This window comes from Vanessa cardui, chromosome 1, assembly GCF_905220365.1.
Source record: "Vanessa cardui chromosome 1, ilVanCard2.1, whole genome shotgun sequence".
Taxonomy (NCBI): Eukaryota; Metazoa; Arthropoda; class Insecta; order Lepidoptera; family Nymphalidae; genus Vanessa; species Vanessa cardui.
Genome location: NC_061123.1, coordinates 8,794,918 through 9,294,798, shown reverse-complemented (window position 1 = coordinate 9,294,798; position 499,881 = coordinate 8,794,918). Strand labels below are relative to the sequence as shown.

At 31.6% G+C, this 499,881-nt stretch overlaps 21 protein-coding genes and 3 non-coding genes across 36 annotated transcripts; 12 read left to right on the top strand and 12 right to left on the bottom strand.

The window, feature by feature from the left end:
- Nucleotides 1-6,451: 6,451 nt before the first annotated feature.
- Nucleotides 6,452-36,720, bottom strand: LOC124532917 (protein scarlet-like). The gene is made up of 12 exons (XM_047108038.1): nucleotides 36,478-36,720; nucleotides 29,836-30,064; nucleotides 26,719-26,767; nucleotides 24,475-24,658; nucleotides 13,042-13,194; nucleotides 12,151-12,389; nucleotides 10,594-10,804; nucleotides 9,235-9,263; nucleotides 9,045-9,150; nucleotides 8,731-8,961; nucleotides 8,153-8,288; nucleotides 6,452-7,769 (listed from the first exon to the last, which is right to left on the bottom strand). Exons 2-12 carry the CDS (start codon nucleotides 30,041-30,043, stop codon nucleotides 7,381-7,383), a joined length of 1,935 nt encoding a protein of 644 aa, XP_046963994.1. The 5' UTR covers nucleotides 30,044-30,064; nucleotides 36,478-36,720; the 3' UTR covers nucleotides 6,452-7,380.
- Nucleotides 36,721-43,572: 6,852 nt separating this feature from the next.
- On the top strand, nucleotides 43,573-44,815 carry LOC124543523. The gene is made up of 3 exons (XM_047121750.1): nucleotides 43,573-44,158; nucleotides 44,295-44,552; nucleotides 44,662-44,815. Exons 1-3 carry the CDS (start codon nucleotides 43,650-43,652, stop codon nucleotides 44,813-44,815), a joined length of 921 nt encoding a protein of 306 aa, XP_046977706.1. The 5' UTR covers nucleotides 43,573-43,649.
- A 477-nt stretch (nucleotides 44,816-45,292) lies between these two features.
- Nucleotides 45,293-47,368, top strand: LOC124531342 (ATPase inhibitor mai-2, mitochondrial-like). Its single transcript, XM_047105878.1, has 3 exons — nucleotides 45,293-45,455; nucleotides 46,417-46,543; nucleotides 47,067-47,368. Exons 1-3 carry the CDS (start codon nucleotides 45,400-45,402, stop codon nucleotides 47,196-47,198), a joined length of 315 nt encoding a protein of 104 aa, XP_046961834.1. The 5' UTR covers nucleotides 45,293-45,399; the 3' UTR covers nucleotides 47,199-47,368.
- Nucleotides 47,369-48,019: 651 nt separating this feature from the next.
- Nucleotides 48,020-295,800, top strand: LOC124531320 (syndecan). 4 transcript variants are annotated; one of them, XM_047105848.1, is made up of 5 exons: nucleotides 48,020-48,281; nucleotides 290,913-291,093; nucleotides 292,876-292,994; nucleotides 293,474-293,600; nucleotides 294,372-295,800. In XM_047105848.1, the coding sequence occupies exons 1-5, from the start codon at nucleotides 48,216-48,218 to the stop codon at nucleotides 294,542-294,544; spliced, it is 666 nt and encodes a 221-aa protein (XP_046961804.1). In that variant the 5' UTR covers nucleotides 48,020-48,215; the 3' UTR covers nucleotides 294,545-295,800. The 4 variants fall into 4 exon arrangements, with proteins under 4 accessions (XP_046961804.1, XP_046961796.1, XP_046961812.1 ...); XM_047105840.1 differs by having other exon boundaries at nucleotides 48,024-48,281; nucleotides 290,913-291,261; XM_047105856.1 differs by lacking the exon at nucleotides 48,020-48,281 and adding an exon at nucleotides 290,260-290,358 and having other exon boundaries at nucleotides 290,913-291,261.
- On the bottom strand, nucleotides 171,119-175,745 carry LOC124531310 (lipase 3-like). The gene is made up of 5 exons (XM_047105829.1): nucleotides 175,605-175,745; nucleotides 172,830-173,040; nucleotides 172,185-172,552; nucleotides 171,939-172,064; nucleotides 171,119-171,509 (listed from the first exon to the last, which is right to left on the bottom strand). Exons 1-5 carry the CDS (start codon nucleotides 175,716-175,718, stop codon nucleotides 171,132-171,134), a joined length of 1,197 nt encoding a protein of 398 aa, XP_046961785.1. The 5' UTR covers nucleotides 175,719-175,745; the 3' UTR covers nucleotides 171,119-171,131.
- On the bottom strand, nucleotides 240,493-240,565 carry Trnav-aac. Its single transcript has one exon. It is a non-coding gene; the product is annotated as a tRNA-Val (tRNA).
- On the bottom strand, nucleotides 253,322-253,394 carry Trnav-aac. The gene has a single exon. It is a non-coding gene; the product is annotated as a tRNA-Val (tRNA).
- A 4,477-nt stretch (nucleotides 295,801-300,277) lies between the features above and the next one.
- Trnal-uag lies at nucleotides 300,278-300,357 on the top strand. The gene has a single exon. It is a non-coding gene; the product is annotated as a tRNA-Leu (tRNA).
- Nucleotides 300,358-305,977: 5,620 nt separating this feature from the next.
- Nucleotides 305,978-307,666, top strand: LOC124532642 (hyphally regulated cell wall protein 3-like). Its single transcript, XM_047107670.1, has 2 exons — nucleotides 305,978-306,076; nucleotides 306,203-307,666. Exons 1-2 carry the CDS (start codon nucleotides 306,007-306,009, stop codon nucleotides 307,615-307,617), a joined length of 1,485 nt encoding a protein of 494 aa, XP_046963626.1. The 5' UTR covers nucleotides 305,978-306,006; the 3' UTR covers nucleotides 307,618-307,666.
- A 588-nt stretch (nucleotides 307,667-308,254) lies between these two features.
- LOC124532895 (probable peroxisomal acyl-coenzyme A oxidase 1) lies at nucleotides 308,255-323,580 on the bottom strand. The gene is made up of 13 exons (XM_047108015.1): nucleotides 323,373-323,580; nucleotides 319,347-319,506; nucleotides 318,829-318,997; nucleotides 318,326-318,449; nucleotides 318,004-318,248; nucleotides 317,432-317,592; nucleotides 316,872-317,034; nucleotides 316,206-316,396; nucleotides 315,958-316,101; nucleotides 315,329-315,434; nucleotides 314,804-314,956; nucleotides 308,740-308,856; nucleotides 308,255-308,425 (listed from the first exon to the last, which is right to left on the bottom strand). Exons 1-13 carry the CDS (start codon nucleotides 323,494-323,496, stop codon nucleotides 308,282-308,284), a joined length of 2,001 nt encoding a protein of 666 aa, XP_046963971.1. The 5' UTR covers nucleotides 323,497-323,580; the 3' UTR covers nucleotides 308,255-308,281.
- Nucleotides 323,581-326,517: 2,937 nt separating this feature from the next.
- Nucleotides 326,518-338,239, bottom strand: LOC124532860 (probable peroxisomal acyl-coenzyme A oxidase 1). The gene is made up of 13 exons (XM_047107972.1): nucleotides 337,877-338,239; nucleotides 335,496-335,652; nucleotides 333,985-334,153; nucleotides 333,357-333,480; nucleotides 332,947-333,191; nucleotides 332,266-332,429; nucleotides 331,241-331,403; nucleotides 330,730-330,920; nucleotides 330,196-330,348; nucleotides 329,279-329,384; nucleotides 328,099-328,251; nucleotides 327,561-327,677; nucleotides 326,518-326,925 (listed from the first exon to the last, which is right to left on the bottom strand). Exons 1-13 carry the CDS (start codon nucleotides 338,001-338,003, stop codon nucleotides 326,782-326,784), a joined length of 2,013 nt encoding a protein of 670 aa, XP_046963928.1. The 5' UTR covers nucleotides 338,004-338,239; the 3' UTR covers nucleotides 326,518-326,781.
- Nucleotides 338,240-340,559: 2,320 nt separating this feature from the next.
- Nucleotides 340,560-354,220, bottom strand: LOC124530821 (probable peroxisomal acyl-coenzyme A oxidase 1). The gene is made up of 14 exons (XM_047105147.1): nucleotides 354,171-354,220; nucleotides 351,555-351,697; nucleotides 349,237-349,393; nucleotides 348,999-349,161; nucleotides 348,557-348,680; nucleotides 348,057-348,301; nucleotides 347,819-347,979; nucleotides 347,411-347,573; nucleotides 347,148-347,338; nucleotides 346,868-347,017; nucleotides 345,599-345,704; nucleotides 342,520-342,669; nucleotides 342,123-342,239; nucleotides 340,560-340,797 (listed from the first exon to the last, which is right to left on the bottom strand). Exons 1-14 carry the CDS (start codon nucleotides 354,203-354,205, stop codon nucleotides 340,651-340,653), a joined length of 2,052 nt encoding a protein of 683 aa, XP_046961103.1. The 5' UTR covers nucleotides 354,206-354,220; the 3' UTR covers nucleotides 340,560-340,650.
- A 733-nt stretch (nucleotides 354,221-354,953) lies between these two features.
- LOC124533827 (probable peroxisomal acyl-coenzyme A oxidase 1) lies at nucleotides 354,954-365,460 on the bottom strand. The gene is made up of 13 exons (XM_047109363.1): nucleotides 365,246-365,460; nucleotides 362,363-362,516; nucleotides 361,991-362,159; nucleotides 360,263-360,386; nucleotides 359,937-360,181; nucleotides 359,580-359,740; nucleotides 359,161-359,323; nucleotides 358,434-358,624; nucleotides 358,003-358,158; nucleotides 357,672-357,777; nucleotides 355,890-356,042; nucleotides 355,481-355,597; nucleotides 354,954-355,170 (listed from the first exon to the last, which is right to left on the bottom strand). The coding sequence occupies exons 1-13, from the start codon at nucleotides 365,361-365,363 to the stop codon at nucleotides 355,027-355,029; spliced, it is 2,001 nt and encodes a 666-aa protein (XP_046965319.1). The 5' UTR covers nucleotides 365,364-365,460; the 3' UTR covers nucleotides 354,954-355,026.
- Nucleotides 365,461-369,459: 3,999 nt separating this feature from the next.
- On the bottom strand, nucleotides 369,460-371,445 carry LOC124532485 (60S ribosomal protein L19). The gene is made up of 5 exons (XM_047107398.1): nucleotides 371,328-371,445; nucleotides 371,028-371,134; nucleotides 370,403-370,566; nucleotides 369,950-370,140; nucleotides 369,460-369,648 (listed from the first exon to the last, which is right to left on the bottom strand). Exons 1-5 carry the CDS (start codon nucleotides 371,330-371,332, stop codon nucleotides 369,513-369,515), a joined length of 603 nt encoding a protein of 200 aa, XP_046963354.1. The 5' UTR covers nucleotides 371,333-371,445; the 3' UTR covers nucleotides 369,460-369,512.
- A 488-nt stretch (nucleotides 371,446-371,933) lies between these two features.
- On the top strand, nucleotides 371,934-392,034 carry LOC124530385 (probable peroxisomal acyl-coenzyme A oxidase 1). The gene is made up of 13 exons (XM_047104545.1): nucleotides 371,934-372,503; nucleotides 373,743-373,902; nucleotides 375,495-375,663; nucleotides 375,940-376,063; nucleotides 382,177-382,421; nucleotides 385,429-385,589; nucleotides 386,305-386,467; nucleotides 387,265-387,455; nucleotides 388,263-388,415; nucleotides 388,495-388,600; nucleotides 389,647-389,799; nucleotides 391,205-391,321; nucleotides 391,592-392,034. Exons 1-13 carry the CDS (start codon nucleotides 372,383-372,385, stop codon nucleotides 391,733-391,735), a joined length of 2,007 nt encoding a protein of 668 aa, XP_046960501.1. The 5' UTR covers nucleotides 371,934-372,382; the 3' UTR covers nucleotides 391,736-392,034.
- A 1,229-nt stretch (nucleotides 392,035-393,263) lies between these two features.
- LOC124531051 lies at nucleotides 393,264-396,472 on the top strand. The gene is made up of 2 exons (XM_047105494.1): nucleotides 393,264-393,497; nucleotides 394,017-396,472. The coding sequence occupies exon 2, from the start codon at nucleotides 394,028-394,030 to the stop codon at nucleotides 396,242-396,244; it is 2,217 nt and encodes a 738-aa protein (XP_046961450.1). The 5' UTR covers nucleotides 393,264-393,497; nucleotides 394,017-394,027; the 3' UTR covers nucleotides 396,245-396,472.
- Nucleotides 396,473-397,110: 638 nt separating this feature from the next.
- On the top strand, nucleotides 397,111-401,399 carry LOC124532255 (zinc finger protein OZF-like). Of its 2 annotated transcripts, XM_047107088.1 has the most exons (6): nucleotides 397,111-397,329; nucleotides 397,400-397,721; nucleotides 398,029-398,083; nucleotides 398,163-398,268; nucleotides 398,786-399,019; nucleotides 400,126-401,399. In XM_047107088.1, exons 1-6 carry the CDS (start codon nucleotides 397,216-397,218, stop codon nucleotides 400,588-400,590), a joined length of 1,296 nt encoding a protein of 431 aa, XP_046963044.1. In that variant the 5' UTR covers nucleotides 397,111-397,215; the 3' UTR covers nucleotides 400,591-401,399. The 2 variants fall into 2 exon arrangements, with proteins under 2 accessions (XP_046963044.1, XP_046963131.1); XM_047107175.1 differs by lacking the exon at nucleotides 398,786-399,019.
- Nucleotides 401,400-401,623: 224 nt separating this feature from the next.
- On the bottom strand, nucleotides 401,624-411,002 carry LOC124531983 (zinc finger protein 32-like). Of its 5 annotated transcripts, none has more exons than XM_047106879.1 (8): nucleotides 410,865-411,002; nucleotides 405,790-405,918; nucleotides 405,424-405,593; nucleotides 404,625-404,787; nucleotides 404,254-404,478; nucleotides 403,738-403,893; nucleotides 403,260-403,377; nucleotides 401,624-402,146 (listed from the first exon to the last, which is right to left on the bottom strand). In XM_047106879.1, the coding sequence occupies exons 3-8, from the start codon at nucleotides 405,504-405,506 to the stop codon at nucleotides 401,878-401,880; spliced, it is 1,014 nt and encodes a 337-aa protein (XP_046962835.1). In that variant the 5' UTR covers nucleotides 405,507-405,593; nucleotides 405,790-405,918; nucleotides 410,865-411,002; the 3' UTR covers nucleotides 401,624-401,877. The 5 variants fall into 5 exon arrangements, with proteins under 5 accessions (XP_046962835.1, XP_046962914.1, XP_046962583.1 ...); XM_047106958.1 differs by lacking the exon at nucleotides 410,865-411,002 and adding an exon at nucleotides 410,266-410,273; XM_047106627.1 differs by lacking the exon at nucleotides 410,865-411,002 and adding an exon at nucleotides 406,402-407,529.
- Nucleotides 411,003-411,030: 28 nt separating this feature from the next.
- Nucleotides 411,031-413,340, top strand: LOC124531900 (N-acetylgalactosamine kinase). The gene has a single exon (XM_047106505.1). The coding sequence runs from the start codon at nucleotides 411,497-411,499 to the stop codon at nucleotides 412,958-412,960; it is 1,464 nt and encodes a 487-aa protein (XP_046962461.1). The 5' UTR covers nucleotides 411,031-411,496; the 3' UTR covers nucleotides 412,961-413,340.
- Nucleotides 413,341-415,376: 2,036 nt separating this feature from the next.
- Nucleotides 415,377-421,930, top strand: LOC124530669 (translation initiation factor eIF-2B subunit delta). The gene is made up of 11 exons (XM_047104924.1): nucleotides 415,377-415,470; nucleotides 415,574-415,616; nucleotides 416,347-417,132; nucleotides 417,332-417,481; nucleotides 417,703-417,839; nucleotides 417,927-418,026; nucleotides 418,625-418,804; nucleotides 419,235-419,362; nucleotides 420,284-420,461; nucleotides 421,273-421,453; nucleotides 421,670-421,930. Exons 3-11 carry the CDS (start codon nucleotides 416,629-416,631, stop codon nucleotides 421,873-421,875), a joined length of 1,764 nt encoding a protein of 587 aa, XP_046960880.1. The 5' UTR covers nucleotides 415,377-415,470; nucleotides 415,574-415,616; nucleotides 416,347-416,628; the 3' UTR covers nucleotides 421,876-421,930.
- Nucleotides 421,931-422,738: 808 nt separating this feature from the next.
- On the bottom strand, nucleotides 422,739-424,363 carry LOC124531235 (dolichyl-diphosphooligosaccharide--protein glycosyltransferase subunit 1). Its single transcript, XM_047105736.1, has one exon. The coding sequence runs from the start codon at nucleotides 424,299-424,301 to the stop codon at nucleotides 422,892-422,894; it is 1,410 nt and encodes a 469-aa protein (XP_046961692.1). The 5' UTR covers nucleotides 424,302-424,363; the 3' UTR covers nucleotides 422,739-422,891.
- Nucleotides 424,364-427,246: 2,883 nt separating this feature from the next.
- LOC124544074 (protein disulfide-isomerase A6 homolog) lies at nucleotides 427,247-433,687 on the bottom strand. The gene is made up of 8 exons (XM_047122496.1): nucleotides 433,508-433,687; nucleotides 433,222-433,415; nucleotides 432,817-433,038; nucleotides 430,575-430,727; nucleotides 429,319-429,528; nucleotides 428,810-428,964; nucleotides 428,387-428,545; nucleotides 427,247-428,009 (listed from the first exon to the last, which is right to left on the bottom strand). Exons 1-8 carry the CDS (start codon nucleotides 433,527-433,529, stop codon nucleotides 427,853-427,855), a joined length of 1,272 nt encoding a protein of 423 aa, XP_046978452.1. The 5' UTR covers nucleotides 433,530-433,687; the 3' UTR covers nucleotides 427,247-427,852.
- Nucleotides 433,688-436,613: 2,926 nt separating this feature from the next.
- On the top strand, nucleotides 436,614-439,514 carry LOC124532529 (deoxynucleoside kinase). Its single transcript, XM_047107469.1, has 5 exons — nucleotides 436,614-436,808; nucleotides 436,939-437,117; nucleotides 437,691-437,943; nucleotides 438,355-438,509; nucleotides 439,315-439,514. The coding sequence occupies exons 1-5, from the start codon at nucleotides 436,772-436,774 to the stop codon at nucleotides 439,489-439,491; spliced, it is 801 nt and encodes a 266-aa protein (XP_046963425.1). The 5' UTR covers nucleotides 436,614-436,771; the 3' UTR covers nucleotides 439,492-439,514.
- A 3,522-nt stretch (nucleotides 439,515-443,036) lies between these two features.
- On the top strand, nucleotides 443,037-499,225 carry LOC124544084 (solute carrier organic anion transporter family member 74D-like). Of its 5 annotated transcripts, none has more exons than XM_047122526.1 (11): nucleotides 443,037-443,468; nucleotides 473,163-473,899; nucleotides 488,843-488,983; nucleotides 494,432-494,563; nucleotides 494,655-494,819; nucleotides 495,319-495,444; nucleotides 495,993-496,126; nucleotides 496,794-496,924; nucleotides 497,713-497,903; nucleotides 498,401-498,577; nucleotides 499,072-499,225. In XM_047122526.1, the coding sequence occupies exons 2-11, from the start codon at nucleotides 473,236-473,238 to the stop codon at nucleotides 499,203-499,205; spliced, it is 1,995 nt and encodes a 664-aa protein (XP_046978482.1). In that variant the 5' UTR covers nucleotides 443,037-443,468; nucleotides 473,163-473,235; the 3' UTR covers nucleotides 499,206-499,225. The 5 variants fall into 5 exon arrangements, with proteins under 5 accessions (XP_046978482.1, XP_046978474.1, XP_046978498.1 ...); XM_047122518.1 differs by lacking the exon at nucleotides 443,037-443,468 and adding an exon at nucleotides 454,672-454,875; XM_047122542.1 differs by lacking the exon at nucleotides 443,037-443,468 and adding an exon at nucleotides 471,282-471,292.
- Nucleotides 499,226-499,881: the final 656 nt, after the last annotated feature.

Genomic DNA, 499,881 nt, shown 5'->3' with positions numbered 1-499,881 from the left:
TTTTGTATGCTCAGTATGAGCGATAATCTGCTTTATCGATCGAGAATGACATGTTGTGACGCAATGATTTGATGTTTAGATTCAAAAGGTGCTAAGAGACCTAAGAGTTTAAGACTTGATAAGGTTTTTGTACTCTGACTATACATTCAGCTTTAAATCACAACATTAGGATACGATATGCAGTTTTTATGGTAAGGAAATTTCTTTCAGATTAATTTAATTTTGATAATAAAATTTATTTACTAACCATTATCTTTGTAATACTATAATACACACACCATTTTTCTAATTTTAACCTTATTTTTAAAAAAAGCCCGCCTCAATTGCTTATCGTTTTTTTTTCCACAGATAATAAAATCTTAGGTTAAGAAATGAGTCGATTAACAAAATTAACGTTCGCTTGCAGTAGACATAAATGATAATTAATTCGAATTAATTAATCATTTGTATTCTAAATTATAGATATTATACAAATTATTCGTTATTAATATCATTTGTTCACATTAGTAAATAGTCCATATACTCGTAATGTTATAAAATAAAACCAATAAAATGTTAATTAATGTCTCTGTAGGATAAATCTGGTGTAGCGAATCAATTTTGAATTTTCATTTGACATTTAAAGCTGTTCCTGCAATTATTTCGGACTAGATTACAAAATACAATACAATGGAAAATAATAAATACTGACTACACTTTTTATCATCAATAAAATCGATTATTAAGAGATACGCTTGATTAAGCAAAGTAAACTTAACATACATGTATTAAGCTAAAGTGTTTTAACCAAAAAGTGAAGAAAGGACTACTTTTTCTTTACTTCTCGTGTATCTTAATATATAATTTTCGTTACGTATGTATGTAATGGAATTCCTCTATAACTGGAACTCTATTTGGGAAGTAAATTAAATTCTTGTTCCTTCATTTATAGAGTACAATATTTTAATAAGTTCGCAATTGTCACCAAGAAGTTTCGATCTCTCAACCTCACCATTCTACTGACTTGTCCTACGATTAAAATAGTTTCTATCAACAAATCTTTTGTATTAATTATAATCTAAAATCAAACCACGTTAACATTTGAGACTTATAAATATTCATATATGTCACCTGACTTATCTTTAATCTTAATATTTAGTCGATATACCTCATAATATCGTTAAGTCGAATAGAATGGAACAATTTTCTATAAATACATAATGTTAAGCAAAGTCTCTTCCTGTATGTCGGTTAGTTCGATTGTTAATTTTAAGTAATAGGATGAATTTGGGTGTGGCTTCCACGATAATAAGGCTAGTTCACTTAATTTTATTTTTGTAGATAGATTTAAATGTGTTGTAAGCGAGTCGTTAAAATAATGGTTCTGACGCTTACTAAATCATAGCTTACGCGGTATGCGGAGTTATAATATGTCTTATGAATACACCACAATAAAATATTATGCAATATTGAACATTTCGATGTTTAACATTAAAATAACTAAATTAATCTCATGAAAAAGAGTGAGTTTTCTGTTACAACCGTAATTTTGGCTACCGGAAGTTGCGATCGTTAGTAAAAAATATAAGTACATCTTAGTTATTCACAGGAGTTTGTAATTAATATAATTAACTTCATATTAGTAAATAGACATGGGTGAGACGTACCTACAATTATACATCAATCTCTTTCTAACAAAAAAGAGTTGTAGGTAACCTACCTATTTATATTTTGTAAAAATAAGTGATTAAGATATTATTTTTTTATTTAACTTTGTGTATATATGTGAGTTAGATGTTGTAACTGTTTGTTCGAACTCTTCCACCCCACGTATTTGAGCTAAATTTTTCCATACGGTTATGGTGTTTGAGATAATAAAAACTGATGTGTTTAATTTTATTTGTGGCAGTAAAGATAAAATAAAAGCTATTTTGTAACTTAATATGCAAAAGTATTTTAACTGACTTCAAAAAGGAGGAGGAGGTTCTAAACTCGACTTTATTTTATTTAAATTATTGCAGTCAAGTTTTAGCGAAGCAGCTGCCTATGACGTTATAATATAAAAAAATACATTAACAGAAATAACACGATACAAAAAGTAAATTATTACCAACATTAATAAAATGGAATCAAATGTAAATAGTATGTGTAAAGCACATTTATTATAATATATGACATGCCCTTTTTTTGTAATATGTCAGCATACTGCCAGTACCAATAATATTATTTATATTAATTGTCATAGCTATGTATTTGATTTCAGATGAGTTTAATATTTGAAAGATTACAATTTTATCTTAAGTTTGACATTTACATTAATGTATTATATCTATCGAAATATTTTGCTGTCGTGGTCTTATTAGTTTCAATGTATTAGGCCATATCAGTGTTATGGTCTTTTTTGTATAGCTTTAGTTTTCTTATTTTTAAATTATGTGTCTCCGCTACTGCATGACCTGTACATAATATGTAACAGTATTTAATAAAATAAACATATTCTTTATTCAAATAGAATTTTATAAGTACCGTTGAATCTCAAAAATATCACCTTACCTATGAATGTAAAGTTTAAGATTTAATTTAATGCAATCTACATATATTGTACCGAGAAGACCCGACAAAAAATTTAGAGGTGACGCATTTTTATTAAATAAATTAAATACATAGACAATTAACTTGATATCACATTGACTGTGTTAAAGTTATCTGTAATCAGAATAATATGTGAGGTTATAATTATGTGAGTATATAAGTGACAAGTGGAAGTAATAACGCCACCATCACTAGCAGTCGTAACGGACCATGACCTAATATACTGACATTTAAATAATAATATGTTAATTTAACGTATAATCCAACGACTACACGCTGAGAAAATCTTCATTATCATAGATATATTCTTATCAAAGTTGTCTATCTTCTATAAAGTTTTTATTTATACATTTTATTTAAGTATTTACATAATTCAAAACTAAATTATAGCTAATTAACGTCTCACAATGCTTTTTAGAGAATTTCAGAAGTATAATTTTTAGATTAAATTATGTTTTAAAATTATAACACACCAGGATTAAGTAGTAAATGAAAATTCAAGGTTAATTTCTATTTTATCAATTCTAAAAATTTTTTGTGCTACATTTATTTATTAGACACCTGTTTGGTTATATATTTGGTATTAATAATTTCACAATTGTAAATTATCATTAAAAGAATAGGTAAAGTAAAGTAAAGTAACAGCCTGTACATTTCCCACTGCTGAGATAAGGCCTCCTCTTCCATTATGGAGAGGATTTGGAACATATTCCACCACGCTTTTCCAATGCGGGTTGGTGGAATGCACATGTGGCAGAATTTCGATGAAATTATACGCATGCAGGTTTCCTTACAATGTTTTCCTTCACCGCCGAGCACGAGATGAATTATAAACACAAATTAAGCACATATGTATAGCAGTGCTTGCCTGGGTTTGAACCCGCAATCATCGGTTAAGATGCACGCGTTCTAACCACTGGGCCATCTCAGCTCTTGTTATAACAACAGAATAGGTATCTGTTGTTATAACACCTCGTTTCGACCAAAAAAAAAGCAAAAAAATTGCCTATTTAAAATTTCCTCACCACTTACGTGTACATGATGGTCCGTGAGGGCCATGGTCCAGTGGGTTTCACACGTGCCTCGTGCGCAGACCGCCGGCACAGATCGACCGAGATATTATGTGATATGTATTTACTGCTTGGTGGCTCAGAAAAACGCCTTGAATAAATCTACATACTTCGTATAAATTTACCAAATGCTTGTCACCACTGTTGTGAAATGAACATATTGTTGTGAAATTTTTTTAACAGAGAAGTTTTTAAGAGATACTTGGCCAGCAGTAATATGCTTAATTGTGGTCCGATTACTTCACGTAACGATAGAAAACGGGCTACAAATTTCATATAAAGCCTTTGACAATAAGTATTGGAAACATTTTTTCAAATAGTCTATTTTATTTATATACGTCCTTGACGATATATCTATTGCGTCTGTAAAATATTTACATAATTTAGGTATATCAAATTCTTGTAGCTTTTAATCCTATGAAGTGATGAATATTTAACACAAGAAAAACTGGTTTTAGTGGATTACTCAAATATAAACGAATTTCTGCTGTCTGTGGGAATTGAATTAAATAACCATAAAGTGTCTGATATCTTCAGCAGTATTACGTAATAACCGGTATAAGATGTAATATATCTTGGTATCAGTGACTTACCGTTAATAAAAAACGCCCTTGCACAACGCCTTAACTAAATTCCAATCAAAGTTTTATATATATATATTTTTGAATTATTTGAATATTATTTCCTAAAAAGTAAAATTATGCAAAGAATATAAATATATTAAAAACTGAATGTGATCATATTGAAAAGAACAACTGTACAAAACATTATCACATGTCTACCAGGGACTATAATTTTAAAAGAACTTTCATTATTTACTAAATTTCTCATCGAAGTAATTTCTATAATCTTAGATACATATCCAACTTGTATTATTCCCTAGTACTATCATCAGAACATACATTTAACAATGCAATTTCAATGCAAGCATTATCACACTGTTTGCTGTGCAATCGTTTTAAAGAATAAAAAAAACAATCTTAGGTCCGGGTTTCGTTCACGATCTTCTTATTTTCAATAAAAAAGTAATGTTTAAATTTGATTACAAAATACATTCTTAAAACCCACTCTTATTGTCTCCAATGGACATAAACGCCAAGATAATTGGAATCAAATGGATTGGATTATACGTGGTTCGTGCATGATTTGTAAAGTTGTATTTATTTTTATTTCTATTAAAGATAACTAACGTAAACTAATAATCAAAAAGACGTCTATGAATATAACAATGGAAAAGCGAATGTTTAAAATAGTGGAATATGTATATCCTCTTTATTATTATAAAAACATATGATGAATAATAATTAGGTGAGTATAAAACCTTATCTTCATCTGTCTAATTGTTCTAATTATATTATTATTCTAAATAAACATACACCATATTATATAAACTTTGTAATATAATAAATTAAAATGTGGGAACGATTGTCGTAGCTCATAAATATTCCTTACTTTTTGCTTTGAAGATTAAGTGTTATTTTTGAATACTACAAGAACAGCATCGTCTGTCATCAACTTGACGGAAACGAATGCATTGTAGCGTTAATTGTAAATTCTTCTTATGTAAATTAGGTCTTTTAAATATTTATAATATTATAAAATTTCCTCTCGACTGCATATCGTCGACAGCAGCCAATTTTAAATTAGTCAGTTATGGAAATATCACATTTCTCAAATGTCTATTTGAGACTATTTATCCAATCACTTTCGTAACCCGGCGGAACTGCAGTTCAAACCAACCGGGTATATCAGGCATTGGACTGACGGATTTACAGGCTTTATGAAGTAAAATTTCTAAGCCAGGGGTCTGCCCTTTTGAATATATTTTTATAGAAAAGTCCAATTACGAATTTTAATCCGATAACTCATGATGTGCATCCAGCTGTAAAGAATACAAAAATAAAAGCAACGAGTAAAGTATACATGTATAAAAATAAAACACATGAAAAAAGCAGCAAGCTACAAATTCAGCTTGTGAAAAATGTTATATATAAACCTCTTCATAGTGATTAGAGATCGCAAAGTAACGAGCTGTTCAGATATCCGATGGGAGGAACGAGAATACCGAATTATGATTCAGCAGATCATCAATATAACGAATTAGGTCAACGATGCTTAACCGAGATCTGATTAAAAATGAAAAAGTTTATCGTTCCATAAGAAAAATCTAATCTTAATAACGTGTAATACATTCTAGATAAAATTATTTTTAATCCATCAATAATATTTGTATACAATACAAATATATGACCGTAAGAAATCAATTGAAAGAGATAATAAATTATCTGATTAAAATATCTTTACACCTTGTTATAAATATTGTTTATTGCTTGAAACATTTACATAATTAAAAAAAAATTAAAAACAGTTAAAAAACTTATTTGTGCTTTCCCGAAAGCAGGTGAAGAGTTTTTATACACGTACACGTAATACTAATAGGCTAAAAGACAAAATAAACTTTATCATAAAATGTAAAATTAATATGTAGTTCTTGTCAGTATATTTAAAACGTAACGTCGGGACTAGAAGACACAAAAAAAAGCAGAATTATAATTTTATATGGTTGCCAAACATCTGTCATAAATGCATTATTTTTAATTATTGGAAGACAGACGGGATAATTTATGATCTAACCCATCAGATACCTTGCAGAATTAACTTTACACCGTAAATATATGTATGTTAAATATCCTATACTGATGTGGTTCACTTAATTTCAACTTAGAATTAGGGACTTAATAATACTGATGTAATCTTTTTATAAAAAGGGATTTGAAGAAAAAGAAGAATTAGGTAATTGAAACACAAAATTTACTACAAAGGATTCTTTACTTAAATTAAAAATTCAAACATTCGTATAATTTTTCCATTTATTCGACATTTGTACTGATTATTGCGTACAAAATCTCTAGATTAAACTAATAAGTTCTAAAATGTCCTATGGACCAGATTCACGAAATATTTCGTGTAAATAATACTATCACAGTCCTATTTTATATGGCACCGCTTTAATTGATGCATGTGTGCAAAAATATGTCGTCACTTCCGGTCTTACGCAAATTTCATTTAAGTTAACAAAACAAAACTTTCTAAAGAAATCTTGATCTTGTAGTTCTCCCTCTGTGATTCAATTGTTATATCCGAAAAACGTTTAATGAATTAGCAACAGTTATAGTACTTTTAAATTAGTTTAATTTAGAAATTGTGTATCTCAGAATCAGCACCAGCTTATACTTATTTTAACGTAATAGATTTACTAGCTTAGATAACATCTTTAACACAACATCTTCCATATTGCTTATAGTGGGTCATAGACGATACGGCTTTAATGTTAGCGTTTGAACTCTGCACGACCTCACCGACACATGCGAGCTGAGCTCAATGTCGTTATGCGATGTCGTCCTCAGATGAGGCCTTGTATTTTTTAGAAATAATAACATATACAAATCAACAAAATTTTATGATATAAAAAGTGCGAAGAGTAAAATTATGTAAGTAAAGTTTGTCTATTTTTTTTGTTTTTGTATATCCATCAACCACATAAGATACACAACGCTTACTCAACTTTTGTAGCTTTGTGTAGATTGTAGTAAATTCCAATTGAAATAACCAATTTCAATTTAATGTTTGTGTCTTCGTATTTTTAGAAATGTAATAAAATATTAGCCCTTCGAAAAAACATTCGAATGGTATAACAGTGAACACAATGAAGAATACGGTCTAAAAAGTTTTAAAATTCCTAATAAACTGGAGTTCCTCTACTCCTCTTTATGACCATGATGAACGCAATCAGATGCGCTACGCAGTACATAATTAATAAGCATATGCAGTTCCTCCAGAAATTCTCTTCCGCGAATCCGAATCTCCTCAAGACATCCGGACCAGTTTTTATACAGGGCATTCCCTTGATATTAACGCAGGTGATAGATTCAATAGAGTCCCACTGAATTATTGATATAGACTCTACCCCATAGTAGAAACCAGATACATACTTCAGCCATGAAATGTAAGGAGATGCACTTCCCAGATTCAAGTAAATACCAGAGAACATTGTTCCGATAAGATCAAATGGTACGGACACGAGTGCTGCGGTTTCCATTTTGTCGAAAACAGACGACAAGAATGAACCTAAAAAGCAAAATACAAAAAAATGTTGAGAGGATTATTCCATTAGCTAACATCGATGTCGATGCTAAGCGTGAAGGCTGAATTAAAGAAGTATTTTATCTAAATTTATTTTATTAACAATGTATAATATAAATAAAAATAAATGTCGGATTCTGACTCAATAAAAAAATCGAAATGTAATAAAGAAAGTCTTAACTGATTGAAAAAGATAAGTTAAGATTTACTGTTTAGGGGATATTCGGAGATAAAGTTATGTGATAAATAAATTAATTGATTACTTTAATGTGATCCTGATAAATAAAATCTTATTTTTATTGATAGCTATAGATAGCTATCTAAATATCAATATTATAAGAGGGATATTAGTAAGGATCAATATATACCGTATGCATTCGCGTAGTTGGCGCAGAGCACGCATACGAAGCAGATTCCGAGCCAGTTCATGAAGCCCCCTTGAAGTCCAGCTATCGAGAATACGAGCGAAACGAACAAAATCGGTTCGATAACGGCTCTTGGTATCTATAAATAATTTTAATGATAGTTAAAAAAAACTAAGGAACAAGTTTTAGCCAGTATATGACTCACTATAAAAACAACTGAACCCAAACTTTAAGACTTTACTAGTAGGTATTGAAAATTCCACAATTCAATCCTTTCTTTATCCTTTGGTTCAATTAATTAATCCTTACTTTACGTTTATGACATTATTGTATTCACTTTTGAAAAACATTTTCGATCATTTCTAAAGTTCGGTAGCATTATCACCATATAAAATGAATGCTCGATTGAGAATATTTAAAGTATTTTGACTATTCTATAACTAAAACAAACTTAAAGTGTTATGATTTTACAAATCTATTCTATATATTTCTTTTCTGTTTCAAGTGAATTAAATATTAATAATTTGCGTAATGCTGAGTCCTTAGTAATTTGTAATCAAAATATAAGGCACAATACATACCCAAAATATCACTTTCGAGAGATAATATGGTAAAGGCGCGTACAAGCCACTTGCAGTTTCTCGAAGGAGAATGGGCACTTCGCTTGGGAATGTAATGAAAACAGCATAGATGAAAAGGAAGATTGTCTCCGTGATCATAAGGTATAAAAGACCTTCAGCGTTTTGTATGTCACGCTGATCTAATTCCTTGAAGTGGCCCATGTATGGCACGGAAATGATGAGCCCGACAAACTGGAGGAAGAAATATAAATTAAATCATAAAAAAAAAATTGAAACTCAGCTAAGATCTACTTCATAAATCCTGTAATTCTCACCATAAGCAGGAAAAACTCCGCTATCCATATAGATTTATTATGTTTTATCGACAGTATATTTCTCCACATTAACCAATAAAATTGGACGAAATAGTTCACTTTGACTCTGAAACAAAGTCAAATTTAACGTTAACGTTTTTGAAATATTGTTAGTAAATAGTATTTTTGTAAACACATTTTATATACTTACAGAGTTAGGTACCGCTCGAAGTATACATTCTAGAAATGAACAACTGAATTAGTAACATATACATTCATACACATTTAAACTTAATTCGTTACAATTTAGTCACTGTCGTTACCAGTTCAGTTCTCTGAAGAGTTAGGTTAGTCGTACAACTTGAAAATTAATTTAGGTTCTCACCCTGATATTCTATTTTGATCCTAGTAGACTTTAAAGTTTTTAATTATTAAAGTTTTCATTTTCTGAGATTTCTAGATTGAATCGCGGTAAGGTTTTCAGAAAATTTGCTTTTAATGACTGTTGATATCTATTAAGAAGTTGATAGTTGTGTTTATTTAAAATACTTGTTGATATTTGACTCTATTTAAAAAACATGACACTTGTGTCTATTTAAAAATCATGATATGATTGATTTTCGAGATTTGTTAAGCCAACTATATTATTCTGCCTCAGATTTATTTTGTATCTGTTTCAAAAAAGTGCAGTGACTAGTAAAAGCGCTTTTGCATGAGTACCGTTACCTTCGACCATGCGCATACAAGACGTTGAAAAAAAGTTACTTATTGCACGTACGTATATGGCCATATCAACTTTCATTTTGTAATTTTTCGTTCCGACAGATAATATAATATGATTGACATATGGAGATTAACCAGCTAAACCTTATTTTAATGAGTTGACATATTTTTATGTTAGTTGAAAATATTATTTCTTAGATATATGTGCATATATTACAGGCATATTTATATTTGGTTTTCAGTTATTGTAAAGTATAAATCATTCATTGCCGGATTTCAAATTGAAATGTTCATTGTACCTTCACCTACGTTAACATATTTTAAAATTAGAACAAAAATATACACAACATTGTTGTAGGTTTATGTAGGCATTGATGTAGGTTTTATATTTTCTTGTCTACGGTGTCCAACCTTGAGGAAGATAACTAACTAACCAGGACATATGTATAATAGTAATACTCTCTTTTCCCTTACTCTAATAGTACGATGTGATATAACGTGTTTTTTGAGGCACGGAATTGTAGACACTCTTACTCTCAGCCTAAGGGCTGACCATTACTGAGAATTATTAATAACATTTTTCAACCTGGGGTTTGAACCCATAACCTCGAGATCTATGACCTTATATCTAGCCATTACCATGGCCAATGGTTTGGCCAATGGCCAAGGTTACCAATCAATTCAAATTATTTAAAAGTATATTAATTTTACAATTGATTTGATGACCTTATTAGTTTCAAGGAAATCCTTCTGACACTATTTTTGTTCATATCAGTAATATTTTTAAATGGACTTATATTGCTGTAAGGATTTACCAAACAAGATTACCATTCGTAATAAGACTCACCTTTTCGTCCACTGTCCCGCTAAAATATTCTATTTCGTCCTTGACATCGCCGACTCGGTTTTCAATGTCGGATGCGATGTCCGATCTTTGATATTCATTGCATATGCGTCGTATTCTCTCGCGACTCTCCATTTCCTTGTCAATCTCGATCCCGAGTAACGTAACGTAATATTCAGCTGCATTGAAACCAACTGGACACTTGTAATTCATGCTAAAAGAGAAACATTTATAAGATACTATATTGAAAAATAAATAAAACAATTTTGAAACCAGTTTTATTTCTTAACACTAATTAATTGTTCCTGTCCCAAATTACAACCGTGTGATGTTTTCCGTTCGTAGAATATAGCTGTTATTTTATTTGTAGTACCTACACATCTCACTTGACTTTTAATTTTACACTTTACTTGATATCAATATGTTTTAGTAAATACTTGTCATAACCACAGATATTCCAAACATCTCATTTGCTCTTATAGTGTTACCGAAACCCGACAAGAGGGCGGAAGCATGTGTTTGCTGTTTGTCTTATTTGCTTTTTATATAAATAATACAGAAATACAGTTTGTATTTGAATTATTTTCGCACGTAATTTGTAAAAGTTGATTATGAATTTACTTTTCTTGAATTATTATCGTTAATATTTTCTAATGAATAATATTATAAATCAACTACTTTATTCTATTATTTGTAGATAGTAATCGTAAATTTCTTTCTTTCATTCTACTTTAATACTTTTCTATCTCAAGCCCATCTATTATTGGTTAATCGAATGGTCAATTAATTCGGCCATACCGATTTGGAAAGCTATAATAGAATTATAATAATATGTAAATAACGTAACCGCAGCCATAGGCTATTGAAAGCCATTAATATGTAAAATATTTAACGATAGTTAAAATGTGATTAAGTTACATCTAAAATATGTAAGGTTATGCCAGGTTACTATAAAGTGATGTAAAAGAACGGTCACTTACTACTATTATTTTATCCTTAAAAACTTATTGCATTTCATCATTTCTTTTTAAGTAACAATAATTTTATAACAATTTTTTTTATTTTATGATATATTCGCAAAATGATCTATGCCTACGTATAAATCAATGAACAAAAATATATGAAAGTCCAATTTGCATCATAAATAAATACACTATTTTTATTGAAGTTTGCTTTCGTAAGTTATTTTAAATCTAATGGGCTCTCCGTCTGGTTCGATCAATGATAAAATATATTTACGTAATTAAAATTTATGATCCTATTTTTAAACACTATCTTTATGTATCCTTCTATAGTTTTATAAGTTTACATTTAGTTCAAAATTATTCATATTCAAAATTATATTTCCGACCTTTTTATAAAAATAGGGTAATATTATAATTAGTTATACTAAACAATAAAATCAGAAGTCATTGACCTGTTCATCATTATTATGTAATAAGAACTGAGTTAGTAGATTATTAAAGGAGCGAAACGAAAAAACTCAACACGAACACAAAATTTGTAGAGATATAAGTAATCTGAGTTAGTTATTCATTTACTATATTTATCATTACTTACGAGGCGAAGAACTGATCCGCTTGGTCAATACTACCATGGAAAGCTATTCGTCCATTTGCTAAAAGCACAACCTGGTGGAACAATTCGAAAACCCCCGAAGCAGGCTGATGTACGGAACATATGACCAGCTTTCCTCCAATCGCGAGTCTTCTCAGACGTGTGACGACAGCGCTTGCTGCTGAACTGTCTAAGCCAGTTGTGGGCTCATCACAGAACAATATGGGCGGGTCGTTTAGGAGCTAATAAGGAAGAAATATTTAAATTAAGAAAAAATCAAATAACTAAAAAAATTGAGTAGAATGTTTCTAATAGTTATAGCTGGCGCAAAAATATTGTTAAGCACAGTGCAGAACATTACCCAAACGATATACGCAAATCAAAAAAGTGCAAAGGTTTAGTAATGATGTTGTACCGTCGTCGTTGCTTAATTATATTATACTAGTTCTTAACCGCAGCTTCGCTCGTGTTTTAAGGGGTTTGGTTGTCACGTGTTAGGCAAAAAGTAGCCTATGTCCTTGAAGTTCAAATTAGTTTCATACCAAACATCATCAAATTCGGTTCAGTGGTTTTGTATTCAAAGAGCGACATACATACAGACAGACAGAGTTACTGCCATATTTATAATATTAGTATAGTTAGTTATGTCGCGCAAATAGCGCGTCCACTCACGAAGATTGCATATCCTGCGCGCAAGTTTTTGCGTTACCATGATCTTCAGGAGAGTTGTTCAATTTATACATTTTAGTATTTCGATTTATGTAATATTCTGCATTACGTTTCGCTAATTGAATTTGACATATACAGCACACCATTATTATGAAGTCTATACAAAAAAAAATATGATTATTTAATCGTTACTAAGAATAAAAAGTTGAGGATCGTAAAACTTACCTGAACAGCTAATGCGACGCGTTTCCTTTCTCCGCCGGACAACGCTTTCAATTTTGTACTCGTGCATGCCATTACCCCCAAATCACCGAGCAATTGTTGGATACGCCTCGCCCGCACGGCTGCTGTGGAACGCTTGTCCATCATCAGACGAGCCTGTTTAACATACAATCACATTAACAGCCTGTAAATTTCCCAATTCCCAAAAAGGGCTAAAGCCTACTCTCTCTTTGAGGAGAAGGTTTGGAGGAAATTCCACCACAGTGCTCCATTCCGTGTTGGTGGATACATTTGTGGCAGAATTTCGTTGAATCTAGACACAAACAAAACAAAATTAGACACGTGCATTTTTCTTCACCGCCGAGAATGAGATGAATTATAAACAAATTAAGCACATGTCAATACAGTGTTGCTTGCGTGGGTTTGAAGACGCAATCATCGGTCCAATTCATGTGTTCTAACCACTAGGCCATCTCAGCTCGGCTTGTTTAAATTATACTTTTTTAAAATATATATATACATATATATATATATATTTGATTTTTTTGTTATTTAAATATTTATTTTATAGATACACTTACAATGTATATCATAAAACATTAACATTATTATATTACGCCTTCGTGACCTGATGCATAAACATCAAAGATAAAAATTTCGTCTATGAAAAGCAAAAAATAACGTTAATATTTAACTTATTTCTAAGTTGTATTTATTATATTACTAGTTATGCCCGCGACTTCGTGCGGGTTTGAATTTAACAAAAACGTTATATTTATTACCTAAGTTCCTCCTTACATCAGTTACCTACCAGTAAAAATCGCTCCAGCCGTTCCATAAATTAGAAGGAACAAACAGAGAGACATAGAGACAAAGTTGAAAAAATATTTATTTTGGTATGTTATCCCAGGTATACATACGTATGCATTAAGTAAAAAGCGGTTATTTTAATAATACAAACAGGCACTCCAATTTTATTATATGTATAGATAAAAGACAGATTTTTATTTATGTTTATAGTTAATATATTAATAAGTTTAAATCCATAGATATCTATTTTATGTTCTAGCATCAAGATTAACAGGTTCTGTAGATATTAATTGTATATTTTATTTGATAAGATACACTTCCGTGTCTCAGAAACCACTTAATGTCGCTATGTCATGCAATGTGGGTCCTGCGCTTGCGCATCTATCTGCGGTCGTGTTTAATAGGCTATTTGATTGGTTTTTAAAATCCATTTTAGAAAATTTGGTAGAAGTTAAGGAACCAGTAAAAGTAGATTTTTTTTTCTAGTACATATTTACCGAAAAATATCATATTAAAAATTCCATATTTAAATAGCGCGCAAGAACGCTACTTGGGCAATATGGCGCTGCAATGGGGTCGGAGACGTCACTTTCTTGTATTTTAATCTGTGGTACATATGGTAGAAAAGCAAGGTTAACAAGAAAGTTACTTCATCATAAGGCCCGGCCAATCAGGAGCGTTTTGTGTCACGTGACAAACGTTTGAAAAAATGCATTTTTATTTATGTATTTTTGATAAATTAAGTATTATTTTCAACTTTACTAATACTACTACTAACTTTACTAAATAACCATTTTTAAACTCATAATATACACTGATTACAATAATTCACAATTTATTTTTCGCATTGTTAAATAGCCTATTGGGATAGTCAAAGTTAAGTTAGATATGATAGTTAGATTAGAGACGCAAAGTTGTTCAGTCTTTAGATAGGATTTAATGGTATTTTTAGATTAGGGTACCAACTAGAAACAGATTTAAGTACCATTGCATTTTTAATGTTATCTATTTGTATATACGTTTTTGTTTTCACATTTTTTTTTCCTTAAATTTGACTCAGTTTATTTATAGGTTAGTAATTAATTGTACCAGGAATATAGGAGAAAAAAGAGAAATAATATAGAAAACTATTTCTCCGTTAAATATTCGGTATGGCAATATTTTATTTTATTATAAAATAAAATTTTAACAAAAAGAAAAACCGACTTCAAACAAAACACTATTTTAAAACAAATGAATATGCACGAAAAAGTAATAAAAATAATTGCGTATTCAACATATTTTTTAGAGTCTTCCTAAGTTAAATGAAATGAAAAATATTAGACTACTTAAAAGTCGATTAACGATTATATCATGTAGTTATAGTTATTGCTATATTTGGAGCCGGTGTCAGCCACGGTGCCCTTGTCCCAACAATCAAAAGAAAGAAGCGATACGAGCCCCTTGATTGATCCAGTATATTATTGTGTAAAAGGTAATTTGTAAAAAACATATTTGTTAAAGTATTCTCGTATTGTTTTTTGATAGATATACTGTTGGGTTTTATTGGCTGACACCGACTCCAAATATAACAATAATTATAACTACATGATATAATCGTTAATCGACTTATAAGTAGTCTAATATTTTTGATTTCATTTAACTTAGGAAGACTCTAAAAAATATGTTGAATACGCAATTATTTTTATTACTTTTTCGTGCATATTCATTTGTTTTAAAATAGTGTTTTGTTTGAAGTCGGTTTTTCTTTTTGTTAAAATTTTATTTATTTTTTGATTTTAAGCGAAGCTGATGTTGACTAACTAATTTTTTAATATGGATAGATTAAGCATTCCGTTTATATGAGTAAGAAACTACTTCGAGGACAATTTCAAAGGAAACTTGCGAATAAAGCAAAAATAGACTTTCGAAAATGCGGATTTAATACGTCACGCGGCGTAAACTACAAGGATCCCTCGAAAGAGCTGTAATCGAACTCAGCAAAAAAACTTTGAAAAAGGCCAACTATATTTCGGACATCATATGACATCACATCACATACACAAAATTTGATTAAAGATAGTAAGAAATTCTGCCCCATATCGCAACCTAACTGCGAGCCGTATAGGAGTTCCATCACTACATAGTATAAAACAAAGTCGCTTTCTCTGTCCCTATATCTTTAAATCTACGCAACGGATTTTGATGAGGTTTTTTTTTAAAAGATAGTGTGATTCAAGGGAAAGGTTTGTGTATATAATACATGAACAATATAGTAAAGAAACACTGATAATTTTAGAAGTTTGCGATGTGATGTCGTATATAAACAAATTCTGTAGTATATTTAGTATCAGTATTGCACCCGTGCGAAGCCGGGGTGGGTAGCTAGTTGATTATAATATTCGACTATGATAATTACATAAACATAACCACATTACGGAAAGTGACTCAAATATCCAAATAACCTATAAATAAAAGATTCGACCGAGTATCGCTAACGTGCTCCTCAGAATTGTTCCGTTCCCTTCCGTTCCGTTACTTTGTCATGGATCCTGTGCTCAGAACCTTACCAAACTTTCATCAAATTACCCTAGAAGTATATATTTTATAATAAAAAAAGAATTATCAAAATTGGTTAACGTGATTTTCAGTTATTCACCTATTTGTCGCGCATATACATAATGCAAATTTAAGACTTATGTCGTTTTCACATGGATACCATCATCGGAAAAAAAAATAAAAAAATGGGACCCCACGGGAAGCACTACCTTTCAAACAAAAAAAAATTATCAAAATCGGTCCACCCAGTGAAAAGTTATGAGGTAACAAACATAAAAAAAAAAAAAAAAAAAAAAAAAAAAAAAAAAAAAAATACAGACGAATTGATAACCTCCTCCTTTTGGAAGTCGGTTGAAAACTTACGAGGAATGCTAAAACTATAATTGTACGGGGGGAAATTCCACTAAATTATAACGGCTAAGAGACCTTCCATCTCAATCTAACGTCAGCCATAGTATATCTATGGGACTGGAACCAAACGGTTATAGTCAAAACCAAAACTTATTTTAAAATTTTATAGTAATAAGTCTATAGCGGATAATTAAAGTACAGAATATTAAAACCGCAGGAATTCAGTTAGAGGAGTCAATTAATATTATCATTATAATTACAACCGAACCGTTCGGCGTTGAATTCGGTCAAATGGCAGAAGCTGGCTATGGGGAACACTCTCCCAGAGATGAGAGCAGTACTCCTTGTATAGTTTTTGGCAATGGGAAGACGAAGAGTTCCGTCTTGCCATGCTGAGCACTTCATGCTTTTTTGATGCCAATTTGGCTTTAGTTTTCAATTTACCGCGGAACTGCAACCTACGAATTATCTGTGGCAGCAATGGTCTTAAATCGTGGAGATACCACAAATAGTGTTTATCAGCGGTTAACGTGCAAAACTTTCGTGATTGAATACGTTTTAATTTTACTTCGATTGCGGTAAATTCACATTTTGTTAGTAGAATTGGTCCCTTTTAATCCAGCAGATATTTAAAAAAAAAACCAGTCGCAGAACTTGTTATATTTGCGTATTGTAACGTTTTATAAGTATGTAAATCGATAATCTAAATTGATTAGAATAAAATTTACATAGATGAACTTAATAGTATTATAAGATAAATTTTTGGTATCTATTTATAAATTTTCAAACGTTACACGGGTCTTGAGCTATTATTTACGACCTCACTTAAAATAACTTTTATGATTATCTTATTTCTAAGAAGTCTTATGTCTATTTTTCTAAGAAGGCAATTTTAGTGCATTTTATAACCGTCAATAAAAAGGCGAAGGTTTTCAATTCGTCGAAATATTTAATAAGAATGTTGTTCGATTTAATTATTACTGTCGGGATATCTCGTGTTGATCCCATAAATCCATGATAAAATTACTATTATCGCTAATTAGCAAATGCCTAATCATCTGTATGGAACTGGCGAATAATTATTTACTACATCAAAGGATATTGATAATTTATTTTTATATTCAAAGGAAGACAAGCGTCTCTTGTAACTGTTTCTGACAGTTTTTTTTTTAAATTTAATCTAATTTGTCAATATCTTTGATGAGATCCATAAAAGATAATCTTTGTGGGATCGCTTTTTTTATTTTATTATAATTCATTTTTTACGGATATATTTTTTGACTTAGTTATAAAGCTATCGATCTCATTACGGAATTTATTAAATTAAAATAATATCTGATGAAGTCGATAGTAGTTTTGGAACATCAAACAGATTTATTATGCAAATAAACTCGTTTAATCCTCTCCTAATCTGAACAGACTCTACGCTTTTTATATCATTAATAATTAATTTCAAGATTCGTGGGAATATGATATTCGTCTAATAATGTTACGTGTTTTTTCCATTAAGTAATAAAATGATCTCTGTGACATTTGCTAATAAGAATTTGAAGTATCTAAATGTATTTTATTTATTAACGATTAAGGGATTTTTTTTCTTAACTTTCTGTTATTGACTAAAACATAAGGCATTATATTATTATCATTTTTTTTTCAGTGCGCGCATTCTTAATGATATAAAAAACAATAAACTATGTACTCAAATTTGTATTAAGAAATCTAGATTCTGAATCAATAATGTTGGCATTTTCTGAACTTCATGTCTTATCGCAATTACATAGTCTTTATAAATGAAAACCAGAACTATGGAAGTGGTGTTTCGTATTGTAAGCGTACAACAAATTTTTTGCATTTGATTTTCATAATTAATTTTGAAGTTACTGTAATGTCGAGTAAGTTGTATTTCTTTTAATTTTTAATACATTATCATTCAAACTTAAATTACAGTTTTAGAATTGTGAGTATATCGAAATAATACATATTACATGTATTCTAAAGAGAAGTATTTGTCTCTGATTCAATTAATTATCATATTCTATGTACAGCTAACCGCAGTCACTGAAGTGATAAATTGGAAATCAAAGGTTAATTTTAATTAGATGCAGACTGCGGCTAAGTTTTTATTGTTTTATTCCTATTGATAGCATAGGGATCTGTGATATTTGGAATTCAAACAATAAGATTTAGGCTTATAGTTAAAAAGAGGAACTTTTTTTAATTTTGTTTGTTTGTGTTGGTTTTATTTTTCATATCTTGTTCTGTTCTGTTAGTTAATTATAAAAATACATTGAGCGTTTATAAAAATACTTGAAAATTTGTAACATAAATGTATAGGTATATTTTCTTTATATATTTTAGACATATTTTTATTACGTTCAACTAGCCGCTGGCTACATGCATTAAGTTTATATTCTGCTTAATTAATTTAACACGTAATCACAATTTTAAACAAAAAAAACTGACACATTTACACGTGGAATGAGGCGTAACATGTCAATCTTTTCTTAGACCAAGTCAGGGACAAATAAAAAATATAACCTTATTAATACACCAATATCTATAATCTGTTAAGATATTAAAAATGTCGCCGTTTATTATATTACGGATATCAACTTTATTTAAATATTTCTATAAATAAAAATATTATGTAACCAAATACTAGATTATTAAAATAATATAATCATGATGCCGTCCTCCTGACCAATTTTCACTATGGAGGTCAATCTCAAGGAAGACAAGCTGAATACGGAGGATGTATTTATAGAACAGTAACCGTATAGTAACCATAAAGGTGTATCTTCTGTCTGTTTGTTCAGTCTGTCACTCTCATATACCCAAGTGACAGCAAATCCGACATCAGAAAGGTACCAATGGAATTACGTGCTTTTCGAATATCGTTATTGTATACGTTGATGAGTCGAGATGGCCCAGTGGTTAGAACGCGTGCATCTTACCCGATGATTGCGGGTTCAAACCCAGGCAAGCACCGCTGATTCATGTGCTTAATTTGTCTTTATAATTCATCTCGTGCTCAGCGGTGAAGGAAAACATCGTGAGGAAACTTGCATGTGACAATTTCATAGAAATTCTGCCACATGTGTATTCCATCAACCCGCATTGGAACAGCGTGGTGAAATATGTTCCAAACCTTCTTCTCAGAGGGAAAGGAGGCCTTTAGCCCAGCAGTGGGAATTCACAGGCTGTTGTTGTTGTTGTTGTATACATTTCTAACGTCCGGGTTGCTACACGAATACTTTGACGAACACTAACCCATTAGCTATATCGTTCCGACTTGCGTTTTGAACCCAATCTCTCGGAGTTTGCAGCCTCTATCTAGCCAATAAATCAACGAGGCAGTCTGTCAAGCTGATCATATAATTATTCTAATCGAACCATTGAGTAAAAAAACCACCAAACATTACATTTGATATTTCAAAGCTCCGATCCGCTAAGCGCTATGGTTCATTAGTTTAATTACCTTTGGAGTATGAACTATCGATCATCGTTCTATTTTAGATTTTCTATTTGTATGTTTGTTTTTTTTTCTGTAGATTATGGCTAAGAATTATTCGATTAATATGCAATTAATAATAACATTGTGATTATAGTTTAAGGAAAGACTGAATTATAGAGACGATTAAACATCGTATTACCTACTTATAATAAAATATTATCGGTACATTTGTTCACCTCTTACTTAACAAAATATTCAACGTTGTTGTATGTATCTGACATATATAGCTTAATAACGAATGACATATGATAAATGGGCTATGTTAATGTATGTCTGAAAGAAATTTGTCGGTCCCGAACTATTCGAAGGCAAAAAAATACTAACTGAACTAACTGTTGTGTATAAGAACGATTTGTATATGTCTCAAATATCTACAAAAAATCGATGGTAAGAAACAGAGATATATCAATTTTTTATTTATATTATATATAAAGACATAAACGGTACATTCGATCACGCACGAAACTCATTGTAGATTCTTATCAACAAAAAGGAAATAATAGTTTTCATCTTACATTATTAATAATTATTATTACATCTTTGCACTTCATTTAGTATGTCCGAGAAGTTATACATAATTATTTAGTCCTGATTGATTACAAATTCGTAGAATTTTGGCTTTTTACTTTATTAATCATATCTGTAATTATTATAAAATATAACCAATTATATTTGAGTCAACTAGTCTGTGCCGAATTCTATTAATCATTGCAATTATCTAAAGTTCGTCTATCCGTATTTATCCGTATAATTACTATTAACTACACTGTAATTTCAATACTTACTTCTATTACATTTAAATTGGCATAAAGTTAGGTATGATATACAACAATCAAATCGAAAATGTTCTGTCTCGTCTGTTAGTCGAAAAGGGCAAATAAAAATACGTAAGTTATTAAATACACAAACCTTATAAGATTGATTTTTTGTTCAATCCATATATAAAAAGAAAAAAATATAGCATACTAAATAGTACTGTTACCTGCAACAAATCTGTCTACAGTGCTGTATTATCTCACTCAATCTGTTGTGTGAAACTGGTTCCAAGATTTAAGCGACTTATCGCCCACTCATACTAACAGGTTAAATTTAATAAAAACTAGTAAAAAATACGCTCCCATAGGAAAAAAGAAGACAGATTCAATCATTAAGAATTACCTGTAATAGCGTTAGGATCAGTTTTTTTAATATTTTATATACATTCATAACTGTATTCCTAATTAGTAAATCTTTATAGATACTACGTACATCCCAAAAATAGTTTACTGTTAAGCAGATTACGAAGATTCTTATAGCTGTTCATAACATTCTTTTGACTATGATTATTAATTATTAATAATATAAATTTATACAACACATAGGTAAAGTTACTTTAAAGCCGAAGCGGACATAGATTATAGTTTCAGCACAGATCCTGAAACTGATGAGGTAGTATAATATAAAAGATCGATATGATGTATGTTCGATAATGAATGAATTATTAATAATATTAAATAAGTTTTACGAAATACGACTATAAAACAGGTAAGTCAGATTGTGTCTTAATCGAAATAAAGGAAATAAAAAATACGAAATTAAAAAACGACATTTTGGGTTACGCTCGTTTTATTTTTGAAAAATGTACTTAATTTTTATCTCTTTGAGAATTCCATTAAGAATTTATATATTTTTTTTTTTTCTTAAAAGTTGTGTAATTCAATTTCGAAAAATCCAATTTAAATATTATTATGCTTTTAATTAAGCAAGTTCAAACAATATAATTTAACGTAGTTTTTTTATTTTATTTATCATTATGTCAATCAAGACATTTAATGAAGGTAAATGAACCAACACATTGGTCTGCTCCTGGCTTGATATTTTTACTTCAAAGCAGGTCATTAATTGATTTGATTTACAGATCATATACACATTAATAATAATTAATAATCTGGCAACATTTTGCAAATCAATATCTTTGATTCCTTAATTAACATTAAGGAATTGAATTGATTGTTTTGGATGCAAATTAATCTAATATAACATTTTATTATATAATAACAGTATAACTTACGTATATTTTGCGGTCAAAGGTTTGGTTTCACGTCGCTGTATCAATATTTATATATATATATATATATATGGTTATAGTATAGTGATGAATACTTTCTACATGTTTACATACTCTACATTGCATATGTATACGTGTTTATAAATTTTCTAGGTACAGTATATATACAACGAAAGTCTCTTTTTATTCTGACAATATTTAAAATATACGGGTTTATAAATATTCGACAACATCACATACTTTAAACTGATCCCAATGTAAGTAGCTAAAGCACTTGTGTCATGAAAAATCAGAAGTTACGACGGTACTACCAACACCCAGTCCCAAGACAACATAGAAACTAATGAAATTTTCTACATTGAGTCGCCCGGGAATCGAACCCGGGACCTGACAGTACCCATGAAAACCGGTGTACACACTAGTCGATCACGGAGGTCGTATTTCGAGGATTACTATGCTTAAGAAACCGCTAAAGAAAAGAATGGAAAAACCGCTATCTTCGGTTTCAATGACGTTTAATAGTTAATCTGATTATACGACACGATTCAAAAGCGCCTAATTGTTAAAACAACGACGTCTAACGGCATAATTTATTGAGAGTTCATCTTTGAGGCTTCTCATTAATTATGTTAATATAACTTTTCGTTTTCATTATACTTTTGAAAACAAGCAAACGACAACTCGAAAACCGGTTGAAATGAATACTTGTAACAACTTGAAACTATTTCTAGACTGCAATTATGTTGCTTGCTGTAATTTTATTTAGTTCCTAGATTTTCAAGGACGACTCTGTTTATTAATGTCTTTATTGGCCAACTCGTTATGCGTACACTTCCATGAATGTTAAATAAGCACAGGTAATTATTTATGACTTCAATAATTATATAAAGATACCTTACATAGGGATGTATGTAAGGTATCTGAGTAAGGTAAGTATTTATGACATAAAATAGGGATTCTGTGTCATACATACTCACCTGACGGGTTTTACAAGATGCCTTTCAACTATATTAACGAAATGATATATGTACAATAATTACTTTTTAATAATAGGGTAACCGTTACTGTTCTTGTAGTCATTTCTTTTCACTCATAAACTTATTGTTTATAGATCAATAATATTTAAATACTAGTAAGTAGGACATTAATTAATTTATTATATATCTGGTTGCCTCTTCGTGTTTTAAATTTTGTAAATTATTTAATCTATTTACATGTTATAAAATTTGAGTGTCTGTTCGTAAAATTAAAATAGCCCTTTTTATTCAATGTATTTGTATTTATACACGGTACATATACCAAAATAACATTTTTTAGAATTCTTGTCGGTATGTCTGTCTGTCTGTTTGTGACGGCTAATCTCTGGAACGGCAAGACCGATTTTGACAGGACTTTCGTTGGCAGATAACTGATATAATAGGGAGTAACTTAACTGTAACTTAGGCTACAATATATATTTTTTCAATTCAAACGCGTACAAGGTCGCATGCACGGCTAGTTATGTAATCAATATTAATTTAACACAATTAAATCACGGTCGTATGTCATCTAATTAAAGTTTTTGTTTAAATGTTTAGTATTATATGAGTACAGTTTCTCAACTATTTTTGTTAAGTGAAATTGGAGAATAGGCTGTGATGCTCAAAAAGACAAAATAATAATCCGATAAAGTTTTCGTTTTTTATGGGACCATAAAAAGGAACATCGAAATCGGCCCTACGCATACGCATGAAAAAGTTTAACCACATAAAACCTTCTTCTTTTTTTAAATCGGCTTCATAGATTCAAATTACTATAATATTACTTAATGGGATAAAAAAAGTATTTCTTGAATTTAATTAATTTTATTAAACCCAGTAGGGTTACATTAAAAAAGTTATTAGTTATTGATATTATAACATGAAAGTAACATATCCATCGGAATAGTAGTTTCTTACGCGAATTAAAAAAAAGTAAGAAAAATGCCCTAGTATATAGTATATTTATGATAATTGACGTAACAAAATTAATTAATAAGACATCAGTCTTAAGCGATAACTGAGTTCTTTGTAGATAAATCCAAAATTATTCGTAAAACTTAATAAAAAGACTTCAACGAAATCTCACATACAAATTACTCTTCAAGAGATATGAAAACACACATTTCTTTATTCGACATATCGGAGAGGTCACTCACCATGAACTCCATGTGTTCAGCAACGGACAAATCGTCGATAGACAAATCCTCTTGCGGTACGAAGCCAGAGATGCGGGCAATGAGCTCGGCTCCAGCTAGACGCCCATTCAACATCAGGTAACCCGACATCGCGCTCTTATCTCGACGGCTGATGGCCGCCAGTAAAGTGGTCTTGCCGGCCCCACTGATCAATAGAAAAGTTTTTTAAAGTTAACAATAAAACTAAAACACGGATAAGGTATAAAACACTATTTTATACATAATTATATATTAAGGTTATTCTCAAGGGCTGAACTAGTCGGCCTTAACACGATCTTGATCGAATATATTGAAATATTAGTATATATTTTGATGTGCCGAATATTTAGTATGATTTGCTTACTATGTAATATTATTTATGATTGCAACCTTGTGAATATAAAATATTGAAAAATACAACATAAGATATACCATTGAAAAAGACCAATTCGTAAAGGGATGTTGTTAGGAAAATTACTTATAAAAATAATTCCTAAACTTGTATGCTTGTAAGATGAGGTATGATTCTTGTAACACGTCATATATGGTGTGTGCATGGGTACCGTTTTATTGGAAATTCGTTCGGCATTTCTTCGAAAGCTTATCCCAATTAAATGGGTTTAATAAGAATATTTGGCCCGACCCTAGTTTATGCGTCCTGTAGCTGAGATAAAAAACTCGAATCTCGTCGCTGAACACGTAAAGCAACTTGTGACTTTTACATAATAATTATAATAATTACTATTATTAACGAAAGCCAGCATTACTTATTTGTATGTTCGAGTAAGTTTCTGATGTTTCACTTTCGAATACGTAAACAAGTTTCAGATTTAATCTTTCTGCTCATGTTATAATATGTTTTCTATACCTAATTGGTTAAAATATAAATAAATATTTAGAAACTTTTTATCATATTAAAATTATTATTTTAGCTTGGACTTATTTCGTGACTTCTAAGTGTGGTTAAGCATTTGAGATACACATTAAAACTGTCTTCATTGGTATTTTATTTATCTAAGTTTATTAAGGTCAAATGTTTTATTAGCTCATAATTTTATTTAAATCATCAGATTTATGATTTTTTCGTAATTTCCAATAGAATAGTAAGTTTCACCAGAACCAGATTAACTACGTCTCTTCTGGTTAGATAGAAAATGGTAAAGAGCCACTTTTTAGAGACTTTTTTAGCTTCCTAAAATAATGATTATTCTACCACCAAAGAATTTCATTAATTTTTCAAAGTCTTTACTTTCTTAAGAAGGTATTTCATCACCTAATCGAACAGGACAAAATATCTGCCTTTAAATATTAAGTCCTTAGATAGTGCCCTACATTACCTAATGGATAATGCAGCTTTGAGCGTTATGTAGATTTATGTTTCTTACAGGCAAAGAGAAGCCTGTCTGCTTTACGACGTAATAATTATAAATGTATACGTATCATACTTCATTCATTCACGCTTCGTTAAACAAACACCATAATTGGGTTAAGTTAAGTATGCATTTAGATTAATTCAATATGCAGCTAGATGGACGTTATGTCAGATGGGTTTAAAGGACAGCGAAGAAAAAAATAATCTCAAACACAAGCTAAGACCAAGATTTGGTGTCCAGTAAGCTAGCTCAGACGATAATTTATTTTGATCAAGGTAATAATGATTCTGGTATAAATTAGTAGACCCGTGTCCTGTAATGCATTTAAGTAGACGAACTGGATAGACATTTTATGATTAATTGTGTTGACGTAAGATCCAGCCTACATTAGGTCGAGCGGACAATTTATCAGTATGAATACAGTATGACGGTCCTACACCTTAATTATGCATTCGTTATTTTTTGTCAGGGTTTTATCATCGTTGGTTCTTTTTTAGGTTAGGCAACATTCCTTCTATCAAATAAGAAAAAGGCGAAAGGCTCCAAACCCTTATAGCCAAATGATGTAGTTTAAATGTTATGCTTGTGTAGACAGACAAATCGTGGTTATCTACAAAGACTGTAGTTTTATTTTCACTAAAACAAATAATGCAATTTATATGAATATAGTAACATATAAAGTGCACATTTATCAGGCCATTAATATGTCTCTTCGACCTTACAAAAACTCTAAAATAAATTAACGACTTTTATTATTTTGTTTGTTCGGCGTTAAGATATGATATATACACCGTGTCAATTTATGTATTCATAATTATATAATCTTTGTTAATTATGAATCTTAAGCGCTCACCTTGAACCCATTAAAGCCACCAAATTGCCGGACGAGACGATTCCGCTTACTGGAAATAAGAAACAAATTAGCATTAAATTATATTTTAAAGTCAAGATAGTCCAATGGATAACGCACCTGGATCTTAACTGAAGGTCGTGGAAAAAGTCCGAACAATGAACATTGATTTTTTATGTTCTTCATTTGTCTTTTATAATTCTCTTGTGCTTAGTGGTGAAGAAAACTTAACGAATTCAGAACAATTCTTCTCCATGTACTCATAGAACAACACTAGCGTTATGGGATGAGTTCGAAATATTTCCTTAAAATTCTCCTTTTAGAATTGGTTTTTGCTTAGAAATGAAACGTTTATAAGTTATTCCTTTTTTTATTATTATAAATATTATTTATGTATTGACTTTTGTAATTGAACCAAACAATCGAGGCGCGTGTTGTTAAATAATTTCAGATAAATGACTGCTTCAAAAATCACGAGGACACATAGCACAAACACAATTTAGAAAAACAATTGTTTCCCAAAGGATCACTGAAATAGTTTTTAATTTGGAGACACAGATTTGAGCCAGAAATTCACGTCTGGCAATTGATTATATAGTCTGATATTAAGTCAATATCTTTATTATATTTATAAGTACAAGACAATAATTATATTATTAACTACCCGATCTATAATGATAGTGTCGCATATATGCCATATAATTCCTTTGAAACCAGTTCGCAATTATGTTTCCACGCTAGAAGTATAGTGCTGACGAGGCAATAATAATTATCTTAAGTGGTTTCTGTTCACCTCATTTAAAAACCACTTGTGCTGGTAACTTATTATTTTTTTATTTGTAATCTTTTTTAATATAAAATGCAGCTCAACCAAAAAGTTTTTATATCAAATACGATTCGAGCGATAGAACACTTATTAAATTACAAGTCGTATACTTGATTCAATATCCTAGCAGAAACATTGTACAGAAATCGACCTCTTCTGCTTTAGAGTTTTTTTGTAATCCGGTTTGCCTACATACCAATTTTCATATTTGGAATATGAAATACATCATTTCCACTTCAATTCTCTTGAGCGATTATTTTTGAAAACTGTTTTTACAATCTTATCTTATCCCTTTTATACAATATCTATAGAAGCATGACGAATATCCATATTAACTTTCATCAGAGCCAGATTTAAAGGTCTGGAGGCCCCCGGGCCACAACCACAAGCAGTGGGGGCCCTAGACAAACAGAAGCGTGAACAAACATTATAATAATTATATTATCATGAATTAATTTTTTTTTTTATTTCAATCAGTAAGCTATGATTTATTTACTTGTATCGGTAACTTTTAAAATATTAAATAATAACATTATTATAATTGGACTATATCTCGGTATTTGTTAACTTGCTGAAAACTGTGGCCCCCACTAATGTGGAGGCCCCAGGGCAGTTGCCCCGGTTGCCCTCCCCTAAATACGGCCCTGACTTTCATTCTCCATTTAACACGAATAGGAGATTAATTGTAAAAATCCTTTCATTGTGTATATCTGCTGTGAAGTATAGCATCAAATTGGGGGCATCAGCCAAATCATCCAACCAGACTATGCGTCAGTCATTTTAAAATTTATTATATATTCATTTCAACTAAAAATATTTAACAATCTATTGTTTTTAATAATGCAATTCGTCAAATTTAATTTAATTGTGTTTATTCATATTTATTTTATATATTGCTTGTTTCGGTAATATTCCAAACACATGAGAGATTTTGTCTATAAATATATATAGTTTAAAATTTATATCATATCATCACATACGTTAATAAGATAAATATATTGTGTATATCTATTAGAAACAATCACTAATTGACCGATTGAACGAAATGTTTGGAAAACGTTATTATTATATAAATATATAATGTTTACATAAGTTTCAGCTTTGAAGTTACACAAACAAAACCAATGGTAATATACACCTAATTATACCAAAAAACAGTAAGAGATACTCTTGATTATTAATGTAAATAAACATCTATTGCAATGTATAATAGTATAGCTAGACGTTATTATTGTTATTATTTTTAATATTATTATACGTGAACTCAACTTTTGTTATTATAATGTGTAAACAGCCTTGGAATAACTTGAAGCGATTAAGTAAATCGTAGGAATCTCATTGACAAACCATAAAATACATATTACTTATCATTAAACTCGTCTCATTGGTCTCTCTCGACTTTATAATCAGTTCATATTACAAAACGACAGTCCACTTAATTCCGAGGTAACTTAACATTTGAATTCTGAGTTGGTAAATTATTAAGTTCCACTTATTTAAATGTATTTTAATATCTTAGTCACACTGCTATCGCTGCTTAAGATAAAAAAGAATTACAAAATTCATGTGGGTATCAATTTATTATAATTACACCAAACGTAGACCAAGTAAACAATAAAACGTTTAAGAATACAATTAAAACACCTGAATTGATCGTTCATGCATTTCTTAATTGTTTTTAATAGGGATCAAGCAATATGAGTAAAACATTTGTTTAGTTGACGCGAGAAATTGTATTTATTGATTTTTTTTTCTATAAAAGAAAGTTTTAAATTGTATATATGTATAATATGTGACAATAATGAAATAATAGAACAATTTTTGACTAATATATAACTCATACTACCTTTTATGTGTTTTATGTTTCCGAGCATTAACTATTCTTAATTCTAGTACTATCATAATTAGTCCGATTAAATATAAATTGAAGTATTCATTTAAACGTTATTAAATCATTTCTTATTATCATTGATCGTTTATTATGACATTTTCTTCTATTCTTAATGTGTTTCGTAAAAAGGTGATTAAAGATTTTCTTAAAGTCGTTTAAAATATGCATTAATATTATTGAGAAATAAATTTACCTTGAAAACGTATATATTAATATAAAATGAAAAGGAATAGAATGTACAACTTTTTTTAATCTTTAATCACGGGACAGTATACGCTAAACAATGTCGCAGCGTTTATTTGTTAAAAAATAAACACAGTAATTAAATTACTTTTGAAACTATTTATGATGGATTGCCAACCCTTAATAGTGACAAGTAAAAATAAATAATACTATGTCTTACCTCCATGCAGTACTTTCACTTCTTCATATATCGCCGATCTCCATATACTTGTTTGGATCTTTTTCTTCCTGTACACTGATAGGTCTTTCCATGACAGCGTGAGATTCTCAGGCGTGTCACCGAGTCCCGCCATCTCGTCATCCTCCCAGTTCACGACGGCGCCCGTGAGGACGTTACGCGTGGGGATCTTAAGGCCGAGATCCTTCATTTTGATTTTACGTCATTTGCACTGCGGAAAAAAATTAACATAAATAATAGTATTTTTTTTTAAAAGGGAGTTAATTTGTGAAATGATTGTATATGCGTTTCGAATCGTGCTTTTTCACATTTGACATAGATAGATATAATAACAAATTCCATATAATATTAAGCTTCCCTATTAACAAAATAAGATGACAGATGTTAGTGATGTGATGTGAAGGTTTTGTTGAACGAGATTCTCTTTTAGTTATCATTGAACTGACATTCGAAAAAGAAACGCAGTATGGATTAACGAATCAAGTAAAGCCGTAGATTAAACCCATACACCGGTGGTCTAGGGCTGTCACACATAAAATTTAAATGAATCGTTCTCTATTACAAAATGTTTAGACAAATGATGAATATTAAATACACATTGTACATATAATTACAATATTAATTACCTAAATTTAAGATCACATTATCTTTATAAATGTATATATAAATATTAATGATATATTTATAAAATTATTTGTTTTGAAATAATTAATTAATTCCTCACGTTAAGTTGAAAGGGCAGCTAATAGAAATTCAATATAATTTAAAAAATAAACTATACTTTATTATAAAAAAGGTGCGCGATTGACTAGCGTGACTGTGAGGTTCGCGTGACTTATAGTTCGATTTGAAATATTTAATGTAATCTTATGTGGTTACCATCTCCCACTCAATGGTTATCCGGCCTATAGACATGTCAATTGAGATCATTTGTTGGATATATTTTTTCATCTACTCATGACCGGTTGGCAGCTAACCACAAAGCATTCTTGGTATTGTACATTGTTGCAATGTGATTTTGTTAAAAAAAAATCTATAGTAAATATCTACAGACAGACTTTGCAGGATAAATAGATAGATAATACCGGTGGCCAGAAACATGACAGATACAGATGGAACATTTTAAAACGTTATATATGTATATTAACGTTAGACAAGTTTATTTAATGGAGAATTGTCTATTTTTTGTTTTGATTTCATAATTAAACAAAAGTACTGATTCATTTTTCACAATCCCTTTAAAATTGTAAACATTCAAGTCTTTGGTGTAATCTAAAATGTGTGCAAAAATATTTAAAATGGAATGCCCGAATAAATAAATGTTCTTTATCTACAACGTCTCTCTTTACAAGAAATATGCTTTAACGTAATTCAATTTCAAGTTTTCGTATTGCCTGCTACAATAACCTCATTTTATTATGAACTTAATTACCTTCGATTCCTTTTTTAAAAAATATAAAATTCAATGCCGCAGTAATTTTTTTTATCACTTTTTGATTAAATGTAACAAATGTAGAAAAAAATATTTTCTTAATTTTTAAAATTGTTGAATAAAAATTTTAATGGACATACATAACTTACGTATTAAATATTTAAGTAATGGTTACTTGTAAAATATTATTATTATTATTTATTTAAAACATAGGTCAACTTTACGATATTGATTTTTTCACATCAGATCATAAAGGTTGAGAAAGTAGGTACAGTAAGAACACATTTAATAATAAGAAAATCGTGTCACTCGCCATAACTTGTGAAATAGACACACAAATTGGGCTTCTGAATCGGATTGTCTCTTGTGATGAAGGGCGCTTGCTTTATGGGTTCCAGATGGAAATAAAATAATTTAGATTTTATGTACTAGAGAACCCAAAAAAAAGTAACGTAGACGTCTATCGATCTATATAAGACTATAACTAGACTAATTACATCAGTAGAAAAAGAATTTCGAATAATATTTGCTGCTGCAGACCTTTAAAGAAAATTTAGATATTGCATACATTGGAGTTATAGTACATACTCTAGAACTACGTTTTTTTTTCCAGATTAGAATAACAAAACGAACGTTTAGACACATACCTATGTATTTCATTATCCATGTCACAGAACCCTAAAAAAAAAACAACGTTTTGTAACAAACACTAAGCTGTCAACACGTCAACGACCTCGTGTAGAGTTACCAATGACTAGACTCGTCAATCGATAACTTTAAGTATCTTTTCTAAATAAAATTTATATAACTATCACACCTATAGTCAAGGTTGTATGTATATTTTGTATAACTTTAGTGTCATTTTTAGTATTAACCTAAAAGCAGGCCACTAAGCCGATTGGTATGAGACTTTCATATTGTGATAATGTTAAGTTTTGGCTATAGTTAGTTGTTTTTATCATTTACTTTATTATGCTATCGTTATCAAATGTTTTTTTGGTCCTCGCGCTTTCGAAGCTAATACTGAGGAGCTATATAAACCCGGAAGTTTCACATACAATAACTTTATTTCTTAAACAAATACCACATAATTGTCATTTTAGAATTTCTTCTTCCTTATATTTTTATATTCAACGAAAATACGCAAATAGCTTAATGTACATCTGCTTTATAAAAATAAATATCTAAGGAATATAGCGTTTCCTCTTAATTGAGATACCATGTATCTGATATCTTGCAATTTGGGTAAATACCTTAAAAAGGATAATTTTAAGCTATATAATATTTACCCAAGGATAGTGTAGGTTAACATTCAACGTATCAATGATATTTTTATAACATAGAATTATTAAATGTGACATCAATGAGTCAAGTAATAATTTACTACCTAACTACAATGTCCAAGTGGCACAATTTGCCCTAAAAGTGGGGTTGAATGTTCCCTTCCAAAATTTAGAAAAAATATGCCTGTACAAAAAAAATATATTGAGAAACTTGCAGAAATGTCTTTACTATGACAGACCGATAAAAATTGAAATATTATCATTTTCATCACAAAATTTCATGTTATTTGAAAATCGCAACTTTCAGCCCCGGCCTCTCCTAACTTCGTAATAACTGAGAATAGCTATTATACTATATTAGCTAGAAATATTTTTAACGATAATCTGGATTATTCTTTAATTCCACACTTTCCAGCCAAAAGTAAAAACCATTATACCATTATAACCATTAAATATATAAAACCCTTTGTAAATTTCGGAGAGACTTTACTATCTCGTTCTCTACCTATAATATAAAATATTACAATATGGATTTTGTTTCAGACTACAGAACTCTAAAACCCATAGTAGCGGTAAATAAGTTATAACTTATAACATATGTTCTGTAATTACATCTAGGGTGAAAATAGTCGAGCAAAATATGACAAGCAATATTTACAAGCCTTACAATCTTGCGGTAAGGCAGATTTTCACTCAGCGGTAAAGTTTCTACAAGTATCAATGTCCATTGACCACGGAACTTGCTATTTAAATTCCTATAAGGAATTTTCACCCATATTGCTAACAAGAGACAAGTCATTATTCCGTGAATGTTATATTAGTAGAGCGCATCAAAATTATGTTAGACGTTTAATTAATAATTGCTTTGACTACACCATGAATTGTTTTTATTATCTAATATTGCACAATACTAAACATTATTTTTAAAAGCTGTTATAATATCTGCACTATGCAATAGTTGCATGTATTCCGTAGATTCATATCGACTTCGACTTCAGTGAAACTAATAATATTTTACATTACTCTAAAACATGCTATAATAAACAAATATATCATAGTAATAATTTAACTCTTAATACGTGTTACGAATCTTAAATGTGACAACTATTTTTTTTAATATACTTTTAAGTTGGAATTTGGTAGGCGTAAGCCATCCGATGATAAATTACCATCGTACTTACACTGGCATTTAAAGAAAAAAATTAACCAATCATTAATCTTTAGACTATGCAATACGTCACCAATTATGGATACATAACAATAACTATAGATAACTAACACCTAAATGTTAACATATAGTCTATAATTGATTGGCTGCCTCATTAAAGAATAACTGATTGATTCTCCACCCAAATCAAGTTTGTATACGGATCAGAGAAAAAGATTACTGGTCAAAATATGTTTTATATGACGCATGTAATCGCTCTAATTCCAGATTTTCAAAAATAGGTTGGTGGAGGTAGGAAACATTAATGACATAAATTTTTATAAATAAAAAAAAACCGCCTTCAAAAATGAACTAAAAAGAAAAAAATAATCAGTTACATCCATAACCAATTTACGATTTTTTAATCACCTCTCAAAGTCGGTGCCTACATTGCTAATATAGGTACCTACATAATACACAATACATACATACAAAAACTAAATCTATTTATTGTATAGATGACACCATTAGACAAACCTTACTATCGATACAAATTAAATGATTTCAATATAGGAATTTATTTACTTTGTTGGCACCGACTTCAAAAGGTGATTAAAAAATCGTAAATTGGTTATGGATGTAACTGATTATTTTTTTCTTTTTAGTTCATTTTTGAAGGCGGTTTTTTTTTATTTATAAAAATTTATTTACTGCTTTTCAGTGTTGTTTTGCTATTTATAATTACAATTGGTAGTGTTTGTCATTCACTTTATTATACTCAGTACATTTCGGCTTTCGACTCTAAACATAACCGAACGCCGTTTCAATACGATGTGGACTGCAACTCAAATTAAGCGTTACCTAAGTTACAATAGCCTAATGTTAACTGCTTATCGCCAATTAGACAATACCATTTTTTCCCGATGCAATGCCGTTAATCATTGAGGAGTTCTCCTGGTAGTCCACCATCAGCTAGACTTCATCATAGGCATGTTTACTAACATCAATTGCTTGACGACTATCTTAAAGAAATAGAACTAAACCCGTAAAATAGTTACTTACTACTAGGTTCTGATTACCAGTTGTGGTCTTCATCATCAGTTCCACTTCATCAAATGTCACTTTTCGTGAGCATATGACCAAGGCACTTCGAATAAAACCGAAATCACTATAGGTTTGCCTATAAAATTTGAGGAGTTCCCTCGATTTCTCCAGGATCCCATCATCAGATCCTGATCTCCTGACAATGGGACCACCTGTAAAACATGCCCTTTCAAACAAAAAAAGAATTGTCAAAATCGGCCCAGCCATCTTCGAGTAATTCGGTAACATACATAAAAAATAAAAAAAAAAAAAAAAAAAGGCCCCGACGAATTGAGAATCTCCTCCTTTTTTTGAAGTCGGTTAAAAATCCGCTATAAATTCTCACCTGCTTCTTATCTTTTACATTTTTTTAAAGTGGAGTATAGAAAGGTAGAAATTCTTTGATGGTAAATTTCCATTTTACCGTAATAAAATTCCAATTAAACACTCACTAACCGAAAGAAATGAAATGGAATCTTCTCGAAACAGCTCCGCTACGTCGTGGACATTTATTAAAAAGCCGAAAGTATCTAAATGTTTCCGGCCAGTGTAAAATGTCGCCTAGCGTCGTGAGCGCCAACGTGCCGTCTATATGATGTCTTATTGGATTGGACAATTGAATATTGAAGACGGTTATAGGCGGCTACTCTGTCAGACCTATTCTCGTCATGTTCTTTAACCCCATAACGGTTTTCTAACGACCCATGCGTACATCTAGTCAATCATATTTCGATTTTCATATTAGTTTAGCCATTCAATATATTTGAGGCTAGTCACGTGTAGAGCCAGAGGTCTTAGGGCGTGAAATCTCGTTTTCACGATGAAATAATTAAATAGGTATGCATTCACATTGACATTTTGTAATATTTTTTTATAAAAATTGGAATATAATGACGTTACACAAACTTGTCATTAGTTTTTTTTTTTAATTATTTCGTAATCGTAATCGTAGTTACGAAATCTTCCGTCTTTTGTCGGCTCATTAGTTATATTTTTTAATAGATATTTAATTACAAAACATTAATCATAAATTGATCATTATGATTATAGGCTTGACAAAAAAATGACGCTACGTTCTTTGACTCTAGATTTAGAATAGATTAGGTGTAGATTAAAAAAAACATCCAGTTATCCAGTTATTACATTTTTTTTAATGTAATTGAAATACATTACATACATACATTTTCTATTTTTAGCTAGCATAGTTTTTATATAATAATGCTAACATGGAACATGGAAAATGTGCATACTATTTACAAAAAATAAATTTATTAATATTATTAATAATATAAAATAAGTTATTTGTAATATTATTTATAAATGAATAATTATCATGACATTTAAATATGAAGGTTTCTCTAAGCTGCATGTTTCTTATCTTATAATATACATACTGGTATATAGCGTGGGATAGAAATTTGACCAGATTTTAGTTTGCATCTATGGCCCTTTAAAAAGGTTTCTAAAACCCACCAACATCAATATTTTGAAATTCAGGCAAATTTTTAAACGTTTAGTAAAATTTTATAGATTATAACGGTAATTTTATTTATTTTTTATTTATTCTAATTAGTTAATGCGTCAATTTATTTTACACACAAGATCAAAACGTGTATTTTGAATTTTTAATCAAAAAATCTGTCGTCATTTATCGTAAAAATGAATGAAAACACACTCACCTATAAAGAACCGGTATATTTGTTTCACATGCACTAGCTAGCAGGCCGGAAGAATTACCATATAAAAATATGATAAATTATTATATTTAAATTTTTACGAAAAAGTCACATGAAAATTGTACCACAATGCAAATGTTCAACACTTTTGTTATTTATTTCGTGTCAAGAGTTTGATTAAACGTCGAAGCTATTGTTGGATGGTTCAACGCAGCGGCACCCGTCACCAACGAGCCTCTACATACGACTGACCTGTAACTCCAAATTCAAATTAAATTTTCAATACAATTTTTTGGTCTCATTAAAAGGTGATTATGCCTTTTTAAAGTACATTTTAATCATTTTCAGTACGATATTTGAATGACCAAGTGTATGCAATATAACAATTATGCATATATAAAGAATGCTTAAAGTTTTTGACGCTAGCCCTACGTTATTCGAAGTAGTTACGATGTTGTAATAATTGGACATTACCATCAAAAAGATTTACAACACGGATTGTGTAATCAATTGGATATTTATACAAGTATAATTTAGAAAAATCAGTATATTTTTTTAAAACCATTTACAAATTACACCTTATTACTTTATTAAGAGTATAAATAAATGAATATATTTTTATGTTACAAATAGTGTAGTTTCTTATACCTATTACCTTTAATAGATAGAAGGTATAGAATTATACGTTTGTTTTTTCATAAAAAATATGGGATGATGATTTGAGGATAGAGTTTTACAAGCTGGGAGGATTGATGTAAATATAAGTCGGGTTTGTAAGATTCATTTTAATGGGTCGGGGCATTCAGATGGTAATCAAATTGTGACGATAAGGCCGGAAGGTGGCTTGACGAAAGTTGTCTTCGTTAACAAAAACAAGTTGATCTGGATTATCATGTGGCATTCTAATAAAATAAGATAAAAAATAGAATTAATCAGCTTGAAAAAGGTCGTATTAATTCGGCCTTATATAAACATTAATTAATCGTAGCAAAATGCTTCGAATTCTATCATGTAACCTATTATAATAATAATTTTTATACAGTCACATTAAAATTCGAGTTTTTAGTGCTACAGAGATTTTGTTAGTATTCCTAATCCTATTATTGCAAATTCCTTCTAATATAAAAATCCGTTTGTCGCCGCCTGTAGGCTGTTTTAAACTACTTTAATATGATTTTCGTTAGTAAAAATGCCTTAAAATGATAAAAGAAGAAGGTTCATATGTGTAATACACGAATATTATAGTAGAGAAACGCGAGAATTTCAACTTTCCTAACCGGAAAAATAACAAGAACTTTATTAGCATTTTTATATTTGTTCTTCAATTTAAAAGATTTATATGGACCCTTATACACGTGTGAAGCTGTGATGGCCAGCAATAAAAAATCTTATCGAAAAGTATATTCGACGGAAATTATGTTTATGTATTCTGAATGTAGAGCATCATCGTATAAAAAAGTAAAATATACGTTAATAATGTTAACAATAAACTTAAAACACACAGTAATGAAAGACTCATATCTACTTATACATATAATAAAATTGGAGTGTCTGTTTGTAATATTAAAAAAGCCCGTTTTTACTCAATCCATATAGTACACGTACCGACATATGGATTGAGTACACTATATAATATATATACATTATAAACTCTTAAAGTACTCATAGTCATATCGAATTAAAAGTTTTCAAAATTTTAGAATACGAATCTGACTAACAGTATCAAATAGACTTCCTTCATAATATTTTTTCTTTTAGATTGAAAATTTTAGACAATGATAGATAACAGCAAATCTATAATATTTTGGTGATGAAATATTTAAAGACATTTCAATGCGATTTATACAGATTATTACCTCAAAATTTAACATTGAATTTTCTACGTCATTTCGTAAAACTTGATGACGACGTCACTCAAGCTATGAAGCCAAACGACAGTGATTTTGTTTCATCTTCAAGTGTACTCGAGTGACCTTATGTGAACCAAGAACGCAGCAAGCTAGTAAACATAGCTGGCGGCACATTGATGCAATGCCTATTAACACTTTGAAGGACAGCACACGAGACACAATAGCTAAGTAATTTTTTGTGGGCCAGCAAGTATTAGGCTATGAGCGAACACGATAAGTTACTGTCAGGCAAGCCATATGCTCCTCTTACTAATTTCAGTATTATAGTTTGAAATACTTATGTAGTGATTTTGTTAGTTGACAGTTTTTTGTATTGGCTCATATTCTCCCTCTATATCTATATATGTATATATTGAGTTCTATTTGTTTGGTACCATAAACAGTTTACAAATGCAGAAGTAAGGCTGTCAGTCTTTTTGTCTCTTACGTTTACATGGCTAATCCACTGAACCCAATTTGGCGGAATTTGATGATTGTGAAGGCAACAACAAATAAATATAGATAAAAGTATAGTATAATAGATGCTTAGAGTAATATCTAAATTCGCAAAATTTGTTTTATGAAAAACTCGATGAAAACGAATAAATTTTCTACAGCCATCGACATAGTGATAAGAATTAATTTGAATAGAAAGATCAGAAGAGTGTTTACTATTTATAACAATAAAAATAAAAAAAACATTTCATAAAATTATTTTATACCGCGATATTATTTTAAAAAATATGAAAGTAATAAAAGCTCGTGCGCTGGACCTAAAATGTTAAAAGTGTCATCATATAATAAATAAATAATCATTGCCAGGAACTTGAGATAAGAGAGTCGCAAAGAGGATTAATGTTAGGTCGATTACTTTCTTCATTTATAGGTATTGCAAATTTGTAAGACGATAATTTAATACACGAAACTATAGCTATAATACATACATACATCTAACCTTATCACAGATTTATACATATCAAAAACTAAAAACATTATGTTTGCTACTAAAAATATAAAACAAAATATGTTATTTACCAATCTTTATTAATATTTTAAATGTGAAAGTAACTCTGTCAGTCTGTTTGTCTGTCTGTTGCGCTTTCACGACGAAACCGCTGAAGCGAATTTGATAAAATTTGGTAGAAAGCAAACTTGACCTCTTAGAAAGGACATAGGCTACTTTTTGTCTAACTCATGACAACTAACACCCTAAAATGATAGCGAAGCTGAGAAAAACCATTGAACAGTAGTCGCCCACTACAAGTCAATGATAAAACTTACATTCAATTTGATCATGATTAATAAAATGACACAGGAATAATTGTAGACAATAAAATAACTTAGACTTTAACTTAGCCAATATTATGCAAAATTTTAAACGAAGTAAAAAACGTCGACATCTAAGTTTATAACGTGTGGTACGCTTACGATACCTAATCTATACTGCAATTATAAAGAGGATTGATTTGTGTTTTTATGTGTGTGTATGTTTGTAATGAATAAAGTCAAAAACTCCATAGTTTTTGACTGGTTCTAAATTCTTACACCACTGGAAAGCTACCTAAGTAACATCGGCTATACTTTATACTAAATTAGGTTAGGGATCCTTACCAAAACTTATGTAACGTAACCCAAGGTGTGAAAAAGGTGCCGGAAACTATTAGTGATAAAACAAATATATGTTCTACAGTATTCAAAAATATGTCAATTCATTTTTTAAGAAAAACTTCGCGGTACTTATTATCTTTTATCGTTATGTCACAATAACCACTTTTTACATTTTAAAAGTTAATAGAAATATTGACCAAAATTGGACCATGTTATTCATACTTTTGTTTAAATCCCGATCAAAATAAAATATATCGTTTTCAGTTCATATACATGTAGGTATATTACTCAGTGTTGGGCATTAATCAAGCAATTGTTAATTATTTTATTAATTGACTAAAAAAGTAATTGCAATTAAATTAATTACAATTAAATTAATCGCAATTACACTTTTAATTGCACCTTGCAATTAAATTAATTTGATTAACGTATGTCAATTGCAACTTACAATTAAAATAATTGCAATTAACTTTTTTAGTTGTTTTATAAAACAATTAAAACTAACAATTAACTTTATACATCAAATTGTAATTAGTAAATTTTTAGGAAAATTAAGCTATAAGTATTAGACTTCAGACGAATAAAAATGTGGTCAAAGACTCTAAGTTTTAAGCTTATTTTTTCTAAATGTCTCTTTCCACAGAAAAAAAGTGTTTATTTTTATATTATATAATATAAAGTTGCATTGATAAATATTTTTTCAGCGTAGGTATAAAACAAAAACATTTCAAGTCGTCGTTTTCGCTCAAGTCTTTATATTTTACAGCAGTATTTTTAATTGTTATTTTTAATTAAAATTAACAAAACAATTAAAAATTAATTAATTGTTAATTGTTACTAATACAATTAACAATTAAATAATTGTTAGTTGTGATTTTCCACACTTACAATTGATTAATTGTTAACTGTAGTAGTAACAATTAACAATTAATTAATTGTTAATCTTTAATTTTAATTGCAATTAAAATTTGCCCAACACTGATATTACTTTTTGAATTGCTTCTCGTCTACTCCATTGAATGTATGTTACGTTTAATAAGTCCTAAGAATAGAAAAAAATAAACGCTGTCGCGTTATGCATAGTATTCATAACTTTTTATTATTACTTATGTAAATAAATTAAATTTTATTCAAAATTGTTTCGAAACATGTACATTATTACATTTATCAGAAGTAAAATTAAAGAAAACAACAAAAATCCAAATAAAAATGTAAATAAAATAAAAAATAATAATAAGTAGAATTCGATAATATGATGTATAAATGTAAAAAAAAAAGTCAATGATAGCTCTCCTTGAAAATTAAATACATTGCTTAAATAAAATAACGATGAATAAATTTGGATTGTAAGTTTAAATAGATAATGTGGTCAGTGGCGTAGCTATCATAGGGAAGGTGGTGCAGTGCACCAGGGTTCAGGGGGGCCTCTAAAGTAAACCTTAAGCACAAGATTTCTTATTTGGTATCTATAATTTTAAAGGGTAATTATTAGTAAAACAGGGATGGGAAAGAGGAGGTGAAATATTGAGGCCCAATATATTTTTATGCGCCGGGGCCCTTCCTCACCAAGCTACGCCACTGAATGTGGTACTGCGTAATAATAGAATAAAAAAAATCCTATGTTTACTGAGAAATCCTGGAGTGGACCGAAAGAAGCCGGGACGCGCCAAGGGTTCTTTATGAAACCAAATATTTTTTATAAACCCTTTATAAGACTATTGATTTTTTAATTAAGATTCGAAGTTAAAAGTCAACATATATAATAAATAGAAATATAATTTAAAGGACAAAATAAATTAATAAGTAGTATTTAAATAAGACTTCATATTTCTACTCAATAAATTCATAATAGAACAGGAACGTTTATCAATATATTACTAATAAATGTCTATTAGTACGTAAAGTATTAATTAAAGGTGTCCATCTGTACAACATCAAATAATTATTCAAAAAGTACTCACATGGTATTAAAAATAATCACCAGTGTTAAGTTAAGCTTTAGTAAGACATTTCTCAAGTATTCAAGATTATTTCAAGAAATAAAAGAAAATAATAAATTAATTAAAAAACTTGATAATATTTTATTATCACTGCGCATTTTTTATATTTTAATATCACTACGCAGTGAGTACGCAGAAATAAGTAACTTTACACTCATCACATTATAGACAAGAATATTTAGGATTAGCCATTACCTAGAATACAATAAAAACTATAAAGCTCGTTTGATCCCATAACATTGTAAATGAAACTCGTGAACGATCCACGGCTACGTAAGCTTTGATTCGATTAATGATACCTACCTGCATACCTATGCTTCACTATGTAAATCATTAGATTAATTCAAGAGATAACCGCAACACACATCGACTCTACTATTAACATTCTACATTACGTTATTGTTTTTCTTCTTAATAAATAAAATTAAATGTTTGTCGTCTATGTGTGCCTAAATTATTCCTTCGCTTTTGTAAAATAAAACCAAATTCAGTGTAGTGTTACCCCAATATTAAAATATACTTTGCTTTATGAAAATAACTAAAATATACTAGATGAGCGGTATCAATATCGGTTAAGTGCCTAAGTTTTCACTATTGCTATTCCTAAAAACAACGTGGTATCGGCAACATTAAAGCAGAGTGATCTAAAATAACAGGCATGTTACCTAGTAAAATTGCAAAAAAAAGACTGTTTCTTTAGGCATCAGTGCAAAATAAATGACGAATGGCTAAAAGGGAATCACTAGATTGTATATAAAAAAAAAAAAAACTTAGTTTTGGCGTAAAAGTTGGTACTCAAACGTAGATAAATTTTATACCTTTTATTTTTTTCTGCCAGCTTAATAAATGTCAAAAATAGTGGTGGTCAGTATAAAATTATAATCTTATTTATTAAAAAGGCTTTGCATTATTTTTAAGATTTTGCGTAAGAGGTCATTATAACTCTATGTATCTATAAACGAAAATTACACGGTCTTACTCTGTGATAAATACGCCGCTGCATCCTAAGCAGTCACATTTTTTTTATGGAATAGGTTGGCGGACGTGCATATGGGTCACCTGATGGTAAGTGGACACCATCACCCAAAGACAATGACGTTGTAAGAAATATTGACCATTCCTTACATCGTCAATGTGCCACCAACCTTGGGACCTTCACTGGCTCACTCACCCTTCAAACCGGAACACAACAAGCGGTAGAATATCTGATGAGTGGGTGGTACCTACCTAGGCGGGCTAGCACAAAGCCCTGGTTATCCTTAACTTTTCTCTTTCAATTCCAAAATCTGTTATCTTTACACCTCAAATTAAAATTACATATTCTTATCACTAATTATGATTACCTACAATTATTTTAATATCTGAATTGTAATTATTTTTGATATCAATATTTAATATTAATGCTAAACTAAATTTTAAAATAAAAAAGTTTTTAAACTATAAACTAATAATGTTGATATTTACGTGCATGTGCAATAACAATTTTATATTTAAAAAAAAAAAGAATTATTAATCCGTTGCCCTATAGAAAATAATTTCATTCATTTATTTTGCTCAGATTTTTTCGACACAATGGGAACCTCATTCCAAAATAAGTTTTTAAACAGTCGACACGCAATTAACGGTACTGTCCGCCTGTCAAAGTTATTCAATTATTTTCGTTGCATTTTGTTTTTAAATGTGGAAACCGATAATATTGGACGTCGAATGCATCGTTTGTAATAAAACGTTGCAAAAAATTAAACACGATCCAAACGAAGCATCGCGAACTATGGGTAAGATAACAAACAGGCGATCAAGAACGCCAAATTGGTCACTCGATGAGAAACAATATTTACTCGAGTTAATAAAGGAACACAAAAAGGTGGTCGTTACGAAGAGCAATAACGGTCCTAATCATTCCGAAGAGAAAGACGTGGTTTGGAATGAAATACTGAGACAACTAACTGAAAAATTTGGCACAAAATTTTCTGGATTTTCAATTAAGAAAGTCAAAACGCAATGGCAGAACATGAAACGTATAGCTCGCGAAGAAATAACTCTTAATGGTGCGGCGGTTCAAAAATATACTCGACAGTCTTTAGAAGTGTGCCATATATTAGATTTGATAAAAGACGACATTCTTAAAAATGAAAATGAACCAATTATTAATACTGACATTGAAATTAAGAGTGAACATATCGATGAGTAAGTAAAACCTTATGTTACAAATATTTCAATGATAATTATGGCTATCACACGTACACGACGATTAAGAAAAATTAATCTAAATTACTACTTTCTAACATGAATATGTTTAATAACTTTATTGTTTTAATGACAGGGATATTAGCCAACCAAGTTGTAGTGGTATCAACACGCTCCATGAAAATCCACTAGAAAAACTGAATGATACGACAATTCTAGAATCTTCAGGGTCCTCCATTTCAGAACACGCAGAAGTCAATGAAGCCGAAAATTTCGAAGATATGCGCGATAATATAAATAAAAAGAAGTCGACATTCGATATGACTAAAATTTCGTATTTAGAAGACATTCTAAACACATTACCTTTCCACAGGGACCTTCAAGAATTTTTAAAGTATTCATTTTTGTAATAACTTATGACATTTTGGTTCACATAATAATTTAAATATTTAAAAATGTATGTATTTCTTTCTCGTATTTTTAAATACTTTTTTCGTTCCAAGGTATACAACCACAGAAAAAGAAATAAAGATGGAATCTCTAAGAGAAGAGAGGCAGGTTGTAAGAGCCATGAGAGAAACAGCGGAATTAAATAAAATTATAGCAGAACAAAAACTCAAGCATATCCTTTGGATAAAAAAACAAGAAATGGCGTAAGTAGTTTTAAATTTTAAAGCTATTTTTTTTTTTACTTTATTTATATATACTAATTATAAATATTGTATTGTTGCTGTGTTAAATTAATCTATTTCAATATTTATTTGTACCTACAAATATATAGTATAATAATCAATCAGTATTATAAGGTATAGTATTAGTTTAAACATTAGATTACAGTAAAAACATTATATCGATATCGAATTCTATAAGCGCCACCTATTGGAAATTTATATAACTTATAACCTTTACAATGCCATCTCTGAATAGTAGGAACAAAGTTGTAGGTTGTACTAACCCAACTACGATATATACATTTATTAAATAAAATAACTGCTAATTATTCAATAACCATACTAAAATATATCATTACAATATTATATCCTATAATAATTGCTAAATAAAATATTTTTTAGATCACGTTATTTTATTACTCACCATAGACAAAAAAAGTCTCTAATAATAATTTAACTCTATGCCTCTCCATGACATTTTGATTAGAAACAATTTAATATTCGGATTTGGCAAATATTCATAAATTTAATTATATTTTTAGTTACAGTCGATTAATATTATAAAAAGCCATGAGTTATATTGCAAGAACCAGAACGCCCTTGTTGCGTGCAATTTGCAATATTAGGTGAGACATTTTGTGCCGGTGTAAGGATTACGCAATCTTAACCAAAAAAGTTGCTAATAAAATAAAATATAGCCATAAATGTTACTCAGCTTGTTATTTGTTAAATGTAGTAATAAGAACATGGCGAACGTAATAACAACAAAAAAATGAAGTGATATTAACATGTTTTTTTTTGTGTTTGACAATATTATCTTGGCTTATAAGATTGGTTAACTATGTGGTCGCGGAAATGATATTTTTAACACGCTTTTATTTATATTAGCTTCAACTGCATGTACCTATGTATGTAATGAAATCTTCAATGTCATTTCACCGTCTCCAATTAAAGTGACAGTCATTCGATAATTAAAGCTTTTTTATAATTTCGTCATTCTTGTTGTGACTCCGTAACGTAAATTTTCATTTATTTTAAAGCATTTTATGAACAGCCTTTTATTAACTACGATTTAAAAACAAATTTTAGATTTGTATATTCACTACTTTTTGCTAATAGTTCACCAACATTGTACTGCGCTGCTAATACTTTATTAACATGTCTTTGTCTATCATACATCTCTAGTCCACTGTGTTACTTATATTAACTTTAATATTACTTCCAATCTTCTCATAGTAGCTCTTATTATTTGAAATTTCCATTTCCCACATATCCACAGTGTATATATGACTATCTGAAGCTCTTAACTAATGATATATACCATAAATTTGATCCCAAATGTTCATAATTTGGATTTTGTCCTCGTAAGCTACATCTTGTATGTATACAAGAAATAAAATTATAATTATCCTTATATGTCAATTTAAACCATATCTTTTTACATTGTGTGTGTCAGAAAGACAAACATAATGGTATTATTTTTTATTTCAGCTAGTTTAACTCCAATTTGTCACAATAAAGACAAGTTTTGGGAAAAGTAAATTATTATGGCACTCTTCCTCTTTAATACAAATTATATCATTTTAGAATGTATTCCGGAGAGCCAGGGTCTGGAGCTGGAAAGGGTGGCGGTGGTGGTGGTGCCATTCGTGAAGCTGGTGGTGCTTTCGGCAAGATGGAAGCAGCCAGAGAAGATGAATTTTTCTACAAAAAGGCAAATTGACTTCCATTTTTATTATAGCTATTGTCAAGTAGAAAGGAAAATAATGGTTATAAACAATGATGTTCTAGTAAACAGATATGTTATTAACACGCAAAAAGTGAAGACTAGAAAACGTCCTAATTGGGACATTTGCTTTTGGTAGTTTTACATAGTAATACCTTATAATACATCATAATTACATAGTAATACGTTTTGCGTAATTAAAACTAGTTATCCCTTTTACTTATAGTTTTTATCAAGCTATCCTTTTACTTGTAACAAAATGTAAAATAAACGATCCCCGGCGCGGCACACTTTTTCTGTTGTTTAGTATGGATATAACATATCTATTTATTAGAATATCATTGGTTATAAAGTTGATCTTGGCCTTTTTTAAATTTTGTTATTCAAGTATCATTGGTAATAACAGAAAGTAATGTTAAATTTAGTTTTAAATATTGATGCAATGAAGAATAATTAAATATTTTTAGTAATAGTGTAATCATATTAATTAATTAAATAAATCTTTTTACAGCAAAAAGAACAACTGGCTAACCTTAAAGGTCATTTAGACAAGGAAATTTCTTTCCATCAAGAGCAGATTAAACGTCATGAAGACGCTATCCGACGTCACAAGGAACAAATGGCTGAAATTAATAACAAATAGTTTTTTACTAAATTTTTCATTAAAGCTCCACATGTCACGTAGATTACCGACATTGTGTTACTTAAAAAACGACTACTAAAATATAAGATGTGAACATTATTGTTTAAGATGTCAATTTTTGCTTTTATTTTATTTAGGTCTTAGACAAGAAATATATTTTACAGGCATTATAATTGTTTTTTTTACCTGGTATTAAAAGATAAATAAACGCCTCTTAAGTATTTTATAATTATTAATAATTTTTAGCAATTTACATTAGATACATTACAGCGCCCTCTAAGGCACAGATTCAAACTAGTGGTAGTTGAAGTACTCACATTTTAGATGTCGCTGTTAAATGTATAATTACAAACATAAAAAGTTAAAAGTGATTTAAGAATAGAATGCACTGTTCAATGCAATACATCATCTTTGATCTTACCTTATCTTTTATTAGGTATGTGTACCTAAATTGTATATAAATGCAGAATTATGCATGCTATTATAATTGAAATATCAAAATAAAATTACTAAACAATTTAGTTAAAACACAGACATCCTAATTATAACTAAAAAAAATTCCAGCCAGCTTTATGATCTCTTACGACGTTAGGTCTAAGATTTAAGTACTTTGTTTTACATTCATTAAATGATTGTACAGCTAATAGGATAAAACTAATTTCATTTAGTTCTAAGAATACGTAAATGTAATAAGCTGCAGTGCGTAACACGACGTCGAACTGCAACAAAGCTTCATCAAACGTCGGGCGACGACCGAAAGCAAAAATCCACATCCATGAAGTTAGCAACGATTCGCTTTCTAGCGGAGAACGACTTCATTCCGACGACGTAGTGAAGCGAGCGCCAAGCGCCACTCAGTTTACTACAAACTCAAATCGACGACGCATGTCGCTTCTCTCGTTGTTGTGACCGTGTGTATGGTGCTAGTGTAATAACATAACAGCAAATTGTTTTGTGCTGTGATAATTTGTGTGGTGTAACCCTGTTCATAAAACCGGGCTTTTCAAAGTTATTGTGATGCAGTTGAGCATATTCCTATGGCTGTCTTGTGTAGCCCTCGCAGGATATGTTCGAGCGACAGAGGTAAGGGGGACCCTCTTTAAGCGCGGCATTCCGGCTTTTTGTTAGACAGTAGACGGGACAGACCGGTATTGTCATCGGTGTCTAGTTCCGAAAGTACAGAACTCATGTGAGTTCTTGCGTAACTTTCAATGTCAACACAATTTTACGAGTGTAATTTCTTTCGGTTCATCAATCTAAATTCTTCTGTATGACTGTGATGGTAGCGACTATAGTTACCTGCACTTGGGCGCATCGGAGCGGTGCGTCCATTATTTTATCGTTACCTTGAACGAGCAGTAATCGTCAGGTAAACAATCGTTATCAGGGCCCCTTACCATCGATTCGTGTTTATTTTTAAGGCGTTACGATGTTTGTAATGTTGGCGTGAGTAAACAGGTTTGCTTGTATCATGAATGAGAATGACCATGGCGTAGTCGTGCCGACCAGATCGCCCACGTTGGGGTGAAAGCGTGTGAGTAATAGATACCCGTCAGTCAAGAAACGCAGCTGTGTATACGACCATGCTGCGATGTTCCATCTCCTTCTATTTTTGTTTAGTTTAAGGGCGCGTGAACGTAGCCGACTACTTTATTACTTTAGTAACTAACCATCGCAACATTTTTTTAAATTTTGTATAGTAATTATATTGTTTAAATTTGAAACCAATATATTAATACAGTGATTGTCAATTAACAGTGTATTTCTTGATCATATCAATAAACCCTAGCTTTCACCCTCACTCCTTATTTTCAAGTTGCTATAGTATTATTACAATTTTTAAATCACATAAACTGGTCCGATCTTATTACAAAAGTAAAAATAGTAAATTGCATTAACAGAAATCACGGACTGCGTGATATTTTTCTTCTACTTAGGTAATTTTTAAAATGTAAAATATATATGTTACTGACGTTTGTAAAGGCATTTTGGAGATCTATGAATATTGTATAACGTTTTCGTGTATGTAATAAATTTGAACAAGCGTTAATTTTAACGTGGAAAAATATTAGTATGCTGAGTCATTTCAGCTAAAAACTGAAAGGTATTATTTTGTTTCATAAATATAAAAGTAAAATAGAGTATTCTATCTACCACATATTAACAAGTACCTTCAATAATTAATAAAAAAATACCTACAATGTGTTCGTATAAAAAAATCGAATGGCTAATTATGTATGGCTCAGATACTTTTTGCTTCACATCTCATAAAACAAATCCGAGATAGTCCAACATTAAGAGATACAAATAATATTGATAATCACAGCGAAAATATGATTACAATATTATTGGACATTCAATTCATTCACATAGAATGTAAATGTTATCATAATATCTATTCATCTGATTTGCAGGATTGAATGTTGTAACATGTTGGGCCATGTGTCTGATTAGAGTCCACCCACTTCCCAAAAGTCTATACTAATTTTGTATATACAAAAGTAACTTTGTCTGCTTGTATGTCTGTTACGCTTTCACGGCCAAACTAGTGACTAAATTTTGTCAAATTTGACAAATGTTTTTAATTTTTTTTTCTTTGGCATAAAGAAAACTTGAACTCCAAGGCATAGGTTTTGTTCCTTAAATCTGACGAACAATGACAGAAAAGTGAAGCCGTGGACGACTAGTCCTATAATAAATCTACCAACTAGCTAAGCTCGTTTATTCGTGCAAAATTCATAAAACTTCATCTCCGTTTTACCTAGTTTTACCGAGGGGTGAATTAAAAAAAATATCCTATGTCCTCCCCGGAACTCAAACTATCAACATTCTAAATTTTATTTACGGTTTAAGAGGTGAGAGATAGAGTTTCACATTTATTATAGTAGGGGTATGTCGCAGCCAACTAGTTTAATTAGCCTTTTAATCAACAGCCTAGCCATTGTACTAAACATCTGGCTCAAATTACTTTTAGCCATATATCAGCAAGAACTAACTTGCTGTAGGCTCTCTTGTAATAAAACTATTCAAATTTGTTGTTATAAATTAAATATACACAACATTTTTAGTATGTACATGGGTTAGGTAAGTCTAAAATAAATTACCCTGTCCTATAACCTGAAGATGTATTGACTGTTTGTCATTCAGAACGATGAACGGCGCCACTTATTAAAAAGGCTAGGCTGTTAATTTAATGCCTAATTAAGTCAGTTGCTTGTGACAAATATGCCTATGACATATACGTCTTAATATTGCAACATATTTTTTTGTAAGGAAACTTTTTTATTCAAGTGCCCCCCTCGAACACTTCATTTCATTGTCATAGATCTCTGTAATTCGGATGAATATAACTATCAGACAAAAATAACAAAAGCAAGTAAAGAATAATAAATGAAAACGAATAAAACAAATAGGTATTGTCTTCGATATTAAAACATCTGGATGGGTTTTAACGCAACTTTGTCTGGTGAGTGCTGACAAGCATCAATACAATAGACCTCGATTTTATGTATCCATCAGTCTACATATAAAGCATAGCACAAGATAACCTATAACATATTTAAACAGAATGGATTAAACACTGTTTTCAGTTTTAATTAAAAAGGCTAATTTGCCTTTGTAACAGAATTGACAAAACTACTACAAGATAGACAAAAATCATATGGCATAGAACTAATTATCTGAGAAGGTAATTTTCAATGAACAAAGTTCTAAGGCAATATTGCAATTTGTCGAAACGAACATAAGACAAAAGGAATGAAAATTCATTGAAAATAAAAGTATGCAGTGGCTCACAACGCGGTTCCGGACTTCGTGACTACCAGCTCTCAGTTGCAGATAAAAAACAATGTCAAGTCAATCAATTAGGTTAAATAAGCAATTTAATTGAACTAAATATAATCAATCTATACATAAATTTAGCTATTTGTGAAATGGTATTTCATATTGTCATTATCAAGTGTTAATTAAATATTATTCAGTTTCAGATAGTGAATCATAAATTATTTTGACATAAGTTAGTAATATTAATTAAAATAATGCCACAATCGGCTTATACAAAAATAACAAAACAATGTTAATCTATAAATAATAGTCGAAATATGTTTACATAATGAAATTAACGATACCTGTGTAATTAAATGTATGGCTTTTTCAGGCAGGGATAACTTTTCATCAATAAAACTTGGACATTGCAACTTTTGCATTAGCCCTTTGCCTTGTTTTTGTGAAAGAAATTTGTTCTCAGTTGTCAACTTCCTACCTATCCCCGGGCTTCTTTGGCCTGAGGGACGCCGTGTGAAATAGGCCGACCGATCCAATCTATTCTAAATGGAGTTTTAGTTTACGCTTTTAACTAGAATTATCTGTATGTAGTATCTGTACACATACATTAATATATTAACTCTTATTATTATTGGAATTGAATTACACTGTCTCCACAGATTATCCAGATGTCATTCCCATAAGCATTATAATAATATTTTTGCGTTCTTATCGTATCAGAATATAGTCGTAATCTGGGAAATATGTTTGATTGCTTATCTCTTACACAAACCGTAATGTAATCTGCCCTGGTTCCTTTACACTTCATAAACAAACTTCTTTACCCTTGACGTTGTTGGTGACGATGAATAACGAAATTCCTAACATCAAGACTATGTGTTGATACAGTAGCGTACTAATTCTACATAAGTTTAACTCGTTACCTATTTAGATAGGTCTTGAATGTTAATTGAATTGTATTGTTGTTTAAGATTATTGTGATTGCTAATCAATCCATTCCGTCTAGTTGTTTTAGTATATTGTTTTAATTGAATTGTATTAAAAAATATCATTGAAATTTGATAATGTGTAAACAACTACAAAGTAGTGTCTATTTAAATTAAACAGTCTGTGTAAAAATTATCTTGAGTTAGAATTCCAGAGTAAACTCCAGTCCAAAAAATAGTTGTTTTTCAATTTACAGGTGTAATTATCTTAACGTGACAACGTGTAGACGAAAAGGTGTAACAAGAAAACGTAGAAACCAACTTACTTTCACACTTTGAATATTAGTTATATACATATTAAAATTGAATGATATCGGAGCCAAGAGTAATTGCTTTTACGCAAGCACAAGAAGTAATTGTATATCAATTTACATTGAGAACAAAATCATTGCACTGACCGAAGCAAGTTTATGAACTAATTAAACTAGTTAACTACATCCCAAGTGCTAATTGGACGGAGTTGAAAACAACACAAAACAGAACTATCTCAAATATTTGTACGCGCTGATGGAAAATAAATATATTTCTCAAAATCTTTGCTGAGATTGAAAGTTTTTGTAAAAAATATCTTATTCAAACAGAAAATTTCGGTTCTATTTCAAAGTAATCTCTCCTCTCTAGTAGTAATTAATGAAACAAATTGAAAGTTTTTCAGGGAATTAAATTTCAAATGTCTAGTTCTTGCTATAATTAATTTCCACAAAGCTTAAAACAATGAACCTTATTTTTAAAATCAGTACCCTGTAACAAAAGGTCTCATTGCTTTATATATTAATTAGCACACGGTGGAAAATTCGTAATTGTTTTTTTTGAATTGTAAATCTTTAAAGTCTATTGTACTTTATATTATTTAAATCTTTAATTTATGACATTATTATATCTAAGAGATACCCGTTTGTAGGACAATCCAAATGTTTGCCTTTGAAGCTTGAAACGTTTCTTTGAGTTTCAAATTCTCAAGGACGTCCCGGGAACGGAGTCCGCGAGCTTTGTAAAGGTTTTAGCCATGTAAGAGTGTAGTGAACGGAATGTAAATATATGATCTAGTCTCACAATTGTGCATTTTGAGAATACTGACCGACTAGATGCTTTCAATTTAATCTTATTTACTTACTTTGAAAATAAAATGAATATGGAAACATATTTATAAATATGTAAACTGTATGTACAATAACGAAAATAGGTTTTTGAGCGATGTTTTTCCTATTTGTACAATTACAATATATTTAGTCGTAAAGTAAAAACTGAGGAAATATCTGGTTTTATTTGTTATGGTAACTGTACGTTATAATTTTGTTTTAGTATAATTGTATGTGTGTACAATGTATATGCATGTAATGCTAAAATAGTGAAATAGCAACAGAAGAAAGGTTTAAAATTTACTTTTACATATGTTCTACAAAGGCCATTTCTAATATAACAAGTAAACGAGGATCGCTTAACAATAAATCATAACAATAACTTGGGTTGTATGACATCTGGTCACCAGCTGTAAGTACGCAACTAAAGGATTTTACTTCTTATAGCCATTTGTCAACAAAATTGTTTACAAAGTACAATATTCATTGATTACATTTGTTCTGTTCTTTGTTGTTTGTTTCAAAAAATCTACCTGAAAATTTCTACATGTTCAGCGACATTAATTTTTGATTGATAAATAATGTGGTATTTAAAAGATTAGTATCTCATCTCCCATACATTATCAATCAGTTCCATCCCTTATACATCCCACAAACACTCGCAATTCTTAAATAAACCACCTACCCAATACAAGACAATCTTCACTCGGTAGAATTTCGCTCATACTTGATTTATGATCATAGCTTGCTGAGGCATCCTATGCACCGAATGATTCATCAAATGACGTATTTCTCGACCAATGTTCATAAGTTTACCTACTTTGTATTTAAATTATACCGTTTTGACAATTAAGAATCAAGCTATTTATATGAGACTCACTACACGGTTCAAATAATTGATATTATTTATGATGGACTTTGGACTTTAAATTTATAATTAAATATAAATTTTAAGTGCCACAAATCGATAATCATAATTATTTCAAATAGTATTTTCTAAGTGGTTAAGTATATCTCGTATTTGACTAAATTGACCGTATATGGAGAATGTGGATCACGGAACAGTTGACATGTCTACGCGGTACACTGGTCCAATTTGTTGTGTCGATGCAAATTGCTTCAATCCATTTAGTGATTATGCCCATTATATGATCCGTTAGTTTTGACGCAATAAATCATTTAGCGTGAATTTTTAAATGGTTCGTTTAAACCACATTTTTTTTTTATTTTACATATTCTCAAATATATATTATATTAAATTTATTCATTAACGTGCAACGGTACAAAAGTTTTTAATAATGTTTATGAAAAATAATTATGCCCTCTATTGGAAAGAAAGAATAATTAAAATAGGTCAGCGATCAATCCACTTAGTAGTCACAATAATTATAAAATGAAGTGATAAAGAAAAATTAAAATACACAGTTTCGACTTATATGTAATTACCTTATGTATACCTTATTCAATTTTATGTGACAAATCGTCAATGCCCAATGGACACAGGATTCCAAAGTTGTTCTCTGCGTCAGTTCTATAACGCTTAACTAGACGCATCCGTCTTCTCGGTAGAATGAGCGTTTTATTTACAAGGACTTCTTGATTTCAGTGTAATTGGACCTAAGATGTGTAATTGAACTCGTAAATTGTTTCAACGCGAGATTTTATTAAACACTCCGTCGCTTACGGGAATTGCAAGATGTAGACAAATTGAATTAAAACTTGTATTCTTAAACTTTCCTTGGCACATTGTGAAATTTAAAACAAAATAGGATTTGGGTACCATATAAAATACAGGGTGAATATAAATTCGAACAGCTCTACTGCATGAAATATTTTCAGTTTTTTTTCTAGCACCTATAAAACCGATCCGTAAATCAATGTTACGAAAAAGTTTCAGGTGGTATGTTTAACATCAAATTCAATTATGAAAATAAAAAGTAAATTCAATTGCGTTGCAAAACGTAGAAATAAAATAAATCCTTTTTTCTAAGAACTGTTTTATTCGAAAGGATCGAATGCAGCGGAGTTTCTTAGCCGTGCGTTCTATTCGTAAGTTTGTAACTCAAACAAAACTTAATTCTATTTTGAACGCCATCTCCAGGCACGTCTCCGCTGACATCTTGTGCTCGTGCATCGTGCCTCTATAGTTCGTATAGGTCAACATTCTATATTTAGTGACAACTATTTTAGTAGCAAACTTTAATTTATTTGGTAATAATCTTGTTACTCTGATAAAAATAAGCTAATAGCCAATCAAAGTTAATTTTATAGTCAATCTTTTATGAATTGTTGAACTGGAGGTAACGTGAATACTGAATAAAATTATCCATGAATATATTAGCAATTAAAAAATAACTCGAACTCAGGGAATGCATTTTTAAAATATCCAAAATAAATCTTTTTCACTTCAATAGTAACCAATGTGTATAATCATCAATAGCATGAGCATTGTCTAAATTATACCTACCAGATAATTCGCAAAACTGACAGATAAAAGACATCGAGTCCAAAATTTATTTTAAGTATTTTATACCTGTCGTTGTGGTTTCCGAATACTGGAATTCTTACTACTTTACGTCGCGTTAACGTCAGTACGTCGTGCAGCTGAAATTGTGAATGTTTGTAAAATACGAGAATTATATTGTATGTTAACCATATCCATGTCGACGTTCTTGAATTTCTATATTGCTGAGATTATTTCGTTTTATGAAATGTCACTGGCAGACTTGGTGTCTAAACTTAAACGTCTCTGATATAATTAGAAGATTAATATGCATCACATTGGGGGAATTACTGTGTAATCTAAATTATTCTTAGACATATTAACGCGCCATTGTTAAGTAAATAGATATATTTATTATGAAATTCATTCATATTTATAATAAATAACAAATTATATCCATTATTCGATAATATTGGTCTCATAGGTCAGCTTTATTAGTTAGGCGTCCCCAAAAATTGCTGTCACGAATATCGGATATCCTACTAACAGGAGCTGTATATATCGAGGGCAATACAATGGTGTAACCTAATGATCTTTGGCGTACCCATTCTATTAAAGTGAGGAAAAGTTAATGTGAAAAATTCTACACAATATATGAATTTTTTTGGAATTTGTTTCACTTTATAATTTTCACTCTTAAAAACGGATCTCGGAATCCAATACCGATGGGGTCCCATCAACCATCAACGCTAATGAGTATCATTTAACAATAACCTATTAATATCTGATCTGCGTGTTTAGAAACAGTGGTACATTAGACTTTGAAGTTGAACCCCCGCAGATCAAAACACACACACATATTATACATATATATGAAATTCAAATGATGTATGTATGGGCAATAAAAATCTCTTCTGAACAGATCTCCATTCGGATGAATTTAGTAGTCGCTCACGTTGCTTTAATCAGACGTAATTACATACCTACAACTCATATCCACAATAGCAAAGATGGCCCCATTGATAGAACACGTCAATTTTAACTAAAGGTCGTGAATTCCAGCCCCGGATAGTACTACTAAATTGTCATGTACTTTGCTTATAATTTAATAGGTCGAGTGCATTGGTAAATTTATGGAAAAAAATTTAAAGCCTAAATTTCTCCTACATCTATCCAGCAACAAAAATTTTGCTGCTATGTATAAGTTTTAAGCATTATTTCCTTAAGAGGAGAGGAGACTTTAGTCTAGCAGTGGAACGTTTAGGTTATGTTATTTTACTTCACATCTAATGTATACATTAAATACAATATATGGGTATTAATTATGCATACGATTGCGCAAACATGGCAAACAGTTTCAAATTATTCTAATCATATAATAAACAGTATATAAAGCACATTATGCCGACGGTTTCTATGTGATGAATGCTGAGATTTTAACAATGCAACGTAATAAAAACATGTCCGATTTTATCATATAGTCCAGTCTAACAAAGATTTTTATGGAACATTGAGATAAATGGCTGATTTTTTTTATATAATTTAATGCGAGGTGTGCGACAAACTAGCTAAATTTATTAACATAAATGGTAAGTTAGCTCTGAATGTTTGATTGAAAACGCTATTTCCAGTTTACTCTTATTGATTATTTTAAAAGCCCTATAATTTTTTTCTTAGGTTGTCAATTGAAAATAAGTATGCACAATTCCCGTCGAAATCGACCTTGCGTTTACCATTTGTGAAAATATTTGTTTAGAAAGCTGTGCTTACTATACATTTAAATTTCAAGAATTTGTCCAAAATATAAATAAAAAACATATAATATGTACTATAAACAATAAGCCTTAAATATAATTTTTCTTGATTTTCGTAACGTGCGTTGGATTTGAATCCAATATTTGCCACGTGACATCGGCACTGAGTTTTTATAAGATTGTATTAAACACAAAAATGATCTGATTTCGAAAAACAACAAAGTCAACTCTCAACACTCCTTAATTAGCGCTTAGTTTGGCTGAGTTGACTTTACTAAAGAGTCAGTCTGAGTAGTGCTAACTCTGCATACACTTCGAACTTTATCTCTAACATAGTGTACACTAGATAACAAGCAAATATTGAGTAATACAAACGTAACCTCTAGATCTCGAGGATTATATGTCACCTTCTTTTAAATGATTGAGTGCAGCATGTTATCTTCTAGGTTTTAAGTTTCTATTGAATATATCATTATTTGATTAAATTCAGAAGTTGTAGCGATATTAGTTGGCCTTAATCAATACTTATGAGATAACCCACACTTGGCAAATGCTGGTCTAACTTTGTATACGTATATTGTAAATGCATAGGTAATTACCGTAAAGTTTGCTCCGTGTTTTCAAGGCTGCATGATGTAACTATTCATTAATATTTAAATACATCTATTGTATGTAAGATGTATTCGTATTGATCAGAATAAATTGTCACTCGTGAACATTAATATTAAATACCTTTATGATTTCCTTACAACTAAAGTGAAATTTTTTAGCAATCATTTACATAGTAGCATACTTTTTCTTTTTATATGTTAGTACTTATTATCAGTACCAATTTTAATATAATGATAACCATTCAATTAATAATGTTTTATGGAAATAATAACTAACAATATTTCAGAACATTCAAAATATATAATATCTAATTTAAAAAGTTTTAAGTAGGCAAATTATTGTTTGTGTATTAATTGTAAAACATACTTATAATCTCATATTATTAGGCGTATATCTGAACTACTCTTTATGAAATTTCAACAATATATTCCACTTTAAATAATAGCTGTATAATGTCATTAATTTTAAATCACTCTTAAGAGACAAGCTTGTTTAAGATAACAATTGAACCGATCTTTAAAAAAAAAATTTAGGTTGATAATTTTTCTTTAATTATTCAATTTAATACATAAATATTGCGATCCCAGTAACAAGATTTCTACGTGTAGGTAATGAGTATTGATTTTGTTTTGTAAAATTTGTTATTCGTTATTTAAGTATAAAATTCTTACAACTACAATCAAATTTTTTTTCTTAAAAATATCATTTCACAATATTTTAAGAACTGATTAAGCTGTATTCAAACACCGTATACGATATATTATATACAAATATATATTACACCGTACATAGCCTTCATTTTCAGCTAAAGTTAATTTCAGTTAATTAATTTCTCGTCCGCTTCAAGATTAATATTATTTTTGCCTGACTACGGCGATGCCAAAAGGATTTCAGCTATAAGTATATTTATGTTCATTTCTTCTAAACTAGAAACAAAATTTGACGTACCGATACCTTAGATCTAAAGAAGAGTATCATGCGCTGCTTATAGGCTATGTGCTGCACGCACTTTCACACACGTGATGATGGATAAGAAATAAATAATAATTCTCTGATATTTATTGTTAATACTCAACTCAGGGCACTGTGGCTAACTACGATAATCTCTAAATTTCACTATATTTACGCGTTGTTCCATTGAAATATATAAATTATCAATAGCCTATCCCAATAGTAGGGGTAAATATAAACAGACCTTTGTTTTGTTATGCTATGCTATTTGTTTATAGCTTTGTTATGTTATGCACTAAAAACAATACTTAGCAACACTGTTCGACACATTGACAAATTGGGCTACTTGATGGTAAGTAGTCAGCTATCTCTACCTACTACATTATAGCTGTACAGAATTCTATTTTACTTATACAAATAATTCTGACAAAATACAATATGACTCTATATTATTAGTATTACGAGTAACTATATTATTCGAGCCGAAATAATTCGGCCTATGTAAAATATTAACCCAATATTTGACGAATAACAATATTTTTAGGAGTTTCTCATACCATGATACTTTTAAGAATTCCTTTGGTTCAAAGTTATGTGAAATCATTTGTCATTTCTTAACAGACTCAACTCCGAAGCATACGCGGCTAGAAAAGTTAGACAACTAACTGACAAATGACTAACTCGCTTAGTATATTTGAGTTATAATTATAGTACATTGCCTTAATCTATACATATAACTTAAACGCAAAGTTTCAAACATCATATAAAAATTCCTTTAAATTCGTTTTGGGCTTTTTTTAATATTGGATTTCTTTTTAATCTTTAAGCAAAGCAAGAATACTACGCGATATACCGTAAATTTTCTAACACGGGACCGAAAGCTGACTGAGCATTTGTGTTCTTTAATGTGCGATTTCTGATTGGTGTATTATGCGTCGAAGTACGGTGGGATCTCTTGGCTATTGCGTCCCGGCAGGAACGTCCGAGCAACGTGGCTAGGAATTTACCGCTCACGCTACGCGACTTGCAGCAACCGAACAGATTTGATTTCGGTATTCGAGTAAACCGAATCAACACCACGCTAACACCGATAGACCCTTTATACTAAAGTACACGCCATATGGTGGCGAGGCATTAAATTATTGAAATTTGCAAATTATTTTGGGGTCATTTAATGTTGAATTTATCGTAAGTGTTCACAACATACCTACTTAATATTTTGAAAAACTCGTAAACTTCGAAAAACGAATTCTATTGTCATGGAGTATATGACATGTCGACCCAGTTGACGATGACGAATCGTTATGACCTTGTCCTTGTACGTCTTTTTTTTAAAACTTATTAATTACAGAAACTGGATTACTAATTCTATAGATAATTCTTACTTAAAACAAAAAATTAGCTTGCAAACAAATGTTCTACTATTAGGTAAATTAGATCGGTATACATATATTGCGCTTACAATATTTAAAATATATTTACTTCATTCTCTTGTCACGTATCTAATTGTTTATAAGACATAACTTATGATACGTGTCGCTACTCATAAGTAAGTTTATACCTGATTAAAAAAATGTCCAAGATATAAAGCTAACCGACTAAGAATTTAATTACTTTATTTGTCACATAAAAAATGTCTAAAAAGTATTAGATACATTTTGGGTCAAATTTTTCAACAAATCATACACAAATTTTGATATCAACTCAAATGACCCATAAACGAGTTTATGTGAGTGTATGTGCACTTGTATCAGGCGCATGTGTGCGTGAGTTACTCAATGTATACTCAGTCTACTTCTTAATAATTTTTGGTAGGTTGCAGGCAGTATCAAAATTAGAAGCGTAAATGTTTTTCAACTTAATATATTACGCCTACTCCGGTCAAATGATTTGTTCCAATAATGTTATGGATAGAATCAAATAGTTGCTGAATAAAACCCATAACGGAATAATTTCTTTGCTTCTATTTCAAAATACAACGAAAATTTTTCGAAGACATTGATCGTACCTATAAAGTGAAAGTAATTTTGAATGATCATATAATTACTCGTAATTGATTACCTATGTACATATATGATATCCCAGGTCTACGAACTCGTGTCTAATTCACTTTATTATGTATTCTGAAGTCGAAAGTTAATGTACATATTAAGTAACTTCATAATTGCGTTGTAAATTTTGCATGTTTTATATCATCATGTCATAAAATTATCTGTATTTTAATTAGTTTTATATTATTCATCCTGTTTGGAATAATATTATGTTTATTTCATTGAGGTTTTATAACGTACATAATATATAGTTTAGTTATAGATTAAATAGCAACTGCTATAAAGTTTTAACCATAAACATATTAGTAAGTAACTTATACGTTCATTAACAGTATAAGTTGTTTAATAAGAGTTCTGCCTTTTCTTATATATATATAGGAACCTACCTAAATAGTTTTTCGCCCATAGATAATGGCACAGGCAAAGAATACAAAATAAAAATTCCATGAACAATACACTAGCCTAGCCATGGCTACTATGATTAAGTACTTTGAGCATTAATCTTACTCATTCAGAGTTCAAACCGGAATACAGCAATATATAGTACTATTGGGGGATATAAAAACTGATAAGTGGGTATATCTCACTCAGGAGACTCTATGCAAAACCCTTCTTACGGTTTGAAGATCTTCATAAGCTCTATCACAGGTGGGTAAAATAGCATCACTTATAAAAAACGTGTCTGACTCTTGATGACTATTCGAAAGTGCCTATAAGATCCTGAATAATGTACGTATTTAGTATAATAAGAGTAGTTGTAGTATTAGAAACATTTTGTTTATTTTACTTCTATAAGTATAACAACATTATAACAAAATACTTAAAATAATGTAACCCTATAGGTACATTAAAAATGTACATAACTTTCCTTATATATGTCGCAATTTAGTCACACCCCGTGTCTCATTAATCTACGATTCTTCTTCCATGGACCTTATCTGACATCAAAGTCTGTATTTCCTTATAACATTTGTAATTCTGAAAGGAAAACCTTGTTTATGTTAAAATGTCTTTGCTTACCTGTGATTGGAAATTCAATCACGGTACTGATAGTTCAAAGTTTAGAAATCAGTATTCAAATCACGTCTCTAACTAAAATGTCCCTCAGGTCTGTTAATAATTCAGACAACTATTGCGAAGGAATGTTCTACATACATATATACATATATGTTTATTTATTTATTTATACTTCATTGTACACCACATGTTACACATTATAATATGTTACAATATTATATATAATATTGTAGAGTACAACGGGCGGTCTTATGGCTAAGTAGCCATTTCTTCCAGACAACCCAATAAGGAGAGAGGTTGTATGAAAGTTGGGTAGGTGGTGCTAAGTCGGTAATATACATATATTGCATACAAATATCTACATGTAAATACTCATACAATGTACATATAATATATATATACATACATATACCCATACATTCATATATGTACATACACATACATACATATATATACATACACATACATACACATACATACACATACACACACACATATACATATGTAAACATATACATATCAATATTATAGACTAATAAATAATTATAACTAAACTAATAAATAAGCACTAATATAAATCGTCTCTATGCAGATTCAAGATAAAACTTCTTTAGGGAATTTTTGAAAATTAATAGTGTTTTGGATTTTTTTATATTTAATGGTAAATTATTCCACAACTTAATTGCCTGAACGGTAAAAGAGTCACTGTAGAATTTTGTTTTATGTACCGGTATTTTGAGTGTAAGACTCCGGGAAGATCTCAAAAGAGAAGGATCGCCTTGAAATTGAGACTTCTCCTTTAAATAAGAAGGAGCCCTTAAATTAAATAACCCACAGTACAGAAAAGACAAAATATGCAAGTTCCGGCGAAAGCGAATAGGGAGCCACTTGAGCTTCGAACGAAATACAGAAATGTGGTCATATTTGCGAAGGCAGAATATGAACCGGATGGCGAGATTTTGAAGTCGCTCAAGCTTATTGAGTTGGTCCTCGGTCAGATTAGTATAGCTTGCATCGGCATAATCAAGAATAGGTAAAAGGAGAGAATTTGCTAACATAATTTTGGTAGGAATTGGTAGAAGGGATCGAAGCCGTCGTAGCGAGTTCAGTGAAGCGTAGGTTCTTCTGCTCAGTTCTTTTAAGTGATCTGACCAAGATAATGTTTGATCTAAATACACCCCTAGATTTTTCACAACGGAACAGTAAGGTAAAGAGGTACCATTGTACTCAACAGACGGTATATCAGCGTAATTAACCTTAGAGACCATGCCCGGACTACCAATAATGATGACATGTGATTTCCCGGGGTTTATAGCAAGTCCGTACAGTTTACTCCATTGGTGAATTTTCTGTAAGTCGTAATTCATGCCCTCAATCGCAATGTGAAGATTTTCAAGCGTAGTGTGGCGATAAATTTGAATATCATCTGCATACATATGGTAGGAGGAAGAAATATATTGGGAAATGGAATTAATGAAAATAGCAAAGAGCAAGGGAGATAAGACGCCACCTTGAGGTACCCCTGCCTGGACATTACACCATGAAGAAAACGTCTCATTAAGGCGTATACGTTGTCGACGGCCTTTGAGGTAACTCAGAAACCACTCAATCACTGATGGAGATATGTTAAAGGAGCTTAACAAACTCAGTAAAACATCGTGATCAACGCAGTTGAATGCGTTGCTAAAATCTAAAAGTGTTAAAATAGTGAGTTGTTTGTTGTCCATGGCTAACCGAATATCGTCAGTAACTTTAATGAGAGCAGAGACCGTACTATGACCTGCACGGAAGCCGGATTGTAAAGGATTAAGAAGTGAGTGTTGATTAAGGAAGAGGTTTAATTGGTGGAATACTAGCTTTTCAAGGACTTTAGATAGGAATGGTAGGATGGAAATCGGTCGGAAATCACAATAGTTGGTTGTATTCGACTTTTTCGGGATTGGGATAATAAGGGCATTTTTCCATGTGTCCGGGAATTTATTACAGGTGATGGAGTAATTAAGAATATGGACTAAGATATGGATAATAATATCTAGGATGGGTATGATCATGTTACGGCTTATGCAGTCAGTACCAACGGCATTCGAGGACACAGACAGTATGTTCCTTTTAACATCACATTCAGTGAAAGAGGAGAAGGTAAACGGAGGGAAGTTAGAAGTTGGTAATGATGAAAGAAAATTCAGCGTAGAATCTTTATCAAAATTTGCTGTTGTAGAAGAGGAGGAGAAATGTTTAATCAAGAGTTCGGTATCTATATTTATCGGGGTATTACGAGATTTACCAACTCCAAGTTTTTCAAGAAATTTCCAAGTTTTTGCGGTGTCGCCGTTTTCGACAGATCTGTGAGTATAGCGTCGTTGAGCATCTCTACATGATGTATTACAGTGATTTCGTGCCTTCTTGTATTTATCGCGATTGAGGTCAGAATTATTAATTTTATATTTCAGTTTAGCTCGATTTTTCTTTTCAATGAGCTTCTTTAGATCTTCCGTCAACCACGGTGCAGGGAGATGTTTCATTCTAACTGGTCTTATAGGTGCATGTACATCGTATAACCCTACAAGCAAACTATTGAAGGTATCCACCTTCTTGTCAATAGAATCAGCAGCTATAACCGCAGACCAATTCAATTGACAAGCATCCTCGCGTAGACGATTTACATCCATTCCTCCAAGATTACGTAGCAGAAGCGTTCTTGATTTTGCTTTGGGAGGACATATTTTATAAGAGAGAAAAATTAAGTCATGGTAGGAAAATGCATCGGCAGAACACTGACCATGCTTAGAAACTAAATCAGGAGATGAGACCATAATGAGATCAAGGAGCGAGGGGGTACAGCCGGGAGAAAAGTGGGTAGTTGTGAGGGGTAAAACATGTAGATTGCAGGATTCGGTAATTGTTAATAGCTTTTTACTATTAGCGTCACCTTTAAGTAAACATGTATTAAAATCTCCCATTAAAATTGAGTGGCTGTAATTAGGGACAAAATTCTCTAGCAAATTTTCAAAACTAGGGTAATAATTAATAAGAGAGGAGGGGTTGTAGAATACACCAAGAAGAATTTTAGAATAAGCAAGACTGACTTCAATAAGCAAATGTTCACCCGCATCGGGTAGAGGAGGTTGAGCAGACGAACTGATTACATTATAAGGAATATATGAGCGTAAGTAGATCGCAACTCCACCACCCCTCCTGCCGACGCGGTCATTTCGAATTAATTGAAAGCCAGGTAATGAATAGGATGTCGAAGGAAGACATGGTTTCAACCACGATTCGGAAATAAGAATAGCATGAATATTACGGCAGTCGAAAGAAGCAAGCATATCAGGATAATGAGCCGGAACACTTTGAGCATTGATATGGATAACATTAAAATTTTTCGGACAGTCTGAGAAATGTGAACTAAGGGTGACATTAAGTGAAGGAGGAGATGTACTGTGGAAACTTTCTTCACCGGACATTTCGTCAGACGACGACAGAGACATATAAAGGTCACTTTGTATACTGCTGGGAGACGACATAATAAATATTTAAATATAATTACAAATATAAATGTAAATATAAAAATAAATAAATTAAAAAATAAGGTGAAGAAAAAATTAATACAAAACAAAAACCTTAATAAAAATAGTAACTAAATTAAGTTATCAAAAATAGAAATATCATAGACTACCTACCAGCTGTACTGTACAAAAATTAAACATACGATACATTTTGCATAGATCAGAAAAAAAAAACAACGATAGCATAATTAAAAAATAATACAACTAAAATATGTTATCAATTAACATTAACTCTAACAAATTAATAAAGTAAAACAATATCTATTCAGTTAAAAATTCGGACCCCTTTTTTTGCTGTAGGCTCTCACTCCACAAAGAAAAGTAATTCTGAACGCAACTATAATGTCAAACCGTCACTGTCAATAATCAGTATTCAGTCGAAAGCAGTATTACCTTAGAAATGTAAATATAACAAGGTATAAATAAAAAGTAGGTAAAATCATATCAAAAATAATAAAGAAACTAAAGTTAATTACGTTAAAATAAATGGAGAACTCGATAGAAAAGAACAATACCTACAGCAAAATAACGCGCAGAAAAGTGATAAGAATATATACAATAATTAAAGCGACCTGGCGGAAAATAAAGGAGTCGGCTATTTCTTCATAGTCCTTTTGGTTCTCGTTATGGTTGGCTTCGAAGGTTTAGAGACAACTTCATTCGGAGACATGACGTAAGCATCGGAAGTGCTGGCATTGGAGCTGGGGACTGCATCTAGATCAGGCATGCTTGACAAACGGTGTCTTGTTCCATCCGCGCCCAAGACAAAAATGACACCATCACGAGTCCAGCATTTTGCGACTCCGAAGCGTTGGCGAGCTGCTACGAAGATCTTATGTCGTCTTTTCGTTAGAAACTCGGATATAGTTACGCCAGTGCCCTTCAAATTAGATTTTGATGTCCACACCTGGTTTCTGAGGGAGAACTCCTTAAACTTAATGAGAATTGCTCGCGACTTGCCCTTTTTCGGATTACCCAGCCTATGGCAGAGAGTAAAGTCACTAGATGTAAGTTGTGTAAGAGCGAGGTGCTTATTTAACAATTGAGCAACACAAGCAGCCGAGTCTTCTTTATGTTCCTCCGGGACTCCATGCAGTAGAAGAATCTTTTTCCGGGTGCGCATCTCCAAATCATCTTGCTGCTTAGAGAGGAATTCCACTTGAAGGTGTAGATTTTCTGGGGCAGTGAGCACAAATGTACGAAAGGAGTGGAATTGGGAGTTTATGTTTGAAGTGGGGCTCGCAGCAGGGATACTCCCTTTCAATTCACGCTGGAAGTCATTCATTCTGGCATTAAAAATTTGAGTGAGCTCGTCCAGTGTATGTTTGATTGACTCCATAGTGCCAACAAGGTGATGATAATTTTACAGTTCTACACAAATATAGTTTAAATAGCTGGTAGGTAAATATAGTTCACAGGTACATTTATATATAAATATACACAAAAATTGTAATTTTTTAAGAATATTAAAATCGGAGCAACAGTTAACGCATTTACTTATTTCACGTAATACGTGTTTAGTCCATACTTGTTTGATAAAACACTAGTTGTAATATTTTAAACCTCGATACATGCGTCTATGTTATAGTTTTCAATATTTCATAAAAATATTTAAAACATTTTTAATTAAAGGATTATTTGCATGGTAATCGTTATCGGTTACGAAAACGTATTGCGCAGATACGATTTTCTCCTAGTCAGAGTCATCCCGTAATTAATTTATGCTCGAACATCCCCAATTCTGTCTACACTGTGATAATTTTTTAAATACGCTGTAAATTTAAAAAACGAAAACGGCGCTATCTATGCTATGTTCATGTCCAACTTTGATAATATAATAAAAGTGCAATTAAATAAATTAAAATGAGAATATAATCTATTTCATATAAATGCCCATTTATATATGTATGTATTTCTAAAATAAAAAAATTACTTAACTCAAAGGAATCTTTCATGGTAGTAGATAGTAAGGAGTTTTCAAAAACACTGTAATAATTGTCAATTACTCATAAGCATAACTATAAGCACCGATCATCATATTTGTAAAATTTGTTATGGTAAATTTTTTCCAAGTTTTCAACCCCAATTGCATATATTTAATAAGTAAGTAATATTTATTTTATTTCAATTTTTATTAAGTACATAATTAAAGCTTGAAATCAGTCGACTATATCCTTTTCAGTTACGTTGCATAATAAGAAAAATATGAATTTTACCTTTTAATAATGCTGGCAGTTAAATGACTGTAATTTTTAATTACATCGAATTCTATGTTCGTTATACAAGAGCCTTCCTAGTAAAGACATTAATAACATCGGCTTGAGAAAATGTTTTTCGTGTTCCGAATCGATCCCGTCTAACCGGATCTTATTAACATTGCAGACTACAATTTCCGTTTCAAACGAAATCGTATCTGTATCGAAAAAACAGCGGATGTTTTTTTTTTTGAAAGATGTATAATTTATTTGCAAACTATTCTAGTTTTAAATCTAAATTTTATCAAATTTAACAGCAAGAAGTTTCAACATGTTTACACTTTGCTGTTATTATTCAAGAATATATTAGACGGATAGAAACTCGACGTCTTGTTTTTATAAACGGCAAACAACTAACAAGTAGCATCTTAAATTTTAATTTTAATTGAATAATCAAGAATTTCTTAATTAAGTAGAGCGATATGAGAAACAAAAAATATAAAAGCTATTATTATCTGGAACTCTTCTGCTAATAACGCTGACCGATCGACCTTGGATCAAGAATCGCTCGGAAAAGGTGTACGTAAGACAAGTTCAATGCGGTTCTAACGCTGATTAATATTGCAGACTTAGTTCCGATCGACCAGATATTGCAGTTAAACTTATTACGTAATCCTTTCAGCTTCATTTCCGTGCGTTTGAATATTTTATACCTAACCGATTTAGGTTCCTCAATAAATTCTCTTTCAGAAACGTTCGAACTAAATTTTATTTTTAACGAGTGGTTATTTTGTATAGGATGTAAATACTTTTATTATTTAAAATAATACTTTCAATGGGAATATGGAAGGCTGAAAGTTTGTGGCTTGTGTAACTTGGAAGAGGCCTGTATGTAGTAGGTGATGGCGATTGGCTGATGAGTCTAAAAACTTTGTGAATACAATATGCGAGTGCATAAGCATGCTATAATTTAAGACTATATAATTATTTTTATCGTATCCTTGTATCCTCGTTTCCTAACAGACAAAATCTATTACTGCATTAAGCAAATGAAAACAAGGATTTCTTTGTAGATACATAATTTCATCTCCTTGATATTGTGCACAAAAGAGTTGTTGTACGTTTACTGTAGTTGCAAAAGCTTCGAGACGTACAATGGCGTATCTACAAACTACAAATATGGAGTACAATTCACAGGAGTGCGCCTAAATGTTTTATATTGCACGGATTTCGTGAAGCTGCTATTACCCTGAATAAATGAAATTTGAATGTACATATATCTATAAAAAATACTTTTTTCGTATATCTATATTCACGTAAATTTTACTATTCTTAATATTAAAGCTATAATTAAATCATATTAAACTTATCAATTATCGTAAAATAAATTTCTTGACAATAAGAATAAATGAGGCATCAAAGTTGGTTTAATATATTTAAAATGTAACCTATATTATTATAAACTAATTGTTCCATCGTGGGTAAGACTGGTACTTAAAAAACCAAAGCCATCTAAGGACTAAAGTGCATCATTGCGCTTCATTGTTGAAAGAATACAATGCATTCACTTAAAAGGAAATCGTACATGTGGAACTGACTCAATATTATGTAACTGTGTCATTGAGTGATGATAAATAAAATACTTAGACAAGTAGTTTGACGACATTGAAGCAATCTGCTTAAACTAATTGCCTTGGCAATAAACAACTCATAAGTTTAACACGTTTTATTTTTATTATTAGGAACAAACCAATGAGGTTAACAGCTCGTCATCATCCTTATCATTATCATATCATCCGTAATGTAGCATGTCTATAGGACCACTTGATAGTTTACTCGCCGTATATCTGGTATTAAATAAAAAAATAAAAAACCGGTATTTTTTAAAAAACCTTCTGATTTTAAATTTTCCTCAACCTTTATACATAAAGGCGCCAAGGTCATATGTGATATGGCGTAGGTGCTACCATTCTTTATTTAAAACCTGTTTTTTCGGCGATTTTAAGTACTTACTAAGTACTTACTTTATATTTATTAATTTCAAGATTTCTCGCGCAAAAGTAGTAATGTGATTAGATACAATTAAAATTTTCATAATCACTGAATTTACTCATTTGTACCATGAATCTTAAGTATGAAAGTACTTATAAAACCGTTATTCATGTATATTTCTTATACCAATAACATTTACAGTAATTTGTCAAACGTTTACTTAAAACTTACATGCACTGCATTTTAGCAGATACTTATTGAAAATTAATAATCATTTTTTTTTTCATCTTTAAACAAACATCAAGTTACAATTTGTCACTTCGGACATTATTGCGGATTAATGTATCGTGAGTACGCGTTTAGTTTTTTATTGAATACTCGTTGTATATTAAATTCAAATATGTTTAATATTAATTTAAAAGAAATGTTATTCACTATGATGGATAACTCTTCTGCAATGCTAAGTGGAATCTATTAATACGAATGACCGATTATAATAAAAGTAAACTTAATATTTTTTTGATGTTATAATGCATTTATTGTTATATATATGTCATATAAAACAAATTACGTAATAAAATATAATTTCGATCAAACATTTAAGTTTTTAAACCTTTGTGGACATAATGTCGATTCGTTTTTTTATAATAAACTAACTTCTGCCCGCGACTTCGTCCGTGTTCGTGCAAAATAATATATAGCCTACTTTACTCGTGAATAATGTAGCTTTAAAATAGTGAAAGATTTTTTGTAATCCGTCCAGTAGTTTTTGAGAATTACAAACAATCAAACAAAGTTTTCCTCTTTATAACATTAGCATAGATTATTTTGGTTATGCTAACGTAGTCATAACTATTCTTTTTCTTTGGCTAAAACAAAGTAAAGGTATTTATTTAAAATATTTTAAACCGCGAACGCTCAAGACTTATTCCTCTTTCTGGTGCATAATTAGGAGCGTGACGCGCACTTTTCTGTGCGGAGATTTAATTACTTATCGCGCGGTTATAAATTACCGTTATCAGAATTCAGGCCACTTTTTCGGTATTTACGAACAAATAAAGTTTTCGTTAACAAAGTATGCAGCTTCAGATGTTTATTGTATCGTAATAAACATCTGAAGCTAACTTCCATACATAATATTTTGTCACTAAATTGACGTGAATTGATTTTGATCACACTGTGAACTATTCGTGTATTTATACATTATATTATACCTAATTGGTTTTATTGCAGTTTTATTAGAGGGTTTTGGTATTTTTATTCCAAGCTAACAAATTTAATTATATACGTAGGTACATTGAATTTGCGTTCAATTAAATTTCGGACTGCATACTCACCCTCATGAATCGCATTGTAAATATTGCATGATTTCACCATCCTCATTGTTACGCTCAATCAAAAATTTAATAATGGCTGACCTCATCAAATACAAAGTGGGCGAATATTTGTGAAAATATGTGGCTGATTAACCAACACGTTTTAAATACACATTTTTAAAAGCACATCAATTTCAAATTTATTTATTATATTGAATGAAAATTTCGCCTGGTGACAAGTGGTTACCGCCCATAGTAAACAATGGTAGACATCTATTACATCGCAAAACTTCACCAACATTGGACGCTCAGATGTTTCATTTATACCTCTTATGTATGACTTACACATCCTTTAAACTGGATGTTTGTGTGACGATAATATGACACAGATAATAAATGTTATGTTATCGCATATAAAATGTTAAAGTATGTATGTACAGATTATTAGATTATAATTTGTAACTAAGTTAATAAATTTCATTATTTAGTGTGCAATTAAGCGTTCTAATAATTAATAAGTCCGCGTAAGCGAATAATAATAATTTGTCAACGTCGTACTATTAATATAATGGATATTTAGTTCGATCTGGCTGACCAATCCTTTAATGTACATGCAATTGTTTTCATGGATTTGAGTATGATTTGACTGCGGTATTTATACTAACGATAAATCACAATAAAACATTGTTACGATTACATTTAGCTACTTAAATGCTAAAACTATATTATTTTCTATCGAATTAGCAATTTGATTAAAAGTAAACTCGTTTGGTAACAATTCAGATATGACATACATAAAGAGTAATAATTAAAACAAAATTTAATTTACACTTTACGTTTAATTATTTTCAATATAAATAACAATAGATTTAATAGATATATTGAAGCTGAACTGATTCCCCTCATAACATTACTTCCGTGATCAGTTCCGTGATCAAATGGACTTGGTTGCCTCTACCAATTTGTCAAGTGACGTGACGGACACGGCGCCGTACGTGCACGACTGTGGACCGGTTAATGCGACTGTAGACTGAGATTTATTGCGTCTACGCACGAGTACAGAAATAAATGTAATATTTGGGAAATACTTGCAATTGTTGACCTGCTTATTATTTTTAAACAACGTAAATATCATTTTATACAAACAAAACACAGAAGCAAGTCAGTCGAACGTATTTAGGTTTTGATACGAATATTTTTTTAACGTTGCTTTGAAATTTTCGATCCTTTGTATTGGAAATTTGGCGGCGTGTGCGTTATATACATACATATGTAGATTGACATCTATTTGGCCTAAATTTATGAGTAAATTTCATGTCATATCTACATATGTATATGTGACCTCAACTTCACGATTTTGACCTCCATGTCGTAAATTGTACAAACTTTAAGATATTTAAGGTAGTTCTTACGGTTCATACTTTTCTTACAATATTACATTACTTATATAACATGTAAGCATAGATTTTCAAGTAACATTACGTAACATTTTTATTAGTAGTAGTACTACTAACATTTATAAATTTTAGGTCTTCATGGAAGTTAAGTCAGTTGGTGGGAAAAACGATCACGCTGGGCTAATCTCACTGAATAACCATCTATCCATCCATACTAAAATAATTTCCGTCTCATGAATATTTCTAAGCGATGTTTTCTTTAACTAAAAAACCATATTTAAAATGAGTCTTGAGGAAACCAACTTTGCTATATCAGCTTTTAAAATATGAGATGAGTGTGGAAACATTTCATATTTTGAAAAAAATAAAATTTAATTACAATTTTACGTAGTGCGTAGTGACGTCTTTATAAAAAACATTGATATTTTGTAAACTGCTTCTCTTTATGAATGTCGTATAAATTTAAAATTAAAACAAACTATTTTTTTATAACATCAGGTAAAAGTCAAGAGGTCAGCAAAAACGGCGATGTGATTGGCGACCCTTGTCAAAATAAGATGATGTTGCCATTACAAAGAACATCTTTGTGGATATTGTAAATATTGTTACGAACGCGTCCCTTATACTCGAGATTTTACTATGAAATATGACGATATCTTCGAAAAAATAATAATTGTTATCATAACATAAATTGTACATTTATAAATACTATAACTACTTATGTTCTTTGGGTAAAATGAAAGTTATTGTGTTTAATATGACTTTTTTTATCTAGCTGGAGAAATATATTTAAGAGTTCAGTCCAAATGATGTGGGGCTCAGTGGGAGTAGCTGATGTGGAATGTCTCCAATCCGTCTCTACGGTGAGCATCACCGGATCGCTTGCGCTTGCTACCCTGATGCAACGACGGTTGGCAAACAAAATCAAAATAAACTTTATTCAAGTGGGCTTTTACAAGCACTTTTGAAGTTAACAATTAAGTGAAGCTACCACCGGTTCGCGAAGTAGATTCTACCGAGAAGAACCGGAAAGAAACTCAGTAGTTACTCTTTTTCAACATGTAAAAAAATACAGCCATGTTAGTTTAGTTAATACAATTATTTAAATTAATATATCCTGCGAAACTTGGCGTTATAAGCTTATCCTTATTCCTAGTGCATATACAATGATTATCACTGATTTTATCAGAGTGATCAATGTTACTGTGAATATACATAATATTGTTGTAAATATATTGCGACGCAACAGTGAGTATTCCTACTTTGTTAAAAACATCCCGAAGAGCGTCTCTAGCTCCAAGAAACCTATATGATTCTCCAAACTAATGGGTTCCGAATCTCCCTACACCCAGTGAGGGTAACTGGGGAAAAGTGTGCATAGACGCTTTCTCTTCAGTCTTCTTCGATGTTTTTCATTAAGGTATCTATTTAAATTGAGTTTGTAATTCATTTCTGCGATGAAGGAAAACATCTTGAGGAAACCAAGATATTATGTCGGGTAAGATTCTGGCTTCGAGAAAAACATACGTATTTACTAAACTGCATGGGAGCACCGCCCTGGAATAAACTCAAATTTTATTCTTAAGAGAAGAGGCGATCTCGGCCCTGCAGTAGCATATTAACGAACATGTTTTTTTGCTATTTTATACACCTTACTTATATTTCCATTGTTGTTTTAACAGCTTTTTGATTATATAAAAGTATCGTTCAATATAATACATATAAAATAAACAACTGTCGGGTATAAGTCTAATTTACCTTCCTAATGAAATACAATGGAAGGCTGATAAATTCACGGCCTATCGCACTCAATGAAAAATAACATTTTTTAATTTTTCAATATTGTTCTCGAGTGAAATACTCTTTTCACATCTGGCATATAATATATTTAAACCACTCAAAATATGTCCTTTATATTTAAAATCTCCGGCTCTGGAAGGTCTTAACTGTGTATGGTGAATTTGTGAAAACTCCATACCTTTCAAAACCTATTTTGCAACACGTGCGAACTTGTGTACGGGTGCATTGCCTAGTAGAAAGTAGGTCCTCTACGCGTTTGCTTCCTACGCCATTTTTGCATAACAGCCTGAGTCAATAAATTGATATAATATTTTCCATTCATTATAGTCCCTTTAGATAGGTAATCTTTAATCAAAATTCATTTGCTATCATAAAAATAGACGCCATTAATTTAAATGGCGATTTTTTCACGTTAAGTTTATTTAGCGGCATTTTTTATCGATGGCATGGACTCATGCTTGGACTCATGCTTGAAATAATCCAAACGCAAATTTCTCACAGACATTAGCGGCTGACATGGTGATGTTCATGGGTCGTTAGACATAAAATTTGATCAGAGATTGTTTAAGGAGTAATGAGCTAATTAGTCATCGTTAAGTATCTTAGGGCGTGAATTTATCAACCTTCTCCCGTACGTACAAAGCTTTTTTCACCACGCTGCTTTACGATGATGTGTGACATAATTGATTTCATACAAAATAAAACATTCAATCGATTGGAACCAGTTCGGTTACGATCTAAATTTTATATCCACCGGACAATCTTGTTAATAGGCTATGTAACATTGAGATAACCCTAGCAGAAGCAAAGGACAAGGTAATTCGACGGACGGGAAGCCCTAAATAACCGTTATTATATTATTAATTTTAATTTGGATTCGTTTGCCAAGTTGAGTTTTGTGTTTGAACGATATGACGTCACGTCACGAGTCTTAAAATGACATACATTACATGTATAAAACAAGACAGCCCTTACAACAATAAAAATACTGACACAGTTTACAGAATTTTATGGATGTGAAGATGCCTTGACTTACTTATGAGTAATAAAAATATAACACGAGCGATATTATTGTAGGTATTACGACTTGTTGTTTATCCTTTTTATTTTCTTTCATTATTTATTTGATTGAATAAATACTTTCATACCATCTATATTCTCTATATAATATAGTTTATAAGTGTGTAGTATAAAATAAGGTCGCGCTGTGTATATTTTTGCTTGTTTTTACGGCTTAATGGATTTAGATACGGTTTTCCCGAATATAATAATATTATTCGGTTAATTTTGGACTAATACATACACTAGTTTTGTAAATAGGTGTAATTTGTAAATATTCTGAACAAAACGTTGAACTATGACGGCCTTTTTAACTAGATATCTACTTCTTACATACATATATACATACAATAAAAAAAAATACTTAAAAAAGTATAGGTCTTGAAGACTTACTGAAAACTCCACAACGGCATGTTATCTTATACGGTACATCCATAACTATTTTTATATGATAAGTAACAAACCTTATACATGCTTATTTTATCTTCCTATATTGTATCGTTAAAAAGCTAACTAATATTTTTAAATTTCTACCAATATACAAATTTATTTGTCACACAATAATATTTCATTGAAACTAAAAATATCTCCATAAAATCTTCCATTCGAAATTATGGATTCCAAAAACCAACGTTTGCTTTTTTACCTCTCAGGTTAAAAGGAAATGAAAGCATTAAATCGTATTATAAATAAAAAGTCGGCAACGTGGGAAGATGATTAATATTAAATTAGGTTACTAGATCACTCGCTTCCCCGTGAATAATATATAAATGAAAACCTACGTCTTTTCATACATTATACGGTCCAATTTATTTTATGTCTAACGTTGTTTTGCTTTTTTCAACATACTTCTTAATAAACTTTAATTTGAGATGTTATTTTATGCAATATAACACGTAGCTTGTTCTCTCTATTTGAGAAATAGAAATCAACATAATATTTAAATTTGATAATAAACGTAATTCTTATCATTTTAAAAATTTACAAATAAGTAAGTAAGAGTCAAGAGAATACGACACATGCGAATAAAAATCCGGGCATCCAACTCTGAATTTTCGAGTGCTATATTTGTGTTTCTAATTCATCTTGTGCTAGTGGTGAACAAAAACGTCGTGAGAAAAAATTGCATGTGTTGGATACAAATCTGACAAATGCTCATTCACTTAAGGAGCGCATAGCAGAATAATAAATATATAAAATACCAAACATTACCTTTTTCACTCTGATGATTGTAATGCTAGTTTTACAGATTGTGATGATAAATAGAGCTACCATTCCAATATTCTAAATCTTTTAAAACTATATTACCATAAACTGTGATCGTTTTCTTTTAAGCTTATATTTTTGTATTAATTATTTTATTTATTTTTTCAGGTAAGCTCTTTCAAGTAATTATAATCGAGGATTATTATACTTGAAGGTAACATGGTTCATTAAGGTTTGTTATTGTTTTACGATATTTACACTTTTGATCTTTTTATTAAAGATTAATTCGCTAATCTTTGTTACTAAACTTACCCCTGGTAAGGGGATATGTTAAAATAATGTGAATTCGATGACGATATTTTCCTACGGATTCCCGCTACGGCAGTCGGTCTCAATGTAGAATTTGGTGCGCAAACAAAGTTGCACTTTCTGCTCTTTGACTCTAATTCGAAGGGGTGGCCATTTAATAAGACCAGACAGATATCACACAGGAACAACGTATTTACGTGTTTTATAAGGCACAGGACTACACTAATTCTGTTTCCAAACTAGGTCGTCTAAAAGTAAAAGTAAAGTAACAGTCTGTAAATTTCCTGCTGCTGGGCTAAGGCCTCCTTCCATTAAGGAGAGGTTTTGGAACATATTCCAATTTATCTTTGTTCTCTACTTCGTTCGTCTACTAAAAAAAATCGCATGTACTTTATATTATGTGTGTATATGTGTAGGGTGATTTGCTGCTCTATGCAAAATCCTCTGGGTGGGTATTACCCTATAATCATATATTTTACCACCATCTAACAATACACAGTATTGTTTTCTTTTGATTTGGCGGTTGATTGAGCTAGGGCACATAACATTTTAGTGCTAAAGGTTGGTTTCGGAAGTAAGGTTTGGTTGGTTGAGGGAGTAAGGAAGTAATGGTTAATGTGTCTAACGGCGCCAAGTTTGGACGACGATGACCCGCTTACTATCAAGTGGCAGAGTAGCATGTCTATCTATTTCCTAAAAAAAAGTACAAACTACTACTACTCCATAAAACGATACACGTTATATGAAGTAGGCTAACGTATAAAATGGCTGAATGAAGGGAAACGACAAAGTGTCGATTAATCACTTTTCTTTCCTCATAAGACTGACGATAAAACATAGGACCCACACACACACACAATGGGAGCCGTGAAAACATACGGCTGGTAGTTACAGTCGTTTGTAAAAACTTCATTTAATATTCTTAATTGATTTTATAATATCTTTATGTCATCGTGTGAAAATGCATTAATCATTGATGTCTTACTGCAGTCAGAACAGTGACTAACAAGTTAGACTTACTAAAGTTTTAAGTACATAATATCTTAATACTGATTAAATATAAACTCCCAGAAGTATACTTTCATGTCCTCCATATACCTATGCTGAGATCCGAATTAAAATTGTTAGTTACAAAAAAAACTAATGACTACATTTTTTATATCGTTCTATTTGATAAAGATATATAAAATAATACAACAAAATTGCAATATTCTACGGAACGTCCTGCAGCCGAAAAATTTGGCCGTATATTCGACTTCTAACACCCTATCTACGGCTAATCGATGGTGGGTGGCATGGGCGGCGTCTCGCTCACACTTAGGTAAAAAATATACCGATTTCGTCTGACCCTTTCGATAGAGAAAATGCGTTCACGGGTAAAAAAGCGTGTGAGAAAATACACCAGAGCTTCTCGGCAGAGTTATTCTTACTTTTGTGTTTTTAAAGCGTTGGATACAGGTAGGTAGGTACTAATATCGAGGATATTGTGGTGATTTTTACGACACGTTGATCTAATCTTATCAAAGCTGAATTATTTATTTGTTTTTTTTTTTTTAAATTAGTGTTATGTGTTTTATTGATATAATATTAATTTATATGCAATTTAATATAATTTATGGATCACTTTTATATTAACATTTACTTAATTAACATTAACTTAATTAAAGTTTGTAAAAAATTGAAGCATTTTTTTCAAATTTCGTATTTTTTTTTCACGCTCGCATTTTCATGATTCCCCGAACGTTACAAAGAGCGTTAGAAAAGCAACATCAGCCAACAAATAAAATACTGATTGTGCTAATAGAATAATTTAATACGCTACAGTACAAAATTTGCTGGAATTAGCCTGAACATGTGGAAATATATACTATTCATGAATATAAAAAGGATCCAATTTCTGTTAAAATTGAACTGCTCAGAATAACGAATTACCTTAAATGTTATGTAGAGATGATCTCGGTCATCTGATCGAAGAACGCAGATTCTGAGTTTCCATGCGCATGTACATATTTTTAATTTATATCGTTCATATTAATTGTACTGTTAAGTGGAATTGAGTATCATAATATATTGTTTCCAATATACAATTACCTGTAGCTGAGATGGCCCATGGTTAGAACGCATGCATCTTAATCGATGATTGCGGGTTCAAACTCAGGCAAGCATCACTATATAAATATGTGTTTAATTTGGGTTTATAATTCATCTCGTGCTCGGCGGTGAAGGAAAACATCGTGAGGAAACCTGCATGTGTCTAATTTCATCGAAATTCTGCCACATGTGCATTCCACCAACCCGCATTGGAACAGCGTGGTGGAATATGTTCCAAACCCTCTCCTTAATGGAAGAGGAGGCCCAGCAGTGGGAAATTTACAGACTGTCGCTGCTTGCTTGCTATAAAATTACATACAAATGTTCATCATCAACTACGGAAATACAATAAACTCCAAACATAAGATAAAACTAACGTAAGCAAGAATAAGTAAGAAGTAATAATAAAGCACTCTGTCAGTAGAATGGCAATAGCTGGTTCGGTCGTGGTACCCATTATAATACCGCCAAACAACTATACTACGTATTGTTATTCCCCATTTCGAAGTGAAAGTGATTTAGTGTAAATACAGGCACCAGAAATATACTATGGGTTTTGGTAGTGCTAATATTTAAGAACGAAGATGAACACATACGTCAAAACCAAGTGTTTAATTTACACATCTGTCTTTCTAAAATAATTTAAGACAATGTGATTGTATTTATTTTCTAATTTAATGTTATCATATTTCTAAACGTGTTACGAACAGAAATAATAAGCACATTTTCCTTTGATCAGAAAACTATGAGATCGACCAAACCTTTTTTGTTGTTCGAGCCTACATTAGTCCGGCAATACAGAAGTTTAAAGTGGTTAAGTTTTACCTTTTATAACCGAATATTCGAGGCAAGTTAAATTAGAAAACCGGTTTCGGGAATCACTTTTCAAAGAGAAACTTTGTTCAATCGGCTCTTGGCTAAAAATTGAGCCTACCCTCATGTGTAATAATATACATATAACATAATATAGCAAACAGATTTTTATAATTGATAATTTACAAAAATATATTAAAAAAACTTAAATACCGTCTCACTCGTATCTGGAATTACCTGTTTCAAAAGATCGCTACAAGCGATAAAACGATTTAGCGAACTATTTGTTAAATGTTATTAATATTTTGGTTTCTCTAGTTACTAATATGTTATGTAATGAAGCATTTATATAATATAAATAATAATAATAATGTTATGAAAATAGATACACCTATTAAAATAAATATCGAGTATCAATAATAATTTAATTTAAATATTTTATCAAATTCATATCGATAACAAAATAAAGCAAACGTAATAAAGCATTCAGTTTACCGAACATTTTATAAAACATGTTCAGTTTGTCTATTGAATAGTAAGTGAAAATTCATTTGCATAAGAAGCGTCTACTCATGTGAGTGGCTTCTTTACATCCAAAGGGCAACGCTTCATATCCCTATTTACCGTTACAAAGGACGAGTGAGCCAGTGTAATTACTAAAGACATGAGTATTCAGATCCCGAGCTTGGCAGCGATATACGATAATTGTACGCGGTTGTAACAGAAAGAAACATAATATATATACATATGTTATGAAGCTCTGGACGTTATTGTGCGAAACGGTCACTTTCGCGAATTTTTACAATATTTTTTTAAATACATATTTTACTAATTCGTGCTTAACGCGCGATAGTTTCGTGTTATTTTTTTAATGCTGTTAAATGTCCACACTTACCGCAACTTAGTCACGCAATTTTTTCAACTCGATCACCTAATACTTAGTATCATTAATACCAAGTATATTTTATACCGTGGCGCTGTTGCGAGAAATTTTTGTTAATATTTTTTCGTTAAAAATGTTCATTAAATTGAGGAAATTAAATAAAGGAATTGTCATCTTATGGTGTTGTTATGGCGTTTCCATATATATAGCAACACTTTCAAAATCATCATCGTTAAATTTTATATATTGTTATATGGTGTAGGGATTCTTAACTAAAAGGCACTTGTGTCTCTCCCTAAAAACAAACGATATATATTTAATAGAAATTATATTTCTAACCAAATTTACTAAAACATTTAACGAATATCATAATATTCCTCATAAATCCTAATACAATACAATTATAATCAAATGAGAAAGATCAAAGGATAAATTAGATTATGTGGTTGCAAAGATCAAAGTTGTACCTTTGTCTTGAAACAGTAGCACACACGAGTGACTGCAATCGATAAATTTATGTAGGTATGTAGCGATTATTGGATTTCTCATATTAACAGGTCATTCACACTTAATCAACTAAGCGGACGACATGACAGTCGTTAATTCATGATTTCCTCATTAATTTGCTACGTCGATTCCATCTACGTTAAATTTAATTAAACTTATTTAACGGTTGAACATTGTATTTTTAAGAGTTACTCTTTATTTCATGTTATTGTTTTCAGAAGAAGTAACCTTTAAATATAAAAAAAATATTCCTCGATTGTTTTACATTAAGAAAAAGTAGTTTTCACGAAACATGTATATGCTTCTTATTATGTTCGTATTACAAGAAAAAAAACACTTCACCATAGTCTATAAAGATTCATTATTTTACAGTTTTTTTTAAATTCCTGTAATTGAGAATTTGTTCATTTCGCGTATATTATGTAGGTAAATATAGAAATACCTATAAGTCTCATTATTTATAATACTGTTTCTGATGTGCAAAAACGTTCGTTAAATATAGACATTGGGCAGATACTTAAGTTGATAGATTAATAAGTTGCCAAATGAAATCATTACTAATTCATCTCATTATATGATACAAATACAGAATATAATAACGAAAATGATATATCAGGTATAACCAAGAATATCAAACGGTGTATATATGTATTATATGTAATTAAATAATACACAAACTCAAACAATTTCATTAAAGTTTAACGAAGGGCAAGCAAGGCATGAGGATTGTTAAACCTTTAGAGGGTTGAAACCCCTGTAATAGGGTGTCATTACTCCCCCTGGCTTTGTTACTCTAGGAGACAATAACTGAAATACTATGACATAAATCTCGCTTTTGTCCTGACTATCTATTTCTATTTATTTTGGAAATTATAATTCTGTTTATATGTTTCAAAATATTTGAGCAATTAGAAAAATAACGTCTGAAATTTATGAATTTTAGTCGTGCGATCTAATCCGTGAAAAAAGTCAATTAAACACGTGATATAGAATAAGAATTGCCCAAATAAAAATCCTTATTGATTTCATTAAATTTACTAAACTTTCATTTAGATATTTGATATAATAACTTTTAGAATAATAATATTTTTTTACTACAAATAGTAATACTGAATTTAGAAAATTATATTTTTTGCTCTTGAAAGGCTTCTTATGTTACTTATCTGCAAACATACTAAGAACAAAAAAAACTTGATCTTAAAAAAATGTAAAAGCTAGGATAATGTATAGTTTCGCCGGTTCTTTTTGGGTCTAAGATTTTAACTTCAAATATTGAACTAAATATTTGGTTTGATATTGCTTTCATATATTGTTATATATTAGGTACGGCATTAACTACACGAAATTTATAAAACACAATATTCATAGCCCGATTTTACTCTCTTAGGGATGGAATTTCGTGAAAACCGTTCTTAGTGGATATCTATACCCTATAAGAAACCCACCTGCCTAATTTTAAATTTGTAAGTGATATAGTTTTTAAAATGTCGTGACTAACCTTTGTAAGGTATTTCGCTTCTATAGACATAAATTGTTTTATAAATATTTTCAGTATCGTATTAATTTCGTAAACTTGATTATAATTAATGTATTTGATTGGTTAGATTTGATTAAGTAATGTTGATACAATTCTCTATAGTCATTCCTTACCCTAGGGGGCTGTTAAACTGTCGCTTCATGTTATCATCGTCTGTACATATCACTAACTTGCTGATTAATCTTACCTGGTATTGACTTAATCAAGTTGGGCAATGGATTGGCTTCAGTTGAAAATTAAAGCTTTTTATTTGAATTGTTTACTGCTCCACAAAATTACATATACAAATTAATTCAATCAATTATACTTCTTATAAGCGTTTTAAATCATTATATAATAATTATTATTTTTTGTCATTATAATTTAAAGCTATTTGAAATGTATGTTATGTATGATCAAGGCGCCATTATTTTCATGAAAATAACCAAAATATAATTTTATTACCTGAATATATAACTGAACTTAGTCTATCAGTAAGGTATAAAAAAGTCAAAATTCCACTGTAGCTTTGAAGTTAAAGTGTTTCTTTTAAATACTGTGGTAACACACGGTTTACTAAGACCCTACCTATTGTCTAGCATTAGCTCTTTTTTGTTTTACATTAACTCGTAAATACAAAACATGTATTAGCTTTACGGTTTAACACTTAATTACGCGTTGTTAACTCATTCTAAAGCGTTCCTAATGCTTTGTTTATATTATTACAATAAGTGTTGTATTTTTCAGTTAACTTTAATTTGTTAATCATAATATAAAGAAACGGTACAATAGCACAAAGACTATTATCATAGAATTGAAGGTAAATAACATTTTAACTCAATTCATGATATACATGTATGTTATAAAGTATGGTCACCAGCAAATAAAATACAAAATTGCGGCCCAATTGGTCAGGAGGATCTATTTCAATATTCATTTGTGAGAATTGAATCACCTGCACGAGTTAAAAAATGATCTGCAAATTGAAAGGAAAGAAATTCAGCTAGAAATACATAGTTGGAACCATGGGGAAGTAGAAATATATAATATAAACCACGTTTTGACTCTAGGACTTGATCCATTTACATTATCAGGACTACAATCGCTGTAGTGTAGAAAAACTGTAATTTACAAATGGCATGACCTATTTAAACAGAGCCTGCTGATAGAGTTCACTGTCAAAAAAGTAGCATTATACGGGGAAAATCATAGCTAAGCATCACATTTGCTATATAGATAAGTATTCGAAGATCCTACGTCATAATCTTGCCAATTCAAAAGTCAGTGCAAAATGAGTTCCGAGAAGGCTTACGTCGTATCCAAAGCTTCAAAGAATTGATGCATCTAAGACCTTTTCAAAGCTATGTAGCAAGACACACGGATACACGGATTTTAGAGGGGACTCAGACTCAAAATGTAACATATGCTCATCATCTTAAGAAATAGTTAAAATAAAAGGACCTTATGAAATTTAAGGCGTCAAAATCAGCCCGAATAAAATATGCCTACAGTTTCTTTAACTTATAATATATAGAATAGGGTACCACGATACTTCCATACATAGAATGTAAGAAATCATCAAGAATATGACGAAAGTTAAAGGTTTGTATATTTCATTCGAATGTTGCTTTTCGAAGACAGCAGGCGGGTTCAAACAGTAGAGTTTTGATACTTGCTTTACACAAATACGGGCTCAAACCGCTTGTTCACCAACCCTGTACTCCAAACTTCGGCGATTTGTATTTGTTTCCAAATTTACAAAAAGGAGTTGAGGAAACTTACTTCAAGGCCTTATTGCTATAAATGTAAAGTTATAATTTGTTGTCAGTAGTTTGTACTCGTATAAAAATATGTATCATTTAACACCCAACAAAATTGTAGGAGACTTATTTATCGTATTAACTATAATTCGATTAGTTGTAATTAAGTTTGGTGGATTATGTATACTTAAGTATACGTATGTGTCCACGTGTGACACGTTAAAATACATCAGGAATCTCAATAGGAATCGCTTAAACTAGCTACTAGCAGCTGGTACACAGATTTACAGAAACTTTTTGCATAATTGTATCGATACCTCAAGCCAGAGTTCTCTTTTAGAAAAATGATACGATATAACACTTTTTATATAGGTTATATACAGGTTATTAATAGATTTATCTGTGTTAAATCAGCGATGTTATAAACATTTGTATATTTTTAAACCGTTCTCATAATTCAACGCACTTATATGAACTGATTTGCAGCATTTCAATTTCTCCTTCTCATATATGGTAACGAATTTGAAATAACGATTCTTATCAAACTTAGAAAGTGTACAATCAATCACTAGTTTCTTGTGTTTCAGGTAAAGAGGACTCAGTCTAGTAGTACGACACATTTATTACTATCCTACTCATCAAGTTACATTATAATTCCGTATTAAGCTCATCTTTTGTAAATTGTGTACTCAATTTACAATAGAATTGTTTCACACCTTTATCAAGCGCAGTGGAATCTATGTCTATATGTAAATTAAAGTTTATTATGTCAGCAATTATAGTATATAATAATGATAGTAGTCTAACATTGTCTAACAATTGACTGATGAATTTAATAGGTAAAGTTGGAAATCGCTTCGATAATAATTATTGTCGAATGCGTTATGCCATAGCTCCGTACTCCGTAGTGATTAAAAGTTCCACGTATAGTCTATTTCAATGGCAAGACGAATAAAGATAACGAATATTTATACATGTTTCATGCTATTTGCATATAATTTTGTTACAATATGTGCTTAAAATTCTTAAGTAGTATTTACTAATTTATAATATAACAGATTTGCACTTAGGTATATAAATCGTCGAAATGGCCCAGTGGTTAGAACGCGTGCATCTTAACCGATGATTGCGGGCTCAAACCCAGGCAGGCACCGCTGATTCATGTGCTTAATTTGTCTTTATAATTCATCTCGTGCTCAGCGGTGAAGGAAAACATCGTGAGGAATCCTGCATGTGACAAATTTCATAGAAATTCTGCCACATGTGTATTCCACTAACCCGCATTGGAACAGCGTGGTGGAATATGTTCCAAACCTTCTCCTCAAAGGGAGAGGAGGCCTTTAGCCCAGCAGTGGGAATTTACAAGCTGTTGTTGTTTATATAAATCACGTTACCTTTTTCATTTAATATGTATTATTGTAGTAAATAATTAAAAAAGTATAATTAAAGTGAGACTGAACGATTTTTGTGCTACAGAACTAACGTTTCAACCAATAAGAATAACATCTGTAGAATATCTGCATGTGTAAAGAAAACAAAGTCGATTCCTTAGTCAAGAATCATTTGTAAATGAATATTTATGAATTAATCAATGTTTTCACGAACTAATAGTTCGTGATTAAAGGTCAAATTCGCTTATTTACCTTTTTTCCTTTGAATAGAATAGTCTAACTAATAAGTATCTCGTAAGTATATATTTTTTAACTTGAAATATATCTAAAATCTGAAAGTTTAAGAATTTAACTGTGACTCGATCCGTTGTCTATCGTGATGACCTATCTATTTATAAATTACAAATATATTTCCATTTGTTCTTTTCTAATGTTATTAATTATTCAATGTAGTATAATTATATATTATATAAAGTATATGTTTATAAATCGTCGTTATTATTCAGAAACCAAATACGCAATAAATTCAAGTCCAGCGGTATTTTATATTGTTAATAATTAAATCGAGAAAAGATTTATTAGTGATTTAATAAGTGTTGTTTTTTACGTGATAAGAAAGCTCTTTTTCCATCACGCCCTACCCAATTAAGTGAAGAAGGTTTAACGAGATTTAACATGGGAATGACAAATGGCTCAGTCTAAGACTTTTATCTTTTGCGAGCACTCCCGATCCACACGAATGTGCTGCCTTTAATTTGCGCCATTCGCTACGAGATATAGTACATGAGTACATATGCAGTTCAAATTTGGCTAAAGTTAATTAAACTACCCACCTAACAGTTACCAGCCCCAAAAGAACTTCGTTTTATAATTTTTAGAACAAGATTTAATTAAACCAGTTTAATTAGTCACAAGAGGCGTGTCAACTTATATGCCATGCTTATTACCATATTAATAATTGCATGAGGCATAATATACTAAACAAGATTATATTTATACTAGCGTCCCGCCCTGCCTTTTGAAGGTGTACAATACTGTAAGTTCATTATTTTGATCTATCTCGTAGGTTTCAAGGTTCGCAATGTGAGCGCAAAAAATGTATTTATACTTATAAATTATAAGTGTTTCTTTACTATATTGACCATGTATTATATACAAAAACCTTCTTCATTATCTTATAAAAAAAAACATTGAAGTCCGTTGAGTAATTTTAATGATCTAAGTATACATAGGCAGCGGTAAGCGCCTTTGTTTTATACTATGTAATGATAATGATGATGATTATAGATGATCAAACAGCTGTTATTCGTTAAATATATTTCTGATTAATATTAAATTGTACATATAATTTTTGATTCATAACATATCAATTTTAATAAAGTATATTCCGTTACTTCTTCCAAAGTATATAAAGTTGAGAAAATATTTTAAAATATTGACAGTGTCTGGTTATGCAGGGAAGACAAATGGCACGGATTTTCTGCCTCTGCCTTATCATGGGACCCAATTCAACGTAGAAATAACTGCTTGCCTAATGTTGCTATAAAATAAATATCTCTTCGACTAAATTTATTTTAGTGCCTACTATTATTTATTTCAAACGTTTTTTATACGGTTTAAATGTATTGCCCGAGGACTATGTTGTTTTTCTTATTATGATATAACTTCTAAATCAACCTATATAGTGCACATGCCTTCGATCAACAATAACCTTTTGATTTTATAATTTAAAAGATCTATCGAGACTACCATCAAGTGGAAAAAAGTCTTATCAAAATCTATAAAAGGTGGCTTAGCGTTGCGCGGAAAAATTGTAAGTTTCAGTATTTTTAAAAATATCAAACTGAAATAAGCATTAAAATGTTGCTTGAGAAATTCTAAACATAACTTTATTTTCGTAAATCCAATAAATTCCATCTTGAGTTGAAATCCATTAGAGCATTCCCAATGGGCGGGAATCGATAACGCTCATCTCAATAATATCGAATAATTTGCCGTAATATCGAACAATTCGCCGATCATTCGATTAAGGGCAATTCATTTGTCTTTTAATTGCGATTCCCTGTCGGCTGGGCTTAGCCGAAAGCAATGAAATTTTGAATTCACTCAAGCTATTTAACAGCTCTTTGCTATTATTGCTTTCATAATATTCAATTATTGATGGAATGTTCGATAGATAAAAAATCTGTTCTATAAAATGAAATTTATTTAATCTTAAAATTTATAATCTAATAATATTTTTATCTTCGAGTATGCGTATGTAAGTGAAGTCTTAATTTAAATCCATAATTATTTTGTAAACATCTTTGACCAGAATTTACTAACTTTTTAAAATTATATAATTAAGATATTATATACTTTATACTTAATCATGTTACATTAATAATTTTATTGTTAAACTATATATGTAGTTCGCTAGGAAAAAAATATGAACAACGTGGCGCACACTTGATAAGCTTTCCAAAAAGGAAAATAAAAGCACCAGCCAACTGAGCCACCTCGTAGCCAGGACTCTAAAGTAAATTAATAAAGGATTATCAACTGTAACCTTTAAAAATACAGTTCAAAATCGAATGTCATAACTTCAGGTCGAACTCAATACTAGACAGTGAGCGAGTGTATCGTGAATAAGAAAAATCGTTTCTATTTCTTGTGAGTTAAAACCTAAAATCGCTTATATCGTAGCGAGGGGTTAGGCTCAATGCCAAGCGTACGTGGAAACGCACATTTTTGTCTGTTTTTCATGGGGCACGTTTGAATAGTGTGATACAATTTTTTATTATCCACGCAATTTATTTGGGAACGAATTTAAGATAATTCTTATGCGAATGTTTGTTTTTAAAGGCCAAATTCGAACATTTAATTATTTTCCTAAAATTATTTAAAAATAATAATTAAAGAACTTGGCCGTTATTATTTATCTGTTGCAAATATAATCGTTCACTTTATCACTTGATTATTGGTCCCCAATACGAATAGGTTGTTTACTTAAAATTTAAATTACATCAAAAATATGGACTTACATCCTTTGTAAAATATGGTTTTGTATTTTCTGCGTCACGATATCTAATTGTATCGCAACTTACAATATTTTATATCAATACATACTAAAAATGTTTGGCACCTTGCTTTTCTTACAAATATTCCTTATCTATTCCGTCTGCTGAATATCTAATAGTTAAGTAGCTGTATTAAATAGATGATTTATTTCTCTCGGTACTGGGTAACTCAGTCTGTCTGTTTGTATGTTTGTAATTTTAACGGTCTTATTATTGTACCGAATAAGATAAATTTGGCATTTACTCTTTTATGCCTAGCAACTGAAGAGCAATCCCCGAAACGTGACCGAAGTCGTGGGTGACAACTGCTATTAAATAATTACGTTTTAATTTAACAAAAAAATATTGTTAAAGCCTAAGTCACTTCTTATTACATCAGCTTTTTTCCAGTGAAAGTCGCATCAAAATCGGTCCAGCCGTTCCAGAGATTAGCTAGGTTAATATATAAACAGACAGGCAGACAGATAGACAAATACCGTGTTAACATATACCTATATGCATTTAGTTAGAAGCGGTTGTTTTAATATTACAAACAGACACTCCAATTTTATTATATGTCTACAAGATATATCGTGATGCGAACGAAATAGCAGTTAAAAACTGTCAACACGTTTTCACCAATTTAATATGTTATTGAGATATCTTGGTCTGGAGAACGATAGCCTAGGGTTATCATAAGAATATGGTTTTGACATATTGACATATTTTTTGCTCTGCGTTATAAACATCTTATTTAGTTACAAATTTTGTTACTATGACTAAGGAAAACTAATTAACGATAAAGATAAAGAAACCCAATATGAATTAAATTACTTGGAAGACATGGTTTTCCTTAAGATAAGTATAATAAGATGAAAAAGTAAATACTTTCATCATCTTTGTTTGTTGTTCATTTCTATATTACAAAGACGATACTCTATTAATTGATGGTCGTTTTAAATCGTAATCTACGTGTATAATAGTGAGTCGAGATGGCTCAGTGGTTAGAACGCGTGCATCTTAACCGATGATTGCGGGTTCAAACCCAGGCAAGCACCGCTGATTCATGTGCTTAATTTGTCGTTATAATTCATCTCGTACTCGGCGGTGAAGGAAAACATCGTGAGGAAACCTGCATGTACAAATTTCATAGAAATTCTGTTACATGTGTATTCCACCAACCCGCATTGGAACAGCGTGGTGTAATATGTTCCAAACCTTCTCCACGGGAGAGGAGGCCTTTAGCCCAGCAGTGGGAATTTACAGGCTGCTGTTGTTGTTGTTGTTGTGTATAATAAATAAAATACAACAAAAATGCATAGGTATTATTACATGCCTTGCGTTTTAATTTTTATTTACTCATGATAGCGATATTATGCTAACACGCTTTAGAGAGAACAAGATACAAGAACAAGATATTTTTTTTATAAGAAATTGACAAATAGCCTGGAGCTAAGAGGTTGACCGTGTTGTCTAAAAACGCCAAAAACCGTTAATCCTGTGCCTGATTTCTCTTCGAAATATAGGAATACGAGTTTATCAATTGTTTTTTAATGTTTTTTCACAATAATTTCATTCTTATTTTAAAAATTCAAAATCACAATGAGTTTCCGAATTTAATAACGAATCTCCCAGTAAGTGAACGACCTCGTGGCAAAATGTTAACTGATGTGAAAAATATAGTTTGAAATTACAATAATTATATTTTTGCCGTATAAACTTTGCAATTTGAACCGGTTTTATCGGAGATGTTATATGATTTATTGAGGAACATATAAAAAATATGATTATTGTTATTCAATGCTAATTGGCTTGTAAGAGACCGACTTTTTAATTGACTTCAAAAAATGAGTTTCTTAATTACATAGATTGAATGATATATACATATATAGAATTGTATGAATGTATATATAGCATATTCTATTTTCTATGTAATTCTGGCGATAAAACATAATAAGATGTTATGTCCCTTGTGCCTGTGGTTACACTGGTCTTGTCCCTTTGAGTAACGTCTTTAAAAATTACGTTGCCTACGCAACGGTCTTCTTATTTCTTGAAGTGTAGGAGACGAAATCCTCTAGTGGTAAATACAAATGGCTGAATGCGAGTCATGATCTAGATGATGTTTCCTTTACCGAATCGTGCTTGGCGATATGAATTGTAAACACATATTAAGTAAATTGTAACTGAGAGAGCATAGACCCGAAACTTTCTCGTTAAGATTCACGTTTAAGCTATTGAACAATATTTTATACACAATGGACAATGATTAAATATTTCAGCGTAGGTAAAGTCGTCTTTTTCATAGATTTTTTCAATTCATTAATTTGATATTTTTCTTTACAATTACAATGCGATATTATATGTGTCGATCAGAATGTATATATGTACATATGTTTATGCTTGTATAAGCCAATATGTTTCGTTCCAGTGAACTTAATCTTATTCGTATTACTAGTCTATAGAAATACGAAGAGCTGTATGAATCGCAAAAGTTATTATTAACAATAGATTGAAAACAGCTGATTTTTTAATAATTATATTAAACCTTACCCTTGTTCCTATAACTACACTGGCTCACTCATGTTTTTTATGTGTTTCGGACACAATAATAATGACTTACTGTTGCGGTAAAATATATGTATATATGTAGAGGGTAATACCTACATAGAGTATCTTACCCTGCTACCGATAAATGTAAACTTGTTTTAACTTGTTTCTCATAAACATTCTAATTTAAACGATTCATGTGTATATATTTTAATCTATTTGCCTATATTATATACTCGTAAATTAATTTAGCGCTATAAGTACATAAATAAATAGTTCTTGTTCCAATAAGCTAAATTATAATCTCGCATTTTATACGTTGTTATTGTAACAGTATCACTGTAAGATAGAGTTTTGTGTAAATAAATAACATTTAATCATTATTATTTCACGCGTAACCAACATTAAAATGGATTATATATAGTTGATACGGCCTAAATACGACATCAGCAATAGCTTGTCAGGCGTGACTTGATTCGTGATGGTACAATTTATTACCATTGCCAGCACAGATAATCCAATCAGTAAAGTCAGACAAACACCATGATGTCCCTACATGTAAATCGCTCATTAATAAGCAGTAATTAATTATACGCGTACGTTTACTATTTGTAGATTCAAAGGATAAATTAAAAATAAATAGAATTATAATATTGAGTGATATAGCTATAAAACTTATATATTTTATTGCGATGTGATAAAACGTATTAATATTAAGTAGGCTTTGATAATTTATCACAAAACTCTAAATAACAAATTTTCTTTGACCATTTGAATATTATGAAGCATATTTTTCGAAACTTCTGATGTCACATTTTCTATAAATTACAGATTCTACGAAAAAAAAAACACATAGATATAGATAGATCAAATCCTTTTTTGAGGTGTTTCTGTAACACAAAACATTTGAATCTAAGATCTACGAGCATAAATATGACAAAAAGCTTGCAACTGATGTTTTATTTTAAATGGATATTTTAATCATATATATTTTAATGTATTCCAATCTTAAATAATTTAGCGAAAGAAATATATTTGTGGTAAATTGTAGTTAATTAAATACCTTAATGTCTTATATCTTCATGTTTATTCAGTAATTAATGATGATTTGGATTTAAGAATTAAAGTGCCTATTTTAATTTAAAAAGTAATTAAATGTCATAGGGGTACTATATACGAAACTCGTTAAGTAACTTAACCACCCATGAAAATTGTTAGTATGCCCCGTCTAAAACACTCCGAAAATACATTTTAAGTCGTTTGTCAACGCATCGCGTACTTTAATATTTAAGTTTTCACTTACACATACACATTTATACACACACATTTATATTTTTGATTTTGTGTTCGAATACTATGCTTGATTAAATTGGAAGGTTATATCCTTAACAAGTATGAAAACCCATTGATATTTCTATATAAGAAGAGCCTAAAAATGCTCTGCCTTAGTGTCTAAAGTCATATTTTCACGGGCTGTTGTTCGTATTGAAAATACACATTCCTTCCGAAAGATACGAATATACATCGATACAAATATTGCTTGAAGTCACGCTCACCTATCGATCCAATCTAAGGTGTGGCTTACATTTAAAGTAACAGAAATATTCACGAAACATTATCTCTTATTACACTAACCACAAGACTCTGAATAGCATGTTTAATACGAGGTGCTTATGTTTATGTACGTCGGAGTGCTTGACGTTGAGTTGTAATTTCGAAGCTTGTTTAAATTTCAAATTTGCAATGTATCTTTTGCGTTTTACAGTTATTATATTTTTAATTACCTATACGTTTGAATCATTCTATATTTAAGACTAAGTTTGTAAAATGTTTTTTCATTAATATACTGTAGGGTACGTTGATCTAGTATTCAGTTCATAAAGCTTCAGTTATTGAAGAACTGGGTTCAAACTTTAGATCAACAACAACAACAACAACAACAGCCTGTAAATTCCCACTCTTGGGCTAAAGGCCTCCTCTCCCTTTGAGGAGAAGGTTTGGAACATATTCCACCACGCTGTTCCAATGCAGGTTGGTGGAATACACATGTATTATTAAGACAAATTAAGCACATGAAACAGCGGTGCTTGCCTGGGTTTGAACCCGCAATCATCGGTTAAGATGCACGTGCTCTAACCACTGGGCCATCTCGACTCTTTAGATCGCGTTTGGATCAGTGATTAATTTTTTTTGGCATGCGTCTGAATACTTCGTTAGAATCTGATTGCCATCGCATCGGGTTACGTGATAAAGGTGATTGGGGTTTACGCACATCCTTTTGCTATACATGCCCTGTGCAGATAACTTCTTTAAATATATTTAGATACACCATGCAAAATACATCTGAAACCCCACAAAGAATGTTTACATAATTCATTAACGGGAAAAATTAAATAAATTACTATTATTTTGACTGTGTGATTAACTAAAAAATAATATTAACATAAAGTAATTAAGTTTAGCTTTAATACTTGTTTGCATGTTTATGTAAATCGATTATTGAATAACTTTATTCTTATTTTTAAATTGTTTTAAATAAGAATATGTATTAAGTTTAATACAAACAAGTACATTATCTGATGGTAATGCTTCCGAACAGTGCGATAACCACGCGATATATCTGGCAGAATTAATTGTCTTGTTCTACTGTTATGCATTTCCTTTGTGGTTAGAGCATCTCATATGCAGCTTATCCTGTCTCTGTGGCCACTAACGCTTTGTGTCGCCTGGAGATTGTTGAAATATGGATCGATCATATTAAAACCATTACAAACTTTAAAAAAAACCTATAAAATTAAATGTTTAAGTGTACTTAAAGTAATAATAAATATTGGACAATATTACATATATTACTCTGATCCCAATGTAAGTAACTAAAACTATTGTGTTATCGACAATCAAAAGTTACGACGGTACCACAAACGCCCAGACCCAAGACAACATTGAAAAATAATGAACTTATTCTATATCAATTCGGCCGGGAATCGAACTCGGGACCTCGGAGTGACGTACCCATGGAAACCGGTGTACACACTATCCGACCACCGAGTCATGTCATGTCATGGAGTATGTCTGTAGGGATGTTTTATTTAATTTTACCCACACGAAGTCGATTTCAACAAACATTAAAACAAATGTGATATATACATGAAATCGTTATATTTAATTGATATAATTTTTAATTTTATATTAAGCCGATATAATGTGGCTGGTTTTTATGATTACGTTGCGTGTGAAGTGTTCAAATCGTATATTTAAATGAGTAAAAGTTACATGCTGTTACATGTTCTGCGATTGTTTTTATAGTAAACGAAAACAACAGTAAAAACCAAAAAAAATCGTCTAGTTATTGACATACAAAAGGAATTACATTTATGCGTGTTAAGAAAGTATTTAGCAGTTTGTCTTCGGTTATAGTTTTCATTGTTCTCTTGTATTTCCGCTTTAAATATGATAGAATCGCGACTGAAAATTAATTTGTTTGAAACTAAGAGAATGGCGTTGCATTTCACTTTGTGGTTTGAGAAATTACAGCGTTGATTAAATTTTATTAACTTTCTGAGTTTGTACATGCAATTGACATTTTAATTACTTTTTAAAGTTAAGAGTAGATATACTTTTGTTTCATTTTGGAAATTTTATTATTATATACTATACTATAAACTATATATTTTAAGTTGTCAAATAAATAAATAAATAAATAAACTGGGAACACTTTTCAATTGTCATGTGATGCTAATACATGATACAATACAAATATTATTTTTCTAAATCTTTGAGTAAAACATTAGCAATAATTATTATATTATATTTCATTTATAGTTTTCCTTATATTCTTGTATTGGTATCACGTAAACCAGTCTGCACCAGGTCAGTGTATTGGATACGCCATATTGAATTTTCCGGATTAAGGAATTTTCTAATATACTTGAGGTAGCCTAGAAAAGAGCCAATTTAAAGCTTTAAAATTAATAAAGTACTGAAAAAGTTATATTTCGTTCAATGAAGCTCGCTACTCTATAAGAAAACAGAAATTTTATCAAGTTACTAAGGATTAAGGCTATTAATTAAATTTGATAAAAATATGTTCAACTTTAGTTTGAAAAGTAATAGTTAAATAAGTTGAATTTTAAAAATGTCCTAATACTTTCTAGTGACACGTATAGATGCTAAGATTATATTAAGAGTTTTTAAAGGATGTTTTATCCTTCCAAGAAAACGTATTATTCGATGACGAAACAATATATTGATACCATCGAGGTGACCTAGAGTTGGAACCAGGACGTGAATAGCAGATATAACCCTGACCTTTGGGCTCATTTCGTTTGTTTTGACGAGCCCGTGTATTAAATTGACAAGAGCGTGTTTTTATTTATTGCGCACCTGTAACGAGAAGCGCTCGCTTGTAGCGGCTCTTCTATCGTCACGAAATAAAAATCGTTCTTATATAAACATATACAATTTAAATCGTTTTCAATATCCACCAATAAGATTATATTGAATACCATCAAAATATTTTTTGCTATTATTTATTAACAAGGAAATGAGTGAATAAGCTCTGAAATTTTGATGATCTTTTGGCGTTTGGTTTAGTGAGAGCCTGGACTATTTTGGTTAATTTATCTCTGACTCCCTTCTCGAAAACAAGCTGATAGATAACTGCCAAGCCTATGAACAACCAAAACAATTTGTAATAAACGACAAATAAGAAGGTTTCGTTAATTTTTCTTTTTAATTTATGTACTTAAAGGTGACCGGGAGTGTTTTAAGGCCAGTCTACAATAAGACTGTAGCAGTATATATACAGCTGATGATTATTAATTGTTATATAACTAACGCTCATTTCTTGGTTTATAGGGCTATTTCCATTGTCCTTGTAATTAGCCTGTGTTAATCGCCAAACCATTAATGCCAGACTCGATATACCCATACATCAATAAATAACATATTAGATGTTTGTTCGTTACGAATAATAATAAGATAATATGTAGTAAAATGTTGACGGAAATGTTATTGAATATCAATAATGGCAATACAACGATTTCAACAGATCAGATCAGATCAGATCAGATCAGATCAATAGCGCAGTGGTATACGGGCGGGCTAGCGATGTAAAAGTCGCAGGATCGATCCTGACCCCTTAGAATATTGTTGTGCTTACCCTTTAAGGTTATCATATAACTTGTGTACAGTCCTAACAATAAGTATTAAGCTTAAAGGGGTCAATGGAAATATTAGTAATTTCTTAATTAATATGAGATATTGCTATTATTCTTTATAAAAAAACTATGCTGAAAATGAAATGAATTTGATTAAATTTATAAGCCCTCGCCACTTAATTCTTAATAATATTCGCTGGTATTTGCGAATATGAAAATAGGGATGTTCATATAAATGTTGCATGATTCTCAAATTGCTACTAAAATTTAGTTAAATTAAATTTAAATTTTAACGTTAGTTGATATGTATTTATATTTTTAAAAGAGCTTTTAGAAATTCAATTTAATGAAGGAGTTAAAGGACCATACCGTATTTAAAAATAAGTCATTTGATAGTAAGTGGTATCCTTCAAACTTCAAACCTTCACGACGACTGAAAGAACCACATAACCTTTCCTTGTATCTAGCAAGTGTTACCAATATCCTGACAAAGAATTTTCACAGATATGTATCAAGCATGTGATCTTTTTTTGTTTAAGTAAAACCCGTTGCTGTATTTCTCCCGCTGATTGTCGACTGTGAATAATTATCTCACATTTGTCACGATTTCAGATTGATATCAAAGAGGCTTATACAACGTAAAAAAGTGTTCTATCAATATGTGATTCACATTGAATAAACATTGCGACAGTGTTAATCGAGTTAAGCGGAGGTTAAGCTACGCTAACAGCAGTTACGCCGTGACCCATAATTGCATTACGGCAATAGATTTATTGATTCCCCACATAAAACTGTTTGAGATACACTACACGTTAATATCGTAAGTTTTGACACAACTGAATGATATCCACACTTCGCTTCTTAGGTCTATGTCTCATTAAGATCACTGTTGTACTCTTTGTAGCAAAGTATGTTTAGTTAACTCTAATATAAATAATGGAAAGTCATATAAGAACATTTATGTTTCATGAAAATCAATGAACGAAGAAAAGCCAATATTCGAGAAATACGCTTGCCACAATATAAATCAATGTTATTATTTTCTTTGTCTTAAAGTTCAGAGTTATAACTTGCGACCAATATACCTATTGAAAACAATATATAAAACTTTAAATTTAGAATGTATTATTCACTTATGTGGTCGTTTTTAAAAGATTTTTAATATTCGAAGAGGAATGAAATGTGAAAGATTGTAAGGGAAGTCTTAAAAATATATACACGAAGCAATGCGTGTAATCGCATTACAGGCTTAAAATTATTACCCGACTTAAAAAGAAGGTGATTTTCATTTCCGTTGTTTTATTTTTTGTTTCAGTTTTTTTACTTGTTCTCCACTCCATCATTTATTTGGAAAAATATTGATTACAGTTTTAAGGGTACACTTTCTGTTTCGTCCCATTTCAATTTGTAGTCAGTTATTTTTATTTATATTAATCTTATAAATGTGAAAGTGACTCTGTCTGTCTGTCGCTTCTCACGTCCAAACCACTGAACCGAATTTGATGACAATTGTTATGAAGCAAACTTGAACTCCAAGAAAGGACGTAGAGTACTTTTTTGCTTGACTCATGTCAACCAACACCTTAAAACGTTATATATATATAAATATTTATAGAGCTAAAACAAGTGGAACAATTGGATGATGATTTCGCCATTCAAATTTAGATAACCACGACAAAGTTGATTTTTGATTTCATTATCTCATGTTAGGGGGGAAAAAATGGAATTGGAAAGAAAAAATAATAACCTTTTGGGTTCTGCCGGAATTTCTTCCAGCTATACAATAAATTATAATAATCTTGTTAGTTTTATTAGTTAAATTGAAAGCCGATCCATGTAATCTCTGGGCAGATGTAACGAATAGCATTGTCCTTGTCAACTTCCAACAGACTAATTGATGGAACACAACCCGCACCTAATTGTTTTGGTTGACCTCAATTAAATACTACTACTGACTTTAGGTCGGAGTTTAATTGTAACTTGTATCTAAAAAAAATGTTTCCCTAAATCAACCTCTAAAGTTTATGTAAATAAATTGTATCAGGAATAATTTTTCTATATCTAGGTATGTATCAAGAACATCCGAAAGTATTTATTTATATTAACAACACACTTTTTGTCCACTGACTTGACACCTGTGTCATTTCCTTTTTAATATTTTGATTGTTTTTTGTTTTATAATTTAACCCGCATGTTTTTCTTTTCAAACAATATCATAATTATCATATTACTATGATCATAATTGATCATAGTAATTACTGGTGACTGGGTACAATTTTGATTGGACACTAAATGTAGTTACACTTTGTCGTAAGTCTCTAAAAATATTGTATTTGTGTCGACAATTTTAGTAAGAAATTTGCACGTTTAATTACCTACTAGTTATTTTCATTCAAGCGAAATATTAAAGCATTCATTTTAATTTCTTGATGTATGCTGTCTTTAAAATGTAAAAAAGCAATGAATAAAATGGTCGCACATATTATAAAAAAGTACCTACGAAAAAGAAGCCTTCTAAAAACCATGAAGAAAGGCATATCAGTGCTGAATGTCTCTATCGCCTTGACTTAACCGAGCTATTATTATTGATTAGTTGTGTAATTATTGTATTAATAATTGTCTAACTACCCGATCAATCGTCCTACTTATCGATGCGGCAAACCGCATACGATTTAATCAAATTACGGTGTAATTAATTTAATGTTAATAAATAAATCTTTTTTTTTGTTATTTTGAAAGAGACACAAGAAAATGAAACATTTTAATATCTAAAAACATCGATAGTGTTCACTAAATTTCAAATGTAAAGCGTTATTGTATACCCCTTATGGTTTTGAGTATTCTGTGCCCTGTCTCTCTTTCTCTTATATACTGAATCACAGTTATATCATTTGTCGGTCTTAAAACTACCACGAGTGTGTATATCACAAGCAAAACTTTTTTATAAACATAATGTTTACACAATTTTCTCAACAAAATTCTTTGTACCCCTCGATCCATCTGTTAGCGTCAACCTTCCTGAAGTTCTTTGATGATGGAATTATTTTAATAGTGGAGTTCTCTAATTTTAAAGTATGTAGCCTATATTCCACGCTCGTTCAGATATCACCGGTTCCGTAACACAAAATAGTAGCGCTATTTTAATATAGAACTACAATCCCAAATTAGAATATAATATCGAATATTTGCCGCCTTCTAAAAAGAGCATGCGGTGCACGTTCTGTGCGCATATTGACGCGAGCCTGGGTTTAATATCTGTTGTAGCCAACCAGACAGGCTTGCATTGGTCCTCCATTTTATTACTATCAATAACGTTAGCTATAACATAATCAATACCGATACCGCGCGCCGTTTTGCTTGCACCATTAATACCTATAGAACGAACAAATATAGATCGTAATTAAGAATTGAATTGAGGTTTTGATTGGACAATAAAATATTAAATATAGTTTATATATTTAGGTATAATGACAACAATAAATAAATATTTATAATGAAATAAATTTAAAGTAGGTTTATATATACAGTGTTTTTAAAATTATTGTACTTACAAATAATTTGCAAAATAAATTAATCCGAGTGGAGCTTGCGTTACATTACTTTCTATTCGATAAATGAAGTCGTAATTGATAGTACTAGTAACTTTAATTTTCATTAATCTTGTTAATTAAAACTTCAAAAGTGTCTGTAAGAGCCTTCTCGAATAATGTTAATTTCAATTGATTTCATTGATTTCTATACTGATAATATTGTTAATAATTAAAAAGCATATAATTATTAAAAAACATAAATTTGCTGATTTTATATATTGATTATTCCGTTTGACTACTACTATAATATATGGAATAGACAATACCTAACTGGTCTTATTTTAATTAATAGAAAATTATCTCTTCATAATACAAAATTAAAGTTGATTTTCCTTTAAACGGCGGTGTCATCGTTAAGCGATACCCTTAAATATATATTAATAAATAAACTATAATTTCGATGGTCCAATCATTTATTTAAGCCTAAATCTTGCTGAATAAAGTATTATTTGATTAATAAACATTTATATCTTTTCAGGTAAGTAGCAGTTCATTTTCACACTATTCAATTAATAAAGAAAAGTGGTAAGCAAACTTAACAATCTTGAATTGTATCTTATCCAATTAAGCATTTAATTCTGGTACAAACTTCATATTCCATACTTAAAAATGACATTTTCAGATTTTTTTACACATGTTAAATATAAATTATATATTCAATTAATTTATTTAAAATGTCACTATTTGCTGGCATTGTTTGCAAAGTTAATTCTGACCAAGTATTGATATCGTAATATTCTCGCAACGATAAACGTCGAATTCTGATAAATGAATTATTCACTTAATTTGATGAAAATATTTATATTGTCAAAAATTAATATAGTTATTGGCTGAATATTTTTATATCGGGCTTAAGTTTTATAAATACTAACAGTGAGTGATTAATTTAACCGCAATAAATTATTTTTTTTTAAATAAAACGATGATAGTATTTAAGCAATAATGACTTCTGTCTGAATGATTCTGGATGATTACAGATCCGTACGTAAAAAAATTATGGTAAGTCTGATGGGAGATACATATAAGAAAAAAAACTAGTAGGCTCAACATAGACAACAATTCGTCTGAGTAAAGTGTTATAATATTTGGTGATCTTAATTGACGTATAGACTTTACCTAGAGCATAAAAATCGCCACCCGCACCTTACTCCCTTGAGGGTTGAATAAAAAAGCCTATGTCCTTCCCCTGTACTCCAATTACCCCCATACACAACATCATCTAAATCGTTTGAGCGGTTTATTCGTGTAGAATTATCAAACGCATTTATTATATTAGTTTATATGTAGTTACTATTGAAGCAATGGGAGGGAATTGAAAAATAAGTAATTTACATAAATGATAAATGATTGTGATCACCAGTATAAAAATTACTTGGGTTAACTTTTATTTCCTACTTTCTCACTAAACATTGTCTTGTATTGTATATATTATGTAGAAGGCTCGAGATCTCAGCTCTTAGGTCCCTTGTATCTGGGAGAGCCGAGATGGCCCAATAAATAGAATATGTGAATCGTACTAAAAGGTGCACCATCAAATCCCTGAAAGCATTATTGAATTTACTTATGTGGGTTACCGACCTCACACTCGACGGTAATAGAAATGGTATGAGAAATTTGTACGGTTTTAATACTTCAAAAGATACAATACAATTCTTGATAAAAAGGACTGTAAAGTTATACTTGCTCAAAGAATGCGGGATATTTCAAGAAAGCTGAAGGTTATAAATAAAACAAATCTCCTCCTATTTCAGAATTTGCATTAGAAACATTTATTTAAATATCTCACTACGAATGTATAACTTAAACCCGTTTGCGATTCAGTTCACCGTTCCGATATTGACGTTTTGACAACCGGCTCCCGTCATCCCAACCTCGGATTTATTAGTTTCGACCCACTTACTGATTCCGTCTGATCAAATGACGAGGACTAAATTAATTCCAGATGTAAAGTTGCCAAGATATGAAAACGGCCTTGGTGAGGTATTCGTTTCGTTAAGAATTGAATCTCTTCGTGATTTATGCGAAAGCTGTTTAAATTTTTGTGTATTTCAGTAAAAACAATATAAACTTAATTAAAATCCTTCAAGATTTAGCGAAATATTTTGACTTTAATACAATTATAAAATGTCTACTATGGTCCAGAAAAGATACTTTTTGGACTTAGAAAAATGCTGTTATAAATATGTAATGTTAACACAATGTCTATATAGTATTATGTAATATTGTTAAATTATACTGTGACACAATCTTAACAATTCCAGTCATCAGAAACATCGAGAATCATCTCGAGCTTGAAGCCCAGACAATTTTCTGTAGTATAAAAACAGTTTTAACATAGTGAGTATAATTTGAAGTAATTTGATAGATATAATATATAATTATGAGCCGTATTTTACTTAGTAGCTAACTTTTGCAAAATCATTTGATGTTTTATTACATTGTTTACATTACAATTTAAACACAGATTTTTTAAAATCATACCTATTTTTAAAGTAAATGAAATCTCATTTCACAAATCCACATAAATGATTCCTTACCTTTATTCCATCCATTGGGTTCAAAGCAGGATTTAGCACGCTTTAACGGTCGGTTGCTAGCTCCACCCTTCTTGGCAATGCTTTGGCTGGTGGTTTGATTCCTAGCCGCAATACAGGTGGTTAAGGCTCTTACATACTCAATGGGTACATTTACCAGGATAATGCCCCTAGTCTGCTCTTACGACACCCACGGCTTTTGATATGATGTTATATTTTAGTCAGCCGGTACACGGTTAGCATGCTGATATATAAGTACGTCATTTAATTAAACTACGAAGAGTTTTCATTACGATAGCATGGCGTACCGTTGGGTACGTACCCGGTGTATCTTCCCACATTGTAATTTCAATTACGAGCCATAAAGTCGACGCGATAAGCAGGTTAATTATATTTACATATTAACGTAATATAGCAAAGTTCTAAGAAATTGTGGTGTAATAATGGTTCTGTCTATTAACTAATTTAATTTTACTTTTTACTACTAATTTGAACAATGACCGATAAAGCATTAAATATATACATGTATAGTCATATTCTAAGTATTACTTTAATTTAAACGATTTGACCGATACCTGCGCTGCGTTGAATTTAAATTACTTGTATAATGTATCAAATAAAATAATTATATTGTTTCGGCAGATGCGAACAGAGAGATATATTTATTGAAATACTTACTATAGTTGTTTTGTCTTTTAATAAGAACATATTAATAACAGGTACGCATTCGAAGCCTCTGCCGTAATTCTACGATGTGCTGCGAGGTTAACAGATTATTCATAATCCCTTATAAAATCGTTAACCAAGCGGAATTCCCAATACCGTCAACCGCTAGTAATTTGCGGGTTCGCTCTACGGAATGCAATATCGCTTTGATATTCAAAATATTGGAATGGAATGCGACGCTAATAGTTCTAATATACTATTGTATGGATTCATTTGTTTATTGAAAGTTTATTTTAATTATATAAATTTTTTAAATAACAATTACAATTTGAGCGTCAATAGCGCATTAGTATAGGGAATGCCTAGCGATGTAAAATGTCGTAGGTTCGATCCTGACGCCTTAGGCTATTGTCGTACCGACTCCTAACGCAAGTGATATGCTTTAAGCACGTATGCTGACCACTGGGCAATAAAGGCATAATATACAATAATATTAAAAAATACGCGAGTATTTAATCTCCTCTATCTATTTTCCTAATAAGATTTCCTAGGCATGTAAATTATGATAATTAATACAAATTTTGTTCCTGGATAAGAAATAATAATAATATATCAGAGGATGCTGAAATAAACGGTGCAAAGAACATGTAAAGGACTAGAAAATATCAGATACAATGATTACCGGTTTTTATGTTCTATAGGATTGTCATATTGTTCCTGATATTTAAAGTTAGCGTAATGAAGTGTAACAAATATATTTAAATAAAGAAAAACAGGTTCTGACAGTATAGAAAAAGGTCACTCCATTTAAACCGCCCATGGGTCTAGTAACAATAGATTAAGGGATTATTTGTTAAGCTTATCACCTAACAGTGAAGCGTCTGAACTCTTTGGTAGCAAAAGCACAAAAGCATTCCCAGAAAGTGTAGGCGTCAAGCCGGCGGCCGGCCGTTAAAGTCTGCCAAATTATTTTTTATTCAGTTATATAACATACTGTGGCGACAAATAAAGAGCAACTAGAGAAAGAAACGGACATTATCTTAATTGATATATGGGATATAAATTTATGCAAATTCATATTTCATAAAGTAAGTGGTGAATTTCCCTCTGTCACTCAAAGGTCTTCTCTCTTGACGTGAAGCTTTGGAGCTTATACCACACTGCTCTAGTGCGAACTGGTGGACACACATGTGTCAGAATTTCATTCAGGTTTCCTTTTGATCGATACAAATGAAACACACGAAATATCAATTATCTGTACTGGGTTTTAACTCGTAAAATTTTGTATAGCTTCGACGAATCAAAAAAAAAAAATTAATTAATAATTTCTGAAATCCGTGGTTTAATTGGTATAATTGAAATCCCTTAATATCTTTCTTATCGTCAAATAACACGGCTTAGCACGACAAATTTCTGTTATAATATACTTTAAATGTGTCAGAGCTATGTCACGATAGAATAGATTATATAACGTTACATATGTATAACGTATCTGAAATATGTACGCACATGCTTCCTCCATCATAAGGAACAACGGCAGAATGTTTCTATAGACACGCGGCATAATAAAATATGCTTATTATTGCGGGAAATTCGAGATGGTCCTACAGTAGATAAAAAAGTAGACTAACACTGCCGAGTTTTTGTATGTAAATTTAAAGTATATTTGAGAGATAACCAGGATATAGCTTTACATATCTCCTTTAACTTGTGAAGGGATCTTTGCTCACCAGTAGGATATTTACACGGCTATTATACCAAACGTATATACATACTTACATCTATGTTCAATTCAAATTTTATTTTAATTAATTTTTCACAAAGCTATTCTACATAATATATCAGTGTTATATAGTTTTATTATCTCTACGCTAGTAAAAAAACATTTCGCTGTGATCGTTACGGATGAGCGCTAACGAATAACAATAAGAAGATGGAAGGAAAGAATTGTTACGTTACATAGTGTATAGGTTTTCAACAAATTTTGAAAGATCAATATAGATTTACAAAAGGCGAGTATAGTACTTTTTGAACCAATAGCTATAGTAGCAAGTTACTCATTATTTAATTTTGTATAAATACTCATAGAACTCGTAAGAGTATATTAACACTATATTATGCCTAGCATAATAGAGTGCTACTTATGTAGTTCTTTAAGTAAAGTAAGGTAAAGTCGGGGTGGCCCAATGGTTAGAACGCGTGCATCTTAACCGATGATTGCGGGTTCAAACCCAGGCAAGCACCGCTGATTCATGTGCTTAATTTGTCTTTGTAATTCATCTCGTGCTCAGCGGTGAAGGAAAACACAACACAACACAAACCTGCATGTGACAAATTTCATAGAAATTCTGCCACATGTGTATTCCACCAAACCGCATTGGAACAGCGTGGTGAGATATGTTCCAAACCTTCTCCACAAAGATTGGTAATTTACAGGCATATTTTATAATTACTTTAACTTACAACAACAGCCTGTAAATTCGCACTGCTGGGCTAAGGCCTCCTCTTCCATTAAGGAGTGAGTTTGGGACATATTCCACAACGCTGTTTCAATGCGGGTTGGTGGAATGCAAATGTGGCAGAATTTCGATGAAATTAGACAAATACAGGTTTTCTTACGATGTTTGCCTTCACCACCGAGCACGAGATGAATTATAAACACAAATTAAGCACATATATATAGTGGTGCTTGCCTGGGTTTGAATCCGAAATCATCGGTTAAGATGCACGCGTTCTAACCACTGGGCCATCTCAGCTCGCAATTATTTAAACCACTATTTATTTAAATCTTATCACTTACAATGTAGTTTAAAGGTTAAATCTCAAATATCTTAAATCTCATTAAAATTGAAGTCGATCTTTCATATATCTGGTTGAATATAATTTTATTTAAAAATACACATTTAAAATATCAGGTAATTAAAATGAGATCAGTTTGAATTTATTAATTAAAATAAAGATATTATAATTAAAAATGAATATAAATGGTAACACAGACATTTAAATTTTGCAAAGGTGGATTTAATCCTCCCTAATATCACCTTTGCGCTTAAAACCCGTATATAAACCGGCTGTATGAACTGACACGAGTCAGAGTTGCCGCTAGATTTATTGCAAATTAAAACGATGTTTATGCGGAATCATATACGTATTTTGTCGTATGTTCATAACCTGATACGACATGGTTCCTCTATTTAAGTGATACATATAAAAATAATGGTACCAGAAAATTGAAAACAAAACAAACACTAACAATTTTACTAGTACAAATCCTGACCGTTTATAACGTTCAAAATTATTCAATTATAAACAAATACTAAATTTACTTAGAAACTAAGTGTCCGTTTGATTTGAAAGTTAGCATAGTTGCTTTCGCGACGTTAAGACTCACTAAGGATTTTTGGAAATTTCAACTTCAAGAGTAAATTGGGAGTTGCAACTTTGCATGAACTTTACCCGTACGAAGTCTGTACTTCGTGGTAGGGTTTAGTGTAAGTCCGTCGAGGTAGGTACCGCCCACTCATCACATATTCGAATGCCAAGCAGCAATATTTAGGATCTTCGTGTGCCGGTGAGATGAGTGAGCCAATGCAACACCGGGCACATAGGGAGATAACAACTCCGTACTGTAATTTTGTATTTATAAATGGCTGTCGTTCTTGTATATTACATTACGGGGTTTCAAATATAAACCTTCTAATATATCACATTCTGCCAAGTTAAGTATGAAAGATGAACTTATACATAGCAACCGTAATATAATGCTATGCATGTGAATTTAATGAACATAATGTGTTGCCTTGTTTGTTAAGTTACGCATCTATCGTAATATTACCGACTTTCATACGATGTCTCATTATCATTACGCACGAGATACACTGGAACAGATATAATATTCGTTATTTAAGCTTTAATAGATTAAAACGCAGATTAAACCATTCAATAAATAATTATTTATTTTTGTAAATTATGTTATGTAATGTTAAAAAGTATCTAAAACATATTATTTTATGCTGATATTAGTGTAATACACATCACATTAACATGAATAATTGGTTTTAATTCAATAATATATATAGAGAGACGCGACCAGCGTCGGCTTCGCACGTGTATAATGTCAGTTTTTATATAAATTTAAACATAAATCTTGCTTTTAAATCAATCTATCTATTAAAAATCCGTATTGAAATCGTTCGTATGATTTTAAAGATCTAAGCATACATAGGGACAGACATCGGTGAACAACTTTGTTTTATACTATGTTGTAATGCTATTGTTCAGTCGTAAAGGCTATCTTAGCTAAGTCGCTGGACGCAAACCTTTCGCCACTCCTCAATGAGTGTAGCGTGACTGCCAATGTCACTAAACCGCATAATAATCGTTAAAGCAAAAAAAAATCTTGTAGAATTGTAAATTGATTGTATCATAATGCGCGAGCACTGTCATGTCGCACGCGATAATGTCACTAATAATGTTTACGCTTTTTCCATTTTAGTGTATGAATACTACTTTCCACAGAACAGACCATATTGGAAATGATATCAATGACTCTATAAAGAATATACCTCTGAGAAAATGCATGCGGGAATATCGTGATGATCGGTGGCGTAGTTAAGGTGTGAAAGAGTATTTTTTCGTAAGAAACTAGTAGGGGTCTCGCCTGAAGGGAAATGACTACCACTGCCCATTGACATCTACAATATCAGGAAGCTTGTAGGTGCATTGCTGTTTGAGCCTACACAAGACTGTCAAGTCTTGTGTAGGCTCGTGAGGGCTTCTTGAAAACCTGCAATTTGATAACCACTAAATCCCTAATAAAATAAAAAATTAAACAATTTCACTTTCGCGTTTATAACATAAAAAATTAAAATGTTAAAACTGAGAACTAACTCAGAAAATTTCACCGGTGACAGAAGGGCTGATTCATATTTCGATATTAAATAAAGACTTTCGTCAAGGTAATAAATATTTTTGTGTGTAGTTTGATAACTTTTTAAATAGTAATTTCTTTGATCAAAGATTCTTTTGAGAAAAGTTTTATTTAATTCTCTCGTCCTTTAATGTTTCATATAAAATGAGAACGAAATTAAATAGATTGTGTTCAAATATAAGAACACCGATTACCAATTGAAATGACAAAAAAAATCGTGTAGACTTTATTATTATTTCAACTAATTTATATAACATATGTATTACATAAATAATATTCATTTAATATCTTCTCGGGACAAGCAATATTAAAATAATATTATATTTTTTATAATTTAAATAATTTATTATAAAAAATAATAATTTTATTATTAAAAATCTAAATTTCACATTTCAACACCAATACGATTTTTGCACAATATCTTTATATATAAATATACACGTGTATAAACATACATATTCATATAAACGAAGACTAACTCATGGCACTTCTAATTAACCGAGCTAGTTCATGCGATGCGTTGCGATTTAGTTGCCGGAATTTTAGATTACGGAAGGACAGTGCAGCTTAATTTGTGATAGCGACACATTATAATTCACTTACGGATTTAAGGAATCTTCGTTATTAACGTCGGCTTTGTAAGTTTTTTCTTATCGTGACTGTAAACTATAGAAAACACTTTTAAGGAAATAACACGGTGCGTCCGCGTTGCTTTTTCATATGCGTTGTGGTAGAATATCGAATCAAGACCCTTTTGCGTATTATAAAATAAATATATTAGGAATTTATTCTCAAAAACATAGCAAGGCTTTGTGTTATTCTGCCGTCAAACTGCAATTCTTAGTTTTGTTTTGTTTCGGTTTGAAGGGTGAGCCAGGGTAACCAAAGACACAAGGGGCGTAACATATTAGTTCCCAAGGTTAGTATATGTTGGTAATGTAAGGAATGGTTAATATTTCTTACAACGCCTATATATGTGGGTGTTGGTAATATAATATAAAACGTAATAATAGGCCACTTATTTGCCAGTTCGCTTACGTTAACATAACAGGTAGGTACATTATTTGTAAAGTAATGTATTTCATCGGATTATCTATATATTATAGTATCAGACTGTCAACCTTATTTTTTCATCTTTTATTCGAAATAGGAAGACAGGACAACGGAGCACCGATTGGTTAATGCCACCGCCCATGGACATTGAAACTCAGGATTCGTAATTATTCCTGCCATTACCAATGCGACGCTAACCGTGGGAGCTAAGATGTTACATCCTTTACCTAATCAGCCTGACTCACTCCTTCAAAACAAAACACGGTAACGCAATGTATTTGCAATTTTGCGTTAGAATAATTGATGAGTGGGTGGTACCGACACAGACGAGCTTACACAAAACCCTCCCACCATTACAGAAAAATATATACCTATTTACTTTTATAATCTAATATCAAAATAACAAAATTGATGAATTGATTTTAAAATAATATAATTTTAGCATTATCAGGCTTTCGGTGTTTTAAGTAAAAAGTAGCATATTGATATATTATTATATCTATTATATATTAACTAGTGATCCGCCCCGGCTTCGCACGAGTGCAATACTGATACGAAATACAGTACCTACAGAATTTATTTATTTGCGACATCACATTAGAAAATTTAAAAATTATCAGTGTTTCATTACTATATTGTCCATGTATTATATACAAAAACCTTCCTCTCGAATTACTCTATCTATTAAGAAAAACAGCATCAAAATCCGTTACATAATTTTATAGATCGAAGCATACATAGGGACAGATAGCAGTAAGCGACTTTGTTTTATACTATGTAATGATATTGATTGAATGATAATGATTGATGAGGGATGTAAGGGGGCGCAAACTACACCTTAGTGCCCCAAGCCAACCTCACCTGCCCGTGGTGCATCCTGCCGACCAGCAAACGAGGCTCTGGCGACCGACTGATGGCGGTATAACCATCAACATAATAGGCGTAGCTAAATACCACAGGCCGGTGACGGGCAGCAGCGTCACCGGTGCGAGAAGCTACGCCCTGCGATCGCCAACCCGCCTGCCCAGCGTGGCGATTATGGGCACAACCTCCACATACAGCACACACGCAAGCCACGGCCCCCAGTTCCCGGCAGCCCCGCTATTCCTCGTCATGGTGGCGACGATGGTAACGGCGGGACGGGGGGTGCTAAGAATCACCGGGCTACGGGAGGCCACCACAACCGACTGACCCTTGCGACGTACAACGGACGCACGCTACGGCTTGACTCGCATCTAGCGCAACTTGAGGTAGAACTTGGGAAAATTAGGTGGCACATATTAGGGCTATGTGAAGTCCGTAGAGAGGGAGAGGACACCGTAACCCTCGAATCAGGCCACCTAATGTACTTCCGAGAGGGTGACCAACAATCCCAAGGTGGCGTTGGGTTTCTGGTAAATAAGTCCCTAGTTGACAACGTGGTGGAAATCTCCAGTGTGTCGAACAGGGTAGCGTACCTCATTATAAAGCTCACCGAGAGGTACAGCCTCAAGGTGGTGCAAGCGTACGCACCGACCTCGACACACTCGGACGATGAAGTGGAAGAATTATTCGATGACATATCGAGGGCCCTCCACTTCACCACGAAAACCCACTACAACGTTGTCATGGGGGACTTCAACGCTAAAGTGGGAGTACAGAACTGCAGCGAATCGGTAGTAGGACCCCATGGACTTGGAAGCAGGAATCATAGGGGGCAAATGCTTGTCAACTTCCTCGAACGGGAGGGGCTCTTCTTGATGAACTCATTCTTCAAGAAGCAGCCGCAAAGGAAGTGGACGTGGCAAAGCCCCGACACTATGACGAAAAACGAGATCGACTTCATAATGACGGACAAGAGGCATATATTCAGAGACGTCTCAGTGATTAACAGGTTCAATACCGGTAGTGATCACCGACTCCTCCGAGGCTCTCTGAATATCAATTTTAAGGCCGAGCGCGCCCGTCTGATGAAGTCCACGCTCCGACCAAAGCTGCTCCAAACCATTGCGGGATCTGAAACATTCCAGTCAATCCTGGAGAACCGATTCGCTGCCGTGGAAACCACAACGGACGTAAACCAGAACCTCGAAAATGTAGTTCGAATTCTCAGGGAAGAAGGCACGAGATATTGTGGCATGCAGCGTAAGGGCAGGAAGTCGAACCTTTCGGAAGAGACTTTGGGGTTCATGAAGAAACGACGTGAAAACCCACCTGTCACTTCGTCAGAGAAACGGCAATTAAACCAAGAGATCAGCAGGCGCGTACGACACGACCTCCGGTGCTCCAATACTCTTGCAATAAAAAGAGCTATTGAGCAGAATCGGGGGTCTAAGGTGTTCGTACAATCTCTTGGAAGGAGCCACCTGACGAAGTTGACCACAGCAAGTGGAGAAGTCGTTTCTTCTAAGCCGGCAGTACTTTCGGAAGTAGAGGACTTCTACGGCCGGTTATACGCATCGCATGCATCTCGACCTGATCCCGAAAATGAGGATCCTAGAGCTACATTAACACGCCATTTCTCCGAAGACCTGCCTGAAGTCAGTATTGGCGAAATCGAGACTGCTCTTGGACAGCTTAAAAATGGAAAAGCCCCTGGAGAGGACGGCGTTACCACAGAGCTATTAAAAGCGGGAGGTAAACCGGTACTTAGGGAACTTCAGACGCTTTTTAACTCTGTCCTCTTCGAAGGGAGAACTCCGGAGGCGTGGAGTAGGAGTGTGGTCGTCCTGTTCTTCAAAAAGGGAGACAAAACCCTGCTGAAGAACTATCGTCCCATATCCCTACTGAGCCATGTCTATAAGCTGTTTTCAAGAGTGATCACGAACCGTCTTGCGCGAAGATTCGACGAATTCCAACCCCCGGAGCAGGCCGGGTTTCGGACCGGATACGGCACCATAGACCACATCCATACAGTGCGGCAGATTATACAGAAGTCCCATGAGTATAATCGGCCCCTGTGTCTTGCATTCGTGGACTATGAGAAGGCCTTTGACTCGGTTGAAATCTGGGCTGTTCTGGAGTCCCTGCAGCGTTGCCAAGTTGATTGGCGATACATCCAAGTGATGAGATGTCTCTACGAAGCTGCCACCATGTCCGTCCGAGTACAAAATCAGCAAACAAATTCCATACCATTGCATCGAGGAGTGAGACAAGGGGACGTTATTTCCCCCAAATTGTTCACTAATGCAATGGAGGATATGTTCAAGACGCTGAACTGGAAAGGACGTGGCATTAACATCAATGGCGAATACATCTCTCACTTGAGATTCGCAGACGACATCGTCATCGTGGCAGAAACGCTGCAGGACCTACAACAAATGCTGAACGAGCTGGCTGATTCTTCTATGCGTATCGGCCTACGGATGAACTTGGATAAAACCAAGGTCATGTTCAATGAACATGTTCTACCGGAACCGACTACGATACACGGTACCGTTCTCGAAGTTGTTCAAAAATATGTCTACCTCGGGCAGACTCTGCGATTAGGTAGAAACAACCTTGAGGACGAGGTGAATAGAAGAATTCAGCTGGGTTGGGCAGCGTTTGGCAAGTTACGTCGAATCCTAACATCGTCGATCCCACAGTGCCTTAAGACGAAAGTCTTCAATCAGTGCGTCCTACCCGTCATGACATACGGAGCCGAAACGTGGACACTCACGACAAGGCTGGTCCACCAACTTAAAGTCGCTCAGCGTGCTATGGAAAGGGCTATGCTCGGCGTTTCTTTGAGGGATCGCATCAGAAATGAGGTTATCCGTCAAAGAACCAAAGTCATCGACATAGCCCACCGGATTAGTAAGCTGAAGTGGCAGTGGGCTGGTCATATTTGTCGTAGAACCGACAACCGTTGGGGAAAACGTGTTCTAGAGTGGAGACCGCGTCTCGGCAAACGTAGTGTAGGACGTCCTCAGGCACGGTGGAGTGACGATATACGCAAGGCGGCAGGCAGGAGCTGGATGCGAGTAGCCGGAGAAAGACCACAGTGGCGTGCACTGGGAGAGGCCTATGTCCAACAGTGGACAAAAATAGGCTGTTGATGATGATGATGATGAATGATAATGATTATAATGCTGGTACAGATTCTAAAATATGTGTGGATACATTCCACTTCAATATCGATATGTAAACATCGATTTGATTTAATTGAATTTCGAATAATATTAAATTTCTCGGAAATGCTTATTCATTATACAGGTAAGCCCAGTCACAACAAACGATCCCAAATAATGTATACTAGTAGATAAATAAGTATATATAGGTGCGTGCTGCGTCACCACAGATGAGCGCCAATAAAGTCAGTGCGTAATGAGCTACAGCGCGTTTCACTTGTGTCCTATATCTACTAGTGGCGACGAGGAACATCTACCCACAAAGCGAAAAATAAAAAACGAACAAAGGAATTGAGGCGGATTAAAATGTTTTCCAATTCAAAGCCGTTTTTTGGAAATATAACTACATTTAATCATCAGCATCAAGATTGGGTCACATATAAAAGTCGACTCCAGCAGTGGTTCGTGGCAAATGACATCGATGGTGAATCGGACAAAGGAGGTCTTAAAAGGCGCGCCATATTGCTCAGCGCATTCGACGAGAGCACTTATCAACTGGCCAGCAATCTCGTTTTTCCAAAAACTCTTGACGCAGTGAGTTATGTGGAAATTGTACGAGTTTTGGATGTACATTTTACTCCAAAGCGCTGCGGGTTTGCAGAACGTCATCACTTTTACGCGGCGTCGCAGCGACCGGGGGAGTCGCATGCGCAGTGGGCGGCGCGGTTACGAGGTCTAGCGAGCCATTGCAGTTTCAAGAATTTAGAAGAAGCTTTGCTAGACAAATTTGTGATGGGGATGCTTCCGGGTACCGAAAAAGAAAAACTCTTCGCAATGGAAATCGGGGAGTTGTCGATGGCAAAGGCGGTTGACCTGGCGGAGGGCGTGCGGTGTGCACGCATGGCGACTACGGCAGCAGGCACAGCAGAAGGAGTCAGCGTTGACCCTTTGTTTAAAATGACAAAGGGCCGCACCAATCGTAGTGACGGTGATAAGTGTTCCGTGTGTGGTCGAAAGAATCACAAATCTAGTGAGTGTCGCTTTGTAAATTACCGGTGTAAGAAGTGCAATAATAAGGGTCACCTGCACCGAATGTGTAAAAAAGTCAATTACGTAGACTCAGATGAGGTGAACGAGGGTGACGACGGTGAGTTTTTTAATATTCGCAGTAATAACGGGGGGCCTATGACCGAAACAATATCTATCAATAATATTTTATTAAAATTTCAAATTGATAGTGGGTCGTCTGTAACCGCTATATCAGATAAAACTTATTATTCTTATTTTAACAGTGTTACTTTAATTCCTACCAACAAAAAGCTTATCAGTTATAACGGAGGCTTAATTCAAAGTTTAGGTATAGCTAGGTTACCAGTGACATACAACAATAAAACAAACGTATTAGATTTCTATGTCATACAAAATGGAGGGCCGCCATTGCTTGGTCGCGATTTTATTTCAAAATTTAATTTAGAATTATCACCAATTAACGGTTGTTATCATGTGTCGTCGGTACCGGAATCGGAATTGCAATCATTTTTAAAAAAATACTCGGATATTTTTACCGACGAATTAGGTTGTTTTAATAAATATAAAATAAAATTGCACTTGAAAGAAAATGCAAAACCAGTTTTTATGAAAGCCAGGCCGGTTCCGTTTGCGTTAAGGGATAAAATAGATAAAGAAATAAGCCGTTTATTGCAGATCAAGGTCATCGAGCCCGTCGAGTTCTCGGAATACGCGTCACCTATTGTGCCGGTGTTAAAACATAACGGTACGGTTCGTCTATGCGCTGATTATTCACAAACGTTAAACAAACAGTTATTAGTGGAGAAATATCCTTTACCGACTATACAAGAACTATTTACACGATTACATGGTGGGGAACAATTTTCAAAATTAGACATGTCTTCAGCGTATAATCAGTTCGAATTGCTAGATGATAAACATGTCACTTGTATAAACACACACAAAGGGTTATTTAAATTTAAACGGCTTGTGTTCGGGTTGTCTTCGGCCCCCGCCATATTTCAGAGGGCCATGGAAAGTATTTTATCGGGGATAGATGGTGTACTTTGCTTTTTGGATGATATCCTTATTACAGGAAAAGACAAGGTGGAACATTGGGCTAGGTTAAAATTAGTTTTCGATAGATTAAAAGATTCGGGCTTAACTTTAAGAAAAGAGAAATGTGAATTTTTCAAAAATGAAATAAATTATCTCGGATATATAATTGATAAAAACGGGATAAGGAAATCGTCAGAAAAAGTTAAAGCAATTTTAGAAGCTGCAGTCCCTAAAAATTTAAAAGAATTACAGTCGTTTTTAGGTTTAATTAATTATTATAGGAATTTTGTACCCAATGCATCCACGCACTTAGCCCCTCTGTATGATTTATTAAAAAAAGGAGCTAAATGGTCGTGGTCCCCGCAACACGAAAGGGCGTTTTTGGAAGTAAAAACATTTTTAACTTCAGAAAACGTATTAGCTCATTTTGATTCAACCGCAAAAATCATATTAACGGTGGACGCTTCACCTTACGGGCTAGGGGCGGTGTTATCGCAGGTCGGAGCCGACGGCTTAGAACGTCCAGTTTCGTTCGCTTCACGAACGCTAAACTCAGCTGAAAAAAAGTATTCTCAAATACAAAAAGAAGCCACGGCTATAATCTTTGGGGTACGCCGGTTTCATCAATATTTATATGCTAGATCCGAGCCGTTTATATTAAGAACCGACCACAAGCCGCTTATTTCAATTTTCGGTTCCCATAGGGGTATTCCAGAGGTGTCTGCAAATAGGTTGCAAAGGTATGCAATATTTTTGTCAGCATATAACTACACCATTGAGTATGTCAAAAGCGCCAACAATAGTGCAGATTTCTTATCGCGCGGGATTCGGCCGGCGACAGCAGCGGCGTCGACCGACGGAGCTGCGAGTATTAGTCCGGGAGGAACTCGCGAAGACGCCGGTAGTGTACGTGGATGGAACGAGACGGCTACATACGTCAATTTTATTTTAGAAGGATGTTTACCGGTGACATTAGATCAGTTAAAACATGAGACTAAAAATGACCCGGTACTCACTCAAGTTAGTGATTATGTCTTTAAGGGTTGGCCTCGGAAAGTTTATGATTGTAATTTATTACCATATTTTAAATGTAGGTTGCAGTTATCATTAGAAAATGGAATTTTAATGCGGGGGCATAAGGTAGTTATTCCAGAAAATTTACGTAAACACATATTATTAGAATTACACAAGTCACATTTAGGTATAGTAAAAACTAAGGCGGAGGCCCGTTCTAGATTTTGGTTTCCGGGAATTGATGAAGCGATAGAAAAAATGATCGGAGATTGTTCAACATGCATTAGTATGCGGCAATCGCCACACCGCGCTCCGCCGGCGCCCTGGCCGTATCCGACACAACCATTCAATAGAATTCATATAGATTTCCTTGGACCAATTCAGAATAAAATGTTTTTTGTAATAGTTGATGCTTACAGTAAGTGGGTTGAGTGTTTTAATATGAATAACAATATAACATCGGGATCGGTTATTAGTAAATTATGTGAATTCATGTCTAGGTTCGGGGTACCTCAAACAATCGTGAGCGATAACGGCACTTCATTTACATCTGAGGAGTTTAATGCATTTTGTAAATTAAACGGAATATGTCACTTGACCTCGCCGGCATACCATCCCTCCAGTAACGGCCAAGCAGAGACTTATGTTAAAATAGTGAAAAAGGGCATAAAAACAGCTTTGTTGCTAGGTGAAAATGCGCAAGATATGAATAATAGGTTATTAAAATATTTATTCGACTATCGGAATTCTGTGCATAGTACAACGGGGGTGTCTCCCGCGAAACTGGTATTCGGTCGTCAACTGAGGTCAATACTAGATCTTTTAATTCCTCATCCGTCGCCTTCGTCCCCTCGTCTGAATAATCATGTTCAAAACAAACAGTGCTTGCAGACTAAATATCACGGCGGAAAATTAAGAACTAATTTTAAACCAGACGATGTAGTGATGTTTAAATCTTTTATAAATAAAAATAGATATGTGTGGTGTAAAGGTACTATTATCAAACAGTTGGGTAAAGTGTTATACTTAATAAAGACTTGTGAAGGTATTAATGTTAAAAAACACAAAAATCAAATTGTTTTGTCAAGGAATGTGTCTAAAAACCAACTGGTTCAACCGGGGAACAGTAATCGAAGTGAGGAGGAAAATCAACACCGAAGTGATGTGAAACTTGCATCAGTTCCCTCGACGAGGACGCAAACTAAGATGGTTTTGAGAAATATTCCTAGAGTAAACTATAAAAAATATTTTTAGATAAAAATAATTGTCAAATAAGGGGGGAGGAAATAGTAGATAAATAAGTATATATAGGTGCGTGCTGCGTCACCACAGATGAGCGCCAATAAAGTCAGTGCGTAATGAGCTACAGCGCGTTTCACTTGTGTCCTATATCTACTATATACATACGATATTGTTTGTTCATCTAGGTGTATATTTAGGAGTAGCGAACGACTACAAATTTTGTTCAATGACTATTGTATTGGGTTAAATGGAAAGCGGTCGATGTTTGTCACAGATTTAAAAACATATTGTATTCATGTAGATTTTATATAAATACTCTAAAAGTAAATAACAACTAAACTAAAACAATGATTTACATTTCAATGTAAGGTCCCATTTTTATGTACAAGTACCTACACTTTTTATTTTAGTGATTTAAATTATTTTTATATAGTTATTAGGTGATATAAGTTCTTTTAAAGTCAAACTGTGTTAAAGTGCTTTTTGTCAACAATTTCAACGATTACAGTTCTCATTAAAACTTTTTAGAAACCACAATTTTAAATTGTGACTACTGAATGTTAACTACGAAGTATGTCAGGACTTCTAATGTAGTCATCGTTAAGTACGGAGTAGTTCAGTAATTACATGAGTCCTCGTTACGAGATCTAACATCGAATCACTTCTCCAAACAAGTGCCCCTCTACGTGTAAAGCGATTCATTTCAATGGGATCCTCAGATGTTACGTGAATCCGACCCTAAGCTCGGCACAATATCCTTCTTAATTTAGTGGGTTAAAATGGTTCTTGATTTTACGATAACCAACTGTAGTCGATCCAATTGGGATAACATGTTAAGCAGTACAGAAAATCTACTTATAGTTATATTCTTTATTCAAATAATAATAAAAAAAATAATTTTGTTTGATTATTTAGTTACTTTGAAATAATACTCTAAACATGTCTTAGTTTTAGTATCAACATGAATTATATTAATATTGTAAATGTCCAAGTAACTGTCTGTCTGTATGTCGCTCTTTCACAACCAAACCGCTGAACCGAGTTTGATGAAATTTGGTATGAAGCAAACTTGAACTCCAAGAAAACACATAGGCTACTTTTTTCTAACACATGGCAATCAACACTCTAAAACGCGAGCATAGCCGCGGGCGACTACTAGTATTCATATAACTTGGTATACTCGCATCACTAATCGGTTCGTATATTAATCATTACCAGACAATCGTAATCCGTTGTTAGCCTTTCTTAGCTCTAATAGCTTCGAATATATGTTTTTAAATATTGTATTATTATCATCATTAAATAGTATAAAACAAAGTCGCTTACCGCGGTCTGTCCCTATTTATGATTACATCTTTAAAATTGCATAACTAATTTTGATGCGGTATTTTTAATAGACAGATTAATTCAAGAGAAAGGTTTATATGTATAGTACAGTCATAGTAAGAAAACTTTCGTCAGTTTTCAAATTCATTCTTTCCTTTATCAAGAGTTTACTCTTTGTACCTTTTGAAACTAAAGCACTAAAATGACAACTACATATAAAATTAAACTTACATAGTTAGGATAATTTGGTTCAAATAGTGTAACATCTTTGGACTACGTCTAGTTTTATATATATGGTATCTTCTACTGAATTTTCAAAATAGTCTGTCAGTGTTATATATTCTCGATCGGTAAAGCAGTTTACTCATACTGAGCACAAGAAAATAGATCTTAAGGTGACGTACCTTTTCTTACCCTGACTGTACATGTACAACATAGTAGAGAAACACTGACAGTTTCAGAAGTGCTGAAGACGAAACCGGGGCGGGTCTCTAGTATCTTATATATAAATTATTGATCAAAACATATAAAAATAGCCAACCCAACACTAAAACCGCTGACGTCAAACTGTCAACGATTTTATCATGATTTTATATATTATGAGTATTACAAATTAATTAATGCCCATATTCCGTATTTCAATTGTAGTATCTATTATCGTTTCTGTTTCCGGTAATGACGTTATTGCTTTTAGTTTTGATTCCTGGAATTACGTAATATTATTGCTAAAAAATCTATCCCAATTGTATTATTAATCTTGTATGAAGAAAAAGAAATATAACTCATATTATACATAATTTATAATACTAATAAATGATATAAAGGAATTATAAATATGTATTGATCTATTTACTCACGCAGGCGCGCCTTTTCACGTTAAAATACACGTAAATCTTATAACTAAGTTAATCATATAAGCTGTATTTGTTTGCTGTCTTTATTCGTATATTATCTTCTTACGCACAGGATATCTTATAACCTGAAGAGCGTCACTCAATACTAATGAACGCTAATAAAATTTAATATGAATATGGGCGCGGTTTCGTGAGTAAATAGATCAATATATGTTTACAATTTCTGTATGTAACTACCATATAAACATAAATCTTTACTTGTTATACAAAATGAATCAAATATGCCGTTAATTTTAATTAAAATCGAACGAAAATTGTTCAATACCCGTGAAAGACGAGAAGAAAATCAAATTGAACCAAACCCAATCTCCCGTAAAGATAAATACGAGGCTGTTTTTCATCAATATTTAATTCCGAAGGTTCGTCGCGCTTAGATTTACCTCAGCTTTTACGATTTTGTGAAATACAGAGAATTAGAAAAGTCAGAGTAAGAGCGCGTGTACGTGGCGTGTACGATAATAGATAGCAGATCTTTATCTAAGAGTTGCAACTTTTCACTAAACTGCTGTTTTGTATGTTTTTATTAAACTTCACCTTGTTGTATTTGTGGTTTAAAACTGCAACTGAATTTACAACTATTTAGAAAAATGGTACATCTCTGAAGTGTCAATAATATGTATACAGTTTAACGCTCAGTAACTATCCTTATGTTTAATATTTGATGAATATTTGTGAAATAATATGTAGGTTGATTTAGTTAAATTAAAATGCGTAAGTACACCATCTGTGCATAACTTATACTCTTACTTCGACCATCTCGTTGCGGATTTATTTGCCTTATGAATATTAAAGTCCTTTCCGAAATTGAGAGAGCTCTCAAATCTCTGTACTTTGTTATTCCATTGCGAATGACGCAGACGATAATGAGCTCTTACTGCGGGTAACTTGATGCTTCTTCAAGATTACTTCCATGAATATTATAATTATGAGACAGATGCAACAAACTTATTCCTCACCTAGTCTAGGTGCTACTTGTTTATAACTGTATATATTAAAACTTTGGTCATAATTTATATGAATCTAATTCTTCTGTCACTTTATTATATGTTGGTTAATTTTAAATCTGTATACAATACGGGCACCTTTGAATTTGACTGCGTAACAATATTTCATATCTTATGTATCTAATATGCAGGTATTAATAAAGAAAATCAAATGACTTCTCGATGTAAATTAAACGATAATTTTCTAAAAAAAAAAGAGGACAACACTGTGGTAAAAATGTAGACGAAATACTTTGGAAATTTTTATCGTCACCGATATTATAACATTTTGAACCATACTGAGAGCAAGTTTAGTATTATCAACGCATTCTCTGTCCTAAACCTTGCATAATGAGCAAGGCTTCCATGACTGGCAACACTCCAAATTTGTATTAGAACGTAAAAAGCCAGGCCAATTGCCAGCTTGAAGATAAGCATGTTTTAATTACATGGCAACTTTGAAAGGCTGGTTAAGTGACGCCTACATGAAATCGCTTGAAAGTTTTCGCTTTGTTCCGCTTGTATATTTTAAGGGTAAATCACCATTAATACATATATTACTACAAGTGTGAACACTTTTGTTATACTTTATGTAGTAATGAGAAAATTTATTTAATGTTGTTTTGTATCGGTTTAATATTTTCCCCTTTAACCCACATTAAATTCAGATAATCGGTTTACTTAAGCTGTATATGTATATGGGCCAGATAAAAGAGCTACTGATAATAAGCTTATATTAATCTACTAACTTTTATGAATACATATTCATATTAAATTTAATATAATATATAAAATGAGTTTGTTCGTTCGTCAATGCCTCGTTTGTTTGCTGACGCAATCAATTTTACTATTTGTCAATAAGTTGCAAAAATGACGGCAATGTTCTACTTGAAGTACATTTTTTTTAAAATGTTTTATTAAAATTTTTAAATGTATGGGTTATTTTAGAGCGTCAGAGATTGTAAGTACAGTCAGCTGTAAAGGAGTCAAGAATAAAACTATATTTATTTTTTAAATTCATTTTTGTTAGTTATACATTACCTTATTAAATGAAAAAATATATGAAAAATGAGATACCGATTCCGGGTTGTATTTCCATTAAAAAAATAGTATTTTACAAAATATTTTCACATTATCCTTTTGTACGAATGTGTCATGTTGTATTTGTAACGTATAACGTACTTTTTTATTTTGTTTTAGTCTCGCGGCAAATTGCGTGACAATAATTATTTTAGAATACTACTTTTCCAGGTAGCAGGAAACGCTACCTAGTCTACTAGGTAGCGTAAGATTAATTACTAAATTAATCTTTAATCCTGAGTGTAAAAACGAGTTCATAAAGAGTTTTCTTTAAATACAGATAAATGTTATCTTCAATAATTGTATGACATACATCGTTTAAAAAATCTGCAAACAAACAATAGTCTACACAGTCATTAAAATGTATCATCACTACGGAATCCTAAAAATCATACATGTCAATATGCCTGAGAGCATGGAACTGACACAACTGCTGAATATTTTAACTTGTGAATATTTTTGAAACATTTAGGCCGCAAAAAGCAAAAATTATTCTGTCACTACATTTCTGTCCGAAAATGAAAGCAACTCATATATTCGTATACAACAGGTTCATTTTGAAACAGAGATAGGCATTTTAAAAACTGCCAATTTTAGTTCGAGGGATTCGTGAAAAGAGAACGGAATGGGGTCAGTGCATTGATATTTTGTGAAATCTTGTGATTATTTTTTTTTTAGTATTTATTAGTAATACATTAACAAATTATTCTTTATTCAAGTAAGCTCTTATAAACACTTTAGAATCGTCATAATAAACGTATCAAGCAATAAATCTACATAAAATAATCTGAAGTTTATGATTTATACATGCATACTCACTAAATATTTCGATTTATTTGAGAAAGTCCATATATAAGACACAACATTTTAGGAAATGTTCACGCTACTTTGGGTAAAGAGTTTTCATATAACTGAATAAGTTTTACTTATGGTACATTGCAGTTCTATCTCGGTCCACAGATGCACTTACCGGTAATTCTACAACTAAGCACCGATGTTCTTTGTTTTAGTTGTGTTTAGAAAGTGTGATGGAGCTTAAATGCAGTCCACCTGTATTGCTGTTCGCGCTGTTGTATTTACTACCCTTATATATTTATTTTATGGTCGAAGGTGTATGTATATTCATATTTACGTTCCCCAATGATCTGCTAACTATACCAACGAGGAAAAGCTTAATAGAAATGTTATATAACTAAGGATTGATAACTAATATGACGAATATACTATAACAAAGTTGTTGTTTATCTACTTTCTCAATATCACATTTCAAAGGCTGGATGACATTACATACATTACTCTGATCCCAATGTAAGTAGCTAAAGCACTTGTGTTGAGGAAAATCAGAAGCAACACCCGTACTGCAAATCCCGAGACCCAAGACAACATAGAAAACTAATGAACTTTCTCTACATCGACTCGGCCGGGGATCGAACCCGGAATCTGGAAGTGGCGTACCCATGAAAACCTACACGGTCGATCGAGTCGGCCGGTCGAGTAGCGACCACAGAGAATATTAATGTAGTTTTAAAACGAATAGAAAAACTTAGAATTTGGGTGCTATCTTAATTAAACATGCAAAGTCGCGTCGTGCAAGATAACCTATTTTTTGCTAAGGGCTTATGTTAATGAGTGTATGTATACATCTGGTCATAGCATAAAAAATAAAACATTAACACGAGATCGAGATAACCCTGTTCATGTTCCAAATATGAATTCAAATGATTTCAAAGTCAACCTGACACAGCTGATAATGTACTAGGCCAGAATGTGTTTATGTTGAGGACTTATCATATTAATTGTCACTATATTTATTTGAAAACGCCGACTTGCACTCATTTATATTAATCAATAATAATAAATATCAGTCATAATAATGATGGGTTTAATTATTTAACCAACATATATTCTCATTTATACGTATTGGTTTTCGTTACATGTTTTTTTTTTTCTATAGTTCCTATACTTTTGTGATTTGAGTTTTTCGTATTCAGTTTCAAGTTGTTTTGTCTTTCGTCGACCCAGCATTCTGGTGATCTCGATGTATGTCTTCTTTCAACTCTATAGGACCATTTCCTATGGAGATGACGCTTCTGCATTTTGCCTGTCCATTTCCATTTCAAATTTTCACTTTGTGTCTTATGATTTCATTTCATTATACGTAACAGGGATTGTAAGAAGAACATTGCATTGCTATCGATATAAGTCAGTATTAAATAAATATAAATTATTATCAATTCTGGAATTTATAAGATTTTGTATGACGTAGATACTAAAATACAAAACTTGCAGTTTTGTTATATTATAGTTATTATAGTTCAAGATCTGACAAACTAATTATACCATAATTATATCAATTATTATTATTATAAAATAGATTTTCCTACTTCATCCTGAAATATTTACATTTATATTTCCGTTAATATTAGACTACTATAATAAAGACATTTGTATGACTACAATAATAGATCAAAGTTTTATTTTACTAATTAAAAGAAGTTCATTTGAGTTTTTGTAGCCATGTGCTCAACTAATAACATCAGAACCAAACCGTTGTTTAACTTGTATTATTTGGCAGCAATCAGGTGAGCTGTATAATCCGCTGCGTATTTTAGCAATTGTTTTAAATCTTTCAACACGATTCGTTGCTCACTGTAAAGACACGCGAACGATACGTTAAGGAGTATTTGCCAGCTTTTGTAACTACCTGAAAATACGCCATAAATTCCATACAGTGAAACTTAAGTGAGTTACTAGAGTTATATGAAATATCTACACAATGGTTCTATAAAGATGAAGACGCTAAAGTGATCGATATACCTTAACGAATTATTGCTTAACTTGGTGGTGTAACTTTGTTAAACTCCGTCTGGGTTGATACTCTGAGGGTTACCCCTCACTCATCACTTATTCTACCGCTAAACATCTATATTTAGTACTGCAGTAAGATTAAGTATGATTACAGATTAACAGACATTAGGGACGTATATATATATATATGTTTAGATTATAATCTATCTCGCACAATTGTAAACTTTCGAATGATTGTTAAAGTTTATTAAACTACAGTAAAACATACAATTTCATATTCACAATTTTTCGTTTAGGTTAAAATTTTTATAATTTCCTTCGATATATTTTATTAATGTACCGAAAAATAATATTTCGACCTTTCACAATCTCACGAGATAGATTATAATCTAAGGTTATTTAAAATTTTACAGCGACATATATGTACGTCTTAATTATCATGGTTAGTGGTGCGTTATACACGAGTCATTAATGTAAGAAAATCCTATGTTAAACGATATTTATTTTCAAGATCTTTGGTATTATTCGATATTATATTATTTACTCCACGTATACCCTATTTATCAGTCCCTCTCAAAGACCTCGGATAACGGCTTATCTATTAGAAAATCCGGGTGAAATTTCCTTTCCTTATAAATTTGTATAAAGGATAAGACGGCATATGTGAAAACAGAGTTTGTAAAACAAAAACGAATAAGATAAGTTATTTTATGATGCGTACGCATGAATAAACAGGCTTTGAGAGAACGAACGGTAAAAAAAATGCTATGCGAAGTAACTTATGCTTGGTTTCAGATGCATAATTTATTTTGTTTATTAATCGTAAAAATAATGTGTCTAATCTACATGTGCGTAATCTATGAAATAATGTTGTATGACCAATATTTAATAATATTTTATGCGACATTTTGTTTAGTACAATTTATAACAGTATTACGCAGATAGTTAAAAAATAAATTTATAGTTAATAACATTTTTTTAAAGATCTGCATCGGAACCAAGTATTAAAAAAAGCTTATATTAACACATCTTAAAAAATATTTAAATTATTATTGACACAAACAAATGTATATATGCAGAGTCGCGAGTTTTACAACTAGAAACTTTTAAAAATCGTTCGGAAAAATCGAGAAATATTCACCGCACATTTTCATATGTAAATCGAAATGATCGATGATTGTTATATATGTAAGGAATGTCAGCATGAATGCTGTTCGATCATAGTAAAGTAACAGTTCGGTAAATAACTACTCGTTAGTATATCACTGCTTTCCACACAGGACATTCCGAGTCACTGAAGAAATAGAGTTCCATGCGAAATTTGTATGCAAATAAACGCCTTTCTTAAAGGCCGGCAACGAACCTGCAAGCCCCCTGGTGTTGCAGATGTCCATGGGCGGTGGTAGTCACTTTCCATCAGGTGAGCCTCCTGCTCGTTTGCCACCTATGCCATAAAAAAAAATACTTTTTTGTCATTAATAATCCAAAACTTAGATTGATATTCTGGTAATTAAAGCAAGCAGAGCCATTTAAATAACGCAACGAAAACGAAAGAGAAAAGAACCGTCTCATGCTGAACAATGACTCCTTTCAGTTGAGAGAGAATAATAATTTGAGGTTTAATCAGTTACGTACGCGTGATAAAATGGAATTCCATTATTTCAGGCTCTCTGTCATACCAAATAAATATTATTAAAAGTATATCCGGGTATATTATGTGGGAGTTACGTGTTTCATGCTTGTTACATTATGACATCGCCTATTAATTCAGGGCATCACAATGATCATTTGCGTTTTTCTTACAACTAACAAGTGTAGATTTACAACAAATGCATCTCAAAAAAGTATTTTTTCCTATTACTTATTCGTCTTCGAGTATTCCCAATATATTATTTATTTAAATGATAGAAAGCATGAAGTTGGCAATCATTGATTTTTACGCAGGATATATAAATTTAATTGGTGAAGAGGAGTAACTACCGAGTTTTTTGCCGGTAGAATCGATGGCTGGTTAACATTTAATTTTATATTTATAAGTACAATTCAATGCGCTTGTAAGAACTCACTTGAATATACCTCTTGAATAATAGTCACGATTTTAAGTCTTTTATGGAACGTTGGAATTGATTTGATTTTTTATAAAACTGCTTCGGTTTCTGTAGATGATGGCAGTTCGCATCTACTTTGTTTGAAGTGATCTTTGTTTTTAAGAGATGAAAAATCAAAGATCAAACGGAAATGCTGAAAAGAGAAAAATGCTCTTTTGTAGCTTATACTTTCGAGATTGAAAACTATAATTTAAAAAGTTATTACGGTATTCATAATACTCCGGTTATCGGCTTATACAAATTTTCCCCGGATATTTTGTTGTGCATGTTAAACATCACATCTTTATCTATTTCCTCACATAATCTTATAGGAAAACAAAAATTTCATAACCGGAATTATAACAAGTGTATAAAAAAACAGGATTTGCTAAGACACTTACTACTTTGTGCTAGAAAAACTTACTCATTTATTAAAGCCGATCGATCTGAAGCGAGGACATCGATATTTGCAGAATAAGATTACCCAGCCACTTGAAAAACATAATAATAAACTGAATACACATACATTTTGTATATAAAGATTCAAGAACAAAGACTCAATCAAACATAAAATAAATCCGAAGACCATTACTAAGGCTTATCTTTATACAAAATGATATTTCAAGCATCAAGGTAATTAATCTCTAGCCTAAGGCGCTTTGATTCTTAATTAATCTTTCAACTCTTGAGACTATGTTATTTAATTTATCATCCGCAGAAGCTAAAATGCACAGATGTTCGGGCACAAATGTTCAATATTTAGTTAAAGTTGAAGTTTTTGCATTTTCACTGAAACAAAGTTAGCTGCAATTAATCTGGCGAGGATTCCGCTATTAAGTATAAAACTACGGTTTTTGGAACGAAACGAACAAACGGTGACAGAGCGAATTAATAGCTCAGCCAGTTTCAAATGATAACCTTCTCTTAAATTAAATTTTAAATATATTCAACAATATTTCCGTATCAAACTTATTCAATTAAATAACCTTCTTAATCAAATACCTACATACTTTCAACAAAGGGCTCCGTCTTTCGATTTGAGCGCTACAAATTAAAAAATCGAACAGATTTTCAAACGGTTTGCACCACTATGTTTCATGAGGAAGGCTTAGACAATCCAATAACATTTTGACGATGATTATTGGCATGGGCCGCGTTAGTACCGGTAGCTAATAGAATATATATTTATATATCTCTGGCTTATAACGAAGTAAGTTATCTGAATCTGAGATAATATTGACTCGATAGTATCCACAACCAATATCTCTGCGACTGCAAATAGTGTCACTGAAGATCGAAATTGTCAACACTGATCAATATAAATCAAACTCGTAGTATCAATTTATCTAATTTTAGTACTCTATTTAGCTCTTATATAACACATATAAATAATGATCAATGTATTAAATACCAACTTCGCATGAGTAAGATTAGGGTTTTGATCCGAGATTTTTTTCCAATTTTTTCAAGAGGATTCATGTATGAAACCTCTAAATTTAATACAAAAATATATATATTTACAGAACAAAAATAATTGAACAAAATGAATTTATTTATTAAGCCCGATTCAAAACGATGGATGTTACGAGTTGAATATCATGAAAGTATTTGTGTCTGTAATTATTAATAATTAGCGACCCGATCCGGCTTCGCACGGGTGCAATGCTTATACGAAATTTTCTTCAGGATGTCTTACAACGTTTTCAGCAGTTTTAAGGACTTTTTTGAAGACATATTGAAGGTGTACAATTATACTGCACTAGCACATTATTTGATCTATCTATTAGGGTTCTCTTGAATCTATCTATTAAAAAAAACCGCATCAAAATCCATGGTGTAATTTTAAAGATATAGCATACACAGGACCCAGACAGCGATAAAAAACTTTGTTTTGTATTATGCAATGATTTTATTATCACTAGATTCCTACTTTTGGCCTAAACAATCTTTTTAGAGATTTTTTTCTTTTATATTAAAAAATATATAATTTCATATAAAATCAATTTAATCGACTTAATTTTCACTAAGAAATTTAAAATCCTTGGAATCTTTAACAAAATCCCGAAACGAATTGTCCAAATCTCCTCGTAAGTCTTTAAAAATTGCAGAGCCTTATGTCGAATTAATTTTATTCTTCCTCCTTAATAAAGCTGTACAAAAAATCTCTACAAAAATGTATAACAGAAAGGAACATTACTTAGAATGAATGCTCGTTGAACGCTTATTTTTAAAACATACGAGTGTCCGCCCGCGGCTTAACTTGTGTATTATACGAGATACATAGGTTGATATATGTTCTAAGGGTAAAAAATGTTCTATTACAGACTATAATCTATCCATGTGCCAAATTACTTTCAGATATGAAAATTTGTATCGTATAATAAAATGGTTGATAGATTGACAATCGTCACATCTGTTATACAAAATAGAGGTATTAGTCACAACTTCTTATACACAGTCACGCTCTCCTCGCATAAATAACACGTGAGATACGTTTATGTCGTGTGTTGTACGGTATCAATGTTTACCTGATCTATTAATTGTTTGATGATTGATGTTTTGTGATAACAATTAACCTTATACTTGTAATTAGAATATGAGTAAACCTTAGGAATTATCAATAAATTTATCAGACAGTATCTATTATTATCAATGCAATTTGAGTATTCGAATGTCTCGATTCGATACGATTTAGACAATATGTATTTCGTAAATCATATAAATAGCCATTTTTTATACTTTGTAATATTTTATCTTGATAGTAAAAAAGGTTAGACATTAAAATAATGAGACCACTAAATCCAGGCGGTTAAGATATGAACCTTATTTTTTAAAGAAAAATAAAGATTTCCTTTTATTTTATTAACTCGCTATATTTTTTATACAACAATCTGCGTTACACGTCAGACAAACCTATTAAACATGTACAACCACTCACTCGTCTGCACCTGGGCTTCTCTTTGGAACAAGAATTAATTACTTTTGTTCGCGTTCGTAATTAAATTATCTATTCCTAATATTGGGTAATAATTTGATTTATTAATTATATCGTGCTTTGTGATTGAAGTATAAATAAATTATTAGCACATATTGATGAATTATCATAATATATGAAACGGAACGCTATTATAGACGATATCCGTGGTCGAGTGGGTACACCGGTTTATCATGGGTATGCCAATCCGAGTTCCCTGGTTCGATTTCGATGTAAAAAGTTCATTATTTTTCTATGTTATCTTTGGTCTGGGTGTTTGTGGTACCGTAGTTACTTCTAATTTTCCATCATAAGTGCAAAGCTACTTACATTGAGATCAGAGTGTCCAATATTTATTTATTATTACAATTTCTTGTTTATAATTTCCAAAAATAAAGTTAATGAGTTAAAAGTGAGACGAAAACAATGATCCTTGCGATTTCCGTTTCACGCTAAATAAACAAGTGTATGTACATGTATGTATGTATGTACGTTTGAGATAATAAAGATTTTTACGCGCACACCGTTTATTGTTCGGTGTTTATGCGGGTATTTTATTTACGCACATATACGTGAGCTCAATGAATTTTATTATGCTATGAATATAAGAAAATGTGACGCGTTCCACAATGAAGGCTGTTTAGAGACGTGGAATAAAATACGATGTTTAAGCGTTTTAACAATTTCTTGCAGTTATATATACGTCGGGGGGACTTTAGATCTTTTGTCACTATTATTGTTCATTGTGTGGGCGTACTGTGGGTAATCGTGAAAACAATACAAAGAAGTGTTCTATAGTTAATATTAATTTACACTTTATGACACGATAAGATTCACACAAAGTAGTCACAAAAGGAATTATAACACTCAAAGCACTTGAGGAATGGTAGGACAGTTCTGTGACCTCACTCGGCTGATGTTTTTCAGTAAGTGTTCTGCCCCGACTCTGTCGAAAGCGTGCTGAATATAGCACTGAACTACATCGGAGTCAAGTTCACAACCGTAGGCGTGCTTTTCGTTCCGTTGAGTGTCCGTACGCTTGACCGGATGCAACATATATACTGTATCTACGTAGAATCCGTCAAACAACAATAATATATATTTTTTTATTTATGACGTAATTGTTATTTTAAAAGCATACATTTTCATAATTCTCTGACTATACATGTTTCTTTTACTTTCTATTTACGTTTAATCATTCCCGAGTATTTATAAATAAATATCTTCAAGGGTAACTATGCCGTTAATAGTTCGTTTTCTTTTGACGTAATTATATCGGGCTGCTTCACGCCTCGACTGATTGTCGTATAATTTGGCAGACGTGTAGTTCGGGATATTTCATCCTTTGAGACAGGCTAGTAATACGTGATGGAAAAATTCATAACAGGGACACAGATGTCTCATTTAACGATAGAAATGTGTTTTATTTTCCTGTTATTTTTCTCCGAATATTGCTTACTTGGTGGTAAGGCTTTACTCAACCCATGTTTATAGTTACCACCAACTTATAATAACATACTAGTAGTCAAACGCGGATTGGATCGATCGTAGCCGAAGTCCTTTCTTAGAATTCAAATTAGCTTCATAGCAAATTTCATCAAATTAGGTTTAGAGATTTGGTTGTTAAACTGCGACAGACAGACGGAGTTACTTTTACATCTATAATAATATTATAGATCTTATCACCAATGTAAAATACTCAGTATTGTTTTGCTATCGTTTCAAAAAGTTCAGTAAGTCAGTGTAAGTCCAGGCACAAGGGACTTAATAATTTAGTTACTTATGTTGGTGGCGCAATGGTGTTTTAAGTAATGGTTAATATATCTTACGGCGCAAATTTCCCCGGCCGATGGTGTCCTCTTACCAAAAGGTCGTTTACCTATTCCATAAAAAAAACACAAAGATCGTACTCACCATTTCATTTAGTAAATAAGAAAATATACTTAACCAATACGGTGTAGGTATTTTCCACTGTTGGGCAAATGCCAAATTTGTAAAGGTGTGAAGATGTTTTTCTTCCATCACGCTCCGCTGTGATTTGATGGATGTATGTGTGTCAGAACATGGTTCTTGAAATGTTTTCCTTTAGCGCCGAGTAAGAGATGATTCATTAATTTAATACACGACAACGTCAGTGATTCTGTCTGAGATTGGAATCCGAAACTTCTTTGATTCATCTTTTATAGAATAAGTTAAGATTTAATAATGTATGTATGAGCTGAGATGGCCCAGTGGTTAGAACGTGTGCATCTTAACCGATGATTGCGGGTTCAAACCCAGGCAAGCACCACTGAATTTTCATGTGCTTAATTTGTGTTTATAATTCATTTCATGCTCGGCGGTGAAGAAAAACTTCGTGAAGAAACTTGCATGTGTCTAATTTCATAGAAATTCTGTCACATGTGTATTCCTATTCGTCGTTGTTGCAAATCCAGGAACGAATGTATTACATATAATAAATATTTATACAAATGTAAATATTTTAAAGTTATAAATCAAGTCCGTATTGCGTAGCTCATGTTACATACCTACGTACGAACAGAACATTTGTAATTGGAAATGTTCAAACTTCAGGATGGATTTCGGTTTGCGTTAATCAAAAGTTACGGTGTATTTTAAATCCTGCTAAAAACACAACATTATATATCTATAGAACCACGAAATAAATATATTTTAATGCTATGATTTATTTAAATTATCACGTTATGTATTTGAATGCTTTTTGTAAAGCCGAGGTCCAGAGAATAATTATGTACCATGTATTAAGTTAAGATTGCAGTTTTATGAAATCAAATCTGGGGAATCACCAATAATTTTATTTCGTTAATAATTAAAATACATCTCTTGCTCGGTCTTGACAGAAAAAATACTAGTTCTCCTTTTAAGAAGGAGTGGAGGATTTATGTATTCACAAGATATTTACCCACCATAGATGACTTAAATATAATACATTATATATAATTTGGAACAGCTACTGTACAAATCACAACGGAGTGGAATGGTAGCAAGAATGTTATCAGTATTGCCTCGTCGAATTGCAATTCCTATTCTCTGAAAATTGAACCAGCCCTAATGTTTCTAGCGGAGGCATAAATAGTGGGGCTATATGTTTTAGAAATATTTTTTCTCATTTACTCAAAAGCCCAACTGCATTGAACTACAAACGGCACAAAGTAGTAATTTAGTGAAAGTGACGAATAAATAGGTAATGACTAAAAACGTGTAGCGTTCCATCTCATCAAGAAATCAATGTCAGTCCATGGAGTGTTTTGCTATAATCATGAGCAAATCTAGAAGCACAGAAGCTACGCGCGCCATATTGAGCTCTTAAGCGCGGTCCTTTAGCTATGTATTGATACAAGGTGAAAAACACAACTACCAAATATAAAAGTGACCGAAACGTGAAATGATGGCTTAAAAAATATCATTATTACATGAAAATTATCATAATTTGTATATTGGGTCACTGATTACTTATGTTTTTAAATGTCTTTAAACTTTAAAAGTTCTACGAATAAAAAAACTATCTCTTATAAATAAAAAATAACTATCATTATAAATATTCATAAATTATGATTAATGTTTCTAATACTATACCTGGATGGTAATTATTAGTTTCTTTCATAAATTTTAATTAACATTTGTATTGTTTAATGTAAGTTTTTGTCGGCTCATCCGTCAAGCGCCATTGCGACGTGTGGTTAGGTACACGCTTGTCGTTGGATGAATGCCTTTGTGATATTGGACTAACAAGCAACTACTATATCATGGGACAAAATAAGTATCAAAATAATATAGTTTCATACATATCTTAAGTATCAAAATCTATATTAATATAATAAATGTCAGAGTAACTCTGTGTCTGTCTGTTTGTCGCTCTTTCACGACAAAACCCCTGAACCGAATTTGATGAAATTTGTTATGAAGTAAATTTGCACTCCAAAATAATAAACATAGGGTACTTTATTTGCCTAACACATGACAACCAACACCATAAAACGCGAGCGAAGCCGTGGGCGACTACTAGTGTAGAATATAAGGAATCAAGTAATATAATAATGCATATAATATTAATCTCATTTATAAATTCAGAAGATGGTTATATCAGAATTTAAACAATACAATAGTCAATTATCACTGTACTGTTAAAACCGTAACTAATTTAAACTGCTTCATACTCAAATACGCTCGTTGATTCTCACTTGTTTTAAGCGTACCTACTATAAATGCTTCATAGACAATTTTTTTTTAATTACTCCATCGATTTTATAGGAACCATGTTTATTGTCACATAACGCTTACAAGGAGGTTCTGTGTGTGCTACCACAGTATGGAACGAGTACGTGAGATCGTTTTTATCCCACCTATAAAATGAGATCTGAAAAAAGTCCTAGTTGTGACTTTAACGCGGAAAGAGGTCACGTTCGAACAACCAAGCTTACCTCGTTATGTTTCCTTATAAAAAAATATCTCAGTGCATTTGTGCTATTGGAAAATATACATTTAGCATTATTATGATTTAGTATCAGAAGCATTAAAATGAAATTGTATGGAAAGTCTTGTATTGTCATTGTTATTCGCTTTAAATATTGCCTTTATTACTGAAAATACCTACTTGGTGGTAGGGCTTTGTGCAAGCTCGTCTGGGTAGGTAGCACCCACCCATCAGTTATTCTAACGCCAAACAACAGTACTCTGTATTGTTGTGTTCCGGTTTGAAGGGTGAGTGAGCACAAGGGTCATAACATATTAGTTGACATGGTTGGTGGCACATTGACGATGTAAGGAATAGTTAATATTTAATATTTCTTACATCGTCATTGTCTATGGCTGACGGTGACCAGTTATCAACAGGTGGTCCATGTGCTCATCAAAAAAATATATTTTTTTTCACAGTGTTTATGTCACTGTGTAGTCTTAGTAGGGCTCGTAGTCCTTTTTAGTCCGTAGCTTATGTCACAAAAACTTTACAATTAGTTTAGTCTGAAATATTAATAATACTTAACTTATATATATTAAAAAAGGTTACGATATTCAATAGGAACCGTGCATTTTTTTAGATAAATAGGACTCTATTATTCCAGTCTATAATCAATATCTGTGCCAAATTTCAACCCGAACCGTTCCGCCGTTCAGGTGTGATACAGTCTACACTAATTTCGAATTTGAATATTAGTAAGATTAAGTTACCGAGTGATATAAACACAAATCGGCTACCATTATCATCATACTATATATTGTCAACTGTTTTCCTTCGTTAAAAAGACGTACTAATAATAGTACGGTAGTGTTCAATAAATATTTAATGAATGACAGCCCTATTAGTTTAAGTATATAGCTTGAAGTACATCGGAGGCGACAGAGAAAAGTTACTTAGTGCCGAAATTCACATAAGATATGTATGGAGTTGTTGAAGTGTTGGAATAAATTACGAGTTCCGGCCCGTTATCTAGAATGGAATAATGTCTCTAGTTAAAATGTCGCCGTCTATGTCCTAATTTGCTTCAACAGCAGTGCCTAGTAGCAGAGACTATTTAACTAGAGATAGATTAAATGTAGAATACGTAGAGAACGGAGTAGAAGTATCTATTTTTAGAGTTCAATGATCTCTATATAATAACATCGCTGTCCGTATGTATTTCTATGTTTTTTTTTTAAATACGTAAGGTATTTTTTTAATTATAAATAACAATAACAATTTATTCAAATTAATTTGAAATTAAATTCATTATATTATTTTTAATAAAACCGACGTTGAAAATCATATATTTTTATATTTTGTGGCTTACGAGTATAACTTACATATTTAAAACTTTGCAGTTGTTATACTGAAGCACTTTTGCAAAGCTACTTTTATAAATTTGCATGAAAAGTACATAAAATGACATTTTAAATCGTGAACGACAAGTATAAGAAAAATAAAATTGAATAATTTAAAAGAAGCAAGCAACGGTTACTACATATAGAATTAGTAGTTAATACATTAATATATACATAAGTTTATACTTGGAATAGTGTAAAGTTTTAATGCCTTACTGCTGGAACACAGTCTATACGAGAATGTTTGAAGCATAATCTACCACGTTGTGCTTTAATGAGGCTTGGTGGACACAAGTGGAAGACTTTTTTATATCAGAAGCTCTTACGATGTTTGTCTTTACCAAAATTAAGCATTTGATAGTTTAGTTGTGGTGGCGGGTTTCAACCTGTCTTGTCGCTTTAAATTGATATGTTTGAAACACTGTGCCATATTAGCTCGGCCCGGCGCAGTAATATTATTTTTATAGAATTGATACCACTTAATGTTTTGTGAATCAAGAGCGATATACGTCTTTTTTAAATTATAATTTATTTTCACTGAAACAACTCATTAAATATACATACAATACTTACTAGACCAGACCTGACCGACGTTGAATCGGAATACAATGTTTTACTTGTAAAAATCTTTTCTTCTTTCACTGTTCTTTGATTTGCCTAAAACAATGCTACTAAATATTCAACAGTTAAATAAATCAGATCCCCTGAATAAGAACTACCTCCAGATAAGAAAAAAAAAAGTTTTTTGTAAAGGATCAAAGGTAAAATAACGAGGTCGAACAAACGTTTACCATCACTGCCTTTAGACTTATGTAATCGTATTTTTATACAACGTTGTGTTGACTCGAAAATGCATACATGTAGCTTACTTAAACCGTGGTAAACCAACGAATATGATAAAATATTTACTGATGATTGTGGGTTTAAATAATAAAAACTCCAGTAGGTTTTAGTAGGATTTGATTCCATGTCCTTAATTTCGGTTTCTTATCTATCTCGTGCTCGGTGCTGAAAAACCATGATGAGGTTTGCTTGCAAACAATCTAAATTGATCAATTAATCTATGTTGGAAATCAGCTACTGTATACAAATCCGCATTGGAGCAAGCTTGTAAAAAATATATCTTTAGACTTTACCATTTCGCAGAAGTCATCATACTGCTAAGAGTTATGGCTTAAATTTTAAAGTCGGCCACCTGCCTGACACTAACCCTCCTTGGGAATACTAGCGTGGTGGTTTACCGTGCGGGTAAACCAAAGCGCAGATGATATGCACTGGCCCTTAAAATATACCCTTAATCGCCTCTTACGAGGTGTCGTAAGAGTCGTAGGATCTCCACAACTCTACCCATGGGTGCATGGGTAGAGTTGTGGAGATCCTATTTAAAGACGGGACCACGCGATACGTAGAAGTTTTTTAGAAAGAATTATAGACAAAATAAGATAAGTCACTAATGATAAGCTCAAAGGCTGGTGTAACATTAACATTTTTGTAAATCCAAGGTTTTTATCAACTCAAAATTTAATTGAATAAGTTGTAAACGCTTAGAAATATAAGAGCTGCATTGCGCTGTATATTAATGAACCTCAATGGTTAATAATAATCCGCAAACCTATTATAATGAACTATATACATTTACTGCAACTGTTGTACTGAGTTTTAATATGCCGGTGAAAACTAACACTGCACGCAACAAGTTGGCCTCTGTAAAAAGTTTTAACAAGCGGTCGATTTACGAGAAATGCTTTTATTTGTTACTCTTATATATTCAAGAAATTAAAAGTTTTTGTCTCTCAGACTGCCAGAAAAATTATTAAGTATTAGAGTTTTGGTTGCGATGCCTATTAACCAATTTTTATATCTGAAACTTCAAAAATGACTACCTTTTCTATGTTACTGAAATCCGCAAGAGACATTTTATAACTCATTAATAGAAGTCTACATGCCAAATTTCATATTTACTAACATAAGATTGACGATTCCATTCCATCTTTCATTCTCTTTTTATTTCGCTTGAAAGATTAATTTTGAGAAATCCTTCCTTAGTGCTCATCTGCGTACGTTTCATGAGGTATTCCTGTACAAAATTATTATTAATAGATTCTTAACTTTTATTGTACTGCTAGACATTAATATCCTGTACCGACTATTGTATTCTAGTTTAAAACTTAAGTGAGCCAGTGTAATTATTGGAACAAAAACGTCATAACGTCTTAAATTCTATGATCGGAGGCGCATATTATTTTTTAAATTGATCACTCTCCGTTAAGATTGATTGAACGAAAATTTCCATTATATTTGACTTGCTATACTAACCAAATTTCAAGAGAAAACTTAGAACTTATTGTAATCTATCAAAGTCTACAAAGTGTTGAAACTGGCAAAGGTTACCTTCCATTTCAACGTCAAAAAGTTCAAATTGTTTGAGTGTCTTCTTTCTGTGTCTACATCATTTTGACAGTATAAATAAGGGATCTGGGGGTTACTAGCCTTTTACAAAGACTGTCTGGGAAGTCTACGCTTTCCAAATGTTCAAATTCAGGGCTGTCAATAACAATTCCATTTTTGTTGTTTAAAACAATGACTTATCAATATTTTGGAAGCTAAGTTAATAAATAGAATTCTTTGGGAAGATATAGATATTTTGTGATACGTGATACTTCTCGTTATCAACAAGATTTTTCAATGTAATTCATAGACAATGCGTTTAAGAATGTTATATAATATAGTTCAACACACATTATCAATTTCTCGATCATATTCATTCGTGTGCGAAAACTACACATAACTATATTATGTTTTATTTAAAATTTACGAGTAATTTTTAAAAAATGAGTTTTTTATTCTTCACTTTTCATTTAATCTTTTTCAGACAACCCTATAAACATCATGGCATAACAAAGTTATCGTTATGAAATTGTTTCATTAATTATTTTTGCTTTGTTGTTTATAAGTATATAATAATTTTCTTTTTTCGTTTCAGGTAAGCACACTTTCAAAAACACAGTACTTCTATATCAGGTAAAATCTTCAAGTTATCATAATAACCTGCTAATATACGTAAAAGCACTGAAAGGTTACTCCTGGGAATTGGACGAGAAAATTAGATTATCTTGCTCAGTGTTATAATTAATAGAGAAGTTTGACCTAATTGTGGAGAAAACTGGGCAGCTTAAACCAACATTGTTCCACGGCCAATGCGTTTGGCAAACATTTGATATGCTTTCATTTTAATTTAGGAATATCTTGCAACATCAAATATATGTTAATTATGATAAATAAGATGTAAGTTTGGGAATTACTGTTATAATATCAAGAAAGAGAAAACGGGTAAATAGGTCATTTATATTAATACTTTTGTACATTCGGCTCATTTCTTTGTTATACCACAACTATAACGAAATCTAAAATGTCAAAAAAAGTACATGTAAATGTACACTTACGTTTATAAATTATTGCATGTTATAAAAACGTAGTCCGCCATTATGGTAGTTATTATGATACCAAAATATTTTTCAAATCACGGTATCGACCGATGGCGACTGTTTTAGACATAGTTGTTTTAGAACTACTATTTTTGGTTACTTACTCTATAATTACGTCCTAATAGATCGAAGTCAATCAGAATATACTTTAATCAAGTAGGCTATTTAGGGCACTTTATACTACCTTATTCAAAAAGCAAAATTGAAAGGAAAATAAAATAATTAAAAATATCGTATTGCTAATAGGCAATAGCATCTTCGTATCTCAAGGAGAAAACTAATCAGCTAGGCAGGCCCAATAAAGGTTGACGATGTTGACACGTCTGTCAGAAGATCCCGTGTTTTCTTACGATGTTTTCCTTCACAACTGATAGCTATAGATTTAAAAACAAATGAAACATATAAATACTGAACACTTCTTACCCGAATTTAAATCATATTTTAAAAGTACTGAAAGAAATAGATTTATTATATATAGTTACTAATACATATAAGCATTAGATTTATATTTTTCTTACACTCGAATGGCCTATTTGCCGAAAAATTACTTTTCCGTATAATAAGCCCTTAACACAGTAATCTTAGTTGTTATGTAAGTACACCGTGTCTGAAAATATAATGCCTCTCATAGTATAAAATATTATATTATAAGCAGGTACAGGTAAATTGACATGAAAAGATACTTTTGCTCAACAGAGAGATAAAAATAACTTTTAATTGCCTACGTCAAATGGGTCTGATTATTCAAAATATTAACTACGTTGGCTGTTGATTCAAAGTTTGAATATTTATAATATTAATATTTTCACTTCATTACAATTATATTTTGAAAAAGTCCTTGATCTATTTAAATGTTTCATCAGTCTCAAGAGGAGCTTTGATGATGGTTTCGTTGAAATGACCCAAATATTTATTTAATTTGTTGAGAAATTTGAAAATACCTCTCTGTACCCAAAATAGTCTTAAATAATAATTATTACATTATTTATTTAAAAGCATCAATACCTACGTGTATTAGGTTAAAGCTTATATTTCAATTTAAGGTCAAATTTGACCATTTTTTAAATTCTATTGCTGACACGAAGTGAATGCGACGTTATATTTTTGCCAATATCAGTAATGGCGTAAGAAGAGCTTCAGTTAATAACAGTCTTTATCTCTTTTAAAGAAACAAAAGATGCGCTCCCATTCTTGTCTCTACAGGTCGAGATTTCTGAAATGAATTGAAAAGATTTTATTTTATCAGAACCAACTTATAAACATAACTAGTTGCGATTGATTTATAATTAAAGTTTCATTGTCTATTTTCATTATATGATAGCGTAGATGAATCCACCATTGTCTTTTAAAAGAAGTAGTGAAAATTGTTGGTATTATTTTCTTCGTCTACAAAAGCCAATTTAAAAGTAATACGAGTCAGATGGATTGATTTATGGCGACTCTTTGAATCTTTAAAGACAAGACTGTTGCGGGCATTGTTTGTTAGTTCGTAAAATAACTTCACAAAAGCGAAACAGGGACGAAATTTTGTCTTCTTTTATAATAAAAGATTATCTTTACTTTGATAAAAATTTACATTGTTATAAAAAATTATCCGTGCAATTAGGATAAATGTAAACATAATGACGTAGGCCGCCATTTACTCTCCCGGCACTTCCGGTATTATTTTTCAGCTGTGATATTTCTTTAAATATAAAATAGACGTTTCAGCAGGTATATATTATATAGTTTAGTTTTAAATACTGCTCCTTACGTGAATCAAGCAAATACAAACAACAGACATAGACCTCTTTAACAGAACTTACCTGTTTATTATTATAATGATGGCAGTCAGCCTGCCAATCTCAAAGACTAGCCAACTACGCAAGCGAATAATATGGCAATATATGCATAATAAATATCATATTTGTGCACATGCGTGAATTGGTTCTCTATTTTCTCACTCTTATATTGCGATAATAAAGCAATCAGACAGGATCGGAGCGAGATCAGGCAAAGATTTACGTGGTTTTCAAAGGGTAAGAATGTATTACCAATACATATGAACTTTCTACAGATACAGCCCAAGGAATGCTAAGATTTTATGACTTGACAAACGTTAAAGGTTTTATTCATGTTGTTTGTTCAACAAAAAATGAATAAAACCTTTTATGGATCCTAGACGCCAATCAATTTCAAGATTCGCAGATGTGACCCACAAGACTTTGGGACTTGGTACTTAAATCTTACTTAGTTATGAGTATATAACGTAGTGTAAAATAAAACCTTTGTACTATTTGTCACACCCTAGAAGGCGATACAAAAGTTTAATGCTGGCCCGTCAAATAGATGATTTACGGCGACGCTGTGTATCTATGAAGTGACTGCGGCGCTAAGATTACTATTGTTTATCGAACAATGGCTTTTTGAGTGCTTAGAGAGATTGTGAAGATAAAAATTAGGTAAGAGTCAACGTCTCGTCATAACAAGTGTTTTATTACATTACACATATAAAGCAAACCATAAAATGAAATATATAAATATTTTATTTTGCTTACGTGCTGTAAACGTTATAAAAAATTGTATTTTTATTTTCTACATATATTATCAGAAACTTTCCAACTACCTTAGACATTTCTTCATAATTTAATAGGAAATTAAGAGCGTTGGCTGATACCGTTTGAACGAATCACTGATCAATATCTAATTGATAATGTTAATAATATTCTGTTAGGTTTTTACATATGATTTTCAACCGCTTGAATTTAAAATTAATTACATGAATCAAGTACTTAGTACATATAAAGTGGTTATTGTAGGCCATAGATATGTGCAACGTAAGGAAAGTTGCGGCTTCGTTGCCGACCACTCAGAAACCTGTACACTTGGCGTTTCCTACATAATAGCGCTCGGGGTAAATCTCAGGAGGAAAATCATTTCACGACTTGGACGTACGTCACTATGCATCTACATTAGACAGCATGCAGGCTGTGTGGATGATAACTTGTCTCGAGACGAATTGCAACGGTGGACGTATTCATAAGTGTAGTGTAGTACAAAGGTCAAGAAAGTTTAAAAATGGGAATCTGTACAGCTAGTATACAAATTAAAAAACTAGGGTGACGAACAAAATCAATAAATAGGTGCTCGAATCAGTCAGAAAGTCGATCGGTAAGGTCATAACCTTACCCCATTTCCGATCTTACGCGTAGATACATCAATACAACACGAAAAAAGGTTTTTATTTAGAAGGATGTCTACCTAACCGATTTCAGCCCGGCAGAAAGTATCAAGGGAAATCAGTCAACTATGTTACATGACATATAATAGCGCACAAGTGTGTGTGCACACAGGTGCACCCTCGATCCTCTCACTCTCACAATCCAATGGGACGGATAATCCGATACGAACAGAGTTCAACGGCTTTACGTGCTTTTCGAAACACGAGAGTGTACACCTCCAGACTCCGGGCTGTTGCTATGAGTTGTCATTATTTCTATTATTACATAGTACCTATAAAACAAAATCACTCACTGTTGCCTGTCCTTATGGATGCTTTAAGCGGTTTTTTTCTATTTGTTAGATTAATTTAAGATAAAAATTCAAGCGATTATGTAGTATATTTAGTATTGCTTCCGTGCGTTGTAGTGCCGATCACTAGTTTGATATAATACCCTGTAACAATTATCTATCGGCACGACCTGTATCAGCCATATCTATAGCCAGTATACTAATGGCTGTCCCACTGGTCTATAAGAGTTAGATTAATCTATACGAACTGTTATGAGTATTTTAAATATTTTGTCGTCACTTTACAACAATTAAGTCATCATTAAGTCAGGGAAACTTGATGTCCGAAAATCCACAACAGCGCGATTTCTTAGACATTTTCTGCCTTGCACAACCAGCTTTCGCCGGCGGTTTTTCAGAACCAATACGACACGAGAACCTTCAAGAAAAGAGCGTACTCCTTTCTTAAAGGCCGGCAACGCACCTGCAAGCCCCCTGGTGTTGCAGATGTCCATGGGCGGTGGTAGTCACTTTCCATCAGGTGAGCCTCCTGCTCGTTTGCCACCTTTAGCATAAAAAAAAAATTTGCAATAGCAACAGACATGGTTTACGAACGCTCATATACGATTTATAAACCGATATAGGTACATTTTCAATTTCTCTTTCGACATCAACAGACTAAAGTGACCGGCACTTTTAGGGATATTTTTGTTCTGAAATAAAAACAGAAAATCGTATTTAACATAAATTCAATTCAGCTTTTAATATTATTTTTTTACCTTACCGTGCTTAAGTTTTTACAATTTAAGTTTCTACTTGTTATTTTTTTCTATTAATAGAACTTCTTAAACCTTAATATTAAGATCGAATTGAAAATTGACATTTTAGCAAACAATTTTTAGTTATTGATAAACGAGAACATAATCTTTGATATAAATTATTGATTGCAAAGTTTTTAGGTAATTCCTTACAGAGCCAGTGCTTACTGGCGACCTTTTATAATAAGGCGGTCTATTAGCAGTAAAAAAATAATCCTCGATTAAGGCAATTATGTACACAGCGCTAAGTGTTTCTTCTATCAACGTCAGCCATATTGTTAGCAAATGGTAATTAAGTTTCGCAATTCGAATTTCTACCTAATAATCATTAACTCGAAGATATAATCTAAACGTACACAACAAAAACCACACAGAATGTGAACATCGATTTAATAACTCCAATTTCTCGAAACCTATCGGAAATGGGGTAATATCTACTAGAAAAGCAAACTCCACAATGAAAATATTATTATTCTATCAAGATAAGTTAGACAACATACCCTAATAACGTTCAAATCCAATATTTGTTACCGTTATTGGGAATTGTGCCATCTTTGAAACGATTCAGTTATTTCTCTCATTTACGAAAACTTCTCAGTAAAGTCGATATAAAATATGTTGTTAAATATTAAATAGATCGTCTTTTTTTTTAATTAATTAATTATTTGTTATGACTACACAAATAAATTGTACAAAATTATAGAAAAAAAAGACCAACAAAATAAGTTCAGTCTTTCAGCTAAGTGAGCGCCAACTCTTGGTCCAACAGACCAAATTCGTTATCAGATGTGGACCAAATTCTTAGACAGTTATTTAATATTTTTTTGATATCTGTATAATAATAAAGAATATATATACAACACTTAGCGAAAAACAAATGAAATTTCAGTATTACTAGCATAATCCAATAAAGGAACACATCAGCTGTTAAAATGAAGCTTTACAAGTAAGTAATCATAGAAAATACACTTGGCAATGTAATTACGTAACCATTAATATTCATTTTTGGATATACCTTGATTATTGGTAAAATTTCGTCAGAATAAAACTCTGAGTGAAACATTTGATGAAAAATGCCTTTTATTAAGATTATGATGTGATTCACACCTTGTAATATGTCCAAAATATCATAAATTAACTCGCGACCGGAGCGATAATATTTACATACCTATAGCAAGTTGAAACTCGTAAATAGATTCATCCACTTGTTACTCATAGGTGGTTATGGATTCAGTAGAGAATGTTGAGAGACAAGGTGAAATAGAGCTATTTTTGAACCTTTATTGCCTAGAGATATCTGTTTAGTTATAATTTACCGCCTATGTATGTAGATATCCCTAAAATTTTTAAGATTGTTAACGATAGGGAAAACATGTTCAATTTAGTGATATGCTTCAAGACCATCTCGAAGCGCTACCGGCGCTAAAAAGTCAGCCCCCGTTTAGTGATTTTTCGTAAATTAATTTCAAGTCATATTATCTGTTTTTAGAGAGCGAGCATATGGGCCACCTGATGGTAAATGGTCACCATGACCCATAGACAATGACGCCGTAAGAAATATTAACTATTCCTGACATCGTCAATGTGCCACCAACCTTGGGAACTAAGATTCTATGTCCCTTGTGCCTGTAGTTACACTGGCTCACTCGCCCTTCAAACCAGAACACAACAATACTGCGTACTGTTGTTTAGCGGTAGAATATCTGATGAGTAGGTGGTACCTACCCAGGCGGGCTTGCACAAAGCACTACCACCAAGTAATAATATGTTTTGTATTTAAATTCAAGTTTCGTTGAACGATAATTGAAAACGTAGAATGCTACACGTGTGTGTGCGTGCGTTTTAGCGCGTGTTCGTGTGTACGCGTGCGCGCGCGCTTTTATGTGTGTGTGTTTGTATTTATTTGAGTGAATGTGTTTTTTATTTTAATTAAAGATTTGTTCTGTATTAACTATATGGCTGTAAAATTAAGCATGTAAATATATAATATAATGGGAGTATGATTGCCAATGCATCCATGTACCATCGATGAAATACATCGAATGTCGATCAAAGGGTCGTCAGCTGCCGCGACGGCCGGACATACATGATTGATGTACGACACGAAAAGTTTTGCAGATGCGCTCATAAATTATCTACAAACTTCGAAACAATGGCCGGTACTTCCAAACTAAGGAGCTCGTAACTAAATATGTTATAATCTTATATAAAAAGGTTTTTTCCAGTATGCAAAATACGTTAGTTCTAAGTTTTGTACCGACACTACAAGAGAAACTTTATACAGTTTTATTACATTTCTCAAAAGAAATTCCTCTACTATAAGTTTTTGTTTAATTCTTGAATCTATACAAGTTTATCTAGGTTGGTATATTGGCTTCTATATTTTGTTCTGAACTGTTATGCGTAGTAGGCGTTTGATGCGGTACGGCTTCGTCTAGGTAAATGCCATTAATACCAATAAATATAACGTCATATATCAATACTCGGTATTTGTTATGATAGATGAAGAAAATAGTGTATATACTATGAGAACAAGGGATAAATTAATACAAATAATCTTAGACGTTGGCTGTACAATGATTTAGGGGGAGGTTTATATACTCTTTCGCCATCAGGTGGATTTTGAACGATTATCTCTTTAATTAAAATTCTTTGATACTTTATCCTTTCATTTTTATATACATTTATTCTCTAAACCTTTAAACTGGGACATGCAATGCACAGAAAACTATTACTTAACTGTAGTGACGTTTCACGATGTAATAGCTGTGAGTTTTCATCTCAATAACCTCTGAAGAGTACGATTATATTGAATCAAAATGTACGTCTACACTCATAGTAATCTATGTTAATATAATAAATGTGAAAGTAACTCTGTCTGTCTGTGTGTCGCTCTTACACGACCAAACCGCTAACTGAATTTGATGAAATTTGGTATGAAACAAATTCAAGAACTAACTTCATTTCAAATTCAAGAAAAAACTCCAAGAAAGGACATGGGCTAAATTTTAAATGCAAGTGAAGCAGCGGCAGACTATTAGTCATATATAAAACTTGATTCCACCCATGGTTTTGCCTATGTTGAAGGAATTGATTGACTGTACCCCATCTTTTACTGTGACCCTGGTAACGTGAATTCAAATTGTCATAATAATCAATTAATTAGATAACGAAGACGCAAAAGCCTAACAAACCAAAAATAAACAATTTATTAATAATCATTTTCTTTTTAATAATAGTAAGGATATACGCGATGTTTGTACAGTCGGGGTAAGAAAAGGTTCGTCATCTTAAGATTATTTTCGTGTGCTCAGTATAACCAATAATCTAAGTCAGATTATCGATTACCGATCGAAAATGACCTATTGCGTCGCAATGATTCGATGTTTACATTCAAAATGTACTAAGAGTTTAAGACTTGATAAAGTAATTAATTTGAAAACTGACGAAGGTTCTCTTACTCTGACTGTACATTGAATTTTATTAATATAAATCATGTGTATTAAACCAGTCGTATGTTATTATTATTATATTCGTGTAACAGTGAGCGTGTTGCACATTATTTAGAAATAAAAGTGCCTATTTCGATATTATCGTTGAAATTTGCTGTTTTTGGTTAAGTTTCTGAACTCTGTAGTGAAACGGATATTGCAAAATAAAATACACAAGACTTACAACGAAACTAGATTGTAGATAACAGATGCTGTTATTTCTGAAGTCTTAATACGGAAATTAAAAAATACTTCAAATATCGTCTTCTAAAACATTTTTCAACATTATATATCAATACAAAATTATTTTTAAACAAAAGCCTAACGACACAAGTTCTATTTTTAATTTCAAAAATTTAAAATGCCGCGTAGTTCAAATTAATATAAAGTAAAAAAAGTAAAGTAAAATAACGTAACAGCCTGTACATTTCCCACTGCTGCTGCACAGGCCTCCTCTTCCATTAAGGAGAGGGTTTGGAACATATTCCACCACGCTGTTCCAATGCGGGTTGGTGGAATACACATGTGGCAGAATTTCTATGAAATTTGTCACATGCAGGTTTCCTCACGATGTTTTCCTTCACCGCTGAGTACGAGATGAATTATAAAGACAAATTAAGCACGTGAATCAGCGGTGCTTGCCTGGGTTTGAACCCGCAATCATCGGTTAAGATGCACGCGTTCTAACCACTGGGCCATCTCGACTAGCCAAATTAATATAAGAGATTATATTAATTCAAAAAATAGTATGAAGTTTGTCGATAGCGATACCATGAGTCAGTTTCGCCTCTCATGTACAAACTTTAAATTTGAAAAATTAATACTTAAACATACAAGCTGCTCATCAAAACTTCGTCCGCTTTAAATTACTATTTATTTTTGCACTTTGATGTTCTAAAGACGTATATTTGAAATTAATTTCCTACCGCTCATACGTATGGCAAAAAGAAGCTCTTCACCTAGATATATTTAAAACATAATTATATAAATCGTAAAATACACAAATATTGTCAATAATGCACATTGAATAAAAAATTAAAAATCAAAGAAAAAATATATGAGTAGATGTAGCCGCGAGTATACAAAACAGGTCTGGTGTATTTTTATTAATTAAAATTAAAACGATTATTGATTTCGTGCAATATAAATCATTCGGAAAATTCATTTAAAAAATACTCGATTATTAAATTTTTCCATTTACAGGACCGCGTGTTTCCTTGATTGAGGAAACATTTTTGGACCATATTATTTCTACGAACTAAATAGAGTATTATAAAAAGAATAGGACAAGGAAAAATCGCGATATGTGAACAGCTATTTTTAGCATCCGTTTCAAAACGGATTCCTTACTCGCCGTCTGCTCTCCATTCCTGTTCAGAATAAAGGTTTAAGTTATGATAAATGTCAAATACTAAGGAATAAGCTCTCTTGGTTTCGATATCTATTTGTGTATCTTATGCTTGCAAACTCACTTATCAAAACCTTTAGGTTACCTCTCGTTGACTGGCAAGTATCATGAAATTTAACAAGATTTGGTAGATGCAAAGAAAAAAAAAACAATAGTTGTTAATTGGTAATCATTAAAAATTAACTTGGTACATCAGTAACCACCACTGAAATTTCATGTTAACTATTTGTCTTTTTAATTACTCTCTAGCTCGGCGGTGAAGGAAAAATACGTGAGGAAACCTGAATGTGTCTAATTTCAACGAAATTCTGTCACATGTAAATCCACCAATCCATATTGGAACAGCGTGGTGGAATATGCTCCTAACCTTCTCCTTGAGAGGCCTTAGCTCGGCAGTGGAAAATTTACAGGCTGTAACTATCTACTCTATCTATTTAACTTGATACGGAACTCTTGCGAGCGCGAGTTCGCGAGTTTTTTTCTTCTATTTCAAATTGTATGCTGTTGTTGGTTTTCGGTATATATTTGAGTTTTAACAAATGTATCATAAAAAGTTTTTTATGTAAGTATCCCTTCTCGTGTCGGAACGGTTTTAATATATTGTATTCAAGAAAATCAGTTCCTCCTCCTTTGTTTATCGTAATTCGTCAAAAAAATCTTCAATTAAAATACAACGGTCTTTAAGAAAGCATTAATCTATTTTTTAAACTAAATTTTTTTAAGTTAGTTCTCCAGGACATAGAGAAGTGGTTCAAATGACTCTTACCACCTACTACTCACCACAAAAAATAATTCTACTTAGTCCATAGCTGTAACGTTAGTATTAGCAATGCAATGCAAGTAGTTTTGTGGTTAGTATACCCCGAGGCGCCATTAAACAGACGCCATGACACCGTTGAAAGACTACACTAATAAAATGCAATTTCGTCCGAATCCCTCGGTGTATTTCTTTTGTGTTTGGAAAATAGCTTACTTTTTTGTGATGTTTATACACGAAATAAAACTGTATAGACCAAGAGTTTGTCATGTGATTTTTGATAAAGTTTTATTAAAGTTAAGGGTAAGGAGAGAGCTAGCTCTTGTAATAATGTATTTGAGAGGTGTAGTCTATAATGCTGATGTCCTTATCCAGTTGAGTCTGTGCGCCCCAGATAGATATGTGTGGCGGAGACATCGACCGTCGTTGCTTGCGGTGCCCACCGGGCGAACCAAGTTGCTCAAGGAAGCACCACTGACGCGCACGTTACGTTCTCTCAATATGATAGCAGACAGAGTGGATTTGTTTTGTTGCAGTATGAGTGATCTCACAATAATTGCTGCTTGGAATATATCATATACAATTTAATATTATATTATGAAATGGATAGATAGATAGATATTTTAAATTTGTTTTTTAAAGTGGTGTAATATCGAATTGGGCATAGTAAATAAATAAATAAATAAATATTCTCGTTATCTTCAACAATGTGATGTCTTCATCACAGATTGTGATTTATAATATTTTGTGAGCGATGATATTTGTGATTGTACAAAATAGTTTAAATTTAGCGTTTAATCTGCATCAGTTCACATAACACACAATGCTTGATATATTTTCAAAACGAAAAATATCCTTGTAATGAATGAACTAAATGAATCAAAGGTTTGTCGTTCCAATTTCCAGTTCAAATTACAATATTGAAATTCGTTCGATATTTAGATAAATGAAAAAATTCATGTTAAAATAATAATGTCAATATACTCAATGTGACTATATGAATAAGTAAATATGTGAAGTATGTTTCCATCTATGCATTAATCCGAAGTACGGACAATATAAATAGCGAGAATCGACCTCTGGGGTGAATGTTTTTACATACTATTTATAGCAACGGATGTATGAAGAGAATTTATTTTGGACTCATTTGGTAACTTATACTTCTAGGTCTGGTATTTACTACTATATAACGCACACTGTAATATTTCTACTATGAATGTACAATAAATATCAATTGGAAATTTTCCACTTACGAAATATAAGGAAATAAACTGTTACCTGATGCCTTTAACACTGATTTTTAAATTAAAACATAAATAAAATAAGAATATTTACATATACAGAAAATTGTAATTGATTAAAACTGTGGACTATGAACAGGGAATGAATCCTTTCAAATATCCATTTCCCAGTCAACACATACAAACCTACTATTATTAAAAAACGTTTCTCGTGTGTGTGAGGTTAGACTAAACAATAACTAACGCCCACTGAGTAACGCAGTGTATTTTTTTTATACATATAATTCACCGATTCCATTTTTTGCGCGCTAGGTACCTATTGCACCTTAATTGTAACGCATATATATGTATATGTACCTTTATAGCAACACTAACGAACCGTCCCGGGTTCGCACGGGTGCAATGCTGATACTAAATGTACTACAGAATGTTTTACTTTTTTTGTCATTAGACAATACAAACTACTATGCAGGGAGCATTTTAAATCTGTAATATTCATTTGTATTACATGCTGTGAAAGGCAAATTGTTTTCCGACTAACTTGATGCTAATCGTTATATTATGACCAAATTACATAAAATAATTATAAATTGTAGCCTATGTGTTATTCTGACTTTCAATCTATATTACTGTAAAAAATCGTCCTAAACCGATCAGTTGTTTTTAGTGAAAGAGTAACAAACATACATACATCCAATCTCACGAACTTTGCATTTATAAGTAGGATAAGATAGGGTGACTTGTCATGAAATATTCGGGGAAGTATGCTGTAAAGTAAAATACACCAATGGTCACAATCGATGGATAGTATGAAAACGTGAACCATCACTAAAAGAATATCACATAATATGTGGGTACAGTGTGAACTACACCGGAGTAACATATTGCAAACGGTTAGTGAACCTAGAATTTAAATTAATCGCAAATTTTAATGTTCACTCTTCGTTGCGAACTAAAACAAAGGAATTCACATATATAAGCTGCATAAATTAAAAGCTACTAAACACTGTAGCATGGCTATAAATGAAGTTTAATTGCATATTTCTATTCTGTACTATTCTGTGTAAAGAATATTTATACATAGAATTTTGAACAAATTTTGTGAATCAATACAGCGTAAACAGTAGGTAATTTGTCCTGTGTTAGAAACTAGTAAACATCGACAATATCGACGTTACCTGAGTCAGAATTCAGAAGACAAGCATGAACGCACACATGTACGTGTAACTACAGTTGATCATCTCAAACAAGTATTGAACTCATCACATAACAGCGATCAGTAGTATTGAATTGACTTTAAAATTGTCATCGTATATTATGCGAAAATATATTCAATAAATATTTTTCAAATGTGTTCTAAACTGTTTGTTCTATATAAAATTTTTATTCTGCGTAATAAAACCCTTTATACATTAAGATATCAAAATAATGATGAGAAAATAATAACTAACTTTTTCCTAGGGCTTAACGATTTTCATAGAAGACATTTTCAAATAGTTTAAAATGGTTTTCGTTTCATCGTTTCGTGTTTCGTACATGTCTTCAGCATAATACCAGAATAACACCAAGTACAGCTCCAATTTGCTGTGACGTTTCACTGAATCTTCTGAGAAAAGTTACACGTATGTTCACCTGAGAAAATGTTCGTTTCGTTCTTTAGATTTATGCTAATTTATTCAGGATTGCGCATTTGTAACATTCGTAGTTTCGTTAATAAATTGCAAAGAATTTACATAATTATAGTTTGTATAATTAATCATTATTAGTAGTTATTTCATATTGCTCAATTGAATATTAATTTAGCTTCTGCCCAAATCTAATTAACATTCAAGTGTTTTAGATTCATTAAATAATAACGAAATATTTTTATTCGAGCGCCATGAGAATAACAAAATGTTTCTAAAAATGCCTCATTCAGACATACGCTCCATAGAGGAGGCATGAAAGCGTGGTATATGTAAAACAGTGGCACACCGCAGAGCTGCAGCAAATTAAACGTTTTTTTAAAAGAAAAAGTCACAAAGGACTATCCGCGGCACTGCACACCTGAAACAATATTTGCTTTAGTTAATGGGCTTTCACGCATACCAAGGCTGAGCAGAAGTTAGAATTAAATTCGCTAATAAATATAATCCGCGACACTTTCCGTTAATATTTAATGCCAAACGATTTTTATTCACTAGGGAAATAATAGATTTTCATCTATTAATACCTGTTTGTAGTTATCTGATTTATAAGAAGGAAAATAATACAAGTTATTAAGTGTAATTTTATTCGAAATATATTACTGTTTTAATACATTGTAATGTTGTATACATTTTGCTTTAAAACTTTTCAAATATTTAGTATTTGTGAAATACGAGTAATACCGATATAAAATGCCTATTATAGTACGAGATTCGGTATAATAAACGATCCAAGTAATCCTTAATTAAATGCACAAAAATGTTGCAAAGTAATTTATACACTATTGAATCAAATGTTATTTGATATATATTCGATTAAAAAAATATATTGCATTATAAAAAGTTAAATATGAAATAAATACATCATGTGACACAGTTATTTTAATTGATGCAGACTAGGAAATAGAGAACACAGTTAATAGGTCCATAAGGTCATCTTGCTACCTCTGTCAAGTAAACACGATTAAATTTAATCAGGCATCAATAAATTACAAATTTATTACTTAATTAATAGATTGTTTTCAATTACAACTTTATAATCCCGTATTAACGTTATCATAAATGCATGTTAATTCTTTAATGTAAATAGATTTTATTTAAATTCCGAGAATTGACATTACTTTATATTGCTTGTTATTATTCTGATTATATTAATGAATGAATTGTAAATAAATGACGTTTATTTACTAAAATGTTTATTAAACGCGAGTGAAATTTATATAAATGCATATTTTTTTGAGTTGGTTTGCTGACTCCTTTAAATGTTTTGTATAGAATAGCTCTACTTTGTATGTCTCCTCATGCAAGATTGGCACAATTTAATCAAATATAGCAAACGATACAACCACATGCTGCAAGATATGTGTTTCCAAGACATTAGTAAACTTTGGACCTCCAGACGTAATACGAGTTGTTGGAAGTCAAGATGAAGTTATTTTAATAAAAACAACGCTGATATTATAAAAAATATAAAAGTAGGTTGTATATTTATTACTATTTACATGATCAACGCTTAAAGTAGTGTCGAAACCAGTAATTTTCCGAATGATGTTTATATATTGTTGAACCTCTATGTAATATTATCTTGGTTAATAATACAAGATAAGCTTATGATGTAGCCGTAATATTGATGACATTTTATTTGATAAAGGTAAGCACCGGAAAACATCAAGAAGCACGCGATTTATTACAAAATAAACCGTGGGACTGAACAAAAGCCATTAAAACAGACGGGCGGGCCGCAAAATAAAAGAAAGAAAAAAAAAAACAAATTAAAATAGGAATCCCAAAGAAACGTCAAACAATAAAGGTAACAAAGAATCCGAGTATCGCCCGCAGGATGCTAATGCAGTATTATGTTAGGGGTGGAAGGTTGGGTTATTTCCTTAAAGAATATACTTAACGAAAAGTTGATCACGCCACTTATTCTATAAAATTTTCATATAACTACATTGTATTATACACTTGGATGTTCTTTTCGAATTGTAATGTTAGACAAACTTGTTTTTCTATACAGTACAGTTTGCACATCAGACTGATTGCTATGTTTCCGTGTTTTCGGATCGTTAGAGCTCGTTTTTGTGTTTTTATATGTGTGCGTATGTATGTAGCTTTCGTCGGTAACAGAAATACAAGTCAAATAGCAAAGTTGAATGCCTATTTTATATGTATTTTATGTTAGTGTTATCACATGATCGTCAGGGGGGAAATGTAAAGATGCTGTCGAATTCCATTCACGTTTCTCGAACTTAACACCCTTCGAATTTCATTTGCGGGAAACCCTAAGGGATGTGGTGTCAGTAGAAAAACTTCTCATTTATATTTGTTATTCTGGAATAAAGAAATAATTTAAATTGAAGGTTGACACCACGACAGTATTTTTATAAAATAATAATAACAAAATTTCAAAATTACGGAAAATACTAATACTTACATAACTATAAACGGCAATGGAGAAACGTGGAACTCCAACCATCTCCTTATGATAATAGGCTTTTACTGAGCAGTAAGACTTTTATGGACTCATACTGGTTACTTAAAAACGTAGTACTATTCATTTCAAATTTAATTAATGATACAAATTTAGACTACAATATTATAACTTTTTAGTAAAGATATTTATATACATTTAATAAAAGAACGCAAATTAAAAGTTTCAAAGTTAAATCTGTACTTTAGCTCTATTGGAATATTCGCAGAACCTAAAGTACGTTACTCGCCCCTCTAAGCTACAAAAGTAGTGCAATTAAGAAAAGAATCCTCAAGGCCGTCAGCACAAATACTTCCGCTAATGAGATGTTTAAGCGTGGTCTACCATTCTCAACTTACATATGCTTTCAGTGTCCTCGACGTCTCTTTAAGACTGCGTTTCTTTTACACATACACGTCGTAGGGCGATAGTAGGATTGGATGCTTGTTTAATTTTTATAATTTAAATGACAAAAGTTTTACGAATGTGTTTAATAATATTGCTACACTGTTAAATAATGCCCTTCTAGAATACTAAAATAATGTTAATGAGAGTGTTTATTAATGTTTAATTGTTTGTAACATTTTGCGCATCACGATTGATCTGTTTGTGAACTGACTTCAAATGCAATTAACACGTACCGCGTACTGTACCAATTGCTGAATCAGGTAGCCATAGCAACGACATGTTTATGTTATGGAATATATTTAGAATATCACTGTGACTTTTTTATTTAAATGAATATTGTAAAACTCTGTACCCTATGATTTATGTATTCCTAACTAGCAACCGGAGCCGGGCGCTCCGCAAGGGTACAATTAATAAATGAGGAAAATGAAAAATGCTCTAAACAAGAAATATATTATTATATAGATTACACCACTTAACCATTCAGAATATAAATCATTTTTAAAATATTCATATTTATTTTCATGTACACATGTAAAATATTTAATAAAAAAAATTCCGCTAAGTTTCTTTCGCCGGTTCTGCTCAGTTTAGAATATTTAATTTCCGAGCCGGTGGTAGATTTTGACTATCAATTAGCAAGTGTGACACTTCCATATTGAATAAAGATTTCTGATTTTTGAAAAAAAAAATGAGAATAGATATTGTTAAAAATCTATATCCTATAGAGTTTTTTTCTTATTAAAGTAACCTTAAAATAAAACAATTTTTTTTTAATAATAATTATTATTATTTAATTTACAACATCCACGAGCTCGTAGTTGCCCGCATCTTTTTTACCTTTGCACATTTTGATTTATATATTTATTAAACATCTGAAGATGCTATAAGAAAATTGTAGCACTCACTTACATGAGAACTACATATGTATTTGAGTACGAATGAATGTAGTTATATGTATTATATATGTACATAGATCCTGGCTAAAAGATTCGTTATATATCGACACCATTCGGTGATTACACAAAGCGTCTGGTGTATTTGCAAACTTTATTGTTATTGCCTACGTTTATTTTTATTGTATTTATTTAGATACGTATGCGTTATGGTTGCCAAGTATATGATTACACGATTTTAACCGATATCAAACACAGTTGGTAATGATCTTGTTTACGTAGGTTCACTGAAAATAAAACAGTGTCAAATGAAAACAGATACAAAATAAAATAATAACGAGACCTGTAGAATCATAAAAACATATATTCAATATTCAATCATTAGATATTCTACCTCCAAATAGAAGAAGTCACTATTGATATGTTCCGGGTTCAAGAGTGATCGAGCCAGTGTAACTACAGGCACAAAGGACATAACACCTTACTTACCAATATTGGTGTAACATTGGCGAAGGAATTGTTAATATTTATTACAGCGTCATTTTTTATGGGTGGTACAGTACCAGCTGGGCGATTTACTGGTCCGCCTACATACATAGTTTAAAGAAACCATCAAATACTTAAATGATGGGTTGTAAAACCTACAAAATAAAGTTAATATTTGTTGATTAAATTAAGTGCTCAATTTTATTAATTCCAGTAATATCATTTAACGCTTACACTTCATCGTTATGGCGGTCGTTTGTTTTTATTACAATTACTCTACAAACAGCGGTATAATTTTATTTTGTTTACTATTTAATTATTTTAAATGTAGTATTAAGCATATATGTTGTAAATTGTAAAAGAATTTATCCGATTAATGATAATGTTTAATTAAATTTAAGTTACTAGTCCAGACGATGACATATTTCTAATTTTTGTATTTGGTGTTAAAGTAAATTATCCTGAAGAAATAATTTAGAAACTTCTTATATAACCTAACCGAAATGCTGTTTTTAGTCTTAAATTTAAGTATTGTTATATTCTATTTTCTCTCTCTACGATATATATAGTAGCTAAGATCTGCTAGTATTCTTTCCGTCTGTTGCAAAGCCGTATCTTTATTCCTTGAAAATCTATTTTAGGATAGAGAACAATATAGCTTGCTAAGTAGATGCAATATTAACGAAGTCGAGAACTTTGAGATTCACAGACTATTGATAAGAGTTTACATATATACGTATACTACATACGCTTTAAAATGGGATGACCTTAATTGAAAGTAATTATTTAACAGATAGTCTATTGTTACGTTGGACAACTTCATGAAAACCGACAAGAGTATTGGCCTAAAGATAAATGTACACCTGAGCCTATAGACGTTGACAAAGTCAGCGGTAGATTTAAGCTCTTATGTGTGTAATTAAACCAGCTTATTTATCCTTCAAATTCGAAAGTAAATCTCTACGTGATGCCTATATACTGAGTATGTAGATTTTTTTTAAACGGTACGGCGAAAAGATTTTACCAGTAAAATATGCAATGCATTGTTTCAATTCATTTAAAAAATCCTCTTTTTCTTATGATTTCTACGTTTTTATTTTACATAATCATAAAGTGATTTTTTTATTTTAATAATTTGTTATCTATTGGAACATATTATTCATTTATACGTGTAGGTACTTTGATTTACACGCCCCAGGTAACCACGTGTTATAATTATTACCATATTATTACTTAGGTGAAAATACGTCTCAGTAAACTTTATGAAGGAGAAAGTAACAGTGACACAGTACAACAGATACAAAACCAGATCACCTAGAATCAGTATATTGTAAGTAAACTTTGACATTACTACAATTATAATAAAGGTTAGTTTCCTCTGCACAGTTCCGATCACAAGTAATGTGGGAGTTATAATAAACTTTTTATGCTGTCCACACTAAGCTGGGAATCGATGTTGCAATAAAGATTTTATCAAGAATCGAGGTCCATCCTGCTTGATTGTAATAGGATTCGATTTGAGCTCGACGCTAGCAATTATTTTCTATGGCTTCCATGGTAGACGTTACATAACCAGTTATTTATTAGATTCTCATATATCATATTATTATATTTTTATGTATAGTATGGTACTTTAATGTAGGTAAGATAAAACATTCTAAGAATATTCTTTTTGAGTGAAAATTTAATATAAATTTTAAATGTGAGTGTATTTAAACAGTAAAATACAAATTTATGCATTTCGTCGTGTTATTCCTCTATTTATTCACAAGTTTATGTAAATAAGTTTTTCGTTAAAAGTGTAACTCGCTAAAGAATAAATGAAGATCCAGCGGTAGTGTAGAAAAATATATTCTCCTTAACAAAGAATAATAAAACACCTTAATGTTGTTCCTAAGAATAATCTTTTACTAATGTGGCACTCAAAGCGTTTGCTATTAAAATGTTGTAGGCGCAACGAAATAATTTTGCTTCTAAATTTCAACATTTCCCGTAAGAATATTAAAAATACCTGAATTATTATATTTTGAATATAAATATTTAAACAGCTGTTTTTATTATTGAAATAATTAATACCAAATACCTAGTTTCTCACTTATTTTCCACTTAAACTTGAAGTAGGTGAAGCGTAGGCTAAAATTTAAATTACACTTTCCGTCGGAAAGCCCATCATTAATGCATATTTATGAGTGGGGGGAAAAATCTCGACACACAGTCATTAGTAAGGCATTACTTGGGGGCTGGCCCATTGGACAATAGCTAGCGGGGTGCCTGTATGTGTATCTGTCTGCTTTATACGTACATACGTATACTTAAACATGTTTTATGATAAAAAACCCGAAATACAGGAGCTAAACTGGGCTTTTAAAATACTTTTTCTACTTTATTATAATGACATATTTAGACACTTAATATCAAGGTAAAAGAGATTTTAAGAAATCAGGAAAAACGTAAGCATTTTCTGAAAATGTAACAAAATATTTTCAAGTTTAAAGAAATATATTTACAAACCGCACATCGTAATGTCACCGCCAAAAACATTGCTAAACCTCTTAATATTTCTTATAACTTGCGCCAGGCCCCTTTTGGCCGGGGGCATAATGGCCGCGTGCTTCTGACGGGGGCACGCCCTGCCGTACTTCGTTGTAAATGTATTAGATATTGTGCCTCTTTTTTGTTATCAATGTTTTCCGAGTAATTTGGTGGTCCAAAACAAGACCTGTTCCACTAACCGATTATTGTTTAAATGAAAATAACAGAAGCTTATATTGTTTTATGCAAAAGCCGAGTCTTTATTTATATAGCCTTTGGGTATCTTTCTTATAGTAAATATACATTGTTTGTAATAACAATAAAGACGGTGTAAAGGTACCTTTAGTTCCGAGGGGATAGTAGCTGTGTAATTACTTTTTAATTTTGTATACGTATCCGAATAGTGCTTGTAATTAAATAAGCGAAAGCTTATTTTATTTCATATGAAAGAGCATTAATATTCAAATATTTCTTTAAGTGTTTTACATTGTTTTTATTTCTTATTATAATTAAAATAACCTTTGGTTTATATATCTGACCTATATTTTTTTGTTTTGTTACAGGTAATTAACATCATATATGTACCTACCTCTAGAAAATGGCTGTTGCTGTAACCAGGACCCTATAAATTTATTTTACACAAGTGATGTATGATGATGTAATAAAATAAAATCTGATTGATAAATTAATAGAAATCTGAAATACTCGATTCATTTTAAAGTCAAAATCGAGTAGTATTTGACGTATTGTATTCGAGTAGTATATAATGTAAATATTTAATGTAATATGACTTTGAAGAAAAAAGACGTTATATTAATCACGAAAAATTGCTTTGTTTCACTGAATTCATACTGAAAAGCAATTAGTCGACCACAAAACAGTTAAAAACTGTGGTCACGTGACCGTCCGCGCAAATAATTATCTCGCCACATTAAGGCTGATTAATGTTGGCCTTTATTGAATTAAATGGTCGTTTACCCATCTAATGGTTTTACTGGATTTTGCTTATGTGTTGTTATTTTAATACTTCTGATATATTTCATAAATAATACCGCAACGGCCCAAATACTCATTCTTTTTTTTAATATCGTGTTTTGAACGTAATTTAATACAGTGAAAAAAAGGAATGTTTGAAAATACTGTTTATTTTTCTGTACATATGTATATCACAACAAAACGAATTAATTGATTTTGATATTGACAAGGCTGCACGTATTTTTTTTCCTCAAAACAAAGCAAATGCTAGGCATATATTGTTTCATCCATAGTAAGTGGTTCCATAATAATGTATACGTAGGACATATTTTAACGTTTTGAATTTCTTCTATTCGCCTGCACGGAGATAAAGTCGACGATCATTGAACGAAGTAGTCGCAGGATATTGTTATTTTAGAAGAGGCTCCTCGCGTCAATGAACCATTTTATCTGAATTCCACCTCACCGAACGGGATTACCGCAAACTGTGAAGGTGATATAGGGTTGTCTAAAAAAAATTTATTCATAAAAAATATATTTTTCAATTTAATTCAGATAACAGCTTTTTTCTTTAAATATAAAGGATGATGTATTAAGTATCGGTGGATTAGTATTGTTATATATCCCTAGAACATTTCTATCCGTGTTACTATATATGCAGTTCGCTGAAAATGTTTTAAGATAATACTTACTTAAGTAACTTGAGCTTTATCATTAAAAATAAGGAAATTTAAAAATATCTCTTATCAACCCTATTTTTGCAACTTATTTTACTTGAAACGTCGCACGAATTCGTATTTTTCTTTAGTAACAGTCTTTTGATGGTGAGGTACTTTGGTGATTGGGAGTCACGCATTCTGACCCCTTTTGACTGATATATTATGTTCAATCTTTGTTTTTGTTAATTAGAAAATACTAATAATATTTTCTTAAAAATTCTGTAATCAATTTAAATGCAGACACACTTTCAATATATTTTATAATTAAAAAAAAAGATTATGAAACGATTAAAAGGTGTCTAGCTTCTTTGACAGCAAAAGACTTCTAGTTGTTGTAATATTCATCTAATAAAAAAATATAAAATTGATAATTGGCGCCATTGAGTTAATAAATGAACTTGTAAAAATTGTTAATTATCAATAAAAAAAAATAAAAGTATTTACAATAAAAATCTAGGATCTAGGTATATAGTATACATATGTAGATATAAAGATATACCGAAATGCTAGCATTACTTTTAGTGAAGTTCCGTGTCTTACAAGTGTGTCAAATGTCTTACTGACAGACTGTCTTCTTGTCAGTACTACAATAAAGATATTTCGAAATAATCTGTGCCCTCTATACAGAAAATAAAGCCACAAAAAAAAAATAGAGATTTTATCAATTATATGATGAATGAAATATTTTAAGTTTACTGTCTTACTAACAACCTCATTCGAATTAATTTTATTTATAACCGTCCGTTCTTAATTGCCTGCGATGTTCTATTACGTAAGTTAGTTACTCCCTAGAGAACCACGCATTATCCGGGATGTACACTATCCTATGTATGTCTAGAACGTATATTATACCAAACTAATTAATTTATTTCAGTAGATTAGTTTTTAATGTTATCTACGACATTAAATTCGATCAGTATTTGTATCTTGAAAACTTAAAAAAATACGTTAAGCGTCTTCTGTTAAAAAAAATAATCGAATAGTTAACAAGATAATAAAAACATAAGTAGAATTAAAAAAAAAAGTTTATAGATATATGTCCCTAAAACCACATTTAATATTACCTTTGTTATATTGTTTCATCACTCTTATTTATTACTATATTTGTGATATATATTCTCACGAATATAGTTATTATTAAATGATTTCTAAGAATCTTAACCGATCTCAGATCCAATTCCACGTAAGGGTTGAGTACTTAGCATTCTCGCCCTTATGTAATTATACAATTCACTGCATGTTCGGTGTTAGAGGAAAACATCAGGAAAGCTTGCATATCGTATTAAATTCTGAAACATGTGAATCAAATAATTCGCTCTAGAAGCATGTTAAGCTGCTTAAGGTATACCTTCGCATGTATTTACCTGAAGATAATACTATTTGCTACTGTGATAATTATGACGTGTAAATAAATCTCAGTCAACGATATGTAATTTATTGGCAGCATTTTACAAAACTATAAATTGACCATTATAATTTTCAATTTTCCATATCAGTCCTACGTCCTACAACGCAATTTCATCTGTCTCCATTCTGAGAAAGCTGAATTCACAAATGTCACTTGTACCATGCGATTATGTATAGCCACAGTTGCAACATGTTATATAGAGATGAACCAATTTATTGATATCGGTTCCATAAAGTATTCGCCAGCGTTGATACCCGCCTCACGTACTTGATCATCGGGAGCCATTGATATTGCCTCACAAATTTATGCCAAAGATACAGTGTGAGTGAGAAATGTGCTACTCAAGTTTAAGCGTTGTACGTTAGATAGGTATACAGCAATTATTTATCTGTAACGGAAGTATTTTTTTTTTTTGAAAAAATATTTTTACAAATCATATTCGAAATTCAATTTAAAATACAACTACAGCCTGTAAATTAACGCCGCTGGGCTAAGGCCTTTTCTCCCTTTAAGGAGAAGGTTTGGAACATATTCCACCACGCTGTTTCAATGTAAGTTGGTGGAATACACATATGACAACACTTCGTTGAAATTAGACACATACAGGTTTCCTTGCGATGTTTTCCTTCACCACCGAGCACGAGTTGAATTATAAACACAAATTAAGCACATAAATATTCAGTGGTGTTTGCCTGGGTTTGAACCCGCAATCGTCGGTTAAGATGCAGGCGTTCTAAGCACTTTTTTATTATTATGGTATAGGTTGGCGGACGAGCATATGGGCCACTTGATGGTTAGTGGTCACCATCGCCCATAGACAATGACGCTGGAAGAAATATTAACTATTCCTTACATCGTCAATGTGCCACCAACCTTGGGAACTAAGATGTTATGTCCCTTGTGGCAGGAATAAATGGAATAACTGATGATGGGTGGTACCTACCCAGACGGGCTTGCACAAAGCCCTACCACCAAGTAATTTTAAATTGCACTGTCAATTTATTTCTTTCTTACTTAATTGTGAACAATTACGATATAAGAAAAACATAACTTCGGTTCAGAATAGTTTTAATTTTCTCTATATTAAATAAAGAAAAGATTCTATTGTCTTAGCGGGGCGACTAGTATTATAAGTGTTGCAAAGCTAAAAGAGAGGTTAAAATGGTTAAACTTTGCGCCACGCGCGCTAAATAACACATCAACGCCAGGTGAGATAGATTATACACCCTCTAACAATAACATTATTTCTTACGCATTCGCTTAGGGCCTTTACTCGGCGTGATAAACGCAATATCAACCCTTGCCAGTACTGCGTCACACAATATTCACGATTTGTGAAATACGTGGAACGAACGGTCGATCTATCACAGAAGCATTGGTTTTATAGTTTTTTGTGAACCTTAATTTATTATATGTATACAAATTACGATGTGTACTTTTTATTTATTTTTTTCTAATAAAACGTATAAATAAATCAATTTTAAAAATATGAATGTATCATTTTTTTTTCATCATTATGACCAATTATCTGAGTGAGTGATACCTACCCAAATAGGCTTAAGAGGATAGGCTTTACCTAGTAATTATTCTAATAATAAAACTCTTTGTGATTATTGAGTAAGTTTTATATTTATAATACTTCATTTGTTAAATTTAAATCCTAAAATATAAAACGAACTAAAATAATATACTAAATATTTCTCTTTCTCTCTGATAAATGCAACATGGGTATTCGCATTTCGCAGCAACAATATTTATACAATTCAATAAGTACCTAGTACCTAATAGTATTTTATAGGTATTTTGTTTCATAGCTTTCATTGATGCCAGTTAAGTAGGAAACTTGGAATTTAAAACAATAATAAATAATTATTAAGTGTAGAATACTCTAAAGATATCCCAATGGTATATATGTAAAAGAACAAATCAATCGTTAATCAAGTTTCCGGGTTCGAATCCAAGCAATCTTTATGTACGGTGATTAATTTGTATTTATATTTCATGTCGTGCTCAGTGAAGGGAAATATGCATATGTCGGATGTCAATATGACACATGTTTATCTACTGCCTGGACTTATTAATTAATTTGCAAAGATAGACATAAAGTCAAAGAGCATTCTTACATCCGCGGGATATTTGCAAATTGCTATAAAACTACTTATTTGTTTTTTTTGAGCATACATCGAATCGAATAATTCGCTAGCTTGTTTACTTGTATCGTTGACTGTACTTAAAAATAAAACCATTAAAATTAATTTAAAATAATGCCTAATTTTTACAGAGTTACTAGTTGCTGCCCGGGGCTTCGCTCGCCTTTTAGGGGTTGGTTGTCATGTTAGGTAAAGTAAAAAAGTCTCTTGGACCTCAAGGTTGCTTCATACGTAAATTTATCATATTTGGTTTAGTGGTTTGGTTATGAAAGAGCGACGCACAGACAGATAGACAGAGTTAATTTTACATTTATAATTTTATTATAGAAGTATGGATTATAGAATCTACAAATATTCACACGGGTTTACTCAACCATAATATTAAAACAGTGATACAACTTTCGTTTGCCAGTAGAATCACTCAATAAAGTACGGTGGTGTAGATGTCTGCACTGTGCCGTGCCTTGGTAAAACATGAATCCATTAACGAAATAACGTAAACAGTACTGCGTACTTGCAATTTAATTAATGGCCCGATTCTACGTCACATCTCATTTCATCGTCATGTAATTGTGGTCTTCGGGAAGAGAGCTCTTAGAGAGAAATTAACGAGCCATTCATTGATTTCAACTATTAATTCGATTTTCCACGATTTTGATTACACTGAGTGTAAATTGAATCCGATTCTTTGGGTTTATTATCGACGTTTCGAACTTATTTAATTTGATTGTAAAATCATTGAGCAGACCAATAACGAATTATGTTAGCTATTGTAGAACTATACGTTTCAATATGTTAATATTATTGTAAACAATTATCTGATAATAATCGCTAGCACACCCTTAATGTTGTTCGTAATGATACTATGATAGAAGCCTTCACGCAAGTAAAATATAATTGAATGCTCGTTGTGAAAACTTCATTAAACTACTAAATTACACATATGGTATATATTGAAAAATTGGACATGAATTACAATTGTTTTCAAAAATACAGTCAATTATATCTCGCAATGCGTCTATTTATTTCGCGAAACTGGTCTATTATGAAATAAAATAACCTACCAAACTTTTACCTTTGTAGCTGTACAATGTAACGCACGTATTCAAGGAATTACCAATATTCCTCATTACCTACAGTTAAGCGTAAAGTTTGAGTTATGATTTTGTACGCAGCCCAGGTGTTAGAAACGATTTCGAAACTGCTAAGCATACATTTGTTAACTTACTTGATTTATTTGTTCTAATTCTTGTCAAAGTATATAAGTTGGTATATTTTGATGTTACGTTTTCAAGCATGTATGTGGTTTAAGCTTTAATAATGCTTATCAAAGAACGTATGAGACTGAGGCGTGGCCTGCGGTAAGATGTTATCTCTTGGTAGAACGGTTAAGCACGGCTGGGAAATCGCTTATATTGATGGCATTATAATATTCGTCTATATTTAAAATTCTGATATAAATATTAAATATTGAAAGACAAAATTGAATGATCTACTAAGATTGAACACACAACCGGTGTGTACTTCCATGGTGATGATTTTACGAATGCAAGTCACGTGACTACCCAATATACGACAATGCTTAGTTCGTTAGTGTTGTCCAATCTGACATAAAAAGGGATACCGGGGTCATTGACATAGATCGTGACATTTTTTTTGTATATAGAAAACGTATAAAAACTGTGGATACGATCAAATAAAATATACTATATCCCATGAAGTGAAAAATTAACTTATAGGGAAAAGGGATTATCTATCACAACATATACTTCGTTCAGAAATAAAATCAGAACAAACGATATTTTAATCATATTATATCGTAATAGTTTTATGGACTTAAGATATTTTTACTTATAAGAGATGACAGCTAAGTTCCCTTATGGAGTACACAACATCGTCTTACACTATGACCGTGCTATGACCGTATCGAATACAGAAACAAGGATGACACGGACTACTACGCCTACTAGAATAAGCAATACCAATGATTCTCGTACACGTTTAAAAAAATGTGTTGCGAAGTATCAACAGCTCACTCTCAAACCCAAGAATATTATTCGTCTGACACGTTCCTAGCCCGGTCATAGTATGAGACTGTAGTCAGCAGACTCCTTTGCACTTGTAGGCGTCGTTACAAACAAATAAATCATTTGTAAAAAAAATACTTCCAGTAAATACTATTAATTTTCGTTTATCAATTACAGGTTCATCTCTTTCACGGCGCGGTGGTATTTTAGTAATATAATAAACATTAGCGAAACGCTCATCAAGATCTTTGTTACTTATTATCAAATCAAGAAACGTGCTGAGCTAAAGATAATAGGAAGAGGAACTTAAATCTAAATTAATACGTATTGTTCTTCGAATTCCATTCCATTAATTTACTCGTCATATATCCATAGAGAAACAATGCAGTTGTTTTTGGCCACGTGATATAACCAACTGTGTATATAGAGTAGGTACTATCAACATAATAACGAGTAGTGTTTAGAAAACTACCTGTTATTATACATAGTAATAGTAATTAAAGAAGTTTTTTTTTATGGAATAGGTTGGCGGACCAATATGGGCCACTTGATGGTAAGCGGTCGCCTTCACCTTTATTCCTTACATCGTCACTGCGCCACCAACCTTGGGAACTAAGATGTTATGTCTCTTGTGCCTGTAGTTACACTGACTTACACACCCTTCAAACCGGAACACAGCAATACTGAATACTGTTGTTTGGCGGTAGAAAAAACTGATAAGTGAGTGGTACTTATATTCTTGTATATTCATACCAGTTCTTCATTATTTCCCGATCCAACCGATCTCGCCGCTTTCATTAGATTTAAATTAATTTGTTAAGCGTAAACAGTGATACAATTTAAATTCACATAAATCCAGAGACAAAACATTAACGACAAAAAAAAATATCGTATATCAATATATATATCATACGGAAGTAAATGTTATTTTATTTATGAACTAAAATCGACCCCGTTATATAATAAAATTCGCAACAAAAGCCCACCAGCCGGCGGAGTTAATTTTTAACGCATTGCTGCAGAGGAAGCGTTGCACTCGGACGCGTTCAAATAAATACGAATGTGTGAATACACCTCCTGTACCGTTTGTTCCGTAACAACCTTAAATTTAACCGTATTTTCACTCATTTCGAATATATTTAAATAGTTTTCAACTCGAAACTCCCGAGCTCCAATGCTAAAGGTATATTCTAACTCGGACCGTTTGAAATCTAGTTTTTCGTTTTTAAGTGTCCGCCCCTTTTAAAGTTCTCATACTCATATTGTTAGCGAGCGATAAAGTTATCACGTTTATTTTCTTAAAACATTAAAGACGCGGAAGCCGCAGTCTTCGACGCCTTTGCACCAAACGACATCCTCTTAATACGACTTCCTTCATTAGGGTCTACGCGCTTCACTGAGCGTTGGTATTTATCCGTTTAATGTCCCTGATAGCGGCTACGAGCATTTTAACACGACCACGTAATAAGAACCATGTAACACTTTTAAAAGCCTCAATATTCTTGGCCTATGTATTCTTTACAGGGAGTCCTCAGAGATCTTTATAAGCTGGTGTTTCACAACCTTCTGTTGACACTCTTTATTGCTCCATTATGACGCTGCTACGCGCTAATGGCAATTGTTCTTTAAATATTTATTATCAACATGCTGCGTTTAAATTTAGGCGGCATTGAGTTTCAAAAACCATTCAATGATGTTTTATTAATTCTTATCAATTTAATCGAGTCCTAGAATCAAATTGAGTTTATATAAAACGAGCTTAGAGAAAATAACAGAGAAAAATACACACACTAGGTACACCATTACAATACAATCTTTGTAGATAATTCCTATTGACGGAAGACGTAAAAATAATATAATAATACATAACAAAATCCTTTTTTATGTTAATGAATGAAGGTATTCATCAGTACGGCGCATAAAATTTAGCATAATGTAAGAAGGGTAAGCAATAATTTGCATCATTAATACGTTGTTAGACTTGGTTTTATTAAATTTATTTTAGGAGAGCAGAGCAAATGAGCCTTACGATAAGGGATCGTCGGTCGAACATAGACTCAGGTGCTATAAGGAATATAAACCATATCATACACCGTCAATGTCCGTTGGGACCGTATTTACAATGGCTCACTCACCGTTTGAACCGGAACATGTTCCTGTATTCCGGCTTAATTTATATTGTATTGCTGTCTTTCTATTGAAAAGTATTTCTATTTGCATTACGACTATTGAGTGGATTGGTATATTACGAGCAATTATGTTTAAATGACAATGAATATGAGCCGAGATGGCCCAGTGGTTAGAACGCGTGCATCTAAACCGATGATTGCGAGTTCAGACTGAGTTTGTACCGCTTAATATTCATGTGCTTAATTTGTGTTTGTAATTCGTCTCGTGCTTGGCGGTGAAGGAAAACACCGTGAGGATATCGGCATGTGTCTAAATTCATAGAAATTATGCCACATATGTATTTCACCTACACGCATTAGAACAGCGCGGTGGAATATGTTCCAAACATTCTCTACAAAGTGAGCTTGAGCCCTGCAGTGGGAAATATATAGGCTGTTGTTGTTTATTGTTGTTGCCAATAAATAAGGTAACATATGCATTGTATTTGTATTAATTAGAGCTTACCATCAGTGCCACCAATATTGACACAATTTTTTATAAGTTATTTGTCTAGACGGTATTCGATGATAAATCGAAGTGTGCGGTGAGAGCAAAAGTCCAACGTCGGACAGACGGACGCACGTGTTCAGTTTACTTAACAGTAACGTGACTTGGACGCTTATACGAAACAAAACCAAGGCATTTGTTACAACATTTGGACAAAGCAATGCAATTAATCATAACATCTTATACCCTTGCAAATACGAACACATCTTTTAAGAAGTAAACAGCCAAAATAATTACAATACATTGGAATAGGTTTTATTGTTTTTGTTTCTGATAACTAGTCTGAATTACATGGTTATTATAAGAGCTTTTAGCTTTAGGGTGGAACTATAGTTTCATTAGGTGCTGTAATATGTTGAGCTATATATGTACATATATAGGTATAACCTAAAAAATTGAGTGTGCTACAAAAATTTTTGCAACATTGGATGGTCAATCTTGGGGAGTAGATAAGACACAAAAGATAATAACCATTGAAATACATTCAATTCCTTACTACGCAAAAATAAATTGACCTGTGCTGTTGATTCAGAAAGCGCCTTTCATATATTTTTTCTTTAATTTGATCAATTTACTCGTTGTAGAAGAGAAAGAAGATTTGTTTACCAAAATTTTATAAATTTAGTGTATGCATATATTTTCAGGTTTTAATTACTCTAATAATGTTTGTTTAATTGAGTCACAAAAAAACTCAAGTGAATCTTTCGCAACGAAACGCAAAGAAGCTCACGATATTCACAAATTGAGTTCTATTTCAACATTTTAAGAACTACCTCCTATGTTCTGTTGAATTTCCATTTGAATGAATCTGCTTTGGTCCTACGAAAAATATACAGCTTTGTGAATACGAGAATCGACACAATATTGTCCTTTGAGAGATAGCACAGAGAATATACGGTACCAAATAAAACAGCGTTGAGAATAAAGTGAAATGGTCGTTTACGAGTTCATGTCACCTCTGCGGTGTATTAGCCAAGTCCGCAATGTGATCGTATATCATCTACCAACTTAGTGAGCATGACTATTTAGCTCATACTAACATTGCAGGTCACCCAGAGCGGTAAAGTAAATAACGTTTCGCTTATCAGACTATCAGCCAGTGACGTAACAGTAAACCTTTTAAATATATTTAACTATAAATCCCTGACGCGGCGATGCATGCCAAAATTAAAGTATATAATAAATTTATAGGAGAGAAGTTGTAATATTCATCAATGTCCGCATTGTTAAATCTGTGGTGTTGATGAAAATGTATCTGTTTTTGCTTATAGTTTAAAAAGTGTTAAAAGTAAATTCAATGACTATGTTGAAGTAAAAGTAACTTTTTCAATATTAAAATTAGTTTTACTTAATGAAATATGATTCGTAACCTCATTTTATTGTACACGCTTTGTTCATAATTGCATGATTTGAATATTGACTGAAAAATATTAGTAACAGTATACTGTTAAATTAAAATAAAACATTTATTATTATTATTCAACTGTTATGAAATCTCATATTCACTGTGCGTCGATAGTAAATATTTTTGTTTATTAAGGTTTTAGAATGAAACGAATAATTTAGTACGTTATAAATTTTAACCAAATTCGACAACATTTTTTTATCTACTAGGTATTCGGTATTTCATTTTACATTGTATATTGGATTTGCGGAGGTAAGAGTTATGACGATCGAAAAAGTGTCCAAGTCATTTAGGTGTATTGAATATCAAACTTCGATATTCGGTTCAGAAAGGAAAGGGTCAGCGGATACGAATAAATCACCGAGCAGATTTAATGGACTTTGTCGAATTGAATTAATGACGACCGACCTCATCCTATGACGCGTTCGTTTGTAAACTGCATGAAAGTGCTTTTAATGGATTTCATCGAAACGCTCAAGGATATACTATTCATTATTAAATCAAGTACAATGTAAGATGTGTTCTTTATTTGAATTTAGATTTCGGTTTAAATAAACGTATATCGTGTGTTCCATTATTTCCTTTATCTACGATTTAAAAAATCTTGACATTTCCATTATACAACAACTTAACTTCCGTAAAATATATTTGAACTGCAAGAAAAATGGTGAAGCGTATTTGTTGTAGTCTATTTTAGAACAGGATGAATAGTTGACAGTGATCAGGCTGGATCACTTCGGTATAATTTGATTCATATCTTTAAATTTTCTTAATTACATTAAGTTTTTATTTAATTTCATATTAAAAAAAAAAGATATAAATTAAAGGTTTGATGGGATAAAAATAAGAAACCTTTTATAAAATAATAATTTAATTTATCAATTAAATCGACATGAGTCTCATTTTTTTATTATTTTGATTGTTTTTTAATAATGTAGTAGGATACATTGCGATACAGGACTGTGAATGAATCTACCACATTCTTAGTAAAATTTTGTCGAGTCCCGACGCAGATATTGTACACAAAAATTGTTCATAACAGTTTTCTTTGTGTTGAATTTGCCTTAACGTTCATAACGACTTAAAGATTCAACAATGTAATCGTACACTAACTCCCTGGAATCAGGTGCGACAACGAAATCAGTATGGGTGTAAGTCTCACGCGCTACTTTACGAGTGCTTGCGTTTTGCATAACTTTAGCCATATCAATAACATCTTGTTCATCTAAGAGTGAGTCATTGACTGTGTAGTGCATGGTGACTTCAGCTGTGATCGCACTGATTTGGTATTCAGGAGGATTGAGAGATCCATACTTGATCAGGTTCATAATAGGACTGTAATACCATCTTCTGAACGATTTTGCCCGAATATTCTGTCCATAGTGAGCGTATTGTTTGATTGAGGCACCAGCTAATGTTTCCAAAGCATCGAACAAGTCACCCTGAAATTTGTATCGCTAATTAATCATAACGTCGAAATAATTGAGAAAAAAAAGGATACTCAATTAAAAAATAGTTCGTTAAAATCGATTTTAAAGATGACTTTTTTGAGTAATGTTACTTTTCTATTATCAAACAGAAACTTTTCAAAAACATATATGTATATAATTATATAATGAGTCCTTTCGAATTAAAACTTTGTTCATGTAAATATTGAATGTTTTTATTGTTTTAATTTCTAAAGTTAAATCAATACTGCAACTAATGCTAGGTATTATCGATAAAAAGCTTTTTCCGTGATATATTCTAAATGGTCTCATTTAAAAAAGATATAACTTTAAAAGATTGATATGTCTGTATAATGACCCTATTTTAGGGTTTTCAGTAATGCTTTCTGTTGATGTTGCCATGTGTTTTTCATTTATACGTACCATAATTTCCTTTATTATTAAAAGACCGCAAGCTTCGACATTAGTGTCATTGCATTCTGCTTCATTAAGGAAGCTGTTCCAGTCAGGTCCCAGAATTTCTATGATACCTTGTCTCAAGGCATAAGACTGAAATAATATATACATTTAAATAAGTTTTAGGTTCAACAACATTTGCTATAATAATATTCATCAAAAAGCACGTTTGCTGTTGTAATTAATATTTTCGGATTTAATTGTTATACTTACGTAAATAGGATTTGTGCTGATGGCGAGCAAGCTCAAAATCCTGTTGGGGAAGTGTTCCTGATAACCGACACCAGCGAGCAAATTAGCTGATTCAATCTTTTGGTTGTATTCAGGGAGCATCGAGTTGAGAACGAGGAAAGCAGTGCCTCCTTGTGAGTGTCCAACGTAATGAAGCTTTGATTTTCCAGTCAATTCCAAAATGTAATCGATAATTGCGGGCAGGTCCTTCATACCGATATCTTCATAGGTGATATCGAAGAATTCCTCTACGTCCACATCAGGGTCCAAAGTAACGTGTCTACGTGAGTTTAGAACGCCTCTTGCGTTTCCTAGCCAAACATCGTAGCCTTCATCCGCCAAAATGTAAGCTGAGATAGATGAAAAAGTTTGATTTAATAAATTAAATTGAAATATTATCAGTAACTTTGTACATTTTGGCTAACAAAACAATTTAATTTTTTCTTATCCCAAGACTGTAATAAATAAGATATAATCGACTTTTATCTTGCACTAATTAATGAAATAGGTATATACATGATTTATACCAAAACAAGCGTCAAGGAACAACAATATTTCTTATGACTGCCATTTTATTTTGTAGACATTTAGTTTTATAATGTAATTAAAGCAATGTATTATGTTTACCTAAAGCGCGGTCTGGTCCTAAAGAAACGTATGAAATCGCGGATCCTTGAAGTCCATGCATCAAAAACACAACGGGCTTCGAAGTCTTCGTGGCATTATCAGCGGTTTCATGACGGCGGAATGGAATCCTATTTATTTCTAGCATATATCCATCACTCGTTGTTACGGTGTGCGATTCAGAATAGTAGCCATCTCGTAACAATCTCTCTTCCTGTAATATAAATGGTTTAGAGTTATATAAATTTACTCCGTTTTTAAATAATACGAATATTATTTCAAGTATGCGAATAAATAAAAAATGTAATTTATCACAATGTAAATAAGAGACGAGTATGTTTCCAAATTAAATTATAATTATAAATGTACACGTGCTTTTAATTTATATTATTTTGATATTATTATTGTTTTGCTGCAGATTTGAGTAGTTTTATATTGCGAATGTTAAATTATCTTACTATTTCCCAAGTTTAATTATTTTTAAAGTAATTAATTCCGGTGACCATAACTCATGGAAATATTTTTATTACACGTACATATTTTATTACACATACATATTTTGAATACGTATTATCGTATTTATATAATTTTTAGGAATTTATATTGTGATTGTTAACATTAGTTCCAATAAGTTCATGTAATATAAAAACTAGTCAATTATCAAATCTGAATAATGAATTAACTCAACCTTGCGTGGAAATACTACTAATAATATTATACATGATTGAATGGCTGATGAGATAATAGTCCAATTAATAATGTCATTTAATAATTTATTATGCGTGCATATGGAATATATTGTGAATCAACAACGAAATAAGTTATTTGCTTTCTTGTTATTTTAATCCTTAAAATAGAGCCTAAAATGCATGATAATCACGATCACTATAAACAAATTATTTGATTTAGAGGAACGAAAATTACAAGAGTTGAATGCCAGTAAGTAATTTGAAGATTATTGCCATGATACATTTAAGTTTGATGGTGCTTGATGGTGAAAGAGAATATTTCGAGGAAACCTTCCTCTCTCTGAGGACATTTTATCACTTGTAGAATAAGTTCAAAATCCTCTCAAAAAGATAGAAGACATTAGTTTTACAAGAAGACATAATTGCAGGGATAATTGCTATCTATTACTTATAAAATTTAAAGGTAATTTCAATGTGGCATACCAATTCCATGTATCTAAAGTAATATCATAAGTACATACAGCTTGCAGATTATCGAAATACCTCTATAGATCTGAATAAGCCCATAATCCATTCACTAATCGTTTAAATCATACTATTGATAACATAAGTCTTAAAAGGGATATTAAATTTGTTCTATATTGATCGATTACTTCCAATTATAATTAATATTTTCAGGAGACAATCTACTGAAAAATAATTGGACTTATTATTTAATTGTTTTTTAATTACGCGGAAAGTTTTTTTTTCTTATTTAATTGATAACAAAATAATCTTTAAGGCGCATAACATCAACCAACATAATATTAATATACAATTCCAATCCTAAAAAATAATACGAGAAAGATGATGAGTCAAAGAGAAGGAAAGGAAAGGCAGAAAAAATAAGTCTTATGCTTTAGGGAATTCGTGGCGTGAAGCGTTAAATTAACTTAAGATAAATTACAAAGATCCATAACATAAAACGTCACTGTTCTTTGGGGTAATACGCAATTAAAATTCTAAGTAAAATATATTCTTATAATTGTATCATAGGCATCTATTACTTTACCGTGCTATCATTTTGATTAAGATTCACGATTTACTTAACAAAACATTTATGATAACAATAACGCTCAATGGTTGACTTTGCGTTATCGACTGACGTCTATGTCCATTCAAATTAAATGCAGGTAAACTGACCGACTGTAATATTTTGTAGTTAATCTTACAAAACGAATAACTTCAAACAGCTGACAGCTGGCATTCAAACCAAAATACTTGAGGGTTTTATGGAGGCTGATGATCAACAAAAATGTAAACCTCGGTCGAGGATTTTTTATAATTGAAATAAATGTACGGGTAAACGCACCAAACTGCCTGTCCTTTAAACTTTCAAGTAAGGCGTAACTTAAAATTATCATTTTAAGACTGAAGGAAGGGAGGAATTTTAATAGTATAGATACTAATCTCTTAATTTCAGAAGATTCATGATATTGTTTTTCTATTAACCCAAAATTTATTTAATTTATTAATAGAAAATTCTTAGATTATGCAATAGAAATATTCCTAATCTTGCATTTCTGCATTAAGTTATATAAAACAAGAAAATAGAAATTTATTTATTTACGTACACAAATAATGCCATGATATAATTTGCTCTTGTCTCTAATTACTTAGAAATGTTAGAATGAGAAAATATATTTTCGAGCAAGAATCTGCTAAGCTGTATTCCACACTTGGATGATCAATCAAACATCATAAAAAAAATGTTTATGATGTTTCACCTACACGTTTAGCTCACAATATAATCCTTATGCGGGTAAAAATTCTGAAGATCTTAATCTTATTAATAATATCTTATGTAATTAATAAATTATGATTCAACGTCTAAATATGTGTTTTAAAAATAATATAAAAACTCAGAGAACGATAAAAATCGCCACTAAAAAAAATACGACAACAATCTTTATCTAGAATTTTGCAGAACAATTTAATACGAATAAATTAAAAATAATATATTTAAAAACGCTCATATATTTTGGAAAATTTATTATTAAGCTAATTTGTAAAGATCTAAAACGTAAATTAATAAAACACAATAACTTACTACATCAAAATAACGGTCAGCAACTTGTCCATAGGGCAATGCTTTCTCCACACTTCCAGGCAGTGCCTGGGCACCACAAACCAATATAGTCACTAACGGTAATATGCCCAACATAGCTATTTGGCTAATGACGAAGTACCTACCTTCGTTCTTTCATTTATAATATGAAAATTATCCTTATCTACAGATTAACCATGAATTACATATGTATCTTTATATGAAATGTAAACGCCACTATGTTTTGTTCGCTCGTATTTTAAAAAATTGTAGTGATAAAGACTTTATCAATAGAAGATAATATTGGGCCGTGTAAGGTCAGAGACATTGGCGTGATATTCTATGATCGTGTTTCTTGGATTACGAGCGGATGTGAACCGCTTGATCTATGATATATGTGTAATAATCTATACAATCCTTTAATTTCATATCCAAGTATCAACACTTTGTAGACTAATGATATTTTTGAATTGTGGTTTGGTTACCCCGGGTGCAAAAAAAACTGTGAGATGTTTTTTAATGTTGTATACATACATGACTATAGATAAATGTTACTTGAGGTAATTATTTATATACAATTTTTTTTTTTTTTAAATAAAATGTCAAGTTAATAATCGCTCCTTAAAAAGAAAGGCTATTGATTCTGACAAATGTAAAATATTATACAACAAATATTTTACTCACAGTGATATTTGTCGGTAAATCTTATTATTTTATATTATAAACGTTTAAATATTTTCTCTAATCCTAATTAACGGTACATTTCTTTCAGAAACTTTATCATCGCAATTTTAATGTGAAAAGGCGATTCCGTCGTTTCTATTTTCATTACCGTCTCCAATTTAAATTTCAGGTCCAATTACCTTTTCGGCTTGATCGACGTTTTCACCTCCATTACCTTTAAGAAAGTCGTAATATTTTATAAGGGCAAAAGTTACTGCGAGATTTAAGGAATCATTTATTTGAATTTTGCTTTATTCCTTTCGTACATATTTAATATTATAAAAAAAATTGTAACCATAATAATATTCTGATCTTCCCAAAAATAGCTTATCTTGATTATTTTTAGCAAGTAATTTTGCAATATTTTATGCTAAATATACGAGTATAACAATCTTAATAAAACTTAGAGAATCTCAAAGTTAAAACTAAAGCTGAGACAATCTCAGTAAATTAAATTATCGCATCATAAATTTGACAGTAAGACATTTTTATATTAAGTAATCAACCAATGCTTTACGATACAACAATTATCAAAATAATTAATTATTTTACTATTTATTTTTAAAGTAGACAAACAAAAGACTTAATCATAAAACGCTCTCCTCATTTAGCTTTGTTTTTTTTTTATTTTTTTATTTCCACGATTCAAGATAAAAAAAAATATTACAAGGATGTGGTCAATTTTATAAAAACACGTATATGGTAATATTATCATCAAAATCTTTATTCAACAAATTAATTACTTGTTAAATCAATGCAAGTAAATCAAAGGATCTTAACAATACATTAATTTTAACAAATTTGTTTCTTATCACCTTATCAGAAATGTTATAATTTTTGGCAACTTCCGTCTTAATGTTATCATTTTATTCATTGAATTACCTTTGTATTGTAATGATAATAATTATAAAACATGAAATGATTATCGATTAGTGTAGAATTAACACATTATAATAGCTTATTAGTTCTGTTCTAAAAGGCCGTATGTTACATAGTCTCTATAATATATATTTATTAACTTTCTATTTCTAATGGTGTATAAAAGTGTAGTAAATGTACTGTAGTTCTAGAAGTAAAATCTAATATTTTTATACTTTTTTGTTTATTTTTCTCCATTTAAGAATAGTTTGTGTTATGAAATACTCTCATACAATGTTTGAAGTAGATAACGAGCATAGGTACATTACTATTATTTTTATTTAGATATCAGTATATATGGGTTCGATTTTGGATGTTCAACTTTCATTTATCTTTAACTTTAAAGTCCCATGAATTAAGACTTTATCTGTCGTTATATATATGCATATGTGTTATTTGTTGGAACTGTTTGGAAACATGACCTCACTAATTCCAAAAAAATATTCAAGTAACAATATGTATTTGAAATACCGATATTTTCAATTCTTAGCTAGTTTTTGCATATTTATGAATCACTCCTTGTTTCGAACAATCGATACTATTGTAAGGTTTAATCATATTATTTTGTCAAAATCAACCGAACACTCGAGTCCTGTGTAAAACGTTTACTTCTAAATGAATAACTTTTAATAGCGACCAAGTGCTAAGTACTACAGGAAACAAAGTTTCAGTGTAATAGGGGAAGTTTCAGCACGTGTAGAGTAAAGTTGATATGAGTGCTAAAGAGATTTTTGTACACTTTGGGCTATTGAAAAACAGATAACTATGTAATTCACAAGTGTAATAATTACTTAACAAGGATACAATATGTTAGCAGATCAGGTGTCAGGCAGACAGATATGCCACCATAAATGGTAACAATTTCTTCCAATGTACAGAGAAAAATACCCAATATTTAATTTCTCTAAAAGTAATTTAAATGAATTAGTATGTCTATGAATTAATATGTCTATAATATATTATAAATGATATCTAAACGTCTTTAATTATTGATTTCGTTTTGCTAATATTTGTCATGTGTCGAATAATCTCACGTAAATATCAAAAATAATTTTATTTATATAAATTATATATACAAAAGTTAGTAGGTATTTCTATTATTTTGGCGTTTTACCATCTTATTTTTATCCATACATATTTTTAATAGAAATACTATATCTGGACAATGTTTTTGTTTAATAATAATAACAAAATATACTTTTAAATTAAGCTTATAATCAATTTTAAATAGAGCTTCCTCGGGAACGGCATCTACCGAGAAGAACCTGCAAGTAACACCGGTAGATTATTTTTGATCTATTGTATTTGTGAAACTGTATTTTTTACATAAAAAGTAACTTTGAGTTCCATATTATGCGTAAAATATACAACAAAAAATTTAAAAGCCAAGCTAACAAGGGCGAGGTATAAGAGTCAAGTCACAGGTGTCGCTATATAGAGTCACGTTTCAGCTCGGCTAGGCCCACGCAACCTTTCAGTGTTCCCATTCAAACTGATTGTACTTACTTGAGCGACAGCGTTCGTTACTCGTAGGATTATTTGCTTTTTATCAAATTTATTTTGTATTGTTCCGAACTATTTAGTTTTGGTACAATATTTAAGATTGTTTTATTAAAATTATGTTTGTCTTTATTCACAATCAAAAAGTGTTTTAGTCAATAAATTAAAAATTGTCGCGTAATTACGTTTCTCCCAAGGGCAAGCTTTGTGCAAGTCCGTCTGGGTAGGTACCACCCACTCATCAGATATTCTACCATCAAACTGTAGTACTCAGTATTTTTGTGTTTAAATGGTGAGTGAGCTGGTGCAACCACAGGCACACCGAATATAACATCTTAGCTCCTAAGAGATTGGTAGCGTCATGGCGATATAAGGCATGGTTAATATTTCTTATAGCGTCATTCTCTATAATAGATGACCACATAACATCAGGTGGCCCAAATACTCGTCCGGCCATTTACATACATCATAAAAAAGTAATTAATATATATATTTTTATAAGACCTACATTGTGAATTCCCTTGAGCATAACTTAAGTTTATATTGTTTATGATACCGTCACACGATTAAATTTCTACTGAGATTGTTTGAATAATACTTATTATACTACTTCCGTTAAAATGAACGAAATATAAATACAAATTGTCAGCCTACTACACGTTCTTAGTTGTTATTTATTTTTCTAATCTATAATAACATTGCTTCCTTCAAATCAGAACGCGATTACAGTAATAACGCTGTTTTATGAATACATTTAGTTCAAAGACTTTACAAATATTTAAATAACCTTAACGTATATACTGTCCTAAATAGATGTTTGCTCAGATTAAATCTGTCATTAATTAAATAAAGTAATTTCATTAGCGCGTTTTAAATGTACTGTTTTTATTCCGGTCTGTCACTCATAATATGTTGTAAAATATTGTCTCTATTAAAGTGATGTGAACTGAAAAGAGCACGGACCGCTAATTAATTTGTCTTTGTTGTGGCTTTTCGATGCTATCCAAATTTTGTCACTGCTATACTATTGAATAAATGCAAACTATTCAAAGGTGATAGCGAAAAAAATTACGCTATGCTCTCGTTGTCATGGTTACTATAAACGGAAATAATATTTGGGATTGGCGTCTATTAACATCTTGATCTATACATATAATTAAATTAGAGTGTATGCTTGAAATATTCAATTATGGTTTTTTTTACTAAATGCAAATATTTGTTTAAATGGTACATATGACATTTATTTATTTTTTCAATTTTAATCTGTCTGTTTGTTCTGGCTAATCTGTGGAACGACTGCACCGATTTTGATGTTCGATTTTGATTTCATGTTGTACCTAAATTATATAATATGTCGTAACGTATAAAAATAGCACAAAATAAATGAGCATTGTAATTTTCCGAGAAATTGCTAGAAAAAAAAATCAAATGTAAAGTAATTCATTATCAATCGTATATCCGGTCGCCTAATTTGAATTACATAAACGTAATGGTAATCTAAATTATAATTCTATTTATCTGATAAATAAGATTCAACAATACGTAGAAAGCTACTGTTAAAGCCAAGGACATAAAAGATATAGAGAAATCGATATAACTAATAATTTAAAAAAAATGTTCGATCGAACTTTCGGCCGATATTTGCCGAAATTTTGGCCGAAACCGTATGTGTCTAATGAGTTCTGAAATTGAACACGAATGAAAGGTGGTAGCGGGGGACGCCGTTCACACTGAGTTGCGACGGTATCGCCAGTAGATCAAAGAAAAAAAGGTTATACGAGCATTTGATTAGTTCTTAGACTAAAGCTACAATTTATAGTGTGTACCAAATTAGTTTTCGATAAAGTTTCATATATAATGAAACTTTATCGAAAACTAATTTGGTAATTAGTAGTAGTTAATTAGTAGTTGTTTATTTGCTAATATTTAAACTAATTTAAATATTAGCAAATAAACAAATACTATGCATATAATTGACCAAAAATAAAAAATATTTATTTCTTAATATAGTTTTATATTCTGTTATCAACCTTTAGTCGAACTCTAGTAAAATACACTCTGGTTGGTAATAGAGAAAACAAAAGATTTTATCAATTCTTAAATTTTTAATATAATTAAATTTATTCAGCCAATCTTAACTTTATCTAAAAATTGTATTTAATTCTTAAAATAGCTTAAACCTTTGCATTCTCAAGAGTGTTATGACTAGACGGTCTGAGTACATTTTTAAGATAGTTTCGCATTTCGCAAACAACGACCGACATCCATATCTTTTTACAACCTGGAGCTCTGTAGACAACAAAACAAGTCCATCTTATTCATAAAATTCTAAGTTCTTTGCACTCAATTTATTACGACAATATTATATTGTTTCCAGACGCAATAATAAAATTGCCGTTTATCTGTTATCGTCATCAAAGCAAAGTTTTTCACACTTGACTGATACGTCAATAAATCTTACCTTAAGGCTTTTGATTATATGACCTTTAAATTGTACATAATTGTTCGGTCACCGGCCTCACTTTTAAAATAACAAATAATACAACGACCGCGTTCGCGGATAGCGGACGATTAATAAAGGAATATTTGCGAGTGAAAATATAATTTTTTTGGTCCGTATGTTAACTACGTTTGGGCTATAAATTACTATAAATTAAAAGACATGCAAGCATGGTATATTTAATCTTCAAGGTCTTGAATTTTAATCAATATAAAAGTAGTAAGTGGTAATATAGAACTACCAATAGCATAACATAGATATAGAAATTATAGAAATTCAACAAGTACTAAATGAACGCATTATTAATACTGATCTTTTAAATACGAAAATAACTATTTCTCTGTCTGTTGCTCTTTGTATTTTGATGATGTTGGTATCAAGTAAGCTTTTATACCCAGAGCTTCTTTGCCTAACATCTGACGATCAAACTCTAAAACGCAAGTGGAGCCACTGGCGAGAATTAGTCATGTATATAATCAAATATTTATTAATGAGCGAAGGTAAAAATATCTGCGTAATGAATACATATCCAAAAATATATTTGTTTAATACTATAATCTGCCTATTATTTACGTAGGTAATTATTATTGTATGGTGATTAGTAGATCTGATTTAAGATTTTCTAAGAATAACACTGTTCTATCAATTGCTCCATCTCTTTGTCTGACTGTATTGTTATCATAATAAAATGATTAAAATATTACAGTAGCAACACATTTGTTTAATGCGTAATAAACATGACGTCAAAATTAATAATTCGTTTTTATCAAATGAAAAAGAAGACTCATAGCGAATAAAATCGTTTTTAATATGTATTCGTATGAATTATTTTTCCTAATTTGCCATCTAATTTTGAAGGTTAGCGATCCTTAAGATACTAGTATCTTCAATGCCACGGTACTGAGTCGGTTTTTTTGGGATTTTTCCATACCATTGCGTAGGTATTTTTAGCCAAGATATTCTTCGACACACACTTCGTCTACCTTGGATCTTGCCCTGTGTGATAATTTGCAGTAGCCAGTATTTTCTTTTTCTTATTTTGTATTCGAGAAATTCAAACTTAATTTTCTTAAATATAAAAATCTCTACAAAATAGCACGGTTATGTTTTATTTTACACCTTTTCCTGTGTACCCACACTTCGAAAGCTTCGATATTTTCACAGCTCGAATCTGTAAGTGTTCAGACTTCAACGCCATACAAGAAAATGAAGAAATACAACAACATGCTAATCTCGCTCGCAGCTAGATGTCTTTTTTGCATAGAAGTAGCTTAAGCTATGTAAAGTATTACGAGGTTATTTTATTCGGCAGCTCATATGAATTATCTACATATAACTGAACCTTTATGACCAATAAAGTAAAAAGTAAAGTAACAGCCTGTAAATTTCCAACTGCTGGGCTAAGGCCTCCTCTTCCATTAAGGAGAGAGTTTGGAGCGTATTCTACCACGCTGTTCCAATGCGGGTTGGTGGAATGCACATGTGGCAGAAGTTCGATGAAATTAGACAGATGCAGGTTTCCTCACGATGTTTTCCTTCACCGCCGAGCACGAGATGAATTATAAATACAAATTAAGCACAGATATATAGTGGTGCTTGCCTGGATTTGAACCCGCAATCATCAGTTAAGATGCACGCGTCTAACCACTGGACCATCTCAGCTCTATGACCAATTTTCAAAATCGATGAGCAAAAATGATCGATTATTTTATTCAGTAGGCGGTTTTTTTATTCCCGCCGTTGTAAACAATAACCATTCCTTAAAACATTAACAACCAAAATTAGAAACTTAGATTTTATGTCCTTCACGCATGTAGTTACATTGACTTACTCAAAATTCCAATCTAAAGTAAACAATACCGATGCTATTTGGTAGCAGAATAATATAAGATGAGTTTTTACTCATGGAGATGAGACTACCCCAAAAAGACTCATAAGTCCTACCACCTAGTATATAAATATATATATCAATAAGAAATGTATAAAAAACATTCTATGTAATATTTTAATCAGTGTGTTGTGGGCTAATTTTATTTTGTATAATTGTATGGTATCTATTCAATAATGTACGTCTTATGCCGTCGTCAAAATCTCCAACAAAAATGTATGAATCATACTCTGAAAATAATATCATAATTTTACTTTAATTCAATCACGACAATCCATATTCTTTATTGATTATAAGATTAAAAACGTATCGCTCGGTATCGAGCACATATTACAGATTAAAATATTAGCAATTAATACCACATTAAGTAATTATGGATTTATACGAATGGCGTGTATACGAGTTTTTAAGTTGATTTATTACTTTTATTCAGTGCATAATATATTCTGTCTCAATAAATTATTGGCTAATATTTATGAATTTATTAAGATTTATTCACGAGAGAAACTAATGTTAGATTAAATTAAAGATTTTGCTTTTAGTGGTTCAAACAATATTCAAACAAATCTTTAATTCCTTCAAATAGATGATATTGTAACATATATATACAGTATAACTTAGATGTAGCATCGGCAAAATTCGTAAAACCGATCACATCCAAATTAAGTACGCCATCCCAAATTATCTTCATTTATTTCTTATATGAATATAATCTTTAGACAAACATAATAACTTGTCATATCATATGACCTTATAAATTCGGCAATTTGACACGTCTCTTTACACGCATTTACTTATTCGGGTTAAACTGACGCGAGAATCTATAGCGACGAATAGCGTCGAACGGCGCGATAGGGGGCAATTTCTATTGATTGTATAAATTGGTAGTAATCGGTTTTATTGAATATGCTGATGCTACACCTAAGTTGTGTCGTACTATACTGCATTATGAACTTGCATACTAGATAGTGTGCTTTATGATAAATGTACCGTCAGCTTGCGCTAATTCATGGAACGTCTGGTGATAGATCGTCTAACAACGAGCTAAGGAAAGTGTATTAACGTCATAGTTTATTCAAAAGTAAAAAAGCTAATACTACATCTTTCATATTCATAATCATTATAAAAATGTACTTACATATGTAAATATTATTTTCGCTTTGTGTGTAATATGATTTAAAAATTGCCACAATTCAACTTTCATGGTATTAAGAAATTAAACCAACTTTAAAAAGTAATAGCGACCCTACATTATGAATAGCAAAACCTTCTTATTTAAAATCTCTATCAGACAAACTGTCAATTCAAGTAACCGTCATTTGAAGCAATATATATTGCATGAAGTTTATAACTCTTTAATAATATCGTATTAATAGAACTATTATTAATACTAGTGTATAATTTATTTCATAATGACAATTATTTTGGAAGATCCAAGTGAAGTATCTTGCTCTCATTGCTCACAGCTGAGAAAAACCTTCATTGTGGTAGCAATATCGGCAGTATTACCTATAATCGTGTTTTCAGCTGTACTACTATTACTGACGTCAGATAAAATGGACTCGAAGTTGGAAAGTATGACTGCAGTGATCGTGGAATTCGTGCTCGGTTTGCTTTACATGCAGCTGTTCGTGGCAACATCAGTCCTCATAATTAGTTTCCGAAAAAGACGTCACCCAATCATGAAGTATCATTTGTGGTATCTCGTGTTCCACGTGATCAGTATGAGTGTATTCCTCGCATCTTCTCTCGTGATGACTTTAGCGAATAACTCTTACCTTTTATCGTTGGTCGTGTTGATCGCTGGCGCATTTTATTTCGGTATTCTGTATTATTTTTTTCGAGTTAAGAATTTTGCTTTGAGTATTTACAGAAGAACTTATTAAAGTTAGTAATAACATACTGTACTAATTTGTAATTTTAAACTATTATACATAACAAAACTATTAAGTCTTTTACTGATACCTTTAGTATATATAGTGTCGTTATAATTTAGTATGAAACGAGCTTAAATGAGAAAATATAAGCTCCAAAATGTATTTTTTGCCCACCAGTTAACCATCGTTTTTTGCAAAGGGAATGAAACCGTGAATGACAGCTAATAAGTTACAAGTTACAAATGATATCCATATAAAGATTGTTATTATAAAATCACTTAAAATTAATCTCTGTTATATCCAAAAGGAGGCTTCGTCGGTGGCCTGAAAGATACGAAGCGACGCCTAGCTCTAATCGGCTTAACGCTACATCGCGATTCACAGCCTCAACTAAACTTAACAAATTAGCATAAACTATTCAAATTATTCCTAACCCTATTATGTTTTCAATATATTTGAAATACGGAGGGATATACAATTTTCGTTTTTCGTATTTATGCGAAATACAGTTTGTATTACGAAATACATAAAAATCCTAACGATACCAATATTTTTATTATTTGAACTCTTATTTTACAATAGGTTTGTGTTACGAATATTTTCACTAATAGTTTTAATTTATTTAGTATGTATTATAACATAAAATCAATAAATATTTTAAAATATATAAACATTGCAGCCCTTACTTTATAATTGAATCGAATATGTATTACAATATATTGTACGATTTCTGTAATAGGTACTAAAAATTCACGAACATATCCGAACATTATAATGATGGAAGATCTCAAATATAAATTACAGCGAAGTTCCAAGTTGCTAATGGTTCAATAAATAAGAATACAAATGCTCAGTTATAAGAGCGAGGCTAAAAGAAACTCTTTCTCAGTCTAGTCACGAAGTATTTATGTTTTCGAGTGTATCGGAACGACCGCCATTGGGGATGCATTGGTATTCGTTAGAGCAAACTCACACCCAAACAGTAATGACAAGTCAGTATTCGTTTTAACCCATAAAAGAACTTTTGATGGCTGTTTTTTTTTATAAAATTCACATTGGTATTTATTAAAGACTTGTAATTTTTACCTTCGAGTTTTTAAAGATTTTTTTTCTCATAATGTTTTATATTTGGTAAAATGACGACGTGGGCAGATAATAGTTAAACAATAAACAATTTTGGTCGTTAATGAAAGGAACAATCGATGGCTATTTTGGTGTTGGCCGAAAAATACCTCTTTATAAAATTCCAGCCGAATTTGTACAATACTGACGTTAAGTAAATTAATTCCACTATCATTTTGAAATATCGAAAATAATATTTATAATCTAAAAGCTTTTAATGGATATTGATTGGATGGCAATGTTGAGATCAACTAGGTCTATCTATTTGTTAGTGTTTCATTTGGAATTTAAAATACAAACCGTGAAAACTAAAAATATTATATTATCCTATTATTGTTTACAAATAATATATAATTTACAAATAAGAACTTTTTCTTTTCACATATTTGCTGACTTTATTTATTTATGGCTTCAAGTGACCTATATGTTCGTCCTTCAACATATATGATAAAAATACATCAAATAAAACTTCTAATATACAGATGGTTTTTAAAAGACCTCCTTGACATTTCCATTTAGGCCAAACAACATTAGTTATTGCAAAAAAATATGTACATACATTAAGGGTAGTCTGTAAAAACCGGGAAGCAAAATTAACATTCGAAATTCGAGTTAATAATATGCTTATCCATGAAATATGCATTTACAACCATGGAATCGATGTTGTCAGCGACTTTCAGAAGTTCTCATCGTCTTATCTCGTGTTTTATCGCAATATATTTCACGAAATGGCGGCTTTCGCTGACGTCAAATGACAGAAGACATATGGAACGTCATTTGTCTAGCTCCGGTAGACTGTCTTATCGTCCTTTTGGTTTTGCTTCTGATCACTTTTTTCTTTGAATTGACCTTGTCAAAGTAACTTTTGATACTTTTCGATTAAATAATAATACACGATACTGTGGTATATCACGATGGGGTGATATTGATTTATATCAATAAATAAAATTGCGGTATTTTTGCTTTAGTGATTATCAGCGTTCTAATATGTTTACAAACCATTTGCCCTATCTAATACAAAATAGTATTTGTATTAGATAGGGCAATTGTATTAGATAGGGCAAGGGCTCATTTTAAATTAGATGTTAATTTAGAGTTAATACGAAATCATAAAATCTATACTCTATCAAAAGTCCAGCGTATTGATTAATTTTTACAATATTTTATATTAATCATAATAATGAAACATATTTATTATTACATAGTATAAAACAAAGTCGCTTGCCGCTGTCTATCCCTACGTATGCTTAAATCTTTAAAATAAAAAAAAAATAGTAATTAAATTTACTACTATTATTTATACTACGTACAACGCATATTACTCACAACAAATAGCAGAGATTACAATCCATTCATGTTTCGTCTGTTTTGGTTTATCTCGTAATCCAACTATGCATAAATCTTAATTATCAGAGCGCTTGATAACTACAAGGTGTAGTAATAAAATGTACTGTAAATGCACTAAGTGCTTAACTATAGAAGCCTTACACCAGATGCGCTCGCCTCTAAGCAAACGGATTTCAGACACTCTATCGCAATATATTATACCAAGCAACTGCTTACGTTGACGTATAACGCATATACGGTGCATCATCATTTGAAATATAAATTTTATATTCCTTTCTAACAATAACAATATATGTATGATTGAAGATAACAATTGCTTTAGAATATAGAATATTTTACAGAATATTAAAGCCAGCCAATTTAGTTAATTTGAACTGAGTTTGATGTTTATCTTGCAAATGTAGGTTTTACAATTCTTAATAAATAAAATTAATTGATATATTTACAATAAATAAAATTGAAATCTAAGTGGCAGTGAAAATTGTTTATCTAATACCTTACAATTGCTTTTTTTTGTAAATGAATGACAATTTACAAATTAAAAATAAATCTGCTTGTCTGACTTTTTGATTATGATTATCTTTTTAAAATTGGTTAAATTATATACATATCTAAATATTCGATTATTGTTTCGCAAGGCGACGTACTTTATTTCAGTGTGTTAAGTCTATCGTGAGTTATAACATTTTAAAATTTTAAATTATAAATAGGTAATTATAATATCCAACAAAATTAATTTTAGGATTAATTATTATTCCATGTACCTAATTATAATAATGGGCTATAGATCGCTTTAAATCAAAATACTCGGACTTTAATCCTTATTTGATAATATCTGTGTGTTGTGAGATAATTATAATTTCTTTTGATATATAATATGTCCTTGATAAGGAAATTGATACAATCTTTCAATTATATCCGGCTGAAATAAATAAAATGGTCCATCGAATTTGTAATCGGTAACAATGAAAATGCACGTTTGTTCATCATATATTGGCAATTTTGAACGGGAATAATTGAGTTAATCAGGTTTATTAACCTTGTTTGTGTATTGAGACTTGCTGGCAATTATTTCTCAAAATTACAATGCTACAAAAATAAAATAAAAATATGAACATGTATTTTCAGACATGTTAAGTAATATTTTCAATATATTTTCTGTTGCAATTTCATTTGATTGTCTATAATCATTTGTTTGCAAAAAATATGTATGTTTTGAAGATAATATCGGTAGAAAATAGATATCAGTTAGTATGTTGAGTACCTACCAAAGCTTATCTTACCAAAATGAATGTTAGACGCCAATACTTGTAATTTAGCCGAGATTGCTAAGTGGAAAAGTGTGAACGCAAACGGAGTATGAGAATTTCGGCATTTAATTTGTGTGTATGTATAATCCATCAAGAAAATACATTTTTTCGTGTATGTATCAATCAGCTACAGAGATGTATGTGATAAGTATATGATTGTTATGTGAATAAGTTCGTTAATCAAGAGGAGAGGTTGCGTAATGTTAGACCAACAGTAGTATCAAATACAATCGATATTTATCATTATTTATTATTATTCATAGTTATTAACTTTATGTCGAATTAGTAAACGATGAAACTGTTTGCTAATTATTTGTAAATAGATCATCAACAGCCTTGGCGGTATGTCCATTATTTGAGATTAGACCATGTTCAGAAGGGTCATTGGTATAAATTAGTGATGCCACTAAACAGGGTTGCCAAGTTCGTTCGGTTGCCAAATGTGCAGGTGAATGAATTGCTTTCGAAACTATGGAGGACGTTTCGCCACAAGCCGGAACTTGCTCTGGTCATTTAATTAATTATTCCATTGAACCGTCGAGTTCTTTGGATCTGTCTCGACGGAGTTTTTAATTGAATTTTTGTTTTGGAGTGAGGACACTTTTCCTTTGCTTTTATGTTTTTAAGTCTAAATAAACTTTTTTTATATTTTGTATCGATAGTTTCGTAATGTTTATATCTTTGTTAGTAAATTATTAAATATAATTTTTTCAGCACCAGATTACAGATATTAAATGTATTATTAATATAAGCAAATTAGAAACTAGTAAAATGAAAATAATCGGAAGTCTTTCACTGTGACCAGTCCGTGAAATTGACCTCGTTGAAGTTGTTTCAGTACTGGTTTCGCCAAAGTAAGAGGTATAAGAGAAATCGCCTTTGTTTCAGACTATGTTTAATGTTATAAAGTTGTGTTTAATTATTTCCTTTATTGTTTGATTAAAAGACCACTCAAATAATTTCTGTTTTATTTTAGGTAGTTAAGGACGTGTTATTTGATCTGTAACTTCAAGAAATACTTATGTTGTTTCAGCCACATACGTAAACTATCTATTTGTAAATCACAGTTGGTGTTTGTCGAAGCCACCAGGTCATCGCCACTCACTCATCAGTTATTCTATTGAGTTTCTTGATAGTTCTCGGTAGAATCCACATTTCGAATAGTTGCTAGCTTTAAACTAAATTTAATCTCGTTGGAAACATCCGTAAGAGTAATAATAAATCAATAATTATTGAATAAAGCATATTCTTAATCAAATAATTAGTTGAACAGTTCTTTATTATATTGTGCCCTTTGATAATAATATCATCGATCAAATATTCTCAATATACAACATTTTTTACAATGGTTTATTTTTACGTAAAAATAGATAATATCAGAATTGGTATCGTCTACGTCTGATTGTTTCTTTACCGCAATGTTCATTTATAATGCAAGTTGACATCTGATCAATGTCATGATTAAAATTATGTATCATAGTGTAAAACTTAATTACTTATAATCAGAGCTTTTCATTGTGAAGTATTTAACTTAGGTAAATAATCCATTATGAATTTTGAAATTACATAGTGATTGGATTTAAAAAAAATGTATATTTATGAAGAATAAACTAAACTTATATACTCAATTCAATTAAAAATGTTTTTGTTTTTGCTTAAAAAGCAAATCTAATTCAAAATACGAATATAAAAAGATTTTCCACTGATGTTTAAAACTTTTTACAAACTTGATCTATAGCTATTTTGTCAAAGTGTCTGGGATTATCAAAGAGGTAAAAACGTCCTCCTATAACTAATACTAAATTACTTATCACAAAAACAGATGTTTTATGAAATTAAATATTTTCTTATATTAGTTGGTTTTTGTTACATAAATATGCAAGTCTACTTTATCTGTGCTATTGTATATTTCGCTTCTGAATCAATCATCTAAGTTCTTTGTTAATATAATTTTATTGAATTTCATCATTAATTAAATAAGAAAACAAGTTCTTTTGTGAAAAATGAAAATTAAAGAATACATTGTCAATTCACCGCATACAATGGTAAGTTTTAATAATGATGAAAATCTAGTTTTCAATTTTGAATAAAGAAACAATTGTTTTTACGAATAGAAACATTATAAAAAGTCTTTAATGAAGTTCTAACAATAGCCAACCATTGAGGTTGTATTACAAGCCCATATAGAACTGTACATTTTTGTCATTTCCCATACACACAAACTCGTTCCGTAACTATTGTTGACTTATCGGTGATCCTTTAGCACGGGCAATTACCCAGTTGACTGGTTCCAAGGACGATACATCGTGTTCGGACTGTCGGGTCCATCTAACATTGCCACTGCCACTTGATTGTGATTGGAAACTCGATTCGTTTGCGAGAACCACAATTTGAACGTACAAAATCGTGGTCTGGAAAATTATCGCAATTGCAACGGACTTTAATAGGACTATGTTGTTATACGATTAAAACCGATGCTTGGAGAAAGACTTCTGCTGCTTATTCTTGTCTTGAAATGATACAATTACATATTTCAATATTAATTTATTTGTTTCTTTTACTTCCATTTAAAAGCGTTTAGGGAATTTTCATATTCTAGACGTAGAAGCACGAATCAAAATTGCTTAATGCTGTATGTCTTGTGCTGTGATGGTCCAGTGTTCCAGAACGCGTGCATCTTAACCGATGATTTCAGGTTCAAACCCAGGCAAGGCACAACTATATATATGTGCTTAATTTGTGTTTATAATTCATCTTATGCTCGGTGGTGAAGGAAAACATCGCGAGGAAACCTGCACGTGTCTAATTTCATCGAAATTCTGCCTCATGTGTATTCCACCAACCCGCATTGGAAAAGCGTGGTGGAATATGTTCCAAATCCTCTCCTTAATGGAAGAGGAGGCCTTAGCCCAGCGTTGGGAAATGTACAGGCTGTTAATGTACTGATAATATAATTAAGACAAAGGAATTATCTTTATTTCATTTCGATTTTCTAAATTCATTAAAAGCTCTTTCGCAATGTTTCTAGAAATTAAATGGTATCTAGTTCTAAACGATAATTGTTCAAACTGTGCTCTATATTATTCGCGGTTAAAGTATTTAGTACTTCCTCTATTGGTCTTTTCATCTTAGTGTTTAATCCCTATTTTCTCTGAGATATCCGCTCCTTCAATCTAGCTCTTAATGCCTTCAGATGAGGGTTTTTAAGTATTGGGGGTGCTTTTTGGATTACGGCGGCTTAAAGGTCATTGTTTTACTGTATAAATAGTACTATAGTTACTTATACTTGCCGAGTCTGAAAAAGGTCATTCTTTGTGATATTTCTTAAAACGGTTATTTATTATTTATCAAAATGTGTGTAACGGTAATACTACGTCTTGAGTTTCATCATGTATATTGTATTACATAACAGTTTTTACACTAAAATAATTAATAAATGGTTGTTTTATATATCTATTTGACAAAATCGTACTGTGTTATTGACAAAGAAAAAGGTTTTGTTTATATTGACTTTAGATATGATCTGTCCTGTTCTGTTTTATTACAATTAATTCATAGTTTTTTCTTCTATATATATTATAAGGAGATCAGAGAAATAGAGTAAGTTATAAAGTTAGGGTCTGCACAAATTCGAAAGAATCATTTTATAATTGGGTTACAAGGATTGATTAGTTTTAATTGTTTTTAAAATAAGAAATGTCTATCGAAGTTAATTGACGATAAAGCAGACTTTTTCTCGGTTGTATTCGCTTGAAAGAGATGGTTTCAGATTAATATTTAATCCCATTCTATTAAACACCTTTCTACATACAGAAGTATTTAATGTACGAAAACATCAAAGCAAATCAACAAACTTTATGAACAGAAGTATAAAGGGAATACCACAATCATGTTGTTTCTGGATTGACGACCATACGTACATAATTTGTTTTACCTTTTTTATGAATCATTAAGTGGATTTTATTAAGTAATTATCGAAAATGATTCAGGTATTATGCACAAATGAATGCATAACACCTTATCTTTTAAAACAATTTTATCAAAATTTTATATTGTTAATTTACGATTAATTCATTTATTTTGTCTTTTTTACTATGTATAAGCGGCATCGTTCACATTATAATTTATGCAAACTACAAACGCTGTAATTCAATCAGTATATAAATGCTGAAGAATTAACAAAACACACATATTTTAAAGGTTCCCTAGGAAGAAACCTTATAAGAACAATTTCATAAATTGTCATAGATTTTCATAAATATTCATTTCAAGATCATATTAATTGTCAGCATCTCTGTTTTTCTGTTTATAAATTAATACTAAATAGTACAATCTCCGGTCACTTGGTGCTATAAAAAAATCAAATCTATCAAGTCTTCGCAACCAAAAGATATATATAGCCTTTCATGTCACATTTCCCATACATTTGCCAAGGAAAACAAAACCTATGGAGTACTTCCCATTGACCTAGAATCATAAAATGTGGCAACATCTTGTAGGACAAGTATAAGAAAAATCTGAAAACACCGTTTTTTATCAATGCTTATTTTTCTGAATGCCTGGTGGTACGTAACCCAGTACGGATTAGTAGACGATTTCAATTCATACTTGCCCGGCTTTTTAAATCTATGTATGTATATTTATTGTACATTTGAGAAAATTCTGTATTATGATAAAATTTAGTATATTGTATACCTTTCTACCTGCGTTGTGCAGTTAGTGGCAAAACGGTGGTCTGTGAATAGAAAAATTTAAATCGATGATGTATTTAAATTAACACAAAACTCCCAATTTGAAATTACCATCTCAAAAGAAGAACCAGCAAGATATTTAGTACCTACTTGTCTTTGAATCATAATTCATGTCATACGTACATAAAAATATAATAATAAAATATATTTCCAAAGTATTAGGTATAGAGGTTAAATTCAAATAGAAATCATTATTTATTTTCAAGACTCTATACGTAATAGACTTGTAATCAAAAAACTTTTCCCTAATTCCTTAACAGCCTCAAAAGAGAATCTTCAAACGCGTCGAGTTTTTTTTACTTTATCCACTTTCACCCCGAGTTTTGTGGCGTAATCGAAGTTGAATTGCAGGGGGAGGATGGGAGTGAATTGAATGCTATGAGCCAATCGGATGCTGGTGACAGGCTGTGATGGTTTCTCTAAAAATACTTCTATGTTTCTCTTGAGAATTTTCAATTGAAAACAATTTTATATTTAAGTTTCTCTTTATCTTTAGATACGTTTTGTAATTGTATTTTTACTCGCTGTGTCTTAGTAATATTTTAACGTGTTCTCATGATACGTCTAGGAGTATTTCCACGTTTTAACAATAACATTTTCTTATCGCACTGATATCTTAAAGGAAGTCTACGGATACCATTTTCTAAGACCGTAAATACATTGCTACACTTTATTAATTGTTTAATTCGAACTTTTATTTTTGACATTTAACTCTTAAATATATTTGACCTGAAATTGATAACGCGTATTAAATTAATATCGTGGTAAATGTATTTGCTAATTAGCCCAATTAATTATTTATAAATAGTGATGTATGTCGAGTTTATTATATAACAGTTCTATTATATTCATTGGAAGGCTTGTTAGTTCGATAGTGCAGAGGTCGCCTAGCGACGTGAAAAAGGGTTATTTGATAAAACCAGCCTTCTCTGTAGATATAGTTGTTGTACAAGATTGCCAATTCGCTGTTGACTTTAAAATTTCAACTTCGATAACCCCGTTCAATCTATCCCTACACTCGTATAAAAGTTTTACGAACGATAAAAAAAATCCATAAAACTGGAGAAGTAAAATTATATTTATTCGAACTAGAGATACACCTTACTTATGATATTGTTACCAGTTCTTTACAGATATAAAAATAAACGATAAATTTATAACCACAATGACAACTATTTGCTAAAAATTAGCATAGAAAGAAGCAAAGCTAAGCTAATCTTTTTTTATTTTTGTTGTTGTTGTATGTACTCACCCTAACATGTCGGTTTAACTTGGCAAACTACACACGTTTTTACGATGCCACAAGTTAATTGCACCGGGCGCCGCATTATTTAGCGTCCGCTTGCGTCGCCACGCGGTGCGCAGCTTTTAAATGCAGAAAATGCCTAATACAAAAAATAAAATATAAGTTTAAATTTATATTCGTTTCAAGAAGAGTTAACAACTCAACTCTAGTAGTTGTTTTCCGTTGGTTCTCGTTCACTTTAAATGTCGGTCTGATGGTTTCTTATAGAAAAACTGAAATTTAGTTTTTTTATGATTTTGATTAAGATATTTAGTGTTTATCTTATATTTCATTCCGTCTATATTATGGTCATTACCTAATATTAAAATGAAAAAGCCGATTGTAATCACCGAATATTAAATTTTTAATATTTAAGAAATAGACAATAAATGACCAATTTCATAAACGATTTTTAATCACCAATTGAATTTTATTAAAAAAATATTTACGTTTTGACGAATTTCTATATAAAATATTAAAATATCACATAATTTGAGATAAAAATCGGCTGGCCATTGAAATAATATATAACTCCTTAAAAGTATTTTCAAAGTGGATATAATTATTTTCTTTCGGAAACATTGAATGAAAATTATTCAACTGGCGTTCTTGCCACCTTTTCATTTGCCATGTCATGCTTTGAACAGTAACAGTTTTTTGTTTTGGTTTGCATGCATTTATTGCAAGTTGATAATTATATTATTTAAATAAGGACTTTACCGGGAGAAATACCTATAACATAATAATACGTATAGCGGAATTCTCTGCGTCATGTTTTCTACAGAAGAATACATTTTGAGTCATAAATAAAATTTTAACAAAAAGAAAAACCGACTTCAAACAAAACACTATTTTAAAACAAATGAATATGTACGAAAAAGTAATAAAAATAATTGCGTATTCAACATATTTTTTAGAGTCTTCCTAAGTTAAATGAAATGAAAAATATTAGACTACTTAAAAGTCGATTAACGATTATATCATGTAGTTATAGTTATTGGTATATTTGGAGCCGGTGTCAGCCACGGTGCCCTTGCCCAAACAATCAAAAGAAAGAAGCGATACGAGCCCCTTGATTGATCCAGTATATTATTGTGTGGCTGACACCGACTCCAAATATAACAATAATTATAACTACATGATATAATCGTTAATCGACTTTTAAGTAGTCTAATATTTTTCATTTCATTTAACTTAGGAAGACTCTAAAAAATATGTTGAATACGCAATTATTTTTATTACTTTTTCGTACATATTCATTTGTTTTAAAATAGTGTTTTGTTTGAAGTCGGTTTTTCTTTTTGTTAAAATTTTATTTATTTTTTGATTTTAAGTGAAGCTGATGTTGACTAACTATTTTTTTTTAATATGGATAGATTAAGCGTTCCGTTTATATGAGTCAGAAACTACTTCGAGGACAATTTCAAAGGAAACTTGCGAATAAAGCAAAAATAGACTTTCGAAAATGCGGATTTAATACGTCACGCGGCGTAAACTACAAGGATCCCTCGAAAGAGCTGTAATCGAACTCAGCAAAAAAATTTTGAAAAAGACCAACTATATTTCGTACATCATATGACATCACATCACATACACAAAATTTGATTAAAGGTAGTAAGAAATTCTGCCCCATATCGCACCCTAACTGCGAGCCGTATAGGAGTTCCATCACTACATAGTATAAAACAAAGTCACTTTCTCTGTCCCTATATCTTTAAATCTACGCAACGGATTTTGATGCGGTTTTTTTTAAAAGATAGTGTGATTAAAGGGGAAGGTTTGTGTATATAATACATGAACAATATAGTAAAGAAACACTGATAATTTTAGAAGTTTGCGATGTGATGTCGTATATAAACAAATTCTGTAGTATATTTAGTATCAGTATTGCACCCGTGCGAAGCCGGGGTGGGTAGCTAGTTGATTATAATATTCGACTATGATAATTACATAAACATAACCACATTACGGAAGGTGACTCAAATATCCAAATAACCTATAAATAAAAGATTCGACCGAGTATCGCTAACGTGCTCCTCAGAATTGTTCCGTTCCCTTCCGTTCCGTTACTTTGACATGAATCCTGTGCTCAGAACCTTACCAAACTTTCACCAAATTACCCTTGAAGTATATATTTTATAATAAAAAAAGAATTATCAAAATTGGTTAACGTGATTTTCAGTTATTCACCTATTTGTCGCGCATATACAGAATGCAAATTTAAGACTTATGTCGTTTTCACATGGATACCATCATCGGAAAAAAAAATAAAAAAAATGGGACCCCACGGGAAGCACTACCTTTCAAACAAAAAAAAAATTATCAAAATCGGTCCACCCAGTGAAAAGTTATGAGGTAACAAACATAAAAAAAAAAAAAAAAAAAAAAAAAAAAAAAAAAAAAAAAAAAAATACAGACGAATTGATAACCTCCTCCTTTTGGAAGTCGGTTGAAAATGTAATGACTGACTATAGAAAAAAAAACAAATTATTATTAATTACCTATGAATAGTTACGTAGTAAAAATCTTGGGAGATTAATTTGTTTCTTAATTAGAATTCATATCATATAAGACAGTATAATAAAATTCTCAACTACTACTACTGTAATAAAATTATTTTAAGATCGTTGGAAATAAATGTATATTACAAAATATAAACACAAATGAAAAATATTCCATTTTCATTTATTAAGTGGAAGAAATCAATCATCATTTATTAAGTGAAGGGAAAGATTAGTATTCTTACTAACCCACAGAAGAAAATCGCAATGCGTCCGGTTGTTCGTGAGAACTATTTAAAAACTTACGTATTTTCTACATGATCGGTACTTTGCTTGTCGCTATGGATGATATCTTCATTCGCTTTTAATGAAAATTATTTTAAGATAAGCAAAATTTTGAGTGTGTATACGAAACCCTATGTATTAAAGTTATTAATTTCGGGATATTTACCATTTTTTTTATTTTTGTTCGGTGGAGCTCGATATTTAGACATTGTCTACGAATGTCTTGTTCACGTGGTAAATATCCCGAAATTAATAACTTTAATAATAAAAATAACCATGTTAATTTGAAACCCTATGTGTTATAATACGTGTATGACTAAACTACGTAGATAGTTTCGCTTAAGATGTTGCACATCTTCTGTTCCCAGTTTGAAGCCGGGTGTGTTCAACTAACGTCAAGTATTTTGATTTCCTATTAAGGAAATCTCTACAATAGTCTGGCGTTACGAAATCGGCATTGTTTACACTGCACCAGACCTAATAATCCAATATCATTTATATTATATGTATGGCAGAATGAAAATAGAATATACAAAAATAAAACCTCGTAAGTCTAGAGGTACTCCCAAGGTTTTTATAACGGGTCGGGATCCGGGTAGGCCTACATCTATTCCATTAAAACTATTTCCATTAAATCATAATATAGAAAATTCAATTGTGTTTGCGTATATAGTTGTCACTATTCACGAAGACACAGTTGATTAATTATTTCTTGATATATAATTATCTATACATATAGAGTTTTCCTTAAATCTCCAGAATCAGGAAGTCCAAACCAAATTACCCTATTCTTTAAACAGAAGATTATAGTAGTATTGGCCAAATTCCTAAATGGCTAAATGTCATACAGGTAAAAAGACTAGGATGTCAGTCTGTTAGATATACATAGTATAAGTTATATTTTTTTGAAATTCAATCAGAATTAAAGGTCTCGGAAAAGCTTTACTTAGCTACATATCTAGTACGATAGAAGAAGTATTTCACGAGTCGCGATATTAAGGAAAGACATAAATTGGTATTTATCCGGAGTCGATCTCAGCATCTAGGATGTTGATAATTAAATTAAAAAACAAGCGGCCATATCCTGTGTGTCGTGGGAAGTATGTAAGTTATCTATGAAATATTATGTAAGTAATACAATATCGTTTTTCATAACACTATCTATATCAAGGTGGAGTTGGATTATTTAATGATATATAATTGTTTTTGAATTAGAAATCGTAGTCATTTGACAAATTGTTTTTATCTCGTGCCGATAATGTTTTATCGCTTAGTAAACATTTTGGCGTAGAATTTTCAGCGTCATCGAATGTAAAATAAATAAAGGTACTTGGAAAAAAACAAAAATCATACTTTCAATTCATAAGAGCGTTATCGATTGCATGCGTTGAACCTGTAACTATTAGAATTATCGGATCGTTAATGACATCTACGTGAATTCGACTAGAAATGTCATACATTAGGTAGGGCATTACAAAACATTGAACTCGGAAAGTAAAACCCTACCTCTAATTTGACTGTTACATTACTATCATTAGAATCGCTATATACTCACATTATTTTTAATCAACTACTTAATTGATTATTTCTTCTTCAAATGACATATCTTAAGACTGTTTTCATTCTATTGTGTGTTAAAGTAGGTAATTTTAATGGATAGCGATTAGTATTCATTGTTTTTCCAAAAAACACCTAAGGTTTGTACCTATTAACATTGAATGAGTGCAGATCGTTCATACACAACTGTTTTTATCCATGTCACCCTCTCCTTAATGGGAGAGAAGGCCTTAGCCTAGCAGTGGGGAAATTTACAGGCTGTTCCTGTTATTGACATCATCAAAATGACTGACACCGTTTTTGCATGACTAGATAAGGTTAAAAAATAATTTAATTTTATGGCAAGAAAACGAATTTATTAACATAGTAAATTTTTAATAACATTAAATGGCACTGGTATTTTTTTGTTTTTTATTTTTATTTTATAGTAAATTGCCTCTTTTGTCACGAAGTTGCTATCTAGTGTCATACTGGGTTCGACTGACTTATGGTCAGTATTGGGGAAACTATATCGCCATACCAGTTTTACAATGTAATTGAATTAAATTTCAATTCGAAACCATTCCAATGATTGTATTTTCGGTAATAGCATCAAATATATTGAGTATTTTTTCATTAGCGTAATGTATAAAATATTCTCAGTCACAGCATCGGTCATCACGCTTTCGGATATGATTTCCCTCGCGAGTCCAATTTACTCTCCGATCAGAAATTAATATACCATATCAATTTATTGAAAAACGACTCCATTTTCATTATTTGCTAATGGTATGTCTCTTGGCTATCTTTGACATAAATTATCTCAAATATTTTGTTTTATTTATTATGGGTTTATGAATTAAGTCATTTACGGATTATCATGAATTTATAGCTTAAGTAATTTATATGTGCTATCTTTGAATACATATCGTTTGTTTATAAATAAAATGACGCACGTAAGCATCTTTTCGAAGGAGATTATGGAGATTGCAGTTTTTCTGTTGATTTTATTGATGAATGAATATTTTGCTGCCTACTCTACTACTTATCCAATAAACAATAAAGTTTAAAATAATACGTAGTAAAATTAATTGAATACGCAGCATGACTGTTTTTATTTTTACTGATAACACATATACAAATAAATATGGTTCGACTAAGCTGATTTTTATTTTGATAATATTTACAAAAAATATAATTACAAACACACTTATAATTAATGCCAATAAAGTCGATTGACAATATTGAAAATAATCTACTTTTTTAAATATTCTCTACGAGATTAATTAAGTTCTAATTTTAAATGATCACATTGCATCAAAGGCACTCTTGAATGAAAAAGGATTGGTATTGTGCCGGATTAGTGACTCAATTATTGCGCATTTGAAGATCGATTAAAATTTCGGATTTAGATAATTTCAAATACTAAATCGTAATTTTTTTATTTATAAAACTTTTATGACGATTTTTACCAAATAAATCCACAATATAAATTGCATATGTTTAAAAATAGATAAATTTTCAATTTCAGAACACATTTATTTTTGTGTGACCACCCATAAGAAGCAGAAGTAAAAGGCATCTTCTATCTTATCTTTGAACGCGTCTTCGTAATCCCTTACTTCGAGTGAACTAGTCGAAGAAGGTTTTATATGTAAATAAAATATATATTTTACTTATAAATTATCCGCTATTTCAGTTTGAAAATAGAATTTATTTTTCTTTTATTATTATTAAAAACATATTTTCTTTTTTACATTATTTGTTATTTTTATTTATATAATCACCCATAATTGGCTTATAAAAAGTTATTCCACCTGAACTTGTGAAAAAATCCTGTATAAAATACGAAGGATTTCGTAAAATAAAAGAAAATATCAGATGTGAATGTTGTTTATGAATTCGGCGACAACAGAAAGATATTGGAAATTTTCTCCAGAGATTTACTTTATTTAACATTAGGTATTGAAAAAACGTGCAAACCGTTTTCAGAATTATGATTATTTACAAGACTGTTTTCAACACTATTTATTGTACAATATTTGTTTCGTACAAACATTTAAATCAATGTTTGAAGTAATTCGCTGAATTTCTATTTTCGATTACATTTCCCCTCCGTGGTATTACCGGAATTCCTTTTATATTTTAGTTGAACGTAAACACTATTTTGGACAATTAAAGCGTAGCTTTCATTAAAATATATTTATTATATTCCCTAACAACAATTTGAACCACAACGATAATACAGAGACAAATTAAATAAAGATATTATATAAGGCTAACACTGGTCCGAAATTTCAATAACAGTTAATTTTATCACTGCGATAGATAATAAAAATTAACAATAGGTACGCCATCAATTCCATACCTTTATTGAGCGAAAGAGATGATACTATTTTTTGGATGGATAGGATAGGATGAAACGCATCCTACTTATCATATATATTATAAACTGTTATATCCACCCTCTTTGACTTCTCAATACTGTTATTAAATAATACAAGAAATATCACGAGCTCCTTCAGAATATTTTATTTTGATATTTTACAACTATATTACTTAGTTGAAGTTTTCATTATTATCGAAATAATGAAATTTTGACGTCGTGTAATAAGTTATGCGAATATTTCAGGACAACCTCCAAATTTGGGGCATATCCGGCCAAACGTGATCGGATGTGAACCTTATCTGTAGTAATTTATTGCTCGAATCATTAGGTAAAGATATATAGCGAAACCAGCGGGTGCCTTTTGAATCTTAACTAAAAGTTGATCGTATTTATGTAGTTCGTTTGCCTGATTTAGCGTTTGGAGAAAGATTTATATGAGTACAGATGACATGATATGTTCTTTATACATTATGTATGGCATTTATAAAAGCTTTAACACGTACTAAAGCTAACAACAAAGTTATAATCTTTTATTAATAATTATAAATTAACGATTATAAGTCAAACCCATTTCGTGGGATACATTTCGATTTTCGAGGGATATCGTAACAGAAATATTGTGAAGTAATCCATTTAATTTTATTAAATATACGAATATTTTGATAACCTTACTTCGGACATGGTATACTATCTCTGTAGCCCGACCCCAATTTCGCCCTCTTTGTTGAAACACTGTAAAAACAGGAATTTACACTTTAACAGATGCCTAAAAACCGATTTCCTTGTTGCTAATATCGTAAAAAGGCGAACTTTTATAAATTAACTTCCCCAATTTTACCCTCTTAGGTGATGAATTTTCAAAACGATGTAAGAACAATATTTTCCTTATAAACAGATACTAAATATCTGCAATTATGTATAAGGTTTCATGTTAATCTTACTCTAATAATAAAATACTTCAATTATATCTATATTAGATTCATAGATATTTCACGTGTATTTTTATTTTTTATTTTATTGTATACTATAAGTAACAGTATTACATAAATATACTAAGTAATATGTGATAATCAAATTTGTTTATTGAAAAAGTTATACGTTGTGTGCAATAATGAATATTCTTTTACAATTTATTCTTGGGTGTTGTATTTTTTAAACGGTGTACGAGTTGAGCTATCTTTTATTTATAAACAGAATCATAAATAAGCATTTCAATTGTCCTACTCTCAAAACGAAAAACTTCCAAAAAAAATTTTTTCTTAAGTTTAAATCCTTAACCACTGTCTTTAACTCATTAGGTACCATAAGTCTGAATACCGATTTTACGATTATACGATTAAGAATTACGACGATTTCTTTACAAACTTTCATCCCCCATTTAACCCCTTTAGAAGATTTAGAAAAAAAGCCTTCTTAATGCTCATCTACGTTTCAGTAGAAATTTCATCATACTATACTTACCGGCCTAGACTGTGTGTTCTATGTCAGTCAGACAGTATAAGACTATATTTAGAAAACTGGACAAGAGTCCTCTCTTGTCAGTTATCACTCACATACTCAGTATCCTTACTGACGTTGTTTATACTCAGAGCTAGTAAGTATTTAGTTGTTATATTTGCCCATCTTTGTATCTCATCAAATAAAATAAAGACGAAGCCGTGAACATCAGCCAGTATAATCTATTTGTCTTCGCATCATACAATAACTTTAAAGCTATAAGACACTCGCAACGGATGGCACTAATGTTCAAAGTTTAGTCGCGGTATATACTCGTAAATAAAACTAGCGCGCCAAATAAATAAATCAATAGCGTACACTTCTAGTTCATACTATCTTAGGTATATTAAATCGAATTACAATTTGTACAAGTTTGAATTATGTTCTGTAATCAAAGCAAATATCACGGAGATAATATTCGCATATAAATCTGCAAATAAATACGAGATGGCCCAGTTATCAGAACGCGTTCAATGAGCATCTTAACCGATGTTTGCGGGTTCAAACCCAGGCAAGCACCACTGAATATTCATGTTCTTAAATTGTGTTTATAATTCATCTCTTGCTCGGGGGTGAAAGAAATCATTTTGACGTAACTAAACTGGCACATGTGTATTCCACCAATCCGCATTGGAACAGCGCGGTGTTCAAAGCTTCTCCTCAAAGGCAAAGGAGCCCTTAGCCCAGCATTTGGAAATTTATAGGCTGTTTTTTGTTGTTGTATATAAATCAGTAACGATTTAAATTGGATTGAACGATAATATCCACAGTCATTGTAGCTGGTTGCAAATATTTCTTTACAAACATGATTGATTATAATAATGCATTTAATTTAATAAATTTATCATTTTAATTCGGATAGTGATTAATGTATTTGGCTTAATAACACATCATAAAATAATTATCACGATGTTATTTAGGAAATTCCCAATTTAATAAATTATTTTTAATTGATAGCATATTAATCCTTGCTTAGTTGTAAGATTTTACAATTATAAAAACTATTGTCAATAGCGCCATAAAATTATATTATCGAAGACCAGGTGTTATTACACTATCACTTTTCAGATAATGAACATGTAAATACTTTTAAGATAAAATAATTTTCCTCTTTAAAGATGTATAAATGTAACTCTAAGTTCAAGACGTGCTATGCGATTATAAAGAAGATGAATATATTTAATCAGTGTAGGTGTGTAGTCTAAGAAATTTAAACCATTCCTTGCATCGTCAAAGCGTCACCAATCTTAGGAATTAACCTCTTTGATTTACTCACCCATAAAACCAGAACACTACGATACTATGTATAACTGTTTGTAGGTAGTACTTACCCAGCAGACACAAAGCCACACCACCTATTGAACTTTATCTTTAGCTTGCCTTACTTTTATTTTATATGCCATGAAATTGTTTCTATTCTTATAAATCTCAGTATCTAAACAAACCCACGGGAAGTATTCTGCTCAATTTATCTCTATAAGGGCGTAACATAAAACTGTAACTAAGTACATACATGTATATATTCGTGGAAGCAATCAATCTCCGTTCGTGCATTCGAGTTCGTTGGAAAAATAATAAACAGTTTGTCTGTGATCTTTGTAGCTTCTAATAAAACAAACATTAGCTGGTGCGGGTTAAGCAACCGCGACGAATTGCAATGTATCGATTTTACCGCTCAATTTCATCTTTGTCTGACTGTTGACACAGCACGTTCGCCGCACTTTTTACTCGTTTTGACTTTTGCGAATCTCTCTAAAATTGGAAGAGTCTGTACAATTTTTGCATGTAGTCATGCCGTTTTTACTCTGGTAATTGCGTGTACTTTGAATGTTGTAACAATACATTATATCAGTATTATTTATTACGGAATATTTACCATGGTTTTTTAAATTTATTTGATGGAGATCGATATTTCGACATTATCTACGAATGTATTGTTCACGAAAGAAATAAAATCTTATATCATTACCGTTATAATACTAAAACATGAATTGAAATACTTATATACATCATAAGATTAGAGATCTCGTGAACAATTATGAACAAATAATTCGATAAAATTGATCTTGGTTATTGTGACGTCCATTAGCCGATTAATAGACAACATTTATTAGAATTTATTTTTCGATGAAATAAATTAAGATTTATTATTTACTAGCCCGGGCTTCGCATGGTTGCAATAATGATACTGAATAAACTGCAGAATGTTTTACATTTTTCACTACATTACATTTTTCAGTTGTTCTTCTCTACTTTAATGAGCATGTATAAGGACAACACCTTCCTCTTGAATCAATCTTATTAAAAAAACCAAAATCCGTTGTGTATGTATCTATGGGTGATGAATATTAATTTAAAAAAAAAACAGCTTAAGGCGCTTTGACGTTTCTTTCATTAAGCATTTTATTTGTCTATCGTTTCTCATGCTCTCACACGTTTATTGCTGATGGCGGACAGTTGCCATTTGCTAGTGTCACCTAACAAACCTATAAACATTTTATATTCTTTTTACGAGTATTCGTTGCAGTTGTTATAGGGTGAGCTCTCGCAAATGATCTGCGAATTGAATTGCTATTTCCATTTCGTCGAAGTCACTGAAGTTCTTACAGCAACTTGAAATATTGTATATAGGTTTTATTGTACCTACCTTCATTTTTGAAAATAGAATACTTATTATTTTTCACTATAATATAACTCGTAGCTATAAAACCTCACGTATTAGATATATCAAATGAATTTAATAAAATTAATACAAAAATTAAAATTAGTTCTCTATTTTGATTATTAAATTATTTTTGATGCCGCAAGTGTTTTGTTTTTCTTTTTTTAAACAGAGACCGTTAAAATCTATAAACCCTCCATATATAGTAATTTCTTACCCATTTATGGTATTTTATCGAATTACGTATTACAAACAGACTATGTCGTACTATATTACAATGTTGAGTAAAAATTTTAAAGAGTGGGACAAAACAATACGTACCCTACATGTAAATATATATACATATGTAGTATACATACATGTATTGTACACACCCTTAACCCGTCAGCTGCTCTAAAGTGGTTCTGCTTCAATTCCCTTGATGGCTTGAACTTTTGTTTTCCTTAAAACAAATACTACCAAAAATCCAAGTACGTTTTGCGAAATAAAGTGAATATTTCCGTTTCGGGAATTCTTATGGGATATTCAAGATTGCAACATTTGAGATTATGCCTATTCTAATTGTATTGTTTAATGAATGTTAAAAAAAAAACATTAATGAAATAAACTAGAAACCTTTACTTCATTTTAGGAGTTAAAGAAAGAAACAACTAAACTGTCTGATCCAGCGACCTACATAATTAGCAAAAAATGATCGAAACAACTACATTTTTTATCATTTTAATTGCTTCAAAAGAAATTCATATTAGGTTCAGTCACTAATATATTTTTATTAGAACAAAACCGTGCTAAATGGGTACCATATGTCTGATAGTCACTAGCTTTGTGCCTATTATGTTGTCCATAAAGCGTTATAAGGACTACAAACAGTTTTATTCGCTCAATTACACAGCACGCATCAAATAAAAAACCAGCGTGCGTACTTGTAACAACTCTTCCTATATTTAACGAGCGATCACACGATCGATATTTCGTTGTAATTTTTAGTTTTTTTTTTTCATAAATTATTCAGTTCTCTATTTAAAATAAAGAATATTTTAACAATTTTAAAAGTATTTCCTGTTACGACATTAATTAAATGTGTCTTCCGGAAAGGTGGTAATGAGATTTAGAGCTTATCGCATATCACCGCAGCACTTAAGACCACAATATAGTATTTTTGATAATATAATTACACATGTTTGGTATTATAATTAAATATTTCAAGTGTCCATATCACAATGTATGTATGTATGTAAAAAGTCTCATGTTTGATCCTAACCCCTTGGGTTATTGTCGTCTTCACTCCTAGCATAAGCTTTAATTGCAAAGGCAAATAGGAATAATAATTATTGCGTAAAATGAGAAAATTGTACCTAACCCGAAAAAAATATATATTTGTAAATTTAATTGATAAATTAAAAACTCAAAAGACATAAAATAAACTGTATTTGTATCAGTAAAAAATTCAGTTAGATTAGAATAGTGAGATTCATATAGCATTGAATATTTTATGTATCACTTTCCTCGTTTTATATTATATTAAAATAATCTCCAAAGATTAATCTTCAATAAATAATAGTTTTATCTATATCCACACGTCTTATCCGCATTAAAACAAAAGAACTACAATATATTATCACAAATTAAGCTAACATGCTTAAATAACTACATATATATTTTGGACGTATATCCGATTTTTTCCTCAAAAATATTTGTAAACACATTGCAATATTCCACAAAAAGTACCTACGCGACCAATCTATTAACTGTTGTAACAACCGTGGCGAATAAAATATCAATACTTACATATATTTATACTTATGTACTTACTACTTATATAGGATTTTCTTATTGTTCTAGCTTTTTTACTTTTGTTTAAGTTGCTATCTATAATATTGAAATAAATTCGTTCAGTTTATTTAACTACAGGCACAAGGGACAAAGCATCTTAGTTCCCAAGGTTGGTGGCGCATTGACGATGTAAGGAATAGTTAATATTTCTTACAGCATCATTGTCTATGGTTGATGATGACCACTTACCATCAGGTGGCTCATATGCTCGTCCACCAACCTATTCCATAAAAAAAAAGTTTAATATTTATATACAAGTAAAAGTTATTCACGTTCTGAAAAATTTAAACTGGACAGGAGTGTTGAGTGTGAACGTACTTTCCCAAGATTTTCACTAAGAATTGCTGTTACGAAAGCCTTCCCTCTAAAACGAAGAAAACATAGAAGGTGCTGCAGTGTCAAAACACTTCTGCTTTTTTTATTCTTTAACCCGCAGACTTGAAACCAAGTACGATTTTGTTTTAACGTTTTTTACAATTTCCTTATCTTATAAAATATACTTAACTGATTACTACAAAACTTGATCACGTGGTTAATCATAGTATTACAGAGATCCTTTTGGTCTTCTTTTCTCTTTGTTATACTATGATATCTGTAATACAACACTAAGCTAAATGGCAAAATATTAATATCATATATTTTGGTGGCATTTGTGCTAGCCTGCCTGGGTAGGTACCACTTATTCATGTTTTGCAGTCAAACAGCAAAAGATACTCAGTATGATTGTGTTTGAGGTTGAAGATATGCTGGAACAGATGAACAAACATATTAGTACAAATCTTGATGAAATAATTCTCCGTTTGGCTTTAATGTTAATGTTTATTCATTTGAAGATAAAAAACGCTTGTTAACGATCATCCTTATTATTCCTTAAGCTAAATCGTTAAAAGAAATCTTATCCTTATCTAGAAGATTCTACTATAATCTTTTTCAGTCTTATATATTTGGAAAGTCTTAAAAGCAATTTTCACTTGGTACGTTTTAACTTAATCTCGTATTTTTTATTACAGGTACGTAAAGACAATAGGAAATCAGGTCCTTTATCACTTAATCAGCTGTTACGTGAGTAAAATATTTTATATATAGAAAGATTGTTATGATACGAGTTTTATTTAACATCATCAATTATTTTAATGTCCAACAAAGTACTAATTACTATTTTGACATTCATTATTTCCACATGAGGATGTTAAAGTGCGTGTAATAAAAAATGTTTTGATTTATTTTATTCCATTGCATTACCATAAATGTTACGATAATTCTACTATAACTTTGCGTATATTTTTCCAAAGACCCAGCCGCGATTTGTTTCGCAAATTTATTATTTCTTAGTATCAGGTAATAATGATTATAATAATCGTGCATTTCATTAATTAAGACTAATCTATAATAATACGCAAAATACGATTCGCGTTATTAATATCGCATATTAATTCGTCATTGAAGTACCTTTCTGTATTAGTCGGCTTATATTCTGTTTGAGTGGGTTTTGAGGATCACCACATTTAAACGAAACGAAGCCCTAGTTTCGCTTTACGCTTTAGAACATTTTCCATGTATTATTATTAAAATAGAACTATTCATGAAAATGGGCGTAAATTTTGAATTCTTTGCATTTCAATAAAAACAGTTTAAACGAGCTGAAAATGGTACGAGTTGTTTTATGTATTCAACAATTTTATTTAATGGAAACAAAGCAAGTTTTATTTATATGTAAGGTATACCACCGCTACGATAAATTACCCTTTGTGGTATATTTACAATGATGTAATGTCATTGACGATTTACTTCATAAAATCGTCATATTGATTTTCAGGGTTATTCGAATTCGTAAACTGTCTCGTATTTAATTTATTAGGTGTGTCAGCATCTCGCTGCTTTCTCTCGCTGGTGAATTCCTGCCATGACACCGTACTATTGATTTAGTTATATGCTCGGTTGATGAATTCACGTAAAACAATTATCTTTGTTCGGTCTTACGACGCTCACTGCTTGAGATAGTGTAGAATAGATTCTACACGCCCGCGTCCACGTGGCTAAATAAAAAGAACCTTTTAGTCATCAGCTACTCTGATAACTACGTACATGAGCAAATAAAACATTATAAATCCAAAATAGGAATAAATCCTATAATAAAAATTAAAGTTTTTACGATAGGATTAATACGCAATGCAAATTACACATAATCATTAATTATTGTCATTACATCGCTTGCGAAAGTAAAAAAGTGATGTATAAAAAGGATTAATAAAATGAATTGGAGAAAATAGTTTCGCAAATAAACTGTATAGTTTTTTTACTAATTATGATATATAAAAATATTCATTATGAGTGTACTTAAAGATGGTTCATGGTATCGCTGACTACTGTAAGCATTTTTAGGTATACAATTTTCTACATTCTTTTGATGTAGAAAACGTTTACAAATTATATAGACCCTCCTCCTTTCGATCCGAAATCCCATGCGTGATTCAAAAGTATCTAGTGGTGACACAGGCAAAACGGACAGCGGCTTTGTTTTCACTACGACAAAAGAGATTCTATGAGTAATTTCACATCCTTAACATTTTATGTTACTTGGAAATAATGACATTTTTCGTTTGAAAAACCACTAAATATTTAACGTAATGAAACAAGTATCACTATATATCTTGGTAGATTTCAACCCATTGACATAATGCAAACAAACGTTGCGGGTAACACGCGTAAATGACGCATTACTGGTAAAAGCTCTCCTCTTCTATTTGAGAGAAGGCTTCGTAGCCCAATTCACTACACGGCTCCGTTGCGGGTTAGATGATATACGTCTCTTGATATTTGATATTACATACTCTGAACTCTTAGTTCAGATAATTACTTTCAGTAAGAATTCGTGCAAGAATTATGAATGATCCATCTTAAAATGTAAGCAACCTTCAATTGGATTTCTTGAAAAATGGAGACATACCATAAGACTTGGCACTATTTTTTCCATATACCTACAAGTGATAACTATCGAACCTTTACATCCAGCTCCGTAATGTTCTCGTGAGGCAATTTCGTTAATGTGTTTTATCAGCTCTCGATCTGCTGATTAGGACACGTCTGCTTGCGTAATTGAAGTGATGAGCCTGAAATTACTTGAAGGAAAAACATACCATTTTCGAACAATAATTAAGTTACGACCTTTAAATTTCGAATGTCAACTCATTATTTACCCATAAGCAACCAAACATTTGTTATGTGCCTTAAATTTTAGTTCTCAAAAATTTAAATCTCTTTTAAGTATTAAAACTCGTATAAATTTATTGATGTCAAATAAGTTTCAATGGATTATTCTGCCTATCGTCCATTCTTTGTTCTTCAATTTGTGTTTAATTTCAATGAAGGTAATATGTACAACTTTACATAACATTGCTGGCGACGGGAGAGGCTTTGTGAGTAATTTGACATCAAAGCACTGACCTTCGTCCTTATCATTTCTAGGCTAAGTCCCCTTTATAATGAGATGCTTTGGGGCTCGCCACACTTGCCTCACAATCCCTTGTAAATTGTTGGATAACGTTTGTATGTAGTTGAAAGTAATTATGAAACCACAAACTTTTGAATATATTACGTTAAATTTATATTTTTTTGTTTTGTATAATTACATATAAATACTTTGGTGTAATTACGTCTACGTGTTTAAATACTACACAATATATAATTTTGATTGGTATAGAATATAATTGAATAATTGTATGTTCACTGCGATAAGATAAAAAATAAAGTAATAAATTCGAGAAAACATTTGATGCTACATTTATATATTTTAAAATTGATCTTTGTAATGCATTATATTAGGTTGGGGAAAAAGTCTTTTCGCATATAGTATGTATGAACTTGTAATAAAATCTCTTTGGCTATACCATTTGTATCTGGCTGGTTTTGGTATCATTAAAAAGTTTTAATTTTAAAGAAGGCACTTCCAAATTCAAATTAGGAATTTGTGTGATTTTCATTTGTTTTTGTTGTTGTTAAAATGAGTGAATCTAAAGAAGAAATTCGATACATTTTAAAATTTTACTATAAAAAAGGTAAAAATGCAACTCAAGCCGCGAAAAAAATTTGTGATGTTTATGGACCTAATGCAGTATCTGTAAGAGTAGCGCAAGTATGGTTTAAGCGTTTTCAAGCCGGAAATTTTGATATCAAAGATGCATCTCGCTCTGGTCGCCCTGTTACGGACAAAATTGATGCAATTTTTGAAAAAGTGGAGCAAAATCGGCATATTAGTAGTTAAGATGTAGCTGAAGAACTGGCAATTGACCACAAAACGGTTTTGACTCATTTGAATAAAGCTGGGTACACAAAAAAGCTCGATATATGGGTGCCTCATGAACTCACTGAAAGAAACCTAATGAACCGTGTACTCATTTGTGATTCTTTATTACGACATAATGAAACCGAACCATTTTTGAAGAAGCTGATAACTGGTGATGAAAAGTGGATCACATACGACAAGAACGTGCGAAAAAGATCGTGGTCAAAGGTCGGTCAAGCTTCACAGACTGTGGCAAAACGTAATGCTGTGTGTATGGTGGGATTGGAAGGGCATCATTCATTATGAGCTGTTACCGCCCGGCAGGACCATCGATTCAGAACTTTATTGCGAACAATTGATGAGATTGAAGCAAGAAATTGAGAGAAAGCGGCCAGAATTGATCAACAGAAGGGGTGTGGTTTTTCACCATGACAACGCTAGACCTCACACATCTTTAGCCACTCAACAAAAATCACGAGAGTTTGGCTGGGAGGTATTGATGCATCCGCCGTATAGTCCTGACCTTGCACCTTCAGATTTTCATCTGTTTTGGTCTCTGCAGAATTCCTTAGGCAGTGTCAGGTTAACATCACGAGAGGACTGCCAAAACCACTTGTCGCAGTTTTTCTATCAGAAGCCCCAAAATTTTTACAGCAATGGGATTATGTCACTACCAACAAGATGGCAAAAAGTTATGGAACAAAATGGCACCTACATACTTTAGTCAAATGTAAATAAAATATAAAAAAAATTTTTTGAATTTTCATATAAAATACGAAGAAACTTTTTCCCAAACCTATTATTTAAAATCGTTTATTTTATTAAAATTAAAGTTAGTATAAATATAATTAAAATTATCTTTTATTTGGAGAGAACATTACACAGCCAAATTTATCATAAATATGAACATATACATAGAAATGCTTAACTGTAGCAGTGTGTTGTACATTTTACTTGGAAATGCGGTGGCACATATTCACCTGTCAAACCAAGTCTCTACAATTAGAAACTTGGAAACAAGTGAACGATGGATTTTTTTTTATTCTCTTCATATATTTTTTTCTCTACGACAAGTTTCTGGCGAAATTTTTCTTCGTAAATTTTTAAAGCTATTATTAAAATTAAAATTATAAATTCAGGTCAATAAATATAGATTTAATCCGGTTATTTAAAGCCCTGAATAACGTTTGTGATACACCGCTTTAAATTCCTAAAAATAAGAAAGGGTATTCAATTAATTAATCATTTTTGTCCCTGACACAAAATGGTCAGAATCATGTTGGAAACAATGGATATCCACGAGGCAATCATCCTCATCAGGCTGTATTCTATCGGGGACAACTTGAAAAGGAGAAAAAATAAGTTATATATTCATGGTTCTAGTTACGTCCATTTTGCTCGCCAACTGCCTATCTATAATTCCACCAATTTCATTTGACACGTCACTTATGCCCTTTTTGTTCTTGGTCGGTTGTACTTCTCTATATTGTGCTCGTTTTAATATATTTACAGTCTATATTGATTGTTAAACATTTGTTTTGAACGTTAAACGATTCGTTCCTACAAGCGTAACGCACGAGATAATTGACAGAGATAAAATGGGCGAACGGCCAACGTGTTGTCGTTTAACCGACGACGTAAACTTATTTGACATTTTGCCAAAAAAAAAAAACTATTTATTATAATGGATTTAAAAAATGTACATTAAATGATTCATAAATATTCTACTAATGCCAGCGAATTCAGCGAATTTATTAATTGCATACTGACATCGCTGTCTACAACCCAAATCAAATTAACGATGCAGGAAAGTAATCAAATAGAATTTAATTAAAAGCAAAAAAGCAGTTGTCGGAATAAGTTAAATTGCATCGAGTTAGCCCATTGAAAATGTGATAGAGTAATCTACGTACGACTTGGACACGACGACGTGTAAATTTTGTTGGAATTGCTTTCGCAGTTCAAGTGTTCTTCCAAGTCAATATAACTAGTTGCAAATTAAGATGTAACATGATTTGAGATTTGGAAGAACATTATGAACATATAACAATACAGGGTCAAATGACGTATACACTTATGAGTTTATCTCCATTCAATAATTATATTTATCTTTTGTTTTATTAGACTTGTCGCCTTACCAACGGACCAGTGCTAATTTATCAATACATAGTATAAAACAAAGTCGCTTACCGCTTCTGTTTCTATGTATGCTTAGATCTTTTAAATTACGTAACGGTTATACATACAATTTAATTTAATAGATACAGTGATTCGATAGAAAGGTCTATAGGTTTTATATATAATATATAGACAATGTAGTAAAGAAACTGATAATTTTAGAAGTTATGTGATGTATGTAATAAATTCTTTAGTATATTTAGTATTAGTATTGTATCCGTGTAAAGCTGAGGTGGGTCGATACTAAGAATAGGTACGTTTATGTACAGTAAAAATGACACATAATGACTCCACAATATATATTGCTTTTTCTATACGTAAGCAAATGGTTGCTATGTGTAAAAACAAAAGAACTAAACTGTTACAACTGTTATAAACCGTTACACGAACAAACTGCCCGTAAAATATCGTATCTATAAATACAGCCGTATTTACCTTTTGCAACGGAACACTAGAATCTGTATCATTATGTTCAATGTAGAATTGTAAAACAGATGGTAGTTATTTATTATAAAATATACTCTCATATATTCTAAAAAAAACTTTCTTATTAAAATACGAAAATGAAAGAAAATGACAAAACGACGTCTGTCTAAGCTCATGAAGTTGAACGAAGGAACGCCCTAAGAAGTAAATGGGGAATTATGAAAATGATTTGGAAGGCGCGGCAAGTGTGTCATTAAACGAATTTATATTTCAGGCTGAAGGGTGCTCGGGTAGGCGCGGGTTGTTACTAAGTGCCATTGGAATAGGGGCGCCATTATTTAATATTTGTCGGGACACTGCGGACAAGTATTTATATTTTCATGGTTATTATAAGTTGAGAAGTAATAAATTTATACAGTCTGAATGGTACGTAAGTACGCAACCTTCGAAAGGGCTTAGATGTGACTTAAAAATATCGTCAGTATTATTTATAATTATAATACCAATTTGAGTTAAAATTGACTCTAAAATTTTCAACATTTTTCAATTTAAAAAAAAAATTATGTTTGAAACTGCATACTCGAAAAACTTGTAAGACTTTGTCTCATGCCTTCCTAGGAAGAGCATTACTATTTATTTTTACGATATGTAAAACAGCAGCCGGTTATTTAAAGTTTAAAAACAATTTAAATATGACAGCGTTCATATCAGAGTTTTTAATTTTTATTGGAGAATCAGAAGAACTACTAAAAATAGAACAATGTATTATTCTAGTTGAATATTTTCAGGACTCGAACCAATTTAGTTTCGTACGGGATGGTCACCCTATGTTAAAAGCAAAGTAGGTAATATGACTGTATTGGCTATAGGTTCCGCTTATTGGGTACGCTTAAACTTTCCCGACTCGAACCTAATGTTCGGGAATTTTTGCCGTTTCAACTCAAACTGTTTCTTACTTTAAACTTTCTTGCCTTCTTTAAAAGAATAGGCGTTGAAATTATCGCTAGTGACGTTTTTGCGCGTCTACTTTTTATTTGTTTAAAAGTAGTTGATCCGCTTTTGTTACTTTAGTTAGGAATACTATTTCTAATAAAAGTTTTAATTATGCTGAAGGACCTAACTTATTTGAGGTATAGTTTGAAAAACATTCCTACTAATTCCATGAAGAGATTAATAAAAAATGGACTAATATATATTTTTTTAATTATGCTTAGTTTATATTGAAGTAATTCATTTGTTGCTTAGTTTATATTGAAGTAATTCATTTGTGAATTTGAGATATTTGAGAACGATTCTATACATTTTAACTGAGTATATTAGATTTTGTATTGAAACAGTACTGCGCCGAGGGCATTGAGAGGTTTTTTCATGTGGAATATTTGTGAATAAACGGTTTCGCCCACCTCGCCTTAGCCTGGCGCGTTGGATTGTACAGTAAATAAAAATAAGGCTGAGTCTATTTGAGTAGTATATGTAAAATGTTATGAAGTAACTGGTGTAATTTGTCACTTGAAAAAAAAAAGTTTATAAAGAATTTTCATTAAATTTTTATCTTTACTATATATACATGTAATAGTAGTCGCCCGCGGCTTCGTTTGCGTTTTACGGTGTTGTGTTGTAATTTTTTTTTAATAATTTATCAATTATTAATATTACTTTAATCGATTGATTATATTGGCATTTTCGTATGTAGAATTTGTTTGTTGACTCCAAGTGGAGAACTTTCATAAGCTCTAAATGCCAAAGTAAAATATATTTTTTTTAATTCCATTATTCATTTAAGCTTATTCTTTGTTTGAACAATTATAAACGACGAATAGATTAACAACAACAGCACCTACGCACAATTCATATAATTTTTATCCGTATTAAAATAAATATATGGCGTAATAAATAATACGAAACAATAAACAAAGATTTTTATACGACTAAGATAATAACATCATTATATTTCATTTATTAAATTAAAGGCATAAAGTTTATGACGTTTTATTATTTTTATTGCTATTTGTGATTAATAGTTGCGTATCTAATATCAGTCAGTACGTTTAATAATATTTCCGCATTGGCAATTATATTTTGACTTCACTACATAGTATAAAATAAAGTCACTTTCTCTGTTCCTATATCACTTTGTATGCTTAAACACTTAAAACTACGCAACGGATTTTGATGTGTTTTTTTTAATAGATAGAGTGATTCGAGAGGACGGTTTTTCTATATAATACATGGACTATATAGTAAAGAAACACTGATAATTTTAGAATTTATAATGTGATGTCGTAAATAAATAAATTCTGTGGTATATTTAGTATCATTATTGTATCCTTGCGAAGCCGAGGCGGGTCGCTTGTTCAATATAAGTTAGTTCGCTCACTGTATGTATTATTCAAGCAATAAGCAACCAGGGATCTCGCAACATAAGGTTTTTAATAAGCTTTGGTAACTTATTAAAAGGAGATAAATAAATAGATTTTCATAATTCCAACAAGTGTATCCACCAAACTGCGTTGTATTAAGCTTAGCGGATAAGATCCAAATACTTTTCGAGAGGTGAGGACGCTTTTGCCTTTGTGGAATACCAAATAATGTTTATGTGTTTTTGGAACAACTTCTTCAGTATTCACTAGTCAAGGAGTTCATTATCGTTTTTATTTAAATTAAAAATTCTGTTTCATTTTTTTGCCTCCTTAAATTTCAAATTTTAGGTATAATTATTGTTATTATTAATTATTGCGACCGGTCTTGCTCAGGTTAGGGTAATTATCTTTTATAAACTTTAATTAAATTCCAAATCAAAAATCATTGCTTTCTATTGCATTAATAAACATGTTTTTTGAACTATTGATATGGATATAGACCGGGTTTGAGTAAAAGTATTATAACAGCTACGGCATAAAAAAAACCATATGTAATTTTTATCACATAGAATGATTACCACCACTAAATGAGTCGACTACACGACGGATCATGTACGATAATTTATTTAGAGATATGAATGTAAAAATAACAGTTAAAGGAGGTTTTAAAGCGAGCGTTACGTGTAAACAATTCAATTTCCCCGTTCCCATTTAACTTCCCTTTGTAATGGAAAATTAAGCCTTCATGTGAATACGGATGCGGAAATATTGTTTTAATAATATTTTCATAAATTTTCAAATATAAATTTAATATTTTAATTGGATTAGACACTGGTATTAATATTTTTTGTTACATATTCATGATATAAAAGTAAATTAAGTATCCTTGGTCAATCGCTACTTTCCTACTATATAATAATAATAATTATTATTTTTATTATAATTACATATGATATGGTTAATACAATGTAATAATTTACATGATGGTATATGTCTATCTCTCAGGGATAACCCACAATAACCATTTTTGTCCTTTACTTTTAACGACAAATAATGGGTTATTTTTGAAGCGATTTTATGCAACACAAAATTAATCCTTATCCAATGAAGTACCTTAATTACATAATACATTTAATACAGCACTATATAGCCGTTTAGAGCATGTAATTTAAATGAATATTTTCGAAGACATTACAGATTTAAAACGCAGGTACATAGCTGTTATTGTCTAATGTTTGAAAAAATGAGAATGTTGTAGGACAATCTGTAGTATACATATACAGTATCGGAAATGCGCCCGAACGAAGTCGGGGCAGGTCGCTAGCATAATATAATTAACGATGGGAACTAAAAATTGTCGAATAGAGAGTACGATTCCGAAAGAGAATAAAGGTCATAGGATGCAAGCACCAATTAGGAAAGGCCTGTGTCCAACAGTTCACTTTTAAAGGCTGATGAATAGAGGATTATAAATGCAAGTGTATTTCTTCTTGTATCTCTATTTGATGTGGTAGAAACGCTACTAATTGATTGTTAAATTGTTTTTTTGTATGTAAGGAATGGCATGGGTTATGTGATTGTCGTATACCTCAGTAAAAGTTGAACATTATAATAATAATATCGAATTCATAACTGCTCAGAATGGCGATCGAAACGAAATATTAATGATGATAAAAAAAAAATATTTTTGTTGTTTTAATATTCTAGCAATTTTTTAAATATCAAATAACAGGTATTTTTTGTTTAAATTTATATTGTGCTATATTCAACATTATGTTTCACAAAATAAGCTGCTTGTTATATTATTCTGGAAAAAAAACGTTGTTGCATATTTTATTAACACCGCCGAACCCTTTGCCTCCAAAAAAATATTCTATATAATATTCACGGCGTTATTGTTAATGAATCAAAAGAAAATTAAAATATATTTTGCATTAATTCATATTCAAACTTTTAATTTAAATATATACGTATACTACTAGCAGTCGCACGCGGCTTAGCTCGCGTTTTAGGGTTATTTTCCCGAAGGTGTCATATGTTAGGCAGAAAGTTGCCTATGTCCTTTTTTGAACCAGCTTCATATCAAAATTTGATTAAATTGGTTTAGCGGCTTGGTCGTTAAAGAGCGACAGACAGACTTTACTTTCACATCTATAATATTAATATAGATCATATAAAGAATGGCATCCAAATATTTTTTTTTATGGTATAGGTTTGCGGACGAGCATATGGGCCACCTGATGGTAAGTGGTCACCATCACCCATAGACAATGACGCTGTAAGAAATATTAACTATTCCTTACATTGTCAATGTGCCACCAGCCTTGGGAACTAAGATGTTATGTCCCTCGTGCCTGTAGTTACACTGGCTCACTCACCCTTCAAACCGGAACACAACAATACTGAGTACTGTTATTTCGCGGTAGAATAACTGGTGAGTGGGTGGTACCTACCCAGACAGGCTTGCACAAAGCCTTACCACCAAGAAATAATTTAAAATGTATTACGTTCAAAGTCCTATAAATAATTTAAAAATTCTTTATACTTAGTATAAATATAAAATGTTTACGTAACAGCATAATCAGTTCAATCAAACACTTATTTGAAAATATCTCAATAATGAACACGCTCCCGTCGGCTCTTGTTTCTCAATTTTTTTTTCGTCGTCAACTTTTAATTTTGTTCCTGTTCAGTTTCTGCCGGAATTCCTCTGTAACAATGCACCGGTGTTTTGTATCTGTTGTGGATTGTTATTGCGAGTTATGAATCAAGCAATCTGGGTTTTTAATATGAAAAAAAGTGACATTTGAAATATTCTGATTTGGCTAAAATAACGTGTTTATTTTCGATTTTCGACCATAATCATTGGTTTTTCTATTATGTGTAAAAATATTTTAGTACCATCGTAATACTTTCACGATGGCACTAAAATAAAATAATCGGGAAAACTTTTATGAATCGGAGCTGACTCGTATATTCAATCCGCAACTGAGCAGCGTGTGGATTAAGCTCTGAGCTCAAATCCGCTTAAGCACCTATACGTGTGTGTTGTTTAAGTACTTAAATCGGTGTTTACAATTCATTTCGCGCACTAAAGAGAAGGAAAACATTACGAAGAAACCTTAAATATTAAATAATTATAAAGCAAATGAAATACGGATAATTAGAATATACATTAAACTTACCGTAATCGAGGTTGGTTTTTGTAGGTTTATAGTAAGCTAGGTATTTTTGTTTTAATCTCTATTAGAGCTATAATTTACATATTTTTTGGCAACGGTTATACATTGGCAATAAGTCATTGAATTGGTCTCTGTGCAAGTCTACTGTTAGCCGCCTGGGAAACCTACCTAGGCAACCAACTCTCCACAAATAAGACATTATACCGCTAAACTGCAATACTGAGTAACTACAGGCACAAGGAACATAAAAACTTAGCACGAAAATTGATTGATCGTATTGTTGAATTAAGAAATGCTTAATATTTCTTACAGCGCCAATGTATAGTCGGTTTAAGAAAAAGTTCGTCACCTTGATATCTATTTTCTTGCGCTCAGTATAAGCGATAATCTGTTTTACGAGATTGAGAATTATGTATTGCGTCGCAATAATTCGATGTTTAGATTCAAAAGGTACTAAGAGTTTAAGACTTGATAAAGGAATGAATTTGAAAACTGACGAAGATTTTCTTACTCTGACTGTACAAGGGCAGTGCCGTCAGGTGGTCAAGATATCTGTCTACCTCTACTATTAAAAAAAATGAACATAATATGAAATATATTGTCATGTGTTAAATAATTCTTAATCTCTTTTATTATTTTGTATATTCCCAGCCAATGAACTTATTTGTAAAAAATACCGAACTAAATATTCGCAAGTATCTGGCATCAATTCAATATTTTCCAACAGACTAAATCGTTAATCAAAGGCTTAATTAACCAACCCTTCTATAATGTATTTTGAATTCGCAATCAAAGAAAAGAAATGCCATTAATTTATCCAATATATAAACTACGATCATCTTGCCGTCATTGTGTAGGACTTATAACAAACTCTTTAGAATCTATTATCTTGAAATCAGAAGAGAGTTTTCGCAGTCCTCCTAAATTAAATTTCGATTTCAATGGCTTCTTGTTTTATGGTATAAATTGAAGGCGTTAAGTTTTGCGAGAGAATTCCATTGGAATAAACTTGCCTTTGGCGTTCAGAGATCTGAAAATGGCTGAAGTTGTATAGTAATTACCGAAGCCAGGTTAAGTGAGGACTTGAGATGTTCTTATCGCTTTAAAGTACGATTGTCGCGCGCATTATTATTCAATTTGTCTAAAAACTTTTCGTTTTTCATTCAAAAAGTTAATACATTACATGTTATATTGGGTTGTGTAATTTTGGATTGTAATTATTGTCACTTGAATTTAGTTAATTTATTTCTAGTTGACAAAATTTATTCATCACAAAAAATCTTACGGTGTACATACTTATACTTCTATCTATTGTAATCCTTATCGCATATACATATATAGATTGTATGTATGTAAGATAAGAATTATATAATATTATTATTATGTAATAGTATTTGCAGCAAAGCCTGTGGCGTGGATTTCCGATGGTGAAGAAAATTCAACTTAGGTGGCAGGGGTAGTCTAAAACAAAACTGTCGTTTTGGTGCTATAACTACTATATTTTATTAATTTATATTGATTAATTTACGGATAGTGATAGCAACGAGTTAATAATGGCATTTCATTAAAAAATAAATGAGAATATTGTATAAAATTAATAAAGTCATGAAATGAAAAATAATTTGATCATCGTAGCCGTTATTCTATAATAAATAAATTATTTTTATATCTTTTTAATGCTTTTTAAAACGTAAATTAACTTTTAAATAACCTCTATATTATATAATACCTTTCCTTACCAAAGAAATAGATGATATACAGGGTTTGTGGTCTTTAAAGATCTATCTCTATTTTATATTAGACTCCGAACTGTAAACTTTACATGATATTTCTTAGTGATCGTTGGGACGATGGAAGAGTTGGTTACATTATAATACCTCTCATCAGACTAATGCACAATAGAGACTTGAATAGGGCCCGGTAACATTGAAAGCATAATATGGTTAATAGCACAGACTGAAACTTTAAAGTATAATATAATGTTCACTTAGCAACAATTTATATGATGTCTAAAACTTTATATTCGCCGCCATTTTGTTTAATGACTTGACTGATATTATAACCAACGTGGTATATAATCTGAGTGATCTATTTATAGGTTTTTCAGATAGTATTTACCTTGCTTGTTGTATGCATGTATGTAATCTCCAAATTGTCAAGTAAAATAACGTTCAATTACGGTACCATTAAAATTCGGTCTTTGAATTGTTGCTTATTATATATAGTATATGATTTCATAGCTTAATCTATATTAATCTAGGTTGGGGTCCTCTCCTGTAAAATTTATCGTAACTTTTCCAGCGATTGGAAATGTAACACTGACAAAACATTAATAGTAATGCCTAGACAGCATTTTTTTCACAGAAAAAAAAAAACTATAACTTTTACTCTTACCAAGACTTATCAAGATCTCATGGGGTATTCTGACCAAGCTCATAGCTATGATATTACACAAGTGTGTGTGTTAATAAACAGAGGTCCACTCTATTCCCTTCCTCACAAAATCCGACGGAACGGTAAACGGCTACGGAAAACACTTACGTAAGAGAGTCTATCAAAATTATCTAGAGAAAAGCGAGAGAGAAGAGTATGTGTATGGTAGGTTTCCCCTGAATGTTCTTTTTACACGTATTTATTAAAATGTATACATATTCAGCATATTAAACATATTAGTATGTGTGCGTGTGTGTGTGTGTGTGTTTTTGAAATCTTGCATCTAACCCTAAACCACTGTCACCGAATTATGCATAATGCTAAGTTTTATTAAGTTTATCGAATAATAGTTTCAAAAGTTTTTTTTTTCTTACCCAATCTAAAAGACAGACATTAACCCATTATTGAATCAAGATTTCAAGAGACTAATTCTTATTTTTAACTTTTATAAAGCATAGTGTTAATTATTTTTTCACAAACAAAATTAATCACTGTGATTTCAAGAAAGAATGTAAACAAAAAATTGTAATGAGAACGGTTGGAGCGATTTTCCTATTAAAACTCGCTGTACTCACCTAAAAATAATTAAGTCTGAAGAACGACTCGTGGCCAAGTTTCAATTTTTTTTTGGCTCATTTCAATTCAATGTTAATTTAATGAAGTTTCAATATAAAAAATACCCTACGTTCTATTTTTCCATATATCCTGTGTAAAATATTTTATATTGATTTACGAAATGAATCAAATTGTGGCGGTACAGCCTGGGTGACCCAGTGGTCAGAAAACGTGAATCAAAGAACGAAGCTACTTCAAGCCCGAGCAAGCTCTATATTTGTATAATTTATATCTTGTTTGGTGGTGATCAAAACCAACGCGAGGGAACCTAATTGAGTGCGATGAAAATCATATACGTGTGTACTTACATTTGAGTCCAAAACCTTCCCCACAAGAGGTGAGGCTTCAACTTTAGCAATGGGACACGGGGTGTCTATACGTACGTTGACGCGAACCGTCTGTTAATATATATTACCGGATGAATGATGCATTATATCAAAACCGATGTACACACTACTCGACCACGGATGTCGTGGTTTTCATGAGTACGCTATTATCGAGGTTCCGGGTTCGACTACCGGCCGAGTTGATGAAGAATAAGTTCATTAATTTTCTATATTGTCTTGGGTCTAGCTGCTTGTGGTACTATCATTACTTCTGATTTTTTATTACACATAAATGATTTAGATACTTACAACGGGATCAGAGTAATGTATGTGATGTTGTCAAATATTTATTTATATTATAATCTTATTACCCTATTTAGTTCAATATTTAAGGACTTATTTACTATATTATCCAATAAAATATCTTGCTCTTGTGAAACTTAAAAAATATATATTAAAAATATGAAACAGCTCTCAATATAATTATTTTGTGAGAATTGAGACGATACACAAATGTTAATATACGTACTGATAGAGAAAGCTTTCAGAAATCGGATCGGTTATTATCTGTCGGGATATCGAATTTGTTTTTTCAGGCATAAAAATGTAAACGGAATACCGACCTCGGTTGACACCTGTCCGTTCCGCATTCAGAATGAGATGCGTGTCAGTTACACCTGTATTTATATTTGTAAATAGATTATAAAATATCGTTGTACGCGTGGGTTTCGTGATTATTAAATAATTATATTCTTCCAAAGGTAGTCTAACTATATCCTTGGTATATTAGCAAACTTATACCTATTTGATGGAGATCCCTAAGATCAGGGTTCAAACCCCATTAAAAAGTTAGTGGAGTAGGTTTCAATAGCTCCCTGATGTATGTTAAAAACATTGGCTGGCTTTAAACCTGAACTCTTTTCGATCCCAACAAACATGCAAGCTGATCCGGTGAGGAGTACGTACATATATGGAAATATGTCTCTACATACAAAAATAAGCTACGAAATAATTAGCTTAATCTCTAGTAAGTTTATTTTTTTGTGTGCTATAAATCTATCTCACGCAGTTCGATATTGTCTCTAGAGATCAGCAAGCGTGACCAAAATCATTCATTAGGTCATCATCACTTCCAAACAAATCAAACAACTGATTGTCTGATTCCATACACCCTTTTTATAATAATATCATAACCTAGGTAACAAACTGAAAAGACTTATTTACACATTAGCGGAAGACAGAGAATAGTATTTCTACTTATCTTTATGTTTTAATTATTTCATTTCGATGTCAAGGCTCTCTTAATCTAACATAGAAAAAATAAATTATAAACAGTTTTTATTTATCCTAGCATAGAAGAAAATACAACGGTTGTAAATGTGATAAGATTAAGTCAAGAGATAAATATTATTTATGGCATAATTCTATAATTAATAAGTATAATTTTTAACCCGATTTCTCAGAAACAGGTATGATGATTCCGTGTTATCTTAGATAATTAATAGCTTGAGATATCTATAGCTGTGCAATAAAATACATTCTTTATTTTCTTGCAAAATATTTCCCAACGATTTTAATATTTTTTATTGATAGATAAAATATTGTACTATGTATCTTTTATAAGTCTTTGTTAATATTAACCTGCTAGCTTCCTATTTAATCTTAAGGACAATGGTCGTCTGCTTTCATAAAATAATATAGCATTTTCAAACTAATTTAAAGGGAACTTGATCGGAATTATGTCGTCAGATTAAATGATATTGAGTCATTATTATCATTCGTTTTAAAATATTCAGAGTAAATGAAACTTTTACTAACATATAAAAATATTCAAACTCCGCAGTCCTTTAACCTCCAACAAAATACAATAACTTCCAAATGGAAAGATAATCCTGTAAGCCCGTTCGTTAAGCAAACTGCCTAATTGTAGGCAAGTTCACAGCGGGCATGAAAAATCGAATGTAGCGCTGGTCAAATCACGGGTGCGAAATTAGTAACGGCGTAAAGCGATTATAGCTTTGGAAACTAGCGTCTGAAGACAACTCATGAAGACTTTTTCGGAAATACTTTAGAGGTTAAAATCGTATCAACCCTTTTGACCTGGAACTATATATTTATATATATTTAAAACAAATACGATTATCGGAATTTTGTACTTCGGTTTAGGTTGCAAACGAACTAGCAGAGTAGACAAATAATAACCACAAAGACTTATATAAACTGCATTACACTGTATATTTTTCTATCTGCATTAGAAGTCGTTTAAAACTTGTTACAAAATAATAAAAATGCAAAGAAAAGTATTAACGTAATAGCTAGTTTTATTATTATTGACTTTGGGTATTTACAACGGTCCCTACGATACTCTGACGTCGAGCCAAAACATATAAAGTAAATATATCCAGACCGCGGCACATACCCGTATGTCCAATACAAATAGCCTCAATAAATCCTCAATTTCTTTTTTATTCTGTACGGGTGTAAAACACGGCTTATCAAAACAAAATTGTCAATAGAGCTTAGGTTGACGTAAGCACATGATTCTTGTTATACTACAACCGCGAATAAATTTCAATACAAGATTTAAAGCAGAAACTGATTCAAATATTTCATGAACGCATATAGGACTTGAAACGAACGTAATCCTCAATCGTGATGGATTCAACCCAATCGTAATCGAATATGTAATGAAGTTACAAATCTCCGATGAATTTTAGGTAACCTTATTTCCAGTGAAAATGTGAGCCCTTTGTCCCGGTGAACAAATCACAAACTGTCAGTCTATTTATACTGGTATAGGTATGGTACATTATAATAATGATTTTATGTGTATTCCGAGCACAGTACAGTCAATACACAGATTCTAATACTCAACATTTTTCAATGGTTCGTGATTTAATCCTAGACCTCGAGATCAACTGGCCTCAAGCTAGCCAGGAGACAAACGAAACGAGCAGTTTTTTAATTTGAATCTTCATAGAATTGAGAGCAACCAGTATTTGTAAAATGTTTCTTCTGTTTAATACGTAGACTAAACTTCTACTATCAATTAAAAGATATCGACACCTAGAATATTAATTTCCGTTCAATAAATTTAATTTCGAAACTTACCCAGAGGTAGGCTTCAGTTTAACCTCGGCGCTTAGTTTTAGCATAAAACAAATTGTTCGACATGAGACTCTCTTGAATTTATACTACATTTTATATTCAAATTCAAAATATACTTTATTCAAATTGACTTTTACGTTGGACTAGTTATTTTGAAAGTAAATTTTGTCAGTTCTGCGTAAAGTTACCACCGGCTCGGACCGTAGAATCTATCGAGAAGTACTGGCAACAACACAGTAACCTATAAATTTCAACGTAAAATATATTTTGTGGATTCAAGATTGATGGAAACGTGGAAACATTATTTGACTTCTTTATAATTGTATTTGAATAAGATAGCTTAGCTTATACAAATCCAATTCAATTGGTATTTTTTAATATTATACATTAGCGGGTGCAATGCTGATACGAAATATAGTATAGAATGTCTTACTACGTTTTCGTCATTAGATAATACAAACCGCTATGTCTCTGCATTGTAAATCTGTAAAATCTTCGAAGATATTCATTTAAATTACATGCTGTAAAGGGGGCCCTTTGATCTATTTAATATATTATTATTTTTTGATCTATTTAATATACTATTTAATTGATCTATTCATACGATATTAACGTCACTCAATTGTCTTGCCTTCCTAGAACCTCTCTACTATTACTCGAACTTAATAAACTTGAAGTTATTAAAGTTCAAATTGTCTTTTAAGATTATAGGAAAGTGCTTTAGACTGCGATATTAACAAAATCGGTTCAGCTGTTCTCGAGTGTCAATGATTTTTATATTATAGATTAATGACAATTATGACATTCTCATTTACCCTCACGTTGTCGTTATAGATAATATTATACAATAAACAATACTTACGTATTATTTTTCGCATATGGGTAGGCAGACTAGCCCGTAACGGTAAAAGGTCAATACTGCACATTTTTATTAGTGCTTTAAGAAATATTCATTTCTAAAAATTGGGAACTAAAATTTTATGTCCCTTATGTCTGTAGTTACATTAGCTCACTCAATCTTAAACCGGATTACAACAATATTAAGATATCGCTGATTGGTAACAGTAAGCCCTACTTTGTGTACAAAAAATGACGATGTGCCAATATTGCACTTAAATCCCAAAGTTTTCTGTGTAAAAACTTTATTCACAGTTATATTAAAACCGAGATAAATAGCGGTACATCAAAGCGAAGGAGAGACAAACAAGAAAACGGCTAATGAAGTCTAGTGACAGTTAAATGCATAGTTTTAAAACATCGTTGAAAAGTTTGTTCGTAAATAGATCTTTTACAACATTAATGTAATAGTAATGTCTAAGTGTACTTTACATTAATATTTCTATGTCTTTGGAATATAAATACAACAAATACAATTATTATCACTTAAATGTGATCCGAAATTGTCTCACATCACATGTATGTATAATTAAGCATTCAAAACAAAGTTCTTTTAGTGCGCTATGCGAGTGGAATGAAGTAAAAGATCCCGATTAAACTTGGATTTTAATTCTGATTCCGATATAACTATGCCATGTCTTATGACGCTCTATTGTTACCTAAAATTAATTTTTATAACCGGACAAACCATTTCCCAGTCGTGGGATATTTAGCAGTGTAAATAAATAATAAATTAATTAACATATTGTCTATATTGATAATACAACATTGTGACTATTGTTTCGTCCTCAAGGCTAAAGAGGAATAAAATAAACTGTATCCTTGAATTTATTTATAAACTTAATTACATAAATCGCGGTATCAGTCGCGATTGAGGGGGCAGTCAAGTGTTAGGTTTAAAGAAGTAATATCAGCTTCTTTAGAATTCTAAATTGCTTTATACCTGATTTTATGAAATTCGGTTCAGTGGTGTGATCGCGAAAATGTAACATATATCATATCGTATACATAATATTAATGTAGATATACGTACATTGCTCCATCATATACGTAGGCTTAATTGTTTAATTGACGTATTACTACACACGAAAAATCTCTCTTAGCAAGTGAATTCGTTTTTTTGTAAGTCAAAATATAATCATTACTATAGACTGTTAAGAAATCTAAAAGGCCGTTTCGTAAAAACATTGAACGTACTACTTACATGATTATACTCTTAAAGTCGTTAGAAGTAACAACCCAAGCTACTTTGTGCATTGGATAAACTTTGAGTGTACAGGAATTATACAACTTTTACCGACTATAAATAATACTTACTACTAATTATATCAAAGATATTGCAAAAACAACATTCCTTAAAAAAGTTATGTTCAGATTTATTTGTCGTAAATATAGCGGAGTCAAATGACAGCATTTTATAAGACATAACTTGTGAAATCTTAATACTGCCGATCTATTGATAATGTCAAGAATACTTCTTACTTTATTCTAAGACCTGTCGACTATATAAGGCTATTAATATCATACATAAAACCTCATGATTAGTGTTCACGCCATACATCAAATATTATGAACTTACAAAGTCAGGATGATGTTTATAGTTATGATAAAAATGCTTCATTTATATATGCATATAACTGAATATAAAACAATATAGTCAAACTTCGTGTTGTGTAGTGATGGCGTTCTTAACCATAATTTATTAAGTTTAAATCGAGTCCAAGAGCTTCGCAGAAACCATTAAAACTTGCTGCACTGTGACCACTGCTAATTGGTCTTCAACTTTTGAGTGATGAGTCGAATTGTTGAGGAACTTGACTAGATATGCTCCAGCAAAGTTTCACTTAGATCTTAATAATCAGATTCAATATGGTTTTAAAGAATTATCTCATTAGCAACCTGCATCTTTAGTCCAACTGTAAGCATTTAAATATAAATTTGAGCTAACTAATTAACTTTCGTTTTATTAATAATTTAGTTTCAGTTACCTAATAAAAAAAAATTGATTTCAGATATAGCTTGATATAAAATGTTACCTTCTTTGTTGCTAAGCCATTTCTATATTGAATAACTTTCAATTTTTTTTATTAGTCTTTAGAATTTTAAACTAGAAAAAACTTATTTAATTAAATCTCGTAAGTTAAAACAATCGTGATAAATAGACTTATAACTTATGGATAAACGTTAATAAACACTAATGGATGGATTTAAAAAAAAACATAGTATCGTTTTTTTTAAGAGGCAATAAGACAAATAATTTCGTGTTATAATTTTAGAGAATTTAAATAAATTTTAAGATCCCAATTATATGATCAGGTAATTAAAAAATCAACAAAAAAAATTAAAACAAACAACTGATACATTGTTTTGCTTTCATTCTTTCTTTATTTATTATCTTTTTGTCAAATGATGTACAAATAATGTCGTAATTGAAAACCAACTTTATTTAAATGATTTCTAATTGTATTTTTAAAAGAAGACGAAATGCTATATGTATTTAAGTTTTTATGGTAGCAGTTACCGAGAAAAAAGAATTCAACGTAACCCGAATTTTGGTGCGACCGTATGCCTTAAAAAAAAAACAATATTACTGAAAATCCGATATACGGCGTAAGCTTACTATTGTTTCAATTTAAATGTTCAGGCAAGAAAGAAGTTCCGATTAACAAAAGTAGACCTAAATTCGGACTGCAACCGTTTTGTGCTTGTTATGGCCCAATTGACGCACGTGATGCCCATCTAAATTACACTCGGCCATTACTAAAGCATCTGCGTCTTATATTTAACAAAATAAGGTCCATTTTTCTGTGCATAATCTTGTTTGGTCTAGTGTATTTACTGCAAAATGGAAGCGAAGATGAAACACCAGTTCGGAATATAAAATACGTAATCAAATCGTTTCTTTGCATACTTTAAAATTTTACAGCTTAAGCGATTAAATAAACTTTTATTGCTCGGTGTGTGATACTATAAAATTATAATAATATTTTTATTACAAACGTATAAGTAATATATTTATATTTACTATAAATTACAACCAAATAATGTACATGCATATATCACACCTTATGAATATTTTAAATAACTATTCGAATAGTATTCGGATTTAGATATTACTTTAATCTTTGGTTTCTATTATTTTAACAAACGTAGCGTTATATAATCTTTAATAAGGAGACAGACATACGTGTTAATCTTCCAAACCCTCTCCTTAATGGGAGTGGAGGCCTTAACCCAAAAGTGGGAAATTTACAGGCTGTTTACTTACTATTCTTTACGTTTACGAGTCAATCTTACCCTTGATGCGTCGATCAGTGTTTTTCATAAAATAACATTACTTATGTTTTTATAATAATATTAATACATATAGAGCAATTGATTGGATTAAACATTTTTTTCGAAGTTTGAAAAAACTCGAATTAGTTACATATCACAACAAATTTTAGGACACCATAATAATATTTATAATTGTTGCATGACGATTTTACATTATAGTACATGTACTTGTTCGAAAAATATGTACAAACGCATAGTAAATAACTTTTTCTGACCAGCTTTTGTGCGTAATATACAAAAAAAAAATACATCAGCATTCACTCCTACAACAGGAAATGAAACCGGGGTCAAATAAATTCCACTTTTGGGTAACTTTTGATGCGAAGCCTTTACAGGTTCACCATTTCAGGTTCTTGTTTGAGTTACCTTTTTTTTTTGTTAATTTATATTTTTTGTAAACGCCTGAGCGCGGTGGGGCAGAATTGGGCATTTTCATTTGTCATTTTTATTTAAAAATAAATAAAAGCTTCACGTTTAATTTCATAAATTCTTGTAAAATTGAAAAGAAGAGGTGATGAGTGTGACGGTGAGGTGTGAATTAGTGGACAATTATAAATAAAAATAACGAATAGTTCGTCCACTGCTATTAACAATATGACTCAGTATGTAATATTTTTTTAAAAACGTGTAAGATATTTTTAAGCCATTCACGCTCCTTATGCATTAGCTGTTTAGCATGCTAATATTAAATATCAAATAGGTGAATACATTTACGACAATACCGATAAATTGTTTCTTTTTCTATTTCAATAAGCCAAAAACATTTCTGATGTATTAGATTATGTTACGGCAATTTATTCGTCGTATAAAAAAAGTATCATCAACTAATAAAGGCATTTTGTGCCAATAAATATATAACGTTATAATATAATAAAGTTTTTGTGATACCCAACTGAAAAAAGTAATTACTAAACCAATTTACAGAATATTTTATACCAATATTTATTAATATATATGTGTTGTGCGTGTCATAGAAGGGTTAAGTATATGATCTATACTTCTATACTAATATTATAAATGTGAAAGAAACTCTGTTCGTCTACCTGTCGCTCTTTCGCTTCCAAAACGTTGAACAGAATTTGATGAAATTTGGTACGAAGCAAATTTGAACTCCAAGGAAGGCAAGTTTTTCTGCCTAACACATGAAAACCAAACCCATAAAACAGGAGCGAAGCCGCGGTCGACAACTAATTTATTATACAACTAGTTTTCTAGCTTTGCTGATTGATCCGCTTTAAATTTAGACTATTGACGTGACAAGCGTCAAATTCATGTTCTTGTTATTACATACAAAATGTACGGAAATGTGTTTGAGATAAACTAATAGCTCGAATAGACAGATTTGGAAGTAAATGAAAACTTGATTGAGTTCGTTTTAATTTTACGAGAGCTATGTTTGTGATTATAAGAAACAGTTGAAACTTATTTAAATTTCACCTGTGAAATTCAATGAAAATTCCCAAACAATACAAATGATTAAATGAACGCATTTTACATTTTAAATAACATAAATTGCAATGATTGTGTAATTTATAAATAACTCTTTATATAATGAAAATCCGTTAAGTCTATTAAAAATTAACAGTTTAAGCATACGCAAATCAAATTCACGTGTAATACAAATTGGCATACTTGGCATACTAGCTTAAAATATATTTTAATCCATTGTAATGAATTCTAAAACAGTTCTTTTTTCAACTGAATAACTCACGTCCAAGCTAAGTTTTTAAGTAAAATTATGGAAATAAGTGTTACGTAATTTTAAAATACGGTTAGCTAGGATAAAATAATTGCTTTCTGAGTAACGTCTATTCAGCTAACACGAATTTAGTGCGGTTGATGTAGACGACAGCTAACGTTTACAGTTTATTGAAAATTAATTTGGCAAGTTTCTCAGAAGTAATTTTAATCTATGTATTAAGTAGTACTGTTGGTGTTGGCTGTTCAGGTGAAAATTCATTTTTGAATTAATTCATTTATTATTAATTAATTCATTCATTAAAAAAATTATGAAACTATTAAATTAACATATATGAATGTAACAAAGGGAGAATTTTTATAAATGTGTGAATAAAATTGTGTATACATATAATTAGGATTTCGTAAATTATATTTTACAATGCGTCGCTAGTTACCCAGTCACTAAGATCAGTCTCTTATGTATTGCTGTGTGCCTGTTAAAAGGGTAATCGAATCACTGTAACTTTATTCCTGTGTTATTGACCATTTAATGTTATTTTTAAGTATTCTATCACTGGCATAGTATACTAATTATTATTGTGTTTGTTTGTTCCAGGTCAGTACGGTGTCATCAGCATGCAGTTATATTTGTTACCTAACAAATCTGTCCAAATATAAAATAAAACATGTTTTCTTTACAACGTGAAGTTCACGGTATGAATGTGTGAAGTCCGCATGTTTCACAAGAAATAATTTAATAGGCAGATCGTCGCGGTACATTTTCAAGTTTAATTAAAATCTACCACAAGAAGTGTTAACAAAAATAGTATTTTTTAAAGTGTTTGTTTTGAACTGTACCCGTAACGACGCATAGGCATACTAGGTATGAGAGAAATAGTATTTTTTTAGTGGTAATTTTTTCAATGAATTAAAAAGAAAGTTATTGATACATTTTATGTAGATGATAGTATCTAATATTTTTTGTCTAGCTTAAAATCTGATACAAACCGATAATTGTAAGCTTACCACAAAATATTTGTTTACAAATGCAACAGTTTATCTAGTATTATTTACTTTTAGATATATATATGACGTTCACACACAAATATGGCATACATATAATATATGTATATAGAAGAATTATATACATATAGATACGTACAGATTCGACGACCTCCATGGTCGAGTGGCGTGTACACCTGTTTTCATAGATACGCCAAAAAGGTACATATATTTTTCATGTGTTAATTGCGGGATTCGGGGTTCAAAGGAGTCGTTTAACCCCGACAGTAACAAACAAACGTAGCTACTTTTGGCATTTATAATATAATCATAATAGATTCAACACTATTTTTTATTGTAATATCTATTTTAATTTAGCTAGATCGCTGATCGGATAGCTGATCAAATACAATTTTATTCAAAAAAGTCCGCCGCAGCTGCAATGTAGTGAGTGATTTATTAAATAGGTTAAGCAGAGTACATAAAACCAAATCAACTAGAAATTATATATACCATAACGATGGATATAGTAATTATCGACGGAGTACAGTCCTTTTGTATTTCAATGGAATGCACTCAACTGCTGATAGCGAGTGCCCGACCTCCATCTATGTAGATTGGCATTAAGCATCCTTAAAGCTGGGTCGAGTAAAATTATATTTATCAGACAATAAATTATTTCATCAATAATTTTATAATTAGTGATTACTGCTAATAAAAAAAATATGTTAGTATATACTTTAAGACAGTGAAATGACTTTTAAGAAAAGTACCATGAAACTCCTTTGACGTGACCTTCTAATTAGAAGAATTTTCAAAAATTACATATTCGTTGTTATTATCATTAATTAATTAATATACAACCTCCTTAATATACACAAGAGGTGGCTTTATTAATGTAGAGGTACGAGTAACGTATCATTCCAATGTCATCATGTCAAATCATTTCATTAGTGTCGAATACGCAATAAACATGATTTAATCAGACGACCACCCTGAATTAAGCTCTTAATCCTACTCCTCAACAAGACAACTTTGTCCGACTTATTTCCATTTTTATTTATAATACAGGCAATAACAGTCAGGTGTATCCATTGTTATGACGTCAGATAACATATTAAACGTAACCGAGCTAAAGACGAGAAGAATACGGCCCAAAAGCTCACTGACCCGATCCGTTCCGCTGTTAGTAGCTCAGCTTTATAATTACATGCATTTTATAAATAAATACACAATATAACAGAGGATGAGTTGCTAGCATTACATACTAGCCCAGATACAAACTATTTTAACATCTTCGACAATCGTCATGAAAGTCTTGGAGATGTCCTCATACGAATTAAATTAGTATTTATCAAACGGTGATAAAATAACAACAGTAATATTAAGAGTATATAATCTTTAGAGTTTCGCCGAAAAGGCCTTTAAAATTAAATTGCAATCTCTTCAAGAATTTTTCATTTCAAGCCATCGCTTTACACACTTTGAAATGCTTGTCTTGTCTTGTCCTTTGTACATTGCCGAAATAAATTTAATGATATCTAATAACAATTATTTAAAAGTTTTCCAAACTGAATTTCTCGCTGTCGAAGACCACAATACAGAAGACAGGTATAGATAGATAAGATTTCAGGGAACGGATTATGTATTTTGAAATTATATCGATTTTTTAAAATAACATGCAATATAACTAAATTTAGAAAAGTTATCAAATTTATAGATAAAATATAAGTCTTGATTCTTTCGACCAAATCAGGATGACGTTCTCCAGTATCATACAATATACACTCCTTCCGTCCTTATCATCGGTACCGGTAATCGATTTTACATAACTTATCAAGATATAACAAATGTAAAAACTCTTATCGTTCTCAACATTGAAGTTGTAAATTAAAAATTCTACCTCTTATCTGATTCGTAGTACTTAACGCTTATACCAGTCATTAATAATAGCATGCCATATTTACTATAAATATCAGAAACCCTACAAAACAACAACGTTAATTTCACTCCAAATTAATATCTCGTCGATATAAAAAGAAATAAATGAAAATGAAAACATTAAAACTCTTCAATAGTATTCTTAATCATTTGACCGTAAACTTGTAATTGAAATTTTGATGTAGATTAAATGTAACGATATCGAAACATTTTACAATTACTTTTGTGTTATATGATAAAAATGTTTCTTGAGATAAGATATTATTTTAATCAATATCAATAGTAAATATAATAAATGTTTTAAATTATTCTTTTTTGATATTCTGAAGAGTTTAAAGCAGATACACTTTATTTAAGCAACCTTAACTACTGTACTTTTTAATTTTATACGTATTTGTCTTAAGACGAATTAAATAAAACGAGATAATTGAATTTAAAAAAAGATGCCTTTGTTTAAAACTTATGTCCTTTAACATCTTTATATCTCATATTGAGTGCGGGACTCACACGCCGCCTACTTTACTCGATAAACTCAAACACTTTATAGCTTATGAATGGCTTTTCATACGGTTTTCACTAATGGACGATGTGATTCATGAGGCAGGTTCAGGTGTACAATTCATTTGTATAAGTTGGCTGAAATAGCATAACGATTGTTGAAGTTTTCGAAACAAGAAAAAAAATTATCAAAAGAAATGTATATATGAGGCATACACGTTTTATATAGACTCTTATTTTACACGTGCGAAGCCTTTGTTAAATATGGAGAAGGATTATTTTATAACTAAATATCATGTAACATTTGTGCTTGACGATGACCAAATATCATCCTATTTGTATTGGAACAGCATTGTGGAATATATTCCAAAACTTCTACTGAAAATAAAAGGAGGTTTTTGCCCAGCAGTAGACAAATTACAGGCAGTCTATGAGTCTACATATCTTTTTTTTAGTTTAGATAAAAAAAGTATTTAGTGTAGAAAGCAACTCTAATGATAGAACGACATCATGCTGCTTCGTATGACACGTTGATTTTGAATGTCGAGAACACTCGCGTAGAATGAAATTCAGTGCTTTATCTGACCTCGACCTAGTTGCAGACAAGCGTTACGAAAAACTAATTTAGTACAATATGACGTCTCCACAACTTGAGCTACAATGTGTCTGTGCTTTTTATACATGAATACGACTTCAAACTATAAAAAAAAACATGCAACGACATAAAATATAATGTGCCATTTTTTAATATTTATTTCTATTCATACTGCACATCTTCTACATATAACCTGATATTATGTATCAAGATCACTGGCCATATCTGTACCTGTTATCTGTAAGCAATAATTAATATTATTAATAAATCAGTTGTTTATAAAATTATAAGAGAAACAGTACATTCTTTGTTCTTGGCACCGATTTCAGACAATTCTGACACTGACATATAAAACCTTTTAATAATTGACCCAATTGAGTGCATTTTCTCTTATTTTTGAAATCTATAAAATGTAAAAGTTCTCTTAAATTTTCTTTTAAAAGCAATTAATACATTTAATATTTCATGAATGATTACAATATATCTTAATTGAAGAAATCATAAAGCATAAATCCATATTGTTTGTTGAAATGGCCAAAATGTAAGATGCAATAGTTGTACCGAATAATTAAGACATGTATGTAATAGTTTCGATAAAAAAATGTCGATGCATTTTCTCCTGAAACCAGAAAAATAAATACTAATAAATAAATAATAATATATTTATTTTAAAATTTAAGGGTTTAATGTATAGCGCTGATACTGTTAGGGTTAGACGAACGAAAATTGCTTTAAGTCCAGTTCAAAACATGTTACGATTTTTAAAAAAATATTGCAGGAGCGACAGGAAAATTTCGATGATCCAATTGCTCATCGGACTTGTTGAACAGTCCTATAAGTTAGCAGACAGCAGCACACTCATTTTGATTCCTATTACTTGGCACTAAGGTTTATTTCGTCTTGCCCTTGATTTTCAGATATCATTGAGAACCTGAAATGGATTGTGAAATAAGTTGAACGTTGCATAATTTAAATGCATGTTTTTCTGATTTAGTCTGCTCGTGGTATTTGTTTTCGTAACATACGGTAAGCAATTATTATACTTACCATAAAATACGTTTCAATTTTTGTTTATGTCAACACAAAATTTTATTTATTTACTGATTATCCATATCGTGTAAAGTCGACAGAGAATTTTACTAATTATTTTTTAACATGCCCGTGAACAATTATTAATCCTAATTTTAATACTGTAAACCAAATGTTTTAAAAACGTTTTTAAAATATTCAGATCGTTTCTCTATTCAACTATGACGACAATCGACGGAAATCGTCAAGAGCCGTCCCAGACACTGATCGACTTTTATTATTCCAAGTCGCTCGAACTTGGAAACGCTTTAGAATGCTCAAAGGGAATCTCGAACTCGCACTACCTGCAGATCTTTATGGTATTCTCGACATTATTGAGTGCATACTTTAATGATGAGTTCTCTCTTATTACATTACACTAGACAGATTAAAATGATAGGTATTCCTCTGTATATGGCCATTGTACTTGAGTCTTATATATTTACAATTGTCACATCAATAAAGGTCTTGATACTTTATAAAATACTGTATATGAATAAAAATTCATATACAGTATATTATCTATATCTCATCACTCATCTTAGTGATTTTACTCAGAGGCTGCAATTCGCCCTATTTAAGCTTCGTTTTATTATTAACATAGTATAGGCAATATATATGTACATGCATAGCTGTTTAATGTAGACACCTATAATTTATCAAGTGTTCCGTCCGTCTCTTTATTCTCAGAGCGATGTAAGGTCTTAATGTCGAGACTTTAATTAAAAAATACCTATATATAAGATGGAGTTCGACTTCATTTACCGCGCCACGATTAATTGAACCGGAATAAAGCCGTCCAGGTGTTTAATAGTCGGAGCTTAAAGCAGAAATATTGCTGTTGTTGGTCATTTCTTTTTAATATTTCTAGGGTATAAAATAATGTTATACTTATCTTAAGAGCATAATAACCGCTTAAGTTTATTTATTTTTATATAAATATTAAAAAAAATATAAAACGATTAAGGCATGAAATAGAATGCAGTAAATAAATAATTGACAACATTGATATTTAGAAGCATCTATAGACAAATAAACAATTGGGAGATCGCAAATATTTGATATAAATATTTCAATATAGCAAGAGTTGCTTACATAATGAACTATATCGCTCCCTATCGCTGGCTTTTAAAGATAAAATGAAAACAAATCAATTTGGTTTTATATAAATTAAGATTTTTGTACACTTTCAAGTCGAAGGTTGAAACAAGCGTCTTAAACTATAAAAATCCATTAACCTGGAATAAATCCACGGTGTAATCGATCATATTTAATGAAAACACCAAAGCTGTAACTAACTTTAAATGTATTTGATTTGTTATAAATTAGTTGATTACGCACGTAAAACAGTAGGCAGATAATTTACTTTTTAACTTTTTGATGAATGTGTGTAGTTTATATGTAATATCAATTGCTTATCTTGATTTTCCTAAACACTATTATATGTAATCTATTTGATGATCGGAATCGTTACCTTTACCTGTTCACTTGCACGCAGCATATATTAATTTAAATAATTGTAATAAAACTCCTTGACCACGAATGCTGTAAAGTGCTCGAAACGTCGGGATGTTAAAAGTTAAAAATAATTAATATACGCGATTCAAATCCGTTATGGCTAGTTTTATTTCAATGTGTAATCGCGAAAATTTAAGACAACGTTAAATAATTGTATTAACTAACATACTTAACAGCTTTGTATTTTTCAAATGTTGAAAAAGAGTAACTACTGAGTTTCTTGCCGGTTTTTCTCGGTAGAATCTACTTTTCGAATCGGTGGTAAGTTCACTTAATTGTTAATTGACGATTCAAAAGTGCTTGTAAAAGCCCACTTGAATAAAGTTTATTTTGATTTTTTTTGTTGACTTTTAAAAATAATATTCAAATGGTCAACTGTCGGAATATCACCTCGTCGATTTCTTCGTTTTTCATTTACACGTATGTAAAGTACGTGCACCTGTGTACAAATTTAAAATGAGCTTAAAGATCTTATTATTTAAAAAAATAGACAGTGCATTTTTTTATATAAATTTTATGAGAAAAATCTGTAACAAAATATGATCAATAATTGGTATTATTTTCGTTTTTTACTCTTTTTTTGCTGCCGGTATATATTATTTAAAATAATACTTGTTAACAACCGATATGGTTGCTACGTTCTCCACCGCTAACCCCGGCCCCGGTCAAGAATTTTTAGCAGGAGCTCAAAATTAGGGAATTAACTTCAGTTTTTTTTTAATGTTTTTAAGATCTTTCTCGTGATTAGGAAAGCGCATAAAGTGGTTCCGCGCCTTCATACTTTTTTATTTTATCTTAAATATCTTTGCTACTCTGTGAATTATACTTTTGTGCTCTCTGAATGTGTGTAAATTAAAAATATATTAAGCAATCAACAAAAAAAACTTAAACAACAATTTTTCGAACCTAAGTTATCATTGCTGAAGGCATTCTGTTTCAAACAACACACCGGAAAAAAAATTACAGCGGCGCTTTTAATCGTCGAGTACCCAAAATTACCCAAAAGTTTCGTTTCTCCTAAACCATATACAAACAAAGGGACGAAGTGATGAGCGAAATACGTAAACTAAACGTATATTACAAAGTTGGGAACGAAATCAAACATTACACAATGGCGGTTTAATATTTAACTTAATTCTTGGGATCCCAAGTTTTCGCTCACAAAAGGTAGTTAATTAAATTTTCCTCTCTTAACACAAAGCTTACCAACATATTACGTATTAAGAAGGTTCGACTTCGGCATAAAGATACTCTTTATGAATACATTCTTATAAAACCAATTATTATTTTTTGTAAAACGAATCTTCAAGTCCACACAATTGAGATTGTAAATATGTAATCACTACATGATCAGGCTTCGGACATTATAAAAAATACGTTACGAGTTCATTAAAACAGATAATATACTAACTTTCTTTTTAATTTTGGATGAGTTTTAAATGTAAACTTTCTTATATTGCATTTGATTTGATATTAAAATCGTAATATATTATTTTAAAATATTAATAATAAAACAAAATTATGTTTCCGCCCGGGATCGAACCGGGGGCCTTCTGCGTGTTAGGCAGATGTGATAACCGCTACACCACGGAAACTTGAAAGCATGATACTAAATTATTAAACGTATTACAAACCAAATATTTCATTGTATAAAGTGCCTGCTTACTGAGAAATTCTTAGTGACGGTTTCATTACGTGAATGCTATTGATTCGCTATCTTTTAAAATGACGTTATATTTTATTATAATCTTTAGTATGATGTAGTTTACGTTAAATTTTGTTGCAAGTAAATAATTACAGTAACTCAGTAAACAATACAATCGTAATTACAATTATTTTAGAGGCGACGCCTACGCATCGAATATTTAATTGATATTCGCATCTTCACAGATATGTGGAGTAGTATGAGTAGCTTATCTTTAACAATGAAAATTTCTGTCTGAAATAGAAGCCGTAGATTAAGTACGTATCTATAATAAATCAAAATCAAAATATTCTTTATTCAAATAGGCTTTTAATTCGTCATTTAACAACTATTTTAAGTGAAGCACCGGTTGGGAAAGTAGGTTCTACCGGCACCGGCAAGGACCGGCAAAAAACTCAGTAAATATACTTACGGGGTCGGTATGTGTCCTTGAAGAGGCGATATTCTTGATTTTGGACTTTTGTTTTCTTAACATGATACAATAAGGAATTTCTAATCGGTTTCAAAGTCCAGTATAAAAACGCAGCGAAAATTAACCGTTTTATATTAGATTTATCTTTTAAACTATTTTATTGAACACAGTACATTTAACAAAGTTGCGGCAATTTCATAAGAACTTTACCGGACTTAGTTAATCCAACTTACTATTAGTTAATGTTGTATGATTTATTAGTAAATAAATGTGTTTATTTGCGTTTAATTTCCTCTATAATATATTAATATTCGTTAAAAGAGTGAAGTGCCAATGACAATATGGCGATGACAATGTCATTTTCTCTCAGGACTTACTGATTATCAATAAGTAAATGCAATGCTTCCGTATTGAATAAAGGAATTGATGTTGAGTTTGAATTCCTAAAATAAAAAAGGTTATATATGTTGAACATTCGTATTCACATAAATTAACATAGCACCTCTGCTTGGTGTGGAGTGTGTCCGATGCCTTACTCATTGATCTTCCGTCGGGGCGTGAATCGGTAACATTAGGCTTAGTTGTGGTTAACATTAGTTTAGCCCAATTACACACTATCCACATTTCACATGAGCGTAATGTGCGGTATCCGTGGTTGGCAAACATAAGCCTTTGTAATTATGTTCCGTAATATTCAAGATATATGTTCCTTTCGATACATATTTATCATCAGTGTTCGTTCATTAGAATTGTAATATAATTATCCGAACGCTTTCGTGGACTAATCTGCTTTAAAGATTTATTGTTGTGAAACTTATAACGGCGCACCTTACTGGTCTTGTGGTCTCGTATACCGTAACGTCAAACGGCATGACGTTCTGACGCACACAAGCTTTCTATCTCTTTCTACCTTTTATATGCATGGTGCGTACAATATGTACATATACAATATATATTTTTTAAACCAAACCCTGGTTTTTTTTATTTCGCTCAATATATATTTTGTGGTTTTTCAAAAAATTATAAATTTAATCGTTTGACGGTATAGTAATTTAAACTATCAGAAAGCGTATTTTCTATTACATATTAGTAGTAGAACAAGTAGCCTTTATTGCGTACTTAGATTTTTAAGCATTGGTTGTTACAATACATGAATATGACGTTTAAAAGCAAGTCCATTTCTTATTTTTGATTATGGTACAGACAGACTGCAAATCGAATCCTTTGCCTTGTAATGATTTCAATAGATGGTTATGTTACATATCGCGGTTATGTGGTTCAGTGGTCGTGGTTATGATCTCAGCGGCGGGAGACTGCGGTCATACATGCATCATACAGACACAACTATATGGCGTACATTCAACGTCATGTAACGTACGTAATCATTTACAAATTATAAATATAACTATTTACAATGTTATTACATATTAAGTTATTAATAAGTTTCATTTATAGTAAATAAGGAGGTTTTCCAATAACAACTGGTAATATGAGCAATGTTATACATTCGTTCATAAACGTGTTTATGATTGTTTTCTGAAGTAACGCAGATTTTTCCGTAACAATTTCTTTGGACGACATATTGACCGTCAAATATGTCTATGCCATTTAAATAGTAATAATAGACTTTTATTAAACCTAATTAACCAAGCAGTGTTTTTGATTTAAGTTACTAAAAAAACTTACATACTTATGAAGAATATATCTAAAGAGTTCAAATGTAAGTTAGTTAATCCACACAGACAGAGATCATCGCATATATTATACTGTTTTTTTTATGTTATTCGTCAACAAGTAAAATGTACTTAAGCAAAGAAAAAACAGAAAAAAAGAAGAAGAACCGTATGATAAATTCATAAAAGCGTTCAAGAACGAAGTACCCACATAGTCTCAAGAGTTGCACATAGAGGCCACTTAAGGCTTCAACAGTCTAGAGGCGAAGTGTGAAAACAGCGTTATAAAAAACATCTCTATAAAATAACTAGACTGCGGAAATTCCTTGACGTGGAATAGATAAATGTCTTAAAGTGGTTTTATGACGTCATATCATCATTCACCATCGAACTTGTTATGACTAAATCCGTCGAAGCTTTTGTATGGAACACATACTTACATTTCATAATCCTTCGTGTGTATATAATTACTAAATGTATGTTTTTGACACGTAGATGACGGGTCGTACATCATTGTTGGGAGGATATTTTGTAAAATTAAAAGCATAAATAATGGAAACATTCGTAAATGGGAATAAACACATCACGACTCAACGCGGAATACTTCTACTAAATAATCTTACCTACATACATTTTAAGTTCGTTTATTAACGTGAATGTATAAAAATCGTTCTTATTCTGATGTTATTTTTATAATTGATTGTAATTTTTTATCCAGTATTTTTCTCTCAAGCCCAATGCCTCATTTTCTTATTAGTGCCATTTTTTAATCTTGCTCTTCTTCCGAAATAAACGTGCATTTGATAGCTAGTATTTATTCGGAATAAGGATTCCACCAGAGAATTAATCTTTATCATTCAAAAATGATATAAATGAAATTGGTATCAGTGTGTAAATGAAAATAAAAAATAATAATTGTTCGACAACCGCAAAGTAACGTAAATAACAAATGTGACAGTTTTGACGAGATGTCGGCACTTATCAAAATGGCCGCCTATGATTTGTGTCGTTACGATATTGTTAGAGATTTAGTGTCGCCGGCTGCGAGCTTTGATAGCGACATTTATATTCGGGTGTAGCTCGATCGTAGCTATTTGTTACCAAAATGACCACAGTTACGCTGTTTAGTATTTTCACTAAACTCTGTGGCTGGACTATATGCAAATATTTAAGTAATTGAAAACACTAATCTATAAAGTCCACTTCCATGATTGTCAAAGATAAAAATGTTTCCTGATTCTATACGCAGTGAAAATGTTTGAATTTATAACCACTTTACAAAGAAGAACACGCTGTATATTTTTTTACTTTTTAGTGCATATTAGTTTGTTTTGAAATAGTGTATTGTTCGAAGTCGTCTTTTTGTTAAAATTTTTGTTTATATCCTCTATTTTATTGCTAAGGTTTTAGGGGTAACAAAAAAAATGAAGACGTTCTACAACGCGTGGCTGGGTGAGTTAGATTTTTTATATATTTATACATCATTATTTATTTCTTAGTTAGTATTAATAATCTTGTATTCAAACTAATAAAGGATTAAACAAATACCATAGAATATACCATAACAATGAGTTTCTGCAATACTAAAACCAATTCTATCAAATCACATTTATGTAATGACTGTTTTTGCTTAATGCGCATAACACAAGTTTCCTACCCTTAAATTTAATGTCAGGGACTAAATCCTTGGTAAGTTTAAACGTAGTTAATTTATTGCTGGGTCACTTGTTACTAATCTAAATTCACAAAATACATTAATAGTTCGACAGTCTGGTTTTATAATTTATTAGTGATTCTAAACTTTATAATGATAACGAAGACTACTATTCCTTTAATAAGTAATACTTAATATCTACACATCATCATCCCCATCATCCTTCTGCCCTTATCCCAATTTGTTTGGGGTCGGCGCAGCATGTCTTTTTATTTCATAATTTATTACCATAAGTACAGCAAAGACTCACATCGTTTGTTATCGAAAGACTATCGACTATTAAAGAAGTTTTAACGAATTTTAGTCCAAAATAAAGTGGAAGTCAAATAGTACGCAAACGTCTCTTATCAGGGGATTCAACGAGAAAAGTTATAAAATACCACAAAAATAATATTCGCGATCCGAATTTCAATGTCACACGAGTGAATGACAAGCTTATGATATGACGTGTAGAATTTCTGTCATCCGTTTGATAAAATAATTATCCTATTGATATTCATATAAATGAAAATCGAAATCAATTAACATCAATTATTATTAATTATCCTAATATTTATTATTATAAATGTCCGTGACCATAATTGAAATAGGTACTTTTTTTTTAAATAATGTAACACTAAAATTATATATTGCTCTTAAAGATTAACTGCGGTATGCTTGCTGCCAGATATAGAACATAATTCAACTAAATAATATTTTATTTTGAAATTTATTTCCTTGTTGCACAAATAAATAAAACATGTTTTTTTATAATATGTTAAGTTTATTTTATATTAGTCCTTTGCCCGCTCTAGGCAATTAATTAAGTCAATAGTATTTAAGCTATAACTGTAAGCATATGATTTAATAATTATTAATTCTAATAAAGCGAAACCTTTATTAATCTTACATGTACCTACTCGTAATTATAAGTTTAAACGAATCTCCTTTGTTATTTTTGTTTATTTCAACGGTAGGCAAGTAAATGAAAACCTCATGGCAAGGTTTAACCTTAGCCCAAGTTATTAACAATATATGAATATGATGTAATTTATTTGTACGTCCTGAGTAACAGCGCACCGCTTACCAAAATTGCGGATTCCGCCGCGTACGAAACATATATCTGAAATGTTTGAACCCGCACTGCGAGCACCCACGATAAATTGGTATTGCGCTATCACTCAAGACGCACACCGTAAAAGTATTGCCAATACAGGATCTAAGATCTGTCGCTAACTATAAACTACACGGACTCCTCCATAAATCACCAACAAACTGGAACTCAGAAATTCAAAGTATTCCTGTTTGGAATTAAAAAAAAACTTGCATGTGGTCGGTCCTCACTCAAACAAACAGCAAAAGTTGTATCGCTGCAAAAAATCTTTATTCATTTAATATATAACGTTACAACAATAAATTGACGCGTACATAAGTTCGTTATATTTTCGTTTCAATGTTATTACGTACAAAAGCCAATCTCGTAAGGTAGGACGTCGAAATAATTTTTAATTTTTTACCTCACTGGTTTATATCGATATTAACGTGTGAATTTTGTTTATTCCTGTGAAAAATTTACATACATAGGTGTCATACGATAAAGCGCTTTAATAAATCGGGGTTTCCCAGCTGGATATACGTTCGTGCAATTTTTTATTTCGCACCGTCGTAATTATTAAACTTTATTTTTGCTAGAATATCTTTATTATATATTTGTTACTTATTTGCTTTATTCGTCATGAAGAGACATGTAGAGCCTTTGTGAGTGATTAGATTGTTAAAATACGTAGATATATACTGTTTGAACTCGTATATACAATTTTAAGCAGTATAATAATAATATACATATATAAAAACAGCAGTTGACACCCTCTATGGAAAGAACAAACAATAATATATTGATTGGTGATTATGGTCTTATTAATTATCAATCGAAATATCAATGTCGATGAGAATTGCGTCTATGTGGAGAAAGTTGCATAAAACGGCGCCTGGGATTCCACCCAAGATTAAATTTCAGTAAGTTGCAATAGTGAAATTAAATTATGAGGAGGCAAGCGTTTGTTACTGCTCCCGATGGGACTCGCTTCAATTGTCAGCGACTTTGAAAGGAATATTATAAACGTTATACCGTAATGTGATTCGCCAACACGACGAGATGTTTGAATCGAGATACCATTTCAGAATCCATTGAGAAAAATGCATAGAATAGTACATATCAGCTAATTAGATTGATTTAAACAATGTGTAATATGGTGCATACTCCGAGGATATTTACAGAGGTTCTTTTTGCTTTATATTGGTCATCGTGCAAATTTGGTTGTATAAATCTATAAAGCTATAATTTGGCGATATGGTCACGAAAGTACTTTCTTCCTTCATGTACGATATGTTCGTAGAATTGAGAAAAAATATGCTGTAAAATTATAAAATGATATAAAAATTATTTCTGTCAATTGCTTAGATGTATGTAAATCTTAAAAAACACCAATATTTTTATTTGTAAGATCGTATTAATATAAATGTATGTAAAGTTAGCTAAACGAATCTTTCATTTCTTTACTTCTTTAGTGGTTATTTTCGAATAATTAGTAAATGGGTATACCTGTCACACTAGTTATAAAAAGGTTAGGAACCACATAGAGGCCTATATGCAAATAAACTTAACCCAAACGAGAAGTAATGTACATCATAAAAACGTGGAATATAAAATGAAATAAAATAAATTCTCGTTTTGCAAAGAGAACAAAAACTTCCAACATAATTAGATACGGTATTATCTCGGGCATTAAAATTTATTGTACCGTAGGCAATGTTTCATGCTTGCAGTTTTATGCCTTTTTCAGTAAAGTGAAGCCTTAGGCTACACTTTTCACACGGTTATGCTTCGTGGTATACAATATTTCAAAGTTATCTTAAGAAGATTTTGTATCTTGGTACACAAAGAAAAATAAACCTTATATATAACTGATGTTATTAAATCATAAGATTTTATTGTCTATAACAGCAATTGTTAGTTACATCGCAAAATCCGAATGTACATATTTTCAGCGCAAAACTTGCTATATTTATTTGAACACAGGCTGTGCTACAAAGTCTGCATTGATAATATTTAAACGGTATTTCCCCCAAGTAGCGTAAACCGAGAACTATAAACTGCATATTACAAACTTGGCTGCAACAATTAACTCGACTTGGACTCGTTGAACAAACTTGCGCGTTATTTATGAAGTGGCCAAGTTTGTTGCAGCATGACAATCCCTCGGCACGTACCGACATGTAAGTTAGCTAAGGCACTTGTAAAATTTAAATAAACATTGTTGTAAACTACGTACATTAGCAAAATAAAGATTAATTTAGCGTGACGAACGTTTGGCGCAGTGGCTACGGGATAATATGCTGTAAAGTATTAATTTATTCGGAGTAGTTGAAGTTTCGATTAAGAAAAGGCCAACAAAGTTTTATATCTTACGTTACCGACTAAGTTCAAGGGTCCGAGTAGGTATTCTGAATTTTTAATATTACGAATACGAATTAAAATAAGCAGCCTAACTAATAAAAATAAAGTACACATTTTCTAGCTTGAAATAAAATACCTGCTATAGAAAACGTATAAAGTTTCTTAATGCATTTATTTATTGAAATGAAAAAATATGTTTTTATGCGTATTTTATAAAAAAAGAATAAGCATAATATTATCTCGACAGATAACTATCGTGATTATTTCCTGTTCACATGCTTAAGATATAAAATGTCTAATACATGACGCTGATTCCACAATCGATTTGCAAGTATTCCGATGTTTTCTCACAATGTTTTACTTTAACGCTGAGTTCAAGATGAATTATAAATAGATAAACACTTAAATATCTCAGTTGTGTTTTACCGGCTGAGACGTCGCAATATTTAATTAAGATCAACGCGATCTATACTCGGATCGTCTTAGCTTATATCAACAACATAATGAAAATATACAACAAGTTTTAATTAAAACTAGTATAATCACAGAATTCCTTATTCTTCAGTTATAATAATAACCAACTGCTACGGCGCCTTTATGAAATGTTGTAGCGTTTAATAATTAAATTAGAAACAAAATCGTGAGACCCAAGTCGCTCTTTTCTACAATAAAGACTCGGAACGGATGAGTAATATAAAATTTGGCTGTGGTACTTGTTATTTGTACTTTATTAACATATAAAATGTAACCCCAAGGTGTGAATATATGTAGTACCCACAGTACTATAATGTATACTATAAATGAACGATAACTAAAGATTTGGTTACACCGAGACTAAGTACAGTAAATCTATTTACTGTATATGTACAGCCTTTCAATTTCCAAAAAATGAAAGAAGTATCTTCATTCTTTAGAGAAATTTACGTATTCCATGCGTTTTTTTAATAGCTCAATCATCATTGATCAATATAAAGTTATTTACAATACTACACTTTTATAATTATTACTATTCATTTTATATCGATATTAATTTTACTTCTTTTTTCGGCATCCTTACCCCTTGGTATAGTATACCCACTAATAACTCAAGCGATAGGCTTAAATGGGTATTATTAGGAATTTCAGTATTTTCTTAATTAATGTAGGGCATTGCTACCATTATATAAAAAAAAATCAAGTTCTCGACTAATGACGTTCCGTGAATTCGATGTCAAATGTTGTTTATTTGACTCTTGTAGTTGTAATAGACTATATAAGATTCATATAACTGTATATGTATATCATTATACTGATGACGAAAATGGACCAGTGTTTGCTCCTTGATTATGTGAAATAGCACTTTTTGCAAGTTCCAATTACAATTTGCTTTTATTACGATGCGTTCTACGGTTGTCGGCGCTTTCTGCCAGAACGTTGTAATTGAATCAACTTCGCTGCTCTTCGTCTGAGCTAGAAGGAACTCGTAGAAATATTTTTTATTGGAATTTATTTTATTAAAAAATATCTTACTAATTAAACAACTAACTACAAATGTGGATGAGTTTCTTCTTTAACTGACATAATTAAAAAAACATCCATTTATCATTCCAATTGTGAGTTAAGTACGTTTTTTTTGTTTAAATAAGCTAAGCTAAATAATATTTCCCTAACAAAATATTTATGGAATTTGAATGTAATTCAGTGCATTTATTATCTATATTAAAGCTTAGAAATGTTGTTTCCAGTGAGCTTGGAAAATCACGGCTTTCAAACATCGATCAGACTCTAATCGGTTTACGTCCACAATGGATGAAAATTTTACTAGGCGTTAACATTAAACAAACGATGAATAATAACGAGCTATAATTACTGTATTAATTTAATATACGGCTAACATTGAAATATGGATTGAAAATTGCTATTGGTTTATTGTTATTGAAAATACTAATATAAAAGTCATATTTATATATCAACTCTAACATTGTCACTTACTAAAAGCTTGTTGGTAAATGGAGTAAATAGCTCTGAACGCATTTACAATGTCAAGAAAGACCTCTTTTTTACCATTTAAAGTAGGTACAGAAATTTAATACGACTTACTAAAAAAATTGTTATCAAATCCAATCAAATAGTCAAAGGCCCGACCAATACCGTATGCACAGCTGCGAAGATTTTAATCTAGAGTGATATCACAGACACTAATAAAAACTGGTGTACGCTATCGAGGGTGATCGTAAATTTCCACTATGTTTTATCTCGTAAAAGTTTTGCGAGCCGATTGATAAGCGAACCTTTCATCGTCAGCTCGACTCCCATTTAAAACCCGATTTTGTTATGGTTTCATAAAAACTGAAGCAATTTTAATTGGTTCGGATATCTTGATTACATTCCCTTTCTAGTGCTGTGGGTTTATTATTTTAACCGTCCATTGATTTATGATTAGAATTTCAAATATTATTTTACTTTTAATACAACCTTATATTTAGTTTAAATTTTTAGTATTAGTGGAAAGCTCAAGAAAATTCCCTTTTTACGCAAATGATTCATTTCTTACCCTAGATGCCACGTTGATACCTATCTAATTTGCAAATTTATTTATTTTATAAGTACATTCAACATATATAATGTAACAGTTAAGATAACCAAAAGCCAGAGATAGATATCTCAATTTATTCCTATATTTGCTATTTCTTAATATTAATTATCATATTTATTGTTTCAGGTATGTCTTCTACTATGAATACTCATAGTCCTACTTCTAGTCTCAAATTTGTGAAGAAGTGGTTTGTAAAATACTGAACGAATGTGAAAGTGAAAGAGTGTCAGAAAGAGAGAGAATATAAATAGTGCGTGCACGCACACACACACAGTTTAGATACTGTTAGCATAATCGTATTCAACTCGCAGTTTAGCCAACATCGACATCCAACCCCGCATGATGCTTTCTCTTAATTAAAGTTCCAGCTAACAGCAACAACGGCTTAAATTAACTGCCACAGCTGAAAACATAAACCGAGATATGAATAAAACATCCTGCTATCCCGATTTACAAGGGTAAGCTTAAACACTACGGGTTATGAATCATAAAAACGCCGAAACAAACGTACGTAAATAATTTAGCTCTGTACCGACTTATAAATACGTTTTTGTATATTGTATACCGCTACGTGATTTTACACTTGCATACATCGTTCTAGCCTTAAGTCTCTAAACTCTCTCTTAATTTCTTATTGATTGCGATAGTCTTTTAAAAATACTTAGTTAATTCGAATTCTTTCAATTCTCTTATTTCACACACTACCCAAATAGGTCCCGTGACGTATCGAAAAGAAAGTTTGTTGCTAATGTATCTAATGATACTTTTCCCCGTCACAATATGAATTATAAACACAAATTAAGCATGAGAAAACTTAATAGTTCAACTCCGGATGCGGCTATTCGGTTAGATCTATATGTTTTATCAAGGACATCTTGGCCATCAAAGAAATGTCAATAGTTTACCTTATAAATAATTTAATGTACTACTTTAATTCTCCTAAATGCCTCATAATGTAAATAACATAATGTATATTCATTTTCTTCAAAATTAAATCATAATGGTTTCCATGAGCTTTGTACTATATGTCCAATTTTAATATTATGAGTTACAGTGTTCTGGTAACTGTTAAACCATTGACGCTTACAATATAATAGCAACATATGTATGTATAATTGTAACTTTAAATCTCAATAAGAAATACACCAGCTAAGTTCCAAAAGTATTTTCCATTCTCTCATAATATGCAAAAACAAGCTAGAAAATTTTTCAAGAGTAATATTATCAGAGCGGATTCAATCTGAGATGCACTCGATTTAAAAAGAATATTGCAAACAATTTCCGCACTTCATTTTAAACAAGAACTGGGGAAGCACATTGTTTAAATTTTTGCAACGGCCATACTGATAAACACTAATTTATCTCTCTCTGACGTGATTCATTTGATATTGGAAAGAAGAAGACGCAGCTTTAAGTAATTACTCTCTAAATAACATTTATAGCGAAAGCCGAATATATTTCCATTTCACACTGAGGTTTCCGTTTTGCACGTTCTGTCTTTCCAACCTTACCATACTCCATTTGGGATTATCGTATGCGGTTTTTAATCTAAGCGGGTTCTATCTGAACGTTTACGAGTTTACTTTTTAAAACAGCACTAAAACAAAAAATAATAATAACAATACATAAGTACGTATCGGAATCTGAATCAAAATCAAACCAATGAATTACATGCAACATATGATCAGCTGAATTGTTTTATCCGCCAGGTGTTTGTCTGTGATTTTAGTGAAACATTTAATAGCTTTATAAGCCGATTTTTTGATGAAATAGATTTATTGTCCCCGATGTCACCACCGTCCAAAATCTTTAGCGCCGTAAGAAATATTAAGCACCTATGATATTATGTCCATTGTGCCTATAGTAACACTGGCTCACTCACCCTTCAGATTGGAACACAATAATACAAAGTATTGCTCAGAATTGTGTCAGAATGCCTGATGAGTAGTTGGTACCTAGTTGGGCATACCCCAAGCCCTACTACAAAGTAAACTTTTAAAACCCTTCCTTAATTTTTGTTAGTATTATTATTATTTGGTATTTTGTAGTATGAATATTAGCTTTATGTATAAAATCCGTAATAATATACCATTTTCATCGAAAGTATTTCAGAAAAGTGCTGTAGCGGAAAGTAGATCTCAGCGGCGCCTTACGCTACACTCGACCTAGTAGTCAATTTTCATCCTTATTGATATTTCTCTATCGGAGGCGAAATCGATACAGTTACATTCACATTTTGAGATCTTTAAGTGTAATTTCCTAAGGTGACATCCAGGTCGCTGGTATCGTAATATGGACCTTATGTGTAAGATGAAAAGGTTATTTTTTGAAAAACGATTTTGTAGAGGATCTAAAAATTTAAAAGCATCGCTTCCCCACTTTCTGTCCTCCAATAATCTTTTTGAAATTTGAACAAACAAGACATAGGCGTTGTTTGATTGAAATTGGTTTCCAATTTCTGAAATATATTTGTTAAAGTTTGAGTTTTATTAAATTAATGTTTGAAGTGTAATTTTATAAACGAAACGAATTTTCCTATCGAACATCAATCAAATAACCGAGTAAAATCTCAAGTAAATATTTTCATATGAATATCACCGTATATAATAAAAATTCATATATTCGTACGGCTTAAGAATTACATTTTAATTTAAATAGGATAAAATTTTGATTTGATGAACAGTCGAAATAATCGTCATACGAAAGTCAATGGAAATGTTATTGTATCGAAAGCCTTCAAACACGGTCTACACGTAAGTCACTAACAACCTATTTTAAATAAATTATTTCATATGTGCGTATTAAAACAATTATTTTAAAATTTGATTCAAAAATATGTTTCCGCCCGGGATCGAACCGGGGGCCTTCTGCGTGTTAGGCAGATGTGATAACCGCTACACCACGGAAACTTGAGAGACACAATCGAATATACGTTACACTTTTTGCTTTCAAATATTACATAATCAAAGTATGTAGTACGGTAATGCGATGGCCTATCCACATAACGCAATATAATGTAACACATGATGCCAAGTTGAGGCTCTCTCTCTTTCTCTTTTAATGTTTTTTTTGCATTTTGTTTGCGTGTCTTTCTTATTTCGTATTTTTTTAAACTATTACTGTCGTTCGTATACGTCAGTTCTTGCAAGGCTAGGTACTCAAAAACGTTGGAATCCGAGGGCCCTATGTAACAGCTGTCAGGTTGCCAACATAAGTGGCCATCCTGGTTATGACGTCATACTACGATGTGTATTTTTTTGTTGATACTGTTATTTACTATACAACAATTGTTGTTTTTAGTTAGCACTGACTGTCGTTAGTATAGATTTGTTGCATTTTATTCGAAATTAGAGTTTATTGGTAGCGACTGAATCTCACATTCATTTATAAATTACATAGAAAAATGGAGAGACTCTGCTTTAAAAAATAATCACCCTTATTTTTATGTTACAATTTCACAATACCCTTAAAGCAGAGAAAGCATTGAACTAAAATAATAACATATAACTACAATTTTACATGATTTTACATGATCATTTTTGTAATAGAATTTACAATGGCTTATCTTATCATAAGGAAAGTAAATCCTACAGGATTCCACCCATAAAATGCACATATAAATTTGTCCATATTTTACCTCGTCAGGGGTAATTAATTTTCATAATGTGGGCCGGTTATGGTCATAAAAATGATAATTTGATCAATACGCCACTCGGAACCACTTCCGCCCAAATGTTTGCTCGCATGCCAAACTTTTTAAGTAATATTTCTGTGTAAGAAAAACTTATCCCGTTACATACATCATTTTGCGTATTGTCGTAATATTTTTGTTTGTCGTTCGTAAAAGTTAAATATAATTTTTAAATTTTAATAAAGGTTGAATACAATTTATAAAAACTGAAAATAATGGTAAATATTTTGTCAATTTATTTAAAATGCACATTTCGCTCTTTCCTAACCTTGGATTCTTAGTATAGTTACTTTTTTTTTTAATTGAATACCATTTCATATTGTGTGTAATTGTGAAAAATATAAATTTGAATACACAAATAAAGCCCTTAACCATAAAACATATCCCAATTAGGTTACGATTAATGACGCCTGTATCTTTTTTTGTCACAAACAATGTTCGACCACGCTGCCGCTTACCAGAAGCCAATTACAATGATCACCGAGTAAGTCAAACGTCAATTAGGCTGCAGGTATTAATTTAAACATTAGTAATTATATTACAAACAGAACCATACAGAGAATTAAGTCACCCAACTAATTAAACGCAACATAACGTCAATAGAGAAATGGTTTCATAATTTGATTACTGTAATAATAATTATGAATTCATACCAAAGTTATATTTGGTAATCGTATATTGCCATTCAGTTGCAGTCTATTGGATGCTATAGTTTGTGCTGCATTGAATAATTAAAAAAAAAAACATTATCTTGATATACCAGCATGGCGTTGAGCATCATATGGCCAGTCATAAACTCATCCGTCTTACTTAAGTAAAAAAAGTAAACTAGAAGGCTCAATATGAGAGAGGATCTAAAAGTAGGTCGCGGTATCCAAACCGCATAAGCATCACTGAGTTTTTTAAGTTCTAAATCCCTCTTTACAATTCATCTCATGCTCAACGGCATGAATACATTGTGGAGAATCGCGCTTGCTTCGAAAGAAATTTGATACATGACTATCAGCAGAGGTGCAACTTAGACCATACAATCGTCTAACATTTAAACACAAGATATTTGGGCACTCAAATTCAAGGCCAAATTAAACATTAGAATTTCGTTCTTAAGAGCGATAACAAAACTTATCAAAATATATTTTCGAAAACAGTCAAAGTAAAAATGAATAATTTAAAAGGTGTTCGGCATGAAAGACATTCAACTTGAACGTTCGTTTGATTTATTGCCAACAGTCATTGCTCTTAATTTATCTCTTTTATTATATTCTGCGGTTTTTCAGCGTACCTTGCTTCAGTCACGAACGCCATTTTTTCCTCTCGCGAATTTCAATGGTTCTTCAAACTTTTACCCGAAAACATTAATCATTCTTCAAATGCCTCTCTTTTCAGGTGGTCAATGGAAATGTAGAAATATTAATTTCTACAGTTGAAAAAGTTGAAAAGATATTTTCATGAAAATCATTTATATGAGTTAAGACTGTACAATGGATGTAATGCCTGAAACTATCGTACGACCTAATCCGCTTTGGTCCGTGGAAAACCATCGCAGGGGCTTTAGTGGGAAAGAATCACACACGTTTCACACCGTTTACGGAGTTTTGTAAAATGTATTAGTATCGGTCTGTAATTCCTAATATTATCGAATGTGACAATAAAAAAGAATATAATTATGGGTCAATTACAATATAATGCAATGCGTCTATTACCCATGATTCAAACGAATTCTAAAAACATACCAAAAATAGTCTTCATTTAGAAATCTTAGAATTATAATGCGACAATAGCAAATGGAATACAATGAATTCGTTAATATCCTAATATGATTACTATATATAAAACTCGTATTTAAATATAATGTATTTAATGGTAATATCACATACATTACACTGATCTCAATGTAAGTAACGACGGTACCACAAAATCCAGACCCAAGACAACATAGAAAACTAATGATAATATACATTGACTCAGTCGGGAATCGAACCCGAGACCTGGGAGTGGCGTCCCGATGAAAACCGGTGTACACACCACTCGACCACGGAGGTCTTCATATAATGTAGGTATCATCGACATAATATGATGAACGCGGTAGTACTGTCTCTTCGTTAGAATTCCGTGAATAAACTCATACAAACCCTAAGTCTGAGCATGATATTTTTTATATAAATTAATTCAAAAAGAGAAAAACAAATCAGACTAAATTAACATTACGCATTTAACACAGGCGAAATCTCATTTTAAAGTCGGCTTTAATATATATATGTACGTACTCGTATGCGATGTTAAGTTCGTTTCTTTGTTTCGTCTAACTTTAACTTTTCTACGAATCGTAATGCTACATGTAAACAAATTGAATTTTATTCCCATATCACATAGTAATACGAATTCTTAATACGTCCCAAATACTCTTCTATATAAGTATATACAGCTATCAGCAAAGGATATTTGTCCAATAATCCATCAGACCGTTATGGGTGTCATCTTAAATAAAGAACTGACGAAAGAGCTTAAGTTTTTAACGAAATCCTTCATCCGTTATATCGAGCCTTTAGTCGATACTTTGACATAGCCTCTTTCAAAGGCTGGTCGAAAGCCTTTATCCCTTTGATAAGCGCCGACAAAATTCTCCTCTACGTTATTGTCCGGTGTACGTTGTGAATTTTCGTTCCGCTTACAAAACATTATGCTATAAATGATCGAACGTGCTAATCTGTTAAATCTTGTACCATATATGATACTCGCTAGGTATCCAACCCGACTTTGCATGATACAGGCACTTTGAATATTTGAAACTATATTTAAATAAATATTAGTATTCAATCTACCGAGCAAACTATCTTCTATTTGACGTTTCAGATGATGACACCCCGGCGTCACCCCTTGCGGGATGAAATGTTTGTCTCCATGCTATTTCAAATAAAAAACAATTTTATTGATTATTTAATATACATAAATATATATGTATATTTGTTTGAAAATATTTGGAATTATGTAAAATGAAATATCAATCCAACATATCCATCGAACTTTTGTTTCTGTTATAATTAGATATTTTTAATACGATTACGCTTAATTGCGAAGATTAATCTTGGCATAAAAGAACGAAGAGTATTAATTTCATTAATCTGTATTTATTTATCAAGAGTGTACTTAAAGAATTAATTTGTGGATTAAATTTGACGAAAAAGTATTTTGTATTAATTACTCGAAATAAAAAATATACACAGTTAAGATGTTTTTGTCGGCTATCGAAAAACATAGATCGAGTTTAAATATTGTTAAGTAATATTGATAAGTACAAAAAATATAACTCAAATAAGGCTCACAGGTGATTAATTATTTAAACAGATAATTTTTAGAAACTGCTGTTTTAACCAACATACATACATTATTACCTTACAACTAAAGAAGCATTGTAAGGATAAAATGGTCAACAGTGTTCATAGAGAGGATCAAATGAGGATCGAATCTGCTACTTTCAAATGGCATGACATCTAAACCGTTGACTTGACGTTTGATGTACATTTATGATGCCCTCTTGACCGAATTCGGGCACAGCGGACATTTTCAAGAGAGCCATTATGGAGCATGAGTGCACACTCTATTCCTTAACTCTCATAAACTGATGGGAGGATAACAGTCTCAACACTATTTAAAAGAGATCACGTGCAGACCAATGGCGTATCGTGCTTTCCGAAGCACGAAAATGTAAATTCATCCAACTACCGAATCCGGAATGTTGCTGGCAATATCATGACAAAAACCTCAATAACTTTTATTGACGACGAAAGGTTTAAATCCAAGACACACAATTTTCACCAGCCTATGTTCGATTACTTTTAAGCGACAACTTTAAGTATCGCGAATGATTAGTAGGATATCCTAGATAGCTATTTTAACCATATCATTATCATTATGTAGTATAAAGTTCCTTACTGCTGTCTGTCCCTATGTGTGCTTAAATCTTTAAACGCAACAGATTTGGATGCGGTTTTTTTTTTGGTTGAATGTGAATGCGATTCGAGAGGAAGTTTTTTGTTTATAAAACATGGACAATATAGTAATGAACCGCTGACAATTTTAGAACTTTCTAACGTGATGCCGTAAATAAACAAATTCTGTTGTAGATATATTTAGTATCAGCAATGCACCCGTGCGAAGTGTGGTCACTAGTAATATGCATATAGATTAAAAATACACAGTGTTCAAATTTTACAACATGAACTAAGATCACTTAATTTCAAAATCATAATATTGTTTGTGAATATACATGAACACGCCTGGGAACATTATGCAAACAGCGAATGCAGCATAGAGCTAACATGTATTTCAACTATGCAGCAATCACAACTCCAATTAATCTGAGTCGGGCGGAACAACTAAACTAGTTGGCGCCCCATTCACGGTTCGCTTGAGGTGTCGCATCAACTGCAGACTTAAATCAATTACTCCTTAGAATAACGTCAGCAAATACATGTGTTAATTTGTAATGTGATGACAATTTTTGCTTTAGACAAGTGATTTCAGTTTACCAAATCAAATCATTCAAATCCTTATGCTTTCTGTCCATATCCATGCTTAGATCTTTAAAATTACGCATCGGAGCTGGCTACGGTTTTTTTTAATAGATAGAGTGATTCAAAAGTAAGGTCTTTGTATATATTATCCGGGGCGGGTCGCTCGTATGGTTGTAAAACATTATTTGTCAGAATTAAATAAATTGAAAGCTACCAGTAATTTGGAATGTACTTATGTGAGCTTGTACTCACTAAAAACCCTGCGATGGCCGCCATCAGCACGGAAACGGAGATGCTGCGGGATCGCTTTCGCAGCACATCAGCTGCCTCTCCCGTACGTTGCTACACTCGTGGTTGGTGGAGCACGACTCAGGAGGGCAAAGAATGGTCTCGCCCTCCCCAGACCCCTCGCTGGTGAGTACACCGGCAGTCCGGGGCTATAACCGGGCTGCCGTCCTCCTCTCGGCCGTATGAAACGGGTGCGTGAGATGGGCGTCTCACGCACCCACGACTGGAGGATATGCCTTATTTATTCCGCCCCGGGCATTGGTGCTTAGACGCCGGTAGAACGACTCATGGATCGTCACCGCCGGGCGGAATCGGCCTTCTCCCGAGCCCGTTCCGCAATCTCCCTCTGGACAATGACGGTCTCACAGAAGGAGACTACGGCCTCTCACGCCGATTCCCTGCGAAGCATCGCCGACACGACTGCCCGCAGGAGAGATTTCGCCCGATTTTCTGGACCAAGACCTGTCTTAGAATGCACCTACCGAGAAAAACTAGCATAAGATATACTAGCATATATTTTATCTATTGTATAGTAATATAATAATTACGATTCAATTTATATATCCTATCATACAACAGTATTAACAATACTCTAATTTTATCTATTGTGGATAATCTTGTACTAAATAAAATACCTAATTGATTAACCAAAAATTAATTAATTGATGGTTTCTTGTTAACTGAAATGATTTGTTTAATAACACTAGTAAAAGCTTTAACAAAACGCGTGATACACTCTATTGATTTTTCTGACATGATTGTTAGTGTTTTTTATTTTATATCTTCTTTAAGAAAAAATAGCCCATCTTTTTGTAAGTCACTTTCGCCGACAGCTTAAGTTTAGTGCGTCGCCAATCATGAGATTTAAGATAGGTAGGGCTCTGCGCTACATTACAAATCCCTACCACTTGATAACACTAAGGCTGTGTTCAACAGCAATGAAAATTAAAAATATATGAGTCATTTATGAAAAGATATTCTTTGGTTCGTGTTTCTAAAGCAAATGAATTTTATTATAGACACGAGATTGCAGTGTTGCCAGCAAAAAAATTGTGATATTTAAAATTCAATTGCAATATTTGACCTACTTATACAAATAGGTAAAGGTGAATAAAAGGTGAATAAACGTTACGGCCAATAAAATAATATACTTCATGTTTGCATATCTGTTTGGGTTATAAAAGTCAAAATCTGATTCTGACCACTTTTTGTTAAAGAACAAATAACGATTTACCCCTTTTAAGACAAAAATTTGAAATTATAAGCTGCTTCAATGCGTGGTATTCAATCGTATATCCAATGTCCACAGATATTGGACATACATACATATGGCAGAATTTCACCTGGCACAGTTTTTTTTTATAATGTTTGATAAAGTACAATTTAGCATCGGCCGGATTTGAGAACCTTCGATTAAGATAGTCCGATACAGACCTTCTATGTAGGTAATAAACCATCTTGAGTCTCTTTTTATTTTTTCTTATCTTTCCTTACCTATAACTTTCCTTCAGTTTATCGCTACGTATATAAATAGCTCGCCTTTATTTATGTATGAATACAATTTTAATATGGTTTTTAACTTTTCAATAAATAATTCATTAAAGTGTAAAAAATATGTATATAGATATGATTTTTGTAGATATAGAAAAAAAACTTGCCTACAGCTACAGCTTGCCTGGAAGCTTTACTGACGTGCGCTTCGTAATCCAATAGATTTAAATATACATATGTATTACAACATAAACGTTTACTTTATGTCTTTATTCCACCCACGTGAAGCCAGTTTCTATATAAAATCTTAAAACATATAGAACAGTTAATTATAATTCACCTTACCTAAAACGGACTATACAAATTTGTCTATGCAATGTGTCCTAAGTCCGAAGACTCCCAGTCCAATACTACAGGAAGGTGAACAAACATACTGGAAGATGTTTACAATTTGCCCGCATTTAATTATCCCCACAGTAAACTGAACGTCTTGGTAGACTCTATTTGAATAGTCAAACATTGCTTCTACTGTGGTGATGAAATGTTATAAGTTTAACTAATTAACAGCTCAGGGTATCAGGCGAGCTTTAAATATCGAACACAATAATTGCACATGTACTTTTTCCATAGTCACAAGCCTTTTAAACCCTTTAGAGGCACTTTCCAAAACTCTATATTCAGTTTTTACTGTATGTATGTAATTAAAATTCAATTAGTTCTTCGCGTTATGACATATTTGATCGAATAATTTGGAATCGATAGTATCATTTCGACTCAAAATATGTAATGTGAAAGGAGCTGTCGGAAAGGAAACGGAAATGACACGCTATTACTCATGCAGTGGACACGAGATCCGTATATCCGTATGAACTAAACAATATTTTTACAATTTTAAATATAATTTGATACGAAATAAGGTGGCGATTAAGTCCATCTACAGTTGACAGTTGAGTAAATAAATTGATGAATGAATAAATTTATTGACATCGCAAAAACAAAAGAACGCTGTTCATCCTTACAGTATTTTTGTTTTGGCAAAGATAAAATCTATGATAATAATCTGGTTTATTAAATAGCTCGTTAACTTTCATCAATTAATTATCATAGGGTTTTAATGTAAACCGAAACGATACATATCGAACCAAGATTTTACTCATCAGTAAAACCTTTAGGTTCGATATATAATACCAGCGAATAAATGAAATGAGGTTCAATATAAAAAAAAAAAAAATATTTTCGTATTGAATATTGTTTTTAAAATTGGAACCATAATAAAGGATTCTTGTAATAATAAATGATTATGAGTATCTATATATGCCATCGTTTTACAATCCGTATTTCATTATTAAAATACAGATACGTACGTAGTGAAGCAAAGAAACCAGCAACAAACTAATATCCAACGATTGCACACAAATAGGAACGATATTAAAAATCTTCCATTGTAAATATGAAAGCACATTTTCCTTCCTGGTACGCCATTGGTGAACAATGGTGCTTTGCCTCGTTCGGGCCCAAAGATTGTTTTCTTACGGACCATTGTGTCAACTCTGATCTACAGGACTAAATAGAAATGAGAAAATTCTTTACAATTAAATTCAAAATTTTATTCTGAAATAGGTCATCTGTACTTTTTGCTCTGTACCATCACTAGAACATTGTTTAAAGGTTCAGTAATGTTATAAATGTATAAAAATTAGAACATTACCAAAATTAATAAAAAAATCTTATTATATAAAAATGTTGTTGTTTTATCTCTTTATTTATCGAACGATATATTTGTTTTAATATAATTAACAAATATAACAAGTATAAATAAAAACTAACAATACGTCTAGATATCCCGCTTGTACAACTTATAGTACAACTTACTGCAATACATACATATTTCTCTAAAATCTAAAACATCCGTGAAGCTACTAGTTCAAATTACAATTTAGAGTATTATCTTCGAATTTACATATACAACATTACTAGAACTTTAAATAAAAACACACTGTAGATGCTAAAATCGTTCTGAGATTATAAACTGCCATAGAAATAAGCGTGTTGATCAGTTCAGTAGTAGTTTGGTGTTGAGCCGGTTTATAAAAATAGAAGTTTTCTCTTTATAATATCAGTATGGTGTTAATCTAATTACCTCGTATCTAGGAAAATAAACCACCAATTAATAAAAAGGATAAAAATATCCGTGATACAATATTTTAAAACAAAAACCTTTCATAAACTTTGTGTTTTTATATACAATTTAGGGCAGAGATTGTTTTTGCAGGGACAACAGTTACTTGGTCGATCGACAGGTCTAAATTGAAATGGGACCTCGTCAAACAAGCTATGCAAATTGCTCTCGATCAGACCAAGAGAATATGCGTTCACAGTCAAATTACTTTTCATTCGATAGATAAAGCTTTCTATATCTATATACTTTATCTATATCATGTTGCTTTAGTATGGAAAAGAGTTTTATTTGTAAACTCACCACGGTATAGGAATACAAGAATTAAATATTCTCATTTTAAAATAAAGCAAAGTAATACTTACTTAACCATGATATATATCAACTAATGTCAGTCAGAATAAAATTCGAAACAAAATAACAAGTAACTAAATAAATAATAAAATATACAGTGGTTTGATTTCAAGATCGGAGACCAATCTGCCCTTGTCAAAGTTTTGAAACCAGCGCTAATTTTAAGTGCCTCGCTGTATAAACACGCCCAGACAGCAGTGCTAATTTGGCTTATAAAGTATTATAAATAATAATAATAATATATGAGAATGAATGGTATTGTTAACTAACGTGACAATTAAATTGAATACTATTAATACACAAGTCAACAACTACAATATATAATTAGAGGTATACCTACTTCAAAATTTAATAGCTACTTATAGAAAGTTCGGAAAAAAGAATACAGCATGAAAAAAGGAGCAGGCGATCGCAGTTATGGAGCCCTCAGAGGCGATAGTGATAGATAGATAAAATAAAATAAAATAGTCGCTCAGCAACGCACTCGTCTCGAGATTTGTTAGGTGCCTTATAAAAAATATAAAATAATACTCACTATTATTATTACATAAAGATGTTTTTTTTACGTTTACTTTATTTGGATCTTTAGCTGTAATTATCTTAATGTTTAATTTAGTTAAAAAGTATTTACTTTTTTGTTGAATACGACACTAATATCAATGTGTAGAGTAACCACATGCAAGTAAATAATACACATACATACATGTGCTTACTATTCAGTGCAATAACAATAAATCATGTACAGATATGTCTGTTTATGATACTCTTAAGTTACGATCAGAACTAAAGACGTCACCAGACGACCATATCAATGGATTCAATAATATAATTATAATGTAATCAGTAACATGAATGGATCGAAACAAATAGTGTGGAATGATTATTTAACTAATAACACGGTCTCCACTGTGATATTTAATTAATTTTAAAAAGTAAATGAAATATCTCATTGTTCACCATTTTCCCCGTTTCGACATTGTTTCCTAAAAAAATTGTAAACAAAGTTATGCACCAGTAGCTTCTTTTCAAATAGTTATTTTTTCATGAATTAATTTTTCCGCCTAATATATCAAACCCTTATAGAGTAAGACGTTTTATTTTTGGCGCGAATTTTATTTGTCTCGGGCAATACTATCTTTGGGTAAATTTGATCATTTTAGTTGGTTTTTGTTATTATTTCTTATGTAGTAGTAGTACGTAAGTCAGCGCAACTACACGTATAAACTATTTGACAGTCTCTTTGTACTTCCTTGGGAACTTATACCTTTCAACGTGTATGTGTATGTATGTGTGTGTATGTATTTTACTGTTGTTTAAAATCAGTACCCTCAATGACTAATTCAAAAAGTTTTGATGACAATTGCACCAAATTAATTAAATGTACCTAATTTTTATTAATAATATTATCTTATCAATTTCCGCCAATAAAGTTGAAGACATTGTTTCATTTTTTATTTTGATTTATCAGTCTGATTTAAAAAAATCCTTTTGCACAAATACGGAGGAACTTTATTAAACATTAACAATATCATTTCACGTTAAAATGAAATAATTTTATAAAAATAAACGTTAAAATACTTGATATACTTGTTATGGTTTTGTTTAGCTCAAGAAATCAGTACACATATAAAATCATGAAATATTTTATTAAAATTGTGAGAATATTCCATTTATAATATAGAATATTTATCGCGGATCAATAACGGTTCGCGATAGACATTGTACGATCAAAGTGAGACCCGCACCCGAGGGACCCCAGAAAATGTTTATTCCAAGTCAATTTCTCAACTTTCTACCAAATTTTTCTTTCTTAACTGAATTGAATTCGTATTTATCGTTTTATGTAAGTCACTTTACTGTTATAGTTTTTATTTCCGCCATTTGATTAGACTTTTATACTATAAATAAATTCACATTGTTATTTTTCTCTCGATATCAATATTAAACATTCCTCTGTAAAAAGCCTTATCTCTCCTTACTGAAAATAAAATTGTCGGTCTAGGCACGATCAAAGCAAATACAAACAATGATTTCGTATTTCAAATTTTTAGGTCAAAGATGTCATCGAGAAATCACAAAACTGGCCCACGACAGTTCAGTTTTAGCTGCCATAAATATTAAATATTTTGTGTTTACGATGACCAATGTAACAGAATCAGCAAACATTCACCTAATTTGTATTAGATATAGAGATGTCACTGTGAATTATATCACAGGATTTTTAGGAATTACTTGAGATTCAAAGCTCGAATGGTATTATCATTTATCATCTGTTACAAATAAACTTAGCTCAGCAGCATACGCGCTTAGGAATGTAAGACAACTAACTGAGATTTATTTTGCTCTTTTGATATGTTTTGGATATTTTCGGAGTATCATATTACTTTCAGGTAATGCTTATGACTTGAAAACGTTATTCACTCTTCGAAATCGACAGTTTTGAACAATTTATAATCTAATAACTAAAATATATGTTATAAATGATAGAAGAGCTTGGACCTAATTAAATAAAAATAATAAATTTTACTTTTACTCGTAATTTCTTTCGTTCTTTAAATAACTACTAAGTACAGAGTTTCTTGCCGGTTATTTTCTATAGAACGATCACTCTGATTCGGTGATGTTTTGATATTACAATTCGACTTTAAAATTGACGTTGCTAAAGAACATTCTGATTCGATCTCCAATAAAATATTAAATAATATCATTCTGACACTATAAACTATTATCATATGAAAGTTCCATATCAATATGTACAGTTGATATTGCGTAAAACTGGAACTACAAACAAACACATAACAAACTTGCATTCCAATTATGAAATTCTTTTGGCAGAGCATTTTCAGATTTAAATGTTAGTAACGTTATGAATAAAATAAAACGAATGTGAAAAGGAATAAAACACGCTTTCCTGTCCAAAGACGTAAATGTTTTAGAACAATCAGATTGTTAACATAAGGGATTTTCTTCCGCCACCTGGTGTTGGGATTTCCTACAAAATCTTGAAAGGAAGCGGATGAAAAGGATAAGTAGAAAATACGTTATTCTTATGCCTCAATGCACAGTCAAACATTTCGTTATATTAATTTATTCTCTTCCAAATTTGAATTAAAAAAATTTCATTTTGTGCACTTCAATACTTTTAATGGTGTTAAATTACTGACACTGAATAATGAAAATCAGTGAAAATCAAACAGTGATACTTTGCATTGTAACATTTTCAATTATTAACTCTCAATGAAATATTGTCTAAGACTCGAATTTCTCAAGGTTGATCGACGTCAAAACCACTCCAATTGAACTGTCTTCTTTTTGAAATGTAAATCCAAACCAAAAAGCACAATCAAACAAAGTTGTGGGAACAATTTGCTGAGATCTGCTTATTGCAGACCCGAAGACTTGTACCAAATAAAAGACGACGTGATATACCCGAAAACCTTACAAATAAGAGGGTCGAATTTCAATTAGGTAAACATAAATACAATTGGATTCGATTACAATAACCTACTCGCTCCGTTTTTGTCGAGCGTATGGACAAAAGGATGTCTTATTTTTTAATATTAAGTAAAGTCACTCCAGTAATTTCACTTATATTGGAGACAAGTTTCTTATTTCGTTTTTTTGTACTAATCGTAATCGGAACCAGAAAAAGATGATTTGCTCAGGAACCAAAAATTACTAATCGTAAAAAATATTAAGAAGAGAGAATATTAAGAAATGTATTTACAAATAATCTTTATTAATTTAGTGATTTAAGAGCATGACAGTCCTAATTTAGTTTCTCGTAATTTACATTTACATTTTAGTATATAGCAAAATGTACTACTGTAGAGTTGTAGAGTAATAGCTCATTTTTTCGTGACAAGGTTGACAGTGTATGTGACAGAATTTTACCTAACACACGATCTTTCCTCGTAATGTATTCCCTCATCCCTCGGGACGAGATGAATTATGAAACGTGTGATAGCTTAGTTATTCTTTTTCATGTTCGATTAAAGTCCAATGCTATATCAACTATGCCCTTGTGTTTATTTTATTTCCAATATAGACGTTTTCTGTCATATTTGTGTACATCTACGCCAATCACATGTCTATTATACGGTGTTTTTTTTTCTTCTTTTCCGTATAAATTCTCTATATAATAATAAGATTTGATTAGTTCGAGAAACATTATCCTACTGCCCTAGTTGACAACACAAAGACACTATAATCTTGCCGGAAAAATAAATGTTCCTCCTTTTACTTAGTTCCGTTAAGGAAAATCTGTTTCTCCAAAGATTCCGGAAATATTGACCTTTTGTTTTTTACATATTTCATGCAAGGCTTATGTTATACGATATGTTAAATATAATGTTTTAAATTTATAAAATAATGGAGTATAAATAAAATAAATGTATTATTAAAATATACTGCTTCGACATTATTTAAGACAAATAAATAAGCAGAAGGCATACAGTTTTGGGAATTGTCAGTTCGGTTTCTTCTGACATTTTGATGTGGTCATGTTGCTTTATTTATGTCATTATTTTAGAAATTCTATATGGGTTACAATACATGGTTCAAGTAAAATGATCGGTTAAAGTTTTCTGGCACCCTACGTGGGCCACGGTTGCAATTGCAAATGAAATGTCGCATCAGTGCTTTTATTACTCTGAAAATTCACAGAAATTCCACAGTTAAGTTCTAAAACGATCTTCGTTCTATTTTATGAGTTTAAAAGTTAGAACACGGAGCAATATTACTGTTTTTGTTACTCGGTCTACGGACTATGGCTTTTAGACTTTAAACTCGTTTAGTCCATTTTAAAAGTCATCTAAATATCAATTTTTTTTCGTCTTCTTAATTTTTGAACAGGCTTAAAATAGTGAAACTTTTATTTGAAGAAAAAAAAGAAGTTCAAAGGAGACAGATTTTAGGTTGATCTTGTAACAAAAAATATAGAAGCAATAAATTCTAAAAATAAAGCATTACAAATATCATCGAATATAATTACAATTAATATGTATCCCAGATGAAACAGTCGCCTATTCGTATTATGGATGAGCAATGCGTGATAAGCCGTACTTCTAAGTTTATATGTTGAAAACAATTGGAGCTAACACGTCCCGTCTATAAGTCACGAGTTCGTGACGCGGCGTGAAACGTAATGGTGCTTAAATTACACCTGAATCACCACACGTGCGCGACAAATGACATCCATATTTCCTACAAGATTTTAATTTAAGCTGAATAAGTGTGTAAGGGTGTAAAACGCGTTATTAAATAAATTTATAAGTAAGTCATGGTTATCTGTGGTATAGAAAATTAAAATGCTACATTAATTTTTTTAGATATCTCGTAAATTCCACGAGGGCAAAAATGTATCAATATTCCAGTATTATTACCTGCTGTATATACGAAGGACACATTGATGAAATATTTTGTTAGTCGGAGTTCCGAATATCCGAATTAAGAAACATTAGTGTTTCTTAATTTGGATGTTCGGATAATCAATTCTAACCATTCATCTCGATAAATCGATTCATTCAAAAACTTATTAAATTTAAAAAGTGGAATGCAAATCTGAATTCACAAAATATGTCTTTCAATTATATTGGACTATATCCTAACGTACTGGAATTAAGAACGAACTCATTCCGTTCCTTTTTTAAAATATGATAAACATTTTTATACATCAAACGGATTTAGCTACCTTATTGGAAAACTTGTTCCAACAATAATACAAAATAGGGACTTGGCCTGAAGGTCGGGAAGGGCCAATTGTAATACGGTCCTACGCATTTACCTCACGAACGATGGTGCGATTCCAAAACTATTTACATTATTCAAATCATATCAAAGGGTCTTTTATGTGAGATCCTGATGTGCTCTTTGTTAAATGCGAAATATGTGATTTTTACTCAAATACATAGAAACGGCATTTGAACAAAATTGAGTAATTATTATAGGCTTCTTTTTGTAATAGATATATTACCATATTACAATTTTAACGGGGTATACACATATCAACCAAAGATACACCAGAAATTATTATGATATTATTATATATTGCATTTCAAGCATTCAACTAAAAGATAATAACTGTTTATAATGTAAAATAATCACCTAAACATTTATACTAAGATTATAAAACCGAAAGTTGCTTTTTCACGGCCGAACCATTAAACCAAATTTTAATATTTTTTATACGCAACACCTGATGATCCAAATGTAAAACATGACAGTAATTCTGTCATGTTTGACATTTGGTTTAAAATATGTATTTACAAAAATAAATGTCTTCTCCATCGCACGTGACATTGGCGAAAAATCTGTGCTGTCTTGGCAGAAATAAAAGCCATATATTAAAAAAAAAACTAAAATAAATAGTATTGAGATACAAGTATGTACAATGAGAAAATGTCAACGTCATTCTATAAGTTTATTTGACGTCATAACGTGGTAGCTGTCATTTGTTTGGTAATCCACAGGTGTGCGTTAGCATTCCTAATTACTGCCGTCGCCTTGTTTAGCGACGGGAGCGGCAGCATGAAGCGGAACTAATTAAAAAAATACTTATCTTCATGTAAGTGACAACCCCACCAGACATTTTGGTTCAACAATATAATAAAGCTGAAAGTTCGCGTATTTTTAACTACACTTTGTCAGTATTACATATCACATAAAAAAATTTATATCTTTTAGTAAGTACAAATAGCTCACAATCCTGACTAGAATACCCTAATGTCCAAAAACACAACATAAACAAACAGCCAGACCACGAGCCATCTGTATGGCTTACGTAAATATTTGTTATGAAAGGGGACCGAAACCGTAACTTTTTAATCTCAATCTCGTATTCAAATCATTATTTTGTGTACAAATTACATATTTTCATATTCATATTTTATATGCATAATGTTTGCTTTTATTCCTGACAGCAGAAAGGCCTGGCCATTTAAGACATGGCTTAACCAAGTTCAGGGCATTCACGCCCTCAAATGTGTATGAATGTCTTGTTTTTCAAGTTTTTACCTTTTGTTTACAACAGTTTACAATTCAGTATAATATAAAAATATACCACAGACCTTCTTTTTCTTTAAGGTAATATTTGCAATTTCCAAATTTAGCGTTCTGAATGTTTCTGTCTTCGAATGTTCATCCACAAAAAGTATTTTTTTTTCAGCAATGTCTTACATACATATAAGCCGCAAATTCTCGCAAATTTTGTAATAAAAATATATTAGTTAACAACCCAAACAAACCTTATTTTTACCACTTAAATTTAACCATCAAATCACAGAACATCAAAAGCTTCCGCACATTTTTATTGTTACATCCCTGGCTGCAATTTAAGACCTCTCTTTGACCCAAATCAGATTAAGGCAGGCGAATCAAAGGATCTCATGAAATCGAGTGACCTTAGTAATACTCTTTCAAATTCCATTGTGTCATTTCCTTTCGTCGTATCCTTTCGGACCATGTGGCATGCCATTTCCAAACTATTATTTTATTCAAATTCCACCCATTGTCGAAAGTGCTGTTGTTATCCTGAAAGGGATGAGAGAGATAGTCGACATTTATATCACTCTGCCTGCTTTGCATGAGAATCATATCAAAAGAGAAGATTAAAGAGCCTACGCGCACTGTCCTTTTCGATGAAGCATACAAACGACTGAATATTTTGAGCAGAGGTACATACATTACAGTAATTTTAAAATTTTCATATTTTTTATTATTATTTTAAATAATAATAAAAAATATGAAATATATTCATTAAACTTGCTACTAATTTTTCGTTTTCCTACAATTATACGCCATTTTTTAAAGTGTTTTCCATTAATCATCACTTATTACTTGGAGTGACAAGGATATTTGATAATGAGTTAAAATCGATCCTGCGACATTTACACCCTAAGCTATGTATACATGAGTCGAATCTATATAATTAAAAAATATTTATAAAGAAATAGTGGGGAACACTAACGCCGAGCTAAAAATATCTGTGAGTCGAAAGATACTAGGAATATTAAGGAACTGTAAAGAAAAATATTTTATTAAATTTTTATTAATTATTTATTAAATCTGAAAGACAAATAATCATGATACATAAATCAAGTTACTTGAATTACATATTACAGTAACAAAACACTCAAAATAAGTCTCATGTCTGCTCATGACTGAGCGCGCACTGTCTTTGAGCTTTGTTAGCATATTCTATGAGTACATAATTAGCGAGGCTTACAGTGTAGCCGCAGACTTCTTGGCGAGATTTAAGAATAAGACGGTTTGAGATTTATTTTAAAGCAAATGTGTTTCACGATTTCGCTGCGTAAAATTCGTATTATATGTTTCACCCTCTTCCGGGGTGAATTTAATTTATTTCTGCCGCTACCGTTGCCATTAATGATTTCTGTTGCTGGTTTCCAGTTTGAAGTAAGCCATTGTAATTAGTTGTTAAAGGGACGTGACATTCCATATTTAACAACAAATGGCTGAGATTTCATTGCTAATATTCACTCGGTGGTAGGGCTTTGTGTTAAACCGTCAGGGTAGGTACCGCCCACTCATACATATTTTGGATTTACGTAACATAATGATTACGTAAATAGAAGGATCATTTAGTAGGTGTATATATCCTCGAGTAGGTTATACCACAATACCAAATTTCATTAAAATTTAGGCCAAATTTGAATTTCTGAATATAATTGATATTATCCGTAATGCATAACAAAACAAAACTACTAAGGATATACATATATATCTGTATATATATGTATATATATAAAAATATCTTTTGACTTATATATATGCAATAATACTTCTTCGAGTTCATTTGTGTTATTAGATATTATTTCATTTAAGTTGTATAGCCTTAGCCAAGCTCATTAACCACTGTCTAGAGCTCGCGTATACAGCTATGTATTATAGCCGTATACGCCATTAAAAAGTATTCAAATACTAGTCTAGTCAGGACGATAAAAGCTGCTGTCCTTTTTTTGTCAACAATTTTTCAGTAGCCGTCTGGAACAACTTCCTATGAAGTTAGCAATGTTACACTTTGGTGCCCTCGGAAAGCACGTCAACTCGGTTTTTCCTAATTTCTCGAGCGTTGACCATCATGTCCATCCTCTCGTACTACGCAACAGCAAATTTTACAAAACCTATTTTGTGTGCACAAGTGAAATTGACTCTCGTGTGCAAAATAAAAATAAGCCAATTCAAATAGATATATGATAAATAAATAACTGTATGCAACAAAATACAAATTATAAAGGAAAAGACAAAATATGAGAAAATGCTATAGTGCGACACAACTTAGATGTAGTATCACCATATTCACATTGTACCAAAATGTCTTTTTTTCTATTTTGTCTCTTTTCTTATTTTGTATTTTTTTTTTATGAAAATTAATTTCGTCTTTTTATTTGTCAAGCTTTAAGGTTCCAAAAATGTAAGTATGTAAATGGAAATAAGGTAAAAAAAGGTTCGAAACATGCAACACAGTATGTTATTCCCAAATTTCCAATAATGATACGATCGAACATCGACCACTGCCCGAGCAATAGTTATTATTAAAAGCCATTATTGTGTTAACATTTACTGTCATGCTTATGTTAAAAAGAAAATGGATATTTAATACAACAATGTTAAATTAAATAAACATTGTATTATTTTTATAAATTTTAATTAATTAAATATTTCCTTATTTATACACCATCAAGCGCCATGGTTTATCGTAATATCGTTTAACCATCTCGGCAACATGAGATTGTTCTTGATTAATAATACGGTTTCACCTTAGAAGTAAATTTGAAGTAAAAGGAAATAAAAATATTTACTGTCATCTTATTCATTTATTTAATATGTTGTTCATGGTCTTACGCTAAGACAACTATAAACGATGTGAGATCTTGTTGATAGTGGAAAATTTCATGCGTCCCAATTATGCGATGGATGTTTGTAGGAACTTAGTAAATTATTATAGAATTTGAGAAGTTACATAGTTTACATGACGTACATTGTAACAAGAACACATATAAACTTCTAATCTATTTGTTCATTGATTATAGATTTAAGATGTATCCCATATACGTACATAGTCAGCATGTCATATACCTATTATATGTTTTCTATTTTTAACTAACATAGAAAGCATTTGAATAGCTGCTGATTCTTCAGTCTCTTTTGAGGTGGAGGGCTTGGAGCTAAATATACCAGACCGCACCAATGAGGTTTGGTAGATATACGTCGCAGCTCTCAGCCGCCACGTACAGACTTACGTCGATTATATCTTCACCGCCGAGCACAATATGAATTATAATAAAAATTTTAACAAAAAGAAAAACCGACTTCAAACAAAACACTATTTTAAAACAAATGAATATGCACGAAATAGTAATAAAAATAATTGCGTATTCAACATATTTTTTAGAGTCTTCCTAAGTTAAATGAAATGAAAAATATTAGACTACTTAAAAGTCGATTAACGATTATATCATGTAGTTATAATTATTGGTATATTTGGAGCCGGTGTTAGCCACGGGACCCTTGATTGATCCAGTATATTATTGTGTAAAATGTAATTTGTAAAAAACATATTTCTTAAAGTATTCTCGTATTTTTTTTATAGATATACTGTAGGGTTTTATTAAAGAATTATCAAAATTGGTTAACGTGATTTTCAGTTATTCACCTATTTGTCGCGCATATACATAATGCAAATTTAAGACTTATGTCGTTTTCATATGGATACCATCATCGGAAAAAAAAAATGGGACCCCACGGGAAGCACTACCTTTCAAACAAAAAAAAATTATCAAAATCGGTCCACCCAGTGAAAAGTTATGAGGTAACAAACATAAAAAAAAAAGAAAAAAAAAAAAATACCGACGAATTGATAACCTCGGCTTTTGGAAGTCGGTTGAAAACAAATTAAGAACATATATTCAGTAAGTCCTTTCCAGGTTTAAACCCAGAATCATAGGTTGAGATTCACGTCTTAAACCATGCTTTTGAATACTGGATTAAATATTATAATACCAAAGTAAAAAAACATAAAAGTCACAAAGACAACTTTGTCCAGTACCATCGACAAAGGACTAATTGAATTCAAAACAATTGACACTGTAACGTAACTATTATCGAATATTACGTGTTTTCCCTGATTTTAAATTGATAGATCGGTATTCTGACACAATAACACATTATAACATTATATAAGAATATTGTTTTTCAATATAATTAAAAGTTGAATGCCTAATTGTGCCCGTATATAAAAAAATATTTTAATTATAGCAGTTATATTAGGGTGTCTAATTTTTGGCTAAATATTTACGAATTTCTGACCAAAATAGGGAGCTTTGAACATTAAGGGAGTAGCTATTCATGGTATCCATGACACGACGATTACATTTGTAAACTAAATGAATTGGACTTTAAATTATTTTTAAAAAAATTACTCGCATAAATATTGTTACGCTCACTATACCACGGAGTAATTTAAGGAATGTTCACTTAAAGAGAAAAGTCGCTTTTGAGTAATAGGATTACATTTTTAAAGACGTGCCATTTTGTTCTTGTCATCTCTTAAAAGCATAAAAGAAAATATTTAAACGAAGTCATTAATAAAAGTCTAATTAATCAAAAAAGTCACCTACAGCGTTTTCTCGAAACCTTGAACCTAATCGACCGGTAACTATGTAGTATTATATCAAACTGAACAATATCTGAAAAACTTTTATTTAAAAAAAATTGGATGAAACATGTTTACCAAAGTTATCGATAAAAGAATAATATAAATCAAAATAAAGGCAATCGCTTCTTGAAGGATTTTAAAAAACTGACTTTTATAATTCAACTTCAATAAATCCACTGAATGGTAATTGAAAACAGTGTGAAAAGTAGATTAAAGTGTCTCCAACTATTTGAGTTTCGTAGCGCAATAAGCATACCTTTATCCTAACAGAAAAGTAGGCCTGTGTCCAGCAGTGGGATAGTAGCGTTTTCTCATTTCTGTACTAAGTAAAAATTTACGTTTTATCTTGCGGTTTTTTTATTTACCTTAGCCTTTCATTTTATCTTTAATCTCTCTGCTTATAAGATTTGTCTCACTAAGAGGTAAACTCAAAGGAACAACTTCACACGCTGAATATTCATTGAATTACATTTAACTTTTTATTAATTAGACTTTATAAATCAATTATGTTGAATTAAAAATAGAGGTTAATCAAACGTTTATTTACCTGCTGGGCGAAAACTTTCATACCTACCTTCAATTGTGGATCGATGATGTATTTGAGTCAAAATTTCATATGACATATGCATTTTACTTCGGAAAGTTTCCAGAAAGTAAACATATAGTATAAAAAACTAGAATATGAAAAATACTCCTTCCCGGATTTACACCTACGAAATAAGTTAAGATCCTTCTTGTGTTTTATTTTATTAAACTTATTCATGAAATAAAAAAAAATTTTAAATAAAAAAATACCGCCTTCAAAAATAAACTAAAAAGAAAAAAATAATCAGTTACACCCATATCCAATTTACGATTTTTTAATCACCTCTCAAAGTCGGTGCCAACATTGCTAATATAGATACATCATACATAATACATACATACAAAAACTAAATCTATTTATTGGCAGTTTATTTTTGAAGGCGGTTTTTTTTCCGCTTCGCTGGGCATTAGTCGCAGAAAAATAAATTTAGAATTTTTCATTTTGTAATTAATTACTGATCATCAACAATGTATAAATAATAAATAAACCAATCAAGATACAATTAGAATATTAAATTCTCACAAACAGACAAACAAAAATTTTACTGATTGCATTTTTGCCATCAGTATCGATCCCTGATCACCCCCTGATAGTTATTTTGGAAAAATATTTCATGTACAGAATTGACCTCCCTACCGATTTATTATAAGTATAGATTTTATCGACTTGACAATTAACACTATCTATTAATTTACAAGAAAATTTGATTCCATAAATAAAATAAATTACTGAAATTTGTTGAATTATAGAAACAATTCCGTATCAGAAAATCACTCATTAAGGCCACCAGCTATAAGACTAATGTTCTCGAATTCAGCCCAAGCCCTGGAGCCATTCGATAAGTACAGGGCGCCCACAAATAGACCTATTAACATTATAAACCATCATTACCCTAAGCACCGATGATTTATTCTAAATTCGAACCATTATTTTCATTAAATTATACAGGGTTTTGTTCTTGATTACGAAATTAATAGGATTTTTTTATACTTCCAAAAACTTATGTTAATAATATTCGTCTAATCATTAAAATATTTGCTTAAAACTGTTTAAATCTGAATAAACCCTTATTCTTGAATTTTCTACACAATAAATTTTCCAGCTAATCAAAAAATAGGTAATTGAAAACAGAAACACAAACACCAAGGACTAGTGTTGGCCGATGAAATAAATAGTCATCGTCGTAAAGATTTCATGTAAATCTTATGCACGTGGCATGTTTCCATATCCCATAAAATAATCTCACTAACAGAAACACTATCTCGCAGGCCCAATGAACGATAGGTCGCAGCCAAACTTGATCCGTTAAATTGATCTGACCCACTGACATGATTACCCGGATCGGACTCCAAATGTCGCTGACGTGACAAATTTCTCTCTCGTTTTATTAAAAATTTTAAAAGCACTGTTTCTAGCGTCATCTAAATTCAGTCCAACGTCAAAATTACTTGTAACGGCAAATTATTAATAAGAGACAAAATTATTCAAATAAGTAAAATAAATCAGACACTCAATCGATAAAGGAATATTTATACAATCAGGATTTAAATGATCACCACTGCCCATAGACCACCGGCACCGTAAGACATTTAAACAATCCCTTGCATTAGTGATGCACTACCAACCTTGGATGGTACACTGAAACAAACTAAGATGATTCTTTGTGCCTACAAGTAAAAATAGCAATAAGTATGAGTATTGTTATTTGACAGTAGAATTTGTGATAAGAGGGTGGTTGTGGGTACCCCCACAGTCTATAAAAACAGTTACAAATAAAATAACCACCCACAGTCCAGCCTCTAACTAATAAATAAATAATAAGCTTGATAATATTTATGAAACAGTAATATAATCAGAATTGCTACAACGAATAACTTTATGAAAATATTTTAATCAAGAAACATTTGTTACATAATGTTTTATTTACACAGTTTTAATTGGAAACGAGAAAATCGTTAATATTGTTTAAAAGGGAGAGCAAGAATCCCAATATCCCCAACGCGCGCATGTTGTGCCAAAACGTGAAGGCTTGCCTTATAAAATTCCAAGCCAGCGGCCTCTAAGCAATTAAGTATAACGGGTACTTACGAGAATGGTATTACCTCCTTAAGAATTTTTCGATTTATTTTGGATAAGGATATTCTTTTTGTAACATTAATATAAGGCCCTATATACATTTACATAACAATAAAACACGGATTAGATTTAATCTTCAATCGTTTCATAATGGCCGTAATGCCGACCGTGTGTTGTCTTTTAATACACAAAAGTAATACAACAAAATACTACCTACTTTTATTTTGACATTCTATATACATGGATACTTAATCATTCCCTCATCATAATTCAGTTTTTATCCCATCCATAGGATCAGCGCACTTTACTCAGTAAGGCTATGTGAATTCCCAACTGGGTAGATACCAGCCACTTCTTAGTTATTTAATAGCCAAATAGCAATACTTAGTGTTACCTATTTTTATGTTTAATGAGCCATTGTAAGTACAGGCGCAAAGTCCAAATCATTTAAGTCATCTAGTGTCGTAGCGCATAGGCGAGATAAGAACGGTCAAAACCTATATGGATATCATTTCCTCTTCGTCCACCTACAAAATAAAATAAGACGAAATAATGCAGGAAAAGATTTAGCATGAATATTGTGAGGAACGCTTTTGCTCGTGGTTTGAATTCACGCAACGTAACGGGTAATTGAGTCAGTTCCATTTGTATCGGGCACTTACGTCGGTCGATCATGATCAATACACTACAAAAAATCTCCTCGGTTCTTACTAGCCACGTATAAAGGTGCGGTATATTGTAGCACATAATGTTTAAAAGAAATAGTTCAGAAAATCAGGGGTTCTCATATATGAACATAGTTGAGAGAATGTTTTGCAGGCTCGTAAATATATACCAGTGGGTGGTGGACCCGTGTTTTCTTTGCTCAATTAACATAAGTTTTTTATCGCATGCTCTTTTTACGATGATATACAAGCATTTGTTAACCGATCTATTACTTTGTATTATGTGTCTTATAAATATAAACTAATAAACAAAAATAATTTAAAAGTTCCATCCATCAATCGTATTCGTAGTTTAACAAAACTTACCTCTTTATAATATTAGTACGAAATAAGATTACGTTAATAAAAATTGGCTTAACGGCGTACATTCAAAAAAGAAACAAGTATAAAGAGATCGTAGAAAGTTAGAAAAGGGGCGGCCATAAGACCTGCATATTAAAAGCTACATGACGTACATAAAAGGTACGTATTACGCATTGGGTAATATATGAAATATATAACCTGGTAGTCATTTTATTACCTATGGATAAAATTCCAAAACAATTACTTTGCTTGAAACTGAATGTTTACGATAAAATATATTGAGAAAAAGGAAAAAATAAGAGAGAATAAATAACGTCAGTTTGACGTGTTGTATTGATTATACTCGATGTTCCTTTATTCTGTTTGGCCAAGAGCAAACATCAATATGGATTTTTATGCGACATTTCCATGTATCACGTCAATTTATTGAGAAAACGAGGAAAACAGAATTTTTATTAACACGGCTGTGTATATAAAATTGAGGAAACTTGGGACTCCATCAAAGTCTCTTACTTATAAGAGTGACCTTTTAAATGTTACTATTTTTGTAATTTAGGTATGTAAAAATACCAACTATTTTTTTACTATCATACCCAACAACTACCGAAGAAAACAACTCGACCTTATCGTTTTCGTCTATTTTTTTTTTGTTTGTATAATTGTTAACTGAAACGTAGGCATAATTTAATTTGCAAAATTAACTATAAAATATATCCCTAAAGTTAATAGTTTTATAACAATCATGATCACATAACTATTCCTTGACAGTTTTGCCTTCAATATACTGTTCATTAACAGTGGTAGATTACTTATAACCTTCTGTGTGTTCCTTGTATGATCGTACGTCGTATTATGTAGTGTTTCCATTTGATGTATCAAAATATTATTAATTTTATGAATGTCTTATTTGTTTCAGGTACATTCATCACTATTTCTGCCTTGGAAGACATGATAAGAAAACTCTACGATTAGCACTTACGTATATTAAATTAACATTTTCCCTTTACAAATCACAGTCTCCAAACAGCCCCATGAACATTTTTCTTCTCGCAATTTAAGCTTATTTACTACACTTTATTAACACTTCCCTTACTTTATTTGGAAAACACCATAGTAATATTTGATTTACACAGTAATCACTAAGCGTATTTATATAAAACGTTTATATTGTGTCAGTTTATTTAATTAGATATATAGAAAGTTATCGGTCCAGTTTATTTCACCAAACGCTGGCAAATTTTAGACAAAAAAGTAGTCGATATTGATAGATCCCCAAAATATCAATACGAACTACGCATAGTACGGGATTTTGTCAATCGTCTCGCGTTCAAACAATTGAACTGACCCATTCCAGATAAAAGTTGTTTTTCACTGAACACAATATATTATAATATTTTTTAGTCAGAGAGAGAGAGTTTTAGTGATGAGAGTTATCAGTTCAGTAATGACCAGCATAAGTGAGCAAGTATATACTTATTTGGCATTTTTTCATTAAAAAAGGAATACATATTTTATGAAGCGATTTATTGTGAGAGAAAATATAAATAATATATATATAGCTCGTCAAATAATCAAACGATTGAACGAACAAGCCCTCAATGTCGGTAATATTGTAAAAAAAAAGTACTATTGATCATTTTACTGCGTATGACGTAACTGAACGTGTTACGTGAAATTAGAATTTGATTGAATTTGTTGACGTGATATCGTATAAATGTAAAAATAATAACATTATGAACTGGTTGATTGAATGCTGTGTCCCACATAATATAAACCTGCGTACTCATTCGTATTGCTCTTTTATGTAACGAAAATAAGTTTTTCTCATTTTTAAATACATAATAAATTATAGGTATATATATCTTATTGTTAAGATCAAAATTCAGCTTACAATCCTCACTGGTTTGATCCGAGGTCCTGGATTCAAATCCCAAGTCGAACTTATAAAAAGTTTATTGAAATTATCCGTCCAAAAATTTCCTGTAGTCTGTAAGTTAGATGACAAATCCAACAATTTGTATTCCCCCTTGCCTCAGAAAGCACGTAAAGTCGCTGGTACAGCGCCTCACCTTTTTCCGATAATGTCGGACTTGCCATCCCATAAGACTATAAGAATTAATGAACAGAGATTCCACCTGTGTTCGCAATCATGACAGTTGAACACACTGTATATTATAACTAGATAAGATTTAAAATCGTAAAATCACCGCTTTGACATTACTATTGTTCGCTCAGTGGTCGAAATCGATTAAAATCTATATTTTTTATTATGGAAAATATCTATGCACTTGCACTATTTAAAAAGAGAATTACTCTTATTTTCATTGTTTTCCTGGCAACTCTAAAACTAGTCAATAGCTGCCATACAAAAAAAAAGAGAAACGGTTGACAAACAGAGAAAAAGGTACTGAATTGTGTCTATTTGTACACAGACAACTCGTACCCGTGACAACACACACACACATGTACGGTTTCATGTATATATGTGGAAGTACTACACATATAGGTTCCCTCCACGATGTTTACCTACATCACCGAGTAAGCGATCAATTATAAACAGAAATTAAAGTAATTCGATAAATACAAACAAACAAAACAAATCATTATATAATACTAATTTGATTTGTAAAGATTCATAATATTTTTCTGCTAAAAATTCGTTATCAGCTATTTCATTTATCTTTTAAGACCGTAGAAGCCGTAAAGCCATGATTTACGACTGAAATACGTCGTAAACCGTTGGACCCTCTAGCGTTAAAACGCAAAAGTATAACGGACGAACAGTCAAGCAACACGACCAACAAGCTTATTCGTGTCACTAATGAATCCGAGTTAAACAATACTGTTGCTGTAAGCAGGAAATATATTATTCGATATCCTGAAGTCAGAAATAATAAACAGGAGTAGTCTACTGCAATAACTCAATATTATAAAGCACTTATCCTATGCTGTGATAGTTTTATAGTCAATATGACTAATCACAGTCTGATTTCTATTTTGTTACATTTTTAAACGATAATTAAAAACACTTCCACTACATTTAATCTAAAAGATATCTATTTTGACATTTTCTGCCTCGCACAACCACTTTGTGAAACCAGCTTTCGCCGGCAGTTTTTCCGAACCGATACGACATGGGAACCTTCAAGAAAAGAGCGTACGCCTTTCTTAAAGGCCGGAAACGCACCTGCAAGCCTGGTGTTGCAGATGTCTATGGGCGGTGGTAGTCACTTTCCATCGGGTGAGCCTCCTGCTCGTTTGCCACCTATCTCATAAAAAAAATCTACGACATGGTATTTTCCCCTTGAAAAATTTAAGCCTAAGTATTTAAAGGCTATTTTTAGTAAATAAATCGAATGGCTAAAAATAACGAGTGATCTCGTTGATTTATGAATATAAAAACGACTTTTTATATTATGTTTATTTTGTGAACCCCTAAATCACAAGGATAAAAACACTCTTACAATAATTCCTAAGGTTTTTTAGTTCAAAGGCTCAAGGTAAAAAAAGGTCTTCAATGTGTGTTTTTCATGAGATAAGCTAAAAAATGGGTAAAGAATATTATATTCTCTACATTTAAAATATATCATAGATTTCAAAAAACTTAACCCCGTAATATTGGAGGAAAATAGAAAAGGGAAGAGTAGAAGAGAGCAGAGAAAGCAACGACCAATAAAAATAATGGTATTTTTCTTTAAGTTATACTCATTAAGGAAAGCAAGTACTAACTTACTATTTCATCATCGTGATATCGTATAACCATATGACATACATGTAAGTTTTCAGACATATATTCTTTTATTTTGCGAAATTATATTTGGTGGTAGAGCTTTGCAAAAACCTGTATTTATATATTTATATACAATACCTGTTCTACTGGCCAGATATTCTATTCAACTTGTTATTTTGTTGTGTTAGGATTTGTAGTGAGTAAGCCAGTGTAACGATAGGCACAAAGGACAACATCTAAGATCCCAAAATTGGTTTGCGTTAGCAACCTAAGAAATTGTATACTAGTGTCACTGTTTAGGAGAGCTAGTGGTCACTGACTTACGTGGTCCAATACCCAGTCATCCACTGGATGTAAGTCCTAAATATTCTATTCTAATTCTACAAGCGTATTCCTTAGACATACATCTAAAGTTTTCTCAATTTTTTTTCAAATATGTTTTTGTGTGCGTCATAAACATAAATAAAAGTGTTTTAACAATAAGTTCATACTTTAACGAATATTAACTTCTATTATAACGCGGTTTTATTAGCTGTTGAGATAAATAGATTCCATTCTTAACTATATATAAATTGTAAATAAAGTGGCATGGTCGTTCCTTATATTATAAAGTTAACTCAAAATTGAATTTCCGAAACCTATCAACGAGGGACGAAAAGGGTCACGTTTTTAACTACGTACAATATATACTTTTTATATTAGAGAGGGTATTGCCGGAAACTTTTATACTTAGTATACACTAGCTATCGCTTGCGGCTTCGCTCGCGTTTGGGTTGTCATGTGTTAGGCAAAAAAGTCTTATGTCCTTCCTTGGACTTTAAGCCACCTTCATATCGAATTTCATCAAATTCGGTTCAGTGGTTAGGTCGTGAAAGTGCGACAGACAGACAGACAGGGTTACTTTCACTTTTATAATATTATAGTATAGATATATTTAAGACCATAGAACCTGTCAGATTTTAGATTTCAGTAACAGACAGATTACCTACTTTATTAGAAACTAGCGTCTGCTTTCAGTGTATAGCGTTAATTAGATAGACGATTTATCAGGAACTTTTAATTCCCGTATATTCCAATGTCGAGTGGAATAAACGTAAGATAGCATTAGATTTAAATATTCCATGTGATTTGCTAATGTATTATGCACAACAAACGTTTACTACTTGCACCCACTTTTATTTTATTTATAATGGTCCAATATAAATTACGCGGTTAACTTGAAGTTTTTCTTTTACAGCATGATACTCATTTTAGATTCCAACTAATATTGTCTTTCACCCATGATTTCAATACAAAGTCAAAATTGTTTACCCTACTGTTTGCCCCTTTATTTGACTCGTAGTACTGTTTGAGAAGAAGTTTTCTTTGCGATTTACGCATAGCTAGTGCGAGCAGTCTAACTAGTGAGGGGATAAACTGTCAGACTTCAAATGTTTTTCCGATTTACGTATTGGACAAATATTGTTTACTTCTTGTATTTGATTAAAATATATACTTTAAATAAAACTAATTAAACGAGCTGGTGAGCCGAGATGGCCCAGTGGCTAGAACGCATCTGCATCTTAACCGGTGATTACGGGTTCAAACCCAGGTGAGCACTACTGAATTTGTGTTTATAATTCATCTCATCCTTTGCGGTGAAGGAAAACATCCTGAGGAAACCAGCATGTGTTTAATTTCATATAAATTCTGTCACATGTGTATTCCACCAGCCCGTATTGGAACAGAGTGGTAGAATATATTCCAAACCTTCTCCTAAAAGGGAGAGGAGCTGAGCGGAGGAGAAACTGGCCGACTTTAAATTGCAGTAACTTGTCGACTTTTTATAACTGTATACTTTATATACTGGAATGCTAGGTACCAAAAGTAGCTTTACAAGGTTCTTGAAGTACATTTTCTTTCATATAAAAATATCGTTAGCCGATGTCTTATATTCTTTTTGGGTTCTAGCTAAACGTAATTTTTTCCTTGAAGTATTTCATTAAAGTTTGCAAAAAATGTTCATGATATTTTTATACATTCAAGTAAACGACTTCTCATAAAATATTTCAATTCTATTTAGTTTATATAATATGATAAAATCATTTACTGAAATTCAAATTTATCATCTCTTAACATTATGTCTTCAATTTTAATAATAAATAAAATAAACATATTCATTATCTTGAACGTCCAATCGAAATGTCAATTTTTCGAAGGAAATTGAATCAAATTTACGAAATGGTGTAATATCTGAAAGTCTTGGGAAGGCGCGTCGTGGCCTGATTTGGGCCGTGAGGCTTGTCGGACTATTTTCCGAGCTATTGCCCCGATGCTGCCCGAGTGTTATAACTTATTTTTAAGACTACTTCAACTTTCCGTGCATTTCTTGTAAAATAAATAATAAAACATGTTTTTAATCAAATTAATTTAAAAAATGTTGAGAAATTGTTGAACTTACTTATTGGAATTAAACTTTAATTTTATCATCTCGTGTCCTAGTTATCCTATACTTTAGGATATATTATAACACCAACATTGTTCTATCTATTTGGATACTATGCCAAATATTTTCACAAATATATAAAAAGAAACTTTTAGGAATATATTTTATTTTATTTTCCACGATCTAATATTAATTACATACTTAGTATATATTATAGGTACATTTTATATCATTACAAAAAATATATTAAAAGTATACATTTCTTTGTATCAATTTGATTTAATATCCTATTATGACTATTTTGACAATAGAAATAATTCAAAAAGAATTGTTCTCAGACAGTAACAACTTTTTTACAAATAAGTTCGATATTTAAGTTATTTAAAGATAAAATTAATTTACACTAGAATTAATAAATATAAATCTCTGAAAAGTCGTTCTTCAAAAATTCTTAGATTGAAAAGAAAAACCGTCTGTAACGTTCAATGAGCAATTCTATATTTTTCAACACGAGGATAACGTCTTCCTCCATCTCATAACACTTGAATTTCCTCCCGAGTGACGCGGGTATGTACCAATGTTTCATTAAATCTCATGAAACTTTATAAATATTGCAAATACAATACAATAAATATTAGTCATATTTTAGTAGTCCGTTTTACCATTATAATAAACGTCACCAGAGAGTTTCATAGTAAATACAACCATGTTGTTTTATTATATGTAATAGGTAGTTAGGCGGACTGGCAAATTGGCCACCTGTGTAGTAACTGGTGGGAATGAAATAGTCCCAACCACCTATCAACAATGATGCTGTAAGAAATAATAACCATTCCTTCCATCACACACATGCTTTACCAAACTTGGTATCCAAGATGTCCCTTATTCCTACTGCCAAAGAGCAATAATTAGTTGCTACTAATTATTGCTCTTTGGATTACTAATTAGGGTAGTACTTCAAACAAACGTAGCTTTGAAATGCATATTAGCTTTTGTATTATTGTACCTTTAAAAGATACACGCAAAAAAAATCCATTATAATGCCATTGATTAGAACTTTACTAGACAAAGAAATGGAAAATGTTGTCATACATCTAGTACTACTATAAAATTGACTTCCGAATACATTTCCCTAACAGCTGTCAAGACTGACAAACAAACAGACATGTTGGCTTATAAAGGCATTCAGCGAAGCATTCAAGATTTATAATTCCGTGAATAAGGAACTTGTATTGTTGCCACAAATATTCTTTTCTACTCAAATATGAAATCCAGGGCACGAGAAAATTGCGCTTGTAGATCGCGGAGACTGCAGTTAATGTCGCCAACAAATGAGAAAAGAAATGTCGGAATCATAACTATCAAAAGGTCAACAGCTTTATTGTTTCTTTGTTTCAGTTAAATGTATTTGCTAAAAAAACATATTAGGCGCGGTTTGAACATTTGATTTGGCCCGATTGCTACGTGAAAGGTCAAGGGTTAGAATCCGGAAAAATGCCTCCGAATTTCAAACTCTCAGTTACAATTAATTTCATCATACAACACGAAGAAACACGTACGAAATTTCGTGACTTAATCGCATCAACGGATGAAAATCCGATACCATATATTTCAACTCGACAGGCGGTTTATGTTAAACGTTTTTATTGTTTCTTTTAATATGAAATAAATAAAATAAGCAATTAGCTTATTCCTATTTTCATATCTAATTTAATAAAGCAAAAAATTGTAAAGTGTGGAACAACAATATCTCAAGGGATCAAGATTGAACTTACAATTTTTTCACCGCTTGAACAATTGAACAATGCGTACATTATAAAATATTAGTAAGACCTAAGTCAATAAGTTTATAATGTCTAAAGTAAACATCGATGTAAATAATATGGTCATGTGGAACGTGCTCTCTCTAAAGACCTTCGATTAATCAAGATAAGGGGTTGAGACTTCAGACAACCGCGAGATGGCCTAGATTAAGAATGTTTGCTAATGATTCGACCGAACCCCAACATCAGTAACGATTTGCTGTAAGTCAGTACAGCATTCAATCTTAATTATAAAGTAATTTTTGAACAAACAATTTCAGGATTATTTGTAATTAAAATGTTCTAACAGCGTTTTATAAAATATTATATTACTATGAGCGTTAGGCATCCAAATAAACATATTTAGATGATACCTTATAACATAAAATTGTCAATATAAAAAACGGTGTTTATTTTTATTCATTTCTTATTCAACATATGACATTAGAAATAAAAACATTATCAAATTTCAATGAATTTTAGATTTACGTTTATATAATCGACGTATAATTTAGAGCTTTTTTTCGTATATAATAAAGCAATATTCGTGTCATAACCAAAAATATACAAGCATATTTCACTCTAATTAAGTCGGCGTTGAGTTTCGTACATATCACACACTTGAAGATCAAATTGAATAATGAGCCACACCTAAAATACTAGTATATACTTTATTTATAGCTGTATGTACAATTAACATACGTAATCAATCAGAATAGTCACGGGCAGGTCCAAGACGACGACGTCACCACAAAGGGCGTGACGTCAACATTACCCGCTTAATATTCCCTTAGCGGTCTGGATTTCCATTAAACTTTGTACATTTTAAACAGTTGCCTTTTGCGCCTACTTGAAAATTCATCGCATATTTAAAGGTTCCACAAAGAGCTTTGTTTAACTTTTTGAGCCGCTTTAAGGGACGTGAAACTCCAGGCACTACTTAACACGAAATACTTGTTTGACATAACATTTTATCAGACATCTTAGCTGAGCTAACATTTGTTATAATAACTTATTAGTTTATTTCTAAAATTATGCTTGAATAGCAAATTAATGTACCTGATGATAATAAGTTTTCAGCTCCACCCAAAGCTATTATGCGTAAACATTTATTTGGCCCGCGCTATCGCCGTCGGTCTAAGATTTTATGTCGAACGGTATATACGATAAACATAACATAACAAATTACATATAGTAACGTGTTTGAACTTTCAATAGAAATACGAATTCTCTTTAATATGAAGAAAATTGTTAGTTCAATATTTTCACAAATATATGTATATGTATTTGTGAAAATATTGAACGCACGCACACACTCGCATAACATACGCACGCGCACAAACACAGACAGATATTATGACTGTATCAAAATTTAATAATGTCATGAAAATCACTGTTATAGAAACAATGCATATCCTATACCTGAGTTGTATAAAACTTACGACATTTTTGTATAAACAAAATATGTAGATTTTCCCAAAATTTATTAAAACAAATTTCCTATGCAGCCACAATCTTATTAGTTATTACATATCGTATATAAGTGTAGTATAAAATATATTATTATTGTAATGTGTTTGTAATACCTAAGTGAGATTAATTAGTTACCTGCCCATTAATTTATTATTGGACTGCGTTGGACACAACCAACGAATGTTGCTTGTGCTCTAATTACAAACAAACCCATTTACTCGTAAAAGTCGGAGGTCAGTAGATGGAGCACGCGAATCTCGTCCGGATCAAACCCGGGCAAGCATTTATATTTCCATACATAAAATATATGTAGGTATATTATAAACAAAATTGAATGTTTTCGTAGTTTCTCGAAGTTTACTGCAACAAGAATATGTCTTTATATGTAAACATTTAATTCCACCAAAGTAAAAACGAAACAGTTACGGGCTAGTTTGGGTATAAAAATAATTGTACTGATTTTATATTTTCTTACATGTTTTTATATTCGACAAGAATATGTCTGACGACGTTTACATGTATGTTGCACACATCTACGGCGTAGCAATGCTACATGTAGGTACAGCTTGTATACAATCATGTGTTCAACGATCAATAAACTAAATTGTAGCAACCAAAATAAAATTTCAGTGCAAAATTGTATAGAAACGATGAGAGTGGAACTTATTTAGATTTTGTTTCCAAAAATTGACGAACGTTTGATCGCAGTAAATTTGTAAATAAACCAGTAATAAAGATGGAAGAAGATAATAAGAATAATAAATACAATTTTAAAACAATAAAAATAATTATAGATTACCTAGAGTTAAATCGTAGCGGGTTTGGTAAATATCGTTGTGTTTTATCAACTGGGCCGCCACTATCCTTCAACTTCCCGAAATATGTATCTAATTTATGATGTCATTTGCATCTTTATTTAATCATAAGCCTTAAATTACGGAACCTAAAGGATTTCATAAAATAACCAGCTCGCATAAAGTATAATTATGAAGTAAATATACAAAATCAGTAAAGATTCATTGAAATTAATAAGGCATTTCGTTACAGGGTCAAATCCGCATTACCCGGCCCAGATAAATATTTCTCATTAAGAACCGGTATTAAGTAGATATAGCAAAGTAATCAGAAATGGGGATAAATGCGACGTGTTCGGGTTATACCTGGGGATTTGTACGAATTATGTAAAAACCAGGAATGGCGACCCGCGGCTAATAGAGATTTCCATCGCAAGCATTTTATGAGAAAAATAGCTTTTTGTCATCATTTGCGTCGCTGAAACATTATTACGTTGCTTCCTTGTACTTCCTCACGTTTTCGCATGGCAGTCAAGTCCGGAGATTAAGTTTCGTTATTCTTTGTAAAGTAATCAAAAATAAATAATAATATACAACTCAGCCTTCAAGAGTAAATACCCAGGGGATCTACTTTTATAAAAAGATATAAAAACTATTTTCTCCGCACGGTTTCACATTCCTATTTCGCAAACGTCCGTCGTAGTGACCTTTCTCAAAAACTGCGATATTAAATAAACAACAAAAAATGATACCGGACGTGTAATTTCAGAACTCCAGATTTATTATATTATGTAAAGACGGAGACAGTAAAAAACTAGTTGATAGTTGTATTCACCTAATATACTCAGTGAGTCAGCAAGTAAAACATAGTAAAAAAATAAATAAAATTGCATTTATTTTATGTTGCAAGGCGGCATCGCATTAAGGAGTTTACCGCAAGTGTTTAGCTCAAAAAAGTAAGCATAGTAGACTATGTTCTCCTGGTGTAGCCAAAACATACTAATTTATATCTTTCATACTCAATTTCATCAAATTCAGTTGATTACAATTATATTGGTTTTATTAATTTGGGGAATAGTCTGTTTCTTATCATAGTCTCGTGAAAAATTGTGTTCAACTGCTGGTGTTTTATATATAAATAACTTCGTTTTAGTAAGTGCTTAAATAATTGTCTTGTTTGAATTTGATTACGCCCAATGTAATTTCTCAGCGAGACCTTTACAAGGAATATGCAACTTTTTTTAAATGGTTGTATCAAATTAAATGAAACTTGCATAGAGTTCAATTTACTTACAATTATCTCGTATTTTAGAGCGTCTATATTTTACTTTATTGATAAATTAATAATTCAACCACATTGTATGGTATTATTAGATCCAATGAAAAATACAATATTTTGTAACACTTTTTATTTAATTGTATCCAATATATTTTTACAATGTAAAATATTTAAAATAGAAAATAAACAATTTAATTTTAACTTAAGCAATAAAGTTTTTAACGCTTGCAGCGCGCTCTAACGCATGAGCCTGAAATTTCCTTAAAAGCCTTCAAAACTCAAACCCGGCATCTGTTGGCAAGCGGCGGGAACGCGGACCGCGTCAGACCTCCCTCCCCTTCCCACTACTCACGAAAGCCTATCGATCGTCTACCGTCACTACACAACTTACGCTAACCGAAAGGACACTGCCACAGCTTTGTAAAGCTATTAACATTAATAACAAACCTTTAGATCTAAGAAAAACCTTCAGCGATTGGATATTCATAGGTAAGAGTCGTTTGTATTTGCGTCCTGGACCATTGATTACTTTTCCCCACTTCACGATGACGTGGACAATCCCTCGTAACTACTATTTATTCCTGCATTTTATTAAATTATTAGTTTTTATAAGTACATTTGCTTTAATTTAGTTTGTTGTGTAAAAGTGTGTCGGAATGGCTGAAAGTTTAATGTAACTTGATTGCATCAAATGCATATTTAATACCTTGTTGAACTTTCTGGAAATAGGTCGCTTACTCAATCTATAGCTGTGTTGACGTCAAAGTCGTCATTAAATCTTTTAACACTTAAAGCGAGTGCGTTAGAGCTTGGAAATACAAAATTAAAATCTAAATACAATTTAATGTAAATAAAACTACACATACATTTTCAGATAAAAGATATGTCATCTGAATTGTATCTTATTTACTATTTTTTAGTAATTACAACTTATGTATTTTTTCATAAAAATCATACATATCTCATATATAGAAAATTACCGTTTTAGGTCAAATTTCCTTAATGAAGTTTTAATATTAACACAAATATTGAATCAATTCCAGGAGGGTGCAACTGGCGTTCCGTCGACGGAGGGCGCAGTACACCAGCACGACGATCCGCTCGCATCAGACAAGGATCTGTTCATCGACGATGATGGTTCCGGTGTAGAGATCGACGAGAGCTCCGGCTCCGGCTGGGGTCCCGGGCCCGGTCCGGACGACGAGGACGGCCGCGCCGGCTCAGGTGACGCACCCAACGCGCCTGAGGATGACGAAGACTTCACTCTGCGTACCACTACGACACCGGAACCGGGCGACTTCGATTCAGACTATTCGGAGGAGCATATGATCGACTCGGTTCCGGAGACCGCACCCACAATCCTGCCAGTAGACAAGTTCGATGTAGTCAGTCGTGAGTAGAGGCTGAAGCATGCCAGTTTTGTTGCCATTATTAGTTTCTTTATTTTATAAATGTGGATTTGTTTCAACAGACTTAAACTTGTATCTTGTTCTATTTGAATATAATCAAGTAGTTAAACAACTCCATATTTACATTCAAATTATATTTACATGTTTTAGTATTAACAGCAGAATATTATTATAATTTCTTATCTTTTTAAATCCGGCTTGTTGAGTTAAAATAATTATACTCATTGGATAATTGGGCTAGTAGGTAGGTGTCTGTGTTAGATAGAGTTACATTGCGCTATAATATATCATTTAAACGGTGGACTAATTATTTAAATGGTTTTCAAACTACATTATAATATTGTAAAAATTGTGTACTTATTGCAATCTTTGTTTAGGCCATATTGAAGATTGTAATCGCATAATTCTGTTGTCGTTGCGATATTAACACGCAACCAGCGCTGTGACCTTGATTAGTGTTTAATTATCATCAGCTAGTATGAGTTAACGTTGTTCATTATAAAGGTATAACTAAAGTTAATCCCGCTATATTTCCCTAAACGCTCAACGCAATAGTCCAGTATTGTTCCAATCAAATTAATAACAAGTGTGAATTTAAAATAAAATATAATAACAATTTTATAGTATCCAAGGAATTTTGGTAAGTTTTAATATTATCAAAATGTGCATGGGATCATATCATTGTAACGGTTTCCGTGACAACTTTATCGTTGAAATAAAACTATTAGGAACATTTCGTATAACAAAGTAAAAAAAAACGTTATGTATTTTGCTGCTTTCAATATTTTAGTTACTTTTAGTGACGTTTATACTTTATTATTGTTGAAAACTTTGACTTTTATTAACAACTAGGACGATATGATTATTAAATTTTATATATGTGTTTTTCGTAAAAACATTATCCTCGTTTAAAACAAGGATGTTAAAACAGCTAAAGCTAGACAGCTTAATCAATCGTTTTATTAATCACAACTGAATAGTTTTATTTCAAAATAACATTTACGAATTACTTCCATTTTTTTAATATTCCATTTTCAATTTTCAATCAAATCTTCAGCATGTTTCGCATTATAGAAAAGATATATGATTTGCTCTCCGGTGTGCCATTCACGTGTAATTTTCAATTTTTAATATTTTTTTCTTATCACTTTAAATTTTTTGTCGTATCATGCTAATATTCCTATTCCAAATCCAAATTTTACCTAACATAAAATAACACCAACAACAATAGTCTTCGTCATTCTATAAATATAATATTTGAATACTTAAAACACTAATTACCTATAAGTAAAATGTTCCGCTAACTGCTGTAAGAATACTGAATTTTTACCGAATATAACCAAGAAACTAAAATAATATTATAAGAATAATAGCCTTTATTCAACCTTTTAACAAGCTAACATTTCATTAGATCTTGGTATATGATAAAAATAACACTTCTTAAAAAACAAAAATATATCGAATCAGTTTAATATTATATAATAAGCTTCTAAATCTGATAGTCCATATTTAAAAAGGAACACTTATCAATCTATTAGTAAGAACATATAGTAGAAGTTCCTCTAACTAAATTTAATTATATGTTTAAACGTTACAGCTCGTATATTATCTAAACCAGAGGAAGCACCAGACACACGTGGATCTGGGGAGGAACAGTCCCCTCGTCCAGATCAGACAGACATTAGCATATCCGGGGAAGACATCAACCCACCTATTGTAAGTATATTCTACAAGTTACTAGTTACATGTAAGAATATGTAAATATTTTCTCAAATTCTTCATTATTTATTCTATGTTTTGATTGTTTCACTTATATATTTTTGTGAACTCATATGTATATCAATCGAGCACATAATCTCCCCACAATAAACTATGAACTGGCGCGGAAAAACCGTTCCAAAAACAATTTTTGCAGGAAGAGTTGACGTGAGACAAACAATCGACGATCGGCAAGGAATGAGGGCGGTTTTTTTTATGGTATAGGTTGGTGGACGAGCAGATGGGCCACCTGATGGTAAATGGTCACCATCACCCAACCCACAATGACGCTATAAGAAATATTAACTATTCTTTACATCGTCAATGTGCCATCAACCTTGGAAACTAAGTTGTTATGTCCCTTGTGCCTGCAGTTACACTGGCTCACTCAAAAGATGATTTTATTTTATTTAACGTTATTTCATTTCTAATTCCAGGACCAAGACAAGTCTGGTTCGAACCTCGAACCGGAGTCGCGTCCGGCGGACAACGTCGTGTTCATCATGAACGCTAAGTCCGAGGATCGCGCCACCAGCTTCTTCGCGCAGCCTGGAATACTTGCGGGTCAGTTAACTTTCGTGACATGGAACCATTGGTTTTTATTCTTAGTACTAAATGACTATTCAATTTAATGGTTTACATTCAGTTATAAATCATACTGAGACTATACCGGGATCGCTTTACCCTATTAAGTCATTGCTTGGGTGGTTCTAGTGACTAATTCATAATGTTGCAAATATCACACCACTAGAAAGCAATATTGGGTTTTTCTATATCGATATATCTTCGAAGAAGGTCGTGTCTAATCATCATCCCATCTGATTATTATCAAAGTGTCTGTCTGTCTGTTTGTATCTGAGTGTTCGAAAATGAAAAGTGGTGTTTACGCATACAGTATTGTTCTATCTTCTATCTAGTTTGTTATTCTCAATTGCGCATGGCTACCGTAGCCAAAGTATTATTATGACACCACATCATAGTCACCCAAATTAAATATACGATCATATAATACAAAAAAAAGAATAATCATAAAATTTTCAAACTCCTATAAGAATTTAAAAATCAATAAAAATATTTTTTTATCACTTTGATTTTGTATGTATAAATAAAATAGAAGTTGTTATGAAAACTTATATTTAAATTTTTCTGACAAAGAGTATATTTATTTAGAAAAAAATATCCAAAATTCCTCATATAACCAAAATACTTTATTTCTATTTTTAAGTCGGTGCAGAATAGAGAATCACTATACTTAAATTTGTTACATGGAATTACTTGTATTAGTAATCATGTGTCGTCCAATTGTATTAATCATCAATACTGGTTACATTTCAGCTGTGATCGGCGGAGCGGTGGTAGGACTACTTTGTGCAATTCTGGTGGTCATGTTCATAGTATACCGCATGCGCAAGAAGGATGAGGGCTCTTACGCGCTCGACGAACCCAAGAGGAGCCCCGCCGCAGCCTCCTACGGGAAGGGTCACAACAACCGGGAGTTCTATGCGTGAGACCACACAGAACAAACTCTGCCACAAGTTTATTAAACGACACACAAAAGCATATTCAAAATGGCGGACAACGCTATTCCAAATTTAAATTCTGATATTGGCAGTTGCAACCCGTTCGTCGCTTCGAACGTTTCTATAGTAATGTGGCTAAATTTGTTCTGTGAATATGGATTTATATCCAATAAATATATCAACATGTAAATGTACTGATTGTACTTTGCTATGTACAAACCATGTACGACCTAATGTTGTCTATTCGACATTCGAATTAATGGTAATTTGTATGAATTGAATTTTATCAAAATATCAATTTTAAGACCAAATTTTTAAAGTCAACTAGTTGTTGATGTTCATAAATTGTCCTAAGTCTTGGTGTACTATAAGCTGGACAATAGCAGCCAATGCGTTATCTGTTAAGAGTGAAACACGAAGAGAAAGAGAGAGACACACAATTATTGTTGTCGCATCTTTTTGTTTCTTTTAAATTTAACAGCTAACGTTATTGGTCAACTTTAAAAGAGTTCGACGTGACCAAGGCCAGTGTGTTTTGGACGTTGAGTAATACTAGTTAAAAGCCTTTTAATCGAAACTTAACGGGAGATCTTGTATAATGTTGTTCTGTAAAAAATAAATGTGCCATCCGCTTCTTTCGATTGTATATTTGCCAATCATATGTTAGTTTTACCTTCATCGCATAGATTATATTCTAACTGTAGCAGATAATCTATGGACACGTCCATATCTTGTTTGTCTATGTCATGTATAAAGTTATTATTTGAAACCTCGTAAAACAAACGTCAAAAATAATGACACATGCTACAGATATTTAATAAATTAATAAGAATAATTTAATAACATTTAAACTAATCTCTAGTAATTTACTGAAGCCATTACATAAATAGTACGTTTTGTTTTACGAGGTTTGAACATAAAATATTTAATTGTAAGCGTAATTAATAAAATACACATATAACACATACTATTTGCGCACGAAAGTGTATTGCCGAGTTCTAGGAAATCATATCTCTCAGAACAGGCCATTGAATTTTAAACGCTATGACAATCTGTATGAAAACGACTTTAGAATTCTTTTTTGTGTTCCTCTAGTACATAAGTCTTTTGTAATTGTTTTTTTATACTAACTATGTGGGGTTTTATCATTATTTTGTTTTATACTTTTAATTAATTTTACTTATTGTAATTTAAGACGATTTTGTCGTGTCGGCTATGATTGAATAACACTTGTTATCGCCTTTTTTTGGTTGTATTTTTTATATGAAAATCATTTTCCGTCAGTGCGCAACGAATTTTTATTCCAATTTTCATTTCTTGTTTATAATATTTCTTATCGCTTTTAAAACAATCGCCTAATGATTTATTTGCCAAGTTGAATATGACAATTCAGTCAATTAATTTATTTATATTATATTTAATAGTCGTGTATCATTGATTATATCAAATTATAAATTAATCGATTAGTAGTTTACGTGTATGTGTAATTTTTTAATGAATAATTATGAAAATTGGAGTACGATTCGGACATATTGGTATAATATTGCTAGAGAAATAGTGTATCGAAAAATATTGTAATCTAAAATTATATTTTCAAATACTAACTGCGTTTAAAGTAATTATATAAGGCAAAAAAATCTAGTAACAAAATACTAACATTACCGTAAGTACACTAAAGTCTCGCTATCAACAGATTAAAGAGTGTGAGCAGGACGGCGTATATGATGCGCTTTGTCACTCTTACGGGTGTCACTCCGTAGTGATACTAAAAACAGAGTGAGTGAGAACAACTGAAAATAAACCAATATGAACAAAATATAAAAATTACATATATAATATTAGGTATGTATGAAATATATGTCAAATCACTGATTTTTTTTAAATGATAAAAGTTATTATTTTATATAACAACATGATAGACGAATGTAGAAAATTAAATAATCAAGTTTATTCAAATATTCTGATGGCAGCGAGTCTCTGATAGTAACATTGTAATTAATAATCAAAGCGATAATTGTTTCATCATTGCCTTTTTAAAAATGTTATTAATAGTCTACGAGTTACTTTCAATGGAGAACAAATACAGTTTATAATAAATAGACATTTTTAAAAGCGACCTTATATTTTTACTTAAAAACGCAGTTAGTATTCGTATATCTGCTAAAAACATTCCTCTGCGAATACATTAAAAATGAATATCCTAAAATATTAGCTATGACGCTCACTTAGTGTAAGTATCTGTACATTATAATTGTAAATTCTTTTAGATCTAATGCTACTAATTTATACAATAACATAGTAATTCAGTAACCAAATATGTTTTGTTTATTCTTTTTTCAAAATAGTCCGTTATATATAACAGAAGCTCTTAGGTTTCTTTTTTTTTAACAGATAAAAAACAATATCCAATATTAAAAGTGGCTAATTAAAATATATGATCTGTGACTATTTTATTTTTAAATTTAAGTGTTCTGTGTTTTATTTCATAAACCAAGTTTGATAGTTTATTCATATCACAGCGCAAAAGTGACGTACTGTTTTTAATGTATGTATTTAAATAGTTGGCAATCTTTTTGTTTACAACTTAAAATTTACAAAACTGTCTCTTATTTTGTTGACAACTTAAACTTATGATAGAAACATTTGGCAAGGCGTGTTGACAGCAGTTGTCAATCTTTTTTTGTAGAAGCAATTTACGTGTCACAAATAAAAAAAATAAACATTCAATTTTGTTTATCTATAGACAAGTTTGTGTTTGCGAATAGGTACGTCACTTTTGTCCTGAGATATCTGTGGCAACTATTATTAGCAATGCAGTGCCAATGTTATGCAAACTATATGTTGCGTGTTAAGTCATTTTGCATTTAAGATCACGCGATTCATTCTATTCTTAAATAACAATGGCATGAGAACATTTTATATCCAAATAGACATATTTATTTTTGCTCAAATTATTAAATCATGGACAATTTTTTAAACTTTTTTTCATATTGTATCTGAATATTTGAAAGTAAATGATTTGTAAACCTTTAATTATTGGCAGCTTTTTAAATTATATATGAATATAATATGTAATGTATGTTGAATGATAAATAATCTATGAAAATCTTTTGCAGTTGTCTTAAGGGTTTATTTCACAAACAGTTTATTTCAGTATAATTAAATTAACAAAATATAAAACGTCACATGTTTTGTTTTCGAAATAGTTGTCAATATTCATTTTTTTTTAAATCTTAAAATTATATTGAAATAAATTGTGTATTATATTGAAATATCAGTGTATAACAGAGTTTAAAATTATTTAATACAGCTTTGAATGGTGCTTATAATTATTTTATTACAATGGGTATTCAAATAGAATTTAAGAAAAAAATCCACAAGGTAACCTAACTTACCTTTAACATTTAAACCAACATGATATTTTAGTACATAACTTACCCGCGGGTTTGGACAAATGCGTTCGATGATTTCCGAATCGATTCTATCGTCATTCGTTCATTAAATCGGTCACATGACATATCAAACACTGTCATTTCGAGTCGTTCGAACGTCATTCAATATTTTGTTTGTCCGTACCCACTGAGTCATTATCATTAAACTTATCAATGGTGAAATGAATCCTTAATATCTAATATTATTTTATAACAATGACTAATGTTTTCGATTAAGGCTAGATTTAGGGTAGGCATAAATATATCGATGTCCACCTTGTAAATAATGCTCCTTTACACTTAGGTAATTATACAGGTCATTATGAACAAATTGTTGTTTTATTTATTTATTTTGCTAACCTTCCAATACGACTAGTAGCAGCATATATAAAATGAGTATGTATCGTAATATCTATGTGCAGTCAGGTATTTTATTTAAAATGAAATAAATACACAAATACCATACAATAAACAAACATAGAATTCAAAATATTTTTCAAACTTAAACGGTCTAATCTTTGTAATGGAATCTCTTAACGAGATTTTCACTATCATCAAATATCTGACGATGTTGAAAGTTGCCACACGCATTAATAACCGACGACAATACAATAAGTCAGTAATTTCTTCAAGTATTTGTCCCAAATCGCCAGGCTAACAAAAAATAATATGAAAGAGTGGTATGATGTTGTCAAGGCCCGTCCTCTTAGTGTCGGTAAACTGTAAAAATAGCATGTTGCACTAACCGGTGCACACGACTTTGTGCGCATTTGAATTTAACAATAAAGTCATTGTTGTGGCCTTAGTTACTCCTTATTACACCATCTATCTGCCAGTGAACGCGCTGTCAAAATCAGTTAGCCGGAACAAACAGACCGACATATAAAAATTACAAATATATATTTTGGTATGGTAACAAAAAGCGGCTATTTTAATATTACAACCAGACACTCCAATGTTATTGTATGTGTAGAAAGATATCTATCTACTAATATTGATATGATATGTGTAGATAGATATCTATCTACACATATATCAACCATCGAAATTTATATAAACTTATTTTTAAATATAGGCTGCTGTAATCGCTTTTTTTATCAAAAGAGTAGATATTATAGACTTAATAATTAACTTTGAGAAATAAAAACACATAAGTTGCACACACACTTGCTACTGTAATGTATCTTGCTCAGGTCGGAGCAATATCCTCATAGCATTATTTAGGATAAATCTCATTATAATAATAATAATATTTTAGGTTCAACACTAGCACTATGCATCATACATTGGTTTACCGTGCTATAGAAATATCTAGCTGCCGTACTGAAATATTATAACATGTGATACAAATAAAATAATTGGCAATACCCATATTTGCAATTGTAATGGTCTTCTTCAAATTAGTTGTCCTGTAGTACAAGACAGCAGTACCTAATTGGACAAAAAAGGACTCTTGCAGTGCTTCAAGCCAAGCTTTAAATATATGTAAAAGTAACACATTTAATGCTTTACCTACTTACATTGGGATCAGATTAATGTATGTAACGTTGTCCAATATTTACAACAATTAGATATTGATTCAAATATGCCTCCACTTGATGAAAAATTACACATACTTTGATTGTACTTTTTACAAAAGGTAAAGTTTTTACATTGATTACAAAACACATTTGACACTTCTGAACAGTATACCTATAATCTGCTTGCCTATGTGTATATTAAATATTGTTAGGCATGTTTTTATCGATTAATTTTGTGTATTTCGGTACTCTTCCTATTTAATGTTAATAGTAATCGATTTAATAAGATAGAAAATTGATGAATATTATTAAATTTAAACTAAGACAATTCTGTTTTACTACAAAACTTTTAACGATTTACGTTAAATGACTTAAATATAACTTCTTACATATCTCTACAGGGTATGTTAGAGAAAAGTAGATTTATCTTCCAACTTATTTATTTAATTCGAAAGTAACATATTTTAAACCTAATGATAAATGACACCCTGAGATGTCACAGTTTAAAACTGAAAATTCATATTTAATTAAAAAATGTGGATATATTTATAACTATAAATATACACAACTTAAGAGAGGAATTGTAAAGAAATAAATGTATTTTTGATTTGACATGAATCATAATTGTTTTATCCATAGTTATCGAATATGGTATATTAAGAATTATGCAATTAAATTATACGAATGTATTTAAGACCAAATAAGGTTTACCGTGATTTTTTTAATAATACAATAAATTGGGGTACATAAATTCGAGCTTGCACAATGTAGGCAGCGTGGCCGAGTGGTCTAAGGCGCTGGTTTTAGGCACCAGTCCGAAAGGGCGTGGGTTCGAATCCCACCGCTGTCAGAACTTTTTGAGGTTTTAATTTTTGATGTTACATACAAAAATCTATATAAAATACAGAATATATTTTCTTGTTTAGTATAGATTATTGATTATATTTTTGTTATCGTATACTTTTTTTGTTAAATAAATAACAATTAGTAAGATTTTTAAAAATATTAAATGTCAACCAGAACTATTCGCTCAAAAACTATCAACATTAAATAATCAATTATCTACGAATTGATTGCTAAGTTGTATCGGTTCGGCTACAATCAAGTTTTAGTAGGTGAAACGGTTTTTATTTCATGACTCTAATTAATCGTTGTCAAAAACATGATCTTCATGCTCGAGAAATATTAGCATAAAACATAGACTAGCGACATACAGATGAAACATTATTTTAATTTATCACTCCTGAATTACTTCTGTCGTTGGACTTGCTTAATTAATAAACATTTGTAAGTAATTAAATCTGCTAGAGTTATAACCTTAGTTGAAAATAATAATTTTATTTTTTATAGAAATTATGAGACCTGTTCAAACTAGAATAACGCTACGCTTGAACTCACTCACTAGTGGTTTAGTGTGAGTTCAAGGTCACTGACTAGTTATTCTTTTTTTTTTAAAAAAAACCGGTAACCTTAGATTTCAATAAATCATAACAAGAAAAAAACTGCATTCAAAATCAAAATTCACCAATCGTAAGCGTTATGCATACTATATAGGTGCCTATGCATAACGCTTACCGTAAAGTTACGCGTACCGGTAAATATTTGATTATAAACAGCTATTTCTATTCGTTTGTAAACAATTTCGGTTTTGCTCAATTTCTTATGTTAATAATCTGAGGTACAGTACAGGTACAGGTTCATATTATTTTTGTTCTTACTTTCAGGGTGGTACAAGCGATGTCGTACGTATTTATAAGTTGCATATTGTTTCAGTTATCGCTTATTGTTTGTAGAAAAGTAACTTATTCATCTGACCGTTTTCTAAGCGTTTACTGTCAAAAAATATAACAGATATGTATAGTACACGAAATAATTGTATCAAAGATTTATCGTTTATGTGTGAGTTACGATTTTAATATTAAAAAAAATATGTCGATCAACCTCTATAACGCAAGACAACTAGTATCATATACAATATCTAATCTGCGACTCTCTACAATGACATTAGTCTGTACGCGATTAGCGACAAATAAAAAAATCAATTTCACCTTCCACTATTTAAATTCTTTGAAAGGATATTTTTTTGCGATCATTAGAAAGAAAAAGTTTATCTAAGCGTTGACAGTGAAAGCAATTTATAAATTGATATACTGAGATTAATGTCGGCTGATTAAAATCTCTTACTTATAATTATTTTTGATACAAGTTTCCTTTCTATGATAATTTTATTTAAATATAAAAATTATTAAACAAAATTTAATTTTGTTATTTCCCTGGTTTATTTATAGTTCTTTAAGAAGTTTATAAATCATAATGAAATTTATAGGTACTTTAACCTTAAATTGGTGAGTTTCTTTGGCCGGTTCTTCTCAGGTCCGAGGTGCTAAATGACGAAGCGTTGGTAGATTTTTGACTATCAATCAGCAAGTGTAAACACTTCCATATTAAATAAAGATTTTTGACTTTGACTTTGACTAACCTTTCTAGTGAATTTTTCGGTCCTATGGTGAAAACCATCTTAGTCATTTTTGAGTTTATTTCGTATAGACACACGCAACGGTAACCTTTTTTTTAAATGTGTAGTAACCATCAAAGACCAATCATGTATATATGTATATTTCCATAAACAATATGTTAGATAGCGAATTATAAATATCCCTCACATACGAGGTTCCTATTAAAGATTTGCCCTAAAGGTTTTCAAAAATTTGACGTTAAAGGTAGGCAAGCATTTATGAGTAAACTGATCATTTAAGACAAAATTTATATCTAAGTTCAGACAGATACTTCCAATATTAAGAAAATAATGATATTGTTACTAAAACTTTCACTAAAACATAAAAGCTATTTTTATAGCAATATAAAATAAATGTATTGGACAAATCTACGCATCCTGACTGGGGCATATTAAATTATGGGTTACCGCTTCCATTTAATGTCGAGCCTATAATCATAATGTTTTGAATTGACGTCATCAGAGCTACAGAAAAAAAACATAGAATCTAACACCTGACTAAGCCACGAGGGCAAAGCTGCTAGTGACGGCTAGTAATATATTTATATAACATTTCAAATGTTTATATAAATATAGCAGAAACTGATGCTAATTAGCTTAATATAGTAATGAATTCATCTATATTCACTTTTGATACGTGTTTGATATTTATTTCTAGAAAGGTAATATTCTGTTGCTAGGCAAAGATTTTAATTAATGCAAAGTAGTTCAAGAAAGGTGGACGTTTGCGAAATAAAAATATCCTTATCGTTATTTTTTAATTGGTCGTACGTTTGGCTATTTTATCGAGCTATAAATCCTGAGCGTCCGATTCGGATCCGTTTCGATTCTCGCTTTGAGGAAATAATGGTTCTTTAGATTCATTCGTCAAGAAATACTATCTAATCAAAAGTAATAGTTGTCATTCAGACGTTGTCCTATACTACTAACAAAACGATCCAGTTATAATTCGGTCGAAATTCGAACGTAATATAATCGATATCATATCAGAACAGATATAACACATCATTAACTATAATTGGGGTACCGTTTTCTTTTTTTTAATTTTTTATAGTTTAATATCTTGAAATTTGGATTATCCTGAATTTAGAAATTAGAATTACCTAGTTGTTACGCATATATGAAAGCAACCTGATTAACTCTTTTGTCAAATTAATAACAGTTACAGATTTAATATATTATAAATACAAATCAACGAATTAAAAAGTTAAAAACTATAAAATTGACATTTATTATTTTATCCACATCCGTGTATCATTTAAAGAAACCATCGAATTTGAGTTGTGTATCCGTCAATAAAAAAGCACTGCTACCTAAGTCGTTTATTTAAAACATTCTTCTCAAATAATAATACTTTATAAGATATATCTACTCAGTTGATTAATTTTACCACTTGATAACTGATGAGATTTTATTTTTATATATTGCATATGACATATTAATCATAGAATAATATTATTTATCTATGAATATATATCATAGAAATATTTTCGTAAATAATGAATAAATAAAAAAAATGGTATGGCTTTTTGGTACTTTCAAAAGGCTGTTTAATATCATACCCTGGTATTTAAATAATAAAAAATATTTTATGGTGTGGTCTTTCAATTTCTTTTTATTTCTAAAAACAAATATAATTGTAAAAAGTTTAATATCATTGATTTCAAAAGGATCAAACTATCGTTAAAATAAAATATAGTAATGCTAATTTAAAAACTAGTCATACGTCACGACTTTGATGTATGTATTTTAAAAGTAATTCGTATTTCTAATGTTTTAGCAGTTAATTATTTTTTTATATTTCAATTAATGTAAAGTAATAATGTGTACCAATTTATATTTGTATGCCTAGTGGCGAAATTTTTGTTGTTTTCAAAAATTTTACAAATAAGGAATTTGAATTTGAATTTAATATGTACTATAAGAAGCATCGTTATATATAGCATCGTATATTGTTTTTCGTTGAGTGATTCAAATTAATGAATTGTTAATAAGATTTTTATAAAATCTAATAAACTAACCGAGTTGTAAAGCCTTGTATATGTTCTCTCTAATATTGGAGTTCGAATTAATGAGTCTTGTAATTACAGCCACGTGAAATAAAATATACGAGTAACTATGGCACGGCTAGTGGCGCGTTGATACTAGAAGGAATGGTTAATGTACACAGTAACAAAGTGTATGTGTGATGGTAACTTCCATCGTAATCAGTTAGCACACATAATTTTCTTATTGGTAGGGCTTTGTGATGGAGTTAGGTCCCCCACTCATCATATATTTTACTGCAACGCTGCAAAACTTATTACTATTGTATTCAGATTTGAAGGACGAGTGAGCCAGCGCAACTGCAGGGACATGAGTCATAAAACCTTAGCTCGCCGATTAACGCCATATTGAGTGAGCAGTACCTAAGGATTGATTAAAATATCTTACTGCTCCAATGTACATAAGCTTGTGTTGCAGTGTTGAACAAGTGACTCATTTGCCCACCCGCCAAACAATGAAATAAAAAAATGTTACCTAAAAATAAAGTAACTCCATACTGTGTTAAACCTGTAGAATAGTCGTTTCACCGTTGCTTTCGCGAATACGCTAGAATTTAACAAAAATGAGTAAATCTTACCGCCAACTGATAAAGCTTTAGTCATTAATAACTTATTTTATCTCTTATATGGAAATATTGTTCTGATTTTGTTATAGTAGATAGTTATAAAAACGTTATGTATACTTTTACTTAATATAAATACTTAAATGTAGATAAAAATATATGTCAGTAAATAATGATTAGGTAAAGAATGATACTCCGTACGGGTCAAACTACAGTTTTCTATAACACGCCCGTGTCTATGCCCTTCGCCATGGCTGGGTTGGTACTGCTCTAAGTAGGGACATGTTGGCCCGCAGCCATAAGCCATACATTGAGAATAAAGGCAGGAAAATCATTTGTAAAGTTAAAACAAATGTTAGATATTATTTCGAAGGTCAATCATACAAGTGTCACTTTTTAATCTGCTAATTCAGATGATACATTATTTTACCCATTCTTTTAACATATATAAGTTATGCATAACCTTTATCAACTGTTTATTTTTAATTAATTAAATATAAGGTACTCCAAAAGATAACTTCCTTGTTAGGAAACCTTTTTTAGTTTTTCTTTATCTAACAATGCTAGATTTTTTATATACCAATTGATCTAATCCAATGTGTAAATAAAATATTTTGAAATAAAGTTTGTTGCCTTCGTTTTATTTATTAATTTTATTGAGAACTTGTCATATAAAATCTTATCATTTAGATTTTAAACTTTATAAATAACTTTATACTTTATAAAATTTCAACAAGGAAAAGCTATCTTCCATTGCCTAATTAAACATAAAATAAAATACGACTACATATAGCTGATATAATTTTATGCTTTACATAGTTGCTAATTTGGTACTGGTTACGAAAAAAAAATAATGACGTTTTTAGTTTTAAATGATATAAAAAATATTTCAATTAATATCACTATTTACAATATTTTTAAAAGTTAGTTGAATTAAATAATATGTAGAACATTAAGAACTAACTTTAAATAAACGTTAGAATAAAAACATAGATTTTTCGTATATTATTCTATAAATTCAAGTTTAGTTTCGACTACTCAAAAAGTCCTTAACATATAATATTTTCTAAAAATTATCCGGGTCAATGCACTTGCAGCAAATTATGTATCGATTCGGTCATGCAGCATCGTATCAACGTCAACATATCATAAAAAATATCTGAAATCGTTCGCCAAATCTTGATTCAGAACTCGCCAATTAATCTACCGTAACCTATCAACTAAATTTACGACTGCGAACGACTTTTCTAGGTGAAGTTCACGACTTTTAGGCCAACACGGAGGAGTGGTAGAGCGAGGTTGGTATATAAAGTCGGAGAAATGCTCTCTCCACATCCACTCATCTTAGTGATCTCGTATGATCTAATCTTGCAAAGATGGCAGCCAAGTTTGTCGTAGCCTTGACTTGTTTCGCCCTTTGTCACTCCAGTCCAATCATTTTAAATGGTGAGTAATTTTAATGATTCGAATTTTATTTTATTTTTATTAATATATATTTACATAAATTTGTTAAATAATCATGTGTAATATTCTAAATCTAAACATACTAAAATTCTAATTATTACCTTACAGGTTATTTATATCGCGACGGACGCCACTTTGCGACCGGTCAAGGCTACACAAATAACTATGGCGGACGAGCGACGGGTTCAGCGACAATTGAAGGTAGCGCAATCAATGCTTACGGAAGCGCATCAACTGACGGCCAGAATTTCTTAAACAGAAACATTGGCTACGGCGAAGCGTATCCCGGTCAAGCGATCGCTAAAGCTGAAATCTACGATACACCTCAAGTTCCTGTTTACGGATCAGCCAAAGCTGAAGCCCAAAACATGCCAACTTACTACGCTATCCCAGCACCTGCAACTATTATGTCTTACGAACAAAACTTTGAAGTTCCCACTGAAATAAGATACACAATGCCCGCCAACGGTGGTGTTTCTGCCCAGTCATCTGCTGTGCTTAATGGTAACTCTGAATCTTCAATCACTTCAGCTAGAACCGACGGTACCGGTGCCGCCGAATCTTCTGCTAAAACCCAAGGCATTGGTAGCTACGTAATTACAGCTTCAAATGCAAAAACCGCCGGAAGTTCTGGATCTGCTTACTCTGACGCTAACAACGCTAACGGATTAACCAACATTATGACCAAAACCGACGGATTTGGCTCGGCATTGTCAAAATCCCAAAATGGACTTGGATTGACTTCGGCTGAATCCCAATCAAACGGTGGGTCCGCTACTTCTTCGGCCAAAAACACAATCGACGCCATTATTGCATCAGCCAATACTCAGGGCTACGGAACTGCTTCCTCAAACATCGACACCAGAAACATCCAAAACGTTCACCAGAAAGGTATCCACTGGAGATTCGGTACTGCTTTTGACGCTCCTTCCGGTCAAGCTCACGCCACTAGCCAATCTCACGGAGGTTCAGCTAAATCAACTGCCCAAACAAATGGTTATGGAACAATCCAATCCACTGCTGATACTCAAGGATATGGATCTGCCGATGCCAACGCTAACATGAATGGCCTTGGCTATGTTCATTCTGTTGCCAACAACAATGGTCTCGGTTATGGTTCCGCAAAGTCCACCGCTAACACAAATGGATACGGTTCAGCAAACTCCGTTGCCAACACAAACGGCCTTGGTGTCGCTAAATCTTCAGCCAACACTCAGGGAGCAGGCTATGGTAACGCAGACGCTCGTGCTGACATCAACAGCGCGGGAACTATTACCTCCGCTGCTAACACTAACGGATACGGAAAAGCCACATCCACAGCTAACACTGACATGGGATACGGCGCTCTTCGTTACGATGGACTCTACGGTGGATCCCGAACAATTGCTAATGCCCAAACTTCTGGACAGGGCACAGCATCTTCTTCCGCTAGAACTCAAGGAATCAACGCTGCCTACAGGGTAGTCAACACATCTGCCAACAGCTTTGGCCAGGGCATCGCTCAGGCTAACGCCAGTGCCTAAAGAACGTTAGTTCTACAACAAAAAGCAAATCACACCAAGACGACTTCAAACAACGATGACTCTTAAACTTGTCTTGATGTATTTGCATTTACTTGTACTTAAGTTATTTATTTAATTTATTTAATTTATTATCTTTCAAATAATTTCAAATGTGTATCGTGAATAATAAAAATATAATAATAATAATAACATATTTTATTAAATCCCTTAAACTTCCACAAATAAAATAATTTTCATATACATATTCTTACAATTTGTGCGTAATACTTAGGTACTATAATTTCAAGAGGTAAAATTTGTTTTTATGTTAACTAATGATTAAACTAAAAAAAAAAAACATAATACTATATTATTTCTTAATGCGGTAGAAAAGGATATTATAATAATTACTTTTATTAATAAGAGGTATAATCTCAATCCTTGATATACAAGATATATATGAATATTTATTATATAAAAAAATAATATTATGTTTTGTACCTATATAATAAATATATCATATAATTTTCCTTATAAACAAATTGCACACGATCGATTCTGGTCGGGTTGCACAATATTATAATTTTGAACAACTTAATTATGAAGTACCTATGATGACAAGATGTTTAATGCAAAGCTACTTTAAAGTGAATTCCAAATGCAATACATATTTTCATATTACATGTTACAATTTACCACGTAAGAATGGTTTTAAGTACTTGTGGAACGATTGATTGACCGGTTCTGAGTTTAAAGGACTCTTTAAGGCCTCTTCCATGAGGCGCTCGTAAGCGCGTCCATCATAGGCTCCAAGTGTAGAATTCAGTATCTGAAAACAAAAAACAATGAAACATTCACTAAAATATGTAAAACATCATAAATTACAAAAAAAAATATAAATCACATTAAATAGAGTTCATTTAACCAAGAAAGTAAGTACGAGTAATGTTAAAAACATTTTAATGTAAGGACTTCTATCTCAATATTCCTGTATTGGAATATTGCAATAATTTTTTATTAGGTTCTATATGTTATAAATAAAAATATAGTAATTCGTTTTGATAATGTAATTTTTTTTTAATTGAAATAAATACTTTTTCTTCGTTGATTCGCAATAACTAAATTACTACCTCATCTACTAACCTCATCTCTAAAATCGAAACTGTCGACGAGACCGACAGCATTCGGTCGAATTTTCTCAAGAAGGTCTTCATATTTCTTTTGCAAACCACGAATATCAGTCTCAGATAGTTTGGTATACTGAAAAGATATAATTTAATTACAGTAAATAATACAAAACTCAATGAGAAATGCAAAAGGAAAGATTATTTAAAAATATCTTCTATGGAAAATATTAAGTCGTATGTTAAGATCGCTTAGTGGTTAAAACGTGTGAATCTTAACGGAATTTTACGGGTTCGAGTCCGAGCGAAATTCTTTATAATAAAATGGTAGATATTACGTGTGTTTATTATAAGATTGTGTTGAACAATTAAAGATGAGAAAAGAACATCGTCAACCTAACTTGATGTTTCATACGGAGAACGTATCTAGAAGACAGGACGCCTTTATAATTAATTGATTACAGAATCATTGTCACGGGTTAGTGTCTCACATGCTATGTCTAAATTTTCCATAGAATCGTATTTTATTTGTGACTTAAATAAATAAATTTTACTTGCTATGAGGTTTATGAGCATCGAAATTAGAATGATGTTCGGTATAGAACTAAATATGTCTAAAACTACGTGTTAAGCCTATTTTGTGTAAAACGTTGACTTATATAAAACGTTTATTAAAATTATATCCACTTTAGATATAATAATATTCTCGTAATTTAAGGATAGCTATTTTGCTGTCAATAAAAAGCCTCGTAATAAAATGTATTTCAGTAAATATATTTTTCGTTTTAATTATTAAAAACATTAAAGGTCATGAACCTTTTTCCATTCTAATAATAATTTAATATGCTATTAAATTAATACATATATTTAGTAATCACGCAATAAAAACGAGGAATATATTTCCTTATATTTTTAATGATGTCATCACAGATAATTTTTGGTATTCAGATAGTTTAAAAATATTCCACAATTAAATAAAAATTGTATTTATTACAGTATAAAACCGATGTTTTATAAAAGTTGACGAAATTTACGACTACATAGATAAACATAAAAACATGTTTTTTTTAGTGACCAATTTAGCATAAAAATTGCTACTATTTTAACCAGTTCCTTTAAATTTTTACTTTGGCTCATAAATACTTATTATGCATCATAACCGCTTATGAACGGAATTGATTCCGGTTCATTTTCTATGACAAATGGAAGTCAGCTGGTATTAGCTTTTTGTTTGCGAATAAATACGGACCATTGACCCCGTATATAGATAACTGTACCATAGACCTTATCTCAGAGGTCGAGATTATATGGCACAATAATTTTAAAAATTGAGTAACGTCCAGCGTTTATACTTTAAAATTAGCTACATGTATAAACACTTAATTACTAGTTTTGCGATTAGAAATATCCTAAGTATTTTCTAAAAAATGAACAAACAATTACTTTATTATATTATATTAAGATTTTGCCTAGATATGACTTTTAATTGATTTTCACCGTCAATTACACATAGAATAGGGAACATGCAAATATAATATTTATGGAAACGTTGCTTTTAAAATGTTAAAAAAACTTAAGAGAATAGCCACTGCAAGGTTTATATTTCATATAATTTTGTTTTTTAACAATAATTACGAAATAAAGTAACGTGAAACGCAACCTATTTCAAAAACACAAATTGGTCTTCAGTGACGTCACTCCTGTTATGACTACTTATTTGAGGTTATAGTTGTAAAAAAGTGAACATTGAAACGAAAACTAATTGCGTTTTTCGAATTTAAAAAGGAAGTTAGGGTTTGTCAAAGCAAACTCCAGATTTCTTTTATCAGCTTGAAAGCCACTTTTATCTCAGTTTTGTGTCAGAAGGTTCAGTCAAAAACCATCTATTTGAAAACTTTGTTGAAGTAGAAGAAATTTTAATTTTTTCCAAAAAAGTATCTCAAAGGTCGATAGAAAAAGCATGAAAAATAAGTATGAAAGCCAGTGAAAACAAGATCGGTCAATGGGCCAGTGACGGACAGAAGTGACGTCATACGAAATATAGATCCGTTTTCGCGCGAAAATTTAAATAGACATTTTGAAGCCGCATTTTTTGCCATAAATTACAATGTTTTAGATTTTTAATATACTTGTGGTCAATCCTATATGGAGTTCTTTAAAATAAACACAAACATAAAAATATTGCTTCTTCGATATTGGTTGATGTATAAACATACCTAATTAAATAAGTACAATGCGCTATGAAAGGTACTTGGTTTAAAAGAAGATTTATCTCTTCATCATGCTCTATTTCACTTCGTCAATAAGATAAATCAAATGACAAATTAGGAATAGTTTATTTTAGGAGAAATGTACAAACGTACGTACACACGAAGAATAAATTATTATAAATGAAACATACCACACACTTTCATCGAGTGCAGTCAACTAAAAAAATTCAACCGCAAACTGTAACATAATATTGTAGTATCGATTATACTAATAACAGTTCTGCCGGCACGTAATGGTGACCCATATCGATGTTAGATAAATCGATTTTTTGCGAGTACCGATTCTGATGTTTATGATAGACAATGTTATAGAATAATACCATCATGAATGCCGCGGTCAAAGATCAAAATTAAAAATAAAAATTATAAATGTACTATGATTAACCTCTTGTGTTTATAGCTTACGTGACGTAGATGGCGAGGATGATCGATATGTAGATAAACAGTTATGACTTTAAATAATTAACTGGTTATCCCCTGCGGCTTGTCACGCGTTTTTGTAGTAGTCAATAACAAAAGAGTGAAGAGAGACGGACAGACATAAAGACAGACATACTTTCGCATTTATAAAATTAGCATTATTGATAAGTTGTCTATTGATTCCGGCACGGTACAATAGACACACATTTCAACATGGAAAAACTAAAGATTTAAATATACAAAATATTAAATAAGGAAGAGCTGAGATGGCCCAGTGGTTAGAACGCGTGCATCTTAACCGATGATTTCGGGTTCAAATCCAGGCAAGCACCACTATATATATGTGCTTAATTTGTGTTTATAATTCATCTCGTGCTTGGCGGTGAAGGAAAACATCGTGAGGAAACCTGCATGTGTCTAATTTCATTGAAATTCAGCCACACGTGCATTCCACAAACCCGCATTGGAACAGCATTGTGGAATATGTTCCAAGCCCTCTCTATATTTACAGGATATTTACAGGCTGTTACTTACTTTTTTACTTTAAAATTAATTAAGGAAGTACCTATATACCTACATATATACGTAATGTGTTGATTTATCTATGTCAGACTCTATAATGATAGCCTAATAATATTTAAAAAAATAAACTAAACATGAACAAAAAACATATCAGTCATATAACAATGTAATTGTATATCAATAATTGCTCCGTATCGGTAAATATTAAAAAAAAATTCACGGCGTGGTGTGCATCAAAGTTTATTCTACCATACATAAAAAATGAGCTTATTTTTTGTTCGTGGTCTAAGCGTTCGTAAACGTGATCGTACATAATTATCTTTAATTTTACATTTTTTTTTTCTATTGTCGAACGTGAAATAGTTCTAGTATTAGAAACAAATATCAAGTCATATTTTGAGCCGGTGCCTGACGAGGTATACTACTTTCTTTTCATTTCTTATAGATAAGATCTTTGCAAACCTCTTAAATAACCCGGTTAACTAGTTTCATTAGTCTTGTCTTAACTTTAATAAACAATAGAAACTAGATCATTCGTTATGTCTATAAAGAAGGTTACATTAAGTAAAATATAGGACTTCAATCATATTCACTATCGTAATCATTCACTTGCACAAACCTGTATATACTTTTATATGGTAGGTATAGTGTGTAGTTTAAGAAGAAATATTTAACAGATTTTACGAACTTACTGATGCAGTACTGATTGGTTTTCTTATTTACTAACCTTAAAACCTTAAGTCGATCCATATGATATATTCAGTCTTAGTTACTCTGTTCGAAAATACCATAAACCAAAGCGACTCGAAAAATTCAATAAAACTTTATACAATAACAAATCTACAAGTATTTTAAATTAATATATGGACTTAATATATATTATGAATATATGTTGAAAATTCATTTTCAATTCAACTCTTTTTTTAAAACATTATATAATAATAACCTTTAATAATTTTCGTTTATAGAAAATATATGCGCAGTATAATTTAGTTACATTCACAAATATTTAGTTTTGAAAAGCTTTTAAAGAGCGCTATTAAAAAACTATCATATTATATTTGATTGCATACAAACTACATTGATAAATCCATAAATAAATGTTTTGACAAACCAATAAACATACATTCGATCCAACTTGATATTTTTAATTTAAAAAGATGTATTCGAAAACAATTTATTAGCAGTTTTGTTACCAAAAACGTTAAAAATTTCATTAAGTTTACATAATTTATTGGCGTGAATTTGAAATAATCAATATTTATAAGAAAATTATCATGTTACGTACAATTAATGATCTGAAATACTATAACTTGTCTAGATTAGAAAGCTGGAATCAATTTTAGAAATGACTAAGAGCTTAAACTAATTATTTTTAAATTAGTTTTTGGTTTATTATTGATTTGAAATTATTTTTTAATAGATATACTGTGTAAAATAACAGTGTAAAGAGTGGAAAGTTATTTTGCTATTTTATAATTAGATTAGCTATTGCTTGCGGCTTGACCCTCGTGGAAATTACTTGCACCTGAAATTTTAAACTCTATTTCACCTCATTTAGTTTAGATCCCAAATTCCTTCCTTAGTGGGTCTACTCAATAAAACTAATTCTAATTATTACTAATTCCAAAAATTGCAAGGCCCTAACTTTAATAGTTTACTCTCAGCGATGATGAATCGGTCAGACAGCACTTGTTATTTTACATATAAATACAAACAGAGTGAAATACAATCAACAACAACAGCAACAGCCTGTAAATTCCCACTGCTGGGCTAAAGGCCTCCTCTCCCTTTGAGGAGAAGGTTTAGAAGATATTCCACCACGCTGTTCCAATGCGGGTTAGTGGAAAAATACAATCACATTTTCTTAAATTATAAAACTTGATGCTCGGTTTTAATGGAAAAAAAAGGTAGCTTGCATGTATCGGGAGAAATTCATCAACGTCTTCCATCTTATACTCGCAGAAGAGCGCAATAAGCTTTTAATGTTATCCTAAAGAGGAGAGTACTTTTGCCTCTACTGAACAACATTCATGGCGCGTTCTAATGAAACAAAATTCTAAATTTATATTACAATTTTTTTTATCTATCGATTGATGGGTAGGATAGCTTTGGATGTTGTAGCCTTGGATAAACTAGCTAGCAGTATTTTCTGTACAGAGATTATCAGCAAGCTCCTTAGTAAGTGACAGTCAAATTGGCGCTACTTATATTGAATATCGGTATTAACTTCAAATGAGGTTTGAAATTCCGAAATATTGAGGACGTACTAGCAACGATAAAATCACAGGATGTTAATTATTCCGGTATCTACACCATACTACAACAAGAATAACATAACACAAACACATAAAAAAAGATTTATAGCTTCATTAGAAATAAAAAACATAAAATATTGGCTATAAATTAATTAAAAGGATCACCGGAAACACAAATGGTCGACTTGATTAAATCGAGTTTATAATCGTATAAATAACACAAACAGGATTATAAATACACATATATTTTACGATTAAACCGTTAAATGGCAAACTAATAAGGCTTGCTTACGTCCGTTAAGAGTATTAGTTTTTACATAAAATCTGTTACGTCAACATCTACGAATAATTCGAAATCAGTCAGAAAATAAAAAATATATACCATATATATAATATCCAGGTTGTGCCTCAAAGTGCACTGAGTTATATTTAAAATAAATAATAAATGAACTAAGTGCACTTGTAACTTTGTAACATAAAGTTTTTCACTTCGTCACTTCAATGTGACGTCCCTTGAAAATACCAATCGGGACAGATATCCCGGCGGCTTATGCATATGTTCTATTAATATTTCATTATAACTTGTCCGGTCGGTGATAAAATTACTACTCACCAATAATAGATCTCCCATCTTCTCCAATGTCCAGAAGATGAAGTAAAGTTCCAGAAGTTGATATAATACTGCTCGTAGGGGAGATGAAAGAGTAGTCGCTCTTTTTTCTACTTCTGCCTTGTAGACCGTAAGGACGATAACTCTAGCGTGGGCCTGAAAATAAATGAAAAATATTTACCACCAAAACACCATAGTTATAGGCATCATTTATCTATTTTTCAAAAGAAATTATATTTTTTACATAATTATTTTTTTGCAGAAAAATGACGCCCATAGACAAATAAAGTCAACAAGAAACTTACAGTTTCTGTATACCATTAAAAAAAACATAATTTTTAATCTACTCAGTGCTTAATGATATAAATATTCAAAACATAAACTTGTTGTTCAGAACAGTTAACGTTGTGTATATAATGTCACTGATCAGACTGTTCAAGTTTGGTATTTATTTTGTTAACATTAATTACATTTTTGGTTCTTTCCAAAAGCTATACTTTTTCTATAGAAAATAGAAATAAAGCTAACCTCAGCAGCTGCTGTTAGCTGGATAGAGGCTTTGTTCCAGGCGTCTTCAGGACTCAGACCAGATGCCGTATATTGTTCGAGGGCAGATACACTTGCTGACAACTTACTATAAAGAAACATATTTTTAATTTTATATTTATCCTATTTCTTAAGAGTCAAAATAATACCCAAATAAAACTTTTTGCTGTCTATAAAATATATAAATAATATATGAGTATACAAAGTGTGTAATAATCATGTTTATCAACAACAACAACAACAACAGCCTGTAGAATTCCCACTGCTGGGCTAAGGCATCATCTTCCTTTGAGAAGGTTTGGAGCATATTCCATCACGCTGTTGCAATGCGGATTGGTGGAATACACATATGGCAGATTTTCTATGAAATTAGACACATGCAAGTTTCCTTTCGATGTTTTCCTTTACCGCCGAGCACGAAATAAATTATAAACACAAATTAAGCAAATGAATATTCAGTGGTGCTTGCCTGGGTTTGAACCCGCAATCATCGGTTATGTTGCACGTGTTCTAACCTACATAAATAATGAAAACTGTGACATAGGTATATAGATACTGCATTAAAAACACGAACACGATTTTTATTTATTTTATTTTTTATTGATACATACCCTCTGGCAACTCTCTGAAAGCCGCTAATTATTCCATCGAGAGAGCTATTCCACGATGTTGGCGGCGATTTATCTTTGAGATAGGACATGGAGGGGCTCAATGATTGGCCTTTTAAAGCTTGATGCCATGCCTTGACTAAAGACCTATGAAAACAGATTGAGACAGTGTTATTACAGAAAAAAAAATTAGCATTCCAAAAACACACAGTAGAAAAACACGTTGGTTTTGTTATAAAAAAGAGGAATACCTAGCTGCCTGCAGTAGCAGAACTGTGTTCTCTCCCTCATAGGTGCACGTGGCAGTCGATACTCCATAAAGAAGCGGAAGGCAAGATGAAAGCATATAGCCGTGACCGCCGCACGCCATACGACACTTTTCTATAAGGGCGGTGCAGTCAGCAGAACTGACGACTTTCAAGGAACAAGCCAATGCATGCAACTGCAAATGAATAGATTTTATTTGTTTTAATACAGAAACAAATATTTTTTTTGAATTCTTGTAAATAAAGACATTGGAAACGATTTAATAAATACCTAATTGATTAATACTTATTAAACTAAAGTGAAGCTAAACTAAACAATGATGTATTTTACACCAAAATCTATGTTGTACGTGTTCTGTAATTCGATAGTATTTTATTAAATATGATTTGGAATAAATAAACGAAACCGATTTCTATGGATTAAAATATATTAAATGAATAAATTATTCTGCTTCATAATAAATCAATTAACAATGCTTGATGATATATACATATAAAAAATGGTCATTGATTTTAAAAGCAGATCCACTAACCCTATTAAACTTAAACTGTGCACTAAATTTAAAAAATTAAAAGTATTGAATATTTATCGTACTTCGATCAAATAACAGCTTGTCTTAAGAAGATCTCTTAATAGTTTAAATCTTTTACCTCAGGTAAATTATCCAACTGTCCTCGATTGAGGTCTTTGTTGACATTGCTGTATAAATCCCAAAGCCATCGCACTGTAAAATGATAAGCATGAGTCGTTGCAATTGCTATCAATAATTTATGTTGTTGTGTTACGTAGTCCAAGATTTGAGGTTCCGGTTCCCTGTAAACAGTAACCAAAATAATATGTAAACGAATGATGTCAGTATATCGAAGGTAAACAAATAAGTAAGTAGGTTAACAAATCCGCAAATTCAATATATACATAAGTTCTGATAAAAAAGACCACACATAAAGATATATCTATTATTATCAATTAATAAATTTAAATCTTATGCTTTTTGGTGGATTGCTGGTTCTTCTCCGTAGAAGATATATTCCACATATCCAGGGCAACTTTACGTTTCTTTTAAGATTAATTGCTCATATAAAAGCAAACAGCAGCCACTCTATCTACAAATATATATATATATATATATATATATATATATATATATATATATATATATATATATATATATATATATATATATATATATATTAATTATGCATGTTTTTACCCAGGTTTTGGTTGTGATTGTCTCCGAATAGCTGAATACCGGATGGCAATGGTCACGGCTCTAGCGAGATACTTCGACACTGTATCAACAATCATCACCCGCACATACACCATCGTACCGTAAGCGAGCTTACTATTTGGGGACGCTTTGAATGTGCCGTCCTGCAAAATTCAACAAATATAATTTTGCTACCAGAGAAAATATTAGGGAAATATTAGGTATTTAAAAACTTTCGTAAAATCATATAAGCCAATAGAATAGTAGACTAGTTTTCTATCTTCAATCTTATACCTCACAACACATATCGAATAAATGTATTTTCCAATTCTAGTGATGATGGCTATTCTTAAGGTAGACAAGTGTATAAGTGTATGTGGTAACCCAGGTGAAACCTCTTTTTCCTTCATAGCATAGTTCAATGAGATTGAAATCAGACACCACATACAAATCTAGGCTGCTAATAACAATTTCTTGGCAAGAAATCCCAAAACTTTATATGACTCGGTATTCGGCTTAACATGGTTCAATAAAGCCGTAAAAATTAGCAAATATATTTTTAAATTTGTCATTACCTTCAGTACTTGTGCATTTTTCATTAACATTCTTTCTCGCGGTATTCTTAAATGATCGAATCCAAGAAATCCATTATTAACTGTATTAAACCCAAGTTTAGGTCCGATTTCTCCAACTTTTATGCCTGGTAAAGGCATGTGAGTTTCTTCATCCCGAATCTGCACCATGAACGGTTGAATACCGTAACTCTTATCTTTTATGATCAGCTGCGCCATAACTACACAGTAATTAGCTGTGTGTGCCACTGAAAAAGAAGATAAACAATATATATTATATTTTTTAAACACCTTCGTCTATTCAGTATATGTTTCTGCTACTTACACCCTCCAGGCCACCATTTGTAAGCAGTCAGTGTAGGGCTGTTTAGAATAAATTCTTCTGTGTTGGCATCGTAAGTTGCTGTAGTTTCCAAGCCACGAAGGAAAGTACCATGCCCTAATTCCGTCTGAAATAGTATTTATTAGAAAATTTACTGAATTAATTAATATGCGTAATACCTATTTGTCTATGGCATTTTCTTCGTGACTATGTTTAAAAAACAATAAGCATCTAATTATAAAACGTAAGTGACAGTCAACTGATTACATATCATAAACACTGATCTACGAAGCAGACGCCTCCTAAAATGACTGATGAACTGCAAGCGCAGCCTCCAGTGACCCATGTTCAAAATGAGATGTTGGGTCACAGCTGTATGTGAAAGAATCTTTGGTGCATCGTGAAAAAATTCTACGCCCAGTAGAAAAGATTGCGAACATGTGTAATTTTGATGATGATGATAAGTGCCTAATATCATAGTGATAATTTATCTTTATATACGATACCTGGGCATAGGTTCCCATAATTTCCATATTATTAGCTCTTCTCAACCAGTACTCTTTCTGTTCTTCAGTACCCTGGCCCATAATGGCTATGATGAACATTTCGGAGTGGAGCATAAAAGGCGAATTGTCTTTAACAATTGCAGCTGGTAGTGAATTGCGAAGATTCGCCCTAAAACATCAAAATTCTAACATAAATAGCTATTCCTGAAATAAAAATATGTTTGCGGTCTCCCGTACAAAATAAACTAATAATGTAGAAGCGGACAAAATTAATACCAATATCAATACCAATCAATAAAAATAAAAAAATCAACAACAACAATTTCCCACACTTGGGCTAAGGCCTCCTCTCCCTTTGAGGACAAGATTTGGAACATAAAAAGAAGCACAGAAAAAAAATCGATGAATCAATTTTTTATTATTTCAAATTACTATACAATGCAATACATATCGCAAATATCATACTTCTATCATCATACATTTTGCTAAATAACTTTTAAATCATCAATCACACTTACCGAATTTTCTCATCGAAAGGAATAGTCGTGTCTGTATATTCTCGTAACGCTTTGTATAACAAAACAGATTTTCGTACTGCATTCTCGTACTTTTCTTTATGACTAAGATAGTCTTCAGGTATCTCATCTCGAATACCTTTTACACTTAATACCTTTTCCTCTAAAATATATTAATTACTTAATTAAATATACAATTTGTTGGAGATATGGATATTCTGATTAGCCTAAAGGTTTCTAAAGAATGCTTCCAAGTCTGCCTTTTGTCCTAAGGTCACAACATGACCCGTATTTCTGTATTTATTGAAAATTAAAAAAAATGTTTTTACTATCAATAATTATCTACAAAAAATATATACAACTATTCTACACTTTTGTATTTAAAGTTGAACTAATTGTATGACAAAATCTTCAAAATGCATCGCCAATATTGTAATATTTTGTTTTTTATCTACATAGCGTTGACATTAGTGAATACATGTAATAACAACAAGAGTGTTGTTGTTATTACGAGTGTTAAGAAATAATCGCAAGACCTCCCGAACATCGAGCGCTACCAAGAATTACCATACCGTGAGAAATAATCACACCATGCATTCCTTGAAGCTACCACCTGTTGCCAGCGTCGCTGCTTTGTTTCGCAAGACCTCCCGAACATCGAGCGCTACCAAGAATCACCATACCGTGGGGACCATTCAGTGATTTACCGATTTCGTATATAAATATGTAATTCAGACTACAGAACTTCACTTTTTGTTCTAACATCGAACAGACTGTCACGTATATTATAAATTAGAAATAATTAATTGTTAAATTAAATTATTTAAATAAACGTATAAGTTAAATTCGTTCGGTTTCATTCTGCATCCTCAACGGCAGCCCTACGTAATTGGCGCAGTCGGTAGGATGCTCGCGGAACGTTTCGCGTAGAAGATTTCCGTAATCGCGTGAAGCCCCGCCGTAGCTTGTCTAGCTGCTGCATCCGTAGCATCCGAATCTACGAGTAGTGCTGCACGAGAGGTATCCAGACATCGATAACGCAGAGAGACCGAAACATGTTCATGTGAGTACACTAGATTCTTTTTAGTGGTTGCTCAATCCTAGCCTAACTAACCTGTGTGTTAATAAAATTTGCCAAGATTTTTCATTTAAGAAAATCGAAGGAACCTAGGATAGTTATTAGTAGTAGGCAAACTTTCGTAGATAATAGAAGAGATATTAGTTTAAGTAGTATAGAAGAACAAACGGAAATGTCTGAGTTAGACACCATTTATAAAGCCTTAAGGTTGGTACCCGAGTTCGACGGGAACCCAAATGTACTTACTAGATTTTTAAAATTATGTGATCAATTGGTAGGACAGTTTTGTAGTGATAGTAGTAGTGAATTAAGTAGGTGTGCTCTTCTCAACGGAATTCTTAACAAAGTAACAGGCTCTGCTGCTCGCTTAATTAATTCTAATGGGATTCCATCCGACTGGCAAGGCATTCGAACTGCTTTAGTGAACAACTTCGCGGACCAACGAGATGAAACCGCTCTATATAACGATTTAGCTATTTTATCGCAAGGTTCAAAATCCGGGAACCCACCCCCTACGAACTACTTTAAATCTAAAGAAGTAAATTACAATAGTTTCATTGACAATTCTATATACGATGAATATGCCGATTATTACGATCCTTATTTAACAGAGCACCTATTGCAGGAATATATACTAGATCACCGTAAGCGAATGTTAAAGGTATACGAAATCATTAATGAAACCGCCCTTCAGCGTCGTACTGAAATAACCGAGAACATTAATAGAAATGGCATAAAAAATAAAACATATGCACCTGATCAACGAATCTATGTCAGAAATCCCCTAGCTAATAGACAGAAATTAGCTGCCCGCTATACGAACGATACGGTTGTAACAGATTTACCTATACATATTTATACAAAGAGAAAGAGAGGACCCGTACCCAAGTCGCGCCTGAAACGGGTACCTAATCTCCGGAAATTTAGATTATACGGACGCACTAAAGTACGAAAATGCCATTGCTATTCTACAAAAGAACGAAAATAACTTAGCCATTGAAATAAATCATCAAATAAGTTTAAGCAAGCAGTGGGCATCTCAGAGTTCAAATGTTACAGATAGGATAGTAGAAAACCAGAGGAAAATAGAGAACATTATTAAAACCATCTTAGATAATGATGTTAGGAAAGAAGAAGATGCAATTAAGTATTTTCATTTAGCCCAGCTACTTACAATACTAGGTGATGACATAGACAATTTGTCACAAGAGTTGTCAAAACTACAGAATCTATTGGCATTCATAAGAGCTAAAAGCATCCATTATTCCGTTCTCGATTACGACACTTATATAGTTATGTTAAATAAACTAAAAGGTTTATACAATTCAAATGTAGTGCTAGATATTAATTTTAGGGAATATTTAGATCTATTAAGATTAGGATATTATTATAAAGATAATGATATAATCTTGGTAATTAAGTTTCCAATCATGAATCCCAATAACTACATCCTTTACAAATTGTCCTTAGCCCCTAATAGTAATGATAAAATTATAATCCCTACCTATCCATACGTAGCAATTAACGAGAAAGATCTACTGTATATAGAGACAGAATGTCCGAAGTACAGTCACGGTCATCTTTGCGAGGACAACTTAAACCGACACTATGGAGAGCAAACGAGCTGCATTCAACATCTTATACTCCAGCAACATATCCATGAAACCTGTCGGGTTACTCCAGTAATCTTATCTTCTCAAGCCATGGAACAATTGGATGATCGTCACTATGTTCTGAGCTTTCCCAACTTAACGAAAGTTCATTTAACCTGTTCTCAAGATCAATACAAAAACCTTCTCGGAAGCTATCTAGCTGAAATACCTAAAGGGTGTGCTCTACAAACGTCCATCTTCATCATCACTAACCACCATGATCAAGTAAAAGGACAAGTTTTGAAAATGTTGAATATAGAATATAGTAATGAAGATCCATACAAAGCGACAGCGAAGAACATCTTGAAATTGAACAGTATAGATTTGACTCACTTACATTCAACCAATACCAGGATTGCCTCTCAAGAACCAGTGACTTTGGAATTGTCGAACTTAGACACGCTCTATCACACGACTATACCTGTCTACCTACTCATCGGTGCATCAGTACTCACTATTAGCATCGTCCTCATTCGTCGCAAATGTATGCATTTAAGAAATACCAACCAGAAGGACAATGAGGCAACCAGAACACAAGAAGTCCAGGACAGCCCCAGAGATCCTATGTCTCTATCAGCACTATTTTCGACAAAAGTCTCCAAATAGCTGCTGATCCTGCGGAGGGAGTTGTTAAGAAATAATCGCAAGACCTCCCGAACATCGAGCGCTACCAAGAATTACCATACCGTGAGAAATAATCACACCATGCATTCCTTGAAGCTACCACCTGTTGCCAGCGTCGCTGCTTTGTTTCGCAAGACCTCCCGAACATCGAGCGCTACCAAGAATCACCATACCGTGGGGACCATTCAGTGATTTACCGATTTCGTATATAAATATGTAATTCAGACTACAGAACTTCACTTTTTGTTCTAACATCGAACAGACTGTCACGTATATTATAAATTAGAAATAATTAATTGTTAAATTAAATTATTTAAATAAACGTATAAGTTAAATTCGTTCGGTTTCATTCTGCATCCTCAACGGCAGCCCTACGTAATTCGAGCACGTACTTATTACTATAAACAATTTCTTTCTTAACGACAATTTTAAAATATAACTATTTGTTTAGTTCCGATAATTGCTATAATATTTCGAAAGGCGCTCTTTTTTAATTTATGAGGCACATTAAGGCGTCTTTAATTAAGGTACAATCAACAGGTACAGGTAAATACATAAAACAAAAAAAAAAAATTAAACTAATGAAAATAAATTCTTCAATTATTTTGTTGATAAAACAGTACGTATTTAGAATAACATATAACTACATATATTTTTATCAGAACGTTATCTTACCAAGATCTCGTCTCCTTTTTGTATTAATTTTTCCATCATCTAACAAATTAGTCAATTCTTCCACATTAAAATTACACTTTTTTCTTTCATTTCTCAAATCTTCGTTAACGTTTGTTGACGCCATGATACTTTCACTGCACAAAACAAGTATTACACTAGAAGGTGTCGTACGTTTACTGATAATTCTGTTATTTATGTTCTGATAAGTATTTTATAACATGGCGGATATGACTTACATAATATACACTAATTGTCCTAACAAAAAAGAATGATTAATTACTTTGCCTCCTCACGTTTATTTATTAGTCTATGTAAATTAAAGTTATAAGGTAGTATTAAAATCTTTTTGTGTCGTAAATTTATCTTGAAAAATAACGTTCAAAATGATTATGTGAAGGACTGATTCTTAGCTAGATTTTTTTTTCATTGCTCATTATTAATAATGATAAATTATTCAGAGAAAATTGCCTCGCAGAATGCCAATATCTCCTAAACTTTCTAAAACACCGCCACAGTTCAGCCATTTTGTACACAATATTTTCAAATCATATAACAACAAATCTTCCTCGTTCGATTTGTACAAACCACATCATAATCTGTTGAAAGAAGTTAGCGGATGTACAGACAGACTAAGAAAGCTGCATTGTTTTTTGTCTATTTATAGATATATATAAATGTTTAAAATAGTATAAATACAATAAAATTTGATTTAATTGTATAGTTGAACATTCATTTTATAAATCTATGAAAGATTACGATAAGATAAGATGATCGTTATAAGTTTATTAGAAAAACAAATTTTGGATACACTGCTTGCGTCAATATAAACTTAAAAAAATATTATTATGACTCGTTATATTATATTAAATACATATATTTTGTAATTCATTGTTGTTTGTAAATCTTTAAGAATATAATTCCTTTTTTAAAACGTTTTTTTTTTTTTAATTTAAAATTTTTAATCGCCTGCATTTAACTTGACGATCAAAGACGAAATCTTTATTATACATCTCGATGGAGTTCAACATTATGAGGTCTATGTTGATTCATTTTTCTGACGGAGGGAAAGTATCTTTAATCTTTTTTTGCTACGGGACCATTAAAAATTGTGTTAGATTTTCACAAACCCTTCCTATGCCTTTGTTAGGTACTAAAGATATCATGACTAGACTTATGATATAACCTGTTTTGTATTTATTAATAACAGTATAATAGTAATTTAAACGACGATGAATAATGATATAAAACTATAATTACATTTAAATATATGGAAACATCAGAAGCGATACTCAAATTTTATGCGTATTTTATAATATATTGATAGTGATTATTTTTTTTCCCCTAATTGGCCTAACACGTACCTTTAATAGCAATTAATTAAATAGTAAAATCATAAATACTTCCCCAAAAACCAGTAGCAGGTAACATCCCATTGTGTAATATTCAAGATCAGAATTTTGTGATATATTTTATAACTAAACAGAAAAGTGAATTTATTTTAAAACAACTATTTTAACTTTTACGAACACTATCAAAAACATGATGTTAAAATGATTACACTGTTGAAATTTATTGTTTGTTACCGTCATTGGAATTGGAAATGCTAATTAAATAAATTTACACTTAAATTTATTTATCAATGAAGTCAACACATTATAAACTTAAAACCGTACACAAAACGTAAACAAAAAATACAGTATAGTCTAGTCAATAACATTGAAAATAGTGCAGTGAGTATTAATGATGGACAATTAATACATATTTTTTAAGTTATTTCAGACCGCACAAATGTTCGTCGCTGCTAAAATAATTAATTTTATCAAAAGCAAAAACAAATAAACAACTTTAACATTAATTGACACCGATGGACCAATTACTTCGGGAAAATTATAATCGATGGCATTCATTAAGGAAGCACTTCTTAAATGTTAATTAAAGAGGAGTGGTTAAGTGGAATAGTTTTGCAGCTCAAATAAAATTATATTAAGCAAGTTCTACATCTACTATTCAACACAGCAAAGAAGCAAACGCCATAAATCAGATTTTGGTATTTTGTTTTCTCTTCGATTAGGATATCGATTTAAAAAGAGCCTCATATTCTCATATAAATTACAATATGCATAGGTTTAGGATATGATACAGTTCAGAAACACAAAAGATCATCTTATTTATTAATAAAATAATAACTCTCAAAAATAAAAGTCATTAGTGCGTTTTTAACAGCTGTTTCGTATGATAACGGCTTTACCATAACTTATACCAATATTAGGAAACTAAGACGGATGCATGATGTTACAACAGTTTATAAAGAAACTTATTTAAACCAGTATAATTTCGCCGACCGCAACGGCCAGTATTGCAAGGTATGTATATTACGTATAGCAATACGTACAGAGTACGAGTGCAACACATGTGAGAATAGGTAACAAGAAATTACATAAAATTGGGTTTACAAGACGAATTTAAATATCAAAATTGTATTTCTTAAATATTGCATGATATCATGCATATTGCATGATATTTATGGAAATTTGTTCAAGCAAGAACGTGTGTAAAAATAATTTATCAACTAGGCTAAGTAATAATTAAGTTTTATAAAGGCACGGTAATTGTAAATTTTAAGATCCAATTTGTGTTATTAGAACATGAAACGATAAGCCAAGATGGCCTAATATTTAAATACCTAAACCATTGGCTACCGAAAGTACAAACCCGGACAAACGCCGAACTCGGTGTTGCAGGAAAACTTAAAGACACCTATCATATGTGGACCTAGTATAGTAAATATAATGATACGAGTATGAGTTACAAAATGTTTTCTTGTTTTAATTTCACACTTCTATTATTGCTTCTCGTCGATCGTATTTAGCATTTTAGACAATTTGCAATGCCGTAGAAGTAAAAATAATAAGATAATATAAAAAAAAATAACAGCATGCTAAAGTTTTAAGGAATAAAAATATTCTAGTTATATGAAGCTATTGTTTGAAGTATGTGAAAATGAAGGCGAAGAGTACTATAAATGTCTTTTCATACAAGCTAATAAAAAGGTATTTATAAGTGGATTGTTACGTTAAACAAACGATGACGATAAATATTTTTAAATTATGACCGTTTGATAAAACACATCCATCAAAACACCAAATAACAAATTTTATCAGTCTTTATTCACACAATCCCCCGCAATAACTTATCAAAGAAAACCGAAGATATGCAGTATTTAGATTACAAAATATATTAAGTACATTACAATTCCTTAATTTATACACAGATTATTATTAAGACATATACATCCTTTTTACAATAAATAACATTTTATATTCAGACCCCAGAAGACTATGCATTATTTCGTCGTTTGTGGTTTAACCATTTCAGCTGGTAAGTTCCTTTTGTTCATCAATTCCAAAACTCATATTTTAGATTTCATGAAGGGCTTTAAATATTTTTCGAAGCTTGGGTCAACGGGTTCTTTGTTCAGTGGATTCTTCTGGACCTCCTCCATGAGTCTCTCATAGACCCGACCGTCGTAAGAGCCGAGAGTTGATCGCAATATCTAAAACATTAAATCAACAATTTATTACCAACATGTTACATAAATAATAAATAAATAAATAATTAAATTGAATCAATACGGATTGCAATACCAGTTATCAGTTAAAATATACAATAAAAAAGTAATATCAAAACATAAATTTTTCACAATAGTTACACATATTTCAAATAATATGTTTATTATTTTTTGAATCCTCTTTCTTTTGTGCGATACATGCTCTGTTAGCTCAAATATTGTATAGTGTATGAAGGTAGAGATATCTAGAAACATCCTAGTCAATAAAGATTTTTCATATCGAAGCTAAAAATAGCAGGACCATAAGTATTTTAAGGCCTTTTGCACATATTTATAAAATGTCGGGCCACCTGATGGTAAGTGGTCATCACTGCCCATAGACGTTCGTGTTTAACAAATTTAGATGTAGCAAATTTGAAACACCCTTCACGCCATTGTGCCATAATTTTTTGGAACTACAATGTTACATCATTTGTGCATAAACACAACTACAAATATCGCTAATTGACAGTAAGTCAAGTGATGCACTAACCAAGAAAGTAAATCACCAAGTAGGTACAATAGAAATAAGAAGTATATATAAGTAGAGGCGCAAATTTATAATTCTAAATAACACTAACCTCATCTCTTAAATCGAACGCGTCCACAAGTCCCACAGCGTTAGGCCTGATCTTCACTAGCAATTCTTCATACTGCTTTTGGAGTACATCAATGTCACCTTCAGTAATTGAAGAATACTAAAAATCAAATACATATAGGTTAAACATTATAATTTTAATATTACTGAATATACAATTGTCTTACATAAAATATAAAAAAATACAGTAAAATTATTTTATCCATTCTACTATTAGAAGTAGCATCGTTGAAATATTTCATTTGATCTTGAATCGATCAATAACATCATTTGAATCTGTTAACATTGTATATCTAAACGTGTTACTGTCAAAAACTATAAGTTTGACTTGAAAATATACATATGTATGTTATATACATCGCGTCAAAAAGCAGAAGATACGAAGGTAATACCACCGGAGCAATTAGTAATTACATAATTAACATGAAATAATGTATACATAACTACCTATTACCTTAAGAATAACATGATATCTGTTTAAAAATAACTACACCATATATAATATGATAGAAATATATTACCCGTAGTAGATCACCAGTTTTTTCTAACGCCCAGTATATTAGGTACAACGTGGTCAGCTGATACAGCACCAACTTTACGTTATCACTCGAAGATTTTGTTAGTCTCTGCATCTCATTCCAATACGTATCTAATATTACTGATCGACAATGTGCCTGGAACAAAATAAAACCATTGTGAAAATCAACGGCTTGACCAAATAAATTAGAAGACTTCTATTTTTTTATAATCTATCTTTATAACATAAATCTTCGGTAAATTCCTTCTAAACAGATTTAACACGAGTAACATCAGTACATAGTATAAAACAAAGTTGCTTTTTGTCTCTATATACCTTTGTATGCTTAAATCCTTAAAACTACGCAACGGATTTTGATGCGGTTTTTTTAATAGGTAGAGCGATTCGAGAAGAAGGTTATTGTATATAATATATGGACACTATAGTAAAGAAAACCTGATAATATTCGAAGTTTTGTAATGTGATGTCGTAAATAAACAAATTCTGTAGTATATTTAGTATCAATATTGCACCCGTGCGAAACCGAGGCGGGTCGCTAGTGAGTAAATAAAATTCTTACTTCATAATTAATTATTCAAATGAATGTTTTCATTTGAATGAAATCAGAGCGGACAGCTACATTTTTACTCGCTACTTAATTATTATACTAATGAATTTCTTCTATGTTTTTTTTTGCAATAACATTGAATTGAATACCATTTGAACTCTATTGAAAATAACAACATTATTTGTCTTATAGTGTGACAATGAATTGACCGATTAGAATAGATAAGATAAACTAAATAATCGACGTTAATCATATTACATGATCAATATAATTATGATATAATAATCGCAAATAATATCTATTTTATCGAAAATGTTACCTATTTGGAATTCGAGTATCCTAGGGTTGTGTATTACAAAATTTAATATTCCAAAGTTGAAATAATGCCGTTAAATTTGAATTTAAAATTCAAGTAAATAATAGGTACATTTAATGAGTGTATTATTGATACTAAAAAGAAAACAGAATGAAATTAATTTACAAATCAGCTGTATAAGATATGTAAGTGGAAGTGAGGTTCGTTTGTTTTATACTGGACTTATTGGTGAATCAGGTGTCTGCTGACGGTTTGTGTCTGTTTCAGTACGTGACATTAGACTATAAAGAATATATTTACCTCGGCTGCACTGACAAGTTGAACAGTCGTCATAAGCCAAGCGTCCTCGTAATCCATTCCCGTTTTTACCTTTTGTCGTATGTTTTTAACACATAATGCGATTTTCCTAAAAAACCAATCAGTATGTTAATATATGTATATAAAATAAAAAACATACACGACTTTTAAACCTTCGAACGTAAGTTGTTTAGTTATTTTTTTTTTTATTTAGTTCAAGGCATTTAACCTTTACAATTGGTTTATATTTAAATAATTTAAAATAAATAAAATGATCGACTGTTGTTCCAGGCCATCAAAGTCGTAGGCACCAAAATTGAAGCACAATAAGCGTACACGATTTTCGTAAAGTACCTACTTTACTCAAAATACCGTTAGATACTCTTTTATAATATCGTCCACTTATTATTAACATCAAGTATGTGGTTCACTGATTGTTGGGGATTTATAAAAAGGAAATATTACATAATTTAGTAACTAAGTTTTTGTATCTTAATCCTAATGTTGTTTCGATGTTTTTTATCTATTAAGATATAAATTTCATTGTAAAGCTTTGGAGACATGCTATTACATATCACAGGGTGAATGGAAATGGTACTAGAGATGCTCATTATTTTCTCATCTTCTGTTCAGATAGTTTTACAATTTACCAGTTATTCTACAATAAAATATCATGTTCATGTGATGCGGTTTAAAACCTTAATGACCAACGGCTTCTCAAGTAATTGCATCCCTTGTAAATTGACCCGAAAGGGACAGAATTATTTATATAAATGTAAAATATATTGCTCTTTTCTTGTAGTATCAAGGCTTATGGACCTTTTCAACGAGTATGACCAATAAAATAAGTAAAACATATATTTTCATAACCGATAAACGTAAACATGATTCTATGTATGGCACAACTTTTTTCTACTGACCCCGCAGCGATGGCTTGAAATGATTTGATGATCCCCTCGGGACTATTATCCCACGCGACTTTTCCATTTGTATCGAAGTACCGATTCAAGTAGGCAACTGTTGGAGTCACAATCTTGTTAGCTTCAGCTTGTTCCCACGCTTTCACCAAATACCTGTAATTAAATTTTAAAACATATAGGAGGAATTTTTTTTAACTGTCTATTTGAACTATCCGGTGCTGATCTGCTATCCGGTGAGTTTATTCAGCTAAGCATTTGATTTCGCTATCCTTAGGATATTTCATAAAACGTAATTATTAGAGATCTGCCTTTTTTTTTATTTAATTTACTACATCCACAGTCTCGTAGAAGCCCGTGCCTTTTTTTACATTTTGTATTGAACATTTTGGCGTTTTATATTTTATACTAAACATCAGCAGATCTTCGCTGGAATTCTTGTCGTCTTCTTGGAAGACGTGGCCCACACTGACATTGTTTTTTTTTTATATTTTAAAATAGTATATACATAATCTATAATTAGAGATCAGTCGCCACCTAGCAGTTTGCAGCAGCAGCACCGTGTAGTCGCCCTCGTACGTGCGGGTGGCGGCTACGAACGCGTACAGATAGGGCAGGTTGGACGACATCATGTATCCGTGTCCGCCGCACGCGAACCGGCACTGCTCGATGCACGCCGCCGCGTCCGACGTGCTCACGGCTTTGAGGCAGCTCGACAGGGCGTGCAGCTGGAAAGTGGAACTATTTCACTAAAAATGTGCCTATAAATTCATCATCATCCTTGCCCTTATCTCAATTTTTTTGGGGTCGGCGCTGCATGTTGTCCTTCCATAGTTCTCTTTCGGACGTCACACAAGTAACATTCTTTCTAACTATATCGTCTTTCACGCAAGACATCCATCGTTTCTTTGGTCTTGAAATTATGTGCCTATAATTTCACTACATTTAATACTATTAAACATGATGGGGATGTTTTTTTCATGAAGAAAAGTTCTTTTAAAACTGGTATATATTTTGAAAAAAAGTCTGGTAAAATACTGTAGCTTACCTCAGGTAAAGTATCTACATTTCCTTTTCTCATTTCAGCCTGGACGACGGTGAAGGTGTTCCAGAGCCAACTCGCAGTGAGCTGGAAGGCATGCGCGGTCGCTATGCAAATGAACAGCTTATGCTGTTGCGTTGGGTAGTCAAGTATCTGTGGTTCTGCGGACCTGGAAGTATGAAGGAATAGGAAAATTAATACTTTAATCCTAAAACAACTTGTGATAGAAATTTGCTTCTTATGAAAGTAACAAAATCGATCAGATGGTATTATTCAATCTAAGAGTCATGACAGGTCATATTTACATATTACTAACTTTTTAAATATCGTATAACATATGTATTTGTATTAATTGATTGAAAGAAAGTATCTATAAAACTCCTTAATTAATGCGAAATAAATAACAGCATGAGTAAGCGCTCTAAATTATTCATTTAATTACATTTGAATGTACAGCATACTTTTACATATGTACATATTAATGTTTATTGATAGTTTATTCACTTGTATTAATTACATTTTTTTTAAAATGAATCGTATTTAGAAGCTTAAAAATTTATAAGATTGTATATATTTCGAAGATATTAATTAGATTGTTTACACATATAAACTAAAGAGGCAATGCGAGCGTTACCAAATATCTTTGTAAGTATTATGTGCTATATGATGTTTATGATAACGGTGTCTTCCTGATCTAATTCATAAATCTCAAAAGGCCAGCTATGTCCGTAATGTTGACAAATTATTGTACACAAGTGTGTGCAGGCTTTTTGAACAACTCAACAGGTAAACTATCACTATACTACTATATATAATATTCCCCGACTATTGCAAGCCGATTTCCAACCGCATACCTAAAGAACAGTAGAACAGTCCGTAAAGGCAAGGCCTTGAGACACACACAGTGAACAAACTTCCACCTTCGGTCTGTTACAGAGGTTTTTTTTTTTCAAAAAATCATGGCCTCGGAGTCTAAGGCTACATATAGTCGCTAGACCAATGAGACAGTGACTGCTCTTAGTAGTACATACCCTGGTCTTAACTCAGACTGTCTTCTCACAGCAGAATATCGTACGGCGATTGTCACAGCTTTTGAAAGGTTAAACGACGCTTCACTCACCAGCGTCACTCTAACAAACACCATCGTCCCATAAGTCAATTTACCATGTCTCGCAACCTTCACGTATGTACCGTCCTAAAAATTAAATATATCATACATACAATAAAAGTACTCTATTACAATTTGAAAGCAAAGTCGCAATATCATCGTTTTAGCTTTTGCTTTGCTATTATGTCAGGAGAGAGAGAGAGAGAGAGATATGTTCTGTGATCGTATAAATATTTAGGACTTTAAACAGGTTATATATACATTTTGGTCTAAGTGTCAACTCGCAACCAAAACAATGTCTCAGACAAAATAACTCATTTTAGAGTTTATTTGCAGCATTATAATTAGCGATGATTTTAAACGTTTATTAACGCAGTTTAGTGCTACGTCATATCAGTTTCATTAACAAAATATATTCGACGAGTTACCGAAATTAAATAATAATATTTATTTAAAAAAATTTAATCTTAAAGTTAACCTTGTTAATGAGTAACTGACAATATAAGTTGACAATGTAAAAAAGTAATGGACTATCTTTGCCTAAGTGGAACCTTCTCTGAGCAATATGTAAATGTATCTGTAATAAAACATAAAATGAATTTACCTCCAACACCTGTGCATTCTTCATCATCATATTCATTCTAGGTATCCGAAAATTATTGAATCCTAAGAAACCATTGTCTGCGGTATTAAAACCCATTCTTGGTCCAATTTCACCAACTTTTATACCAGGGAGAGGCATATGTGTGTCCAAATCTCTGATCTGAACAATGAATGGATGAATGCCATGGCATTTGCCCTGGGTGTACAACTGAGCCACTACTATACAATGATTAGCGGTCCTTCCCACTAAAAAAAGTATTAAAATGCCAAAACAATTCTTTAAAAATAAATAATTGACAGCGTCGAAGGCAGTTACACTGCCCCTGATAATAGGGAATACAAAAACAATATAGAGGATATTGTATTCAGGGTTTTTCTTTTAAAAACTGGTGTCGAATATTGTTAACTTACGCCCTCCAGCCCACCATTTGTACGAAGTAATTGTAGGACTGTGCAGAATAAATTCCTTGGTCTTAGGATCATACGTAGCTGTTGTTTCGAGTCCTCGAATAAAAGTCCCATGGCCCAGCTCCGTCTACATCATGAAAAAAAAAAACAAATTATTTAAATACATACATACAAAATAAATTACAAAATTAGATTACAAAATTTTGGATGAGCCCGGGATTAAAATGATTGTCGCAACTATTGAGACATTAATCATAATCATAAATTTCAATGAGATCCTGATAACTCTTTGGCTCATCTCGGGGTAACTAAAACTGTGTGTATAAGTGCATTAGAATTAGGATTTTTATTCACTTTGAAATCACCAGATGTACATTTGTTTATTTTGGCTGATATTATGTAAATTCATTATAATCGTATATTGTATACGTCTCTTTAATTTACATGCAACCTGTTTTGAACCGTATAACACAATGCGAGTATTGACCTTTAAAATACTTAGGTATTTGACCGCACTATAGTAAAGAAAGTACAATCTTGTCGGTTGTTATTTCCATTATGATTATGTTTACAATGCATGCAGTTATATCAGTCCCTAAGGATAACATGATTTTATTTAACTAATAAGTACCTGTGCGTAGGCTCCAATTATCTGCATGTCTAATGCTTTCGGCAGCCAAATTCCCTGCTGTTCAGCAGTGCACTGCCCCATGATTGTTGGCACGAACATTCCAAGGTGTAACATGAATGGTGAAATGTCCTTGAAAAATGCATCTCCAGTGCGTCGTATGACCGGTGTCCTTTATTAAAATTGCATACATATTAAAAATTGTTATTTTAAAATTGACTAGTTTTCTCTGGTGACTTTGCCATTTAAGGGATTGGTTATGAAGTATTATTCACACAATACCTTTATCTATGTTATTTTTATGTGTAAGCTATAATATTGTAAAGTTTTACTAAAGTCCACTCAGTAGTTTTTGCGTGAAAGAATAATAAACATCCATACATACAAATATTCGCCTTTAATTTATATATTAGTAAAGACAAATTAGATGGTAGACTTTAATTTTATTTGTATTTTGTTTCATATTTCATAAAAACCGCCCAGTGGCCCCTCCTAAAGGTTTCAATACGTTAAAGAGGAATATGACAGTCTACCCATATAAACACTTATTTGTATGTATGTAATTCGAAAGAAATGATCCATATTGTGTTCTAAGATCCCTTTATTCTCGTCAATATCAGTCATTTACAATTGCTGCCAACCATAAGGTACCCTATAATAATAGCTGACGATTCCAAATTACAGTAGCATAAATACTTGATTTTACATTTTATTATTAAATCGCAGTCGTGCGAATTCGGAGTCGATCGCTGTTTTATATTTTAAATTTACATGTAAACGATGTTATGAGACGTGCGCTTATCGTGAAAATATTTAATTGGTACATTAGTTTGTATTATACGTATGTCACAAATGAAAAAATCTCAATTAAAATGTAACGTTAAATTTTATAATATTAATTACTATTATCTGTACACCAACGAATATCTTTCACTTTGTATATTCATCATTACAATATTATTTTTTTAATCTGGCAATGTTCGTTCACAGATACTCGTCAGGGCGGGAAAATTGACTCACGGATATATATTCTGTTTTGAGTAAAACATTATTTATAATTCTTATAAAACTATTTAAGAAAACCTAAAAATCATTGTTTTATTTCTGAGTTGAGATAAAGTTCTTACAATATGAAAAATAATTTGTAAGATTTCATTTTCAAATACGGATAATTTTACCTGTCGAGGTCAAAATTGTATTGTTACAACTAGTTATTCGACCGACCGTTTCGCAGCCTTTTTTTCGTTGCACATAATTTTGCAGATATGTCAGAAAATATACATTTGAATGTTTTATTATTAAAGACAATTTTAATTAATATTTAAAGTGCATGGTAATTTGTTTGCAAATTTTATACACTAAATAATATTAACATTAAAGGTTACTAAATCTGCTAAATAAATTTGCTTATATTTAATGAATATTACACATAATTAATTTAGTTTATAAAAACATTTAAATTGAATAAAGGTTCAAATTTACGGTTAAAATCGGTGGAATAAAATACAACTTACCCGAAATTTTCGATACCAGTAATTTCAAGGAGTTCATTCCTAAGTATATTTGCATACACGCAAGATTTTCTTAAAGCGTTTTCATATCTATCCCTCAAATTAAGGCATTCTTCGGGAATATCGTCCAATGACGCACCTCCATTCAGAGCAACATCCTCTATAATTAAAAGTCACAATAGAATCATGATTATTCTGTCTACAACAAACATGATGCAATGGAATGAGGTAAAGCTAACTTATACACATTTAATTTTATATGTTTAAAAAATTAAACCATATCTTTCTAAAGAAATCTTTAAAATTGACATAATTTTCTCTATGTTAAATGCAAATTATACCTATAAGTCGATATCAGATTTAATTATCTATCTTGATTGAGATTGATATAGTGAAGCTTTAAACACATTTATAGAAAATTCTGATAGCATTATCCAATTCTCACAGATTAAACGATCTACATATATAGAGTAGTAATGCATAGCAACGAAAATATATGTAATGAAAATAGTGTCTGTGATGTTGCAATCTTATTCAATTTTATTAAGATGCTGAATTTGTTGATGGCGGATAATATGATATACTATAATATCTTATGCTCTCAATATTCATAAAAAAATATATTAATTAAATTTTTGTCTTAAATTGCTCCAAATTCTTACACATTTGTGTATAATGTGAACTTTTCTTAACAATATCATTTCATAAATAGCAATCGGAATAGTAATACATTCTTTAAAAATGAAATAAACGATTTTAAATATATAACGATCTTCAACGTGTATACCTCGGAATCGAAACTGTACATATTTCCTAGAAATTATATAGATTCCCTGTGTTTCATACACTTTCGGTAAGATAACATGAACATTATTTATGTAAGTGAATATTATGTTCTTTGCCAGAAGTAAATATTTAACAGAAAAATATACATTGTGACTATGAGTTATATTGATATTGACACACACAAAAATATTGTACGAATGTGACGTCAATCGACTGAAGTCGTTCAGAGGTTACACGATCATTATCACAAGCAAATTATATGTACAGATTAAAACATACATCACATCGCACCTACATCACACATACATAGATAGTACATGTTTATTTTTTATACTTAAATTACAGTTAAATGATTTTAAGCCCAGAATAGACCTAAAAGAAATAATTGACTCAAAACGAATCGTGATATTTATATTCTAAAATAAGCACAGTCATATCGATCGGCGTTAAATGTGTTTATGTAAAAAACCGGTTTTGTAAAAAGTAATTTGCAAGGTTTTCTAAATAATTCAGAATAAGCCTTTCTAGTCCAAGGACTAAATGTGTTTTCGACTGCATACCTCTAAAAGAGACGGTGTTGTAATATTCTATTATCGCTAAATAATATTTAGCGATAATAGAAATAATAGAATAGTATTTACAAAAATACTATCCACTTTCTTTTTTTATACATGTTTTGTTTATAGTTTATAGTGTTATAGATTATTTAAGATTTCATTTTTCGTGACATCCGAGAGAGCTGTTTAAAATTTAAATATTTAAATATATGACATATTATATTCAACGGTCTCCTTTAAATGTAAATTATCATTGTAGAAAAGTAACCAAATATTTTAATCTATATACATATGTTATATTGCTTAAAGATTATTTTATACTATAAGTGAAATTAATATTTTACCCGAGAAAGTCAAGACGGGTGGTGAAATAAAAAAAATGTCTGATTGTATTAGAAGGTGGAAGCCAATGTAGGTACTGTCTTGTAAATATAATATGAACGACGAAATATTATGAAATGAAAATCATCCATAAGAAAACAAAGTAGCTTTTTTGGTGGAATTTTTAATCTAGTCGATAGATAATTTAACACAACGAGTTTTCGTATTTAAAATTTTAAAATTAAAAGGGAGTAAGCGAATAACCCATCTTATAGTACCAATCACCGTCTTAAGATATTTCAGTGAAAGAAGTGTCTTAAGAAACATCTATAAAATTAATACATTTATTTCAGTACCTACACCGCCAATGCGCTACCAAGCCATCGAACTAAGATAACAACTCCCCCACCAAACCAAAACAGAAAATTAGGTCCTGTTGGCGACGAATTAATTGATACGTCCGAGACGGGCTATCAAGGCAAGATACAAACACAAATTTAAAAAAGAGGCATTTTATTTTGTCTTACTTTAAAACTCTTAAATAAATATCCCAATTCACTCAACTAAACTTTAACTCGTAAACGACAAAAGATTTGTCACACAACACATATATATTTATAAATGTTTAGCTCTTCCATGCTAATTACCTGCATGTCACAAGTTGCTCTAATTGCCTTGAATATTTTAAAATATATAATTAATTAAATAATTTAAACTTACCTATTTTCTTCCTTTGCAGAGTATTCTCTATGCCACCGTCAATGATATGCGTAACTTCTTGAATATTAAAGTTGCATTTACGTCTCTCATTAGCAAGGTCCTCGTTTATTTCCTTTTTTGAACTCATGTTTTTAAAACGGCCGCCCTAGTTGGCCGACGAAACGAGTTGAACTGTGGTTAAAGAAATTACAATACACATTTAATGCAAATGAAATTAACATCGACGCCACACATTCGAAAAAGTTCAATAAAATCTTATACACTGTGACAGCTTGTAAATATTCACAAAGTCTTCTTTATCGTTTCTATCGTTAGTGATAGTGACTAATGATCTTTCTCTCTTCAAAAGAATATATGCACTCGTGTATGCTCGTCGGTCTCAATACTAAGTGAATTGATATTGCAAGACATAATTGCACATGCACAGATTATCCAGTTGAACGCATTGAATTGAAACACTGTCCGATAAGACCTTTTATATTTGTATTTTTTATATTTAATTCAATATATTCGTACATAATATCTGCTGTGTTATAATTTTGAAACTATTCTGTATTAGCCATATAGGTACGTATAGATACATACTCTTGATTTGTACGTTGTTTAAAACTCTAGAATTAAATTTTAACAATAAATACTAACGCAATATTTTTATTTTCATATCATAAATTTTACTATAAAGCATTCTAATAGCTCAAAATAACAATAATAATATCTATAAAATAACAATCGCCCATATACAAATTCTAGTAGCTGTTATTTGTTAACTAGCAAATCGTTAAGTAATAAATTCAAATTATTTTAAAAAATGCTTGAGTCTACTTACGTTTTAGATGGAATCTGTATTTCATATAATGTTTGGTTAGCGCGTAGCCAAATTTTTTGCACGGTCTAAAATGTAGGCCATCCGTTCCCGAAATAAACTTCATTTATTGTGTTTTTGATAAAGACACGTCCACTGCTCTCGTGTAAATTATAAGTATTGCCTTTGACTTAGATTACGTAACTTTTAGTTTGAACAAAAAACAGCAAGTATTATTTTAAAATTCGCTTATTCATCATTGGAATTAAAAATATATATCAAAGTTTGGTTCATAAAATTAAAGTTGAATTTTTTGTATTTAACCTTACCTTACAGTACACAAAAGTTATACTATATAGAAAAAAAGAAAGCACGTAAAACCGTTAGTACTTGACACACGGTTTTACGTTCTCTACGAGACAAGAGAGTGTCGAATCTAACCAAACTTTAGACAGCAGTGTAAACAACATTCTCAATAGCTACTGAGAATTTCTGGCAAAAATACTATAACTTTTTCTTCCAAGCACCAAACGCATTTGTATTTTTGTATATTTAATCTTCTATCATCTATATTGTTTGGCGCATTACTGGCAAAAGAACCTGATAAAATTTTACTTCTGGTCTGGTTCACAAGAGCAGTCGAACGCGAAAAATAAATTTGTTATGTACTATTTCAAACAGTGCTCTACTAAATGATATAATTATAAGAGATGACTCGAATGTACCTCATCCCTGATGTCGAAGGAAAAAGAAAGCACGTAAAACCGTTAGTACTTGACACACGGTTTTACGTTCTCTACGAGACAAGAGAGTGTCGAATCTAACCAAACTTTAGACAGCAGTGTAAACAACATTCTCAATAGCTACTGAGAATTTCTGGCAAAAATACTATAACTTTTTCTTAGTCAGGGATTTTAATTGTGATCGTCAGAATCTACGTGGCATTTATATTATATATATATATATGTTCAAATTCATTAATTTCTAACATGAATTCTTAAGAAAAATTAAAAAAAAAAATATTCTTAAAAAAAATTGTAAATGTACATCATCAAAGCGGTGTTGAAATAGTAAACCTGAAAGATCGTAGCAATTTAATATCACTTTTTATATTTGTGTAATAGAATCAACTTATTTACTATGGAGGAAGCTAGTATGTTTTATAATAATTTTCCGTAGGTACTAACAAACTAATAAAAATAATATTTGCACATGTGTAGAGCACTCAAAATAGCTTCATGGTCGACTCTTAAAACGTGACAGTTGTATTGATCATAAGGTCATGGAGCTACTTGATTATGTCCAGTTTGTTAACATTGTAGTTTTCGCAGAACTAAAACTAGGTGGGTAACCCGCCGATCGATAAATCAATTTGCAAAAAAAACAAAATGCATTGAAATTTAAGTATTTTAACATGTCAGCTAAAGAAAGACAATAGAAATATAATCTGATCGAAAGCGTTTGTATAAAATCAAATTGTCTTCCACAATTACCAAAGTTTTAAATAAATTTTATGTGTTAAATAATTTGAGGAGGTGAATATTGTATATTTACATAGTTTCAGCTTCCAGAAAGTATAGCATAAGTATACGAATGAAAACAAAATAAAAGTCATTTTTATTTAATATACATAAATTGTATTATTAAAAAACGTCAATGATAAATAATGAGTTATAATATAAAATAACTAAATATAAAGGTTAAAAAATCACCAACAACGTTGGCTAAACAACATCAGTTTTGGCTTAACCAACATATTTCTTCTTATAACTTATCACCAAGTTAGTCACACAAATATGCAAGGAGGTTGTGTCAGTTTGAACAGCAACAGTGCTTACGTAATCGTAGTATGGAAGTAGGTAGTAATTATTTTTTCTTTTTAATGGGCATAAAAAGAAAAAATAATTACTACCTACTTTACAATTTAACAAATCTATATAAATTTATTTATTATCTATAAAGAACGAGTATTTTACAATTTATGCTTTATCATTAAAGGTTTTACATATTTATGGAAACTGACGTTAACTTTATCTTTATTGAGCGGGCTCTTCGCGGCTTCTTCCATCAATCTCTCGTACACACGACCGTCGTACGAACCAAGGGTCGAACAGAGGATCTGATTAGACAAAAAATATATTATTGCGATAACATTATCATCGATAATTCGATATGTATATTAATTAAGTCCCCTTTGATAGTACACAACGTCTTATCTATATATATAAAATAACATGGCCTGAGTGACAGTCATCATCGCCGAGCGTAAACTTTAAAATTTAAGGCCATTATATTTGGTGACTAGGACTATTTTCATCATCATCCTCCTGCCCTTTTCCCAATTTTATTTGGGGTCGGCGCAGCATGTCGTCTCCTTCCATACTTCTCTGTCAGACGTCATCTCACAAGTAACATTCTTTCTAACCATATCGTCTTTCGCACAGTCCATCCATCGTTTTCTTGGTCGTCCTCTACCTCTATATCCATCCACATTCATACTCAAGGCCTTCCTCACAATATGTCCCTCATTCCTCCGCATTACATGCCCATACCATGATAGCCGCCTTCCACATAACTTCTCGGCAATCGGTATCACTTTCAAACTTCCTCTTATGTACTCATTCCTTACTCTATCCATTCGCGTAACACCACACATTCCTCTCAGCATTCTCATCTCCGCAACATGCAATTGTCTTTCAGTCATCCCTTTTGTAGCCCAACACTCAGATCCATATAGGACAGCAGGTCTGATCATGGTCTTATAGATCTTCCCCTTAAGTTTAAGGGGAATACGGGGGTCACAAATTGCTCCCGTAACCTGCCGCCATTTCATCCATCCTGTGTTAATCCTGAGTAGGACCATTTTATTGAGATAGATACCCACTAAGGAAGGAATTTTGAAAATTCTACCCCTAAGGGGATGAAATTAGATTTGAAAGTTTGTATGGAAGTCCGTCATTTTTTAATTTAGAAAGATAAAACTTTATTCTTGGGATATTGATTAAAATGAATAGAATAGAATAAATATTCAAGCGTTTCTGGATAATATACCCCTAAGGGTGAAACACAAATCAATATTAATTTTTCACAAATTTTAATTGAAGCAAAGCCAACGGTGACTGCTTGTATAATATATTGTAAAAATTATCTTCCATCGATTATTTCATCGTGAGGTTGATGACGTTACAAACGTTGCTAGGTTGTCAGAGAAAGGGAGTGAGGTCGGGGGACCGCCAGACCGTCCAAAAACCAAACGCATTTGTATTTTTGTATATTTAATCTTCTATCATCTATTTGGCGCATTGCTGGCAAAAGAATCAAAATTTTACTTCTGATCTGCAGCACAAACGCGGTCGAACGCGAAAAATAAATTTGTTATGTACTATTTCAAACAGTACCTACTCTACTAAATGATATAATTAAAAGAGATGACTCGAATGTTACCTCGTCCCTGATGTCAAAAGCGTCGACAAGTCCAACGGCATTCGGTCTAATAAGACCGAGCAGTTCTTCATACCGACTTTGAATATTGTCAATGTTTTTCTTCGATATTGTCGAATACTGAAATCACGCATTAAATTGTTAGCTTAAGATAACAATTCTTATTACAAATGTTTTGATGAAACATAAAATCTCGGACATTAAAGTTAAATACAGAAAGGTAAATTAACTGCAAACTAATCTCAAAAAATATCTACTAACAACCTTTAAAGATAAGATTCAAAGTAAATGCTGAGAATTTATTCTCAGGTTAACTGTAACATTTTTTTCCGGTGGAGTGGAACAAATCTAATAATATTTGGATTACACAACTTAGAAAAGACACACAGATCAATATTACCATTAAAAGATCGCCACTCTTTTCCAAGGCCCAATATACCAAATACAATTCAGCCAACTGTAGCAGCACGACTGCTACATTTCTAGACACATTTGTCATGTTCTTAGTTTCCGACCAAAACACTTCACATATAAGAAAACGCGCGTACGCCTGCGGACAAAAAAATTTTAGTCTATTTTCTGATAATATTAATAATACTTCAACTTACGTAACATACAATGTCAATCATCACTATCAGGAATACTAGGGTACCTATAATTAATCCTAGTGGAACACCATTTCTAGTTACTTAAAAATCTAAAACAAGAGTAGGACACGATGAAAGCAAGTTCTTTATAGATGTAATGGATGAAATTATATATTTTTTTTATGTGATAGGTGGTGATAGGTGGCAAACGAGCAGGAGGCTCACCTGATGGAAAGTGACTACCACCCCCCAAGGACATCTGCAGCACCAGGGGGCTTGCAGGTGCGTTGCCGGCCTTTAAGAAAGGAGTACGCTCTTTTCTTGTAGGTTCCCATGTCGTATCAGTTCGGAAAAAACCCCCGCGAAAGCTGGTTCCACAAAGTGGTTGTGCGAGACAGAAAATGTCTAAGAAATCGCGCTGTTGTGGATTTTCGGACATCAAGGTGGTGCGGGTGAAACTTGGAATTTTGACGAGATGTCCGAAGGTGAATTTCAGCACCCGGGATTAATCCGAACAATTCCTCGGAACATTCTCCGTGAAAAATTCGGTAGAAGATGCAGAGTGATCCAACATTTCTTCGCAAAGCCAAAGGATCAAGTAGATCGGAAAGGGCTTGATCGTCGATAACTCGAGCCGCTCTACGTTGTATACGGTCAAATGGAAGGAGCTGGTACTGGGGAGCACCCGCCCAGAGGTGAGAGTAGGACTCCAAGTGAGGCCGAATTTGCGCCTTGTAAAGTTTTAAGCGATGGGCCGACGTGAAATACTGTCTCATCTTGCTGAGCACTCCGAGCTTTTTTGAAGCCAATTTGGCTTTGCCTTCCAGTTGACCGCGGAACTGAACGAGGCTCGAAATATCAATACCTGTAGCGGCTATCGGAATGTTCTCAAATCGTGGAGATACGACAAATGGTGTTTTTTTAGTGTTTAACGCGCAAACTTGCGTCTTTTTGGGGTTGAAATGGACTAAATTTAGCCGGCCCCAGTTCGAGATTTCGTTTAACGAAGACTCGATTTCGGACACAAGTTTGTTCCGGTTTTCTTCGACGTTTTCCCCAGAAATATTAGCGCGGCCGGTGTATAAGGTGTTAACGATACTGTAGTCTGCATAGCAATGAATGCTCCCGATTTGCAACAAATCATTGATATGCAGAAGAAACAGATTGGGTGATAGAACGCAGCCTTGTGAAACACCAGCATTGACGAATTTTAAGTCAGAGCATGAACCGTCGACAACGACCTTGATGCTCCGATCTGCCAAAAAGCTGGTAATCCAATTGCATAATTTCCCGGGAAGCCCATAAGAAGGAAGATTGTCCAAGCTTTGTCCAAGCTGGCTGCTAATGCCTCACCCTTGCTCGCAATTGCTTCAGCCCATCTATGAGTAAGGTAAACTAGAAGATCACCGGCCGACCGACCCCGACGGAAACCGTACTGGCGGTCGCTAATCAGCTAGTTCTCCTCTAGATCTGAGCGGTTGCCTTTTTTAGGGATCGGATGCACCAAAGCAGTCTTCCAGGAGTTCGGAACGACGCCTAATGCGTAATATTGTCGGAAAAGACGCGTTAAGACCGGTGCCAACTCGGGAGCACATGTCCGCTCCGGTCCACTCGACTTGTGAATGTCCAAGGAAAGAAGTGCTTTCCGAACTGCACTTTGCCGAAATTTAACCTCCGGCATCGTCGTATCACACCGCAGGATTGATGGTGGTGGGTGACTTTCCTCGGTCATTCCCTAGGATAGCCTTGGCGAGAGACCAGAACGCACGTGTTTCTGAAGGGAAGCGCACCAGTCTCTCGCCAATTCTTACAATGTACTTTGACGTTTTTGAAGGACCTAGAAGCAGAGTTATATTCCTTTCTGAATGTGCTGGTGTTTGTATCACGAGACGCCGATGCGTAAGCACAGTCTTGGTAGTGTTCCCATTTTCGGCGTGAAGCCGTTTTACAGAAATGACCAAACCAGGGCTTGGACTTGCCACCAATGGGCACCGCAGAATATGGAATGAAAAGTTCCATACCCCGAAATACCACATCGGCGACAGAGTTAGAACAACGCTCGGATCATCCATCGAGAAAAAAACCCGCTCCTATGGGTAAGATGCAAAGAAGGACCGCATCCCATCCCAATCTGCTGACTTGTAGTGCCACACGAGACGGCAGCCCGCGAAACGAGGTCGTCAGTACCGTGTAACTGGCACTGTACTCCGGACGAGACAGTGGACCGACGAGCCCAGAGGGGGATCGACGACAATCTTATAGCCGTCCGGATGCGAAGTCAGCAGAAGGTCCAACAGGGAAGGTGTATGATCCTCCACGTCCGGTAGTCGTTTTGGCGAGGTGACCAGTTTTGTCAAATCATAAGCCAAAGCGAAGTCGAGAACAGATCTACCCGCATGATCAGTGGTGCGTGATCCAAGGTAATTCAAGCCAATCGTAATTCAAGTATTCTGATAAATCACCTAATGCATATTTAAGACGTTCTATTCCGGTATCAGTTATAATCGATTCAAAAATTTATATTTTTCAAAAGTAACGAAATACTTTTAATTTCCCAATGTTAAAGAATTTAAATAAACTTAAAGTTTTTTTTTAATTGTTTGTAGTAAAATTTTAAATAGCAAAAAGGTAAAAAATACTTTATTTAATTTAAATATTCAATTGTACCTATACTCTAATCAAACGTGATTGGGTCAACGGACTCGTAATGAGAGCCGATTGTACGTTTTAAAAATAAACATTATGTCTCATCTTTTAACGCAATAATTCAATCGTCTTTCTTATGTATGTACCACAAGTATACGAGTAATTTCATGTGATATAAATCATTATAAAATTTTGTCATATATTTTGTACAAAATAGGTATCAGCACAATTGAGAGGATCACATACCTCACTAGCAGCAGTCAGTTGAACGGAACTCAAATTCCAGGCATCTTCGAAGTCTCGACCCTTGCTTACGTGAGATTGAATGGAGTCGAAAGCTGTCTTAATTTTCCTGAAAAAAAATTTCCTTCTAAATTAAAAGTTAAAATACTTTTCTACCTTTTCGCTTTCATGTGAAACTTCGAAGCAGTATTAAAGTAGCTGTGGAGTTTCTTTTATATCACAAACAAAGAATATTGTTAATGTACTTTTGAGATAAAGAGAGAAACCTAAGTTTTCAACTCAGCAGATGAGATTCTAGGTTGGTTCCAATTTGGACCAATGATTTTAATACGTCCTAAATGTCTTTACTTGTTCTATAATAGTTAGAGATCAAATCAAATTCTTTTATTCAATATTGAAGGATGGATAGCCGCTGCATTACCCCAAAGCATAATACCATAAGACATTTTTATGCAGTGAAAATAAATGAAATACGAGTATACTAAGTTGGACCGCAAATGCCGCAGAAATCAGTCTAATTGCCAATGTGTAGGACCCATTGCAAGTTGGCATCTTGAGTAAGGACAAAAATTCAGATGTCTTAACTGGATCCTTTCATTTGCACATTTGGTGTACTAAATTTTACAATTTATTTTTTACTATTTAGCCTAAGATTATTTACATTCAACCATTGCTAAAGTGTATAATCATTGGTATTTGCATTGCTTACATCGTCACATTGTACCAAATTTCTATTAATTTTAAAAACTAGGACGAATCATCAGCAAACAACACAGTATTATGTTTATTCCTCAAGTAAAATTTTTGAAATCTGAACCATTTTATACAGTCTATATTCTTGCTTTATATTAATAATATAAATGGGAAAGTAACTCTGTCTATCTTTCTATCTGTCGCTTGAACTCCAAGAAAGGGCATAGGCTACTTTTTTGCCTGACACGACTACTGGTAAATATAGGTACCACCCACTCATCAGTTATTCTACCGCCAAATAACAGTACTCAGTATAGTTGTGATCCGGTTTGAAGGGTGAGTGAGCCAGTGTAACTACAGGCACAAGGGACATAACATCTTAGTTCCCAAGGTTGGTGGCACATTGACGATGTAAGGAATAGTTAATATTTCTTACAGCTTCATTGTCCATGGGTGATGGTGACCACTTACCATCAGGTGGCCGATATGTTCATCCGCCAACCTATACCAAAGAAAAAGAAAAAAAAAGAAAATTAACATAATGTGATATTTTACATGACGTTGTTAACCAGTCCTTACCCTGCGACAACAGCTTTAAATCCTTCAATAATAGCTTCCGGTGAATCAATCCACGTGCGAGATTTTTGATTCATATAATCTGATAGGAAAGCTATACTCGGTGGTAACGTTTTACCATTAATTGCACCATTCCATGCTTTTAGTAAATATCTGAAATTAATGAAAAGAAAATTAAGAATGTATATTACATTTTTTTTAATGTGTATTTTTTATAATATATTAGAAGGCATCACACCACACATCCTCTTTACATAATATAAAAATATCTAAAGAGCCTCACCTGGCCGTCTGCAGCAGCAGAACGGTGTATTCGCCCTCATAGGTGACGGTTGCAGCCACGATGCCGTACACTCCGGGCAGGTTGGACGACAGCAGGTAGCCGTGGCCGCCGCACGCCAGCCGGCAGCGCTCCACGCACTGCACGCTGTCGTAGCTGCTCACCGCCTTCAGACAGCACGACAGCGCGTGCAACTGTACCACAACTTCATGTTACAACTAGGGATCCTCTACTGAGATACCTTAACAAATTATAAATAAACTTGCCTCAGGCAGTTGGTCCATGTTCCCATCCCCGATTTCAGCCATGACCTTTGTGTAAGTTTTCCACATCCATTGACCCAGTATTCTGAAGGCATGACTCGAAGCTATCGATATAAATAGCTTATGTTGTTGAGTCACATAATCCAGTACTTGAGGTTCTGGTTCACTACGGACAATAACTTTATTTTATCAATTTAGTTTTAAACATTACGTTTCTGCGTCTGTTCCTCATATTATATAAAACTATTTTTCTTGTTTGAAGAATTCTCTAATTTTCAAAAATTTACATATATATTTAAAGAATAAACTGGCTTTTAAAATGGCGTTTAAAACCAACGTCCATAGAAAGTACTAACTTAATCTTGTCTCGTCAATATAATATTGATAATAAGTATTGATTTACATTCTTACCCCTCCTTCAAGACGGACTGATGTCTAACAGCCGAGTACCGGACGCCTATCGTTACAGCTCTGGCCAACTCGTAAGCCACATCCGTTAATATGTGCACTCTTATGAGCAACATAGAACCGTATGTCAGTTTATCGTTCTTGGATTTTATGTAGGTGCCGTCCTAGAAACGATTTGATGCAATTGATTATTTATTAAAACTTTTTGTTCAGAAAATCGTAATAAAATTCGAACACTTACTCTTAAAACTTGTGCATTCTTCATGAGCATATTTGTCCTCGGTATTCTGTAGTTATTGAATCCAAGAAAACCATTATTAGCAGTGTTAAAGCCCAATTTAGGCCCGATTTCACCAACTTTAATTCCTGGTAAAGGTTCATGTGTGTCGAAGTCTCTAATTTGTGCAAGGAAAAGGTGAGTGCCATGAGACTTTCCATTTATGTGGAGTTGAGCCATTACGACAGTGGCATTAGATATATGGCCCACTAGAAGAAAGGAAAGATAATTACCGACTAATATCTATTAACTGCAAAAATCGACATTAGCTTTAATCGAACAATATGTCTCATTATAATATATTTTTAAAGTTTAATTATTATTTACACTTCTAAATATATATTTAAAGCTTTTTACTATTAAAATTTAATTGAAATACTCATTTGTAAGAAAAAATACAAGTGTAAATTACACTAAGGATTTCAATATTTGAAAAAAAGAAATATATTTTTTAAAATACTCACATCCACCTGGCCAAAACTTGTACGAAGTTAATGTTGGACTATTCAGTATAAACTCATCTGTTTCAGGATCAAAAGTGGCAGTTGTTTCCAATCCTCTTAGAAACGTGCCGTGACCAAGTTCAGTCTAAACATAAAAGACAAAAATCTACTCAACTCATTAAACTGGTAAAATTATATTTTAAGGATATTTGAGTTGATTAAAATATACTACGATATATAAGTAAATGTATGTACGCTTTGGTGCAGTAGTCATTGGGTTGTATGGGTCCACATACACATCACATATTATGTCGCGACACACCAATATGTATGTATACTACATACATTACAATACAACTAAAATACATTTTGTGTTTCCAAATAAAAACACTTAGAAATAAAATGAGCATACTGATTTACATTCATGATCTTTGTAATAGATTTCAAGAAACTTAGAACTGACCTGAGAGTAAGTGCCTATCATCTTTGAACTTTTCTTTAACCATTTAGCTTGCTGTTCACTGTTCGCTTGATTCGCAATCGTCGGTACAAATAAACCAAAATGTAAGAGAAACGGATTGACTTGCTTTAAAACACCTTCATGGATCCGATAAGTATTTGAAGGTCTGAAAATAAGACACGATATTTTAAATTAAAATCGATTCAAATAGTTTAAGTATGGTTTTGTTTGCTGTACTCACGAACGATCCGCTTTTTGAAGATTATTATCATTGAGTTGAAGGTACACGTCGAACAATTTGCAACCCTTCCGAACGGCGTTCTCAAATTTTTCTTTATGACTGAGATAATCTTCAGGTATCTCATCTTTTAAATCTTCTATGCTTAGAACCAAATCTTCTGTAAGTTTAGTAATATTACAAAGTTAGTACAAAACTAATTATTAGTATTATAGTAGTATAATGTATATTACATAATACTCGGTATAAACCCAATACCACAGATAAAGTATCATTCTCATGTTTCAGAACACGTAAAGCTGTTCATCTCAGGCCTAATTCTTTCCAACCGAATCCAATTGACCCATCGAACTATTAAATTGACGGCGCAGAAAAGAGCATCCCGGCCTCGGTTTTACGAAGAAATTGCAACTTTATTGCAATAGAATCTAAGAAAACCGGTTAATTGTTGTGGATCGGATCAGAGTTGAAAGTTGGAAGAAACATAACCGATATAAATAAATACAATTGGTCCTCAGTTACGTTTAAACTTATGTAGATTATTGTGAAGAATAAAAAAGGAAGTAGATCAGGTACTGTAGAACTAGTGGAAGTACTCGATATTTTATAATAACTTATCATTAACAGGATCAAAAATGTTGTTTATTAATTTCATTTGCCATTCGTGCTCTCATTAATGTGATGAACGAACGTTGAATTTAACAATTAAAAGATTACAGTACGACATAACTTAGATGCACATAGGCAAATTGAATAAAACCGATTACTGCCAATTTACACAACCAATAGAAAGAGCTGCCTATCGCACCATTCGAAGCTATTCGTCGCTATATATTCTAGCGTCAGTTCAATCCGAGAAAGCAAGTGCATGTAAATCGACGTGTCAAATTGACGAATATATTTGGTCATATGATATTAACTAAGTTATTACGTTTGTGTAAAGATCATATTATATAGATATAGATAGCGTACCTAATTCCGTGGTGATCGATTTTACGAATTTCGCCGATGCTACATCTATGTTGTGTCATACGATACGTTTTATAAAAATATTACTAGAAAAACCACACAACAACAATGACAAACGCTTATTACATAAATAAACGGAAAAAGTTCACTATAGGTTAAGCAACAATGTCAAATAATAAATTAAAACTTACAAATGTACATAATAAAATTTCATTATTTATACATATAAAATTAGCGACGCGCCCTGGTTTCGCTCGGGTGCAAAGCTGATACGAAATATACTACAGAATTTGTTTATTTACGATATCACATTAGAATCTTTGAAAATGATCTGTATTTCATTACTAAATTGTCCATGTACTATATACAAAAACCTTCCTAACGAATTACTCTATCTATTAAAAAAAAAACTGCATCTAAATTAGGGATATAAGGAAAGAAAAAGCAATGATGATGATACATACATGTTGCATGTTTGACTTAGCGAATATATTACACGATTATAACAGCATATTAAATGCATTATCATTTTATATCATAGCTCTATGTTTGGAGATAATGTTAGAGATAGCCAAAAATGCAGATACCTATATTTATGAACACAAACTTTCTAATTAACAGATTACTATTGTAAATATAACATCATTCATTTTATAATTGTCCTTCAAATTGTCTTCAATTGAATTACAAATATCTTAACCGGTTTATATAATCTAGGAAGATATCGAGGAACATAAACATATAAAATAAAAAGGCTCTGCATAAGAACGGTGGTTTATATTATTATTTAAAAAAAAAGGGAATAAAAAACGAAATAATTCCTGTTCTAAAATACAATATCTTGTATTTAAATAAAAGCTAAAAATAAAAATTTAGTAATTTTAACAAATCCATTGAATGTAATATACAAATATTTTACGATTTTTAAATAAATAAAAAACAAATGCAATAAGTACAATGGACTGCTAAGGTTGCATTACTATTCGAATAAATTGATTTAAATAATGAATCCGTTTTTTATTGGCCAAGCTTACTTCACTTTAGATTTATTGTTAATTATCCAATAAAATCATTCAAAAAAGTCTCTCTTACTAATTGGGTGCATTTTTTGTCTACATAATTAAATATACCCTATTGTTTTCAATCATAAAAAGTGACAAAGTATCTTTAGTATTATAATACATGTGAAAAATCATGACCGGAAAATTTCGTATTATATTTGTACAATAACTTTATAAAATTGTATATAACGATAACATTATGATGAAATTTAAAATTAAAACTATATTAAAACCATGTTTAAGCATTATGTTATTAATTCTTATGTTAATAAATGTACTATTATTCCTTACCCACTTTCTTCCTCATCAATGTCTTCTCTCTTCCTCCATCAATTATGTGTATTAGTTCTTGTATGTCAAAGTTACACTTGTCTCTTTCTCGCACCAAATCCTTATTGATATTAGCAGACATGATGTAGCACGTGTGAACTGCGCTGATACAGAATATCTTTTAACAATATATTTAAGTGTCATCCTCACAATTAAAACACTTGCATTATATTATCATAAAATTAATCGTAATTAATTCTTTAAATAATATTAATTAAAGTACATAATATGCATTTTATTTATTATTATTAGCGATACCATAAAATTGCTTATTGAATTAATGCAAAGTAAGTTACTTTTCATTAAAGTAAGGAATACTATTTTGATGATAAACCTTAACGTTCATTTAACCGTGAAATTCTCTTATATTCGTAACTAAAGTTACTAATAAACCTTACAACGCATTAGCATTACGCTTCATCTATTCTAAACTATTTCACATATTGACTTTTTGACGATAAACGTTATACTAATCCGTATTGAAATTATTTAAAAGGTCATTATAGGTTTTTGTTCTAATTCGTAATTAGATCTAAAATGGCACACCAACTCTTAAAAACAATCGGAACTCGCAACCTATGATTCGAAAACAAAAGTCATTGCGCTACAGTCAATTTATGTACGTAATTTTTTTTTAAAAAGTACCTATTTCTATATATAGTGACCTATTGAAATAGGTCCTTTTTTGATCAAATTAAATATTGCATGTAATTGATACTTTATATAATATAATGCACATATATTTTATACGTGGAATTAGTATTTTTAATTAAAAGCATTATGTTCCGGTGAAAACGGGCAGATATATTTCGATAACTACCCATTTATATTCAAATATATTTGATACATATAACAACAAATTATTCATGCTTGCGGAAATTTTAGTTTAACAAACTCAAGTTAAATCTAAATGTAATAAGATCTATAAATTGAACAAGATTTATTTTTAATTTATATTTGATGATTAACTGCAAATTACTGCATCTGGTCCATTCGTACAATCCTTGTCTTAAATAATTCTGTTCCCAAATAAACTTAATATATACAATTTTACATACTGCCATTAATAATAGGCTATTTGACAATGCGGAAAATAATGTGTCAATTACTGTAATCAGAATATATGATTATTTTTAAAATGTTTATTTATTAAAAATCCATAAATAAAAATGCATTTTTTGGTCTTTGGATTGGTCGGTTTTATGATGACGTCACTTGCTTGTTAACTTCGTTTGCCTACTGTATGTGGTTCATATGTACCACAAATTACAATACAGGCAAGTGACATCACCCCATTACAGCGCCATATTATCCAAGTAGCATTTTCGCGCGCTATTTAAATATGGATTTTTTTATTTAATGACAATTATGTACTAGAAATGAAAATAAATATTTTTACTGGGTTCCTTAGCCTCTACTAAATAATATAAAATAGATTTTATTTGGATCAGTTAAATAGCCTATTCATGAAACGACTTTATTTATCTACCTACGATTTTATAGATGTAATAAATAAAGTAAAACGTGAAAGTTATGATTATCAAATTATCACTAATACAATCGCTTAATATACCAAAATAAAAAGGCGGACTTTGATAGAGTACATGATTTCATGTATGTACTTATCAGTCAGGCTCACCTCATCTTGACCTTCAGAATAACCACATACTTTTTTTTAAATTTCATTTTATCTTTTGTTTTGTGATTTGAACTTTGTATTCTGTAAACATATATACATATATGCATAACTCTTTTAATAAAAAAACGTGTTTACTTTTGTTTTGTGTTAACTGTGATTAGTAAATCGATCAAAATTTTACCAAATTTGCTTTACGTTATTTTACGTTTTTTTTTTGCGTTGTTTGTATTTAGCTTTAATATTAACCAGTGACCACACCCGGCTTCGCACGGGTGTATTACTGATGCTAAATATACTGCAAATTGTTTTATTGTTTTAAAAATCTTCCATTCGAATCACTCTATCTATGAAAAAAAACCGCATCAAAATCCGTTGCGAAATTTGAAAGATCTTAACATACATAGGGACAGACAGCGGTAAGCGACTTTGTTTACTACTATATTATGAAGAGTAACAATCATGTTTTAAAACAATAAAAATCGCAGCAAAAGCTTTTGACAAACAAATTACCACACAGTCGAAACCGCCGATACAGGCAGACTCTAAATGGATTTGGATAATTTTATGTATGAATGTAGGTATGTATGACTCCATAACAAGTTTATTGTATGTATAACGCCACGTCGATATAGACACTGGGCGGAATCAATTCATTTACATTTTTGTTTATAATATTTATTTGTTATGAACTTTAAAATTGTATTTCATTTTATTTATATTTTTACTTATTACTTTATAAGAGACAAGAACAACGTTTGTATGTTATACTGTAGTGCAAAAACTGATAAGGTCCATTGACCTTTATAATCTATCGTTTACAGTATTTTTTAACTAAACTTCGCTATATAAACGAGTACGATAAACATTTTTTTTATTAATAGATATACACTAGCTAAAACTTTCCGACTATGCCCGCGTGAAATAATAATTTTATTTACTTGCCGATCGCAGCGCCACCTACCGGGTCCAACATAAACGACCCACCCAAAATAACAAATCAACAAAATCGATCCAATCATTTAGGAGTTCAACTACCTATAGACACATAGAAATGATAAATATATGTAAATAAAATATATAGACGTATGTTTACTCACATTTGATGATATTTTTATTTAATTTGTGTTGACGTTAATTATAATAATCACTCTCACGGGTAGAGGTCACTACTCACTTTGAACATTGCTTTTAGATAAATCGAAAATAAACTAAACTACAATTTTGCGTGACTCTAGTCATGCATCTCTTTTAGCAAGATATTTAAGTAAACGGTACTTTAGTCACACTTTCCGTTTATCATTAATTCTTGCTTACTATATTTAGTTAGTGTATGTGTGTTAATCTTACGTAGCGACATCTGTGTGTTAGTCTGCAAAGTATTACACTAGTTTCAATAATACATACCGATATTAATTTAAGTTATTAAAGAGATTATGATTAAGTCAATACAAATCAGTTATTTAAAATATAATTGTAATATAAGTAAACATATAAATATTAAACTGCAAATATTTTATACCAAAACACTTACCATAGATAAAATAAATTTAGCAAGCAAACTCTCTGGCGGCAAATTTAAAATTCGGGGACGGATTAATTTAATTCTTCGTGAAATTACGAGTACGGAAGTTCTTTATTAATGTGTTTTTGATTTTTTTAATATATATTAGGAATAAAATAAATAACGGAAAAAAATAACATATTGTTAATATGTTTAATTCGTTCAACCAATACAGAAATATATTCCATTTAAATATTTATTTACAGCATACCTTTTTCACATTTATAAATATTTTATAGTTTTCCCTGCATAAAGGGCTTAAGGTACTTGTGAAAAGTATAATTCACCGACTCAGCATTTAGTGGACTCTTGAGAGCATCTTCCATTAATCTCTCGTACACTCGACCGTCGTATGAACCGAGCGTTGATTGCAATATCTAGAAAATATTTATTGTAGTATTATAATTCCATACTTTAAAATTCACTACGACTATATCAACTCGAAAATCTTAATCTACTGAGACGCATGACATTTAATTTTCGTTTCGAATAAAATCCGTAACATAATAAAAATTTACACTTACATTATTAATATTGTATTTTACATTTCAATCTTTATTTCAAATAAAATAAAAGGATACAATTTATGAGACTATATTGTTACAAATATAACAATAAACTCTGATTAAATTTATTAATTCCAAGGTACGAGTTAAACATGATGATGGATTAAGCACTGCAACTAACCTCATCTCTCATGTCAAATGCATCGACCAATCCGACGGCATTCGGTCGCAACTTCTTAAGTGTGTCCTCGTACCACGCTTGCAAGCTTTCAACGTCCTCTGATGTTATCAATGTATACTGCAAAATTATATATTTAAATTATGTAAAAGAAAAACTTTACTGAATAGTCATTCCATTGTTTGTTATAAAAATACACGCTGAGCAATGTTTCAATATTTATTACTACTTAGACTCTTTAGTCCCATCTTAAACCTGGGAGTGCTCTTGCACTCCCAGGTTTGGACGCCGCGCCTCGTCGATATGGTTGATACCTAGCAACATTTAAATTCGATATTATATTGTAGGTAGCATTTACGATTTTTGAAATGCCAAAACTCGCGCATAAATCATACAGACATAGTAAAATTACCTGCATCAAGTCACTTAGTTTCTCTAATGCCCAATAAACGAAATATAACTCCATTAATTGATTCAGGACTATCTTCAACTCCGGAGAGACATATTTGGAATAGGCTTGCATTTCTTCATAAAAAGACATTAATATTATTACTCGACAATGTGCCTGAAAGAAAATTAAGACAGAGAAATAATATATAGTATTCTGCTAAGTCCCGTAAACATTTTCCTTGGTTAAGACCCCATTACAGTTGCAAGATTTGAGATAAAAAGACAGATCTGTAAAATAATTTAACTAAACCTAATGTGTCAGTTTTGCTTAAAATGTTTGTTTATATCAAGTACTACATTTCTGCAATCAATAAATTCTTTACTGTTTAAATATATTTTTTTATTAAGACGAATATTATTGTGAAGTATGGGCAGGAAAAAAATCATCATCAGCCCCTTACCCGTCCACTGCTGGACATAGGCCTCTCCAAGTGCACACCACTGTGGTCTTTCTCTGGCTACTCGCATCCAGTTCCTGCCTACCGCCTTGCGTAAATCGTCACTCCACTGTGCCTGAAGACGTCCTACACTACGTTTGCCGATACGCGGTCTCCACTCTAGAACGCGTTTTCTGTGAGAAATATGACCAGCCCATTGCTACTTCAGCGTAATTCGGTGGGCTATGTCGATGACTTTGGTTCTTTGACGGATCACCTCATTTCTGATGCGATCCCTCAGAGAAACGCCGAGCATAGCCCTTTCCATAGCACGCTGAGCTACTTTAAGCTGGTGGACAAGCCTTGTCGTGAGTGTCCACGTTTCGGCTCCGTATGTCATGACGGATAGGACGCACTGATTGAAGACTTTCGTCTTAACGCACTGTGGGATCAACGATGTAAAGATTCGACCTAACTTCCCAAACGCTGCCCAACCCAGCTGAATTCTTCTATTCACCTCGTCCTCAAGATTGTTTCTACCTAATCGCAAAATCTGCCCGAGGTAGACATATTTCGAACAACTTCGAGGACGGTACCGTGTCTCATAGTCGGTTCCGGTAGATCATGTTTATTGAACATGACCGTGGTTTTATCCAAGTTCATCCGTAGGCCGATACGCATAAAAGAATCAGCCAGCTCATTCAGTATTTGTTATAGGTTCTGCAGCGTTTTTGCCACGATGACGATGTCGTCTGCGAATCTCAAGTGAGAGATGTATTCGCCATAGATGTTGATGCCACGTCCTTTCCAGTTCAGCGTCTTGAACATATCCGCCATTGCATTATTGAACAATTTGGGTGAAATAACGTCCCCTTGTCTCACTCCTCGATGCAATGGTAGGGGATTTGTTCGCTGATTCTATACTCGGACGGACATGGTGGCAGCTTCGTAGAGACAACTCATCACTTGGATGTATCGCCAATCAACTTGGCAACGCTGCAGGGACTCCAGAACAGCCCAGATATGAACCGAGTCAAAGGCCTTCTCATAGTCCACGAATGCAAGACACAGGGGCCAATTATACTCATGTATAATCTGCCGCACTTTATGGATGTGGTCTATGCCGTATCCGGTCCGAAACCCGGCCTGTTCCGGGGGTTGGAATTCGTCGAATCTTCGCGCAAGACGGTTCACGAAAACAGCTTATAGACGTGGCTCAGTAGGGATATAGGACGATAGTTCTTCAGCAGGGTTTTGTCTCCCTTTTTGAAGAACAGGACGACCATAGTCCTACTCCACACCTCCAGGAAAAAAAAATACTAAAATACAATACAATAATAGAATAAAAAAATGGAAACAATAATTACCTCAGCCGAAGAAGTTAACTGAATTGAAGACATATTCCAGGCATCCTCAAACGACGAGCCCGACGACACTCTTCTTTGCATGTTTTCCACGCAGGAAGATATCTTTCTGAAGTTCAAATGTAATAAAAAAAAATATATAGCCTAAGCGTGTACAGTTTTATTTATTAATATTCCTTGAGAGTAGATCCTCCGATAAATAAATTTGTGTCTTAATATCAAGGTAATGATTAGACGAAGGGAGAAATCAATCTTGCACCAGACACTATGAGAAATCCGTTAGTGGTATTTATTATTCTTTATTTGAATAAAAACAAAAACATGAAAAAATCACCTTATAGAAATGATTTGGAACGCATGGACGATGTTTTCAACACTATTAACCCACTTTTTAGAAAAACTTTTACTGCTGGCCGTTTTTAAATATTCCACCGTGGGCGTTAATTTGCTTTCACCACTGGCCACTTGTTGCCAAGTTTTTGCTAAAAATCTGAAATCACATTAGAAATTTGACATGTAATGGTTTGAATTAATGTTTTGGATATAAATATTTTAATTTTAAAGTATATTTTTTTAAGTAAAACTGCCAATATGGTACGCTCAATTCAGCTTCTGAAAACTTCTATACACATGAAAATAAGATTTATCCGTTACACTAATACGTGGTTAGTACATATTATTTGCCATTTACAGATTGTCCTAAAGCTGATTTCTTAAAAATATTATTTTGCTAAAACGTAAATAATGGACATATATGTGAACTACCTAGCGGTCTGTAATAATAGCACGGTGTTCTCGCCCTCGTAGGTGCAGGCGGCGGTGACCAGCCCGTAGGTGAGCGGCAGGTTAGACGACATCATGTACCCGTGGCCGCCGCACGCCAGCCGGCAGCGCTCCACGAACGAAGCCGTGTCCGATGTGCTCACAGCTTTTAAACAGCAAGCTAAAGCGTGCAGCTGTAATGAATATATCATGACTTTAGTTTTGGCACGTAGCGCATTTAGCCCTTAGTCCTATAAATATTTTGTCCAATTGTGTAAGGTTTAACTAACATTTGTTTGAGCACAAGTAACACACAAATGACTAATCAATAATACGATAAAATGTGCTTAAAGAAATTTCAATTGAAAATGGGCGTCACGCCAATGATATTCTAATAAACAGATATGTTATACACATACTAAACAACAGAAAAAAGTGTGCCGCGGCGGGGACGTCGCAATTAGGACGTTTTCTAGTCTTCACTTTTTGCGCGTTAATGACATTATCTGTTTACTAGAACATCATTGCGTCACACTATGTTATTTTGTAGAAAATTATATTCTATTCATTCATTTCATTTCAAAACTCAGCAGACCGAAATAACAATACATTTAAAAAAAGTGTAACTTTATACTGAGCAAATTATTAATAAAATGCGCGAATGGTAGAGAATAATCAAATCATGTGATAATTTTCTACTTACTTACTAAGACTATATAGCTTATCTCACCTCGGGCAACCTATCCAAGTTGCCGCTAAGGAGTTCTGTGTTGATTGTGTTGAAAGTGTCCCATAATTTGGTAGCAGATATCCGCAATGCGTGACTGGCAGCTATCGCAATGAATAGCTTGTTTTGTTGCGTCAGGTAGTCAAGAATCTGGCTCTCTGGTTCACTATACATACATAAAACATTTATTATTACAAAATATCTATAAAAATCCAGAAAAAGAAAATTCACCAAAGTATTGAAAATTTTGCCTAAATTAAAAAAAAAAGTTGTTTTAATTAGAACATCCAAAACAATTTTACAGTACACTTTTAAAACGATCACTAACTTCCATGCCAGTCTTCTTGAAGTAAAAACTTTAAAACGTATTTTTTCCAATATTTGTTAAAGGAATATATAAAAAAAAAGAAAATAACTTATACCCAGATTTCCTTTGTGATTGTCTGCGAACAGCGGAGTATCGGACTGCTATAATCGCAGCTTTACTTAAATAGTTTACCATATCAAAAACAATCACCACCCTCACAAATACCATTGCGCCATAATTTAATTTACTATTCCGAGATTTCACGTAAGTGCCATCCTAAAATTTACATATAAAGACCTTACAGTAGTTACAATATAGCTTAAATGTGAAATCGTTGACTCATCGAATCAATAATGTTATAATAAATCCTTGGCAAAAAATTGCCAGTTATTCCAAGTTAATACGTAAAGTTTATGTGTCACCCAGGATTACTATAACAATAAGTGTCCATGAACAAGCCCTTCATTCTTACCTCCAATACTTGTGCATGTTTCATCAACATATGATTCCTGGGTATCCTAAAATTGTCAAATCCTAAGAAGCCATTGTTCACAGAATTTAGTGCAAACTTGACTCCAATGTCCCCCACTTTTATTCCAGGCAGCGGTTCATGAGTTTCTTCGTCCCTCACTTGAACAACGAATGAATGTACACCATAACATTTGCCATTTGTATACAACTGTGCTACCACAATACAGTAGTTGGCTGCCTGACCCACTGAAAATATAGAATAAGTATAAAAAATGTACAGATTATTTAACATAATAGGTAATATGTATATAGGTTTTATTTTCTCACATCCTCCGGGCCACCACTTGTAGGAGGTGAGCGTAGGACTGTGCAGGATAAACTCCTTGGTGCTAGGATCATATGTAGCAGTAGTCTCCAATCCACGGATAAATGTTCCATGACCCAATTCAGTCTGTTAAAGAAACAAAATCAAGGTCAAAAATGTTATAAGGTCCATTTTAAAGAAAGGTGTTATATACCCATAATTTAGTATATATATATTTTTAGTTTTAATGGTTTCTACTTTTATTTAATACTGGATTTACATTACTTTCAATTTGTAATAATGACAGACTGATAAATTGTCCGATTTTCAAGCATATCTTATTGTTCGTTGATGTATGTATCAACACTACTACCAAAAATTGCTGGACTTTTCCTCCATTTGGTTGAGTGATGCGAAAAGGCAAAGAACAAAATTAGGCATTATCCTTATTAAAATAAAACAATTTATTACGAGAAGTAATTAAATGGTTAGCAAGTATAAAATTTGGTGAGCAAAAAAAAACAAAATTTAAATTATTTATTCAGCATACAAAGATATTATCTGCAATAAAAAAAATCGAGCAACACTTTTTTTTCCGCAAATAATTTTAATAATGGGCAAAAGTTAAACCAAACTTTGATTTATCTCAATTATACTCATTAAACAAAAAAATTAAAAATGAATAAAACATTTTTTTATACTCATAAAATTTTATACTCATAAAAAAATGTTTTATTATTTTATACACCTTTATAAATAATAGATACATACATACCCAAGCAAACATTAACTTTTTGCGCCTGACAAAACGTATCGTATTTTTGCCACTTTATATGCAGCACAAAAATATTTTTTTCTTTAGATACCTTCCGAATGCTTACCAAAATTTTATTGAACACTGCTAGCTCTTTGCAGCTTATATAAAATAATATGCTGACCAAACATGATAACAACCATCCAGAATGACATAAATTGCTGATCGATATTAAAATGTAAGCTGACCATGAGTTGCTAACCAATTAGCTATTTCTGCTGACAGATATATTATTATTCTGCTCGCACAAATGTCAATGCTATGCTTACCACTTAATTAAGACCCATTTATTACTTATTGGTTCTATTTTTTCGGTCTTTTTTCCATTGGACCTAATTTTTTTAATACAGTACGTCATTTACCGAAACAAAAACAACTTTAATCTGCGCTTTCGGCGTGGATAATTACAATTAACTATCGATATTTACGGTCATGATTATTTAAGATCAATGAAATAGGTGTCAACCAGGAAACCTATTTATAACACACTTAACGACCATGCACAAGCTTACTGTATAATTATGTGTATATACTTTGACACAGTCCTACGGTTTTATTATATGTGTAAAGAATTAATCGCTACCTAGATTACAACAACAGCCTGTAAATTCCCACTGCTGGGCTAAAGGCCTCCTCTACCTTTGAGGAGAACGTTTGGAACATATTCCACCACGCTGTTCCAATGCGGGTTGGTGGAATACACATGTGGCAGAATTTCTATGAAATTTGTCACATGCAGGTTTCCTCACGATGTTTTCCTTCACCGCTGAGCACGAGACGAATTATAAAGACAAATTAAGCACATGAATCAGTGGTGCTTGCCTGGGGGTTTGAACCCGCAATCATCGGTTAAGATACACGCGTTCTAACCACTGGGCCATCTCGGCTCTCTACCTCTCTACCTAGATTATGTAACATTTATTTAAACACTACATACTTGAGCATAACTACCGATTATGTTACAGTTCCAAGCTCGTTCGAGCCACTGGGCTTGCTGCTCGTCATCGCCCTGATTGATGATCGCAGGCATGAACATAATGTAATGAAGCCCAAGTGGTGATCCATCACGCAGCGTTGTCGATCGAAGGAGACTTGATATAACATCCCTTCAAAAATAATCATAAATATCATTAACTATTCATTTTAATGTGCGATTTACATTTACAGTATGTACCCGTATAGTGCCTTTACCTTGTCGTGTTTTTCAGAACACACAACAAATTAAAATACAGTAGGTCAAATATAGTCGCTTGGGACTAATTTTTGTAAAGGAATATATTAGTCTCATCCAGCTAGAAAATAGTTTTACCTGTAATTAGATATCGTTGTTTTGCCCTCCTTCTGCAAACGACGAACCAACGAAAAAATTGTGACTGATTGCTTTATAACGTTTTCAAATTTCTCTTTGTGGCTCAAATATTCTTCGGGCACACCATCGAATGTTTTACTCAGCATTATTGCCTCTAAAAATTAAAAAGTAAAGTAAGAGCCTGTAAATTGCCACTGCTGGGCTTAGGTCTCCTTTCCCTTTAAGGAGAGGGTTCGAAACATATTCCACCAGGCTGTTCCAATGCAGGTTGATGGAATGTACATGTGGCAGAATTTCGATGAAATTGGAAACATGCAGGTTTCCTCACGATGTTTTCCTTCACCGCCAAGTACGTGATGAATTATAAAAACAAATTAAGCACATATATATAGTGATGCTTGCCTGGGTTTGAACCCGAAATCATCGGTTAAGATGCACGCGTTCTAACCACTGGGCCATCATAATTGCCTCTGCAAGAAACAATTACAAGTAGAGAATAGAGTTTGTTGTTATTAAGTAACAACAATTTATTGCAGAATAACTTAAATTTTATTAAGTAATGGTTGTCGTCCACGACTCCGCACGGGTTTTAGGGGTTCGAAGGCAGGTATTATATCTAAACAGCCTATATATCCTTCCCTATAATTAAAGCTCATAACAAATTACAGAACGATAGACAGACACTTAGGCAAAGTTTAGTTTACTTTCGCATAACATTGGTATAAATGATCGAAAAAATACATACAGGTACATTACCTGTATGTATTTTTCATATACAAAAACATAAGGTAACCTTGTTTTTTGCCAATGCAAGGTTAGGTAAATCAGTAAAGATTATAAACTGACAAAAAATACTGCAAATATAGAAATAATTAGGTAGATCTTGGAGCGTTGAACGACTACTTTATTCGCTCTGCTAAACACTACATGCGTAAATTCTTATATAAAACTAGCTTCGCACCTGACGGGATATCCCATCGGAAGCATTATACAAAAACCTTTCGATTTCACTTATTAAGTATAAGATTTTTTATGTAACCCGCGTTTCCAAGTAATTTCTATATCTGCAATTTTAAAAATGACAAACCTATATACATATTTAATTCTCTATAACACCGAATATTTTTTTAGTTAAGAAAAATAATGTCCATTTCCCATATTTCTGACTTCAAATACCTAAGATGAACTTCGTCACAAAGTTATATCTTAAATTTCATACTCTTAGGTGATGAATTACCTTAAAATCAAGTCTTTAGTCGTAATTAAAAATTTAAATCTTAATAATTCTGGTAAACTTTATATAGGTACAAGTATTTAGTGCATATATCGCAGCAAACAACTTCAATTAGCCATTCAATTAATAGCCTAGTCTTATTACGAAGAGGCCGTTATATCACGTGGTGTAAACGACAATCAGCAAAAACCTACATACATTTTCGTAAAAAAAAATATAGTATGTATATTATTATTATGAGACAGACTATAATACTCCACTGTTAGAGTTATTAAATAATCATAAAATGTAGTTAATATGCTATTTTACGTTGCTTTACGTTTGTAAGTAATTGGAATATATTGTAAGAACAGACTTTAAAATTGTGCATTTAAATTAAATTATAAAAAAGTTTAAATTAGTAATATAGTCACATTACTAATATGAATATGACTACATTACTAATTTCATTTACTAATGAATAGTCACACATATATTAAAATTTAAATAATTACTTTCAAAATATTTACGGGGACAATACACAATATTCATTACATGTATGTAACCTCGACAAACTTTGCTCGACACTACAATGTATTGTATTTATATGTTATGCATAAATTAAAAGCTAAAAACATCTGCATGTCATGAAAACTAGTATCTGATTTTAGTTGTTTGTAATCGGATTAAATAATTTTTAAAATAAAGATAGTTGTCAAGGAATATACCAGTTTCGATGGCGATTATTTTTGATTGGAAAAAGTTGATGCTCCAGTTCAAAGAGAATATTTGGATTCGACTATAACACCGATCATTCGTAAAGGTCTTACTTATAATAAAAGTTGATAAGTCTATTCTAAGCTTTTTTGACTCATTATAACAGTGTATTAACTATTGATCAAAAAAGAAATTAAAAAATTTGATACTCATGCACTTTTGATGGTGTTTGAATTATCATATTAAAATCAGCTTAAATATAGGGCGACGAACTGAAAAGTAACGTAATATGTAGTATTTTATAAAGTACAAACGGACATTTATTTATTGTTATGCTGTAATCAAAATTTTAATATAAGTAATAATCATAAATTAAAGCTAAAGAAAACTGCGCTACTACTACCGCTTTACGTATTTTGTTTTACACACTTGACTCTACAAACTCAGATATATATTTACAGGAAAGAAAAGACTAAACAATGTCTTGTTGTAACGAAAACATAGATGCTGATGAATAACACAACTATCAAATATTTTTATTCAGTCTGCTTCAAAATTCAAGATATTGTTGATATTGATTGGAACCGGTTTAAAAAAATAATACTCGTTTTATCGATACATATGTATATATAACATATCGATATATATTATATTAAAAAATAAAAGTTTATTTTACAAGTTCTCAGTTTGTAGGTATAACACACACTCTCATTACGAGGAAACTCATAAACTTTCGAACGATAATGATATATATTCTGGGTCAGTAAACACTCCGAAATCGAAAACAAATTTGTCTCGTCTGCTATCTCCGGAACCATACATAATAAAATATAAACAATATCTACACAAAATGAAGGCCAAATTAAATTAATGTCAAATATGGAAATTATTAATAAACTATTTATTCATTTTCATATAATTAAGACACCCAAAAAGCCCTGTGATTGACTTACCTTTCTCTTTTCTATCTTTCGTTTTCTCTGGCCCTCCATCAATAAGCGTTGTCAATTCTCCGATATCGAAAGTACATTTTTTTCTCTCATTCAAAAGATCCTGGTTAACTTTTTTCATTGTTTATATAAATATAAAGTTACACTGTCAACACACGATATTAAAATTATGTCTATTCACTGCGAGATGACGCTAGTTACTGAACAACTTGAAGTTTGATTTAATGTACACTTCGAGCAAGTCAAAACGGACCTAATGGAGTAATGGATTGCGGTTTTAATGATACTATTTGATATCTTTATCAAAATCAGTGTGCCGTACTGGTAAGCATAAAATAATGAATCGATTTTCCATATATGCTAATTAACTAATTGTTTACTCTTGTTTCCTAAAACTTAACAAAAATATTTTAGATAAAGATTACTTATTATAAAAAGAGAATCAACATAACATCAAAGTGAAAATCTTTGTACCTAGTGGATTGCCAAACATTTCGCTAGGGATATATCAATTAATTAAATAGTGCCCGCCATTCCGTACTAGCTTGACTTTAAGGCTCAGCTCAAAACTAACTAAACTATAATAGGGAAGATGCGATATTTTTAATATTCACTTTTTTACAATTATGACTTCTAATAAGTAGTTATAACAGAAGTGACGTCACTGAACGATATTAGTCTTTTGAGATAAATTCCGTTTCACGTTACTTTAAATCGTAATTATTGTTAAAAAAACAAAATTTTATTTAATATAAACCTTGCGCTGGCCCTTTTTTTATATTACGTTAACATTTTAATAGCATCATTTTTATAAATATTATATTTGCATGTTACCTATTGACATACTATTGTGTATTTATGTTTTTGCCGTAATATCTATATATATAATGGATGGACAGACTTTTTTTCGATGTCTAATTTAGCTCTTTAAACGGATTTTAACGTCATCAGCCCTATCATTTAAACTCTCGGACTCACGTTACAGGGTATATCGTTACGAGTCGCGGATCAGCATACCTCGCGAGGTTGACTATTTAATCTTTTTTTGTTTTAATTGTGGCTTTTATTTGTGCCAAGAGGGCACAGATTATTTCGCCAATGTCACGTGCGATGGAGAAGACACGATGGAGATTGAACGGTGCGGTCGAGATTGTAGGCTTAATTTAATTTTAAGGGCACAATAGTAGTAGACTCTCAGTTAACCCACAACCTAAAACAATACAATAATAAATAATTAGATAAACAAATAACATTATTATTAAAACAACAAATGAGAACGATCACAAAAACATTTACAACTTAATTTTATTACGCTCAATATATTTACATAAAAATTTACGAAGTGGACTAAACACACACATTAACAAACATTCTTGAATTCAGTCATAATTGACCAATTGATGTACTTCGACATGACACATTTGAGTTGCCGCAACTCAAGAGTTTGAATTATTTTGATTTTAACTTTTATTATCCTTGTGTTCACTTTTAATCATCACCATTTTACAGACTATAGTTAACCAAAATTTCAAAAGAATTTACTTGAAGACAATGATATTCTAATAAACAGATATGTTATATCCATATTAAACAACAGAAAAAAGTGTGCCGCGCCGGGGACCGTTTATTTTAGTTTATTTTTACATTTTGTTAAAAGTAAAAAGGATAGCTTGACAAAAACAATAAGTAAAAGGGATAACTAGATGTTTTAATTACGCAAAACGTATTACTACGTAATTATGAAGTATTATAACGTATTATTACATAAAACAACTAAAGGCAAACGTCCCAATTAGGACGTTTGCTAGTCTTCACTTTTTGCGCGTTAATAACATATCTTATTACTACAACATCATTGCTTGAAGATATTTTCCCAATATATTGAAGCGGAAGGTAATAATAACTACCATGTTATACATATTTTTTATTATTCGTCTTTTATATTTCTTACAACTCTTTCTATTCTGTTTGCCCGTTGCTATAGCGACGTCCCTCTTTTCTTTCCTGTTACTACAGTTGTCATCGACAGACTCCGTAGCATATACTAGCGAATGACATTCCGTAAGGAATGGTTCGGGTATTCAATCCCCTCAATGTATAATCGGATGTGACGTCGCTAATAGTCGTGGCATAACTTTGGCTTTGGCTTTGGCTTTGGCTTGGCTTGGCTTGGCTTGGCTTGGCTTTGCTTTGGCTTTGTCATTGGCTTTGGCTTTGGCTTTGGCTTTGGCTTTGGCTTTGACTTTGGCTTTGGCTTTGACTTTAGCTTGGCTGGCTTGGTTCTACTCAACTCGGCTTTGCATATAGCGTGGCGCTTTGCATATAGCGTGGCGTTACAATATACTTAGATTAAATTCGTTACATTGACATTTCTTTTAATTTGTAAACTGATTTTTATAAAACACAATATTTTTTAAAAATTAGTTTTTACCGCATTGTTAGGTGATATTATTGAGGGTATTTACGCAATAAGCGTAAATAAATACCCCCATTGCAATGAGAAAGCAATTAAAAAATATTACCCTCTGTCGACTTTTTTAAGAACACATCAAATTTCCATGAAGTTTAAAGTTATCATGAAGTTAAAATCATTTAGTGACATTAATATAATTAATTCAGATAAATTTCCCTGATTACTGAAATTAAAATATTTAAAATAGATAATATAGATCGTCCATCCGTAGATGCCCAACTCTCGGCTCTTCACCGTAGTATGCGCAAGTGATCCCGTGACGTCCCCCGAAAAGACGGTCCCCATGTGGGGAAAACGCATCATGCTTTTTTTTCACCAAAAAAAAACCTCTATACTTTACTACTTTATTATCATTTCAGCCGCCTTAAACGGTTAATATACTTGATATGTACAATGTACATCCTACGGAGGGATCGGTCGAAGTAGTAATATTACCATCGTCTCCATCGAAATATTATACCTGTGCTTATATAGTGCGTAAACATTTCTCCAGAGATCGTGGAGAAATGGTTACGCAAGAGATCATGGAGAAATGTTTCTCCAACGATCGGTGGCGCATAAGATACAACCACGAGCTGTATGCCCTGAATGCCGAGCCAAATGTGGTTGGACACATAAAAATTGGACGTTTGAGGTGGGCTGGTCACGTAGTAGCGCATGGATAACACCAGAATGCCTAAACTACTTGCAGAAAGCCAACCAGAGGGTCGCAGAAACCCAGGAAGACCAAAGCTTAGATGGGAAGATGGTGTTAATAAGGACGCAAGAACTGCGGGAATTTCGGACTGGAAAACAACATCTCTCGATAGAAAAGTCTGGAGAGACCTACTTGACCAGGCCAAGGCCCACAAGAGGCTGTAGCGCCAGAGATGATGATGAAACATTTCTCCAACTGTGTAGAGTGCACAAATCTTATGTTTGCTAAATTACTATATCTATATGTATATATCATATATAAAAGTCACTCATTAATCACGAAATATCAGAAACAACCATAGCTATAATCTTAAAATTTGAGAGGTAAGTCCCTTATAACATGTAGACATCCACTAAGAACGGATTTTAAAAAACTCTCCCCCGAGTAAAACGGGTTTGGAAGTTTGTCCTATTTTTGAAATAAGAAACTTGAATTTCAAATGTATGTTCTATAATAAGTGGTGTGAAATTGTGCTAATAAATTATATCGTTAGAAATCAACCTCATTTCAATTAAGAGGGATGTTTTACTAAAACAAAAAAATAAATATTTGTTTGTTTGTTATAAATAAAATCTGAATCTGTTCAAACGATTTGCCTGTATTTCAGTAACAATAATGCTCTTACAGTAAAAATCTTCAATAACTATAAATATATCCGAAGGCTCAGCTAGTATATTATGCTTATGTGGTCTTAGCTTTGGAACCAAGTTTGATTTGAAAAATTCTTTCAAATGCGTCGCATCGTACTACGTCCCGAGATTGAAACATTTTAATTTTTTTAAGGAGTAAAACATGACATACCAATGTAACAGTCCACACAATATGACTAGACTAGATAGAAATATTCAGACATAAAATAAAATAAATTTTGGAGGCATAGATTGATTAAGGCAATCACATTGGATGGGTACCTGTTATTTTACCGCTTGACGGTAAGGCAGCTTGTTTAGATACAAAGAACATAACATCTTATTATCAATGATCAGCAGAAAGCGTATAAGGAGACCCTAGATTTCAAGCAAATGGGATAACATTAAAACTCAGAACTGGACCCAACAGCTTTTATTGGATCATTTTTTACAATATTTAAACTATAAAGTTCACTTCTTGGCTGTGACGGCGGCCTCGTCCTCCCTCGCGAAGGTCTGCAGCAGCTCCTCCTTCTTGGCGGCGATGCGCTCTTCACGGCGCTTGCGAGCTTCCTTCACTCTGTTACGACGAGCCTCAGCCTGGTCGCTATAACAATCAAGGATGATTAAAATCTATGCACAAGATTTAAGTATAAAATAAACAAACAACAAGTCTAAGCATTATACGCTTAAACAAAATAAAACAGGCCCAAGTGCAATTTTATCTGTTGATTACAAGTCACTTAAAGCAATAACTTTTTAAATTAGATGTTACACAAACAAATATATAACACAAAAATTTAAATTTAAGCATTGTAAAGATGTTACAACTTACTAATAGTGAATATTACTTGGATTATAATGATTCTAATGAGAACTAGAAGAAAGTTCTTTTAAATAATATTTACCTTAACATCTTAGTCCTAGCCTTCTCAGCCTTCTTCCTGTGGATGTACTCCATAAGCACACGCTTGTTCTTGAACACATTACCCTTCGCCTTCATGTACAAGGAATGGTAAAGATGTCTGTCAATTTTCTTTGCTGTTCTGTACTTGAGGAGCAGCTTACGAAGTACTCTTTGCCTTTGTACCCATAGTTCCTAAAAAATAAACAGCTTGTTACTCTATTGGATCATATTTCAATCATGATTGTTCATAATAAAAAAATAAATAACTAATACCTATATTTATTTTCAACTTTTATGATGATACTGGTACATAACAACACTAGTATAAATATTTATGCAATATATATTACAAACAATAACATAATAAACAGTAATAAGTATTAAAGAAGCAATTTTAAATAAAGAAACACAAAAAATATAGCTAAATTAGATTTAATAAGAAATATATACTCACTTTTTGAGGCATACGTGCGTTGGCTGTACCTCTTCTTTTACCAAAACCACAGTGACGACCTTTTCTTCTCGCCTCAGTGTTCTTGCGGACACGAGCACGTGAATGTACAGCAACTGGCTTCTTGATGACGAGACCATCCTTTATCATCTTACGGATGTTCTGTCCTGAAATATTTTATTTCAATGCTAGTAAGTTATAATTTCTCAGCCTAAATCTTTTCAAACAAATTTAATATCTCAAATGCTAAGTAGGATTGAAAATTCTATTATATTCTGATACAAAAACAAACAACAAATACCTCCCCCCTATTTTTATATATTGTGATTACAATATGTTACCACGTAACATCTTTATTGTAATTATAATTATTCTGAATTTAAACTACATTTTCCAGTTACTACGGGTTTACATTTTGAGAACTTTGCTGACCGCCTTATACTTGTTCAACATTTATTGTAGATATTTGAATGAGTACTTTAAAATATAAAATATTCTTTTATTTTTATTAAATCAAAATGTGTAAATAATTCACATCCATTTTTACACATATAAGCTCTCAGATCACCAACTAGTAATAAGTACGAACTTAATCGTGCCGTGACATTGTATTACCAGAACTACTTACGGGAGTTGGTGTTAGCGATTTCATTGATCTCATTGGGATCCAACCACACCTTCTTTTTACCGCATCGCATAACAGAGGCTGCAAGCCTCTTCTGTAGTTTTAAGGAACTGCAAATCAAAAAATATTTTTGTAGACCACATGGCTGCCTAGAGTGAAATTGTTGACAATCACATTTTCCTAAACTTTACACATTTCCTTTGTAAAAATATATTCAACGAGTGCCGAATCATTTAAATATTAAAATAAAACCATATTTAATGCAATATCTATTGAAAATCTTTTTTAATTTGTTAAACTAACCTCATCGTGACACGGTGAGTTCCAACGCTTACAAGAAAGAAATATGGCGCCTTTGAAATAGATAACCTAAGCGCAACAGATACTTGAGCACGTACGTCAATATACTTAAGGCAGATTCACACATTCAATATTACTTTGTATTTGTTTCTTATTATTAAATAATATATTTCATTTAAATTAATGGAAAATAAATTATAAATAGCATATTTATATTTTAATGTCTTAAAATATTTTTAAATATGCTTTTCTTGCGTTGCCTTATTAGTAAAAATAATTGTATTATTTTTTAGGAATGAATATTAATTTGAAACAATATACAATATGTAATAATACAATTTGAAAAAAGATGAGAAATCTCTATCAAATGAACATTTGATTTTTTAAAATATTGAAATAGAAAACATTTCAGTTTACTTTATCTTGTCGAATCTATTTCTAGATTTTCTTTTGATTTGACAAATGTGAAATGACACCATAATGTACTCTGTGAATGACACTAACACTATGACAGTTTCTCGACTGCTAACATGTCAAATTTATGCATAATTTTATATTTTGGTATTAAATTAAATATTATATGATTAGTTAATTATTTGTTAGTTATTTATTATATGATTTAATTTCATTTGATTTATCGAACCTATATATTAATCTTCGTATGGACAAAATCTTTTATGTACCTATTATCTTTCAACCCATTAAACTGTTATCTATTAAACAAGAGAGATGTAATATTTAAACTATGTTCTAAATGAGATAAATAAGATATACACGAAAGTTCTTTTTAATCGGTTCAGGCCAATGTCCCTTTCGATAATACATAATTATTGGCGCGCAATCAGCTTAAAGTCTAATTGCGCGAAACGTCATATTTGTGCTATATACAAACTGGTTTGAGTGTTTCAACAAACAAGTTTTCTCGTCAAGTCTATTCACCAAATGTGATTTAGTCGGTGTTTGGACACAGTGTTGTGTACATGCATTGTGTTTTAAATTGTTTTTGCTCTTTCGTACGAATTATTTAATATAAGAAAGATCACAAATATTTTATAAAAATGTCGACACAAATAAATCCAGATTTACAAAAAGAAAGGGACCAATGCACATTTGATGTAACGGAACTAACAAATTTAATTGATGGAGGTGTTGAGAAAACTGAGGAACGAAAAAAAAGAGGTAAAGAGATTAATGTGTAGTGATTTTTACATTTTGTGTTATCTTATATTTTGTATTTCTTAATTACTGAACCTTCTATATAGAAACATAATGAGTTGGATTATTATAAACATAACAGTTAAGTTTAATTTTAGAAAGTTTAAATCATTCCTTTTAAATTAGAAATTATAATAATTCAATTAAAACTTAAATATTCTCATTAAATAATTTATTTTTTTATAGAATACTTTTGATTTAAATTAAGTACAATAGATATTAACCTGCCCACAAAGTAATTTGCTTTGATTCATCTATGCTGTTGTCAACACTTGTTGGTGAAATCTGTATTGTAGTTACTGTAAGGTTTTTACAATGTTGTGAAATCCTTGTTAACTTTTCCATAAATTTTAAATTTGATTTCATCTTTTATGTTAAGTTTATAAACAAATTCACACACAGACAATCATGTTTAATGTTATATATACTAGCATATCATGCAAAGAATTATCTTTTGAAACCCAATCATATTTTTACATTCCGATCAATTTTTATCTTATATCTTGCTCATATTATTTAATTGATATCATGGTAATTTTTTAATTATTTCAAATATACAAATAATGAGCACACTGATATGAAACTTGGCATCAAAAATTCTTAATCTCTTTTAGTTTCAAGCTAAGGAATCATTGATTCTAATGTTTTAAATACTTTTTTAATACACTTTTTTCACAAATGTAAATGCTCTTCTTTAACTCCTATAACATTAAATAGCCCATAGACAATTACTTTGCTATTCTGCCTAGTTTAGAGTACCTGAAAGTATTACCTAACAAGAGATAAGACCTAAACTGGTTAATTAATGAATATATATAAGTAGAATTAAGTATAAGTAGGTTTTTCATTTAAATGTTTGGAATATTATCAATATATATTTAAATATGATTAAAAAAACCTTTGATATTCTGCATTAGTATTATATTATAAGAACATAAACAAAATTTACTTTCACTGGATAGAAAGTGGTTACTTCTGCAAATAGATAGTGGTATCAAAATATAAACAATTATAAATGGTTCATTCATCATTCCATTTGTAAAATATAATGATACATCTTTTATGTCTGTGATATACACTATGTTAGTGGGTGAGTAAGTCTGTGTAATTTGAACAGGGCCCTAGAAATACTATATATTTTTAATCAGATATGACTTTCATCATCAAGTTCTATAAAGACAAAAATTATAAATTGTTTTTTAGAGGAAATGGCTCTTAAAGAAAACATTCACCTTGACGATGTACCATCAGTATACTTAAGTCACAAAGAGAAGTACGAACTGGCTGTTAAAAAGGCTTGTCTACTGTTTAAGATGATAAGGAAATTACAGGAGGAAGAGAATGCTGGAATGGAAAATTATATGTAAGTTATTTGCAGTATTTACATAATTCTTAGGGGACGTTTGTGCTATAACTGGTTCTTGAATTTTGTACTTCTAGTTGTTAAAAACCATAAGCAACTGTACTTATATAAATTAAAATTCTGAGACACAATTCCATTGTGCTAAGCAATCCACATATTTATTTTTGAAGCTGTGTTATATAGACAATTTGTATTTAACTATTAGCAAATCCGAAAGTTGTGAGGTATGTACCTCTACTTAAGGTGTACTTGAAGTTATATATATGAAAAATTATTATTTTTTAATGTATCGCCAGTTGTTCATATTTTAATAGAGGCATTATGCATGCATATGTATTACATTCTGAAAAAAAACCACATCTTGATACTACTCTCATCATGCAATAAGGGGCAAGTCCTCAGAATGCAAGAAGGATATATTGTATAAATAAAAAAGTAATATAAGAGTGATGAAAAATCTTATTATGAGAAGGAAATGTATTCTGCAGTCATAAGTGCATTGAGAGCAACTATTCTGGGTTACAAGAGCCACTGACTCAGTTAATATGATGAAACAAGTTGCGGTTTGATTATATAATTACTTGAATGGAGACCGTTTATTTTAGTTTATTTTTATATTTCTTTAAAAGTAAAAAGGATAGCTTGATAAAAACAATAAGTAAAAGGGATAACTAGATGTTTTAATTACGCAAAACGTATTTCTACGTAATTACGATGTATTATAACGTATTACTACGTAAAACAATTGATGGCAAACGTCCCAATTAGGACGTTTTCTAGTCTTCACTTTTTGCGCGTTAATAACATATCTGTTTACTACAACATCATTGGGTTACATCAAAAGGTTTTCATGAGATAAAATAATAATAAATTATATTTTCATATATGTACATACAACTCGTACGCAGCACATGGTTATTGTACGAATACAATTGAACTAAATTGATATATATGTATTTATATAAATAAGTATTCGAGAACATATCCGCTGATAAATAATTTCATTTTGATTTGAATGTGCCAAAACACTTGTAAAGTTAATGCAATTACAGATATCATAAATAAAATAACTAATTAGTGTTCTTGGTCACATTTGCTTGGGACTTTTGTATTAATTTTATATTCATATTCGTTTTACGCTGAAATCATATAAAGTTAAGAATAGCTGATATAAACATAATATGTTTTTTTTATAAACAACCAACAACGTACTTTGTCATTTGTCATTTGTCGCGCAAAAACAGATAACTGACAAATAAACATGCTAATTAATAATAATCATAGCATTCCAATTATGTATAATATTGGGATGTTTTCTCACGATGTCCTTTTTGCACCAAAGAATACATATACTTGTAAATAAGTATAAATAAGAATACCATAACTCTTACACGATCTGTACCCGCATCATTCACGCGCCCGATTTCCACCTCAACGCTAAATAATCGCAGTATGACAATATGTTATGTACATGTACAAGGTATACTATAACTAAGATTTAATGGTAGGCATCTTATTGAAATGAAAGATGAAAGTAATGATCGAATTCATTAGACGAACCATTTAAAAAACTATTTTTTATTAAACCCTAGGGCAGTACTCGGAGGCAATTTAGGTTCTGCGATATTGAGCGACGGTTCTCCCCTCACACTACACTATGTGATGTTTATACCGACTGTAATGGGTCAAGGAACTGTGGAACAGCAAGCCTACTGGATTGGAAGAGCCTTTAATCTTGACATTATTGGAACTTACGCGCAGGTATTATCATCTTGATTATTTTAATAATATATGCCTACATCGTAAAACACTTACAAAAAAACAATACATTTCAAAACATTTTTCCTGTTCTATGCATGTCTATGTCTTAATAGGATTTCTGTATTGCTAAAATGCCAAGTAACTATTTATTATTAAAGTACAAGTTAATACAAGACCGGTTTAATTTTTCTGAATATTTTTAGTAATTTGATGCTGTTATGAATTTATCCTTATGTGTGGATCGCATTAAATAAGTTTTTTTTTAATATTTATTAGACGGAGTTAGGACACGGTACTTTTATTCGTGGGTTGGAGACCACTGCCACATATGATCCAAGCACCAAGGAGTTTGTTCTTCATAGTCCTACACTCACTTCCTACAAATGGTGGCCCGGCGGATGTAAGTATAAATATAATTTATTTATATGAATGGAATCGCTTAAATTTGTTTGTTTAAATTTTTCACAAAGTTTTTATCGAAATTTTGGAAGTAAAATTAAAGTGGAATCGAATCAAAACTTTTGTAAGTAGCTTCTACAACTAGTTAGTGTACTTAATTAAATTATTGCTGTCAGTTTAATACGTATAGCATTTACTGGAGGAATCCCTTTGGTAAATGTTCTATGTATAAATTATACCTAAACATAATTTCAAAATTTAATAATAATCTCAAATAAAACAATAACAAAAGTATAAAGTGGTTAAAAACTAATTATTTACAAAGCAACACGCAATCCTCGTCGAATCTTTGACATTGCATTCAAATCGAGACTACCGTATTATTTTTTTATAATTTCGGCTTCTGGTTTTAAAAAAATCTTTTTGTTTTTTTTTTTTTTATATCGATGATTCAAGCACGGTTTCTATAGTCTTGTACGTGAAACATCGAAAATGGTCAAAACTTTTAGAACTTTGTAAACTAAATTACTTGATTAGGATCATAAGAATATACTTTTATATTACACTATATGTCCCCCGCGATTATGCCGTCTTCCATACAATTTACCACATTGATTGACATTTGTGGTTACCTCTGCTTTCCATACATGCCTAATTTAAAAACAGCCTAAAGACCTATCATAAATCATAATGGATCTAACTCATAAGTATACTCGAATCGGACGAGTAGATCTAAATATATTTCGTTCACAATAAAACTCTCAAGTAAAGTAGGATTTTATATAATTATCCCTTTTAAGTTTTTAGTCTTGTTTAGTTTCTATGCACACTCATTCTACTACAAAGTTATATTATATAGTTAGTGTATATCCCATTACATGGTATATACCCTACTCTTACTTAGCCTTCTGTCGTATTGGTCAATATTATATATAGTAGTCAAAAACAATGAGATTTAGACAATTCGAAAATTTTTTGCTAATATAACATATTCCAAAGATACTTTTAACGGAACATGTATTATGGTTGGACTTTGTGCATGCCTTTCTCCACAATTATTATTATACTAGTTTAAATAAAGTTAAAATGCTGAGTTTGCCAATATATTAAAACCTCAAGGAATATAACTTCTCTGATCATATTGTGAGTAACGTTATTGCAAGCAAATATAAAATTCCATTGACGTAATCAGACAGCCAAATTTAAAATAAATAAATACAAAGTCTTACCAAGGAATAAAAATAATTTATTATTTACCGTTACTTTACACTTACCCAATACGGCTTGGTTTTTGAATCAGTAATGTTATATATTAAAATATGAGCAATCTTCTGATTATATTATTAATAATTGATATTATTTCATAAATATACATTTCTATTATTAAACATAAATTCGTATAAACCCTTGGTACTAGGTATAATTGTTAATGAATGCTTATATAATGTACAATGGTAATTACATTAATAAAAAAATATAATATCAAACAAATAGGCTATGAATATTGTATATTGTTTTAAATATTTCCTATTATATAAGGAAATGAAGGCAATCATATATAACACAAGATTAATTATAGTTGCAATTATCCGTAGCAATGCCATCCTGCCTCGATGTACTGAGATCGACTTTTAAACGATTAGTAATAATTCAATCAACTTAGTCCAAATCACAATGTTACCAGAAGCCTTCATATATAAATACTTCTCAAATCTTTTAAACATCTTTATGAAAGACGTGAATGTATGATTATACTTTCTTTTATGGTATAGGCTGGCGGACGAGCACATGGGCCACCTGATGGTAAGTGGTCACCATCGCCCATAGACAATGACGATGTAAGAAATATTAACTATTCCTTACATCGTCAATGTGCCACCAACCTTGGGAACTAAGATGTTATGTCCTTTGTGCCTGTAATTGATATATGTGTATTAATTAAACATTAAATAAAACCCATTGTTCTCATTATGGATTCTGGAAATAATATAATATTATCAAAGCGCATAAAATTTGTATAATAACGGAAGGCAATAACTCTCATTTCTGATGTTCGCTTGCATCCCAATAACTTTATTCCAAATGAGTTTAAGTTTAGCTTTGGCCTCAGATATTTTTGTAATACTTTTAATTAAAAAGTCATTTGATATATAAATTATTATAAAAATAAAGCTTTCACACATTTATTCAATTACATTCTTTTTTGTTTGGCATCTAGAATCAAAAACCGTATTTGGTTAAGTTACCGTTGTAAATTACGGTGGATTTCGACTAGGCTAATAATGTTTCTCACATTGAAAACAGTATTAATTAGTGTTACAATCTGGCGGAAATACAAATATCGAAGTAATTCCTGACTGTGTAAAAAATCTTTCTGAACAAATAAATTAAAATAGAGATAAAGTACAGATACGCTAATAGTGTGATAACATAATCAACCAAAGTTAATCCAGTATCATTTAAATCGTAGAACGATTTATTATTGTTATTTTCTGTATGATCTTAGATTTATATTTTAACTTGGTGAACGCACTCAAAATTATATTAGATATATATATTAGATACTTGTTTTCGATCCTAGCAAAGATTAACCTCAGCTTAATCATAAACCTAAAATGATACAATCTCTGTTATATCCCCATATAACTTAGACTGATTTAGATTATGATTACGTTTCGATTTTTTTACAAAACAAAAAAGCATCGCAAGTTGCAACTAATAGCTTATGATGTATAAGTATATTGATCAGCATTTTAAATTAAAAAAAAGTATATACATATTTGTTTTTATCCTCATTTTTTTATAAAATATTTGATAATTGGATTATGTGTTACGTATTTATATTTAAACGATATACCTATATCAGATTTGTTGTTATCGCTTGAATAGTTTACGAAACGTGTGACTTATTTTACAAAACTCAATCAAATTATCTACAATGTTTATATTCTTGAATATTTATAGCTACTGTTCAATTAACAGAACAGCAATATTTAGAAATTGAAATGAATTATGTCATTTTTTATGAAATTTATCTTATAGTATTACTGCATAAAAATCAATTTAAAAATTATATATAACAGTTTATGAGACATTCAGAAACAAATCTTAAAGTAAGTTACAAATTCCGTCTTCGTAACGAATGGATCATCCTAATTTTTATCAAAGAATTTTATATTTATAATTTATTCCATCCAATTCATATAATACGCGTATATACGCGTGGAATGATATGGAAAATTCCAAAGAATTGATATAAATACCGAGACCACTAAATTGTTGTATAATTTAAATTATTATAATCTTGCTTTCGATTAAAATAATTTCCAAATATTATTTAGTACTAATCGTAGCAAATAGACAATCAATCAATAACCTATGATAATCAATTAATCGGTAATTCTTATCACCGTTCGATAAAAAATATAAATATAATTTGTATATTTACAGCAGGATTGTGAGTCCCTGTTTTGTGAATGATATTCTTCCAAGAATAAATCATGTTTAAACAAAAAAGCATCACTGTGATGGCGGTTCTATCTCGAATAAAATCATCTCTCCCAGGCAACCTTTAGACTCGACGTATTGATAAACTAAGAGAGTATTGATTAGATAAATATAATTACATATATGTATTAGTTATATAAAGTTCAAATAGCTATCGCCCGCGTCTTCGCTCCCTTTTTAGAGTTGGGCTTAAAAAATAGCTTAGGTAGGTACATCTTTCGTTCGAGTTCACCAATAGAGATACGTCAATAAATACAGAAAATAGATCATACAAAAAGACTGTAAACGTACGTAAAGGGTTTTGCATATTATTACAGCGAATGAGTCGTTTTTTTAGTAATGTCATGAATTCATTATACAACAGTCAATGAAAAAATATCGCCGATATTCTACCGAAACCCAAACCCTCATGAGACGCGAAAGAATAACTCGTCAAATAATCTCTAAAACAAAAATACTCGAATCGAAGAACGAATAAGAGTAAACAACTTCACTTGGTGGTAGAGCTTTGTGCAAGCCCGCCTGGATAGGTTCCACCCACTCATCAGATATTCTACCGCTAAACAACAGTACGCAGTACTGTTGCGTTCCAGTTTGAAGGGTGAGTGAGCCAGTGTAATTATAACACAGGGGACATAGCATCTCAGTTCCCAAGGTTGGTGGCGCATTGACGATGCAAGGAATAGTTATATAAGGATTTACGTATTCCATCAATTACCGAATAGCTTAGCTCTTTTCTAGAACACTATTATACTTAACGATATAACTACTTTAATTTTCCTTTCAAAATTCCGATACAAGTTTTTTCGACGTTCCAAACGCCAAATAAAGAATAACGTCAGCGATATCGGGTCATTTGATGTCAAATGTTTATTTGGCTTTTGTGATATTTTAGTTGGAATATGCTTTACACGTGTGCATTCTTCACTAAAAGATTACCACTATATTTTATATTTGATTGATTGTATATAGTATCATAAAGTATTAAATATAGAATCAAAAAAATCTAAATCAAAACAGACTTTATAAAATTAACCTAATAATATTTTATAGGACACAATTAAATTTGGCTACCTGTTTAGAAGGTAGATTGCACTAGGAAGACAAAGTACAATAGCTTTTTTGTTAATGATATCAAAAAAAATAATTTAAAAATGCGATTTGAAATAAAATATAACGACTATTTAAGTACGTTCATTTTAATTAGAGGTACATTTTTTTTCAACATTATCCACATTAGTACAATATGAATGTACAATATGTTTTAGAATTAGTATTATTTAAACTAAATAGGTACCAAATAAAAAACTGATTAACGCGAATAGATAGACGCTCATTCTGAGTAATTTGCATTAAATGTTAAGGTCATTGTTTTTTCGACACTTTAAAATTGGGAAAATATAATAATATTAGTACTTTACCTACGTTTGTAGCGCTCTAATTAGTTTAGTTTTTCTTACGAATATATTAACGTCATTCCCTATTTTAATATGAAATTAATGCGTTGATATCACATTTGCATTTATTTTAAATACTTACCGTATAATACTATAATCCTGATATAGTTGGTACATTTAAATTACTAAAACAAAAATACCTCCAAAAACATACCTACACACTTAAATTCTATGATAATGTTTAATATACAATTTAGAATAAATATGAACTCTATTTTTAAGCAATTTTTTTTTTCTTTACTTTTTTACTGTATATTACAATTATATTTTTTCATCACGATTTTTGCGCCAGGAAGTTTATGATTCATTTAATGTGCAATAAAATCATATAAAAATATATTTACGAATATTTTTATTTTAGGTTATTATATTTTTAGAATCTATAAAGAAATTCGTGTATCATAACCACGCATATTTGACATACAGTTGTTGCTATGCTTATTTTATACTTAGTAATTGTAACAATTCCGAAAATAGTTGTTCTTTGCAATCAAAATCAAAATCAAAATCAAAATAAACTTTATTCAAGTAGGCTTTTATAAGCACTTTTGAATCGTCATTTTACAATTAAGTGAAGCTACCACCGGTTCGGAAAGTAGATTCTACCGAGAAGAACCGGCAAGAAACTCAGTAGTTACTCTTTTTTAACATTTAAAAAATACAGTCATGTTAATTAAATACAATTATTTCAGTACAGTAACAGGTATTAACTCCACGCTTTTTTATCATCTACAAAATCTTGTATCGAATAGTATGCTTTTTCTACCAATGTATTTTTAACAAACGATTTGAATTTACTAAACGGCAAAGTTAAAAATTTTTGCGGAATTTTATTATAGAAACGGATACCTTGCCCCAAGAAGGATCTATTGACTTTGCGGAGTCGGAAACTTGGCGTTATAAGTTTATCCTTACTTCTAGTGCATATACAATGATTATCACTGAATTTATCAAAGTGATCATCATTGTATATATTGATGAATATATACAATGATGATCACTGTATATATTAAGAAGATAAACAATATAGTAACTTATAGTTACTATATTGTTTATCTTATTCGGAGACACCCAAATCTGACTGTACCTACTAACTTTTAAAATAAGATATTACTTTTAAAGTTATTGTTTAAATAATCTTACATTTCAGTGGCCCACACCGCGAATTATTGTATTGTAATGGCCCAACTTTACACAAAAGGAAAATGCCATGGAATCCATCCATTCATTGTTCAGCTCCGCGACGAAGAAAGTCACATGCCGCTGCCTGGCATCAAGGTTGGCGAAATTGGCGCCAAGCTTGGTATGAACGGAACAAACAATGGATTCCTAGGCTTCGATAAAGTGCGCATACCCAGAGATTACATGCTAATGAAGAATTCGAAGGTCTTAGAGGTCAGTAACGCCTATTTGTCACCTAGGTTTTGGTTAAAACGATTATTATAATAAATAATCTTATGTTTAATTACACGCGTTTATTAACTGTTGATTATGATTGAATTTATTATATTAAGTACTTATTGGGGTAAACGCACTTATGAGCCTACAGATAAACAGTCGTCTTTGCACCTCTGCCCAAAGACTTGATGATACCTATACATAATTATCGGAACTGAATTTAAACATTTTTACAATTAAATAATTGTTTCCTCTACGAAACGACAGTGATAAGAACTATATTATTCAATTTCATTTATAATACAACGATCGTACCTGGATGCATTTTAAACTAATTTGTAATAGTTTTGATACATTATATTTCAATCCAATTTTGACTAATACTTACAATAATAAACCTCAGCTAAATCGTTGCCAAGAGTTATTTTATGTTATGTGTTTACGATACTAGCCCACATAGATTTCGATCCAATTACAACGGAACCATCACTGAATTATTGTGTTAATAGAATATGAAAGTTACTGAACTAAGACGGGGAACTTTTTACAGGTGATAATTTAGAATTCGCGCCCTAAATGAAAAGTTCGATCATATCAATACGTATAATTAGTAAAATAATTTACAAAATACTTATAAAATTATAGTGCATTTTCACATCCACGACAAAATTCTCTACAATCAACATACATTACTTTTATACCTTATGCATTACAGAAACACGCTCAAGTATTTTGTGAAAATAAACAAAAAAAATATACTTTTTTATGACTGAACATAGAAAACACGAGAATTATTCATATATCTATTCATAGTTATGTTATTTAATGTTTATGTAACCTAAGGTCAAGGTACGAATCTTAATTTGAATAATTCCTTCTCTTGTTCAATACTATGCATTCTAGTTAAGCTATATTTATATAATATTTTATGCATCACACATATTACCACTTTGTTTCACGAAGGCTCGCCCCTCCAACATAAATTATCGCTTTGAATTAGTGTGAGTGTCGTTCGTATTTACAACTTATCTTAGTGTGAGTGAGATGACTAATTTTATAATAAAGACAAAGATAATATTACACAAATGTGCACCCTGCCGTTGTGTGTAACAGGCACTGATAAATGAATATGCAATGATACGTCTGCTTACTCTTTATGTATTATTATCTTATGCATTTAAATTTGCTCCTTAATGTGTCGCCACTGCCTCGCGCCTAAATTTAAAAAAAATACATCATAATATTGGGATCAGAGTATAGTAATAGTACAACACAACTAAGATGTCGCATCGGCAAAATTCGTAAAACCGATCACATCCAAATTGAGCACGCTATCCCAAATTATCAATATTTATTTCTCATGCGAATATGATCTTTGCACAAACGTAATAACTTGTAATATCATATATTCGTCAATTTGACGCGTCGGTTTACATGCACTTACTTTCTCTGACGCGTGAATCTATAGCAACGAATAGCGTCGCATGGCGCGATAGGGAGCTATTTCTATTGGTTGTGTAAATCGGCAGTAATCGGTTTTATAATAAAACCCATTCCATTGCATTTTCCGATGCTACATCTAATTTGTATCGTACTATACTGTAATCTTGCCCACATTAAGATTCGATCTTGCGCCGCCACTGTGTAGGTATATTTTTGAATAAGTATTTGATACTTGATTTCTAACATTTTAAGGAAAATAATTTAAACTATATTGTGATTTAATTTAGATTTACGTTAAAGACTAAAATTTTAGCACACTTTAACCTTGGCTTTAATTAGCCAGTTTTAAGAATATTGAATATTTTTTACAATACATACATACAAGTACCTTTAAAATAATGCAAAAAAATCTTTGTATTCTCGATTTTTAAAAGAAGCCGTGCATCCTACTGACAATATACTTAATAATTATAAAATAATTCATGATCAGTTTTATTTCGTGTATTAAGAACGTTTAATTAAGAAATTTCAATAAATTCTAAAACGAAGTGTTCAAACGTAGATCGGAGTTCTTTTTTAAATATTTAAATATATTTAAATTTAAATAAATATATGTAATTGTAATTCACTGCGGCTTAATCGTATCTACCAAATTGTTAATTACATTTTAATTATAAAGATATGTTGTATTACGCAACAAAATTACAATAAGGAAACTTTAGGTGTGTATAATTAATGAAACGATATAATATAAATGTGCTCGTACTTTTATTATAGATAATGGTATCAATAATAATAGGCGAACAATAATACGATCAAATATAAAATGTTTACATATAGTCACATATTTAATAACAAAATAAAAACTTTTTTAAATGACTAATGCCTGGTTTCTTTTTTTATAGAAACGATTTGTTTTGCATACGGAAGTTAGTATTCTAGTTTATACTTTGACTAACAATAAGTAGTACTATATATATGTATGTATATATATATATATTAGGCCACGTATATCATTATTTATTATGATATACGTGGCCGGACGATGTGAAGGCCTGATGTTAAATAGTCACCATCGTCCATAGACAATAGCGCTGTAGGGAAATATTAACCATTCCTTACATCGCCACAGCGCCACCAAGCTTGGGAACTAAGATATTATGTCCCTTGTGCCTGTAGTTACACTGATGCGATCATCGTTGAAACAACGGCGGGCACATAGCCCTTCACCAAGAACAAAATATTCAATATAGTGTCTCGTTAATTTTATAAGATAACACAAATGTTCGTCGATATAAATTTGACGACCTCCGTGTCGAGTGGTATGTACACCTGTTTTCATGGGTACGCCACTCCGAGGTCCCGGGTTCGATTCCCGGCCGAGTCAAAGTAGATTATCATTAGTTTTCTATGTTGTCTTGGGTCTGGGTGTTTGTGGTACCGTCGTTACTTCTGATTTCCATAACACAAGTGCTTTAGCTACTTATATTGGGATCAGAGTAATGTATGTGATGTTTGTCTCATATTTATTTATATACGTAGACCATTTGTTCTCAATCAGGACGGAACATACGTTAATTCCCCAAGTTCGAAGCTGACGTACGGAACGATGATGTTCGTACGCGTGATGCTCGTCAACGACATGTGCAACTACATGGCTAAAGCCGTTACCATAGCAACCAGATACTCGGCTGTAAGGAGACAGTCGCAGCCGAAACCGAAGTAAGATTATTATTATTATATATCATCAGGTTTAATTGTAAAAGAGTCGAGATGGCATAATGGTTAGAACGCGCGCATCTTAACTGATGATTGCGCGTTCAAACCCAGGCAAGCACCGCTGATTCATGTGCTTAATTTGTCTTTATAATTCATCTCGTGCTCAGCGGTGAAGGAAAACATCGCGAGGAAACCTGCATGGGACAAATTTCATAGAAATTATGCCACATGTGTATTCCACCAACCCGCATTGGAACAGCGTGGTGGAATATGTTCCAAACCTTCTCCTCAAAGGGAGAGGAGGCCTTAAGCCCAACAGTGGGAATTTACAGGCTGTTGTTGTTGTAATTGTTTTCAAGAGTCACTAAATTACTTTATGACTAGTCTTTGTCCAATTGTTTGTATTTCGTAATATATGTAGACTTAATGGATTTTTGTGTATTTTAATTTTTTATTTAAGATTGTATATCTTACTCAATAATAAACAATAAACTATGTAAAAACGTATACCTCAAAAGGGAAGTCACTTCCCGGAATGGAAAAGTCTATACCATATTATAAGTCATTTTACAAAAAAAAGAAACATCCTTGAGTTGGTCCTCAAACGTAATGTAAATAGCAAAATATGAAATGTTAAATAATTAATGTAAAGTTTTTATTATTGTTATATAAAAAAAAAAATAGTCACGACTTAATTCCATCGTAATGTTTACGACAGCGAACCAGAACCGCAGATTCTGGATTACCTGACGCAGCAACACAAGTTGCTGATTGGTATCGCGTCTGTGTACGCGTTCCGAACCAGTGCCAACTGGCTGTGGCTCATGTACAACAACGTCACCGCAGAGCTGGAGGCCGGCGACATGGAGCGCCTGCCTGAGGTACGCCGGTTAAACAGTTGCTCTATACTAAAGGCACCCTTTAGTACAGAACAACTCTGCAAGGATAAAACAATTACCCAATTTATTTGGACAGATGCAAAGTCTGATAGAATACTCTTGCTGGGGAAATGCTTTCAGTACTCATTCATATGCGAAATTTGGATATGTTAAGTATAAAACTCATCGACAGAACGTCTGATACCATTCGATTCACATCTTTATGAAATTTGGAACGAAAACCTTCTATAGTTTGGAATAGCACATAGATTTTTATCGCGGAAAAATATAAGTAAATTATGTAACATTTACGGAAGGAACCTAATACGAGAATCAGATGATGTTGTCATGATGGCCAATCTCAAGGGAGACCAGCCAATTGTGTCTGACGTAATTTTATTTTATTTTATTTATGTTTGAGAAACATGCAGTGTGTTATTACATAGAATTAAGGAATTATTACTAAATCATAAACCAATAAAGTTTCCACTTAAAAATAGTACAAATGTTAGAGTATGCGTGTAAAAAGACAACAGAAAGAGACAAAAATACAATATACGAGTAAAATCAAATCGACTGATTACAAAGTAAAAAAAATTTTTTAAATTAAAAGTAAATACAGATATACTCTTTATTCCTGGGCTGTTTCCAATTTTTTTGCGATAGAACAACGTAATATCTTTTTATTACCTGTAACTATGGTTTGAACCATGGACCTCGGCATCTGCGTCCCCATATCTAAACCTAGACCGACGAGGCAGTCACTTGTGTCAATAATAAGAGCGGTAATCGTGTGGCAGCTGCACGCGCTGTCGTGCTGCCTGAAGGCGGCCAGCACGTCGGACGCGGCGGCGTGCGTGGAGCGCTGCCGGCTGGCGTGCGGTGGTCACGGGTACATGCTGTCGTCCAACCTGCCGCTCACCTACGGGCTGGTCACCGCCGCCTGCACCTACGAGGGCGAGAACACCGTCATGCTGCTGCAGACCGCCAGGTGAGTCGGCTGGACGGAAAATCTCGTCCACGCCGTTAATAATAGCCCACTTGACTGGTTTTTAAAATCCAATTTATATTATTTAGTAGAAGTTAAGGACGACGAAGCTCGACGGAATGGCTCGTACACGCCCTTAATAATAGCCTACTTGACTGGTTTTTAAAATCCATTTTATATTATTTAGTTAAGGAACTCAGTAAAAGTTGTGTTTTTTTTTATTTCTAGTACATATTTGCCGAAAAATATCACATTAAAAATTCCATATTTAAATAGCGCGCAAAAACGCTACTTGGACAATATGGCGCTGCAATGGGGTCGGTGACGTCACTTTCCTGTATTTTAATCTGTGGTACATATGTACCACATGTGCTTTTCTACTATATAGTAGAAAAGCAAAGTTCACAATAAAGTGACCTCATCATAATCTTGCCAATTAGGAGCGTTTTGTGTCACGTGACAAACGTTTAAAAAAAATGCATTTTTATTTATGGATTTTTGAATAAATTAAGTATACGCAGGTCTCTGATCTGACAAAATACACTTTCAAATATTGTAACTTCTTTCCTATAAGAAGTGACGGGATTTTAAGTTAGTATAATACTTGACTCGAGACAACAGACTAGACTAGTTTAGATGGAGTCGATGTTACTTAAATGAATCTTTACTGTCAATTTGGGCTAATATGACCAATCTTGAGGCAGCTGTTTAGTGTTTTTGTAATAGCCATTATGGCATTTTCTTTTCAGATCCTGAACAAAAGCACCATAAGTCATTACAACGATTATATTAATGTGAGTATATTTCCAGGTTCCTGGTCAAAGCGTGGCAGCAGGCGGCCAGTGGGAACACTTTGACGCCCACTGTGTCGTATCTCGCAGACCTGCGTAATGGACGAAGATCCCCACCCTGGGACAATACCATCGAGGGTATAATTGCAGGTTTTCATAGGGTTGCCGCCGGGTAAGAGATTTTTAAAAAATCTATAAAAAAAGAAATAAAGATTAATTTTTTTTCGTAATTAATTGAAATGCGTTTTCAGGAAAATCGGTCAGTGTGTCGCGCAAATTGAGAAACGTCAGAAAAGCGGCATGTCGTACGAGGACGCGTGGAACATGACATCGGTTCAGCTCACGTCGGCTTCTGAGGTACGGCCATATTTATATTTCATTTAAAAAAAAAAAAACTAAGTCTGAACTTCAACCCTCACTATAGGTATCTCTTTTGAGTATTAGATCGATGACTGTTTTAAGGCCCGCGCAAACTATAGCCGCGGCGGGCCTAAACGCATCGCATTGCAAAATTGCGCCAAAGCATATAGCAGGCGCATCGGGGCGCACCGACACCCAATATCTTATAATCGGTCAGGTTTTGGCAATCTAAGAAGATGGATAGTTCCTGTTGATGATTCGGTTTCTGTTTGGTAATTCACGAACAGCACTCATTCAGCCGTCTACTTGTTGCGTCTGCTAACGCACACTGAGACGGGCCGCATTGTAACGCACTTGGTGGTAGGGCTTTGTGCGAGCCCGTCTGGGTAGGTACCACCCACTCATCAGTTATTCTACCGCCAAATAACAGTAGTCAGTATTGTTGTGTTCCGGTTTGAAGGGTGAGTGAGCCAGTGTAACTACAGGCACAAGGGACATAACATCTTAGTTCCCAAGGTTAGTGGCGCAGTGACGATGTAAGGAATAGTTAATATTTCTCACAGCGTCATTGTCTATGGGTGATGGTGACCACTTACCATCAGGTGGCCCATATGCTCGTCCGTCAACCTATACCATAAAAAAAAAAAAAACAAAAAAAATAACATCGCTGCAAAAATACGCCTGGCTAGCGATGCGCCAATGCGTTGCGATGCGGCCCGTTGCGGCCAGCCCGAGTGCGATAGCCCATACAAAATGTATGAAACTGATTCAGGCGAATTTTTGTTATGCGTTGCGCCTCGGTGTGCGCCTATCTTTATAATCATTTGGCTTGTAGAGGTTCTCTATGAATTTTTATTAACGAAACCACATTAAATTGTATAACCTTGTGTTTAACTTGTGTATGTATGTGTGTATTCCTCTCGGTAGAATCTACTTTCCGAACCGGTGGTAGCTTCACTTAATTGTAAAATGACGATTCAAAAGTGCTTATAAAAGCCTACTTGAATAAAGTTTATTTTGATTTTTGATTTTGTGTTGCGCAGGCGCACTGCCGCGCCATCTTGCTGGCGACGTACTTCGGCGAGACGGAGGCGAAGGCTCGCAGCGCGTCTCCGGCGCTACGGCGCGTATTGCGCCAACTCGTCGACTTGTATGTCGTGTACTGGGCGCTGCAGACCCTCGGCGACCTGCTGCGGGTACGTGCTCGCTGTACCCCCTACACTACTTTACACTCTTTACACTGCCCTTGCTGATGGGATTCACCAATCTCTCACTCGCTCCCTCATTAATTAATTAATGAGATAGAGAGATTACCTTTATAGTCTGTTCCAATGCGTATTGCGCCAACTCGTCGACCTGTACGTCGTGTACTGGGCGCTGCAGACCCTCGGCGACCTGCTGCGGGTGCGTGCTCGCTGTACCCCGTACACTATACACACTCCCCTTGCCGACGGGACTAACCAATCTCTCACTCGCTCTCTCATTAATTAATTAATGAGATAGAGAGATTACCTTTATAATCTGTTCCAATGCGTATTGCGCCAACTCGTCGACCTGTACGTCGTGTTACGTGTACTGGGCGCTGCAGACGATCGGCGACCTGCTGCGGGTACGTGCTCGCTGTACCCCCTACACTATACACACTCCCCTTGCAGACGGGACTAACCAATCTCTCACTCGCTCTCTCATTAATTAATTAATGAGATAGAGAGATTACCTATACAATACTTTACACTACTTTAAACTGCCCTTGCTGATGGGATTAACCAATCTCTCACTCGCTCTCTCATTAAATAATTAATTAATGAGAGAGCGAGATTACCTATACAATACTTTACACTACTTTAAACTGCCCTTGCTGACGGGATTAACCAATCTCTCACTCGCTCTCTCATTAATTAATTAATGAGATATCGAGATTACCTATACAATACTTTACACTACTTTACACTGCCCTTGCTGATGGGATTAACCAATCTCTCACTCGCTTTCTCATTAATTAATTAATGAGATAGAGAGATTACCTATATAGTCTGTTCCAATCTTAACAGCAAAAACCAAAAAAATCAAATCAAATTACTCTTTATTGTACACCAGTAAATAAATTACATATACACGGTTAAATGAAAGATGTACAAGCGGCCTTATCGCTAACAAAGCGATCTCTTCCAGGCAACCTTAAGGTAGAGGAAAACAGATATAGAAGAAGCCAAATTGATAAGATTTGACAGAAAATTGACGCGATATAATTGGTCGATAGCTTTATTAATCTGTGATATTCAGTATGGATTTGCGAACAAATTACGTCTTGAACGTCGACGGCGAAGTAAAATTAAAATGGAAATAAGTAACTAAGTGTTGTTTACAAATAAAGATATATTAAACATAAAGTCTCTCACTCAACTACTCTGATAGGAAACAAGTCCAATCCAATATAATCCACTATATACCTTTCCACCAGCCTTTACAAGAACAGTTTGGTTTCATAAGCTTGCACAGGTACTCGATAAGAGGAAGACTAGGCCCGGCTAATGCATCAAAATTGTCGACAATCTATAATTTACCTTCACCATTTGCATTTAAAATGTTTTTACTTTACAGTTCACATCGATATCTGAGCGCGACGTCGAGCAACTTCAAAACTGGTACGAAGACTTACTGGTACAACTGCGCCCCAACGCTGTCGGTCTGGTCGACGCTTTTGACATTAGGGATGAGGTAAACTTGCATATTAAATAATTTTTATTTTAAATTTGTTTATGTATTACGGCCTTTTTAATAATTTCTTATGTTGATATATAATGCTTACAAATGTCAAAAGTGAAAGCGCAAGGTTGAGAATAATGATTTAACCTTACATTCATATGGCAAAATAAAATGTTCTTCAGAATTTTTTAACTATAATTATAAAACATTTATGGTGATTGACTTAATTACCAGATAAAAATGTTATTTGGGACATTCCTTAAATTGTCAAAATGTTTTTAGATCCTAAACTCAACGCTCGGTGCGTATGACGGTCGCGCTTACGAGCGTCTGATGGAAGAAGCTATGAAGAGTCCCCTCAATGCTGAACCTGTCAATAAAAGTTTCCACAGCTATCTCAAACCTCTCATGCAGGGCAAGCTGTGATATATTATTATGTAAAATATATTCTAAATAAAATATGGTGCCTTGGGTGATAAATACTGGCCGTTAAATGTAAATGATTAAATACATAACATTTAAAATAGTAAAACTATTAATTTTTAAGTAAAAAAAAATCATGACAATATTTCTAAGTATACATAAGTTTATTCTAAAATTCATTTAAAAAAGTATTGTACTGTCATTTTAAAAAAAAGTAATCACTGAAATTTTTGTTAATTTCTTTGTTTACCTTTTTAGAAAGTTACCGACAAAAACAACTTTTTTAGCTGATATTTGAATGTAATTAAGTACATCTAAATTGGCAATTATCCTTTTATGGAAACACTGTAATTTTTTATTTACTTCATTGATGTCGCTTTTGAAAGAAATGTATTTTTATAATTGAATATTTGACTGGCCAGATAGTTTAATTATACTTAAATCTATTTTATACTTAAGATAATATTGTAATCTAAGAACAGAGTTTTTTGAAAGATTTTATACAAAAATAATAATATATCATGTGTTACTTTTATATAATGAAAGTAATTGGGTGGAGGCTAAATAACATTCCAAACATTGAAAATGTAGAGATTACAAAGTATTATTTTAGTTCACCATATTACTTTTTGTTTAAAGATATTGGTAAATCAAATATTTGTTTATAATGGAATAAAAGTTATTATTATTTTTTATTTAGTTTTACTCCATGCCACCTAAATTTTCACTCGACCATCTCTTACAGACAAATTACAAATCTCTTACTCACAGCTCTTCGACCATCACCAATCGAGCATGTACTAATTGAAAAGTAAAATAAAAGTGCCTGTACATGCACTATTCACTCATGTCATGTCATGTCATGTCATGTCATGGTGGTAAGATACTAGAAGCTACATTAATCAGATGCGAATTGTGTGCTTTTTCAAATAATCTCTCCCCGAACATTATTCAAATTATGATCTACTCAGAGCTCTCATAATTTCAATCAATAAGTACGGCTGCTACTTGTAAGTGTAATAGAGGTTTGTGCCCGAAAACAGCGGGAATCTTCAAAAATCAACCTTTTCTTTTGGTTAATTTATCTCGAAGTATGTATGCCCATTTTTCGTGTAAGTTAGGTAGGTAGGAATGCAGTTAGGGCCTACGCAGCCTCGGCTGCGACTAGTCCGCCACAGTTCTCAATAGTCCGTCAGTTAACGGGAAACTAACCAGCTAGTAAAAGTAATGAAAATTAAGAGTGGCCGCAAAAGTTTGCTTAATCCTTTTTATTAAATAAAGAGTCTAAAACACGAAAAATTTGGAACTTCATTTTTAAGTAATAAATAGTCACTAGTATTATATGGTTAATTTAACAAAGGAGACATTTTCAACGCTTTCAGGCTCGTTCAAATGTTGTAAAACGTAACGAAAACGAAAAAAAAAACAATAGAGCTGGTAAGTTTTAGAGGTAACAACTTTTTTAATGTTTCTTCTCATTTTGAATGGGAAAGCTATCGGTATCTTAATTTAATCAATATAGGGTAAAACCACCTATTGTTGGCATTACACCAATTTATTGGCACGTTACAGTTATTTATCAATAATAAGGTTACCAGTACCCGAACTCTGTATTTTTTTTGTGCAATAAATAGTAGTTTTAAAGTGCTATACTACTGGCAACACAGAAGTTGCCCCTTTTTGAAGATGGCGCCGCGGTGAACACTTGTTTATCGTACTCGGACTTGAATGAAAAAAACTAACAAAAATTTGTGTTTTTGCTAAGGTAAGAAGTTAACTATTCTCAATAATGTTCGCGAATCTTTCAAGTTCTGTTTAAAGCTACTGTTTTATACGATTATTTAGAAGTTTAAGTAGCTTTTTTTAATAACGATTTTTATTGTTTAAACCGATTTTGTAAAGTTTTTGCTGTGCCAATATATGGTACAAATAATATGAGTAAAACCTTCTTATTGGCATTGTGCCAACATTAGGTAAATAAACAAAAAATATATTTAATGTCAAAATATACTTAATATTAATTATCTTACGATTCAGATTTCAAATAATTGCGTGTCATAAGTTAAAAACATTTTTTTCCAAATGTTGGCCCACTGCCAATGGCATAGAAAACCATTAATTGGCAGCAGTGTCAATAATTAGTATCAAAAAACATTAGTTTTTTGCTATTTTTTTATGCATGTTTAGTTCACAAGTTTGCTTATTAAATGTAAAGATTTACCAACCATAACAATTATTTTTTATAATTTATATTTTAATCCTTACATTTAGAAAATATTTTCAGTTGTCTTCAAAATGAAGCCACGTACAAAAGCCATAAGTAATGTAAAGAATAATAAGGTAAAGCGGAAGATGTATTCCGAAGAAAATTTGCAAAAAGCCCTGGTAGAAATTACTAAGGGAATGAGTAAAAAACTTGCTGCCCGAACCTTCCAAGTGCCGCGTTCGACTATACAGTTTAGATTAAAGAATCCAGAGCATGGCTGTAAACCAGGCCCACCCACAGTTTTAAATAACGATGAAGAAGCGGCTTTAGTCGAATGGATTAAAGTTAGTAGCCAAAAAGGCTTCCCAAAAAGAAAAGACGATTTAATCAAAAGTGTTTCGCAATTTCTACAAAAAACCAATCGGGCGTCCTCATTTAAAAATGGCGAGAAATGGTTTAAATTATTTTTAGCCAGACATCCTACCCTTGCTTTTCGTACGCCAGAAGCAGTTACAACTGCCAGTTCAACTGTGTCAGAAAATGATGTCAGGGGATGGTTTCGGCAAATTAACGACTACTTTATTGAAAATAATTTGCTTCACATTCTTTCTGAACCAGATCGAGTGTTAAATGGAGATGAAACAAATTTTGTGTTGTGCCCAAAAACAGGCCTCGTTTTGAGTTCGAAAGGAGAGAAAAATGTTTATGAAGTTAATCACGCCCAGGCTAAAACTTCGTTGACTGTAATGTTTACTTTTAGTGCAGCTGGAAAGCTTACTCCACCAATGGTAATTTTTCCAAATAAAAGATTACCTGCAGAAATAACTTCTAAAATTCCAGAAGATTGGGGCGTGGGTCTCAGTGAGAATGGATGGATGAATACCGATATTTTTTTTGATTATATCAAGAATGTCTTACATCCCCATCTGGTCAAAAATGGTACAAAATTTCCTGTAATACTTTTTGTAGACGGTCATAAGTCTCATTTAACATACAATGTAAGCGAACTGTGTTCATCTTTGCAGATAGTTCTAATTGCTTTATACCCAAATTGTACGAGGCTTTTACAACCTGCTGACGTTGCTGCATTTAAGCCTTTAAAAACAGAATGGCAAAAAAGTGTTTTAGAATGGCGTAGAACTAATCCATCTCAAGCACTAACTAAGAATCAATTTGTACCATTGCTTAAAGACACAATAGAAAAAAGTATAAAGCCGCAAACTATTATCAACGGGTTTAGAGCAACAGGGATTTGTCCGTGGGATGAAAATGCAGTAGATTACAGTAAATGCCTTGGAACAAAATGCATAAAAATGTCCAACTCTTCTGACATCACCCGAGAAAAAGACAAATTACTCTCAAAAGAAGATTTTGTTAAATTAGTAGGCAATAATAACATTGATTGCATAGAAAAAGGAGAGTTAACATCAGAAGAGTCAATTGTTTTAATTAAAAAAATCTGGAATTTCTTTAGTTCATCAGCAAATATATCTTCAAATCAACAGCAAAATCTAGATGTAGAACCAGAACTTATAAATAATGTTGAAGACTTTAATAATAATTTAGAGATCGAAAATATGCAAATATTTATAAACGATTGTCCAAATAGCATAGTTGAATCAGAAGAATCTAAGTTACACCCTATTTCAGAAGAAATTGTTTTTGAAAAATTAGTAGAGTCCTCAGATGAAGGCAACGTGTTATTTGAAGATTTATCACAGGAACATCATTTTGAATTAATAAACCACAGTGTTCAAATACATAATACTACTCCCGAAAATCAGAATTTAACAAGAGTTCAGTCAATACAAATTATTTCAGATCAGTGTAATCCATCTGTCACACCTTCAACAATACCCATGAAAAATCTTACTCCCGTAAAGTTAAATGACATTTTGATATTACCCAAAACACCGACAAGAAAAGGACGTAAGAACTCTATAAAAACTCCGTTTGTACTAACCTCTGAACAGTGGAAAGCACAAGAAAGTGAAAAAATCAGAATAAAAAAAGAAAAAGCAGAAGGGATCAAGAAAAGAAAAGAAGAAAGAGAACGAAAGAAATTAGAAAAAGAGAAACAACAGGTGCCAAAGAAACAAACCAAAACAAAAAAGAAACCTAAAGACGAAATATCTAAAATACTATTTTCTGAGAAATTCTATAAATTTGATACTGAAACCATTGTTGAAAATAAAGAAAATGATCAGGATTTAATTGATACAAACAGAATGCAAGGAAGTCGTCATAATAAAACATACACCACGGACGAAATAGAAAAAATATTGACTGAATTAGATGATGATTGACCTTGTACATAGTTACTTAAAATAGTGATCTCAAAATGTTGATTTATATAGATTTGTAAAAAAAAAATATAGGATAGTATAAAAAACGATCTCAGTTGTTATAATTGATATTTTTATAAATATTTATAATGTTCAGTTTTCATGTTTAAGTGGCTTTTGTTTTCATGTGTAATGAGAAAAAAGTTTCTAATATATGTTCTTTAATTAAAATGTTCATTGTAGTCATTTTATAATGTTTTTCATTACTATACCATTTTTATTTGTTTCTTACTGTCTTAATTAAGGAAAATAGAGGATATGTCAATAATGGGTTATGATCACTGCCAATGAAGGGATTTTCTGTGCCAATGACTGGTTTTTTACTCAACATAATTTAATTCCGAAAAATGTTAAATCATACCGCATAATCTAGAATAAAATCTATTGGAAAAGGTTTTCTAATACTTTTAAAAGAGTTTAAATCAAGTTTTTATGTTTAAATTTCTATATTGTGAAAACTATATAAGGTTTTCATGAGATAGTCCCTTAAAGTGCCAATAAATGGGTGTTTTACCCTATTATAATAACAACTTTTAAAGCATCCAAAAAGAACTGATATTTAATTATCTGGACGAGAAAGACTCAGATTACAAAACAAAAGATAGATGGACCGTTTTGAAAATTTTAGATAATCAATAATAAAAGCGAACGCAAATTCGCGGTATTTTGCTATTAGCGTATTTTGTCATTGGAGACAAAAATGACAATTATGCTGCCCGTACACGTTCGCCCAAACCTTGGCTATATACGTCGGCCCAACGTGTCGTGGAGCCATGACACATATCATAGACTCTTGTAATTGTCAAACATCATAATATGTCATTTATAAGTGTATGTTCTATGTTTACGAAGTGCATTGACAAATTCATCAAATTAGTTCGATATTGATTGATTTCTGAAATTCTGAATATTGTGCGCTTCAGGCGATCAAAATGCCTGATTTCAATAAATTATGTCGCGCGTGTCTCACGACAATGGACTCTTTCAAATATAAATTCAATGATAATGTATCGACTGATGATTATTTGTTTTGTACTGCAATAGAGGTAAATTCATATGATAATTCTATTATTAATTTATAAAACGAAAAATCAATAATGTACCTAAATATTACAGATAGATCAAGATGAAGAATTCCCAAAAACACTGTGTAATTCTTGTTACGATTTACTAACAAAATTCACTGAATTCAAGAGGACCTGTATTAAGTCTCAGAGAATTTTGTTAACATTTCGACCAATAAAAGAAGAAGTAATTAATAAAATAGAGGAGGTTGGACAAAAAACCAATGATTGTGACGATAATATAGATGACTGGACATTGGACGATGGATCATTGGACAATGGTTCCTTACAAATACATTTGAATGAAAATGAGTGCAGCAATGACTTAGTTGTGAAAGAGGAGGAAGAGGAACCAAAAGGAAAAAATGAAAATGGTAAAATAAATTCATTTAAGTACCTAGTGTAATTTCAAAATAGCTCTAAAGACACATTCATGAGTTTATCTCTTTAAGATTTAAATTTAAAGACTAAATTATGCACTACCCACTTTACAGAATATGTTGTCCTCATCTGTTGGGTTGCCTGTAAGAGATCGCTTTTAGTGATAAGGCCGCCCTTGCCGTCAATTTTCTGTAACTAATCATGTTATATTTACTGTTATTTTATATGATATTGAGTGCAATAAAGTTTTTATCTATCTATCTAAATTCTAACACTTCTGCTTGAATACTTTATTTTCAGTTTTTGTTACAACAGCATTTGCTGATGCTACCAGAAATTCAACAGATTACAACAGGTTTATATCAATAAATGTTATCTTATGATGTGTATATTTTTATTAAAAAGCAAAATATAACTTTGAACATTGTTTTCAGAGTTGAAATTCCAAAGCGAAGAAAAAAATTCACATGCAAATTGTGTAATAAAGAATTCTATCATCGCAACATGTTTGATCTCCATAAGTCAGCACACACACATACAGTAAGTTAAAATATATATGACACTGTTAAGTATATTTAACTGAGTTATAAAATCAATCACTGACTTTTAATAGAAAACAAATAATGCTACTAGATAGAACTAATTATAAATTGACTGAAATCATGTTTTATTTTAAGTTGAAGCACAATAAAACTTAAAGCACATATCACTTCAAAAAAATGTCATGATTTCATAATATCACCATATATAGTCTTAATAGAAACACGGTTCTGAATATTATTTAAAATTTTTTCACTGTTTAAGTGACTTAATGACAATAAACTCAAATTAAAAATTTAAGACACCTCAATTATATTCCAGATATTTCATTGTACAATTATGACAATATGTCAAATGCTTAAATTATTATTTTATTTAGTTTGATAACAAATAGAATGATTTTTTTTATTTCCAAGGCTGTAACTTCTAGAGAACTTTCAAATAATGCTAATCATTTCTACTACAAAGTTTGAGATATTAATATGAATATGTAAATTTCATATGCTAATATTTTTAGTTGGCACTAAAATGTACTCAGTGTACGAAAACATTTGTAACATGGAGTGGCCTGAGACGGCACCATACAAACTGGCACTCGCTCGTCAGTCTCAGGAGCGTCACTTGTCGTACATGCGGAAAGATTACGACGAGCCGTGAGACCCTGTTGGCACATAAGAAATTACATAAGAAACGGAAGTTATTTATTTGCAATGTGTGTGGCAAAAGCTACACATCTAGCAATAATCTGCATGTGCGTAATAAATTTATATGTTAATAAGCTTTGGGGCTTTAAATCAGGTGTAAAAGCCAGGCGCACCTATATGATAAGCATTGTTGAATATAGCTAAACAAATTAAACTTAACCCTTTAACAATTTGTCTAATAGATATATATTTAATCACTAGCATTGCATATTATTTTTGCTATAATTTGTTGCATGATTTTATTACGCATTAAAATATATTTTTTATATTTTATCTAAAAGTAATTATTCATTTCATAAATTAAAAATAACACTCGAAATAAAGAGGAAAATGTTTGTATAAAGTAAATTTTAATATATTATTCACCTTCAAACATATAATTCATATTTATTTATAAATAATATCTGGAGAAATATAAAATAGTAGTAAGTAGAACCTAGTTGTAGTACCTCATCCATTTGCTTTTATTGCGTTTATTTTTCTTTTGTTATTTTTTATCCTCATAAAAGCTCATTTTGAAATTAAGTCTGTTGATAGATTAAGACGTAAGCGACGGCACCAGCGAATAATATCAACTTACTTTTATGAAATTTAAACGATGTTTGGATCAGTTATCCATATATAAATTTAAATAATTGTTTTTTTAATATTCTAATATTGACATTGACACAAATTACTCGTGTTTTAAGTAATTAAGTTTAATAGAAATTTATTATAGATCCATGCACGATGACATGGCGCATACATGCAGGATTAAGGATATGCGGCATTATTAACACTGCCTAGGTTCAGTTGGTCACAAAAACAGCAATATCAAAGAAACGACAAAACCGTTCATTTACGACTGACAAATTAAATGGAAATGTCATAGCTATTTTATATAGTAAAAAAAATATTATGATACTTGTATGTAATATATTTATTATTATTAATTAATATATGAATATATATTAACAAATGTACTCTAGAAACGCGTTTGTGCGAATTACTTTCATTCTTCTCTTATCCTTAAATTTTACTTCAAGCTTTTGAGGTGAGGGTTTACAGCAGCCAAGAAGTCAGGATCGAACTTACGGCTTCCGTATTAACCACATATATTAACATCTCATATTACATGATGTCTAATTTATTTATGTTGTACAATTTATTTCAGGCTCACTTAGAAACCCACAAAGAGAATAGAGAGCGTCAATACACGTGCGAACACTGTGGCAAAAAGTTTTACACGAAGAAATGTATACTCTCTCACTTGTCTCGGTGCCACACTGGACGGAAATTCATTTGTCAGATTTGCAGTTATCCATTCACAGACAAATATAATTTATCCAAACATTTACAATCCCACGAAGGAAGGAAATTTTTCAAATGTAAAATATGCGATAAGTCATTTGCGACTCGACAGATATCTGTTGAGCATCAGAGGATACATTCCGGTGAGCGCCCATTTTCCTGCACCTATTGTACTAAGACTTTCATTTCAAAGAAACGGTTAACTGAACACCTCCGTACCCACACTGGAGAAAAACCACACAAATGCTTTGTGTGTGATCACAGCTTCACACAAAGAGGGACTTTAACACGGCATATGAAAATTCATACTAAATCATTGGTTAATTGAACTTTTTAATAAAAAACATTATTTATTAATATTATCATTTATATTTTATTTATTTCAAGCATTATCGTCATGATTTCGAGAAATATTTTAAATTGATTAAAGTACTGTATACAGCTAATGTGACTTAACATACCTATGTATATATGTACATATATATTTTTAATAACACTTTTTTATATAAAAATTTTCTTATTCTATATTCTTAAATTTAACTTGGTTTCAATAAGACGGACAAACTTCCTTAATGTAATTAAAAAAAAAAACTCTAATATTTCAAACTTGTTTCAAAACAATTGATGTACTTTATTTATTTACTCTGATAATTATGTACAGTTTTAATAACATCTCAATATTAAATATTTCGGATTTTTAAAAAGTATGTAAATATCTCAATTTAAAATCAGTAAATGTAATATTTAACTTAAATATATTTAAAATGATCGAATGGAATAAATATTAAAAGATTTTCAAAGATAAAAATGGCTTAATAAATAATAACTGGCACTAAATACTATCGTAAAACATTGTTATTAATTGATGTTTTGATCAACACTTGTTATGGGGAAATGGAAAGAATATATCTATACATGTAACACTCATTATGGAATGCAAAACTCACCAAATTATTTTCATGGTCTAGATTTTATGAGACATGATTGATTGGCATCACAAATAGTTATATAATCCTTATTAACAACAAATAATATTTATCCATAACATTTGCCAATGTTGAGGAATTTAATGCTATACCACGAAATATTGGTTATCAACACAATAAAAAAATAGTCATTGGGTAATTAAAATAACCAATGTAACACCTAATGCTGTGTTTTATAAAGACAATATTTTAAATCTCATATAATAAATTTTTCTTACAAAAGTAAGTAAAAAGAACTTTTTTATTTATTTTTAAGTTTATAAAATATATTACTTTATGATGAAATTAAATTTTAAAATATTATTATTAACACAAAAACAATATATTTTGTAAATTTTATTAAGAAAAATAGAGACTATATATTTTAATGTGATAACCAAACTATTTTTATAAAATCAATTATTCCAAATAAACAACAATCAATAAGTCAAAATTGTGTATTTTTGACAATATGCTGCAAAATTACTGCAGACAATGAAAGGAACGGCAATAACAAAGGCAACAAGGAAAATAATTCATCATCTGGTACTTAACTAGAGCCAGATAGAGATAACTCAGTACATCGGTACTCTTTACATTTGTTTTCACTATCCATAAAACTGGGTCCCATCTCCACTATAACACAATAATCAGTTGGTATGCCACTGAGCATACGCTACGGGCAGTGGAGGTGTGTTGTTGACTGGTGGAAGTGGAGCCCTGATGAGATTTTGTGCATCTTCATTGGCTTTCCCATGACCTTTCATGTGTCTATTGAGAGCACATTTCTGGATGAAGGCCTGGTTGCAGAGCTGACATTTGTGAGGTTTTTCTCCGGTGTGGATCATACGATGATTGCGAAGATCCTTCCTAGCCATGAACTTCTTAGGGCAAAGATCGCAGGCGTATGGACGTTCACCTAATGAAATATATTATAATAAATAAAATATATTTGTTTAATGTAAGACTATTATAGTCATATAATATGCATTTATCAATCTATTCTTAAAATAAAAGTATAAAATTTATGTGGCTGTACTCTTTGTTATTTATAAAGTTAAATGTCTATATCAGTAACTTTTAATTGTCTATTGTATATATCAATAATCTGGTCAGTGTGCCCCATCCTCTATTTAAGTCAAAGTTTTTCCTGTAATAAGGTATTTCATTATGTAAAAGTAAGATAAATGTTGCAATTGAAATATAAAAGGTATCTACAGAGGATTTACCAGAAAAGGTAAACACCTACATTTTAAAATAAAATATTTTTATGTGTCTTTGTCTACAAACAGTTAGCCTGACACAAAATATTGTTAATACAGTTTGCAGTAACTTGTTCCTTGCTTTTAAACTCTGCATCGTCGTCTTAATTAAACTATGTAAATCTAAGTGCTATTAACTTGGTGTCTATCATATTTTATATGAAAACAATAATTAATACTATAGCTATAGTTATGCTGTGCATTTCTCTACGTAGTATTATGCCGCTGCGCGTTTTAAGTATGCCAATAATGTGTTGTATATTTATGAATAATAAAATAAGTAAAATTACATATTTTGAATTTCATATTTGGTAACCAGGAATATTTATTTATGTGCTATAAACTTATAGTATACCACTACTAGTGCTGTTAATACAGGCCAGAATAACTTTTCTTATCATATATTGATGTGATGATGACATACAATTATGATATATGTATATTAATATAATAATTCACACTGAAAATGAACAATTGTTATGTATACATTTTTAAATATTTTTAATGTATATATTGTTTATAATGTGTCAATAATAAGTGCTGTTTAATTAATCCTATTACATTCTTTTTTAACCAATATGAGTATTAATATGGGCAATATATTAGTTATATAGTTTTAAATAAAATAATGTTTTCTAAAGTCATCACAATACCAAAACAATACTAGTCATTAGTTAAGATCTGTTAAAAAAATACTGTAAACTCAAAATAAGAATAAATAAATAAATAATATACTTTAGTTTTAATATATTTTTACTATTAAACATTACCAGTATGTGTCCTCATGTGTATTGCTTGAAAACTCCTGCTTTTGAAAGTTTTATCACATAGTTGACACGAAAAGGGTTTCTCAGCAGAATGTGATCTCATGTGTTTCACAAGATCGGCCTGAAATTACTGTTATATTAATTCACTTATATTAAATCAATAATCAATTTGTGCTTCAAGTATAGATAATTATTTTGTTGTAATTTAAAATACAATATGTTGTATTATATAGAGTTTTTTCTTCAGTACTTTTTTAAAGTCATAGCCCTAGCCTACTCCTGGCCTGGCCCTAAATAACTAAACTTCTCGTTTCTAAAAGAGATGGTTTAGAACTTATTTCACCATACAACTGAATTTTATCAGATATATGCTATAAGGTAATTATAAACACATAAATATTCTCATTAGTGCCAGCATAAGTTTGAAATTGCAATTTCATAATATGTAATAGTATTACCAACATGGAATTCATAGACTGACCTTTATATAGAAGCGCATTTCACACATTGTGCATGCATAGTTTTTAATGCCTGTGTGACGGATTAAATGTATCTTCAAATTTCCGGGCTGTGCAAATTTCTTTCCACATTGAGAGCAGCTGTAGTTTTTCTGATTGTTGTGGGTTTCCAAGTGCATCTGTGTATATAAATAGTTTGCTAATTATTAATATGATCTATTAAACCTTAATGATTTATTTAAGCCCTCATTAAAAACTTTGTTATGGATATTTATAAATCTAAAATTTAAAAAAGAAAAAATATACATACCATTTATGATGAATAGAATATATGCTCCTTCTTAATTTTTTAAAATGCTTACATACATACCTTTCATGTTGGGTTTGAATGCTTTCACACTTCAAATTATTTGATGAGCTACGACCAGTTGTGACCTAAACTGGAGAAGGCCTGATGTCATGGATTGTGAGTATTTTCTCTTGTGTAGTAACATCTTAATCTTGCCTCACGTAGCGCCCCAAACCGTATTAACACAAACCTTGAGATTGTAAGCCTGGACGAACTTAGCATCACAAAGGTGGCACTGGTGTTTCTTGATGCCAGCGTGTATCAGCTCGTGGTTTTTGAGCACGTTCAAGTATGCGAAGCTTTTCCCACACGTCAGGCATTGATATTTGCGTACCGCTGTGTGAATTCGCACATGGCTGCTGAGGCTGCGCAGGGACAGGAACGTCTTCTCGCAGTGCTTGCATTTAATGTCAGGCTGGAATTTACGATTACCTTATTAGACGAGTAGAACGTCCCGCAGAAGCAAAGAAACTAATTAGACTCCCACACAGGAACCGATATAAGCAACTATCTCTAACTCAAAAAGCAGTAGTGAAAAAAAAAACAAATTTTCTTAATTACCTTCTTCCCAAAGTGGCCGCGCATATGCGCCTCGAAGTTTTCGTATTTCTGGAAACTTTTTCCGCATTTCATGCACTTCATGCGTTCTCGTCTTCTTTTTGGGCCATCTGGATCTTTCGGGGGTCGTCCGGGACCCCTTCTTCTTCGCCTTGACAGGATTTGGCTGTAAAATTAATTTTTGATTTAATTAAACACTTATATTTTTTACCAAAAAAGGAATAGTAAGAAGTGTAATTGCTAGAAGAGCAGTTTCTTTAATCATATATCACCAAAGTCAAACATGGTGCACTTTATTAATAATAATTTGGTCTTGTTGCAACTACTATGCTTTGAATAAAAGACACTTCAAATTAATTGAATATGTTATAACTTATAAGTTAAACATAAATTTCTATAATTTTTTTCACATAAAATGTAAGCATTGATCAATGTCATTAAATGAAAATTTCAAGAAAAAAGCAATAATTCATTGTCTTCTTTTCTATAGTAAATCTTTGTGTAAAATTAAAAATTGTCTTTTCTTTCACTGGATAATTTTGTCTTAACTTTACTTTATACAATTTAATATAAGAGAATGTTTTTGATTTATTTTTATGACACCTCATATGATAAAATTGATTGTAAACTATCAGTATATTATGTACAAAAAATAATTGTTCAAAATAATAACAAAAATAATTTCTATGGTAAAGCTACAATTTTATTAGGTAACTCTGACTCCTCATCTGTAAAGAACAATATGCACATACCTTTTCACACACTAATATTTTATACTTTTGAAATCCTAACTTAATCTTACCTAATAAGAATAGCATCAGCTGAAGGCTTTTCAGTTCTGTCCAAGTTTTCGCTGCTATCTCCGGACATATTATTGTCATGCATTTTGACTTCCTCATTAAGTTCTGTTATATTTACCTCGACAATATCATTCCCTTCACTTGCCTGTTGATCATTCTTTGTCTGAAGATTCTATACAAAAAAAAATGTTTTGAGTAAGTTAACTAATAAAACTTCCTGATTTATTTACTTTTATATATCATTAATTTTTTGTACAAAATTCATTATTTATTTAGTAAGATACATTACATATAATGTACAATTCTTATAGTTTAAAGAATTGATAGGAATCATAATTATACCTCAACCAAAATCTTCATAATCATACCTGTAATCGGCATTGCTGTTTCAATATGACATTTGATCGGACGACTACTTGTTTAAAATAATATAACTTATTTAGTAAATCTAGACACGTTTGGCAGATAAGTTTTGGAAGTGCATCTGTGTCTGAAACCTGAAAAAAACATTTATTGTATATAGTTAACTGGTTTTGTTATAAATTGATCCAATTGTATAAATGCAAAACTATAGGCTCAAAGAGTAGTAACATTTTTTATGTAATTTAATTAGCTAGCCGCTGTCTTACGCTTTATTTACAAAATAGGAACAAAAATGTATCAAAAAATAATAAATTATACAAAACACTTAAACAGGAATAAAACTAAAACAGGATTTTTCGTATAATTAGGATAAGAAGATGAAAACCACAAAAGAAAAATCTATAAGATGAAATCGGCCAAAACAATAATAAATAAATAAACAAAACAATATGTTAGTGTATATAGTTTATTTTATGTAATGGAAATCATATAGATCCTTGCAGATAGTTGGAATACCAAATCTTAATTTAAATGCCTTGCAAATAAACGCTAATATCACATTTTACTTAATTTTTAGAATCATAAAATATATAGTTATATACTCATTTTGCCCGTACCTCAACAGAAGTGCAATACTTAAATACTCCAGCGGTACAAGCTGAAAAAAGCTCTCTAAGTGGGCCGGCATCAGATAGACAAGCTCGGCATATTTTCTTAAAATCTAAAATGTGAGCCATAATAGCTTAATACTCAATAGTTATTGTACATTTGTTAGAGACTACAACAACAGCGATAATCAATCAAACAAACAGTTTTTGATATTTTGCTAAAGTCTTGTCTCTTTCTAGTCTCTACCAATGGAACAGCTTAAAAATATTTTTAGTCTGTTTTCAACAATAAAATACCTGGGTAATTTATTTTCAACTACGGTATAGGTGACCTTATTTAATTTAATAAATACTATATCTTTTTTTTTACATCTGATGATAATCATCATCAATTATGTAATTCACGACAAATTTTGTAATTTTAGGCACCAATATTCTATGCACATTATACATATCACTCTTGAATTGATATTTGAAGCACAAAAATAATAAATAGAATTTAAATACTTTCCCCAGAGCTTAAAATCTTAAAATAGTAAAATATGCACTAGTTATTCTGATATAATGTTTCCTGTCTTTATATAAATCCACAAAAAAATTAAAGAACTTTTAATACAATAAACTGAAGTGGTCTTTATTTGGGAACTTTTCGCCAGGCCCGCCTCTAGCTGTTTTGTCGCCCGCGTGCAATACTTATTATGCCGTCCTTTTTTTTGCTGCAAAATGCATATTCATTTTCCTCCACATGAGATGGGGGCGGGGGTATAACTATTAAAAAATCAGCGGTATTCTCCCACTCCGTCTTTTCGTGGAACGTCACGAGATCGTTTGTGACGTCCGACCGTAGGCTCACCTCTGCGGGGCTCCACTTCCTAGGGAGTTTTCAGAGTACAGAGACCGATAACCCCGGTACACTTAAGGCGGGAGGAGAAGACATCCATAGCGAAGACACCTTCTCGTGACGAAGACGTCTTCTTCGGCGAAGAGAGTCACCAGCACTCTTTCCACGGACTCGTAAGATGAGAGCCTTGTTACCAGCATTGAGGGAGTCCATCCAAATGGATGCACAATACAATGCCATTCAGCGCACCCAGTGTAAAGTGCAAAGTGTTTCCGGTCCTCTTACATTGGCATTAATGAGCTTCAAGATGAGTTGGACAAAATGTTGTCCGAGGCTCCTGGAGGGGACCTCAGCGAGGACCGTAGATTAGGAGGGCCTCCGTTTTAGTTACGGAGACCCTCAAGCCTAGCATCTCGATTCGATCCACCGTGAGCGACACTCCGACCTCAGCTAGGGCCACCTTCTGAAAGGTTCGCCCCGTCGCTGTGATGAGAACGTAGGACAATACTACCAACCCGGGCAAGGTCAGTGCCCGCAGGAGCCAGTCAAAACCAACGTTCCACAGTATTGGATCGAGAACCGACGCAGCTTCTTAGACGCTGGACAAGCTACCTCCCAAAGGATCACCCGATCCTGGAGGTATGCCCCAACGGCCTTCTAAGATAGGAAGGCAACTCGTGATATCGAAGTACATCCCCTAAACAGGACGACGGCGAGCTTGAAGTCCAGCGAAGATCTGCTGATGATGAGTAAAAATATAAAATATAAAACGCCAAAATGTATAAATGTAAAATATAAAAGGCCATCATTGCAACATCCACAGCCAACTGTGACCCCGTGGATCTTCTATATTAAAGTAAAAAAAAAAAGAAAGGTAGACTATTGAAGATGTTCGCCACGTTTGGTGATACCGCTAGGACTACGTTCCCTTGGGCCACTGCCTCCGTTGTTCGGGTCTTCAGGGTGTTTTAGGGCATCGATAGTTTAGTGTTTCCCGGAAATAGCTCTCCGACCAGTCGCAGAAGATCTGGCGGTAGCGATTCCGTAACAGGAGCGCCGTGTATCCGGAACTTTCCTCGCAAACCACGATAGGGGCGCCCCTATGGGACCCTGTTCAACCTCATTAAAAGCTCTTTCTTTGCTCTCTGTTTACTTATCGCCTTACAACTTATCGCCTTTTCTAACTCATTTTTCAACTGGCGATGTGCGGCCCACAGCTGTCCCTCTAAGTTTGCGTTGAGCCCGTTGCGCATGCGACAGCGAACGTATGACCTCTGCGCCCGGTTCGACGTCACCCGTAGCTCTGCTATTTCCAGCGACCACCAATATACCTGATGGCGCGATACCTTTCAAGCCGCCCTATGACAACGCCCTACTACAAGTAACTCATACCTAATCTACCAATTGAGGACGAAACTTAAAGGGGATTTTCCTTACTTCAACCGTACTGTTTTTCATACGAAAACAGACGACGGACTTTTAACTTCACTCAGTACAATATTTTCCATGCTTTGAATAATTTATTTTACTTAAGGAATTGTGGGAATTATAGTAACGACTTGAATTAGGTACGTGATGTATCGCTCAATTTGCTGCCCCCTGGACGTGCCGCCCGCGTGCGGTGCACGCGTTGTACACCCGCTTACGCCCTGCTATTCGCAATAAAAAACTGCTAGTCATGCTCAGTTTTTTTTTGAATAAAATTCTCATTACCTAATGTATATGTGTTGTAAATGTTCCGAGTGACTAATATAAGGCCTTCGACTGTGTACAACATCAAACTCTGACTAGATAGTTACGCCACTACGACTTTAAATAAATCCTGCTCAATTATCTAATTTCGTAAGTGAAAAAGCGACTTCAAGGCATTAATTAAGTAAATGTTAAGAGATGTGCCGAGGCTCCAGTAAATGCGGGTGTCCCTCAGGGATATATTCTTGGTCCATTCAGCTTTCACATCTTCATAAATGACTCGCAATATCTGTTTGGATAAACATTGACACTAAATTTGTTTTTGTTTTTTTTTTTTAACTTTGTGTAGTAGTTAAAATCATAAACAAGTCGGCACTTAAACACAATTTTGTATCATTTTCAGTATAATGTCTTACAGCATCTCACTGACCTAAAACATAAGCCACCATGGTGTGGCGTCATATAGGCAATAACTGACATTTCAATATCATCTGGTATTGGTGCTTTGATAAACTTTTCTGGAGTTTTATTTCTAGTATTTATAAAATTAGACACTTCGCACTATCGATAGCAATTGTATTCTATAATTTTCCCAAAACACCAAATATTTATAACTGTTAACGTTGATTGAGTGCTGATCGTATATACATGACTATTGTTTTCATCAATCTGCCATCACCGAAAAGATAGACAATTTTTTGTGGGCATAAAAAGGTTTAAAATTTTATTTTAAACTTCAGTTTATCTATAATTTCATTTTGAAGTATTTTTTGAAACATTGTAGAATATAATTTTATACAGAAAAAAGATTTATGTAAATAATAGCTTCATTCCATAATTAGGTCTCAAATGTGATTCATTTTTAATTATTTATTAGTTAGCATAGTTGTATAAAATACATTTCTACACCCAATCACGAGAACATACACGAAAGCATTACACTATTCGTAAGTCTTAACAAGCTTATCAGTTGTTTATGTTAATTGTATCGGCAACGATTGAGTTTTGCTTGTAATTGGCTAAATCGTATTTATTTGCATAAATAAAGTTATTCATATAAAATTTTATTTTAGCTTTTCTCGGAGTTAGAATATCCATTAGCTTATCTTAATCATTTTGTTTAGCGGTCATGTTAATCTACGCTAAGTTTTACTAATCAAATATTGAAATATGAACATATTATTCTAAGAAGATAAATAACCTAATGTTCTAAAATGCTTTTATGTAATAAAATAATATTAATTATATTCTTAACGTAATTTGTATTATCAATAAAAAATTGCACGAGGTTGATTAAATCATTATTATGTAGGTTAACTGATAAAACAAGTGACTCTCACCTTTTCAAGCTATTGCAAAATCAAGTATCATTGGAATTTAAGTGGTCAGCAGGATCTACTTTGTAATAATAATCACACACTTAATATCACAATGCTTTTAGGGCCAAGTCACTTATGAAAGAGCTAATAAAATCAAGGTATGGCAATGATTATTTTTTAATAAATATGCCAACGACTGTTACCAGCAACAGCTATTTTTCAGAACTTTTAGGAATTATCCTAAGAATAAACACACACCGTACCCATATTGTTATGTATTGAAATTGAAATTGAATTTAATTCATAATTACAAAATGGTATATTTTTTTTATTTTTTAGAACCTTACCAAGAAGCCAGCTGAGAAATTTAAAGTATATTTAATACATATAATTTGGGTATTGCTTTATGGTAATACACATATCTTCTATTAATTGAATCATTCACATAGCTAATTTTATGTTTTATCAAACAGTTTTAGGACAAATCGACATATTAATGACCGAACTTTCGAAGCTGACTTATCTATCAACCTATCAAAATATAATGTTATTAAGATAGTTTATTCATATATTATCATGTGTAACTTCAAACAATATATCTGGATACATCACAAAAGTACCTAGTTATTAAGATATTTTCATACAAAGAGACACGACACCGAATTTTGCGTCACCAGATTTTTTTCATTCTAATATTCGTAGACGCTTTATTCAATACCACTCCACTTAAAACTCGTTATATGTAGCATTAACTGTATATATATTGAGCTATTGACATGAATCCACGTATCAGCAGCGAAGCGCTTAAACGTCAAGTTCATTAGTACCTTGTGGTCAGTCTTGGTTGATAGTTGTTATTGTACTTGCGTTAGTTTAAGTTTATAGGTTAAGTTACAGATTTAATTATATCGTTTAAATTATTCATTAAACACTTTTATTTCGATTGTGATAATATTTATGTGCAAATATAAAGAATTATATAAAGAATTACGGGTAAATATTTTTTTACTTTTACGAATAAAGTAAGAAGCGCATCCCGTTCGAGGATTATTAAAATATATCTGTGCTAGAACACTCTGCATTCTACATTTCTAAAACCATAGCGAATAATAAGCTATTGTAATCTATACACTGATAAGAATAATAACAATTCAACGAATCACATCATTGTAGTTACAATTTAGCATTCACGGTACGCAGCGGCGAGTTCTTATAATATTATTATTGTTTGTTTACAAACACTGCTGACAAAATGAGCGGAAATAGTGACCAAGTACCGATAACAAATATCCCGTCGGGAGAAAGAATCGAAAAGTTAAGTGAACATTTTTATAATGAATTTGGATGTCAACCAGATTTTTTTGCACGAGTTCCTGGCAGAGTTAATTTAATTGGAGAACATATTGATTATTGCGGTTATCCAGTGTTGCCTATGGCTTTAGAACAAGATATAATTGTGGCCGCGGGTTTTATGCAAGAGCATAAAATTAATCTACGTAATACGAACTGTAAATATGATAAGATTGATTTCGAAATAAAACCATACAGTGAAATGATAATAGAGGGTTTAGGCTCAGATGGAAAACCGTTTTGGTATAATTACGTACTTTGTGGAATTAAAGGAGCTCTGGAGCATTTGGATAATAAAGTTATAAATGGCGTCAAACTCTTTATTGACGGAAACATTCCCCCAGCCTCGGGTTTATCAAGTTCTTCAGCGCTTGTAAGTGCTGTGTGCTTAGCATTTCTATACGCTCAAAAAGCAGTATTAAATAAAATAGAGATTGCTTCACTCTGTGCCAATTGTGAAAGGTACATCGGAACGCAAGGAGGTGGTATGGATCAGGCAATTGCTTTCTTGGCAGAAAAATATTGCGCTCAATATATAACTTGGAATCCGTTAAAGGCTACAAAAGTTATGTTACCTGAAAATGCTTCTTTTGTAGTTGCACATAGTTTAGCTGAAGTAAACAAAGCAGCTACTAATGACTATAATAACAGAGTTATAGAATGTAGACTGGCTGCTAAAATTTTAACCCTAGATTCGCATACGAAAATTGATCATGATATCATCACTTTAAGTCAAGTACAGAAATTATTAAACAAAAGTTTAGAAGAAATGGTAAATCTTGTGCATAATCGACTACCAAAAGATAGCTATGCTAAAACTGAAGTATGTGAAATGTTAGACATCACAGAAGAGGAAATGGATAACTTTTATTTAACTCCAAATACGAGACATTTACACGAATTCAAACTAAAACAAAGGGCTTTGCACGTTTATGAAGAGGCCTTAAGAGTTGAAGCCTTTCGTGAGATATGTTCAGAAACTTCTATGAACCGAAAACGCAATGGTTCTACTAACGGCGAAATTACGTATTCAACAGACGGTGACAGAGCCGATGTTTTAAGTAATTTAGGAGAGCAGATGTCAAAGAGCCATGAAAGCTTAAAAAGTTTATACGAATGCTCACATAAAAATTTAGATCTTTTGGTAGATATATCTAAAAAATTAAATGTTCATTCAAGATTGACCGGCGCTGGATGGGGTGGCTGTATTGTAGCTCTATGCCCAAAAGAAAAAGTAAAAGAATACATTGCAAAAGTAGAAGATGAGTTTTACGTTAAGCACTGTAAAATTGACAAAGCTAAAGCTAAATCTTTCGTATTTGCCACTAGTCCCAATTACGGGGCTGTAATATACACAAAAAAATAATGTATTTTATATAAAACTTTGAGATTTTTTGCTTGTAATTTCCTTTAATACCATATATCATTCTTGCCATTAGTTTATTACTATAAACCACCGGTAAATACACATTTTTAAAGTTACCTTTGTAGTAATCTATTTTTCTCGCAATATTTTATTACTTTGTATATACTTATATTATTGAGTACGTCTAGCAAATACATTTTGTCTAGTAAGGCATTTTTCAAACTAATTATAAATATTTTTATTATAAATTGTATTTATAGATTAATGAATACCTACTTCAATAATTGTAATTACACGAACTAGTATTAGAAAGCATTTTAATACCAATACCTCCATTGTTAGCATTATATTATTTTTCAATATATTTAAAATAAAAACAGTTTTGTATTGTTTTATTTTATCGTTAGGGTGTTAAAAAAAATCTTAGTTCTTATTAAAATAACACGAATTAAATAAATAAATAAAACTATGAACAGTCAGTCAAATTTAATACGTTACTATTCTAACATCATTTTAACACCAGGAGCTGATCAGATTTATGAAGAAAGGAACTGAAATAATAATTTTAGTGTTAATACAGCTATAAAATACTGGCAAATATCTAACGATACGCTAAATAATTTGTTAAATATAAATTAACAGCTACTAGCAACATTATTTTATTTCATATAAAATTAATATCAACACAATAGTTAAATTTACAAATTACTATAGTTTCTTACATTATTTGAAAGAGTAATGTATTCTTTGGAGCATTGTAAAAATTAATGAAAATTGAGAATGTATTATTATCATGCGCGCACTTTATGACAAAACTAAATGATGAAGTTGCTCGCTAAACCACCAAAGCAAATCGCTCCAATCGAAAGAGACTTCACACAGTTTATTTGATTACAAATTTAAATTAAGAATGGTTTTAATTTGTGAGTGATATACTTACAGTAGTGGTAAAATAAGAAGTAATAACCAACATACTTATTGTAATAATAATAATTTTCTTTATGATTTAAAAATATTTTTTTATACCGTTATTGCATATTTGGGTACTCTTTCATTAACAGTGCATATTTCTGCAGTTAGACATGTTAGGCGTGTAATATAATAAACCACGGTCTAGATGGGATAAAGAAAATTGACGTCTTTGTCAACAGCACCGGACAAACTCTTCCTGAAGAGATATCTGCAGGAATGGCGCTAAATTTCAAGTTTTGTCCGGTAACGTCAGTTGACGTCGAAAGATCATTTTTAGCGGAAAAATTGATATTTTGGTTTTCGTTTCTCAGGCACGCTGATCGTTGGGTCATTTCCACTATCTGTCGATTACGCCTCGGCCATTCCTGTACACCTATCCACCTAGCTAAGATAAGAGTTCGAGATCATTCGCTGTGTGAATGTGGCCTAGACGAAGGTTCCGCAACCCATATCCTGTTCTTTTGTCCTAAACTTCTTCATCCCATTTATGATGTTCTCCCTCCTAAAGTCCCTCGCCCTATAAATGTTGAATGTTTGTTGACGTTTGTGTTTAGTCCATTTTGTTCTTTTCTATGTAAATATATTAAATGCAATAAAATTAAGTTGTAAATAGTCCAATTGAGTGTGATATTTAAGTATGTTATATAGTTTAGAGTACTAACAATTATTTTTACTGTACCTTATTATTAACCCTTAATGTTTGTGTTGTTCTAGGTTAAGGATTAACAAGGAAATTACTACGACTATGTTAATCTTCAAAATTTAATTGAGTTTGTTTCCCCAACTGTACCAATCAATCTCTTTCGTGTCTTCTCCATCCTACGTGACATTGGCGAAATAATCTGTGCCTTGTCGGCACAACTAAAAGCCATCAAACCAAGAATTGAATTGAATAAATTGATATTAAGTGGATAACGTCACAAGTTTGCTGTAAAATATATATTATTGTTTATTTTTACAAAATTGTAATGAATAAGTTTTTTTTTCCTAGGTTTTCTAGGTCATATAAATTATAATTAATTAAAACTATAAGTTATAATTTAAATAAATGTCAAAATCGAATGAGTAATGGTTTTTTGTTTGTGCATATTTCACTATTTTCTAATGCATATTTTGGCATTTTGATAGTGCATATAATCCGATATCTATTTATGATTATTATTAAAATATAAGTTTAAGATACGCCAATGAATTTTATAATTGGACATTGGATAAAGTACATTCTATAATAAGTTAATGTAACTATGAATCTTTGGTGGTAGAATTTTATTTTACATTAACTTACACAAATAATATTAATTTAATAATATCCCTCAGATATTTGCAATTTGAAAATAATTTAACAAAAAAAGGATAATTTAATATTCCTTAAAAATTTCATAGGTAATTTTCATGTCTGTAACTTTTTTGACTGATATAGTTATTTTATTAAGGATACAGAACGTAACATAATACTAAAAAAAACTATTTGTCAGTTTTGAGTTAACATAACATGATTTCATAATTCATTCAGACATTCACGTCATGTCTCGATAAAGGTAAACGTAAACGTAACAAATGGCAATTTAAAATTGCTTAAAGAATATTTCTCTAGATAATCGAATATAATTTTAAAGATTAAAATGTTTTATATATTTACAGGTTTATTAAATATACAATTTACACTGCTTCTTTTTAATTGGTAGTAAGTATTCTTCTTGTTATTTTGTAAAATCTGGTTACTTCAGTACATAATATATTCTTTATTTTTTTGCCTATTTTATAGCTTACTAAGGAAAAGCAGCTATGGGTTTGTCTAAGGTATAATATGAATCCTGCTATGCCATATCATAATAAATTTAAAGGTTATGTCGTTAACCTGATTTTTTTAAAAAAACATTGAAACAAAATGATTGGGAGTATTCTATATACGAATTATTCTTTATTTTAATAATTAATATTATGAATAAATATTACTACTTTAAATAAACCAAATACCTATAAGTAAAAAAATACCACCAATTCTTGTATTTGGTCAATATTTTTTAAAGAATATCTTTGTTGATATGTTGATGGCTATGTTTGTTTAGTGCCAAGTTAATTAAATCAAAACTAGACTGACTTGTATTAAAGAAACTAAATAATAACCATTTGTCACATCTCTTTGAAGTCATGAAATTTATTTCACCTATATTTCCAAGTCATGCCATTTACAAACTGTCACATGAATTAGCCAACTTAAAATGAGTCTTTAATTTGGCTACTCTTAATATATAACTAGTATTGCATGAAGTTGAATTGTGCCTATTTTATTTGACAATATTTGACCTTACTTGGGAATGATATTTGTCTTAATTATTTACTAAAAAATTATAAAAAATTTAAGCAAAAGTAACACTTGTAAATTTACTTCTTAGTCTTTATACTTTTTTTAGGAAAATATTGAGGCTGACCAAGAAAGTAATTGTACTCAAGTAACTACTGCAAAAAAAAGAAGAATAAGAAGGAAAAAGTTAAGAGCTGCAAAATACTTAACTAGTGTAAAAAATAACATTGATCATAGTACTATAAACATAAGAGAAAATTCATATTGTAATACTACAAATATTGTGCCCAAAACACAAAAAGATTATGATACAAAAACTAAATCTGATGACATTCAGAAAATATTAGAAATTCCATTAATAAATACTAGCCTAGAAGATAAAATTGAAAAAATGTCTTCCAAGGAAGGGTCTGAAAAAACAAGAGATGAAGTAAAGGCGGCAAGAGAAGCTAAGAAACTATTAAAACAGAAAGCAAAGGCAAAGAACATTGAAAAAAAAGATAATGGTTCTATAGACATTCAACCTCCGACCCCCAACAGTGATTCTGAAGCTAAGAAGAATAAGAGTGACAAAATAAATTCAACTCCATCCATAATAACAAAAGCAGAATCACCTAAAAGTAAAGATGAAGTTGATAGAGCTGTTCAAAATGAAAATATCGATATAAATACAGAGAAGTCTAAAGAACTTATTAAAGCTGAGAGAGCTGCTAAAAAAGCAGCTAAACAAGCTAAGAAAAAACCGATACAAGAAAGTGGTGACAAAAGTGATGTCATAGCACAAGATTTAACTGTCAAAGATGTAGTCAACACACTGAAAGATATTGTAAATGTTGCTAAAGATGTACAAGCTGTGACCGATAAAGTTATAGCGATTGACTTCACAGCTAAAAAGGTAAACCAATTTAAAGTTTTAAGAACATAATAAAATATTGGACAGTTTTTAAATCAAATATAATTATATAACATTAAAAATAACAGGTTTGCACTAAGCAATTGATTTTGGATGATCATCATTTACCATTCTATATGATAGTATTGTTGTAATATTCCATGTGATTTATACCAATCAAATCACATCAAATATTGATTAGGGTGAAGAATCTACAAAATCCAAAGCCGAGTTAAGAGCTGAGCGACGAGCTAAACAGGAGGCACAGAGAGCATCAAAGCAAGCTGCACAACAGCAAAAAGCAGAGGTGAAGACAGAACCACCCAGCAAACAAATTGATAAACCTAAAGAGGTAAAAGATTTTCATTGAACATATAGGCGAATAAAATATCAATTATTATCATTACTCTTTCATTTCAGTGATTTTTTTTTTACTTGTTTTCAAAAATATCATCAGATATTTTGTTCTCAAACAAAATTTGAATGTATTTCCTTCAATTTTCATATAAAACTATATATATGTATATTTTTGATTTCTGAGAGTCCTCATGATACGATTTTAATTTTTCGTAGGAAAAGTCATCAAAAACAAAGCCAGCAGTAGAAAAGTCCAAGCCAAAATCTCAGGGCATGCAGAAAATGAATTGGTTCCAACATTTGTACACAGAACATGACAAAGATTCACTGAAACAAATGGCAATTAACTCAAAGTAAATGTTATAAATATTAATTTTTGTTTTTAATAATTATCAATAAATATTCTACAATTTATTATATATGTATATTTCTTTTTTCAGCTTACACCCTGCTGTTATTAAACTTGGCGTGCAACTAGCATCACGTGTAGTGACTGGATCTAATGCAAGATGTATAGCGTTGTTGGATGCATTGAAAAAGGTAAGTAAAAATATAATTGGATCCATTATAATATTTAATGTTACAAATTGGTTTTCGATAATGCTGTGATTGCTTTTTCTATTTTAGTTTCTAAATATTAACAAATAGCTGGCGGGAATTTGGTAACCAATAAAATTTGATTTGTATAGTATGACACAAATTAGATGTAGCATCGGAAAATGCAATGGAATGAAAATAAAACCGATTACTGCCGATTTACACAACCAATAGAAATAGCTCCCTATCGCGCCATTCGACGCTATTCGTCGCTATAGATTCACACGTCAGAGAAAACAAGTGCATGTAAACCGACGCGTCAAATTGACGAATATATTAGGTCATATGATATTACAAGTTATTACGTTTGTGCAAAGATCATATTCGTGTGAGAAAATAAATATTGATAATTTGGGATAGCGTACTCAATTCGGATGTGATAGGTTTTACGAATTTTGCCGATGCGACATCTAAGTTGTGTCGTACTATATTAAATAAAGTTTAAAAATATTCTTTTGCTTTTTGGCCCATGTAAGCATTGTTTCTACTTATTTTAATATTGTTTTCTATTGGTTTTCTATCATTACATATTTTATTTCAGATGGTTAGAGATTACAGCCTGCCGGCGCGTACCGAGTTCGCTCGCGGGCTGGAGGCGCAACTGGCGGCCAGCGTCGAGTTCCTGTGGGCCGTAAGGCCGCCCGCCGCCTCGCAGACCAACGCGCTCAAGTACTTCCGGTACCATCTCACGCAGTTGCCGAATAACGTAGACGAGTTTGACGTGAGTATTCTTCATAGCCATCAGAGCAACAACAACAACAACAACAACAGCCTGTAAATTCCCACTGCTGGGTTAAAGGCCTCCTCTCCCTTTGAGGAGAGGGTTTGGAACACATTCCACCACGCTGTTCCAATGCGGGTTGGTGGAATACACATGTGGCAGAATTTCTATGAAATTTGTCACATGCAGGTTTCCTCACGATGTTTTCCTTCACCGCTGAGCACGAGATGAATTATAAAGACAAATTAAGCACATGAATCAGCGGTGCTTGCCTGGATTTGAACCCGCAATCATCGGTTAAGATGCACGCGTTCAAACCACTGGGCCATCTCGACTCTCTCAGAGCAACGTGCTCTCCTATTTTCTGCTCTCAAATTTACTAGCAATCACAAAATCTTTGCAACTTGTACAATACCGTTATCATTACCAGGCAAAGAAACGGCTTCAAGAGGAGATTGATCGATACATCCGCGAACAGATCGACATGGCAGGCGAGGCCATCAGTATAGCCGTACGAAACAAGATATCAACTAATGATAACATACTCACTTATGGATGGTGCGTATTGTATACACTATTAAATTGGATGTAAAACAAGTGTGATTGATTTATGTTTATTTATTATGGATATCAGCAACCATAGAAACATACATGTTTATTATTATTGGTTAAAAAAAAATCACTTATGTATAATATATAGATAATTATAACCGGCATTGGAACTGCGTGGTAGGAGTGGCTCGTTCTAACTTTGCCGTCTCGTAAATTCAAATCGTTTATAAAAAATACATTGGTGAAAAAGGCGTATTATTCGATACAATATTTTGTAGATGATAAAAAAGCGTTGAATTAATACCTGTTGACTTCCAGGCAGGATATATTAATTTAATAATTGTATTAACTTAAAAATTAACTAACATGACTGTATTTTTTTTAAATGTTGAAAAAGAGTAAATACTGAGTTTCTTGCCGGTTCTACTCGGTAGAATCTACTTTCCGAACCGGTGGTAGCTTCACTTAATTGTTAAATGACGATTCAAAAGTGCTTGTAAAAGCCCACTTGAATAAAGTATACTTTGATTTCTAGCCCAACAACAACAACAGCCTGTGAATTCCCACTGCTGGGCTAAAGGCCTCCTCTCCCTTTGAGGAGAAGGTTTTGGAACATATTCCACCACGCTGTTCCAATGCGGGTTGGTGGAATGCACATGTGGCAGAATTTCTATGAAATTTGTCACATGCAGGTTTCCTCACGATGTTTTCCTTCACCGCTGAGCACGAGATGAATTATACAGAAAAATTAAGCACATGAAACAGCGGTGCTTGCCTGGGTTTGAACCCGCAATCATCGGTTAAGATGTACGCGTTCTAACCACTGGGCCATCTCGACTCTTGATTGATTTGATTGATTTCTAGCCCAGCTGTGAGATATATGCAGGCATATTAATTTATATACATAACATGATGTCTCTTCAATAGCTCGTCGTTGATCGAGCGCATCCTGTGCGAGGCGCAAGCTGCGGGCGTTGTGTTCCGCGCGGTGGTGGTGGGCACGCGACTGCAGGGCGGCGCGCGCGAGATGTTGCGACGTCTGCTCGCGCGTGGCGTGCTCTGCTCCTACGCGGACATCTCCGCGCTTAACTACCTCATGCGAGACGTAAGTGCGCCCGTTGTCGTCGTTGTGACCTCTTTGTGGGGATGTAGGCGTTAAGTACATTGGACCTTCTATAAGTTAAAAGTTATTATCAAATTTAAATAAAACTAATTATAACGGATGACATCCCGACGTTTCGTGGTCACGGGTAGACCCGTAGTAGTCTACCCGTGACCACGAACACTGCAAAGTGCTCGAAACGTCGGGATGTTTTAAAAATAATTAATATACGCGATTCATCCGTTATAATTAGTTTTATTTAAATGTGTAATAATCTCGAAAATTTAAGACAACGTTATTATCAAAGTTGGTCCAGTGAATTCTGAAGTGACGTAAAGTCTATTTTTTTTAAAACATTAAATAACCACTGCTGGGATCGTCACAAAAGACTTGATAAGTGGTGAAATTGTAAACGTTAACTTATTTTATACTTAACTAGCTGTGCCCCCAACATTGTACGGGTTTGAATTTAACAAAAAAAATATTATTTTAGCCTATGTTACTCCTTATTATATCAGCTATCTGTCAGAGAAAGTCCCGTCAAAATCAGACCAGCCGTTCCAGAGATTAGCCGGAACAAACAGACAGACATACAAAAATTGAAAATTATGTTATTTTGGTATATGTACCAGGTATATATACATATGGTTTGAGCAAAAAAGGCTATTTTAATATTACAAACAGACACTCCAATTTTATTATATGTATATGGTGCATGAGATATTGCAAGAGACCATTAGAGGTGGAAATAAGTGGTGGAATATTTATTAGCTTATAACAGTAATTTAGCTGCTAAGCAATTCTTTCTATTCAGGTGAACAAGGTGTTGGTGGGTGCGGCGTCGTTGTTGGCCAACGGCGCGGTGTTGGCGCCGGCCGGTACGCTACAGGCGGCGTTGGCGGCGCGTGCGCACAACGTGCCGCTGCTGGTCGCCTGCGAAACACACAAGTTCGCTGACACCGTGCAGACTGACGCCTTTGTGCACAATGAAATCGGTGAGTTCGGCGCTACTATCCATAGTAATACCAACTGTATTACTAGAGCTTTCTATAGTGTAATGAGGGAATTACACTTCTTGCATTGCCAGTTATCAAGGACGAAGGCTACCATTTTACGTTATGTAGCACATTAGCTCACCAGTAATAAAAAAATGGGTCTTTTATTTGCAGAATTTACTCATGTTTAATCTTAAACCACTTTTGTAATTATAGGTGATCCAGACGATCTTATTGACAAGAACGACGAAAATTCACCATTGAAGGATTGGCGAACGAACCCCAATTTATCGCTTCTCAACTTGATGTATGACGTCACACCTCCGAGTCTAGTCACCGCAGTTGTAACAGAGCTAGCCATACTACCTTGTACTAGCGCCCCCGTTGTCCTACGTTTTAAATTATCTGAATATGGACTGTAACTGAGCACAAAAATCTATTTTGATTTACTCTTAGTAATAAATATTATTAAATTAACTTTTATTTTTATACTACTTATAAAAAAACACATAGCAATTTTTCAAAATAATTATATTGACTCGACTTATCAGAGCTATTAAAAGAAATAAAGACCAATTAAATCAATTGAAACAATATTCCAAAATTTTACTTTATTATTGCCAATATAATTATTGTCCATTTAGTTATGCTCAGGAGCAGTTAACAATTTAACTACAGGTATTGATATCCTTAAAAGGGGGTACCAAATGATGTATAAACAAGTGTACTACTTTGATGAAATAAATTATTGTTCATTAAAAAAAAAAACTCATTATCAAATTAACACTAAAAATATTGTTCATTTTAAAGCTGTGAAAAGGTTAAAAATTGTTTTGTTTTCATGCTCAAAATTATAGTTTATTTTATATGATTGTATAGTTATATTTATATCTACTTAAATGTTAAAGTTTTGTATGTTTGTCAGATTAAAAAAATCATACGAGAAAAATGGCAGTGCATTTTATCAAAGTTTAAATATGGCAAATAATATTCTTCACAACATTTAATAAAAACAAATTTAACAATGTGAAAATGGAATGCCGTAATGGTAATATTAAGGAAGTAAATAAATATAAGTAATGCTCAATGCAGGTTTATGGCAGAATTAAATCTTACTCACGCATTACTTCACTATGATTTGTTACCATGCTATGGAACAGACAAATCATAATATTATGTATGTGAATATAAACTTATTTAAAATATTGAAAAATTAGATGTTTTAGCAAGTATTCATAATAAAAATAATTTGTTAAAAGTATTAGGGTAAAGAAATACAACAAAAGATTTTTAAAATTTTTAAGATAGTTTATTTCTCAATAAATTTGAGACAATACATGTTGTAACGAACATGTGAAATTAGTCACACTACACTGTAAATAAATTTAAAACATTGTTACTCCTTACAAATGACAGCTTAGTATGATTTATAATAACATTAATCTTTATGCTGATGTTCAGGCTTATGAATAGAAAAATCTAATCTAACATAAATAATTACACATAAAAATAAAGTATATAAGAAACCAACAACTAATAAAGGTTCCTGTAACATTAGCAGGCGTGGGAATGTGTAACGAATCTGGAAATCTTGAATGTGGTTCTCTACAACATTTTGCTTAGTAAAGGTAATTACTGGACGACCCTTAGTGTCGAGGTAAGTGTAGTGCAGACTATCAGAAAGCCTTGTTACTGTAAATGGAAAATTTACTACAATATTTGTTGATCCTTCTGGCAAAATAATCTTTGTGACTAACTCATCTACTTGCATATCATCAAACACATGATCTACTGCTCTCATCTTGAGTAAATAATCATTACCAGAGTGGTATAAGTACTCATAACTTGGGACATTGTATCCTAGAGTGTAATGGGACTTCCAACCGCCAAAAAGAGGATACCTCGGTCTTAAATCCAATTCTACAGAATCTTTTTTAACTTTCATGTTGGATGTAGAGATGTTTCCATTAGTGTCACGGTAGTAAACATCTGATGCTGAAGCAGGCAGAAGAGTTTTATAGGAACGTACACTAGCCGGTCCGCTGTGGTGATCTTGTTGATAATCATACCTTGAAAACGGTCCTTTCAGTTTGGCACCAGTATGCTCAATCTCAACAGTTTCCTCTATAGCTATATTACCCCAATGTGATACTTCTATGAGACGTGCCAACCTAGTAACAGTTAAGAATGGGGAATTGTTCTTATAATGAATGTTCAACTCTTTTTCGGTAAATGGAGCAATATTTGAATATGAACCATAGGCAATAGTTCCATCTTGTTGAGAGAACGGTTTTATTTTAGTAAACGACTCGACAGATTTCGTATTTAAAATAACATTCGTTTTTTGTGACACAACATTATAAGGAGAGTAGAAGTACAAATTTCCGTTGTATTTAACTAGTTGATCTTCTTGCTGAGTAATAGCAGTTGGGAATGGTTGCAATGCCTTAGTATATACAGATTCAGTTGCAATTATGGCTGTAGATGCAGCATTGATTGCTTCCTTCAATTCAACACGCCAAAATTTGACTTGATCATAACCTTTTACAGTGGTCTCTACAAGGCGCAGGTCCTTGTTGTTGTGATCTTTCGCACTAATAAAAGCTAAATTATTTTTTGCTCCACCTTCAACTGATAATAAGAAATTTTTTACCGGCACCTTACCAGTATTTTCCAAGGTTACTTTAGATGTTATTTTCACAAGTTGAGAGGAGATATCGATCGACCGATCAACATTTTTGATTCTTATATCACTAGAAATTGTATCCACATTTAAACTACCGCACTGAATGGCGATAAATAATAAGAGTAAACCCGAAAATTGTAGTTTAGCCATCGCCGGTATCATTTTCTTTTGACATTTGACAAATCAGTTCAACGCACTCAAAGGAAGTACACGCCAGCAAATAGAAGTGAAACAGGAAATACGCTAACGATTTTTTTTATTGCCAACTTAATTATTCATAGTCTAATAGTTAAAAAAAAATCAGTTTCAGTACAGCAAGTTACAAAAAGTATGCATTACGCATACTATTTTTATGAAAATAATATTTTTTTAATATTATTTACCTAGCAATTATAGATAAACCTAATAAACAATCTACTTACTAATTTACTCTTACAACTTTAATAGTCATATAATATTTACTTTAGAACAATTTCAATTAAATAAAATAAGTAGATTTTTCATTTTAATTTAGAGGTGAATTATTAATCAATCTGGCAAAAAGTTTATATATTCTTTGGGTTTCTTTATCTAGTATAATATAGATTATATTATCTATGGATGTATTATCTATGGATTATATATAGATATGTATGTATTAGGTACTATTGTGATATTATTCCCTCTGGTTTGTAACTTTTTGACGTTTTAGAATTCATACAGAATAAACCACGAATTTTGTTAAAACTTAAATATTTTAGAAAGGTGCAAGATCCCAAGCACTCGTATTTGAGAATTACATAATCATTTTTGAATTGTCTTTTCATGCGTACTTTAATTTATAGTCATCTAAAATAGTTACGTGTTATTATTTACGATATTTACTGTTTGAAAACAATACATCAGTAATCTATTAAGTTGTATAATTAACATAACTTTAAAGTAAAAGTTAAAATGTTTAAAACATTCATCAATCTAGGTTTTGGATTACTGGGTAAGAAATTATCTTCTATGGTAATATACTTGTTGATTATTTTTTACTATGCATTGAATCATTTAAAATTATTGTTTTCAGTTTTAAGCTTGGTGTTAACTTCCTGCGATGGACTTCGAAGAGGATATAATACAAAATATCAGAATAAAGGGAAAGAGAATGTTCAGCCAAAGTCATCAGTAGGTTCTGCTCTTCCAAATCAAGGTCCTGTTCGAAGAGGCCTAGGAATTTCTGCATGGGGTATTGTAACAGTTATTGTGTCACTCGTTCTAGCAATTGCAGGCTTATACTATTTCTCCATCTGTTACCCAATTATATGTCAAAAAAATAAAAAATATGATATGATTGGATTAACCTCTGTTGCTTAAATAATTTAATTTATTGGTGTAATATGTTAGATAACATTATTGACTATCAAATACATATCTATGTTTGGGATTAAGTAAATCCAGAAATTAGCTAGTTCTTTAAATATGTGAAATGGTTTACTCCACTTTATATATATACTTTAAAATGTATTACTTAATAATATAATAGGTTGTGAATTTAGATATCTGTTTTATAACAGTAAAAAAAATTAAACTCGACGATGCATTTTTAAAAATTAGTGGATAATGTAGTATAACTTAAGAGACCTATTATGTAATAAAGACTGTTTTGGACCAATGTATAACTATATTATACTTAATATTTTTTATAAAATATTACTTAGGTTTAAGAGTAAATAATAGTGGTGCCATATTGAAATAAAATACATTTCTAATCTCTCTTTACTCAGAATCTGTTATGTAAAATTATTTTTTTCTACTCATTTTATGCATTGAATGCAGGGCAGTAAGAATAGGGTATGCTAACTCTATACACAAATAACTAGCCAATAATTATAAAAATATTTTCAATCAAAACTAGGGCACCATACTTTAAAGTAAAGACCAACTTATTAAATTTGGTAATGTAAATTGTGTCAGTCCTAGATTGCAGCTTATCTGACTTGAACTCAGAAATGATTGATCTATAGTTATTTTTAAGTAGATAGGGGATATTTAAAAAACTGCCTTAGTTACTAGTTCTCAATACTAAAAATATCACCAGCTGTTTGTTAAATTTTATCAATAATGAAATGCACGCAACTTTGAAGCAATCTCTATTTGAATACAATACAATTAATAACTATCATCCAGTAATTTTACTTAAATAAATGTATTACTGCTTTTTTATATTTAATTTTAATTTCAAATTAATTTTAATTTGTACTGAATCAATATGTATAATTCCAAATAACATTTTTTTAAGCAATATATCACATATAATGGGCTTATGATTGCAAAGTATTAAAATTACTTTTTTTTTACTGAAATTGCTTGTGTGTGTCTTTGGGAAATGATCACTATATGTATTAGGAAAAATGTACCTATGCTTTAAAAAAAAGTAAGAAAATGCTTTCAAGAAACACTTAACATTATTTTTTGTAATGTAAGTGAAGTTATACTTCCTTTTGTATATCCTAAACTTTATCTTAAAACTTATCATTAATAATTAAATGTTTAATATTTCGAATAAAATAATTGATATTTTACTTCATCAGTGTTATTTCCAATTATATTGATCATGTTGGTGCAAGGTTTCATAAAGAGATCATATTTTCTATTATTTAGTATTATTTCAATAATAAAGGCTCAAAATTATTATTTTTATACATTTGTTTATTTTATTTAACCTCTTAGAAAATTCTAGTAATTTTAACTTTTATGAAGTCCTGACTGAATTTGTTATCTTCAATGAAACTAGTTATTTATGGTAGGACATATGTAAATATTATATGCTTAGATGTATCTTAACATCATGGCAAAATAACTCAAACCAGGCAGTCAGTGTCAATACTCAACAAATATGTGCTTTTATGAGAGCTTTTTTTGTTCAATGTGTGTCTGTGTCAGTACAATAATTATTGAACTATAAACAACTAATTTTCTTTTCAACAAAAAATAATCATATTTACCGGACCAAGGTTACTAAATTTTTAATTAGGCATCCAAAAGATAGTTATTCTTTTAAATTGATTTTGGTTTAACCAGATTTAAAAGCTAATGCAGAACTCATAAATGTTTAAAGGAAATTAAATAATAAAACAACGTCTTATTAGCAATTTATTTTCTTAAAATATTCTGGCCACATTATATACTCAAAATTTGAATAATGTGGAAGATATGTAACCAGATTTATTATCTATTGTACATTATATAAATTAATAAAGTGTTAAAAGTATATAAACTGCAATTTTAATTAAAAATATCAGACATGTAATTTATCTGACAGCAATATTGAAACAAAATAACTTAAAAACTGATTTTTAATCTTACATCAGTATACAACGGCAGCCTTAAACTAGTAAAAAATGCATAAAAATATTTCATAGTCATATAATTAGTGTGAGATTGTCTATAAACTATAATGGCATACCACAGATATAAACTGGGGAATGTGATGATAGCATTGTTGTGTATATTTGTTAGAAAATTTATTACAATCTAAAATCAAAACAGCATATCATTGAAATCTACAGTTTTGGTTTGATATTTCATCAGTGTGTATAAAATTTTAATAATTACTTCACATTATATAAAAACTAGCTTTCCTCACACAACATATATTTTAATGAGTGTAACTTACTAATAGTAATTATAAACAAGTTTTTTTTTAATTTGAAACACCTTAATTCACTCTGTCCACTTTATTGCACTTATAGTTCATCCTTCTCAAGATCAACATCTGAGAGATCAATATCCTCCTCTTGGGGCAGTTCTCCGTCTTTGCCATCCCAAGGTTCTGTGGTAAGAATCTTAGGCATCTCTGCACCTTTCACTGGAGCAGTTTGGCCACGGCCGAAGGAGAGATCCCTGTAATATAAAGTGATTTTCTTTTAAATGTTTCCTAATAGAACTAAAATATTATATTTCACTACATCTCTTCAGGAGCCAAAATTATAAATAAATTGGTAAAGTTTGTGTGTCTACAAATAGGTAAAATATTGAATATTGTATAACTTATGCCAACAACAGTAGTCTATTCAAATAAACAATTTTGTTTTTATTTTTATAATTATAAATAATTAAATTAATATCATTAATAAGATTTATTGTCTATGTCAAATGAAATAGTTATCGGAACTTTCAAATTAAAGTGGATATAATAGTAGTTTTGTAAGATAAGATATAATATTAACACAAACTTGTATGCAGTAATGTTCCTAACATTAAAGTACGAATTTTATTACCTAAGGAATTCATTAATTCCAGACTCAGAGAAGGAACCTCGTAGTGTTGAAAACTTGAGTTTTTTAGCATTAACAACTGCCATCGCTGGGTAGCCGAAGCCGCCGAGTTCGAGAGCCTCCTCTAATGCTGTTTGAGCACCAGCTTCAGCCCAAACCCATCTGTAATAGTAAAAATATTGATAAATAATGTTATAATTTTTAATGTGGTAAAGTAAAATTGTTAAACAATTTTCTTTATTTAGCTATAAAAATAACATTCAACATAAAAGGCTTTGATATAAATTTTTATTAAACTCGCTCATTCACAGAGTTAAATATGCAGCCATTCATTAAAAAGGTTTTACAGTAGGACGACTGAATCCTACACTGAAACTCTAACTAGACCTAAACTAGCCTAGATCAGGGCTAGCTAGAAGCACTCACCCCCACATCTTGGCCTTGTACTTGTCCCCAAGGCGCGCGAGTACCGTCAGGTATCCGTTGCGGCACGCAGCGTCGCAGTCCAGGATGTGCGGCAACACGGACACCACGCAGAGAGGCTTCTCGCTACACGCCTTCATAGTATCCGAGTCCACCACCTGTAATTGATAACATTGTTTTATTTCAAAGTCCATAAAAAATATTTATATTTTATATAGTACATTAATGAAAGTCCTTTCCTTTTTATTACACAAATTAAGAAACATTTAGAATGAGGATGTATATTTATTATGATCAGTTGTTCAAGTGCTCTGATTTCAATTATAATATTTTGTCTTGTTGATATTATATATGTGATGAAATATTGTATTCATTTACTGCAATTATTTGCAATACAAGGATTACTAATATTCTTAAAGACATTAACATAATTTCCCTTAAAAACATATTTTTGAAAAATCTCATCAATCAGCATATTAAGTGATAAGATGATTAAGTTAATCAGAAATTACCTGAATAATTTCTGGTGCGGGAACATTCTCAGCTAATTTTTCCATAGCCCAAGCAACAATGTCACTGGAAGTTCTTCCTCCATTGTAATCTTCTACAGAGTCACTTGTCTTCTTGCCTGAGGTGAACAGCTTAATGGTTGGGTAACCTTGAACTTGGTAGCGAGATGCCATAACTGTGTGAACGGTCGCATCAAGTGCGCCCAATTTGACCTAGTTGAGAAAAGTCAATATATAAATGTGCAACTAAATAAACTATTCTGTAATAATAAAATAAAAAAATGCAAAAAGTAAATTAATAGCTAACGCTGCTTAGCGATAAGGCCGCCTTTTGCACCTCATGCAACTTTCGTATAGCAAAAATTGTAATTTTTAGTTTGGATGCAGTAAAGAGTTAATAAATAAATAAATAAATAATAGTCAATGGAGGCTATAGATATAATAATAAAGAGAGTAATTTTAATGTAAAACTTTTTTTGGGCATCATCGAATTCTTCAACCTTCAATGCATGAAAATGAAATCAATGTATATTATATTTTCATTTACCTCTACAAATAAATACTACTACAAATAAATTTATGGTGTTTATCTTTATAATTATTTGAGTTTTTTAGCACCAACATGTAAATAAAAATGTTTACAAAATTAATTGATTCTATTGTAGAATACCTACAATACAATCAATTTAAAATTTTATTGCTTTTGAGTTATATTTTGATTCTACAATTAACAAGTTGGCTAAGAAATAAGTCATAAACGAAATTTTGTAATACTAAACTATTTTAGGTCAATACTATAAGCCATAAAATACATTTTATTACTTTAGTATTGCATATAGTAACATAAAGTTAGCGTTACGCCCTAAAATTTCAGTGAGTGTAATAAAATTTGTGAATTTATATATTTTGTGCAATGAGATGTGTAAATTGGAACAATTTAGTCCAAAACAGGGTGACCATGACTCTTGTTCAAGTCAACTAAATCATATATTTCTTCCTTTAAAAATCATTGTTTTTACTTGTTAAATACTCATTATTTTTATGAAGCGAAAGTAAATTGAAGTGCAGTTAATTCCTCCAATCGAATCGAATCACTTTTCGAAATTCAAACTGTACATGGAATTTAGAATGAATAATATAAATATATTTTAATTTTAGCCGGATACTAAACTTAAGGTTGGTGTGTGTTATATAGAATAATTATTACTTTATTTAAATATATGTATTTGCAAATTATCAGAAATAGTTGATTTATTTACCTTGCCCTTAAGTTCTGTGGCTGCTTTAGCCCAGTGTGGTTCGAGGTTTTTACAGTGACCGCACCATGGAGCATAGAACTCAACGAGCCACATATCCTCGCTGTCCAACACTAGCTCCTTGAAATTGCTGTCTGTGAGTGTGATCACATCGGACTGAAACAATAAGTTAGTAGTTTAAAACTTAATAAAAAAAACTTAGGTAAAAGCCCAGGTCTTCTTGAGGCTTAGGACTGCATAGAAAAGGGATAAGATAATTAAAATCCAATACATGTATGTTCCATATTGATGTTTTCCGTCATCGCTGATCTCTAGATATACAAATATAAAATATACATAAAGCACATGAAATATCAAGATTCGCTGTCCAACCTATGGGGTATGCAAGTGACCTCAATTTAATTTAAATCACATATTTCTTCCTTTCAATTTAAATTATGTTAAAATATGTTAACTACTATTTTAAACACGGTAGAAGTGTTTTTCCAAAATGGCGTGGTTTTCTAAATTTAGTCTGCTAACGAAATTTAAATTGATTGTATTATATCATTTATAAATAATGCACTTGTACATTGTTTGTGGAATAAAGGTCAATAAAATAAACAAAGGTTTATTATTGTTCTTATTGTTCGTTAGTCGTCCAAAATAGATATATGCGTAATTACATATTTAAATATATCCAACTTCATACTTGTGATATATTTATCGTGATATAACAAAGGCAACGACTTAGAAGGAAAAAATGAAGACCAGGGAAAAGAAAGCAGCATAAATTGTGAACATATAGGTATATAGAACTAATACCACCTAAGGCAACCTGGAGATCAAACTGACGTGTCCCATTGCTACGAGAACTCTCTCGAAAATTGAAAGCGTAGGTGTGGGTACATCGTGGCCGTGGGCGACATTGCTTTTGATTTTAAAATGTATTCAATATTACAGTGCAAATTTTTCTTATACTTTAAGATTGTATAAATATTGCCATTTTGTAGTTACTTATATATATAAATTTACTTATTATTTTTGTGAAGCATTGTGATTTATATTAATAAAAATTTATATTGTTAAATTAATTAATTAACAATAAGTTCTCATCTGTTAAACAAACAAATACATATTACTTTTTGTAAAATTTTAGTAATTTATAACTATTTTTAACATTCATTTTGGTCTTTTAATATAATCAAATGGGGAGTATCTGTTAGTAATATTAAAATAACTATTTTTTATTAAACACATATGTATGTATACACAATACATATACCACAGTATCAGTATTTAAATTTTTGTTTCTTATGGCTAATCTCTAGGATGGCAAGATGATTTTTGATGGAACTTTCACTGTCAAAAAGCTGATGTAATAAGGAGTAACTTAGGCTACCACAATAACTTCTTTGTTAACACACAAAGTTGCGATCATACTTAGTATATAATATAAAACCCTGAATATTATCATTTAATTTACAAAATGTGATATCTTTATGATGTTAATATGATAATTGAAGTGCATTTATTAATATGCATGATATTATAAATGGGAAAGTAACTCTGGCTGTTGCTTTTAGAGTCAAATCACAAAATTTAATTTGATAAAATTTTGTATGAAGTAAGATTGAAGAAGGGCTACTTTTTAATGCCTCACACCTTACAACCAAACCCTAAATCGCAAGCCAAGCTGTGCAAGACAATTATAAAAAACTGTACTCTGCTATGTTTAACTCAGTCCGATTCTAGCCTAGATAAATTAAAGTCAGTCATTAACAATTTAAATTTTACAAATAACACACATATTTCAAATCTTAAAGAAATCAGTTTTAATGTTTCATCAGTGATTTGCAATTTTTTTGAAGTTATATGTACTTAAATGGTTTGGTTTAATATCATTGGATATCCTTCCATGAAATAATTGTTCTTGTAAAGCATTAAATCTGAGATTGCTTACAGGTCTAGTTATGAATGGTGGAACAATTTGCTTATTCTGGTTCATTTTTTCAATGTGTCGCCAAGGTATAATATGACCATATACTTTATTCTTAATTTTTCGCTAATTAAAGAAATATTTATTTTAGTCTTAAATAATTCAATAATCTAAATAGGTTCTTTCAACATTTAAAATAATGTGAAAGATTGATTTTTATAAAAGAATCAAAGGAAAAAGTAAAACAAATCTTTGATCATTTCTGATTATCTATCTTGATTTATATGCTTTCAATAATATGTTACTGAGTTTTTTAATAAAGTTTACCTTGTCAGAAGAACTGCTGGCTTTCTTTCCAAGATTGTCATATGCCTTCTCCTTTGCAGATTTAAGTGCGGCATCAACAAATGCTTCTGCAGTTCTTTGTCCCTGATAAGGAGTATGTTTGCTACCAGTGAAAATCTTGATTGTTGGAAAACCTGTAACTCCATACTTTTGACCCAGATCTTTGTATTGGTCTGCATCTACGGCTCCTACTTTTGCTATACCCTATAAATGTATAAATAAATATGATTATTGTAATTAAAATTATTATAAAATGAATAAAAACAGAAAAAGAAAGTAAGACATACAGAATCTACCCACTATGTAACCACCCACGCCAAATGATTTTTATCTCAATGTTGACTTAACCTTATAATTAAGTATATGTATAGATGTGTCTAGTGTTACCTTTAACGCTCGAGCAGCTTTCTTATATTCAGGAACTAGATTTTTGCAGTGTCCGCACCATGGAGCAAAAAATTCAACGATCCAAACCTCGTCTGAATTTATAACTAGTCTTTCAAAATTACCTGGTGTCAATTCTACAACATCTGATGATGAGTCGTATAAGGCATATGAGCCAGTTATCAATAATATTACACCTGAAATTAGCAAAATTTTTAAAACACCGGTAAAACAACTATTCATTACTATGAAGTAAAATTTCACACTTATTATATGTTTTTAAACTTACCCAACAACCGTGAACACATCATTTTTATAATAGCTTAGAAACTTAGAATAAGAATTAATAAATTTCCGTAATAATTGAGATCTTAGCGTTTAATCGTGAGCAATACTCAGTGAAAAATGATATGAGAAACAAACACGTCAATTATTTTTGCCGAAATATCACAGACAAGATACTAGAATTGTCAATGGATTTCGTGGTTTACATTGATTGGTTACATTGATTTTACCGCCATAATGTTGTACTGTAAATAAATTCTTATTTGTTATCAACACATCTAAAGACTTAACTAGTGTATTTTTCTTATTATTTATGTCCAAAAACTGGAATTAAAAAAAATGCTTGACTATCGCACTGCTAAGTTTCTGCTGAATTTCAAACGATCCGAACTTACTTTTATTTCCTGCTATTATTATATAATTGAATCAAATCCCGCAAATCGTGTTTATATTTAATGGATTATTATTGCAGAAAGAAGTAATTGTAAATCTTAATAAAATAAATATTACATTTAATGTTTTTATCAAACCAATTTTGGATACTTATTATAAAGATAAGTTTTATTCCTTTGCTTAATTAAATAATCGTCTAAAGTCTGAAAGGTAATCATTATTTCTCTTATCAATATTGGTTTCTAATGTAATTGGTTATTGTCTAGTTATTTTAATTTACTTTAAATTAAAAGACACTCGGTCCTTACAATAGTAATGATTGTACTCCATAAATAGGTTTACATTAAGGCAGTTTGTTCTAGGCCAATGATGTTCTAGTAAACAGATATGTTATTAACGCGCAAAAAGTGAAGACTAGAAAACGTCTTAATTGGGACGTTTTCCTTTAGTCGTTTTACGTAGTAATACGTTATCCCAGTTATGTATGTTATGTAGTTATCCCTTTTACTTATTGTTTTTATCAAGCTATCCTTTTTACTTTTAACGAAATGTAAAAATAAACTAAAATAAACGGTCCCCGGCGCGGCACACTTTTTTCTGTTGTTTAGTACTGATATAACATATATGTTCATTAGAATATCATTGTTCTAGGCACACTCGTAAGCAAATAAAGTCCTGCATTAGGTTTTTTTTTTACATGGTTGACCTCCTGATATGTAAATAATTTGAATGGAATTGCAAATTGATTTAAACCTCAACACACAAGCTATCAATAGTTAAAAAAATATACTAAATTTTAGAGGTATAAGAAAAAGTCATTCAAACATATGTGCATCGTCATCTCAATCACTTTTCAAAGCAGTGATTTTCTAATAAGGTAACATGCTATGAGTGTCTCCAGAAAACTATGCCGGTTTCATTGGAGGAAATCATGAACTCCAGAAAAGGCTCTCACAATTAAGAATTCTATTGATAATATTCATGGAAAAAGCACATTCATATGAGGGCTTTTTTCACTGGAGCCCTTTGCCCCTTAGACAAATGGGCAAAACCTTATATAGGAAAAAATATTTTTTTTTACCTTATATATAAGATGGAACTTAGCGAGTTACGATAGGGCCGACATATAAGCTGCCTATCGAACCCCCTTAAAATAGACTAGAATAAAAATGAGAAAAAAGAAAAAGGATAATAATGTAAAAATAATCCTGTCACGAAGTGATGTTTTTACATCAGTCCGATTGCCCTTCTTCCTTTTGCTTTATCATTATTAATAACTATTAGATAAAAATAAATACTCTAACCAATCTAACATCGAACAAACATGCTTCTAAATTAGTTAAGAGTAACTTTGATTCTGAGTTTTATCACATTTCATCGAAGTGTGATAAAGATGTTCGAAACTTCTACACTTATCACAATTAGAAAAATCTATTTTTTTTCATAATGAACCAATAACTTTTTGATGGGATATGTCCGGACCTAAGGCGATGAGCTGTAATAATACATAGTCTGTTTATTTTGTATCTGGCCAACCGAGATGTGAAGTTATTTTCTTCTTCTGATAAGCGATTTGCCTCCTCATTCCTCCTGTACGGTGGAAATGCACTTTTATTTATTAAGGGAAACTCCCACTTCGCCGTATCTCTTTTTTTAGACATTTTTACGCAAACACTTATTATTACATATTTCTTCGCAATAGTTGAGGATATTTTTGTATTTTACAATTCACACCGACTCCAAATATAACAATATAATAATTGTTACTACATTATATAATCATAAATCGACTTTTAAGTAGTATTTTAATTACATATTTTTCATTTCATTTTACTTCTAGAAGAACTCTAAAAATTAATTGTTTACTTCATATATTGAAGTGCATATCAATTTGTTTTGAAATAGTGTCGATGTTACTAAAAGTTAAATTTGAAGTCAATGATGTAGAATATCATTGTTTATTTTTAAAATTTTTGTTTATTTTTGTAGAAATGTAAAAAAAAAAAACAAAATTATATGGTTAAAAAACATGTGTAATCCTTAATTTGTTGCTTATATTGTTTCGCATCAAATTTATGAAAAACTTCCCATCCGATTCGATATGCAATTACAACCGAGCGACTGCATGAGCTGAGCATGGATTCAACGACTTTGCGGCGCGCTGAAGATCGTCATTTCTGTAAAAAATAAAAAACAATCAAAACGGAAATTGTCTGAATATGTTACACGTGCATTTTACAATTTCTTCGATATTTAGTAACAAAAAAATGTATGCAAATTTTTTCGTTCGATATTTCGATAGCGAGGCATGATACGCTAAAAGTTGTTATAATTGTAGAGCATAAAAAAAGCTATGAGAAAGGGTCTCGTAAAAATTTTCGAATCTCATTGGATAGCCGAGTTATTGACAAAGAACAAATTTAATCCCTTTTTTCATGATGGCGGCCTTAGAGCATCCGAAATCTTGGCCGAAAAAACTCAAGTTAAGCTGCACAATCCGGGTTTTATCGACTCATCATATTATATTCAATAAATTTAAAGTAAACTTTTTAAAATCTGCACCCTTGTTTATAGTAATAAATCAATTTAATTGAAAAATATGTTTAATTAATTAGTCAATCACTCAGTACTGAATAAGTAAACATTTTTTTTCTTTTGTATCGTTAAATTCCTAAGCTGGTTATTAATCTGTGTAATATTTTTTTAACCTGTATTTCTTTCTGCGGTATGTCGGTAAATAATAAATACTAAGATCAAAACTTTTTGCTTTCTTTTGTTGTATTATAATAAGCAGCTTATTAAATACAATATAATTATATAAATTAAAACAATATCTTTATATACCCATAAGTAGATTATACCATGTTCTTTTAAAATGATAAGACGCAAGATATTTAATTTGTGTTTTAAAGGTTGGTGTGTTTACTTATATTTTTGACAGGTTATTTTTGAATTGAACGCTATTATTTTGTCAATTTAGTTTTAGGCGGGAAATTATCGGAGCGTGGTTGGCTTTATAACATTTATTTTATTCAATTCCAGTACATAGATTCTCACGTAAAATGAGCGCTTCCAATTTGAAACCTTTTACTGTTCTTGTGGAGGGTAATATTGGAAGCGGGAAAACAACATTTTTGGAGCATTTTCAACAATTTGAAGATATAACGCTACTCACTGAACCTGTTGAAGAATGGCGCAATCTAAAAGGATGGAATTTGTTGGTATGTTAATAATTAAAATATGAAACATATATACTATACTTCAATGGTTTATTAAAATAGGTATTAATAATAATATATTGTCTTTAATTTTAACAATAATAAGTATAGTTTATAAAGAAACAGTGACAATATTTGTATGGACTTGTGCATTAAAGGTAAAAGGTTTCTGACTTTCCAAATTAAATAAATCCGTTCTGGGGCACGGTATTTGTTCTTTAATACGATACTTCAGCTATTATTTACTGGGGTTATTAAAAATTCTAAGTTCATGTCTAAAAAATATTAATTAATAAGGCACATACACAACATATTAACGATTGAAAAGTGGGGAATTTGTTTTTATTGATTTCTAGGCAGATATTTAAATATTTAATTGTTCTTTACTCTGCAATTAAAATAGTGGAAAGGGGGTAACTATTGAGTTTTTGTTGCTGGTTCTTCTTGATAATATCTATTTACCAAACCGGTTGTACCTTTAAATTTAATTCAATACTTTCAGATGATTATTCATAAGAGCTTTATAAGCCTACTTGAATAATTGATTTTTAATTCTCTATTTTTAATGCATTTTAGGACTTAATGTATAAAGATCCGGTGAAGTGGGCAATGACCTTCCAGTCATATGTTACTATGACTATGCTGGACATGCATCGTCGTCCTACTTCTACCCCAGTGAAACTAATGGAGAGATCTTTGTATAGTGCTAGATATTGCTTCGTAGAACATATGATGAGGAATGGTACTCTTCATCCTGCTCAGTTTGCTGTGCTTGACGAATGGTTCAGATTTATTCATCGGGAAATACCTATTGATGTAGATCTTATAGGTGAGTATTTGAAATATTCACTTTTTAAATGTGTTCATGAACATAATGGAAGGTACATCGATTTTGTTGCAATCTCAGGTAAAACAAAAGAGCCCTGAGATAATAACAGTGATACAGGAAAAAAAGTTGTAAATTATGGCTGTATTTTTAATAAGTAACAACTTTTATTTGAAAATAAAATATTTTTTAATTTGCTTTTGTTTCTTCACTATAATGTTTCATGCACTTTATCTGTCTTTTGATAATAATCTAAGGTTGATATGAGGTCATATTAGTCACACAAATTTGTTACAAGTAAGCTTTGGTGATATATAAGCAAAAAATCAGTAACATTGAATTTTTATTGATTATTATGTATATTGCACAATATGGTAAATTCACTTTGAATTATATCACTTAATTTATTTACAGTTTACCTTAAGACAACACCACAAGTAGTTCATGACAGAATAAAGAAACGGGCCAGGTCTGAAGAACAGTGTGTGCCATTGTCCTATATAGAGGAATTACATAAATTACATGAAGACTGGCTTGTAAATAGAACATTTGCTGAGTGTCCAGCACCAGTAAGTATTTTTTTACAAGATTTATTTACAGTTACATTATAGAAATCAAATAATTAATGTTTTCTTTATTTTGTTGTTTAAAATTTCATAACTAAAGCTTATATCTGACGACCTCCGTGGTTGAGTGGTGTGTACTCGGTTTTCATTGGTACGCCACTCCGAGGTCCCAGGTTCGATTCCAGGCCTAGTCAATGTAGCTTATCATTAGTTTTCTATGTTATCTTGGGACTAGGTGTTTGTGGTACCGTCGTAACTTCTGATTTTCCATAACACAAGTGCTTTAGCTACTTACATTGGGATCACAGTAATGTATGTGATGTTGTCTCATATTTATTATTATTATATTATTATAAAAACATTGAATGCCAAATATGAGAAGTTGTCCAACTACTACTGAGTTTTATTCCTTGTTGTATATTGTGTAGTTGAATTTTAAGTTTATGTATAGATTGTCATCCTCATCAAACTTCCTGTGTTAAGTTGATGGGATCTATTATATATATACAATTCTTTAGAATTGAAAATAAGAAATAATTTAAGTTAAAATATATTTTTGAAATATAATTAATTATCAACCTATATTTATCATGATAAACATTAAAGATAATCATAATCAGTGATAAAAATCACTTTCACAAATTCAAATTTATAATTTCAAGTGAACGCTTATTTTATATGAATTAAATATTGTGGTAGTTTGTGTTTGAAATGCAGATTACTATCTTCATTTCTTTTATTTGCAAGTAACCACGACACAGGCTACATAGTACAATTTTCTCAAGGCTTATTAAATTTATCTCTTCAGGTTCTGATGATTGATGCAGATTTGGACTTGTCCCAAATAACTGAAGAATATAAAAAAAGTGAACACCAAATATTGAAACGAGCAGTTGATGTGGTCATGCAGTCACCAAATAAACTAAGCCCAAAGAAACCTATTACAAGTTCTGCAATTAAGATAGTACCTCAAATAAGACTTTAATATAAGTAAATTAAATATTTATTGGAATTATTTATTCAAAAATCATTTTCCAATTTATCGTGAGGCAATGGTTAGGTGTTGACAATGTCTGATGTATATTATGAATCAAGACAAAAGTATCAATTGGCCTTCACTAAGCTTGTTTCATCCAGGACTACCATTTAACATGCATGATAATGTTTTCTCATATTTCTATTCTTATTTCATAGAATAGTGTTAAAATCTACTGATGATATTACTGAAAGGGGATTTTATTGACTAAATTGATACTGCTCAAATTATGGAAATTGATTCAAAATGTTTGAATATATCCATTATTTGTCGTGAGATAAAATTCTGGTATACATTATTACACATTTTTTTTTATTATTAAAATTGTAATACTTTTGTGCAACAAAATTAAGCATTTTATAAAAAAAATAATAAAATAAGTCAGTAAGTTTTAAAATTATGCTTACATGATTCAATGCATAATGGAAAGATTGACAATAATTTTAATATTGCTTTATCTCTACAGTTTTGTTCATTATCATTTTGGTGTTGAATCTATTCTATAAAAATATTGGATGAAGTAGTGTAGTGTTGTGTCGGTCATGTTTGTGTTTATCCTTAAGTTTTAATTGGTGGAGAACCCATTCTACCAGATGAAAAGCTTTACTAATAGGTTTTTTCTTGTTCTCACTTGTAAGCCATTATTGCATCAATATCTAACTTTCCCAATTTTCATTTTTAGAATCTCTAATGTAAAGTTAGTTACATTTATTGAAAATCATTTCACATAGATGCCATTTCGTGGTGGAAATTAGGTAATCAGGTTTGCTGACAACAATAATATCATTCCCATACCCTGTATGCATACAGGACGATTTTGACCTTTTTCTTTTAATTTATCCCGATGTGGGCTTCGTTTTTCTTGTATGTTCTGATGGGTTTGCAATGCATCTACTAAATGTTACCAAAGAAAACATTTCATGCGCAAATTATACAGTAAAAAAAATTTCATAAATATTTTTTTTATTCATCCAAGATTAGAATAGTTTTAAGATAAACATTTTGTTGGTGAAAGTTGTAATTGATTAAATTCTGTATCATTAAACGTTAACATAATTTATGACAACAAATTATGTTCATTAATATATACTTAGTAAAAGTTGTGGTACTTATAACTTTTACATCTTAACTCTTATCTGATTCTAAAATACTGATTGTTTCTTGTTGACTCCAATAGAATGCTAGGATTTATTGCTAATTTTAATATAACATATTATATATGTAGTACAAGCCTTAAAATCATCACAGATTTTTTTACTATGTAAACTTTGAAAATATATATTACTAGTGATGGTTAGTATTATATTTTATTAATAAGATTTTTATTGTCTTGATAAGTTTTATTGCAAAAATATTTTTAAAATTATCAAGTATATTCCTAATTATAAAGCATTTAATAATTAAGTATTATTTGAAATATTAACAATGTGATTGTATGGGCCGAAATTTGTTTTTTTTGTGAAATGTAGTATTTTTATCTGCGAAATATCTTGTGAATACATTTAAATTAATAAATAAACGTTTTTGATTTTATTCCTGTATGAATATAAAAAACGTCACGCGTAACGCCTGGCCATTGGTCATTGCGAATAGCGACGCGAAAATCGAATTAGATGTATGTAGTCGATAGATAGATTGAATTTCCTCTATCGAGAGAGAAAATCTATTGTCTACCGAAAGTTACGGTAACCAAAAGTACCGATAATATCGAAAGCTCGCTAATCGCTATCACTTTTGCTATCATCGATATATTGCAAAAAAAAGTTTAACCTAACCGTTCAAGGTTAGGTGGTTTAATATTTATCGATAGTATTACTCTCTCGGGATAACGACTTTAGTTGGCCATATAACGATATTATATTTAAATATGTTTAATTACATTTGGTACTTTAAGAGTGTAAACAAATAAATCAACATTGTGCAAGCAAAAAAAGTTTAAATCAGTTATATGATTTAGTGAATCAATGTTAGCAATACCTGGCTGATGTTATTTTTGTTCTTTGTTTATTTTATTTATATAAATAATTAGCATATACATACTATTCATTAAAAAAATAATCAAATCAGAGACTGTTTATAATCAAAAACTATCGATACCATCGATAGTATCGCTGCTATCTATAGTCAATACTATTCAAATAGAAAGGTATATCGATACCTCGTAGTAATGATAGGCGATACTGTTTCGGGTTAACTATCGACGCCTCGCAACACCGTTTATGTGTTTCATACTATAGCGCGTCAAGTGTAAGTTGGCGTTCCTGTGGCAGCACCTGCTACACCCTTTGTCTTTTCACTTTTTTTGTCTGTATTGCATAGCGGTAGCCAACTGTCAGCTGCATTAGACGTTTTACACCAAATACAAACGAAGGCACCGTGCGTAGCGATGACTCTGCCATCTCGTAACTCATATTCAAAACTTTTATCCTCAATGTCAGAAATTCTACTGTCAAATCATGAACAAAAATTCTGAATTTTCGTGTTAATTTTTGTTAATTTGAGCTATCGAAATGTATTTTTGTAGTTCTGGATGCTGTAATACATCAAAAAACAACTTTAAGGGTGTAAAATTTTACTGTCACTCCTTTATCATAACCCAGTATGCAGAATTCACGTAATAGACTAAGGCACAGACGTGCTTACATTGTCCTGATAGACCTTCCTTGCATTGACAAATTGCAACTTTGATGTTCCTATCGCAATTAAGCTGAAAAAAGAGGGATAAAAAATAAAAATAATGGTTTTCTAAAGATATTGTATTAACACTTTAAAAAGTACTTAGTGTTATCTTAACATTATATACATTTGAAATTTTTGTCTGAGCAACAATTTTTCCAGTTAATATTGTTTCTTGTTCTTGGCCAACTTACAGACTTGACAGCTACCAGTCTGCACTAATGTGCCTGGGAAGTTTTTGTGTTTACTCGCACGGTGTCTCTACTGTTGAGATTATAACGCCCTCTATTGTTTCTGCACGGTGCCTATAGCAAGTTACTGCAGTGCCTATGTCGGGCGTACGTTTGTTGCGTACACTCGCGCTCTCATGATAAAATCGAATAGGGGACTTTACGAATTCTAAAGTATTAAGAATATTAAAATGAACAAATATTTAATGAAATATGTATGGGAAAAAGAAAAAAAACTTTAATTGAGGCGTAAAAATTGTCATTTTTATTCGTCTTTTTTAATATAAGAATTTCAGATTATAATTGAAAATACTACGTGAAATTAAGCTATTTCTAGTTGATAATGTTACTACATACAACCGAGATCAATGGCTAATTAAAATTCTAAATGTTTTTCGTTTGTCATTTTATTTATAATTGATAATATTTTACAATAAAGCAATTTTTCAGATACACTTTTATATTTATAACATTTTATTTAATTTTACATTAAGTAATATGTATAAAATATATTTCATTACTTTTTAGCTCTGTAGTCTTTGAAACATTCCTTAAATTTTATATAATTAAACTCTAGCAACATGGCCATGCTCTGTCAAAGTTTCATTTTGTCATTCTCAGGTGTTTACATGCCGATAATAAATTATTTAGGTCAAAATTGTAATTAAATTATTAGCCAATTTTATAAACAAAATATTTAAATAAATTATTTATATTATTTTTATTGCAATTCAATGTTACGTCATTATTTGTGATGCATTCTTGTTGCGGTAATGAATTAGTTACCAATTCGGCTATAAGTGAAGCAGTATCGTATAATATAAAACAAATTGTTAATTTAGTGTATACCGAGAATAATTTTGCTGGTGTTACTATCGTTGCATTCGTAATTACTGTTGCTGTAATCGTGGTCATTCGTAGAATCGGTGCTAAATACTTTATATCATAGCAAGCTGTCCTATCAGAAAGTAAAAGTAATGAGAGTGACTGCTTTACTTCAGTGAGCCCTCCGTTTTAAAGGTATGTTTTCCTTCATCATTATATAAAAATTGTTGTGAATATATGTTTCTAAATTCAATATAAGTATCAAGAAGCCTACACTCATGGAATTCAGTTCACAATTATTTTAATTATTTTGTTTAGTTAATTCATATAGTTTTAGTATGCAGCTATTAATCTAATAATAATTTTAAAATATAGCATTTTTATTTAAAGAAGCTGGTTTTTAAATATATTAAATAAATTACTAAGAAAGTGTTTGTTGAAATATCAAGAATGTTTTCTACATGTAAATTATTGATTTTCTATTATAGTGTGATTGTATTTTTGTGTATGAACACTGCAATCCATGTATTTTTGGTTTTTAAAATAATTTATAACTCTTTTGGTTTGTGATTTATGTGCAATTCGGTTATCAAATTTCTAAACATAGCTTATTCCAAACACAGAATGAATTATTATAAACCACTTTAAATGCAACAAAAAAAATTCATAACTAATATATTATATATATATATATATATATATTATGAAAAGGTATGCAGACGGATAAACGGTGATCACCAATACCACCTATGGTGATAAAAGTGGTTGCCAATGTCTATAGACATTGGTACTGTTATAAATTCTTTACACCTTCAAAGCACCATCAACCAAACTATTATATTAAACCAAAATACAACAATAGAAAGTAGTGGTGGTAGAGTATATGATGAATAGGATTACTCACTATTATTATTTACTTAGTGTTTATTATTATATTATATGCTTATTATAATAAAGAATACTAGAGACCCGCCCTGGCTTTGCAAGGGTTCTTGATATTTATTATTATTTTACGACCAAATTACATACAATCATTTTGAATTGTAGACTATGTATTATTCAGGTGTATAACCTATATTACTGTAAAATTTCATCCAAATCTGTTCAGTAGTTATATCCTGAAAGAGTAACAAACATATGTCTATCCTCACAAACTTAAAAATTTATAAGATAGAATTGAATAGTTAAGTTAGTCAATGAACAGTGATGTTTTTCTAAGTGATTTTAAGTGGAGATTTAATTTTATTTTATATCTATATATATTAAATCATAATATATTTATATTAAATCTCCACTTAAAATCACTTAGATTTAAATAAACTAATTATACACCTGAATCACCAACCTCATTGTATGTATTACATTTTTATTTGATACATGGAAGGCAAATTAACTGTATGATCCGACTATTATATGCGACACAATATACTCTTAGTAAGAAAACATCACTGTTCATTGACTAACTTAACTATTCAATTCTATCTTATAAATTTTTAAGTTTGTGAGGATAGACATATGTTTGTTACTCTTTCAGGATATAACTACTGAACAGATTTGGATGAAATTTTACAGTAATATAGGTTATACACCTGAATAATACATAGTCTACAATTCAAAATGATTGTATGTAATTTGGTCGTAAAATAATAATTGTTTTAGTTTATATCACTAATCTTTCATTACAAATATTTATATATTTTAGTAATATACAATAACTGAAATGTAATTCAATCATTGTTATGATTAGTCTACTAGTAACATAAAGTATGTTACAGTTTATTGAAAGATTTTTAACTTATTACTTATAATTTTCTATCATTCCTAATGATCATAATTTATAAATCAATCATTACCATTATTAACTCATACTGTGTTCATGTAATTTATCTTATCTGTAATGTAAATTATTTAAATCTTTGCTTTAAAAAAAAATACAATGTAATTCTTAAATTAAAAAATTGATATTTTAACATTGAAGCCACACAAAACCTTTTTGAATTTAACAACCTATTTTTTTTAAACGAAGTATATTAGTTACTAGAGGAAATATGAGAGTATGTATAATGGTTACCTAAGCCTTAACGAAAGTGAGTGGAGCTAGATGTCCGGCACTAGCTTAGTGGCTTCGGCGCCCACGTTACCTCATTCTATTCACCATTTCACTTTCCTAAGCAGAAAGCGTAAACTATCGTGTCAGCTTTATTTTTCAGTTTAATATTTTTATTGGAAGAAACATGTATATGTACCTATAAAGCTAATCTTCCGTGAAACTTTCAATCTGTAAGTAAATATCACAGATATTATAAAATAGACGTATTTATAAATACGTCATGAAAATAGATTACCGCAAAAAACAACGAATTTATTTTTCGAGTAACTGTAGTTCATTCTTTTTTTTTTCGTATTTCTATTTAAGTTTAATTTTCTATACAGAAAAACAAAACCTCAGACCTTAAGTCTTACATACAATAATTGATCCCTGGAAATACAAGACTAAAATATCTTAAAAGTAATATTTAGTTTGACTAAGATTTTTATGTTTCAAGGTTACGATTTGACATATCACATCAAGCTATCTTAACGGTTCTGCTAAAAAAGAGACCATCAAGCTATCAACCGGTATTAGAACTTCTAATAACCTAATATAATTACACATGTGCTATCACAACTCGTATTAGTGACAGTTGTTTCCGAATGTTTCTTCCTCTCATTAAAATATTTTTTTGTTTGAAAGAACCTCATGGCCTCATTTTAATTTACTATTATTATTTGTTTCAAATAAATGTTTAAAGTAGTTTCAGAACAGTTATCTGCAAGATGTGAATAATACGTATGGCATACTTTTTCATTCACGCAGTAAGATAATCGCAAAGATTAGACTTACAACATTTGTAGTATAAAAATACATACCCATTTTATCAACATCACGCATATCCTCCTCGTGAAGTATATAATGTGATTATCCTTCACAATAAAGTAGATGACATAAATCCTGTGATAAAAAAATATGAGCTGTATATACAAATATGATATAGGTTAATTTTTTTACTATATAATAGAAACAGAACATTTTTTCTAAGTTACAATTTATAATAGTTATAGGACCAAGTTATAGGAACACGCTCAACTCTAGCCTGTGGATTACCTTTGGCAAAAAATGTCTTAACTATAAAAGATTCTATAGTAGTTCTTGCTTGTAAACTGCCATTTACACTTTTTCATTGCATGTACAATTGTACACTATATACTAGTTAGTTATTAACGACAGGGTCAGGATCTTCGGGTCCCAGGCGTGGAGCCAACTATAACATGTGTTATGTTAGACTAGGGTCCATGCCGTTTCGTCTAGCTGTCAGATATTATATCTGAAGACAAGACATGTTTTCTACAATGTAAGAACTTATACTATTTTGACAAACAAATAAGAGTTTGTTAAGCTTAAAATCTCAACTTTAACTATGAAGTACTATATATTTTACAAGACATTGTCATTTATTTTATTATTTCGTATACGGTGTGTATATCTACGATGACTACGCCTCTGTTTTCCTCTATTTATGGTGTGATATACTTCGAGGCTAAAAAAATAGTTTTGATATATCTAAATTTTATCACAACTCTTCAATACACTCATATGTATAAAAATATAAAATTGCTGTTACGATTATAAGTAAGGCCTATTTTTTGCTAGACGATATACGGGTACTTAAATATTATTAAAAAATAAAAGAAAAAGAAGGTCAATTACGATTGAATAATTGCAAGTATGTGTATAAGCGGCAAGTGGAAATAATAAAATAGTTTTACTATAACATACTAAATATATGAACTACGTCTTATCATAAAACAAATTCGTTATTTTTTAATCAAACTTGATTTAAAGAATTTCGTTCACGTTGTCGTGATTTATTTTATCATTAACTGTCAGGTGTCTTATTCGTAATTGATCTGAAAAATGCGTAATGGTTAATAATTGCTCCCCCACATGAGGTTATAGTTTTGATTCCCACGGTAATTCTGTTATCCAGTAGTTGTTTAGTTGCACCTAAAAGTTCTATATTGTATATTTTATTTTCTAATATAATTCATTATCTAATACACATTTTTTGATATAATTTGATAGAGAACTGATCTAGACTTGTCCCTTCTTATCATATTAGTTGTCTGTTAAAATTAACAGTAAATGATTGTATGTCTTTTACATGTAACAGTATGTACAGTCGCAATTTAATTTTTATGAATTTGAAATTCGAAACTTAGTATCATGCCAATATTGACTCGATTCCAGAAGGTTTCACATTAACTTTGAAGATGTCCTCTTCTAAATCATTACTTAAACAAAAAACCACTTATACCAATCAGAATCAATATGGCCCAATACATACAAGCTTTTACCGAAATAACGGTATGATCAATTCGTCATTTACAATTTATATAATGTCAATCTGTTTCAATTACAAGTGTTTTTCTTGATGCTGCCATGTGGCTTTAATTAGGATATCGGAGGCACTGATTTTATTTTTATGTAATATGTAAATATAGAACTCTTTGATGTAATTTGATTTTTAGTGAACTGACACTTTTAAATTGTGTTTAGAGAAAGATATATTATATGAAAATAACATTGAATAGATGATATAGTTCCTAAAATAGGTAAGTATATTGTTATGTAATGTATATATCACATTCGATAAGTCAGGTATTCAAATAAACTGGTTCTAGATATTAATGCCGAATAACAACCATATAAGTATATTTATCATCAATAACTTTGCAATAGATACTTTAATCCTTTTATAATACTTTTTGTGCAGCCTCTAGGCTCTAGTTGTTCAAAGAAAACAACAAAGACGGTATAAGTACTTTTTGCAGCTTGATATTTATAGTTGTTTCTCCGAACGTTCATTATACGTTGTTAATAAAGTAACCGACAACAATCGAGAACAATGTATCTACGACCCCAAATTAATTGCAAAAAAGCTGAACATGCCTTGGTTGACCCATCACGTACGCGCGAAAAAAGACGAGAACACTATTTTGTACCGAAATGACCCATTCCAGAGTCATTCAGGTGGATTTAAGTTGATGTTCTGTTTTACGGCTGTTTTTATCGTAATGGCACAATATAATGTGGAAATAAATATGAAATCGGTAACTTGAATATTCTGAATGCAATTTAAAACTGCAATCTTCATGTTTCAGTTTGTTTATTGATCAGATCCGATATTTATCTCTCGCTTTTCTCATTTAATTTTATTTTGTAGAAATATTTATCGAACAGGTGACTGTTTACCGATTGTGCTCAGTTTGGCACATATTATTCGATCTGGGTCAATATTTCTGTATACCTTTCAAATTCTCTTACAACTGACTACTATTAATTTCACTTTACTTCTGTCACATGATTATTTTGTTAGATCATTATTATTACTCATTTGACTAAATTGTAACAGGGCCTACATTGTATTGCTCTACGAATTGAGAATTATTTTATTGCCTAGATAATGTATGGTCTAACGCATATAACGAATTTAATTAATGGAAAATTACTTGTATTAACAAGAATGACTTAAGTGTGCTATATATGATATTTTATTAATTTGAACATGTATAGAAACTTCTAATTCTAAAGCTCGCGATTTCTTTATAAAACGTCGAAAGATCTATCGTATTTCTATAGCAACCCTGAGCGATATACACCGTCCAAGGAGATAAGATGTTGATGAATTTCAACTATTTTATATTCAACATTAATATTAAAAGAGAACACTGCGTCATCGTTTAATATTTGAATCGCAGAATTGTGATCTCTTGTTGACGCGCATTGACTTTCATGGACCCTTTAAAAATTCATTTTGTCCTAACAAAATGTTAAATGTTTCAATTGTTAACGCCTATCAACGGCCGGCAACGGTTCGGCATAACCTCTGTTTTCAAAATGTTTATATTACTTTGAATTTTAATATAGTTGCATGTTACTCAATGTAACTCTTTTGTAGATGTGGTTTTTTTTTTACTATTTAAATGATCATATTTAATGTATTATTAATATTTCCGACTCATCAATTGTTGTTTGTTATATTTTTTTTTTCAATATCACATAAAGTCACAGTCCATTAATATTCCACTTCAGAGTTTAATCCTTGTGTACTCTTATGTATAATGTTTGGAAGCTATCCTATCATGCTGTTAAGCTACTGATTGGTGGAAACGTGTGGCTGGCTCAATCAGCGCATGCCAATTTTCTCACGACGTTTATCTTTAGTATTAGCACGAGATAATCTAATACATGAAACATATGAACATACTGGATTGGATTTCAATTCGCCACTTTCGGTTAAGATCCATGCATTCTATCCACTGAGCCTTTCTCGCATGTCTGTAATATTAGAATAAACACGGACGAAAAAATGCTGTCGCTTTTTTGTATATAATAATATAAACAATTCCATTATGAATGTTATTTCTGCATAATGAGGTAGACTTAGAATAACAATATGTTTTCGACTTATGAAATTCATAGTAGTTGATATTTTAAGTTCAAGGAGATTGTGTTTAGGTCATAACGGTATAATTTCAGGATGTTATTTATTGTCCCGTTATTGGATTCACATGAAATTCATATTTGTTATCGAGCAAGGTTTTTATATTTTACTTGTTACTTTTCCCGGCTTCGCACGCGTATATTTATGTTGTGGGTCAAACAACTAAGCAAATTTTCATCACGGTCGGTTCATTGGTTAAGCAACGAATAGATGAATATTCAGACGTATTTGTTATGATATTGTAAATGTCTTATTTTTGTACGTGTAAGAATGTTATCTTAATAACTATATTTAAAGGAATGTTTAATGGTAAAATGCTTACGATTTGGTGATTAAGAATACATTAGAAACTAGGCCCTGATAATTAAAAAAAAACCTATCTTAAACTTCTCCGAAGTTTTGAGAGTTATTCATATTTTTTAGTTCAGTATAAAATAATGGTATTGGTATTACTATGTTTTGTAGTTAAATAAAATATACGTATCTTTACAGAAGAAATCTTGCTACAATATCTATAGTATTTATTTTTAAACCGAGTATTCCGTCCCACGGTGAACAAAAACTGCAATACGAAGCGAGTCTTTGACCACATTCACTATGTAATACCGAGTAAAGCAAAAAGTGGTTTTGTGTTCGCTCCTCTAGATAACTCGTCTAATGCGCTAGGTTAGGTGGCAATAATTCTGCCTTTCTGGTGTCGTAAATACGTAGAGGTCCGTCTCCATCTCCCGATACGCTATGCACCTGACGTGTGCCATATGGCTCTCTTTTTTTTCTTATCTTATTCTTATTTTATTTATTATTCTTATTTCAAAAAAACAGTCAGTTACGATTGTCTTATTTTATATGAAAACTATAAGATATATGATTAAATAAATAATGTTATCGTTACTATCTTTTGCTTACACAAAAAATGAAATGTCTGATAAAAACCATAAACAAAAATAGAGAAATTTCACTAAGACATTTGAATGCTACATATAAAATAAAATTAGTTCATAGATATTATACTTTTAGGAATATGCGGCTTTTCATTTTACGCTAAATTATTTTTGGCGACATCTAAACGTTGTCGATCGTCTTTACTATATTTCGTTTTGTTTTAATCTATATACATTTTTAGATATATTTATATCGTTTACAATTTTATTTATTTTTAGAAAATATACACTTTTTTACCTATATATGTAAATCAATGTTGGACGTTGTTATCTACGTTTATGCGTCGATTAATCAGACTGTGTACAATAAAATTTAAAGGCAGCATATGCCGAGCATCATGTTTAAATATATATATATAAATAAAAGTAAACATTACAACTATCAATTAAATAAAAATATATTAACATCAAATAGTCCTGTTGCATAGTTTTAAAACAACTTAGAAATTAACGTTTTTTATCGTAGAATATAAACGTTCTCGGATCCAATTTAGACTCGGTAATCGCGTTAAACATAGAGCGTTCAAAGCGTTGCAGTATCGGTCGTGTTTGTGTTCATTACAATTTTTTACATATATTCCATTTGTCTCTGCTTTGGAAGTTGGAATTATCCTTGTATGGAGTAGAGTTGAATGTGTCTTGTAATCTACGGGTTTACGGTTACGGTTCTGGAATAGACGCCATTCTGCAGGTGCATCATGACATCTATAGATACAAATGTATATAAACTAGTGATTATAGAGCCATCATTGTTATTTTTTAATTTAGTTCGTTCTCATAGATTTTAATTAACTTCTTTTATACTATTGTATTCAATGATATTAGCAAATAGTTACTGATTTGCAATTGAATATAATTTGTATGAAGTATAGATCAAATATTTTTATTATTTAAGTTTCTTTATTTCGAAGTTATGAGTGGGAACAACTTTTCAAATTGAATATATCTCGTAAAAAGTACAATTTTGCATATTTCAATCGCCATCTTATAAAAATATGTTGTCACTATAGAAAAATTGTTAAAAGAACAATTACAATAATAAATGATGAAGTTTACTGGTCTTATATATTAGTACCTATATACTACACTAGCAATTATTACCGATTTTGTATGGTATGGACTACACTTTCAATGTATATTTAATATCGATTTATTTAAAATCATTTAGTTTATAGACAAAGGACGATTCGATTAACGATTTAAATCTATATTTATTTTTTAAAAATAGATCAAAAAACTATTGCTATTTCACATCAGTATGCGAACTATACGAACGAACGTTCCATATACAGATAGCCTCGATGTTCTATAACCGTATCCTGTAATACTTCAATTATACCTCTTATATTCGACGTTTTGGCAGATTTACATCCAATGTGGTCACGATCAGACTATAGGAACGGTATGACCTACTTACTAAACTTCTCGTGTAAGAAGATAATTTATTTATATTCTGAACACAAAATATTTTTGTTATTTTGAAACTCGAATAGATGACTTCAAAACCGAATAATAAACAATCAATATGAAATATAACAATAATTGTATATTACTCGACATTTTGTCGAAAAGATTTGCCTGCGCCAATAAAGATTTTCAAAGTATGTTCTCAAATAAATAAATTTTAAATATTTTACCCAAATTGACTTTAGAAAGGGTTGAAATAAATTAAATAAATACCATATTTTTCATTTTTATTTGTAGCACACTATTTTTACAACAGGTTGCCTGGAAGTGATCAATGGAAGCGATAAGGTCGCTTTTGCATGCTGTACGTTTAAATTTTTTATTTCTTTTTGTTTTCGCTTTAGTTATGTTTGTTGTATGCAATAAATATTAAATAAATAAATATTCATTGCGGAGGCGCATTTAGTGGTATATGATAGCTGCGTGCAGAGCAATTAAATCGATTATAATTGCTCGTGTTCATAAGTATTGTTAAAATATACAAACGAATTTTGGTAGAATATTAGTAAGTATACATACATTGTATTTCGCGAATTAAAACTGAAGTAGGTAATTGTATTTTAGAGCAATACACCATAAGCTTTACCCTATTACCAGCCTGGATACTATTCGCTCACAGCGTTTCTTTCTTTCAATATCTACACAATTTCTTTTTTTCGATCCGAAAGATATGAATCTGTCAGTATAAATAACACCACAAGAAACTTAAAACTTGGCTCTTAAATTTGACCCTGACATTAAATTGATTAATCGTGGGATATTTTATAACAGGTTCCATAAGCCTTGTACTTTTCCTTTATAGAATCGTTAGGTAGACGAGCAAATGGATCATCTGAAGGAAATTGTCACCTTTACTTATATACATTGATTCTGTATGAATTATTTACCATTTTCCTACAACACCAATGCACCATCAACCTTAGGAACTATGTTGTCAAGTCCCTTGTGCCTGTAGACACTAGCTTATTCTTAAAATGCTGTGATTGTATTCGGTGTATAAATAATGTTCATATACACAATACCCAATTTATAGATTCAAAGTAGGTCGTGTAGAATATGAAAGACAAATTAAAGTTTTACTTTTGAGCATTGATAGGGGTTTTTCCATAGTAAAGTCATCTCTATAGAGCACGAGCGAAATAACATATTGAACCTACATGAAGTAGGTGCAAGCAATATGAGATAGGATGATATCCATTTTCTTTTCGCGAAAGTAGAAGTAAGCGCTTTATATTCATTAATCGTTTTATTTATATTTAAGATGAAAGGGATTTTTAAAAAAGCTCTTAGTAATTTATTTTCTCATTACGAATTACGTATATTTTTCTCAATTATTAATTTAATGTCTCAATAATTTAAATCATTACAAGTATATAAAAAAAGTAAATTTAGAACTTAGACTCTACGTGGTTTCTTTTATCAAGAAAATTTAACTTTTTTTTTTGTTTTTATGCAATTCAACCTTTGAAATTATTGTGTAGGTATACATAAAATATCAAATTTTAACATTGAACTAGATTCATCTATGAACACTCAGTTTATACCTGCTCTTAAATTTATAAATTTTGTCAGTCATTAGGAATCCCGAAATTCAAGTTTTCGTCTTACACCTTTCGTTTTAGTCAAGAACACGCCTTTTTGACAACAGAAAAATCATTAAATCTATTAAGATATTCTCAAAAAGCCAATATTGGATGAAATATTGTATTAAAAAATCATGTTTCATATATAAGCTTGTCTCGTGAATAGTCTAGTTTATATTGATTTACCAATGAAGCTGCATCTTCTTGTATAAGTTAAATGTATATTGGTTTAGTATATTTTTCAATTAGATATTACAAAGACTACGTTAATAAATAGATTACAACTTCGTCAGATGAGGTTAAAGTGTTGCATTATTTTTGGGTGTTTTTGAAATGAAACGTGTGTGTGTGTGTCTTCTATGAAGAAAAAAAGTATAGCTTTGTCTAATATTTTTGTACATATGATGTTCTTTTTTAGATGTGTATATTTGAGTATATTAATAACGTTATTTCTGCTGCTTAATGGCAAGATAATAGCGCTGTGTTTGTGATTATTTTATAGTATAACAGAATTTATCACTTATAATATACATGCCGAATTGAGATATTGCCTTAAATTGAATTTCAGTAGAAGTATTTATGTCTTGTATGTTTAAGATATATTATCCTCCCACTACCGTGTTTGCCAATCACCTGTCTTGTAAAGTTAAGCTAGTACAAGCCCAAACAGATTTATGTCAATTATACTTCAATAACGACTTACACTTAAACATGGCCCAAAATCTTATCTCTAGGAGTAATTGAAGGTAAATCTCCAAGAGCGGTCAGCTTGTGTATCGTTGGTAGTGACGTAAGTGAGCGGCGTGATTCGACCAGGCTTTTTGGCGGGCCCCCCACCAGCTATTTGTTTACAAGAGTCGACGCCGCACGCCGGCACTCCGCTCTGACTAGCACGCGAGGCGCGACGCACCGACCACCGACGGTGTCGTACACTTTGCCGATTGATAAGTGATCCTTGCCAGTGTTACCGACGCTAACGGATTCATAAAATCCTTTTGCCAATATATTAGTCATATGCGCTATACTCGTTAAGTGCCAAAGGATCAGCAATAAGCCGAAATTGATCGTAAGTGCCATCTATATTTTAAATTGCTAGTTTGGATTTTAGAATGTATGCAAATGTTTTGTTTCAAAATCAGCTTAAGATATACTCGCATTACCATTAAAAATGGAATTCACGATCTAGACTTAATGGTACTTTGCTTTGCTGCACAACTTCTGTGTTACTTTAGACTTTTGCCTTTAATGTCTCAAGTGTTTGGTGTGAGTTGTTCAATAAATGCTCATGATATTGTGTTTGTACAGTAAATCATTATTACCTAGGAAATATAAAATAACTTTAGTTAATGTTATTGTTTTTATTAGCTTTCATTTTTTTGGTTAAAGTATGTTTTAATGCGATTGGTTCAAATTTTTACACCATCAAAACCCCCAAAAACAATTCGATGGTAATCCGATCAATTAGACATCAGCGATTCATTCTTGAAGGTCGTAATTTTATGTCATTTGCGTTCCACTTCGAAACTGAACCGGTTGTGATCTTTTTTAAGTTTCTGTAATAAAATTAAAATATCAACGGCTGGGATCAAAACGCTGGCCCCAGGTATACAATAATTTTGAAAATAAAACGTAAGTCATTGAGTAAGCTGAGTTAGTTAAACAGTCATATCTTTACCCCACTATTTACCCAACGCTGTGTTCTGATCAAACGCTGATGGATATCATGTCAACAGATAAGACCGTGTAAATACGTGTGCGTTACTGGAAATGACCGATTTGCCGCTACTTATATAGGTCGTTGATCACATAGTATGACTCTTGGCTTAACAAATTACTGTTGTTAGTGCGAGTAAATATTTAAAGAAAATATTCTTATTGTAAATAAAGACAACGATTAGATAACCCGAGTGTTCAATAAATAAACAGTGAAGGAAACGGATTTCAAGCGAAGGCTCTCCTAAAATCGAATTAACTTTATAGTTCTCGACAACTTCAATAAGCATATAGTTTTATCAATGCTACAATTTTTCATATCGCAAAGCCCACTCTTCTTGATTTTATTAAGTCATTTGTTGTACAGAAATACCACGTGTTGATATATGATTATGAAAAATACAAAACATACTTATAACTTAAAAGAATAGTTTAGGTCTTTAATGAAGAGTAGATACACTCGTATAATTGTCGTCGACATTTTGGCTGGCGTTACCGTCTCCAGCCTATTTCTGTTTATAAAAACTGTAGTCGTATGCACTCTTGCATGTTAAGAATAACAAAAAACATTCGTGTGTGGTCTTTTTCATATGTAAATTGATGTATATTGTAGAGAAAAAAAATGTTCCCTTACTCTGAGTATATATAGTTTTATAAATATGCTGGAATCTTTACAACAAGATTTCAGTAAACGTTCAAAAATGTTCAATGATTAGGTATATAAAATCTAAAATATTAATAAGAAATTGTGAAAATTATTAGTTGTATAATATCTTTAGTAATAAAATATATTATAAAAGTAATGACTTTTTAGATAAAAAGAAAAAACATTGGGGCAATGATAAGATTGCCTCCAAGCTGTTTCAAAAAGTTATAAATACTGTAAACAAAAAATTGTTGAAATGAAAAAGTGACACTGAGTTTTTTTTGCCAGTTCTTATCAGATCTGCGGTATTTACTTTCAATCCAAAAGTAGTTTTTTGACAGTCACTAACTTAGGATAAAATTTTTAAAAATGTAGTTATAATTTAATTGTTCATGAAAAATTATTTATACATATTTGTAGTAAATTTACTTTACTTATGGTAGAGCTCAGAACTTACATGCCAGTCTGTGTTTTTAGCCATTAAACAATGCATCAGTTTTTCTATAATTTGTAGTGTTTGTGTTTACGTGCTGTCTTAATAAGTCAATATAAGTAAGGCCCATTTGTGACATCTCAGATTACCTGATATAAATAAAATTAAGGATTACCTAAAAGTCTTAATGTTAAAATTTTGTCCAATTTTAGTATTATTGCGTTCCAGACTTTCGTCCTTTTCATCGACCTCTAGACATTCGTCCTTCTCACCTCCCGAACTTAATAATAAACATCAATATGAACCATGTACATTATAAGCTCTGTGAAAACTTTTAGCAATCTAAAGTTTTCGGGATACGTATTGTCATGAATTTTAATGCTACAATCCAATGTATCGGTTGTGTGTTATATTTTATCAAAATTGTTATCTAATTATTTGTTATTAATATGTATATTAGGCAATGTATGCATCTGGCAAGTTATGTCAACTACATTATTTCAATTTGATGATTCAACAAATGCAATTTTGTAGACTTTCAATGATGACCACTTTTTTCCGTTTCTATTATTACTGATTTATTCTTAAGAAATATTGAAATGTAGACATACGAATATGATTTTGTATCGTTCTTTTATTATCTTTACGCAAAGTTACACGAACTTTTGGAAGTTCATTCGTATCGGGAGAGATAACTCCCACGGCTGTCTTATCGTATATTGACCGTACTTCTCAAGCAGCACTATCATTAAAAGTATCACTAAAATGACATAATATACTGTTGTATTTTTAATGGCCGCAGTCATAACTTTTAAGCGTGTATATAAGTACCTACATATAATCTGCTCGACTGAGCGTTAGCGTATAATGCCTAAAAGGTTTGAGTCATAAGTATAATAGCAGAGTATTTACTTTCTGAAAGCAATGTTTAATTTCTTATTTACAAGGAATGTATATGAAGGTTGTTTGATCTATCAAATTGATACAGAGGCAAATAAATATAGTTTTGATAAACAGAATGGTTGCTAGGAGATAATAATAAACTCTTATCTTTAATTTCAGTTTAACATAACGATGTGATTTTATCAAAAATAATTATTTTTAATAACTATATAATATCCAGACTTTAACAAAATATTTTGTCTGATATATATATTTAAATTACAAAAAGTCTTTCAGCTACTAACTGATAAATAATTATGATGGAGATGTGCAAAAATTAAATATGTAAAAATGTCAGGAAAATATATTATTCCAATTTAAAAGAGACGCACACTGTTCCACAATAGTAGGAAGCACAGGTATATGTTATATTCTATGAATACATATTTTTGTATTAGGTTGAGGTAAAAGCCAAGAGGTAAAGTCAATTCAATTAAAGCCAAGCTCAAGCCAAGTGGTAGCTACCAATTCTTCATACATTTTACTAGCGAGTAGCAATATTTAGAGCCGGACCTGTTGAAGGGTGGGTTAGCCAAAAGGCTCAGCGGACGTAATATCTTAGTTCCCAAGGTTTGTGGGGCATTGGTGATGTAATGAATTTTTAAAATTTCTTGTTAGCCACTGTTTATGGGTACTAGTTACCACTTACCGTCTTATCAAATATTTGCCTGCCACCTATATTATAAAAAATTACAAAAAAGTAAGATGAATTGTGTCAAGAACTGACTTATTGTCTCGAGTTCTGAAGGTGGTTTAATGTGGTGTGTATTTGAAGAATTTTGATCTTGAATTGTGTTATATAATTAATTTCATTATTTAAATATTTTATTATATCCGTTAACGTCCTCATTTCTGAGTCGGTTGTTAAAGCAACTTTGTTAGTTTCTGGACCGATGAAAGTAATTAGAGAGGTTTCGCTTTCGTCTGACCAGTTCTCGTGGGCTGCTTCTTGTTCTGACATAAATTTTCCTATTAATGTGGTTACTATGTGACGCTGCATTCTAAGCTTTTTGCCGTTTCAACAGGTGATATAAGTTTTCGTTTCATCAGTTGTATCAAGTCTATATAATTATTATTAACGAAATTTTAATTATAACATTTTAATGAAATAAATTAACCTATTACATTATTTTATATAAACAGTATTTTTTCAACTTTCATACTTGGAATGTTTACTTACATTTTTCAACCTTGCGTGCATACTACTTTATTAAATCATATCAACATTAATATTAAGTGTATTCAATTTATCATGACTACATTCTCATTATACAAATAAAATAATAAGTGATTGTAAAAGTGACTAATTGTACAAAAAACTGGCGTGACTATTTATGTTCGGTATAATAGTTTAAGGTGGATATAAAATGAAGGGACAATGTTATTGTCCCCTGCCTCGTACGTTACCCCTAGGTGCTTAACGAAATATTGCTAGAGTAGAACTCCATTCATCAGGGATACTGTGGACTAGTCTACTCGTTATTTAATGTTACAAAGGCATTAAAAGTTATGCGTTCAAATGTCTACATTATACTATATTTATACCTTCATATGACAATCTTGTTTAACTTCATATTATAAATTCGTAAATATTGATATAATATGATTAGATTATTAATTAGTTTGTCCTATATAATAGTTTATTTATGGTATCTCTACTTTAGTAAAATATCAAGTTGATACAGGTTGATTTCTTATTGCTTTCTGTTGCTCAGTTAACGGTCGACATCCCTCTCGCAGTGCCGGCAGGTTTATGCCTTTAGTATTGTGCGTTAAATGGTGTAGGATTAAGGTTTTATGAGCTAAGCAATGCGCGTTAACAGCGTTAAATTGTAACGGTTCAATTTGATAAGTTATTTTCTTTGCGCTCATGACTTATGTTATCTCTATATCTGGATATAAAATATGTTTATATTATAGTTGCTTTGTATAATACGTCTATTTTGATATTCAATCTGTGATTCTTTCTACTTTGAAAGTAAAAGTATGCTTTCAGTATCTCAACAGATGAAAGTAATCCAGCGTGCTACAAGTTTGTATTAGATTCGCTCTCGTTTGCTTTGACTAGTTCCTCTGGTAGAGCCGGCTCTGTATTTGTACCCAACGTTTAATTGACTATAAATTTGGACCGTAATTTTATACACAGTTTTTATGTAATGGAAATTTTTTATTATATTTTAATAAGAAGCTGGTTGCAATCAATGAAATCTTATTCATTGAAACTAAAAGCTCTCTTGCGTTGGAATTTGAAAACCTCAATGAGTAAAGTATACCTTAATTACTCCTTACGTATTATAATTGCTACGATATCTGATATTCATGCTGTTCTTTTTCTATGACGCTCATCGCAATTAATGACTAGAATTAATCTAAAAAGATTTAAACTATGTATTTACGAACGCAAATTGATTGAAACCCTTATGAGTCTTAGCATATCCAAGACATAAGATGTAAGCAAGGAGAGATTTTATTCCATTGAAGTACATTGATTGTAAAATAAGCGAAATTTAAGCAAATCAGAGTACAAGAGAGAAAGCTTGTACAGTTTACGCATACATAAAATATGATTCGAAAACATGAAGATAACAAAATATTTACCAAATAACTCTGCTCGTTTGTCTCGTTTCTATGTGCTTACGGTGATTTCTTTATGAAATTGATGAAGTTTTATAAAATAACGTTTCATTCAGTATTAAGAATATTAAGAGCGTTTGCCTTATTGTTCACATTTTAATATATGACAATGCGGCTTTTCGTAAGATGTATTTAATAATAATTTTATTAAACTAAATTACTGACTAACCACAGGCGTATATTATTCGTACGCTAAATTTGATACCATCAGTATTTGTAGGGCAATATGAAGATCCGAAGACCTACATAAACATTGAGGGCATTATAGCCGAAGTTTAACTAAAAGTTATTGAAAGAGAAATTGGTGTCATCAAAAAACTGTAACCTGATGTCGAAGTAAAAGTGTTCCGAAAAATGTGAGTCGCAAAATTACATTGCGATTTCGTTGTAACGAGGTTACTTATGTGGGTCGAGTAACAGCTATCTGCTACTATACTCTTTTATTTCGTTTAACATCCGGTAATGGTTCACGGTCAATGGAGTTTCGATATCCAATTTTTTAAATTTCTGTTGCCACTTCTATGGCCAAACGCTGGCTGGAATTTAAAAAAAAGTTCCTTATTCAATCGTAGTTATGTGTTTTTCATTCAACATGCCTAATGAACTTTATGAGTAAAAGAAAAAATAGCTTTTAATTATTATTAAAGATAATGTGATTAATCGCATGAATACATTTACATTAAATGACCACTACACAACCTTTATAGCCAGTGCATGTTGAAAATAAACGAAAGGAAATTCAGTAATTTCTTGTCATCGTAAATTTTGTGTACAAGATTAAAATAGCTTCCTTGCTATTTATATTTTATGAATAGTTTATTACCGTTAATTTATTATAATTATAATATCAAAAACTGTCAAGCACTGTTTATATTGAAGTAAATAGTTCTACTTATCTTCCTGCTTCTTGAATATAGACTGACTTTACTTCATAGAAACGAAATAACTTCTGACATACTACTGTGAAAACCAGATATAAGATATTAAATTCGTTGAATTACCAAACACTTATTATGTATGCATATACAATATTGGAAGCGTTGTGTTTAAGCGTGAGTAAACCAGATATTTTTTGCACATATAATGCGTAGTTCGAACCAGTTGTTCTGCTCCGTCATCCATAATTCAAAACAATAAGATAGCAGATGCTACAGTGTAGTACGGCAGGTAAACCCTTTGGGCAGTATTGGTTTCAAGGTTTCCACGAATATTAATCTACACGTAGATACACGTTTCTATACCGTGCAAACAAGCTATTAGAAGATCATTTTATCCTACTTACAAATGTGTCATTATCTGTTTTACCGTCATTTTCGCCTTACAGTACTAAATTATTCTGACCTAGATCTTTCAATAATCTTAATAATGCTGCAAATAATAAGACAAATCCTATTTGTTAAAGTTGAAGTTTTGTCAAATTTGGTCAAGAAATATTTTCTAATCAGACGTGATGATTAATGCTAACATCGATAATCGGTTATTCTATTAGAGTGTAAAAGGTCAAATGCTTCAAAATAAATTCAAAGTATTTACGTCGACATGATAATGAAGTTAAAAAAAGAACAAGACTGCGTGAAATATAAACCTTAAGGATTTTGTTTTTGTAATTTAAAACGAGTTCGTTGTCTCTTGTGACTGAAAGATAACCCTGTAATCGTGACTCGTAAATGGAAAGTATTTGAAATTTGTCTAAAGGTAATAAAGGTTGACCCAGAGATTTGAACTTGACTGCGGCCATGACTTCTTTTTGTTGTGTTGCGTTACTTTTATGTTGGATACCGATACTAGGAATATAATTAAAAGTAAATAAAAGTATAGTAAACATCTATTCAAAATTGAGAGGCCGTAAATATTTACGGAGTCGGCTATTTTGGTAGTGGATATGATACAATTTTAATTCGGGACTTATCGTTGTCGTATCGTTGTCGGCGATTTTGATTGTTTTAAGTTCTGCATTATTTTACACAAATTTTGTGCTTTGAGGAAGTCTTAATGCGCTGTTCTTAATTGGCTGGGCCAATCATAAACGCATAGCATAGATTTAGATTAGTGATTGCCCAGCAGAACACATTTACTCTGTTTCAATTAATAATTTAGACTATCTCACGCTTGTTTTTTTGAGTCGATCTCCTAAAAAGCGATGATCATTAAACCTATGTCCTGTATAAAGGTGATGTAAGGTTGTTTGTCGTATACGTATGGTTCGGTCCATTAGCTGAGCACGCCGAGAGTCGAGTGGATTTCAAAGCCTGTTATTCGTTGTATTTTACGCTAGTGTCGGAAGTCCGAGGTAAAAAAGATGCCTTTTACGAAATCTAAGGTATTTAAACCTGTTCTCATACTAGAACCATGTTCGTAAGCCCTTTTCAAGTACGACGGCACTGTCTTCAACATTTGTCTAATCAAATCAAACTTATGACAAATAAGCAGTTTTTAGAAAACCGTTTATTTTTTACTGTTTGAAAATTTTGAGAACAAATATGTTTGTAGAGATTATAACGTTTTGTAAAACGCTTTAAGAGAATCTTTCTTCACAGAGACACAACTGGCCCTCACCCACTTAATTCAACGCGCGCGTGTTTTGTTTATTAATTAAGTATTTTCAACCCATAAACTATTCAATAAACTTTATCAGTATAAATTAAATACAAATCGTTTAGTTTATGACAATTTTATTTAGATATAAAAAAGTACATTGTTACCTCAAAGAAATGATATTTATAAAATAGCAGCGGAGTTAATCCCAAACTAGTTGTTACTTATGATGAATTTTTAAAGTTCTGTTTTCAATAAATTTGTATTTTAATGTTATTTTATCTTAATAAAGTATAGATAGAAGATAATATATTTAAAGGCAAAAAATGTGCTACTGTAATTTTAATCATAAATTCATATCATAAATTCCTGAAGTTCCTTTATATTTACAACAATTTTCGAACGAATTACACTTATTCCACTTTATATATGTAGGTACTAATTGCAGCGCAAAAATCAGTCATTTGAAATGAAAAAAAAGAAGAAGCTATACAAAGATCAAAAAATCGCAATTTAATAATATCAAGAGACAAGTACCAGTTATCGATTCTCTCGGTCTTGAGCATTCGTACGTTGACCCTAAAGTATTCACTTTGCTCAAATGGGTAATGGAAACAGCTTCGTTGAACACACAATGCTTGCAGACTCTTAAAAAGTTGTACGTCGAGATTTCTCCACGTGAATTCAGGCGATCGTTGTATGCAAATCCCACTCGAAGGTACGGAGGCGTCGTTGATACGATGACATTATTAGCACCCCGCCCCTATAGGCCGAATTACATGACAGTTGGTGTTTTGCTTTCACCCGTACTCTCTGATTGGGGACAATTCGATTAAACAGCCAATGATGACTGTAAATTTTATAATATACTTAATGTTAACCAAGTGTATGTAGGTGTTATTTTACCATGTGATGAATGATTGACAAAGTTTTGACTAATTGTTCTACGATAAAGTTTTCTGTCAAATTTAAATAATACACTTGATATATATTTTTTACTTTTGTACTATAATGATTAGGCGGTTGCTTTTTATACAATTATGCTTTTAATTGCGTTTTCCTATTATTTATTTGACCAAAAAAAGTAGTTCCTTTAATTTATTATATCTTTCTCATATTTAAATGAATATTACCTTCAAACTTGACATCTGTTTCATCATTACCGATGCCTGTTAAACGGTTGCGGACTGGGCGTATCGTTTCTTCATTTACACGTTCCACTTTGTCCAATAAGTGGAGGTGAGTGGTGTCAAATTGGCAGAACTAGTGATTTGTGGAACGACCTTGCTCGACCAACGTATACTTTATTTCGGCGTAGTTTTCCATTATAAACTAAACAAGTGACCACCTGAACGGATTCAATATTTTATTAATTAATTAGTTAAAATCATAAGTGGTAAACTGTAAGCGATGATGTCCTAACCGATTTCAGTCACGGCAGATATTCTAAAGGGGGATTCCGAGACTAACTAACTGTGGAGGACATGTAGCGTAGAAGGATTTGCCCAAATACTCTATATTTGTTTTCTCTTGTGATTTTATGGTAGAGCAAAACTGACACAAAAGACTCAACAGAGCCTTTACCTGCTTTCCGAGGACGGAAAGTGTTGTCACAGGCTTCTTCAAAACTGCGGTCTTAATTAAAAACAGGACCTAAAGATCTGTAAACTTATAGAACATAAAGCAGTTGGAATCAAATAAAATATTAATGAAGTTAAACAATAAAGAAAATGAATATAATTAGTTTTTTAGCATGTTTCGGTAATCAAACGTTTATTTTATTATTTTAAATATGTTAAATAAGTTTTGCCCGAGTACCTGGTATTTCTTTAGTACGCGCCTGGCGTATGAGATCAACAATGTCAAGGCTCGATTATGTCATATTGCGCAAACCAAACTATCTAAGGAAAACTTGCCGTGTTAGAAAGCATAAAGATATCTTATCGTGTACCAACTTCTAAACTAGCTTCAGCTCATAGGTGCATTCAATGGAATACGAATTCGTTTTGCAATACTAATTTACAAATCAACCGTCTATTTCTTCAAGGATATTTGATCTCTGGTTCTTTGCCAATTTCATCATCACTTTTCCTCCTAAATCTTTATGTGAACGCTTAAACCGTATATCTCTCATCAGCTACGGAGCACCGCTGGGCGTCTCCTGTCAAAGCTGGTTTATGTAGACACACCTCTTTACGAAGGATTTGTTTCACGCGAATGTCTTTGCGCCTGAATTATTCGTTTTAATCTCCCTTTTTATATTTCTTCTTATTAAGTTTCGATTCAAAGTAAATTTACGTTGTTTTATTGTGGTACAGAATTTAATTTTATTTATTCTCAAGATACACCATTGTATCCACCGCGAGTTGTTCTTTATTACGCGTATTATCTGACTTATTTATGACGAGAAATCGTTACTTTTAAGACCGTCTTCTTTTGTATTATACTTGTGATATATATTTCGCTTGCCACATATAATATACAGCAAAACAGAACAGTTTTAAGTATTAAAACATCCTGTCCATAGCTAGGAAATATTTTGAGATTGAAACACAAAACTTTAAATATTCATGATAAAATAATAAATGTTTTACGAAAATTATATAAGTAATTCAGGAATTTATATTGCAATATGCCATTAAAAGATTAATGTATATTATTCAACGTGCAGAGATTGACATTGTTATCACTCGAATCAGGTAGGTATTACGTAGCGATAACAACCAGAACTAGATCGTAATCCCGAATGCAAATTGTAGATCAATTAATTACATCTGAATTTTAAGTTGATAGCTTGCTTACAAATGCTAGATTCGTAACGACTAGTACTGGAATTAAATTGCAAATATGAAGGCAATCACGCGATTCAAACATAAAATGCTGCCTTTAATCAAGTTTGGTTGTCAGGTTACACAGCTAAGGAAGTTGCTTAGGGTAAAGATTCTAGAGTTACGTCAGAAACTTGGACAGTTTGGAATACGAGCATACTCGATTGATGTTTCTTTTTTAATTTTTTGAAACGCATTTGTATTTGAAAGATTAGAAAGTATTTATGATATAATTAATAAAAAAACAAAACCGGATTACAAGTTTGAATGCAAGTACACATTAACTGAAAATTAAAATAATGTTTTGTAGGTAACTTTTGACAATATTGGGTAGATCATAGTTTTTGTCTGCTAAATATAGAAGACTGAGCTATATATTATTTTTATAATACATAAATATAAAAGAAACATTATATGTCAAATTAAATATGAGTTAATGAAGATGAAGAATCCTTGATTGTTTAGTTAAGTTAAACCTTCTTGATAGAAAAAAAAGAATTTTGAAATTAAATAACAATTGTATCGTTTTAAATAATTATAATTAAATGGTTATACAATCTGTACAGCGAAATGTGTCAATGTGTCTGATTGTCGCTCTGTCCTCGCCATACATTTCAGAATCTGTGTCGCACCGAGAACTAATATAATACAATGTTGATACTAGGCTCTTTTATCTATGAATAATGTCTACAATTAGACTCGAACAAACTTAAACATAAAATTAATTGAGTAGTAAAATATTGGTAATCTATAAATTTATTAATTCGATATGTAATAAGTTTACTTGTATCGCTTAGTTATTAACCGCGTTGTCGCCCGCATGTAATTTCGTTTATAACTAAGTCCTCATAGCGTATCCATCGGGTACATTTCATAAGTGGTTTATTGTTATATTTCCGCCTCTTCTCATTGTAGTAAGTTTTGTTATAAAATGTTTAATAATAAAAAAAATCTTCAATATGGATTCACTAGTTTTTTGCGTGACGCTTTGACAAATAGACAATTTATATTTCCGTTTGTTCTCCTTTCATGCCTTAATGCCTTACATGCCTTAAATTTGATAATAAGCTTCTAATCATTTATAACAGTCAAGGAATTTACCCAGTTTTAGTATGTGTACATAACAATAATTAGCCTATCTATTGTGGTGTAAGTAAATTGGATTCCCGTTGATGAGTTAAATCGGTCTGTTCGGAGCGCGTGTCATTTGATAATAAATTTAAAGTAACCAGTTTGAAGCCATCTGCACAACGCACCATACGCGTATTTTAAATGCTAATCGATTCAAATTAAACCTTCGATTTGAAATGATTAATGCGTAAAAGTTTTAATTCATTGTGTAATTTCTATAAACGATTTGCACGGTTTGATGTTTCTTGTTATTTTTGTATTGTAAGATCCAGCTTAAGCTTATAATAAAAAAATTAAAAGCGCTCTCACGTTTGTCCCTCGCTGTTTTTTAATCCTACGATTCAAATCTAGGAATAAAGTATTATTTTCATTTCTATAGTTTCCTAATAAATGCGGAGGATGTGATTAATCTTATAAGTTTCTTTACATACCTGTTAATAAATTTAAAAATAATCTGACTGCAGACTGCAGTGCCACTAAATTAAGTGCATACTTATAGATAGTTGTATAATCCCTAGGGCAAGAAAATTACGTCAATTCAATAACTTTAAAGCAATATTGCCTGAAGTCTTTACAAAATTAAAAGCTTTTACTGCTAATTACCGTAATCAGACTGTTACAATAAATTATCAACTCCTCACGTTTAGAAACTACTAGAAGCTATTATTCAATTATGGCAATTTATTATTATATTGAGTTAACCGAGGCTTGACTTGATTCGGTGTTAAGCTAGTTAGCACTAACGATAAGCATATAAGATAGTTTTTTCTATGTGAGTCTGTTGTTATTATAGCCGTGTCTAGTCTCTTTGTCGACAGAATCATCCATCTTCTATTTTTATAAAACATCTGCTCAGCCTCCGTACTCCGAAAATAGTTGTCTTTATCGTAAATAGTTATCTTTTCCATATTTACTACAGAGACAAATAGAAACTCGAGAAAATCGCAAACAAATGCGTATATGTATAGGGCTTGGGCGTTACTCGAATTGGTTTCTAACTAAATTTTCTGCATAATGTTTTTGCTTTGATTAGCTTATCTTAAATAATTTTAATTCCGCTACGGTATTGATTGTACTCAATGACACAGCTTTCATTCCATTGAAAATATAGATTAGATATTAAGGCGATAAATATGGGAAACATCTTTCTTATTGCCTATAGGCCCGTTTCCGTTCTTAGTGCTACTCTTTATTTAATGCTCAAGTAGAAAATTAGAAAAAACGAGGATTATTGTTTCTTGCGATCTTTATAGCGATTTTATCAAACTTCACCTCGATGTTTCATTTTCAAAAGTCCAATAGTTACAAACGAAAGTCGTTTCTAGAATGAATTGTTGATATGCATTTGATAATCACTAATCTAAATATTTACTGCTTACTGCTTACTGCGATACTGCTTACTGCGATCGAGACTAAGAGTCAGTTGAAGATGACATTGTTAGTTTGTACTTTCATAATTCATTTCGACTCTCATTTTCGTTTGGTCAAATAGCCTTGATTATTCAGCCAATATTTGTAGAAACAGGCATGTCAATCAATGATTTGTTATTAATAGTAAAGATGTTGAAAGTTGTAGACCAAAATTCACGTTAGGTAGATGTTTTGTTCAAAAAGTTTTGTACGGAAACATAAAAAGGATTATTCCTAGTAACGTTTAAAATCTTCTTAAATGTACGATGTTAAACCGACGTGTTTTTATTCCGAATATAAACTATTATTATTATATAATCAAAAACGCTACTGGTATGTTATGAATAAATTCTAAGAATAAATAAAAAGATTAATTAACTACGTCATTAATATTTAATACAAGGCAACTTTTACACGCCTCTGACAAAAAACGAAAAAATATCCTGACATATGTGAGTATAAATTTGGGTCGCTACTTCAATTCCATGCGATACATGTGTCGTAAAAAATGATTGCCAAGGTTAATGGTATCATGATGATTGTTGTAAAAATAAGGTACAACATCAGAAGTGATTCATGAACACGTACTGATTCGTAAAACATATAAATTGAACATTTTTTTATGGAGTCATTTTAATGTGTCTATATAAATATTTTATCCGTTTAGTAGGTATTAATAAAGAGCGGATATTTATATTACTTAATAACATATTTTCGTTCGATAAGTCACGTATTTTTTAGTTGCAGGCAAGAAATAATAAAAAACTTAAACACCAGATCTATACTGATGATTTAAATTTGATTGCTTTCTTATATTTGTAAGACGCAGTTAAGTTAGTAAACGAAATATGAAACCATGTCACTAACGAGACCAATGATCGTAAAACATAAGGCAGCTCCTGGGGTCTTTATTATGTTGGAATGCAATTGAACTTTATTGCTTGCATGAACATTATAGTAACGGACTGAATAATGATATATCGTTACCAATGAACTTTATCAGACTTAATGCAGCAATTATTGTATGTTTTTTCCAGCTACATGGAACAGCTAGCATTGAGATTTATTGTATTGTTTTTATTGTGCTAAGTCATTATCGTTTGTCTTCATCGGGCAGAGAAATTCAGTAAAAATCAGTCTAGGTATATAGTCTAATATATAATACCACGTTAGTTTTTTAAGTACATAATTAAAAGACCTTATTATTATTATATAACATTGGTATTATTTTAAAAGTTCTGTGTTATATATAGTATGTAATCGAAAAACGTCCGAATTCCAGATAACCAGACTTCAATTTTATAATATTGTGTATTTATGTAGTTCTTGAAAGTTTTTTGGCCTCGTATATCTTGATAAGTGATGTTATCATAGATTTTAAAAATGATACCAATGAGAAACCAATATGATCTGATGTAACATAGTGTATTTTTTATAATAAAAGACCACAGGCCTTTTACTATAAATCAAATGATAAGTAAATCGGAAAGCATAAGCAGACCGCACTGTACAAAGATCTATCTTTTAATTATTTTTTGGTTAAGGTCAGAATTATTATACCATTAGACATGCTCTATAGTTTTGTCTACGCGCAGGTAAACTGGTTGGTTATCCAAATACACAATACACAAGTAAAATCTTGGTTGACACCTCTTCGCCACGAAGGTTTTCTTATTTCTTCATTTAAATATATTTTAATATCTTTAAAGCAATCAGTCCTAATTACTGAGTTTAATTAACCGAAAACTTTATAAAACAAAATGTTAATTTAATTAGGATTAATATTGTCTGATAAAATTTGACTCAAAATATGTCAATAAAGTTCATCTCATTCCAATTTTTTACTTAAATAAAATGAGATGTTTCAGTGACTTTACGCGTATATGAAAGTAAAATGTGTGCAGACGATGAAATTTTGCGTTGATTTTCATTTAAAATATTCAATATATACAATTTTTCAAGAAAAATTCGCGTGTTGTGTCTTAGATTGTAAAACAAAAGTTTATAAAATAATTTACATTTATAGCAATTTTGAATTAGCCTAATTACTTATAGATAATAATACGTTTAACACTAGAGGGAGTTTTTATTCGTTTCTTTTGTTACTTTTTTTCGTATTTCTAGCATCGTGCCCTCCATCTTACGTTTTATATTCTGAGGTATCTGATATACACAGTTGCAGCAAAGTACATTTACATAAGCAACGAAAATAATGTAACATAATGTAGTTTATAGTCGTATTCCTTAACTTAGACGCAAGTTTTGCTTTATATTTCTAGGTGTGTTTATAGCAACTTTAATACGTTTTTTCGTCATCACTGTACCATCAGTCCTACTCACTCGCCTTGACCGCACTGTCCTCTCACTTAGATCTGATAAACCTCACTAATTGTTCTCCTAGTTGTGGAAAGTACCTTCTAAGTTTCGAAAAGCGTTTTTTTTTGTTTACTTAGCTTTAAAAAGCAATTGCCAAATGGACACCAAACTAAAAATTGAATTAATCCTTCAGTACGCTCCAAGAATTGATTTTATTGCAATTAACATAGTTATTCAAATACGTTGTTTGACCCTCCGTAAGCAATTCGTTTCTCGAAACATGTTTGATCATACTTTATTTAAAAAAGACTTTGGATTGATTCTCTTTTTTGTGATTGCGCATGCCAGTTCGAATATTTTTTTGTTCTTTTGTACCGTGAGTCTTGGTAACTTATTAAATGTTCATTTTTTTCAATACCCATGGTTAAGTACTTGTTATTTTGTGTATTTCGAAGGAGTTTTAATTAAATATTTGTTTTGTGACTTTGTGGTTTGTTTGTTTGACTGAAATAAATACGCCTTTCTCTTTAATCCTGGTTAGGTGATTATTTTACTACACTATGGTAATATTTTGTGTTCTTCAAATTGTTATAAATTACGCATTATTACGAGGGACCTGTTGGCTACAGGATAGTAAGTAGTCGACACCGTTAATGTATTGTTATTTTTAAAAGCTGAGGTAAGTTATAATATCCCTTGTGCCTTTAATTATACAGGCTCACTCAAAACTCTTATATCAATCGACCTAAACTGAATATGTCTATATTGTTCGAATGTTTATAGTGTTGGTATGACTCTGAATCGTAATTAAGGACTGCCCTGAGCGTCCCATATACTCCAAAAATTCGAACATTTTTGTGCATTTCTATGGCCTGATCTACCTACCGTTTTAATGGTATAAGTTTCTTTCTCCTCTTTTACAAAACTTGTATATGTCCGTGCGTTAAAATATAGATTAATCGTCTTTTTATAGGCGTTAAGCCGAAAGGTAGTTTATTCAATCGCGTAAATAGATCCTGCGTCGTCCGTCTCGTATGATTCATTGCCTCTCAATCGCGATAGAAGATTAAATAAATCATCAATGATTGAGCTCGCATTGTTGATGCGACTGCGTTTTGCGGTTGCTGTTTGTGTGCTTGACTTTCATACAACATTGTCCAATTAAATTGTGTCTCGCCACAGGCGTCTCGTCTGCGTCCGCGCTTCTCTGAACGTGGCTGCGATTCGACCTCGCGATCAGATTGTTTGCCCGGACACTGGTTGTGTTTTTATTTACATTGCACTTTTAATTCTATATTTATAAAGTGTTTATTATTTGGGTGACAAGAACATTAGTCCGTTAATGTGATTTGTGTGAACTCGTGAGGAGAGAGAAAGTTAATTAAAACCAGAACCTATGATAATAAAATATCCAATATTATAATTATACTTTCCAAGTATTTATCATAATTTTATTGATTGAATAAATAAAAATTTAAATTTGGCTGACGGTCAAGATTTTCTTTTAAAAAGAAATGGACGATGATTCATGAAACGTTAATTTGAACTGGGCTATTTTTCCTGACTTGGCTGTTATAAACGCTTATGATAGATAGGGGGCTCTGTTTAAGGTTGTTAGGCCAGTAACCCGCATCACAAGTGGTCGGTTTATATAGCTCGTCCCGTTATCACCGTTGCGATAGGGATTTGATTATAGTCCGAACATTGCACAAGTTATATTTCCTTATCTCGGTATGCAGTTACCAATGCGTCTCGTTTATCTTCGGTCGTGAAAAAATTCACATCTCTGAACGTTATTCTCGTGCGTTTTCACTCATTTAATCGTCTGTAATTAGAGTTATCGTAAATTAGTTTACATTGGGGAACTAGTCCAGTGAATGAAGTACATAGGACGGTACATAGCGTTCTGGTCATCGGCCTCATTGGTGAGTACTGCAAGTGCAGTTAGCTGTATGAATTTGTGTTAATATTCCAATCTTGTATTATTGTGGACTTGCACTCGAATGCTTATCGTTTGCCATTTGTTGGTGGTTCTGTTTTTATTTTTATTATTAGTCCTATTAAAAATTGCTATCTCATCAATAAAAAAAGCGTTTTTAAGCGTGATCTAAATTATCCTATTCTTACTAGAGCGCCAGGACAAAATGCTATTTTTATGCCCGCCTGCAACTGAATTGCATGCAAAATGCAAATAGAGATGAGCTTTAAGAGCGTCTTCGGTAATACAAACACGTTCCGCAACGATTCAAGAGGCAATCTTCGGAGGAGGGCCGCGTTCAGACAGCTTTCGTCGTGTGTAACTGCGTGTCGCACAAAAAACGGATAGGCGGCCAATAAAAACCCTGTGGGGAGAAGTCGAGGGGCGGGTGCAGTGTACTGCATTACGGCGCGACTGTAATTGCACGCTGCAGTCTCTCTGCGCTAGGCTGGGTGCGCGCACGCAGCCTATCATCCCTAAAATATTTTTGTTTAAATTTTGGTTTTGGTTTTTTAATGAGTATGGATGTTTGTGAATCATTGCGTTTATTTCGTACTGGTTTTTGACTAGCTTTAGTTCATTTCCTTATACTTTATTTTGTATTAAATTATCGGAAAGTCTTGCGTTTATATCGATTTTAATCATTCGTCGTAGACAGCAAGGACTGTTAGCTTAAGCGAATCTAGGACCCTGTTTTGCTCCGAACTATGACGTGAGTTCGATGATGCACAGTGCAATTATTACATTTGTTATTATATGGATACAATAATTTCCTTTTTTGTTGCAGGGCATCCGTTGTTGCAAGTGTCACCGCGGGCGGGGAGGTGGGTCTCACTGGCCCGGAGCCCCAGGACGGCGCTATGAAAGGAGTAGAGGCCACACCAGAAGAACAAGAACGGTTAGCAACGGGAAACAACAATGGATCTCTCGATTGCAAACTACCAACACCTCAGCAACCCGGGCCACGATCGGCATTTCATTCCACTAGAGTGTTCATGCTGGTGTTTCTATCGGGATGGGTTTTACAGGGCATGTTTCTAACGTACTTCGTCAGCGTAACAACGACGGTCGAAAAGTTATTTAAAGTGGAATCGAAGACAACTGGAACATTGTTGGCGGCGACAGAAATTGGACAAATCTGCACAGCATTGTTTTTGACCTATCTGGCAGGTCGCGGTCACAGGCCGAGGTGGATTGCGTGCATGATGCTCGTGCTCGCGGTGGGAGTGATTGGTTGCGTGGTGCCGCACGTACTTTACGGGACTCGGTTGATGGACGTACATTTAAATTCGCACCGAGGTGGTGCTGCACCCGTGTGCTCTTCAGACGGAAACTCAACATTGATAACATGTGACGAAGCTCACGCTAAGAGCAGGGCCACGCGGTCGTCTATCACCGCCGTGGTGATACCATGGCTATTCATCTGTCTCCTCGTCGTCGGCGTGGGGCAGACCGGTATTGCTACACTCGGCATACCGTACGTCGACGACAACGTGGGTAGCAGACAATCGCCATTGTATATGGGTGAGTCTTGATGCTGTGATATTTTATATCTAAATTAAGAATTATAATTAAAAAGTAGGTATTCATAATGTATTTGATCTAAGCGATAATTCTAAAATCTGAAAACAGTCTCTTCCAGTATCGTTTTTAGCTATTAAATCGATGATATAAAATAGCCAACAGAATAGAGGGCTTTGGCCTTACAGGAATAAGCTCATTACTTTTACTTTAGCGATATCCTGATAATATCGATTTATGAATTGCGTCAAGCGTTATTACCGGCGAGAGAGGAATAAAATTGCTTTTAACTATATATCGGCTCATCGTTTAAAGTCCGTTTTGAAACACGCCCTTTGTAATTAAGAACTTGTATTACCAAATTATATCTATGATTGGTTCATCTGTCGTCAATATATATTGTTTTTGTCGTAATTTTTGATCAAATTGGATTTATTTTAATTTCATGAATTACATTATCAAGATGTAATTCATTCGAAGTATTAATATGAAATTAGAAAAAGTTACGCTAGCACAAATTATAAATGAATTATATGATATTTATTCTTAACATGAGAAAACTTCACTTGGACGAAGGGTGAATATTTTACGCTTTACTTACTTGCGATGATAATTTTTCCCGACTGGACAAACCCGTTTCAAGTGGGGACGGAAACAATGGACCCAGAACGTCTGATCCAACTATCAATATTCCAATATACATGACTATTTTTTTTAATGTATATGAGAAAGAAAACTAATAAATACCACATGATGGTCGGGGTTACGGTTATCCATCAATGTTAATATTGTACATTTTGGACAATTATTAGATTAAGCGTCTTGCAATTAGGATCAAAATCCCTTGATACCAAAATTGTTTTGTTATTCTTCTCATCGAACTTGCTCAGTCATTGTTCACATCAGAGGACATTTGTTTGTAGTGATAGAATAACTGGTTAGCTGTGGTATTTGACCAGTCGAACCTGAGTACTGCTATTACCTGTGATTTCTTACTGAAATTCTAAGAAAACTTTAATAAAATAATGTCCATAATCGTATGAATTATACTTTGACAAAATTGCATGTTCCCTATTGTAGTTATTTTGTTTTTGACAAAATGAATTTGAACTTAGATTTATTAGTAATTATTGAAGTATTCTGCTATTCAATTTTTGGCTCTATTGTTCGTCAGCTCGATTGTAAAAATGATTGTACTGACATCTGAAATTCATATGAACACTTGCTAAGCGACACAATATGATGATAATTAAAAGTAGGTTATCAATCAATCAACGAATTGCTTAGATTTGTATATGAACTGACCTATACGAGTTTTTATAAAATAAAACGTTTGTGTCTGTTTAATGTATTTGAAAGGAAAAACAATTGTATCATTGTGCTTATTGTTGGTATATGGAAATGGTTTTAGATGTTTTCTTACTGTATGTGCGCGTATATATTATTAAAATCAATAACTACTAGCATTTTCTCTGAATATAAATGATTGAAGTAATATAAACGTAAGTTTAAAACATTAATTCTTGCTACTTTTGTACGTCAGGATTTGTATAGAATTGTTTTAATTTTTATTAATATATAATTACAGTACAGTGAAATGATTCGTATGTAACTTTTAAGGAGTAATAGTAATTTAAGAATTGTTATCAGCATTGATTAATTATTTTAAAGTTGCTTACGTTCATTACGATTTCAAATTTTAGATAGCATCGGCAAGAGATTTTTTGTTATCTTCGGTACGGTGACTTTTTATTTCTCCACGTAAAGATCGAATGTCGTTAAAAAAATGTTGTGGGTTATTGTCGTTTTTTTTGGGGTATATGGCAATGTTTACAAACTTCCCGTAGAGTTTCTATCTGCAGCTGTAACCCCTATGGTATCTAGCATTACACTTATAAATTCATTTTTCTGGTTTGTGTCACATACGAATATATCAATACTAATACAATTAATGTGCAACTCTGTTTTATCTTCACGCCTTAACCGCTGAACCGATGTAGGATGAATTTAAGATAGAGATAGTTTGAGTTATAGGGAAAGATATGCTACTTTTTTTAATTTATCGAGGTGGTAACAGTTTGTATACTATATGTAAACCTTTAAAATTTTTGGACAGGTAAAGCCTTGTGGATATGTACCTATTGGTAAATATAAAAATAGAATAATCGTTAGTAACGAACTCTACTTAAACTTGTTATTAAGTATGGGATAGACCTCGCCTTTTGTTTAATGTCTCTTATTATTGTTAAAATATATTCATAAATTAACATAAAAGCTGTTACCTTTCTATCCTAAACAATGAATTCGTTTGTTTGTTACAATTCAATTATTATAACTGTTAATTAATTTATTTTGATACGATGAGGCGAGGCGGAAGTATCAATAAAACCACATTTTTTTATAAGTCAAGGTATCAGGTGAGCTCCCCTTACAATAACATCCGTACTAATCGGTGGAGCATATAAATGGGGATTCAAAAGTGTTAAAAATATTCTATATAAATAATTTACATGTGGACTTATTAAACCAATGCTAAAGTACGACGATGAAGTATAGGTGGATACTACTACTTATCGTGGAAACTGCATTAGAGCGTATCGGCGGGAAAAACATAGTGTAAATGCTTGTATAAAACACTTTTTTTTTTGTATTAAAATTCGTCCAATTCTTTAGATTTTAGATACATCTTTGCCTTTACGTTTCGTATGAAAAAAAATACCTTCTGATTTTTACAAAACAAAACTTGATAAGCTGCTTTTTTATAAATAACATATTTGCTATAAGTTTTATTACGAAGAAACAACTACTTCGTATAGTTTTAATTTCATAGGCGTAAAGAATATGCAATATAATTTATAAAAAATATTCATATTATAATGAATATTGTAGTTGATTTTTCTTTTAAGATTGCTACGAATTTTTATCACATATTTTCATTTTTTTGTAAGTTTATAGCAAAGCTTTCGTGTTAAAGTGGTAGAGAGAACAAAATATACCGTTTGTGAAGTCCTTACACTAATAAATATAACCTTATTTGTAATTTTTTGCTGTCTTAGCTCGTCCAAGTACAAAACAACTTGTAAATACGAGTGTCACTTACTTATAGTACAGGCTGATAATAATTTAAGGTGGAAAGACACACCTTCATGAGCGTTGTGCGATAAATACATAACATATGTTTGTTTTTGTTTTCCTATTTGAATACAAAAATATATACTATAAAGAGAACAGTTTGACATATATGTATTGCAAAGTACTTATCGTATTAACGTACAACTTTCTTTTTATTTAATGTCTTATAGTTTCAGATTGCCTTAGGCTATAAATTGTGCTGCATTTTTTTATCAGATACGCTTAATTACGACGACATCTTTTTGAGATAATAATAATGACCGTCAACTTTTGGTAAGCTGGCAAAAATAGAACATGAAAGTACTGAAGCTAATTATGAAATATTCTTATCTTAAAAGAACATAAAATATTTTTACTCTCATATACAAAAATAGGTATCATAAAAGTAAGTGTATAAAGAACACCGACAGTGTTAATGAATGTTTAATTGATATCATAAATTTAAGCGATTTCCTTACATAAAAAATATTGGGAACTTTTATATCGGATGTCGAATCGGATGTGCACGCAATGTCTGAACATTACCATTTTATTTTTGATAAAAAAGAACAGCTGTTTATTATATTATTTAGATTAATATATTTTACATTATTTTAACATATTTGACGACCTCCGTGGTCGAGTGGTGTGTACACCGGTTTTCATGGGTACGCCACTCCGAGGTCCCGGGTTCGATTCCTCGCCTACTCAATGTAGATTATCATTAGTTTTCTATGTTGTCTTAGGTCCAGACCTACGGTACCGCAAAGACGGTACCGGACAGACGGTACCGCAAACACCTGGGTGTTTGCGGTACCGTCGTAACTTCTGATTTTACGTAACACAAGTGATTTAGCTACTTACATTGGGATAAGAGTGATGTTGTTTCATATTTACTTATTTTTTATATTTATATTGTTAATAAACTCTAATAAAGAAAATAAAATAAAATTGTCATTCATATGAATTTACATATAATATTAATAGAGACATTAACAATAATTTGGACATTAAAATGACACTACTTATTGTTATAAATAATATTTATAAAATAATAAATTATTATTAGGAATTGCCATAGTCAAGCAACTTTAGCATTATAAGAGCAGATATATAAAGTAGCGTACCACATACAATCATACAAATGTATCAATTATGATAACGACCAACTGTTTGTGGTCGGAATATTAATAATTTATACAAAACTGCAGTAGCATGTGTACATAATAATGTATGGCTTAAATGAGTCGACCTACTGCAACGCCAGTCGATAGTGCGATGGGATCGGGTAATAGTTTAAGCGGTATCATACTATTTAATATGTTTTAATATAGATATTAAAAGTAAGTCATAATTAAAATAGAACGCCTGATAGTAAGTATATGTTAGGCATATGTAAAATATTGAGCATGCTCGTAGCTTGAACTTAATTTTAAGAAATATTTTGTTCAGTGTTATTTAAAGATAATTAGTCACCCCTCGCTTTCCCGCGGGGAACAGCAGACGACCTATTAAATCTGTTACACATGTTCTTTTATCTCGTACTTCCTTACTTATTTGTATGTTATTAAAAATCTTAAGAGCTTAGCACTGACTTCAAGAAGTTTGGTACGTAAAAAGCACAAGTACCTTTTGAGCTATTTAGGTGGTTACTTTTTTTTTAAAACGTGTTTAAGTATCTTAATTTTTTAAACGCAATGATGACGGTGGTAAAAGATTGCATTCCATAGAAGCGAAACATGCTATATGCTCTCAATGGACATAGTAATGATTCTTTAACAGTTTCGTATATTTTTGTAAATTCGTCAACATTATCCGCAGATTACCCCATTTTACTATAGTTTTACTATAATAATGTTAACGTTAACCCGCTAACAGAAGTACCAGAACCTTATGACCAAAGAGCGCTACGGCCTTGTAACGAATTTATAATATGGTAGCTGAGAATAGGATACCTATTTTTGGGCGTATAAATGAGTATATAATTCGTTTTAAGCAACAGGTTGTTTATAAGCAGCCCACAGACCGCACATCCATTATTAGTTAAAGGTCATAATTATATAGTACAGCCACCCATTCGTACACATATTCAACTTTAATGATACTATTTGTGAGTGAGCTTAAACGATGGAAATATTTACAATCTTTTTCAAACTTAAAAATTACTATAAATTTCATGCTTGATTCATCAAATTGAGTGGGGGTGAAAGTGGAGCGCAGTTTTCTATAACCTTCGCCAAAACGCTTTTTTTTTTAATTTTTACGCAAGAGAGTCACTTAAAAGAAAATTTGACATTTGAAAGATGAAATTATGGAAATTCTTGTTAGAGCTTCTTGTTTATCAGTAAAAGGCAAGTGTTACAACATTTTTGAAAATTTCTAAGAGGGTGAAATCGGATATTAAAGTTTGTATAAATGTGCACCTTTTCTCAATGTGTGAATGGATGCTTACAAAAATATCTAATGCTTATAAAACGTGTTTGGGTTTTGTATAATGTTTAAATGATAGGATATCCCATCGCGTGCACGTAAATTTATAAATATCATCCTTTTCTTATTATATATAAAAAAATAACGTCAGAGTAAATAATATATTGAAAAGTATATACACTGTTAAATTTTACATCATATTTTTTGAATTGTTATTTATTTTGTATTATTTAATAATTAAATCTACAAGGAGTGTTGCTAAAAGCAATCTCTAGAGGCAAGTTTAGGAAGTACAGGAAAACTTACTGTAATTCTACTATACTTTAATTTCTTTACAAAGCTGCCTATAAAATAGTAAATTGAAATATTTATTATTATATATAAATATTAAATAAGAAAAAATCTTTTCACTAGATAAGAAGCAAAGAAGTATAAAAGATCCATCTTGAAATATGTTTATATAGTTATAATCTTTAAGCAAAGCATGTTCTTACATTATGCATATGCATTATACATATACAATAATACCGATGATGTAATCTTTCTATTTGACCCGTAAGACCCGGTTCTTTGCTTATCGGCCATTATAGTTCTTTGAACAATATTATACTGTCAAGTTCTATATGTATTATGATTTAATTAGGACAGTAGTCTGTAACTATAATAAAGAAAATATCATTACAATAAATTTAAGCATTAAAAAAAAGAAAAATTAAACAATTATATTTTTTATTTAATAAATTATTTATATTGAACTCTTAAACGGTTGGACTGATTTTGATTTTTGCCTGCATTCGAATGGATCCCAGGGTGTTTCAGATTGGACCCATTTGGTTTTTTCGGAGAGGAGACTGTGGAGACTGACTGTGAATGTTCAGTCAAACACAAGTATCAATTGCGTTTTCGCGTGTTTAATTTGTGTTTATAATTTATGGAACCTGTCGTTGAAACGGTGTCAGTAAAACCTACAAATAAAATTCTCCCTATTGTATCTACCAACCAGCATTGAAGTAGCGGGATATAAAAAACTCCAAAGCTCCTCTTCAAGAGGCTAGGCGCATATGTACGTTAATTTAAAAAAAAAGTCATTATGGTATGATGCACTAGCATCGTGCTTTAAATCAATTAATAAACCGTAAATTATTATCTGTGCTATATGAATTGACAATGCTCATTTGCAGTTGGTAATCACTATTTTATTGGATTATACCTAACGTTATCAATAAAACGTTTTTATTAAGACAGAACTATTATCTTTGGTTTTCTTATAAAATTAGTTGTCTCTCAATATAAAGTAATTAAATGAAAAATATTTAACTAAAATCATCATCGTCTTGCTGAGCAAACATCAGCAAACATGTCCAGCGGTTTCTACGTGACACAGACACAGATTAGGTATGTGTAGGTCTGTTCTAAATTTCATTATAAATATCCTATAATGCGTGAGCATCAAATAAAATCGAGTGTTATTTCGGCAATATGGACATTCTTTGTTTAAATATTTAATGAAACGAGATAAGATAAGCTAATGATGCTGGGATGCATCATAAACATCGTGCTAATATAATTAATGTAGTGTGTTTCCATTGAAACAGCGGGCAGTTACAATATTTATAACTGTGTGTTTTTTCTCAGAAATTCCTTAACAATTACACATGCACATCTTGATTGACAACAACCTAATTACAGAAACTTTTGTCACGAATACAAATGTTGCATTTTTTTTGTAAAGATGTCTAACATATTGTTACAAAATTTAATATTAGCTGTAAGAACGTACTAAAATAAAATGACCGGTTATTTAATATTTATCATAACGTACTCATCTGACTTTCTGCTCTATATATAATAACAATATGTTTAAACATTTTCTCGTAAGATAATTCATACATAATAAACAACGAGTAGAATAGTAACGAGGGTTTTGTATTTAGACGAACACAAAAGATTGTGTAACACTGGTTTATGATTCAAAACAGATTTAAGTTAGCTGCGCGTGCGTCTGTTAGTTTACGAAATGTGTCAAATGCGCTGTGTGCATTCAACATGCACTGTTTTTGTAATAGGGTTAACTAAAGACAAGACATCTCGCTATTAAATTTGCTTTTTATTAATAGATATATCAATTTTAATATACCTGTTATCAAATGTGTTACTGATAAGATATTGCCTACATATCACTTTCGTAAAATTTATCTTGGTTTATAGAATTGTTATGTTATCTTTATGTTGCATAACGATGATTATATTTAAAATTAGGTTATTGATTTGTTAATAGTTTGACCTATATATAGTTGTCTTATATGAGCTGCTGTTAGATGTAAATATAGTTAAAAATGATACGTTTATAGGATATTAATGATGCAGAAGTCCTTTAATTTTTCATTGAATATAAACTATAATAATGATGTTCTGTTATTGCACAGATACCTTATACTATTGTGAAATACATTAGTGTTCACTTTTCTCGTTATTCTATAAACCTCATTTATGTAACCGAGTTTCATATCGGGTCTTTTTCCTGTGTAATCTTCATTCCAAGCGCCTTGCATTTAATACAATTCTGTAAAACGAAAATTTAAATGTGGCCGTAACATTTTTCTTTACATGTTACGTCTGATAATTAGAAAAAACTTACTAATAAAAAAAATCGTACAATTAATCATATTATGAAAATTCATAACACTGTGTAAGACTAATAAATTAAATTCAACTTAATGTTTATTTTTCATATTTTTTTATACGTAAAAATGGTCACCGGTTAATACGATACGCTCTAGTGATTTATAGGTTGGCAGTTTGAGCTCTGAAATAGTTGACTAAGTTATATATCACAATCTATTTCCATCCATATTTCTTTCATGTTAACATTAAAAAAATATGCAACGTCAAAAAAAACCTAAATTGATCTAATATCATCAATAAATGGTAGTGTGGCATATCTTCAAAAAAAAAGTGAGATTATATACAATATATGTTTATGTTATTCTTTCAATAACGTTGTTACAATTTTAAATGATGTCCCAGTACGTTTCATGATTAGCAATGACAACCCTAAAGTAATGCGTATTTGTGTCACTGGGACGTGAGCACGGGATGCGACCACTTCAGCTCATGTTGTCCATTTTGTTCGGTATTTTAAGATCGAGCAGTTTCTTAACAGTCTCTCTCCATGTGTTGTTTTATCTTTTGTTGATGGGCGTTATTTATGTTTAACTACGTTTTCAGAAGAATTTGTTACTCCTTTTATGAAATGTTCAACCGAAATGAAATACAATGTATTTGTGTTGTAGTTTTGTTTTTATTCTGGCAATTTTACTTATCGTGTTTTTACATTGTTGAGTGTTGAGCGTGACATGAGTAAATAATACAAACTAACATTTGCCCAGTGGCCTCAACTCGACCATAATTGTTATTGAAAATTAGAGGAAAACAATATTATATGAATTTGCATCTTTATCGATCACGAACACAAGACTATTTATAAAAATATTTCGAAGATTTACTTGAAGTGTTGCTATTTATATTAAATTAATTGATTGCATTCTAATTTGGACATCTTTTATCGGTACACAATTAATAGTCGAACTATTCAAAGTTTTCAAGAGGTGCAACGGACCATAAAGAGTTAAAAAAACGTCTATAGATAAAAGTGTTCCAAAAGTAACGTCATTAAGCCGGTTTACCATGTTTGTGCGTCAGAAAATTTCTTCGAATTTCGTCTTATTTGGAGCAAGCATTACACCTCATTTAATTTACAGTCTCAAAGGTTTAATTTTGAAATGGCATATTGAAATTGTTTAAATGTATTTATAAATCACTTCAAATAAGAAGAAATTAAAAGAGGATTAATTGAGGATGTTATGTTCGAACAACACAATTTTGTGTTTCACATTTTTATTATTACCCTTTTGTCTACAGCAAGAACGCTTGAACTTTTAAACATTTAGACTGACGTAATTTTGTATGAATTCAACTGTTTTGTTGAATGTTATAGCTCAAAAAAATATCCAAAGACCTGTTGTCGGGGACCTCTTACACATGATTAACTCACCACCTGTAGATCTCGTAATGTTCTTAAGCAAGTTTTTCCCTTATCAAATTACTTGTCATTTGTGGTATTTAACGTAGGTCAGTTTCCCCACTTCAGCTAGATTAGATTACGTTAGATAAGATTCAATAGTAAGAAATCTGGCATTATAAAGAGAGTGGTTAGGAACAACATATCTTTTTATATTCTTTATGGTTCCGTACCTTAACGTATAAAAAAGCGATATAAAGAATCTTCGGTACCCTTCTTGTACCTGGACTCGTCACACTTGAAAGTCGAAGACGCTACTATTGGAACCATATTATAATTTGATAATTAGCTGTTTGCTAGTGTTTGTTTTTAATTGTTTTACGGAACATAATCTGTCGTACAACTCGCACTCGGTAGTTTTTTATATTTCTCATACAGCGGGCTGTGACTTCCGCTCGAGTGTATTTTTTCTAAAATTTTAGGGTAGAAACCATCCAGAAGGATGTCGTAATTTTTTAAGTCGTAAATGTGTTTTTTTTTCACTCTATTCATAGTACCGAATAGCTTAATACGTATTGTTTGTTTTGGTATAGACTATATAACGTTATAGTAAATTCAAATACAAAATTTATCTGCTTTGTCATAATGCGACCTCACCAAATTTGCTATGTTATTACATTACTATGAGAATGCTGTGTGTAAAATATTTTCTTTTCAACCGACTTCAAAAAGGAGGAGGTTATCAATTCGTCTGTAATTTTTTGTTTTTTTATGTTTGTTACCTCATAACTTTTTACTGGGTGGACCGATTTTGATATTTTTTTTTTGTTTGAAAGGTAGTGTTTACCGTGGGGTCCCATTTTTTTTTAATTTTTTTCCGATGATGGTATCCGTATGAAAACGACATAAGTCTTAAATTTGCATTATGTATATGCGCGATAAATAGGTGAATAACTCAAAACCACGTTAACCAATTTTGATGATTCTTTTTTTATTATAAAGGATATATGTACTTTAAGGGTAGTTTGGTGAAAGTTTGGTAAGGTTCTGAGCACAGGATCCATGACAAATTAAGGGAACGGGAGGGAACGGAACAATTCTGAGGAGCACGTTAGCAATACTCGGTCGAATCTTTTATTTATGGGTTACTTGGATATTTGAATCACCTTCCGGAACGTGGTTATGTTCATGTAATTGTCATAATCGAATATTATAATCAACTAGCGACCCACCCCGACTTCTCACGGGTGCAATACTGATATTAATATACTAAAGAATTTGTTTATTTACGATATCACATTGCAAACTTCTAAAATTGTCAGTGTTTCTTTACTATATTGTTCATTTATTATATACACAAACCTTCCCCTTGAATTACACTATCTATTAAAAAAAACCGCATCAAAATCCGTTGCGTAGTTTTAAAGATATAGGGACAGAGAAAGCGACTTTGTTTTATACTATGTATTGACGGAACTCCTAAACGGCTTACAGTTAGGGTGCGATTTGGGGCAGAATTTCTTTCTGTCTTTAATCAAATTTTGTGTATATGATGTATTATTTCTATATTTGGAGTCGGTGTCAGCCAACCCTATACTATACCTATCAAAAAAGAATACGAGAATACTTTAAGAAATGTTTCTTACAAATTACCTTTTATACGATATTATACTGGGTCAATCAAGAGGCTCGTATCGCTTCTTTCTTTTGATTGTAGAAGCGTGTGCCTGTGGCTGACACCGGCTCCAAGTATAACAATAACTATAACTACGTTATATAATAGTAAATCGACTTTTAAGTAGTCTAATATTTTTCATTTCATTTTACCTAGGAGGACTCTCAAAAATATGTTAAATATGCAATTATTTTTATTACTTTTTAGTGCATTTTAATTTGTTTTAAAATACTGTTTTGTTTGAAGTCGGTTTTTCTTTTTGTTAAAATTTTATTTATTTTTTGTTTCATTATTTATATTGCTGCTAGGGGTTGTTTAATTTCAATAACTACATATTTACCTAACATATAAGCTGTCTCAGTAATAAGATTTATTTAAAGCCTTTTGTCGGTTATTATACAATGTATTTACCGATAAACAATAAATTGTCTAACATCGCATGATTTGGGTGGGTAACCCATACTTATTATTTATTTTATCATAAATAAAATAACCTCTAGGATGTTAATTAATTAATTTATTTATTTATTTATTAATGCGACGCATTGACGGTGTAAAGATAGACTTTACTTTTCGAAGTGTCATGTCTATGAGAAAAAGCGTTTGCTTAAAAATCTGTTAGCAAATTTACCAGCCCACCTAAAACTGTAGTCAAACAGACAATAAATTTCAAACTTGGAATATTTTTGTCCTTGCGTCTATATTTTGACTATGACAACAATGATTAATATTTGCTAAAAATAGTTTTACGTACATGCAAACTCGTTACTGTTTCATAAGTTATTTGCTCAGGAGGTTTCTATGAAGCAGACTGTATTCATTCACATGACATGGTAAGATATTAGTCACCTTCCTAATACTATTCCACGTCTAGAGTGCGTTGAACTGTTTCATCCTATACCGGCGGATTTTATGTTCGTTTTGTGTTAAATTATACGTGGTCTTTTATCGCGTTTTATGTATTGATGTTTTTATTATAAGTGAATAACGTCTGTCTGTTCTAAAAATAAAATGAATATTGTTAGAAGGTCTTATTGTCCATTTCCTGGTTCACGTATTTAGTGCATTATTGTCACTTTTGATTGGTGGTAAGTCTACCTGTCCTGATGGTACCTACCTTGGTAACATTCGCGCATCACATTTGCCGCTAGCAGCACTACTTAGTATTGCTGTATTCCAATAGGAATGATGAGTAAGCCATGATGAGTGCGTTGACCCTGTAAGGGATTGTCTAGTAGTAGTAGTAGTGACCATTTGCCAATATATGGCTCTTTTACCGATCCACCTGCCTATGTTAACTAAAAAAGTCTTGAGCCACTGAATCCGTGTGTGTTCGAAGAGATGACGTGATCGACGATGTGTTTGGTTATTATTTTTTTCTTCCGCCCACTTCATGTTGTTTACTAGTTCAAAGCTTGCGTCGACGTATTCAACGTCGCATTAGTGTCCATAAGCACGCTATAAGCGCTGTATGCTCGTAGAAAAACAAACCATTCGGGTCGCTGCGAGTATCTTCAACGACGAACGGTCGCTGAAGACTGCCGCCGAAGTGCTAACTTGTGTATAGATTAATAGAGTATCAGACACTTTTTATATGTTATTCGTCTAATTTAAAGTGTGTTTCAATATTATTATATTTTTATTTAATATTTCCAAATACTAAAAGCAAACGCGTTATATTTCGCAATTTAGATGTAATATGCTTATGTTTTGTTTAATTAGATATGTACATTAAGACTATATTGGTTTGCTAATAATCACTCATGTTTCGTGTTATTGTAAAATTAACGAGCTAGAGAAATGACAGAGTACACTAAAGTTTTCTTTTAATCACAGAATACTTAGTAAATCTCACGTACTAGATTTTTAGTGTAATAAATCTTTTTATGATTCAACCGCATTTTAATAAACAATCTCGATATTAAAATAGCGTGTTGTGAAATTGTAGACATCGTTCGGTGGTGATTCGGTGCGCCTTGAAACGAGTTCCGTATAAGTTTAATGACGTGTTTCGTCATTTTTGACGGTCTGTGCGTTAATTCGGAGATGCAGTACTCGAACGTTTTTAATGATGCATCCAAACCGGTAACAACGGTCGAACATATACCGATACGACAGGTTTTAAAGAACGCAAATCCTGACAATTTTAATCTTAAATTAAAAAAATATTTAGCGCCCTATAGCCGTGAACCGTTGTGTTGATGTAATTTAAGATACTTTAGCTTGTATTTAAGAGTACTTACGATTAATAGCTGCTATAAGCTGACTTTGAAAAACGGATCCTGTCGAAACATTATTCATTACACCGACGTGCGGTGATAACGCCGCCAAACATTTTATATTCTTTTCGACGTTGTACCGACGTGTACACCGCGCGGCTGATTAAATTTTTGGCAAGTGCTGCCGTCGATTTCTCCGAAAGATTACATTTGGAAACTAAGTACTTGATTGTTTTTCGGTCACTAACCCTTTAGCGGTTGCTGGCTTTTTTTATTATAACTTTCAATTTGTTTCGTAAAACTGGGACAGATTATTTTTCGGCCGTTGACTTCGTTGATTCTTATATAGTACTAGCCGCTTATCCGATGGAATATCATAAGAAAACACTGTAACGTTGGCCTTTACTTATAAACAGAAACCTCAAAACCGGTTTCCAAGTATTAATTTTTAAAATTACAAACTTTCATATATTCTTTAATCCCCAATGACCTCATTCATCCCTTTCCTCATCCGAGGAAAGGGATGAATCTTAGAAAGCTATCGATTGATCTTTTTTATACATGCAAGCCTAAATTATATTTCTAAGCTTCAAGCACCACGAATGCTCATTTAAACCTTTGTCCGAAGTTTCATAAGCTTAGATAACGACTTTTCAAAAAATCTTTACCTGTCCTTCATTACTTATAAAAAAAAATCTAAATTTCTAACATAAAATATGACGAATTTTCAAACAACTCGATATCCTACATTTTAAAGGGGCTTACTCCCTAAAGGGAAAGACTTTTTTTTGAAATTCTGTCTAATTGTTTCCGTACGTTCCAAAATAAAATCCAGTCTGTTATCATAGAGATCCAATGCACTGACATAATGTTTGTATAAACGTAGCTATAAAATGAATCAATCTTTAATTCTTAGTCACGTGTACCAAAAATATTTCGTTGTTACTTAAACAAGATTCTCAGACAGTCATAATTCTTAAGAAGATGATTTGACGCCATTCGCTAAATGTTCTACAATTAGTCTTCCTCCTAGCTCATACTTCAATTGAGATAATCTTCATGAATTCCATGTTGGGCTGCAGTATCCAGATCAATTTACATAATATTAGCTTCGGACTCCTTCATTACACTTATTAATATTTACGCCGGAGCCTCAATAACGACTTTCCTTGAATTAATTCATTCTTGGCAACACGATTTATGATTTGCATATTTCGTTCGTTTTTGAAATCCATATGTAATGTTGGCACATAACTTGGTCCTGCAATATTTCTACTTATGCATTTTAAAATGAAAATAAATTACGTTATCAACAAATTTGTCATCAATATTTTAATTAATTTGATGTGATTATTGTTCATATATATTAAATCTTCCATTTTAATAAATCAGCAAAATATATTTTATTTCGAAAATATGTCATTACAATCAAGCGAAATGATTAAATATATATTTAATGTAAGTAAAATTTTATTTTATGTTATTTCCAGCTATTACAATTGGAACAAGAGTCATTGGACCAGCACTTGGATTCCTTCTCGGTGCGCTTTGCACCAGAGTTTACGTGGACCCGCTGGTTGATCCCGGCTACGAATTCAGTGATCCAAGATGGGTTGGAGCGTGGTGGCTTGGTGAGTATTAATTGTTTTTTATCAGTTAAGGTCTACGTGCTTTAACTATGGGCCCATCTGAGCTCTGATTAATGTAAACCTTTAGCCGAACGTAAATATAAATGATTACCTTCCTTAACACTTCATGGTTCTTACTTTTCCTTTTTTACTGGAATTTAAAACAATAGAAGTGCTTTATTATTTTTAATTGCTTTAGTTTTAATTTATAAAAAACAGTTTAATAATTGTGTAGTCAAGTTTTAAGAGTAGTTTCCATTTTAAATTAATTCCTTATCTCTTCCATTATGTATTGTGTATCCGCACGTAATGATTTTATTATGGTTCATTTTTTTTTGAAAGTATTGTTTTCATAGAGTTCTTTGTGGTGAAATGTAAAGTCCAATTACAACTTGAAATTGTTCTTTACCAATATTACTGTGCACCGCGCCTCACGCAAGCGTTTTACTGTAAATTAATAACTCGGCGTGCGTAAAAAACAATAAATTCTTCGCAATGTGATAAATTACGCAAGAAACAATCACTTTGAAAATTGAGTATTAGTTCGTTTACTATTTATATATTTAGCTTACGAGTCAAACAAAATATAGGTTATTGACCTTGTAGTTTAAACAACAACAACCTGTTCAACCAATACCCATTTCACATCCTGAATGTTATAACTTGTTTGACGAATGTGTAGAATAGGAGAGAGGCCGTGTAATGTTCTATTGTTACATTCACTTGACTCGGTTTAGGACCTGGAATTCCTCCATACACACATCGCGGAACTGGCAGCTACCGTTACCCACGCATTGGCGCAGATTTGCGCGCAAAATCCACGAAGAAAGCGCGCACGTGACGGAACTTCTAATCGAATGCGTGCATATCGTCAACGAGCATTTGCAACTGACTTCCAACAATTGAGTCCTTGTTATCTTTAGGGCACGGTTCGGATTCCCTTAATATTTATTTAAGAATATGTTCTGTCACGGTAGAAAACTGCGTCAAGCGTGCCTCGACTAGTAATAAACTCAATTCGCAAATACTCATGGAATGGTTTCCGCGTATTTCCTTATTGTTCGAGCGTTGTATGCTCATGAATGGAGCCTGGAATTTAAACAAGCTTTTTAATGGTCACTTTATTTTAAGTTAGTGCCGCTTTTACTATTTCTTAACTTGATAAATTGTCAAGTGTTTCCTTTTTGAGAATAAATTAAAGTAAAATATAGTTTGCCTAATTATAAATTATATAATTAGAGAGGAATATTGTCTTCCTACAACCATTTACTACAATATGTATTTGGATCGAAATAAATGATCCACAGATGAGTTTTATTCAATAAAATACTTATCTACCTATTCGTAATAACATGCCATTTCATGCAACACTTGCAGTAATATTATCATTTTTTTCGTAATATATTGATAACATTTTGATGATCCGTATCCGTATAAGAGTAAAGTGGAATTTAAATGGCCGAAAATTGACATTAACAGCATTTGCGTCGTACATTGTTTCTATTTGTTGTAAGTAGATAAAGTGTCCATCTCGTTTCACAACTCCGGCGAGTGCACCGCGGTGTGTAGCCGCGGACGTCAAGTGCAATTTTCACTCAGCTTTCGCTTTTTCTCTCGGCTCGCGCTGCCGCCCGCGCCTTCGTCGTCACGCTGCGGGCGCACGCTTCGCGTTATATAATGCATTACATCACGTCGCGTCACCAAGACTAAAATAAGCGCTCTATCCACACGGTCACGGCCAAGGCTGCGCGCCTTGTTGCCGACAATTATGCCATCGACGCCCGTAATGAGGATTTAGTGGGTGGACACGCGACCGCCGCCTTGCTCACTTTTACTTTTAAACCGGTTCCGTGTTGACCTTCGTCTCTTCGCTCTATGTCAAGAAGTTAAACTTGGTTCTCTGTTTCGGGATGAACCATTCAAATGCTCTAATACACCCATCATCAGCTCTACCGCAAGAATGTTCAATGGAGTCCATTCAATATCTAAAATTCAAATAATTATTTAACAATTGATATTGGAAGTGTTAATCATTTAAATCGTATTCGAGCTTATGTACATACTGCGTCTACCGAACGCCCTTGACTGAGCGTCGACCGGGCGACCTTGTAACACGTAAATGTTTTCTGTTTAGATTTATCATCAGGATTGTACGAGTATTCACTTTAATTAATTACAGATTCTATTTATAAACAAGGTTTTATCACGATATATAGGAAACTATTTTTATTGATACCTAAGGAATTCAAGATAAATGATTCGGTGACCACGCATTTAGTTTTCTTTAGCGACATAAATATGAGTAAATAAAATATATATTATTGTTTAACTTCCGTTTCACTAAAATATACTGTCGAGTAATTAAGAATTCTCGCAATGCTTGGCAGAGCGTGTAGTTTTTTATCGTCTAAATATATGAAATAGAGTTTTAAAGATAAATGGACGACTGGATGTGACATATTCCTTCAGTAGTAATACGTTTTAAGGGCAGATTCCAATGCTATTGAAATAAATTGCAATATCTAAATAAAAATAAAAAGTTTGTATAGGGGCTGTTTCATAACATTTTTATGAATATTAACTCTATAAAAAACCACATAACTAATGAACGTGTGTGTGTTTGAATTGACTATAAATAAAAATAAGTATTTTGTTCTATTAAATCGTACATGCATTTAGTTAAAATCGAGTTTCTTCAGTTATAATACAAAGTAAATAATATAATTCTTATGCACCACATAGTTAATTCACATTGTAAAGCCATACAAGTCGGTACACCATAATTGGCATAATTAGAATAAACCATAAGCGGTTCTGATACATTGTGCAAACTAAGAGTGAGTCGTTCGCCTCGGGTTTTGTTCTCAACTTAGCACATTTTTTGCCGTTTCGATGATACATTTCACTTTGCACGTATATATTTGCAAAGCGAAGTTAGTGTGTCGAAGTTATTATCTCAATTCAAGATCCTATAATTGAATTAAAAATGTTAAATCGTGTCTAATTATATTATTGATTGATTATATTCGTGATTGAATGTACCCGCTATTTAGCGTTTGGTTTAATATTGTTATCACGAGGCCGTGGAATTTATACATTACGTAGTTTGCACTAGCTGTTAAGAGGTTTAGCACATTGGTTATCTAATACCTAAATGGGGTGTAAATAATATGGGCCATGACATAAAGCGCCAGGAAGTTTTATATATGCTAATCGATATTGGTTACAAATGTATTCACGATTTGTTACGTTTATGTAATTATTTGATTTAGTAGAGTTTCGAAAGTTTTCTAGATGTTGTGAAGAGATGTTCTTGATATTGCAATTATTGCAAAATTAACGGTTAAATTGAATGTATTTAAACTCAGATACTGGTGCCAAATAGTGGCTGAGATAATGGTTTATTGAAAATTCAACAACAAAAGTACTATAAAAAGTATCGTAAAACTTTCCGCAACAGCTGATACAGTTTACTGCAGCTAGTAATACATATTTATAGTTTGGTAAGTTCAAATTTAATTATACCTTATGAATGGTAAATGACTTATTTAAATTACCCTTTCTTTGATTTTGTAATTTATTTTATGTTAGAGTAAAAAGTTGGAAGTAGTCTGTATTATAAACTTATTGAAAATAAAACGCTTATTTCGCAACATTTAAGAAATAGCAAAACCTTTAATGCTCTAATATATTTTAAATCAATAAAACTTTTTGTTTTATTCCAAAAGTATTATTGTATAACTTGTATCAATGGAAAATAATATATTCTTTTAAATCACTGATGATAAAAAAAACAACTTAATCAATAGTCAGCATTATATAATATCGTTGTAAAATATAGTATTACATTTTATTTTTTTCATTCAAACTATAAATATATTATATGAGTTCTTCTATTTATCCCTCAACCCTATCATGAGATTAACCAAATAACTCTTTTATATTTGATGTTTATATCATAATTTAAATAGCCAGTAAAACGAAAAGTATTGTTGTTGTTGTTGTTAACCGTTGGATGACAATATTAATATTTGACAATCAAAAATTCATAAAAGTCCTACTAGACAAAACCTGTATTTCAATAGACGCTTCGTCATTGATGACTACTAGACCATACCTGTATGGCTACATATGGTTATTCAAACAAATATTGTTTGGTTAAACCTAGCAACCGGTTTGTCAAAAGGGTAGCCACAGGTTATAATTTTTTAAGCGGGTTCGTAAATATATAGGAGATTTTGATGTGTAACATTTTCCCTGTCGCTTTCTTGCAATCTGTGGGTGCGTTTTGTGTAAAAGGGCGGAACTGTGTAGCGGGGACTCAGATAAGGGAAGCGCGCGAATTTATTTGACCAATGACAAGATAATGTTAATGTTGTTTATTACTAAAGTCAGATGTTATACATCATATACGACTAGTGTGAAATAAAAAACAAAATGGCGGGAAAAGCCCTTGGTCGTATTAGTTTTACATTATACCTATCAATTACGATATATAAACGTCATTCATCTCAGAAACTCATGAACGTTTTCTGGTCAATATATTATGTACATCTCTAACAATAACTTAGCTATTGTTATGATACGAATTGAGTGAGTGAATGAGAAGGCGGTGTTCGTGTATTCAAAGCAAAAGTAAAGGGTTTTCGATCAAAAACTATGTATTTTTGAATATATGGTAGAGATAATAATATTTTTATAACGCCGTATGACTCGTTTGAAGTAGTCCATATGTCTGCTTCCGTATGTTGATTATCATGATCAGTTGAGTTAATGAACCAAGTATAGCTACGCAAATTAACTCACTTTCACATTTTGTAATATTATTATTAAGCACATATAATACTCAATAATTAGTCTTACTTAACATAAAACTAATAATAAAATAAATTAGTGTAAAAAACCTAGGCCTATTTCAAGCGACAGTTAGATAAGTAGACAAACATGGACTGATGATGATACCGTTTTCTTTAAAAATAGTAATTAAGATTTGTGTGTCCAAAAATAAGTCGAGTGTTTACGAGACTTATTTACAAAACAAAAGCACATCTCAAAAGCTTCACGGGAATAAGAGGATCGAAATGTAAAATTACTAAAATTGTTTTATCTTGTTTAACTTTCTCGCATCGAGGTTTATTTTTATATATGAAGGAATAATATATATTCATGTAATAATCTGTAATAATTATAGTTATTAAAGTTTTTGATTTCGGGATATTTACCATGTTTTTTTGTATGTCTTTTATTTTTCTCGTGAACTGAGGCATTCGTAGAACAAGACATTCGTAGATAATGTCGAAATATCGAGATCCACTGAACAAAAATTAAAAAAACATGGTAAATATCCCCAAATCAATAACTTTAATAATAAAAATAACCATATATAGTTATAAAATAGTTGTTAAAATGTTGAAAAAACATAGAACTAAAAGTGTTTATATTTATTTACAGGCATGGTGTTCATAGCAGGATTTATCGTTATACTATCGGCGCTTATGTTCTTCTTCCCGCGTCAAATCAAACAAAGTCCGATTCCGCTACATCCGAAGAAGAACAAAGAAAGAAAAGGACCATTTTTCAAAGGTAAATATCAATATCAATCAACGACATTTAAATGAACTAATAGCTCATACAATCCCAAGTACTAATCAACTGTTATGTCTTTTATTTCCAGATTTTTTCGCGACGATAAAACGTCAGCTGACCAACGACATTTTGATGTGGCGAACAGCGTCGTCCGTATTGCATTTGATGCCCATCAGCGGTGTTTACTCCTTCTTACCCAAATATTTGGAGAAGCAGTTCCGCCTGCCCACACACGATGCCAACCTTGTCTCGGGTGAGGTACTAGAATTAAATTTTATATTGGTAATCGAAATTCATTTTCGTTCACGTGTTTATTGATCGATGATATTTTTCTGAAACAAAGAAGCTTCAACTATTGAAATGATAAACTATATTTTAGTATAAGTGACGGTTTATTTTAATATATCATAAAGAGAGATAAAATTACGACATCAATGCAAAAATACAGTAAAATTTGGCAAAGAGAACAGCCTATACGAATGTTTTGGCGCCAGTTTAATTGAATTAATTATTATCGTCTAGTGATGACATTATACAGAAGTTATTAGCTTAGTTATGGCGTTTTATTATAGGTTTTCCTACTCTTATTAACAATGATATAAAATATTTATAAATAAAATACAGCAAACTTCATGAAGGTTTTATATATTCTGGCAGATTATGTCTATAAAAATATACATATCAATAAATGTATTCGTAGTAATAAGATACTGTGGCTTTGTGAATTTACTTATTCTTTATTTCCGTTCCAGGTCTGGGTGGTATATTGGTGATGGGATTGGGTATAATTACATCAGGAGTCGTGATACTTAAACTAGTGCCCACAGCGCGGCAGGTTGCTGCGTGGACCGCTGCTACCGCTGCCATATACAGCGCCGGTAAGCATGCTTTACGTTAAGAATTATTTTAAATGTTTATATAACAATTTTACAACGGAAATATTCGTGAAATAAGGTAGTAATGTCTTAAGTATCTTTTACGTCATCTTAGGTATTGCTTTTTTAGAATATTGGTTGGTGGATTGGCAAATTGTCACCTTCATGGAAAGTGGTCATAATCCTTCATAGACATTGGTGCTGTAAGAAATATTAAGATTTTTTGCAATCAACTATGGGAACTAAGATGTATGTATATTGTGTCTGTAGTTACATTAACTGTCCAAACCGGACCACAGTAATATTAAGTATTACTGTTTGGCGGTAGAATGTTTGAATAGTTGGTATCTACCCAGTCGGGCTTGCACAAAATTTTATCAACAAGGTGCATTTTGTTGAAGTTATCGAAATGTATATATAGTTTCCAAATTGGTTTAATAGATCCTTATCATAATTCACTTGCCCTTATCCCATTGTGTTTCGATTGCAAGTGATCACACGGAACCTTATCCCATTCTACTTCGGTTGCTCAACGAAGGTGTCGTTACCAGGTATGGTGGTGCTGATGTTCGTGAGCTGCCCCGAGGAGAGTTTCCGAGCGCTCAGCGCGACCGACGTGGCCAACCTCTCGTGCAGCTCCGAGTGCCACTGCTTCGGGGCGCCTTACTCGCCAGTGTGCGGACAGGTTCGTCGGCACGTTTTATACTTGGATAATTTAAAAATACATCTATAGTACGACACAACTTATATGTCGCATCGGCAAAATTCGTAAAACCGATTACATCCGAATTAACTACGCTATTCCAAATTATCAATATTTATTTCTCACGCGAATATGATCTTTGCACAAACGTAATAACTTGTAATATCATATGACCTAATATATTCGTCAATTTGACGCGTCGATTTACATGCACTTGCTTTCTCTGACGCGTGAATCTATAGCGACGAATAGTGTCGAATGGCGCGATAGGGGGCTATTTGTATTGGTTGTGTAAATCGGCAGTAATCGGTTTTATTTTCATTCCATTGCATTTTCCGATGCTACATCTAATTTGTGTCTTACTATACTTATATAAGAAAAATATAAGTGAAGACGCAAGTATTGATATCAAGTATAGTACCATTTTTTAATATTAAATTACTGACCGCGTTATATTTTTAATGAGTATTTTCTGGTGCGCGTGCTTTTCGCAGTGGCAGATTTCAATATAAAAGCGGTTTCTGTGGAGTTTTTGTGTTTTTTTTTTTTTAATTCTTTGATTCGATTAATCTGTTTCAACAAACATATATCTATGTTCCACACATTCAATATTTGATAGAAAATTAAATAAGTTAATGATTTCTTCCAGGACTCGTTCACATATCAGTCGCCGTGCCAGGCCGGCTGCTTAAGCAGTAAACAACTGGACAACAGCACGTGGCTTTATTACAACTGCTCGTGCGTCGACGCTCGCCTGCAGGGAGACAAGGCTTTCAAAACGTGAGGGACAATCCTTAAATTATTTTTTTGCATTTGTATGGAAGATTTTTTGGAATAAAAAAAAAACCATTATGATAACAATAGTAATAATAGAAACGTTATAGCAATGCACTGTTATACTGTAAGAACTCACTTCGTGTCTCACTATTTTTACGTATCCGTCATTATTATAATAGGCTATTTGACAATGCGAAAAATAAATTGTCAATTATTGTAATCAGTGTATATTTTGAGTTTAAAAATCGTTATTTACTAACGAAAGTTGAAAATAATACTTAATTTATTCAAAAATCCATAAACGTAATTGCATTTTTTCAAACGTTTGTCACGTGACACAAAGCACTCCTGATTGGCCGGGCTTATGAGAAGTCACTTTCTTGTAAACTTTGCTTTTCTACTATATGTACCACAGATTAAAATACAGGAAAGTGACGTCACCGACCCCATTGCAGCGCCATATTGTCTAAGTAGGATTTTCGCGCGCTATTTAAATATGGATTTTTTTATATGATATGTTTCGGCAAATATGTACTAGAAATAAAAAAAAAACACAACTTTTACTGGGTTCCTTAACTTCTACTAAATAATATAAAATGGATTTTAAAAACCAGTCAAATAGCCTATTATATATTTGAGATATCTGTGCTAAGATTCGAGTTTCTTTTAGACATAAAAAACTATCTGATTCAAATGAAATGATCGTTATTATGGCTCAGATGAATTATGTGAGTCTGAGTGGTAGGGTAGTAGGAAAGCAGTACGCGTGAGTGACGTGCGTGTGTCCGCAGCATCGAGCGCTACGAGCTGGCGGACGCGCCCGTCGACTTCGCGGCGAGCGGGTTCGCCGTGAGCGGCGAGTGCGGCGGCGCCTGCAACCAGATATACGCCTTCATCGCCATCTTCGCCGCCGTCATGTTCGTGCACGCCAGCGGCGAGGTGGGCGCCGTTCTGCTCATCATTCGCTGCACCGACAAGCACGGTGAGCTCTACTCTGCCTACCACCCGACAGCTGCCAAGGAAACACTCAGTCGAGTGCGTGATCACCGCCGGTGCCCACGCAAGAATTTGTTAAATTTCAGATTGTCTCCTGTGATTTTTTTTCAGGAAATCTCAGTAAGGTTTTATTGAGTTCCACTCCCTGCCTTCCACCCGACAGCTGCCAAGGAAACACTCAGTCAATTTGTTAAATTTCAGATTGTCTCCTGTGATTTTTTTTCAGGAAATCTCAGTAAGGTTTTATTGAGTTCCACTCCCTGCCTACCACCCGACAGCTGCCAAGGAAACACTCAGTCGAGTGCGTGATCACTGCCGGTGTTTTCCGACGGCATTTGTCGACTTTCAGATTGCCTCATGTGATTTACTTTCAGAAAATGTCAATAAGGTTTTATTGAGAGAACGAACTAAGTTCATCAGAAATAAAATATGAATCGATTCGTCGAAACGGTCGCCTCGTTTTTAGTCTCCCGTGGCTTGCAGATAAGGCGATGGCGATGGGCGTGATCCAGTTCGCGATCGGCGTGTTCGGCAACGTGCCGTGCCCCATCGTGTTCGGCGCCGCCGTGGACGCCGCGTGCCGCCTGCGCGACGCCGCCTGCGGCCTGCTCGGCGCCTGCGCCTCCTATGACAGCGACAGTCTGCGGCACTTCTATCTCGGTGAGCAACAACAACAACAGACTGTAAATTCCCACTGCTGGGCTAAGGCCCCCTCTCCCTTTGAGAAGGTTTGGAACATATTCCACCACGCTGTTCCAATGCGGGTTGATGGAATACACATGCGGCAGAATTTCTATGAAGTTTGTCACATGCAGGTTTCCTCACGATGTTTTCCTTCACCACTGAGAACGAGATGAATTAAAAAGACAAATTAAGCACATGAATCATCGGTGCTTGCTTGGGTTTGAGCCCGCAATCATCGGTTAAGATGCACGCGTTCTTACCACTGGGCCATCTCGACTCGGTGAGCGTCCTGTCGCATTTACCTTTCTACTCATTCCATCTGACATTTGAGACCTAAATTTTTATTGGTGTGCTCGATCTATTTATGTTTTTATCAAAATTAATTACACAAGTTAAATATACATGGTATATCTTTATTACTAGTGTGCTAGTGTTCGACAAGTGCGTTAACCGGTAATCTGGTGTGGCAGGTCTGTCGGCGGGGCTGATGTTCCTGGCTTTCATAATGGACATGCTGGTGTGGAGCCGCGCGGGCCGCATCGACATGAACCCCGCCGACCGCGCGCCCGACCGCGACGCGCTGCCCTCCGACACGCCGCTCTGATGAGCAACCGCCCCCCCCCACGACCCTCCGCCGCGCTCCGCACCCCCCACACCCCCTCCGCCGCACCCCGCACCCCGCACGCCCCCTCTGCCGCGCCCCGCAGCCGAGCTGAAACACTCCAACTCGCCCCATCGGTATGAAATATAGTCCTAATCGGGCAGCTCTATAGTGCGACCGCGAGGCGAACCAAACCTATTGGAAATCAATTCATTGAATTTGTAATTAGAATCAAACGTTCGACTCGGGTCCGACAGAAGCTTTCCGTGGCTTCGTTATCGGGGACCGAATCCTAGATTTTAAGACGTCTATCGTAAGTCTTTGCCTATAGGAACACAATAATTCGTGTTAATGAATTAACTTACAAAAAGTAAGTTCAACTACTGCAGGACGATTTACGCACGCGTTATTTTTTGAATATTTAGGATTTTTGAAGCTCCTTGAATTGTCGTTTTATGCATTTTCGATAAAATTCTTCGTCGAGGTACCACCGATTTGGATGCAAGTTGTTGGTTTGATATAAATGTTAAAAAAGTATTTCGATTTCACGAATTGTTATGGCTTTCTAACGAAATTTACGACTATTATATTACTTTTTATATTTATAGTTATACTATGGAACTTTTTTTATTAAAAAAAATGTATGTATCCCTATTTAGAAGAAATTTACACCTACGTC

Bases quoted from the DNA above. Each gene is read 5' to 3' on its own strand.
- LOC124532917 (XM_047108038.1), bottom strand. From the start codon at position 30,043: ATGAAGGATCTCGGCCTTAAGATCCCCACGCGTAACGTCCTCACGGGC. The intron at 24,659-26,718 runs GTGAGCGCTTAA...TCTATTGATCAG, and splicing joins GTGGCTTTAATGGGTTCAAG to TGGGGCCGGCAAGACCACTT. The intron at 12,390-13,041 runs GTAAGTTTTACG...CTTCCTTATTAG, and splicing joins GCGTCGCATTAGCTGTTCAG to CTCCTAAACGACCCGCCCAT.
- LOC124543523 (XM_047121750.1), top strand. From the start codon at position 43,650: ATGTGGAAACCGATAATATTGGACGTCGAATGCATCGTTTGTAATAAA. The intron at 44,159-44,294 runs GTAAGTAAAACC...TTTTAATGACAG, and splicing joins AAGAGTGAACATATCGATGA to GGATATTAGCCAACCAAGTT. The intron at 44,553-44,661 runs GTATTCATTTTT...TTTCGTTCCAAG, and splicing joins GACCTTCAAGAATTTTTAAA to GTATACAACCACAGAAAAAG.
- LOC124531342 (XM_047105878.1), top strand. From the start codon at position 45,400: ATGAGTTATATTGCAAGAACCAGAACGCCCTTGTTGCGTGCAATTTGC. The intron at 45,456-46,416 runs GTGAGACATTTT...ATATCATTTTAG, and splicing joins CGTGCAATTTGCAATATTAG to AATGTATTCCGGAGAGCCAG. The intron at 46,544-47,066 runs GCAAATTGACTT...ATCTTTTTACAG, and splicing joins ATGAATTTTTCTACAAAAAG to CAAAAAGAACAACTGGCTAA.
- LOC124531320 (XM_047105840.1), top strand. From the start codon at position 48,216: ATGCAGTTGAGCATATTCCTATGGCTGTCTTGTGTAGCCCTCGCAGGA. The intron at 291,262-292,875 runs GTGAGTAGAGGC...TAAACGTTACAG, and splicing joins CAAGTTCGATGTAGTCAGTC to CTCGTATATTATCTAAACCA. The intron at 292,995-293,473 runs GTAAGTATATTC...TTCTAATTCCAG, and splicing joins AAGACATCAACCCACCTATT to GACCAAGACAAGTCTGGTTC.
- LOC124531310 (XM_047105829.1), bottom strand. From the start codon at position 175,718: ATGTTGGGCATATTACCGTTAGTGACTATATTGGTTTGTGGTGCCCAG. The intron at 173,041-175,604 runs GTAAGTTATTGT...TTTATATTACAG, and splicing joins CTGACCGTTATTTTGATGTA to GAAGAGAGATTGTTACGAGA. The intron at 172,065-172,184 runs GTAAGTATAACA...ATATTATTTCAG, and splicing joins TCAGCACAAATCCTATTTAC to TCTTATGCCTTGAGACAAGG.
- LOC124532642 (XM_047107670.1), top strand. From the start codon at position 306,007: ATGGCAGCCAAGTTTGTCGTAGCCTTGACTTGTTTCGCCCTTTGTCAC. The intron at 306,077-306,202 runs GTGAGTAATTTT...ATTACCTTACAG, and splicing joins CAGTCCAATCATTTTAAATG to GTTATTTATATCGCGACGGA.
- LOC124532895 (XM_047108015.1), bottom strand. From the start codon at position 323,496: ATGGCGTCAACAAACGTTAACGAAGATTTGAGAAATGAAAGAAAAAAG. The intron at 314,957-315,328 runs GTTAGCTTTATT...ATTTATTTTCAG, and splicing joins AGCTAACAGCAGCTGCTGAG to GCCCACGCTAGAGTTATCGT. The intron at 308,426-308,739 runs GTTAGTAGATGA...TTTTGTTTTCAG, and splicing joins GTTTCGATTTTAGAGATGAG to ATACTGAATTCTACACTTGG.
- LOC124532860 (XM_047107972.1), bottom strand. From the start codon at position 338,003: ATGAGTTCAAAAAAGGAAATAAACGAGGACCTTGCTAATGAGAGACGT. The intron at 329,385-330,195 runs GTCAGTAGAAAA...TTGGTTTTTTAG, and splicing joins TTTCAAGCCATCGCTGCGGG to GAAAATCGCATTATGTGTTA. The intron at 326,926-327,560 runs GTTAGTGTTATT...TTAATGTTTTAG, and splicing joins CGTTCGATTTAAGAGATGAG to ATATTGCGATCAACTCTCGG.
- LOC124530821 (XM_047105147.1), bottom strand. From the start codon at position 354,205: ATGTTGGACCCGGTAGGTGGCGCTGCGATCGGCAA. The intron at 351,698-354,170 runs GTAAATAAAATT...ATTCTGTATCAG, and splicing joins GGTGGCGCTGCGATCGGCAA to CGCAGTTCACACGTGCTACA. The intron at 345,705-346,867 runs GTAAGGACTGGT...ATTTTTTTTCAG, and splicing joins TTTAAAGCTGTTGTCGCAGG to GAAAATTAAGACAGCTTTCG.
- LOC124533827 (XM_047109363.1), bottom strand. From the start codon at position 365,363: ATGAAAAAAGTTAACCAGGATCTTTTGAATGAGAGAAAAAAATGTACT. The intron at 360,182-360,262 runs GTGAGAAAATAA...CTATATTTTCAG, and splicing joins CAAGTGGTGGCCCGGAGGAT to TGGGTCAGGCAGCCAACTAC. The intron at 359,741-359,936 runs GTAAGAATGAAG...TGTAAATTTTAG, and splicing joins AACATGCACAAGTATTGGAG to GATGGCACTTACGTGAAATC.
- LOC124532485 (XM_047107398.1), bottom strand. The intron at 370,141-370,402 runs GTGAGTATATAT...TTTATTTTTTAG, and splicing joins ACGCACGTATGCCTCAAAAA to GAACTATGGGTACAAAGGCA. The intron at 369,649-369,949 runs GTAAATATTATT...TGATTGTTATAG, and splicing joins GCTAGGACTAAGATGTTAAG to CGACCAGGCTGAGGCTCGTC.
- LOC124530385 (XM_047104545.1), top strand. From the start codon at position 372,383: ATGTCGACACAAATAAATCCAGATTTACAAAAAGAAAGGGACCAATGC. The intron at 388,416-388,494 runs GTAAGAGATTTT...ATGCGTTTTCAG, and splicing joins TTTCATAGGGTTGCCGCCGG to GAAAATCGGTCAGTGTGTCG. The intron at 389,800-391,204 runs GTACGTGCTCGC...TTTACTTTACAG, and splicing joins CCCTCGGCGACCTGCTGCGG to TTCACATCGATATCTGAGCG.
- LOC124531051 (XM_047105494.1), top strand. From the start codon at position 394,028: ATGAAGCCACGTACAAAAGCCATAAGTAATGTAAAGAATAATAAGGTA.
- LOC124532255 (XM_047107088.1), top strand. From the start codon at position 397,216: ATGCCTGATTTCAATAAATTATGTCGCGCGTGTCTCACGACAATGGAC. The intron at 397,330-397,399 runs GTAAATTCATAT...TAAATATTACAG, and splicing joins TGTTTTGTACTGCAATAGAG to ATAGATCAAGATGAAGAATT. The intron at 399,020-400,125 runs GTGCGTAATAAA...AATTTATTTCAG, and splicing joins CATCTAGCAATAATCTGCAT to GCTCACTTAGAAACCCACAA.
- LOC124531983 (XM_047106627.1), bottom strand. From the start codon at position 406,521: ATGGCTCACATTTTAGATTTTAAGAAAATATGCCGAGCTTGTCTATCT. The intron at 404,788-405,423 runs GTAAGATTAAGT...TTAATTTTACAG, and splicing joins GCTGATGCTATTCTTATTAG to CCAAATCCTGTCAAGGCGAA. The intron at 402,147-403,259 runs GTAATGTTTAAT...ATATTTCATTAG, and splicing joins ACACATGAGGACACATACTG to GTGAACGTCCATACGCCTGC.
- LOC124531900 (XM_047106505.1), top strand. From the start codon at position 411,497: ATGAGCGGAAATAGTGACCAAGTACCGATAACAAATATCCCGTCGGGA.
- LOC124530669 (XM_047104924.1), top strand. From the start codon at position 416,629: ATGTCTTCCAAGGAAGGGTCTGAAAAAACAAGAGATGAAGTAAAGGCG. The intron at 417,133-417,331 runs GTAAACCAATTT...AATATTGATTAG, and splicing joins TTGACTTCACAGCTAAAAAG to GGTGAAGAATCTACAAAATC. The intron at 420,462-421,272 runs GTAAGTGCGCCC...CTTTCTATTCAG, and splicing joins TTAACTACCTCATGCGAGAC to GTGAACAAGGTGTTGGTGGG.
- LOC124531235 (XM_047105736.1), bottom strand. From the start codon at position 424,301: ATGATACCGGCGATGGCTAAACTACAATTTTCGGGTTTACTCTTATTA.
- LOC124544074 (XM_047122496.1), bottom strand. From the start codon at position 433,529: ATGATGTGTTCACGGTTGTTGG. The intron at 430,728-432,816 runs GTAAACTTTATT...TTATTGTTTCAG, and splicing joins CCAGCAGTTCTTCTGACAAG to TCCGATGTGATCACACTCAC. The intron at 428,965-429,318 runs GTAATTTCTGAT...TATCAATTACAG, and splicing joins CCGCACCAGAAATTATTCAG to GTGGTGGACTCGGATACTAT.
- LOC124532529 (XM_047107469.1), top strand. From the start codon at position 436,772: ATGATAAGACGCAAGATATTTAATTTGTGTTTTAAAG. The intron at 437,118-437,690 runs GTATGTTAATAA...AATGCATTTTAG, and splicing joins TAAAAGGATGGAATTTGTTG to GACTTAATGTATAAAGATCC. The intron at 438,510-439,314 runs GTAAGTATTTTT...TTATCTCTTCAG, and splicing joins TTGCTGAGTGTCCAGCACCA to GTTCTGATGATTGATGCAGA.
- LOC124544084 (XM_047122509.1), top strand. The intron at 494,820-495,318 runs GTGAGGTACTAG...TTTCCGTTCCAG, and splicing joins CGATGCCAACCTTGTCTCGG to GTCTGGGTGGTATATTGGTG. The intron at 497,904-498,400 runs GTGAGCTCTACT...CGTGGCTTGCAG, and splicing joins TCGCTGCACCGACAAGCACG to ATAAGGCGATGGCGATGGGC.